Raw genomic sequence first — 576716 nt, 5'->3', positions numbered from 1 at the left:
AACCTACACCACCATTGATACATGATACCTGTTTGCTGAAATAGGGGAACATGAGCGGAGAAATAAATACAGCAAGCAGTAACTATTTCTCTGCTCAAATAAATCTTTAAATAAACGGACATCAAATGGAATCCAGCTGGTCCCCAATTAAGTCAATAGGATCATTCAGGACTCATTGGTGTCTGTTCTGCAATGAACCGTCTGGCTCAGTTTTTTTTTTTTTTGAGTCTGTGATAGAGCTCCAAAAGAGAACTATGGCTCAGATGTGAACTTGGCCTTACAAAGGCAGCCAAGCCAGCAAATTACCCCCTCCACATTTTCTTGATTGTCAAATAGTCGGCCCAGATATATTTGACTTCCCACTTTGGCTGTATATGCCACATTCCCCCAGCAATACACCCTGCTACCAGGCCTGGTGCAAGGATTTTTGCCACCCTAGGCTAAAGCTAATTTTGCTGCCCATTGGCTCCGCCCTTTGACATGCCCCACCTTACTACTGGGGTGACATACTGTAACAAACCTCCTCCTCATTTAATTACCTTACTACTTACTACAGGGTTTTGCTGGATGGGCGGGTGCTTCAGATGTTGCCTAACTTTGTTGCTGCAGGCAGAGTGGCACTTCCATTAAGAGTGCGCTGCCTTTTTTGCCTATAGGCAGAGCTGGCCCTGACTGCTACCCTTAATAGTAAACTTTTCTAGATGCCCCTAATACAATGGCTTGTTGGCCCCTCAAAATACTGCTATATGCATAGATTCCTTAGTAATAATGCCAATCTTTATAGTTGGTGGAAGTCTTGTGTGTCCTCCCTACAATGTTCACTGGAGCTATCTGGCTTTTAGGGTTGGAGAATTAGCCGGGGGCCCTTCTCCTTTTGGAGAAGGCTTGTAATACCTTATCCTTCTTTTTGTTCTATGCTGCACTTTGTAATTCTTGAGTGAAAAATCATGCATTGAAGCTTATACTAAAAACAAAATGTACTTTGCAGGAGGCTAGCCACAAGCTGCAGCTGCCAGCTCATGGTTATTAGCAAATAAAGGATGTTCATAGCCAAATTGTACTTAAGTTTGAGGTCAAAAACAATCCAAGGTCAGGATTACAGGCAAAGGTCAGGATTACAGGCAAAGGTCAGGATGTGTGTACTAAAGCAAAACAGAAAGGTGACTCAAGTACAGGAAATGATTCAAGGCAGGCTCAGACAGAATCCAAATGCTTAACCTCTCAGAGCAACACAAAACTGACAAGTAAAAATGATAAAGCAGCTACATTGGAAAGCAGCAATGGCCAAAAATATATGTTGCTGGCAAGTAGAAACACCTATAACTAAACCACCCATAATAAAACAGGAACAGAGACAGCAAACCTACAGCAAAGAGAGGGTAAGGATGTGCAGATGAGTCAAACATGTGGATTGTGAGGGAAGCTGCGGTAGACACCAAACTAAAAGGCAATTCAAAATAATTATTACTTTGGGTTATATATTTTTTTATTTATATTACCTTTTAGAGATATGATAGAAATAAAGAAGTAGTTATATGAGTAGGCAAGGGTAGGGTGCTGACGGATTTGCAGGATAGGCTACATTTGATAAGGTACTTAAAGGGGTACTCTGCCCCTAGACATCTTATCCCCTATCCAAAAGATTGGAGATAAGATGTCTGATCGCGGGGGTCCGGCTGCTGGGGACCCCCATGATCTTGGTTGCGGAGCCCCAGACATCCGGAGCACGGAGGGAACGTCGCTACGTGCTGGATGACTGGCAATGCAGGGCGGAAGCTCGTGACATCCGTCATGCCTCCCCCATAGGCTTGCACTGAGGTGGCATGGCCATGACTAGAGATGAGCGAATCGAAGCTGATGAACCCAAATTCGTAATGAATTTCAGGAAATATTTGCAACAAATTGCGCAAATCGCTTCATTAAACTCCATTTACTGCGGTGCTGGCTCCAGCGCATCTAAAATGGCAAATCAGTACATGGGGCAAGGAAAGCTGGGGAGGCAAGTAGGCGGGATGACCCTGAATCACATGCAGGGTTCAGCCTATCAGCAGCCAGTCCCCCCTGTGATGTCACAGCCCTATATAATCGGTAGCCATAATTCCAGCTCCTCACTTCATTACAATACACTTCAGAAGGATCATAGGACGCAGAGCCTGTGTGTGTTACAGCAGAGAAAAGCGCATTCCAGTAGTGTTTAACATCCTCCTAGTCACTGTAGCATTCTCGTGGACGGAGAGCATTGTTTTTTTTCACTGAAAAGGATTTTTACTGCAGCTGCAGGCATTAACCTCCCAGTCACTTTCTTCAGCATAGTATTACAGAGAGGGGCAGATAGATGTGTGTTGCCTCATACATTTCAACAAGCTGCCTCAACTTCATAAACCTTAGCAGAGGAGGCAGGAATAATTTTTCAGCGCAATTCAGTGTCTTTGTCCAACCAAAAATCATCTGCTTGTGATATTAGTCTGTAGACGGTATAATACACAGCAGTCCATTCCTAATAGTCTTTGACAGAGTGCAATTTAGTGTTTCTTACACAGCTTTTCTTTGGCTGCAGCCCTGTTGTGTACTGCTGGTGTTTTACAAAAATATGTTTTTTTTTCAGAGTACTGTTGCGCATTTTTCTGCCCTCATAAGTGCATACCGCATATGTACAGTACATCTAAGTAGTGTACTATTTTGTACCTGTTAATCTGTCAAGGGCCTACATACTATGAAAGGACAGACAAAAGTAATCACCGGCTGGTGTTTTACAAAAATACAGAGTTTTTAGTTGCGCTGTAGTGCATTTTTCTGCCTCATAAGTGCATACCGCATACGTACATCTAAGTAGTGTACTATTTTGTACCTGTTAATCTGTCAAAGCCCTACATATTGTGAAAGGTCAGACAAAAGTACTCACCGGCTGGGGTTTTACAAAAATACAGAGTTTTTAGGCGTACTGTAGCTCATTTTTCTGCCCCCTGAAGTGCATACCGCATATGTACATCTAAGTAGTGCACTATTTTGTACCTGTTAATCTGTCAAGGGCCTACATACCGTGAAAGGACAGACAAAAGTAATCTCCGGCTGGTGTTTTACAAAAATTCTGAGTTTTTAGGCATACTGTAGTGCATTTTTCTGCACTCATAAGTGCATACCACATACCTACATCTAAGTAGTGTACTATTTTAAACCTGTTAATCTGTCAAGGGCCTAGATAATGTCAAAGTCCAGGCAAAAGTACTCACTGGCTGGTTGTGTACTTTTTTAAGTGTACTGTAGCGCATTTTTCTGCCCTCATAAGAGCATACCACATACCTACATCTAATTTTGTACTTGTTAATCTGTCAAGAGCCTATATACTGTGAAAGGACAACAGATAGTACACACCTGCTGCTGTTCTAGATAAATTCTGTTTTTAGCGTAGTGAAGCATATTGTACTCCCCTCATATATGCAATAAGTATGTCAGGCAGTGTAGTGCCAGGATGTGCACAGAGGAGTGGCAGAGGCCTAAATTCATCAGGCGCAGGCAGAGGTCACAGCAGAGTAGGGGTGTGTGGCAGTTGGAGTCGCAGCAAGAGGTCTGAGCTACCGGTGTCAGCTAGCAGTCGTGACGCGACCAGAAACCCAGCAGCCATGATTGATTGGTTCACTCGGTCATCCACTTCATCCCAAGTGACATCTGTCATTGATCTGCTCTATGGTCTCCTCATGCTAATGCTACCACCTCCAGGGTCTGTCATTGTGCCGCCATATGGTCTCCTCATGCTGATGCTGCCACCTCCGGGCTCTCTAACTGTGCTGCTCTATGGTCTCCTCATGCTGATGCTGCCACCTCCAGGCTCTCTAATTGTGCTGCTTTATGGTCTCCTCATGCTGATGCTACCACCTCCAGGCTCACTTATTGTGCTGCCATGGATACTGCAAAACGTAATTAAGGTGCTGGTCCTCAGTTTCAGAAATTCTTTGCATTAGGGTCACTTTCAGGACTCCTGATGCCACCTCCAGGCTGTGCCATTCAGCCACTATATGGTCTCCTCATGCTTCAGCCACCTCCAGGCTGTGGCATTCAGCCACTATACGGTCTCCCTATGCTGCCACAAACTCCAGTCAGTCATTCAGCCACTATATGGTCCCCTCATACTGATGCCTCCTCCAGGCTCTGTCATTGTGCTGCCATGTGACATATGACTCCTTGTTAGATTTGGTCCTTTGTACCCACACGCTAGGGCCTGGCACACTAAAACCTGGGAGTTAAAAGTTCAATTTCAAAATCCTCAATTTCAATATCTTAAATCTCTATTTAAAATTCTTAAATTTCAGTAGTCTCCTCATGCTTTTGCCAACTCCTGGCTGTGCCATTCAGACACTATATGGTCTCCTCATGCTTCAGCACCCTTCAATCTGTATCATTTAGCCACTGTATGGTCTCCATATATTGACTGTGTATTGTAGGAAACATGTGGGTATCCTTGAATTACTCTCCCAGCATTATTGCCATGTTGATACCAGACCAGTAATAAAAGGAATATTGCCAAGGACTAGCAGAAACAGGGAACTGTGGAGACTGACCACCGGCTGTTGGAATTGACTGACTATCACAGGTGGTAGATTTACCATTTTGAAGTTCCTCAGTTTCAGTAGGCTTTAAATCATTCATTCTTTGTTGTGGTTCTTCAGTTGCAGAATTAAGTTGTATCATGTTTTCCTGTTCCTCCGATTAGCTACCATATTGCATAGTGCTGTCATATTAGTGTAGCCTGATGCCTGATGAAGAAAGTGTGATTCTGTACCTTGGAAACGCGTCGCAAAAATAATAATAAAAAAAGATATGAAGATACCCAGTGGCATCTGCTTGGTATGAGCTCGGGGAACATTGTTTGAAAGTGTCCTTAACCCAGGGGGGATCTGGTTTGGGGTATTTATACCTATCTCCAGTTTTCCCCTAGTGAAGTGAGTGCTTATTGAATTGGCCTCCTTATTTCCCAAAAAGAATAATTAATGTTTTTTGCATACAGTCTTCTCTGAGCGCTGGTTTATGTTTTTTCTTTTGACTATAATCATTGCCCACACGGACCACGATCACTGGATCCGGAATACTTGGCGCCCTCCCTCTAAGTGGATAATTGAGAAGCACTGGACTCCTTGCCATTCCTTTTGAGACCTACCTGGCTCCTAGGTGTATTGTGGAGGACCCATCCAAATTGGGCGGTGTTTGCCACACACACCGAGTGAGTGTTTTAAACACTGCAATTTTTCTTGTGATATAGTAAGTAATTGGTAGTGGATTGGAGCGCTTTCCTACAATTTTTTGCTCTGACATTTATTTTTCCGATTAGCTAATGTCACAGGAACGCACAATAATCATATTGCCATCTAATGAAAGATCCTTTTATTCAGAGAACATATGTATCATTTTATTATTTTGAATGTCAGGTGGTATTCTGACAATTTCTGATTATAAAGGAATTTTGGAATCTTGGACACAGGTAAAAATAAGTATTTTTCAGCGTACTGTAGCACATTTTTCTGCCCTCATAAATGCATACCACATACCTACATCTAAGTAGTTTACTATTTTGTACCTGTTAATCTGTCAAGGGTCTATGTACTGTGAAAGGACAGCCAATAGTACACACCTGCTGCTGATCCAGACAAATACTGTTTTAAGCTAAGGGAAGCGTATTGTACTCCCCTCATATATGCAATAAGTATGTCAGGCAGAGTAGTGAAATTTCTCAAAATCCTCAATTTCAATTTCAAAATCTTAACCCATTAAGGACGCAGGGTTTTTCCATTTTTGCATTTTCATTTTTTCATCATCACCTTCTAAAAATCATAATGCTTTTAATTTTGCACCTAAAATTCCATATTATGGCTTATTTTTTGCTCCACCAATTTTACTTTGCAGTGACATTAGTAATTTTACCAAAATATCCATGGCGAAGCAGAAAAAAATTAATTGTGAGAAAAATTGTGTAACTTTTGGGGGCTTCCGTTTCTAGGTTTGATTTTGTATTACTTCAAAAAAAAAATCATAACTACATGCAGGAAAATGTATACGTTTAAAATTGTCATCTTCTGACTTCTGATTTCAACGCGATGGTAAGCTTTTACTTTCATTTTAGATGCGGCGATCAACTTTGAACACCGCATCTAAAGGGTTAATAGTGCGCCACACAACCATCAGTCCCGCACACCATTAGCCCAGGGTCCCGTCTTTCATTAGCCGCGGGGACCGACCCGGTATGACGGGGGGGCACGATGTGACCCCGCATTATATACCGGGACCGGGCACAGGGTGTACATTTATGCCCTGCACACTTAAAAGGTTAAATTTAAAAATCATATATTACAATGATCGCTTCATGCTGCTGCCAACTCTAGGCTGTGCCATTCAGGCAATATATGGTTTACTGATGCGGCTGGGCCTGGGTCTGGGAATAAAAATTTTGTTACGGTAGCACTAGCGACCCAAAATCTTCAGTTTAAATTTCAGAATTCATCTTTTAATCTTAGGGATTGTAAAACCCTAGCGTCTACTCATGCTGCTGCCAACTCCATGCTGTGCCATTCAGACACTATATGGTCTCCTCATGCTTCAGCCAACTCCAGGTTGTGTAATTCAGCCAATATATGGTTTACTGATGCTGCTGGGCCTGGGCCTAAACATTTTTATGGTAGCACTAGCTACCCTAAATCTTCAATTTAAATTTCTAAATTTGTCTTTTTCTCTTAGGGATTGTGAAGCCCTGATGACTACTCATGCTGCTGCCAACTCCAGGCTGTGCCATTCAGACATTATATGGTCTCCTCATGCTTCAGCCAACTCCAGGCTGTGTCATTCAGGTAATATATGGTTTACTGATGCTGCTTGGCCTGGGTCTGGGAATAAAAATTTTGTTATGGTAGCACTAGCTATCCAAAATCTTCAGTTTAAATTTCAGAATTGATCTTTTAATCTTAGGGATTGTGAAGCCCTAGTGTCTACTCATGCTGCTGCCGACTCCTGGCTGTGCGATTCAGGCACTGTGCAGTCTCCTCATGCTTCAGCCAACTCCAGGCTGTGTCATTCAGGCAATATATGGTTTACTGATGCTGCTGGGCCTGGTAATAAAATTTTTGTAATGGTAGCACTAGCTACCATAAATCTTCAATTTAAATTTCAAAATTCATCTTTTAATGTTAAGGATTGTGAAGCCCTAGTGTCTACTCGAGCTGCTGCCAGCTCCAGGCTGTGTCATTCAGCCACTATATGGTCTCCTCATGCTGCCAACACCTCCACACTGTTTTATTCAGCCACTATATGGTCTCCTCATGCTGCCAACACTTCCATTCTGTGTCATTCAGCCACTATATGTCTCCTCATGCTGCCAACACCTCCATGCTGTGTCATTCAGCCACTATATGTCTCCTCATGCTTCAGCCTCATCCAAGCTGTGTCATTCAGCCACTAAATTGTCTCCTCATGCTGCCAACACCTCCACGTTATATCATTCAGTCACTATATGGTCTCCTGACACTGATGCCACCACCAGGCTCTGTCATTGTGCTGCTGTGCGGCAGTGATTCTAAAAGCGATGCCGGTAATCTGCATGTTATTCTGCATAACAGTATTATTTCACTACCCCAGCACACTTCATATGCATGTTAGAACACAGCAAAGTGTTCTACACCCCTATTGAGGCTCTCTGTAGGCCAGAAATAGCAGTATTTCATATAGATTAGCTGAGAATAAATTTGAATCGAAACTCATTTTCTCGAAAAATTCGACAAATCAGCCGAATCAAATTTTTCAAACGTTTGCTCATCTCTAGCCGTGACATCACGAGCCTCCGGTGCTGCACCCGACGCTCTAAACAAATGTCAGGTGCTGCAGGGAGATTGCGGGGGTCCCCAGCGATCAGATATTTTATCCCCCTTCTTTTGGATAGGGGATAAGATGTCTAGGGGTGGAGTACCCCTTTAATGTCAGTACTAATCCTAGTTGAGGTAGGACAGTGTCACGTGGCTCAGATGTTGGGATAGTTTCCCCATGGTAACAAAAAACTCACTACTAGCCCTTCTTCCCTGCCTTGAGTATGAATGTGCAAGACAGGACTAGAAAGATGGTGAATATGCCTGGGCATGGCAAAGTTAAAGGAAGCTTACACATGAAACAGGAAAGTACTATCAGCATACTTAACTACAGCCAACATAACATCCAGTTTGGCTAAAGGTTAGCATTAGCGCTATCCCAGAAGAAAACATCCACAACCTCATCACCTGTAAAGTTGACGCATGTCTGTTGTGGAGTGGTATAATGTGAGTAAACTCCTTTAGTTCCAATTCAGTGCAGTGCAGGGAATTGATAGTTTTCTTTGGACACACTTACTCTTGCAGTAAACTGTGACGCAATCGCTGTTAAAACTAAAACTAACCTTAGCTAAAGTGTGACAAAAGTTCAAAAGTAGAGAAATAGATGGTAAAAAAAATAGCTCTACTGTTTGAAGAGCTTGTTTTTGCTGAGTATCAAAGAGAAACATTTTTGTAGAAGTGTAAACTGGACAATCAACATTTACTGAAAAATTTATACATAGATTCTGCTTGGATTCTAATCCTATTTCTAAACACTTTAAAGAACTTCAGACCATACTGGTAGAGGCCAAAACAAGACATCTAATAGATTTCTTACCCCCACGACAACCCTTTCTGGTAACTCTGAACAAAAACACCTTGGGTCTTAAATTTACGTATGAAATCAATAAAAACTCTTTTACATTCCTGGATGTCTTTCTTGAACGCAACTCCCAAGGAGGGATTGACACTAAGGTTTTTAGAAAACCCACTGCCGGTAACAACTTACTGCGGTGGGAAATTCATCATCCTAAACCGCTTAAAAAGGGTATTCCAAAAGGGCAATATTATAGAGCCCATAGAAATTGTTCATCAGATGATGCTTTCAGAAAAGGCTCAGGATATGAGGAAAAGATTCAAGGAACGGGGTTACCCTGATTGTGTTTTGAGGGAAGCTTTTAACAGCGCTAAACTCACAGAAAGAACTCAATCACTACAACCTCGGGATTGTTCTACAACAGATGCCAACTACCCACGCATCATAGCTACATATGATGCAGCGTCAAATGATTTAAGCCAGGTTATTTCAAAATACAGGCCCATGTTGAAATCTGATCCCCTAAAAGGACAACTTGTTGAGGATAGGGCTATTATCACTTACAGAAGGGCAAAAAACTTGGGTGATATCTTAGTCCACAGCCATTTTATCCCCTCCAAAAAACGGGAACTTGGCTGGACCATATATCCTGGGTACATTTAACCCCTTAGGGAAGGAGGGCGTACCCGTACGTCCCCAAATTCAGAGTCCTTAAGGACTGAGGGTGTACAGGTACACCCGTGGGAATTTCAGTCCCCGCCGATAGAGGGTGGGGGACCGGACCAAGATGTCTTCCTTTTGAAATCATTCAACAGGCATCCCAGCACATCGCACAGGGGTGTCCTGAGACTCCCCCATGTCTGTGATCTGCAGCGATTCCGGGTCATACGGGACTCCGGTGGCCCAGAAAATAAAGGGGATCGGGGCTGTCCAAGACACTCACGATCCCCCTGAAGGGATAGGAGCGAGCTGGCAGGGATGCCACCCATTCTATCGCTGCAATTGGTCGATCAGGAGTGACCAACCAATAGCAGATCGGGGGGGGGGTCGAAGTTCGATTCCCCCCGCTCTGCCCACCCACTGTAGTCCGGGCAGAAAAGGGGACCCGGCGGTGACCGTTGCCGGAGGTCACTTACCAGCAGCGGGCGGCGATGAAGTGCAGCTCCCTGGTGCGGTGATTCTATGGAAGCCGGTGAGCTGTTGCCTGGCAACATCTGGAGGGCTATAGTTTGGAGACCACTATACAATGGTCTCTAAGCTGTAGCACTCCAGATGTTGCAAAACTACAACTACCAGCATTCCCAGACAGCTGTTAGCTGTCTGGGCATGCTGGGATTTGTAGTTTTGCAACATCTTGAGGGCCACAGTTTGGAGATCACTGTGCGGTGGTTTCTAAAACGTGGCCCTCTAAATCTTGCAAAACTACAACTCCCGGCATGAATGATCAGCAAACGGCTGTCTCGCCATGCTAAGAGTTGTAGTTGCGTACCTCCAGCTGTTGCATAACTACTTCTCCCAGCATGCCCTTCGGCGATCAGTACATGCTGGGAGTTGTAGTTTTGCAACAGCTGGAGACACACTGGTTGGAAAATACTGAGTTAGGTAACAGAACCTAACTGAAGGTTTTCCAACCAGTGTGCCTCAGTTGCGAAAGTACAACTCCAGGCATGCACGGTCTGTCAGTGCATGCTTTAAGTTGTAGTTTTGCAACAGCTGGAGGTTCATTCACACGGGCAGGTTTACAGTGAGTTTCCTGCTTCTAGTTTGAGCTGCGGTAAATTTTCCGCTGCAGCTTAAACCCCCAGCGGGAAACTCATCATAATTCCCCGCCTGTGTGAATGTACCCTAAAAACAATACACTACACTACACTAACACAAACGCTACATATACATCCCCTTACACTGTCCCCTCCAATAAAAATGAAAAACGTATCGTACAGCAGTGTTTCCAAAACAGAGCCTCCAGTTTTTGCAAAACAACCACTCCCAGCAGCCACTGACTGTCCAGGCATGGTGTGAGTTTAGCAACAGCTAGAGGCACCCTGTTTGGCAATCACTGGCACAGAATACCCCTATGTCCACCCCTATGCAATCTCTAATTTAGTCCTCAAATGCGCATGGCGCTCTCTCACTTCGGAGCCCTGTCGAAGTTTAGTACAGTTTAGGGCCACATATGGGGTATTTACGTACTTGGGAGAAATAGCGTTAAAAATTTTGTGGGGCCTTTTCTCCTTTTACCCCTTATGAAAAGGAAAATTTGGGGTCTACACCAGCCTGTTAGTGTAAAAAACAAAAAATTTTACACTACCATGCTGGTGTTGCCCCATACTTTTTATTTTCACAATAGGTAAAAGAAAAAAAAAGACCCCCAAAATTTGTAAAGCAATTTCTCCTGAGTATGGAAATACCCCATATGTGGGCGTAAAATGCTCTGAAGGCGCACAGCAAGGCTCAGGAGTGAGAGTGCACCATGTACATTTGAGGCCTAAATTGGTGATTTCCACAGGGGTGGCTGATTTTACAGCAGTTCTGACATAAACGCAAAAAAATTTATACCAAGATGTGACCCCATTTTGGAAACTACACCCCTCACTGAACATAACAAGGGGTATAGTGAGCCTTAACACCGCACAGGTGTTTGATGAATTATAAAGTTGGATGGGGAAAAAAAAAATGTTTAACTAAAATGCTGGTGTTACCCTAAAGTTTTTCATTTTCACAAGCAAAAATAGGAAAAAGACCCCCAAAATTTGTAACCCCATTTCTTCTGAGTAAGAACATACCCCATATGTGGATGTAATGTGCTCTGCGGCAAACTATAATGCTCAGGAGAGAATGAGCGCCATTGGGCTTTTGGAGAGAAAATTTTTCCGCAATTGAAGGCCATGTGTGTTTACAAAGCCCCCATAGTGCCTCCACATGTGACCCCATTTTGGAAACTACACCCCTCACGGAATGTAATAAGGGATGCAGTGAGCATTTACACCCCACTGGCGTTTGACAGATCTTTGGAACAGTGGGCTGTGCAAATGAAAAATACAGTTTTTCATTTTCACGGACAACTGTTCCAAAAATCTGTCAGACACCTGTAGGGCGTAAATGCTCAATGTACCCCTTATTATATTCCGTGAGCCCTCTAAATCCGGGGGTGAAACATGTTGGCAAGTGAAGTTTTGCCACTTACACTGTACATTTGTGTCTATTTTATTATCCCCTTACCCCTTCTCCACACATAGGGATCAGGAGGTTGTTAATTTGGTAGGGTTGTTAGGTTAGGGACTCACCTGTACCCCTTTCCCTCCCAACCTTACTGGTGTACATAATTCTGGTACATCATTTTACTGGTGTTCAAGTAAAAGTTATGTTTTATAAATGAGCCTCATTGGTGATTTCTTGTTGGCTATTTGTTATTCTGTCACCAAGGGCCCTGTATATCAAGTGAGTTCTGGTTACCCCCATTAATATTAGCAGATGGGGGTTAATAGTTCAACCATAGTAACAACAAACTCCCCACTAGCCCTTGTTCCCTGCCTTGAGTATGAATGTGCAAGATAAGACTAGAAAGATGTCTTAGTGAATATGCCCGGGTAGGCAAAGTTAAAGGAAGTTTACCCATGAAACAGTAAAGTTCTATCAGCATACTCAACTACAGCCAACATAACATCCAGTTTGGCTAAAGGTTAGCATTAGCGCTATCCCAGAAGAAAACATCCACAACCTCATCACCCGTAAAGTTGACGCATGTCTGTTGTGGAGTGGTGTAATGTGAGTGAACTCCTTTAGTTCCAGTTCAGTGCAGGGAATTTATAGTTTTCTTTGGACACACTTACTCTTGCAGTAAACTGTAACGCAATCGCTGTTAAAACTAAAACTAACCTTAGCTAAAGTGTGACAAAAGTTCAAAAGTAGAGAAATAGTTGGTAAAAAAAAAAAAGAGCTCTACTGTTATTGCTGAGTATCAAAAAGAATTTTTTTTGTAGAAGTGTAAACTGGACAATCATTTACCGAAAAAATGTATGCATAGATTCTGCTTGTTTTAGGAGAATCTTGAATTAATATGGACACGACATTGAAGTGTCGGTAGATGGTATTAGTGTCTGTAAGTTTGCATGAAGGGCACTTTTAGACAGACAACTCAGGCGATTGCCGGACGTTTCTATGAACAATTTGGCTGACAACCGGCCTGTGTAAAAGCCCTTAAAATATCTTGAGGGATGAAAATCTTTTGTACATTTCCTGTCTATAGCAAACCCCCATCCTTCCCAAAATGAGATTGCATTCTATTTAGTTTAGTGTCCGGATCATGCACCTATTACAGTTTCTTGCTTTTCCCTTCCGTTCATGAGAAATGAGGGTTTATACTTTGTCTGCCAATTTAGTGAATCAGTCAGATGGGTGTGAACCTAATTTAAATAGAAGTACTATAAGGTGATGGCTGGGATTATGTATGTATGTATGTATTATGTGTGTCTGTATTCTTACAGTGGTCTAGTAACTTACAATGCCCTCAACAAACAATATTTTCAGTATACAATGATCTTTTCTGGACCACTGTAATTTAAAATTAGACTCAACATACAATGCTACAATGCAAAATGTATCAATGGCTGGAGGAACTGTCCAATCAGAATGGGCATTTTACTGGTAAAACACCTGTATTACTAAAATGCATGCACTGTCTGGCTGTCTGGTAGTGACAATACCAAAGTAGTAGTAGTAGTGACAATACAAAAGTTGACAATACATTAGATGTCTGCAGGAGCCAATTTCTGTGGACTAATTCTCTGCAATTACATAGCTCTACCATCTTAATCTCCCTTGACCATGTGTCAGCTGGATTGCTTTTCTGCCCATAAGATGGCATCCTATGGAGGAACATGTAACAATACACGCAATCCTGCCGATGCAGAGGCCCAGTTGATGGGAAAATCTACATAATTGGAAAGAATGTGGTAGTGTCAGGTACTGTTCATGAGAAAGTGCCCAATGTTATTGAATAGTACAGCTTACAAAAAAAGTTAACTAAAAATGGCCTTTAAAGGGGTACTCTGGGGAACTAAACCCATAGTCCATCCTTTCCCTCTCACCAACCTATGTATTTGTCTAAATATCATTCATTAGCTATATAGAGCAGTTTGCCTCTTTCAGATGTCACTTACATGCAGGGAGTGAGAGAAAGATGTTGTTATCTGATCCACCTTGTCTTGGTGTAAATCCCTCAGTGAGACCTAGCCCCCTCCCTTCAAGACACAACCACATGATTTCTGTCAGGTCTAGGGCTCTGGCTTCACAAGAACACCTTCCCTCCTCTCCCTGTGTGCAGAGAAGCCCAGGGAAGATTCTCAGTCTCCTCAGTACATACCTCTGCTCTTTTCCTGCTGTAGATCTAATCACTGACTGCTGCCATTCAGAGCATAGCATGATTTATTGCTGGGGGGGGGAGGATAGTCTGAAAGAAAAGACCTGTACAGTGTGTACAACAACACTTAGCATGCACACAGATAGTGAAAGCAATTGGCTGGCAGCCATTACACAGAGCTGCACTGACTGCTGGGAATTGTAGTCTGAGCTGCAAGCAAGGAAAAATAATATTTAGGAGACATATGGGGCTAAAGGAGCTGCCAAAACCACATAGATAACTACAGGGGACACAGAACAGCTATTGTGGTGAGTTTTGGGCATTTTTATTTTTCTTAATTTACCCGGAGTACCCCTTTAAACTTACATATTCGATGCCTTCTTCTAAGATTAGCTGCCACAGGGAACCTTGCACCTTCTTATATCCCTCCTTTAAAATAACATTCAATCCTGCAGAGCTGAATATGCAAAGAGGATATGACTCAACCACTGGCTCTCTTATGTGTATAGACAGCTGTAGGGATACAGACAGAAAAGTATGAGGTTTGTGGGAAAGCTGGAGCACAGCAGACCAAACCTTAGTGCCCTCCCAATCTAGATAGGTCTTTAAGGAAACCACACAGTTGTCTCGGAGCAGCACATAAGGACGACTATTTGTAAGCCTTACATTGAAAAACAACACTAAGTTCTTGCTGACTCATTAGGAAAGGAGGTCTTGTGATAATCCTGTTTTGTGTTAAGAATGTTCATTTCACTCGTAAGAACTTTCATATGTCAATAATACAGTACAAATATAGGTCAGAGTCCTATGACCTGTAGTAGCGGTGGTCTCCCCCTGGAACTACTAATGATGAATAAGCTGCAGTATGTAATCTGTAACTAACCTTCAATTTTGTTTATTAATCCCTCAAGTACCCGGCCATTTTTTTGCACATCTGACCACTGTCATTTTAAGCATTAATAACTCTGGGATGCTTATATTTTTCATTCTGATTCCGAGATAGTTTTTTCATGACATATTATACTTTATGTTAGTGGTAAAATGTTGGCATCATAAAGTTGACATGTTTTTACTTTTGGAAGACATCAGAGGGCTTCAAAGGTAAGCAGCAATTTTACAATTTTTCAAAAAAAAATTTAAATCTGAATTTTTCAGGGACCAGTCCAGTTTGAAGTGGATTTGAGGGGCCTTCATATTAGAAATACCCCATAAATGACCCCATTATAAAAACGGCACCCCTCAAAGTATTCAAAATGACATTCAGAAAGTGTGTTAACCCTTTAGGTGTTTCACAGGAATAGCAGCAAAGTGAAGGAGAAAATTTTGGGGGTCTTTTTTTTTCCTTTTACCTCTTGTGAAAAAAAAAAAGTATGGGGCAACACCAGCATGTTAGTGTAAAAAAATAAAAAAATTTACACTAACATGCTGGTGTTGCCCAATACTTTTTATGAATTGACCAGCGATTTGCCGTGATTGCCGAGATGGGGGTGTCTCAGGACCCCCCTGGGCATTTGCACGGGATGCCTGCTGATATATTCAGGTACAAGTACACCCTGTGTACCAGGGAGCCAGGGCGTACCCATACACCTGGGTCCTTAAGAGGTTAATGTTTTCAAATTATTATTAAAATGGATATACACTATATGGACAAAAAGTACGATATGTGGATAATATGTGACCATAACACTAGTCAGATATTCTATTCTGAACCATGTATGTATGTAGTTGGGCTCCATTTTGTGACAATAACAGCCTCTACTCTTGCAAAAGCCTTGGAAGATTCGTGTGTGCCCATCGGAATTTGTACCCATTAAAGGGGTTATCCCATGGAATTAATTTCTTATTGTCCCCAGGAGGCATACAAAAATAAAAACACACTTCAATGGTCCATTCACACGTACAGTATTCTGAGCAGATTTGATGCGCATATTTGATGTGCAGGATTTTCTGCTGCACATTTCAATGCAAATTGAATGACTGAACACAGCTTGAAATCCTGCACATCAAATCTTTGCATCAAATCTGCACAGCATACTGTATGTGTGAATAGACCCTAAGGGTGGGTTCACACTACATTTGTAGTGTACGGGATCCGGTTAGGAGGAGCGAAAACCGTCCGTTCCCAAATCTGGCCCGAACCCCATTCATTTCAATGATCCGACCAGAGTCAAACGCTGACTCCAATTGGTTCATTTGTGCCCTGTATATGGTTCTCTAACCAGACCAAAAACTGTGGTTTACCACAGTTTTAGGTCCTGTCAGAAAACCGTATATAGGGCTGTGGTGGACCACCGGTGTATGGCCGCTATTCCAATGGCTAGCTAAGGAAAGGAGAGTCCACAACCAGTTATGGTTTAACAGAGGCTTTACTGAGTTAAGACAGATGGAATTATCTTCACAGCTAGGCCAGATTCCCAGAGAGTTGGCCAGGAACCCAGAAGGACCTCACAGCTTGCTGGGACCAATTATACTTGTAATAGACTTGAGTCAATCATCTTAAGGCTTGACTATATGCAGGACTTGTCCTTCCTGCGGATAAAACATTGTCTTCATATTGCACAAAGGAGGGATTTATATTTTTATCCTCAGAAAATCAAAGGGGACTAAAACCACTTTATAATGCTATGGATAACCATGTAATATTTCAGCATCAGGGTCCCTTTCAAGCATGGGAGAGGGAACTGGGAGCTGAATTTACAGGAGAAGACTGGGTAGCGGCCCTTAAATGTAGTTGGGGCTCACTAACCGCAACTTCACATATAGAAGGAGCTGTGAAGTGCCAACTTCGCTGGTATTACACTCCAGAACGCCTCTCCCATATGTATCCTAGTTGCACAGATGAGTGTTGGAGGAAATGTGGGGAGAAAGGAACCCTATTGCATATTCTTTGGGCGTGTCCCCGGTTGAATAATTATTGGTTATCAATAGCGCATTTGATATCAGAGGTCATAGGTCCCTCGGTGAATTTAACTCCAAGTTTAGCTCTTTTATTTTTGGGTATAAATAATTTTACCAATTTAGAAAGATTCTTAGTATGTAAAATACTCACTATAGCAAAACTAGCTATAACAAAGAAATGGAAATCAAAAGAGATACCGAACTTAACAGAAAGAGTAACTACCATTAATCATGTATATAAATTAGAAGAAATCATTGCAATTAATAGAGGAAATTCAAACCCCTTTTATAAAGTGTGGGGGAAATTGGTAAATTTCAATAAAATTAAATATTCAGTAAATTTCCCAATGGCCTATGAGAAACTTTAAAGAACGGACTCCATAGCACATATTCATTTTTATTTATTAAAAAAAAAAAAATTTAGTTATATAAATAAAAGGAACTTCCAAGAAATAGAGAAAAACTTCGGAGGTTACATATAGAGTTACTTTCTTATATATTTTTCTTTTCCTTGTTCTTCTTCTTTATCCTTTTCTTTTATTTGTATTTTGTATCTGTTTTGAGTCTTTGTTATCTTTTGTAAATGTTTTATTTATATGATTAATATTTGTGATTTAATTGTGAGACAGATGATAATGACTCAATATTTACTTCTTTTGTCCTATACATATGTAAAAATCAATAAAATTCTTGAAACGTGAAGCTGCTAATGTGGCTTGTCTATTCTCTATATATTTTAAGGGTTTAAAGGGATATTCTGTGATTTTTGTTTCATTGACTGTACTACAGGGGCTGTAAAGTTAGTGTAGTTCATAACATAGTGTTTGATGGTTGGTCTCGCAATTCTTAAGTGATGTTTGCAACTATGTTAATTTTTAGCAACATACAAAATGAGTGTTATCTCAGCTTTTCCCAGGTTGCAGTGCAGCACGAGACATTACATCACTCGTCTGTTGTTGAAAGGGAGCCTCTCTGAGTTTCAATGGGTGAAGCCACTGCTGAGTGGGAGTGAGATAAATCTAAAATGGGCTGCAGGAAATTGTAGTTTACAGCAAAACACAGAACAGCAGGCAAGACAGCTCAGGCGTGCTGCAATTGGTGGGGAGGCTGATGTGTGAGAGGAAGAAAAGTGATCATACGCTTATAAACAAGGAATCCTGGGAATTGTATTTGGAGGGAAGGAACTCCAACAGGAAATATTAACAAAACAAAAAAAGGCAGCAGCGTTATGGTGGACTCACAACAAAGCCATTCAGCAACAAGACAAGCACAGATCCTTCCTAAGCTTGCCCATCACTGTTTGGCAGGTAAGTACTGAAATCACCTTAGGTGGATAACCCCTTTAACGCCAAGGTGGGGACATTCTCCATCCTGTATCAGGATGACAATCCCTTGACAGTAGATGCTCTGTCTATTCCATGGAGGTACAGACCAATCTACATATTCCCCTAATTTCCATGATAAAGAGATTTTTTTTTTGTACTCACCATAAAATCTTTTTCTCATAGCCTTCATTGGGGGACACCTATAATGATGATATATGCTCTTGCCACTAGGAGGCGTTGACAAAAGGGAAAAAAAAGTTGGCTCCTCCCTGGCAGGCTATACCTGCCCACCTGCATTGAGGAAATCAGTTTTGTCACAAAGCAGTAGGAAAAGCCAACAAAGAAATACTTCCGAAGGACCCTAGAAAGGAATCCCGGATAAAAAAAAAACAAGAACCGGAAAAAATAATCCAGAAAAAAGATGAAGGAAGGGTGGGTGCGGTGTCCCCCAATGAAGGCTACGAGAAAGAGATTTTTACGGGGAGTACAAAAAAATCTCCTTTTCTTGGTCACTCTTCATGGGGGGGAAGAGAGACACCTATACTGATGGGACATACCAGAGCATTCCCCCAATTTGTGAAAAACCAACCAACAGCGATAAGGGAATTAGTTCAGAGACCGAACCCACATGGACCCCGAAGGAGGAGACAGTAGGAAAAAGACCACAAAAAGGGGAGCGGAATGCCCTGAGGAGGAGCATCCCCAAACACCAGAGCGACCAACAAGGGAACTGGAGATACCCCGGTCACCTGGAAGACGTACACCTGTAGAGTAAGCAAACCCAACGTCTGCCAAACGCTCCGCGTGACAAACTTCTATGCCTAGACAGGAAAAAGGTGCAGTACAGAAAGATCTCCCCACAATGGAATCGCGGAGAAGTCGGGGCAGGAGAGCTAACCTGCTCGGGACCACAACCACAACTAAGGCCCAAAGAACCAGAAGGGCCGACCTAGAAAAGAAGGCATGCCACAGCATACTAGGATAGTGTCCAAGACAAGGAGACTAACCAGACATGGACCCCAGTGGTGTAAGCGGACTGAAGCAACATTCCGTCAGGACGGGAATGGAGGGGGAACAAAAGGGAAGGTTACTGTAGTGTCAATGAAGCGCAAAGGACACTGACAAGAGGAAGGAGGAACAAATCCTTGCAGGAAGATTGAACCGAGGGAGAAGGAGAGCAATGGCAGGACCCAACCAATGCTAGACCGGCTGTCGCCAAGCCATACATGATCGCATAAACTCCTCAAACAGAGGAAAATGCCAAGTCTGCATGAGCAGCATTAGATAACCATGAAACAGGAAGAGAGCCAGGCCGCAAAAGTGCGTAGCTCAGCTGATTGCTCCCAGCAAAAAACAAAGGCCCAGCCAGGTACCCCACCCATATAGAGGAGGGGAAAACAAGGGGAGGTTCCGATGAAACCCAGGCCCAGACCATGCCAATCTCCCTGATCCTCGTACCCACTGTGGAAGGGGGATGGTCAAAGTGTCCCAGGCACTACAGGAGCAGGGAAATGCATGCTGCCCAAGGCAAGGGGGCAAAGCACTGGGTGGACGTAGTCGCCATGAAGCCTGCAACAACATATCGAGGAATGGAAGAGCTATTGTGTGTCCCCAGGGAGATTGGAAATCTGGACACTGGTAAAGGGCAAAGATACAAAGACATGACTATGATTGGAAGTAAGTAGTACATGCACCCACAGCAACTAAAGCGTTGAGAGGAACACACCAACATGGTGAAACCCTGGACCAGAAGGGCGTCAACGGAGCCATCCTGGTCATTTTCTAAGGCAACAGGGCCGGCATCTGAACCACCCTGCACAGGAACCCAGGACAGATACCTGGAGGTATGGGGGGGGGTTGAACCGACTGTGTTGCCCCATCATGTATTGACCATTCCCTGCGGTAACCCAGAGATAGGAGACCAACAGCGATGGAGACAGTGCAGACAACAGTCTGGCGAACAAGTACACCTCCAGGTTCTGGTGAAAAGGGGGAGACAGCCAGATAAGTGATCACTGTGTCCCACTGTCGTATGTGGAAGGGAGGGGAGGCCTAGGAGCCATAGTATCCCCGCCACCTTGGGAGAACGGGGGAGGCTGATGAGCCACGGAATGCATCCCTGTACTCCGTCTAGGGTCCATAGGACATGCTGGGACACATTTTCGTGCACCTCACACAGCAGAGGGGTACTAGAACTCCAACTGCAGAGTGAGTGACAGGCAACTGAGGAGACCACTGTCTGGCTTACTGTATGGGTCCATAGTATCCAACGGGTACACCTTGCACAGCAGTGGGGTTCCGGAACTCCAGCCGCAGATACAGCAGTTGTGTGATGAATGACTGTCTGGCTTACTGTATGGGTCCATAGTAGACAAAAGGTCACTCCGTTGTACACCTTGCATCAGCAGTGGTGTACCGGAGTGCCAGCCGCGGACGCGGCAGCTGAGAGATGAGTGACAGGCGAGACTACTATCCGGCATATTAACATCAGACCCAATTCATTCCCACGCAGGGACACATCCACGGAGACCTCGCACTAGACGGGAAGATCCGGAGCACTTGTGCTTGCGGCAATCTGTGGAGGAAGGAATCATATTGTATGACACGCCAGAACACCCCATGATGGGTGACTGGCGGACCTGACAGTGACCTTAGCGTCCGCCAGGAATGCAAAAAACTTGCAACGGCACCCGACCAGTGACTTGCCTCAGTAGGGCGGGACTGAAATTCGGCAGTGGGCACGACGGGCATGACATGGCATGGCACTCAGTGATAGTCACTGAATATATCCCCGACAGTTTCCAAGAAATCCCTGGCAATAACCTGCCACGTTGGTGCGCATACGTTCCTGACAGAGTGAGAACCCTGCAGAAAATAGATACGCCAGAGGCATACCTCAACTGACAATGTAAATAACCTAAAGTAGGCCACAGTATAGGGTGACTGAAGGAATAAAGTGGTACCTGATTAGGTTCCTAGAAAAAGGACCCTGCAGATATTAAACTGATAAAAACAGATGTGACAGACTTAGGCTACAATAGCGCTCAAAAAGCGAGGAAAAATCCAGGGCACAATACAATTGATGGTCACAAGAGGGCACCAAACACCACCAAATGGTCTGAGTGACCATTTATTTTATTTTTTTAAACATTGACAGACAGCGCAGCCCCCCGAGAAGGGAGGGCGCGCTGGAAGAACACCACCCCCAGAGCCGGCCTCATACTAGAAGGCGCACCGGGGAAGGGAACTGAGGGAAGATGCAGCCACCTCCTCCATCACCCGGCCGCATGAACGGGGCACAGGCCACACGATCTGCGGCCGTTACAGGAAGGGGGCTGGGGAACAGACTGAAAGATGCGGCCGGTTCCTCCCCCACCGGGGAAGTGCCCGGCCGTATGGATCAGAGCAGTAAGCGAGGAGTGGTTGTCCACGTGGGACCGGAGACCCGCTGCCTGCAGCTGAAGGTCTCCGGTCAGCCCGTAAAGAACGCGGCCAGGACACTGTGCCTGGCCACAAAAAGATAGGCTTAAGCGTGGGACCGTAGACCCGCTGCCTGCAGCTGTAAGTCTCCGGTCAGCCTGTAAGAACGCGGCCAGGACATTGCACCTGGCCGCAGCAGATAGGAATAAGCGGGCTGGTGTGCTCACACTGAGAGCGCGGTCAGCCCAATAAGGAATTCAGCCAGGACACTGCACCTGGCTGCACAAGATAGTAAGTGGGCAGATAACGCCCCCCCAGTGGGGAAGCAGACAGCTGCATGGGACTGGAGACCCACTGCCCCAGAGACTGACACTGGGGAAGCAGCATAGAGTCTCCGGCCAGTAGTAATGATAATGTGGCCATGGCACTGTGCCTTGCCGCAATACATATTAGAAATGCGTGGCCCAAAGAGAGGGGGGGGGGGGAAGGTTCACCGGACTGTCCCTCCATGATGGCAACAGAGGCCATGAGGGGTCCTGCCTAGCACAGCCACGTGTAATGGCGGCTGAGGAGCTGGGCACATGAGAGAAAGGGGACCCCTGGATGAGCAAGAGGGAGAGGGGGAAGGGGGGGTGTAGTACATACTCACCCTTTGATGGCTTCAGCCAGCATTAGGCTACGCTGTGTCATGCCAGGCTAATATAGCGGGGCAAGCAGGGGCAAATGGGGGACCCCGACCCAGGGTACTACCTCCAGGCACTGGCCGTTGGTGATGAGGAGTTGATGGCCCATACTCTTATGTTATGTGCTGCATATGGGGGAACAGGTGGCGCCATGGTCCTAAACCCCCACCTGAAAAAGGGAAACAAAAGGGAGATAAAAAATCTAACTAAATAGCCCTTACTGGAAAATAAAAAAAAGACCAGGTCTGGGGAGCTACCTTCAGGTGGGCGGGTATATCCTGCTAGGGAGGAGCCGACTTTTTTTTCCTAGTGTCAGCACCTCCTAGTGGCAAGAGCATATACTATTAGTATAGGTGTCCCTCAATGAAGAGGGAACGAGAAACAAGGATTTTGATGAAAAGACGACAAGACCAGACTTCGGTGATCACATCATACTATTCTGTCTGAAAAGGTCATGGTTTAACCAGCTCATGCAGATGAGTTGGAGGCAGTATTGGAAACTTCCCCTAATAAAAAAAAAACAGTGTATTAGGACACAGGTCCCTCCCTAGATCTGAGGAGACAGTCTGACAACCTGGAGATTGATTGGACCCTAGTAGAATCTAGTGGGCTCTCCTGACAAGTGGTGGTCTTGACAACTATATTAAACTCGAGGATGGAGTTCACAAATAAAGCTTATACAAAAATGATGCATCTTTTTTTTTACTGTAGTGTACAAAGAAAGCAGTAGTAACCTAAGATCCTCCTGTTAGTTATTCTGCAATTTCTGCATGCAGTAATTTTTCCGCCACGATGTCCCGTCACTGTATAACGCCCGTAATGAATTACGGGCATATATACGGGTGCAAATGGGCAGTTACAAAACCCCATAGGCTGCAATGCAATTTAGTCACGGCCGTCAGGGGTTTTGCAGCTGTAGTGACGGAACATGTGACGGAAGTTTGTAAACGGAGAAATTCATAGTGTGAAAGGAGCCTTAGCCTGGCTATGCTAAGGGTTCACACTGCTGCTCTTTCTGCCTTAGGCAAATCTCTATGTCAAGACCTGTTAACCTTAAAAGACCAGAGAAACTCTATTTCTTCCAGACCAAAGGAGAGATTTATCAAAACCTGTGTAGAGGAAAAGATGACCAGTTACCTATAAAAACAAATTAGATTGCTTTTTTTAGGCAAAATAAAATCTGATTGGTTGCTATTGTCAACTGTACCGCTCTTCCTCTGCACAGGTTGATAAATCTGCCCCCCCCCCCCCCCCCCCAAGCCTCCTTTTCACTTGCAAGTCCTTTTAAAAATTTCTATTGACCTTTATCAGCAAAGTTCCAATGGTCAGAGACATCAACAAAGTCATCTCACTTCAAAGAACTGAGATTTGCAAACTACTGAACCCACTTTAGGGCACATTCACACATACAGGATCCTGCGCAGATTTGTAACTGCCAATTAAAAGCTGTGCTCAGTCATTTAGTTTACATTGAAATCTGCAGCAGAAAATCCTGTGCATCAAATCTGCATACATGTGAACACACCCGTAAGCAGATGGGTCAGAAAAGCGATAGGAGAACCCTTTTTGGGTCATGGATCAGGACTTAGTTCCACCTACGTTCGTACACTCACTGTCTATTCCCCTACATCCTGGAGAAAGACGGAGGTCCGGTGAAACATTGGGGGGCAGCTTGTGCAGATTTTAATCTCAATGCCCCATCTCTATACATCACACATGGGAAACTCTAGCGAGTACAGAATTGTACTACACTAGTTAGCCATATGGTAAAGGAATAGCCTGTCACCACTTAAACACAGTCAGACACTGAGTCATCTACACCAGCATTGAGGAGGATCGCTGTGCTGACAGCATACTGAGCCATTCAATCATCAGTTTGGCTCGATAGACTTTCACAGCTAGTTAGGTTGATTTATCAGCGCTCACTATTGCAATTAGCTTGCCTGATTTGAGGGCCTTTCACTCAGGACATTCTTAGTTTTTTCTATATTTAACCTCTTAAGGACCAAGCCAATTTTATTTTTGCATTTTCATTTTTTTCTCCTGCCTTCTAAAACCCATAACTTTTATATTTCCATCCACAGACCCATATAAGGGTTTGTTTTTTGCGTGACCAATTGTACTTTGTAATGACACCTAATTTTACCATTAACCCCTTCATGACCCAGCCCATTTTCACCTTCATGACCTGGGCATTTTTTGAAAATCTGACCACTGTCACTTTAAACATTAATAACTTTGGAATGCTTTTACTTATTATTCTGATTCCGAGATTGTTTTTTCGTGACATATTCTACTTTATGTTATTGGTAAAATTTCACTGATATTTGTATCCTTTCTTGGTAAAAAATCTAAAAATTTCATGAAAATTTTGAAAATTTAGCATTTTTCTAACTTTGAAAGTCTCTGCTTGAAAGGAAAATGGATATTCCAAATAAATTACATATTGATTCACATATACAATATGTCTACTTTGTGTTTGCATAAAAAATTGACAAGTTTTTACTTTTGGAAGACACCAGAGGGCTTCAAAGTTCCGCAGCAATTTTCCAATTTTTCTCAAGATTTTCAAAATCGTAATTTTTCAGGGCCCAGTTCAGGTTGGAAGTGGATTTTAAGGGTCTTCATATTAGAAATACCCCATAAATGACCCCATTATAAAAACTGCACCCCCCAAAGTATTCAAAATGACATTCAGTAAGTGTTTTAACCTTTTAGGTGTTTCACAGGAATAGCAGCAAAGTGAAGGAGAAAATTCAAAATCTTCATTGTTTACACTCGCATTTTCTTGTAGACCCAATTTTTGGATTTTTACAAGGGGTAAAAGGAGAGAAATCACCCTAAAATTTGTAACCCAATTTCTCTCGAGTAAGGAAATACCTCATATGTCTATGTAAAGTGTTCGGCGGGCGCAGTAGAGGGCTCAGAAGGGAAGGAGCGACAATGGGATTTTGGAGAGTGAGTTTTTCTGAAAGGGTTTTTGGGGGGCATGTCCCATTTAGGAAGCCCCTATGGTGCCAGAACAGTGGACCCCCCCCCCACATGTGACCCCATTTTGGAAACTATACCCCTCATGGAATTTAATAAGGGGTGCAGTGAGCATTTACACCCCACTGGCGTTTGACAGATATTTGAAACAGTGGACTGTGCAAATCAAAAATTTTATTTTTCATTTTCACAGACCACTGTTCCAAAAATCTGTCATACACCAGTGGGGTGTAAATGCTCACTGCACCCCTTATTAAATTCCGTGAGGGGTGTAGTTTCCAAAATGGGGTCACATATGGATATTTATTGTTTTGCGTTTGTCAGAACTGCTGTAACAATCAGCCACCCCTGTGCAAATCGCCTCAAATGTACATGACGCACTCTCCCTTCTGGGCCTTCTTGTGCGCCCCCAGAGCACTTTGCGCCCACATATGGGGTATCTCCGTACTCGGGAGAAATTGCATTACAAATTTTGGAGGTCTTTTTTCCCTTTTACCTCTTGTGAAAATGAAAAGTATAGGGCAACACCAGCATGTCAGTGTAAAAAAATTATTTTTTTACACTAACATGCTGGTGTAGACCCCAACTTCACCTTTTCATAAGGGGTTAAAGAAGAAAAAGCCCCCCAAAATTTGTAATGCAATTTCTCCCGAGTACAGAGATACCCCATATGTGTCCCAAAACTGTTGCCCTGAAATACGACAGGGCTCCAAAGTGAGAGAGCGCCATGCGCATTTGAGGCCTGAATTAGGGATTTGCATAGGGGTATTCTATGCCAATGATTCCCAAACAGGGTGCCTCCAGCTGTTGCAAAACTCCCAGCATGCCTGGACAGTCAATGGCTGTCCGGCAATACTGGGAGTTATTATTTTGCAACAGCTGGAGGCTCCGTTTTGGAAACAGTAGCGTACCAGACGTTTTTCATTTTTTTGGGGGAGGGGGGCTGTGTAGGGGTATGTGTATATGTAGTGTTTTTTACTTTTTATTTTAGGGTAGTGTAGTGTAGTGTTTTTAGGGTACAGTCACATGGGCAGAGGTTCACAGCAAGTTTGACGCTGGAAGTTTGAGCTGCAGCGCAAAATTTGCGCCATCTCAAACTTGCAGCACTCACTGTAAACCTCCACCCATGTAAGTGTACCCTGTACATTCACATTGGGGGGGCAAACATCCAGCTGTTGCAAACTCCGAGCATGCCCTTTGGCTGTCCGTGCATGCTGGGAGTTGTAGTTTTGCAACAGCTGGAGGAACGCTGGTTTGGAAACACTAAGTTAAGTAATAAACTTTCAAGTGTTTTGCAACCAAACTTAGTGTTTCCAAACCAGTGTGCCTCCAGCTGTTGCAAAACTACAACTCCCAGCATGCATGGTCTGCCAGTGCATGCTGGGAGTTATAGTTTTGCAACAATTGCAACAGCTGGAGGCACTGAGGTAGGAAACGGACAATGTTTCCCAACTAGTGTGCCTCCAGTTGTTGCAAAACTACAACTCCCAGCATGACCAGACTGCCCAGGCATGCTGGAAGTTGTAGTTCGGCAATATCTGAAGGATCAGATGTTGCCGAACTACAACTTCCAGCATGCTTGGGCAGTCTGGGCATGCTGGGAGTTGTAGTTTTGCAACATCTGGAGGTCCACAGTTTGGAGACCACTGTATCATGGTCTCCAATCTGTGCTCTTCCAGATGTTAGAGAACTACAACTCCCAGCATGCCTGGACAGACTGAGCATGCTGAGATTTGTAGTTTTGCAACATCTGGAAGAGCACAGATTGGAGACCATTATACAGTGGTCTCCAAACTGTGGACCTCCAGATGTTGCAAAACTACAACTCCCAGCATGCCCAGAAAGCCAAAGGCTGTCTGGGCATGCTGGGAGTTGCAGTTTTGAAACTCTCAGAGGCAGCAGTGAGATCGCTTTACGGCGATCTCACTGCTGCCAATGAAGATGCCGCACTGGTGCCGGAAACTCACCTCCGGGACGCAGCGCCGCCGGGACCGCATGGAGGACGCCAGGACCGCTCGGACGGGTAAGTGACGCCGGGGGACGGGTAAGGTACACTTAGTAGAGCGGTGTGTGTCCTGATCCCCGTGATCGGGACTCACACACCGCGCTGCTAAGTATTTTCATAGCGAAACGCTGCTATCAGCTAGTCAGATTTGACCAGCTGATAGCAGCGATCGCTGGGGGGGGTGGGGGATGAAACCCCCCCGTGGTTGCACGGTAAGATGGCTGGCTATCAGTGAAAGCCACCATCTTTCCGGGCGCTGCGGGGTGCCGCGAGTAGCGGCAGTAATGTTCATGACGTACCTGTATGTCATGGGTCGGGAACACCTTGCCACCCATGACGTACAGGTATGTCATAGGTCGGGAAGGGGTTAAATATATGGCAAACACACAAAAAAAATAATTTCCGTGAGGAAATTTAAATGAAAACTATTTTTTGGAGGGTTTCGCTTTCACACTGTACACTTTACGGTAAAAATTATTTTTTCTTTATTCAGTGGGTCAATAAAATTAAAATGATACCCATGATTACATACTTTATTATTGTACCACTATAAAAAAAACCTCAAACTTTTTAACCAAATTAGTAAGTTTAACCCCTTAAATGACGCAGCCCTTTTTTGCACATCTGACCACTGTCACTTTAAGCATTAATAACTCTGGGATGCTTTTTCGTTTCATTCTGATTCTGAGAATATTTTTTCGTGACATATTTTACTTTAACATAGTGGTAAATTTGTGTCGTTACGTGCATCCTTTCTTGGTGAAAAATCACAAAATTTCATGAAACTTTAGCATTTTTCTAACTTTGAAACTCTCTGCTTATAAAGAAAATGGATATTCCAAATAAATTACATATTGATTCACAAATACAATATGTCTACTTTGTTGACATAATAAAGTTGACATGTTTTTACTTTTGGAAGACATCAGAGGGCTTCAAAGTATAGCAGCAATTTTCAAAACATTTTAAAATCTGAATTTTTCAGGGACCAGTGGATTTGAGGGGCCCCATAAATGACCCCATTATAGAAACTACACCCCTCAAAGTATTCAAAATGACATTCAGAAAGTTTGTTAACCCTTTGGGTGTTTCACATGAATAGCAGCAAAGTGGTGGAGAAAAATCTAAATCTTAATTTTTTTTTACACTAACATGTTCTTGTAGCCCCATTTTTTCATTTTTAAAAGTGGTATAAGGAGTAAAAGCCCCCCAACATGTGTAGCCCAATTCCTATCCAGTATGGAAATACCTCATATGTTGACCAAGTGCTCTGCGGGCTCACAACATGGCTCAAGAGGGAAAGAACAACTGTGGGATTTAAAAAAAAAATAAAAAATTTGCTGTCATGGTTTTTGGGCGCCATGTTGCATTTCGGAAGCCCCCATGGTGCCAGAACCGCAAAAAAATAAAAAATAAACACATGGCATACTATTTTGAAAACTACACCCCTCAAGGAACGTAACAAGGGGTGTATTGAGCCTTAACACCTCACAGGTGTTTGATGACTTTGTGTTGAAGTTGGACGTGAAAATTGAAAATTAGATTTTTAACACGAAAATGATGGTGTTACCACAAATGTTTATTTTTCACAAGGGATAATAGGAGAAAATGGGCCCCAAAATTTTAAGCCCAATTTCTCCCAATTAAGAAAACACACCATATATGGAGGTTAAGTGCTCTGCTGGTGCACTACAAAGCTCAGAACACATGGCATGCTATTTTGGAAACTAAACCCCTCAAGGAACGTAACAAGGGGTATATTGAGCCTTAACACCTCACGGGTGTTTGACTGCTTTGCATTGAAGTTGGACGTGAAAATGGAAAATTTGATTTTTAACCCAAAAATGTTGGTGTTACCCTAAATTTTTCTTTTTCACAAGGGGTAATAGGAGACAATGGACCCCAAAATTTGAAGCCCAATTTCTCCCGATTAAGAAAACACCCCATATGTGGATATTAAGTGCTCTGCTGGTCGCAGAACAGAAGGAGCGCCATTGGACTTTTGGAGAGAGAATTTTGCTGGAAGTGAAGTGGGGGCCATGTGCATTTACAAACAGCACAGCAGAACAGCAGAACAGCAGAACCCCCGCCCCACATGTGACACCATTTTGGAAACTATACCCCTCCAGGAACGTAATAAGGGTTACAGTGAGTACTTACACCTCACAGTCTTTTTTTTTTTTTTTTTTCAACAGTGGGGCGTAAAAGTGATTTTTCAGACTATATTGATAATGTTACCCCAAATGTTTCATTTTCACATGGGGTGATAGGGCAAAAGGCCCCCAAAATTTGTAGTGCAATTTCGCCTGAGAAAGAAAATATCCCATATGTGGATGTAAAGTGGTCTGCGGGCGCACTGCAATGCTCAGAATAGAAGGAGCACCATTGGGCTTTTGGAGTGAAAAGTTGGTTGGAATTGAAGTCGGGGGCCATGTGCGTTTACAAAGCCCCTATCGTGCAAGAACAGCAGTAACCCCACACGTGACACCATATTAGAACCTTTACTCCTCAAGGAACGTAACAAGGTTTATTATAGTGAGTACTTACACATCACGTTTTTTGAACAGTGGGCCATAAAAGTGAAAGAATTTATTTTTTTAACACTGAATTGCTGGTATTAACCAAAAATCTTTTAGTTTCACAAGTAGTAAGAGGAAAAAAAAAAAAAGCTCCACAAAATGTGTAATTTCTCCAGAATAAGGAAATACCCCATATAAGGCGGTAAAGCACTATGTGGGTGCAAAACAGGGCTTAGGAGTGAGACAGCACCAATGAGATTTGAGGGCTAAAAAGTGATGCTTCGCACTGCAATGGTTGAGGTTCTGACATAAAATCTAAAGATAAAAAAAACACGGAAAATGACCACAATTTTGAAACTACACCCCCTCAAGGAAGGTAACAAGGGGTACAAGTGAGTACTTACACCTCACAGGTTTTTTGAAAAGTGGGCCATAAGTTGAAAAATAATATATTTTTTACACTAAAATGCTGAGGTTATCCAATTTTTTTACATTTTCACAAGGGGTAATGGGAGAAATTGGGTTACATATTTTGGAGGGCTTCCCCCCCCCCCCCCCCCACCTATGGAAATACATCTGTTTGCATATGTGGCCTAAGGCATATCAGTAGCTGACGGTTACATACATTCAAAGGAAAATACAAAAATAAAACACCCATTACAGAAAGTACCCACCCTGAGGAATGGGTATAGGGCTAAAGAGGACATTTTGAATGCACGGGTGTTTCCTAAATTATTTTCCAGGAATGGATGAAAATTGCAAATCTTTCTGGGAACAACTAACATGTGACTCCGAATTGTCGCCTGGAAATACGACAGAGCTCATAAGGGAGAACTGAAAATTGCAATTTTAATACTGATATGCCAATTCCCAGAATGATGAGCCAGAGTATTGCCGAAAGTAAAAATCATGCCCGCCCCAAACCCTATGCTCTGAATCATTCTGGGAATGTGATGTGTGTGGCCATCCCTATTCTGTTACTTCAAATGCGCACCCCACTCAGGTGGGAAGAGCGCTGCGCATTTGAGGCAACTGCAAACCCCCAATGCTGTTCACTCTGTGTCCCATGACCCATTTTTTTTGGGGGGGGGGGGGAATGAAAGTCAGATTATCGGGGGAAAGTCTCGCACTGAGTGGTGGTGTCCTTCCGAATGCCCCTCTTGCGACACACACTGCATTTTTTTCTGGGATTGTCCCTTCTTTCCAGTGTGGGGACCTCACCTGGAAAGTGTTGGCTGGGGATGATCCGGGGGCCGACAGTTCCAGAGGTGCTCCTACCCACTCTTCGGCGATCACCAAAGATGAGGGCCTTTAGAACTTCCTCTTGAAACTGCAGGAATGTCCCTGTGTTGCCAATGCGGTAATACGCCGGATCAGTTTCGGGGGGTGGGGTGGGGGGGGGGGGTGGAAATGCAGCATTATCAGTCAGCATAATGCAAACATTTCTGAATGGCCTAGAACCGGGGACGTGCCATGGCCATATTTTAGAGCGGGGTCTGGTAAAAGACGTCCCCAATCCAATATTGCCTGACACTGGGTTTTTTGAACAGGCACGAGGGCCCAAAATGTCGTAATTTTGGCTGCATCAACTAGGAACCAGCCATTGGGCCTAGCCAAAAGTGAGCCCGGGTTTGCGGCGAAAAACTGTTTGGCGTACAGGTTTGTCTGGTCAACCATCAGATTGACAAAATAGTCACTGAAAAAACTGAAATAGCCCATTCCAGTGAACCCGGCGATGTCAATCTTGATTCCTGAGTCGCCAACAAACTCAGGAATCAGACACCTACGGATGGTGCGCTGAAAAAAAAAAAATCTACGTAATGTAAAGCTTTCCCTCACTGCTTTCTGTGCCAAGGGGCCACAGAAAGAGGAAATTTTTATTTATACCGGGGCTCCATCCTGCACACCAGATCTCTCAGAAGTGGTGGGCACAACATGCTCCTACACCGTGCCCCATACTGCTGTGATTGGTGCAGTCACTATGGTCACCCAATCACAGCTGTACAGGGGGGGGGGGGGGGGGGTGGCAACACTGCCACCTCCCAGTACTTTACGGATGATTATTGATGTATGTTACACCACCGATCATCATCCTTATCCAGGTCATGGGGTCACACGTGACCCAGAGGGGCCGCAGACCACCGGTGAGCATTAACAGACCCCCTCCGGCGATGAGCCGGGATGCCTGCTGAATGATTTCAGCAGGCCTCCCGGTCCGGTCCCCGCCCGGCGAGCAGCGGAAACCGGAATTTCCGAAAAACGCTGGTATGAATTGACCGACATGGGATGTCTCAGGACCCCCCTTGGTGATGTGCCGGGATGCCTGCTGAATTTCAGCAGGCATCCCGGTCTGGTCCCCAGGGACCGAATTTCCCACGGGCGTACCCACACGCCCTACGTCCCTAAGGACTCAGGCTGCAAGGCGTATGCATACGCCCTGCGTCCTGAAGAGGTTAAAATCCCTCTACTATGAAGACCTATAACTTTTTCATTTTTACGTATAAGCGGTGGTATGAGAGCTCATTTTTTGCACTGTGATCTGTACTTTATTGATACCACATTTGCGAATATAAAACTTTTAATAAATTTTTTCGAATTTTTGGGGGGAATATTATGTGACAAAAAAGCAGCAAATTTTGCCTTTTTTTTTTTTTTTTGTAAACATTATATTTTGATAGTTCGGACATTTACACATGCAGAGATACCAAATATGTTAATTCATTTTTTTTACGTTTATTGGGGGTAAAATGGGAAAAAGAGAAAATTTAAGTTTTTATTGGGGGGTGGGGTGGATTTTTCACATTTTATTTCCTTTTTTTTTGGGACCTACATCCGCCACTTTAGATGATCGAATCCCCGCGGCGCTGTGAAAGGATCATCCATTTAAACATGCGCATCTGTATTGATCACGGCATCTAAGGGATTAATGGCAGACATCAGCGCGATTGATGAGGTCTGCCATTACCGGCGGGTCTTTGGTTGCGGACAGCCGTGCACAACTCGAGCATGGCTCCGATGCTCGCGGTCATGTACAGGACCTAAATATACGTCCTGGTGCAGTAAGTATCTCCTCACTAGGACGTACATTTACGTCCGTGATTGTTAAAAAATTTTCAGAGATAGTTTTTTCGTGACATATTCTACTTTAACATAGTGGTAACATTTTGTGGTAACTTGCATCCTTTCTTGGTGAAAAATCACAAAATTTGATGAAAAATTTGAAAATTTTGCATTTTTCTAACTTTGAAGCTCTCTGCTTGTAAAGAAAATGGATATTCCAAATCATTTTTTTTTTTTTTTATTCACATATACAATATGTCTACTTTATGTTTGCATCATAAAATTGACGTGTTTTTTCTTTTGGAAGACATCAGAGGGCTTCAAAGTTCAGCAGCAATTTTCCAATTTTTCACAAAATTTTGAAACTCGCTTTTTTTCAGGGACCAGTTCAGGTTTGAAGTGGATTTGAAGGGTCTTCATATTAGAAATACCCCATAAAAGACCCCATTATAAAAACTGCAACCCCCCCCCAAAGTATTCAAAATGACATTCAGTCAGCGTTTTAACCCTTTAGGTGTTTCACAGGAATAGCAGCAAAGTGAAGGAGAAAATTCACGATCTTCATTTTTTACACTCGCGTGTTTTTGTAGACCCAATTTTTGCAAGGGGTAAAAAAAGAGAAAATTTTTACTTGTATTTGAAACCCATATTTTTCTCGAGTAAGCACATACCTCATATGTCTATGTTAATTGTTCGGCGGGTGCAGTAGAGGGCTCAGAAGGGAAGGAGCGACAAATGGTTTTTGGGGGGCATGTCACCTTTAGGAAGCCCCTATGGTGCCAGAACAGCAAAAAAAAAAAAAAAAAACACATGGCATACCATTTTGGAAACTAGACCCCTCGGAGAACATAACAAGGGGTAAAGTAAACCTTAATACCCCACAGGTGATTCACGACTTTTGCATATGTAAAAAAAAATAAATAATTTTTCCCTAAAATGCTTGGTTTCCCAAAAGTTTTACATTTTTAAAAAGGGTAATAGCAGAAAACACCCCCCAAAATTTGAAGCCCAATTTCTCCCGATTCAGAAAACACCCCATATGGGGGTGAAAAGTGCTCTGCTGGTGCACTACAGGTCTCAGAAGAGAAGGAGTCACATTTGGCTTTTTTGAAGGAAATTTTGCTCTGGGGGCATGCCGCATTTAGGAAGCCCCTATGGTGCCAGGACAGCAAAAAAAACAAAAAAAACAAAAAAAAAAACACATTGCATACCATTTTGGAAACTAGACCCCTTGGGGAACGTAACAAGGGGTAAAGTGAACCTTAATACCCCACAGGGGTTTCACAACTTTTGCATATGTAAAAAAAAATTTTTGTTTAACCTAAAATGCCTCTTTTCCCAAAAATTTTACATTTTTAAAAAGGGTAAAAGCAGAAAATACCCCCAAAATTTGTAACACAACTTCTCCCGAGTACGGAGATACCCCATTTGTGACCCTAAACTGTTGCCTTGAAATACGACAGGGCTCCAAAGTGAGAGCGCCATGCGCATTTGAGGCCTAAATTAGGGACTTGCATAGGGGTGGATATGGGGGTATTCTACGCCAGTGATTCCCAAACAGGGGGCCTCCAGCTGTTGCAAAACTCCCAGCATGCCTGGACAGTCAGTGGCTATCTGATAATACTGGGAGTTGTTGTTTTGCAACAGCTGGAGGCTCCGTTTTGGAAACCGTGGCATACCAGACGTTTTTCATTTTTATTGGGGAGGGGGGCTGTGTAGGGGTATGTGTATATGTTGTGTTTTCTACTTTTTATTTTGTGGTAGTGTAGTATAGTGTTTTTAGGGTACAGTCGCACGGACGGGGGTTCACAGTAGTTTCTCGCTGGCAGTTTGAGCTGCAGCAGAAAATTTGCCGCAGCTCAAACTTGCAGCCGGATACTTAATGTAAACCTACGTCGATGTGAGTGTACCCTGTACGTTCACATTGGGGAGGGACATCCAGCTGTTGCAAAACTACAACTCCCAGCATGTATGGTCTATCAGTGCAGGCTGGGAGTTGTAGTTTTGCAACAGCTGGAGGCACACTGGTTGTGAAACACCGAGTTTGGTAAACTCAGTGTTTTGCAACCAGTGTGCCTTCAGCTGTTGCAAAAGATACAACCCCCAGCATGTACGGACAGTGGTAGGGCATGCTGGGTCTTGTAGTTATGCAACAGCTGGAGGCATACTACTTTGGCTGGGGATTGTAGTTATGCAACCGCTGGAGACACACTGGTTTGCTACATAACTCAGTGTGCCTTCAGCTGTTGCAAAACTACAACTCTAAGCAGTCACCGACAGCCAACGGGCATGCTGGGAGTTGTAGTTATGCAACCAGCAGATGCACCACTACAACTCCCAGCATGCACTTTAGCTGTTTGTGCAAGCTGGGAGTTGTAGTTACACAACAGCTGAAGGTACACATTTCCATAGAAAAAATGTGCCTCCAGCTGTTGCAAAACTATAAGTCCCAGCATGCCCATAAGGGCATGCTGGGAGTTGTGGTGGTCTGCCTCCTGCTGTTGCATAACTACAGCTCCCAGCATGCCCTTTTTGCATGCAGGAGGCTGTCACTCACCTCCAACGATCCAAGCCGCGCAGGTCAGTCCCTCGTCGTCGCCGCCGCTCCTGGGGCCCCGATCACAACATTGACGCCGGGGATCGGGGTCCCCAGCTCCCGGGGTGCACGTCCCGCACCCGCTCACGTCCTCCGGAAGAGGGGCGGAGCGGGTTGCGGGAGTGACACCCGCAGCAGGCGCCCTGATTGGTCACCAGTGCCACCTCACCCCTGCTGGCTGTGGCTGTTCGGGTCACCGGATCACTGGAGACCCGATTGACCCGGAATCTGCCGCAGATAGCTGGACTGAATTGTCCAGCAATCTGCGGATATCGCCGTCATGGGGGGGGGGCATAATGACCCCCCCTGGGCGATATGCCCCGATGCCTGCTGAACAATTTCAGCAGGCATCGGGCACCGGCTCCCCTCCAGCTAGCGGCAGGGGGCCGGGATTTGACAGGACGTACTCAAACGTCCTGAGTCCTTAAGGACTCGGAAAAGGGTCCGTTTGAGTACGTCCTGCGTTCTTAAGGGGTTAAAAGCACACCCAGGGACGTGTTGACATGACACAGTCCGTTGCCCGAAGACTCCCCTACCGTGCGCTCTCCCCCTCCACATGGATCCCCAGATGAAATGAATAAAGATTCCAGTTACTACATACTGGTCAGTGCTCTGTGCTTTTCTTTCCTATGTTTGTGAAGCTATTGCAAGTGTGATATGTTGTAGCACTGACCCATAGCACAGACAACAGCGTTATATCATAGTGTCTCCAGCTGCTGTGAAAGGCCTACTGAGACATGTAGAAAGGTGCTATTGTTTCTATTCTCTCCTAGACCGTCTTCCAAATTTGTAGCTTACTCCTTTCAGTACTTATCAGCTGCTGTATGCTCAAGTGGAAGGTTGATGGCAGTGCCCTCTGCTGACACCTCTAATAAAGGGAGTGATCCCTTTATTCTACAGCAGTCAAATTCTTTAATTGAGTTTTTATTGAGACACCAGATGTCAAGTTAATAAGAAATGTCCAAAAAAAATTAAATAAAAACTTTTGCTATGCATAGCTCTTAGAAAAAATGCCTCAAATGGTATTTAGTAAGAAATGTGAGTTGGAATTCATTTATTGCGTTTTTATTGAGTTCCCACAGATGTAAATAATAGTGAACGCTAGTTACATCTTATGGTGGGAACGCCACTAGTAGAATCAGAATAAAATGGATACATTTTTGGACCATAATTCTAGTATGTTCTTGCTTTGCAAATTAAAGAAAGTTTCTCTTGAATACAAAAAAAATAAAAATCCTTGAGTTAGAAACCCTATTATATAAATGAGTAGGGTTATAGGTTGAACTTGATGGGCCTTAGTTTTTGTTTTGTATGAATGCAGCTAGATATACAACAAAAGCTGCAGCCCCAAGATTTTCTCTTGAAGTTGCAGTGTAAAAGTCTAAGGCTGTAAAAAAGTGGATCAGGGTGGAAAGAGAAGTATTAATAATCCTTTTATAATATTTCCCAATTCTTTAGCATACACTTCTGACTTGGGCTCAAAAAATGCAGTGAAAACCCAGCCTAAAGGTATCATGCACCTTTTAGGTGTATGTGAACACAGACAAAATCAGTGTTTTTTCTGCATTACAGAACAAAAAAAATAATAAAATAATTCCATTTAAACGAGAGACATGGTGCTGAGCCAAAAATAAGTGGCGTCACTTCTGTCGGCTGGTGTCCCGAGATGGCTGACTAGTAGCAACTCTAGGAGGATTTAATAATAAAAACACACACTGTTCCACTGCAAAGTGAAACCCAAACAATTTATTTGTGCTAAATGAAAAAAAAAAAAAAATTGTACTCAAAATAATTCTTTATACATTGTACCGGCTTACATTATTCTTCTAAATAAGCATTCATTAGTGCCAAGCTGTGCTACTTCAATAGGTAATCTGTCCTGCTTCTATTAAGCAATACAAAATGACTGGCAGTACTGCCAAGTACATTGCTAAAATTTAAATCTCAAGGGTATTTTGATTCTTATGTGAATTTTTAAAAAATACTTTGCGAAATTGAAAAGAAAGAAAAAAAAAAAAAAAAAAAACATGCCAAGGTATATTTTACATAGCTTGTACAGCCAAATGTATACATCTTTAAAAAAAAAAAAAAAAAATCTCTACATACTCAGTCATAGAAATGGATTCGCGGACAGCTTACAGGATAAGATCACCTAAAACTGATACAATTAAATCTTAAGATCCATTTACAATACATTCCACATATTAAACAAAGATTCCCACATTTCACTATCATGTCATTATAGATGAAGATTTGGTTTTGTGATTGTTGCATCAGTTATGGTTGGTGTGCGATGGACGCCATGTCTTAAGGTCTACGTATAGCTAGCTAGAAGATGTATGTAAGTTACAGGCACTGGATAAATTGAACCTACCTCCATAAAGCCATAAACACATCCTTACTAGCACATGATTTGTACATTTAACACTGTGCTTTTATAGGCCTTTATATATAGTTTTTATTTTATTTTTTTGCAACGTAAGAAACATGCCATTATATCAGATTACTGCTCTGCTATTAGACAGCAAAACTGGCTTTGAGTTACTGGCATCCACTGCACGTGGGCTTAAGGTGTGCATATCTCCATATCTCAGCAGTTGCAGTATAAGACTACTCAAATGTAGTGATTTATGATATATACGGGATACTATATAAAATCAAAAACAAAAAAAAATCTAATAAAAAAATCAAACCATCATGCGTTAGAACGCTTATGAGGAGCGAAAAAAATAAAATAAAAAAAAGTTATCCCTTTTATTATATAATCCTAAAAAACCTCAAAGAAAAAGCATTTGAGCAGCATGAGTAAGGTTGCCCTGCTCATTACAGAGTAGCAATGTCCCAGCCAGGGTACTAACGTACATGTAGTTTCGGTAAACATGGAACGGGAACTGTGTGGGAAAGATAACGCTGTAAGACCCACAACACTGGCTGATTTCTGAGACAAACATTTACAACACAATTAGACAGTGAAGCCTATGTAACCTCAGTGCAAATAAAGTCAAATCCCAATATGACAAGTAAGCCTTTGGCTCTGAGAAAACTGTTCCATGTTATGAGTCCAACTCAAGATGCAGAGACTGCAGAGGACATGCACTAGGGCTGAGAGGGAGGATGCACTGAATTGTGGGAAGTGGCGGACTGAGATGCAGTTGACTGGACTGCGAGTTGTGCCGGAGGAGGTGGAGGGGGTGGAGGATGCACTGGAGTCTGAGTGTTTGGAGACGGAGGTGGAGTGGGACGCTTAAACTTGTCAGGGCTGTTGCTCCTTCGAGGTGAGGGTCTCTGGGGAAAAAATAAAAATATTGAAATGTAAATATTTGTACCTACGCATCAATATCTTCTAACAGCAAAACACAATTTTAGTTAGGTCTTTACAACGTCAAACCATTCTTAAAACATAATGAAGCACTTCATTATTTTGTTAACAAATCCAGTTATTAATTTGGATTTTTTTTTCTGTTTTATATATATTTTTTATTAATTTGTATTTTTTTCAGTTTTATTTCATTTCTATTTTTCGTACATGATGATGGGGGTAGCCATTTTGCACGTGCTGATGTTTACAGGACAGAACAGATTGGACATGTTGTAATTTAACTTGACTGGAACCTTTGTAAGGCAATGGGGAGGGGGGGGGGGGGGGTTATATCCTCTTACACATACTTTGCTGTATTTAAGGGGTATTCCGCACCCCTAGACATCTTATCCCCTATCCAAAGGATAGGCGATAAGATGTCAGATCACCGGGGTCCTGCTACTGGGGTCCCCCGGGATCTCGGCTGCTGCACCCACCTGGACGGCTTCCACCTCACACCGGCAACGCTGGAGGCTTCGGAGCCCGACCACAATGGTGGACGAGCGTGACGCCACGACTCCGGCCAGTGTGACGTCACGCCCTGCCCCCTCAATGCAAGTCTATGGGAGGGGGCATGACGGACCTTCCATAGACTTGCATTAAGGGGGTTGGGCGTCACACGGAGCGGAGTCGTGGCGTCACGCTCGTCCGCCATTGTGATCGGGATCCGAAGCCTCCAGCGTTACCAGTGTGAGGTGGAAGCCGTACAGGTGGGTGCAGCAGCTGAGATCCCGGGGACCTCCAGCAGTGGGACCCCGGCGATCTGACATCTTATCCCCTATCCTTTGGATAGGGGATAAGAGGTCTAGGGGCACGGAGTACTCGTTTAAATACCTCTATTCTGCACATGATTTTGGGTACGAATGAAGTGACAACTGGGTTTTGCTCTTTGATTGGTCTAATACTGTCAAATCAAATAAAGTTTAAAGAAACACATCCTCCCAACAGAGGGGGGAGGTGACATGAAGAAAGGAGGTTCAGAAATTTCCAAAAAATAAAATAAAATCTTTTGTTATGCATAGCTCTTAGAAAAAAATGCCCCAAATGGTATTTAATAAGAAATGCGAGTTGGAATTCTTTTATTGGGCATGAAAACATTGAAATAGGAAATTAGGTGGGTAATGGCTAATTCCATCGGTGCCTTTTGGAAATAAGTATTTAAATTAGGAAGAAATGCATCCACCCTACTTACTGTAATACCATGGGATGAGCCCATGTGCTGCACGTGTAAACCTGGAGAATTGAAATAAGACATTCCAGCTCTAGTGAGTGAGGTTGGAGGTGTGAAGCCAACAGTGTGACTTGCGTAGGACAAGCCTAAAACACAGAACAGAAATATGACATACATCACAAAGTTCTACAAGACACAGACATTCAACAGAAGATGATAAATGCATTTAACGTAACGCTGGCCCGTAATCCTTGAGGCAGTGTTTTCCAACCAGGGCCCCTCCAGCTGTTGCAAAACTACAACTCCCAGCATGCCCAGACAGCCTTTGGTTGTCCAGGCATGCTGGGAGTTGTAGTTTTGCAACAGCTGGAGGCACCCTGGTTGGGAAACACTGCCTTGAGAAAACAGCTGACAATATACTATATAGCTAAAAAGGGCTAATGTCCCATCAGAAAGTGTCAGGTACATGAGGATCTGTTAAAGGGGTACTCCGGTGAAAAACATTTTTTTTTTTTTTTTTAAATCAACTGGTGCCAGAAAGTTAAACAGATTTGTAAATGACTTCCATAAAAAAATCTTAATCCTTCCTGTACTTATTAGCTGCTCAATACTACAGCAGAAATTATTTTCTTTTTGAAACACAGAGCTGTCTGCTGACATCACGAGCACAGTGCTCTCTGCTGACATCTCTGTCCATTTTAGGAACTGCCCAGAGCAGCATATGTTTGCTATGGGGATTTCCTTTTACTCTGGACAGTTCCTAAAGCACTGTGCTCATGATGTCAGCAGACAGCTCTGTGTTTCAAACGGAAAATAATTTCCACTGTAGTATTCAGCAGCTAATAAGTACAGCAAATCTGTTTAACTTTCTGGCACCAGTTGATTTAAAAAAAAAAAAAAAAAAAAGTTTTTCACCGGAGTACCCCTTTTAACTTCAATGCCCCAGACTTTGTCGAGTTGAAAGATATTTAGTTGGGGCATAGGTTGCTCTCAGCTCCTGTTAGTGGCTTGTCCCCCTCTTCTCTAATAACTAAACATGTACGCTATGCCAAGCGAGAATGTATTTGGGAGAGTAATAAATGTATACCACACTACAGATAGAGACTGCCAGAGACTGGTGGCATACTGCATCACTATAACAATATAGTGTGCTGCTCTGTTCGGCTTTAACTATATTTGTTCTTTTTTGTTTGCAGTATATAGTTCTATGGAATAGAATCAGCCTGTGCTATTCTTACAGCAAACAAACAACTACATGACTCTCACAACCAAATGCCCAAATAACTCTCTCTTGTCCTCAGTCAGGCAAATGGGGTCTATAAGTACGTTTGTTGTATATGCCGGGAGTATCCCTGGCGAAAGCAGCAAATGAACACTAAAAAGCATTGTAAACTCACTACTTACTATACCATTTCATCAGAGATATTGATATAGTAAAATCCCATAAGTCTTAAAATACTTGCACACACTGAATAGGGTACACTCCCAATAGCTAACACGGACACACTCAATAGGGGGACAAAACATTTCCAATAGGGGACAACAAGGCTTATGTGCCGCCCTACCTTGTACACAGGGGGGGGGCGGGGGGGGGGGGGGGGCGCTAATAACCCAGTCAGGGGCCCGAACTCCCAGGAGGCCCTGGCCCCCGCACAGAAGCAGACGACCACTGTTCAAACATTACCCCCTGTGCCACATTACTTCCCTGTGATCCCCCCCTTGTGCCAAATCATCCCCCTTATCACCTGTGCCACGTTATTTCCCCTTGATCCCTCCCCCTGTGCCATTCTCTGGCAGAGTCCCACAAGACTTAATATTTTTGCACGCTCCGAATAGGGGACATTGCCAATAGCAGACACTGACACACCCAATAGGGGACAAAACACTTCCAATAGGAGACAACAAGGCTTATGTGCCACCCTACCTTGTACACAGGGCTGCCATCGGTGGGGTACAGCCAATAACCCAGTCAGGGGCCGGACTCCCAGGGGGCCCTGGCCCCCGCACAGAAGCAGAAGACCACTGTTTAAACATTACCCCGTGTCACATTACTTCCCTGCGAACCCCCCCGTGCCATTTCGTTCCCTCTTAATCCCCCTGTGCCAAATCATCCCCCCTTATCACCTGTGCCACGTCATTTCCCCTTGATCCCTCCCCCCTGTGCCATTCTCCGGCAGAGTCCCATAAGACTTAATATATTTGCACACTCCGAATAGGGGACATTCCCAATAGAAGACACGGACACACCCAATAGGGGACAAAACACTTCCAATAGGGGACAACCAGGTTTATATTACCTTGTACACAGGGTCGCCGTTAAGGGGGTACAGCAAATACCCTAGTAAGAGGCCCGGACTTCCAAGGGGCCCTGGCCCCCACTGCACCCCTCGCACAGAAGCAGAAGACCGACTGTCCTTTAGAAAGATTTTTGAGCCTTTTTAGTCCCAATAGGGGACATCACTCAATACCGCTTTTTTCCCCCATGAGTGTTTGCTATTGGGAGATTCTACTGCAGTTCCATATTTTGGCAGCTATTTTTGCAGAATTGGTTGCCATACTGTATCAATATTTCAATAACTGACACGCTTATCCTTGTGTTGTCAGTTTCCTCCCCCCTCAAATTCCCAGCTCTGACATGCACAAGCATTTGTCCTAAATAAAACACATCCATACAGTGATCAGTGCAAGGGTCATTCACTCCGAAAAAAGCAAGTCCTTTACCAGGAGAAATAGGTCTGCTGGAACTCGGGGATGGTGTGTAGGGTATTGGGCTGGACACAGTACGTGGCCTTAATCCTTGTGCAGACATTTCATTAAAATACCTAAAAAGAGAAAGGAAATTGGATGCATGAACTGTATATGTTACAGTAGTGTGCTGTACCTCACATAGCTACATAACATAAAAGCTATGCTGTTGGCATTCCAGGTTAATTCTTGCATAAAAAAAACAACAAAACTCAGTGGGGGAGATTTAACTAAACCTGTCCAGAGGAAAAAGTTCCTGAGCTGCTCATAGCAACCAATCAGATCGCTTCTTTCATTTTTCAGAGGCCTTTTAAAAAATGAAAGCACCGATCCAATTGGTTGCTATGGGAAACTTAGCAACTTTTCCTCTAGTCATGTTTTGATAAATCTCCCCTAGTGTGTCTTCTTGGTTACCACACCATGTTCAGTAAAATCATAAGCATCTTTCTGTGTACTGATATGATCAAAAACATACAGTGTCTTACAAATCTGTACAGTTTTATGATCAGTAATGAAAATTGTTAGGTCATACATACAACTGCTTCTGACCAAAGACCTGCTCCACTGACTGCTATACTTACAGGAGTTTTTTGGGCTAAAATGATTGACCTATCCTAAGGGTAGGCCATCAATTGCTGATCGACAGAGTGCTGACATTGCAGCTAGGCTCCTATTCACTATAGTAAACATGGCACAAGAAACTGCCCACGGCTTTGAGCCCTATTCACTGTGTAGTGTGTAGCTGATCGGTGGGGGTTCCAGGTGTTACCACCTCGCCAATCAACATATGATGGTCTATCCTAAAGATGGGGAACTGTATCAGCCTGAAAACGCTTGCAACCCTTTGGTCCTTGATTTGTCTCATAGAATCTTATCTTTCTCTACTGAGATTAAAACGCATGATTGGGCCTATTGAACATGCAATTCTATAGGGAATCAAAACCCAGCTTTGGCCAAGTGCACTAATGCTGGCAAAACAAAAGTGGAACTGGAATGGTCGTCTTTGTTCTTAAAATGTATTTTCTTTCAAAAGAATATTTCTAGCACCATTCTTTCTCATGAGGGAAACAAAAACCTCATGGACGGGACCTCATTTTAAAATTTCTACAAGGTGCTTAAAACGGAGACCTTTCAGAAAATGATCTTGGTTTTCCAAAATATCAGCATTAAAGGGAATTTAGACACTGGCCCCAAGACTCAACAGGTCGGAAAAACAGCGTTTCAACACTGCTCTTTGTCATGCCACTAAAAACTAACTTTAATGGGTGCTAGCTGTGGCAGATAATAAGCTTGTCGCACCCCTTCCCAACAATCAGACTTGACTGACCTCTTGAGTGAAGAGATTCTCTCTGCACTCAGGCTGTCAATCATCACTGTTGGGCAAGACTGTCAGGATATTTGGCTGTATCCGCTCCCCATGACTATAGGACGCGTTCCAGCCAGCACTGACTGGAGTTAATTTCCAGCAGCATCACAGAAAGCTGAGGAGAAAATCCCGACCTGACAGGTCCCAGGCCAGCATGTGGGGCCCCAGGGACCTGACATGTTGCCTTTTAATATAACAAGTGACCAATAATTTTGATGGAACTATTGAAATGGCTAAACAAAGAAAACCAACCTCTCATCATCCATTTCTAAGCTGGATTCGCTTTCTGAGAGCTGCCTGCACAGAGCCTCTCGTCTTTCCATTTCCCTCTGCAGTTTTCTTTGAAGCCTCAAATTTTCTTCTCTCATGTGGCGTTCTTCCTCTAGGTACTGGGCCATTTTCTCAGTGTCTGTATGAGATAAATGAATTAAAGAATAAACTCCCCATTGTAAAACAGTACAACTGTATTAAAAAATGCCTATTATAAAAACAGGCAGGTTCTGATAATTTGGCTTAATGCTTGACAAGAAAAACAAAAACAAAACAAAAAAAAAACATTTTGCACAGCAAGACGGTTAAACCAAATAAAGGTTCAGAGCAGGTTTGTAGAAGAGATCCCCTCAAAAAGGTATCAGGGGCAATTTGCCCTAAAATAGTAAAATTATAGGACAATACACTTACCTTTATACCAATCCACACAACTGCTCTGCTTGGTCCTGTGCCAACTTCTTGCCAATGTGAATTCGTATTTTCCATAGACAAAACATCAGTTGACTTTGCGGGCTTGCCGATGACACACCATCACGGTGGCAAGAAGATCAATGGCCCAGGACCATGTTGACTGGTGGCACGTGAATGGTATAAAAACCTCTTATATTAAAAAAGGCCCTGAAGGTTCAGGCAGCATGAAAGTGGTGACATTTCCTCTAAGCAAATTAATCAATATCTTTAAATGTAAAATTATGCACTTGGGTAGAAGAAATGTAAGTACAATATTGACATATCTGGATTAGTGAAAACTTTAGAAGAGAAGGATTTGGGGGTAGTGATTTCTGACACTCAAAAGGAGTCAATAGTGCAGCCAGCCGATAGGGAAAGAAAGTGGAATGCTTGTCTACATGGTTAAGAGGTGAAAGCAGTAGGAAGTGGGAGATTGTGATCCCACCAAATAGAGCTCTAATGAGACCTCATCTGGAATACTGGGTCTATTTCTACTTTAAGTGTACTATTCTGTAGGTCCATACGATTAAAATGATACCCAACTTATATTAGTATGTGTAAAAATATCCTCTTCTGACCCCTATATTTTTCCATATACGGGGATGTGTGAGGGCTCATTTTTAGTGTAGTGATCTGTAGTTTTTATCGGGACTTATGTGGGACTTTATGATCATTTTTCATGGTATACAAAGTGATCCAAAATATGCAATTCTGGATTTTGTTTTTTTGTTTTCTTACAAATACACCATTGACCGTGTGGTTAAAGTAACATTACATTTTTATAATAAATAATATTTTTTGCTTACATTTTTTTTAAATGGGAAAAGGGGTGTTTACACTATTTTATAGTCTCCATAGGGGACTATTACATGCAATCTTCAGATTGCATACACTGTTCAATGCTATGCCATAGTATAGCACTGATCAGTGTTATCGGTGCTCGATTGCTCCTGAGGCTTCCTGGAGCATTAGAGCACCGATCGGATGGAGTGGAAGCAGGTAAAGGTCCTCTCACAGTCCTCTCAGCTAATAGAGACTGCGGTGGTCTCGTCCAGCAGCCGGGAAATTTTTTTTTTTTTCACTTTTTTTGACAACGCAATGAACTTTATAAGGGATTAATGCCAGGCATCACCGTGATTAGCCACAGTTCGAGCTCCTGAGTGCACGTCACAGAAGGTGAGCGGGACAAGACATGTACTCTTTTGGTCTTTCAGAGGTCAAATCAAAGCGTTTAATAAAGTTCAGGAAAGGTTTTTTGTAGGAAGACAAACGGAAGAACAAGGGGGCACAATCTGATGTTAGTGGAAGGAAAAATCAGAAGCAACGCTACAAATTATTATTTTACTAAAAAGTTAGTAAATGCTTGCAAAAAGTTCCAGCAGATGTGGGTGGTACATCACAAAGTGAATTTAAACATGTCTTTAATAATATATATCCTAAGATAAAAATAAGAATAAATATAAGGGCAGAATGGATGGACCAGTGATTTTTTTTGTAGGCAATCTTTTATGGTTCTAATAACTATGTTCCTGTTTGAACAACTTTATTATGAATTAATAACACAAGCAAATAAGAAAAAAAAACACATGTCTGGAGATTAGCAGTTCACTGTTCACTGAAGCATTAAGTTACTGCTTCCCATACAAGTCTATGGAGAGAGGGAGTAGAAGAGGGAGATGAGGGGAGCTGGTAGTGATTATTAGATATTTTCTCAGTGCTGATTTTTACAGCATAGACTGCTCAGATGCTCTCTAATGACCTCCAGGCTGCTGCCTCTTAGATTGTGCTATAAAGAAACAAAAGAGCAGGTTCCCCTCTCCTGTGTGGGGAGTACATGAGAGACATCACATAGCAGTGGTCTTTACACTCTGGACCTTTAGATGTTGCAAAACTACAACTTCCAGCATGCCCAGAGTCTGCTGGGAGTTGTAGTTTTGCAACATCTCGTGTTCCACAGTCTTGATACTGTCATAGAGGCTCGTCTACATCCACTAGCTCAGGGATCACTGAAAACTAGAGATAAATCCTGCAGAGGGGACAACTGATATATCAGAACCAATTGGCACCCTACGATTAAATCACAGGTGTGGAGTTCAGGGACAGGAAAGGACCAGCATCTGTTAACTTACCAATGTTGGGGTGCTATAGACTGCAGCATCTATGGAAATATATAGCTGCCTTTAAAAGTAACCCGGAAGCAAACAGCTGCCCACAAGGTTTTATATTTTATGTAATAAATGGGAAGAGTGAAGGGGGTTTAATATTCTTCAACTTTTTATAAAAAATAATCACTGATTTTATTACAAGACTGGAGGCTACCATAATGCTAATCTTCTTTACGACTCATATATAGCAGCAAGGTAAAACGTTACAGATAAATAGAAAAAAAAATGAATATGCAAATAGGTACATCAGGTAGCCAATCAGAGGCTAGTACAGGTGACAAGAGGTGTGTGCAGGTGACATTCTTCCTCTTTACTGCTCTGCGCTGCAGATAAGTTCATTCAATTTTGCTCACACATATATACTGTATATTGTGCTATTTCCCCCCCCCCTCCTTTCTTTTGTAATAAATTTGCTATTTTTTTTTATCATCATCATCCAATTTCCCTAAACTCATTTGTCTTATTTACTTATTCTTTCTTTTCACCCCTAATTCATATATATTTAGTTGCCATTTTTTTAACGTATATATCTCCCATTCTGTGTTTATTTGAAACCCCTTACATTACTCCTATTCTTTCCTACCGGCCAATGTAGCGATTTTCTATCTGCGTCATTCGCCACCATTACAGTTTCTTCCCCTTTGCTTGTCTCAGAGGCAGTTGCTGGTCTCGCGATATCATGCGCCGGCTGATTTTCAACCATTGACGCGTCTATCTTCTTTGTGACAGGAGTTCTTCCTGTCAGCCCTTCACTGTGTGCACTCAGTTCACCATCCTGTCTTCCCCTTTAGTGATAATATACTGTTTTAACACTAGATTATCTTTTTATTGCAGCCTGTATTTTATTCCTTATCCTGTAACGCCATCTAGTGGCTATTTCAGAGGATTTCACAAATCTATTTTATGGCTATATATTTTTACCTCCATAATATATTGTGTGTATATATAATTTAACCTATACATATATTTTCTCTCTTGCCATTTTATCTATATACTCTAACACATTGGCCAATGAAGATTTTACAAAAATGCCTGAGGCTCCTACTTTTGAAATTTTAGATAAAAAGCTCATTCAAAATATATATGGTAGACCAATCTGTACGTTCTGCCATGTTTACCATCCCAGATATTGTAGCACAATCTGTTACGGTACTCTTGCTATGGCCCGCAATAACCCTCAAATACCCCCCAAAAGCCAGACCTTCTACCCAGTCAAACCAATTTTGGTCCGCTGAGGAATCCACCTCTAAAATGGCTAAAGGTTGGGTAAATCTGGCCTCCCAAAAACAACCCATTATTTCTACCAGTCCTTCTAAACAATCTCATTTAAAAAAACTAAACTGTTAAGGACCAGGTACCTCATGTCGCTTTTTCAAAAAGCAAAAATGTTGATACCCATGTATCTCATCCCATACCCTCTACCCAGGAGGAAATAAATGATGTACAGGTAAATAGAGTCCCTCACAGAGTTAAACTTCACTCCTATGATACTTCCCTTGATCAATCCTGTTCTGAGGACTGGGAAACCTCTGATGACATCTCCGAATAGGAGGAAATCTTAATTATTCCTGAGGACTCAAAATCTGTTACAGACAGTTCAGGTTTACCGTATTTTGACCCAGGATTCATTAAGCATCCCTGTTCTGGGGTGTGGATACACCATCCACATGTTTCTCAGTATTTGGGCTTATGGTTAAAAAAAAAAACCTTGGATAAAGTCTACTCGCAATAAACTGCGAGCGGAATGCCCCAGCTCCACCCTTCCCCACAAAATGTCCGCTACGCCTGAAATTGACCCCTCCCTGGACAAATATGAATAAGTCTGGAAAGAACCCAAAAAAAGGGGTTGATTGTTCTTTCCATACTATTAAAGATCGTTTTCTTGATCTTCTTGGCCTACTTACCAAGATCTTAGATCTATCCGAGGAGGCTACTGCTTCTGGTAATCCCGTAGATCTTAATATTTTGAAGGGTTGGGCTCAACTGGCCTTATGAATTTTTGGTGTAGTCAATGCTTCTATCTGCACGGAACACAAACGTTTCATCCTTATGAAGCTCGACACGCAGTTGATTCCTCTGGCTTCATTCAAACCAGAATCTCCCACTGATGGACTACTTTTTGGTGATACTTTCATCAAGGAAATTTATAAATATGTATCACTATTCTCCTCTCTAGATAAGGCCCAAACATCCCTAAGAAAAGTGTTTCAGACACGTGTTTTTCCTGGGCTGGGAAAAGAAGTGGTAAATTTCCCAGCTGTCAATTTCAACAAGGACAATTTGTCCGTGCCTCACAAAAGCCAGATAGATTCCCAATCCCTTCTACCCCATAACAGCCGAATCCTTTCTTCCCCACAAGAGGAAGGCCTTGGAAGGCCAGAGGACCACACGGCTATCCAAGATCCAGTATTCATCTAATGTCTTTTCACATTCCATTAGAAGGAAGGATAGCACATTTTTTTCCATACCTGGGCTATGATTACATCAGACTCTTGGATCCTGTATTAGGATACCAAATAGAATTTACTTGTCTTCCATCTCAACCTCTGATACCTCAACGAATTCACTTCTCAGAAGCAGACAAATCTCTCAGAGTCAGAAATCAAGGAACTATGTTCCAAAAATGCAATCATTCAAGTACCCCTTCATGCTCCGGGGTTTCTAAGCAACCTCTTCCTTGTGAAGAAAAGATGGCGGTCACAGACTTGTCATACATTTAAAAATACTGAACAATTATGTGCTTTATCAGCACTTCAAGATGGAAGGCATCCATTTGTTGAGAGATCTTTTCTTACCAAACGATTGGCTAGCCAAAATAGAACTCAAAGATGCTTACATCTTGGTACCTATGAATCATATGTCTCAAACATACCTCCAATTTTTATGGAAGGATCAGAAATGGCAATTTACCAGCCTACCTTTTGGCCTATCATCAGCCCCATGGTGCTTCACGAAGTTATTAAAACCAGGGGTAACTGTATTGAGAGCTCGGGGTGTTCGTCTCATAATTTATCTGGACGACATCCTTATCATGGCTCAATCTTTGAATTGAATTCATCTTCACATTCAGTGGACATTCTCTCTCCTACCTAGTATGGGTTTCATGGTCAACATGGAGAAGTCTGTACTTAACCCTCAAAAGGAGGTAGAGTTCGTGGGTTTCCTAGTGAATACTCAGACTACTCTCCTCAGTCTCCCTCCCAGGAGATTGAAAACTATTCGTAAAGAAATCCATTCAATCCTGAACAATATTCGTTCCATTGCTCGAATAGTGGGTCTTCTTTCAGCCTCTGTTCAAGCGATTTTCCCAGCTCCTCCACACTACAGAGCTCTTCAACATCTGAAAGCTCAACATCTGAGGAATGGTCTGGGATATTCGGAAGAAATAGCCCTAACTTCAGATACCAAAGAGGAACAGTACCACTCATTTAGTTGATTCGGCTAATGATGGGCTACTCTGTCTTGATGCCCATGAGAACAGAATTTCTGGTGGCCAAGACTGATCCTGTCTCTTCAGTTAAGTGTTGTGCCCCTGAGACTTCCTGGGTGTCTTCTGCTTTATCACTTCTAATTCTATATGATTGCACCCAAAAGTCACAGCCTAACCATTACTGCTGTAATAACAGCTGTCATCTAGCTCTGCAAGATCTCTGATGCCTTTCTAAGGCTGTATGAAGAACTGGTATTTCTCCCTGCAGGCATTAATGTTCTATAGTTTGTTTGTTTTTATCGTTGTTTGAAGTGCCACTTTTTTTTTTTTTTTTTTTTTTTAACAAAGAAAAAGAAGCAAAAAGAAAAAACTATGAATAAATGTACCTACAGTGTTTTCCTGCCTATTTGGTGCTTTTGCTAGGCTCTGCTGCCATCTAATGTCCTTTTTGGTAATGGTTTCCTTTTTGCTATATTTTACTTCTCTTCATGTACTGTGATTCATTTCTGACTGTTTTGTCCTTGTTGGGTTTTGACTACCCTGGATCTCATACGGTTCTTCATGCAAAATGGTTACTAATGTCACTTTTATTAGCTGCAATGTGAGGGAATTGGGCGATCCTCATAAGCAACGGATTGTCTGCACCCTCACTTATCGGCTGTGATTTGTCTGCAGAAAACTACTGACTGACTACTGACAAAATGCACTTGCTACACAAGGCTTGGGATGGAGCCAGCTATCGCTCATCACATACTGGCACTTGGGGAGGGAGTGTACTTGTGCATAGATCTATCCTGTACGAATGTCTGGTGTTTCGTGTGGACGCGGAGGGCAGATAGTTATTTTGGACTGTCACTTTTATTCTGTTGAATATAGTCTTATTGCTGTGTATATGCCCCCACTATACTCTGCTTTGGTTAATTGCGATATGTTGTGTGCGGACCAGTTCCCAGTAGCTCCTTTGCTGTTATTGGGGGATTTTAATATTACTCCTCATCCTTATTGGGATAATTGTGGTGCTTCTATTGCTCTACAGGATGGGGAGGGCTCTACGGTTGGGGATTTGCTGTCAGAATTGGGTCCCTGATCTGTGGAGTCCATAATCCTGGAGAAAAGCAATTTTTGTGCTATTCTCACTCTCATAAAGCACTCTCTCCTATTGATTTGGCTTTGGCTTCTGGATAGACACTGAGGGGGCCCTGCTCTAGTACCTTATCAGACTACTCTTTCCTGGTGCTTAGTTGGCGCATAATGCTCTAACTTAGCACCTTATTGAACTGGCTAAGACCAAGCACTCCTTTAACAACTAAAATATTACAATGTGGGGAAAAGGCGGGAGATGTTTTGGCCTTGACGGCTAATCCTCAGGATGGTCCTTCCACTATTGCAGTCATCAGGTCCCCTAGGGGTCAAGTGGTTTATGATACTGAGGATATTTTGTTGGTCTTCCAGTATTTTTACAGGGCTTTATATTCTCCTTATGTCTTTTATCCTCCAAAACAGTTACCAGCCTATTTGGATGGGCTTACATTGCCTAAAGTGTCTGAGGTGGATAAGACTTATGTAGATAGTCTTTTGATCTGGAGGAGTTGGTAGTAGAGGTGCAATCCATGGCTAAAAGCATGGCCCGGGAGTCAGACTGGGCCTTGAAGACCCATAGGTTTAGAACTGCAGGGGTTGGGTGTCCCACTCTTCTCCTAATGCATAAAGTGTGCTGGAAAATTTGGGGCCTTCAGGAACTCTCTGGTGCCACTCAATTTTCTTCTATATGGGATCCTTCATGGCTTCCCAACTTATTTTTTTTCTTTCTGGGTTTTGGGATAGGCAGAAAGTGGGCCTTTGGAGGGAATCACACCTTCGTCTTATGTATATGAGTTTTGATCAACTAAGATCGGTTTACTCTTCCACAACTTGTTTCAATTTATTTACCATTACGTCATGCTCACCAAGCTGACCCGAGTCTGTAGAGGTCACAAACTCACAGAATTTTGTGTTGGCTCAGATAGCTACAGTCTTTTCCTCCGTTGGAGTCATTTGGGCATTATACTTCTCTTTGATTATTAGTTCATGTAAACACCTAAAGAACAGTAAGGAGAAGTGGGAAATCTCTAGAAGTCCTATTGAGGATGGCCATTGGTGAGAGATCAACACATTTCTTTGAGTGAGGAACATCGACTTTCCCAACTTTACTTGCTCCATGGGATCTATAAGAAAACTAAATTCCTGTTTGATATAGGGACTGACTAAATGCTCTCGTTGTACGTATGATGTGGTTTTGTACTGCCCTGAAGTTCTATTAGAAGGGGTCTTATCATTTCATGGGTGTATCAGGTCTCTATAGATCTGTCCCAATTGGTTTGTGTAATGAGATGAATGTAAAAGATCCCCATAAAGTGAATTTGTTGCATTGGCTGGATGGGACCCCACCAATAACTACTTAATTTATAGCGAAAATTAAATGGCTGGTTAATAAAGAGAAAGGTGTCTACCAGTAATATAATGCCCAACACAAATTTGAGAATTTTTTTGGGGGAGGCTGAATGACTTGGGACTGCAAGCAGCCATGACAATCCATCAGCACACCATGATTTAGTCACAGGACAGAGGTGACAGCAGCCCCCTCCCTCTGTCTAACCTCTTAAATGTCATGGTTGCTATTGAAACACCAATCCCAGCCAGTGTCAGCTGTAGGCAAGCATTATTCATTTCGCTCCATCCACCAGATCTTATCTACTTTTGAACATCAATATAAATAAATTCTTGATCTAGCCCTTGGCTATAAACTGGCTGACTCACTTCCACTGGTTTATGAAATAGGACATCAGATAAAAGTGGATTGTGCAATTTGATAAGCACCAAAGGAGTAATCTTTATCGCCTGAAAATGCCAAGAAAACAAATATTCAAGGACAAAAAGAACAAATGTCACAGACAATCATCTGGTTCATTCATCATGTGACTGATTTATCACCGCTCTTGAAGGTCTATGGCATTGTTTCCCAATCAGGGTGGCCTCAAGCTGTTGCAAAACTACAACTACCAGCATGCCCGGACAGCCAACGGCTGTCCGGGCATGCTGGGAGTTGTAGTTTTGCAACAGCTGTAGGCACCCTGGTTGGGAAACACTGGTCTATGGCATTAACAGATCCAAATAAAAGACTACACATGCGTCTAACACATAAAAGTAGACTGTTAAATAAAACCTTAGTAATAATACCATGGCGACATATGCAAAAGTCATAATTCTAATTAAAATTAAAGGTAAGCCAGGTGTTACATCCAGATTACAGTTCTATATCGGCAAATACTTTGCATTATTTATTTTACACTGATTACAACCGAGTTGTCATTGGAAACAGTTGAGAAGTATCTAATTTGACACCAGGTTTGACTGGCCCACCAGGCAAAGGGTGAACCAGGGCGGACTCCTGGGCTACTGTGCGCCTCACTCTTGTAAGCTTTCCGTGTCTCTGTGGCTCAAAGCCATTTTGTATTGGCTCTTTATTCCTACAGCTACTGGCTAGTGTTGGGTCAGAGGATGGGCGAGGGAACAGTCTACAGAGCTGAAACAGCCTGTTATTACTAGGAAGCGGTTTCTGCAGGACTTCTATTACATTCTGCTATAGGTAGTGTGTAAGAGGCGATGAGGAAGAGCAAAAACGAACCCCGATACATACTGAAGGTACAGTATTAGTCTATTTAGTAAATCACATAGCAGTAAGTGATCACATGGTAAAGAGTAGAACATAAAAAAAGTCATCAAACCTAAACAAAAATTCAAAAACAGCTGTAAAAAAAAAAAAAAATAAAATAAAAAGAGTAAAAAAGCTACTTACGTTGTAGCTGCGCAGCTCGCAGTTGCTTCTTTAGTCTTTCTACTTCATTCTTAAGGAAACGTATGTGTCTCATCATGTTTTCTGGGGAATCTATCTCCATTGATATGTCGCGAGGTGAAGGTGGAGCAGACACTGGTTGGTCTAATTTTTCCTGCAAAATTCTAGAGACACAAAATACAGCTATAAGGCATAAAAAAAGAATGAGGGGAGCTTAATTTTAGAGTTATTAGTTGACAGGAAACAAAGATGCATTAAAATGGATGCACAATACTTACGCCACATTTACACTATTGCCGCCGTGGCACAGATACAATTTCTAACGCTTAAAGGGGTATTCCAGGAATTTTTTTTATTTGACTATCCTACAGGGGCTGGAAAGTTAGTGTAGTTAATAATATAGGGGGAGATTTATCAAAACCCATGCAAAGGAAAAGTTGCCCATCAGCTCGCTTCTTTCATTTCTAACAAGGCCTCTGCACAATGAAAGAAGCGATCTGATTGGTTGCTATGGGCAACTGGGCAACTTTTCCTCTGGACAGGTTTTGATAAATCTCCCCCATAGTGTCTGTACCTGTGTGTGATGGTTTTATCACAATTCTTATGTGATTTTCACTCCAATATAAATTTTTAACAGCATACAAAATGACTGTTGTCTCAGATTTTTCCCAGGTTGCAATGCCGCCGAGACCTGACTCACTAGTCAGCTGATGACAGGGAGCCTGTCTGCTTCAATGGGGGGAGGGATCGCTTGGTGGGAGAGAGATCAATCTGAAACTAATGCAACAGCTGTAGGCACCCTGATTGAAAACCACAGGTCTTTTGAATGGATGCAGCTCATTTATGTTTCAATGGGTGGGGTGGCTGATGTGTGGGATGGAGGAAAATGGAATTATGGGATTTATAGTAGTAAAATAAAAATAAAAGAAACCTGAAACAGGAAATACCAGTTCACAAAAAGCTATCCAGTGTGTTATGGTAATCTCACAACATAGCCATTTAGCCCCAAGACAAGCACAGATCCTTCCTAAGCATGTCCATTACTGTCTGCCAGGTACGTACTAAAATCACCTTATGGTGGATAACACCTTTAATTGGCTACAATTGTATCCGTGCATGGACAAAAACAGGACAGGCACGGATGCATTTACTACCATGGTCCACACAGACCTGATCATAGTCAGTCAGTGGTTATGATTGGGTTATTTTACGAGCGCCTGCGACTTTGGAATAAAAAACATGGTTGACCACAATTTTCATTATGAATCCAAAGTCAAAGGGAATAGGAAAATGACCCAATTGTAGTCATTGACTATGATGTGGTCCGTACAGGCCATAGTTATGAATGTGTACGCGCCGATACGATTGCAGTTAATTAGAGCTATAGAAATCGTATTTGTGCCACGGAGGCATTAATCATTATGGGGGGTATTTATTCATTTTGCCTGTTGAAAGTTTCTCTTTACCCTTTTTTTTCACTTTGGTTTTTGTGGACATGCACCAAATTTATCATTTGGTGCACGTTGTTAGTAATTTTGGCGCAAATGTTGAAATCAGCTGTTCACAGCGCCATTTACACAGAATTTACCACCACAGAGGACGCGTATTTTACCCTGTAGAGCAGCCATTTTGGAGTCTCTACTGCAGTATATCAGCAAGCGACATGAGTTATTTTCTTTTGTGGAGTTTATAGCCACCATGTGAAATGGATTTTATTTTTAACTTGAGGGGTTTTTTTTTTCTGAACCTGTGTGGCCATTTCCAATGCTGGCTCAACAGAGGGTGAAGGTTCCTCAGCGGCAACTATGTCGCAGGATGGTATTGCGCAGCCCCGGAGGTGTAGCAGCTTTCACAAAAAAATGTTTTTATGTATTTTGACGCCTTTACATTTTCTGACATTGCTATGTGTGTTTTCCATGTACAAAATTTCTTGGCTGTGAATTGCGCAAAAAAAACAAAACACTAAAAGGCGCAAAATTGCATCAAAGATCGATTGGCGCAAATGATGAATTACTGACCAAAGTAAAAATCACACACAGGTCGGCTCATTGAAATTAATTACATACGGGCGGCATATGACAGGGATACGGGAGCGCCCGGTTTTAGCTCCCCCCAGCCGTATGCGGTCCTGTTTGGCTGAAAACGTGATGTGAACCCAGCCTCAGTGACCTCAGCTTTAGTTTCAAGCAGTCTGACATTTCTTACCTACAGTAAAACAGTAAGTAGCTACATCTAGACTACATCAGAAAGTCTAAAGTAATAACACAAGCCAAGAAGTCATCAGCAGCTACAAGACAGCATTTGCATAAAAAAGCCAACCTTTTCTCTGCTTCAAGTTTGTCCATCCTCTTCCAGAGACGATTAACTAGTGCTTCTTGTTCTTGTTCAAGGGTGTTTTCAAGGTCAATCTTTTCACGTCTTAGCTGAGTGCATAAAAATATTTATGTTAGAAAATGAACATATGCAGAGCTGTTGAGAACGGGGCACAATATGATCGACCCTACATCCATAACAATGTGCAATAAATCTGGAAATAATTACATTCTCCTAGTTACCTGACTAAAGGTGTGGTTGGTTGCAACTAGGAATGCATTGAATATTCAGTAACCGAAAATTTTCAACCCAAAATGGTGCCATTGGCATTCTGCCGATGGGAAATATGTGCCGAAAATGGGTGTGGCTTTAGTAGGGGTGTGGTTTGCGTACGAAGCCCAGCAGCCTCGCATGTATCCTGTCTCCTCTCTATGTAACTGCCAGCAAAAATAAATTATGGCCATCCATATAGCATTGATCTGCAACATATGACTAGTGTATAACCACAACTCCCAGTATGCCGATACACAGCGGAAGGTACTCTGAATCTCCGCTCACCGAATTCAACGAGCGTAGATCCAGCCTGGCAGCCGCCGGCGGCGGTAGGACCCCGCAGCACTGCGCTGTCACCATTGAGGGCTATACACTTCTCGCGGAATTCCGTAAGAGAATGAACATGTTCATTCTCTGTGCAGAACAATTTCAGCGGCAGAATTTTTCCGCTGTTGAAATTGTTCAGTGTAAATGGGTCTCGTGGAAACCCATTCACACTGTTGCAAAAGTTCACCGCGCATAATTCCACTAGCGGAATTCTGGGTGCGGAATTCGGCGGGAATGGCGTAGTGTGAATGCACCCTTATAGTTCTGGACCAGCTACAATGCTACTGCTTGCAGATCATTGCTTAGTCCAGTGTCTCCCAACCAGGATTCCTCCAGCTGTTGCGAAACTACAACTTCCAGCATGCCCGAACAGCCAACGGCAGTCCAGGAATGCTGGGACTATAAGATTTGCAAAAGCTGGAGGCACCCTGGTTGGGAAACAATGGCTTTGTATATAGTACAGCTAACCCAGGCAAACTTCTATAACTCACGTCTCAGGTTTACTGCAGCACTCCCCTCCTCTGAACACCCCCATAGTGTCCCCTCCTCTGAACCCCCCCATAGTGTCCCCTCCTCTGAACCCCCCCATAGTGTCCCCTCCTCTGAACCCCCCCATAGGGTCCCCTCCTCTGAACCCCCCCATAGGGTCCCCTCCTCTGAACCCCCCCATAGGGTCCCCTCCTCTGTGAACACCCCCATAGAGTCCCCTCCTCTGTGAACACCCCCATAGAGTCCCCTCCTCTGTGAACACCCCCATAGAGTCCCCTCCTCTGTGAACACCCCCATAGTGTCCCCTCCTCTGTGAACACCCCCATAGTGTCCCCTCCTCTGTGAACACCCCCATAGTGTCCCCTCCTCTGTGAACACCCCCATAGTGTCCCCTCCTCTGTGAACACCCCCATAGTGTCCCCTCCTCTGTGAACACCCCCATAGTGTCTTCTCTGATTCCAGCAGTGGTGGCAGGATTGCAGCTGTGTACTACAGATGTAGTCTCTCTCCTCCCCCCCCCCCCCCCCCCGCCCGCCCACTGATCACATAGGCAGATTTGAGGTGCCTTTGCAATCACCTTGATGTAATATATCAAGTATGCCAACTACCAAGATCTCAACTTACTATTATGTAAAGTAGATAAGAGCTATTTTCTCTGCCAAAAAGACAGAAAATTCTGGGACTACAAACTTATGATTTTTTGACTCCCGGCAATATCTAATGGACAGTGTTTTTTTCTACTTGTCAAGGGACTCATAATATGCACCTGTTTAAGGCGAGCTTTCTGGACTATAACTTGTCTTGTAACATGTAACGCCCCGACGTCCACACTATCATCAATTTATAGGTAATGCAACTTTAACACTGCTTAAAGGAGTACTCCGGTGCACACTTTTTTCATGTTATCCCGTCCGGGCTGCAAAATAAAAGAAAACGCACTTTATCTTACCTGCCAACGAGCCCCCGGAGCTCCGGTACAGTCCGGTACAGGTGTTCGGCTGTATTCTTCTTACTTACTGTTAGCCCAGCACGTCACACGGAGCTTCAGCCTATCACTGGCCGCAGCGATGTCCCGCCTCGGCCAGTGATAGGCTGAAGCTCCGTGTGACGTGCCGGGCTAACCGGAAGTAAGAAGAATACAGCCCGGGGACCGAACACCTGTACCGGAGCTCCGGGGGCTCGTTGGCAGGTAAGATAAAGTGCGTTTTCTTTTATTTTGCAGCCCGGACGGGATAACATGAAAAAAGTGTGCACCGGAGTACTCCTTTAACCTGTGTTTGCCACTCTTTTGGGCTCTATGTCGCTAGTATTCTATCAAGAAGAAAAAAGTTATGCCAGCGTATACCAAGGTCGGCCCATTGACATTCATGGACCAAACAGTCTAAGGGTACGTTCACATGTACAGGATCCTGCGCAGATTGGATGCGCAGGATTTGTAACTGCCGATTAGAAGCTGTGCTCAGTCATTTAGTTTACATTGAAATCTGCAGCATCAAATCTGCGGACGTGTGAACGTACCCTAATAGTGACTGTGTTTGGACAATTCAGTCAGCAGACCGGGCTTTTAAAGGGGTACTACGGCAAAAAAACACATTATCCTGTATCCAAAGGATAGATGTCTAATCTCAGGGGGTCCCGCCGCAATCTCCGGCGCGGCACCCCAGTCATCCGCTCCATGCCGGATGACTGGGAACTACAGTCGCCACACCCCCTCCATTCATGTCTATGGGAGGAGGCGTGACTGTTATGTACTAGCCGTCGCCCCCTTGCATAGACATGAATTGAGGGGGCGTGGCGTGACATCACAAACACAGAAGCTCCAAGCTTCCATGTTCTGGACGCCACCGCTCCCGGCCCGGAGATTGCAGGGGGTCCTTTGGATAGTGGATTTTTTTCCACCGGAATACCCCTTAAAGTCCCGCAAAACAACAGAGTAAGTCTGGAAAACTGACCAAATGTGGTTACTAGGTAGTGTATATATGTTAGTATACCCTCTTATTCTGGGATTCAGCTGCACACCAGCAACCTAGAACCTGAATGAGTAGTGGACTTAGCATCATCTGTCAGCATATAAAGGATTTACTGTACAAGCTCATTCTGTTATACCATAACTAATGCAGAGGCCTAAGCTGCCCTGAAAACGTGCTGTTTAACACAATTACTTTTATTTAAGATAGTCATCAAAAAAACGGAAGGGCGAGGCTTTTCTTTCACACACAGCTCTCAGTACAGTTAGTCGAAATCCTACAAGCTAGTGCCATCTAGTGGATGCAGATTTTAGTACAATTAACCAAAAGTGAGCAAACAACTGCTGCTTCACTGTGTTGGTTGTGCTTTTCATTTAGGAAGTAAGGAATTTCTGCTCTGATACACTGCATAGATGCACGTGCATAAAACTCATTCAGCAGAACCTTAAAGGGGTATTCCAGGCCAAAACTTTATATATATATATAATATATATATATATATATATATATAATATATATATAATATATATATATATATATATATAATATATATATAATATATATATATATAATATATATATATATATAATATAATATATATATATATATATATATCTATCTATCTCAACTGTCTCCGGAAAGTTAAACAGATTTGTAAATTACTTCTATTAAAAAATCTTAATCCTTCCAATAGTTATTAGCTTCTTTATTAGCTTCTGAAGTTGAGTTGTTGTTTTCTGTCTAACTGCTCTCTGATGACTCACGTCCCGGGAGCTGTGCAGTTCCTATGGGGATATTCTCCCATCATGCACAGCTCCTGGGACGTGACATCATCATTGAGCAGTTAGACAGAAAATTTCAGAAGCTAATAACTATTGGAAGGATTAAGATTTTTTTAAAAAAAAACTACTTGTCCAAGGGACTAAAGCGGAACAAAATCTACTTGTCCCTCAAGAAAATCCACTTGTCCTGGCAGATAAAATAATTTTCACCAAAATTGTCTGATCCCCCCCCCCCCCCCCACTAGACCACCAGGGATGGATATAAGATCCCTTTAGACACTGCTGACAGCGGTGATCTAATGGTTAATAGGCGATCGCAGCATGCCAGGGTATTAGCGGGGGGAGAGCTGTAGCTCCTCTTACACCCGAGCCCAGAGAAGTCTAGATGTAACTTTTTGATCACCTTATAAAAAATTTCTAATATGAAGTGACCAAAAATGAACAATTCTGGACTATTATTTACATTTACACCGTTCCCCGTACGGTTTAATTAACATCATATTTTAATAGTCTGGACATTTCCACATGCAGCGATACCACTTATGTTTATTTTTGTACATTATTTTTATTTAAAGACAATTGGAAACTTTTATTAGGAAAGGGGCTTATTCACATGTATACGCACTTTTTAAAATATTTTAATCACTATTTTTCAGTCTCAATAGGGACTTATGTGTTACTGGGGGGGGGGGGGGGGTTCTGCTTCTCCAGTTTATGTGCTGCATTTTGTGTCAGAAAATGCTGGAAGTTGCATTTAGTTACTAGATAACTACAACACCCAGCATGCCCTGATACAGTCTATGGTTGTGTGGGTGTTGCAGCATGTTGCACTGTATAGTAGTACAGTTAAGGTTATTGTGTAACATGCTGGGAGTTGTAGTTTTGGTTTGTGTCAGCTGCAGAGCCATAGGCTGTGTCAAGGAATACTGGGAATTACAGTTAGTAACTACAACACCCAGCATGCCCTGATGCAGCCTATGGCTCTGCAGCTGACCCGAACCAAAACTACAACTCCCAGCATGTTACACTTTATAGTTCTACAGTTTAGGTTATGGTCCAACATGCTGGGAGTTGTAGTTTTGGTTCGGGCGTGTTTGTGTGCATCCGTGGGGCTCTTGGTCGTCGGGTGAGTATGAAGGGGGTGGGATTCTGGGAGTGCAATTTAGTGCGGGGGCCACTAAAAATAAATAAAATTAGATGGCACAACTGCCCTAATGCCCGTCTGCTCCTATACAAAACATTTATGCATACACATATCATACATGCACCAGCCACTGCCCCCATATACATACACACCCCCCCCCGCCACTGCCCCCCCCACATCATACATTACATACACACATACACTCACACCATACATATACACCATACATATGCACACATCATACACCCGCCACTGCCCCCCCCACATCATACATTACATACACACATACACTCACACCATACATATACACCATACATATGCACACATCATACATACACCTGCCACTGCCCCCCCCCCCACATCATACATCACATACACATCACACTTAGACATCATACACACATTATACATTACATACACATCACACACAGACAGACATCATACATACATACATTACATACACATCACACAGACAGACATCATACACACATACATTACATACACATCACACACAGACAGACATCATACATACATACATTACATACACATCACACAGACATCATACACACATACATTACATACACATCACACATAGACATCATACACACATTATCCATTACATACACATCTCACACAGACATTATACACACATTATCCATTACATACACATCACACTTAGACATCATACACACATTATACATTACATACACATCACACACAGACAGACATCATACATACATACATTCCATACACATCACACACAGACAGACATCATACATACATACATTCCATACACATCACACACAGACAGACATCATACATACATACATTACATACACATCACACATAGACATCATACACACATTATACATTACAGACACATCACACAGACATTATACACACATTATCCATTACATACACATCACACTTAGACATCATACACACATTATACATTACATACACATCACACACAGACAGACATCATACATACATACATTCCATACACATCACACACAGACAGACATCATACATACATACATTACATACACATCACACATAGACATCATACACACATTATACATTACAGACACATCACACAGACATTATACACACATTATACATTACATACACATCACACACAGACAGACATCATACATACATACATTCCATACACATCACACACACAGACAGACATCATACATACATACATTACATACACATCACACTTAGACATCATACACACATCATACATTACAGACACATCACACATAGACATCATACACACATACACTCACACCATACATATCCACCAGTGTTTCCCAACCAGGGTGCCTCCAGCTGTTGCAAAACTACAACTCCCAGCATGCCCAGGGCATGCTGGGAGTTGTAGTTTTGCAACAGCTGGAGGCACCCTGGTTGGGAAACACTGATATACACCATCCTCCCCCATCATACATTACATACACACATCACACATACACTCACACCATACATATACAACCACCCTTCCTGTCGCCGCCTGTATTCTCGGTCTCCTCATCTGAGCCAGTCCCGGCCGGTGTGAGGTGAGATTTCCGTCCTCCCCCTCACCCCTCCCCCCTGCTCTGTGTTTTCCCCGTGCAAACTAACAACCTCCCCGTGGTGGATTAGGTCCTTTCTAGACAGAGCCAGGGAGAGGGAGGGGGAGGGATAGAGCTGTGTGCGGGGGATGGAGCTGTCTACATCCTCTCTCTCACCCTGCTGTGTCTTCTGAGCTCAGTCCATCCTCCAGGAGGGGAGGAGGCCGCCGCCCCCTCCATACACTCTGAGGCCGGTGTGAGGTGTAGACTTCCATCCGCTCCTGCACCTCACACCGACATTAAAGAAAAATAAGGGGGAAGTCTGTCTGTCCCTGCCCGATACAGGGCTAAATCTATAAACAATTCACCTGCCCGACACCCAAAACTACTTGTCCCGGGCGTCGGGCTATAGGATTTCCACATCCCTGCAGTGTTCTCCAATCTGTGGCTCTCCAGCTGTTGCAAAAATACAATATGCCGTTTGCTGGTGTCGTTTTGCAGCAGGGGGAGAGGCAAAGGTTGGAAAACACTCATCTATATAGAACAGTGTTTTCCAAACAATATGCCTCCGGCTGTCCGGGCATGGTGGGAGTTGTAGTTTTGCAACAGCTGGAGACACACTGTTGGGAAAACACTGATATAGAGGTAATCACAAATGCAAAAAATAAAATAAAACATTCACCTAGATGGCGCTGGAGTCGCACTAGGCAATTTTTAAGATTCTAAAAAAAAAAATCCATTATTCGGTGTGGCTTATTCAGAACTATAATATGACTGCCCCCAGTCTCACTGCTTTCATGTCTTCTCTCACATTATCTGAAGCATCCTCCAGCCCTGAGATAACATCTGCTGGCCGCTAATCTCCATTCTCACAGGTATCCTCTGTCTTCTTCCAGCCCTTGTTTTACTAGCCATTTTAGCTAGGTGTGCAAAAAGTGTTATTTGATCTGGTGCGTAAGAAGTCCGAGCGTACCTCACCAAAAGCTTTCTGCATGTGGGTGTAACAACTTATAGAGGAAAATAAATGGAGGAGCCTGCAGTCACAGAAATCACCCATGTAAAGCTGGGTTGCACCAGGAATTTCTTCGAGGGTCTCCGTTGCAGAATACAAATAAATCCCCAGAGATCCCACTGTCTTTAATGGGATTTGCCAGTTTTCTGGTGTCCATTTATTTTGCAGGATTTGACTGGACAAAAAAAAAAAAAAAAAAAAAAAAAAACAACACTGCTTGCAAGTTTTTTCCTGCCAAGATCCGGCTAAATAAAGGGACCATGTGACAGAGCTCCCCGAAAAAAGCTCAGATGCAAGTGTGGACCTAGCCTAGATGGCATGTCTAAAAATGTAGTATTTGTAGAAGAGTCTGAACAATGCACAGCAGCAATACAGTGTTGGAGAAAACCGAAAATATCTGGAAAATAGAACAATCAGCACCAAAATATCAAGCCGCATTACACTATGGAACATTTTCCTCAGTATATATTTATATGTGGAATTTGATTTTCATGAAGACAAAAAAAAAAAAAAAAAAAGAAAAAAGGAATAAAACCTGGCATCACCCTGTGCAGAAACTAAAATACAAAAGACAGAAGCGCTCCCGTGTGTGACACCTCCAGCATAAAAAAGTAAAATAAGTGAGCCAAGGATCAACTTGCCTATAACGGTTGTGCAAATTTCAGCACAACACGTATATGCCCTAATTCAAAGGGTTACTTCACTCCCCAGTGTCCGCAAAATTCCATCTAACACCGGAACATTGAGTTCCTGGACGCTGTGTGCAGGCTTTTGTGTTTAGGCCCGCCCCCTCGTAGCGTCACGGCATGCCCCATCAATGAAAGTCTATGGGGCGGGACGTAACAAGGGGGTGGGCATGAAAACGGAAGCCCGCACACAGCTGCACATTCCTCCTCACGCTCACAAAGGAGAATAAAAGATTCCGTAACCACTCCAACCTCCACGGAGGATAAAAGGCGCTGCCAGTAAGGTGACCCAGAAGTGATAATGAAACTTATTTTATTAAAACCTGCTACGCGTTGCGAAACAGGACCGGTTTCACAACGTGTAGCAGGTTTTAATGAAATAAGTTTTATTATCACTTCTGCATCACCTTACTGGCAGCGCCAATTATCCTCCGTGGAGGTTGGAGTGGTATCGAAATCACCCTGAGCAGGACTTATGTTCTCACATTTAAACACTGCAACAACCTCTCGTCATTGTCCATTCTGGGATAGGGGGTGCAGAGATCTCCCTGCTAGACTACTGCACAGGGGTGATGCATCTTAAATGGTATATTCTGGTGGGAAACTTTTTTTTAAATCAACTGGTGCCAGAAAGGTAAACAGATTTGTAAATTACTTCTATATAAAAAAATCTTAATCCTTCCAGTGCTTATCAGCTGCTCTATGCTCCAGATGAAGTTCTTTTCTTTTTGTCTATCCACAGTGCTCTCTGCTGACACCTTTTTCCATGTCAGAACTTTCCAGAGCAGGAACAAATCCCCATAATTTACAAATGTGTTTAACTTTCTGGCACCAGTTGATAAAAAAAAAAATAAATAAATAGTTTTCTACCGAAGTACCCCTTTAAGGCGCAATTGTCACCAATAATATGCATATGAAGCTGCATGCACAGTGCACTAGGGCTTCACAAGCAAATTCTAGGCATACCGTTCTAAATAAATAAGGCTGTTTTATACTTTCCAAAAAACAGCTTTATAATTGAGCCGGGCCAACAGTCAGAGAGGCAGAGCTCTGGGTCCGCACTGCCTCTCTCTCTGTGTAAGCCGCACAGTAGACTGACTGCCAGCGTGCATGAAGCAGAGATACACAGGGCAAACCATCAACTGCGTGACTTAGCCGGCAAGAGACGGTGCAGACCCAGAGCAGAGTGGATCCCGGACTCTGCCTCTCTGACTGTTGGCCTGACTCCCAGAGGGATTAAAAAGTAGTTTTTTGGTAAGTATATTTGTAAAGGTATGCTTAGAATATGCTTGTGGAGCACTAGAGCACTGTGTGTGCAGCTTCACAAGCATATTCTTGGGGACAGTTGCGCTTTCAACATTAAGGTACTTGCTGAAATAGATAACGTACGAGATTAAACAAACATGGCAACTTTCTTCGGTGATCAGTGCCACTCTCACGTCCACTTAATGTTGTAGCTGCTGGGCCAGTGGTATTACCTGTTCTAGTGTTAGCTGTTTGGAGATGGTGTCATTTTCCAGTTTCTTTATTTTCTTCATTAATTTGTTAACTTGAAACTCTTGTTCTTGTTCCAGGTGTTGTTCGAGTTCTGCTTTCTCGTGCTGTAACTAAACATGAATAAAGGATAAAAAAAAAGGAGGAAAATGAGACATGAAAACAATCTACTTTTTAGATATAAGCCTCCATCTTCTGTGTTTGCTGAGTGACTACAGGTTATACTGCCAGAAGGTTAAACGATATGAAGTGTTGGGATATAATATGGAGATATAACACTTCTATTAATAATATTTTTAAAAAAAAAACTTTGTTCTTAGGCTGCATTCACATCTCCTTTTTGTATCCGGCTTCAGAGTAAAAAAACATATGGAACCGTATTGCAAACCGTATGTATAGACATGTAATTGAATACCGTATGCCAAACGTAACATCAGGTTGTGTATGTTTTGCATCATTTACGGTTTTATTCGTTTTTTTTTCCTGTACACAAAACCGTAGTCTACTACAGTTTTATGTCCGGGTGAAAAGCCGGATACAACCAGTCTGTTTTTTTTTTTTTTTTTAAATGGTGGTCAATGGGAACCATGCAGAACCGTATGTGCGTCCAGTTCCATCCAGTTTGCACAATACGGTTTTGCAGAAGTTACTTTAATTACCGTACTTACTTTAATTAAGGACAAACATAAAACCGTATCTTTTTCTTTATTTATTATAATTTTTTTTTCTTAAACGTATTAAACTGTATGCAACCGGACATCCGTTTTCAAACCGTATACGGTTTAAAACCGTACAGAGGTATCTACGGTTGTACACGGTTCGGTCCGGTTTTGAGACATACGTTTTTTTTGTTTTTTTTTTTACAAAAAACCTGATACAGGAACCGTATTGCAAAAACTAGATGTGAATGCAGAATTAGTGAACACATTTTATTTAATATCAGAACAGACTTAATTGTCAAATGGTTCTGCCTTTTCTTTTTGCTTTTAAAACTTGGTGAGCAATCCCATAGGAACACACTAGTCCGAAGCTTCCCCCCCCTATTTTCTCTCCTCTAGCTGGTGTTAAAGGGGAGCTGAAAGGTACCGTCTTTCGTCAGTCCCCAGCGGCTTTGTGCCATCTCAACTCTGTGACCGCCCCCCCCCCCCCACCTGAAGGGTGCAGGCTGAGATGGTGAGACAGGTACTAGGCTTCAATCGCCGCATTCAGGCCACAAAATGTTGTAAAGGGGCAGGCTGTCTGTATCAAATCGGAAGCAGCTCCCAAGGGAAAAGTGGCACAAGTGTAAACAAAACGTTCTTATAAAAGGAGAGAAAAACATATCAGCTATAGAAGCAAAGCTGTCAATCTTAAAACAAGCTGTAAAAGAAAGTCTTTACCTTACTAGTCTGACACAATTACACAGACACGAGAACCCTACAAATGTTCCTTTGGTTAGTACACCCTCTATGCCAGTGTTTACCAACCAGAGTGCCTCCAGCTGTTGCAAAACTACACTCCCAGCATGCCCGGACAGCCAAAGGCTGTCCGGACATGCTGGGAGTCGTAGTTTTGCAACAGCTGGAGGCCCCCTGGTTGGGAAACAATGCTCTATGCAACTTAAGGCATGGTGTGACATCTGCAGGAAGACCTCATACTGATCTCCAATAAAGGTCAAATGTATTATCTGCTCACAATGCTTTTAATCCCTTTAAAACCACAACCTCCATTGCGCCCATGTTTACCCAAACAATGCCATGTATGACAAGTACACTTCTGTAAGGTAACACCACCAGACCATCTGGGAATTATCAGATTCCAGTGAACTCCGCTCCATTGCCAACATATCCCACAGGAGATGGTGACACAATCCTACATCTTCAATCCCCAACAATGATAAACCACCATGTTTTTTTTACCCACAGATGGGCTCAATCGTCTACTCAGGAGGGTTTGGTCTTCAATTATCAAACTGTGTAAGGGTGCGTTCACACGCCCATCTGTTCCCGTTTTTTTTTATCCCCGTTTCCGTTCCGTTCTTGCAGGCTGTAAACTGATTAAAAACTTTTTTTTTTTTAAATCCCATTCATGTCAATGGGATTTTTTTTTTTTACAATCCGCATACATCCGTTTGTACCCGTCTGCACTCATTTCTGTTTTTTTGATGGCAGAAAAAAAAACCCGGAACATGCAGTATTTTTTTCTTCTGTCAAAAAAAACAGAAGAAAAAACAGAGACAATTTAACATGGAAGTCTATGGAAAACGGATGAGCCTTTAATGTCATTCGTTTGCATCCGTTTTTTCAATCCGTTTTCACTTCTGAGCATGCTCAGAACAAAAAAAAATTTGGGGGGTTTATTAACTCAACAATAACTGATTCAAATGGATAACATCTGTTTGCATCCGTTATTGTCCATTGTTATTTATTTATTTTTTTTTAAGTCAGTTTTTATTTTTGACGGGAGAAGAACGGGATGGGTCTAGTCAGCTATGTGAACGCAGCCAAAGAGAAAAACTAGGTAGACTTTTCCACAACAACCAATCACAGCTCAGCTAACGAGCTGTGGTAAAGTGAAAGCTGAGCTGTGATTGGTTGTAGTGGAAAAATCTGCTCAGTTTCCTCTCACACAGAAAAATCTCCCCTAAGAGCTGTTCCCAGGGATAGCACAGCCACAGGCCTAAATATGGCTTGAGAATGACCGTAGAGGACCTATAGATAATGGAAACTGTCTTGTTCAGTCGAAATATGGTGTAAAAAAAGAACTGATACAAGCATGATATTTGTTGACTACACACAAAAACATAGCTGTGATGGGATGACAAGGTGACCCTTTTATTAAAAGGGAAAATTAATGAGAATTATGGACAAAGGATTTTTCAAAGATGCCTCCAACCACTGGGTTGCTCCTCCACCATTCCATAATCCAGGATGTACTTTACCCAAAAATAAGCAATACCCAAGATGTCACTCCCTAAAGCAGACACTAAAGAAACAGACCAGAAAAGGAAGCATTTTTTTTTTAGCATTCATACACAGAATCTGAGAGCACAATCGTGCCGAAAGATTGAGGAGAATGCTCAATGTCCTTTTTTGGAGTACACCATCCAAATAGTCCGGGACAAATCAGAGCGGCAATACCATGGTTTCTCATTCCAACAATGCTGTCCTTAGGGTCTGTTCACATGTACACTATTCTGCGCAGATTTGGTGTGCAGGATTTCAAGCTGTGTTTACAGTGTGATTTCAGTTTACAGTGAAATCTGCAGCAGAAAATCCTGTGCATCAAATCTGCACAGAATACTGTACATGTGAATAGACCATTAATGGGCCCAACTTAAACAACCTTATAGTATATAGTACTGCCCCATTCATATAAATTAAATAAATAAGTCACAACTAACATTCCATTATTTTTATGTACTAGAAGACAACAGGAGTTCTTCATTAGTTCTTCTGGCATCGAGAATGAACATGGAAGAGGTTATCAAGTATTGCACAGGCGTTCACATCTACTTAATGCACAGTTCGGATACAGTAGCTGAAGCTTCCTATTTATGCAGTAAATCCATGGCAACAGATGATCACACTACTGATTTCTATACAAGAACTCAACAAATGCTACTGGAGGGTAACCTAAGACTTCAGAAAATTGCTTTAAACAGTAACAAGGCCTATTGACCATGCAAAGGAGTGAACAGACTAAAGCCTACACCGAGAACCCTTGGCCTACTTTGGAATCTAACTTCACATACATCTTCCAGGCAGCCCTTTCTGAAAAGTCACACGGAACATGTGGAGTCCTTTCTGGGGGGAAATCCCATTAGGCCTTTTAACTCCATATACAATACTAGGAAGATTGTTGCTTAGATCAGTGCTCCCCAACCTTTTTATCACCGCGGACTGGTAAACGTTTGATAATTTTTCCATGGCCCGCTTGTTAATTAAGTAGGTCTCCTTTGTTAAATAGTTAAACATGTCACCTCATTAGCTAGATAGGGCCCCTAAAAAGCAAGTTCCCATATTAAGTCGGTAGCCCCCGCACTTCAGGAAGGTATGTCCCTTTATCACATAGGGTTCCCCTAGTAAATAATGTCCCAGATAGATATGTGCCCCCAGTTGATAGAAAGGATGGGCTCCCCCAGTAGGCGGACAAAGCCCCAGATAGATATGACCCCCATTAGATAGGGCTCCCCCATATGAAGACAGGCCCCCAGATAGATATAACCCCCATCAGGTAGGGCTCCCCCATTTGAAGACAGGCCCCCCAGATAGATATGACCCCCATCAGGTAGGGCTCCCCCATATGAAGACAGGCCCCCAGATAGATATGACCCCCATCAGGTAGGGTTCCCCAGTAGGTAGACATGCCCCCAGATAAATGATAGGGGTCATATGTATCTGGGGACATGTCTACCTACTGGGGAGCCCTACCTGATGATCAGGTAGGGTTTCCTAATAGGTTTATACAGGCCCTCAGATAGATATTACCCCCCGGTATTTAAAAAATTATGCCCCCTAAGAATATAGTTTTGCCCCTGGTGATCGGGCAGGTCCTCATATTAGCCAAGTTTATCTCACTCACTCAGAATTCACACAGGTCCGCTCACACTTACTGTACTTACATCTCCCTGCAGCAGTCTATAACGAGACTTCCTTGCGGGGAAGCACGCGATAGGTGACGTCATCACAGGCGCCGCACGGGATGCCAGCGTCCCGACGTCCTGAGCTGCGTATGCGATGACGTCACGAATCGCACGCATCCCCGCAAGGAAGTCTCGTTATAGACTGCTGCAGGGAGATGTAAGTACAATAACAGTGTGAGCGGACCTGTGTGAATTCTTCAGGCACTTAGTGCTGCACTTCAGGCACTTAGGTTTGCCTTTCGGCCAATCAGGAAGCGGGAGGACCCGCTCCCTGATTGGCCAGGAGGAGGATCAGTGTAACAATAGCAAATTTTCATTCGCTATTGTCACACAATGGGTGGGCTCGGGAGGGCGCAATGCTCTGCGCCTCGGACACCACAGTAAAACTATTTAAAGTTCCTCGGGCGGCCCGGTATCGTTTAATCAACAGGGTAAAAAAATAATAATCAAAAGGCTTTGTGTTGGGGAAGTTTAACTAGAGCTTAAAGGGGTACTCTGTTGCTAGACATCTTATCCCCCATCCATAAGATAGGGGATGAGATGTGTGATCACGGGAGTCCTGCAGCGATCAGCCGCCACTCCCCCTCACATAGGCATGAATGACCAGTATCCCAAAACCTGCTCTGCCACTACTAAAGTGGTTGCAGTATTCACACGAGCACCAAGGCCCCTAAAAAGAGCTGATTGGCAGGGGTGCAAGGAGCAGAGCCCAGGCTGATCTAATATAACTGTTCACCCCTATAAATCAATCCACCAGCCAAAGAGAAGTGTTTCTCTGAGTAACCAGAGTTCCCTTTCTTGGCTTTAATGAAGCGTATTAATCTTAGTTTATCTTTTATTATTTCTCCCTTTATTCTGGCTATATGCCCATGACAACCTGTACCTTGTCTCTGGTTACACTCCTCATTGAATGACCAACATGTACCTCTCACCTATGCTTTTTAAAGTTTGTAACATTTCATGACATGTCAAAGATATTCAATAAAAATACATGTATCCTTATCTTATTTTTGCTTTAGAGGATGGGGAAAAGAGGATTCTTCATATGTTAAATTATGTTACAATTTAATAATGCTATAGCATATATTTGGAGTTTTATAGTGGTATGTAAAAATAGCAGATGGGAATGTTTTGTCACATCAGTAGGCTTTTTTGGGTGCATTTCTCCCCTCTATTTCTTACATATACATAATGTTTATGTATACTGCTGTCTAGGGGACAACCAGGCTTAAAGGGGTACTCTGCCCCTAGACATCTTATCCCCCATCTAAAGGATAGGGGATAAGATGTTTGATCGCAGGGGGCCCGCCGCTGGGGACCCGTGATCTTCCTTGCTGCACCTGGAGTTCGTTTAGAGCGTCGGGTGCAGTAGAGCGTCACAGGCACGCCTCCTCAATGCAAGTCTATGAGAGGGGGCTCTAAACTGTGTCAGGAACTGTCCAGAACAGGAGCAAATCCCCAGAGCAAACCTAGACAGTTTCTGACAAAGACAAAGGTGGCAGTAGGGAGCACCAGGTCATACAGCAGCTGATAAGAAAAACTCAAGCCTGTTAGTAGTTACATAGAAGTAATTTACACATTTGAATATCTTTCTGGCAATAATTGATTTGAAAAAAATAAAATGATCAAGAATCACAATATATACCGTGCAGTACCAGAACTTCTACATCAGATTCAGACAGAAGATTCAATATGTTTAATCTGCACAAGAATCACATTTCTGAACTGAGCAGCGGAACTCCCATCAACATCAACGGGAGGCTGCTGCAAGCGGAAACCACTCTTAATTGCCAAGTGAAAATTCCGAGCAGAATCTCTGCAGTGTGAACGGGGCCTAAGAATCTGCATGGCTAGCATTTTAGAAGGCAAAGCATTAAAGGGGTATTCCGGCTTTATACATCTTATCCCCTATCCAAAGGACAGGGGATAAGATGTATGATCATGGGGGTCCCGTCGCTGGGGACCCCTACGATCTCTGTGCAGCCCCCGGCATTCTGTACCAGGCGCTGCCTCTGAGTCAGAGACGTCACGCCACGCCCCCTCCATTCGTGTCGATGAAAGGGGGCCACGCCCCATCCCATAGACATGAATGGAGGGGGCATGACGTCACGAGGGGGTGTAGCCGTGACGGCTCGTCTTGGACACTTAGGCAGCACCCGACACAGAATGTCGGGGGCTGCACAGAGATTGCGGGGGTTCCAGCGGCAGGACCACTGCGATTATACATCTTATCCCCTGTCCTTTGAATAGGGAATAACATGTATAAAGCCAGAATACCCCTTTAAATAATAGTTGAAAAGGAACATAAATTAAAAGCAGCACAACGGGCTATATGCTAGGCTCAGCTACAGTCATGCTGGAATGTGAGGCGGATACTGCAATCTGCCCAATAAAAAGCTAATGTCATGTGTGCCAGAAGACTGTTCATTTGCATATCATTTACATGTTTACTAAGGGGATTGTTTATTCAGAACAAATTTAAAAAAATTCTGAACCCAGCGGTCATTGAAAGACTATTTTATAGGGATCGACCAATATCGTATTTTTAGGACCGATACCGATAATCGGTGGAGGTTAGGGCCGATAGCCAATAACTTATATCGATATTCCGGTATAAGTTATCGGCTATTTATCTCCCCGCGACACCGCTGCAGATCATTGATTTAAAGCGGGCGCTTTAAATCAATGCACTGCAGTGGCTTTTGCGGTGCCATAGGCCGCCGCCGCCTCCCGCTTCTCTCCCCCTACCTGTCAGGGTGGTCCGGACCATCCATCCTTCCTGTAGTGTCCAGCGGCATTCCGGGTGGAGGGTGAACTGGTCCGGGCTGTCCTTCTCCGCGGGGTCCTCTTCTCCACTCCGGGCAGGCTCCGGCCTAGTAATGCAGCACAGACGCCCCTGTGCAGTGACGCCCGTGCGCAGCGACGCACCTGACGTCACGGCGTAGCAGCGTCTATGCAGCGTACTAGGCCGGAGCCTGCCCGGAGTGGAGAAGAGGACCCCGCGGAGAAGGACAGCCCGGACCAGTTCACCCACCACCCGGAATGGGGGGGGCGGTTGCGGTGTGGGTGCGGCATTATCGGCAAGGTAATTGCCGATACCGATAATGCCCAAAATCGTGATTATCGGCCGATAATATCGGCCATACCGATAATCGGTCGATCCCTACTATTTTATGCCACTGGATGTACCCTGGAATGCTGCCACCACGTGTGAGCATCTGATCACCTGCATGAGCTTCCGGGACAGTTCATTAGTGAGAAACTCCTCTTCCTTCTCATAGTTCACGGCAAGGGTCTCCTTCTCCTTCTGCAAGGCTTGGATCTTCTTAAATAAAGTGTTGCTGATGAATTCTTCCTCTTGTTCAGCCCTCGCTTGCTGTAAGGAACAGAGAGGTTTTAACGTGGGACATAAAGAAACAATATCAGCACAAAGCAGAGTTTATCGCAATATATAGTCACAAGGTGAAAGGTTACGTGTACATCTGATTTTCCATATAGTGAAGATATTACCTTATTACAGAAAAATTGTGTGTGTGAGAGAGAGTGTTTCTAATGGGTATTATACTGTGACATACAAGCAGCAGCTTTAATGAGGACATTATACAGTAGTAATATACAGTCCTGTTCTGAATCCAGCATTAGGGTGCTCCCCTCCTCACCCACCCCCCCCCCATTCACTCTCTACAGACTTGGCAGAAGCTGTAGACCCCTCTCCTCTGACTCAGGGCTTCAGCTTTTGCCAGTGAATTCAGAGTGGCAAACCTGGGGGCCTCCATGACGCACCTAATTGGCACAGATATGCATTAGCATATTTAAAGTTTACATGGCATGCATCTTATTGTTGCACTTTAAATAAAATTTGCACGAATAGAAAAAAAAAAAAAAAAAAAAAGGTTAGGCTATGTTCCCATTAGCATTATGGAGCTCCGTTACAAATGCTGATAACAGGGCCGAGATGGAGGTTGTGACCGCGGATAACAGAACCACACAGGTCCCATTCACATTAAATTGTCCTTTGAGATTCTGTTAGATTGGCGTGAATTTGCATCATTTTAGAGGGAAAAAAAAAATCTCACGTGCAGGATTTCGTTCTCTGCTAAATTCCTGTTATTTCAACGTAATCAGTGAATGAAGCTCTGAACGCTAATGTGAACAGTCATATATATGTGTGTGTGTCTAATTTATGGCTGAATACACTTTGCTTCAGAAAGCCACAATCAACTTTTCTGTCTAGAGATCAGGAGGGAATCTGTGATGTTTATATCCTAAGTCCTGAACTACAGCGGTCCCTCAAGTTACAATATTAATTGGTTCCAGGACGACCATTGTATGTTGAAACCATTGTATGTTGAGACCATTACTCTATGGAAACCTGGTAATTGGTTCTGAAGCCACCAAAATGTCATCCGAAAATAGGAAAAGGTGAGGATTAAAGAAAAATAAATATATAACTAATACAGATAAAGCAAATCCTTACATATAAAAGTAAGAAAGATCTGCTGGGAGCTGTAAATCACTGTCTATGTCAGTGTTTCCCACCCAGGGTGCCTCCAGCTGTTACAAAACTACAACTCCCAGCATGCCCGGACAGCCGTTGGCTGTCCGGGCATGCTGGGAGTTGTAGTTTTGCAACAGCTGGAGACACTCTGGTTGGGAAACCATGTTTATGTAGAGGACAGGAGCTTCTTTAGGGTCCTATACAGTACACACAGTGTCCCAAATGGAGACGCCCTTACTTGGTGTCCAAAGGAGCAGCTAACCCTGGCACAGGTAAGGAGTAGTACAGAACTTGTAGTTCCTCCCTGTACTGTAGGGGGCGCTACCAGACAGCCAGTCAGTGCATGTACTTCAGTAATACAGGTGATTTACCAGTAAAATGTCCATTCTGATTGGTCAGTACCTCCAGTTGTGACAGGTATCACAGATCTGTACTGTCCGTAGCATTGTATGTTGAGTCTGGTTTCAAGTTACAAAGGTCCAGAAAAAAACATTGTATGTTGAAACTATTGTATGTTGAAACTATTGTAAGTTGAGGGATCACTGTACTGTGCTGAGTGACTTCTATTAGAATACCATTACCCAACAACATCCAAGCAAATAGAAGGAGTCCGCACCAAACTGCTCCAGGTTCCTGCAGGTGACCTACCGGCTAGCCAATGCTGGTTCAATAGTCCCAAGTGTAGCATGTGGTCACAGCACAGAAGACCAGAGATCCGCATTATAAGAGGCTCAGGGATTTATTATGCACCACAAAACGCTTGATAAAGGCACTTAGCTGAAAAGTTGCACTTGTAGACTTTGTGGTGCATAATAAATCCCTGAGCCTCTTCTAATCCGGACCTCTGGTCTTCTGTGCTGTGACCACATGCTACACTTGGAACATATTACCCAACAACAGTTACATATTACTGCAAAGCCTTGAAGACATGTATTACCACTCCTAATTACAACAAACCTATTAAATATTAACCGTGCCATGTCAATCCCTCCATTTCATGTCCTTCCCTCTTAATATAGTGCCAGGGCATGAGAGAAACATACAAAAACAACTAAAATTACCTAAAAGTGGTTGTTCATTCTAAAATACCTCTTGTTCTTTCTTTTCAATCTCAAAACATAAAAACACTAATCAGGGCAGAATATAAAAAGTTTGTATATTGGCCAGATTTGAAATATCACATACTGCACGTACCATTGGATGGAGCTACTACATACTGTTCAATACTGGAGAGTATTGGAAAGAGACGGCACTCACCATACTGTAGTAGACTATTTCGGCAGTCAGTGCATCATAAACATCGGCAGGCAGAGGCTGTGAGGACGGGTGGTGAGCGGGACAGACTGTTTCACGTGACAAGCGCATTTTCTCTAGCAGACATTGGCGAATGAAAGCACACTTGTCACATGAAAGTCTGTCCCGCTCACCACCCGTCCTCACAGCCTCTGCCTGCCGATGTTTATGATGCGCCGACTGCCGAAATAAAGAGTCTACTACAGTATGGTGAGTGCCGTCTCTTTCCAATAATCTCAGTATTAGTCTTCAGTCTTTCTTAGACAGTGCACCACCGCTCTTCATAGTAGGTGCTGATCCATTCAGTGGTTATTGAAGGCAAAGCCTGTCTACATACCTAGTGGTGCAAGTGCCGAAGCTACCTACTCTCTGTATATACAACATACATACTGTAACCTACTCTCTGTATACATACATACTGTAACCTACTCTCTGTATACATACATACATACTGCAACCTACTCTCTGTATACATACATACTGCAACCTACTCTCTGTATACATACATACTGCAACCTACTCTCTGTATACATACATACATACTGCAACCTACTCTCTGTATACATACATACATACTGCAACCTACTCTCTGTATACATACATACATACTGCAACCTACTCTCTGTATACATACATACTGCAACCTACTCTCTGTATACATACATACTGCAACCTACTCTCTGTATACATACATACTGCAACCTACTCTCTGTATACATACATACTGCAACCTACTCTCTGTATACATACATACTGCAACCTACTCTCTGTATACATACTGCAACCTACTCTCTGTATACATACTGCAACCTACTCTCTGTATACATACATTCTGCAACCTACTCTCTGTATACATACATACTGCAGACCTACTCTCTGTATACATACATACTGTGGACCTACTCTCTGTATACATACTGCAACCTACTCTCTGTATACATACATAGTGTAACCTACTCTCTGTATACATACATACTGCAACCTACTCTCTGTATACATACATACTGCAACCTACTCTCTGTATACATACATATTGCAACTTACTCTCTGTATACATACATACTGCAACCTACTCTCTGTATAAATACATACTGCAACCTACTCTCTGTATAAATACATACTGCAACCTACTCTCTGTATACATACTGCAACCTACTCTCTGTATACATACTGCAACCTACTCTCTGTATACATACTGCAACCTACTCTCTGTATACATACATACTGCGGCCCTACTCTCTGTATACATACATACTGCGGACCTACTCTCTGTATACATACATACTGTGGACCTACTCTGTATACATACTGCAACCTACTATCTGTATACATACTGCAACCTTCTCTCTGTCTACATACATAGTGTAACCTACTCTCTGTATACATACATATTGAAACCTACTCTCTGTATACATACATACTGCAACCTACTCTCTGTATAAATACATACTGCAACCTACTCTCTGTATACATACTGCAACCTACTCTCTGTATACATACATTCTGCGGACCTACTCTCTGTATACATACTGCAACCTACTCTCTGTATACATACATAGTGTAACCTACTCTCTGTATACATACATACTGCAACCTACTCTCTGTATACATACATACTGCAACCTACTCTCTGTATACATACATACATACTGCAACCTACTCTCTGTATACATACATACTGCAACCTACTCTCTGTATACATACATATTGCAACTTACTCTCTGTATACATACATACTGCAACCTACTCTCTGTATAAATACATACTGCAACCTACTCTCTGTATACATACTGCAACCTACTCTCTGTATACATACTGCAACCTACTCTCTGTATACATACTGCAACCTACTCTCTGTATACATACATTCTGCAACCTACTCTCTGTATACATACATTCTGCAACCTACTCTCTGTATACATACATACTGCGGCCCTACTCTCTGTATACATACATACTGCGGACCTACTCTCTGTATACATACATACTGTGGACCTACTCTGTATACATACTGCAACCTACTATCTGTATACATACTGCAACCTTCTCTCTGTATACATACATAGTGTAACCTACTCTCTGTATACATACATATTGAAACCTACTCTCTGTATACATACTGCAACCTACTCTCTGTATAAATACATACTGCAACCTACTCTCTGTATACATACTGCAACCTACTCTCTGTATACATACATTCTGCGGACCTACTCTCTGTATACATACATACTGCGGACCTACTCTCTGTATACATACTGCGGACCTACTCCCTGTATACATACTGTGGACCTACTCTCTGTATACATACTGTGGACCTACTCTCTGCATACATACTGTGGACCTACTCTCTGCATACATACTGCGGACCTACTCTCTGTATAAATACATACTGCAACCTACTCTCTGTATACATACTGCGGACCTACTCCCTGTATACATACTGTGGACCTACTCTCTGTAAACATACTGTGGACCTACTCTCTGTATACATACCGTGGACCTACTCTCTGTATACATACCGTGGACCTACTCTGTATACATACCGTGGACCTACTCTCTGTATACATACTGTGGAGTGGACCTACTCTCTGTATACATACTGTGGACCTACTCTCTGTATACATACTGTGGACCTACTCTGTATACATACTGTGGACCTACTCTGTATACATACTGTGGACCTACTCTGTATACATACTGTGGACCTACTCTGTATACATACTGTGGACCTACTCTGTATACATACTGTGGACCTACTCTGTATACATACTGTGGACCTACTCTGTATACATACTGTGGACCTACTCTGTATACATACTGTGGACCTACTCTGTATACATACTGTGGACCTACTCTGTATACATACTGTGGACCTACTCTGTATACATACTGTGGACCTACTCTGTATACATACTGTGGACCTACTCTGTATACATACTGTGGAGTGGACCTACTCTGTATACATACTGTGGACCTACTCTCTATACATACTGTGGAGTGGACCTACTCTCTGTATACATACTGTGGACCTACTCTCTGTATACATACTGTGGACCTACTCTCTGTATACATACTGTGGACCTACTCTGTATACATACTGTGGAGTGGACCTACTCTCTGTATACATACTGTGGACCTACTCTCTGTATACATACTGTGGACCTAAATTAGAAAAAAAAAATGTACAGGAAAGACAGATACACTTATTTTTATCCATTTCTTTGTTTGGCTTAGAAATATGCACCAAGAATTTGTGTGACTTCAGCCTAGACATAGCAAATGACCATGAGAGTATCTGGGAAACATGTTTACCACAAGCCCTGCTCTGAATAAGGGTGTGGAGCTTCTGTCAAATCCAATTCATGAGCTCACCACAGAAATTTATGGAAAGGCGTAGGGAATAAGAAGCAATAACAAGGTATAAACATGGTCTAACAAGATGATGCATAAAACAAGACTATAAAGTGCTTTAAGGAAATCATTTAACAAGGCAGACCTGGCAGTACTATTATGCAGAACCCACTGAAGTATAAATTTATTGCAACTGGATATCACAAAATTATATCTCAAGATGGTGCCAGCGTTGGGAAAAAGGTAAACCAGAAGGCAAGCTGTACTGAGACAAATCAGATTCCCCTGAAAAAGACAACATATCTGGAAGATATCATGACAAGCTGCCCCATGTACATAGTGCACACCCGAGTATACATAAAAAGAATGGTGATGCCGCCAAATTAAAGGGGCTGCCTTAAGGCAACACCTTTCCTGATTAAAGCTAGCCAAGCAATGAGCAGATCAGCGCAGGTCTAGCTTCGGAAACCCCTGGTGATGATGTTGTGACCCAGGGGAAACGGGAGTATTACATGCCGGCCATTAAAATATATGTAAGAAATGGTGGATCTGCTGAAGCCCATCTTTATTATAGCAACAGAGCAGGGGACCTCTACTGCATGAGGTTCATTTGTCTGAACAAGGTACATTAAAATAATTTGGGTTCATGAGACCTTTAGCCCAAAGAAAATCGAGCACTCTCCTACAGCTCACACCTGCATACTCCAAACCCCCTGCGCTTGGGCTGGCGGCAGCGTCCCCGGACCGAAATGTAGATACACAGCGCAGAGCGTGCAGTATCAGGAACTCTTTATTGATGGGTCATAGGAAATACAAAGGACATAACTCCTTTGGCATTATATCCTTTCTATTTCCTATGATCCGTCAATAAAGAGTTTCTGATTTACTGTGTGCTCTGCGCTGTACATTCTTTTCTGTGTACCCTCTCCAAAGTACAGGAAAAAAAATCCCAAAAGAATTCCAAAATTATAAAAAATAAGCACATTTCTAGAGACATATGCTGCCACACCACAGGAAAAATATGTATTTTTCCCAGTCAATTCTCATACATAGATTTTGATTATTACAATTGTTGCGATGGTTGTTACCAGCACCTATGACAATTTCACACTGCATCACTTTTGTTCTCTTTTTATTATTTTCACACTATCATACTTCAAACTGTAAAAGCAGCATGAAAGCCATCTTGACCCTTGTTGTGCATTCACACCAAGTGGTTGGATGAGCCTGGGACACCTACAGGGTGTATCTGTCAAGGATCCAGATTTTACAGCATAAAACAAGATGCAGAAGTGCTTCGATTGTGTGTACACACGAGGCAGCAGTGTCAAGTATATGCTATAAATAAACAATCCTTTTTAGTTTAGTTGCGGCACTGTTTACTGTACATCACATGAAGAGGAAGGCTGCCAGTGCCCGCTGTCACATTGCGCTTCCCAAAAAAACTGAATCCGAAGTAAATGCATGTGACCTAATTTAATCTGGAACAGGTTAGTGTGCAAAAACAAACATTACATTAAATCTCCTGGGGCAAAGTCTCACCAGGCAAGCTCCGACCAAAGTATTCTTATCAACAGGCGTAGGAGGGGGAAGGCAGAGAGAAGACTGCTTACATACATTTGGCTTGGTTCACATCATGTTAAAGGGGTACTCCGGTGGAAAACTATTTTTCATATCTACTGGTGCCAGAAAGTTAAACAGATTTGTAAATTACTTTTATAAAAAGAAAAAATCCTTGCAGTACTTACCAGCCCAGCTGATGTATTCTATACATATACATAAGAGGAGGTTGTGTAGTTCTTTTCTGGCTGACCACAGTGCTCTCTGCTGACATCTCTGTCCTGTTAGGAACTGTCCAGAGTAGGAGCAAATCCCCATAGCAAACCCATCCTGCTCCGGACAGTTCCTGAAATGGACAGAGGTGTCAGCAGAGAGGACTGTGGTCAGACTGAAAAGAACTCCACTTCCTCTGTAGCATACAGCAGCTGATAAGTACTGGAAGGATTAAGAATTTGTAAATTGGATTAGGGAGGAGGATGAAGGAGATCTCCTGCGAAAACGAACATTCTGTGGACAGGGAATAAGCAGCTGATTCGGAGGGCCGACCACTGGTCACCGCAATCAGCTACTTGTGGATAGGTGATAAGTAAATTTTCACCGGAGTTCTCCTTTTAAGGGGTACTCGCGAGGAAAAAGCCCTGCTCCCACATCAACTGGTGCGAAAAAGTTATACAGATTTGTAAATAATGTTCATATAAAAATCCTAAATCTAGAGCAGCTATATATATATATATATGCTCCAGAGGAAGTTGTGTAGTCCTTTATAGTCTGATCACAGTGCTCTCTGCTGACACCTCGGCCCCTGTCAGGATAGTCAGTTTTGTGAGTCCAGTCTGTCACATGGAGCCTGACAGCATTGGACTTCCGATAGTTGCAGGAAGGAGCCGCTAAAAGATTTTGTGATTTGGGTCACCTCTTTGCAACATCGGCTTTCGGAGACTGAAGATGCAAATATCCATCATGATAATAGATATCTATATGTATGTGAAGGTGGGAAAGTGGTTGACCAACTAGCTCATCTATTAGGAAAATTATCATAAACAATTACTTGTTTCAGTTCTACAGGACCCCAAAAGTTCTGGAACAGAAAAGAATTTTAAAGGGCAAGTATAGAGCTAAGTGTTTTTTTAGCTACTGTAAAACACCTTCACAACCAGTACAGTATAGTTGCTTCTGTGTATTCACCTATGATGGAACTAAGTGGGCAAACGGTTTGGCTCTATCCTGCCCTTTCACTTTGGTCATTAATAAGTAAGAGCCAATGCTAATTTTAGCCAACACAAAGTACTCAGACATCAGAGTCTTTACAGTGTAACTCTGGAAGCTGTAACAAAAGCATTAACATCCCAATCCTAAGTCATAGGAACACAATACAAAGTAAACTTGAAAATAAAAGTATCCCAGAGTCTTCAATGCAGATTTTCCCAGAAAATGTACAACAAATTCCAACAAATTCTGCAGATTTACTTTGAAGTAGGGATCGACCGATTATCGGTATGGCCGATATTATCGGCCGATAATCACAATTTTGGGCATTATCGGTATCGGCAATTACCTTGCCGATAAGCCGATAATGCCCCGTACCGTGACCCCCCCCCCCCCAACCCGCCGCACCGCGACCGCCCCCCCCGACCCACCACACCGCGTCGCACCCCCCACCGTAGTGCTGGGCGGTATACCGGTATAAACCGGATACCGGGTTTTTTTTCTCCCACGGTATGGAATTTTTGCCCATACCGCTATACCGGTCGGGCCCCTCCTCCACCCTCCGAGTCAATAAAAAAAAAATTAAACTTACCCGTAATGGGGGTGGTCCGGGCCATCCATCCTTCCTGTAGTTTCCGGCGGCATTCCGGGTGGAGGGTGAACCGGTCAGGGCTGTCCTTCTCCGGGGGTCCTCTTCTCCACTCCGGGCAGGCTCTGGCCTAGTACGCTGCATAGACGCGGCTACGCCGTGACGTCAGGTGCGTCGCTGCGCAGCGGCGTCTATGCAGCGTTACTAGGCCGGAGCCTGCCTGGAGTGGAGAAGAGGACCCCCGGAGAAGGGCACCCCGGACCGGTTCACCCTCCACTCGGAATGCCGCCGGACACTACAGGAAGGATGGATGGCCCGGATGACCCTCCCCAGACGGTCCCTGCAGCAACTGGGAAGGTTCTGGGATGGACAGGGGTCTGTATAATATACTATACCTACAGTAGGCCCTCCAGCTGTTGCAAAAACTACAACGGTCCCTGCAGCAACTGGGAAGGTTCTGGGATGGACAGGGGTCTGTATAATATACTATACCTACAGTAGGCCCTCCAGCTGTTGCAAAAACTACAACTCCCAGCATGCCCGGACAGCCAACGGCTGTCCGGGCATGCTGGGAGTAGTAGTTTTGCAACAGCTGGAGGCACCCCTAGGTGCGGCGGGGGGAGCGGTGGCGGTGATAGGTCTCAGGACCCCCGGACAGGTAAGGGGAGAGAAGCGGGTGGCGGCGGCAGCCTATGGCACCGCAAAAGCCACTGCAGTGCATTGATTTAAAGCGCCCGCTTTAAATCAATGATCTGCAGCGGTGTCGCAGGGGGATAAATAGCCGATAACTTATACCGGAATATCGGTATAAGTTATCGGCTATCGGCCCTAACCTCCACCGGGTATCTGTATCGGCCCTAAAAAAAACGATATCGGTCGATCCCTACTTTGAAGGGATGAAATCAGCCACAGAAACTGACTTGCTCTGGATTCTAACATCTGCACCCAAAGTCAATTTTTGTTTGGAAATCTTCTGCAGCAAGTGGGTGAGATAAGTAAAATCAATCACATGTCTGGATATGTGATCCTGTGTTGATTTTACCTGCACACAGACACTGTAACAAATCTGCAGCGAATCTGCTACATGTGAATTCATGCTTAAAGGGGTGCTCCAGTGAAAAACTTTTTTTTTTTATTTGTACATTACTTCTATTTAAAAATCTTAATCCTTCCAGTACTTAACTGCTGTATGCTACACAGGAAGTTTTTTTTATTTTTATTTTTTTTTATTTTTTTTTCCTTGTCTGACCACAGTGCTCTCTGCTGACCATTTTAGGAACTGTCCAAAGCAGGATAGGTTTTCTATGGGGATTTTCTCCTGCTCTGGACAGTTCCTGACATGGACAGAGGTGTCAGCAGAGAGCACTGTGGTCAGGCAGAAAAGAAATTAAAAAAGAAATGAACTTCCTCTGTAGTATACAGCAGATAAGTACTGTAATGATTACGATTTTTAAATAGAAGTAATATACACATCTGTTTAACTTTCTGGCACCAATTGATTAAATAAAATGTTTTTTTTTATTGTTAACCTCTTAAGGACTCAGGGCGTACGCCCTGAGCCTGGTTCCGGTGTTTAAAACGGGGTCACCCGCATCACACTGGGCTAACAGCGAGCGGCACCGATCGTTGTGCCGCGCACTTTTAACCCTTCAGACACGGTGATCAAAGTTGACCGCCGCGTCTGAAAGTGAAAGTAAACGCTTCCAGGTAGCTCAGTCGGGCTGATCGGGACATCACGATAAAATCACGATGTCCCGATCAGCTAGGACGCGAGCGGAGACCCCCTTACCTTGCTCTGTTGCGTTCAATCTGGGTTTGAATGCTACAAGCCTGAGCTACAGGCTTGAGCAATCGAGCCCCTATCTCACTGATCCATGCAAAGCTATGGCTTTGCAGGGATCAGCATAATAGATCAGTGTGTGCAGTGCTATAGGTCCCTATGGGAGCTATAGCACTGCAAAAAAAAAGTGTAAAAAAAAAGTTAAAGGTCATTTAACCCCTTCCCTAATAAAAGTTTGAATCACCCCCCCTCTTTTTCCTATAAAAAAAAAAAAAACTGTGTAAATAAAAATAAACACGTGGTATAGCCACGTGCGGAAATGTCCGAACTATAAAAATATAGCATTAATTAAATCGCATGGTCAATGGCGTACGGGCAAAAAAAAAAATTCAAAGTCCAAAATTTTTGGTCACTTTTTATATCATGAAAAAATGAATAAAAAGCGATCAAAAAATCAGATCAATATAAAAATGGTAGCGATAAAAACTTCAGAACACGGCGCAAAAAATTAGTCCTCATACCGGCCCGTACGCGGAAAAATAAAGTTATAGAGGTTAGAAGATGAGAATTTTTTACATATAAATTTTCCTGCATGTAGTGATGATTTTTTTCCCAAGTACGACAATATCCAACCTATATAAGTAGGGTATCATTTTAACCGTATGGACCTACAGAATAAAGAGAAGGTGTCATTTTTACTGAAAAATGCACTGCGTAGAAACGGAAGCCCCCAAAAGTTACAAAATGAAATTGTTTTGTCAATTTTGTCACACAATGAATTTTTTTTCCGTTTCGCCGTGGATTTTTGGGTAAAATGACTAATGTCACTGCAAAGTAGAATTGGTGGCGCAAAAAATAAGCCATCATATGGAATTTTATGTGCAAAATTGAAAGCGTTATGATTTTTAGAAGGTGATGAGGAAAAAATGAAAATGCAAAAACGAAAAACGCCGAGTCCTTAAGGGGTTATTATATAACACATATGACATTCTTCCACAGTTTCCTCCACTGCTGGCTCAGTCTTTACTTTTCAGTTATCCCTGAGCTTTCATGGGTGAAGTTTAATATCTAGGTCACCTCTCTTAGGTTGGGTTCCCATTACGTTTTCCCCCATACGGGAGCGCATATGGCAGGGGAGAGCTAAAAACTTGCGCTCCCGTATGTAATTAATTTAAATGAGCTGACTGCAGTGAAACGTTCGGTCCGGTCGGCTCATTTTTGCCCCGTATGCACTTTTACAACCGGACCTAAAACCGTGGTTGAACGTTTCACTGCAGTCGGCTCATTGAAATGAATTACATACGGGAGCAGACGCCGCTGGAGCCTGCAGGAGCACACACCAGGAAAGGTAAATATGAAAGCCGAGGATGGAGCAACTATTGCAGGGCAAGAGTTTATCTGGGTATACACCCACCCTCATTTTAGCAAGGATATTTGGATAAAAAACCTTTTTTTACCAAAATTTCCTTGGAAAAAAGAGGGTGTGTGGTATACCCTGAAAAATACGGCAATTCACATTATTATAAAAAGATAAAATAAATGTCACACTTTTTTTTCACTATTTTTAGTTCTCATTGGGAACTATGCCATAGATCAGGGTTATCGTCCCACCTTTACTACGGTTTGTCACACCTATACTGCAGCCAGTCATGGCAAACGGGAGGCACAGAGCGCGGTAAGGGACCTCTGGCCGTTCTCAGATGATCGGGACACTGCGATTTCATCAGTGATCCTTATCAGCATCCCTGAGCTACTCAGCAGCTCATTTCAGGGCTTTTAGATGCCGCAATCAACTCTGATCGGTGATGTTCGGCATCAGCCTCAGGTCCCACTATGACACCCACGCAGCTGCTGAGCGCACTGCATAGGTAGCGTGCACAGGGCACCTACGTGATACCTGCCGACGGGGTCTCACGGGCAGGTATTGGATTAGTTATTGGGGACATTTGCAAGAGAACCAGTATCGGTACATCCCTAGTGATCAGTATTGATAATGGCATCTTAAGGGTTAATGACGGACATCAGCGAGTTCACTAGGTCCTTAGCTGCTGATAGAAGCCAGGACTCCTTGTGCACGAAGCGAGCACAGCTCCTGTGCTCACTACATGTACAGGACATAAATGTACATCCTATAAATGTACAAGCCATTTTAGCAGGTATTGACCAGGTTAGTGTTGCATGGAGGTTATGTGCTAGTTTCTGTGCTTCCAAAGCCAATTAAAATGTTCTAAGAATAGAATTGCCTAAAATTAATAAATGTAGTCATAGTCACCTTACGAATCCCTAAAACTTCCATTCGGACCCTTTGCAGGTACCACTGATCTTTGCATTTCCTTGTCCACAGTAAAGTTGACATGTCAATTCTTCAGCCAATCACGGTGACCCCCTAGAGCCAATGATGGGCTGCAGAGGTCATCACATGCATATGCTGAGAGTGATCAGGATTTAGACAAAACATCAGGACCTGGAAGGGACCTAGACTTTAAAAGTTATAGAATGTAAAGAATGTAAAATAATGAAATGCAGTGTTTTATTACAAAGGTTGTTGTATGGTGTCAGTGACAAATGACAGAACATTCTTGTTTCCATCCAATGGCTGAAAACCAAAGCAGTTCTAGTCCTTCTGTCAGTCAAGAAGTCGAAACAGATGAGTAGATATACAACGCTATAGTTTAACTCGCAGAGCATTGGCTAGACTGGATACAAATATTCTGATAGTAGCTTAAAGGGCAGCTATCCATCATTTAGGAGAACATTTCATGCAGGGACGGAGGGCCTGCTCTTCATCCATTCCAATTCCATATAATTGGGTGAGCAGAGCTAATGGACTCGGTGTCCAACATTGTTCTGTGCCAAGCGAGAATGATTCATGTTTGGGAGGAAGGGAGCCAATGCACGGCAGAACCTCAGCCATTTACCTTTATAATTTATAGTGCCTGATTGTAAAAGCATTTAACAAATTACTCAACATCTTGGTGTTTAGGTATTTTAGTGACTATGTAGATCGAGCAGGTGTACTTAATGGGGAGGGGACACAATACTGGCCTAAACTGAGGTTCTGAATGAAGTTAGGCTGCGCTGTCTAACTGTATCTTAAAAGGGGTTACCCTTTAATCTGAGATCTGCCGTGGCGTTCAGGCGTACATCTAGCTCCTGAGTCCCTAGGCAGAGACCTGATTTTTGTATTACACGGCTGCATGATAGACTCAACAGCTGTCTGTCCTGGTTCATGCTGGACGGTCAGAGAAGAGGCACCCCTCTATGACAACCATAAGCCCTAATAGGCTTGTAGATGGGTTGTCATGATGGGACCCCTTTAACAATCAGGCTTGGGGCGTTAGAAACTAGCAATTTCCTTTAGTTTTTCTTTTCCTTATCAAATAGCAATGATTAATAATTTGTCAGTGTAGCTATATGTTTTTTTTTTTTTTTTTGTAGGACTAGTTTGGGAGTACATTTTTGGGAGCAAATCACCACCCAGTATAAATTACCAAGTTACCTTGATTCTATGTTTTACTTCTTTCGATAATGAAAAATATTTGTCCGAATTGTTGCATTCTAAAAGCCATAAATTTTATATTTTTCTGTCAGAGCAGTCATATGTAGTTACATCAAATATCAAAAATAATGCCAGCGTGCAAACACTGGCACGCTGGTCACTGATTGTGTTCAGGGGACCAAACTGACCTCAATTGGGTTGGTTGGGTTTTTGTCATGGAATCCAGCATCATGCTAACCATCCAACAGAGATTAACCTAAGTGGTGAGTTTAAAGGAGATCTGCAGCCATAGACACTACATGTATCTCTATGCGCCCACTACATGTATCTCTATGCGCCCACTACATGTATCTCTATGCGCCCACTACACGTATCTCTATGCGCCCACTACATGTATCTCTATGCGCCCACTACATGTATCTCTATGGGAGAGAGTGTTCGTGCATCTCTGCCTCATCCATAGAGCTGTTTACACACATTAGCCAAGCAGAGTCACAGCAATGCTGCGTCCCTGTACGGAAGATCGCTAGGGGGGGGGGTTCCCAGCAGTCCTACAGATATGGGATAAGTCATCTAAGACTGCAACTCCATTAAAAGGAGAACACAGGAGAATAGAGCCCTGAACAATATGGCCAGACGAATAAGCAACAAGAAACAAATGCAGTAAATGACCCCCTCTTTGAGACTTACCTTACATCTAGACCACAGTTCTTAAGATGTTTCCGTTCAATAAAACACTGGACTTTTCCAATGAGCGGACCAACCCTTACATTTTTAATGCAATATTGGGCAGTCATGTGAAACAGGTTTCATCATAATAAGTTAATAAAATTAACTATTTTCTTGCTTTACCAGAAAAAAAAAAAAAAAAAAAAGTCACCAACAAAACTACAAGTCTGATTACATCACTACTGTCAGGAGTATTACGGCAAAGCTTTACCGCGGCACAGTTAATAACATTACACCACAGGACTGCAGAAATACATAAAGAGGTACTCCACTAGCCAGCGTTCGGAACTAAATGTTCTGAATGCTGTTTTCGCGCTGCGGGGGTCGGCCACGCCCCCTTGTGATGTCATGTTCACACACCCTCAATGCATGTCTATGGGAGGGTGGGTGTCGGACGCCACGCCCCCTCCCATAGACTCGCATTGAGGGGGCATGGCCATTATGTCACAAGGGGGTGTGGCCGACCCCCGCAGCACAAAAAGAGCTTTCAGAACATTTAGTTCCGAATGCTGGCTAGTGTAGTACCCCTTTAAAGGGGTTGTCAGACATATGAAAAAAATGTATTATTGGTTTTGAAAGTGACAAATACAAGTATTGGTGGACCTTATCAGTTAAAACTGTACATCAAATGCCTACAGAGCTTCCACTCATATCTGTATAAAGATACTAGCAGCGACTTGCAGGGGGCTGGCAGTGTGGCTTAGTTTGATAGAATAGCCTCCTTCTGTGTCAGTAGTGAAAGAAACGGGGGCTTATCTAGTTGTTGAACTGAGCTACACAGCTGCACCCTCTAAAAAACTGTGAGGGACGAGTGGTCCCACAGATGTATGGAGCAGTAGTATGCATATCTGACAACCGTTATATACAACTATCATGCAGACATGCAGGGGGGGGGGGGCGCAAGGTCTGGGTCTAACAAGTGGCTGGAGTTTCACCGGCTAGACCAGTGTTTCCCAACCAGGGTGCATGCTTGGGAGTTGCAGTTATGAAACTGCTGGAGGCACCCTGGTTGGGAAACACTGGGCCAGACCCCTACTGATTTTATGTTATTGGCTGTAGCACCTGAAGCCATGACTGCACATACTTTTTAGGAAAACTATAGCTGGAACATCCCTTTCAAACACCAGTTTAAGAAATGTACAGCATGCACAGATGTGAATCTAACAGGTGCTTTTATCTGAAGCTTTACCTTCCAGCTTTAAGCTGCACCTTATGCTGATAATATATACTGTAGAAAGATGAAGTGAACTTAAATACCCAGGAATAGCTGAGCAAATCCATCCGCAGACTATGTGTCTCCAGAACAAGCAGCTAAACCCCCATTAAAGATTCCCCAGTAAGTCATGCATTAGGACCATTACCAATATATACAGATATGTTCCTTTATTACACAGATCTCTTGACTAAACCTGTATTCATCCAGTTATTACTCAAATAACATCTATTCATTATAATCCTATATAATTATACAGGATCGGGCCACCACAGGGAAGCCTCAACAGGTTTATCTGGGATTTCAGCAGATAAAGGAATCGCTTAGGGAGACATACAAATATAACAACGTGTCATTACAATACTTCTTTACAATGTTTTCAACAAGAAATTAAACATACTATACAATCTTCCTTCTAGCGGTGTTCCTGCGCAACTGGAGTTTTATCTTGATAAATTCAAGATCCTAACATACGTATATTAATGCAACAACACATACTTATCAATACCCTAGTGACACCTATCAGTGATACAACTAGAGATGGAAAATCTACCGAAATTTTGAAGCCGCAGAAGAAAAACTTTTTTTTTCCCCCCGGAAAAATTGAAAAGGATGCAGAGCAGAGTAGTTTTACGAATTGTAGTTTTAGGGTAGGGTCACATATTGAGCGCACACAGTGTGTTTCACGCTGCACGAAATACGCTGCGTATTTCACAGTCCTGTGTATGCAGTAATGTAAGGAGGCGGGTCGCGTGTGCGAGTGCCTCTTTAACGGGGTATTCCACCCCTAGATATCTTATCCCCTAGACAAAGGATAGGGGATAAGATGTCTGATCGTGGGGGTCCGATGCTGGGGACCACTGGGATCTCGGCTGTGGCACCCCAGAACTCCGGAGCATGGAGCGAACTTCGCTCTGTGCCGGACGACTGGCAATGAGGGGCGGAGGCTCGTGATATCACGGCCACGCCCCCTCAATGCAAGTCTAGGGGAAAGAACGTGATGGCCGTCACACCATCTCCCATAGTCTGGCATTGAATGGGCGTGGCTGTGACGTCACGAGCCTCGGGCGCTGCACCCGACGCTCTAAACGAACGCCAGGTGCAGCAGGGAAGATAGGGGATAAGATGTCTAGGGGCGGAGTACCCCTTTAACTTACTGAACACACAGGGCTGCCACCTGGAAGCCCTGTGTGTCTGCTCATAAGAGAATCCACAGTGCATTTCCCGCTGCAGAGTGAAATACGTTGCATATACACTATGTGTGACTCTACCCTTACAAATAATTTTGTTAGACTGAGAACATTAAATACTGTGTATATAAAAATGTAATGCTTGAAAAACAGAACAGCTTTATTATTTACTAAAATAACTAAATTTGCCTTTTAACTTCTTAAAGGGGGGACTCCACCTCTAGACATCTTATTCCCCATCCAAAAGGATAGGGGATAAGATGTCTGATCATGTGGGGCCCGCCTGGGAACCCCGCGATCTCTCCTGCAGCAGCCAGTGTCATCTGCTGCACAGAGCAAAGTTTGCTCCGTGTCTGATGACGGGCGATACAGGGACCAGATTATACAGGAAACAATATTGTGACATGACGTCATGACCCGCCCCCTCAATATAAATCTATGGGAGTGAGTGTGACAGCGGCCACGCCCACTCCCATAGAATTGCATTGAGGGGGCGTGTCATAATGTCACAATACTCCGGCCCTTGTATCGCCCGTCATCAGACACGGAGCAAACTTTGCTCTGTGCGGCAGATGACACAGGGTGCTGCAGGAGAGAACGCGGGGTTCCCAGCAGCGGCCCCCCCAAGATCAGACATCTTATCCCCTATCCTTTTATAGTACTTAGCTGCTGTTATGATCCACAGGAAGTTGTTTTCTTTTTGAATTTGCTTTCTGCCCGACGACAGTGCTCTCTGCTGACACCTCTCTCCATTTTACGAACTGTCCAGAGCAGGATAGGTTTTCTATGGGGATTTGCTCCTACTCTGGACAGTTCCTAAAATGGACAAAGGTGTCTGCAGAGCACTGTGGTTAGGCAGAAAGGAAATTCAAAAATAAAAGAACTTCCTGTGGATCATAACAGCAGCTGATAAGTACTGGAAGGGTCAAGATTTTTTAATAGAAGCAATTTACAAATCTGTAACTTTCTGGAACCAGTTGATTAAAAAAATTTTTTTAAAGTTTTTCAGCGGAGTACCCCTGGACCAGGCAAATTTTTGCTTTTGAACTTTAATTTTTCCTCCTTTTCCCTTTAATAGCCATAACTCTTATTGTTTCATGTACACACCCATATGTGGGCTTGTTTTGATAAATCTCCCCCATTGTGTTAAAGTCACATGTTTGGATTCTTCCCAGTGTTTCTACCCAATCCTTAGGCTTCCACATGTTTCCTGTATACAGAACTCCAAACAACCTACACCTGCTGAACAGTTCAATGATTAACAGCACCCCCTCCCTGTTCAGTCTTGGCACCAGGCTACTTTATAGTGCACTGCCTAGTGCCATAAGAAGACATGGCCCAACACAGACTGTAAACAGCGGTGACATCCAGTCTACAATTACACAGTATTTGCTTTCGTGCTTCAAGATTATGAAAATGATCTGAATAGATCAAGTACAGATTTGTTTTATTTACTAAACTGCACAAGGCAAAGTCCTACATATAGGGCAGCAACAAAAGATTAACCTTGTAGCACTTCTAGCACTATTCTAGTATGAATGGTTGGAGGAGAGTTAGAATTATGCATTTATCCCCAGTTATAAAGCTTAAATATCCTACGTAATAAAAAGAAGGTATCCAGATTTCCCCAGTTCCAGGAACCGGATTCTTCAGGTGAAGTGCCCAGATTTTGGTACACTGAGTGCCTCCCTGAACCCATCTCTATTTCTGGATGCGGCCTCCTGGCTGGTCACCAGAATTGTCTCTCACAGATGAGAGGAGAGGTTATTTGTGCACACAGCTCTAGGTTTAGCGCCTCTCTATTATGTCCTCTATATGAAACTGCTAACAGATTCCCTTTCAAAGGGGTATGCTGGCGATGCCTCCAAGACGGGGACGTGATGTCATGACTACGCCCCCTAGTGACGTCACACCACGCCCCTCCATCCATGTCTATAGACATGAATGGAGGGGGGTGGATAGCGGATAAGGTGGATGAAGCCAGAATACCCCTTTAAGTCGCCACTAAAATGTTATTTGCTAGACCACACATACATGTAGCACTAGAATTCCACTATGGATTTCGCGGCAATTCCACAGCCAAGTCTGGCAAATGCACTGCAGATTCCCTGGAGCTCATCCAAAATAAAGCTGGTAGAAATTTAGAGGAAATATAATGACAAAGATTCTGCACGGTGACAAACTTTCTCCTAATAAAGTAAAATAATAAAAACTTTAACTCGCCTTCCTACGCTCCCCTGTAGTCTCCGGTATCAGGATGCTGCGTCTTAGGCCAGTTTCCTTCCCGAAGCTGTAGAAGTGACGTCACAACGCTGCTCAGCCAATCACTGTTCACAGCAGTACCCCGCCTCGGCCAGTGATGGGCCAGCAGCACTGTCAATCCCCCTGGCTGCAGACACTATACTCTGCAGCTCCGGGGAAAGCAGTGTAACCGGCCGTGGACAGAGCACCCTGATACCAAAGGCTACAAGAGAGCAGAGGAAGACTAGCTAAAGGTTTTCTTGTTTTATTAGTCTAGCTGGGGTCATTAAAAAGAAAAAAGCCGGTAAACCTCTAATTCCAGAAAGCCCAAATACATGTCATTGTTTTTTGTTTCGTTTTTTTATATTACTGCTATGAAACATTTTCTTCTACAGCGATACGTCAATGAAAGAGCTTTACAAACAGTGAAACAACTACTCATTCAGAATGACACAAATGCTAGATTTGCAACTTTGTTTTTATTACAACTACTCCCTAAGGTGTGGGAAGTGTAGTCTGCAGATGACAGCAGATTACAACACTGTATAGGGGAATTTGTAGACAGGAATTTGGAGCAATGCGGTAGTTTAATCTGTCATGTACAGGACTTTACAGAAAGATCAAAACTAGAGCTGGGCGGTATGACCAAAAATGCGTATCATGGTATTTTTTGTAAGTTATGGTGGTTCCACGGTATTTAACAATATTTTACACCCCCCCCAATCATGTGACCCGCAAGCGCTGCTTCTCCCCCCCCAAATAATTAGCAGCCGCTGTGCTGTGCTGTACTATCCTGTGCCCGGGCTGCAAAGATAAAATAAACTTCCACTCTCCTTCCTACATTCCCCTGTTGCTCCGGTACCGGCCTCACTGTCCTCTTGCTGCTTCCTGGGGATGGAGACGTCACAGAGCCGTCAGCGTATCACCAGCTGCAGCGTTGTCCCGCCTCGGCCAGTGATAGTCTGAGCGCATTTTCATGTAAGAAGCCGGCTGGCTCCTCACATGACAGTGCACTCAGCCTATCACCGACCATGACATCGCTGCGGCCGGTGATAGGCTGAGAGCTCTGTGACGTTCCCATCCCCAGAGTCAGGCCGGTACCGGTACAACGGGGGAACGCAGGAAGGGGAGATAGTTTTTTTTTTTTTTTTTGCACCCCGGGCACAGGATAGTACAGCACAGCACAGCGGCTGCTAATTATTTGGGGGGGGGGGGGGGGGGGGGGAGAGAGAGAGAGAGAAGCAGCGCTCGCGGGTCACAACCAGTATTGTGGTAAGGGAAAAATTAATTTCGTGGAGGAAATGCATTTTGGTATTCGGTAAGAACCAGTATACCGCCCAGCTCTAATCAAAACTGCAAATCAGGAGATCCTCATAGAAAACAACAATATTTTTCAAACTAGAAACAGACCTAAACTTTAGACAAAAAAATAATAAATATAATTCAATCTAAAAATGTTCCTGGTGGCATAATGAAGAGGAGGGGTTAATGTCACTAACAGCAGGGGAACAGAATAGAGCAGCAGGAGTGGAAAAGCAACAATGACGCTCTTGTCCTCCTATCCCTTCCTCCGCTCTGCAATAATAGCAAGAAGTTGTCTACTATTTGTTTAGAAACAGGAAGACTGATGTAGAGAAAACCAGGCGAGGGAAATGGAGAAAGTGGCTATGAGTAGTAGTCTAACTCCATCAGAGAGCACTACATTAGGGGACTCCATAAGAGCACACCATAAGGCCACTAGGAAGAAAACAGGTAGGTTGGGGGGGAATTTAATATAATACATGGGGACTTATTTCTAAAAATGATTCATGCAAAAACATGGTGCGTACATCTATCGATAGTATAGAAAACTAAATAGTGACAGAACCTTCTACTATAACTATGTTTGATGAGTCACAGGACAGGCTGTTTTCTCATGTACGCCTTCTGGTTCTGGTTTAGAGAAATAGCACATTTAGCTCTGGCTGAAAATGGGAACTTTCGATGTATATTACAATTATTTTCTACATCATGGCACGTCATCCACAGTGATAACCTGTTACATACCAGAGACTGCCTGAAACAGTTAGCCTGACCATAGGACTACAAAGCTGGGAGAGACCCCTGTGGGAGCCGAGCAGTAAATAACCATAGAATTAGGACATCAGTGTCTGATAGATGCGGGTGCACCTACTCTATCCGCCGGCGTGTGGTGGCCACCATTATGTAAATACATGAGTCATTTTACACTGTTTTTGTAATTCCCACAGACATGAATGGGAGTTACAGAAACAGCTATGTTGCTTTTGTCACTCGCCTTTACTTCTGAAGTTACGGAAAATACTTCCAACAGCCCACCATATGCATGGCACCACTAGAGATGAGCGAACTAACAGTAAATTCGATTCGTCACAAACTTCTCGGCTCGGCAGTTGATTATCCTACTTAAATTAATTCAGCCTTCACGTGCTCCGGTGGGCTGGAAAAGGTGGATACAGTCCTAGGAGACTCTTTCCTAAGACTGTATCCACCTTTTCCAGCCCACCGGAGCACCTGAAAGCTGAACTCATTTATGCAGGATAAGTCATCAACTGCCGAGCCGAGAAGTTTGTGACGAATCGAATTTACTGTAAGTTCACTCATCTCTAGGCCCCACCTACAGCCACCATAACCAGGGCGGACGTGGTAAGGGAGTTATGTTTTAGAGATAAGAGTGGGTCTCAGAGATTGGACTGCATATATGAGACATTTGTGGCAAGTGGAATACCTCTATAAAAAAAAAATTATATATATATTAGGGATCGACCGATTATAGGTTTGGCCGATATTCACGATTTTGGACGTTATCGGTATCGGCAATTACCTTGCCGATAATCCGATAATGCCCTGCACCGCCCCGGCCAGAGACCGCCGCCGCCACTGCCCCATTGCCTCCCCCCCCCCCCCCCCCCCCGTTTTATAATTATCTGTTCCCGGAGCCCGTGCTATTTCTGGCTCCTGCGGCGTCCTGTGTTAGTCTCTGCGCTGCGCAGAGCAATGACAAGTGACATCCTCAACACGACGTCACCGTCAGTGCGCACAGTGACAGCTCAGGAGGACGGCGCCGGAGCCAGAAGTAGCGCAAACTCGGACCCCGGGAACAGATAGTTATAAAACCGGGAATGGGGGAGGCAATGGGGCAGCGGCGGTCTCAGGCCAGGACTGTGCAGTGAGGGGTGCAGTACGGTGGGGGGCTCGGCACTGTGGTGGGGGTTGCGGTCGCGGTGGCAGTGATAGGACTCAGGACAGGCAGGGGGAGAGAAGTGGGTGGCAGCGGCGGTCTCTGGCACCGCAAAAGTCGCTGCAGTTCATTGATCTAAAGCGCCCGCTTTAAATCAATGATCTGCAGCGGTGTCGCCGGGGGGGCTGGGATAAATTGCCGTTAACTTATACCGGAATAAGTTATCGGCTATCGGCCCTAACCTCCACAGAGTATCGGTATCGGCCCTAAAAAAAACCTACATAGGTCGATCCCTATATATTATTTATTTTTAGATTTTCGAAGTGATTTTTTCAGAGACATTGTTCATAGAACAGCAGCAAAATGATCCCTTTCTTGCCTAACTTCTGAAATAGCAGTTATCCTGTAAGTAATATAAAGAACACAGAAACACAGAAATAAGAGGCCATACAGGTTCTGCCTTTCCCTGGAGCACATTTAGCCACTTAAATAAGATATTGTGCAAAAGGTAATAATCCGTGCCAACTATCAGATTCCTGTATTCATGTTCTGAACAGCTCTGTGCCCAGAGAAGAAATACCACTCCGCTATTGGGTGATTGGGTGCCACAACAACACTGCACAGGAACCATAAGAACATCAGATTAAGGCCCAATGACTAAAGACTTGTCTGCAGTGAGGCAACTAACTTTATACAACAAAAGGATAGAGTCCACAGACCCGGAAAAGCTGATCAGCTGACACACACTGGGTCTTTACAATAAAAAGTCATGTCGAGTCCTATGGTGTGGAATGTTTGTATCTACCCCCCACTCGACATATACACCCCAAGGGGGAAATCTATTTATACCTTGGCCTGTAACCATGCCACAAGGACAGCCTCTACATGTAGAGGAATGACTGTTCCCCCTTCATCACATGTGAGGATTATTTACTGTAAGAGCAGTGAGACTATGGAACTCTATATCACATGATGTCGTGATGGCTTATTCATTAAAGGGGTACTCCGCTGCTCAGCGTTTGGAACAAACTGTTCCAAACACTGGAGCCGGCAGCTCGTGACATCATAGCTCCGCCCCCTCATGATATCACACCCCACCCCCTCAATGCAAGTCTATGGTAGGGGGCGTGAATAAGGTTTCCTTACATTTTTTTTATTTTTTTACACACACACACATGCTCTAATCTGTGAGGTTTTCCTCACCACATTTTCTGTGAAAACCTTAGTAAATATATTGGGTTTTAGTGAAAATGTCGGGGGACACGCCCCCTTATTCGCGTTCTCTCAGAAAAATGGAGTTAGTCGGGTTTTTTTCAATTCTGGAGCATGAACTGACAAAACATGTCGGCTTTACAATAGTAAATCAGGGCCAACAGGGTTGAACTTTATGACCCTTTTCATTTTTCTACCTTATGAACTATGATCTAATGTGTATGAGGGCCTCCAGACTATCCCTTGATGATCTGCTGACATTAGGACACCAGGACATTGTATTCTTATGTGCCCACACCTTTATGCATAGCGCAATTTATATCCCAAGTGCATGCAGTGGGCCCATTCTGTAACACCGTGGTCGATACTGTTTTGCAACTCCCCTGAAGAAGAAACTTCATGAACTAGCTTGATAAAGTGCCTATTCTATGGAAAGCCCAAAAAGTATATGGGAAATCATCTACAATATAAACAGGACCAAACATCTACAGCGTACTGAACAACCATTGCAAAATGGCCTTTGGGTAGTAAACAAAAACCTTAAAGGAGTACTCCGGTGGAAATTGTTTTTATCTACTCCCCACTCAACATATACACCCTAAGGGGGAAATCAAATTATTATTATTATTTTTTATAAATCAACTGGGGCCAGAAAGTTAAACAGATTTGTAAATTACTTCTATTAAAAATGTTTTATCCTTCCAGTACTTATTAGCTGCTGAATACTACAGAGGAAATTATTTTCTTTTTGGAACACAGAGCTCTCTGCTGCCATCACGAGCACAGTGCTCTCTGCTGACATCTCTGTCCATTTTAAGAACTGTCCAGAGTAGGAGAAAATCCCCATAGCAAACATATGCTGCTCTGGATAGTTCCTAAAACAGACAGATGTCAGCAGAGAGCACTGTGCTCGTGATGTCAGCAGAGAGCACTGTGCTCGTGATGTCAGCAGAGAGCACTGTGTTCCAAAAAGAAAAGAATTTCCTATGTAGTATTCAGCAGCTAATAAGGACTAGAAGGATTAAGATTTTTTTATAGAAATAATTTACAAATTTTAGAGAATAAAAAAGATCACTAGCGCTGGATGGGTTTGGTTTGATGTGTGATTGTACTGCTGCTTTACTATAAATGTGCTCCCCTATGGATGCACACTGTGTAGAAAGTAAATTACTGAAAAATTATTGAATAGTAAGCGCTGTATTATACACACAAGTTACAAACTGACCTGTAGATAGTACGGTTGCTGATAAAAATCGGTGGTTGTGGTGTAAGTGTAATGATCCCACAGCAATGCTGTTACAGCACGATCGCTGTGTATTGCAGTGAAGGAGGTACCGCTCTGCAGATACGTGGGCTCCCTGAAGTGGTGTTCCAGAGGTTGCAAGTGGTTCTTACTGAATTGACTCCCAGATGTAGCGGGTTACTTCTTTTAATGTTGTTTCCCCAGAGTGTTACTTCATGAAGGGTCCGATCTCTAGGAAGGAGCATGGATTGCAGAGGGAGCGCGCCCCGCCCACTGGCGCCTCTACGATCAGGTTAAGGTTCCGACTGAGTGTGTTGTGAGTGACGTCACATTATATGATAGACTTGTGGACTGCTGAGGATACCATAGTGATGTCACTCCCAACACACTCAGTCGGAACCTTAACCTGATCGTAGCGTGCGTGCAAGTTGCTAGAGGCTCCACCGGCCGGGGCGCGCTCCCACTGCAATCCATGCTCCTTCCTAGACACCGGACCCTTCATCAAGTAACACTGAGAAACAACATTAAAAGAAGTAACCCGCTACATCTGGGAGTCAATTCAGTAAGAACCACTTGCAACCTCTGGAACACCACTTCAGGGAGCCCACGTATCTGCAGAGTGGTACGTCCTTCACTGCAATACACAGCGGGCGCGCTGTAACAGCATTGCTGTGGGATCATTACACTTACACCGCAACCACCGATTTTTATCAACAACCGTACTATCTACAGGTCAGTTTGTAACTTGTGTGTATAAGGCTGGGTTCACACTACGTTTTCTCCCATACGGGAGCGCATACGGCAGGGGGGAGCTAAAAGCTCGCGCTCCCGTATGTCACCGTATGCGCTCCCGTATGTCATTCATTTCAATGAGCCGGCCGGAGTGAAACGTTCGGTCCGGTCGGCTCATTTTTGCGCCGTATGCGCTTTTACAACCGGACCTAAAACTGTGGTCAACCACGGTTTTAGGTCCGGTTGTAAAAGCGCATACGGCGCAAAAATGAGCCGACCGGACCGAACGTTTCACTCCGGCCGGCTCATTGAAATGAATGACATACGGGAGCGCATACGGTGACATACGGGAGCGCGAGCTTTTAGCTCCCCCTTGCCGTATGCGCTCCCGTATGGGAGAAAACGTAGTGTGAACCCAGTCTAATACAGCGCTTACTATTCAATTATTTTTCAGTAATTTACAAATCTGTTTAACTTTTTGGCACCAGTTGATTTAAAAAAATAAAAAATAAAAATAAAAAGTTTGCCACCGGAGTACCCCTTTAAAATATTAGGAAGAAAGCCATATCCATTAGGTAATAATCACGTATTTCTCAACTTATGTCATCTTGTTTCTTTAAAGCACAACTCATGAAATCTGGGTGCAATAACCTGGGTGCAACAGCCTTTGTACTGTGCAGGTGGTGGGTATAGCAATGTTTTTACCTAATATTTGCCGGCTTTCATGACCCCAAAAAATGCTATTGTTCAGAGCCACTGGCGGTCGGATAGGCGTGGTGCGAGGTACGCGATGCCCCGCCTCCGCCACCACTAACCCCTGTATGTCAGCGCTGGGACCGCTGTGTGATTGACACACAGGTCCCAGTGCATGCGCCCTTCAGCTAATCTAACGCGTGTCATCCAGCTAGCACAGCGGCGGGAGCAATCGCTTGCTGGATGACGCACGTTAGATTAGCTGAAGGGTGCCAATCATAGAGGGGGTGGGCGTGGCGGCGGCGGGGCATCCGACCGTCAGTGACTTTGATCAAAAGCATTTTTTGGGGTCATGAAAGCCTGCAAATATTAGGTAAAAACATTGCTATGCCCACCACCTGCACAGTACAAAGGCTGCGTGCAGGTTATTGCACTCAGATCTCATGACAGTTGCGCTTTAATATAATGGAGGCTGATAGGTAAGGCTATCAGGCACCACTTATCTCCAACACAGAAACCAGGTAGTAAAAAATCATAGACATTTGCTAGTGATGTCTTTGTTTTTTGTTTTTTAATGATAACATCTATTGAGGTTATTATTGCCTAGCTGAAAAAAAAATACATTATATGGCTGAACTGGCAGCTGAAGTCTACAGTAAGGACTTAGCCCAGTGTTTCTCAACCAGGGTGACTCCAGCTGTTGCAAAACTACAACTTCCAGCATGCCCGGACAGCCAAAGGCTGTCCGGGCATGCAGGGAGTTGTAGTTTTGCAACAGCTGGAGGCACCCTGGTTGAGAAACACTGACTTAGGCATTGCCTTCTGAGCAATATTAGCTTGCCGCAGTAAGAACAAGTGACCAGCAATTCAATGTTTGTGCTCCAAAAGAACTTGTGGAGACCTATGCAGCCAAGTGCAGTACAGCCCACTTGTTGGCACAACTATAGCCGAGTCAGCTGCTCTGGAGCCCAAACTGTGAAGTGACCCCCTAGACCCATTAATTCTAAAGGGTAAAAAAATGCCCAAGCTGTCAGTTCTCTGCTGCATTTACACAAATGATAATGCACTTCTATAAAGAGATCTAGGAATAACATTATAACGTGTAACCGGCCATGTAACTCCCCCTTCCCCCCCAATATGCATATGTATCCTCATGATCAGGGCTGCAGCTAACGATTATTTTAATAATCGATTAGTTGTAGAACATTTAATTGATTAATTGGAAAAAATGTCAAAAAAAAAGGGGGTTCAGCTGATTCCACTTGAAAAATGATGTACAATGGCCATATTAAAAGTTTCAAGCATGTGATGTGACAAAAAACTAGAAAATTGCTGCTGTTTGAACGCTTACGCCGGTTGCTGTCATTATTAATGATCCTGTACAGAAGTCAGCGTCAATTTTATACTGCTGCAACTGTCTGAAATATAAAATGTTAATGATTCACTAATATTTTAATAGTTCAGACAGTTAGCCATGCGGTAGTATCAAATATGTAAAAAAAAAATGTATTTTACTTTTTTTGTATAGCAATAGGAAAAGGGTGAGCTAATTTTTTATTGGGGGAGCAGTTACCGTAATAAAATTTTTTTTTTTTTACTTTACTCTTTATATAGCACTCCTATACACATGGGGATATGTGCAGACTGCAGAGCATTGAACCCGACCCATGTCTGTAGTACTACAAATACTAGGGTGCAAATGCTCTGCTCATACTACCATGTGTATAGCAGTGTATATGTACTACATACACAACACTATACCCATGGGGATATGTGCAGAGCATTGCACCATTGTGTCTGTAGTACCCCGTGGATAAAGCGGTGTGCACTGCAGACTGTACTATAGACAAGGGTGCAATGCTCTGCATATACTGCTATACACATAGGGTTATATGCAGAGCATTGCACCCTTGTATCTGTAGCACAGACTAGGGATCGACAGATTATCGGTTTGGCTGATATTATCGGCCGATAATCATGATTTTGGGCATTATTGGTATCGGCAATTACCTTGCCGATAATCCGATAAGGCCCCGCCCACTGCACCGCGACCGCCCCCCCACCGACCCGGCCTCATTGCCTCCCCCATCCCCAGTTTTATAATTACCTGTTCCCGGGGCCCAGGGTCCACGCTACTTCTGGCTCCTGCTGCGTCCTGCATTACGCTGCGCGCAATGACAAGTGACGCAACGCCACAGTCAGTGCGCACAGTGACAGCTCAGGAGGACGCCAACGGAGCCAGATGTAAAGTGGACACCGGGCCCCAAGAACAGGTAATTATAAAACCGGGGATGGGGGAGGCAATGGGGCCGGGGAGGTGCGGTGGGGGGTGCGACGCGGGGCGGTAGGGGGCGCGGAGCGTTGCGGTGGGGCAGTCGCGGTGATAGGACTCAGGAGGACCCCCGGACAGGCAGGGGGAGAGTGGCAGCGGTGGTCTATGGCACCGCAAAAGCCACTGCAGTTCATTGATTTAAAGTGCCCGCTTTAGATCAATGATCTGCAGCAGTGTCACGGGGGGGGGATAAATAGCCGATAACTTATACCGGAATATCGGTATAAGTTATCGGCTATCGGCCCTAACCTCCACAGATTATCGGTATCGGCCCTAAAAAAAACGATATTGGTTGATCCCTAGTACAGACACTAGGATGCAATGGTCTGCACATACCCCCATGTGTATAGCAGTGTGTTTACTACATACACACTGCTATACAAACGGTAGTATGTGCGGAGCATTACAGTGTTATTGCCCCCTCTAGTTACTACACACACTGATCTTTTACATAAATCTTTGTTATCTCATAGGATAACATTGATCAATGATTCTGCCGCTTGACTGCTCATTCCTGGATCTCAGGCACGGAGCTGTCATTTGGTGATCGGCATCGCAGGAGGAAGGTAAGGACCCTCTCCTTGTGTCTGCCAGCTGTTCAGGACGTCGCTCCTTGTGTCTGCCAGCTGTTCAGGACGCCGCTCCTTGTGTCTGCCAGCTGTTTGGTCCCGATGAGCTAGCCGGGAGCAGTTTACTTTCACTTTAGACGCACCGATCACCTTTGAACACCGCGTCTAAAGGGTTAATAGCGTGTAGTAGGGATCGACCGATATCGTTTTTTTAGGGCCGATACCGATAATCGGTGGAGGTTAGGGCCGATAGCTTATACCGATATTCCGGTATAAGTTATCGGCTATTTATCCCCCCTCGACACCGCTGCAGATCATTGATTTAAAGCGGGTGCTTTAAATCAATGCACTGCAGTGGCTTTTGCGGTGCCATAGGCCGCCGCCGCCACCCGCTTCTCTCCCCCTACCTGTCAGGATGGTTCGGGCCTTCCTTCCTTCCTGTAGTGTCCGGCGGCATTCCGGGTGGAGGGTGAACCGGTCCGGGCTGTCCTTCTCCGGGGGTCCTCTTCTCCACTCCGGGCAGGCTCTAGCCTAGTATGCTGCATAGACGCCGCTGCGCAGTGACGCACCTGACGTCACGGCATAGTGGCGTCTATGCAGTGTACTAGGCCGGAGCCTGCCCGGAGTGGAGAAGAGGACCCCCGGAGAAGGACAGCCCGGACCGGTTCACCCTCCACCCGGAATGCCGCCGGACACTACAGGAAGGAAGGAAGGAAGGGTGGCCCGGAACACCCCCAAGTTTAATTTTTTTTATTGACTCAGAGGGTGGGGGAGGGTCCCGAACAGTATAGTGGTATGAGCAAAAATCCATACCGGTATACCGCCCAGCAGTACGGTGGGGGGTGCGACGCGGTGGGTCGGACGCGGTGGGGGCAGTGCTGGGGGCGGGGCATTATCGGCTTATCGGCAAGGTAATTGCTGATACCGATAATGCCCAAAATCATGATTATCGGCCGATAATATCGGCCATACCCATAATCGGTCGATCCCTAGCGTGTAGCACCAGGATCAGTGCTGCTCGCTATTAGCCACAGGTCCCAGCCCTGGCCCCGCGTTATAGAAAGTGAGCGGACTTAGGGCGTACAGGTATGCTCTGCGTACTTAAGGGGTTAAAGGGGTACTCCGGTGGAAAACTTTTTTTTTTATGAACTGGTGCCAGAAAGTTAAAAAGATTTGTAAATTACTTCTATTTAAAAATATGAATCCTTCCATTATTTATTAGCGGCTGTATGCTACAGAGGAAATTCTTTTCATTTTGAATTTCTTTTTTGTCTTGTCCACAGTGCTCTCAGCTGACACCTCTGTCCGTGTCAGGAACCGTCCAGAGCATCATAGGTTTGCTATGGGGATTTTCTCCTGCTCTGGACAGTTCCTGACACAGGCATCAGGTGTCAGAGAGCACTGTGGACAAGACAAAAAAGAAATTCAAAAAGAAGAGAATTTCCTCTGTAGCATACAGGTGCCAATAAGTACTGGAAGGACATTTTTTACAAATCTGTTATACTTTCTGGCACCAGTTGATTTAAAAAAAAAAAAAAATATATATATATATATATATATATATATATATATATATATATATATATATATTTATATATATAATAATCCACCGGAGTACCCTTTTAAGTAGCAAACGTGTGTGTTATGGGATCATGTAACCCAACCCCTTACTATGCTGAGGCTGGAGCTGCTCCCTCCAGGCCTTGCTTCAATGATCGTCTGTTGTCACTGAAGAAAACTGCGATTGGCCATACATTTCTACTGCAGATAAAGAAATATGGGGAATTACACATCTACGTAGACAATCCAGGTCTATCAGCATCATCATTGCTGTTTGCAGGCTCTCAAGCAGAGAACTTGTCATTTGTCATCCAAAATTGTCGAAACACAAGAGCGCAGGGGACTGACCCTACCACTGTCTGCAGTACTGGCCATTCCTACTTTTATGAGGGGGTGGTGGTAAAAAGGTATTACCATCTCATGGAGTTATCCCCTTTTCACAGGATAGGGAAAGACAAGCTGATCATTGGGGGTCCGACTGTTGGGACCCCTACAAATCCAGACAACAAATGTCTTAAATTAATTAAATGGAAGCATGTATGCGTAGCCAGTGATCCACTGACTCTCTATTGGGCTTTCCAACATTGCTGAGCTCAGTGCTGTGGCTTTACAATTTCCCTGTATACTCAGGATTTGGGGGGGGGGGGTGTATGACCTGATCTGCTTATTACCCCATATCCCATAGGGAATAACTTCAACTTTCCTTGGAGATAAGTCATCCCTGATGAGTATGGCAGCAACTTCTTCCCCTTTTCCCACTTCAACCACATGCATGCTCCATTGAACTGAAGGTGCATATGTACGAAAAGGATAAGAGAAATAGGTTCCAGGCAAATAAGCAATAACAGGATTTTTCCATAGGTTACATAATATACCCTAAAGAAATATGAACGTGCTGTGCCCACACCCCCAGCAGCACGTAATACACTAAAGCACCATTCCTCAACTTGTGTCTCTTCAGCTATTGCAAAACAACTTCCATTAGGCCCTAACAGCCTTAGTATTTGCAATAGATGGCGAGAGACAGGTTGGGAACATGCACTAAAGCATACAAGGAATAAAAAGGACTATATGACTGTGCCAGCTGCCATAGAGGGAAGGTGTGCGCCAGCATAAATGCAGTACATCTGCTCTCACAGATGTCAGTGCTTAGTATACAGCAGTACACATTTATGTATATGGTGCTATACACAGGACTATGTATACATTCTATCCAGGACTGTGTATACATTCATGTACAGGGTGCTATACCCAGGACTATGTATACATTCGTGTACATGGTGCTATACCCAGGACTATGTATACATTCGTGTACATGGTGCTATACCCAGGACTATGTATACATTCGTGTACATGGTGCTATACCCAGGACTATGTATACATTCGTGTACATGGTGCTATACCCAGGACTATGTACACATTCATGTACATGGTGCTATACACAGGACTATGTATACATTCATGTATATGGTGCTATACACAGGACTATGTATACATTCATGTATATGGTGCTAGACCCAGGGCTATGTATACATTCATGTACAGGGTGCTATACCCAGGGCTATGTATACATTCATGTACATGGTGCTATACACAGGACTATGTATACATTCATGTATATGGTGCTATACCCAGGGCTATGTATACATTCATGTATATGGTGCTATACACAGGACTATGTATACATTCATGTATATGGTGCTATACCCAGGACTATGTATACATTCATGTACAGGGTGCTATACCCAGGACTATGTATACATTCATGTACAGGGTGCTATACCCAGGACTATGTATACATTCATGTATATGGTGCTATACACAGGACTATGTATACATTCATGTATATGGTGCTATACACAGGACTATGTATACATTCATGTATATGGTGCTATACACAGGACTATGTATACATTCATGTATATGGTGCTATACCCAGGACTATGTACACATTAATGTATATGGTGCTATACCCAGGACTATGTATACATTCATGTATATGGTGCTATACCCAGGACTATGTATACATTCATGTATATGGTGCTATACCCAGGACTATGTACACATTAATGTATATGGTGCTATACCCAGGACTATGTACACATTCATGTATATGGTGCTATACACAGGACTATGTATACATTCATGTATATGGTGCTATACACAGGACTATGTATACATTCATGTATATGGTGCTATACACAGGACTATGTATACATTCATGTATATGGTGCTATACACAGGACTATGTATACATTCATGTATATGGTGCTATACACAGGACTATGTATACATTAATGTACATGGTGCTATACACAGGACTATGTATACATTCATGTATATGGTGCTATACACAGGACTATGTATACATTCATGTATATGGTGCTATACCCAGGACTATGTATACATTCATGTACAGGGTGCTATACCCAGGACTATGTATACATTCATGTACAGGGTGCTATACCCAGGACTATGTATACATTCATGTATATGGTGCTATACACAGGACTATGTATACATTCATGTATATGGTGCTATACACAGGACTATGTATACATTCATGTATATGGTGCTATACACAGGACTATGTATACATTCATGTATATGGTGCTATACCCAGGACTATGTACACATTAATGTATATGGTGCTATACCCAGGACTATGTATACATTCATGTATATGGTGCTATACCCAGGACTATGTATACATTCATGTATATGGTGCTATACCCAGGACTATGTACACATTAATGTATATGGTGCTATACCCAGGACTATGTACACATTCATGTATATGGTGCTATACACAGGACTATGTATACATTCATGTATATGGTGCTATACACAGGACTATGTATACATTCATGTATATGGTGCTATACACAGGACTATGTATACATTCATGTATATGGTGCTATACACAGGACTATGTATACATTCATGTATATGGTGCTATACACAGGACTATGTATACATTAATGTACATGGTGCTATACACAGGACTATGTATACATTAATGTACATGGTGCTATACACAGGACTATGTATACATTCATGTACATGGTGCTATACACAGGACTATGTATACATTCATGTACATGGTGCTATACACAGGACTATGTATACATTCATGTATATGGTGCTATACACAGGACTATGTATACATTCATGTATATGGTGCTATACACAGGACTATGTATACATTCATGTATATGGTGCTATACACAGGACTATGTATACATTCATGTATATGGTGCTATACACAGGACTGTGTATACATTCATGTATATGGTGCTATACACAGGACTATGTATACATTCATGTATATGGTGCTATACACAGGACTGTGTATACATTCATGTATATGGTGCTATACACAGGACTATGTATACATTCATGTATATGGTGCTATACACTGGACTATGTATACATTCATGTATATGGTGCTATACACAGGACTATGTATACATTCATGTATATGGTGCTATACACAGGACTATATACATTCATGCAGGGATGTGGAATTCCTATCGCCCGACGCCCGGGACTAGCAGTTTTGGGCACCGGGCAGGTGAATTTGTCCGGCCCTTAGCCCGGCTTCGGGCAAGCAGGGCCGGACCTGACAAGTGCGGCGGATCTGCAGTCTGTATGGAGCGGGCTCCCGACTCCTGCCCGCTCCATACTCTGCAGCCTGTGTCCTCGGAAGCAGAGCAGGGGAGATGAGAAGCTGTGTATGTCTCTCCCTCCCCTGCTCTGCAGACGTGCGGGGGGAGATGAGGGGGCGTGGCTTCTTGCTCCCCGTGCAGACCTGCGTCCTCTGCCTTCACTCCCCCCAGCTGTAGCTTCGGAGAGCTGAGGGGAGGAGGCGCGTCTGCACGGGGAGATGCTTGCGGCGCTCACAGGGGAGTATGGAGCGGGCTCGGGATTCCTGCCCGCTCCATACTCTGCAGCCCCCGGCTGTTCTCAGTAGCCGGGGGCCGCCGCTAATAGCCAGCATGCGGCGATCGCCGCGGCTGGCTATTAACCCTTTAGATCGCCGCTGTCAAAGCTGACAGCGGCGTCTAAAGGGACATGTGAATGCTCCCTGGTGGGCTAGTGGGGTGGATCGCCCCCCCCCCCCCCCCCGCAGCGCGATCGCAGGGGGGAGATCCACTATAGAGGTAGCCGGAGGACTTACCTCTGCTTCCTCGTGTCCCGGCTCTGTCATTGATAGATCCTGGCTGGACTAGGCTCTATCAATGGATCACAGAGCACACAGATTAATAGAGTTCAATAGAATCTATTCATCTGTATGAGGAATCTAATGATTCCTCTTAAGTGTAATAAAGTGTAAAAAATAAATAAATAAATAAAAGTTTTAATAAAAGTTTGAAAGACACACATTAACCCAGTGGTCTTCAAACTGTGCCCCTCCAGATGTTACAAAACTACAATTCCCAGCATGCCAGGACAGCCGTTGGCTGTCCGGGCATGCTGGGAGTTGTAGTTTTGCAACATCTGGAGGGCCACAGTTTGAAGACCGCTGCATTAACCCCTTCCATGTTAAAAGTTCAAATCACCCCCTTTTCCTATATAAAAACATGTAAATAAAAATAAACATTTTTGGTATCGCTTCGTGCGTAATTGTACAACCTATTAAAATATAACATTATGTATCCCGTACGGTAAATGTAAAAAAATACCAAACCACAGATTTGCAATTTTTATAATATCCCAGAAAAAAAAGTTAAAAAGCGATTAAAAAGTCAGATCAATACCAAGATGGTACAGATACAAAAAACAGATTATGGCGCAAAAAATGAGCCCTCATACAGCCTGGTATGCGGAAAAAAAACAAAGCTACAGGGGTTAAAAAATAAAAATTAGAAAAAGTTCAGAATTAGTAAAACATGACGTAAACGATACAAATCTGGTATCGCTGTAATCAGGCGGCCTAAAGTATAAAACTAACATGTTATCTGACCACAAGGTAAATGGCGCAGAAAAGAAAAACCACCAAATCTGCTAAATTATCTTTTACTATTTCAATATCACTTCCCTTAATATATATATATATTTTTTTTTTTTTTGGTTCAGAGAATATGTTATTGAAAAATTAAAAAGGTATTATAGTAGGTATTTATGGCTATTATAGGGAGAGGAGGAAAAAATCAGAGCGTAAAAGCGAAAATTGGCCAGACAAGTGGATCGTCATGAGGGACAAGTAGATTTTGCTCCATTTTAGTCCCGTGGACAAGTAGTTTTTTATAAAATTTCCACATCCCTGCATTCATGTATATGGTGCTATACCCAGGACTATGTATACATTCATGTACATGGTGCTATACCCAGGACCATGTATACATTCATGTACATGGTGCTATACCCAGGACCGTGTATACATTCATGTACAGGGTGCTATACCCAGGGCTGTGTATACATTCATGTACATGGTGCTATACCCAGGGCTGTGTATACATTCATGTACAGGGTGCTATACCCAGGGCTGTGTATACATTCATGTACATGGTGCTATACCCAGGACTATGTATACATTCATGTACAGGGTGCTATACCCAGGGCTGTGTATACATTCATGTACAGGGTGCTATACCCAGGGCTGTGTATACATTCATGTACAGGGTGCTATACCCAGGGCTGTGTATACATTCATGTACAGGGTGCTATACCCAGGGCTGTGTATACATTCATGTACAGGGTGCTATACCCAGGGCTGTGTATACATTCATGTACAGGGTGCTATACCCAGGGCTGTGTATACATTCATGTACAGGGTGCTATACCCAGGGCTATGTATACATTCATGTACAGGGTGCTATACACAGGGCTGTGTATACATTCATGTACAGGGTGCTATACCCAGGGCTATGTATACATTCTATCCAGGACTATGTATACATTCATGTACAGGGTGTCATACCAAGGACCGTGTATACATTCATGTACAGGGTGTCATACCCAGGACCGTGTATACATTCATGTACAGGGTGCTATACCCAGGGCTGTGTATACATTCATGTACAGGGTGCTATACCCAGGGCTATGTATACATTCATGTACAGGGTGCTATACACAGGGCTATGTATACATTCTATCCAGGACTATGTATACATTCATGTACAGGGTGCTATACACAGGGCTATGTATACATTCTATCCAGGACTATGTATACATTCATGTACAGGGTGTCATACCAAGGACCGTGTATACATTCATGTACAGGGTGTCATACCCAGGACCGTGTATACATTCATGTACAGGGTGTCATACCCAGGACCGTGTATACATTCATGTACAGGGTGCTATACCCAGGGCTATGTATACATTCATGTAGAGGGTGCTATACCCAGGGCTATGTATACATTCATGTACAGGGTGCTATACACAGGGCTATGTATACATTCTATCCAGGACTATGTATACATTCATGTACAGGGTGTCATACCAAGGACCGTGTATACATTCATGTACAGGGTGTCATACCCAGGACCGTGTATACATTCATGTACAGGGTGTCATACCCAGGACCGTGTATACATTCATGTACAGGGTGCTATACCCAGGGCTATGTATACATTCATGTACAGGGTGCTATACCCAGGGCTATGTATACATTCATGTACAGGGTGCTATACCCAGGGCTATGTATACATTCATGTATATGGTGCTATACACAGGGCTATGTATACATTCTATCCAGGACTATGTATACATTCATGTACAGGGTGTCATACCAAGGACCGTGTATACATTCATGTACAGGGTGTCATACCCAGGACCGTGTATACATTCATGTACAGGGTGTCATACCCAGGACCGTGTATACATTCATGTACAGGGTGCTATACCCAGGGCTATGTATACATTCATGTACAGGGTGCTATACCCAGGGCTATGTATACATTCATGTACAGGGTGCTATACCCAGGGCTATGTATACATTCATGTACAGGGTGCTATACCCAGGGCTATGTATACATTCATGTACAGGGTGCTATACACAGGGCTATGTATACATTCATGTACAGGGTGCTATACACAGGGCTATGTATACATTCTATCCAGGACTATGTATACATTCATGTACAGGGTGTCATACCAAGGACCGTGTATACATTCATGTACAGGGTACTATACCCAGGGCTATGTATACATTCATGTACAGGGTGCTATACACAGGGCTATGTATACATTCTATCCAGGACTATGTATACATTCATGTACAGGGTGTCATACCAAGGACCGTGTATACATTCATGTACAGGGTGTCATACCAAGGACCGTGTATACATTCATGTACAGGGTGTCATACCCAGGACCGTGTATACATTCATGTACAGGGTGCTATACCCAGGGCTATGTATACATTCATGTACAGGGTGCTATACCCAGGGCTATGTATACATTCATGTACAGGGTGCTATACACAGGGCTATGTATACATTCTATCCAGGACTATGTATACATTCATGTACAGGGTGTCATACCAAGGACCGTGTATACATTCATGTACAGGGTGCTATACCCAGGTCTATGTATACATTCATGTACATGGTGCTATACACAGGGCTATGTATACATTCTATCCAGGACTATGTATACATTCATGTACAGGGTGTCATACCAAGGACCGTGTATACATTCATGTACAGGGTGTCATACCAAGGACCGTGTATACATTCATGTACAGGGTGTCATACCCAGGACCGTGTATACATTCATGTACAGGGTGCTATACCCAGGGCTATGTATACATTCATGTACAGGGTGCTATACACAGGGCTATGTATACATTCTATCCAGGACTATGTATACATTCATGTACAGGGTGTCATACCAAGGACCGTGTATACATTCATGTACAGGGTGTCATACCAAGGACCGTGTATACATTCATGTACAGGGTGTCATACCAAGGACCGTGTATCCATTCATGTACAGGGTGTCATACCAAGGACCGTGTATCCATTCATGTACAGGGTGTCATACCCAGGACCGTGTATACATTCTACCCAGGACCGTGTATACATTCTACCCAGGACCGTGTATACATTCTACCCAGGACCGTGTATACATTCTACCCAGGACCGTGTATACATTCTACCCAGGACCGTGTATACATTCTACCCAGGACCGTGTATACATTCTACCCAGGACCGTGTATACATTCTACCCAGGACCGTGTATACATTCTACCCAGGACCGTGTATACATTCTACCCAGGACCGTGTATACATTCTACCCAGGACCGTGTATACATTCTACCCAGGACCGTGTATACATTCTACCCAGGACCGTGTATACATTCTACCCAGGACCGTGTATACATTCTACCCAGGACCGTGTATACATTCTACCCAGGACCGTGTATACATTCTACCCAGGACCGTGTATACATTCTACCCAGGACCGTGTATACATTCTACCCAGGACCGTGTATACATTCTACCCAGGACCGTGTATACATTCTACCCAGGACCGTGTATACATTCTACCCAGGACCGTGTATACATTCTACCCAGGACCGTGTATACATTCTACCCAGGACCGTGTATACATTCTACCCAGGACCGTGTATACATTCTACCCAGGACCGTGTATACATTCTACCCAGGACCGTGTATACATTCTACCCAGGACCGTGTATACATTCTACCCAGGACCGTGTATACATTCATGTACAGGCTGTTATAATGGATGCGGCCTTCAGAATGAACCACTCTACAGACTGGAGAATTGTGCACTAGAATGACACGTGACTCCTGTGTGATGGAACTACAAGTGCCAGCATTCCATCCAGGCGCACGCTGAGCCGGCCGGGATGTGTAGCTGCAGACATGCTGGGATGTGTAGTGCTCGTGCGGTCCCGGGTGTGTACTCACTATGGTGACGCTGGCTTTCCGCAGGTCCCGGTTCTCCTCCTGCAGCGCCTTGCACTTCAGCTTGTAGGTCTCCAGCTCGATCTTCAGCACTTTGTTCTCCTGCTGCAGGGAGGCCAGGCGGTTAGTCAGCTCCTCCAGCCGGAATGGCGAGATGACGATGCCCGACTTCCCAGAGGAAGAGGCCGACGAGGACGTCTGCATGGCGGCCGAGCTGTTGCCCGCTCCGTCGGTGTCACTCTCGCTGGCGCTGTCCGCCATCACCGCGGCTTGTGGCTGGGAGGAGGGGGGGATGACACAGGACAGGCGGCAGCGGCTAGACACACTCGCCCACTGTGTGAGCGCACACTGCACTGCGCACACTCTGCCACACCACAGAGAGCAGAGCCGAGAGGGAGCTACCGCTCACCCACTAACTGAGGCACCTAGCCACAGCGACACCGTCAGGCCGTAGTGCGAACGGCATGGGTATTACACCACTTGTCACAGTATTATCTACTTCCTAATACAGAGTTACAGATTAAAACAGAACTGTGGTTACAGAAAGTCAGTATGGTTTATGCTGGGTGTAGTAGTCCTTGATGTTAATATCAGTGGCAGGGTAGTGTAACTAACCCAAGTAGGATTGCCACCTGGCCGGTATTTTATCGCCACAGCCAGTATTTTGGCCACCCTGCCAGTATCTTTATATAAAAAAAATACCTGCCATGCAATGGGCAGTATATATCCAACCAATCCTCCAATCCTGAAATGTTGCTCCATATACTATACCATTGTTTCCCAACCAAAGCGCCTCCAGATGTTGCAAAACTACAACTCCCAGCATTCCAGGACAGCCAACGGCTGGAAAATAGCTTTTTAGGTGGAAATAGGGAGAGGTTCCTGTATGGGGCTGCCCTTTTTAGGGCAAGTAACACTTGCCAAGAAGGGAATTAATAGGGCAAGGGTAGGGCCTTACAGGGGAAGTTTTTACCCCACCTGCTACAATGGACCAGGGGCGTAGCTAGAAACCCCAGGGCCTGGTGCAAACAATTGCCCTGGGCCCCCTACTAACCCTAAAGCTCCTGCGCTCCCTTTATAGCCGAGCCTTAAATGCCCGACACTGAGTGCGAAGTGACATGCTTTACATGTCCTTAAAGGGAACCAAGCAGCATATTTTAGCATATATAACGCTTGCCAATATGTTATATATGCTAAAATCATTATCCTCACCATCCCTGTGTGACATTTGTGCCCCCAGTGATTGGTAAAGTTATTAAGTTGTAAAGCAGACGGAGCAGAGCGGTGAGACGTCATTCAAGCCGCTGTGGCGGGGCCACGGCCTCAGCCAACGGAGCTGTTAAGTGAAAGTCCCTGCCCAGGGGACTTTACAACGTAATATCTTTACCATCCCTGGGGCACAAACATCCCCCGGGGATTGTGAGGATAATGATTTTAGAATATATAACGCATTGCCAAGCGTTATATATACTAAAATGTGTGGTTCCCTTTAAGGGATAAAGCGGCCATACTGGCTGCGGTAGGCTGGCCAGGATAGTGGTTTGGACGAAGAGGCATGTCAGTTGTCTTTTCAAGTGCAGGGCACACAACACACTAGAGGAGGAAGGGCAGGGGTTCCTGCATGGGGTTCGTGTGTGCCCTGCTCCTCCTCCTCTCCACTCATTTAATGTGGCAAGCAGGGCCGGACTGGGACCAAAAATAGGCTCGGGCATATTAGACTATGCAGCCCATGTCTTGTGGGTGGGGTCCCAGCAGTCGGACCCCCACCAAAATAAATCACCTTGGTTCAAGTGGCTTTTCAGCTGTTGCAAAGCTACAACTCCCATCATGCCTGGAGAGCTTCAGACATTATGGGAGTTGTAGTTTTGTAACAGATGGAGAGCCGCAGATTGGGGTATAGTTTGACCAATAACCCCTGCAAATCTTACAAGTGACTACAGCAATGATGGGAAACAGACAGAGTAAACAATGATTTGACTCACAGGAGACGTCTTCTCTGTTGTCTTTCCTTTCCTCTTCTTCTTCTTCTGTCCCAGAAGCCAGGTCTTCTTCCTGCTACATCTTCCTCTGCCGAGTCTGATGTCAGGAAATTAGTGTGTCCTCACTTTGTCAGCCGATCCTTATCCTCTGTATGACAACAATAATCATTATAACCCTGTCAAACACTTCAAACCCTAAATATAATCCTGCCTCACACTGCGCCTCCTAAATATAACCCTAATAAACCTAAATATACCTCTCCAGACTTCATAACCCTGAAAATGACCCTCTAAGTCCCCCTAGACCCATCTTTCCTCTCCTTTAGACCCCTAAGGGCTTGTCCACACTGCAGACATTGTCCACAGCAGAATGTCCACTTGCAGCAGGCACCGCCAAGGTATCAGCATTAGGACCACAGGATGTGCACCATCTCTTAGCAACGCAATCTGGCAGAATAAACATGTTCATTCTTTGGGCAGATTTCCATCGGCATAATTCCGCTGCAGTGACTCCACAGTATGCACAGTGCAGCAGAATCCCATTGAAAACAATAGGACTCTGCTGCAAGCTGATTTCCGCAGCAGAATTCCGCCAGCAGAATGTTTGCAGTGTGGACAAGCCCTAAGTCCCCCAGACTCCTTAGTCCTCCTCCAGACCCTTTAGTTTTCAGACGTCCTCCATGCTCCTTTTCCAACCCCCCCCCCCTGTCCTCCTCCATGTTACTTTACAACCCCCCCTCTGTCCTCCTCTATGTTACTTTACAACCCCCCCTCTTTCTGTCCTCCTCCATGTTACTTTACAACCCCCCCTCTGTCCTCCTCCATGTTACTTTACAACCCCCCCCTTCTCTGTCCTCCTCCATGTTACTTTACAACCCCCCTCTGTCCTCCTCCATGTTACTTTACAACCCCCCCCCCCTCTCTGTCCTCCTCCATGTTACTTTACAACCCCCAGCCCCTCTGTCCTCCTCCATGTTACTTTACAATCCCCCCTCTCTGTCCTCCTCCATGTTACTTTTACACCCCCCTCTGTCCTCCTCCATGTTACTTTACAATCCCCCCTCTGTCCTCCTCCATGTTACTTTACAACCCCCCCCCTCTGTCCTCCTCCATGTTACTTTACAACCCCCCTCTCTCTATCCTCCTCCATGTTACTTTACAACCCCCCCTCTCTGTCCTCCTCCATGTTACTTTACAACCCCCCCCTTCTGACCTCCTCCATGTTACTTTACAACCCCCGCCCCTCTCTGTCCTCCTCCATGTTACTTTACAACCCCCCTTCTGTCCTCCTCCATGTTACTTTACAACCCTTCCCCCCCCTCTGTCCTCCATGTTACTTTACAAACTACCCCCCCCCTCCCCCATCCTCCTTCTCTAGCCAGCAAATGCTCACCCCGCCGCGCCTGGCACAGCCACTCTCACCTCTGACCCTCCGACCCTCTTCAGCTCCCTTCCACCTCCTCACCTTGCAGAGAACATGCAGCAACTGTAGGCGGCGGCGGGATGTCTTCCTCCTCCTAATCAGCCGGGGCAGGGACCGTGACGTCAGGTGCGTGCCTGCGACGTCTTCTGCTCTTAAAGCGGCAGTGTCCCTGCCCGGGCTGACTTTACATGGGGCCAGGGGATCGGACTGAGAGAGGACCCCTTCAGCGCCACCAGAGAAGGGGGTCCCGTGGAGAGCAGAGCTGCAAAACAGGGGAAGGCAGAGGTGACAGTCAGGGCAATGTGCGCTGCGCTGTCCTTGCCCTGCCCTTATCTGGTCTCTGCTGCTGCTGGACGGGAATGTCTGGCAGGAGCGCTGACCCCTTAGTAATGATGGCGACAGCCAACCATCATGCAAATATGGCAAGGGGGGCCCCGTGGTGCAGGGGCCTGGTCGCCATGGCGACCTCTGTGACCTCTATAGCTACTCCACTGCAATGGACCATACGTTGTTCCCTTCCACCTTTTTGAGGTTTTTGCATCACATCAATACTTAGTGGTGTAGGTGGCACATGGTGCTTTTTGCACACCTTTCCTTTTGTTTGATTTAACACCCGCTCTGATGGCACACTACCGTCCAGGCACAACAGCTTTTCCAGGGGAAACTCTGCTAGTTGCGGCCACAAATCCAGTTTGGCTGCCCAGAAGTCCAGGGGTTCTTCAAGGTGTGTTGGCATGGGCATGTCAAGGTATGCCACAACCTGCTGGTTCAGGTCCTGCTCCAGGTGAACCTGCTGCTGATGAGTTGCTTCACTATGCAGGTGAAGAAAGGTACTCATCAGTGACTGTAGAATCAGGCTGCTGCTGATGGAGCTGGTACTGCTCCTGCCACCCCACCCCTCCTCAGCAGCCATGGCAGTGGAAGGTGAGCGCAGAGGACACCCTGAGTCAGACCTGTGCGAGGATGAACGATGGCGCCGATAGGCATCGGCCAAGTGACTTCGTAGAATGTCTCTATAGTAGGTCAGTTTGTCCTGGCTCTCAGTGGGTGTAAAAAAGGCCCCCATTTTGTGCCGGTAATGAGGGTCCAACAAGCCAGAAGTCATCCCGCTGCTGAATGGTGACAATTCGGTGGTCACTACGCAAGCAGGTGAGCATGCATAGTGCCATTTGTGCAAGTGACTCGGAGGGACTCCCTGCCTCCATCTCACTGCATACTGCCACAGTGTGTCTGGCTCCTCTGTCTTGTCTTCCTCATCACTCTGTGGCTCCACTGGCTGCTCCTGCTCCTCCTCTCCTGTCAGAAGACTATAAAAAATAAAAACCACACATTGCCTGTTCTCCACTGTCCCCCTCCACCTCCTCCTCCAATTCAGCCCCCACAGGGCTCATGTGGCCATGAGATGTAGGCGCCACATCTCCAGTGCCCTGACCAGCCATTGTTTCCACCATCTGTTGTAGGAAATGAAGCAGTGGAATGACATTGTTCATCCCATAATCCTGGCGATTGACTAATAATGTGGCTTCCTCAAAGGGCCTGAACAAACGGCAGGTGTCACGTATGAGCTGCCACTGGTTGACATTGAAGTTATTCAGGGAAGTACCCCTATCCACTTGGATCATCAAGAAATCGTTGATGGCCTTTCTCTGTTCGTATAGTCAGTTCACAAAGTTGTGCAGGGCTGGTACTGCCTTCTTCGCAAAGAAATGATGGCTTGAGACTCTCCACCTCGGCTCGGCACAAGCCATCAGTTCTCTGAAAGGTGCAGAGTCCACCACTTGAAAAGGGAGGGACTGCTGCACCAGCAACTTGGACAGGAGCACATTCAGCTTCTGCACCATTGGATGGGTGGGCGCATACAGCTGTGTCTTGGACATCACTTCTGTGATGGATTGCGCTGGAATGACTGACTAGAAGTAGGAGGAGCCGGAGCATCTGGACCAAAAGAGGATGGAAATGACAGACAGTTCCCTTCGACGGAGGTGGTGAAGCCTTGGCTGGCTGAAAAAGGGAGTAGTGTGCCACTGGGTGATGCAGCTGTTGCTGCAGCAGGCTGGACCACCACATCGGAGCCATAGTTCTCCCACGGCACATCTTGCTTGTGGCCATGTTAACATGCTCCGGATGCTTGATAAAAAACTGCCACACTGCCGAGTAACTGATCCCCCCCCAACATTCTGCACCGACTGACAGCGACTGCCAGCGACTCCGGGAAGCCCTGCTCAACTACCTCCTGGGCAGGTAGGTTGCTGTGAAGCAGGGGGTCTACTCCATTCACTTTTGGCTCCAGACTTCCCACAGGCAACCTGCCACCCTCTTCTGATGATGATGAAGCCCCTTCTGCACCCGGCACCCAAGTGCAATCGGCCAACTGAGGGTTGAGTCTGAGGAACCCACTGACTGGGGGTGTCAGATGTCACTTGGGATGAAGTGGATGTTACGTTATGTGCTCTGGCCACACACGCTGGCCGTGAGCGCATGGTCCCCTTACCTTCTGCTGCCGACTGGGCTGGGACTCGCATCACGGGACGCGCCCGCATGCAAGCCCCAGTTCGTCACTCTCCAGGTGTTTCTCCTGCCTCTGCCTCTCTGCTCCGGCGCGCGTGTCCCCTTCCCCTAGGCGCCGGAGCTTTAAGATTTAAAGGGCCAATACGCTCATTAGTGTAATCCACCTGTGGCTCATTTATAAATTCCTCCATCCTCCTCAGTTCCCTGCTGGATCTTTGTTGCCTTGTGCCTTTGAGAAAAAATTCCCCTGTATTGCCTTGCCGGGTATCAGATCTCTTGCTCTTGTGACTTGACCTTGCTCCTTTGCTGCCTGCCTACTGACCTCCTGCTTCGCTTTGACTACGCTACTGTGCCGCCTGCCCTGACCTTCTGCTATCCAGACTACGAGTTGCTTTATCCCTCCTGTTCCTCGCATCTCCTCAGCTACCTGTGTGGTCGAGCCGTGCCAGGGGTAACATAGTAACATAGTAACATAGTTCATAAGGTTGAAAAAGGACCAGAGTCCATCAAGTTCAACCTATAACCCTGATAAGTCCCTAGCGACCATGGTGCCGCCTGCAGCAGCAAGTCCATCCCGCTTTGTGGCAGGCTCTGGTGTAAACCAGCAGCACCTTAGACTCGAGACTAGAGGAGCATCGTACTCATGTTCGTCTGATTCTTCATTGACTTCAGAAGAATCATCTCTATGCCAAACTGGAGAAATGCATGTTCGAGAAATCTAGTCTTCCATTTCTTGGCTACATTGTCTCTCATCAGGGCCTGCAGATAGAGCCAGATAAGTTGTCTGCAGTATTGGTTTGGCCTCATCCGTCGGACATACATGCTATTCAACGCTTTCTGGGATTCGCTAACTATTATCGTCAGTTTATTCCACATTTTTCAACCTTGGTTGCTCCTATTGTGGCATCTAATCCTAAAGTTTGGCCTCAAGAGGCTGAAGAGGCCTTCTCCCATTTAAAGTCTGCGTTTGCCTCTTCTCCCGTGCTTACAAGACCTGATCCGGAGAGGCCCTTTGCTTTGGAGGTTGATGACTCATCTATTGGAGCGGGTGCCATTCTCACTCAGAAAAACGCCAAGGGCAAGAGTGTAACTTGTGGGTTCTTCTCCAAGACATTCTCTCCTGCTGAGAGGAATTATTCCATTGGAGATCGTGAACTCCTCGCTATCAAGCTAGCTTTGGAGGAATGGCGACATTTATTGGAAGGTTCTTCTCATCGGGTCAGCATCTACTCCGATCATAAGAATCTTCTATATCTTCAGTCTGCTCTGCGTTTGAACCTCCGCCAGGCAAGATGGTCACTGTTCTTTTCTACATTCAACTTTTTCATTCACTTCCGTCCAGCAGACAAGAACATCAGGGCTGATGCTCTCTCCAAGTCCTAGGCATATTATTCCTCCTGACCGTTTGATTCCTGCAGCTCCTGCCGAGATTCAGCAAGTTCCTCCAGGAAAATCCTTTGTGCCTGCCAGATTGAGACGCAAGGTCCTGAAATGGGGTCATTCTTCCTTGACAGCAGGACATCCTGGAATACGCAAGACTACTTCTTATTTCCCGACACTACTGGCGGCCCCATCTTGAACTTGATGTTTCTGATTTTGTTCGGTCCTGTGTAACATGTGCCCGTGACAAAAATCCCCGACAAAGACCTGCAGGACTCTTACAGCCTTTACCCATTCCAGAGATCCCTGGTTCCATATCACCATGGATTTAATCATCGATTTGCCACCTTCTCATAATAACATTGTAACCTGGGTCGTTGTAGATCGTTTTTTTCAAGATGGCCCCTTTCATTCCTCTACCAGGTCTTCCTTCTTCCCCGCAGCTGGCGCAGTACTTCTTGTTGCATGTCTTTCATTTACATGGTCTTCCTCAGCATATCATTTTGGATCGAGGTGTGCAGTTTGTCTCTAAGTTCTGGCGAGCCCTTTGTAACTGTCTGGACATCAATCTGGACTTTTCCTTGGCCTATCACCCTCAGTCCAACGATCAGGTGGAGAGGGTTAATCAAATCCTTGAGACTTATCTTCAGCATTTTGTTTCAGCTCGCCAAGATAATTGGGTCGACCTTCTCCCCTAGGCTGAATTCTCATATAATCACAAGGATTCCGAGTCCACGAGGTCATCCCCCTTTTTTTTCTACGGACTCATTCTCCCTTCTCCTCTTCCTCTCCCAGTCTCCTCCGGTGTGCCTGCTGTTGATGAGCTGGTCCGTGACTTCTCTATCATCTGGCAACAGACCCGACAGTCATTGTCCCAGGCTTCTTCAAGGCGCAAACGGATAAAGGTAGAAGAACTCCTCCGTCCTTCTCTCCTGGTGACATGGTGTGGCAAATACTGTGAGGGGTTAACAATTTTTTTTGGTAGACTGGGAGGGTTACGATCCTGAGGAGAGATCTTGGGAGCCGGAGGAGAATATCCTGGACCGTGACCTTCTCAGGAGTTTTCGTAAAAGGAGGGGGAGACCAAAGGGGGGGTACTGTTACGTTATGCGCTCCGGCCACACACGCTGACCATGAGCGTATGGTCCCCTTACCTTCTGCTGTCGACGGGGCTGGAACTCGCATTGTGGGACGTGCCCGCATGTGAGCCACAGTTTGTCACTCTCCAGGTGTTTCTCCTGCCTTTGCCTCTCTGCTCCGGCACACACGTCCCCTTCTCCTAGGGCGCGCGCGCTGGAGCTTTAGGATTTAAAGGGCCAGTACACTTTTTAGTGTAATCCACCTGTGGCTCATTTATAAATTCCTCCAGCCTCCTCAGTTCCCTGCCGGATCTTTGTTGCCTTGTGCCTTTAAGAAAGCATTCCTCTGTATTGCCATGCCGTGTATCAGATCTCTTTCTCTTGTGACTTGACCTTGCTCCTCTGCCGCCTGCCTACTGAACTCCTGCTACGCTTTGACTATGCTACTGTACCGCCTGCCCTGACCTTCTGCTATCCAGACTACGAGTTGCTTTATCCCTCCTGCGCCTCGCATCTCCTCAGCCGCCTGTGTGGTTGAGCCGAGCCAGGGGTAGCGACCTGGGTGCCGCCTGCAGCAGCAAGTCCATCCCGCTTTGCGGTGGGCTCTGGTGAAAACCAGCAGCACCTTAGACTCCGCTTCCTGGTACGGTCCGAGTCATCTGCCACACAGGTCCAGCGGATCCACATCCACCGGGGGTTCCTGCCTTCAGAAAAGTGAGTGTTACAGTGGATAACCGAGTTAACCAATCAATGACGGCAGATGGGTTGCTGGTTGAGACATAAACGTTAGCTGACCTCTCGCTGCAACTCCTGCTGCCACGGGCCCCTAATCTGCTGCGACCTCTGCCTGCGCCTGATAAATTTAGGCCTCTGCCACTCCTCTGTGCATGTCCTGGCACTTCTCTGGCTGACATACTTGTACAACAGCTGAGTGCGTATATATTACACTTATGATAGGAAAATATGACCCAGTACGGTTACACCTTAATTAGGCGTTAAAAGCAGGTGTGTATGTATTTCTGGCCTTTAACAATAAATGGCCCCTATGAGTTTAAAAGGAAAAAACGTAAAAGCGCTGAGTGCATATATACACTGCTCAAAAAAATCAAGGGAACGCTAAGATAACACATCCTAGATCTGAATGAATGAATGAACTAATCGTATGAAATACTTTCGTCTTTACATAGTTGAATGTGCTGACAAAATAAATCACTCAAAAATGATCAATGGAAATCAAATTTATCAACCCATGGAGGTCTGGATATGGAGTCACACTCAAAATCAAAGTGGAAAACCACACTACAGGCTGATCCAACTTTGATGTAATGTCCTTAAAACAAGTCAAAATGAGGCTCAGTAGTGTGTGTGGCCTCCATGTGCCCGTATGACCTTCCTACAATGCCTGGGTATGCTCCCGATGAGGTGGCAGATAAACAGTCTGGGATGTTGGTGGATGGAGCGAGACATGATGTCCCAGATGTGCTCAATCGGATTCAGGCCTGGGGAACGGGCGGGCAAGTCAATAGCATCAATGCCTTCCTCTTGCAGGAACTGCTGACACACTCTAGCCACATGAGGTCTAGCATTGTCTTGCATTAGGAGGAACCCAGGTCCAACCGCACCTGCATATGGTCTCACAAGGGTCTTTGGATCTAATCTCGGTACCTAATGGCAGCCAGACTATCTCTGGCAAGTACATGGAGGGCTGTGCGGCCCCCCCCCCCAAAGAAATACCTCCCCACACAATTACCGACCCACCGCCAAACCGGTCATGCTGGAGGATGTTGCAGGCAGCAGAACGTTCTCCATGGTGTCTCCAGACTCTGTGTCATCTGTCACGTCACATGTGTTCAGTGTGAACCTGCTTTCATCTGTGAAGAACACAGGGCGCCAGTGGCGAATTTGCCAATCTTGGTGTTCTCTGGCAAATGCCAAACGTCCTGCACGTGTTAGGGCTGTAAGGACAACTCCCACCTGTGGACGTCGGGCCCTCATACCACCCTCATAGAATCTGTTTCTGATCTTTTGAGTGGACACATGCACCTGCATATCCCTCTGCTTCTCCTTGCACAAAGGCAGAGGTAGCGGTTCTGTTGCCGGGTTGTTGCCCTCCTATGGCCTCCTCCACATCTCCTGATGTACTGGCCTGTTTCTTGGTAGCACCTCCATGCTCTGGATGCTACGCTGACAGACACGGCAAACCTTCTTGCCACAGCTCGCATTGATGTGCTATCCTGGATGAGCTGCAGTACCTGAGCCACTTGTGTGGGTTGTAGACTCCATCTCATGCAACCACTAGAGGGAAAGCAGTATATTACAGTATATTTGAGCATTATATTACACTTAGGATAGGAAAATTTGCCCCAGTACGATTACACCTGAATTAGGCGTTAAAAGCAGGTGTGTAGGTATTTCTGGACTTATAACTGGCCCCTATGAGTTTAACAGGAAAAAACATAAAAGCACTGAGTGCGTATATACAGGGCCGGCCTTTGGGGTGTACGAGCTGTGCGGCCTCACAGGGCGCCATAGCAACAGGGGCGCCCGGCGGCCGACACAGCTCGCTCTTTTTTTTTTAACTGGCTTGTCAGTGAGTGACTGCGACTGTCACTCACTGACCGCTGGCGCTGGGTGCCCGCAAAGACTATGGCCTCATAGTCCAAGGGGCCCGCACATTTCTATTAATTTACCTACTTCCTACTTCTAGGGCGCGGGCCCCTTAACAATCATTGCAGGGCCTGAATTTTTCACCTCACACCGGACAGGCCAAGGGCTGATTGGAGTAGAGACGTCACATGCCCCGCCCAGGCACGCACATCTACTCCAATCACCTGACCTTTCCCTGCCTACGTCCTGCGCGATCTTCTTCATCCTCCCCCGTGCAGTGACAGGAGCAGCAGCCTCACGCTGATGCATCGATCCCCGGCAGGCTAAGTAAACTTGCAGGGGGGGGGGAGGGTGGTGGTTGTGGAGGTGATAAGAGGTGCAGGGGGGGGGTTAAGGGGGTGATGAGAGGTGCAGAAGGGGGTGAAGAGAGGTGCAGGGGAGGTTATGGGGGTGATAAGAGGTGCAGGGGGGTTATGGGGGTGATGAGAGGTGTAGGGGGGTGATGAGAGGTGCAGGGGAGGTTATGGGGGTGATAAGAGGTGCAGGGAGGTGATGAGAGGTGCAGGGGGGTTATGGGGGTGATGAGAGGTGCAGGGGGGGTACGGGGGTGATGAGAGGTGCATGGGGGTGATGAGAGGTGCATGGGGGTTATGGGGGGTGATGAGAGGTGCATGGGGGGTTATGGGGGTGATGAGAGGTGCAGGGGGGGTTATGGTGGTGATAAGAGGTGCAGGGGGTGATGAGAGGTGCAGGGGGGTGATTAGAGATGCATGGGGGTTATGGGGGCGATGAGAGGTGCAGGGGGTTATGGGGGTGATGAGAAGTGCAGGGGGGGTGATGAGAGATGCATGGGGGTTACGGGGGTGATGAGAGGTGCATGGGGGTTATGGGGGTGATGAGAGGTACATGGGGGTTATGGGGGGTGATGAGAGGTGCAGGGGGGGTTATGGGGGTGATGAGAGGTGCAGGGGGTGATGAGAGGTGCAGGGGGGTTATGGTGGTGATAAGAGGTGCAGGGGGGTGATTAGAGGTGCAGGGGGGTGATTAGAGATGCATGGGGGTTATGGGGGCGATGAGAGGTGCAGGGGGTTATGGGGGTGATGAGAAGTGCAGGGGGGTTATTGGAGTGATGAGAGGTGCAGGGGGGGTTATGGGGGGATGAGAGGTGCATGGGGGGTTATAGTGGTGATGAGAGGTGCAGGGGAGTTATGGGGGTGATGAGAGGTGCAGGGGGGTTATGGGGGTGATGAGAGGTGCAGGGGGTCATGGGGGTGATGTACCCAAGAAGCAAGAAGAAAAGATAATACAGCAAGAAGAAAAGATAATAGAGAAGACGTCACTCAGGTCACTGATACCATTGTGTATTCTCCCGATTGTCCCAACAGAGCTGTAGTTACTTGTAAGTTCAGTGATGATGGGTAAAACTGTGTCCTATCTGTGTCTCTCCAGCTGTTACAAAACTACAACTCCCATAATGCCTGAGGCTATCCAGACATGATGGGAGTTTTAGCTTTCCAACAGCTGGAGAACCACTTCAACTGAGGTGATCGGTGGGGGTCTCACCAGCTGACGTCTTTACCCCGCAGGACGCCGCAGCCGTCACCCCCCTCCGTGTATCTCTATGGGGTACGTGGTGGGCCGTGTCGGCCGGCGCTCAGTGTGGGGTACGGCATGCCCCCCCCTTCCAGCCGTGCAGGAGATAGCAGGGGGCCCAATGCTCGGACCCCCCGCGATCTATAACTTATCCTTAAAATAATCGGCGACCATCTTGCATAACTTCATTTCATCTATGCACTCAGATGGAGAGGACGGGACTATGTGTATGTGTGAATAGCTCATACCACAGCGTTACACTGCAACTACTAGTCACATCAGCATTAGGGAAAGGCAGGAGTGCAGAGTGCTTTGCTGTTACACTGAGAAGGATCATTGATTGCTAAAACTCCTATTTACGTTATTGAGCATTGCAGCAGAGAGGGGCAGATAGCTGTCAGCTGCCTCATACAGATCTCCAAGCTGCCTGAACTTTCTGAAGTATCGTATCTCCTCATTGTTCAGCCCAATTGAGTTTATTTTTATTTGCTCCACAAAACTTCTGCTGCTCAGAATTGTGTGACAGAGTGCAATTTAGGGTTTAATCCCTGGATTTTTTTTTTGTGGTGCTGCACTGTTGGGTCCTGCTGCTGTTCAGAAAAACGGGATTGTTCAGTGGACTGTAGTGCATTTGCACCATTTTGTACCTGTTAATCTGTCAAGGGGCTGGCTACATACTGTGCAAGTCCAAACAATACTATTCACCGGCTGTTTTTTTTTTTTTTTAAGCATTTTTTTCTGCGTATAGTTACGCATATATAACTGCCCTCATCAGTGCATACCGCATAGGTACATGCAAGTATTGTACCATTTAGTACCTGTTAAGCTGTCAAGGTGCTCCATACCGTCAAAGTCGAAACAATAGGATCCACCGGCTTGTGTTTTACAAAAATACAGCGTTTTTTCTGCTAATAGGCATATTACTGCCCTCATCAGTGTATACCGCATACGTACATCCAAGTATTGTACCATTTAGTACCTGTTAAGCTGTCAAGGTGCTCCATACCGTCAAAGTCCAAACAATAGTATCCACCGGCTGGTGTATTACAAAAATACAGAGTTTTTTCTGCTAATAGTTAGGCATATTACTGCCCTCATCAGTGCATACAGCATAGGTACATCCAAGTATTGTACCATTTAGTAGCTGTCAAGGTGCTCCATACCGTCAAAGTCCAAACAATAGTATCCACCGGCAGGTGTATTACAAAAATACAGAGTTTTTTCTTCTAATAGTTAGGCAAATTACTGCCCTCATCAGTGCATACCGCATAGGTACATCCAAGTATTGTACCATTTAGTACCTGTTAAGCTGTCAAGGTGCTCCATACCGTCAAAGTCCAAACAATAGTATCCACCGGCTGGTGTTTTACAAAAATACAGAGTTTTTTCTGCCAATAGTTAGGCATATTACGGCCCTCATCAGTGCATACCGCATAGGTACATCCAAGTATTGTACCATTTAGTAGCTGTCAAGGTGCTCCAAACCGTCAAAGTCCAAACAATAGTATCCACCGGCTGGTGTTTTACAAAAATACAGATTTTTTTCTGCTAATAGTTAGCCATATTACTTCCCTCATCAGTGCATACAGCATACGTACATCCAAGTATTGTACCATTTAGTAGCTGTCAAGGTGCTCCAAACCGTCAAAGTCCAAACAATAGTATCCACCTGCTGGTGTATTACAAAAATACTGAGTTTTTTCTGCTAATAGTTAGGCATATTACTGCCCTCATCAGTGCATACTGTATAGGCACATCCAAGTATTGTACCATCTAGTACCTGTTAATCTGTCAAGGGCCTACATACTGTTCAAGGACAGCCGTAAGTAATCACCTGCTGCTGTTCTAGACAAATACTGTTTAAAGAGTAGTCTAGCGTATTGTAATACCCTCATAAACGCACTAAGTATGTCAGGCAGAGAAGTGCCAGGACGTGCACAGAGGAGTGGCAGAGGCCTAAATACTTCAGGCAGAGTTGGCAGCAGACTTGGGGTGAGTGGCAGCAGGAGTCGCAGCGAGAGGCCTGAGCTCCCGTTATCAGCCAGCGGTCGTGTCTCCACCAGCAACCCATCTGCCGTCGTCGATTGGTTAACACGCTCATCCACATCATCACAAGTGACATCTGACACCCCCAGTCAACAGTCGGTGGGTTCCTCAGACACAACCCTCATTTGGCATGGCCCGGGAGCAGTCCCTGTCCTCACATTGCCTTTGTCCTATGCTGTTCCCTCTCCTAAAGAAGTTTCTTATGCTGTGGGTTCAGCTCCATTATTTACTGAGGACGATCCAATAGAGGACAGTCAACAACTGTTACGATTCGGCAGGCTGGATGTGGATCCTCTGTGTCAGCGAGGGATTGGCGTGGACCGTGTCAGTGGACCGGTTCTAGGGTTGCTACTGGTTTTCACCAGAGCCCGCCGCAAAGCGGGATGGTCTTGCTGCGGCGGTAGCAACCAGGTCGTATCCACCGGCAATGGCTCAACCTCGCTGACTGCTGAGAAGGCGTGGGACAGAAGGACTAGGCAGAGGCAAGGTCAGACGTAAAAGAAGGTCGGGGTAGGCGGCAAGGTTCGTAGTCAATAAGGATAGCAGGAGATCTGGAACACAGGCTTTGGACAACACTAAACGCTTTCACTGGCACAAGGCAACAAGATCCGGCAAGGAAGTGCAGGGGAAGTGAGGTAATATGGACAGGGATCAGGTGGAAGCTAATTAGGCTGATTGGGCCAGGCACCAATCATTGGTGCACTGGCCCTTTAAATCTTAGAGAGCTGGCGTGCCCGCGCCCTAGAGAGCGGAGCCGCGCGCGCCAGAACATGACAGCCGGGGACCGGGACGGGTAAGTGACTTGGGATGCGATTCGCGAGCGGGCGCGTCCCGCTATGCGAATCGCATCCCCGCCGGCAATGTCAGTGCAGCGCTCCCGGTCAGCGGGTCTGACCGGGGCGCTGCAGAGAGAGAGACGCCGCGAGAGCTCCGGGGAGGAGCAGGGACCCGGAGCGCTCGGCGTAACAGTACCCCCCCTTAGGTTTCCCCCTCTTTTTGTCTCCTTGTCCCTTCAAGAGAGACGAGAACATAGGAAGCGCCTCTTGAGTCTCCTTCTGAAAAAAGAAGTCCTGGGTAGCTATACCAGCGGCAGGTAGTTCAGAAGAAATGGGAATGGGGAGGGGGGCAGAGGGTGAAGCTTGTCACGGGGCAGAGTGTCACCAGGACGGGGGCTATGAGGAGGCACGGCACAGTCCAGATAGGCCTTGGGGAGACCAGGCACAGGAGGAGACACTGAGGCCCGACAGACGGGACTGGGAGCAGATGTGAGGCATTTCTTACGGCAAGCAGAACCCCAATTCTTGATCTCCCCGGTGGTCCAGTCAAGGGTGGGAGAATGATGCTGGAGCCATGGCAGACCGAGGAGGACTTCAGAGGTGCAGTTGGGAAGGACGAAAAATTCAATCTTTTCGTGATGGGGTCCAATGCACATTAAGAGGGGTTCTGTGCGGTAACGCACAGTACAGTCCAACTTCACTCCGTTGACCGAAGAAATGTAGAGCGGCTTGACGAGACGGGTCACGGGATGCAGAACTTATTCACCAAAGAGTCCAGAATAAAATTTCCAGAAGCACCAGAGTCCAAGCAGGCCACGGCTGAGAGGGAGGAGTTGGCAGAAGGAGAAATCCGCACGGGCACAGTGAGACGTGGAGAAGCAGACTTCGTACCAAGAGACGCCACACCCACGTGAGCTTGGTGCGTGCGTGCGTTTCCTAGACGTGGAGGACGAATAGGGCAATCCACCAAGAAATGTTCGGTACTAGCGCAGTACAGACATAGATTTTTCTCCCTAAGGCGAGTCCTCTCTTCATGGGTCAGGCGAGACCGATCCACTTGCATAGCCTCCTCGGCGGGAGGCACAGGGGTAGATTGCAAAGGATACTGTGGGAGAGGTGCCCAGAGATCAAGGTCTTTTTCCTGGCGGAGCTCCTGGTGTCTTTCAGAAAACAGCATGTCAATGCGGGTGGCCAAATGGATAACTTCTTGCAGGTTGGCAGAAATCTCTCGTGCGGCCAGCACATCCTTGATGTTATTGGATAGGCCTTTTTTAAAGGTCGCGTAGAGAGCCTCGTTATTCCAAGATAATTCGGAAGCGAGAGTACGAAATCGTATGGCGTACTCGCCTACTGAAGAATTACCCTGGACCAGGTTCAGCAGGGCAGTCTCGTCAGAAGAAGCTCAGGCTGGTTCCTCGAAGACACTACGGACTTCAGCGAAGAAGGACTGGACAGTGGCTGTGGCAGGATCATTGCGGTCGCAGAGCGGTGTGGCCCAAGACAAGGCCTTTCCAGAAAGAAGACTCACTATGAACGCCACCTTAGACCGTTCTGTAGGAAATTGGTCCAACAACATCTCCATATGTAGGGAACATTGAGACAAGAAGCCACGGCAGAGTCTAGAGTCCCCATCAAATTTGTCCGGCAGGGACAAGCGGAGGCTAGGAGCGGCCACTCGCTGCGGAGGAGGTGCAGGAGCTGGCGGAGGAGATGGTTGCTGCTGTAGCAGTGGCAGAAGTTGCTATAACGTGGCGGTCAACTGCGACAGCTGCTGTCCTTGTTGGGCAATTTGCTGTGATTGCTGAGCAACCACCGTGGATAGGTCAGCGAGACTTGGCAGCGACACCTCAGCGGGATCCATGGCCGGATCTACTGTTACGATTCGGCAGGCTGGATGTGGATCCTCTGTGTCAGCGAGGGATTGGCGTGGACCGTGTCGGTGGACCGGTTCTAGGGTTGCTACTGGTTTTCACTAGAGCCCGCCGCAAAGCCGGATGGTCTTGCTGCGGCGGTAGCAACCAGGTCGTATCCGCCGGCAACGGCTCAACCTCGCTGACTGCTGAGAAGGCGTGGGACAGAGGGACTAGGCAGAGGCAAGGTCAGACGTAGCAGAAGGTTGGGGCAGGCGGCAAGGTTCGTAGTCAATAAGGATAGCAGGAGATCTGGAACACAGGCTTTGGACAACACTAAACGCTTTCACTGGCACAAGGCAACAAGATCCGGCAAGGAAGTGCAGGGGAAGTGAGGTAATATGGACAGGGATCAGGTGGAAGCTAATTAGGCTGATTGGGCCAGGCACCAATCATTGGTGCACTGGCCCTTTAAATCTTAGAGAGCTGGCGCGCGCGCGCCCTAGAGAGCGGAGCCGCGCGCGCCAGAACATGACAGCCGGGGACCGGGACGGGTAAGTGACTTGGGATGCGAATCGAATCCCCGCCGGCAATGTCAGTGCAGCGCTCCCGGTCAGCGGGTCTGACCGGGCCGCTGCAAAGAGAGTTACGCCGCGAGCGCTCCGGGGAGGAGTAGGGACCCGGAGCGCTCGGCGTAACAGCAGCTACTGAACAGCCAAGAAGGGGAGGAGACTTGCGCTGCTTGCTCTGCTAGGCGGCCAAGTAGTGATGTGGAGAGTGACGTGGGCGGCGGTGTTGCAAGTGTTCAGGGTCCTGAAGCAGACACTGTTGGGGAACCTGAGGAGGACATCAGTGACGTGCACACAACTGTTGATGATGATGAAGCCGATCGCAATTGGGAGCCGGGTGCAGAAGGGACTTCATCATCATCAGGAGAAGAGAGTTGCAGGTTGCCCTTGAGGCAGCAAGGCGGTAGCACGGTTGGCAGTCAGCATGGTGGCAGTAGTGGAAATTCAGGAGCCAAACTTTCCCGGGGGAGACCACCTGCTTCGCGGCAGCCTACCTTTCCGGGAGGTAGTGGAACAGGGGTTCCTGGAGACGGCGCCAGTACCAGTCAATTAGTGCGGACTGCGGGTGGGAAAATCAGCTACTCGGAGGTGTGGAAGTTTTTCATAAGGCATCCGGAGGAGGTTCACGTAGCCACATGCAAGATCTGTCGGCAGAAGGTGAAGCGTGGCCAGGGTCCCAATGTCGGCACCACGGCCCTGCGTCAACACATGCTTCGCCACCATAAAGCGGCCTGGGAGAACCGTGGCTCCGATGTAGTGGTCCAGCCTGCTGCATCCCCCAGTGGCCATCCGCTCCCTCCTTCATCCAGCCAAGGCTCCACCACCTCAGCAGAAGGGAGCTGTGTGTCAAACCCTCCTTCTGTCGCTCCTGCTTCTCCTACTTTTAGTCAGCCATTCCGCCAACAATCCATCGGCGAAGCCATGTCCAAGAGACAACAGTATGCACCCACTCATCCAACGGCGCAGAAGTTGAATGTGCTCCTGTCCAAGTTGCTGGTGTTGCAGTCCCTCCCTTTTCAAGTGGTGGACTCTGCACCTTTCAGAGAATTGATGGCTTGTGCCGAGCCAAGGTGGAGAGTCCCAAGCCGTCATTTCTTTGCGAAGAAGGCAGTACCAGCCCTGCATAAGTTTGTACAAGAGAAGGTGGGCCAGTCCTTGAGCCTGTCGGTGTGTTCAAAAGTGCACGGCAGCGCCGACATGTGGAGCTGTAACTACGGGCAGGGACAATACTTGTCTTTTACGGCTCACTGGGTAAATGTGGTTCCTACACAGCCACAACAGCAACTTGGACAGGTCACACCGCTTCCTCCTCCACGCTCTCGCTCCCAGGCAGTTGGTCCTGTTACAGCGTGCGACGCCGCCTCCTCATGCTCCACCATGTCCTCGGCCTCCACTGCACGTCCAAATCTCGGTGGCCATTCATCGTACCATGTGTGTAGGGCACGGCGGTGTCAAGCTGTTCTTCACATGGTTTGCCTTGGCGAACGGAGTCACACAGGGGAGGAACTGCTAAAGTTCATTCGTAAAGAAATCCGAGTATGGCTTACTCCACGAAATCTGGAAAAGGGAACCATGGTGACAGACAACGGGAAGAACATTGTGTCCGCACTGCGACAAGGAAGTGTGAAACATGCGCCCTGCATGGCACATGTGTTGAATTTGGTTGTCAAGCACTTCCTCAAGTCTTCACCCCATTTGCAAAACATCCTGAAAATGCCAAGGAAACTGTGCATGCACTTCAACCACTCGTACACCGCCAAGCACACCTTCCTTGAGCTGCAGCGTCAGAATGGTATCCCACAACATAGTCTTATTTGTGACGTTGCCACACGTTGGAATTCCACCCTCCATATGTTGGACAGACTATATGAACAAAGAAAAGCCATCACCGATTTCTTGATGATCCAAGCAGATAGGAGTACTCCCCTGTGTAACTTCAATGTGAACCAGTGGCAGCTAATACGTGACACCTGTCGTTTGCTGAGGCCCTTTGAGGAAGCCACATTATTTGTGAGTCGCCTGGATTACGCCATGAACGACGTAATTCCACTCCTACATTTCCTACAACAAATGATTGAAACCATGGCTGGTCCCGGCAATGGAGACGTTGCGCCTACATCTCAAGGCTACATGAGCCCTGTGGGGGCTGAACTGGAGGAGGAGGATGATGAGGGGCAGAGCGGAGCACAGTTTAGGTTGGATGAGATGGCCGGTGTTTCTAGTCTTCGGACAGGAGAGGAGGAGCAGGAGCAGCCAGAGGAGCTGGAGGGTTATGAGGAAGTTGAGACAGAGGACCCAGACACACCGTGGCAGTTTGCAGTGGAGATGGAGGCAGGTAGTCCCTCTGAGTCACTGGCGCAAATGGCACGATGCATGCTCAGTTGTTTGCGTAGTGACTCCCGAATTGTCAAAATTCGTCAGTGGGATGACTTCTGGATCGCCACCTTATTAGACCCTCGCTACCGTCCCAAAATGGGGGCCTTTTTTACACCCACTGAGAGGGAGGACAAACTGACCTACTACAGAGACATTCTACGTAGTCAGTTGTCTGATGCCTATCGGCCACATGTTCCATCCACTCGCAGGTCTGACTCGGGGGGGCCCTCTGCACTCACCTTCCACTGCCATGGCTGCTGTGGAGGGGAGGGGTGGGATTTGCAGTACCAGCTCAATCAGCAGCAGCCTGAGTCTACAGTCGCTGATGAGTAGCTTTCTTCACCCGCATAGTGAAGCAACTCATCAGCAGCAGGTAGACATGGAGCAGGACCTGAACCAACAGGTGGTGGCATACCTTGACATGGCCATGCCAACAACCATTGAAGATCCGCTGGACTTCTGGGCGGGCAAACTTGATGTATGGCCACAACTAGCAGAGTTTGCCCTGGAAAAGCTGTCCTGCCCGGACAGTAGTGTGCCATCAGAGCGATGTTTAGTGCGGCCGGGGCCATAATCACCCCAAGGTGAACTCGTCTGTCCACCAAAAATGTGGAGAGACTGACGTTTGTCAAGATGAATCAGGGTTGGATCAGTCAGGATTTCCAGCCACCAATGCCAGATGCCTCAGAGTAGATTGACCAAGCTGCTACACCAACATTTCCCAATTATGGTTGGTTATGAAACCCTCTTGGGTTATCAATTAGGGTTATGGAACCCTCTTTGGTACTGCGATTGCCTGCTCCTGGCTCATCCTGTGTCTTTCAGGAACTACTTGCCTCACTGATGCTTCTGGCCTTGGGCCTTTAATTTTTGGATGTTTAGCAGTAGCTAAATACATGCTTAATGCAAATTTCAACATTCATCTTTAAAGAGTACCTGTCATCAACAAAAACTTTTAATATGTTGTTCATAATCATTAATGAAGAGATATTGTAATATATCTTCATTAAAAAATATAAATATTTATACCAGTTTTTTCATTTTATACTTTTGGCCACTAGGGGGTCTCTCTTCTATGCCTGGTCTGTAGGCAGCTTCCTATGCTTTTCATAGTAAGTGTACAGCTTTTAGGATTAATGCTGAAAGGTCTCTGGTCCTTCCACCGGAAGTTCAGTACTCTCAGCTCAGGACTCGCTCCCAGCCTGTGAGCTACAAGCCTGCACATGCCTCTCATATAATAGCCAGTCACCTCCCCCTCCACCCTGCTCTGTGTTCTCCCTGCCCCTCACCACACGTTATCTTATACATTGTATTATCTCACTGCACTCCCTGCTCTGTGCCCCCCCCCCCTGACATTCATCTTAATCACTGCCTCTGTAATTGCTCCCACCGCCCCTGGTTCTCAGCATTGACTTTTTAGTGCAGAGAGACACAGGAGAGAGACAGGCTGCCGTCCCTCCCCTGTACTTAGTCTGTATGCACACTGCAGAGCAGTGTTTCCCAATCAGGGTGCCTCCAGCTGTTGCAAAACTACAACTCCCAGCATGCCCTGACAGCTGTTGGCTGTCTGGGCATGCTGTGAGTTGTAGTTTTGCAATAGCTGGAGGTACCCTGGTTGGGAAACACTGCTGCAGAGGGAGAGCAGCATACAGGAAGACTGGCAGAAGCAGAGTCCCAGCCAGGCTTCATGTGACATCATGCCTGCCGGGACCAGCCTCTTTCCACCCCTCAGAAAGACAGTGCTCCTGAGCTAATGAAGAGGGATAAAAAAAGGTATTTCCACAGCGTTTTAAACCTCAATAAACACAGGGATAAGCATAGTTAGAGTAAGGAACAGATGGGGAAAGTTTAGATGATGACAGGTACTCTTTATATGTAAGGGGTAGGTTAGGAAACCCTCTTGGGACTCCTGGCTCATCCTGTGTCTTTCAGGAACTACTTGCCTCACTGATGCTACTAGCCTTGGGCCTTTAATTTTTGGATGTTTAGCAGTAGCTAAATATATGCTTAATGCAAATGTCAACATTGATCTTTAAATGTAAGGGGTTATGAAACCCTCTTGGGTACTGCGAATGCCTGCTCCATACTCATTCTTTGTCTTTCAGGAACTACTTGCCTCCCTGCCCTCAGGCCTTGGGCCTTCAATTTTTGGATGTTTAGCAGTAGCTAAATACATGCTTTATGCAAATTTCAACATTGACTTTTAAATGTAAGGGGTTGGTTATGAAACCCTCTTGGGTACTGCGAATGACTGCCCCTGACTCATTCTGTGTCTTTCAGGAAATAATTGCCTCCCTGATGCCTCAGGCCTTGGGCCTTACATTTTTTGAAGTTTAGCAGTAGCTAATACATGCTTAATGCTAATTTCAACAATGATCTTTAAATTCTCGGTGCTCTGCTAGGGCCTTCTCCTACCCCGCCGGGGCCGATCCGAGGACCTCACTAAACCATCCAATGGGTAGAAGAGACTAGCGGTGTGTACAAAGGGCAGGGACTTAATGAACCCGAGCTTATGATTAGTTGTTTAAACAAACAAATGCCCCAGGAGTTGTGCTAGGGTACTATAAACCATAATAATATCCAAACCCCACACCTAGATGCTACTCCAGGTGGGGGTGCAAAACCCTTTTCAAAGCACCCTCCCTAAAACTTCACTTTTATTTCCATTTCATGTTAAAATGTTTTTGGGGGTAAACAGAACAGTTTAAAAACCCAGCTGATCTTGTCCAACTGATATAATGTATTACTATTTGGTATTCCAAATCATGCATCTCCTGTGCCTGCAGTGCTACAGGATCTATATTGTTGACACTCAGCTGTATCTAAAAACCAAACAACCATTGCCTCCCCTACATGTTTCGTGACGGCAGGGGGTATATGACGTCATCAGGGGTATATGAGGCATAAGACACGCGGCGGCCCTCAATTCCACCTTTTATAGTTTCCATCCCTTCATCCATCCCAAGAGTTCTCGAATCACTTCCCAGTATACTCCCCAAGTGCTGGCATCCATCCAATCCTAGTTTAGTTTCTAAGGATAATTTGCTTACCTCATATGTGCGCCACTTATCGCCATGCTCCGTATTTCCTGTCCCTCTGTAAACTCTTTCCCCTGCCTAGTATTGAAGTTCCGCTATTTCCGGTATTTGTCGGTCACGTGAGGTCTTCAGTGACGTTTCTGTTACTCATTGGATAGCCCGATCATGTGGTTCAAACGCCTCATGATTGGCTCATTATCTGTCAAAACAAACATAGTGGATGTTTTGGATGCAACCACTACTCGCGCATGCGCGCGGACTTAGAAAAAATCAATAACATACTACATTAGGTCCTTCGACTCCTCGTGCATGCGCGCGAACTTAGAATAAATGTATACCTAAACCTGAGTAAATGATATAGACTCTGAAGAGGCTTTTTTTTCTAAATGTATTTATTACCTCTATTGATGGTTTTATTTTTGGTTTTATTTACTTACGGCTATATGCATGTTACAACATAATTAAAGATTAGAGATGATACTAAAAAAATAAAAAAATAAAAAATAAAATTAAGTAATGTCAGCCACTGACCTGGAGATAAATATATGAAGGGGAGCAGACCACAGGGATAGTAGGCACTATATATGGGTATCAGAGAACTCTTTTACTATATTAGTTGGGGATATACGCTAAATCCAAAAATTACTAAGGGAAAGGATTATCTTGTTGATATCTCCATTTGGATTACTTTCTAATCAGAAACCATCTGATATAGAGATTTTAAGGCTCCACCTGTCTTCTTCATTCAACCCCCTATTATGTATCCATCTTATTATAAATCCAACCTTGGAATAAATTACAAAAATGCAGAAAACGAAAAATCTTCATTGAGTCTAAATGGACTCTTACTACCCAATCTAAAAATCCATCTGGATTCCTCTTTCAATAACTCTTTATCAATATTGCCTTTCCTTTGGCCCAAATGTTTCTGACAAATTCCCCAAAATTTGATGTTAAACATACTGTCTCTATGTACTGTCCTCATGTGCCTGGATAACGGTGTTTCACTGTTAGTCCTAATTGTGCTCAGATGTTTGGAAATGCGTCTTTTAAATTCTTGAGTCATTTTTCCTACATATAACTTCGGACATTGACACTGTGCTACATATACAATATTTCTTAACTGTTCCTCTAGAAATATTGTATATGTAGCACAGTGTCAATGTCCGAAGTTTTCTGCATTTTTGTAATTTATTCCAAGGTTGGATTTATAATAAGATGGATACATAATAGGGGGTTGAATGAAGAAGACAGGCGGAGCCTTAAAATCTCTATATCAGATGGTTTCTGATTAGAAAGTAATCCAAATGGAGATATCAACAAGATAATCCTTTCCCTTAGTAATTTTTGGATTTAGCGTATATCCCCAACTAATATAGTAAAAGAGTTCTCTGATACCCATATATAGTGCCTACTATCCCTGTGGTCTGCTCCCCTTCATATATTTATCTCCAGGTCAGTGGCTGACATTACTTAATTTTATTTTTTATTTTTTATTTTTTTAGCATCATCTCTAATCTTTAATTATGTTGTAACATGCATATAGCCGTAAGTAAATAAAACCAAAAATAAAACCATCAATAGAGGTAATAAATACATTTAGAAAAAAAAGCCTCTTCAGAGTCTATATCATTTACTCAGGTTTAGGTATACATTAATTCTAAGTTCGCGCGCATGCGCGAGGAGTCGAAGGACCTAATGTAGTATGTTATTGATTTTTTCTAAGTCCGCGCGCATGCGCGAGTAGTGGTTGCATTCAAAACATCCACTATGTTTGTTTTGACAGATAATGAGCCAATCATGAGGCGTTTGAACCACATGATCGGGCTATCCAATGAGTAACAGAAACGTCACTGAAGACCTCACGTGACCGACAAATACCGGAAATAGCGGAACTTCAATACTAGGCAGGGGAAAGAGTTTACAGAGGGACAGGAAATACGGAGCATGGCGATAAGTGGCGCACATATGAGGTAAGCAAATTATCCTTAGAAACTAAACTAGGATTGGATGGATGCCAGCACTTGGGGAGTATACTGGGAAGTGATTGGAGAACTCTTGGGATGGATGAAGGGATGGAAACTATAAAAGGTGGAATTGAGGGCCGCCGCGTGTCTTATGCCTCATATACCCCTGATGACGTGACTGCCGTCACGAAACATGTAGGGGAGGCATTGGTTGTTTTGTTTTTAGATACAGCTGAGTGTCAACAATATAGATCCTGTAGCACTGCAGGCACAGGAGATACATGATTTGGAATACCAAATAGTAATACATTATATCAGTTGGACAAGATCAGCTGGGTTTTTAAACTGTTCTGTTTACCCCCAAAAACATTTTAACATGAAATGGAAATAAAAGTGAAGTTTTAGGGAGGGTGCTTTGAAAAGGGTTTTGCACCCCCACCTGGAGTAGCATCTAGGTGTGGGGTTTGGATATTATGATTAGTTGTGACTCTTCTTTCCTGGCAAATAATTTCAATCCCTATCGCCAAGGGGGTTCAGCGGGTTACCCGCACCTGTCGGTGAAAGATAGACACACGCTGGTCCGTTCAGTGTAGCATGCGTGCAGCCCCGGACATCTGAGGGCATAACACACCTGTTATTGCTCGATCTTGCGAGTGATCGTGCAATGTAAGGGGTTATTAAAACCTCTTGGGGACTGCTGATGCCTACTCCTGATTGCTCCTGTGTCTTTCAGGAAGTACTTGACTTCCTGATGCTTCTGGGCTTGGGCCTTTAATTTTAGGATTTTTGAAATACATACGGTACATACATGCTTAAATAAAATGGAAACATTTATGGTGCAATGTATGGGGTTATTAAACACTCTTGGGTAGTGTTTGTTTCAAATTTTTAGATAATTATCACAGTAATAAACTTGAATTTTCCACAATAATAACCATTACACCATTGAAAGATTGTTGCGTGTGATTTTTTAAGTAAAATTTTCAAAAAAAATATGCAGAGGGATGAACTGTGCTTCTTTATTTCATAAAAAATTCTTTTATAGAAGAATGTCTTTTGGTGGTCCACCATCCTGCATTATAGAGTCTTCTGGACTCTTGGATAAGCGCTTGTTCTTAAACAAAGGTACAAAAAACAAAAATGGCCAGTCAGGGCTATGGAGACGTTGCGCCTACATCTTACGGCCACATGAGCCCTGTGGGTGCTTGTGAGATTAGGTCCTTTGTACCCACACGGCAGGGTCTGGGACACAAATTTTGATTTAAATTTCAAATAAAAAAATCACACATTTCAATGGTCTCCTCATGCTGCAGCCAACTCCAGGCTGCGTCCTTCTGGTAATATATAGAGAGCACTCGCTGTCCTAAATTTTCGTTAAAATTTTTCGGCAAAAATGTTTTTTTTTTTTTATTAGGAATTGTGAAGCTTTGGTGCGTACTCATGCATCAGCCAACTCCAGCCTGTGTCATTCAGGCAATATATGGTTTACTGATGGCGCTGCTGGGCCTGGGTCTGGGAATTACACATTTTCTCATAGGTAGCACCCGCTATCCATAAGTCTTCTTCATAAATTTCTACAATTGTTGTGTTTTTTTTGAGGGATTGTGAAGCCCTAGTGTGTACTCATGCATCAGCCAACTCCAGGGTGTGTCATTCATGCATCAGATAGGTAGCACCCGCCATTCTAAATATTATTAAAAATTATTTTTAAAATGGTTGCTTTTTCTTTGGGATTCTGAAGCCCTGGTGTGTACTCAATGCTGCTTCCTGCTACAATCTGTCAGCCCATTGGTCCTGCGACAGTGTGCTACTCCGCCTCCACATCCTCCTCTGTGTCTTAAGCCTCCACTGCTAGGACAAGTCTCAGTGGCCCTTCCATGTGTGCAGGTCACAGCGGTGTCACGCTGTTCTTCACATGGTTTGCTTTGGCGAGAAGTTTTGGAAACAATGGCCGGTCAGGGCAATGGAGACTTTTCACCTAAATCTCACGGTCACATGAGCCCTGTGGGGGCTTGTTGGATTTGGTCCTTCATACCCACACGCTGGGGTCCGGGACACGCAAAGGTTGTTTTAAATTTCAAATAAAAAAATTATGGCGCTGCTGGGCCTAGGTCTGTTGATTTCAAATTTTCTCATGGGTAGCACCCGCTATCCAAAATCTTTTTCAAAAATTTCTAAAACTGTGGTGTTTTTTTGGGGGGGATTGTGAAGCCCTGGTGTGAACTCGTGCATCAGCCAACTCCAGACTGTGTCATTCAGGCAATATATGGGTTACTGATGCCGCTGCTGGGCCTAGGTCTGTTGATTTCAAATTTTCTCATGGGTAGCACCCGCTATTCAAAATCTTTTTCAAAAATTTCTAAAACTGTGGTGTTTTTTTGGAGGGATTGTGAAGCCCTGGTGTGTACTCGTGCATCAGCCAACTCCAGGCTGTGTCATTCAAGCAATATATGGGTTACTGATGCCGCTGTGGGGTCTGGGTCTGGTCTGGTCATTTAAAATTTTCTCATAGGTAGCACCCGCTATCCAAAATTTTCGGTTTACATTTCTTAATTCATCTTTTAATCTTAGGGATTGTGAAGGCCTAGTGCCTACTCATGCTGCTGGCAACTCTGGGCTGTGCCATTCATCCACTATATGGTCTCCTCATGCTGCCAACACCTCCATGCTGTGTCATTCAGCCACTATATGGTGTCCTCATGCTTCAGCCTCATCCAAGCTGTGTCATTCATCCACTATATGGTGTCCTCATGCTGACAACATGTCCATGCTGTGTCATTCAGCCACTATATGGTGTCCTCATGCTGCCAACATGTCCAAGCTGTGTCATTAAGCCACTATATGGTCTCCTCATGCTGACAACACCTCCATGCTGTGTCATTCAGACACTATATGGTGTCCTCATGCTTCAGCTTCATCCAAGCTGTGTCATTCAGCCACTATATGGTGTCCTCATGCTGCCAACACCTCTACACTGTGCCATTCAGCCACTATATGGTGTCCTCATGCTGCCAACACCTCCATGCTGTGTCATTCAGCCACTATATGGTGTCCTCATGCTGCCAACATGTCCATGCTGTGTCATTAAGCCACTATATGGTCTCCTCATGCTGCCAACACCTCCACACTGTGCCATTCAGCCACTATATAGTGTCCTCATGCTGCCAACACCTCCATGCTGTGTCATTCAGCCACTATATGGTGTCCTCAGGCTTCAGCCTCATCCAAGCTGTATCATTCAGCCACTATATGGTGTCCTCATGCTGACAACATGTCCATGCTGTGTCATACAGCCACTACATGGTCTCCTCATGCTGACAACACCTCCATGCTGTGTCATTCAGCCACTATATGGTGTCCTCATGCTTCAGCCAAGCTGTGTCATTCAGCCACTATATGGTGTCCTCATGCTGCCAACACCTCCACACTGTGCCATGCAGCCACTATATGGTGTCCTCATGCTTCAGCCTCATCCAAGCTGTGCCATTCAGCCACTATATGGTGTCCTCATGCTGCCAACACCTCAACACTGTGCCATTCAGCCACTATATGGTGTCCTCATGCTGCCAACACCTCCATTCGGTGTCATTGAGCCACTATATGGTGTCCTCATGCTTCAGCCTCATCCAAGCTGTGTCATTCAGCCACTATATGGTGTCCTGATGCTGCCAACACCTACACACTGTGCCATTCAGCCACTATATGGTGTCCTCATGCTGCCAACACCTCCATTCTGTATCATTGAGCCACTATATGGTGTCCTCATGCTGCCAACACCTCCACGCTGTCATTCAGTCACTATATGGTCTCCTGACACTGATGCTACCACCAGGCTCTGTCATTGTGCTGCTGTGCGGCAGTGATTCTAAAAGTGATGCCGGTAATCTGCATGTTATTCTGAATAACAGTATTATTTCACTAACCCAGCACACTCCATATGCGTTTTAAAACACAGCAAAGTGTTCTATACCCCTATAGAGGCTTTATGTAGGCTAGAAATAGCCATTTTTAATATAGATTCGCCGCGAAAAAATTTGGATCGATGCAAATGTTCCAGAAAATTCGGCCGAATCAAATTTTTGAAAAGTTCGCTCATCTCTAGTGAAAATCACAGAAAAATTGTGAGAAAACCGTCACACACAGGTACTGACACTTTATTATGAACTACACTAACTTTACAACCCCTGTAGCATAGTCAAATAGAAAAAAATCCCGAAATACCCCTTTAATTCAAACTCATCCCTTGTGAGTCCCAGGGCAATAATTCAATATCAAAACCCTTTGGACTGTTAACCCTACACTATGAATAGCGCTATGGTGGGTCTCTCACAACCACCATACACTGTACATTCTTGGGGTCTCTCACACCCTCCACTGAATGCCTGTGGTACTTTAAGGAGTACTATGCTCCACATTGAGGTTCATACTGGCGAGTTCCCACTACTATATACCTTTCTTGTTGCTGCTATAGGAGATCTCTGTCTAAAATTGTATCACCAGCCTCCCCAATGTTTCGCCAGTGTACTGGCTATGTCAAGGGCTAAAGACTAATGGGGATCTTCTCCTGCACTCTCCTTCTTATAGATTTTTGATGTGATGTTGTCACGATTCGGCTTCCAGGTAGTGGATCCTCTGTGTCAGCGAGGGATTGGCGTGGACCGTGCTAGTGGACCGGTTCTAAGAGGCTACTGGTATTCACCAGAGCCCGCCGCAAAGCGGGATGGTCTTGCTGCGGCAGTAGCAACCAGGTCGTATCCACTAGCAACGGCTCTACCTCGCTGACTGCTGAGAAGGCGTGGAACAGAAGGACTAGGCAGAGGCAAGGTCAGACGTAGCAGAAGGTCGGGGGCAGGCGGCAAGGTTCGTAGTCAGGATGGGTAGCAGAAGTTCAGGTACACAGGCTTTGGACACACTAAACGCTTTCACTGGCACAAGGCAACAAGATCCGGCAAGGGAGTGCATGGGAGGAGGTCAGATAAAGGCAGGGAGCAGATGGAAGCCAATTAAGCTAATTGGGCCAGGCACCAATCATTGGTGCACTGGCCCTTTAAGTCTCAGAGAGCTGGCGCGCGCGCGCCCTAGAGAGCGGAGCCGCGCGCGCCAGCACATGACAGCAGGGGACCGGGACGGGTAAGTGACCTGGGATGCGATTCGCGAGCGGGCGCGTCCCGCTGTGCGAATCGCATCCCCAACGGCCATGACAGTGCAGCGCTCCCGGTCAGCGGGACTGACCGGGGCACTGCAGGGAGAAAGACGCCGTGAGCGCTCCGGGGAGGAGCGGGGACCCGGAGCGCTAGGCGTAACAGATGTCACTTCCGTTCTTCTGATTGTGTCATTTCCGGTTCCTTCTACCAATCTGTATGTGCCATGTTGTCTGTTGTTGTGATCGTGTGGTCATGTGATTGTCTCTCTCCTCAGCTGTCATATGATCTCTGATCTGTGTCACATGACCGCACTTTCGTATTCGCATCTTGCATTAGTTCTCGCGCTGTCGCGCTGCTCTCACTGTCCGTGCATGTCTGTGGACTTAATAATTCTGAGTAAATCATCTAGGAGCAGCATATTTGTCAGGATTCGGCAGGCTGGAGGTGGATCCTCTGTGTCAGAGAGGGATTGGCGTGGACCATACCGGTGGACCGGTTCTAAGTTGTTACTGGTATTCACCAGAGCCCGCGGCAAAGCAGGATGGTCTTGCAGCGGCGGTAGCAACCAGGTCGTATCCACCGGTAACGGCTCAACCTCTCTGACTGCTGAGATAGGCGCGGTACAAGGGATTAGGCAAAAGCAGGGTCGGTCGTAGCAGAAGGTCAGGGCAGGCAGCAAGGATCGTAGTCAGGGGCAACGGCAAGAGGTCTGGAACACTGGCTTGGGACATACAAGGAACGCTTTCACTGGCACAATGGCAACAAGATCCGGCAAGGAAGGGAAGGGGAAGTGAGGTTATATAGGGAAGTGCACAGGTGAAAACACTAATTAGAACCAGGCGCCAATCAGCAGCGCACTGGCCCTTTAAATCGCAGCGAGCCCGACCGGGGCTCGCAGCGAGCCCGATCCCTAGGGCTCGCGCGCCCTAGGGAGCGGGGCCGCACGTGCCGGGACAGTACAGACGGGGAACGAGTCTGGTAAGCGGGCCGGGATTCGAACTGCGAGCGGGCGCGTCCCACATCGCGGATCGCATCCCGACTAGGGACATTATCACAGCGCTCCCGGTCAGCGGGCCCGACCGGGGCGCTGCGAACAGGAAAACGCTGCAAGCGCTCTGGGGAGGAGCAGGGACCCGGAGCGCTCGGCGTAACAACATGATTGTACTACTTTATTATTTATGAGTTTTATTCTTGCAGTTGTTCTGTCATTTTAGGATTGTAGGTATCTTATACTGGATTTATGAACTTATTGTACTGATACTTGTCTATTGAGACAGATTTTTGATCTTTATCAGATATGATGTAAGTTTAATCCATTCTATAACATATTTTGTCTGGCTATAGCTGACTCGTCATTACTAGGATCTATATTGTAACTATTATATCACTAAGTCTATATGTTTTATATTTTATTTATTGTAAGATCCGTTTAGGTTATGTAATGGGAGTATATAGGTGGAGTATATATATCCTTATTATATATGGATATATAACAGGGTTATTCACATGCATATAAATTTCCAAACTGTTCATAGGGAAAACTACAAAACAATTACGCAAAAGAATTGGAAAACATCTAAGTACGATACGTACAAGAGCAGATACACCACTGGCTAGACATGTTAATATGACACACAACAACAACAACACGGATGTGATGAAATTCTGGGGATTGTGTCAATTAAAATTAGGCCCTGGGAGCGAGATGGATATTTAGGATCAATAGCAGATACCCTATGGGATTGAATGAAGGTTTTTCACATTCCACCTTTCTGGATTGAGACATTAACAATGTTTAAAGAAATTTACTGAAAGATACATGAATATAAAAAAAACAAATAGACAAAAGCACTAAATAGGAAATTAATAAACAACATCACACTGTGTCTAAAGAGGCAATAAAAGTAGAAGAGAAATAGATTTTACCATCTTTGAAATAAATGTACAACTGGAATATGACTGATTATAAACTTGAAGGACCTGATATCATATATGACATGAGATCTATAAAAGTACAGTAAGTTAGAAGGGAGTATGGATGTAGATTCAGACAGGATAAGATCAAAAACACAGTGATGGTATGCATATTTGACGATAACTATATGGAGTGAACTGTGAGAACTAATGGATCTGTTGGGAAATAACAACATAAAAGGAAATATGATTAACAAGTCCAAACAGAGGCAAAAATGTATGTAAACCGTACATGTACGTGAACATTACTACTGAATGTCACAAAAGCCAACGAAGGGCACTCGGTTCAGTAAGCCATAAAGGTGGTAATTCCATCCCATAAAGCAAGTGGGAATCAGAATGACAACTTCCCCCCCTCATATGGGAATATGCCAAACATATATAATGCATACTTATGCATGAAGAGATAACAGTATTACTGTAATTATCATATGATGTGAGGCTATGCATATGAATAACCCTGTTATATATCCATATATAATAAGGATATATATGCTCCACCTATATACTCCCATTACATAACCTAAACATATCTTACAATAAATGAAATATAAAACCTATAGACCTTAGTGATAATATAGTTACAATATAGATCCTAGTAATGATGAGTCAGCTATAGTCAGACAAAATATGTTATAGAATGGATTAAACTTACATCACATCTGATAAAGATCAAAAATCTGTCTTAATAGACAAGTATCAGTACAATAAGTTCATAAATCCAGCATAAGATACCTACAATCCTAAGATGCCAGAAAAACTGCAAGAATAAAGCACTTAAAGAATAAAGTGGCGGACATGCGCGGACAGAGGGAGCAGTGCGACAGTGCAAGATGCAAATATGAAATTGCAGTCACGTGACACAGATCAGAGAACATATGACAGCTGAGGAGAGAGACAATCACATGACCGCACAATAACAACAACAGACGACGTGGCACATACAGATTGGTAGAGGGAGCAGGAAATGACACAATCAGAAGAATGAAGGTGACTTCATATGAAAAATCTATGAGAAGGAGAGCGCAGGAGAAGATCCCCATTAACCTTTAGCCCTTGACAAAGCCAGTACTCTGGAGAAACGGTGGGGAGGCTGGTGATACAATTTTAGACAGAGATCTCCTATAGCAGCAATAAGAAAGGTAGATAGTAGTAGGAACTCGCCAGTATGAACCTCATTGTGGAGCATAGTACTCCTTACTCCGTACTCCATAGTACTCCTTTCTTTATAGGATATTGGAATCCTGAGAGGCAGAAGTTCAGCACTTAATAAATTGCACTATAAAGTGTAATTTCAACCTTAAAAATGTGTAAAAAAAATGTATATTTATGTACTGAATTGAGGAAATACTGGCTAGTTCTGGACTCACTCTATACAGAGTTAAAGCTCCTAGAAGAGCAAAACAAAGCTAGCTAATATAGTGAAATCTCTGATTATTTTAATCCACTATTATATTACACTTAGGATAGCAAAATACGCCAGAGTTACACCTGAATTAGGCGTTAAAAGAGGTTGTGTAGAGATTACTGGCCTTTAACAAAAACTGGTCCCTATAAGTTTAACAAGAAAAAATGTAAAAGCGCTGAGTGCGTATATATTACACTTAGGATATCAAAGTATGCCCCAGTACAGTTACACCTGAATTAGGCATTAAAAGCAGGTGACTAGGGCTTTTAGTGCTCACACTAACTGGCCCCTATTAGTCTTAGAGTAGTACACCCCAGTACAGTTGCAACATAAAGTGCACGCTCCCTCTCTCTCTACTGTCCCTGTCTATCTATCTGCTTGCCTGCAGTGATGTGGGCTTCAGGTGAATTGATTCGCCGCTGTAAAGCTCTTTTTTCTCAGTAACACACACAGACAGACACTGTCTGCTCTCTCAGGAAAAAATTCCAGCAATGGCTGCCGGATATATAGGGCTGTGACATCACAGGGCTGGCTGCTGATAGGCTGCATGCGGCATGGGATTCAGGGTGATCCCGCCTACCCGCCTTCCCAGAGTTCCTTGCTCCATGTCCTCACACGTGTAGCCGCCATTTTAGATCCTGAACCGCACTAAATGGAGTTTATTGAAGCAATTCCTTTTATCGAATCACGGCGATGTTCAGATTCGTTACGAACCAAATTTTTCTGGAAATTCTGAATTAATTCAGATTCGTCCGATTCGATTTGCTTATCTCTCCACAATATCATGGTAGAAAACTAATTAAAAAAAATGATTAAGGCAGATGTGGGGTGAACTGGGAGGATTAAAAAATTTATCAAGATCATGACAGGTAGTCTGTAAAATGTTTGAATAGAAGTAATTTACAAATCTGTATAACTATCTGGCACCAGATTATCTGGAAAAAAAATGTTTTCTCTGGATTACCCCTTTAACTTGTTGTCCATTACCTTTACATCTATGTGCCAGTGATTCCCAGAAAAGAAAAGCTTTCTTATCATGATCAGAGATTAATGATATCAGTTTTGTGCACCATTGCCTATTTCTCCCAGCCTTTGAGTTTTCATCATCAATTTCTGGGCAATTTGGATCCACGTATTTTGCTATAACTTTGCTAAAATAGAGCCATAAATAGAACACTGTTCTTTACTGTAATGGGTGATCTAATAGACCCTGACCACCAGCTGCTCGGTAATAACACACTGCAGTGCTAGAACTGCACAGCCATGTGGACAGCACCATCCGTTCTCATAATTGTAATGATCAACATAATAAGTGGTTATTAAGCATTGGCTTAATCTACAGCTTTATAGAGACAAATTATACATTTTATTATCCACTTACAGTGGGTGTTCTTTGTAATCTTTGGATTTATCGCATGAGAGTTAAATGACACCAACCAAACATGTATGCATACTTAAGTCATAGTAAATGCATATGAAAAATACTGACCGAACAATAAGAAGGTTAAGTCTTAATTCTATATTACTTATATTTGTTTTAGCTGTAATTATATCAGAAGCATGATAGTATAACTGTGGACTACTCAGCCAGCAGTGTCATATTTATTGTAGGCCCCAAAAATGAATCAATATGTTTAATAGAATAATAGCATGATGTCTCCGCCATGTTGTATGTTCTAAATAGACTACAGTGTATTCTGAAGTTTCATCTCTACAAAAAGTGCCAGTCTGAGAGAATACTTCTTGTCTCCTTAGATATTTATGGCTGTTTCAATAAGACAGATAAGAGGGCTTGTTAGCCAGTCTTGTGAATGTTATTCTGACTAACAATTAATTACCTAGACTAAACAAAGAGAGATGCACACGTCTGTATGAAAGAGACCTCCATGTTATTCTTATCTTTCCAATAAATTTGGATGCCTAGGTAGGCTCCAAGATGTCTATGAGAATCCATGTTTTAATTACTTATATATGTCAAAAATAATCCCTGAATTTTTAATTATGGCTCCATTCGTAAAGTGTGGAATGTAGGTTTGAGACCAGTTATTGACAGTTAACCTTTAATGGTAAAGATGCTAATTGCTTATGCAATAGCACCCCCTAGCATATAGGCAGTTGACATTACACCGGCAGGAAAGGCATTATGGGTGATATGCTCAATGCATTCTGGGTATTATAGTGATGTCATAGTCATTACCATATGTACACGCCCAACCTACATTCATTGGGGAATTCCAATTTAGGAGGGTGTGTCTAATTAAAAATTCTGCTAAACCAGATGTTAGGGGCTGTAGAGAACACACAAAGACACAGGAAAGAGGTTCAACAAGGTGGAAAAGCCATGTCAGATCCCAGAAAGCTGGACTGATCACACGGTACCAGACCAATGGCTATCCATGACAATGAGAATGAACGTTCAGCGTTCCTAAGAGCAGAAACGAGGTTCTAACATAGACTTGGTAAGAGACACAAAAATGGTGTTTCATTTAATTAACAATTTGGATAATGTGGATGGAATTATACCATTTAGATTGGCGAATAAATTTATTGAATAAAAATTTTTATTATCTCCATATTGAGATTATAGTTTTAGGATATTGTGAAACTTCATTCTATCTGCAGAAGAATCAGGACTCATAATCTATCAAAGCATTAAATAACTGCTTAGACATTGATAGAAATCCTACTTGCCAAGTTAAGTGTTATAAGTAAATTTCCCACACAGGAAGCTTGTTTCAAGTTCTTCCTTCTAAAATATAGTCTAGCGAAATCATAAAACTCTGCTATTTGACTTAATAATCTCACCAAAGTCATGTATAGAAAATAGCCCAGAATGCGGTGGAAGTATATCATAGTGCTTCCATGTTTATATCCTTGGATATGCCCATTCTTACAGTCATGTGATTTGTAGTTGGTTAGAAGGGGGCGGGTAGTGTATTTAGCATTCCATATTGAGATGTCTATGATTAGATATTGCCCATCTTGACATCATGAGGTTCCTCTGAACACAGTGATATGTAAACTTTTTTTATATTATATTCCTAACCTAGTAGCTTTTGTTTTATTGTAACAAGTTACTTACTACTCACATGTATTGTTCTACTATCTGTAGTCAATTAACAAGCCTGTAATGTTTACTAATGTATCTAATTGATAAGCATTTGCATATATCATTGTGTTTATTCCTCATTTATGTTTATAATCTTATAACCAATAAATCTGCATACTTTATACCTGTGTATTATTGTATATTGCAAAACTACATCCTTAAGCATTAATGTCATCCCGTCATAAAAAGAACTTGTTGATATCTGAGGAAATAGTCGGACTCAGATGTGAATTGTATTGATTGGCTTTGTCTACAATTCTCCAGGTCATAATTTTGATATTTTTAATAAATTTATTTTTTGGGGAGATTTACCCCCATAAGTGTAATGGACTCAGATCACAACAGTTGATTTTTATTGAGGAGAGGTTGAGTTAAGTAGCTCAGGGCGTGGCAGAAGGATAATAGAAAACTTTATGATAAAGTTTGACCCGATATATGCAAGTTGGAGTCAACATGTTTCTTGCTAAAAATTTATTGCAGGATTTTAAATGTACAATCTGCAATTGCTTCAGATATGTTAAATCCCCAAGGGGGGGATTGTATTGTTTACCTGTATCTGATTAATCTTTTCAGATTTTAAAATGTCTTTTCACATATTTGTGAGTTTCTGCCAAGAACGTACCTGGACTGAAACTGGTTTGGTGCTGGACAGCAGAAGGCTGTTTCCAAACACTTTTGCAAGCTAAGTCTGTATGTATAGTTAGTGTTACAGTAATGTTTTTAACACTTACCAGCCCTCTACAGAGGGAGAAAAAGTTGTATATAAAATCCCTCTGAAAGGTTGTGACGCTGTTGACCCCATGCTGATAGACTGCAGAAAGCGGGGGTTCTCTAAAAAGAGTAACTGCATTTAAATAATTTGATTTTGTCTCTGCTGGTAAATATTCTTTTGGGCATAGATAAATTCTTTTATTTTGGGCCATGATATACTTTGATAATGTGTAAGATTACTGTTATATTTCTTAATTCAATTGTTAGTAGAAATTATTTAGTGAAATACTGGTCTAGCATTCACTTAAATACTCGCCTAGTTGTGGATGTCAATTATAGTTTTTGTCACTGTAAAATTTCTTAATAGACAAATTCTGCAGATCTATTAAGGGATCCAGGATGAAATTTGACACAGTGCCCATCATTTTGGATGCACAATAGCTAAATTGGAAGGCTGGTTACTTGTTGTATAATTCCATATTGGGTTTATATTACCAAAGTATCATTAGATTGGGCATGGTCTTCTCACTCAAGGCTGATATCCGGTAGCCATGGTATGCATGGTAGAGATATATGTGTTTTACTTTTGTTCATGTATATCCCTGCCAGTTAGATTGCCATCTAATATTGTTTTTCTTTTTCTTTTTCTTTTTTTTTGGTTACTCGGATGCCATAGTGAGATTATAGTTAAGGCTGCCATATTGTGTTAAATTTTGGTACGGATTGCTCTTTATTGTTGCATATTTTCTGTCCACAACATTTTGGCTTATATATTCTGTAGTCATATGTATTATAATTGTCAAACATAAGATAGTGTGCACCGTCTTATGGGTTGTTTGCTGAGGCCAAGTAAAGAGAGTTTTTTTGTGCAGACACAGGACAGTGAAGTTAGAAGAAACTTAATTTATTGTATGTAATTAAAAATTTAAGTAAAGATCAGACATCTTTTATAGATGTTACCGACAATTGTTTATGAAGCATTGAAAAGTTGATACCTTTCATCAAAAATTGCCCATATAGCAGAGTACCTGAAACCAGTTAATTTGTTTTGTAGGGAAAAGTGCAAAACTGTATTTAAATCTTTCTGTTACTTAACCATAAATGCCTTAAATGTCTCCTAAGATAGGGGATGAGTGAGGAGTAAGCTCACAGTTTGTTTCCACAGGTCACAGAGCTGTGTCATATATGCAATCAGTTCTTGCAGAGGCTGTATGTCCCAGAATTTTGCCCACCATCCTAGAGATGGGAAGGGGGAATGAACACATTCCTAAGTCCTAGGTACATGTCATAAAGAGTTCAGAGATCACAGAGCTGCACTGCAAGCTGATTTCTCAAGTCAACCTGATGGAAAAAGAAAAAAAAGAGTAAATTCCTTAGCAGATTTCTTTCATAATCAATGAGATTTCTTTAATTCTTAAAGTGAATTAAAAGAAGAAAAGTTTTATAGCTGAGACAGGAGTGTCCAGTGAATTAAACAAATTGATTAATTGAATTAATTATAGCAAGTCAATCACGCTAATAATAATTAATGATTATTGATTAGTAGTCACATTTTTCCACACGATCATTAATATAATGTTTGTGTGAGTTTTATTTATTTCAGTCTTAATGACAGCAAAGAAAAGAAGCTGAGCTATGTGCCATGGACAACCCAGAGGGATCCATAAGAGCAGGAACTGGAAATAAAACAATTCCAAATTTGAAGATGGAGACACATCATAAATTCCCATGTGGTGGTGGTATTTTAAAACTGAAAATGAGCAGTTATACTAACCTATGTTGTTTTTGTCTTTCATCTGTGACTAACTTGTTGTCATTGTGTTCCATTGAACATATATAACTCTATTTAGAGGTAGTCTCAAGTATTGATTGGATTATTATCCTAAATATACGTAAAACCTAGGGCAGTAATAGCCTAACAGAGGATGAACAGTTAACTATATTCATGATCACCCTGTAGTTTGTTTTTCTTTGGTAGAAACCAAAGTATCCTCTACTTAGCTACTAGCTGATATAAGGCAAAAGTTAAAGGGCCTAAAATAGGCAGGTATATGTCTGATAAAGTCTATGTTGCATTTTTGCTCATACTGTCTGTTTTCTTTAGACGTGCCTAGGTGATAGCCCAAGATGGGATTACATGTTGATGGAAGGACAGATGGCGGAATCCTGACGTCTTTTTATCCAGAACCAAGAGATCCTGGGAACAGAGCTAACTGAGACGCAAGAGACGTCCAGTCGGAGCCAACCCAGATGTATCCAGGATGTATCCAGGAGGGACAAGTGGGCAAAGCCCCAAAGTGATTTGTCAGCTGCATCCGAAGTACATCACACCAGGTTCAACATGACGTATTGAGGTCGCAGACATGAAGACATGATGCCAAAGCACCACTCGCTAATTCGAGTTGCCAAGTGTCTGACAATCAAGGAAGCCATTACTTTAAGTTGGAGGACCAAAGAAACAGTTTAACTAGAGACACGTTTCCAGAAAGTCTATGACAAAACGATTTTTCTATCTACAGTGGTCATATAACAATATGCATTCTATGACCTGGCGGGTTTATTACTAATACAAGTAAAGTAACATACTTGAAGTGAAGTAAACTAACGATAGAGTTTGTGCGTACGTGTACGTCTACGTGTCGTAAAAGTACACACTAAGTTGTGATTCATTTATTAAAAGGTAAAACTTGCGTTCCCCAATCTACAATGATTTGTAACATTTAGCCCTTAATTGCATTTCAGCTTAATCAACCTTCTATGATGAAGTTGTTACTCTGAAAAGGGGGGATTGGTCATACTTGTTGTAGGTCCCAAAAATTAATCACTATGTTTAATAGAATGATAGCATGATGTCTCCGCCATGTTGTATGTTCTAAATAGACCACAATGTATTCTAAAGTTTCATCTCTACAAAAAGTACCAGTCTGAGAGAATAATTCTTGTCTCCTTAGATATTTATGGCTGTTAAATAAGACAGATAAGAGGGCTAGTTAGCCAGTCTTGTGAATGTTATTCTGACTAAAAATTAATTACCTAGACTAGACACAGAGAGATTCACACGTCTGTGTGAAAGAGACCTCCATGTTATTCTTATCTCTCAAATAAATTTGGATGTCTAGGTAGGCTCCAAGATGTCAATGAGAATCCAGGTTTTAATTACTTATATATGTCAAAAATAATCCCTGAATTTTTAATTATGGCTCCATATGTCAAGTGTGGAATGTAGGTCTGAGACCAGTTATTGACAGTTAACCTTTAATGGTAAAGATGCTAATTGCTTATGCAATAGCACCCCCTAGCATATGGGTAGTTAACCTTACACCGACAGGAAAGGCATTATGGGTGATATGCTCGATGCATTCTATTATAGTGATGTCATGTCATTACCATATGTACATGCACAACCTACATTCATTGGGGAATTCCAATTTAAGAGGGTGATTCTAATTAATTAAAAAGTCTGTTAAACCAGATGTTAGGGGCTGTAGAGAACACACAAAGACACAGGAAAGATGGAAACAAGGTGGAAAAGCCATGTGAGATCCCAGCAAACCGGACTGATCACACAGTACCAGACCAATGGCTATCCATGATGATGAGATTGACCGTTCAGCGATCCTAAGAGTAGAAGCGAGGTTCTTACATAGACTTGGTAAGAGACACAAAAATGGTGTTCCATTTAATTAAGAACAATTTGGATAATGTGGATGGAATTATACCATTTAGATTGGCAAATAAATAAATTAAATAAAGTAATAAATTATCTCCATATTGAGATTATAGTTTTAGGATATTGTGAGATTTCCTTTTACCTGCAGAAGAATCAGGACTCATAGGGGGACATTTACTAATCTAGTCTATTCTGGGTATGCTTATAGACCAGCGTATGTGGTAGTCTCCTGTCTATTGTGCTCCTAATTTATCAAAGGTCTCACAGCCCATATTCTGTGCTCAGACTTCAGGGTCTACAGCTTAAACTGCATTTAGACCTGCTCCAACATGGTCTGACATTTTAGCTTATTTTGGGCAGATGCGACTTGTCGCACAAAAGTTGCACTTGATAAATTCAGCACCAATGCATTTTCCAATGCATTTTTGTCTAAAATAGACTTGCATGCATCATGTTCTAAAAATCCTCTTCAGCAAAAGTCGCAGAAAAGTCGCACATATTTAGACTGCGACTTTCTGTGCGACAAATTTAGACAAGAAAAACCAGTCTAAATCCTTTGATCCTTAATAATGTTACCAAAGTCATGTATAGAAAAATAGCCCAGAATGGGGTGGAAGTATTCTTCCATGATTATATCCTTAGATGGATTTGCCCATTCTTGGAGTCATGTGATTTGTAGTTGGTTAGAAGGGGGCGGGTAGTGTATTTAGCATTCCATATTAAGATGTCTATGATTATATTGCCCATCTTGATATCATAAGGTTTCTTCTGAAAACAGTGATATGTAACCTTTTTTCTTATATGATATTCCTAACCTAGTAGCTTTTGTTTTATTGTAACAAGTTACTTACTACTCACATGCACTGTTCTACTATATATAGTCAATTAACAAGCTTGTAATGTTTACTAATATATCTAATTGATATGCATTTGCATATATCATTGTGTTTATTCCTCATTTATGTTTATAATCTTATCACCAATAAATCTGCATACTTTATAATACCTGTGTATTTTTGTATATTGCAAAACTACATCCTTAAAGGGGTACTCCGCCCTTAGACATCTTATCCCCTATCCAAAGGATAGGGGATAAGATGTCAGATCACCGCTGTCCCGCTGCTGGCGAGCCCCGGGAACGCCGCTGCGGCACTGCGCTATCATTACTGCACAGAGCGAGTTTGCTCTGCACGTAATGACGGGCAATATAGGGGCCGGAGCATCGTTACGTCACGGCTCCGCCCCTCATGACGTCATGGCCTGCCCCCCTCAATGCAAGTCTATGGGAGGGGCATGGCGGTCATCATGCCCCCTGCCATAGACTTGCATTAAGGGGACAGGCCGTGATGTCAGGAGTGGCGGAGCCATGACGTCACGCTGCTCCGTCCCCTGTATCGCCCGTCATTACGCACAGAGCGAACTCGCTCTGTGCAGCAATGATAGCGCAGTGCTGCAGTGGCAATCCTGGGGCTCGCCAGCAGTGGGACCGCAGCGATCTGACATCTTATCCCCTATCCTTTGGATAGGGGATAAGATGTCAAGGGGCGGAGTACCCTTTTAAGCGGTAATGTCATCCCGTCATAAAAAGAACTTGTTGATATCTGAGGAAATATTCGGACTCAGATGTGAATTCAAGATAGGAAAAAGGGGAGGACAGCGCCTCGTGTAATTCCGTGAGACAAATGAGTCCCTAGGTACTAGGGTGGAATTGTGCTCACCGTAGGCGAACCTTGGGTTCATGCATATAACCCCTCCGTGTTGGGGTACAGATGTGTGATCTGGAGCTGCAGCCCGCTGATCCGGCCGGTGTCCTCGGAGGGGTCGGCAATTGCAGTAGGGGTATATTGGAAGAAAAAAGGCTTGCGATGGCACTGCTCGATCAGGTAAAATTCACAGGAGTCCAGATGTAAAGGGTATCAAGTTTTATTGACACGAAATGCAAAAGGACAATATATTATGTAAAACAAGACGCGTTTTGGGAGTAAGCTCTCCCTTTGTCAATTTTGTGAAAATGGTTGTCTGATCTGGTGGGGTCAGAGGTGGGGTTAAATACAGTTAAATTTGGCGCCAGAGGCAAGGTCAAAGTTCACATGGGTGGTCGTATTGGGTGGGCATCATGAGGGTTAATGTAGATCTTTTACAGAATATTTGTAATTGAAATATACGTTTTAATGTGAGTCCGGGAGTAGGCATATATTCAGAATGAATGTATGAAAAAGATGAAGAAATGTACATAGTTGTCACGATTCGGCTTACAGGTAGTGGATCCTCTGTGTCAGCGAGGGATTGGCGTGGACCGTGCTGGTGGACCGGTTCTAAGAGGCTACTGGTGTTCACCAGAGCCCGCCGCAAAGCGGGATGGTCTTGCTGTAGCAGTAGCAACCAGGTCGTATCCACTAGGAACGGCTCAACCTCGCTGACTGCTGAGAAGGCGTGGGACAGAAGGACTAGGCAGAGGCAAGGTCAGACGTAGCAGAAGGTCGGGGCAGGCGGCAAGGTTCGTAGTCAAGATGGATAGCAGAAGTTCAGGTAACACAGGCTTGGACAACACTAAACGCTTTCACTGGCACAAGGCAACAAGATCCGGCAAGGGAGTGCAGGGGCAGTGAGCAGATATAGTCTGGGAGCAGATGGAAGCCAATTAAGCTAATTGGGCCAGGCACCAATCATTGGTGCACTGGCCCTTTAAGTCTCAGAGAGCTGGCGCGCGCGCGCCCTAGAGAGCGGAGCCGCGCGCGCCAGCACATGACAGCAGGGGACCGGGACGGGTAAGTGACTTGGGATGTGATTCGCGAGCGGGCGCGTCCCGCTGTGCGAATCGCATCCCCGACGGCCATGTCAGTGCAGCGCTCCCGGTCAGCGGGAGTGACCGGGGCGCTGCAGGGAGAGAGACGCCGTGAGCGCTCCGGGGAGGAGCAGGGACCCGGAGCGCTCGGCGTAACAGTACCCCCCCCCTTAGGTCTCCCCCTTTTTTTGTCCGACAACTGATTAACCTGGGACGAGGACACCGGGAGTGAATGGAGGGTTTCCTCAAAGGCAGGCAGTACAGCAGGAGTGGGAATGGGGAGGGAGGGCAGAGGGTGAAGCTTGGCACGGGGCAGGGTAACACAAGGACGGGGGCCATGAGGAGGCACTGAGGCTTGCCTGACGGGAGTGGGAGGGGGGGAGAGGCAGGAATCTCTCGTGCGGCCAGCACATCCTTGATGCGACTGGATAGGCCTTTTTTAAAGGTCGCGCAGAGAGCCTCGTTATTCCATGATAATTCGGAAGCAAGAGTACGAAATTGGATGGCGTACTCGCCCACTGAAGAATTACCCTGGACCAGGTTCAGCAGGGCAGTCTCGGCAGAAGAAGCTCGGGCTGGCTCCTCGAAGACACTACGGACCTCAGCGAAGAAGGACTGGACTGTGGCTGTGGCAGGATCATTGCGGTCCCAGAGCGGTGTGGCCCAAGACAAGGCCTTTCCTGAAAGAAGGCTTACTACGAACGCCACCTTAGACCGTTCTGTAGGAAACAAGTCCGACAACATCTCCATATGCAGGGAACACTGAGACAGAAATCCACGGCAGAGTCTAGAGTCCCCATCAAATTTGTCCGGCAGGGACAAGCGGAGGCTAGGAGCGGCCACTCGCTGCGGAGGAGGTGCAGGAGCTGGCGGAGGAGATGGTTGCTGCTGTAGCAGAGGCAGAAGTTGCTGTAACATGGCGGTCAACTGCGACAGCTGCTGTCCTTGTTGGGCAATCTGCTGCGATTGCTGAGCGACCACCGTGGGAAGGTCAGCAAGACTTGGCAGCGGCACCTCAGCGGGATCCATGGCCGGATCTACTGTCACGATTCGGCTTACAGGTAGTGGATCCTCTGTGTCAGCGAGGGATTGGCGTGGACCGTGCTGGTGGACCGGTTCTAAGAGGCTACTGGTGTTCACCAGAGCCCGCCGCAAAGCGGGATGGTCTTGCTGTAGCAGTAGCAACCAGGTCGTATCCACTAGGAACGGCTCAACCTCGCTGACTGCTGAGAAGGCGTGGGACAGAAGGACTAGGCAGAGGCAAGGTCAGACGTAGCAGAAGGTCGGGGCAGGCGGCAAGGTTCGTAGTCAAGATGGATAGCAGAAGTTCAGGTAACACAGGCTTGGACAACACTAAACGCTTTCACTGGCACAAGGCAACAAGATCCGGCAAGGGAGTGCAGGGGCAGTGAGCAGATATAGTCTGGGAGCAGATGGAAGCCAATTAAGCTAATTGGGCCAGGCACCAATCATTGGTGCACTGGCCCTTTAAGTCTCAGAGAGCTGGCGCGCGCGCGCCCTAGAGAGCGGAGCCGCGCGCGCCAGCACATGACAGCAGGGGACCGGGACGGGTAAGTGACTTGGGATGCGATTCGCGAGCGGGCTCGTCCCGCTGTGCGAATCGCATCCCCGACGGCCATGTCAGTGCAGCGCTCCCGGTCAGCGGGAGTGACCGGGGCGCTGCAGGGAGAGAGACGCCGTGAGCGCTCCGGGGAGGAGCAGGGACCCGGAGCGCTCGGTGTAACAATAGTGTAAAAAATTCCCACAGGGGTCCTTAATTTTTAGAGCGAGGCTTGGTTTTTCTTGGATAGCAGTGGTGGTCAAGGTTTGCATTTCAAAAGGAGCCGCCTTTCATCCCTACAGGAGGCGACCAATAGGAATACCGAGTTAAGGTGACGTATAAATCTCTCAGGTACAGAGTATGCCCGCTAGTTCAGTTCAAAAGTTCGGTAGCCAATCAGACTGAGTTGTTGAAGTGACGTCATCTAGTGCGGTATGCACTGTCTGCCTTGCGAAACGCCGACCAATCAGAGGGCTTACTGGGTGGGCATATAGCCAATCAGTAGATGTTCCAAGCCGTAATAGAGGAGATGCCCGCGGTAGCTGATGTTTTTGAATGGGGATTTAACGTTGTCACTGATAGGTTAAAAGTGCATCAACCTGTAACCAATCATGATTAGACTTTGCTTGTGATCGTAATGCATAGGATGAATAGAGGTGATGTAGGCACGTCAGTGATAGGAGATTGCTGGATAGGTATTGGGCCAATCAGGGTGTCGGAATTCCGCAGTACTATTTCTGGTCACTGGTATGTGTCACGATGCCGGCTGGCAGGTAGTGGATCCTCTGTGCCAGAGAGGGATTGGCGTGGACCGTGCTAGTGGATCGGTTCTAAGTCACTACTGGTTTTCACCAGAGCCCGCCGCAAAGCGGGATGGTCTTGCTGCGGCGGTAGTGACCAGGTCGTATCCACTAGCAACGGCTCAACCTCTCTGGCTGCTGAAGATAGGCGCGGTACAAGGGAGTAGACAGAAGCAAGGTCGGACGTAGCAGAAGGTCGGGGCAGGCAGCAAGGATCGTAGTCAGGGGCAACGGCAGGAGGTCTGGAACACAGGCTAGGAACATACAAGGAAACGCTTTCACTGGCACGATGGCAACAAGATCCGGCAAGGAAGTGCAGGGGAAGTGAGGTGATATAGGGAAGTGCACAGGTGATAACACTAATTGGAACCACTGCGCCAATCAGCGGCGCAGTGGCCCTTTAAATCGCAAAGACCCGGCGCGCGCGCGCCCTAGGGAGCGGGGCCGCGCGCGCCGGGACAGGACTGACGGAGAGCGAGTCAGGTACGGGAGCCGGGGTGCGCATCGCGAGCGGGCGCTACCCGCATCGCGAATCGCATCCCGGCTGGAGGCGGTATCGCAGCGCCCCGGGTCAGTGGATCTGACCGGAGCGCTGCAGTGAGGAGAGTGTAGCGAGCGCTCCGGGGAGGAGCGGGGACCCGGAGCGCTCGGCGTAACAGTACCCCCCCCCTTGGGTCTCCCCCTCTTCTTAGAGCCTGAGAACCTGAGGAGCAGACTTTTGTCTAGGATGTTGTCCTCAGGTTCCCAGGATCTCTCTTCTGGACCACAACCCTCCCAATCCACTAAAAAAAAGGTTTTCCCTCTGACCTTTTTAGATGCCAGAATCTCTTTGACGGAGAAGATGTCCGAGGAGCCGGAAACAGGAGTGGGAGGAACAGATTTGGGAGAGAAACGGTTAATGATAAGTGGTTTAAGAAGAGAAACGTGAAAGGCATTAGGAATACGAAGAGAAGGAGGAAGAAGAAGTTTGTAAGAGACAGGATTAATCTGGCACAAAATTTTGAAAGGACCAAGATAGCGTGGTCCCAACTTATAGCTAGGGACACGGAAGCGGACATATTTAGCGGAGAGCCATACCTTGTCTCCAGGGGAAAAAATGGGAGGAGCTCTTCTTTTCTTATCCGCGAACTTCTTCATGCGTGATGAAGCCTGTAAGAGAGAATTTTGGGTCTCTCTCCATATGATGGAAAGATCACGAGAAATTTCATCCACAGCGGGCAGACCAGAGGGCAAGGGGGTAGGGAGGGGGGGAAGAGGGTGACGGCCGTACACCACGAAAAATGGGGATTTGGAGGAAGATTCAGAAACTCTGAAGTTATACGAGAATTCGGCCCATGGTAGAAGATCTGCCCAGTCATCCTGGCGGGAGGAAACAAAATGTCGTAAATAATCACCCAAGACCTGGTTAATTCTTTCTACTTGTCCATTGGATTGAGGATGATATGCAGAAGAAAAATTTAATTTAATCTTGAGTTGTTTACAGAGAGCCCTCCAGAATTTAGACACGAATTGGACGCCTCTATCCGAGACGATCTGTGTGGGCAACCCGTGAAGACGAAAAATGTGTACAAAAAATTGTTTAGCCAACTGAGGCGCTGAAGGAAGACCAGGAAGAGGGATGAAATGTGCCATTTTGGAGAATCGATCAACGACCACCCAAATAACAGTGTTGCCATGGGATGGGGGTAAGTCAGTAATAAAATCCATACCAATCAGAGACCAAGGCTGTTCGGGGACAGGCAGAGGATGAAGAAAACCAGCGGGCTTCTGGCGAGGAGTCTTATCCCGGGCACAGATAGTGCAGGCTCGCACAAAGTCCACAACATCCGTCTCCAGAGTCGGCCACCAATAGTAGCGAGAGATGAGTTGCACAGATTTCTTGATGCCCGCATGACCTGCGAGATGGGAAGAGTGGCCCCATTTGAGGATTCCGAGGCGTTGGCGTGGAGAAACAAAGGTCTTCCCTGGAGGAGTCTGCCTGATGGAGGCTGGAGAAGTGGAAATCAGGCAGTCAGGAGGAATGATGTGTTGCGGAGAGAGTTCAACTTCAGAAGCATCCGAGGAACGAGAGAGAGCATCGGCCCTAATGTTCTTATCGGCAGGCCGAAAGTGAATTTCAAAATTAAATCGGGCAAAGAACAGAGACCACCTGGCCTGGCGAGGATTCAGCCGTTGGGCAGACTGGAGGTAGGAGAGGTTCTTGTGATCGGTGTAAATAATAACTGGAAATCTTGATCCCTCCAGCAGATGCCTCCATTCCTCAAGTGCTAATTTAATGGCTAGAAGCTCTCGATCCCCGATGGAGTAGTTTCTCTCCGCCGGAGAGAAGGTCCTAGAAAAAAAACCACAAGTAACAGCATGCCCGGAAGAATTTTTTTGTAGAAGGACAGCTCCAGCTCCCACAGAGGAGGCATCAACCTCCAATAGGAAGGGTTTAGATGGGTCAGGTCTGGAGAGCACGGGAGCCGAAGAAAAGGCAGACTTGAGCCGTTTAAAGGCGTCTTCCGCTTGAGGAGGCCAAGACTTGGGATCGGCATTTTTTTGGGTTAAAGCCACGATAGGAGCCACAACGGTAGAAAAATGTGGAATAAATTGTCTGTAATAATTGGCGAACCCCAAAAAACGTTGGATAGCACGGAGTCCGGAGGGGCGTGGCCAATCTAAGACGGCAGAGAGTTTGTCTGGATCCATTTGTAGTCCCTGGCCAGAGACCAAGTATCCTAGGAAAGGAAGAGATTGGCATTCAAACAGACATTTCTCTATTTTGGCATAGAGTTGATTGTCACGAAGTCTCTGAAGAACCATACGGACATGCTGGCGGTGTTCTTCTAGATTGGCAGAAAAAATCAGGATATCGTCCAGATATACAACAACACAGGAGTATAAAAGATCACGAAAAATTTCATTAACAAAGTCTTGGAAGACGGCAGGGGCGTTGCACAGGCCAAAGGGCATGACCAGATACTCAAAGTGTCCATCTCTGGTGTTAAATGCCGTTTTCCATTCATCCCCCTCTCTGATGCGGATGAGATTATAAGCACCTCTTAAGTCCAGTTTGGTAAAGATGTGGGCACCTTGGAGGCGATCAAAGAGTTCAGAGATGAGAGGTAGGGGGTAGCGGTTCTTAACCGTGATTTTATTAAGACCGCGGTAGTCAATGCAAGGGCGTAGAGAGCCATCTTTTTTGGACACAAAGAAAAATCCGGCTCCGGCAGGAGAGGAGGATTTACGGATAAAGCCCTTTTTTAAATTTTCCTGGACGTATTCAGACATGGCAAGAGTCTCTGGGGCGGACAGAGGATAAATTCTGCCCCGGGGTGGAGTAGTGCCCGGGAGGAGGTCGATAGGACAATCATAAGGCCTGTGAGGAGGTAGAGTCTCAGCTTGTTTTTTGCAAAAAACATCCGCAAAGTCCATATAGGCCTTAGGGAGACCGGTTACGGGAGGAACCACAGAGTCACGGCAAGGGTTACTGGGAACCGGTTTTAGGCAGTCCTTGGAACAAGAGGGCCCCCAACTCTTGATCTCCCCAGTGGACCAATCCAGGGTTGGGGAGTGAAGTTGAAGCCAGGGAAGTCCAAGGAGAATTTCAGAAGTGCAATTGGGAAGGACCAAAAGTTCAATCCTCTCGTGATGAGGTCCGATGTGCATTAGAAGGGGCTCCGTGCGGAAACGTATGGTACAGTCCAATCTTTCATTGTTTACACAATTGATGTAGAGGGGTCTGGCGAGACTGGTCACCGGGATGTTGAACCTGTTGACGAGAGAGGCCAAAATAAAATTTCCTGCAGATCCGGAGTCCAAGAAGGCCACAGCAGAGAAGGAGAAGGCAGATGCAGACATCCGCACAGGCACAGTAAGACGTGGAGAAGCAGAGTAGACATCAAGGACTGTCTCACCTTTGTGCGGAGTCAGCGTACGTCTTTCCAGGCGGGGAGGACGGATAGGACAATCCTTCAGGAAGTGTTCGGTACTAGCACAGTACAGGCAGAGATTCTCCATGCGGCGTCGTGTCCTCTCTTGAGGTGTCAGGCGAGACCGGTCGACCTGCATAGCCTCCACGGCGGGAGGCACAGGAACAGATTGCAGGGGACCAGAGGAGAGAGGAGCCGGGGAGAAGAAACGCCTCGTGCGAACAGAGTCCATATCCTGGCGGAGCTCCTGACGCCTTTCGGAAAAACGCATGTCAATGCGAGTGGCTAGGTGAATGAGTTCATGTAGATTAGCAGGGATTTCTCGTGCGGCCAGAACATCTTTAATGTTGCTGGATAGGCCTTTTTTAAAGGTCGCGCAGAGGGCCTCATTATTCCAGGATAATTCTGAAGCAAGAGTACGGAATTGTACGGCATACTCGCCAACGGAAGAATTACCCTGGACCAGGTTCAACAGGGCAGTCTCAGCAGAAGAGGCTCGGGCAGGTTCCTCAAAGACACTTCGAATTTCCGAGAAGAAGGAGTGTACAGAAGCAGTGACGGGGTCATTGCGGTCCCAGAGCGGTGTGGCCCAAGACAGGGCTTTTCCAGACAGAAGGCTGACTACGAAAGCCACCTTAGACCTTTCAGTGGGAAACTGGTCCGACATCATCTCCAGGTGCAGGGAACATTGGGAAAGAAAGCCACGGCAAAACTTAGAGTCCCCATCAAATTTATCCGGCAAGGATAGTCGTAGACCAGAAGCGGCCACTCGCTGCGGAGGAGATGCAGGAGCTGGCGGAGGAGATGATTGCTGAAGCTGTGGTAGTAACTGCTGAAGCATAACGGTCAGTTGAGACAGCTGTTGGCCTTGTTGCGCTATCTGTTGCGACTGCTGGGCGACCACCGTAGTGAGGTCAGCGACAACTGGCAGAGGAACTTCAGCGGGATCCATGGCCGGATCTACTGTCACGATGCCGGCTGGCAGGTAGTGGATCCTCTGTGCCAGAGAGGGATTGGCGTGGACCGTGCTAGTGGATCGGTTCTAAGTCACTACTGGTTTTCACCAGAGCCCGCCGCAAAGCGGGATGGTCTTGCTGCGGCGGTAGTGACCAGGTCGTATCCACTAGCAACGGCTCAACCTCTCTGGCTGCTGAAGATAGGCGCGGTACAAGGGAGTAGACAGAAGCAAGGTCGGACGTAGCAGAAGGTCGGGGCAGGCAGCAAGGATCGTAGTCAGGGGCAACGGCAGGAGGTCTGGAACACAGGCTAGGAACATACAAGGAAACGCTTTCACTGGCACGATGGCAACAAGATCCGGCAAGGAAGTGCAGGGGAAGTGAGGTGATATAGGGAAGTGCACAGGTGATAACACTAATTGGAACCACTGCGCCAATCAGCGGCGCAGTGGCCCTTTAAATCGCAAAGACCCGGCGCGCGCGCGCCCTAGGGAGCGGGGCCGCGCGCGCCGGGACAGGACTGACGGAGAGCGAGTCAGGTACGGGAGCCGGGGTGCGCATCGCGAGCGGGCGCTACCCGCATCGCGAATCGCATCCCGGCTGGAGGCGGTATCGCAGCGCCCCGGGTCAGTGGATCTGACCGGAGCGCTGCAGTGAGGAGAGTGTAGCGAGCGCTCCGGGGAGGAGCGGGGACCCGGAGCGCTCGGCGTAACAGTATGTGGTTACGTATAACGAATATGAATGGTTAAGAGGTGATGTGATACTGGCCAATCAAGTGGGCGCCTACTTGGATGGCGGCACGACTATGTAGTGTTCTCCATACATTCATTTAACCCTTGAGGGGGTTAATGTTTTGAGTTTGAAGATCCAAAAATTCTTTCTCCTACACAATTGTGTATAGCGGTGGTTTACTGTTACCGGGATCTGTTCAATGGGGGTCACTGTGAATACGGAGAAGTTGCAGTCGTGCATGATGGAAGCATGCCGTGATACACTGTGTAGCTGGTACCCCGTTTTGACGTTAAACCGATGTTTGTTTAGTCTTGTGCTTAGTGATTGGGTGGTACGTCCGATGTATTGGAGACCGCATGAACACTGGAGGAGATATATGACGAAGGATGATTTGCAGGTGAGTAGATTTTTTGTTTGGTATGATGCTCCTGTAATTCTGGAAGTGTATGTCTTGCACTGTTATTTTTAAATAGTGGAACAACATTTACAAGAGGAGCTGCCGCATTTGTATGAGCCCACCAGACCTTTGTTGTCTCTTTTTTTGGATTTTTTAGTTTGCCTGGGGCGAGGATGTTCTTTAAGGATTTGACAAAGGGAGAGCTTACTCCCCAAACGTGTCTTGTTTTATGTAATATGTTGTCCTTTTGTATTTCGTGTCAATAAAACTTGATACTCTTTACATCTGAACTCCTGTGAATTTTACCCGATCGAGCAGTGCCTTTTTTCTTCCAATATACCCCTACTGCAATTGCCAACCCCTTCGAGGACACCGGCCGGATCAGCGGGCTGCAGCTCCAGATCGCACATCTGTACCAAAACACGGAGGGGTTATATGCATGAACCCAAGGTTCACCTAAGGTGAGCACAATTCCACCCTAGTACTTAGGGACTCATTTGTCTCACGGAATTACACGAGGTGCTGTCCCCACCTTTTTCCTATCTTGTATTCCTCTAGCACTTCTGGTCCGGTTGCCACTGATGACGACCGACGGAGTCAAGTGTCAGTGTATTTCCGCGCCAACATGGATTTGAAAACAACTCGTCTCACAAAAAAAGATCTCCTCCTCAAGAATCTGGTACATCACCAGCAGGACTCTAACATAACTGTACCAACACCCCAAGGTAACCATGAAACTTATGCAAATGATTTAAAAAAATGTGGGATTTATTTTTTTAACTTGAAACCTTGTCCAAGACTGAGATACAACACCAACTCGATGCATTCTTTCTGAACACTTATTTATCCGAGAAAATCCTGCCTAGAGGTTGGAGAATAAGAACTGCTCCCTCCTTCTATGATGATACAGACATGCTTAAGCGTTGGGATGCAGCACTGCATGAATGCTCCTGCACTCTTATGAATATACTAATTGATAAAAGTTATGCTTTAGTTTCCAATGTATCTGATAAAATTGATGAATGTATTTTCACTTTGTCTGATCTGAAAAACCTGGGACAAAAACACGACCAACAAAATACACAAATATGAAAAAGAGGTGGCCACCAAAAAATGTAAAAAATTAAACAGAGATAGATCTGATTACAAAAATAACAATATCAAATACTGGCTCACAAACAACTCAAATCTGGCTGCCCCATCCCCGGGCAAATCACGTTACACCCATCCCAAAACACGGGACCCCACAACCATACGCCCCCATAAAAATACCCACGCAACTATAAACCAATACCAGCACCCAGAAGACTATTAACGAAACCTATATCACCTACAAAACAACAGAGCAAAACGCCCCCAAAAGGATCCACAACAACTGAACCCATTCCAGAGAAACTACTCGAATACATCAAGGACACAAAATCCTAGTTACCATCAGGACGGTTCCAAACACCTACTACCCCCGATGAACAATTGTTCGATGTCTCATCACAATACACAGCAGCCTGACACGCATACAGGAAACAACGAATCATGATATCTCCACAGGCAACTTCTACACAACTTGAGACTACTCGAAACCTCAGCCCGCAAATACTGAAGATTCCCTTCTCCCACAGAACAATACTATCCTAACAATCTTTTTTAGGACTTCCCCCAATCCTGAACCGTGCTCCAGATCCCCCACTATACTCAATAGAGAAAATACACATTGCAGCACCCATCTGCCCACAAAGAATAAAAAGAAAAGAAAGAGAGGAAGAAGGGGAGGAAGAAACAAGAAAGAAACCGTTCCACCACAACAAGTACAAGAAAACACCACAGAAGTAGATTCCGAGAAAGACAAAAAATCTGAGATTACGCTGGACACCATAAAAATATTCAACCTGTCAAAAAGAGTATTAAACCCGACTGAAATCAGCGTGTTAGCCAAAGGACTCTCGTTCTGCCCATCAAACAAATCAAATGATTTCGACCTCTTCCTCGACCTCAACACCTTTACACGAAAACTCACATAAAAAATATATTTTAACCTTCTGAAGATATCTTCAAATAAAGATCAGGAAGGCGAAGTCAGGAAACCCAATTACACCGTATTACTGGAACCACCACCAGTAAGCACCAGCTTAAAACCAAGATCCATCTTCTACCCAACACCGAGGAAATTTAATCGACACTTTCATGGCCGGAGTGGCCACAGATTTTGAAAAACTTACCTCCAAAAACAATAAATACAAAAAACAATCTCAGTAAAACACAACATTCAGCTACAAAAAATCTAGCGGAAGACACAAATATAATCATAAAATCAGCAGATAAAGGAGGAGGAATAGTAATCCTGGACCGTGAAGATTACATCTATACCTGTACGCCCTGCCCCCAGTCCAGGTATATAACGCAGGGTCACAACGTGACCTCGAGTCATAGTGGGTCAGTCCCGGTGGCTAATGAAAGCTGGGACCCTGGGCTAATAGCGTGCAGCACAGATCGTTGTGGCACGTGCTATTAACCCTTTAGACGCGGCGTTCAAAGTTAATGGACGTGCCTAAAGTAGAAAGTAAAAGCTTCCCGGCAGCTCACTCGGGCTGATCAGGACCATCGCGGTGAAATCGCAATGTCCCGTTCAATATTATCTTATATATTGTTGAAATCATCATCTTTCTTTGCACATCTAATAAATCTATCAATACATGATCTTGTACATTCAACCTCTCTTTTTCTTTCGTGTATTTTGTAGCGTGTTTAATTTGCATATATCTAATTTATTTTTATTTTTTGTGTACCACACTCTTTTTGTAATTCTTCAAACCTAATTAATCCCCCGTTGTGAAAAAACTGATTCACATATTTAAATCCCCTCTTAACCCAATACCCATATTCCTCCATTTTATTAAACTCAACTAAATTTCTATTCGCCCATAGTGGTTAAAATTTTACACTACCTTCTATCTCAATAATTTTTTTTTTTACCTTTTTCCAAATAATCTTTATTTGAGTGATTAATTCATCCCTTCCTGTTTCTTTATTTAATTCTAACCATTCAAATATATGTTTAGTTTTTAATTTATACCTAAATTTCAAGTGATCAAGCAATGTGTTCCCATACACCCCTGTGAGTTGTGAAATTTGAGAGGCTAAATAGTATCCCCTAAAGTTTGGCATCCACATAACCTCCCTCCTTTCTAGGGATCGTCAATACCTCTGTTACGCCGAGCGCTCCGGGTCCCCGCTCCTCCCCGGAGCGCTCGCTACACTCTCGTTTCTGCAGCGCCCCGGTCAGATCCACTGACCGGGTGCGCTGCGATACCGCCTCCAGCCGGGATGCGATTCGCGATGCGGGTGGCGCCCGCTCGCGATGCGCACCCCGGCTCCCGTACCTGACTCGCTCTCCGTCGGTCCTGTCCCGGCGCGCGCGGCCCCGCTCCCTAGGGCGCGCGCGCGTCGGGTCTCTGCGATTTAAAGGGCCACTGCGCCGCTGATTGGCGCAGTGGTTCTAATCAGTGTTTTCACCTGTGCACTCCATATTTATACCTCACTTCCCCTGCACTCCCTCGCCGGATCTTGTTGCCATTGTGCCAGTGAAAGCGTTCCCTTGTGTGTTCCTAGCCTGTGTTCCAGACCTCCTGCCGTTGCCCCTGACTACGATCCTTGCTGCCTGCCCCGACCTTCTGCTACGTCCGACCTTGCTTCTGTCTACTCCCTTGTACCGCGCCTATCTTCAGCAGCCAGAGAGGTTGAGCCGTTGCTAGTGGATACGACCTGGTCACTACCGCCGCAGCAAGACCATCCCGCTTTGCGGCGGGCTCTGGTGAAAATCAGTAGTGATTTAGAACCGGTCCACTAGCACGGTCCACGCCAATCCCTCTCTGGCACAGAGGATCCACCTCCTGCCAGCCGGCATCGTGACAGTAGATCCGGCCATGGATCCCGCTGAAGTACCTCTGCCAGATGTCGCTGACCTCACTACGGTGGTCGCCCAACACTCACAACAGATAGCGCAACAAGGCCACGAGCTGTCTCAACTGACCGTGATGCTACAGCAGCTACTACCACAGCTTCAGCAATCATCTCCTCCGCCAGCTCCTGCACCTCCTCCGCAGCGAGTGGCCGCCTCAGGCCTACGACTATCCTTGCCGGATAAATTTGATGGGGACTCTAAGTTTTGCCGTGGCTTTCTTTCACAATGTTCCCTGCACTTGGAGATGATGTCGGACCAGTTTCCTACTGAAAGGTCTAAGGTGGCTTTCGTAGTCAGCCTTCTGTCTGGAAAAGCTCTGTCATGGGCCACACCGCTCTGGGACCGCAATGACCCTGTCACTGCCTCTGTACACTCCTTCTTCTCGGAATTTCGTAGTGTCTTTGAGGAACCTGCCCGAGCCTCTTCTGCTGAGACTGCCCTGTTGAACCTGGTCCAGGGTAATTCTTCCGTTGGCGAGTACGCCGTACAATTCCGTACTCTTGCTTCAGAACTATCCTGGAATAATGAGGCCCTCTGCGCGACCTTTAAAAAAGGCCTATCCAGCAACATTAAAGATGTTCTGGCCGCACGAGAAATCCCTGCTAATCTACATGAACTCATTCATCTTGCCACTCGCATTGACATGCGTTTTTCCGAAAGGCGTCAGGAGCTCCGCCAGGATATGGACTTTGTTCGCACGAGGCGTTTTTTCTCCCCGGCTCCTCTCTCCTCTGGTCCTCTGCAATCCGTTCCTGGGCCTCCCGCTGTGGAGGCTATGCAAGTTGACCGGTCTCGCCTGACACCTCAAGAGAGGACACGACGCCGCATGGAGAATCTCTGCCTGTACTGTGCCAGTACCGAACACTTCCTGAAGGATTGTCCTATCCGTCCTCCCCGCCTGGAAAGACGTACGCTGACTCCGCACAAAGGTGAAACAGTCCTTGAAGTCAACTCCGCTTCTCCACGTCTTACTGTGCCTGTGCGGATATCTGCCTCTACCTTCTCCTTCTCCACTAAGGCCTTCTTGGACTCCGGATCTGCGGGAAACTTTATTTTGGCCTCTCTCATCAACAGGTTCAACATCCCAGTGACCAGTCTCGCCAGACCTCTCTACATCAATTGCGTTAACAATGAAAGATTGGACTGTGCCGTGCGTTACCGCACGGAACCCCTCCTAATGTGCATTGGACCTCACCGCGAAAAAATTGAGTTTTTGGTCCTCTCCAATTGCACTTCCGAAATTCTCCTTGGACTACCCTGGCTTCAACACCATTCCCCAACCCTGGATTGGTCCACTGGGGAGATCAAGAGTTGGGGCCCCTCTTGTTCCAAGGACTGCCTTAAACCGGTTCCCAGTACTCCTTGCCGTGACCCTGTGGTTCCCCCTGTAACCGGTCTTCCTAAGGCCTATATGGACTTTGCGGATGTTTTTTGCAAAAAACAAGCTGAGACTTTACCTCCTCACAGGCCTTATGACTGTCCTATTGACCTCCTCCCGGGCACTACTCCACCCCGGGGCAGAATTTATCCTCTCTCTGTCCCAGAGACTCTTGCTATGTCTGAGTATATCCAGGAAAATTTAAAGAAGGGCTTTATCCGCAAATCTTCCTCTCCTGCCGGAGCCGGATTTTTCTTTGTGTCCAAAAAAGATGGCTCCCTACGTCCTTGCATTGACTACCGCGGTCTTAATAAAATCACTGTAAAAAACCGCTACCCCCTACCTCTCATCTCTGAACTCTTTGATCGCCTCCAAGGTGCCCACATCTTTACCAAACTGGACTTAAGAGGTGCCTATAATCTCATCCGCATCAGAGAGGGGGATGAATGGAAAACGGCATTTAACACTAGAGATGGACACTTTGAGTATCTGGTCATGCCCTTTGGCCTGTGCAACGCCCCTGCCGTCTTCCAAGACTTTGTTAATGAAATCTTTCGTGATCTCTTATATTCCTGTGTTGTTGTATATCTGGACGATATCCTGATTTTTTCTGCCAACTTAGAAGAACACCGCCAGCATGTCCGCATGGTTCTTCAGAGACTTCGTGACAATCAACTTTATGCCAAAATGGAGAAATGTCTGTTTGAATGTCAATCTCTTCCTTTCCTAGGATACTTGGTCTCTGGCCAGGGACTACAAATGGATCCAGACAAACTCTCTGCCGTCTTAGATTGGCCACGCCCCTCCGGACTCCGTGCTATCCAACGTTTTTTGGGGTTCGCCAATTATTACAGACAATTTATTCCACGTTTTTCCACCATTGTGGCTCCTATTGTGGCTTTAACCAAAAAGAATGCCAATCCTAAGTCATGGCCTCCTCAAGCGGAAGACGCCTTTAAACAGCTCAAGTCTGCCTTTTCTTCGGCTCCCGTGCTCTCCAGACCTGACCCATCTAAACCCTTCCTATTGGAGGTTGATGCCTCCTCTGTAGGAGCTGGAGCGGTCCTTCTACAAAAAAATTCTTCCGGGCATGCTGTTACTTGTGGGTTTTTTTCTAGGACCTTCTCTCCGGCTGAGAGGAACTACTCCATCGGGGACCGAGAGCTTCTAGCCATTAAATTAGCACTTGAGGAATGGAGACATCTGTTGGAGGGATCAAGATTTCCCGTTATTATTTACACCGATCACAAGAACCTCTCCTATCTCCAGCCTGCCCAACGGCTGAATCCTCGCCAGGCCAGGTGGTCTCTGTTCTTTGCCCGATTTAATTTTGAAATTCACTTTCGGCCTGCCGATAAGAACATTAGGGCCGATGCTCTCTCTCGTTCCTCGGATGCCTCAGAAGTAGAGCTCTCTCCGCAACACATCATTCCCCCTGACTGCCTGATCTCCACTTCTCCAGCCTCCATCAGGCAAACCCCTCCAGGGAAGACCTTCGTTTCTCCACGCCAACGCCTCGGAATCCTCAAATGGGGTCACTCCTCCCATCTCGCAGGTCATGCGGGTATCAAGAAATCCGTGCAACTCATCTCTCGTTTCTATTGGTGGCCGACTCTGGAGACGGATGTTGTGGATTTTGTGCGAGCCTGCACTGTCTGTGCCCGGGATAAGACTCCTCGCCAGAAGCCCGCTGGCCTTCTTCATCCTCTGCTTGTCCCCGAACAGCCTTGGTCTCTGATTGGTATGGACTTTATTACAGACTTACCTCCATCCCGTGGCAACACTGTTGTTTGGGTGGTCGTTGATCGATTCTCCAAGATGGCACATTTTATTCCTCTTCCTGGTCTTCCTTCAGCGCCTCAGTTGGCAAAAAATTTTTTGTACACATTTTTCGTCTTCACGGCTTGCCCACGCAGATCGTCTCGGATAGAGGCGTCCAATTCGTGTCAAAATTCTGGAGGGCTCTCTGTAAACAACTCAAGATTAAATTAAACTTTTCCTCTGCATATCACCCTCAATCCAATGGGCAAGTGGAAAGAATTAACCAGGTCCTGGGTGATTATTTACGCCATTTTGTTTCCTCCCGCCAGGATGACTGGGCAGATCTTCTACCATGGGCCGAATTCTCGTATAACTTCAGAGTCTCTGAATCTTCCTCCAAATCCCCATTTTTCGTGGTGTACTGCCGTCACCCTCTTCCCCCCCTCCCTACTCCCTTGCCCTCTGGTTTGCCCGCTGTAGATGAAGTGACTCGTGATCTTTCCACCATATGGAAAGAGACCCAAAATTCTCTTTTACAGGCTTCATCTCGCATGAAAAAGTTTGCCGATAAGAAAAGAAGAGCTCCCCCCATTTTTGCTCCCGGAGACAAGGTATGGCTCTCCGCTAAATATGTCCGCTTTCATGTCCCCAGTTACAAACTGGGACCACGCTATCTTGGTCCTTTCAAAGTCTTGTGCCAAATTAATCCTGTCTCTTACAAACTTCTTCTTCCTCCTTCTCTTCGTGTTCCTAATGCCTTTCATGTCTCTCTTCTTAAACCACTCATCATCAACCGTTTCTCTCCCAAGTTAGTTTCTCCCACTCCTGTCTCCGGTTCTTCTGACGTCTTCTCAGTGAAAGAGATACTGGCCTCCAAGACGGTCAGAGGAAAAAGGTTCTTTTTGGTGGATTGGGAGGGCTGTGGACCTGAAGAGAGATCCTGGGAACCTGAGGACAACATCCTAGACAAAAGTCTGCTCCTCAGGTTCCCAGGCTCTAAGAAGAGGGGGAGACCCAAGGGGGGGGGTACTGTTACGCCGAGCGCTCCGGGTCCCCGCTCCTCCCCGGAGCGCTCGCTACACTCTCGTTTCTGCAGCGCCCCGGTCAGATCCACTGACCGGGTGCGCTGCGATACCGCCTCCAGCCGGGATGCGATTCGCGATGCGGGTGGCGCCCGCTCGCGATGCGCACCCCGGCTCCCGTACCTGACTCGCTCTCCGTCGGTCCTGTCCCGGCGCGCGCGGCCCCGCTCCCTAGGGCGCGCGCGCGTCGGGTCTCTGCGATTTAAAGGGCCACTGCGCCGCTGATTGGCGCAGTGGTTCTAATCAGTGTTTTCACCTGTGCACTCCCTATTTATACCTCACTTCCCCTGCACTCCCTCGCCGGATCTTGTTGCCATTGTGCCAGTGAAAGCGTTCCCTTGTGTGTTCCTACCCTGTGTTCCAGACCTCCTGCCGTTGCCCCTGACTACGATCCTTGCTGCCTGCCCCGACCTTCTGCTACGTCCGACCTTGCTTCTGTCTACTCCCTTGTACCGCGCCTATCTTCAGCAGCCAGAGAGGTTGAGCCGTTGCTAGTGGATACGACCTGGTCACTACCGCCGCAGCAAGACCATCCCGCTTTGCGGCGGGCTCTGGTGAAAACCAGTAGTGATTTAGAACTGGTCCACTAGCACGGTCCACGCCAATCCCTCTCTGGCACAGAGGATCCACCTCCTGCCAGCCGGCATCGTGACAACCTCATATTTAATTCTTGCTTTCTTTTTCCCCCAGATTAATGTATTTATCAAACTTTCTATTTTCTTGAACCATACCTCTCCTAGCAATACTGGGGATGCTGTCATGAAATACAGTAATTGCGAAAGCACTACCATTTTTACTAGGTCCAAACGGTCTGTCATCCCCAGAGGCAATCTTAACAAGATTTCTATCTTTTTCCTTACCTTTTCTAATACAGGAACTCTGTTTATTTTTATGTAGTCTGATACTCTACTACTGATCCCTATACCTAGATATTCAATTTTTACTGGGTATGATATTGTTCTTAGTTCACCAACGTCACCTTATTTTTGTTCATCTAATAACATCAATGAAGACTTGCTCCAATTTATTGATAATCCTGATATATGACCAAATTTTTGTATCTGTTCAATCACTGAAGCAAGGTGTATCTGTGGACCCCTTAAGAAAAGTAGCAGATCATCCGCGCATAACACGATTTTATCTGTTCTCCCCCTCAATCCAAATCCCGGCAACTCCATTCTTTCCCTGACATAAACTGCAAGAGGTTCTATAAATAATTTTTGTTTAAAAAGGCGATAGGGGACAACCCTGCCTGAGTGTGCCTTACCTGCCTCCGTCGTGTCTGATCGGCGATTGATTGTCTGAGATCTAGGCTTGAGCAATCGACCGCCGATAACACTGATCATCTCCATGTTAATGCATGGGGCTGATCTGTGTATAAGATCGGTATGTTCAGTGCTATAGCCACTAGAGGGGGCTATAACACTGCAAAAAAAAAAGTGTGGAAAAAAGCTAACCCATTCCCTAATCAAAGTAAGAATCAACCCCCTTTTTCCATAAAAAAACTGTGTAAATAAAAATAAACATATGTGGTATCGCTGCATACGGAAATGTCCAAACTATAAAAATATATCATTAATTAAACCGCACGGTCAATGGCGTACGCGGAAAAAAAAATCCAAAGTCAAAATTTGCATATTTTTGTAAACTTTTTATATCATGAAAAAATGAATAAAATGCGATCAAAAAGGCCGATCAATACAAATGGTACCAATAAAAACTTCAGATCACAGTGCAAAAAATGAGCCTAGATATTCACCCGTACGCGGAAAAATAAAAAAGTTATAGTGGTCAGAAGATGACAATTTTAAACGTATAAATTTTCCTGCATGTTGTTATGATTTTTTTCAGTAGTATGACTAAATCAAACCTATAAAAGTAGGGTATCATTTTAATCGTATGGACTACAGAATAAAGATAAGGTGTCATTTTTACCAAAAAATGCACTGCGTAGAAAAGGAAGCCCACAAAATTTACAAAATGGCATTTTTTCTTCAATTTTGTTGCACAATGAATTTTTTTTCGGAAGATGCATTTCTACAGAATTAGACAGTTTTCCCTATATGGAATAATGGTTTTCTTGACCCCTTGTGGTGATCAAACTAGATGACATTCAATATTTTATAGATTCTCGTCTTTTAATCTGTGATTCATAGAAAACAGATGCCGATCGGGCTGATGTCCGGTTTTAACCCTTTAGACACTGCAATCAAAGTTGATTGCGGCATCTAAACCGGGAGAAAAAACTGACGGTTAGCTCAGTGGAGCTGTTCCAGACTGCATCGGTGAAATCGCGGTGTCCCGAACAGGACAGCGGGAGGCACCTTACCTTGCTCCTTGCTGTCCGATCGTCTCTCCATTTTTCCAAGCCTGAGATCCAGGCTGGAGCAATCAGCACATATTACACTGATCAATGCTATGCTATGGCCTAGCATTGCTCAGTGTATGCAATCAAAGGATTGCATGTAATAGTCCCCTATGGGGGCTAAAAAAAAGTGTAAAAAAAAGTGTAAAAAATTAATAAAAGTGAATAAATGAGATTTAACCCCTTCCTGAATAAAAGTTTGAATCATCCCCCTTTACCCGTTAAAAAAAAAAATGTATGTAAACAAAAATGAAAATAAACATATGTGGTATCACCATGTGCGTAAATGTCCAAACTATAAAAATATAATGTTAGTTAAACTGCACGGTCAATGGCGTACACTTTAAAAAATTCCAAAGTCCAAAATGAGCCCTCAAACCACCCAGTATACGGAAAAATCAAAATGTTACAGGGGTCAGAAGATGACAATTTTAAACATGCTAATTTTGGTGCATGTAGTTATAATGTAGTAAAATTTAAAAAATATATAAATTGGGTTTCATTGTAATCATATGGACCTACATATGAACCGAAAAGTGCTCTGCGTAGAAACGGAAGTCCTCAAAATGTTCAAATAGCTTTTTTTTTTTCAATTTTTCCCCACAAATAATTTTTTTCTGGTTTTGCCATACATTTTTGGATGAAATGATTGATATCATTAAAAAGTACAATTGGTGGTGCAAAAAACAAGCCCTCATATGTGTCTGTAGGTGCAAAATTTAAAGTGTTCTGATTTTTCAAAGGTGAGGTTGAAAATACTAAAGTGCAAAAAAAATAAAAAATAAAAACTGTGTTCCTTAAGGGGTTAAACGTCTCTTCTCAAGACTAAACACATGTAATTCTTTTAATCTTTCCTCATAGCTAAGATATCCCATTCCACTTATTAGTTTAGTTCCACATCTCTGCACCCTTTCCAGCTCCACAATATCCCTTTTGTGAACTGGTGCCCAAAACTGAACAGCATATTCCAGGTGAGGCCGTACCAATGCTTTATGAAGGGGTACTATTATGTCCCTATCCCTTGAGTTCATGCCCCTTTTGATAAATGACAATATCCTGCTGGCCTTAGAAGCAGATTTTTAGTGCCCAGATGCATAACTTTACATTTATCCCCATGAACCTCATGTACCAAGTGGATACCTAAACACCTAGTTTATCCAAGTCATCTTGTAACTTATAACTATTCAAGGGATAGGGGATAAGATGTCTATTCGCGGGGGGGGGGGGGGGGGGGTCACGCCGGGTGCTGCAGTGGGACCCGTGCGATCAGACATCCTTTGGATAGGGGTAAGATGTCTAAGATGTTTAAATAGCTTATTAGAAGCAGCTGTTACGATTCGGCAGGCTGGATGTGGATCCTCTGTGTCAGCGAGGGATTGGCGTGCACCGTGTCAGTGGACCGGTTCTAGGGTTGCTACTGGTTTTCACCAGAGCTACTGGTTTTCACCAGACGTAGCAGAAGGTCGGGGCAGGCGGCAAGGTTCGTAGTCAATAAAGATAGCAGGAGATTTGGAACACAGGCTTTGGACAACACTAAACGCTTTCACTGGCACAAGGCAACAAGATCCGGCAAGGAAGTGCAGGGGAAGTGAGGTAATATGGACAGGGAGCAGGTGGAAGCTAATTAGGCTGATTGGGCCAGGCACCAATCATTGGTGCACTGGCCCTTTAAATCTTAGAGAGCGGAGCCGCGCGCACCAGGACATGACCGCCCGGGGCCGGTACAGGTGAGTGACTTGGGATGCGATTGGCGAGCGGGCGCGTCCCGCTATGCGAATCGCATCCCCGCCGGCAGTGTCAGTGCAGCGCTCCCGGTCAGCGGGTCTGACCGGGGCGCTGCAGAGAGAGAGACGCCGCGAGTGCTCCGGGGAGGAGCAGGGACCCGGAGCGCTCGGCGTAACAGTACCCCCCCCCCCCCTTAGGTCTCCCCCTTTTTTTGTCCGGTAATTGCTTCACGTGGGACGAGGACACTGGGAGTGATTGTAGGGTTTCCTCATCAAAGGCAGGCAGTTCAGAAGGAGTGGGAATGGGGAGGGAGGGCAGAGGGTGAAGCTTGGCACGGGGCAGAGTGTTACCAGGACGGGGGCTATGAGGAGGCAAAACATAGTCCTGATAGGCCTTGGGGAGACCAGGTGTGTGAGGAGGCACTGAGGCTTGCCTGACGGGACTGGGAGCAGACGTGAGGTATTTCTTGCGGCAAGCAGGGCCCCAATTCTTGATCTCCCCGGTGGTCCAGTCAAGGGTGGGAGAATGATGCTGGAGCCATGGCAGACCGAGGAGGACTTCAGAGGTGCAGTTGGGAAGGACGAACAATTCAATCTTTTCGTGATGGGATCCTATGCACATTAAGAGGGGTTCTGTGCGGTAACGCACAGTACAGTCCAACTTCACTCCGTTGACCAAAGAAATGTAGAGCGGCTTGACGAGACGGGTCACAGGGATGCAGAACTTGTTCACCAAAGAGTCCAGAATAAAATTTCCAGAAGCACCAGAGTCCAAGCAGGCCACGGCTGAGAAGGAGGAGTTGGCAGAAGGAGAAATCCGCACGGGCACAGTGAGACGTGGAGAAGCAGACTTCGTACCAAGAGACACCACACCCACGTGAGCTGGGTGCGTGCGTTTCCCAGACGTAGAGGACAAATAGGGCAATCCATCAAGAAATGTTCGGTACTGGCGCAGTACAGACATAAATTGTTATCCCTACGGCGAGTCCTCTCTTCATGGGTCAGGCGAGACCAATCCACTTGCATAGCCTCCTCGGCGGGAGGCACAGGGGTAGATTGCAAAGGATACTGTGAGAGAGGTGCCCAGAGATCAAGGTCTTTTTCCTGGCGGAGCTCCTGGTGTGTCTCAGAAAAACGCATGTCAATGCGGGTGGCCAAATGGATAAGTTCTTGCAGGTTGGCAGGAATCTCTCGTGTGGCCAGCACATCCTTGATGTTACTGGATAGGCCTTTTTTAAAGTTCACGCAGAGAGCCTCGTTATTCCAAGATAATTCGGAAGCGAGAGTACGAAATTGGATAGCGTACTCGCCTACTGAAGAATTACCCTGGACCAGGTTCAGCAGGGCAGTCTCGGCAGAAGAAGCTCGGGCTGGTTCCTCGAAGACACTACGGACTTCAGCGAAGAAGGACTGGACAGTGGCTGTGGCTGGATCATTGCGGTCCCAGAGCGGTGTGGCCCAAGACAAAGCCTTTCCAGATAGAGGACTCACTACGAACGCCAGCTTAGACCGTTCTGTAGGAAATTGGTCCGACAACATCTCCATATGCAGGGAACATTGAGACAAGACGCCACGGCAGAGTCGGGAGTCCCCATCAAATTTGTCCGGCAGGTACAAGCGGAGGCTAGGAGCGGCCACTTGCTGCAGAGGAGGTGAAGGAGCTGGCGGAGGAGATGGTTGCTGCTGTAGCAGTGGCAGAAGTTGCTGTAACGTGGCGGTCAACTGCGACAGCTGCTGTCCTTGTTGGGCAATTTGCTGTGATTGCTGGGCGACCACCGTGGGTAGGTCAGCGAGACTTGGCAGCGGCACCTCAGCGGGATCCATGGCCGGATCTACTGTTACAATTCGGCAGGCTGGATGTGGATCCTCTGTGTCAGCGAGGGATTGGCGTGGACCGTGTCGGTGGACCGGTTCTAGGGTTGCTACTGGTTTTCACCAGAGCCCGCCGCAAAGCGGGATGGTCTTGCTGCGGTGGTAGATACCAGGTCGTATCCACCGGCAACGGCTCAACCTCGCTGACTGCTGAGAAGGCATGGGACAGAAGGACTAGGCAGAGGCAAGGTCAGACGTAGCAGAAGGTCGGGGCAGGTGGCAAGGTGCGTAGTCAATAAGGATAGCAGGAGATCTGGAACACAGGCTTTGGACAACACTAAATGCTTTCACTGGCACAAGGCAACAAGATCCGGCAAGGAAGTGCAGGGGAAGTGAGGTAATATGGACAGGGAGCAGGTGGAAGCTAATTAGGCTGATTGGGCCAGGCACCAATCATTGGTGCACTGGCCCTTTAAATCTTAGAGAGCTGGCGCGCGCACGCCCTAAGGAGCGGAGCCGCGCGCGCCAGGACATGACCGCCGGGGGCCGGGACAGGTGAGTGACTTGGGATGCGATTCACAAGCGGGCGCGTCCCGCTATGCGAATCGCATCCCCGCCGGCAGTGTCAGTGCAGCGCTCCCGGTCAGCGGGTCTGTCCGGGGCGCTGCAGAGAGAGAGACGCCGCGAGTGCTCCGGGGAGGAGCAGCAGGGACCCGGAGCGCTCGGCGTAACAGGAGAAATCATCATATTGCATATTAAGAGAGCCCAGGACCATGAAAAGTAAACACTGGTTTGCTGCAACAGCCAGATTGACATAGAAACTAGGCTATGGTGTGCTGGCACTCAAGCAATGGTCTGGCAAAACTTGCCTTTTTTAAGAAGTCACTGAGATCAAGTGCCATTGTCATGGTGACCGGGAATTCTTTCCAATTACTTCCAATTAATTCTCCACACAATTGCTTTGAGGAGCAGGGAGCAGTGAATATGGCACTGATCATGACCTGTACTGTGGAGCAGTGAATATGGCACTGATCATGACCTGTATTGTGGAGCAGTGAATACGGCACTGATCATGACCTGTACTGTGGAGCAGTGAATATGACACTGATCATGACCTGTATTGTGGAGCAGTGAATACGGCACTGATCATGACCTGTACTGTTGAGCAGTGAATATGGCACTGATCATGACCTGTATTGTGGAGCAGTGAATACGGCACTAATCATGACCTGTACTGTGGCGCAGTGAATACCGCACTGATCATGACCTGTACTGTGGAGCAGTGAATACAGCACTGATCATGACCTGTACTGTGGAGCAGTGAATACAGCACTGATCATGACCTGTACTGTCTTTAGCCAAAGTGCAGATTGTCATAAATGCAATGGGCCTTAGTGGTACTGCAACATATAGTTACCAGCCTAGGCATATATGAAATCTGGACATCTACTCAATGTTATATCATTTGTAGTGGATGATCATTTTTTGTTCCTATAACAAGCATTCCATTCTCTGATATGGACCACATTAGAGACCTATTGGATCTTAGGTGCTAGACTGTTATTATATAGCGAGGCACATGGGTGCTGATGGTGATCTCAGTGGGTATTAGTGTCTAAAGGGCTTTCTCGTTGTTCTGCTTCAACAAAGAGGAAGCCCTGAGAGGACTTAGCTCTGTAAAGTGTACATGGACTGTCAAAGACACCAGTCATCGCGCTTTGAAAAAGCCTGATAATGGCGAAACGTTAGGAAGGAGGAACATTAATTTTATCTCAGCACTGTGTCATCAGCTATAAGAAGAGTATAGGGGCTGCTGTACAGCTGGCTGGCTATAAAATCAAAATTTTAGACAGATAAATATATAAATGCTGGATGCATGATATATATGAAAACAAGTGTAAATACTGCCTTACTGAAGCCAGTTAGCTGATTCAAATAATATCAGCTTACTCACTTATACATGCTAACCAGCATAATTAATAAACATCAGAGTGTATATGCACAGTGCTGTATTTTTAACATATCACTTCCACCTAGTGGCCACTGAGCACTATTTTTTCATTTTTTCTGAGAACAATAAAAGTTAAGTTTTATTATAATTTTGGGTGTCTCTAGTCAGGGTTATCCCTGAGGGGATTTTTTTCCCCAAAGAATTTTGTTGTAATATTGTTAGTTGCCCGGAGACTCCCAAGGGGACTTGTCTTGGTAGTGTTGGCCTTGTGTAATTAGTAGACACTTTCCCATTCACTTGCTTTTAAAATTATCAACATAAATATGTTTAAAATGTAATCTAAAAAAATGGCCCCTTGGCTCTGTTCTGTTCCCTGCCACAATTAATACTGTGAGTTCGGTCTCCTCCCGGCCTGGCAGGAGTCTGAACTCAAGAAGTGTTTTTCTGCACTGAGCTTGATTGTCAGCTGTACAGAAAGTGAAAGCTTCACAGATTCTCACAGAAAGCCACACAGACTGACAGCTGAAGGAGAGCCCCACTGATAGCAACACAGATTGAAACATGCACAGTGCCTGAGGTCTTCTATTCATCACAATGCTGCAACTATGTGAGGGCGGAAGTGGTCCCCCAGCAGGCTTCAGTGATTTCATGCCTGCTGGGAAATGCCCACTTTCTCCTGCTGGGGAGAAGCAAGAAGAAAGGTATGATACACGGCTTTTTAAAGCTCTGAAATTGTTTTTAAGGGAAGGAGGGTTGTTGGGTGTAGTTATGGAACGTAGCCTGAGGTAGTTGAGAACAGTTTATTTGGTGGCAGATACTTTTTAACTGACTTTTTTTTGTGGCAAAAAAATTATATATATATATTTGTTTTAATTCTCCTCTACCAATCAATATCCCTTGGGGTATAGGTAGAAATTATTTCTAAAATCAATTATAATTTAGATCTCTAGAATGGAACGTAAGGTTCTGATGTCTTGCCCAGGAGTGAAGATTACCTCCTGCAGTCTTTGTTTTGTATGCTCCAGTACATCTTTTTCCTCACTCCAGTCTTCATGATATTTGTGTGGGTGGAGAGGTTAGATGGCAGCTCAGCTATAAATGTAGTAATAACATCTTTATAGGCAGCGCATACATGTCATCCAGACATTTCCCCCTGAGATGGTGCAGTTTTATACTTTTTGTGCAGACGAAGAAGTGCTGGATAGAGGTTTCATGTTTCCACCTACTGCTTATTTTCTATTTTAGTCAATTCAGTTTTGCCTCTTATGAGTGGCCAGTCACAAGCAACATCTGACTGTCAGCAGATACCTTAACAGCCAAGTGGTTTACTACAGCAGATATGTATGATCTCAAAGGGGTATTCCAAGTCATTTCTTCATTAGTGTAATGTGTTCAGTTTGGGGGGAAACATATACTTACCTTCCTACACAGTGTTTGCCTGCAATGGTGGCCTTGCCCCGCCTCTGATTGACTGAGTGGGTAGTGTACGTACCGGTTAAAAAAACACTGCAAGCACTATGCAGCAGGACCAGATCATGAAGAACAGCAGCACAGGCAGGAGTCAAGGAAGGTAAGCATATGTGCTGTCTCCTCCCAGGATGAGCACATTAGAAATGAATATGAAAAAAAAAAAAAAATTACTTAGTATACTTTAACTTTAGATGTGCTTGTACAGTGGGGCAAAAAAGTATTTAGTTAGCCACCAATTGTGAAAGTTCTCCCACTTAAAAAGATGAGAGAGACCTGTAATTTTCATCATAGGTATACCTCAACTATGAGAGACATATTGAGAAAAAAATCCATAAAATCCCATCTGATTTTTAAAGAATTTATTTGCAAATTATGGTGGAAAATAAGTATTTGGTCACCTACCAACAAGCAAGATTTCTGGCTCTAAGGCTGGGTTCACATCATGTTTTCTCCCATACGGGAGCGCATACGTCAGGGGGGAGCTAAAACCTTGCGCTCCCGTATGCCTTTCTATGCGCTCCCGTATGTAATTAATTTCAATAAGCTGGCCAGAGTGAAACTTTCGGTTCGTTTGGCTAATTTTTGCGCTGTATGCGCTTTTTCCCCTGACCTAAAACTGTGGTCAACCACGGTTTTAGGTCCGGTTGAAAAAGCGCATAGGGCGCAAAAATTAGCCGACCGGACCGAACGCTTCACTCCGGCCGGCTCATTGAAATGAATTACATATGGGGTATGGGAGAAAACGTCATGTAAACCCAGCCTAACAGACCTGTAACTTCTTCTTTAAGAGTCTGCTCTGTCCTCCACTCGTTACCTGTATTAATGGCACCTGTTTGAACTTGTTATCAGGATAAAAGACACCTGTCCACAACCTCAAACAGTCACACTCCAAACTCCACTATGGCCAAGACCAAAGAGCTGTCGAAGGACACCAGAAACAAATTTGTAGACCTGCACCAGGCTGGGAAGACTGAATCTGCAATAGGAAAGCAGCTTGGTGGGAAGAAATCAACTGTAGGAGCAATTATTAGAAAATGTAAGACATACAAGACCACTGATAATCTACCTCGAGGCTCCATGCAAGATCTCACACCATGGTGTCAAAATGATCATAAGAACGGTGAGCAATAATCCCAGAACCACATGGGGGGACCTAGTGAATGACCTGCAGAGAGCTGTTTTTCCTTTGTTCATCTATCTTTTCCCTTACGTCCTAACCAGTAGCACAGATGGGGTATTCCACCCCCTGCGAACTGGTTAGGACAGATGGAAGTTTTATTGAACCTAATTAAACAATCAGTGAAAAAACACCCACAACACCCTGTATAAGTAAGAGGGTCACCCTCTGTCCCATTGTGTTATTTTCTGTCCTCCCGGACAGTGGGACAGATGGTGACCCCCTTACTCCTGTTATATGAGTAGGGGGGGTTCTTTCTTACTTGCAAATTTGGGCATGTTTTGCGCCCATCTGCTTCTGTACCCCGGCGCCGCGACTCCAACCGCGGCCCCGGCCGGAAGCGCGTCAGCGGCGTCTGACGTCACTTCCTGTTTCTCTCTTCGCTCCCCGGCTCGGTTTTTGCGCCGTTTTACTATCCATAATGCGGCAAAACCGAGCGGGGAGCCTCTTTCTATAACCCTCTAACTTAGGGTTCCTTTTTTTCCTGTTTTTAAGCAAAATTTCTTTATCTCTCCTGTAACTCTGCCTTGTGGGCGGAGTCTTGTTTTGGCGCCAGCAAGGGGGATATTTAAACTCCCCCTAGGCTGTCATTCAGCCTCCTAGAGCGCAGAGCTGTTGGTACTTCCACAGTCCTGTCTTTTTGAGTTTAGTAGTGCATCCTTGCGGATACTACTGTTTCCCTATCTCTATCACTTACCTGGTCTCCTGCTGAGAACTTTGGGTATTTTAAATTATATTTTAGCTAGCCGCAATTTTTTTCTTGCCGCTACATTATCTAATCCTCCTCTCATATTTATCTAGATATGTCGACCGAGGGCTCAGGGGATCGTGAAGGCTTGGCAAAAAGATCCGCCAAGCGCAAGCACCTCTCTTGCCATGACTGCAATATTCCCCTTGAGGATAATTATGAATTTTCCAGGTGCCCTCCTTGTAGGGCTAAGTCTCTACCTTCCCACCAGACTGAGCCTACAGTCCAAGATATGTATGTGTGGGTCTCCTCTAACATGTCGGCCATGCAAGCCTCTATTGAGGAGCTGAAACGCGTTGTCTCTCAGAAACGCACCAGACCTTCTTCACCTCCCAGAATGGAGACGTCTGTGGATCAAGAGAGAGAAGTTTCCAAGTCCTCCTCTTCGGATGAGGAGGTCGCTGCCTCCTATTTCTTTCCGCTGGAAAAGACCCAGCGTCTTCTGAGATCCATCCGGTCGAGGGACCAGGATGTTGATCCCGGGGAAGCCTCTACCTCCGCCTCTAAGGGACCTAGGGTCTTTAAAGCGGATGATACCCTTCTGTCCGTACTTAGAACGGAATGGAAAAAAACAGAAAAGGGTCCAGTCTTAACCAAAAGATTTAAGACCATGTTTCCTATACAGGAATCTCAGCTTTCCTCCTGGGGCCCGGTCCCTAAGGTTGATATGGCAGTTGCCAAACTGTCCAAGAGGACAGTAGTCCCTGCTGAGGATGGGTCTTCCTTGCAGGATCCAGTGGATCGGAAGGCTGACTGTGCCATGAGGCGCTCCTACTCCACTGCTTCTGCGTCTGCATCAGTGGCGATAGCTTGCTCAGAGGTAGCAAACTTTTTAAAGACCCGCCTTTCTAACATCCAGTCGGATTTGGACCAGGGGGTTCCTAGGGATGAAATTCTTTCATCTTTCAAGACTACCAATCTGGCCGTTGATTTTTTGTGCCATGCTTCCACCCAGCATCTTAAGTTGGCCTCCAAGTCTATGGCCCTGGCTTCCGCTGGACGACGTCCTCTGTGGTTAAAACCTTGGAAGGTCGACAACTCTTCCAAGAACACCTTATGTGCTATGCCTTACGAACCCGGCATTCTTTTCGGAGCTGAGTTGGACCGCATTATGGAGGGACTTTCTGACAAGAAAGGCAAGTCCCTTCCTTATTCCTCCTTTCGTGGCCGAGGGCGGCGTTCTGGGGGCGGATCAGCCCCCCAGCCTAAGCCTCAGAGAGACTGGGGTAATCAACGCCGGGGCGGAAAACGCTCCCGTGGCCCCAAAGACAACAGAAAGCTCTGACTGCGGGCTTCTACGAAGCTCTGGGTTCCTTGCCGAGGTGACCTTTCCAGTTTCCCATCCTGCCCCCCAGATTCCAGTGGGTGGTCGTCTTCACCACTTTTTAAGCGCCTGGTCCCTCCACATTCAAGACCCTTGGGTCCTGAGATTAATCTCGGATGGTTATTCGATAGACCTCGAATCAATTCCCCCATCCAATTATGTGGAGACAAGAGTTCTTTCACCAATCAAACAGGGGGCGCTAGAAACTTACATTCTGGAATACATCCAGAAGAATGCCTTAGAGGAAGTCCCTCTTGCAGAGCGGGGGTCAGGAATTTATTCTCCAGTCTTCCTAGTTCCCAAGGTAACAGGAGACTGGCGGATGATTATAGATCTGAGATATCTCGATCAGTATGTAAAGCACAAACGCTTTCGTATGGAAACTATTCAATCTGTGGTCAACCTCATCTCGCCAGGGGATTACCTGGCTACTCTGATCTAAAGGATGCTTACCTTCATATTCCTATTCATCCGGTATCCAGAAAGTATCTAAGGATCGCAGTTCAGGTAGGGGGAGTTCTAAAACACCTCCAGTTTGTAGCCCTCCCGTTTGGAATTTCTTCGGCCCCACACACATTTACCAAAGTGGTGGTAGCAGTAGTTGCCGCTCTAAGGCTCCAGGGGCTCAGCATTGTTCCCTACCTAGACGATTGGCTCCTCAGAGCTCCTTCTTCTGCGATCCTGTCCCAACATCTGCAACTAGCAGTATCCTTCCTTCACCAGTTAGGGTGGATAGTCAATTGGGCCAAATCCAATTTCCTCCCAACGACCTCAGTGAGGTTCCTCAGCTTCATAGTCGACTCAATCTCCATGACACTTTACCTCTCTCCCGAGAGGAAATCTCGGGTTCAAGAATCGGCCCTTTTTCTCTCTGTACCCCGGAGAGTATCCATTCGCACTCTCATGCGGATGTTGGGACTTATGTCCGCTACCGTGGATGCGGTTCCTTGGGCTCTTTGGCATCTACGCCCTCTTCAATCAGAGGTGCTCGCCACATGGAATCTCAGGCCCTCGGGCCTAAACAAGTGCCACTCCCTGTCTTATCGAGTCCGATCCTCTCTCAGATGGTGGTCTCACCTCGAGGACGGCAAGTCAATGATCCAACCCTCTTGGATCATGCTTACCACCGACGCGTCCCTTGTAGGTTGGGGAGCGCATCTCTTGGATCTGACAGTGCGGGGATCTTGGTCTCCACAGGAGAGAGGGTTAACCTCCAATCTCCTCGAGATTCGAGCCATCAGATTAGCACTCCTCCATTTTGCTTCTCTTCTTCAAGGGAAAGCAGTAAAGATCCAATCCGACAGCATGACGGCTGTATTGTACATCAACAAGCAGGGAGGCACTCGATCACAAAGCCTCCTCAGAGAGGTGGGTCTGATCTTGGATTGGGCAGAGAGGAACCTAACCCATCTGTCGGCAGTTCACATTCGGGGATCTCTCAATGTGATCGCCGACCGCCTGAGCAGAGGACTTTCAACTGGAGAATGGTCTCTCCATCCAGAGATATTCAAACAAATAACACTCAGGTGGGGTATGCCGGAAATAGATCTTATGGCAACGAGGTTCAACACCAAAGTGGTGAGATTTTGCTCCCTGTACAGGGAAGACAACCCAGTAGCAATCGATGCTCTCTCAATCCCATGGAGGTTCAGGCTGGCCTACATCTTCCCTCCAATTTCCTTGATCCCAAGGGTATTGATGAAAATCAGGCAGGACCAAGCCTCTGTCATAGCCATAATTCCATTTTGGCCCAAGAGAGCTTGGTTTACCCAACTCTTGCAAATGAGTCGGGGACAATTCTGGAGGCTTCCCCCAGAGCAAGCACTAGTGTCGGGGGACACTCACAGCTGCTCAAATCTTCAAATGTTCAACCTGACAGCCTGGAGGTTGACCAGTCCCTTCCACATCTAGAAGGGCTTTCTAGTGCGGTCTTGAATACCCTCTCGCATTCCAGAGCGGAGTCCACTAACAGAGCCTATAAAAGAATTTGGAGAACTTTTCAGTCTTGGTGCTCCAAGAAACAACTACCTGGACAGAATCCAGCTGTTGCCACAATCCTTAACTTTCTCCAGGAGGGATTAGACAAGAATCTATCTCCTTTCACACTCAGAGTTCAGGTATCAGCCATCTCTGCCTTTCTCAATAAACCATTGTCTCAAGACCCACTAGTCAAAACATTCTTGAGAGGATCCTCAAGGTTAAAACCTACAATTATACAACCTGTCCCAGCATGGGACTTATCGGTGGTGCTCAAGGGGTTGGCATCTCCCCCCTTTGAGCCCTTGGAGGAGGTGGACATGAAATTTGTTACCATTAAAATAACTTTTTTACTGGCAATCACATCAGCCAAGAGGATTGGGGAACTTCAAGCGCTCTCGGCACTTGAACCATATACAAAATTTTTGCCAGATCGAGTGTTACTTAGATTTATGCCATCCTTTATACCTAAAGTTCCATCATTCCAAAATATTAATCAAGTTATATCCCTGCCAGTATTTTCTCCTCCTCCATCCTCCAATGAAGATAGGGCTCTTCATTGCCTAGATATCTCGAGATGCCTCCAGATCTATATAAGAAGATCTTTGGAGTTTAGGAACGATGAAAATCTGCTAATTCTCTTTTCAGGACCCAAGAGAGGTCTTCAAGCCTCAAAGCCCTCCATCAGTAGATGGGTAAAGGATGCCATTCCTATTTCCATGGTATCCCAAGGTAAGGAGCCTCCTGAGTTTGTAAAAGCTCATTCCACCAGGTCTGTATCTACCTCCTTTGCGGAAAGGAGTCTTGTTCCCTTGGAACATATATGCAAAGCTGCATCCTGGAGTTCACTCTCCACATTTATCACCCACTACAGACTTGACAGTAGATTGGCCGATTTCTCCTCATTTGGACGGACAGTATTATCTGCCGTCAGGCATGAGAGCCCTCCCTCATAGGGTTTCTGCTTGCCATTTCCCCATCTGTGCTACTGGTTAGGACGTAAGGGAATCGTTAATTTCTAACGATAATTTGTTTTCCCTTAGTCCTAACAGTAGCACAACTTTCCCTCCCTAGTTAAGTTATTTTTTTCTATTCTTTGCTTTTAGTTCTTCTTGTTACTACACAATGGGACAGAGGGTGACCCTCTTACTTATACAGGGTGTTGTGGGTGTGTTTTCACTGATTGTTTAATTAGGTTAAATAAAACTTCCATCTGTCCTAACCAGTTCGCTGGGGGTGGAATACCCCATCTGTGCTACTGTTAGGACTAAGGGAAAACAAATTATCGTTAGAAATTAACGATTATCTGTGCTTGTCTGGCCTCTGTATGGTTGTTTTTAATGCTTTGGAATAAAAATAAATAAAATTACAGCATGCCGGCATCCATTTTGCTGTTTGTGTTCCAGTGAGTTCGGCTGTTCACCTGGCCTATGTAAGCTGACCACCTATACAGTAAAACCACCACTTTGAGAAGACCACCTCCTTATCCAGACCAGATTTTCAGTCCACCATACATTGTACATAGTGGTAACTTTTATTTTGGCTTTATCCCTAGGAATGACAAGCACCACATACTGTGTACAAAAGTCTTTAACAAAGTGGCCTTCTAAAATCTCTAATGTATGGTGAGTTATTGCAAATATGTGACCCTGTTCATGATTTGTAAGAGACAATGGCCCTGATTTACTATTGTAAACCTGACATGTTTTGTCGGGTTGTGTGCCAGAATCAGGCAGAATCAGGCCAGAAATTCAGTCTGTGCCAGAATTTGCACCAGAATTCTGTCTCGACCAACTCTCCATTTTACTGAGAAAACCCGAAAAAGGGGTGTGTCTGTCAGGAAAATGGGGCGTGGTCACATAAAAGGGTTGTGTCCCCGACATTTTCACAAAAACCCTACATATTTACTAAGGTTTCCACAGAAAATGTGGTGGATTTGATCAGAGGAAAACTCTACACATCAGAGCATGTGTAAAAAAAAAAAAAAGCAAAGTGTAGGGAAAAGTGCAAAATGTAGGGAAAGATTAGTAAATACGTTGGGGAAAAAAATTGTAGGGATCTAAAACCCACAAAGAAAACAACACTCCACTCTTAGTAAATTAGGGCAGATGAACTACAATCAAACTACAGTATGTTTCTTCTATTGTGCAAGTAAAAGAGACATTTTATATTCTGTTCACATCCCCCTCGGCACAAGTGCTGGAAAAGCTCAAAAGAAAGGTTTGGCACAGGGTTAGCCAGCTGAGAAGTAGTATTTTGCCAGTGAGAGACAGAATAGCAATCTTGCAGATATGATGCCTTTTAAGGCTAATAAAAATAGAACAAATATGTTAATTGGAGAGTTTTCGAGACAGCTCGGGTCTCTTTATCAGGCATGATATAGCTAGGTATTGTAAGTAACACATATACAAATGCGGCAGTGTAGAAATAAAATAAAAAAACAGAACTACAAATATTCTTGATAATCTTGTAGAGTAAATCCTCAATAAGTGCACAGATAAGCAAAAAAGAGTGTTTTGTCTCTAAATTGTTGTGAGGCCGGCAACATACTAGCCAACTTGGGTAGGGCTTGTAGCCTGTCTCTCCCTCCTCCAATTGTATGTGTGCCCAGCCACACTGGAGGGAACTGGGAGCAGGCTGTAAGTCGGGCCTAATGCTGCTGTAATTGCCCACTGGCCCCTGGTTTTTGCTTATCATGCACAGGTAGGTTAGTGTTAGGTCCCATGCCACTTAAGAAACCTTGGCGTTTGTGTGCAGGCTCTGGTATGTCCTTCATCTAAGGATATACTGGCGAATGTCTCAATTTTAACATCAGTGTTGAGGGATAGCCAATGTCATTGTATACATCTACCACAGTAGTGCACCTAAATTCCTGTATTGAAAGAATAGACATGTCTTTTCTTTCTGCGTATTCCGCTCGGGAATGTATTGCCGTCTATAAGATAAAAGGTTAAATATTCTAAGAAATTAACTTCTGGGGGGGTGCGATAAGAAAAGGGAATGTTGCTAGAACAGGATCTGGAATCCTTGGAATAGTTGAGTTTTTTTTTTTTTTTTTTGTGTCTGGTCCATTAAGGGTTAGGGGGGTTGTAGAGCGCGGCGGCAGGAGGGTAAGGAGGGTCAGTGGGTGGGGGGTATAAATGAAATGTGATTGTTTAACCCCTTCATGACCCAGCCCATTTTCACCTTCATGACCTGGGCATTTTTTGAAAATCTGACCACTGTCACTTTAAACATTAATAACTTTGGAATGCTTTTACTTATCATTCTGATTCCGAGATTGTTTTTTCGTGACATATTCTACTTTATGTTATTGGTAAAATTTCACTGATATTTGCATCCTTTCTTGGTAAAAAATCTAAAAATTTCATGAAAATTTAGAAAATTTAGCATTTTTCTAACTTTGAAAGTCTCTGCTTGAAAGGAAAATGGATATTCCAAATAAATTACATATTGATTCACATATACAATATGTCTACTTTGTGTTTGCATAAAAAAAATTGACAAGTTTTTACTTTTGAAAGACACCAGAGGGCTTCAAAGTTCCGCAGCAATTTTCCAATTTTTCTCAAGATTTTCAAAATCGTAATTTTTCAGGGCCCAGTTCAGGTTGGAAGTGGATTTTAAGGGTCTTCATATTAGAAATACCCCATAAATGACCCCATTATAAAAACTGCACCCCCCAAAGTATTCAAAATGACATTCAGTAAGTGTTTTAACCCTTTAGGTGTTTCACAGGAATAGCAGCAAAGTGAAGGAGAAAATTCTAAATCTTCATTTTTTACACTCGCATTTTCTTGTAGACCCAATTTTTGAATTTTTACAAGGGGTAAAAGGAGAGAAGTCAACCTCAAATTTGTAACCCAATTTCTCTCGAGTAAGGAAATACCTCATATGCGTATGTAAAGTGTTCGGCGGGCGCAGTAGAGGGCTCAGAAGGGAAGGAGCGACAATGGGATTTTGGAGAGTGAGTTTTTCTGAAAGGGTTTTTGGGGGGCATGTCCCATTTAGGAAGCCCCTATGGTGCCAGAACAGTGGACCCCCCCCCCACATGTGACCCCATTTTGGAAACTATACCCCTCATGGAATTTAATAAGGGGTGCAGTGAGCATTTACACCCCACTGGCGTTTGACAGATGTTTGAAACAGTGGACTGTGCAAATCAAAAATTTTATTTTTCATTTTCACAGACCACTGTTCCAAAAATCTGTCATACACCAGTGGGGTGTAAATGCTCACTGCACCCCTTATTACATTCCGTGAGGGGTGTAGTTTCCAAAATGGGGTCACATATGGATATTTATTGTTTTGCGTTAGTCAGAACTGCTGTAACAATCAGCCACCCCTGTGCAAATTGCCTCAAATGTACATGGTGCACTCTCCCTTCTGAGCCTTGTTGTGCGCCCCCAGAGCACTTTGCGCCCACATATGGGGTATCTCCGTACTCACGAGAAATTGCGTTACAAATTTAGAGGGTCTTTTTTCCCTTTTACCTCTTGTGAAAATGAAAAGTATAGGGCAACACCAGCATGTCAGTGTAAAAAAATTATTTTTTTACACTAACATGCTGGTGTAGACCCCAACTTCACCTTTTCATAAGGGGTTAAAGAAGAAAAAGCCCCCCAAAATTTGTAAGGCAATTTCTCCCGAGTACGGCGATACCCCATATGTGTCCCAAAACTGTTGCCCTGAAATACGACAGGGCTCCAAAATGAGAGAGAGCGCCATGCGCATTTGAGGCCTGAATTAGGGATTTGCATAGGGGTGGACATAGGGGTATTCTATGCCAATGATTCCCAAACAGGGTGCCTCCAGCTGTTGCAAAACTCCCAGCATGCCTGGGCAGTCAATGGCTGTCCGGCAATACTGGGAGTTATTATTTTGCAACAGCTGGAGGCTCCGTTTTGGAAACAGTAGCGTACCAGACGTTTTTCATTTTTTGGGGGGAGGGGGGCTGTGTAGGGGTATGTGTATATGTAGTGTTTTTTATTTTAGGTTATTTTAGGTGTTTTTAGGGTACAGTCACATGGGCAGAGGTTCACAGCAAGTTTGCCGCTGGAAGTTTGAGCTGCAGCGCAAAATTTGCGCCATCTCAAACTTGCAGCACTCACTGTAAACCTCCGCCCATGTGAGTGTACCCTGTACATTCACATTGGGGGGAGGGGGCAAACATCCAGCTGTTGCAAACTCCGAGCATGCCCTTTGGCTCTTTGTGCATGCTGGGAGTTGTAGTTTTGCAACAGCTGGAGGAACACTGGTTTGGAAACACTAAGTTAAGTAATAAACTTTCAAGTGTTTTGCAACCAAACTTAGTGTTTCCAAACCAGTGTGCCTCCAGCTGTTGCAAAACTACAACTCCCAGCATGCATGGTCTGTCAGTGCATGCTGGGAGTTATAGTTTTGCAACAATTGCAACAGCTGGAGGCACTGAGGTAGGAAACGGACAATGTTTCCCAACTAGTGTGCCTCCAGTTGTTGCAAAACTACAACTCCCAGCATGCCCAGACTGCCCAGGCATGCTGGAAGTTGTAGTTCGGCAATATCTGAAGGATCAGATGTTGCCGAACTACAACTTCCAGCATGCTTGGGCAGTCTGGGCATGCTGGGAGTTGTAGTTTTGCAACATCTGGAGGTCCACAGTTTGGAGACCACTGTATAATGGTCTCCAATCTGTGCTCTTCCAGATGTTAGAGAACTACAACTCCCAGCATGCCTGGACAGACTGAGCATGCTGAGATTTGTAGTTTTGCAACATCTGGAAGAGCACAGATTGGAGACCATTATACAGTGGTCTCCAAACTGTGGGCCTCCAGATGTTGCAAAACTACAACTCCCAGCATGCCCAGAAAGCCAAAGGCTGTCTGGGTATGCTGGGAGTTGCAGTTTTGAAACTCTCAGAGGCAGCAGTGAGATCGCTTTACGGCGATCTCACTGCTGCCAATGAAGATGCCGCACTGCTGCCGGAAACTCACCGCCGGGACGCAGCGCAGCCGGGACCGCATGGAGGACGCCGGGACCACCGGGACCGCTCGGGACACCGCTCGGACGGGTAAGTGACGCCGGGGGACGGATCAGGGACACTTAGCAGGTGGTGTGTGTCCCGATCCCCGTGATCCCGACTCACACACTCACACTGCTAAGTATTTTCATAGCGAAACGCTGCTATCAGCTAGTCAGATTTGACCAGCTGATAGCAGAGATCGCTGGGGGGGGGTGGGGGATGAAACCCCCCGTGGTCGCATGGTAAGATGGCTGGCTATCAGTGATAGCCACCATCTTTCCGGGCGCTGCGGGATGCCGCGAGTAGCGGCAGTAATGTTCATTACGTACCTGTATGTCATGGGTCGGGAACACCTTGCCACCCATGACGTACAGGTATGTCATAGGTCGGGAAGGGGTTAAATTATATTACTTTCCTATAGTCAATGTAGAGGTCATGAGGAGTTTTTTGTTGTTGTTTGTATATGTAAAATTTGAAGAAAAAGTTAAAATTTAATAAAGATTTGAAGTGAAGTAAAGTTTAAAAAAAACAAGCAAAAAAAAGCAAAAAATTTCCAAGCAGTCCTAGCAACCGCCGGATTATTCAGATGTGCGTAACGTCTGCCTGTGTTTTCCATGCAGATATTCCGCACATTTTCGCCCCGTGTGAACGCAGTCTAATTGTAATAATCCGCGACCTATATAAACAATTATAGAATAAAAAGTTATTGTGCAGCCAGCGGTCGGTGTGAACTGAACTGCACTACTATTGATACAACTTTTCCGTAATGTGTATTCTCCTCTGTTCCCAGATATTGACCCAGATTTATAAACTGTGTGAGAGAAAAACTGGAGTGATTTTACCACAGCAACCAATCACAGCTCAGCTTTACTCTCTTAACCCGATAACGACCAAGGACGAGTATAGACGTCCAGGTTGGCGGCCGTTCCCGCACCTGGACGTCTATACTCGTCCATGGTTCTCGCGGGTGCTGCCCAGTGCACCCACGAGATCGCGGCAGGGACTCGGCTGTATCACACAGCCGGGACCCTGCTGCACTGCCAGGACCGAAGTAAACTTCGGTCCCGGCAGTTTTAACTCTTACAGCCGCGGTCGGAAATGACCGCGGGCTGTAAGTGTTATGACAGAGGGAGGGAGCTCCCTCTGTCACTCCTGCAGCACCCCGCATCGCGATCGCAGGGTGCTGTGTGTAATACGCGGCTGGCCGGGACCTGCCGCACTGCCGGGAGTGAAGTTCACTTCACTCCCGACAGTTTAACCCTTACAGCCGCGGTCAGAAGTGACCGCGGCTGTAAGGAGTTCTGACAGAGGGAGGGGGCTCCCTCTGTCTCTCCTGCAGCACCCCGCATCGCGATCGTGGGGTGCTGCTGCATACCTGGGCTGCCGGGGGTCCTACAAAGACCCCCAGGTCTGCCCTGGGTATTGCCTGCCAGTGAAATATGCTGCCTGCTAGTGAAAACTGGCAGGCAGCATATAACTACAATGCTTTGGAATACTAAGTATTCCAAAGCATTAAAAAGTGTAAAAATAAATAAATAAATAAAATAAAAGTGTAAAAATAAATAAAAATGTAATAAAAGTGTAAAAAAAAATATATATTGAATATACATTTATTAAATGAATCTAATAAAAAAAAAAGCATAATGTGTAGGATCGCATTGGCGGACATCCGCAGCATGTAATATGCTGCGGATGTCCGCCACGTGATCCTACACATTATGCAGCAGTCACGGTAATGAGCTCCCTGCTGCGGCTGGGTAGCTTTGTGCGTCCACTCATAGCGGCGGATTATCCGCCAGCAGTCATGAGCGGACACACTGAGCTACCCAGCCGCAGCAGTAATGGATATATTCGCCATGAGCGGGTGCTTATTCCCACAACATGGCGGATATATCCATCAGGAGCCTTAACTGTCACAGACAGACGCGTTATACTGCCAGCCGACCAAGGACCAATCAGAGTGGTCCCTGGTGCAGCCAATAACTTGTAGGGGTGCGGTATATAAATGGGGTCACTAGTGGGGGTACTGTTCTGCCCTGAAAGCCAAATGGCGCTCCTCTCCTTCTGAGTCCTACCACGCGGCCAAGGAACCATATATGGCCAAAGCGGGGGTATTTCCGAACATGGGACAAGCAGCTAAATAAAATATAGGGTGCATTTCTTTCAATATCAGAAGTGATGTACAAAAAATATGCCCCCCAAATGATGCATTTGTGAAAAATTGCAATTTTCGAATAGTTTTTAAAATGGGGTCATTTGGGGGGTGTTCCTATGTTCTACTACCTTTTAATTTCTGCAAACCTTGCATAGCACATAAAAAAAAATTACTTTTCAAATTTTCAAAATTTTCAAAATTTCAAGTTAAATTGTTAGGGTTCTAACTAATTTAAAATGTTAATTAAAAAGTAAAAAATGACGTCAAAATAAAGTAGACATCTGAAAGTATAAGTTTCATAAACTATTTGGTCAGTATGTATAAATATATGCAACCAATTAGTGTTAAAACAGCAAAAAATCGTAATTTTTTGTAACAATTTCATGATTTTTTGCATTGTAAAAAAAAACTACAAATGATATCGGCTTACTTTTACTATGTACATGAAGGACAACTTGTGACAAAAAAACAATGTCAGAATTATCGTGATTGGCAAAACGTTACCAGAGTTATTCTCTAATAAAGACAGACATCCCCGATTTGAAAAAACAGGCCTGGTCTTTCAGGGGCGTACAGGTTTATTTGTATTGGTCCTTAAGGGGTTAAGGAGCTCTGGTAAAGTGAAAGTTGAGCTGTGATTGGTCGCTGTGGTAAAATCATTCCAGTTTTTCTCTTACACAGTGTGATAAATCTGGGCCATTGTGTCTGTCTCTCCGATTCAGTTTCACTTTCAGTTTTCATCATCCAAACAGGTTTTTTTTTATGTCTCTATAGCAGTGTTTTCCAAGCAGCGTGCCTCCAGCTGTTGCAAAACTACAACTACCAGCAGGCCTTTCTTTGGCTGTCAGGGCCTGCTGGGAGTTGTAGTTTTGCAACAGCTGGAGGAAACATTGCTCTATATTATAGGTGATAATAATTACTCCTCATTCTGCCATTGTAATAGAGGGTGTGATGCAGGGCAGATGGAATTACCCTAGGGGCAGATGGCATTAACCCCTTGTATTCGTGATGCCAGGGTGTGGTTTATCCTCAATACCACCCGAAGGTATACCGCTGGATACTGGGCTAGGCACAGGACCAATAATGACTCCGATGCTGAGTTAGACAGGTGGAACAGTCTATAAAGCTTTGCCTGGCCCACAGAGGTGACCAGTGACTTCAGAGACCTTAGGGCTTGCTGGGACTTGTAGTGGACTGGGACAATTTTGATGCAGGCCACGCTGACTGAAGACAGGTTGACTTTGACTGACTTGACTATACCCCGTTTGTAGCTTACCAGCTCTGACTTGGACCTGGGGATAGTGGACTTGTAGAGTTGTGGCTGCTTGACAGACTTTAGGCCTCCTCTGGACTCCAGACAAACACCTAGGACTTGACTGCACTGTGGTTCAGCAAAGACTTAGTCTCCAAAAGAGAAGAGACTCCTCCCAGGGCTTATATAGGGGAGACTCTGGTGGGGTCTCATAGGTCACCCTCCGGTCACATGGTTACTGACACCTCACTGGGTTACAATCCATGACAGATGTTCATAAAGCTACAACATTTTATAAACATTACATAGCATAACAATAACTGTACAAGGGGAACAGATGCAGGGGGCCCAGGGGACACTTCAGGGAGGCTGCCTGACAGGGCAACAAGGGTACAACTCCTGTATCGGGCCACCACACCGTCATGTGTATAGTATACAGATTCTGGTAGCCCACGGACAATGTGTTACGAGGGTTTATTTTTAGTCTGCATGGGGTTCAGGAGTTTATACTTGTTTGCATGCCCTGTGTCCTATTTGCAAGATTCTTTTGTGCTGTTTTATTCTATTATTGTTCGCCTAATACCACAACAATGGAATTGAGGCATCTGCAGTTGTTTAACAGAAAGCTGGCAAAGAGAAATCAGTCTGAATGTAGAGATCATGTCCCTGAAAACATCCAGAACCATGTGGACTTTTCATGTTATTCTAAAACATAATGCTCACCATCTGTTACATATGCAGTGTATTCATGCTCAGCATATTGTATCCAACCTTTCCATGTACCATGCAAGTGTTACTTAAAGGGACTGTGTCATCAGAAAAAATGGTCTTTTATTTCAGTCAAGGTTTTATGTAAAACATATTTTTTAAGCATTGTTGGTGTTTTTTTCTTCTAATTTTCCATTTTACTATCTATATTCTAAAATCTTGCAGTTTTCATTCTGACTGCTAAACCTAAAACTAAGCTGAGACTTCCTGTTCTGTACAGGTCACTTTCCAGCTGCCTCCTCCTTATCATCACAGAGAGGGAAATCTCCATGCTGACATTCTCCTGACAGCGGAGCCCCGACAGAACATGCAGACACTTGGACCGCTCGGAAATGCGCCGTCTCATAAACATCTCTATTCTTTCTGCGGATACAGGAATTTGAATTTCCGCGCCAGATGTTTCAGCCACAGTAATTCTGTTTTGTGAACAGCACAGCAGAATCCCATTGAAAACAAGCTCCATGCAGAATTCCAATGCAGAATTCCGCACAGAAATTCTGCGATGTGAACCATGGGCATGTTTAAAGGGGTACTCCGGTAGAAAACAATTATCACAATTAGTACTTATCAGCTGCTGTAATTACAGAGGAAGTTTTTTTCTTTTTGAATTTATTTTCTGTGTGACACCTCTGTCCTTACATAGGTACTGTCCAGAGCAGGAAAGGTTTGCTATGGGGATTTGCTTGTACTCTAGACAGTTCCTGAAATGGACAGAGGTGTCAGCAGAGAGCACTGTGGTCAGACAGAAAGGAAATTCAAAAGGAAAAGAATTTCCTCTGTAGTATACAGCAGCTGATAAGTACTGGAAGGATTAAGATTTTTAAATAGAAGTAATTTATAAATCTGTTAACTTTCTGGCACCAATTGATTTAAAAACATTTTTCCACCGGAGTACCCCTTTAAATCTGAGTCTAGAATGGCCTCTGCACAGGTCACAGTGCATGCCATTCTATTGGGCCTATGTCCATGGGGCTTGGTGTTAAGCATACTTAAAATAGGATAGGTAAGCCTTCCCTTTATTTTGCCCATGGCCACACCAATTCTAAAACGTGTCCTGGATAGTGGAGTCTAAGAGACCTGTCAGAGTTTCTTTAGGGTAGGGTCATACATAGCGTATATGCTGCATATTTCACGCTGCAGGAAATCCACTGGGCAGCAGGAAATTTGCAGCGTCTTTTGCTACAAGTAGACAAACAGGGATTCGCTGCTGCAGCCATGTATGTGCAGTGAGATTTGGAGGCGGGCCCATGGCTGCATATACAATTCCATACTCTCCAAATTGGCCGATTTTAGCGTTGTGTACATGGTATTGTTCACAACTATAGGGTATGTTTACACTCCGGAGATTCCACAAGGAATTCCAAACAGATTCCTTATGAAGCAACCTCCCATTGATCTCAATGGGAATTCCGTTGCTCATTTTACACGTCCGCAATGAAATCTCTGATTCCCGCTAAAGGTTGAACATAGAAGTCCTAGGACTGCGCCATATTCAATGTGATGGTACTTAAAGGGGTACTCCCACCCTAGACATCTTATCCCCTATCCAAAGGGGCGCATTATTGCATGCGGCACCCACCTGTGTTCTCACCGGAACCGCTGGAGGGTCTGAGTCGCGACTCCGGGAACGGAAGTCCGTGACGTCAGGACTCCACCCTGGGTGACGTCACGCCCGTCCCCTCAATGCAAGTCTATGGGACGCCCCCTCCAATAGACTTGCATTGAGGGGACGGGCGTGACGTCACACGGGGGCGGAGTCCTGACGTCACGGACTTCCGTTCCCGGAGTCGTGACTCAGACCCTCCAGCGGTTCCGGTGACAACACATGTGGGTGCCGCATGCAATAATGCGGGGGTCCCCAGCGGCGGGACCCCTGCGATCAGACATCTTATTCCCTATCCTTTGGATAGGGGATAAGATGTCTAGGGTGGGAGTAGCCGTTTAAAGGAACACTCCGCCCCTAGACATCTTATACCCTTATAACATAAATGTTCAGAACGCCGGGGTGCCGACCCTGAGATCCAGACCCTCCGCGATCAGACATCTTATGCCCTATTCTTTGGATAGGGAATAAGATGCCTTGAAGCGGAGTACCCCTCTAATGTCAACAGCAAGAATTTGCTGAATTTGCTAAGTATGAACATACACTTACAGTGCCTTTTATGGTTACAAGGCAACTAATGCATTACAATGTTGTAAAATTCCTTCAATAACAAATAACATAATAATTCATTACCATGCACATAAGATAGTAGATAGAGGCTCTCACTGAACAGCAAGCAGGGAAACATCCTTCCCTGCGGGTATAAATAATTGTTTTAGTCATTATTTTATTAGATGGATTTAAAAATAATAGAAATGACCCAAGACTTTCTCCTTAGGTTTCATTATTCATAGTTTCCTGAAATTTTCAGTAATGTTGTCTGAGGCACATGACAATAGAATGAATTCCTGGCATATCATTGTGGACTCAGTAGGCAGAGAAAATGCCTGCTTGTAGTTGTGCAGTCCGGAGCACTGTGGGGGACACTGGGCCATTGTTCTCAAAATCCTGTTGTAGATTTTTGCAGTGATAACAGCAGATATACCTATAATGCACCTGCTGTAATCCACTAAAGTCCCTGTCTCGCAAAATGTCGGCAAGTAGAATAAAGGTAGTCGGCAACTCACCATCTTCTTCTTCATGTTGCTTCTTTGTTAAAAATACTCACGTACAATTAGGCTGCTTTCACACCATTAAATGAATCCGTTAAAAGATCCGTCATAAACGTCCGTTAGAAAAGCTTTAAAAAAGGATGTTAACCGTCCGTTACAAAATCCCATTAATGTCTTTGGGATTTTTTGATTATCCCTTATGACCGGTTATAGTCAGTCATGACTAACGGACGTCAGTTGTGACGGAAGAATTAACGGCACATGCACTAATTTTTCTTCTTCAAGAAACGGGTAAATTAACAGACGTTATTTTTAACATTAAAGTCTATGGCAAACCGATGAGCCTTTATGTCATCCGTTTGCACCTGGTTTAAAATATCCATTATTACTTCTGAGCATGCTCAAAAGAGGGGACATCAGCAGACTCCTGCAGTGCTGAGGGACTACTACTACTCCCTTCATAGAACAGACTTGTTTCCATGATGGGAGTAGTAGTTCCCCGGCTGCAGGAGTCTGCAGACAGCTGGGGAGGCAACATTAGTGTTTGTACCACTACCCCCATCATGGAACAGTCGGGAGTCTGTTCTATGATGGGGGTTGTAGTACAGGGGCTGAAGGATTGATCACACCGGGTTTCACTTCTGAGGCTCGATGCGATCCAAAGTTATTAAGCAGGGGAGTGGGCGGCATGCTCCGCAATCCTGCGATGTATCGTGTGTTTTAACTTTCATTTTTAAATCTATATATCTATAACCTATATATCTAACCCCCCAGCGCATTTATAATATGCCCCCCGCCGCACATTAATAAAGATATATGACCCCCGCCAGTGCATTTATATATACCCCCCGCAGCGCATTAATAAACATATGACCCCCGCCAGCACATTTATACATATATATCCCCCTGCAGCGCCTTTGTCATTATATGCAACTGCAGCGCTATGAATGAAAAGTATTTCTATCACGAGCGCATCGGGCCAGCAGCCGTCTGCAGGCACTATGCGCTGCTAATAGAAATACTTTTCATTCATAGCGCTGTAGGGGTATATGTAAATAGAAGCACTGGGGGGGGCAGACATATAGCGTTATCTGCCCCCCAGCGCATCTATATACATATGCCGCACAGCGCTATGAATGACAAGTATTTCTATCAGCAGCATCGGGCCGCCGTGTGCTGGCACTATGCGCTGCTAATAGAAATACTTTTCATTCATAGCGCTGCAGGGGTATATGTAAATAGGAGCGCTGGGGGGGGCAGACATATAGCATTATCTGCCCCCCAGCGCATCTATATACATATGCCGCACAGCGCTATGAATGACAAGTATTTCTATCAGCAGCATCGGGCCGCCGTGTGCTGGCACTATGCGCTGCTAATAGAAATACTTTTCATTCATAGCGCTGCAGGGGTATATGTAAATAGGAGCGCTGGGGGGGGCAGACATATAGCATTATCTGCCCCCCAGCGCATCTATATACATATGCCGCACAGCGCTATGAATGACAAGTATTTCTATCAGCAGCATCGGGCCGCCGTGTGCTGGCACTATGCGCTGCTAATAGAAATACTTTTCATTCATAGCGCTGCAGGGGTATATCTAAATAGAAGCGCTGGGGGGGGGGGCAGACATATAGCATTATCTGCCCCCCAGCGCATCTATATACATATGCCGCACAGCGCTATGAATGACAAGTATTTCTATCAGCAGCATCGGGCCGCCGTGTGCTGGCACTATGCGCTGCTAATAGAAATACTTTTCATTCATAGCGCTGCAGGGGTATATGTAAATAGATGCGCTGGGGGGGGGGCAGACATATAGCATTATCTGCCCCCCAGCGCATCTATATACATATGCCGCACAGCGCTATGAATGACAAGTATTTCTATCAGCAGCATCGGGCCGCCGGCTGCTGGCCCGCTGCGTTCGTGATAGAAACACTTTTCATTCATAGCGCTGCAGTTTCATATAATTACAAAGCCGCTGCGGGGGGGTATATATTTGTATAAATGCGCTGGCGGGGTCACATGTTTATTAATGTGCTGCAGGGGGTATATATAAATGCGCTGGCGGGGGGTATATATAAAAATGTGCTGGCGGGGGTCATATATCTTTATTAATGCACTGGCGGGGGGCATATTATAAATGCGGTGGGGGGCTAGATATATAGGCTATATGTCTGCCCCCCCTGCAGCGCTATATATCTTGCCCCCCACAGAGCTTTTAATATACATATGGCCCCCACTGCCACCCACAATGTTCATTTTTAAATCTCCCACTGAGAGCCCTGATTGGCTCCTCAGTAACGGCCATTCAGGGCTCCCCACGGGGGATTTAAAAATGAAAGCACATGATACATCGCAGGGTTGTGGAGCATGCCGCCCACTCCCCTGCTTAATAACTTCGGATCGCTTCGGGTCTCAGAAGTGAGACCTGGTGCGATCAATCCCTCAGCCCATGTACTACAACCCCATCATGGAACAGACTCTGTTCCATGATGGGGTAGTAGTAAAAACAGTAATGTAGCCTCCCCAGCTGTCTGCAGACTCCCGCAGCCAGGGAATTACTACTCCCATCATGGAAACAAGTCTGTTCCATGATGGGAGTCAGGGGAGGACACAGACAGCATAGGGCCCCTGTGCAAAGAATGTGCCTCAGCGCTCTTCTAAATTGCTGATACACATATACAGGTAAGTGAACTGAACAGCCAATCCCTAACAGTTAACACCTATCACACAAGACATCAAAAGGGTGGGAAGTAATCAGCATCAAACACACACTGCAATATCCACTTTATCATTCACCACTTTATGTTGCATTTGTTTTAATAATCCAATGTACTTCTCTCTTAAATAGTTTTCTATCTGTTCTTTCGCCTGGTTTTGCTTACATTTTTTTCTAACCCCACAAAACGCATTACTTCAGTATTACTTTGATGGGATTCTACTATGTGGGAAATAAGACGGGGCGCTTCCTTCTTGGTTCGAATGGAGTAAAAGTGTTCTCTGACACATAGGAACATTTGTCGTGTCCTCTTCCCTACGTACTAAAAGCCGCATGGGCAAAAAATGGCATAAATTATGTTCTTTGACCGGCAAGTAATTAATTCAGTAATGTAGTATGTTCTACAAGACCTATTCTCAATATTTTAACGTACATATTATATTAGCAAAAGTTACAGTTTTTACATTGATAATTCCTATTAGGTACCAGATCTCCTAACCAGGTTTTTTTTTTTAATCTGTTGGATTATTATTAGTATTTTTAAGTACATTTCCTATAGCAGTGATGGTGAACCTTTTTAAGCCCGAGTGCCCAAACCGTAATGCACACCAACTTTTTTTTCCCTCAAAGTGCCAGCACAGCAATTAAATCATAATACTGAGGTTTAAGTTTAGAAAAAACAACTTAGGTAGGCAGTATGTTCCCCCACATTAGGTTTTAGTCCCCCCCCCATTAGGTAGGCAGTATTTTCCCCCCACATAAGGTTGTAGTTCCCCCACATTAGGTTGGAAGTATGTTCCCCACATTATGTTGTAGTTTCCCCACATTAGGTTGCAGTTCCCCCACATTAGGTTGCAGTTCCTCCACATTAGGTTGCAGTTCCCCCACATTAGATTGGCAGTATGTTCCCCCATATTAAGTTGTAGTCCCCCCACATTAGGTGCAGTATAGTTCCCTCACAGACATACAGCCTTCAGCCATATACAGTGTATGGCTGGAGGCTGTATGTCTGTGTACTGCCTCCCAGTGCTCCGTCCACCGCTCCTCCGGTCAGGGGTCACGACCTACTGCTATGGCCTATAGGCCATAGCAGTAGGTCCAGGGACCGGAGGAGTTGTGATCGGAGCACCAAAGATAAAGTGTAGCTGGTAACTTACCATGCTGGCCAGCATGCGTCCTCCTCCTCGATGCTCCGGTGCTCCGCTCCTCCGTTCCTATGAGCGCACGCATGGGACGTCAGCGATGTCCCTGCGTGCACTACCTCCTGCATACTGCGTGCCATAGGTTCGCCATCACTGTCCTATAGTTTTGTTTTTTATTTTTGTATGCTATGAGTGGTTTTCTTTTGGCTATTGCATGCTGATACATCTTCATCTGCTTCAATTATGTACCAGTTTCTTCTTACTGCTTGTTCAATAATTTTGTTCATAGGGGTATTTTCAAAGGTGAAAGCAAATCTTCTCTCTCCTATGTTATTTTTAGGTTTTAATAAACTATTTCTTTCTTGATTATCTGTTTGTTTTCTACTGCTTGTTATCAATGTTTCTGGGTAGTGTCTTTCCTCTAATTAATTTATTTGCTTGTTGGTGGTAAATTTCATTTATCATATTATTTTGTTTTGAAGGGGTACTCCAGCCCTAATACATCTTATCCCCTATCCAAAGGATAGGGGATAAGATGTATGATCGCGGGGATCCCGCCGCTGGGGACCCCCGCAATCTTAAGCTGGAGGCTCCGAGTGTGAAGCGTGACGACCACAAGGCCGGAGTATTGTGACATCACGACTCCGCCCCCGTGTGGCATCATTCCATGCCCCCTCAATGCAAGTCTATGGGAGGGGGCATGGGAAATTTTTTTCATGGTGGCAGGGTGGGAGGTATTATAGTGCAACTATGTATTTTTAGTGAATCATTTTTGGTAACCTTCACTAATGAGAGCATGTTCTTTTATTTTTAACCTTACATCTAGAAATTCCAGGGTGTCACCTCCATATTGGTGAGTAAAGGTCATGTTTACTGTGTTACATATATTTAGGTAATTGACAAAGTCAATAGTTTTTCAGTACCAGACCAGACATCCAATATATCATCGACAAACCTAACATATGTTTTAATGTATTGCAAAAAAGGATTTGTTGTAGAATAAATATTGCGGTGTTCGAACATAGTCAAGAACAAATTAGCATATATACATGACACCGGGGTCTCCATAGGGGTCCCGGTGTCCTGCCTATACCATTTGTCTTGGTGCTTGAAATATTGTTGGACAACATCTCAGACAATTTTTGTAGGAGATGTACCTACCAAAATAGGACCATTAGGTTTTCTGGTTCCACTTGAACTGTCAGAAATAGATAGGGAATGTGTAGAAATGCTTGCATGTGAATTTGGCGATCTTTGTATGATTACAGAGGAATATGGTAATCTTGAAAGTGAGAGATTTAAAAAGGGCAATAAGTCCAATTTCTCTCCACCAATTCCTCAAGGTAGCCACACAGATCTTTTTACCAAAGCGGTTATAAAGATGTTGGGGGAGATTTATCAAAGGATTTAAACTGGTTTTTCCTGTCTAAATTTGTCACACATAAAGTTGCAGTGTAAATATGTGCGACTTTTTGGGACTTTTGCATTAGAGGATTTTTAGTACATGATACATTCTAGTCTATTTTAGACGGAAAAATGCATTGGTGCTGAATTTATCAAAAGCGACTTTTCAGCAACAATTTGCATCAGCTGAAAGTATGCCGAAATGTCAGACCATACTGGAGCAGGTTTAAATACAGTCTAAAGTATAGAGCATGAAGTCTGTGTGCAGAATTTATCAAGAGCCGTGCGACTTATGATAAATTAGGCGCACAATAGACCAGCCTAACGCTCTGTAGTTTAGTCTATATTGATGCGGGACATAGACAGCTTTGATAAATCTCCCCCGTTAAATCTATTTTAGTCCCTAAAGCTATACCAAATTTGCCACTCCAAGAAATATCAGCACTCAATCAATTGAAAAACCTTAATGATATTGTGGTTACCAGAGCGGACAAGGGTGGGAGTGTAGTTGTTCTGTCTAAAACATATTATAATGAAGAAGCCGACTGGCAATTGTCAGACAGAACGACATACACTTCACTCCTTTTAAGACTACCCTACTTTTAAGATTCTGAACATTTTTAGATAGTTTCTGCATGGTTATGTATCTAAAGGTATAATTTCCAGTAAAAATGCTGAAAAATGTATTCCAGAAACACATAAACCAGCCAAATGGTATCACCTCCCTTAAGTGCATAAGAGCACTTATCACACTATGTAGATTGGTTGCTTCGTCCCCTACTACCAGCGATTCCGTCATACATTATAGACACCAGACATTTACTTCAAACTGTTAGTGAAATACACTGGCAAGAAGGTTGGAAATTATGTTCAGTGGACATAGTCAGCCTGTACACCCGCATCCCGCATGATGTGGGTGTACAGGCAGTAAGGCATTTTTTACAAATTACCAATAAATCTCACGGTTTTAAAGATTTTGTTTGCAAAGCATTACGCTTCATATTGTCCAACAGTACTTTCAAGCACCCTATGGGGACCCCGGTTTCCTGTACATAGGCTAATTTGTTCTTGGCAATGTTCGATCACCCACATATTTATTCTATGACAAATCCTTTTTTGCAATACATTAAAACATATGTTAGGTTTGTCGATGATATATTGGTTGTCTGGTCGGGTACAGAAAAACTATTTATTGAAAATTTAAGAAAAGACAGTGGCCAGCACTCACCATTCAGGGATGCTTATTTGCTTGTTCGGTGATTTAACAAGGTTTCAGCGAGCGGGGGTCAGAGACCCCTGCCTCTGACCCCCGCCCGCTGCAACCTTGTTAATGCACCGAACAAGCAAATAAACATCCCTGAATGGTGAGTGCTGGCCACTGTCTTTTCTTACATTTTCATATTTGATATTTATCTCTTGGCTATGTGCACCACCGCCATCAGGATTGACATATTGGGACTGCTTTGCATACTTATAGTAGTGTATGTGCCGGTGCCTCTGTATCTCATTGGAACTAAACTATTTATTGAGTTTGTCAATTACCTAAATGTATGTAACACAGTAAACATGACCTTTATTCACCAATATTGAGGCGAGACCCTGGAATTCCAAGATGTAAGGTTAAAAATAAAAGAACATACTCTCATTAGTGAAGGTTACCGAAAAGAAGTCGGTAAAGATACATTGTTGCACTATAATAACTCCCACCCTGCCACCGTGAAAAAAGGAATTCCCTACTGCCAATTTGTCAGATTAAAACAAAATAATATGATAGATGAAATTTACCACCAACAAGCAAATGAATTAGAGGAAACACTAAAAGAAAGACACTTCCCGGAAACATTAATAACAAGCAGTAGAAAACAAGCAGATAATCAAGAAAGAAATACTTCATTAAAACCTAAAATTTAGATAGGAGAGATTTCCTTTAACCTTTGAAAATACCCTATGGACAAAATTATTGAACAAGCAGTAAGAAGAAACTGGTACATAATTGAAGCAGATGAAGATGTAGCAGCAATAGCTAAAAGAAAACCACTCATAGCATACAAAAAAAAAATTCCAACGTAGTAAAATCCCATCAAAGTAATCCTAAAGTACTGCGTTTTGTGGGCTTCGAAAAAATTTAAGCAAAACCAGGCGAAAGAACAGATAGAAAACTATTAAAAAAAGAAGTACATTGGAATATTAAAACAAACGCAACAGGTCCTCTCAGACTGAATGATAAAGTGGATATCGCAGTGTGTTTTTGATACTGATTACTTCCCATCCACGTGTGATAGGTGTTAACTGTTGGTGATTGGCTGTTTATTTCACTTACCTGTATATGTGTATGAGAAATTTAGAAAAGCGTTGAGGCCAGATGAAGCACTAACTAGTGCAAAACGGCAGCTGCCGCATTGCTGTACCCCCCACACCTGTCCCTCTCCATGACTAATTGTATGTGAGTATTTTTAATAAAGAAGCAACATAAAGAAGATGGTGAGTTGCCAACTACCTTTATTCTACTTGCCGACGTTCTGAAGCATTCTATGCATAGTCTGAGCACCGCCACATCTAGCATTTACCTACTGTATTGCACCCGTTACAGGGCTGTCCTTTGCATATACAGTAGTGCCGAACAGAATATTCTCTATTTTGTGGTTTCAAATGATGGAAAATGCTTGTTTCTGGGTGAAGACTACACCTGCGCTTTAAAGGATTTATTTGAAAAGCAAAATTGGACTTAACCTGGACTGGACCTAATTCTTGTAGTGTATATGTACAACTTGTATATAGGCCCTTAAACTTAATAAGAGGAGATTTATCAAAACCTGTGTGGAGTGGTGCAGTTGCCCATTATGACTAATCTGATCGCTTCTTTTATTTTTAACAAGGCCTCTGAAAAATAAAAGAACAATCTGATTGGTTGCTATGGGCAACTGTTCTACTTTTTTCCTGTACAGGTTTTGATAAATCTCCCCCATAATTCCTAGAAAATTTACTAATACAGTCTGATTTAACCTATACCAGAATATACCAGAGTGAGGATTCCTCTTAGGCCAGTAGTAATGATGGCAGCTGCCAGCCACAGTTCTCCCTCCAATAAAAAAAAATTACAAAGTAATCATAGAAACTAACATAGTCAGGCTAAATTCTGCCATAAACAACCAGGGGGAGATTTATTAAAATCTGTGCAAAGGAAAAGTTACCCATAGCAACCAATCAGATTGCTTCTTTCTTTTTGCAGGGGCCTTGTTAAAAATAAAAGAAGGAGGCTGATTGGTTGCTACTGGCAACTTTTCCCCTGGACAGCTCTGGCAGCAGCTCCTCATTAACCCCTTAAGGACCATTTTGACCTTAAGGACACAGTCAATTTTATTTTTCCTTTTTTCGTTTTTTCCTCCTCGCCCAAATAATAATTCTTTCTTATTTCCACCCACAGATACATATGAGGGCTTGTTTTTTTGCATGAACAATTGTTCTTTTTAAGGAAATCACTTATTTTACTATAAAATATATGGCACAACCACAAAAATATTATTTGTGTGGCGAAATTGAAAAGAAAAACGCAATTTTACGGTAAAAATTACATGGTTTTTTTTATTCTGTGGGGTCAATATGATTAAAATGATACCCATAATTACATGCTTTCTATTACTGTACTGATTAAAAAAAAAAAATCTCAAACCTTTTAACAAAATTTGTATATTTAAAATCCCTCTATTTTGACCACCTATTCATTTCTAATTTTTCCGTATACGGGCTGTATGAGGGCTTATCTTTTGCATCGTAATCTGTAGTTTTTATCGGTACTTTTACATATATGTAACTTGTTAATCACTTTTTATAAAAAAAAATTTGGAATGTGATGTTACAAAAAAGCAGCAATTTGGGACTTTTGTTTTTACATTTATGCCGTTCACTGTACGAGATAATTAACATTATATTTTGATAGTTCGGATGTTTACGCTTGCACCAATATCTAATATGTGTATTAACCCCTTAATGACCACAGACATATATTTACGTCCGTGGCCAGCTCCTGTTCTGTGAAGCGTGCTCAGAAGCTTCGTATCTGCGGGAAACCGGTTGCTATCAGCAGCCGGGAACCGCGGCTAATACCAGACATCGCTGATTGGGCTGATGCACGGTATTAACCCTTTAGACGCTGTGATCAAAGTTGATTGTGGCATCTAAAACTAGAGAAATCCATACCGGCTAGCTCAGCGGAGCTGTTCGGGACCGCCGCGGTGAACAGCTGAGAGGACAGCAGGAGGTGCCTTACCTTCTTTCCGGCTGTCCGATCGCCATTTGATTGCTCCAAGCCTGAAATCCAGGCTTGAGCAATCAAGCGCAGAAAACACTGATCAATGCATTCCCATGGCAATGCAATGAACAGTGCCTGCAATCAGTATATGCAGTGTTACAGCCCCTAGAGGGGGCCTTCCCTAATAAAAATCAGAATCAACCCCCTTTTCCCATTTAAAAAAAGTGTGTAAATAAAAATAAAAACATATGTGGTATCGCCACGTGCGTAAATGTCCAAACTATAAAAATATATTGTTAATTAAACCGCACGGTCAATGGCGTACGCACAAAAAAATTCCAAAATAGCGTATTTTGGTCACTTTTTATACCATAAAAAATGAATAAAAAGCAATCAAAAAGACCGATCAAAAAAAAATGGTAGCGATAAAAACTTCAGATAACAGCGCAAAAAAATTAGCCCTAGTACCACCACATTTGTGGAAAAATAAAAAAGTTATAGGGGTCAAAAGAGGACAATTTTAAACGCATAAATTTTAGTGCATGTAGTTATAATTTTTTCCAGAAGTACGATAAAATCAAACCTATATAATTAGGATATCATTTTAATCGTATGGATGGACCTGCAGAATAAAGATAAGGTGTCATTTTTACCGAAAAATGTACTGCGTAAAAACAGAAGCCCCCAAACTTACAATATGGAGCTTTTTCTTCAATTTTGTTGCACAATGATTTTTTTTTCCGTTTCGCCATAGATTTTTGGATAAAATGTAATTAAAAAGTAAAATTGGTGGCGCAAAAAAAAAAAAAGCCATTATATGGATTTTTAGGTGCAAAATTGAAAGGGTTGTGATTTTTAAAATGTAAGGAGGAAAAAATGAAAGTGCAAAAACTGAAAAATGCTTGGTCCTTATGGGGTTATTTTTTTTTTTTTGTATGCTTTTTGGGATAAAATGGGAAAAAGGGTCCATTTACATTTTTATTTGGGGAGGGTTTTTTCTGCATTTTTTTTTACTTTTTTTCTACATTTTTTTTTTACACTTATGTCCCCATAGGTGACTATTTACAGCCATGCTTAGTTTGCAGATACTGAACAGTGCTATGTATATGCATAGCACAGATCAGTATTATCGTCGATCTTCTTCTCTGTGCTGCTTGATGTCAGACCAGAAAAGAAGACCCCGGGATGACGGCCTGAGCAGGTTAGAGGACCTCCGGCCGTCATATTGAATGATCGGCAACGGGCGATCCGATCATCCATTCAAATGCCTGCACTACCGCAGATGCCGTGATATGTATTCATCATGGCATCTGAGGGGTTAATGGTGGATATCAGCGCGATCCATTACCGTTGGGTCCCTCCCTGCTGATAGCAGCCGTGACCTGCCGTGCATGATGCAAGCTGTACTTACCTAGTCCGGATGTACTCAAGTACCCTCCGTGTGATTGACAGCCCGGGCACTGCCTGCATCATTGCACTGTGTGGCAGGATTATATTCATTGGACACAGTATGTGGCAAGGTTATATTAAGGGGCACAGTGTGTGGCAGGGTTTTATTTATAGGGTATAGTATGGGACAGGGTTATATTAAGGGGACACAGTGTGTGGCAGTATGATATTTGGGGGCATAGTGTGTGACAGTATTATATTCAGAGGGTACAGTGTCTAGCAGGGTTGTATTTAGGGGGCACAATGTCTGGCAGGGTTATAATCATTCATCTTAATATAGAAAATGAGGATCTGCTGACAAAGTGAGAAACCAATGATGTCCGGACACCCAACTGTGCAGAGGAAAAACTTAGCTCGAAGAAGTCATGGTGGAATGGACCAGATTGCCTTGCTGATGGAAGGAGGTTTGCTGATGGAAGGAGGTTTTCACAAAAAATCTCAAGATACATGTCACGATTCGGCTGGCTGGAGGTGGATCCTCTGTGCCAGAGAGGGATTGGCGTGGACCGTGCTGGTGGACTGGTTCTAAGTTGCTACTGGTATTCACCAGAGCCCGCCGCAAAGCGGGATGGTCTTGCAGCGGCGGTAGCAACCAGGTCGTATCCACCAGCAACGGCTCAACCTCTCTGACTGCTGAAGATAGGCGCGGTACAAGGGAGTAGACAAGAGCAAGGTCGGACGTAGCAGAAGGTCAGGGCAGGCAGCAAGGATCGTAGTCAGGGGCAACGGCAGGAGGTCTGGAACACAGGCTAGGAACACACAAGGAAACGCTTTCACTGGCAAAATGGCAACAAGATCCGGCGAGGGAGTGCAGGGGAAGTGAGGTATAAATAGGGAGTGCACAGGTGAGAATACTGATTAGGCCTGCTGCGCCAATCAGTGGCGCAGCGGCCCTTTAAATGGCAGAGACCCAGCGCGCGCGCGCCCTAAGGAGCGGGGCCGCGCGCGGCGGGACAACACAGACGGGGAACGGGTCAGGTACGGGAGCCGAGATGCGCATCGCGAGCGGGCGCGTCCCGCATCGCGAATCGCATCCCGGCTGGGAGTAATATCGCAGCGCACCCGGTCAGCAGGTCTGACCGGGGCGCTGCGAATGAGAGAACGCTGCGAGCGCTCCGGGGAGGAGCAGGGACCCGGAGCGCTCGGCGTAACAGTACCCCCCCCTTGGGTCTCCCCCTCTTTTTGGAGCCTGAGAACCTGAGGATAAGACTTTTGTCCAGGATGTTGTCCTCAGGTTCCCAGGATCTCTCTTCTGGGCCACAGCCCTCCCAATCCACCCCAAAAATTTTTTTTTCCTCTGACCGTCTTGGAGGCCAGAATCTCCTTCACGGAGAAGACGTCAGAAGAACCGGAAACAGGAGTGGGAGAAACAAGTTTGGGAGAGAAGCGGTTAATGATGAGTGGTTTAAGGAGAGAGACATGGAAGGCATTGGGAATACGAAGAGAAGGAGGAAGAAGGAGTTTGTAAGAGACAGGGTTAATCTGGCACAAGACTTTGAAAGGACCAAGATAGCGTGGTCCCAGTTTGTAACTGGGGACACGAAAGCGGACATATTTAGCGGAGAGCCATACCTTGTCTCCGGGAGCAAAAATGGGGGGAGTTCTTCTTTTCTTATCGGCAAATCTTTTCATCCGGGATGAAGCCTGTAAAAGAGAATTTTGGGTCTCTTTCCATATGGTGGAAAGATCACGAGTCACTTCATCCACAGCGGGCAAACCAGAGGGCAAGGGGGTAGGGAGGGGGGGAAGAGGGTGACGGCCGTACACCACGAAAAATGGGGACTTAGCAGAAGACTCGGAGATTCTGAAGTTGTATGAGAATTCGGCCCATGGTAGAAGATCTGCCCAGTCATCCTGGCGGGAGGAAACAAAATGCCGTAAATAGTCACCCAGGACCTGATTAATTCTTTCTACTTGCCCATTGGATTGGGGATGATAAGAAGAAGAGAAGTTTAGTTTAATCTTGAGCTGTTTACAGAGGGCCCTCCAGAATTTAGACACGAATTGGACGCCTCTATCCGAGATGATCTGCGTGGGCAAACCGTGAAGACGAAAAATGTGTACAAAAAATTGTTTTGCCAACTGAGGCGCTGAAGGAAGACCAGGAAGAGGAATAAAATGTGCCATCTTGGAAAATCGATCAACGACCACCCAAACAACTGTGTTGCCACGGGATGGGGGTAAGTCTGTGATAAAGTCCATACCAATCAGTGACCAAGGCTGTTCGGGGACAGGCAGAGGATGAAGGAGACCAGCAGGCTTCTGGCGAGGAGTCTTATCCCGGGCACAGACAGTACAGGCCCGCACAAAATCAACAACGTCCGTCTCCAGAGTCGGCCACCAATAAAAACGAGAGATGAGTTGCAAGGATTTTTTGATGCCCGCATGGCCTGCGAGGTGGGAGGAGTGTCCCCATTTGAGAATCCCGAGACGCTGGCGTGGAGAAACGAAGGTCTTCCCTGGAGGAGTTTGCCTGATGGAGGCTGGAGAAGTGGAGATCAGACAGTCAGGAGGAATGATGTGTTGCGGAGAGAGCTCTACTTCAGAGGCATCCGAGGAACGAGAGAGGGCATCGGCCCTAATGTTCTTGTCGGCAGGGCGAAAATGAATTTCAAAGTTAAAACGGGCAAAGAACAACGACCACCTGGCCTGGCGAGGGTTCAGCCGTTGGGCAGACTGGAGATAGGAGAGATTCTTGTGATCAGTGTATATGATAACTGGAAATTTTGATCCCTCCAGCAGATGCCTCCATTCCTCAAGCGCCAATTTAATGGCCAGTAGTTCTCGATCCCCGATGGAGTAGTTTCTCTCCGCCGGAGAGAAGGTCCTAGAAAAAAAACCACAAGTAACAGCATGCCCGGAAGAATTTTTTTGTAGAAGGACAGCTCCAGCTCCCACTGAGGAGGCATCTACCTCCAATAGAAAGGGTTTAGATGGGTCAGGTCTGGAGAGCACGGGAGCAGAAGAAAAGGCAGACTTGAGATGTTTAAATGCGTCTTCCGCTTGGGGAGACCAGGACTTGGGATTGGCATTTTTCTTGGTTAAAGCCACGATAGGAGCCACAATAGTGGAAAAGTGTGGAATAAATTGTCTGTAATAATTGGCGAACCCCAAAAAACGTTGGATAGCACGGAGTCCGGAGGGGCGTGGCCAATCTAATACAGCAGCTAGCTTATCTGGGTCCATTTGTAGTCCCTGGCCAGAAACCAAGTATCCTAGGAAAGGAAGAGATTGACATTCAAAGAGACATTTCTCCATTTTGGCATAAAGTTGATTGTCTCGAAGTCTCTGAAGAACCATGCGGACATGCTGGCGGTGTTCTTCTAAATTGGCAGAAAAAATCAGAATATCGTCCAGATAAACCACAACACAGGAATATAAGAGATCACGAAAAATTTCATTAACAAAGTCTTGGAAGACGGCAGGGGCGTTGCACAGGCCAAAGGGCATGACCAGATACTCAAAGTGTCCATCTCTGGTGTTAAATGCAGTCTTCCATTCGTCCCCCTCCCTGATGCGGATGAGATTATAAGCACCTCTTAAGTCCAGTTTGGTAAAGATGTGGGCACCTTGTAGGCGATCAAAGAGTTCCGAGATAAGAGGTAGGGGGTAGCGGTTCTTTACCGTGATTTTATTAAGTCCGCGGTAATCAATGCAAGGACGTAGGGAGCCATCTTTTTTGGACACAAAAAAAAATCCAGCTCCGGCAGGAGAGGAGGATTTGCGGATAAACCCCTTTTTTAAATTTTCCTGGATGTACTCTGACATGGCAAGAGTCTCTGGAGCAGACAGAGGATAGATTCTGCCCCGGGGTGGAGTAGTACCCGGGAGGAGGTCAATAGGACAGTCATAAGGCCTGTGAGGAGGTAAAGTCTCAGCTTGCTTTTTGCAGAACACGTCAGCATAGTCCATATAAGCCTTAGGAAGACCGGTTACAGGGGGAACCACAGGGTCACGGCAGGGAGTACTGGGAACCGGTTTAAGACAGTCCTTGAGACAAGAAGTACCCCAATTCTTGATTTCTCCTGTGGACCAATCAAGGGTTGGGGAATGGCGTTGAAGCCAGGGTAATCCAAGAAGAATTTCGGAAGTGCAGTTGGAGAGGACCAAAAATTAAATTTTTTCGTGATGAGGTCCGATGCACATTAGGAGAGGTTCCGTGCGGTAACGCACGGTACAGTCCAATCTTTCATTGTTAACAGAATTGATGTAGAGGGGTCTGGCGAGACTGGTCACCGGGATGTTGAACCTGTTGATGAGAGAGGCCAAAATAAAATTTCCTGCAGATCCGGAATCCAAGAAGGCCATAGTAGAGAAGGAGAAGGTAGAAGAAGATATCCGCACCGGCACAGTAAGGCGTGGAGAAGCAGAGTTGACATCAAGAACTGTCTCACCTTTGTGCGGAGTCAGCGTACGTCTTTCCAGGCGGGGAGGACGGATAGGACAATCCTTCAAGAAGTGTTCGGTACCGGCACAGTACAGGCACAGATTCTCCATGCGGCGTCGTGTCCTCTCTTGAGGTGTCAAGCGAGACCGGTCAACTTGCATAGCCTCCACGGCGGGAGGCACAGGAACGGATTGCAGAGGACCAGAGGAGAGAGGATCCGGGGAGAGAAAACGCCTCGTGCGAACAAAGTCCATATCCTGGCGGAGCTCCTGACGCCTTTCGGAAAAACGCATGTCAATGCGGGTGGCCAGATGAATAAGTTCATGCAGGTTAGCAGGAATTTCTCGTGCGGCCAGCACATCTTTAATGTTGCTGGATAGGCCTTTTTTAAAGGTCGCGCAGAGGGCCTCATTATTCCAGGATAATTCGGAGGCAAGAGTACGGAATTGGATGGCATACTCGCCAACAGAAGAATTACCCTGGACCAGGTTCAGCAGGGCAGTCTCAGCAGAAGAGGCTCGGGCAGGTTCCTCAAAGACACTTCGAATCTCCGTGAAGAAGGAGTGTACAGAGGCAGTGACGGGGTCATTGCGGTCCCAGAGCGGTGTGGCCCATGACAGAGCTTTCCCAGACAGAAGGCTGACTACGAAGGCCACCTTAGACCTTTCAGTAGGAAACTGGTCCGACATCATCTCCAAGTGCAGGGAACATTGCGAAAGAAAGCCACGGCAAAACTTAGAGTCCCCATCAAATTTATCCGGCAAGGATAATCGTAGGCCGGAAGCGGCCACTCGCTGCGGAGGAGGTGCAGGAGCTGGCGGAGGAGATTGTTGCTGGAGTTGTGGTAGTAGCTGCTGTAGCATCACGGTCAGTTGAGACAGCTGGTGGCCTTGTTGCGCTATCTGTTGCGACTGCTGGGCGACCACCGTGGTGAGGTCGGCGACAACTGGCAGTGGGACTTCAGCGGGATCCATGGCCGGATCTACTGTCACGATTCGGCTGGCTGGAGGTGGATCCTCTGTGCCAGAGAGGGATTGGCGTGGACCGTGCTGGTGGACCGGTTCTAAGTTGCTACTGGTATTCACCAGAGCCCGCCGCAAAGCGGGATGGTCTTGCAGCGGCGGTAGCAACCAGGTCATATCCACCAGCAACGGCTCAACCTCTCTGACTGCTGAAGATAGGCGCGGTACAAGGGAGTAGACAAGAGCAAGGTCGGACGTAGCAGAAGGTCAGGGCAGGCAGCAAGGATCGTAGTCAGGGGCAACGGCAGGAGGTCTGGAACACAGGCTAGGAACACACAAGGAAACGCTTTCACTGGCACAATGGCAACAAGATCCGGCGAGGGAGTGCAGGGGAAGTGAGGTATAAATAGGGAGTGCACAGGTGAGAATACTGATTAGGCCTGCTGCGCCAATCAGTGGCGCAGCGGCCCTTTAAATGGCAGAGACCCAGCGCGCGCGCGCCCTAAGGAGCGGGGCCGCGCGCGGCGGGACAACACAGACGGGGAACGGGTCAGGTACGGGAGCCGAGATGCGCATCGCGAGCGGGCGCGTCCCGCATCGCGAATCGCATCCCGGCTGGGAGTAATATCGCAGCGCACCCGGTCAGCAGGTCTGACCGGGGCTCTGCGAATGAGAGAACGCTGCGAGCGCTCCGGGGAGGAGCGGGGACCCGGAGCGCTCGGCGTAACAATACATGGCCCTATACATTCTTTCCTTTACACGTATCAGTCCTCCTGGTCCCTTAGCAGAAAAACAGCCCAAAAGAATGATGTTTACACCCCCATGCTTCACAGTAGGTATGGTGTTCTTTGGATGCAACTCAGCATTCTTTCTCCTCCAACCACGACAAGTTGCGTTTTTACCAAAAAGTTCTACTTTGGTTTCATCTGACCATATGACATTCTTCCAATTCTCTTCTGGATCATCCAAATGCTCTCTAGCAAACTTCAGATGGGCCTGGATATACTGGCTTAAGCAGGGGGACATGTCTGGCACAGCATGATGTGAGTCCCTGGCGACATAGTCTGTTACTGATGGTAGCCATAGTTACTTTGGTCCCAGCTGTCTGCAGGTCATTCACTAGGTCCTCCTGTGTGGTTGTGGGATTTTTGATCACCGTTCTTGTGATCATTTTAACACCACGGGGTGAGATCTTGCGTGGAGCCCCAGATTGAGGGAGATTATCAGTGGTCTTGTATGTCTTCCATTTTCTAATAAGTGCTCCAACAGTTGATTTCTTCACACCAAGCTGCTTGCCTATTGCAGATTCAGTCTTCCCAGCCTGGTGCAGGTCTACAATTTTGTTTCTGGTGTCCTACGACAGCTCTTTGGTCTTGGCCATAGTGGAGTTTGGAGTGTGACTGTTTTAGGTTGTGGACAGGTGTCTTTTATACTGATAAATAGTACTTTAAACAGGTGCCATTAATACAGGTAATGAGTGGAGGACAGAGGAGACTCTTAAAGAAGAAGTTACAGGTGTAACACTTAGGTTTCAGTAGACAGGACACAGGTGGCAGTGGATCCGCTGGACCTGTGTGGCAGATGACAAGGAGCATACCAGGGAGCGAAGTCTAAGTTTAAGGTGCCGCTGGTTTTCACCAGAGCCCGACGCAAATCGGGATGGACTTGTTGCAGCTGGCGGCATCCAGGTCGAAACCCCTGGCATGGCTCGACCACACAGGCAGCTGAGTAAACTCGGGGCACAGGTAGGATGATGCAACTCATGGTCAGGAAAGCAGGAGGTCAGGGCAGGCGGCACAGTAGCGAAAACTGGGACGTAGCAGGTGGTCAGCAGGCAGGCGGCAAAGGAGCAAGGTCAGGTACAGAACAAGGGTACGATACACGGCAAGGTAATACTCATACTCTGGAATGCTTTTAGGCACTAGGGCAACAAAGATCTGTCAGGGAAGTGTGGGAGGTGAAGGAATTTATTAAGTGAGCAAGGCACACTGGCCTTTTAAATTTCAGAGCACAGAAGCCGAGGAGAGTGCAGAAGGAACAGGTGGTGAGTGACGGGCTGAGATTCGCATGCAGTGTGTCCCGCGATGCGAATCCTAGCCCCGCCGGCGGCAGTAGGAGACGGGGCCATGCGCTCACAGCCAGTGTGTACGGCCGGAGCACTAAACATGACAGTATCCTCCCCTTTTGTCTCCCCCTCTTTTTACGGTTCAGAAAACTCCTGAGAAGGTCAGAGTAGAGAATATTCTCCTCTGGCTTCCAAGATCTCTCCTCAGGACCGTAACCCTCCCAGTCAACCAGAAAACATTGTTTACCTCTCACGGTCTGTGGCAAGAACTCTTTACCTTGTAGACGTCAGAAAAGCCGGAAACAGGTGTGGGGACAAGATTATTTTGGGAAAACTGGTTTATGACAAGAGGCTTGACGAGTGAGACATGGAAGGAATTGGCAATACGTAATGTAGCAGGCAGACAGAGTTTGTAGGAGACATTTTTTGCAGAACCTGAAAGGGAGCAAGGTAGCGAGGACCAAGCTTATAGCAGGGAATCTTGAAGCTGATGTACTTGGAGGAAAGCCACACCATGTCACCAGGAGAGAAGCATAGATGAGGTCTTCTACTCTTATCAGCTTGCACCTTCATGCGTGGGGGAAGCCTGAGATAACGACTGACGAGTTTGTTGCCAAATGGTGGAGAAGTCAAGGAACCGGGTCATCAACAGCAGGCACAACAGAGGAAACTGGCAGTTAAAGAGGAGAACGGGGATGGAGTCCAACAAAGAAGGGAGACGACCTTGTGGACTCGGAATCCTTATGATAATGAGAATTCTGCCCGGGGAGAGGATGACCTAATCATCTTAGCAAGCTGAAACAAAATGCCGATGATAAGTCTCGAGAATTTGATTAACCCTCTCCACCTGACCGTTGGACTGAGGGTAGTAGGCCGAGGAGAAGTCCAGATTGCTTTCAAGACGGGTACATAGGGCTCGCCAGAAGTTAGAGACAAACTGCACTCCGCGATCCGAAACGATATGCTGAGGAAGACCATGTAAGCAAAAGATATACAGCAAGAAGTACTACACCAGCTGGGGGGGGGCAGAAAGAAGATCAGGCAGGGGAATGAAATGAGTCATCTTGGAAAAGCGATCTACCACGACCCAAATGACAGTGTTATTACAAGATGGTGGCAAATCAGTGATGAAATCCATGGCGATATGGGACCAGGGAGTCTCCGGAATTGGTAAAGGCTGTAAAAGTCCTGCAGGTCTCTGCCGAGAAGTTTTGTCATGGGCACAAGTATCACAGGAACGGACAAAATCAGAAACATCACGTTCAGTAGTGCCTAGAGATTAGTAGTAGTCTTACGTATTCCAGGATGACCTGCTGTCAAGGAAGAATGACCCCATTTCAGTAGTTTGCGTCTCAGTCTGGCAGGCACATAGGATTTTCGTGGAGGAACTTGCTGAATTTCGGCAGGAGCCTCAGAAATCAAACAGTAAGGAGGAATAATATGCCTAGGCGTGGAGTCCAAACCAATGATGTCAGAGGACCTGGAGAGAGCATCTGCCCTGATGTTCTTGTCTGCTGGACGGAAGTGAATGAAGAAGTTGAACCTAGAAAAGAACAGACCACCTTGCCTGGCGGGGGTTCAAACACTGAGCAGACTGGAGGTATAGAAGATTCTTATGAACCGAGTAGATGCTGAACGGATGAGAAGATACTTCCAATAGATGTCGCTATTCCTCCAAAGCTAGCTTGATAGCGAGGAGTTCAAGATCTCCAATGGAGTAATTCCTCTCAGCAGGAGAGAAGGTCTTGGAGAAGAAACCACAAGTTACAGTCTTGCCCTTGGCATTTTTTTTAGTAAGAACAGCAAAAGCTCCAACAGATGAGGCATCAACCTCCAAAGCAAAGGGCCTCTCTGGATCAGGTCTTGTAAGCACGGGAGCAGAGGCAAACGCTGACTGTAAACATTAGAAGGCCACTTCGGCCTCATGTGGCCAAGACTTAGGATTAGAAACCTTTTTAGTGAGAGCTACAATTGGAGAAACCAAGGAAGAAAAGTGTGGGATAAATTGACAATAATAGTTAGCGAATCCCAGAAAGCGTTGAATAGCACGTAGGCCAGAAGGACGAGGCCAATCCAATACCGCAGACAATTTACCTGGATCCATCTGCAGGCCTTGATAAGAGACAATGTAGCCAAGAAACGGAAGACTAGATTTTTTGAATGGACATTTCTCCAGTTTGGCATAGAGATGATTCTTCCGTAGACGTTGTAGAACCAGACGAACATGAGTTCAGTGATCCTCTAAGTTGGAAAAGAAGATCAGGATGTCATCTAGGTAAACAACAACACAGGTGTAATGAAGATAACGGAAGATATCATTGACAAACTTTTGAAAAAAGGCTGGAGCATTGCAGAGATCAAAGGGCATTGCAAGATACTCAAAATGTTCATCACGAGTATTGAAGGCCATTTTACATTCATCTCCCTTGGGGATACAAATGAGGTTATACGATCCACGTAAGTCCAACTTGGAGAAGACCTTGGCACCACGGAGACGATCAAAAAGTTCAGAGATAAGGAGGTAATGGGTGATGATTGTTGATCGTGATTTTGTTAAGTCCCCTGTAGTCAATGCATGGACGAAGTGAGCCATCCTTCTTCCCTTCAAAGAAGAGACCAGCTTCAGCAGGAGAAGAGGACTTACAGATAAATCCCTTTTGGAGATTCTCCTGGATATACTCAACCATGGCTTTGGTCTCAGGAACCGATAGAGGGTAAATCCTTCCACGAGGAGGAGTGTTACCAGACAGAAGATCTATGGGGCAGTCGTAAGGATGATGTGGAGGCAGAGACTCAGCCTGCTTCTTGCAGAATAAGTCAGAAAAATCTTGGTTAAGAGGCGGCAAGCCAGGTTAAGAAGGAAGACTAGAAACAACTTTAGACTGAACTGATTGGAGGCAGAAATTTTGGCAGAATTGTCCCCAGCGAAGAAATTCTCCAGTTCTCCAATCCAATTAAGGAGAATGACATCATAGCCACGGAAGGTCAACAAGAAGTTCAGATGTACAGAGGGGCAGTACATACAATTCTATCCTTTCTTTATGCAAGACTCCCACTTGCATGACGAGAGATTCGGTACGGAAGTGCACCATACGGTCCAGATTTGATCCATTAACTGAGGAGATGAACAAGGGCTTGGCAAGCCGAGTAACAGGAAGGTGATATTTGTGGATCAAAGCATCAATAAAGTCACCTGCAGATCCAGAATCCAAGAAGGCTGTAGCGTTGAAGGAAGACTTGTACAGTAATCGTTAAGCGAGGAGAGGTAGTATTCACACCTAGAGACACCTCTCCCATGTACCCTAGGTGCGAGCATTTCCCGGATGCTGAGGACCTTGGAACACAGGTGCCAGTCGAGGATGTCGCCTTGTCTGGACAGGTTCTCTACTCCAAACGAAGTTCCTCCTGTCTTTCAGCAAAACGCACATCAATACGTGTAGCCAGGTGGATAAGTTCTGGCAAGGAAGACGGAGGATCACGTGCTGCGAGAGCACCTTTTATTCTGCTAGACAGTCCTTTCTTGAAAGTAGCACAGAAGGCCTCATCATTCCATGCCAGTTCAGAGGCTAGGGTGTGGAATTGAACTGCCGTCACCAACGGAGGAATTTCCCTGGCAGAAGTTCAGAAGAGCCATCTCAGCAGAAGAGGCATGTGCGGGTTCCTCAAAGACGCTGCGAAATTCCACCAGAAACATAGTCAAATTGGAGGTAAACAGGTCACCACGGTCCCAAAGAGGAGTAACCCAGGCCAAGGCTTTTCCGGATAGCAAACTGACCACAAAGGCCACCTTCGTTCTGTAGGGAATTGGTCTGACATGAGCTACAGATGCATGGAGCACTGTGTAACGAAGCCTCTACACAGCTTGGGATCACCATCATATTTAGAAGGTAGAGGTAAGCGTTACTTGAAGCCAGAAGACTCTGCAGGAACAGGTGGAGACACTGGAGCAGGTTGCGGCTGCTGCTGCATGGCTATAAGTTGTTGCATCATAGCAGACAATTGTGAAAGTTGCTGCGCTTGTTGGGCCAACTGCTGAGACTGCATCAGTCCCACAATGGAGGGAAGGTCCGAGACGTCTGGCAAAGGTACCTCAGCAGGATCCATGGCCGGATCTTACTTTAACACTTACATTTCAGTAGACAGGACACAGGTGGTAGTGGATCCGCTGGACCTATGTGGCAGATGACACGGACCGTACCAGGGAGTGGAGTCTAAGGTCGCTACACCTGGCTCGACTTGACTCGACCACACAGGTGGCTGAGGAAACTCGAGGCACAGGTAGGATGAGGCAACTCGTGGTCAGGAAAGCAGGAGGTCAGGGCAGGCGGCACAGTAGCGAAGTCAGGGACATAGCAGGTGGTCAGTAGGCAGGACGCAAAGGAGCAAGATCCGGTACAGAACAAGGGTATGATACACGGCAAGGTAATACTCTGGAATGCTTTCTTTTTGGTACTAGGGCAACAAAGATCCGGCAGGGAAGTGTGGGAGTTGGAGTAATTTATTAAGTAAGCACAGGTGTTACTTAATAAATGCGCACACTGGCCCTTTAAATTTCAGAGCTCCGGCGAACACACTAAGGGACGGGGACACATGCGCCAGAGCACAGAAGTCGAGGAGGGTGCAGGAGGAGTAGGTGGGGAGTGACAGGCTGGGATTCGCATGCGGGCGCATCCTGCGATGCGAATCCCAGCCCCACCGGCAGCAGCAGGAGATGGGGCCATGCGCTCACAGCCAGCATGTGCGGCCGGAGCGCTAAACATGACAACAGCTCTGTGAGTGCCAGAAATCTTGCTTGTTTCTAGGTGACCAAATACGTATTTTCCACCATATTTTGCAAATACATTCTTTAAAAATCAGACAATGTGATTTTATGGATTTTTTTTCTCATTATGTCTCTCATAGTTGATACCTATGATGAAAATTACAGGCCTCTCTCATCTTTTTATGTGGGAGAACTTGAACAATTGGTGGCTGACTAAATACTATTTTGCCCCACTGTATATCTTATGAGAGACATAGAGGAACATGATCTTCTCTTCTATGTGTGTGTCACGATTCGGCTTACAGGTAGTGGATCCTCTGTGTCAGCGAGGGATTGGCGTGGACCGTGCTGGTGGACCGGTTCTAAGAGGCTACTGGTGTTCACCAGAGCCCGCCGCAAAGCGGGATGGTCTTGCTGCGGCAGTAGCAACCAGGTCGTATCCACTAGCAACGGCTCAACCTCGCTGACTGCTGAGAAGGCGTGGGACAGAAGGACTAGGCAGAGGCAAGGTCAGACGTAGCAGAAGGTCGGGGCAGGCGGCAAGGTTCGTAGTCAAGATGGATAGCAGGAGTTCAGGTAACACAGGCTTTGGACAACACTAAACGCTTTCACTGGCACAAGGCAACAAGATCCGGCAAGGGAGTGCAGGGGAAGTGATGTGATATAGCCAGGGAGCAGGTGGAAGCCAATTAAGCTAATTGGGCCAGGCACCAATCATTGGTGCACTGGCCCTTTAAGTCTCAGAGAGCTGGCGCGCGCGCACCCTAGAGAGCGGAGCCGCGCGTGCCAGCACATGACAGCAGGGGACCGGGACGGGTAAGTGACTTGGGATGCGATTCGCGAGCGGGCGCGTCCCGCTGTGCGAATCGCAACCCCGACGGCCATGTCAGTGCAGAGCTCCCGGTCAGCGGGACCGACCGGGGCGCTGCAGGGAGAGAGACGCCGTGAGCGCTCCGGGGAGGAGCAGGGACCCGGAGCGCTCGGCATAACAGTACCCCCCCCCCCTTAGGTCTCCCCCTTTTTTTGTCCGACAACTGCTTTACCTGGGACGAGGACACCGGGAAAGAATGGAGGGTTTCCTCAACGGCAGGCAGTACAGCAGGAGTGGGAATGGGGAGGGAGGGCAGAGGGTGAAGCTTGGCACGGGGCAGGGTGACACCAGGACGGGGGCCATGAGGAGGCACTGAGGCTTGCCTGACGGGACTGGGAGGGGGGGAGAGGCATTTCTTGTGGCAAGCAGAGTCCCAGTTCTTGATCTCCCCGGTGGTCCAGTCAAGGGTGGGAGAATGAAGCTGGAGCCATGGCAGACCGAGGAGGACCTCGGATGTGCAGTTGGGAAGGACGAAAAATTCAATCCTTTCGTGGTGGGGTCCAATGCACATTAAGAGGGGTTTTGTGCGGTAACGCACGGTGCAATCCAATCTAACTCCGTTGACCGCGGAAATGTAGAGCGGCTTGACGAGACGGGTCACCGGGATGCAGAACTTATTCACCAAAGACTCCAAAATGAAATTCCCAGAGGCACCAGAGTCCAAGCAGGCCACGGCTGAGAGGGAGGAATTGGCTGAAGGAGAAATCCGCACGGGCACCGTGAGACGTGGAGAAGCAGACTTTGAACCCAGAGACGCCACACCCACGTGAGCTGGGTGCGTGCGTGCGTTTCCCAGACGTGGAGGACGAATAGGGCAATCCACCAAGAAATGCTCGGTACTGGCACAGTACAGACAAAGATTTTCTTCCCTACGGCGATTCCTCTCTTCCTGGGTCAGGCGAGACCGATCCACTTGCATGGCCTCCTCGGCGGAAGGCCCAGGCGTAGATTGCAAAGGATGCTGTGGGAGAGGTGCCCAGAGATCTAAGTCTTTTTCCTGGCGGAGCTCCTGATGTCTCTCAGAAAAACGCATGTCAATGCGGGTGGCCAAATGGATAAGTTCTTGCAGGTTGGCAGGAATCTCTCGTGCGGCCAGCACATCCTTGATGCTACTGGATAGGCCTTTTTTAAAGGTCGCGCAGAGAGCCTCGTTATTCCATGATAATTCGGAAGCAAGAGTACGAAATTGGATGGCGTACTCGCCCACTGAAGAATTACCCTGGACCAGGTTCAGCAGGGCAGTCTCGGCAGAAGAAGCTCGGGCTGGTTCCTCGAAGACACTACGGACTTCAGCGAAGAAGGACTGGACTGTGGCTGTGGCAGGATCATTGCGGTCCCAGAGCGGTGTGGCCCAAGACAAGGCCTTTCCTGAAAGAAGGCTCACTACGAACGCCACCTTAGACCGTTCTGTAGGAAACAAGTCCGACAACATCTCCATATGCAGGGAACATTGAGACAGAAATCCACGGCAGAGTCTAGAGTCCCCATCAAATTTGTCCGGCAGGGACAAGCGGAGGCTAGGAGCGGCCACTCGCTGCGGAGGAGGTGCAGGAGCTGGCGGAGGAGATGGTTGCTGCTGTAGCAGAGGCAGAAGTTGCTGTAACGTGGCGGTCAACTGCGACAGCTGCTGTCCTTGTTGGGCAATTTGCTGCGATTGCTGAGCGACCACCGTGGTAAGGTCAGCGAGACTTGGCAGCGGCACCTCAGCGGGATCCATGGCCGGATCTACTGTCACGATTCGGCTTACAGGTAGTGGATCCTCTGTGTCAGCGAGGGATTGGCGTGGACCGTGCTGGTGGACCGGTTCTAAGAGGCTACTAGTGTTCACCAGAGCCCGCCGCAAAGCGGGATGGTCTTGCTGCGGCAGTAGCAACCAGGTCGTATCCACTAGCAACGGCTCAACCTCGCTGACTGCTGAGAAGGCGTGGGACAGAAGGACTAGGCAGAGGCAAGGTCAGATGTAGCAGAAGGTCGGGGCAGGCGGCAAGGTTCGTAGTCAAGATGGATAGCAGGAGTTCAGGTAACACAGGCTTTGGACAACACTAAACGCTTTCACTGGCACAAGGCAACAAGATCCGGCAAGGGAGTGCAGGGGAAGTGATGTGATATAGCCAGGGAGCAGGTGGAAGCCAATTAAGCTAATTGGGCCAGGCACCAATCATTGGTGCACTGGCCCTTTAAGTCTCAGAGAGCTGGCGCGCGCGCACCCTAGAGAGCGGAGCCGCGCGTGCCAGCACATGACAGCAGGGGACCGGGACGGGTAAGTGACTTGCGATGCAATTCGCGAGCAGGCGCGTCCCGCTGTGCGAATCGCAACCCCGACGGCCATGTCAGTGCAGCGCTCCCGGTCAGCGGGACCGACCGGGGCGCTGCAGGGAGAGAGACGCCGTGAGCGCTCCGGGGAGGAGCAGGGACCCGGAGCGCTCGGCGTAACAGTGTGCAGTGTATGGGTACATTATAGAGGCTAGTCCACACCCACCAGCTCAGAGACAACTGACCATTAAAGATGGAGCCTGCAGAACAGAAATATGAAGAAAATGGCATATACAGGTTAAATAATGGCTGAAAATAGTGCAACTCCTAATATACATGTACACACACAACAGCATATTCTAAAACAATAGCTACTCTTTAAATACCCTATAAGGCTAAGTTACTCGAGTATACTAGAAACCTCCATCAATAGGCCAGAAAGTGGATATAAAGTACAGTAAATCTAAGGAGAAATTAAGACACCATGCATAAAGCAGACCATTGACGTGCTTCAGGCAACAGTATTAATTTTAAAATGTAATAATGGGCAGATCATTTTTGTGTTAGAACCTTATAAGAGCTGTTTCTCATTTCTATTGCTCCAGTTTTAGGCTATTAACATGGTATGAATTAGAAGCTGGTATAATAAAGTAATGACATATCCAACATTTGTTCAGTGGTCAGCATTGAGACCTTACAGTACTGGGGTCCTGGGTTTGAAGCAGACCAAGGGCAAAATCTGCATAGAGTTTGTATGTTTTTTTTTTTTATATGTTTTCTCTTTAGTAAACTGGATTCCAATGTGATTGTCTCTATTGTATCTGGCAGGGAGAGAAATTAGATTGTGAACCCCCATTGAGGACAGCGGCTGAGGTTGGTGACAACTTCTTGGGTACAGAATATATTGGCCCTGTATCAGTAACAGAAAATGTATAATAAATATCATTATCAAACAGAACAACCTTATTACCTAGTGATACTACTCATCTTCAGGTATGGTGTAGATATTATAGGTCTGTTGTCCACTTTTTCCCGATTACAAACAGTATATTAAAGTACAATGCATTTTTGGCTCAGAAATGATTAAAGTATATTCTACATAAATAATAGCCTGGGACAGTTTTAAACACAATTTATTTTTGTTTTAAATAATCAACTAGATCATCCAGTGTTTTGATTTCATACATTGTTATTAGAGCTATTATCAATGAATGCTGTTTTCATATGAATATAATCAACAAATGAAAAGATTTCACCAAAACCCAAAAAATAAAAATGCCCTTTTAAAACACAGCAGCATTAACAACCTAATATTACACTGCTAGAATGAATACAGATGATTGGCTTTACTGAAAAGAGTCTACATCTTTATAGCCAGTACACAATACAGTAAGGACTTTACATCGTGCTGCCTGCCTAAGATCTAATTGTTCCTTTTCCGTGTCTTTTTTGTGCCTCGCTCGAGCACAACTTCATCTCTAAAACCTCAAGCCGTTACCCCACCCTTGTAAAAGCAATACAGTGAGTGCCTGTAACTATGCACTACCGTATACAAATATTATTTTCTTCTTAAAGTTCATGAGAGGTTGGCAACAGCAATACGATTAAATAAAGGGCTTGTGTGGATAGCTCCGATGTTCTTTTGTGTTCTAGTGTAGCTTTTGCAAAGTTGAACAAAGGCTGAATCAAAGTAAAGTGAGTGATACATGCACCAAAATATGACTTAATCTGAAGAAAATGATTTGGGATTGCAGAAGTCCCTGTTTTTTGTGTACTGTTACAGTTTGCAGCAGAGTTAAAGAAATTTGTGTAAAATCTGCTTGGCTTTGTTTATTTATTTTTTCATATACAAACAATTGAATTGATAATATACAAGATTTTGTGAAGATGCACCCAGTATATACCCCATCGGTGAAGTATTGTCAGACACCTATCAGGTTATATGAATATGTGAGTGATCTTCGGTTGGTAAGTAGTTACCAGGCGGTGCATTATTAACATCAATTGTAGTCTTGTTAGAGTTTTATACAAGTGTCACTTATTTACAGCAAATCCATTGATGATTTATAAAAGAAAATCAAGAGCATCTTAGACCCCAGTTTTTGGGGTATATGTAAAATATAAGGCGAACTGTTGCTTATTTAGTGATAATTGTGTCTTTCACAAGTCCATCCAATGTCATCCTCTTCGATGGTGTTCCAGCGCCAGGAAAATCGAGATGCTTGAAGAGATGGCATTACCAGCATGGTATTTCATATGTGCACTGCATTGTAAACTATACACTCCTTGACCCCATCCGAATGAAGGTGATTCCCATGCTCTGTATAATTGGCTCATGCTAAAATAAAGGTTTCTTGCATTAAAAAAAACCCATGCGGTTAATGTGTGGAAGCGGCAAACACACACTTTTTTCAGTGTTCTTCACTAGTTTTTTTTTCTTCTGAATACTGGCAGTAACCATTCATCCTATAGGACAAAAGACAGAAGAATTAGTTTTATATTTATCCATAATGAAAGTTTAATCCTCCGTGAAAGTATTCATGGATTAACAGATTACAAATTTTGACAGGCCCCATTTGATGCAAAGCATAGTGCTGCAGAATGTACTATACTTGCCATCATACATACTTGAAAGTGTTATTTGCTAATGTGAACTGGGATTAATTCATATGTGAATATTGGTTGTGTGCATGTAGCAAAGGGTCCCAGCTATTCTATGAATAGCCCGATGCTGTATGTGTATATTGTACACTAGTGGTCTCAAACTTTCAGCATGCCTGACATCTTGGTGGTTTATTACAACACAACAGACATCAATTCTCAAAACAGACTAGGGCTAGATTTCCCCACAGGTTTTTTTCTAGTGCTTTTTTTTTCTTTCTAACACTTTCACTGCAGTTTTTGTGGATCCAGCAGGAAAGAGAAGTACAAGTCCTTCCTTTATATTTACCATTCTTCCTGAATACACTTCCGGCTTTGGCCCAAAAACTGCCATGGCAGTTTTCCAAAAAACATCAGAAACTAACCTGTGTGGAAACCTAGTCTAAGGCTGGTGTCCCACTCTGCAGTCTTGTTTTTTGTTTTTTTAAACTGCCACTGCAGTTTTTGAGCTAAAACCAGAAGTGGATCTAGCCGGAAGTATTATAAGTCCTTGCTTTGTATTTCCCATTCATTTTCAATACACTTCTGACTTTACCCCCAAAAAATTATATACATTTGTCACACCAGCCCTATATTATGATTCTCAGAGTTGCTACTGTAGAAAAGCTACTGAACGAGGTTTATAGTCCTAATTCTAAATTATGGCTGATATTTTGGCATGAGGCATCCCTATTCACCAGCTGTGTACTCCATACTACTCTTGAAATGGCTCTCCACCACACTGTCTCAACATCTCTGAAAATGAAAAAATTCAAGGCACCAGAGGTTCAGTCCACTTGCGTTATTCAAAAATCTATAAAATACAGCAATTTGAAAACTGACCTTTTTTAAGCCAAAACATTTCTGTATTATATAGCTTTTTTTTTTTTTTTTTTTTTTTTTTTAAATAAACCAAATGCTTTTATTAGACCTACTGTAAAGGCTACACTTGTTCATTCAAGATCTGAATAATTGCTTTCTACTAAAAAAAAAAAAAAAAAAAAAAAATCTTATACAGTATATGCAAACAACTCACCTGGACCACTATGGTATTAAGAGTAACTTTTTTTCTCAATGTGTCTGACTTCCTTCTTGGTCTTCACTTTATATCCATCATTCTAAAATGTAAATGGATGAGAAGTGTTAGAGATTTTTTAAAGGAGGTTGATAGTTTTATTATTCTTCAAACCTGAAAATAAAGAATTAAGAAACAACACACAGATTTATACTCTAGATCCAAGCAATGGCTCTAAGGAGGAAATCCATTCTGAGTAGCCTTGTCAGATCAATTGTAAAGTAGGCTGTCCAAGGGTTTTAAGTCAACCTTATACAAGAGGTTTAGCACTCTCTCCAGCTCACATCTATAGTAGGCCTTAAGTGGCATTATGTGTTAAATTTAGAACAGTTAGTACAACTGAAACAAAAGCAATTCTGGCAAAATTGTATTTCCTACAAAACAAAACACACAGGCCAAAAACAAGTAAAGCTCTTTCACAAGCAACTAGAATAAAAAAGAGTGCTACAAAGTCTAAAGCTAAATATAAACAAACAGTCACTGAAAAACACTACCAAGAACAAATTTCAGTTAACCTTACATTATGGTACTAATACTTACCTAATAGCTCCCGATTTCTGTTGTTACATATTATATACCCAAGTTCACTCTACCGTTAGGCTTAGTGGGGGAGATGATCAAACCTGCCTGCACCACAAATCTTAGGTATGTGTTATAGACTTTTTAGACAACTTGGCTCTGTGCTTGACTAGGGAGCATGCCTTACATGAAGGGGTGTGGTTTAAATTCTCAAGATAAAGTGGCAAATCTTTGGTGCATTTGAGCCATGTCTCCTTTTCAGCGAGGCGACGCTCTTCCCCATTGTATTTTATACCTTAGTTCATAATAAAGGGCACTTGCACAGAAACAGTTTAGGTGGGCTTGTTCTCCATCTGCTAGTGAGGAACTCCATCAGTGCTCTCTATAAAATCCATCAATAGTGAGGCAATCCACCGGTAATTGTTAGCCATTGGAACTATTAGTATAGTCCTTGTGTGGATTTGTAGAATCAAAAGTAAATCCTGATTTTATTTCTTGGTGGCAGGAGAAGGCCCCATTGCTTAGAGGGCCTTTATGCAGTTGTTGCTATGGTATCTTTGCTTTTGCAAGTGTACAGTATATTTGCAGAAGACCATAGCACTGGATGAGGTGCTATGACAAGAATTGTTTATAAAGATGGGTACACCTTTTGATCTGGTATATGTCCTGAAAGTTCAGCATAATGTGTTTTTTAGCACTACTTATTAATAAAAAGTTCTGAAAATGACTTGGGTTAGTACCGACAAAAAAACAAGACAAAAAAAAGAATAACAGAATTTGTGAATATGCCCTCCTGTTAGTTGATTAGATATTACAGACAGCAGTTCCAAACAAATAGATGGATGGAGTAAAGATCCAAAGCAAGTACAATATGACACAATGCTAAACACAAGCCAAACTGATGCTTCTCCTAACACAACAAACCTGGCACACAGCAAGGCATGTATCATCACAACACACAAAACTACTTGCCCCAACTGTTACAGTTCCACCAACATTTTTCTCTTGTGAAACCACAACCCGTCTCACGACTTTCCGTGTCACCTATGAGAGGCAGGAACATTGACTTTGTATGGCGCTCAAAATTCTAAGACTTCACACAACAAAAAGTAGGTTTTGGGAATAATTCTCAAATTCAGGTAGGATGTAAAGAAAAACAAAAATTACTTTTCTGGTGATAATGTTGCCTTCTTCATCTGTGTATTGTTCTTCAGTAACAGATTCACCGGGAATGTTTTTTACTTCCTCCCCCTAGAGAGTGTCAGATTATCACATCAATAGTACATCTTAATTCCTAAAAGAGCATGCCAGGCATGCAAGGTAGGAGGAAAACAAAACAAGCCTTCGGGAACCATGCTAGGAGTGGGTGAAACTGGCGGTAAGGAGAGTTTGATGAAAATAAAAATATTGTTAATTTCATGTGTACTGCAAATTTTAATGTCTTTCACGCAGTAAGACTTTTTTTTTTTTTTACTATAACCCCTACTTGACCAGATTGATTTTAACAAGCCCATTAGAACATGCTTGACTACTTCGTCTATGGGCATTTGGCAAGTGGTTAAATATATTGCAGCAAATGTCAAGTACCAGGCCCATTATGATAAAATGAGTCATGTAATAACCAATTATTGAACACTATTATTAGACATTTATACATGTTATTGAGAGTTAGGTGTCAGGGACATGTATCAGGCTATGTAAATAGCCATCTGTCTGTGGCACTTGCTAGCTGATAAGTGTAAAGGAGTAGGTTAACAGATCTTATCCGCCTGGTTATAAATGATATCATCAATTGGACTTTTACACAGAAAATCAATCCTCAGATCAATGGTAAATGCTCAAAATAGCTTACGGCTCATCAGTCACTTGTTGCTTTTTAAGTAACATTAGAATGAGAAAAGCATAAACAAACCTAGGCAATAATGGGGGAGGGGGGGGTGTCCCAACGGTTGGATAAGGGAAAAACTTTATTAGCTGAGAATAAAAAATGGGTTTGTCTTGTTTCCAGAAATAGCACTACTAGGGCTGAGCTTCAATACCAGATAAGCGCACGTACAAAAGTAATGCTTTTGTTTCTGTAGTAAATAAAAAGATCTTTAACCCCTTAAGGACCCAGCCAATTTTCACTGTAGGACCCAGCCATTTTTTGCACATCTGACCACTGTCACTTTAAACATTAATAACTCTGGGATGCTTTTACCTTTCATTCTGATTCCGAGATAGTTTTTTCGTGACATATTCTACTTTATGATAGTGGTAAAATGTTGTCCATACTTGCATCATTTCTTGGTGAAAAATTGAAAAATTTGATGAAAAAATTGAAAAATTTGCATTTTTTTTTACTTTGAAGCTCTCTGCTTATAAGGAAAATGAATATTCCAAATAAATTATATATTGATTCACATATACAATATGTCTACTTTATGTTTCCATCATAAAGTTGACATCTTTTTACTTTTGGAAGACATCAGAGGGCTTCAAAGTATAGCAGCAATTTTCCAATTTTTCACAATATTTTCAAAATTGAAATTTTTCAGGGACCAGTTCTGTTTGAAGTGGATTTGAAGGGCCTTCATATTAGAAATACCCCACAAATGACCCCATTATAAAAACTGCAACCCTCAAAGTATTAAAAATGACATTCAAAAGGTTTGTTAACCCTTTAGGTATTTCACAGGAATAGCCGCAAATTAAAGGAGAAAATTCAAAATCTGCATCTTTTGCACTCGCATGTTCTTGTAGACCCAGTTATTGAATTTTTACAAGGGGTAAAAGGAGAGAAATCTTCCAAAATGTGAAACCCAATTTCTCTCGAGTAAGAAAATACCTCAGAAGGGAAGGAGAAACAGTGGGATTTTGGAGAGTGAGTTTTTCTGAAATGGTTTTTGGGGGGCATGTCACATTTAGGAAGCCCCTATGGTGCCAGAACAGCAAAAAAAAAAAAAAACACATGGCATACTATTTTGGAAACTACACCCCTCAAGGCACGTAACAAGGGGTCCAGTGAGCCTTAACACCCCACAGGTGTTTGTCGACTTTTCGTTAAAGTTGGATGTGTAAATGATTTTTTTTTTTTCACTAAAATGCTAGTTTTCCCTCAAATGTAAAATTTTTACTAGGGATAATAGAAGAGATGGGGTTACAAATTTTTGGGGGCATTTTGTCCTGAGTATGGAAATACCCCATGTTAGGATGTAAAAAGCTTTGCGGGCAAACTACAATGCTCAGAAGAGAAGGAGTCACATTTGGCTTTTGAAAAGCAAATTTTGCTGAAATGGTTTTTGGGGGGCATGTCACATTTAAGAAGCCACTATGGTGCCAGGACAGCAAAAAAAACACACATGGCATACTATTTTGGAAACTCCACCCCTAAAGGCATGTAGCAAGGGGTCCAGTGAGCCTTAACACCCTACAGGTGTTTGACGACTTTTCGTTAAAGTTGGATGTGTAAATTAGAAATTTTTAATTTTTCACTAAAATGTTAGTTTTCCCCTCAAATTTTAAATTTTTACAAGGGATAATAGGACAAAATGCCCCCCAAAATTTGTAACCCCATCTCTTCTGAGTATGGAAATACCCCATATGTGGACGTCAAGCGCTCTGCTGGTGTACTACAATGCTCAGAAGAGAAGGTACGCCATTGAGCTTTTGGGAAAAAAAATTGTTTGGAATGGAAGTCAGGGGCCATGTGCGTTTACAAAGTCCCCCGTGCTGCCAGAACAGTGGACCCCCCGACATGTGACCCTATTTTGGAAACTACACCCCTCACAGAATTTAATAAGGGGTGCAGTGAGTATTTACACCCCACTGGCATTTGACAGATCTTTTGAACAGTGGGCTGTGTAAATGAAAAATTAAATTTTTCATTTTCAAGGACCACTGTTCAAAAAATCTGTCAGACACCTGTGGGGCGTAAATACTCACTGTACCCCTTATTACATTACGTAAGGGGTCTAGTTTCCAAAATGGGGTCACATGTGGGGGGGGGTCCATTGTTCTGGCACTATGGGGGCTTTGTAAACACACGTGGCCTTCAATTCCGGACAAATTTTCTCTTCAAAAGCCCAATGGCACTCCTTCTCTTCTGAGCATTGTAGTTCGCCCGCAGAGCACTTTACATCCACACATGGGGTATGTTCTTACTCAGAAGAAATGGGGTTAGAAATTTTGGGGGGCTTTTTTCCTAATTTCCCTTGTGAAAATGAAAAATTTTGGGTAACACCAGCATTTTAGCGAAATTATTTTTTTTTTTTATATCCAACTTTGAAGAATTTCCATTAAACACCTGTGGATTTTAAGGCTCACTATACCCCTTGATACGTTCTGTGAGGTGTGTAGTTTCCAAAATTGGGACACATGTGGGTATTTCTTTTTTTGCATATATGTCAGAACCGCTGTAAAATCAGCCACCCCTGTGCAAATCACCAATTTAGGCCTCAAATGTACATAGTACACTCTCACTCCTGAGCCTTGTTGTGCACCCGCAGAGCATTTTACGCCCACATTTGGGGTATTTCTGTTCTCAGGAGAAATTGCGTTACAAATTTTGGGGGTCTTTTTTTCCTTTTAACGCTTGTGAAAATAAAAAGTATGGGGCAACACCAGCATGTTAGTGTAAACATTTTTATTTTTTTACACTAACAAGCTGGTGTAGCCCACAACTTTTCCTTTTCATAAGGGGTAAAAGGAGAAAAAGCCCCCAAAAATTTGTAGTGCAATTTCTCCCGAGTACGGAAATACCCCATATGTGGCCCTAAACTGTTTCCTTGAAATACAACAGGACTCCGAAGTGAGAGAGCTCCATGCACATTTGAGGACTAAATTAGGCATGGCATAGGGGTGGACATAGGGGAATTCTACGCCAGTGATTCCCAAACAGGGTACCTCCAGCTATTGCTAAACTCCCAGCATCCTTTAAATGATGATGTGTTGCAGTACCCTACTCAGCAGCTCCGAGTGGCACTGTGCAACAAATATTTGTGTGAGAGCTCAAGTCCCTTGATTCTCTGGATCAGTAGGGGTTCCAGAGGTCAGTCCCCCTTTGATTAAAATGTTAGGGCATACCCAAGAGAAAATCCATCATCATGTAATGTTTATAGGTATCTATTACACAATCAGAGAATGACATATCTATGGGCAAACTGATAACACTCATGGTCCCCAGCCCAAAAAATGTAAGGGCCCCCTGTGATGCTCTGCCGCTGGTCACACTTCTGCCTCGATTCTACCCAAATTCCTCCACCACCCCTACATACAAAATAAACTAAATTTTATATATAAGAAACACTTTAATGTAGGTAAAATAATTTTGCATGACCAATAATACCAGTATACAAGGAGTAAATATAAACCACCACACAATAACTGGATAATACCACCATACTGGACTGAATAAAACCACTATACACAGACCAGTATACTATACAGGATCTGTATACAATATAAGGGATAATATACAGGTCCATACGGTGGTAGATATTAGAAGTACACAGGATCTGTACACCATATATAAGTGATTACAGTTACATCTAGGGACTCACAATTATGTATTTTCTGATCGGAGGTGTCCTCTTTCCTTTTCTTCTCCCTCCAGATCAGACCGCCATGTCGATCTCTAAGCATCTGCAGGTCAAACATGTTAGACTCTAAATTTTTCCAGTGCTGTCCCCTCCCCACAATCTTTCCATCTATAAGCCCCCTAACTGTTATAAAGCCCTCCTTGGTGTCATGCACAGTAAAAAGGCAGGTAGCAAGATAAATAGTTAACTAGGACGGTAGATCAGGAAGCTATATATATACAGTATGTAGGTAGGTGACTAGCCAGGTAGGTAGGTTGCTAGCTAGGTAGTTAGGCAGCCATGTATGAAGGCCAGGTATGTACATAGTTAGGTAGCCAGATATGTAGGTAGGTAGCAAGATATGTAGGTAAGTAGTTAGGCAGCCAGGTATGTAGATAGGTAGTTATGCAGGAAAACAGCAGCACTCGCAGGTTGCAGGTGAGTAGTGTGTGGCTTTATTCACAAAGCATCAAGGTAGCGACGTTTCAGCCTTCTCACAAAGCCTTTGTCAAGGCTTGACAAAGGCCTTGTGAGAAGGCTGAAACGTCGCTACCTTGATGCTTTGTGAATAAAGCCACACACTATTCACCTGCAACCTGCAAGTACTGCTGTTTTCCTGCATATTTACCTGGGACTTGGGACCGAGTCAACCAGCTAGCACCACCCTTCACTTTGTAGTGCTGCCCATTTTCTATTTACTATAGATAGGTAATTAGGTATGCAGGTAATTAGTTAGGTTTCCAGGTACAAAGTTAGGAAGCCAGGGAGTTAGTCAAGTAGGTAGCCAGCCCCCCCTCCAACCAGTGGCGGATCCAGAGTCTAGTTAGTAGGTAGCCCTCCTATTAGTTAAGTAGTTTGTCCCCATATTAGCTAGGCAGGAACATAGTAGATAGTCCCTCACATTAGGTGTAGGCCGCAGAGTTCCCCAATAGTAGGTGTAGGCAGCAGTTCCCCCATAGTAGGTGTAGGCAACAGAGTTCCCCTACAGTAGGTGTAGGCAGCAGAGTTCCCCCACAGTAGGTGTAGGCAGCAGAGTTAGAGTCCCCCCCACTAGGTGCAGGCAGCAGAGTTTTTCACCCTCCCCCAGTAGGTGCAGACAGCAGAGTTAGAGTCCCCCCGCCCCGTAGGTGTAGAGAGCAGTTAAAGGCCCTCCCCCAGTAGGTGAAGGGAGCAAAGTTAGTCCCCCCCAAGTAGGTGTAGGCAGCAGAGTTATAGTCCCCCCAAAAGGTGTAGGCAGTAGAGTTAGAGTCCCCCTATTAAGTATATGTAGCAGTTATAGTCCCCCCCCCCAAGTAGGTGTAGGCAGCAGAGTTAGGAGTTCCCCCCCCAGTAGGTGCAGACAGCAGAGTTAGAGTCCACCCCCCAGTAGGTGTAGACCACTAAGTTAGAGTCCCCCCTCCCCCAGTAGGTGTAGACAGCAGAGTTGGAGACCCCCCTTCTAGTAGATGTAGGTAGGTGTAGGCAGCAGAGTTTATTCCCCTCCCCCTTCCAGGGTTAAAAAAAAAATAATGCTCACTTGATGTCCCAGATCTTCCCCTCCGGAGCGCAGCAGTGGCCCACGTCCTTCTTCCTCCACAGTGCAGGCCAAGTCTCCTCTGTGTAAGCTGCAAATGCGGCTCACACAAAGGGGACACCTTCTACTGAATGTGCGTGTACCGAACATACATGAGAGGGCAGCGCTGTCGGCTGGGGATCCGGGATAAGTCCCCTGCATCCTCAGCAGCGGCAGCAGTGGGCCCTTCATCCAGCCAGGCCCTTGGACGATGTCCGATCGGACCAGCCGGTCAGTCCGCCCTTGGACATATCATAAGTATATGTGACATGTACTTCACAAAACGCTATCATTTCTGATATTGGAAACAGCATGTATGTTCAATGTTGATATATTGTTATATAACAACCTGGAAGTGTTAGATTTTCTTCTACTCCAATGAACATCCTACAAACCACACAAACATGCACAGAAGCAAAGGTTCAAATCCAGACAAATCCGACAAATCCGACTATAAACCAAATGAATTAAATAGAATAAAGGACGGCCCGCGCACGCTGTACCAACAGCCTTGTTATAGGTCAGAAGCAGAGCACGAAAATATTAAGTAGATCAAAGTGCAAGGAATTTCAGAACTAGGCTACAGAGTTCCAATCCCTAAATGTTTTGATCATGTATTGCCATGATCCCTCAAAGATGCAAAGCGCATGATTCTGCTCCATGCTAAAGCCAAATATTCCAATGTATTTCAGTGACCTGTCCATGCTGATAATGTCAATAAGAACAGCATGGCTTAAATTATATTCAGTATTATTTTTAAATTGCAAGATAGCGCATACCAAAATCTTTTTCTAAGGTTCTATGTAACCAAAAATCACAAGAAAATGTTTTAAATACACATATCTATTAACTGTAATACAATGGAGCAGAAAAGAAAATATATTGAATGTATATAGTCTGCATATATCATTACCAGGAGGCTTGGCCAATAATGTATGCATTGTAAAGTCGTATTCTGCGAGGGGCTAGGATAAGGGGTTGTTATAACATGCGTTTAAGAAAATTTTAAATAGCAGAAAACCATTTGAGCTGAAAACTCATGCTAGAGCCAGTGTCGGGAGCCAGCTATACCCAGTACCTTATAAATCAGCCGTCGCCGAGTTATTTTTGTAGTGATTCTTCGTTCCTCATCTGAGCTTGACCCACTGTCATATTCACTGTCACTAGAATCCTGATAAATGCATTTTAGGCATGTTTTACCAGAGGACTTTGAAAAAAAAAGAAATTTTTTATCTACGAAGTCAGGAAATGGCATTCGAGTCTTCGAGTGAATACTGATGTTTTTGCTGGTTAGTAGCTGTAGACTCATAAGCCTGAAATGCGATATGTGCCACCAGTTTTTAAGAGAAAGTTGATATACAACTGGGCCCATAATTCCGTCTACACTTTATCAAGACCCACCTTGTGGTCCACACTGATAGGAGGTGCATTGTTCAGTTGAGTGCCCATGACTGTCCATTAGAGTAAGCAACCACTAGGTCTAAATGGATAATCGTATAACTGAGTGTGTGTTGATATATTTTATACTAGGGCTCTATGTCTCTTCTCCTCTTGCTTACGTGGCATTCACATTAATAAGAATTGAATTGGAATATAGTGAGATGGAAGCATGTCACGCCAGAGTTTTTTGTGCCCCAGTGCTGCCATAATAGGGCCAAGCTACAATGGTTCTATTAAAAGTCATCAAACCTATCACTTTCACATCGCCTCCATTGCACTGCCAACCACAGTGCACATATACTGCTCAAAAAAATTAAGGGAACACTAAGATAACACATCCTAGATCTGAATGAATTAAATAATCGTATGAAATACTTTTGTCTTTCCATAGTTGAATGTGCTGACAACAAAATCACACAAAAATTATCAATGGAAATCAAATTTATCCACCCATGGAGGTCTGGATATGGAGTCACACTCAAAATCAAAGTGGAAAACCAAACTACAGGCTAGTCCAACTTTGATGTAAGGTCCTTAAAACAAGTCAAAATGAGGCTCAGTAGTGTGTGTGGTTTCCACGTGCCTGTATGACCTCCCTACAACGCCTGGGCATGCTCCTGATGAGATGGCGGATGGTCTCCTGAGGGATGTCCTCCCAGACCTGGAATAAAGCATCCACCAACTCCTGGACAGTCTGTGGTGCAATGTGGCATTGGTGGATGGAGCGAGACATGATGTCCCAGATGTGCTCAACCGGATTCAGGTCTGGTGAACGGGTGGGCTGGTCCATAGCATCAATGCCTTCCTCTTGCAGGAACTGCTGACACACTCCAGACACATGAGGTCTAGCTTTGTATTGCATTAGGAGGAACCCAGGGCCAACCGCACCAGAATATGGTCTCACAAGGGGTCTGAGGATCTCATCTCAGTACCTAATGGCAGTCCCCCCAAAGAAATGCCACCCACAATGCTCCTTGTTGCACAAAGATGGAGGTAGCGGTCCTGCTGCTGGGTTGTTGCCGTCCTACGGCCTCCTCCACGTCTCCTGATGTACTGGCCTGTCTCCTGGTGGCGCCTCCATGCTTTGGACACCTTGCTGACAGACAGAGAAAACCTTCTTGCCACAGCTCGCATTGATGTGCCATCCTGGATGAGCTGCAATACCTGAGCCACTTGTGTGGGTTGTAGACTCTGTCTCATGCTACCAGTAGAGTGAAAGCACCGCCAGCATTCAAAAGTGACCAAAACATCAGCCAGGAAGCATAGAGACTGAGAAGTGGTCTGTGGTCACCACCTGCAGAACCACTCCTATATATTGGGGGTGTCTTGCTAATTGCCTATAATTTCCACCTGTTGTCTGTTCCATTTGCAGAACAGCATGTGAAATTGATTGTCAATCAGTGTTGCTTCCTGAGTGGACAGTGTGATTTCACAGAAGTGTGATTGACTTGGAGTTACATTGTGTTGTTTAAGTGCTCCCTTTATTTTTTTGAGTAGTGTATAACAGAGCAGACTTGCAGTGGTGCACCTAGACAGCCTGCAGCAATGTCGGACACATCCCATGGCAATGCATCCAGAATAGAATAGTTGTAAAGGAAGAAAAAAAACCTGTGACCATAGTCTGAGGCATATGTAATGCAAGCTGAGAAACAAAATTTTCTGGTGAAAAGTGTTTTTCTATAAAACATGGCAAGGCTGCCTGCTTAAACAAAACAAAAAAACTATACTTACCTCCCTCAAACCTTCGTAGCCTCCGATGCTGGGCTTTTAATACATCAGTGCAACTCAGCCAATCACTGAGGTGAGACACCTCTGCTACCAGTTATAAGCTGAGCATCAATGTCTTAAGCTGACCCCAGGACCAGGTCTCCAGTGAACTTCCCTTTCTGGTGCTGGGGCCAAATACGTACATTGCCCCTCAGCCAGTCACTGGCCACAGTGGTATCCTGCCTTAGCCACTGATAGCCTTAGTGGCACACTGACATCCCAGGCCCACGCACCAGGATGTGAAGTGCTGAGGAGACATGGAGAAGCAATACCAGAGTCTTCACTAAACCAAGGAAGATAAGTATAGTGTTTGTTTGTTTTTTGTTTAAGCCGGTAGCGTGGCCTTGTTTTCAGAAAAATATTTTCTCCAGACAAATCGTTTATTTTAACCATTATATATGTTTTTTTTTCTTCACATACGAATTATCATGCTGTCTTATGGTAAGGTTCTCTTTGTAGCCCATAGCAACCAATAACAGCCCTGCTTTCATTTCTCATATTGCTGTGATAAAATAAAGGTTGAGGAGTGATGGGCTGTTGTGGGCAAAAAAGAAAATCTTACTATAAGACAGCATGATCAATTTTGTAATAAGAACTATGTTAAAGTTGGGTGAAAATGGAAAATAAAATTGCTATACTTAACCTGAGTTGCAGTATTTTAATCCACTCTCTACCGCCTCATCCTATGCAAGCCTATGATGACACTTCGTGGTCTTCAAAGTGCAACTCTCCAGATGTTCCACAACTCCAACTTCCAGCATGCTGGGAGCTGGAGTTTTGCAACATCTGAAGGGCGCAGTTTGGAGACCATTGGTCTATATAAATTGGGTTAAAGACAGGTCACAAGTGCAGTTGTATTGTGAATTTTTTTTTTTTTTTAATAAAGGTAAGAAGTATCCATGTTCATAAGACACACAATTTATACAATAGCTATTCAAAAAGAAACTTGAACTGTACCTTTTCAGATGATGTTCCTTCTTCTGCATGGGCTGAAGGCTTGGATTTTCCTTCTTCCAAGCCAGTCCGTTTTGCACTAATAGGTAAAGAGCTTCTATGCTCTCCTATTACTGACTTGCTTGTCATCTCTGTTGATTTCTGATGTCCCGTTGATGGCGTCTGTTCCACTTTGCTTTGAAGTGTTTTTGGTTTCTGTTTTTCATTTGGTTTCACACCCTCTTTCTCCGGACCACTGGAACTCGTCTTACCCTCTGTTACCGACTCAGAAGGACTAACATTCGATCCTAGTCTTCCTACTTCTCCCTTGAGATATGAGGTAATTGACGCATGGCTACAAAATGAAAAACATAATAAAAGAGATTGATTATGCAATACCACATACAATCCGTATGCCCAAAAACATAAACCTCATTGTAGTTTTTATAGAGTGGGGTCAGCTCCTTTCCGATGGCAGCAGAAACCCGCTGCTACTATAAAAAAAAAGTAAAAGTAAACACGGTCTCGAAAGGGTTAAAGAGAAACAGACAGCTGGTCCCCCAGCACTAAACCCAGTATACTGGGTTAAAGTGCGGGTGAACAGCTGTAAAACTAGGGGACACTTACTGAAATCTGTTAGTTATGTGCAGAGTTATGGTTCTAAATAGTTTTAATCCTAATGCGCTTCAGTGTGCATTGGAGGAGGGAAGCCAGCTTGCTGAGCTCCCCTACCTTATCTATATTTACTCCCCAGCCAGCCCCTGGCTTGATTATTCAAATTTTTCACTTTCACTTCACTAGGACATGAGAGCTGGTGGGGGGAGGTGAGCGCTCTGCTCTCTGAGCAGAGCATAGGCGCTGCTGGCTCGCTCGCTACACCCGGAAGTTGGGTGTAGCAGCACTTTTGTGGCACATAGAGACAAACTCCCCTCCCCTGCTGGCTCCCACGTCCTTGTGATGTGAGAGTGAAGAATTTGAATAATAAAGCAAGAGGTGGGCTGGGGAGTAAATATAAATGAGGCAGGGGAGCTTGGCCAGCCGGCTCCCCACCTCCAATGCACCCTGAAGCCCATTAGGAATAAAACTATTTACAACCATAACGCTGCACATAACCAACAGATTTCAGTAAGTAACCCCTCATTTTACAGCTGTTAGCCCACACTATAAACCAGTATACTGGGTTTACTGTGGGTGATTTAGCTGTCAGTTTCTCTTTAAGACCGGGGTTACGTGATGACTTTGCTCACACAATAGCCACATCTTATGTGACAAAAATATTTGTGCGATTTGGCTGCCATGAACTGTCCCGCGACTTTATTACAGTTCAGATTTGTTAACTTAGATTTAGGTCAATGGTGTCATGCTACTTGTGACCAAAAATTCCTCCATGGATTTTATTGCCACTGTTGCATTGCAGTTGTATTATGTCACATGTTGCACGTGTGTGATATTCCTTACCAACACTATGTATGTGTTTTGTGACCCAATTCACTGTGTAGCCCCAGCCTTAAGATCAAAAAAATAGCTGGACCATTGAACCATGATATAAAGTGGGTTAAACCGAAGGCTGTACTCACAACATTGCATTTTATTTACATTACTGTTGCAGTACAGTTGCTGTTTTGCTACATTTTACAGTCAATGACCAGAATAACTGTGTAAGTGATGTGTTTTCACAACAATTTGCATAATCTCAGCAAAATTGCACAATTTTTACACCAAATTTGGAAAACTCACTGTAAAAATGCAGTTAAAAGCCTAGGAAAACACTCAACTGTACTTTTAATTTAATTTAGTGCAATTACTACTTCGTTCTTATGCCACAATTAACTAAAACACTTGTTTTTGGTTATGATGTGTGGCAAACAAAACAAAAACTGCTGTTTTTTTTTCAATTATGTGATGGAGAGCAAAATTTTATTGGCAGGTTTGGCTTTAAAAACCAAACTGCCGGGCATGTCAGCTTTTGGCGAGTTATGGTGCAATGAGCCAAAAAAATATGGCTTGCGACAAAAAAGAAGCGGAACATATTTTTAATTTTATATACACTCCACTTTCTACAATAAATCATACAATGTATCAATGACATTATATTGTCTATAATTCATTTTTTATTTACAAGGGGTAAATTGGGACGTACCTGTCATCTAACCGCTCTAACAGTTCACTATGGAGTTTCCGCTCTGTCGTTGATTGTTCCATATGAATGCTTGATGCTTCTGTGTGCCAACCTGCAATTGAAGACATCTCTTGTTCTGCCTGTTCAACATTTTTGAGGATGGCCTGCACCTTCTCCTCAGTCATCTCCTCTGACTCAACCTCTTCAAGATGAAGATGCTTAAATAGTAATTTAAGCCTTTCTTCAGTGATCTCCACCTCAGGACCAGATGTTTCTCTCTCAAGCTGGACAGTTTCTTCTGCTCTTTCAATCAGTTTTTGTTCTTTGAATTGAACAGACTTGTCAGCTTCAATGTAGCTACCTTCATTTTCGGGTTCATCAGACAACTTAACATCTTCAAATTTCACCCGGTGAATGGGCATTTCATAAGAAGCATCAGGACTGTATAATAAATTGTCCGGTCTGCTGTCATCTAGAGATGTGTCTTCTGCCACCACCACTGGTGGTGCAGTTGAAATATCTCCATTTCCCTGTTGAACTACTACCACATCACTCAGTCTACTAGGAGTTCTAAGGGGTGATTCTACACTAGAATTATCGCTATAGAAATCATCTTGGAGTAGGGGGGTAGTAGGCACATAACGCAAACCAGTGGGAGTTTCCAGTTCCACTTGAATGGTAGGATAACCTGAGAAAAATAGTACACTGACCTGAATGAAATGGATTATGAAACAACAAAAATAAATTACAATACAAAGCATGCGTAACACTATGATATGGTATAATGATTGAGCACATGGAACATGCAATGTTATGGTAAAATTAAACATTTTGGCTGTGAATGAGGTTAACATAAGTTTGTATCTTCCCACATATTTAGATTCTTATGTAACCCTGTTACTCAACATTTATTTTGTTTTTTTTTCTCTCAATTTAATTGTGAATTGAATAGACCAGTGCATCTGGAAACTGGCATTAAAGGCTACAGTGCATTATGAAGCAAGAAGCTAAATCTAAAGGGAAGAAGGTGTGCAGGAAAGGTCTACTATAAGAATATTTCAGGTACACTAATTATAAGTGGATGAGTAGAGTGTGATGAATAAGGTGATCTCGGAGAGTGAAGAGAATTCGTTGTCATGGGTAAGATCAGAAACACTGAGAAAAAGAAAAAGAAAGAGTAACCATGGAGAACAGAGATACATTTAGAATGATCACAGTCATGTTAAACAATGAATAGACAGTACAATGGTTGCTTGCAACATATAGTGAAAAATGATCATTTGAACTAAAGCTTTAATAGAGCATCTGTCACCAAAATGCAATTTGTTATATTCTTTTCCAATAATAATGTTGGACTTATACATTTTTAGTTTTTTATTTATTTATATCAATTAAATTATAAACTTTCTGTAGTTTTAAATTAGTAGTAAATATTTATTAAAGTGTACCTTCTGTTAAAATCTCCTAGAGCTTTATGCACAGCTGCTTTGTTGATCCATGTGTGCTGCACACCTCTATGGTGGAGCTGCAGGACGGTCATTGCGTATACAAGCCTACTGGGTCACATGACTCCTGCCACTATGTCCTATGGTCTGGCTCAAAAAGTCCCTAAGGCTAGGGTCACACAATATACATTTTTCTGTTCATCTTTTATTTGACAAGTAGATATCCTGTGAAAAGCCATCACATTTTTTTCCCCTAACTTCTTTGTATTTATAAATTTATCATCCACATCACGTTAGAAAGGAGAGGTTCGAATAACTGCAGTAATTTGAACCTTATTCTTATCTACCTCAGACAGATATCTGATGCTTGTTTGCTAGAGAGAGGAGGTCATTTGCATTCTCTATACACTACTGGGTCTCTTCAGTGAGAATCAGAACCCCCCCTGAGCTGCCCCATACTGGAGTGTACAGCTTAAACTATTTAACCTATAAAAACAGAACAGATTACTCTCCTGAGTGGGTCATTTATTTATTTTTGTCACTCTGTCTATGTTTTGTGTTCCTTGTGTGTCACCAGGATGGTCCGGATGAGGTAGCCCTTCTGGTTGTCCCTTCTGCTGTTCTAGGGGAGGTGTGTGGCCGTCTGGTTCCTCACCTTCCTGCCATGCCCCGGCATCCTTGCCAAGCCAGTGACAACTTTATTTATGCCTAGTTGTTTGCAAGGAGCACATTCGGTCCCTGAGTAGCTTTGGCGAAAGGAGACATTGTACCTGGAACCTTGGAGGTGCCTTTTGGCCCAGAGACAAAGGGTTCGGTTTATTGGGGGGCCTCTCTCCTTTTGGAGAAGGGTTTGTGATGGACTGCATCCTCGTGCACGGTTTTTGTGTAAACAGGTTTTGCACTTTTTTTCTGCACTTGGGTGACTTGAGAGCATGTACCTCGGCTTTCAAAAAGAAGAGTGGGTCACTGAAGGCACACTTTAACAGTATTACTCCAACCAAACTACCCTATCAATTTGTTCTAAAATAAATCTTTACCCTTAAAATACTAAAAAGTATGAGACCATACTTAAGGGTTTATCCAGCATTTGAAAGCTTAATCGCTACTCTGGGATAAGTCTTGGGGTATCTGATCACTGTATCGCCCCCCCCCCCCCCCCCCGCCATCTCCAGAACGGTGCCTGAATCTCCTTGTGCATTTAACAGGGTCGACACATCCTCTCCACATGCCAGAGACAGCTGAGTACAGCACTCGTGTATTTCCATGCACAGGGAGATTCAGGTGTCATTCTGGAAATCATAGAGGGGTCCCACACTTATCCTCTGTCCTGTGGATGTTTTCAAATGTTGGAGTACTCCTTTAAGTGAATACTCTAAAAATATAGAAAATATAAAGTAATATTAATTCCAATGTGTGAACAGTAACAGATGCTCTTTAAGTGAATTTGTAGCAGAGGTAGAAAATATGGATCTTTAAGAAACTTTAGGTTTTTTGGAACTGGAAAAATAAATTTAAATTGATGGATGTCTATGCCATTTATAATGACTTCAGGATATGTAGTTCTCCAAAATCTCCCTATGTGGTGCTGTTTTGTTGTTTTGTTTTAAGAAAAACATATATGGCAATGTGTTTTCAATTACATCAATTTTCCAATTCATTGTAAAAAGTATGAATAAAAGAAATATTACAATGAAGCAATATATATGATCATAATAGAGGAAAATAGATCACATGTAAGAATACTACTGTATTTAGCTAATGGAAGCACCAAATATACATTTTTTTATTTTCTTAGATATCAGTAATGCGTACATATCTGAATTGTGATAAAATGAAAAATTGGTCAATTATATTGAACACATTCTTCATTTAAGGTGAATTAGCTGTTTGCTTTTATATTGAAAGAGCAGTAGCTTGTAGTCTGGTCTTGATGAGGTGTAAAAGATTCAGAGGAGAGACAGGAATAGTATATCTCAGTCTTTAAGATTTGCAGATGCAGACTCAAGCTGGTAAAATAAGAAGATGATATGAAACTGCAAAGGCTGCAAGTGCATCTCACATGCAGGCATTTAGAAAAAGCATTATGACAAACATTTCAAAATGAGAAAGTCTTCAGATACAGAAAGTAACAAAACACAGTAGGAAAACACATTGTATTACATACTTAATGGAATATTGTGTACAGTACTGGGCACCAGTACTATGGCACTTCACAGTGTTGATTCCGTTTATGTATTAAATAGTTTCTAACATATCCCCTGCCTTGTCTTCCTCTCAAGCTATGATTGTTGGTTGTAATGGTTAGTAAATTCTATATATTAGGTTACCTTTCTACTGTTCTTATGTTTTTGTTTTATTCATATGCACAAAAATAAGAAGAAAACACTGGCACTGCTCCTCACACTATTAGGCAATGTTCAGACTAGTACACTAGCAGACCAAGTACTTTCTGGTGCTTTCGGTTGCTTAGTGAGAAATTGTATGCAGTTCCAAATCTCAAGAAGAAAAGAAATCCATGGCACTCACCTCTAAAACCAACAGCCATTTCACACAGAAACATGCTTTCTCAGGTCTACCAACAAAGGTCCTGAGGAAGCATGTTCGTGCATGAAACTGCTGTTTGTTTTACTCCACAACTGATACCTGCCACGCAATAAAGGAATATTTTAAGTGCAGTGGTAAGTGCCGTGGATTCTTCTTTTCATGTGTTTTATTGTCTTATGTCAAATATTACACTTGATCCTATACCAATACTAAATTTTAGAAATTCTTAGGGCTGTCCTCAATCTACTTTTTCCTCCTTCCACAGCTAACTAAGAGGAAAGCATAAGAGGAGGAAAGTTTAGGATATGCCATTCCAAAGAGAAAATTTGAAGTGAATGTGCTTCCACATTTTTTTTATCTAAATAGGTCTAAAGTTGTCAGAGGAAAAGTTGACCAGATCAGATCGCTTCTTTCATTTTTATAAAGACCTCAGACAGATAAAAGAAGCAATCTGATTGGTTGCTATGGGCAACTGGTCAGCTTTTCCTCTGCACAGATTTTGATAAATCTCCTCCATGGTGTTTGAAGATAAATATTACCTTTACCCTGAATAACATAATAGTGGTGGCCTGTGGTACCTGCTGTAAATTGTCTTTGATATTTATGTTTTGCATAGTTTTGCATGTAATCTTTGACAATAATAGAAGCAATCCAGGAATTACTTTATTTATCTTTTTATTGCCTATATAATGAAGCATTGATCATCATTAGTAAAAAATGTGGAAACTCTTCCCTCTCTTTCCCTACATTTCCCATGATGCCTCAGGCTTTGCAGACACATATTTGTAAAATCTCAATAGTTATAATAGCTCTGCTCTGAGTGGTGTCTCAATACAGCAAGTGGTAGATTACATTGAATTTCTGTCCCCTATCTCACTTTTTAGAGTATACTGAGATGCTGTCTCCCCTTGTTAGCTCTTACAAACAGAAGGCTGGGGAGAGCAGCGTGAAGCAACATTTCATAGGAGACGCTAGAGAATCTGTACACAGCAGATAGCAGACTTAAAGGGGTTCTCCCTTGTTTATACTGTTTTTTGTTATTATGTTTGTGTGTTATGTGTGTATAAGTATGTGTTTTTTTATGTGGGTTGTGATTATGTATATATGTTTTTTCTTACCTTTTGTGAAGATCCGGAAGCTGGTCCCTTTTTCTTCCAGTGGCTTACTGTGTACCTCGGCCTCCGCCATGTTGTGTTCGGTAAGTGGGATGTCGGGGGGGTGTTCTTGCTTCTGTCCTTCCTATCTTCTGACGTCCGAGGCAAATCTTTTCTTCCTGTTTCTTCCGTGGCTCAGTGACAAATCTGCGGCCTCTTTCGGTGCATGCGCAGGTAGTTTGTTTGTTTTGTTTACCAATCAAGTTTTTTTGTCTAATTGACAAACTGTCTGCGCATGCCCCAGTACGCAAGTGCTACGCTAACAGCGTAGCGTACGTTAGGTCTACGCTAATAGCGTAGCTCTGCACAAGCGCAGACAGTTTGTCAATTAGACCAAAAAAACTTTATTGTATACAAAAAAAAAACTACCTGCGCATGCGCCGGAAGAGGCCGCAGATTCGTCGCTGAGCCACGGAAGAAACAGGAAGAAAAGATTTGCCTCGGACGTCAGAAGATAGGAAGGACAGAAGCAAGAACACCCCCCCCCCCCCCGACATCCCACATACCGAACACAACATGGCGGAAGCCGAGGTACACAGTAAGCCACCAGAAGAAAAAGGGACCAGCTTCCGGATCTTCACAAAAGGTAAGAAAAAACATATATACATAATCACAACCCACATAAAAAAAACAAATACTCACACACATACATAATACACATACATACACACATAACACACAAACATAATAACAAAAAACAGTATAAACAAGGGAGAACCCCTTTAAGAAGTGTGAATCCATTCCAGCCAATATAATATTTAGAAACATCTTCAATTGCGATTCATAATCTATTTTTACCATCAACAGCGGGGTCACCGAACACATTGTTGTCATCTGCAAAACTTCTTGTGCCACTAATGTTCCCATAGTCAAAGATTGGACCCTCGAGCAACGTCACAATGTCTATTCGATTGATTTTTGTCAGGACATTGGTTAAGGCATCAGCTAAAAGTAAACATCCATATTACATTAGTCTTGTTAAATACATAAATATGAAGATGAAAATTACATACTTTTCTCTATTGCTATTTAATCTCAAAAGCTCCACTATGTGGTTGCAGACTACAAGCAAACTCTATGTAGCCAGATTCATCCATCGGTCTCTTGTAAATTAGTGAGAAATAGGAGACAGACAGAATGTGGTATGACTGCAGGATCAGACAGACCAGTTTGTAGTCTGTAACTATGGAGACCAACATATTTGCATAGAAGCAAAATAAAAGTACATTCATTTCCCCTACGTCAATTTACTCTGATTCACTAAATATACTGATATTTATGGCCATATGTACCTGCTGCTAAAGACTAAATATAGGTATAATAAGAAAACAGCATAAAGATAATAAATGCTAGTTGTTTTTAGTTATTTCTATACAACCATCGTTACCGTATATACTCAAGTATAAGCTGAGTTTTTCAGCACAATTTTTCGTGCTGAAAACGCCCCCCTCGGCTTATACTCGAGTGAACTCTTCGCCTGTCAATCCCATCATCAGTGGTCTTCAACCTGGGTGTTGTAGTTTTGAAACCTCTGGAGGTCCGCAGGTTGAAGACCACTGGTCATCATCCAGCCCCCCCCCCCCCCCCCCCTTTTGTTTTGCACTCACCTCCCCTCGGCGGGAAGTTAGGGTGAGCTGGTCCGGGCCATCTTTGCTGCAGGGACCGACCGGTGGGGATGGTTAGTCGTTGCGGGCTGTCCATTTTCACCGGGGGGGCCTCTTCTCCGCGCTTCGGGCCCGGCCCGGAGTAGTGACGTTGTCTTGACGACGACACAGAGGGATGTTCATGCGCAACGTTCCTGTGCGTCGTCGTCAAGGCAACGCCACTAGTCCGGGCCTGAAGCGCGGAGAAGAGGCCCCCTCGGTGAAAATGGACAGCCCGCCAACGACTAACCATCCCCACCGGACGGTCCCTGCAGCATAGATGGCCTGGACCAGGTCACCCTAACTTCCCGCCCGGGATTGCTGGGAGTTGTAGTTTTGCAACATCTGGAGGTCCGCAGGTTGAAGACCATTGATGAAGGGATTGACAGGCGGTGATGATGAAGGGGGGGGGATGATGATGAATGCAGCAGTGGTCTTCAACCTGCGGACCTCCAGAGGTTTCAAAACTACAACTCCCAGCATGCCTGGACAGCTGATGGCTGTCCGGGCATGCTGGGAGTTGTAGTTTTGCAACATCTGGAGGTCCGCAGGTTGAAGACCACTGATGAAGGGATTGACAGGCGGTGATGATGAAGGGGGGGGGGGGATGATGACGAAAGCCGCAGTGGTCTTCAACCTGCAGACCTCCAGTGGTTTCAAAATTACAACTCCCAGCATGCCTAGACAGCCGATGGTTGTCCGGCCATGCTGGGAGTTGTAGTTTTGCAACATCTGGAGGTCCGCAGGTTGAAGACCACTGATTAAGGGATTGACAGGCGGTGATGATGAAGGGGGGGGGGGATGATGACGGGGGTCTGGATGATGACGGGGGGCTGGATGATTACATGGGGGGATGATGTATTTCCCACCCTAGGCTTATAGTCGAGTCAATAACTTTTCCTGGGTTTTTGGGGTAAAATTAGTGGCCTTGGCTTATATTTGGGTCGGCTTATACTCAAGTATATACGGTAATCAAAAACTGACCTTAACTTTTTTTTAACTTTTTTTCTTTTAATCACATATATAAAGAAAATTCTTTTCTTAGAATTACATTACTCACTTGTTGCATTTTTTCCATCTCTGATCACCCATTTCTTTAACAACATAAAGCTTTGTGTAGTCAGCGAATTTGGATTCTCAACACGAATTTGATTAATTTCATCCACTGAAAAGTTCAGTTCTCTTGCAAGCTCTGAAAAATAGGAATAATATTTTGTATGTCTGAAATAATGATCATTTAAATATTGCAAGGAAAAAGGTTTGTATGAGACTAGAAAATAGGGATGTGTCCGCTGCTGCAGCTCACCAATAAAGTGGCCAGTGAGTGTGTTTGTGTGTGTGTGTGTGTATATATATATATCTACACATACATATAGACGTGCAAAATATATATATATATAGTAATATAGTACTAGTGCTTTAGGACTGGGTTGCTACTACTATAGGCATTTCTCCTCTTCTCTGTCCATGGTTGGGCTGCTGTTACCCTATAACAGTGCTTTATTTTCCTTTTGTAACCTATCTTGTGTTTGTTAATTTTAAAAACTTTACTTATTTTGCAATACTTTTACATTGTTAAAATCACGTCCGATCCCCTTTAGGGCTCCCAATCTAAATTCATCAGTATGATTTTAGAGTTTGGAAGGAAACTGTAGTACCCGGAGGAAACCCATGCAAACACAAGGAGAACCTACTGTACAAACTCCTTTGCAGATGTTGTCCTTGGTGGGATTATGGTCAGTGTGTTAAAATGTCTGTCAGCAAATCGTTGGCCACAGTTATGTACCACTTTGGCCGGCGATAGGCTGAGCGTCAGTGTGGGCTGACAGTTCACAAGCGGAGCGAGATATCAGGGAAGCGACAGAAGGTGAGTCCTCTTTATTGCTTTATTCGCAGGAAGCCCAGGCATTATGGAAAAAAATGCTACATGAGATATCTCCTTTTATCTATGTAATTTATGGAATTATTTGTGGTTTTGGACAAAACCAAGTCTGGTCACTTTCACATAAATTCAAACATAAAAAGACAATCTACCGTATTTATCGGGGTATACCACGCACCGGCCTATAACACGCACCCTCATTTTACCAAGGATATTTGGGTAAAAAAAGTTGCTATACGCTGCATGGCGCGGCGCACTGACGTCATGCACCGCGATGTGCAGTGCATAGCAACGACGCAGGGGACGCACGCCGGAGGCCTGAAGCAGCGCGGACCCGACCCCGGCAACAGGTAATTATGCCACCGGGGATGGGGGGAGGCAACGGGGCAGCAGCGCTGGCAATGGGTGCCACTGCCCCTTCTCTCCCCCTGGCTGTCGGCGCCGCTTCTCTCCCCCTGGCTATCGGCGCCGGCAATGGGGCGCCGGCACCGATAGTCAGGGGGACAGAACGGGCAGCGGCGCCGATAGCCAGGGGGAGAGAAGGGCCGGCAGCAGGGCTCTAGACCCCAGGAAAGGCAGGGGGAGAGAAGCGGGCAGCGATGGCCTCTCTCCCCCTGCCTTTCCTGGGGGTGTATCGGCGTATAACACGCACATAGACTTTAGGCTAAAAATTTTTGCCTAAAAAGTGCGTGTTATACGCCGATAAATACGGTAATTTGAAACTAATTTTGATTGAGGATTATACATGACTTTGGAATGTGTGACATTGCTAACCCTAGAGCATTTTTGTACCTGTCCAGCTAAGTCCCAAATGATCAGCAACTATGGCCATCCTTATGTCCGTCCGCTCACATGGGCTTTGAGGACCTGAAATTTACAAAAAATAAATTATAACATTTTGTTGTTTTATGAGAACATGCTGGAATTTGTGAGATTGTAAACTAAAACTACTCTACAAAATAATAGGTGTGTGATCTGTGATCTAGGAACATTGGACTGTTACAGCTTGTACTTTTATGTGTGTGGGGAGTACAAGTTGAGCTTTGTGAGTACAGTTATTTCATGGAAGTAAGCATGCTGGCTGAGTGTACAAGAAGTGAGTTGCAGTGTTGGATGATGTTGGCCTGGTAGAGGCAGTTTTCATGTAAAGTGTGGTTTCTTGAATTACTGGCATGCTTTTCTATTTAACTGAAGTGTATTTTGAAAAAAAAAGAAAAAAATACAGAACGAGTAGTTTAAGACACAGACACAGATGACAATGAAAGAATGGAAACTAACATAGGTCACTCCACAAGCAATTACGACAGGTCATGCACTAAGGTCAACAAGTTGAGAGGTTTACAAACTAGGCTGGATTTCCACGATGTGAGCTATTACAGCTCCAGAAACCTGACTGCCTTTATTCTCACCAGTCCTTCTACTGCTCCTTCTCTCACTGTCGGCCTTTTCAATCTTTGATTTTAAAGATGTTGCGTCTGCTTTCATGTCTTTAGCAGACCTCGATGTTACCGAAGGCTGGGACACTTGGGTGGCTTCAGATAGTGATGTATTTCTTGATGTACTGTCTTCATCATCAGAGATGTCAGGCTGCATCTTTTTTTCTTCATCAGAAAGGCGGTCCATAAGCTTTAATGTCTCACCACTAATTCCCTTAAAATATTCAATAGAATGTTTACAAACCTCACTGAACTCATGTTTCTTTACTTTGGCTGCTGAAGTGGCAGTGGGCAAAGATCTTACCTTTACTGGTAATTTTGAAGGCGTTGATTTACTTGCCTCCTTTTCTATCTGTGCCTGTCTGGGTTTTGGTGGCACTTTTCTTGGTATAGGTGGGTTCACTCTATTGACATTTTTAACTGGGATTTTAGACTTTATTTCTGTGTTTGAAATGTTTACCTGCCTTGTTTCTTTTTCAACCTTACTAGGCAAATTTCTTCTAACAACTGATGTGTTTGTATTGCTTATTCGGTCATTAACTGGCCTAACTGATATGGCTTTCACTGGTAGTTTTGACCTTGGCCTATTCCCTGCTGGCGGATCTGGCAACTTCTGCTCATTTCTTTGGGGTTTCCTTTTATCCCTATTCATGTTTTTATTTGCTGTCCCTAGGTCTTTGTCTAGAGTGTCCTTTGTTTTAGTAAGTATTTTCGAAGACTTGGATTCACAGTCTTCAATAAGTACCAAATTAATTGTGTTGTTATTAACATTTAAAGATAATGAATCCAAGTTGTTGTTGTTATTATAATTTTCTGCTTGAAAATCATGTATCTCTATGTGCCTAATAATTGTCTCACTGGTTGTTATGTTTGTGAAAATAGCTTTGCTCTCATTATCTAAATTTTGGGAATCTGGCACAGCCTCTATTTTATCTGCCACTTCTCCAGTGCCATCTTTCTTCGTGTTCATTGTTGAGGCAGATATACCCATCTTTATAGGTGTACGCAATTTAGGATCAACTTTACAATTGGCAGTAGCGGCTGGTTTGTCCAGTGAATTATTACCGTTAGTTCCATCAAGACAATCTCCACTTGCCTGGATGATGGTAGCATGTTCAACTGTAGATGTCTCTACTTGTTTTGCTAGGATGGGATCTATCAAGATGTCCCCTGACTGTGGAAGTGTGATGGCAGTAATTTTGTCCCCTTCCCCCTTGTCCCCTGACTTCCCTTCAGAATTATGCTCACCAATCTGAAAAAATTGAAGTCTTTCTTCAACAAAATCCCTCTTGCTCATGTCAATAGCACCACTGCGAGTCATCTCAAACATCTTCCCTTCATGAAATGGGAAGGGGTTGGGCTCACTAGTTGGAGTACTTTCATCTGTAGGAGTTCTGGCTGGAGTTGTATCAGGTGTAGTTGCTTGAGAGCGATCCTCTACAGCCAGACTAAAAGGCTTTGGTTCCTCATCTTTGGATTTGGTTTCAAACACATCATCGTCTCCTGCTTTACTGGACCATGGATCAAAGTCAAGACTCTTTGTAGCTACAGTTTTAAAAGGTGTTGCAAACTCTTCATCTACTTTATAACTAAAGTATGTGTCTGGAAACACTTGTCTCTCTGGATGCCTTCCTTCCAAAGTAAAAAACTGTGCTCCTTGCTTCTTGTCACCAGATTCCGTTTTCTTATCACCATCAGATATTTTTCTACATGGCTTATACTCCTCAATAACAACTTTTTCTTCTTCTTCAATAACTTCAAGTTTACTTTGACTAAAACTACGGTCACTGTGTTTCAGCATTCCTTCTTTTGTCCATGGTTCCTTTTTAATTTCCACATCTTGACTTGGTCCAAGCTTTGAGTCACTTTCTGTCAAACCATCATCTTCGTCTTGCAAGTCGTAGCCATCTAAAGAATCAATCTCTGTTGCATCAGTATCATGTGAGAATTCTGCAGTGGTTGCTATAGAGCACTCTGTGACAGATTGGTCATTATTACCATTTTGTTCAAGGTCATTAGCATTTAAGCCCATATCTGACTCTTGAGTTTGTTTTGAAGAACAAGACTTTCCAGAATAATTCACTTTTGTACATTCTTTAATCTCTTCATCTTTAATTTTGAACATATACTTTTTAATGGCTACTGGCTGAAGAACTGATTCATCATCACTAGAATCACTGATATCAAATTCAAGGGGAACAGGAGAAGGTGGTTGTACTCGTATAACTGGTTCAGCTGAGAGATATTTGTCATGGTCATCTTGTAGGTTGACTTCAGTTAGTTCCATTTCACTGTCTGTCGAATTGTCCATATTTTTTTTACTAGAGTCACTGTGCTCAGAATCTAAGGGAGGTGGAGGTGGAAACTCAATATATGCAACTCTTTTGTCTTTTGATCTTTTGTTTAAATCTTTGCTAACAGTAACTGGTCTTGCTATATCAGAATTTTTAGCATCTGGAATGCTCTGTTTAATAGATGGAAGTTTGACTAATTCTTCCTCCTCTGACTCTTCAGAGACTTCTGGTATAGGGCTTGGCTTTCCTGGTATATATGGCATTAGGGAATCGGGGGTTTTAGAATTAAATTCATAGCTAACTTCCTCTGAACTGGGTGTTTCTGGAGTTAAAGGACTTTTCCCTGAGCTATCTATAAATGACACTTGTTCTAGGGTATCATCCTCTGGGCTGCCTTGAGGAGATGGGGGTTGTTTCTGCAGTTTAGTATTAAAGAGGGCACCTCTTGTTTCTTGAACTGTCCTACTCTCCTGGCTAACTATTTTTTTTATACCTCCTTGTTGTACTTCTTTCTCATATTGCTTTCCCACTTGTACAATACTAACATAAACGGGTAATGTTTTTATTTCCCTTAACACCTCAGTATTTCCTGTAGGACATTTGTTGTCCCCTACTACCATAGATTCATGAATATTGGCTAAGTGTTCTTTGACAGGGCTAATCTCTAAAGAATCTGGGGACCTAACAGGGGATATCTCATTTTCTTCAGTAGAAGGCGACAACCCCAGGTAATCTTGGGCTTTATCTGCACATCTATTACTTTCATCAGCTACAAGTGTGGAATGTAGCATATCAGGCTTTATCTGCTTGTTTAAATATGTTATATTAATATTGCTTTCAAGCTTTGGCTGGCTACTACGGCTGTCTGCACTATATAATACTTTCTTTTCTTCAGAGACTCGGACAGGAATATGTGATACATTTGCCCCTCCCCTTTTGTTCTCATGTTTTTCATCATTGACATATCCTATATCCTTTCGTGCAAGTTCAGTGTACAAAAGTTTTTTTGAAGGAGATTTAATAATCTCTTTTGCATCAGTAGTACAAGTTCCACTTTTGGGCAACATTTTGTCTTTATCAGTTTCACTGTTTGACTGATGGGATCCATTAATTTCTGCTTTGTCCTTAACAAAGACATGTGTTAGCTTTTCCTTCGACATATTTGGAATAGGGGCACCAGACGTCTCCCATGTTCTATAAGTTTTCTTTTCAGGGGAGTCCTTGGTACCAGATACCGAGGTCACTGTCTGCTGTGGAAATTGATCCATTAGTCCTCCAATTAATATATCGGCTTTGTGATCTAAAAATCCACCACTATTTTTAATCATCTCTTTGAATTTTAGACATTCTTCATTGATAGCTTCTGTAATTGATTCCTTCAGCAAGGGGAGCTCCCCATTCATCTCTTCAATAGTCTTTTGAGGTTTATTTTTTGCGTGAAACTGAAAAAATGGAAGCCGACTGTCCTGTGCTTTTTTAACTGGAATTTTTGATGGAGCCTCCAGTTTTTTTTCTTCTTGGTTGTTGTCCTTATTTTTGAGATTTATACTTTGCTCAAATTTTAACTTTATAGAGCTGAGTTTTGACTGTTTGAGTTGAAAACCAGATTGTGAACCTGATTGTTGACTGTCTGCCTTGTGGTCAAACATCCTTTTCTCTGGACTACAAGGCAAACTTGTTGATTTTCGGTCATCAGCTAAGGTGATACACTTTCCATCATGCAAAAATTGATGCATTTTTGTCCAGTCTTCACTGGAAGTCCTAAAATCTGTACCCTTTAGTTTTTCTGGACTGCTGTTAGTAGAATAGTGACCTGAGTTATAATCTCTACCGTTCTTTTTGTGCGGCATCTTCTCTGGTGACTGGAGCTCATCATTTAGCTTTTCAGTTTTGTCTCGAAAAAACTGTGATACTTCAGTTAGTTTTTCTTCTGCCTCTTTAACAGTCCTGTCCACCCTATCTTCATACAATAACTTTTCTCTACCTCTATCTAGCCTATCCTCTGTAAATCGCATCCACATTGCATGTTTAGGGCTTTTAGAATCTCCAGCATAATGCAACACTGTTACTTTATCAAGAGAGTCATCACTGCACATTTTACCTAAACCATTTTCGGCTACATCCTTATATACTTTGGAAATAATTTCCTTTTTAGGGGTAGTGATTGCTTTTTCTCTGCATTGTTTTTCAGGTAGATGAAAATCCGATCCAATAAGTACAGCATGGTCAGTCAGAGACTCCTGTGCGTCATCTAGTTTTTCAGAAAGGAGCATTTTCTCCGCAAATCGGTACGACTCCCCTCTTAGCTCTGATAACTCATCATCATGATATTCTACTGAATGTTGACTCAGTAACTTGAGAGTTTTGTAGGAGTCGTCTGATATAAGTTGAGCAGAACTTGGTCGGCTATCTTCTTCTTGGGAAACTGGGGTGTTTACTCTGGATGACTCCAAATAAGATTGCAAAGACTCTTCTGCAGTCAACTCCTCTTCCTCTCCCTGTCCCTGTTCATCTGAACATGGAAATATTTTATTTCTCTCTGTTACCATATCTTTGATGTTAAAATCCCCCTGACTTAAGTCCCTTTGATAAACATACATTTCCTTCTCTGGGTGTTTTTTGGTTTCTCTAATAATGACTTCTGTAGGCTCAGCTTGGTTACCTTTTTCAATATGGACCTCGATTATACGCTCCAGTTTTGGTTTCATTTTGATGTCCCTTTCAGCATGTTGTTGTGAGGTGTCAGCACACTTCTGAACATCTGAAGCTACTGAAGTTTTATGTTCAAAGAGGCCTGCAAGCTCTTTAGATGGATCACGACCTGACTGGAAAGCTTTCATTATGTCGTGAACAGACATGGTCTCCTCAATTCTTTCTGACTTTTCAGAAGTTTGAGGAGGATGATATACCATTCTTGTAGTAGTTGTTATATGAGTTTCTTCTTTTACTCGTACACCCTTTCCCAAAACCCCTGCATGGTCATCTTCATCAATTGTAGATTTCAGCTGAAATGCTTTGTTTTTGACTTTTAAAGGTCCAGATTGATTTTGTTCTAGCTCCATGAATGTTTTATCTGTTTTTAACTGTGGTGGCTCTAATTTATCAGCTTCCCCAACCTCTCCAGTCGATGGCTCATAGCTCCTTATAACATGAACCACTTCTGTTCTTGTTTCTGTAATAACAGGTGGAATAGGTACATCGTGAAAAAGTGGCTTAGGACCAGTACTCTCCGCACTCTGCGGAGCTGATGGGGTTTTTTCACTTCTTGTTTCAAATCCACTATCAGATAAAGGACTTTTATCTTGTTCATGTTGTGAAAAATCATCAGGAGACTCTAAAATCATGTCTGTTCCAAATACAGAGTCTGCAATTTTGCACAACTCTTTCTCCGATGCCGATGATCTCATTGATGATGGTGGCATTTTAAGTTTATGATCCTGCAGAGCTATACCTGGTTTGAGAACTCTTTTTTGTTTTTCTTCTCCTTCTTTTCTCCCATCATCATACTTGTACTTAAGAGTTGAAAATGTGTTCCCACCAATGTCATGTGTCAAGTAGTCAATTACTTTTGTTAAATTATAGTCTTTTTCAGATAAAGTTCTAGATTTCAAATCTACTATTTCTGGTGGGTATAAAGGTAAGTTTATGCTAGCACTTTTTCTAGCTTCTTCAATTTCTTCCATACTAAATTCTACCCAGTCGTCTTCTGGTGACTGCCCCTGGTCACAGGAAGATGTCATTTTTTCTAAGAATACATCTTTTTTTAAAATTTCACTGACTTTTACCAAGTCCTCTTTTACTTTCTCTACTATTTTAAATGGCTCCTCATCTTCAATTCTGACTTCTTTAGCTAACTCAGAATGGAAAGGTTTGTCTTCAGTAGTATCAGTTTGTAAGATTGCTGTCATTTTTATTAGGTCTTCTTTCATATCTGCAACATCTTTCAGAATCTCCTGACTTGAAGATAATGAAGAGGTTGTAGATAACTTGAGGGCAGCAGGGGAAAGAAATAAGGATGTCTTAAGTGGTGAGGAAATTCGGCTGAACTGATTAGCTTCGGTTGATGTATTTTTTGATGTTGATAACAGGGCAGCTGCAGACTTAGTCAGGGATGCAGACTCTGTCAGTTTCTTTAAGGTTGGCTCTGACAGCACATTCACCACAGAATACACTGGTACAGTTAATGTTGAAGATGTAACGGATGAGGTAGTAGAGGACAACGAGGACCTAAAGTTTGTGTAGACAGCACCAGCAGGGGGAGCTCTTATTGTCTGAAAGGCTGATGCAGTAGATGGAAAAGACTTTATTGGTGAATATGACATCTGGGTTGTTGTGGGAATCGAGAAACTTTTTTCAGCCGTATCAATGGCTGAATTAAGGGATGCAGTTGCAGATTTTGTAACGGCTGATATCTTATCTTGTAAATTTACTGCTGATCCATTGATATAATTTGAACAGAGTGGATACTTTAGTGGTGATGCAGACCCATTCATTAATCCAACCTCACTTGGCCCATTCCCAATCTTTAAGGGTGAAGAAAGAGAGGGGGCAATGTTCACTTTAGAAGTAGTGGAGACAGTGGAAGAAATCACAGATTTTAGAGGTGAAGATGAAAGTGACCCTGCAGAAGTAATGATTGATTTAAAGGGGAGGCTTGAAGAGTAAATGTTAATGTTTGATTTAGGGGATGCTGGAGGTGTCATTGTAATGGATGATCTTTCTAAAAGAGTGCCAGCAGTAGTCACTGGAGATGTTCTGGAAGTAAAAACAGAGGTGGAGGATAATCCCTTAAACGCTGGTGCTTCTGCAATTGTAGAGGCTTTGATTGGTGAGCCAGTGGAGCCTTGAATTGTATATGAAGGCTGCTGTGGGACAACAGTTTTTATTGGTGAAGCAATTGTCCGATATGATCTTATTGGAGATGCTACATCACTAACAGATTTAACTGAAGATGTAGTGGAGGCTCCTAATGTAGATTTTATTGGAGAGGCAGAGGTGACAGACCAAATTGATTTTAATGGGGATGCTGATGGAGTATTAGAAGAAGAGCTTGACAGAGAGGTAAAGCCTGATTTCGTCTGCCCAGGCACTGTGATTGGAGCAGTTGTCCATGACTGATATGGTCTTGTCGCAAAGCCTGGCTTGTATGAATATGTAGCAGGTATAATTCTTGGTGCTCCTGCATTCCGATCAATGGGTTCTTTTATGAATAAATTAAAATTAAATGCAAAATTAACAAAAAATGATTGAAAAACAGAGAGACCAGAGAAAAAAAAATTGGTCAGTAACGATCATATTATTTCAAAAGCAAATACAACTTTTTATGAGTCAGGATGATGGTTATGGTTTTAATGTATGGAAGAAAAGAAAAAAAAAAGAATTTTGTGGACATAAAATGAGCCAACACTATAAGCAACATAAAGAGAAGGATTAAAAACAGAACAGAAAACAATAAAGGGACAAAAAAGACAGCACACGTAAACAAATAAGGCTACAAAACACATATTGCTACTTAAACTTCCTATTGACTTTCTGATGTGCTAATTTTGTCCTGCGGATACAGTATATAGATGTGTAGGGTTAGTGTTCAGAATTAGTATTGTCTTTTGTGCTTTCTCTGGTTGTATCATGATGCATACATTACTGTCAATTGAAAACAATATAAATTGTGAACAATAGTTAATATTATATTTAGGCAGAACCCTTCATGCAGATTCCATGTTGAAATATGTGACAGGCAAGTACAGTGCAAAAATGTGGAGGAACTTTGATACATTCGAAAATATTTGTTTTTCCATGCAGAATTTAGATATCAGTTGCACAATCACAAAGCCAATAAGATCAAGTTTTCTCAAAATGTTCTCAATAACTGTATTTTCCTTGTATTTTCTCCATGCTGCTTTTTTGTTGTTTATTTTTTTTATTTTTTTTATAAAACCAAAGAAAACAGGAAATGAAATGAATAACAACTGTTGGGTCAGGATGATGGGTGAAACGTGATGTCTGAGAGCATAGTCAGGCAGGGGTAGCTAACAAATAATTTCTGGACTTAAGCGTGCATGAAATGTTATGTCAAAACAAGCAATGGATTATGATGATATTATTTTTTATACATTTTTGTACAAACCAATTCCAATGCCAGCCTTTCACTTCATGCAATAGTCAAGTTTTAGAATCAGTGATGTTTTACCAAAATCTTTAAATCCATCAGATTTATAAAATATGGTTTTACTTTTGAAAGGCTGGATTTGAAAAATCATTGTTCAATATATACATTCACATTTTCCTTTAAAAGAAGAGTTCTTTTACACTTTTCTGTTGTATGTTTTCTTTTTTTTAAAACAAATTGGAGACAATTTATAAACTTAGCACCTCTAGATTTTAGACTATTATACATTGCAACCTAGGATTTATTTAAAATATGGTAGTGGCACATTAACACCCTATCTGCTGTTTAGGTTTTATATTACATTACAATCCATCTTTTGGTTGATCCATAATAAAAGTAGTTATTTTAGATTTTTTCATTACTATAGCTCAGTCTAAAGTCAACAACCTTCGAGCCCAATTCCTAAATTAGCTTTTGGCTAAATTAGCATTTGTGTGTATATATATATATATATATATATATATATGAAACAAGAGATAAAACATGATGGGCTTGTATGGTCAACAATGTTATTTTTCTTTATTGAGTTCTTAAAGGAGTAGTCCAGTGGTGACTCAGTGGTTTACAACTTATCCCCTATCTTAAGGATAGGGGATAAGTTGCAGATCGCGGGGGGTCCGACCCCTGGGGCCCCCCGCGATCTCCTGTACGGAGCCCCGACAGCCCGCGGGAAGGGGGCGTGTCGACCTCCGCACGAAGCGGCGGCCGACACGCCCCCTCAATACAACTCTATGGCAGAGCCGAAGCGCTGCCTTCGGCAATCTCCAGCTCTGCCATTGAGATGTATTGAGGGGGCGTGTCGGCCGCCGCCTCGTGCGGGGGTCGACACCCGCTATCTCGGCGGAGAGCCGGGGCCCCGTACAGAGAGATCGCGGGGGGCCCCAGCGGTCGGACCCCCCGCGATCTCAAACTTATCCCCTATCCTTAGGATAGGGGATACGTTTTTCACCACTGGACTACCCCTTTAAATAAAAGAGTCCCCTATGAACTAAGAATACCCTAATGTGGCATTTAACGAAGAAAACTTCCCTAAGGCTGATTTGTTACCATAGTTTGGTGTTCTGTTTAAGGGTAGCAAATTACAGTGACAGGTTTGCTGTACTAATAGACAAAATAACACATAAAAGTCAGGCTTCCATTTGGTTAAAATGAAAGGAGAAATGCAGCAGAAAATGTTTACCTTCCCCTGTGCCCAGGCTGCAAAGAAAAAAATTTTGCTCACCTTCCTACATTCCCCCATTACGCAGTATTGGTGTCCTGTTCCTCCAGCGCTGCTTGGGTCCCTGCTTCTTAGGCTCAAAACACCATACTGCGGTCAGCGTATCACCGGCCGCAGAGATGTTTCGCCTCGCCTGCCCGAGCTCCTTACATGACAGTGTGCTCAGCCTATCACCTGCCGAGGCGGGACGATACGCTGACTGCAGTGTGACGTTGCAAGCATAAGAAGCAGGGTCCCAAGCATCGCTGGAGGAACGGGACGCCGATACGGCGTAATGGGGGAACGTAGGAAGGTGAGCAACATTTTTTTTTTCGCAGCCCGGGCACAGGGGAAAGTGAAAGTATTCTGCCACATTTCTTCTTTAATGTTAATGAAATGGAATTCAGATTTTTTTTTTTTGTGCTACTTTGTCTATTAGTACAGCGACAGAGGAACGGGATGCTGATACCAGAGCAATGATGGGGAACATAGAAAGGTGAGATAAATAATTTTTTTTGTTTTAGTTTTTGCAGCCCAGGCACAGGGGAAGGTAAAAGTTTTCCACTGCATTTCTCCTTTAAGGGGGTTATTCGACAGGAGTTTTTTTTTTTTTCAAAAACTGTGGCCATTAGGTGGGATATAAAAAAAAATTAAAAAAAACTTTTACTTATATCTAGCGCTACCGCAATGCCTCTAGTGTACTGCACGGGCCCCATGCAATTGTCTTTCTGAATTGCAGTGTGACTGTCACCCCCAGAAAGCATCTGGACTCAATGTATCATACAGCTGCTCAGCGAATTGCTGGCTGAGGTAGGACATCGCTGCGGCCCGTGATTTGCTAAGCTTCAGTATGACACATTGGGCCCAGATGCTTCTCAGGGATGACACATCACATTGCAGCTCAGGAAGATGATTGGGGCACCAGGGCAGGACACTGAAGGCACAACAGGAGCACTGAAGGTGAGTAAAGGTTTATTTTTTATATTCCAAACACAGGCTATAGCTTTAAAAATCCCCCTTCGCTGGATAACCCATTTAACAACACATTGGAAAGAATAGAGCAGGCCCTAAATAATGACTCTGCTATTTATGTGGTAGGTGATCCCATGATTTCTAAATGCCAACCACCCACTTTCCTATTGGCTCACAAATTTAGTGTCTGCATGTACACAAAATGACCATCAACCAGAGGTCAGGGGGAAACGAAGGAATTGTATTCTTGCTCAAATGCTGTTAACCAAACTAAAGTATGTTTTTGTACCACTTTGTCTAAGCAGACCTGTAAATATAATATGGTGTTATCTTAAAGTGTCATGTTGTTAACAAATTTTTTTTATTTAATGTAGAAAATACTATTATATGTATATTTGTAATATACATTGATTAAAATATTTGTATATTTTTTGGGGTGAAAAAATGCTGTTCCTGCAGCTATTGCCTGTGAGAAGACCAAATACAGGAAAAGAGGGCAGGACAAGCAGGGTTCTGTGCAGGAACCTGGCTTATCAATCATCCTGATGTCGGGGGCGTGTAACGGAGCCTCACTGCACAGAGCCTCGCTTGTCCTCAGTGTACAGAGTCCTGCTTGTCCTCAGAGTACAGAGCCCTGCTTGTCCTCAGTGCACAGAGCCTCGCTTGTCCTCAGTGTACAGAGCCCTGCTTGTCCTCAGAGTACAGAGCCCTGCTTGTCCTCAGTGCACAGAGCCTCGCTTGTCCTCAGTACACAGAGCCTCGCTTGTCCTCAGTGTACAGAGCCCTGCTTGTCCTCAGAGTACAGAGCCCTTCGTGTCTTCAGTGTACAGAGCCCTGCTTGTCCTCAGTGTACAGAGCCCTGCTTGTCCTCAGTGTACAGAGCCCTGCTTGTTCTCCCACACTTCCTATATTTGGACTCCTCACAGAGACACACAGACAAAAGCTGGGACAAAAATATACACATTTTTAACCAATGTATATTAAAAATATATATAATTGTATTATCTACATTATGTAAAAAGTTTTTGTTAAAGACAGGTACACTTTAAGTGAATTTGAACAGCCAATTTGTAAATTTGGCCTACAGTGGTATTTGTCAAATACTTGGAATGTATTATGATCTCCTTAAGACATCACTTAGGCTGCTCTCTTGCAACTATATCCCATCTGTGGGATACACACAAAAACAAATGCATTTGTCATAAAAGAAGACTCTTCTTTTAAAAGGATTAGTATTGTTAGAATGTTAATAAACTCACTCATTCCAGGCTCAGTCAGATAGCTGTATCGCTTACGCAAAGCTAAAGACACAAAGTTCTGCCGACGATCCAATTTCTCCACCTGTGAAAAATGAGTAGTAGAATAAATAAAAAAAACTTTTCTACAAAAGAAGTAACTTCCAGCACAGTTCATACACATCTAGCCATTAATACTTGATTATGGGTAACGCATAAATCACATTGAAAAGGACACCACAACATCACTCACATAACATTTAAGACAAAAATAAGCTTTATTTTACATTTAAAAAAATGTGTTTTGTTCAAAAGTAATCGAATTGTACGTGGTCAGAACGTCTACTTTTTACATATACTCTATAGTTACTGTTAATAGCACAAACAATCACCAGGGTAACATAGCATATTACAACAAACAAAAACTATTGAATGTTACTGATTTGTATGTGTATGTACGTATATACCGTAGCTACAAGCATAGCTTTCCTTTCTTTTGTAGATTTTGCTATATGATTTATGTTATGACTATTTCTTTTTATTATTTATTTATTAAAAGCTACAAATAAATGCAAATCAAAAAATGGTGCAGTATCTTGAAATACCCTTTTTATTAGACTAACAGAATTTTGTAGTGACAAGCTTTCGGGATTCCTCCCTTTATCAAGTCCAAAGCTCGATAAAGGGAGGAATTGATAAATGGAGGAATCCCGAAAGCTTGTCTCTACAAAATGTTGTTAGTCCAATAAAAAAGGTATTACAAGATACTGCAACATTTTTTGATTTGCATCTGCATTACTGGACTAATACGGCTACTCAAATTTACTTCATTAAAAGCTACAATAAATATACAGAAAAAGACAAATGCTCAGGATGTGGATTGGGTTAAGGCAACTAGGGAATTTAAAAATGTCATACACAATTTTAAAAATATAGCAGGTCAGAATTTTGAATCAGTAAAAAAATTAGGAAGCTTTTAAGTAGCAGCGTTTTCATGTAGCATTAACAAAGAAGAGCATAAGGAAACACAGACTGAATACAGAGTTGTGTGAAATTATAATTATAAGGTTTTAACACATTACAGACATGTTAGTGGATTTACACAAAATCTATTGTAAATGGAGGTCTCTCTACTAGCCAGATTCTTTGATACTGAGAGGTGTCTGGGAGCAAGTTGTCTCCTTCTCTCTACTGGAAATTTTTAAGAAAAAGTTGGGGGACACAACTGTCAGTCATATGAGTGTTCTGCCAACACATATTTTGAGCATGTAAAGCAAAAAATACCTTTTTTTTTATTTATTTATTTATTTTAAAGCCTCACTTAAGGAGCCAAACTATGCTAAATTTCTACTGGAGTGTGACTTTGCATGCTGGTTTGATACAGGCTGCAGTTATATCACTACACACTGGTCGGCACATGTTATTAATCTTGCTGTGTTCCTATGGCCTATGGCTTAGTTAGAAGTTAGGGCAATTGTCAAAGTTAAAAAATTCTGCTCCTTTTATTTATTGGGATTTTTCTTTTCAGTTATGATGGCCATTTTTGAGAAGTAGGTCATCAGAAGTGCAGCCATATAGGTTGTCATTATTATTTTTGCAAACTTTTTAAAACAAATACTGTAATGTTTAAAAAGTAAAACCTATCCCTGAAAACTGAGTCACCACCAATATTGTTGCACTTCCTATTGTCACTTTTGCAAAAATAGCCGACACAAATTTACAGAAAACTTTCTCCTGATGCTTACTACACACCTGCCTACCAATGTAGTATACATGTGATCTGCCTTCAATTAGGAACCTTTTGTACTTTTGAACCATTCTGATTTACATAGCTGATGTGGGAACCTTGACTACAGATGAATATTTTGAGAAAGGTGCATGAGTTATATTACCTCATCATCTTGGTCTGATTCTGTTTCCTTTTGGGTCCAAGATGCATTGCAGAGATAAGGTAAATTATAGTGGGCAGCAGGGAAAAGAATATTAGGATGTGATAAGGGATAGGTAAGCAGCAGCGCAAGCACAAGAACAGCAAACACAGACAAGTAAATTAAACATAAAGAAACATACAGTTTATCTGAAGAATACAAACTCACACTGTGAATTAGGCGATCCACTTTAACACAGAATTACAATGATGACGGCACAGTGGGAACGACATATATTAATCACATAATTCTGAGGACTAAGCAGGATGTGAGTAAATCTAACCAGTGTGACCATGTACTTATGATAGGAATTAAGATTTACTACTGTTAAAATAAAACAAAAACATGGAACGTGAATTATGGGATTAAGAGTTTGATCAGACCTCCTATTTATTCTGAACAGTTAACTATTGACTATTAAGGTGCGGCATCCCAGCTGTGGCACCCCAGTCATCCGGTGCATGTAGCGAAGTTCGCTCCGTGCCGCATAACTGGCATTGTGGCGCCAGAGGCTCGTGATGTCACGGCCATGCCCCCCTCGTGACGTTGCACCCCTCCTCTCAATGCAAGTCTATTAGAGAGGGCATGACGGCTGCCATGCCCCCTCACATAGACTTGCATTGAGGAGGCATGGTCATGACGTCACGAGCCTCCAGGGCCGCCCCTGGTGTTCTAAACGAACGCCGGGTGAAGGCAGGGAGACTGTGGGGGGTCCTAGAGGTGGGACCCCCGCAATCAGACATCTTATCTCCTATCCAAAGGATGTGTGCACAAAATGTCTTTGTACACACATAAGATCTTAGGATCTTTAACATTAAACATTATAACATGTTTACTATTTGATGTGATTCCTGTAGCAATAAATATTCAGGCTTACTGCTTCTTGCCATCATTACTGCACTAAAGCCTTTTATACTGAATTTAGTGGTATTTTCTAATTTTATTTGTTTTAAGAAAGCAAGTATGTACAAAAATATTATTAGTATCCAGAAAACTGTTTTAATTCTAACCAAGAAAACAATAAGCAACTAACAAATTAACAAATTGCAGGTAACTTCATTTTCATGAAAGGTCTATTCTATATTTATAGTACAGTGGTCCCTCAAGTTACAATATTAATTGCTTCCAGGAAGACCATTGTATGTTGAAACCATTGTATGTTGAGACCAAAACTCTATGGAAACCTGGTAATTGGTTCTGAAGACCCAAAATGTCATCCAAAAATAGGAAAAAGTGAAAATTAAAGAAAAATAAGTAGATAACTAATATAGATAAAGCAAATCCTTACATATAAAAGTAAGAAAGATCTGCTGGGAGCTGTAAATAACTGTCAATGTCGGTGTTTCCCAAGCAGGGAGCCTCCAGCTGTTGCAAAACTACAACTCCCAGCATGCCTGGACAGCCAAAGGCTGTACGGGCATGATGGGAGTTGTAGTTTTGCAACAGCTGGGGGCACCCTGCTTGGGAAACACTGGTCTATGTAGAGGACAGGATCTTCTTCGGGGTCCTGTACAGTACAGGCAATGTCCTAAAAAAGTAACATGGAGTCGTCCTCACCTGGTGTCCAGAGGAGCAGGTAAACCTGGTACAGGTAAAGAGTACAGAACATGTAATACCTCCCTGTACTGTAGGGGGCGCTACCAGACACCAGTCAGTGCATGCACTTCAGTAATACAGGGGTTTTACCAGTAAAATGTCCATTCTGATTGATCAGTTCTTCCAGCCATTGACATGTTTCACAGATCTGGACAGTCCATAGCATTGTATGTTGAGTCTGGTTTCAACTTACAATGGTCCAGAAAAGACCATTGTATGTTGAAACTATTGTATGTTGAGGCCATTGTAAGTTAAGGGATCACTGTATATAGTTCCAGATCTGATGTCTGTAGCAATTCTGTATTAGTCTTTTATAACCTGTATCCACCGGAGAGTTTATGTAGAATAGGGTCAAATAATGTTATGTGATTGCTATGCTAGCTGTAACCCTTATTACAATGGGTGGTGACAACCTGTGCAGGGGTCCTTGGGAAATTAAAGGAGTACTCTGTCCCCCTCCCACGTCACGCCCCCTCCCATAGACTTGCATTGAGGGGGCGTGACCATAACGTCACGAGAGTGGTGTGACGGTGATGTTGCCAGTCATCCGGCATGGAGCGAAGTTCGCTCCCCTATCCCCTATCCTTTGGAAAGAATCCCTTTAATTTAAGGAGCATGGAAAAGAGATGGAGAAGAATAAGCCAGTAGAAAAAAGTGTTTTTGCCTTTATTAAACTGCCTCTAGTGTGTGCCTTTGCATCTAAGAGTTAATTTGGGGATATCCTCATGTTTTTCTACAAGTAAGGCTGTGGATATTGATGAAGCTAAGGAGCTGAAGTCGCTGAACCCATGAGAGGAAGAGATTCAAATGATCTGTTGACATGAGGTCTGGAGTTCAGATGCTGATATTTTAATACTACACTGGGGGAGGGAACAACTAAATTAATGTGTTTAATGCACATTAAAGACCTTTTATATATTTCTTGCTAGAAATGTTATGTATAGATTAAAGTATCTTAATTATGATGTATCATCAATTATGAGTATTCTTTATGCTTCAGTTCTGCTCCAGCTAATAATGTAAGTATATTGTATGTAAGACATGCATTTAAAAAAATAATGTCATTGGCAATCTAAATAAAATTTCAGAACTTTTCCTTCTGTATGTTTTACCCATTGGGGTTTTGAAAATCTCACTATGTTACATTTGTATATTTTGTTTTCAATATAACTGTTGTAAGACAGAGGCCTGTCCAGTCAGCAGAATTCACTGTCATCTTTATTTGTCATTGTTAAACTAAGGATTTCTAGTTGTTAAACTTTTCTTGTCCCTTTAAAATTGTCTTAAAGGTTAGTGTTTTCCTGTAGGTAAGCATTACATGGCTTCAGGAGGCCTGCATGATGGGGACCAAAAGATGATTTGGGACCACAGAGTGTGGCAAATACTGTGTGGAATTCTTGTGGAGGTAACAAAAAGATCAATGTGCCACCAAACCAGTCAATAGGTAGTCTAAGCTATACAACTCTAATTCTGACTATGTTCAAGTGCTAATGGTGTAATGAATGGAAATGATCCAAATGTAAGGCCATATCACTGGAAGGCCAGTTAATCAAGTGCTCAGGCAGCAAGAATACATTATGTTTTTGCACTAGGCACTCAAGGATATCATAAAAAAAATGGTGCCAAAATATTTGAACGGAGAACCATACAAAAGGCACAGGTAGACTGAAAAACAGAGAACCTAAATCTATTCCCAACAACCAATGGTTTTGTAAACTGGAAGATTTCCTTTTCAGGAAAAGACCAATCTGAGTAGAGTCATTCTTTCAAACTGATCTGTAGGGTATTATATTAATCTGTGTTCATGCAAATGGCTATAAATAAAGTCATATTGGGTAGCCAACTTTAAGTGGTCGTCTCATTACCTTTTTCTGGGTTGGCAGAGTAATGTTGAGGTTGCAGACTGCAGTTTGTGGCAGGCCTTTTGTTGTCTTTTGCTCTTTTAGAAATGACAGTCGACCACAGGGCTCCTGACTAGGGTCTCTCACCTGAAATACACATTATAAACCAGTTTTCAAAGAATACAATATACACTGAATAAACAATAACTTCATCTTTTTTACAGATACTACAGTATTACAAAACCATACTGTAGCTGAATGTAATGTATTTTATAGTATATAGGTTTCATGCAATATTCTGTAACTTTATAAATACTTTGCTTTACATATCTAGCACGGACTCAGTTATTGCCTGTAGTTATATCTCATACACTTTGACAAATACATTAAAACATTTTTTTTACAGGAGACCAAGCTCAAATCTAGTATTTCTTGCTTGTTTGGTGTTTGTGCAGAACTTCCTTCAATTTTTCAAGTTGCAATATTTCTGGGTTGTAAAAGGTGACTGTTGTTTTCATCTGGTTTTAATAACAGAAAGCAGTTCCTCTGAGGAGAGCACAGTTTGGGGGGTATTTAAAAGGGGTACTCCACTGCCTCAGCGTTCTGAACATTATGTTCCAAACACTGGGCTCCTTACGTCACGGCCACGCCCTCTCGTGTTGTCACGCCACGCCCCCTCAATGAAAGTCTACGAGGGGTGTGGCCATGACGTCACCAGCCTCGGCACCCGCACTCAGCATTCGGAACAAAATGTTCCGATCGCTGAGGCAGTGGAGTACCCCTTTAAGCCATTTAGCATTCCACGAGAAATTTGGGTATGAAGAATATGCAAAGCAGCTTATTAATATGCCACCTAGTCAAGTGACACTCCCTGGTTGTCAGTCGAGCACTTCCTATTTAGTCTTGCTAACTGACTGGGAAATTTTGCCAAGATACACATCTCTTCAAAACAAAAGATTTCCCCCAATATACAGACAGCTTGCTGTTGTTGTTTTCTAAATTGAATTTTTTTTTTTTTTTAAATAGCTAAGGAGCTTAGAAAAAGTGTAAAGGTGTCACACAAAAAAGGGCACAAGGTTGGTAGGGCCCTGTTATATATTTTGCACTGGGGCCCAGGACTTTGAAGTTATGAACTCCTCCTTCCTGTTTCCAGAGGAATTATAAATTATAATACACATCAATGGTGTATTACCACTACTGCATAGGATGCTGGTCATATAGGAATAACTCATCTCTCCCCATCCTAGATCATTTTTGCCCCTCAGGAAGTTTCTTCTTTCTATACCAACCTCTAATGCGCACATGAAAAAAGTTACATAGGAGAATTGTGTGCCTGGCACTGTTTGGGGATATGTGAGTATGAGGCTCATACTTGTGGTATATTTGATTCTAAACATACAGTAAATATATGATAACACATCCACTTTTTTCATTTTACCTTCACAGAAAATGGCAGTCTGTTTTCTTTGAACGCATAGAAATTAAATACAAGCTGTTGCCCTCCCTTGGTTAGTGGTGCTAGGTTTCCATAGCAGTCCACATGGATCTGTTTGCCTTCTAGTACCTGTTTAGATGATTAAAAAACAACATTGTTAACTTAAGGAGGAGTGGCACACCAGATATCAATACATTCATACAGTTCCAAAAGCAATGTCCACTTTTGTTGAGTATTTATCATATGTAGTCATCACTGTAATTATATTCCTATATAAAGTGTCCACAAGTTTATAGCGGCTCCCAAGAGTGTTACCCTTCTGCATTAACAGGAAGCTTTTTCAGTCATGGATGAGAGTACTGCACAGAAGAACTTCCGTGTTCCTCCAAAGAGGGGTTGACTGGCATATGCTCTATATACCCCCTTCCCAAATACATTATCAACCCAGACTTTAATATTCTGCTGGGGACTGAGAAACTTACTTCTATGTCTTTACTTCTAGCAACCTCTTCAAAGTTCTCCTGCTGTTCCAGTGTTTTGTCCACCTTGTCATCAGTCATACAGAAACAACGTAGTCGAGCTTCCACCGGGTCATTCATTTTGGCAAAGACCACAAACTTGGCCATGTATGGTACACATATTAATTCCCTGTAGAGCTGTGTCGCCAAACTAACAGTTTCAGGAATCTGATGGCAATCACCAAGCCAAAACCTGTGCAAAAGGACACAATATAACCTCTTGTTAAAAAAAGGATACTCTAACTCTTATATTAATTCTACATATTGTATATACAATAAGTGCTTTAACAGGTTGGTGGCCTCTATAGTGGCCTTTTGTTTCAGGTATCAAATCTGGTATTAAAACAAATGGCTTGTACACATTGGGAGACATATTAAAACATTTTCACGCCCCTTTTTGGTGCAAATAATCACATTTTCAAAGTAGTTAACACCAAAAAGAACAAAAGTTTGAACAAAGCCCTTTTTCAAAAGCTCATACTTGTGTTTACATGAAAATTCTGGTGCAAGGTTTACACTACCTTTATAATGGTGTGAAAATGTTATAAAAATATGTAAAATGTTTTTTTTATTTAGTATTTTCACACTATATTGATTTAATTTTCAATGGAGTCCGAACATATTATCTGGTGTGGCTTACTCTGAACTAAAGGCCTATGATTTGTATTTTGCCACCCTGGTAAATTTGAGTAGCCATATTAGTCCAGTGATGCAGATGTAAATCAAAAAATGTTGCAGTATCTTGTAATACCTTTTTTTTATTGGACTAACAGAATTTTGTAGAGACAAGCTTTCGGGATTCCTCCCTTTATCAAGTCCAAAGCAAATCTAAGCAGAATATGTGAGGATATTAAACTGGTGCAAAAATGTTATATATCATGCAAAATGGAAAGAAGTGGTGTAAAACCGAAACATATTTTCAAAGCAACACAAGTAAGCTTTAAAAATGTGGTTATAAACAAAAAAGCATGATTAATATTGATGTAACATAGATTACACAAGTTTTTGAATATGCCCCCCATTGTTCTTATACAGTAGATACTTTTGGCAAAGCCAATGTGCAGTTTCTACTTTAGCTCCTTCTCTTTACTGTTTACCTGGCAGACACGTTGGTTGTAAAAGATACGCAGTCATTAATAAATGTCAAAGGAGTTGTTCCTGTGATGTCCTCCCATTGGGCTGGAGACGTCCCACCTATGAAAAAACATCAACATTAGTGAGAAATTTAAAATGTATTACGTTTATGAGCATAAAAAAGAGCAATACTACTTATGGAATCTGGGGTGGTATTAGGAAAGAATAAATTAATCTAAGAACTATAGCAGTCTGTCAATTAATGGGCATATGGCTGTTAGTCACATGGCTGCTGGACTAAAAATGATTCAACCATGTGTTGAACTAAGCTATGTATGAATATGATAGGGATGTATCTAAGGGTTTTGCATTGTTTTGTACATAATACTGCAGAGGTTGATGCATCTGTATTTGGACTAATCTGTGCATACTGCTGTTAAGTAGTTCATGTGTAGGACTGTGTCATACTTTTTCATTTGATGGATCTGTCATTACCATGGGATGTATAATTCTGCATATATACCTATAGTATTTCAAAGTACAACCATGCTGTGATTTGTGACCATAATGGTAAAAACACACTACAGGTTGGGCCATTTATATGGATACACCTTAATAAAATGGGAATGATTGGTGATATTAACTTCCTGTTTGTGGCACATTAGTATATGTGAGGGGGGAAACTTTTCAAGATGGATGGTGACCATGGTGGCCATTTTGAATTAGGCCATTTTGATTCCAACGTTTGTTTTTTCAATAGGAAGAGGGTCATGTGACACATTAAACTTATTGGGAATTTCACAAGAAAAACAATGATATGCTTGATTTTAACGTAACTTTATTCTTTCATGAGTTATTTACAAGTTTCTGACCACTTCTAAAATGTGTTCAATGTGCTGCCCATTGTGTTGGATTGTCAATGCAACCCTCTTCTCCCACTCTTCACACACTGATAGCAACACCGCAGGAGAAATGCTAGCACAGGCTTCCAGTATCCGTAGTTTCAGGTGCAGCACATCTCGTATCATCGCAGCATAGACAATTACCTTCAGATGACCCCAAAGATTAAAGTCTAAGGGGGTCAGATCGGGAGACCTTGGGGGCCATTCAACTGGCCCACGACGACCAACCCACTTTCCAGGAAACTGTTCATCTAGGAATGCTTGGACCTGGCATGTTCCCTGAGTTTTTCCAGCAAGATGGTGCACCACCACATTATGGGTGTCAGGTCCAAGCATTCCTAGATGAACAGTCCCCCTCACATATGTGTCACAAACAGGAAGTTAATTTCACCAACCATTCCCATTTTATTAAGGTGTATCCATATAAATGGCCCACCCTGTAGATGGATTTGCTGCAGATAACGGTAGATAGAAGTGATTCTTGAAAATCTCACCTACACACAGTGGAATTATTTTTGACTGTAACTGATCTGAGGTCTGGATTTTGAAAACGGTAGCATATCAATGTATTATTTGTCACGGGTTACCCCATATAAATCAATAGAGAAGATAAAATCTGTGCCAAATCTGCAGCATTTCTTCACCAAACCTGTGAACAATTATGTGTGGATTTGCTGCAGATTGTTATCCTCAAGTAATTTGTCAAGTGCGCATTTATTTATCAGGCAGCATTTTAGTACGGGAGTATGATGTAACAATTACTAATAGTAGGAGAGTAAACACTTTGGGACTGGGGGCATCTGCCAATGCCCGGTTTGTTTGGAATACTGAAGTATAGGGGCTATGCATAGAGATTAGTAAATAGTATTTACTAAAATGAGGACTTCTCCAATTGTCAGCAAAATTGACCTGATAATAGGTAAACTATACTGTATTCATCACTCCCATAAAGTTTAAATGCTGTAGCAATAAGCATGTTTGACCACTACTCTATTCAAAATCCTTCTTCTGGGGAGTTCTCCTGCTATAATGTTTGGCAGAGGTCCCTCTTGTCGGACCTTTGCCAATCTAATATTTTGCCTGGAACACCTCTTTAAGATGACCATATATCAGATTACAGTGTGCCAACATGTGGCTGATCGATCGCTCATCAGATTGTTAGTAGGAATGAACCTACCATCAACCTGCCATTTTGAAGTGACAGATCAGAAACATGGTTCATGTGGTTACAAATGTTATTCCATAGAATAGTAAGTAATTTATCTAGCCATACACATATAGTTTCATCCAACAAAATCCAATACATCCGACTATTAGTAAGCTGCTAGCAACTGTAAATAATCCCTTGCTTTAAATTTCAAAAATATTGAATGGCTGAAAGGGTCAAATAGGCCATTTTCAGCACATTTTATCTAATGCTTACAGGTAGCTTTATATTTAATCAAATCAATGTGGATTTCCTTATCTATAGTCACCTGTAATACTGCACAGCAGCCTGAGACTTGGAGTGGTGTCTCCTTTATAGCCATTGGTTACACCTTCACCAGATGGTGGGGGCACCGGGATTGTCATAGTTATTGGCTTGTGAAATTTCCTCCTTCTGGGTTCCACAGTTACGATGGGACTAAATGTTGCTCGATTTCCGATGACCTTTTTGACCAGCTCATCAGGTACCGGTTGTGCCTGTAATTTATTAATGTTATGAATAATAAATTGTATCCATCCAGTGCGGATCAACAGTAAACCGGCTATTGTTTCATCTTTCATTAACTGTGATAACATTTTTAGTTAATTAATTTAAAAGGTACTGAGTCACTGAGCTGAGCAGGTGCATATGCGGCCAACCAGAACAAAGCAACTAGAACCGGCCATAACAATGTTTTTCTACCTGATATTCAAGCTCCAACATCAAACAAGGAGGCAAGCATAATATATATTATCATGGTCTGCCTTTTTGTATTACATCAATACTTAAAAGGGTACTCCGCCCCTAGCATCTTATCCCCTATCCAAAGGATAGGGGATAAGATGTCATATCGAGGGGGTCCCGCCGCTGGGGACCCCCGGGATCTCCACTGCAGCACCCCGCTATCATTACTGCACAGAGCAAACTCGCTCTGTGCGTAATGACGGGCGATACAGGGGCCGGAGCATTGTTATGTCACGGATCCACCCCCTTGGGACGTCACGATGCTCCGGCCCCTGTATTGCCGGTTATTACGCACAGAGCGAGTTTCCTCTGTGCAGTAATGAAAGCGGGGTGCTGCAGTGGAGATCCCGGGGGTCCCCAGCAGCGGGACCCCCTCAATCTGACATCTTATCCCCTATCGGATAAGATGTTAGATCAAGGGGGTCCCGCTGCTGGGGACCCCCGGGATCTCCGCTGCAGCACCCCGCTTTCATTACTGCACAGAGGAAACTCGCTCTGTGCGTAATAACCGGCAATACAGGGGCCGGAGCATCGTGACGTCAGTGACGGAGCATCCTCTTGCATCTCTGCTGTAAGTAACAGAAAACAAACAGATTTTGTTTTAGCTCTTCTGTCCTCCCATTATTGGGCAGTCTAGATGGGCCAAATGGGTGTTATTGGTCAACACATTCTATGTTTCTCTAATCCATTTTACTCATAGCAGTGTATATACCGTAAATTACAAAATACAACAATGATGCATCTCATTTTTATTTCAAGGACACAGTGATTGATCATATGATATATTTCTGTATGTAGCAAGAGTTGCTGGATTTATTAAGTCACAATATGAAGTTGCTATAAAAAAGTACACACCATAATAATGTGCCTTAAAGGTATATTCCAACCTCTGAGAAACAAAGCTACAATAAATGCTTTGTCTACCTTTGCAACTATTTTCCCAAATGCATCTAAATGACAAAAATTAGGCAACTTAGCAAATATTTGTGCAAGTATCCTCCCATTTTGGGTCGAATGCAAGACCTGTGTGTCTCCATGCTAACAGACAACAAACTCTCTGTAGTCAGAACCTTTAGACTTTATTTCTATTCATGAAAACTGTGTCTGCTTTTACACTTAACAGCTTTACATTCATGCAGCAGATTTGTAGAAGACATTTCTGCAACTGAAAAATCCACTCCACATACATAGATTTTTGAAAGCCCCATTTAGATGAATAGCACAGTCACAGACATTCTGCAACAAATCTGCTTCATGTGAAATAACCCTAAGTGATACCTGTCTATTTTATATATCTTATCAAACCTATAATAAGGTCTCTCAAACATGAAATAAGATTTTTATATTGTACATGGCATGTTAGCATGAACAGCATTTTCGTACTTACCTGAAGGCCTACTCGAATTCTTTTTGTCAGAGCCCCCTCTGGGAAGGATGCCTGAACTCGCGGGACTGTTGTACTTTTCAAAATTCCACCTTCTGGTCCAATCTGGTTACTTTCTTGCTTTATTCGAGACACAACAGCAAAATATTGTGGAAAATCCTTGGTAACAATTCTACATATTCTCTTCTTTTCCAGTTCTTCTGCGCTGTCCAGTTCTTAAGTAACAAAGAAAAAAGTATACATATATCATTGTGGTCTTAAATCAGTTATTCTAATGTAAACTAGTACACTACATTTCCTTTCAATGCCATGTCATATGTTAAATATAAATTTAAAGTTTGAACTACAAGAAAAGAATAAGGAGGCACTCACGTTTCCAGTAGGCACAGGCTTCCTTTTATTCAAGGTGCATAAAACCGGAGATTTGCAGAGTGCCGAACCGGGATCAAACTGGCACCATGGCTCCTGTTTGATCCTGGACCGACACCCCACCGATGTTCAGTTTTATGCACCTTGAATAAAAGAAAGCCTGTGCCTACTGAAAACGTGAGTGCATCCTTATTCTTTCCAAATTCTACAATTTGTTTTATTTGCTTTGTATGGGAAGAGCACCGCTATCAGCAGTGTAGGTCCCCGTGAATCTGTGTATACTGCATAAGCTTTAATAGCAAGATTGATATGGCTGCAAAGGGTGTCAGTGCCGACCGCTGTGTCTAGTTTAGTTTTATAGTATATACTAGTGTTGTCAGGTTAAAACTCCTGTTCCTGGCTCTATGGTTGGATGCAGGCTGCCCCTGGCTGAAACTTTTTTAATAAGTCAGACATGGGGTTGTGCTCACAGCACAACATTTACTGGTAAGTGCAATACCTGTTCTGCCTCACTTTATCACTTAGAAAAGTATAGATCAGAATGAAATATTGGTCCATACTGTATTACTTTAACTATATTGATGTTTTTATGCCATGAGTCTATAAATAATATTTTTTATGCAGTTACATGTAATGGCCAAGCAAATTTTGTATTAAATAAACTATCAGTACAATTTTTCAGAAAATGAGAAAATGTAACTTCTTAAAATCTGTGTACAAATATACAAGACAAAATATATTTCAAAATATAAAACCATTCTGGAGCAAAAACATAAATAAGAGGTGGGTATCCCTCGATATTAATGTGGAGCCACACATGAGACTGAAATGCGCCAGCCAATGGCCTGCATCATTTCAGATGTATTATCTGGCCCCACCAATAAGAAAAATGTTGTAATAGGTAGTGCCCTGTCTAATAATGAATAGGCCTATCAAACTAGAGTATGCACCTATAACATTGTGCACAGTACAAGCTATAACTTAATACTTAAGATACAATATCTTAAACGCTATAGACACCTTTGCACTGAATTAATTTGAATTGTTAATTTGTTCCTGACTAGTCTTCATTAAAAAATGTCCTACCATTTAGCTGCTACACAGAGACAGAAACAAAAGTCTTTCAGATGAACTTTTTGCTCTCTCAGAGATAGCAGCTAATAGGGGGTTAAACATTAGCTCACAGAGTGGCGGTATGGGAGATAATCCTTGGGTAGCTCCCACTGGCTGCAGAGAGGATAAAAGCAGATACAAGATGGTTGCAGGAAAAAATCACATAGGCTGTGTACTAGTGTGGAGAGCTCATACAGGAAATTGTAGAGGTTGTTGGAGAGAAAGTAATCAAAACATTTAATGAAGACTTATGGATATTTTTTTAATCATAATAAGTACAAAGCAAGGATAAAAAATAAATGCCTTTTAAAAATTTCCAAACCTTTTAAAAGGCCATTGGTTTATAGCAGTAGCCTGGACTATGACAGGTGTCACTACCAAGCTGGAAAAAAAATCCCTAGAAATATCTAACTCAATTCCTTCATTTTTGCACTGCAGGCGAGATAAATAAAAGTCTTACCTTCATCCATGCCGTTCAGTAATTCATTCAGCTCTTCCAGTTTGCAGTCATATTGGTGCTCCTTCCATGACTCTCCATTCTCACTTCTCAGTACAATCAATTCCCGTTCCTTACTTCTCATTGATCCAAAATGAGGGATTTCTACTATGACAGGCCTGCACAGAAACAAAAAAGTTGCTTTCAAAATAAAAACCACAACAACAAAGACACAAAACCCTCCACAGCAACATGACATGAAAAAAAAAGCTGCAAAATCTATCAGAATATAAATGGTTAATTTGAAGCATTGCACCTATTCAATGTTTGAGTGCTCTTTATATTAGTATTCTTTTACAGCATAATCCCATTATTTCTGAGGTTGCACTACAGGGGACCGATTTTGCAGCTTTCTTGGTTGAGTAATAGACAGTATCTATATTCTCCTACAGAGGTTGTACATATGTCATCCAAGCTGTGAGTTTTATCTTGCGAAAGAAGCATAAAGCATTTTTTTTAAGAAGAAGCATTTAGCATCATATGGACCACATCTGTTAACTCCAAAGTTTTTGTTTTATATCCTATTTAGTGGTAAGAAATTCGGTTGTTTAGAGTAAAACTTCCATGGAATCCTGTAGACATGCATAGGAGACTAGACATACTTCAGCCAAAGAAATGAACACGGCTATGGCAAGGGCAATACAATCTTTGCAGGTTAATAGGTCAGATACTGTCTGGTTTTAGTCAGAGACCACATAATCATTGTGCATGGTGTAGAACGAGACTGTTCGGAGAGAAGGTATTTTACAGTCATTTCATCATATCAACTTTTTTTTTAATTATATGATTTGTTCAGAAGGTTTAAGTATAATTATATGTAATACTGTAGAGCAATAACTTATAGGCTTTATACTGCTACTTTCTCAGTAGAGACCTATTTTAATGAAAATGTCAGTCCTAAAACTAAAAGTACTTGAGTGCTTGTCTTTTGTCACTTTGTTAACATTTCTATTCAACTACTTTAACCTATGTTTATCTGTTTCTAGGATGATTGGGTGACAAAAATATAATATGATATGACCACCATTACATGTCACACAAGGATATACCCTTGCTTTTTTTTGTGGGGCACACCTAAAAGGATATTTAGGGGTCCAAGAGGTCAGACCCTCCTTCAATGATCAGAATACTCCTTTAATGGGTTGTCTGGTGAAAGAAACAACATGCGTATGGTGTCAAAAAAAAAAAAAAAAGTATAATAAAAATAATAATAAATAATAAAGAAACTTGCTTATAATATAATGTTACTAGCTATACTGCACAGATCTCTCCATATCATCTCTGCTATTTAGCTTTTAACATGTGAGGTCACGTCATACTCTCTGAATGCAGATCTCATGTCCCTTCTCCCCCCTACCCTCCTGTCAGCATGAGACCAGTGATGTTAAGGAGGGAAGCTGATATTACTGCTCATTAGATTTATGACTCATTAGATAAAGCAGCAGAAAGCCCATTTTGATGGAAGCTGTGACTGACAATGGATTCCCTCTTCTAATTCAAACAGCTAATGAGCAGTAATTCCAGCTTCCCCTTCTTTACATCGCTGGTCTCATATGTGCTGACAGGAAGGGAGGGGTTAGGAAGAATGGGAGCTCTCTGCATTTAGAGAGTGTGAAGGGACCTCACAGGTTTCAAGGGAAAGATCAGACCTGATATGGAGAGTAAATGTGAAAAGAGAAAAGAGGAGAGGGCAGCGCCTCGCGTAATTCTGTGGGTATATTTCCAAAAACAAACCCCAGTTAACAGTTGCACTCACCTGGGGTATGTCTTGATAAAAGCATATCACCGTATGGGGTCAGATGTTGGATCTCGGGCTGCAGCCTGCATGATCTGGCCGAATACTCTAAATGAGGTCGGCAAAGATATAGGAAGGGATACAAGGAAAAATTGTGATCTGCAGTGGTGCTGCCTTTTAAAGATCAAATTGGTTCCAGTCCAGTATATAATAAAATTTCACTTATTAATGAATAAATGTGAAATTTTATTATATACTGGACTGGAACCAATTTGATCTTTAAAAGGCAGCTCCACTGCAAATCACAATTTTTCCTTGCATCCCTTTCTGATATGGAGAGATCTCTGCACTATGGAGAATAACATTATATTAGTACGTTTTTTTTTATTATACTTATACACACCATTCACAGGTTGTTTCTTTTGCTGGACAACCCATTTAAAGGGGTAATTTATTTTTATCAACTGGTGCCAGAAAGTTTAACAGATTTGTAAATATAAAATCTTAATCCTTCCAGTACTTATTAGCTGCTGAATACTACAGTGGAAATTCTTTTCTTTTTGGAACACAGAGCTCTCTGCTGAATCACGAGCACAGTGCTCTCTGCTGACATCTCTGTCCATTTTAAGAACTGTCCAGAGTAGGAGAACATCCCCATAGCAAACCTCTCCTGCTCTGGACAGTTCCTAAAATGGACAGAGATGTCAGCAGAGAGCACTGTGCTCATGATGTCAGCAGAGAACACAGTGTTCCAAATTGAAAATAATTTCCTCTGTAGTATTCAGCAGCTAATAAGTTCTGGAAGGAAGATTTTTTAATAGAAGTCATTTACAAATCTGTTTAACTTTCTGGCACCAGTTGATTTAAAAAAAAAAAAAAAAAAAAAAAGTTTTCCACCGGTGTACCCCTTTAAGTCTGAAAAAAAATGTGTAAAAAATAACCTAGAAGTTCTAATAGTGGTCCTATTGGTTGTCTCCTATTTTCCACAGATAGGAATATATTTTTTGTTCACATTATGACAGGGAATTACAAGTTTTTTTTATTTTTATTATTTTAGGGGGAAATATACCTTAAAATTTTCGTAGTAATTCAGGATTTCTTTTAGATAAGTATATGGACAAATATTAAATATTAAACCCCTATGTGATTCAAAGTCCACACCATATAAAAATAAATACATCATCAAAAGACCTGTATTAAAACAATGATTTACACTTGAACATCATTTTACCGGTAACATAGACATTCAGTATATTCTATGTGAAAGTTGAGAAACCTGGTAATAATGTATTCACAGCTATGCCACCATTTTTAGCTATGCTAACTGGTTAAAGAGTTTTTCTGGGCATTTAACACTAATGGCCTATCAAGTCATCAATATCTGATTGTCTAGGTACTGATACCCAGCCCCCCAGGGTCGTGGATCTGGCATGTACACAATGAACAGCCAGATGCCTAAACTCTGTCCATTTTGTAGTGGTGGCCCCAGATTACAGCACCTCAACTTCCATTAAGAACTACAGTAACCCAGTGTCACCACTATATAATCTGAGTTATCAGCTGTATTCCATTCATTGTATATGTACTGGAGCTGGGCTCTCCTTAGCTCTATCTTTATTGGTAAGGCATGTTCATTTTTGCATGGTATTTTACAGATGTGTGTTTCTGCCATCTATTTAGTTCATACTTTACAAATGTTCATAAAATAACAACAACTATAGTATTTTTTGAGCATAATATTAGCCTTGGGGACCCCAGAACTCCTGCATTAAAATCCTGAAATGCTTCCCACATTTTACAACAGTACATGACTTTTCTGAATATTTAACAGAGAAACCTAAAAAATGTTGCAATGTTTTGGTGTCCTTCAATGAGTAATGATTAACTTTGTGATACCATTTGTTTAGTAAAATATATTTAGTTGCTCACAGTTCTGCCCTTTTACTGTATACATGTAACTAGTATTTTAGCTCATTATACATGAATATAGCAGCACACATTTTCAAAAATATTATTCCTTATCATGTGCTTCTTACATTGTAGGTAAATAACTAATATAAATATAATAAGTATAAAATTACATATACAAATTTGGAACAATCTTTAAGTTGATACAGTGCTAAACCCTTGTAGTTTACATATTTCTTAAGCCATAAATATGGATGTGTGCTCTGAGATCTACCTATCATTAAGAAATACAGTAATAGGTTCTTGGTTTCTGACTAAATTTATCTGTTGAGTAGGTAATACACGATGAGGAGCGATCAGCTACTTATCTTCTATCTCTTGGTTTAAAGGGTACCTCTCATCAAATAAACTTTTGACATATTTTAGATTAATGAATGTTGAATAACTTTCCAATAGCATGTTAATGAAAAATATGCTTCTTTCTATTGTATTTTTCCCGATCAGTCCTGTCAGCAAGCATTTCTGACTCATGCTGGAGTCCTAAACACTCAGAGCTGCCAGCCTGCTTTGTTCACAACCAAACAGGCTGTGAACAAAGCAGGCTGGCAGCTCTGAGTGTTCTCCTTTGTGAACAAAGCAGACTGGCAGCTCGTAGTGTTTAGGACTCCAGCATGAGTCTGAAATGCTTGCTGCCAGGACTGGTAGGGAGACCCCTAGTGGTCATTTCTTCAAAGTTGAAAATTAAATAGAAAGAAGCATATTTTTTAATAACATGCAACTATAAAGTTTTTCTGCATACATTAATCTATAATATATCAAAAGTTTTTTTGATGAGAGGTACCCTTTAATAAATTTTGCCACAAATGTTGACTTAAATGCTGTTTTCCTGAGCGACAAGACATAGGTGCTTCCTCACACTACAGTGTTTTACTCGTCCAAATGCTGAAGTTTGGGGATGTTTAACGGGTTCCTGCTAAAGCATTAGTGTGTATTACACCATAAAAATGAACATCACCAGTTTAGTAAATTAAAGAAAGTCCTAAATTGCATACATATGCAGAGGGACAAATAATCCAAACAGATTGTAGGGCATGTTGTGGGAATCAAAAGATACAAAAGATGCAACATGCTTGTACTTTCAGAAATTGGGTGAAATCTGCATAAAATCCACCTTAAAGGGGTTATCTGAAAGGAGCAAAAGTAATACTTTTACTCTCTCCCAGCATTCCACTTGTGCCCTAGTATACCTTCCAACACGGGGGAATGCATCCAGAACATCACATGTGTGTGAAACCATATTTACATACAATAAGAAATGGCTGCACAATGTTGCCGCAATATCGTGCTTTCCCCTGGTCTGGGGCAGAAGTGGAGCTCCAGGAGCGAGGAAAGGTACTGCTTTTCCTCCTCAAGTAACATGTTTTTAGAATCTGAACTTTATTTACTGTCTGTTTTGTATGTAAATGCAGTATCTGGAGTTACAGGGGCATTACACTGGAGTCATTTTTCGACATTTATTTCTACATCTGCAAGCCCGCCTCTTGTTTGATGATTGACAGGACAATTGCCAACCATCAGACCGGAGGCATGCGTGCAGCAGTAGAAGAGATGAATGCAGAAAGATGACTCTATGACTGAGCGCAGCTATGCCCCAATAATTCCTGATTCATTTACATACATCACAGGCAGTTTAACATAAAAAAACATATTACCCAGACACAAATATCCTCCACATGTAATGAATATTGATTGAACTACATCAGACTAACAGCATCTTCATTTAAAAAACAGATGCTGACAGGTTTCATTCAGTTACCAAAAGTGAAGTTTTCTTTAGGTGGATTATCACATAAATCTGGAAAAAAAATTGTGTTAAGTGAAAAAAAACCTGCACTGCAGCCAGATGTTAGCTAGAAAGCAATAGGGGAAATATAAAATACTATACCTACAATGTTTTTTTTTTTTTTTTTTTTTACTTTGTGGTGTTCTCAGTTGAGATGCGTTTTTGGGCAAGTGGCAGTTTTTTTATTTTTTTAAATGCAGTAGGTGTTGCTTATTATCCAGTTTGTATAATTGTTTTTGTCGCTACCTACAAAAAGCGTATGTGGCAATGTGTTTTTTGTTGCCTTTTATGTTGCCTATTTTTAATTACATTATTCAATAGAAATCCTTAAAACGTACCCCTCAGATCCAACAAAATTATTTTTTTAAATATATCACTCAGTAACCTAATTCTCACGATGTACATCTACTTTCAATGTGTCTAGCACCTTTATTTTTTTTTTTATTACACTTTTAATTTAGCTCACTAGTCTGAATTCCTGTCAAAGGGAGGGGGTGTGGCCTCACTGTACAGGTCTCCGCCCCCTCCCTCAATATGCTGTCTGCTCACATCTCCCCTAGCATTAGCAAAACTACAACTCCCAGCTTGTCCTCACTGACAGTAGCAGGACACAAGCTGACAGTGGGAGGATTCCTCCAGCTCTGAGCCCTGCACTCACAGCTGTCAATCAAGGAAGTGTGTCCATGACATAGGTGATGATGCATGGACACAGCAGGACTAGTATGTGTCCAAGCAGGCAGGGGGGGCAGTAGCTTGGCTTTTTCAGTATGAAATACTGAAAGCAATTGCAAAACCTATTGGTTATACATGCTTTACAACATATCAATAGTTTTTGTATCTAACAGTGCCTATTTAAATCACATGAACAAAGAATCATGTGACTTGTAATGAGAAAATATACTACTGGAAAAAAGCCACAAAAATTGTAACATGAAGAACGAGACAGCTACATTTTGTGCATTTTTTTCAAGAAAAAAATTGCTACGAAAAAACAGGGGAGGTCTATTTCAACTATAGTTACAGGAGTGAATACATTTATCAAACAGCTTCTTTCTTATTATAATGACCTTTGTACAGTTATTACTAAGGGTGAGTTCAGTGGGAATTTATCCTGTGTGAATGCATGTTCTGCACGCCCGCTGTAACAGGATCATTATTCCTATATCTATACTCACAGAATGAGCCTGTGTTTCTGCAAATATCAGGCCACATTCAAACAAGAGAGGAACATTCCTTATTGTTCACATGACTGGAATTCTTTGAAGTGCGGTTGCTGATAAGCAGCTTGGTGCTCCCACCGCCAGCTCGGACTGAAGAGCTCATTCAATGCTTTTATTCAGCTCTCCTATAATTGACCTCACAGGGGTGTCTAGGTCTCACACTGCCTATAACACCAGCAGCCATATCATAATCATATAACAGGAGGAGGAAAATACACAGATATCTAAACCATGCGTACAAAACCACTTACCGTTCCTTTGCTACAGAACACGCACATGGTATATCTCATTGAATATACACAATTGCATACAATTTTACATTAACTGCAAATACCTTCTCTTGAACATAATCAAATAAAAATACTGTATCTCCAAACTACAATGTGTCAGATGCGACATTAACATATAAAAAAAAACATACAAAAATAGAGCAATCATGAAAAAAGCAACTTAAAAGAAATAATTGTTTGCCGTGAGTTCCACATGCCTAAAAGCACAAAAAAGTCAGCAGCGATAGACAAGCCATTCTCCTTTCAACAACATGACTGTACTTAAGGTTGTCACAACTGAAAAGAACAGAATAAGGATGGGAAATAATAACAGAAAATGTACAAATCAAACCCTCTGACCATTGAGATCCTTAGTTTTTGGCTTAATAATGCAGCATCCTACCCAATAAATTTTGTCCCTTGAGGCCCAAGCTGCAGGATTCGGCTAATCAAGCTCTCTCCCTCGTTTATTGGGGGGAAATTGGTAGGAAGATGTAGTTTACTGAATAACATCCATGCAGCAAGAAGAGAAATAAGAAGGGGAAATTAGGATGGAACGGCCACTCCAGACAATGAATGCGGTTCTATACCAGATGTCTGGTGCCTGCTTTGGAAAATAACATAAAATTCTGCATGCAATCTAATGGGAATTGGGGGGGGCGCCTTCATCATGTTAGTTGTCAAAAGCATAAAGTATATGCTTTGACAGCTTGTGTGCAATTGCTGGAAGTTCTACACCTCAGCATTACAGACAGCAAGCAACCACATCACAGTGTGATATCCAGCAATTGCTGTAATGCTGTAATGTTTCAGAACAGTAGTAGCAATCTGAGTGTCAAGCCTTAATCCATACCATTAGATTTGCTGCCTGTCAGCAAGCTGGATAATACAGCAATGTCACAAGTATGATTGCTTGCAAGATAGAATATGAATATGACTTATACTACCATAATGGTTTACCATGGGCTTTACCGACTACTAATGAACTGTCTGTATTATGCACCATTCATCTAGATGTTCTTACAATGCCTCTGCTATGTCAGCAGCTATAGAACTCTTAGTATATCATTTAGGGCCGAGTATTTAACACAGTAAGTGGAAAAAAGTAAAAGGTTTTATCGAAATAGACAGCAGATTGCAGTCGGCGGGTAACATTGCCAAATCGTGCATAGTATCGGTTTATGTGGCAATCATGCCTACACAAGGAGCCACTTTAAATGGACAATATGATCAGTGAAATAGCTAGAGTTAAAGGGGTATTCTGGGCAAAAATATTTTATCCCATATCTAAAGGATAGGGGATAAGGTGTCTGATCGCGGGGGGCCCGCTGCTGAGACCCCCCGCGATCTCCCTGCAGCACCCGCATTGTATGCGGGTGCTGAATCTCCAGTTTCGGAAACCTCCAGGTTTCCGGGACTGGGGACGTGACGTCATGCCACACCCTCTCCATTCATGTCTATGGGAGGGGGCGTGACGGTCGCCACGCCCCGGAGGTTTCCAAAACTAGAGACGCAGTCCCCACATAGAATGCGGGTGCTGCAGGGAGATCGCGGAGGGTCTTAGTGGGGGGCCCCCGTGATCAGCCACCTTATCCCCTATCCTTTGGATAGGGGATAAAATGTTTTTCCCAGGAATTCCGCTTTCATATTTGTCTAGCACATTAAAATATATTATGAAAGATTGCAGTTTTCACATTGACCACTAGATGTCAATGTAACAGACTATGCTTCAGTTCAGTCAAAATAAAAGAGACTTATTTTACAGCCTGCAGTAAATCTGAATGGCACATGACAGGTCTGTTTATTACCTATGCTCATGCAATAGCACATTGCTATTGTTGCATTTTTTGTGGATTTTTTTCCCCACATTTTGTAGAAATCATTGAATGACGATTCAATAGTTGTTTATTATTAGTAGAGTCAATAAAAGAATGACAGGTCTATTTGACTACCTATTGATCTATCTCACAATAGCAAATAGAGCACTGTAGAGCAGCATAGAGCAAAGTGAGGCAGCAGGGTTATTGGAGAGGACTGAGGAGGACCATGAGCCTTTCATGCTGAACAAAGAGGTAAGGGGCCAAATCCATTAAGGAAGTAAATACAGCACAATGCATAATGATATCATACAAAATGTTAATTTAAAAACATGCACTTATCTAAACAATCTAAAAAAAAGTGTTCTGTATGTCAGAAAATGTAATTACCTAAACCAGGAGGTTACAACCTAACCAATAAAAATATTGCACATATGTATGAAAATTTGGTTTAAGTACTGTCTTAGAGAAAAAAATCTTCATATGACTGCTCTGACCTGACATAGGCCATCTGTCCACTTTATAATGTTGGAGCATACTTGCAACAAATGGCAGCCATGCTTTATATGCATTTAAAGGGGATGTCCAGCAAAAGAAACAACCTGTGTATGGAATTACAAAAAACAAAGCAACTTACTAATATAATGTTATAAGCCATGGTGCACAGATTTATCCATATCAGCTGTGCTCTCTCCCTTGTAGCTGTGATATCAGGTCACATTTAGTGCCTCCTTCCCTGCTCCCCCCTCCATTCCTGTCTGGTCAGGAAGAGATCAGTAATGTGAAGGTAGTATTCATATTAATGCTCATTAGATTTCAGCCACAGAAGTTTCAGTTAGAACAGGCTCACTTCTTATCTGAGAAAGGCTTCCTGCAGCCTTAAAATCTAATGAGGAGTTATATAAGCTCCCCCTCTTCACATAAATGGTCTGGTCCTTAGAAAACAGGGGAAGAGGGAGCAGAAAAGGAGCTGGGCATTTAGAAAGTGTGACGTAATCTCACAGCTACAAGCCAAATATCTCAGCTGATATGGAGAGATCTGTGCACTATGGTTAATAACATTATTAGTATGTTGCTTTATTTATACAAAGGTTGTTTCTTTTGCTAGACAACCCCTTTTAGTATTTCCTTTAATAAAAATAAAAAAAAATATATATATATATTTTTTTTTTTTTTCTCCAAGCCATCTCATTGAATGTCTGCAATTTATTGTTGACGATTATGTATATTTTTTAACTTCTTTCTCTGTAAGCACTAAATTATTTGCATCTGCAGGTTAGGTAACCTATGGGCTAACTTATAACAGACCCAAACTGGCCCACCAGTACATCCTTATGTGGGATCAAGCTGCAACATGACAATGGGGCCTATAAGGTTGCCCAAGAAGGCCTGGGCTGCAGGGAAAATAATAAGGTTGTATTTGTACATACAGTATCCTGAGCATATTTCATATTGAAGATTTGAAGCTGCTGTTTGGAAGCCATGTTCAGTCATTTAGTTTACATTTATATGTGCAGCAAAAAAACTGCAGCTAAAAATTTGCAGCATGAAATATGCACAGGATACTGTACATGGAAACACACCCTTAAAGGGATTATCCAGGAATCGAAAAACAGAGATAATTTCTTTAAAAGACTGTCTTTCTCCAGGTTGGGTGTGGTTCTGCAGCTCAGTTCCATTGAAATGAATGGAGCCAAGTTGGAATACCACACCCAAAGTGGAGACAGACTGGGAGCAGTCTTTGAAAGAAAATAGGTCTGTTTTTCAAATCCTGGACAAACCCTTTAAGGGAGTATTCTTACCTGTGTCAATCCCCCACCACTGGCAGTTTTACATGCAATGCAGTCCTATCCTCAATGCAGTCCTATTCTTACTAGTTCTGGCTATGTGCTGTGCAAGAAGGAATTGCCAATCACTGGGCTGAGTGGGCAGGTCTTGTATGGCACATCACTGGAACTAGTAATAATAGGATCGCAACAGGGAACGGAAGTTTGTGAAATTGGCAGTGGTAGGCATAGGGAAGGATAAGTATACCTCTTTATTATTTTCCCTCCAGCCTGGACCACATAGTAAAAGATCTTCCCTTTCCAGATAATCCCTTTAAGTAAGATAATGATAACAGAAGAGTGTACATAGATGATAAAGGGTATATGCAAATATTCTGTATAGCTGTATGGTAGGTCTACAGAATAATAGCCTCTGGTGGGCCCAATGTACCACAGTTTGAAGCTGTCTGGTAGTATAAGTGGCTCCATGGGTTAAGCTTCTTGGTCACTAACCTTGCAACAAACGTTTCGGAATAAGCTGTTATGTCTGGCCATTATATCACTGGTATATGGTATTTTTCACCAATTTGACCCCCTGCAGGCTTCATCTCTAATTGTCAGTTGTCCCTGAGCTTGTGGATGGAGACTAGGTGATCTGATATCTCCTGTACACTACAGACTGAAGGAGAGGGCCCTTTATCATTGCTGTACATTCTCGGAAGTATGGAGGACATTAAAGAGCAGTACTGAGCAGGGTAAGCTGTAAATCCGACACTGGGATTGGATATAACACTTACTACAAGGTGTTATAACTATCTAAGGGTCTGTCTGCCTCTATCTTGCTCTACAGCCAATTCCCCTAATCCCTGCTCTTTTTATAGACTTATAGGGGCAGCATTCTTTAGTATGCTGATCCATCTCCAGATGGACTTTCAGCAGTTTTGTGAAGTGAATGATGAGAGGGAGTGAGCACTTAAAGGGGTACTCCGGCGTTAAGACATTTTATCCCCTATCCAAAGGATAGGGGACAAGATGCCTGATTGCGGGGGTCCCGCCATCTTGCATGCAGCACCCTGTTACAATCAGTCCCCGGAGCATGTTCGCTCCGGGTCTGATTACTGGCGATCACAGGGCCGGAGCATTGTGATGTCATGGCCCCGCCCCCGTGTGACATCACGCTCTGCCCCTCAATGCAAGCCTATGGGAGGGGGCGTGACATCCTTTGGATAGGGGATAAGATGTCTTAGTGCCGGAGTACCCCTTTAAGATATGTTCCAATGTTTCTAATATTCATTTAGTTTATGCAAAGTTTGTTTAAAGGTTAGTGACCATTTAAATGTTAAGTGTACTATGTGTTCGGAAATGGAACTGAGTCAGTGCCTCCCCTTTCTCCATGTTTTTATTTATATCCTCTACAGTCTAACCCTACAGCAGCACAATGTATTCTGTTATTGGTTTAAAGAGAGAATCTGCAGGAAATTTGATTTCCTTGTTGCTGCTTTTCTTTTTCCTAAATCGCACCTGCTTGAAATGTGGGGTAGATATATATGTTAACTGTCCTCCTATATGGTTCTTTACTGTTTCATGTATGCTGTGTAATATGCATTTGTAATCTAATGCTCAAAGATAATATAGTCCATAATATACGGAAAAATAGAAATCTCGAATTAGGAACATAGAAATATTTATCATGTGAGCTGTCTCCTAAATTTTCACTTATGCAAAACCAAAATTGTTATTGGCTTTTGGTGGGTAGAGAGGCTGCATTTCCAAAAAGCAGGTCACTTGTCAAAGCAATGTTTGCAAGAGAGTGCACTCCTGTCACAATAGTCTTTGAAACGGATCTATTGCATAGTGAAAGGTGTAATGGTATTCTTGAAAAAAGAGTTACAGATAGAAAATGCAATACACTATGTAAATACAATACAGCCATAATACAAAGGGATAAAGATACATTTTCTGTACCCCCCCCCCAATAGAGCTGCTTCTGGTCTCCATGAAACCAGTAAAGCCCAAGAATGTTTTATTCCTTTGTTCCCACATTATATATTGGCTAAAAACTGCTGCTAGGATTTAATGTTAGTCATACTGTATGGATGTGACTATAAAAGAAGCGTGTACAGGTTACTTTATCTGATATCATGATATGGAAGCTTATTTTAAGATATAAATAACAATAGTATAGAAAAATAAAATAAAATGTATATTAAAGTAACTCACCCCAAAAACTGAGCCCCTGATGGGCCCATTTCAACCAATCGACTTGCCAATCCTTCTCCTTCTACCATTGGTGGAGGTGTTGCTAGTTTGTGCCTCTTGACAAGACGGCAGGTAATACGGGTTGGGGCTGTGCACTTTCTTGGTGGGATAATGATTCTCATGCCATTATGTCGGCTTCCTCTCATTGAGCCACCACGAGCGTCCACCATGAAGCTAACCAGGAAACTGTTAGAAACAGAACCTCAAATGTAAGGAATATTGTGATTGGAACAAATAATGGACAAATATACAATTCAGCTTTTCATGCAAATTCTCTTATTAGTTCTAATAATAGTGTAAACACTCCAGTAATGATCAAGTGTGCAAATATAATCCATTTGGAAATGTCCATCATGCAAATGCAATATTTCAAGCACAAAATTCAGTTCTGATTAGTTTCTTTAGGTATTTGTAGCAGAGTCAGGGCTCTATTTTTATATAGAGCTTTAAATTGTCTACATAGACACAGAATTAAATGTTAAAACTGATGCAGTCTTTAGCCACCACTAGAGGGAGCTTGGGAGCTACATGCATATTTTTCATAAACTGAATGATATAGTAGTAATATAGTATAGTAGATATAGTAGTAGTAAACTCCCCTTAGTGGTGGATTCAGACATCCAGAATTTTTCACATTTAATTTAAAGGGGTACTCCCCTGGAAAACATATATTTTTTTTTAAATCAACTAGTGCCAGATTAAGTTAAACAGATTTGTAAATTACTTCGATTAAAAAATCTTAATCATTCCAATACTTATCAGCTGCTGTTATAATCCATAGGAATTTCTTTTCTTTTTGAATTTCCTTTCAGTCTGACCACAGTGCTCTCTGTTAACACCTCTGTCCATTTTAGAACTGACCGGAGCAGGAGAGGTTTTTCCATGGGGATTTGCTCCTACTCTGAACAATTCCTAAAATGGACAGAGGTGTCAGCAGAGAGCACTGTGGCCAGGCAGAAAGGAAATTCAAAAAGAAAAGAACTTCCATTGGATCATAACAGCAGCTGGTAATTACTGGAAAGATTAAGATTTTTTTAATAGAAGTAATTTACAAATCTGTTTTTAACTTTCTGGCACCCGTTGATTTAAACAAAAATGTTTTCCAGTGGAGTACCCCTTTAATGGCTATTGGAGCTCTGACCAGTATAAGGATGTATTATGAAATTAATCAGTACAGATAGTAAAACAACATAGTGTTAAAGAGTGAACATTCACTTTAAGGCATACCTGATGTTTCAGCTAACTTTTCAGGACAAGCAGTCATGTGTGTACATGAGGAATAGCACTATTTCTGGCCAATATAACTTTTTTTTTACCAGTTTTTCTGTTCTCAAGATTCTTTCCTAATTTTTAGTTGTCCCTGAGCTAGTGGATGAAGCCTAACCTCTATGAGGTTCCACCAATACTACATACACACAAAGAGATCCTGCTCTGCCATATCTCTATAGTTCGCTTCAGCACGTTGGATGTATTGAACAGTATAAGCAGTGAATCAAGCTCTAGAGTAACATATAACACTTACTAAGGTATTTAGCCGGGTCTGTGTGTCTCTAACTTTGCCTCACACTGCTGCTACATCCTCTTCTCTTACCCTTTCTATAAAATTCTATGGGCAGCATAAAACCTGATGAGCTAATCTGTTAACATGATTATTATTAAGTTATTAGGATGGGGGATTGAAAATAAGTGTTTTAAGTGGAGAAATATGCATTTCTCTAATAAGATATATTATATAAGCCTATAAGTGTTTGTACTATTCATTTTTGTAAAAATTATTTAAGTGTTTGTGCCATATTTTTTAACTTTAAATGGTCAATGAGACATGGCAAAAGTTTTGACCGACCAAGGTCTGAATGTACTATATCAGACATTCTTGAATCCATTATATAAACATTTTTTAAGGGAATCTGTCAACTCCATAACAGGTACAGAGCTGCAGATCCTGTCATATAACTATACCTCTAGTTTTGCTGATCACTGTTTGTAAAGTTATAAAAGTGCCATTTCTGTTAGCAGCTGAAGAGTAAATTGTGTTGTTGAGCTTATGAATATACGCCTCCTCCCTTCCCCTCCCACCTTGTTTTGACTGACATACAGGGCAGGAATCTATCATGCAGGGCAGGGTGGGGGAGGGAGGAGGCACTGCTGCAGCTCAGCACCACAAGCTTGAATCTTTAGCTGCTAACAAAAAAAGGCACTTTTATGACTTTTCAAACAATGATCATCAAAACTAAAGGTATGGGTAAATTGATCCCCATAGAATCTATCTACTGAGATCTGCCACTCTGTACCTGGTATGAAGCTGACAGATTCCCTTTAAATCTATTTCTCTTTTCTGTAGGTACGCCTTCAGAATAAGAGCAGCATAAGAAGCCTTGGGAATCGAGTACACAGTAAGTTTCAGCTGTTATCCTATTGAGTGAAACTTGGCAAGGCTTTCAGCCTGAACATATCCTTACTTTGCCCATCATTGGTTACTACAGCAGGTCTTTCCTCCTGATACAATTAAACAAGACACAGATCTTCTGGCACCAGTTGGCTACCGTGAGCACAGACAAGTGATGTCTGTATGAGGCACAGAAAGCTCCTTTGATATAAACCGGTTTATGTAGGGACAGAATGCCTTTACAGGTTATGGGATATCCTCAGGTTTTTCCAAGTATTGTGTAATGTGAATCCTGAGTGTTTCAGACCTGCCAGTGAATGACTCAGACAACTCTGCTTCATTGTGACTGCTAAATTAAGCAAGAAAAGACTTCTCTGTAGGCTTTGTGTTCAGGTCTTAAACACACCCCATAAAGTCAAGGTATACAGTATTCTGTAAGCACAATGATTGTCTTAACATCTGTTTTAGAAAATGTAACATTTCTATTCAGAATGTTTAATTGATGAAGAAAGTACTTCTGTCCACATGCCTTATAACAACTTATAGACGTCATAGACAGAGCAGGGAATCCATCTAATGGCTGCTATCTTATACAAAATTTTCCTACAGCAGGGTACATTAACCAAGCTGCAACAAGAACTTTAATAACAGTGGACAAGGATAAACACTTGCTAGTAAATAGTGCGTGGAGGCATGTAAATGATTATTCACACAGTTTAAAGCTTTCAGTTTGCACGTGTGAGGTTCTTGTTGCGCCAGGACTCTCTGCTCTGTACCAGAGGGGTAAGGAGTGGTCAGTGTTGCCAATATGCCCTAATAATGCATGTAGATATGGGTTGTTCATGAGGCAACCAACCCCTTTAAAGGGTTACAGTGGGGCAAAAAAGGATTTAGTCAGCCACCAATTGTGCAAGTTCTCCCACTTAAAAAGATGAGAGAGGCCTGTAGTTTTCATCATCAATTTTCAGCTTTTTCATCAGTTGAGTTATACCTCAACTATGAGAGACAGAATGAGAAAAAAAATATCCATAAAATCCAATTGTCTGATTTTTAAAGAATTTATTTGCAAATTATGGTAGAACGTATTTGATCATCTGCAAACAACCAAGATTTCTGGCTCTCTAAAGAGCATTTGAGTTTTCTAGAGAGCATTTGGGTGATCCAGAAGAGGATTAGGAGATGTCATGTGGTCAGATGAAACCAAAGTACAACTTTTTGGTAAAAACTCAACTCGTCATGTTTGGAGGAGAAAGAATGCTGAGTTGCATCCAAAGAACACCATACCTACTGTGAAGTATGGGGGTGGAAACATCATGCTTTGGGGCTGTTTTTCTGCTAAGGGACCAAAATGACTGATCCGTGTAAAGGAAAGAATGAATGGGGCCACGTATCGTGAGATTTTGAGTGAAAACCTCCTTCCATCAGCAAGGGCATTGAAGATGAAAGTTGGCTGGGTCTTTCAGCATGACAATGATCCCAAACACACTCCCCGGGCAATGAAGGAGTGGCTTTGTTAGAAGCATTTCAAGGTCCTGGAGTGGCCTAGCCAGTCTCCAGATCTCAACACCATAGAAAACCTTTGGAGGGAGTTGAAAGTCTGTGTTGCCCAGCAACAGCACCAAAACATCACTGCTCTAGAGGAGATCTGCATGGAGGAATGGGCCAAAATACCAGCAACAGTGTGTGAAAACCTTGTGATGACTTACAGAAAATGTTTAACCTCTGTCATTGCCAACAAAGGGTACATAACAAAGTATTGAGATGAACTTTGGTTATTGACCAAATACTTATTTTCCACCATAATTTGCAAATAAATTCTTTAAAAATCAGACAATGTGATTTTGTGGTTTTCTTTTTCTCATTAGGTCTCTCATAGTTGAGGTATACCTATGATGGAAATTACAGGCTTCTCTCATGTTTTTAGGTGTGAGAACTAGCACAATTGGTGGCTGGCTAAATACTTTTTTGCCCCACTGTATTTCAATCTTAAGATGTATAGCAAGGAAATTGGTGGGGTCCAAACACTGGTACCCTCAATGATCCTGAGAACAGGGACACAATTGTCCCTGCAAGGAATTATTCACACCATGTGTGTGTGGCCAGAACGCAAAACATTCTCTATGTGGCCACCGAACATTGCCAAGTTTAGCAATTGAAAATGTTTGCCAGCCCAACTATATGTCATGTCAACTATATGTCACGTCATTTGTACTTTTTTGTATTGCTGCCTATTCTTAGTTTGTTTGACACAGCCAATAAAGCTTTGTATAAATCCGGGTCTTAATACAATTTGTTCCACAGAAAGGAAAATAAAGTTTGCATGTCACATTAGCAAGTATCCAAAACTTTTCTCATTTTACTTTATGGCTGTCTCTATCTATATACAGAAGATATGTTATAATCTATGGCATGAAATGTAATGTATTTTGAATACACACATTACCGAACATACTGCAGAACATTTTTACATATATTTGATTATTGATGCCCGATTTGATTTTGTATTTATAATAGGACTTGCATTTTGTGTCATATTCTACAGCATCACAGAAGATGAAAGGGACACAGAAAATGTACCAGAACATGTTAACAGTGAATTTTATGGTGCTTCACCTATCTAGCACATCAATCTGGCAAGCTGTAATTCTATAGCAGCATGCTAATCCATAATCCACATTAAAGGGGTACTCCGGCCCTAAAACATCTTATCCCCTATCCAAAGGACAGGGGATAAGATGTATGATCGTGGGGGTCCCGCCGCTGGGGACCCCCGCAATCTGTCATTCCGCACCCACCGTTGTGCCCCGGTGTAACGCCATGCCCCACCCTCTCAACGCAAGTCTGTGGGAGGGGGCGTGATGGCCATCACGCCCCCTCCCATAGACTTGCATTTAGGGGGACATGATGTCACATGGGGGCGGAGTCGTGACAACACGATACTCCGGCCCCGTGGTTATCACGTTTCACACTCGGAGCCTCCAGAGCTGCGGAAAGCTCACAAAGGTGGGTGCGGAATGACAGATTGTGGGGGTCCCCACAGGGATAGTGGATATGATGCATTAGGGATGGAGTACCCATTTAAATAAATGCATTCAATACATTCTCAATCTTAGTGTCCAGGATGATTACAAGTAAAAAGAAAAACTGGAAAAAACAAACAAACAAAAAAAACAGTAGCCAGGTCTGTAGTTGGTAATCTAAATCCAGCACTGAAACCGAGTTAGTAATTTTAACATAAATAGACACAGGCACACACAGATCAGCATCATCACCTTGCATCATACAGTGGAAGTGTAGAGTAATAGCTGTAAAATAATACAGGAAAGCAAAACGGGGAAATAATCATTTAAACAGTTAAAAGCAAGCAACAAGCTGATCAGCGTAAAAAAACTGGATAGCAAAGGAGGGACACATGTGGGTCAGCATGAGTACACTGTATTCTTTCTATACCACACATAGCTAAAAGCTTTTCCCAGTACAGCTAGCACCTAGTCTGATGTCTTTCCAATAATGGCAGCACCACTGAGGATATGCTACATAGTACCTATTATCTCCCCAGATATGCTTCTATAGTACAGCAAAAGGGAAAAAGAAATAGCAGAAAATAAAAAGAGTTACGTATATATAGCTTTTAGAAGAGATGAAAGTACAACTTCACCAGCTAGAGCAATTGCCTATGTCAGAAATAGCTAAACACAGAATAAGCCCAATGCATCTTTATACTACATTGCTATACACATTCATGTTTACTTTTCTGGATTTAGGTCCAAAATTCCCTGCTTGTTCATTTTAGAATATATTTTTGTTTGATACATAAATTCTGGCTGCATGCAAACACCACTAGGGGGAGCTAACTCTATATGGATTTAGACTGCATGGAAGCTGTATACATTTGTATGCAATGAGTGCATAGGAATCACATGCACTGCTCTCATAGGTATATATCACTGATATTGCAGGGCTGTGATATTTCTATTATAGGGAGAATAACTGACAAACCAGAAAGGATGTGTATGTAGAAATGTAGACAAGTTTGTGTGTGTGCACAACAGATGGTAGGCTAAAAACGAAAAGACCCTGGGTCTGTTCTAGTAATACTCATGCCAAGCTACAGGGACCATAGTGCCAATGAGTCTTTAGTAGACTGGAGACAGCTATTAACAGCAGCAAAATGCCTGAATTCCAAATAAGAAGTAATAATAATAAAACAGCCGTATGAGTTAGACAGATTCACAGGGTGGAGGAGAGTCTGAAATTCCCCGTATCCTTACTCCCCACAAAGAAAGGGAGTAGTTCTTATATCAATATTTCAAAAACTGCTATGTATGTGAGAAATATCTATACATATCAATATAGGATTTTTATAGTGTCCTACATGAAAATACAGAATACAGCGGTCTCTCAAGTTACAATATTAATTGGTTCCAGCTCGACCATTGTTTGTTGAAACCATTGTATGTTAAGACCAGAACTCTATGGAAACCTGGTAATTGGTTCTAAAGGCACCAAAATGTCATCCAAAAATAGGAAAAAGTGAAAATTAAAGAAAAATAAGTAGATTACTAATATAGATAAAGCAAATCCTTACATATAAAAGTAAGAAAGATCTGTTGGGAGATGTAAATCACTGTCTATGTCAGTGTTTCCAAAGGCTGTCCGGGCATGATGGGAGTTGTAGTTTTGCAACAGCTGGGGGCACCCTGCTTGGGAAACACTGGTCTATGTAGAGGACAGGATCTTCTTTTTCAGGCAATGTCCTAAAAAAGTAACATGGAACCACCCTCACCTGGTGTCCAAAGGAGCAGGTAACTCTGGTACAGGTAAAGTGTACAGAACATGTAATACCTCCCTGTACTGTAGGGGGCGCTACCAGACATCAGTCAGTGCATACACTTCAGTAATACAGGGGTTTTACCAGTAAAATGCCCATTCAGATTGGTCAGTTCTTCTGGCCATTGACACGTTTCACAGATCTGGACTGTCTGTACATTGTATGTTGAGTCTGGTTTCAACTGGTTTCAAAGACCATTGTATGTTGAAACTATTGTATGCTGCGGCCATTGTAAGTTGAGGGAATCACTGTACATAGCTCACTATTTATAAAGACCGGTGATCCCTACTCCTGCTGCAACCCAGACTTACAAAAAGAACTCCTCGGATTTGACAATGCTCAATAGGTAACCTCAGCAAGAGCACAAAGTCACTGCCTTATACTATTAGATCATATCTACTGCTATGTGGATGTCTTACGTCCCAAAATATCTATGTTCCACAAAATCTAATAACCATTTGGTAATTTTATATACATATATAAAAATGTAGTTTTAACTTACCCAGAATGCACAGGGCTTGAGACAAGATTGACGTTGTCCAAAGTGTCTGCAGCCCAGCTATAGTGCCTCAACGAGTCGGAGTCGAATTCTCTTGTAAATGAAAGGTGCTGAAACACAGATAGGTAGAGCAGAGAAGGGGTTTATTGTAGTACTGGCTAAATACAGTAAGGAAATAACAACTGGGGACTGTAAGCTCCAAAACACTAAGATAGATGCTATTCCCTTACTACTGCTTACCTGGGAATTTAAAAGGGTACTCCGGTGAAAAACTTTTTTTTTTTTTATTTATTTATTTATTTTTTTTAAATCAACTGGTGCCAGCAAGTTAAACAGATTTGTAAATTACTTCTATTAAGAAATCTTAATTCTTCCTGTACTTATTAGCTGCTGAATACTACAGTGGAAATTCTTTTCCGTTTGAAACACAGAGCTGTCTGCTGAATCACGAGCACAGTGTCCTCTGCTGACATCTCTGTCCATTTTTAGGAACTGTCCAGGGTAAAAGGAAATCCCTATAGCAAACATATGCTGTTCTGGACAGTTCATAAAATGGACAGAGATGTCAGCAGAGAGCACTGTAGTATTCAGCAGCTAATAAGTACAGGAAGGATTAAGATTTTTTTAATAGAAGTAATTTACAAACCTGTTTAACTTTCTGGCACCAGTTGATTAAAAAAAGAAAAAAAAAAAAAAAAGTTTTTCACCGGAGTACCCCTTTAAAGAGAGAATAATAAAAAAAAAATGTTTCTAAAGTTTTCAAATCAGTTAAACTCCCTCGCCAAGAGGGCTTGTGGCCAATTCAGGGAGTCAGTGAAATGGGCATGAATTTAATTTTACGTGAATATCAGGTGATGGGCGGGATTATACAGTTGGTGGTGGTGAGGGGGGGGGGGGGTAATTAGGTAAACACGCCCCTCAAAGTATAACATTTACACTCCCTGACTGTAAAATCCCACCCATCACCTGATAGTCAGGCCCATTACTAAAATTAAGTTCACACTCATCTGACTGATTCTATATACCCTATCTCAGGAACAGAACAGCGTATCAAGAAACTGTAAAACTATGTGTGATCAGGACACTTTATACTATTTAATGACAATCTAATCTTTGGGGATTTTAAACAAGTCATCTTTAAGGTGCTTTTATATTACAGACCAGAGATTATCAGTAGGGTCACTTCAGCTGTTATGCTCTAAAACTGGCTGCACTCCAAGTACCGTATTTTTCGCCGTATAAGACGCACTTTTTTCTTCCCCAAAACTGGGGGGGAAAAGTTGGTGCGTCTTATACGGCGAATACAAACCTATCGGGTCGGTCCCTGCGGCCATCAACGGCCGGGACCCGCGGCTAATACAGGACATCACCGATCGCGGTGATGCCCTGTATTAACCCTTCAGATCAAAGCTGACCGCAGCGTCTGAAGCGAAAGTCGGGCTGTTCAGGACCGCTTCTGTGAAATTGCGGCATCCCGAACAGCTTACAGGACACCGGGAGGGACCTTACCTGCCTCCTCGGTGTCTGCTCTGTGCCGGGATCCCCTACATGGCGTCGCTATCCTTCGCATCATCATGTCGTCGCGCACGCCATCCCGTCATCCAAAAGGAGCGGTGTGCGTAGCGATGTGATGACGGTGACGTGATGATGGTGACGGAGAGCGTGGATCCCGGGGAAGAAGACATCCAGAGCGTCGGGGACACCCCGGGGACGCGGCGACAGCGATGGAGCGACACCCAGGGCAGCGTTGACGGGTCCGGAGCGGCGGGGACACGTGAGTATTACCTCCTATCCAGTGGTCTTCAACCTGCAGACCTCCAGATGTTGCAAAACTACAACTCCCAGCATGCCCGGACAGCCGTTGGCTGTCCGGGCATGCTGGGAGTTGTAGTTTTGCAACATCTGGAGGTCCGGAGGTTGAAGATCACTGTTGGGTGCAGAATCTTTTTTTTCTAGATTTTGCACCTTTAAAATTGGGTGCATCTTATATGGCGGTGCGTCCTATAGGGCGAAAAATACGGTAACCATTCAGGGTTATCAGTAAAGCATGACATCTTAGAATGTTTTATAGTCCAGAAATTATTCGTTAAGTTCTACGAATTCTTGAGATATATATATATATATATATATATATATATATATATATATATATATATATTTTAAATAAAGAAAGCTGTTTAATGTGTGGAATGTCATCATGGTACCACATGCAAAAAAAAAAAATGTTTTCTTCTGTGAAGTGTTAAGGGAAAAGTCTCTTTAACATATCCTTGTACCTGTGACTACAATTTTAGAACGCAAGGAATTTAGGGAACTACTTTTTGAAGCAAGTTTGTACAATAATATATTATATATTGGATAAACATATTGTATTAAATCTTTATACCAATGTTATGGGCTTTTATGCTTGAGGTATTATGCAAAACAGTGGTCATTTTTATAAATTTCTGTATGTTTAATGTAATATGTAGGTACTAAAGCTTTTCTTTTTTTGTGTGTGTGTGTTCCTCATTATTTGTATTGCATGTAAAGCAAAGCAGATGGAGTGATGTTTCAACCTTTGTTGGCCCTATCTAACACTGGAAAATGTATTGTTCTGAATATGTTGACTTATATAATACAGATAATCCTATGTGAGTGGCTCACAATTGCCTATTAGTCCAGGTGCACTGATAGACATATTCCTGCCAAATGCTTCCCTGTTCATTAATAAATGTATTATTTAAACACCTGACAGTCGCTTCTCACAGAATTGTCAGTGACCTAAAGTGAAACAGATGGCTTCCGAAAATGAGCGGGATTAAAAAGTTGACTTAATTGTAATTAGTATGTTACTTGTATACATGCAAAGAGATATCTCTTTAGAGCAGTGCAGCTGTTCCATGTCCTGAGGTCTGATAACCTCTTACAGGACCGGGGTTTAAACTTTCCACATTAAGCAAATGGCTTTAAAAAAAAAATAAAGAAAAATACTTAGAAAAAAGCTAATGAATAAGCAGGGTACAGGGTAGGTTCAGCTGACATTTTTATCATGTGTAGGGGGGATTTAATAGATGTAGACCCTGAACAGCAGACCATGCACTATATTTGCAGAATGCCTTTAAGCCATGTTTGAAAATACATTTTATACAGACATATCAAAAGTTTTCAATATCTGGGGTCTGGGTGCTGAGACCCCCACTGCAGGAGACAGGTTCCATAGACTTTTTATAGAACGCGTCTCCTTTATTAAGGATAGAGATGGGAGAGAAGTATTGCTCTCTGCCTGTTCCAGGGCCCGGCAAGGGTTTCAGCACTTAGACCATGACTGATGAAATCTTTTGACTGTCTATGACATGTCAAAAGTTTTTTGAATGGCAATGACACCTTAAAAGGGGTACTCTGACCCTAATACATCTTATCCCCTATCCAAAGGATAGGGGATAAGATGTATGATCGCGGGGGTCCCACCGCTGGGGACCCCTGCAATCTCTCATTCCGCACCCACCTTTGTGAGCGCTCTGTAGTGCTGGAGGCACCGAGTGTGAAGTGTGAAGACCATGGGGGCGGGGTGTGATGTCACATCTCCGTCCCCGTGTGACGTCACACCCTGCCCCCTGAATGCAAGTCTATGGGAGGGAGTATGCGGAGAACTCACAAAGGTGGGTGCGGAATGACATATTGTGGGGGTCCCAGCGGCAGGATACATCTTAGCCCCTATTCTTTGGCTAGGGGATAAGATGTATTAGGGCCGGAGTACCCCTTTAAGGACATCTTTAGGATGGTTGTATATAAGGCACCTGTCCATGGAATATATATAATCCAATAGAGATTATAAATTTGTATTCTCTTATTAATTTGGTTTATTGGAATATGATCACAGAAAGTAGAGATATTGTAAAGGAGGTTCAAGTTTTATATATGAAAAAGTTGTATGTAGGCCCACAAATTCTTGAATAATGTGTCATTCTGACCAACCTCTAGGTCTGTATGTGTTCCTTCTACTTGTGATATACTTATCACAATTTTCATCCAGCCTCCTTGGCCCGATGCCTGAGAGAACAGCTGAGGGTTGTTTATGAAATAAGAAGCATGTGTGGCTAATGGCGGATGAATAAAAGGTCATCAGGACAGTATACAATGCAAATAAACAAGGATATAAACTCATGTGCATTGTGGGCTAGAAGAACATATGTTCTACTGGACGTTCACATGTATACAATTTGGACATTTGCCCTACAACAAATGAACTAAGAATTTGAAGACAGTATACAGAAGGTCATCAGTATTAACATCTGCTCATTTCTGAATCCCAATGTTTATGTGTTTGAGATGACAATGTAATCATCAATTTCTTCTAGTAACATAGTAGCATCGGTGACCTTCGAACTCAGAGATGTTTATTAAGCTGTTGACCGGGTGGTTGTTTACATTTTTTTTTTATAAATCACAATAAAATATTCTGGTAATGAATGGGAAAGGGGCGTGATCATGGGCAGAATGTTGGGCAGCAGGGGATGCTGGGATCTGGAGGATCAAGCCACAGTACTCCAACCCTATAACCCTAGGCATCCTTTTTCCAAAGGATAGGGGATAAGATGTCTGATCGCGGGGGTGGGATGGGTTCAGGCCACAGCCGTGTTCAGAGCACTGCGGTGCTGGCTTGGAAATGGCAAGGGGGGGGGGGCCCAGTGGCCGGACCCCCCCGAGATCAGACATCTTATGCCTTATCTTTTGGATAGGGGATAAGAAGTCTAGAGGCGGAGTAACCTCATGGAAGCCAAGATGTTCAAGTTTTACAGAGCCCAAAATGGATGATAATATAGTGCAATAATCTGTACCTCTAGTTCACCGATTATGGGTGCAAGTTTCTATTTTTGGTTGTGCCTGCTCTATGTCTGCTTTGTACAATCACTTTTTAATAGAAGAGTCCTTGGACAATAAGCCACTCCCTACTCTACTCTCTACAAGTGTTTCTCATGGTGGACCCCCACTTTAATCACTATTCCATAACTGAATATTTGCAAAACATATATAGAGGCAAACCCGTTATTGCAGATCTTTAATATCTGGCATAAGAAAGCATTATTCTACTGACAATGGTCATTATTGCAATTAAACATCATTTATATGTTTTCAGCAGGAAACATGAACATACCTGATCCTTTGAAGGTGCAAGTAGTTCTTCAATCATCATACTGTCCCGGGCAAAAGAACTCCTGTTCAGTGTGTAGGACCTATCCGAACTGAAGGAGCGGAGGCTGTTGTTGCATTTACAATTTACCACAGTACACGTAGATGACAATGAGATGGATGGAAAAAAAAGGAAACAATGAATGCAGCTTCCAGGGCAAAACAAAATATGATAAAAAATGATCAGAGCAGCAATGAATTTAGAAAATTGTACGAATGAGATAAAAACTGTATTCGTCACAAATGATTTGGATAATATGGCATTTGGGGAAAAAAATGTATTGGAAAGAAAAATGTTTATAATCATAAACTATTTATAGTTCAGCAAACATGGCTGAGCAGCTCATTGTGGACACTGTCAACTTTACAGTCAAGTTTATGTGTCATATGAGAATGAAACCCTGGAAGATACATGATAGGCAGACTACAAGCCAAACCCTACTGCTAATAGACAAAGCAAAAACATAAAACTAAACATTAAGTAACTCACTCACTTCACTCCATTATACTCAATATGGCATGCACTTCACAGTTAATTGCATCATCAGAACAGTGGGTTAAATGGGTTGGTGGAAAAATAACTTCAGGATTTCCAAACGTTCATGTGTTTTTGCATCCAGTTAAAAAGTGGTTTGTTTGATTTTTGTTTTTTTTGTAAAGTCAGAAAAATGTATTTTTAAAACATGATGCCTATCCTGTAGCATACTGTTGCTATTGACTTCTAGGTCAATGACTTCTGGATATTGTTCAGTATACGGGACAAAAAAATTGACCCTGCATATTTTATGTGTCTTTTTGCGTCCTTTGTAATGGTAGATTTGGTCAAAAAACTAAACAGGACCTTTCAATGGGTTGCAAAAACACCATAAAAGGTCACTGGCTCACATTAACTGTGCAGTTTATGCCAAGTTTTGCCATAAACGGAACCATTAAAACGTTTCCGCAATAACATTTTATGAATTTTCATGTTGCTTGCCTACTGTGGTAAGTGACCAGCATTGATAAGGTCACATTTATTATATATATATATAATATATATGCTGACATGAGATATTAAATCACTTATTTTGTTGGAGTGCTGCGCCTGTATCTGGTTCTTATATATATATATATATATATATATATATATATTTATATGTATTATTAAGTAAATGGCCTGAAATATGACAGACGACAATACAGCAGACATGTTTTTCTGTTCAATTCTACCTGCTCAAAACGTATTAAAATGCTTGGGGTAAATATCTGGTGCAGATCACTCCAACTGTTTCTTTTACTTAGACTTACTTAAAAAAACTAGTAAATGTGATCCTATAAATCTTAAAACCTACACTAGCTCTATGGTAGTGGTATCCAACAAGGAATATAGTAAACCTATTACTGGAAGGCATCTAGACCTCTCTTTCCACGCAAGTATGCTTTAGTTAAAGGGCTCCCTTGCCGGAAAACATCTTATCCCGTATTCAAAGGATAGGGGATAAGATGTCTTATCACGAGGGTCCCGAAGCTGGTCCCGCGATCTCTGCTGCGGCAGCCCAGTCATCCAGTGCACAGAGCGAACTAAAGCCGCCACGTCCCTTTCATTCATGTCTATGTGAGGAGGCATGACGGCTACGTAGTAGCCGTCATGCCCCCTCCCATAGACATGAATGGAGGAGAAGTGAAGAAGCTTCCATGTTTTGGACACCGCCGCTGCCGGCCCAGAGATCGCGGTGGTCCCCAGCAGTGGGACCCCCCTGATCAGACATCTTATCCTTTATCTTTTGGATAGGGAATAAGATGTTTTCTGGCGGAATACCTTGTTTGCAGGTCTTTTTAAAATACTTTTTTTAACAGAAGAAACAGAAAGGAAAAGCATAAAAAAATCTTAATCTTTCAGTCCTCTCTCAATGGTATCCAGTCCTGTTATTTTTTTTTTTTTTTTACATAAAAACCTGCATTAAACTACTGATCCATGTTAAAGGGGTTATCCAGGAAAAACATTTTTTTTATATATCAACTGGCTCCAGAAAGTTAAACAGATTTGTAAATTACTTCTATTAAAAAATCCTTTCAGTACTTATGAGCTGCTGAAGTTGAGTTTTTTCTTTCTGTCTTAGTGCTCTCTGATGACACGTGTCTCGGGAACCGCCCAGTTTAGAAGCAAATCCCCATAGCAAACCTCTTATACTCTGCGCAGTTCCCAAGACAAGCAGAGATGTCAGCAGAGAGCACTGTTGCCAGACAGAAAACAACAACTCTTCAGCAGCTGATAATTATTAAAAGGATTAAGATTTTATAATAGAAGTAATTTACTAATTTGTTTAACTTTCTGGAGCCAGTTGATATAAAAAAGAAAAAAGTTTTTTTCCTGGAATACCCCTTTAATGTCTATATGGCTAGCCTATGTTTCTAAAGCAAAAACCAGGGTTGGATTTATAGGAGACAAAAATATTGTTTCCTCAGATAATCATATCGTGGCTCTGCATAGTATGGGGACAAAATAGGGAAGCTATTTTCCTTTTCATACATAGACATATAGGAGGTTTTTATGCATCAGGTACTGTTTAAAATCTATTGCATGCCATTTTTACAGAGGAATATCTCCAAAAATGGCACCCCATAGAATCATAAGGAGGCACGTGGACATCTTGTGGCTCTATACCATGGGGCTGATCTGATTACAAAACATGCCTTGTTGACATAAGCATTGCATCCCTGCTCATTATATATAAAACGGGTATATTTACCCTGATTTAACCCTGATCATGCCATTAGGGAAAAAATATGTCATGGATACAATATTAAATAAAATTAAAAAAATGTCTTTCTTGTTAAATTTTAAATACATTGGGGCCCTTGACTAGGTTGTGAAGAAGTGAACTTGGGCACCGCCACAATTCTGATTTAGAAGTCTCATGGACAGATGTAGGTTATTGCACACATTAGTCTCCAATATTAATATTCCTTACACATACACTCTTTGAGGCACACATTAGAAGACTATGTTTTATATGAGCAGCATTTCATGTATTAATAACCATTTTTCTTATTTATTTTCTTAGACTATGCATGATATTTATGGGTTTGGCCATTTTATGGTGGAAGAAATAATGCCTTTAAAAACAGAAGCCGCAACACAAAGCAACCACTTGGGGTTTGACGCTTTCTGCTTTGCTTTCTGCTTCTACTGGTAAAGGCAGTCATTTCTGGCCACTGTCTATATAGATGGGTGCAGTTTATCAGACCATTGGGTACCAGTAATACTTAAAGTGTACCTGTCGTCAACAAAAACTTGTTATATAATGTAGATAATACAATTATATGTAGATTTGTACTATACAATGATTAAACAATGTGTATATTTTTGGGTGATAAAACTCTGTCCCTGCAGCTATTGTCTGTGTGTCTCTATGATGAGTCCAAAAACAGGAAGTGAGGGTAGGACAAGCAGGGATCTGTGCAGGCTCCTGGCTTGTCAATCATCCTGATGTATGAGCCAGGAGCATGTTACAGAGTCTCAGTGTACACTGTCCTGCTTTTTCTTACTGCACAGAGCCCTGCTTGTCCACTCTCACTTCCTGTATTTGGACTCCTCATAGAGACACACAGAAAATAGCTGCAGGGACAAAAATATACACATTTTTTAACCAATGTATATTACAAATATACATGTAATGGTATTATCTACATGGTATAAAAAGCTTTTGTTGACGACAGATACACTTTAAAAAAGGAAAACTTCAAAAAGCCCCTTTGGGTGTAATCTTCAAATGTGGTAAAAATGTTCTATTAATCAAGGTCCAAGAAAACAATGTTATAACCTCCTTTCAACCACTGCTATTTCTTACGATAATTTTAATGCCCAAAGTTTTGGGGAATAAAGATACAGAGGTGCATATGCGAGAACTTGTGGCATTACCTTTACTTACTGTAGAGTTTGTTATATCATGGCTATTTTTGAATCCAACCAGTCAGAGAGGCAGGCCAAGTAACAGCTGCTGGCCTCCTCCCTGCCCTGACCCATTCCCTGCCCTGACTTCCCCAAAATGCTGTGTGGGAATAAAGTCCTACTTAAATGTGGGTATGTTGGAGAAGCTCAAAATATTGTTTTGTTACACCAGTCTAAACCTTGCAAGTATTACTATATCACTGGTCCTTAATAATATGGCAAACTGCAATAAATCAGATACAGAACCAACCCTCAAAAGATTACATATAAAATGGCCTCTACCCAAATCTTTACATTAGTATTGGTTTTCCAAAAAGTTAAAATGTTAATAAACAGGAAAAGCTGCTTTAAACCAATGCATGATGTATAAAAAAAAAACTTTCCTAAAGCAATGGAGAAATTGTAAAGGACATAAAAACCACAACTTTCCAAACATAGAAATAAAGAAAAGAATTGCTACTACACAGCACAATAATGACATGATATGAATGACAGTGAGCAAAAGTTAAAGCAACAGTCTGAAACGATGGATCACATGCCTTCTTACCTGATTTTAGGACTAGTATAAAGAAATTTATTTTGAACAAGGAAAAAAAAAAGTAAAATAAAAAAAATCAGATGCAGCAAATGTAAAAACTATAAATGAATAAGCAGTTGGATCACTGACTTCTCTGTACATGTTATACACAAATATCTGTATAGTTTACTGGTAATGGAACATCTTGTCAGCAATGTACAGACTTTTATAAAGGACATTATGTGTATAACATAAAATTTGTGATTTGATATGTTAAAAAAATTTCAAACAAGAATAAAATGTTGATGAATGAAAGCTTTTTCCAGGCAACAATACAGTACATTAAATATAAAGTAACGTGCATCTTGATCTGATGTATGCAATATCCAGGGTCAGAGTACCTATAGGCACATGGTTAGATAGGACTAGTCATCAGGATTCTAGGCTGACCCTTTTCAGCGTCTGGTTATAAACCTTTCTTTTATTATAAAAATAAGCCTCAGAAACCCCCAGATAGTAAGAGCCCAACCCATGTCCTCTATTTAACTGCCTATTTACCTTTTTTTTCAGCCATCAAAACCTGTTTGACTGATAGCCACAAGAAAATGTGGACATAGTCTGACCTACCCTAGGCTCCTACTTTGCTGGGGAACACCCCTTGGGCTTTTTAGGCACATTGCATATAAACAAAAAGGCTTATATCTGGGCCCTGGAAATGAGTATGAAGGTAAAAAACTAATAAAAATTGCCTGTAATCTTGATGACTAACCTATCTAGCCATGCTTTGTTTTTTTTTTTTTTTTTTTTACACCCCTGTTTTCCTGCTCACAGGTCTGCTTTAAGAGTGTGTAGGTATATACAAAGTAGGTGTTTTATATGTTACTAAGGGTTTTAAAGAGATGTAGGTGTTAGTACAGGACACCCGGGGGGCTGATGTAAAAGATGTAGAAAGTGTGGAGCAGAAAAGTCATACTTGATAAGGCGCGGCATAGTTAATGGGCCAATTTTAAGGTTGGGTTCACACATACTATTTTCATAAGAGTTTTTTGTCAAAACCAGAAGAGAGTCCAAAACACAAGGAAAGGTGCAAATCTTTTCATTGTAGTTTTCTGTTTTTGGTTACGCTTCTGGTTTTGGCTAAAAATACTGTCACGATGCCGGCTGGCGGGTAGTGGATCCTCTGTGCCAGAGAGGGATTGGCGTGGACCGTGCTAGTGGATCGGTTCTAAGTCACTACTGGTTTTCACCAGAGCCCGCCGCAAAGCGGGATGGTCTTGCTGCGGCGGTAGTGACCAGGTCGTATCCACTAGCAACGGCTCAACCTCTCTGGCTGCTGAAGATAGGCGCGGTACAAGGGAGTAGACAGAAGCAAGGTCGGACGTAGCAGAAGGTCGGGGCAGGCAGCAAGGATCGTAGTCAGGGGCAACGGCAGGAGGTCTGGAACACAGGCTAGGAACATACAAGGAACGCTTTCACTGGCACAATGGCAACAAGATCCGGCAGGGAAGTGCAGGGGAAGTGAGGTGATATAGGGAAGTGCACAGGTGAAGACACTAATTGGAATCACTGCGCCAATCAGCGGCGCAGTGGCCCTTTAAATCGCAAAGACCCGGCGCGCGCGCGCCCTAGGGAGCGGGGCCGCGCGCGCCGGGACAGGACCGAGGGAGAGCGAGTCAGGTACAGGACCGAGGGAGAGCGAGTCAGGTACGGGAGCCGGGGTGCGCATCGCGAGCGGGCGCTACCCGCATCGCGAATCGCATCCCGGCTGGAAGCAGAATCGCAGCGCCCCGGGTCAGTGGATCTGACCGGAGCGCTGCAGCGGAGAGAGTGTAGCGAGCGCTCCGGGGAGGAGCGGGGACCCGGAGCGCTCGGCGTAACAGTACCCCCCCCCCTTGGGTCTCCCCCTCTTTTTAGGGCCTGAGAACCTGAGGAGCAGACTTTTATCTAGGATGTTGTCCTCAGGTTCCCAGGATCTCTCTTCAGGACCACAACCCTCCCAGTCCACTAGAAAAAAAGTTTTCCCTCTGACCTTTTTAGAGGCTAAGATCTCTTTGACAGAGAAGATGTCCGAGGAGCCGGAAACAGGAGTGGGAGGAACAGATTTGGGAGAAAAACGGTTGAGGATGAGTGGTTTAAGAAGAGAGACGTGAAAGGCATTAGGGATACGAAGAGAAGGAGGAAGAAGAAGTTTGTAAGAGACAGGATTAATTTGACACAAAATTTTGAAAGGGCCAAGATAGCGTGGTCCCAACTTGTAGCTAGGGACACGGAAGCGGACATATTTAGCGGAGAGCCATACCTTGTCTCCAGGGGAAAAAACGGGAGGAGCTCTTCTTTTCTTATCCGCGAACCTCTTCATGCGTGATGAAGCCTGTAGGAGAGAATTTTGGGTCTCTCTCCATATAATGGAAAGGTCACGAGAAATTTCATCCACAGCGGGCAGACCAGAGGGCAAGGGGGTAGGGAGGGGGGGAAGAGGGTGACGGCCGTACACCACGAAAAATGGGGATTTGGAGGAAGATTCAGAGACTCTGAAGTTATACGAGAATTCGGCCCATGGAAGGAGATCTGCCCAGTCATCCTGGCGGGAGGAAACAAAATGTCGCAAATAATCACTCAAGACTTGGTTAATTCTTTCTACTTGTCCATTGGACTGGGGATGATATGCAGAAGAAAAATTTAATTTAATCTTGAGTTGTTTACAGAGAGCCCTCCAGAATTTAGACACGAATTGGACGCCTCTATCCGAGACGATCTGCGTAGGCAATCCGTGAAGACGAAAAATGTGTACAAAAAATTGTTTAGCCAACTGAGGCGCTGAAGGAAGACCAGGAAGAGGGATGAAATGTGCCATTTTGGAGAATCGATCAACGACCACCCAAATAACAGTGTTGCCACGGGAAGGGGGTAAATCAGTAATAAAATCCATACCAATCAGAGACCAAGGCTGTTCGGGGACAGGCAGGGGATGAAGAAAACCAGCGGGCTTCTGGCGAGGAGTCTTATCCCGGGCACAGATAGTGCAGGCTCGCACAAAGTCCACAACATCCGTCTCCAGAGTCGGCCACCAATAGAAGCGGGAGATGAGTTGCACAGATTTCTTGATGCCCACATGACCAGCGAGATGGGAGGAGTGACCCCATTTGAGGATTCCGAGGCGTTGGCGTGGAGAAACAAAGGTCTTTCCTGGAGGAGTTTGCCTGATGGAGGCTGGAGAAGTGGAGATCAGGCAGTCAGGTGGAATGATGTGTTGCGGAGAGAGTTCAACTTCTGAGGCATCCGAGGAACGAGAGAGAGCATCGGCCCTAATGTTCTTATCGGCAGGACGAAAGTGAATCTCAAAATTAAATCGGGCAAAGAACAGAGACCACCGGGCCTGGCGAGGATTCAGCCGTTGGGCAGACTGGAGGTAGGAGAGGTTCTTGTGGTCGGTGTAAATAATAACTGGAAATCTTGATCCCTCCAGCAGATGCCTCCATTCCTCAAGTGCTAATTTAATGGCTAGAAGCTCTCGATCCCCGATGGAGTAGTTCCTCTCCGCCGGAGAGAAGGTCCTAGAAAAAAAACCACAAGTGACAGCATGCCCGGAAGAATTTTTTTGTAAAAGAACAGCTCCAGCTCCCACTGAGGAGGCATCAACCTCCAATAGGAAGGGTTTGGAAGGGTCAGGTCTGGAGAGCACGGGAGCCGAAGAAAAGGCAGACTTGAGTCGTTTAAAGGCGTCTTCCGCTTGAGGAGGCCACGACTTGGGATCGGCATTTTTTTTGGTTAAAGCCACGATAGGAGCCACAACGGTAGAAAAATGTGGAATAAATTGCCTGTAATAATTGGCGAACCCCAAAAAGCGTTGGATAGCACGGAGTCCGGAGGGGCGTGGCCAATCTAAGACGGCAGAGAGTTTGTCTGGATCCATTTGTAGTCCCTGGCCAGAGACCAAATATCCTAGAAAAGGAAGAGATTGGCATTCAAACAGGCATTTCTCAATTTTGGCATAGAGTTGATTGTCACGAAGTCTCTGAAGAACCATACGGACATGCTGGCGGTGTTCTTCTAGATTGGCAGAAAAAATTAGGATATCGTCCAGATATACAACAACACAGGAGTATAGCAGATCACGAAAAATTTCATTGACAAAGTCTTGGAAGACAGCAGGGGCGTTGCACAGGCCAAAGGGCATGACCAGATACTCAAAGTGTCCATCTCTGGTGTTAAACGCCGTTTTCCACTCATCCCCCTCTCTGATGCGGATGAGGTTATAGGCGCCTCTTAAGTCCAATTTAGTAAAGATGTGGGCACCTTGGAGGCGATCAAAGAGTTCAGAGATGAGGGGTAGGGGGTAGCGGTTCTTAACCGTGATTTTATTAAGACCGCGGTAGTCAATGCAAAGACGTAGGGAGCCATCTTTTTTGGACACAAAGAAAAATCCAGCTCCGGCAGGAGAGGAGGATTTACGGATAAAGCCCTTTTTTAAATTTTCCTGGACATACTCAGACATGGCAAGAGTCTCTGGGGCAGAGAGAGGATAAATTCTGCCCCGGGGTGGAGTAGTACCCGGGAGGAGGTCGATAGGGCAATCATAAGGCCTGTGAGGAGGTAGAGTCTCAGCTTGTTTTTTGCAGAAAACATCCGCGAAGTCCATATAGGCCTTAGGGAGACCGGTTACTGAGGGAACCACAGAGTCACGGCAAGGGTTACTGGGAACCGGTCTTAGACAGTCCTTGGAACAAGAGGGCCCCCAACTCTTGATCTCCCCAGTGGACCAATCCAGGGTTGGGGAATGAAGTTGAAGCCAGGGAAGTCCAAGGAGAATTTCCGAGGTGCAATTGGGGAGGACCAAAAGTTCAATCCTCTCGTGATGAGATCCGATGCTCATTAGAAGGGGCTCCGTGCGGAAGCGTATGGTACAGTCCAATCTTTCATTGTTTACACAATTGATGTAAAGGGGTCTGGCGAGACTGGTCACTGGGATGTTGAACCTGTTGACGAGAGAGGCCAAAATAAAATTTCCTGCAGATCCAGAGTCCAAGAAGGCCACGGTAGAGAAGGAGAAGGCAGAGGCAGACATCCGCACAGGCACAGTAAGACGTGGAGAAGCAGAGTAGACATCAAGGACTGTCTCACCTTTGTGCGGAGTCAGCGTACGTCTTTCCAGGCGGGGAGGACGGATAGGACAATCCCTCAGGAAGTGTTCGGTACTAGCACAGTACAGGCAGAGGTTCTCCATGCGGCGTCGTGTCCTCTCTTGAGGTGTCAGGCGAGACCGGTCGACCTGCATAGCCTCCACGGCGGGAGGCACAGGAACAGATTGCAGGGGACCAGAGGAGAGAGGAGCCGAGGAGAAGAAACGCCTCGTGCGAACAGAGTCCATATCTTGGCGGAGCTCCTGACGCCTTTCGGAAAAACGCATGTCAATGCGAGTGGCTAGGTGAATAAGTTCATGTAGATTAGCAGGAATTTCTCGTGCGGCCAGAACATCTTTAATGTTGCTGGATAGGCCTTTTTTAAAGGTCGCGCAGAGGGCCTCATTATTCCAGGACAATTCTGAAGCAAGAGTACGGAATTGTACGGCATACTCGCCAACGGAAGAATTACCCTGGACCAGGTTCAACAGGGCAGTCTCAGCAGAAGAGGCTCGGGCAGGTTCCTCAAAGACACTTCGGATTTCCGAGAAGAAGGAGTGTACAGAGGCAGTGACGGGGTCATTGCGGTCCCAGAGCGGTGTGGCCCATGACAGGGCTTTTCCGGACAGAAGGCTGACTACGAAAGCCACCTTAGACCTTTCAGTGGGAAACAGGTCCGACATCATCTCCAGATGCAGGGAACATTGGGAAAGAAAGCCACGGCAAAACTTAGAGTCCCCATCAAATTTATCCGGCAAGGATAGGCGTAGCCCAGGAGCGGCCACTCGCTGCGGAGGAGGTGCAGGAGCTGGCGGAGGAGATGACTGCTGAAGCTGTGGTAGTAACTGTTGTAGCATAACGGTCAGTTGAGACAGCTGTTGGCCTTGTTGCGCTATCTGTTGTGACTGCTGGGCGACCACCGTGGTGAGGTCAGCGACAACTGGCAGAGGAACTTCAGCGGGATCCATGGCCGGATCTACTGTCACGATGCCGGCTGGCGGGTAGTGGATCCTCTGTGCCAGAGAGGGATTGGCGTGGACCGTGCTAGTGGATCGGTTCTAAGTCACTACTGGTTTTCACCAGAGCCCGCCGCAAAGCGGGATGGTCTTGCTGCGGCGGTAGTGACCAGGTCGTATCCACTAGCAACGGCTCAACCTCTCTGGCTGCTGAAGATAGGCGCGGTACAAGGGAGTAGACAGAAGCAAGGTCGGACGTAGCAGAAGGTCGGGGCAGGCAGCAAGGATCGTAGTCAGGGGCAACGGCAGGAGGTCTGGAACACAGGCTAGGAACATACAAGGAACGCTTTCACTGGCACAATGGCAACAAGATCCGGCAGGGAAGTGCAGGGGAAGTGAGGTGATATAGGGAAGTGCACAGGTGAAGACACTAATTGGAATCACTGCGCCAATCAGCGGCGCAGTGGCCCTTTAAATCGCAAAGACCCGGCGCGCGCGCGCCCTAGGGAGCGGGGCCGCGCGCGCCGGGACAGGACCGAGGGAGAGCGAGTCAGGTACGGGAGCCGGGGTGCGCATCGCGAGCGGGCGCTACCCGCATCGCGAATCGCATCCCGGCTGGAAGCAGAATCGCAGCGCCCCGGGTCAGTGGATCTGACCGGAGCGCTGCAGCGGAGAGAGTGTAGCGAGCGCTCCGGGGAGGAGCGGGGACCCGGAGCGCTCGGCGTAACAAATACTGACCAAAATACTACCTGTGAACCCAATGTTAGGTGTGAGACAATCTATGGCTACAGACTACTGAAATGTACAGTCATTACCTGGTGGAGCAATTAAAATTATTCAACTTTTATTCCTACTTGTCTACATCTTCTACGCTGAAATGTTTTTCAGATGCCCTGAAATTTTCAGTATTTAAGGGAAACGTCTGTACAGCTTTCACTGTGAAAGAGGGCATTTTTGGCTTAAACATTGGAACACCAGCAAACACACCGCTGTAATCCAAAACACTTGCAGTAATCTCCTTCACCAACACAGTGCCCGGTTGTGTTGTGGGCTTTGAATAAGCTTCACAGAGAACGTATGGCTATGTCTCTGGCACTCACGGAACTCCAGAGAATACAGAGCTCTATATCTACAACAGCAGAGCTTTAACAGGCCTGGATTCCACATGCAAAGTGTAATATCCTGATAAACTGGTGGTAGTATGGGTTCTTCAGAAACCAAGGCAAAGAAAAAGTGAGCAGTGTTATAGTTAGATTATCTCTTAATTATTTGTATTCTTATAAGGAACATACTAAAATAATGCTAAAATACTTAGGTGGCACATCTGCACAAGAAATATAAGAGTATGTGCAAGTTAATAGCAGATAATGATGATGGTCTAATAGTTTTACTGGAGAATTTTCTAACTGTAGTGTTTTCTAACCTTTACATGTGTATTGTTAAAGGGGATGTGAGGGATTTAAAGAGAAAGGAAAAATATATTTTCCTCTGGATTGGCAGCTCATCCTCAAGTGAATGGAGCTGAGCTGCAATGACAAACAATGTCCATGTGCTAGAAAGGAGCTGTTAGTGGTGCAGAGTTAGTAGCATCAGGGAAATGGTGCCTTAAAGAGGCACTGTCATTGTTAAAAACTTTTCATATATTGCATTGACATATGACATTTCATAATATACACCTGTTAAAAAATGTTTACATTTTCACCTGAAATTCAAGCTTAAAATAGCCACCACTAGGGGTCGCCTGTCTTTTAGCCAGACAGACTAGTCTGGATTTTACAGCATACTGGACACCGGCCGTAAAGCATACCGGTATCCAGTATAGGAGATTTCTATTGTGTATGCAAAACTACAGATAAAGGATGTGTGGACATGCTGGGAGCTGTAGTTTTACAACAGCTGGAGGCAAAACTGCTCTAACACAGTTATTTGCAAAGATTGCAGCTTCAGTTGTTACTAAACAACAACTCCCAGCATTCTGAAATAGTCAAAGCTTTCTCGGACTCCTGAATAACAAAGAAGTTGATCAGACATTCAGGAGTCTGTGAAAGATGAATGACACACATAGTGACAGCTATGCTGATTAGCATCCAGCTTTACTAGGAGAAGATAAAACAGATAGAACATGTATTCATAAAAATGCTGTACTTTTATCTAAAAAATCCTTGCACTAATTTTATAAAGATCTATTCTTATATTTATACATTTTATCCTGTTATGAATTCACTAGAATGTCTTCTGATCACTGCAGGCAAGCTCCAAGTATCTTCCTCTGACACATGACACAGCATAAAACCAGAGAGGAAAGGGTTACAGAGTAGAGAGTACTGATTGGCTGACTGCCCAGGCTTGCTCCTGTGAGGGAGACAGACTGACACGCCCCCTCCAGCCTGCACAATGAAAAGTAACTCACCAGCAGATAAATGCTTATATCTGTGGATATATAGGTCCGAGACACATAAAAATTATATGCACATGATCAGGATTAGGTCCTGAGTAACATATCACTTTTTTTTCTTTTTTTTGCACTATGACAGGTACGCTTTAAGGGCCAGTATTATAAATGGCACAAGGAAGGTGCAGTGACCTGTTATTGATATTTTTTGGTGCTGCACCATGGGGTCTCATGGAAGGCAGAACTTTATTATAGGAAAATGAGTTAGGGGTCAGAAAGGTCCAGAGGACCAGATAAAGATACCAATCTGCCCCCAAAAAGCGTTTTCCTATAATAAAATTGTGTCCTATATAAGACTGCGTGGTACAGCAGTCCTTCAAACAACCCTATAGGATTCAACCTACAACCTATATAATCTCAAAGATTAAACATGGCTGCAGAAATTACAATGCCTTCTCCATTGGGACGGGTATCCGTTTAAGCCGACCAACCAGGTGAGCAGGTTTCCAATAACCCCTACCCCCTTTTCCTGGTCATACTGTTTTATCCTGTTTGCAAAGTAAAAAAGAAAAGGACTTTCATTATTTTATTATTTGTCTGCTGCTAAACATTGTTCTTTATGCCATTGACTCCAGCTAAAACAATCCAGAGATTAGGATATGCACCTCACAGGGTTTACTCTCATTATACTTTTCAACGCACCATGGCATTGTATACACATATTAGATTTACAGGTACTTTTAACAGCATTTGTGACTTTCCATGATTATGAAGTAAAAGCTCAAACTGAAAAGAGATGGAGAAATGTCAGACAATGGTGTATTGTGGAATACAGTGCCACCACACTGGGATTTACCTGGCTGATCTGGCTCCTAGGCTGAAGCCCATGTATCCTTCTTGGGGTAAAGAGTCATCCCCCAGTTCTTTCAGATCTTGTGGTCCAAGGTATTTGTCTGTGTCGCCTGTCATTGCATCTTCACCTAAGAAGAAAAACTGGCTGTAACTACGAGCAGTGCCTAATACAGGCCCTAATGATGATAGTGATACATTGGTAAATCCTCATTGTATACACTTCAACATCAAATCAATGACATGACAGCTGGGACATATTCCATACGTAAATCTCAATAATGCACACCACCACCAGAACGACACATAGATAACTGTGTCCCTGGATGATATATTAAGTGTTAGGAGGTTGTATGCTCAAAAACTGGTGTTACTATGCAGTAATTTGTGATATTAAATATGCACTGATATTATACAATGATTACTGCTTTGTAGTCATTTTGTAATGTTTTATACGCATGCTGTGAATACAATGCAAGTGAATGAGGTTTTGCAAAACTCCTTTCACGTGCATCACGCATGGATTTTAGGGAATGCCTCAGATTTTCAATTCCACAGCGTGCACTATATGTCACTGTCAGTTCTTCTGGATTTTTGCTGGGGGTACAACCCTTTGCAATACAAAGAAAATATTTGCAGATGTTACAGATTATTTGTAGTTATATGTATGTGCAGCACACCATGTTGGCATTATACCAAAATAGCTGATTCTTATTAAATGCATAGCATTCTGCATATTAATTCAGTTTTTGGGCATAGTTCTCTTCAATACATGTTATGATGTTAATTTCAAACATTAGAAAACCCAGAACAATGAGAAGTTGTTAGCTTATTTATTTAAGGTGGTTTATGTACCAACATATTCTGCAGCACAGTACAGAGATGGTCACTCTTCACATCTTTCCCTGTCACCAATGAATGGGGTTCACAATCTAAAATACCTTTCTAAAACATGCACATACTGTAGAGCTATTGTGTCACCCCATTTTTTATGGTCAAAGTATTTAAAAAAGTTCATTAACAGCTAGTAGTTCACTTTTTTACAGTGCCGAGACCTCGCCCCGCCCCGCCACCCCCCCCCCCCCCCCAATTATTACAAGAATCAGGGTAACTCATGCCTAAGCACTTCGGCACACAGCATTCTCCATCCAGTTTCACTAAAAAGCCCCATTATAAATCTACAAAGTAATCCTTAAAGCACAAAAGCCATCACTTTTTAACCCCCAGAATATTACCACCATGTTATTGCTGATGACCAGAAATAATTGTAGCCATTTCATTGTTGGCGCTTTCCATCTTTTATAACTTTTATATCTTTTTGTTCTGTGGTCAGCCACAGTCGTTTGTTATATGAACCCTGACTACGCCTATCCAACTGTGGCTGACCGCAGAATAAAAAGATTTTAAAAGATTGGAAAAGCACAGACAAAGGCATGGTTGCATTACATTTTTGGTCATCAGTAACAACATGGCAGTAGTCTGGGGGGGGGGGGTTAAAAAGTGATGACAGTTTCACTTTAAGTCTTGCAGTTTTCATTCTGACCACTAGTCCTAAGAGTAGGCTTTACCATACAAGTACATTGGGTCTGGTCTATTGTGCCTATAGCCATGGGTCCTGCTGTAAAGCATATCTCTATATGCTGCAAAAACCGATCAGACAGGGTGATTGCCCCGCTATTAATGTACAAACAAAATAAAAACAATTTACAATGAAAGAAAGAAAAAAAACTGATGAGAAATAAAAAAAATAAAAAAGTTTCAGTTTCAGTATCTAGCTCTAATTGCTTAAATTAAATTAATTTTAAGGAAGTAGTGATTCCATTTGTGAAATTTTTTACCCCCTCTCCGCATTAGTTATCTTATATATTGCATGGATAAAGTACATTAACTATACACATTAGGTAATCATTGACAGATTCCATGAATGACTATGGAAACTGATAGTAATCTAATGAATGCATAAGAAAATCCCATGTCTTGTCGCTGGACCATGATAAAATGCTCTAAATGGAAGGAACGAACTACCCCAAACCAACCCCCCCCCCCCCTACTGCTGTCCCCCGATATCTATCCCTGTGTGTGGCCAACCAGGTATTACAAATAATCTTGGAGGGACTGTGTGGAACTTTTGCCCAAAACAAAAGATTAAAAAAAACTACAAAAAAAAGAAAGAATTTAAAAATGAAAGCTAGAGCTGTAAATGAACGTCTATATAAACATAGGATGCATCACTCATCAATATTCTAAAAGCATTTTCCATATTCCTTATTTGGTTCTACAAATATTTGTATTCTGTGGTATTCAAAAAAAGGAAGGGGAGGGAGGAATCATTCAATGGAACTCAATGTGAATTACAAATATATACAAATATCTGTCTGACCTCAAGTGGATATGTTTTATATAATATATTTTGTATTTTTATATGTTTACACCATGTAGCCATAACAAAGTCCTATAGTTTAATGGCGACACAAAAAAGTTGATTTTTAGTAGTTCCACAAGCCTGGCATCACAAGCTTGTCACTTTCATGCTGCTACAACCATGTCCCAGTGGCTTCTTTCTGCCCTTCCGGCCCTGATGGATCTTTCCCTGTTTAGGTATAAAACAAAACCTATCAATCAAGGCTAGTGGGATAGGGAGAAGCCACTGGGGACCACCAAGACGAGAGGGATGGCAGGTTCCCTTTGAAATAACGCACACATGACAATGATGGGATCACAAATTGACCTCAAACTGTTACGCCGAGCGATCCGGGTCCCCGCTCCTCCCTGGAGCGCTCGCCACATCCTCGCTACTGCAGCGCCCCGGTCAGATCCACTGACCTATTGTGGCTCCTATCGTGGCTTTAACCAAGAAGAATGCCAATCCTAAGTCCTGGTCTCCTCAAGCGGAAGACGCATTTAAACGGCTCAAGTCTGCCTTTTCTTCTGCTCCCGTGCTCTCCAGACCTGACCCATCTAAACCCTTCCTATTGGAGGTTGATGCCTCCTCAGTGGGAGCTGGAGCGGTCCTTCTACAAAAAAATTCTTCCGGGCATGCTGTTACTTGTGGTTTTTTTTCTAGGACCTTCTCTCCGGCGGAGAGGAACTACTCCATCGGGGATCGAGAACTACTGCCCATTAAATTGGCACTTGAGGAATGGAGGCATCTGCTGGAGGGATCAAAATTTCCAGTTATCATTTTCACCGATCACAAGAATCTCTCCTATCTCCAGTCTGCCCAACGGCTGAATCCTCGCCAGGCCAGGTGGTCGTTGTTCTTTGCCCGTTTTAACTTTGAAATTCATTTTCGCCCTGCCGACAAGAACATTAGGGCCGATGCTCTCTCTCGTTCCTCGGATGCCTCGGAAGTAGAGGTCTCTCCGCAACACATCATTCCTCCTGACTGTCTGATCTCCTCTTCTCCAGCCTCCATCAGGCAAACTCCTCCAGGGAAGACCTTTGTTTCCCCACGCCAGCGTCTCGGGATTCTCAAATGGGGTCACTCCTCCCACCTCGCAGGCCATGCGGGCATCAAAAAGTCCTTGCAACTCATCTCTCGTTTCTATTGGTGGCCGACTCTGGAAACAGATGTTGTTGATTTTGTGCGGGCCTGTACTGTCTGTGCCCGGGATAAGACTCCTCGCCAGAAGCCTGCTGGTCTCCTTCACCCTCTGCCTGTCCCCGAACAGCCTTGGTCTCTGATTGGTATGGACTTTATTACAGACCTACCCCCATCCCGTGGCAACACTGTTGTTTGGGTGGTCGTTGATCGATTTTCCAAGATGGCACATTTTATTCCTCTTCCTGGTCTTCCTTCAGCGCCTCAGTTGGCAAAACAATTTTTTGTACACATTTTTCGTCTTCACGGTTTGCCCACGCAGATTGTCTCGGATAGAGGTGTCCAATTCGTGTCAAAATTCTGGAGGGTTCTCTGTAAACAACTCAAGATTAAATTAAACTTCTCTTCTGCTTATCATCCTCAATCCAATGGGCAAGTAGAAAGAATTAACCAGGTCCTGGGTGACTATTTACGGCATTTTGTTTCCTCCCGCCAGGATGACTGGGCAGATCTTCTACCTTGGGCCGAATTCTCGTACAACTTTAGAGTCTCTGAATCTTCTGCTAAATCCCCATTTTTCGTGGTGTACGGGCGTCACCCTCTTCCCCCCCCTCCCTATTCCCTTGTCCTCTGGTTTGCCTGCTGTAGATGAAGTGACTCGTGATCTTTCCACCATATGGAAAGAGACCCAAAATTCTCTTTTACAGGCTTCATCTCGCATGAAAAAGTTTGCCGATAAGAAAAGAAGAGCTCCCCCCATTTTTGCTCCCGGAGACAAGGTATGGCTCTCCGCTAAATATGTCCGCTTTCGTGTCCCCAGTTACAAACTGGGACCACGCTATCTTGGTCCTTTCAAAGTCTTGTGCCAAATTAATCCTGTCTCTTACAAACTTCTTCTTCCTCCTTCTCTTCGTATTCCCAATGCCTTTCATGTCTCTCTCCTTAAACCACTCATCATCAACCGTTTCTCTCCCAAACTTGTTTCTCCCACTCCTGTTTCCGGTTCCTCTGACATCTTCGCCGTAAAGGAGATACTGGCCTCCAAGACGGTCAGAGGGAAAAATTTTTTTTTGATTGATTGGGAGGGCTGTGGTCCTGAAGAGAGATCCTGGGAACCTGAGGACAACATCCTTGACAAAAGTCTGGTCCTCAGGTTCTCAGGCTCTAAGAAGAGGGGAAGACCCAAGGGGGGGGGTACTGTTACGCCGAGCGCTCCGGGTCCCCGCTCCTCCCCGGAGCGCTCGCCACATCCTCGCTACTGCAGCGCCCCGGTCAGATCCACTGACCGGGTGCGCTGCGATATCGCCTCCAGCCGGGATGCGATTCGCGATGCAGGTGGCGCCCGCTCGCGATGCGCACCCCGGCTCCCGTACCTGACTCGCTCTCCGTCGGTCCTGTCCCGGCGCGCGCGGCCCCGCTCCCTAGGGCGCGCGCGCGCCGGGTCTCTGCGATTTAAAGGGCCACTGCGCCACTGATTGGCGCAGTGGTTCTAATTAGTGTATTCACATGTGCACTTCCTATATAACCTCACTTCCCCTTCCCTTCCTTGCCGGATCTTGTTGCCATCGTGCCAGTGAAAGCGTTCCCTTGTGTGTTCCTAGCCTGTGTTCCAGACCTCCTGCCGTTGCCCCTGACTACGATCCTTACTGCCTTCCCCGACCTTCTGCTACGTCCGACCTTGCTCTTGTCTACTCCCTTGTACCGCGCCTCAAGTCAGAGAGGTTGAGCCGTTGCTAGTGGATACGACCTGGTTACTACCGCCGCTGCAAGACCATCCCGCTTTGTGGCGGGCTCTGGTGAAAACCAGTAGTAACTTAGAACCGGTCCACTAGCACGGTCCACGCCAATCCCTCTCTGGCACAGAGGATCCACCTCCTGCCAGCCGAACCGTGACACAAACCAATAAGAGTAATAATATGCTGACACTTTTTGTATTGTAAAGAAAACTTTGAACAGTTTTCTTCTTATCATCACAGACAGGAATACAGTACAAAGTGACATCAGTCTATAGATAAGACAGGATGAGACCATTCACGATAGGTGATGGCCATAGTCTCCCCCTTCCTGAAGAATTACCTCTGCACAAGTCACAGCGCATGCCTAGAAAACTCTCCTGAAGTTAACGGGTCAACTCCAGTTTGTTTCCAATATAAATGGGGCTGTTATAAAACATCTCTAACTTTAGAGCAGCAATATGGCTGCCCCCACAATAATGCACAAAATAAATGAAGTAAACAATATTACTATCAGAAAATACAACCAGATTAGAAAAAAAACAAACATGTTTCAGTAATCTAGGTGATACATTCCATATACAGAAGGTTCAGGATCTAAGCATGCTTTAGTTCAGGGACAATGACATTTTCACGTGACATATGTTGCAATTTGATCCAATTAAAACTAGTTTCTAAAAGGGATATGATAGTACTAGTGAATGGGGATCAAGGCAATAGCGCAGCCTTTCCCACATATGAAGTGAGGCTATAGAATGACTAGTGGTGTGGCTGGGATTCAGTATAGATGTAGTCCAGCCCTAGGGTGAGTCAATTCAGGGGTAAATACATGAGAGTATATAGATTAGTAGCATTCATCTTTATGAACAGCCAGTAGTAATTAATTTGTTCGTGCCAATATAATGGTTAACCACAGTTGTTTCTCAGGTCTGCTATCATTGGAGCTCAGTGCCATTTTATTATGGTATATAAAAACAATGTTGAAATGTTTACTTTGCTTTGCAAACACAAAGGTGTATTTGAGCACCTCAGGATATGTGCTCCATGCAGACAAGCTGCTAACCTTCCCTTACATTGTTACCTTGTCTGCTTAAAATATGAATTTCCTAAAAGATTTCTTGCCTGACCATTAAGTAATCTCACAAGAGTTCACTTTTATTTGTTGGAAGTCGTGTCGCAGGATTAAATGATGTAACAATGACTAACTATCTTTTGACACAGCTTGGGGTTATCCAGGAATAGAAAAGTGAAGCTTATTATTTCAAAAACAGCATCACATCTGTCCTCAGATTATATAAGGTATTACATATTGGCTCCATTCACTTAAAAGAATTGAGTTACCTTACCGCACAATCTGAGGACAGGTTTGGTGCTGTTTAACAGGTATGGTCCCTTTTAAAGGGGTACTCCACTGGCCAGCATTCGGAACATTTAGTTCCGAACGCTGTGTGTACGCTGCAGGGGTCATGCCCCCTTGTCATGTCCCCTCGTAACTTGCATTGATGGGGCGTGGTGTGACGTCATGAGGGTGTGTGGCCGCACACAGCGTTTGGAACTAAATGTTCAGAATGCTGGCCAGTGGCAGGGCCTTTGTCCAGGGCCCCCATCCCCAAAATTGCCCTGTGTCAGGACAGGAGTGGACTCCATCCTCAAAGGGGCCCCTGCTACAATGCAACACTCTAGGCCAGCCTCTGCAGCCCGGGCCGTCCGCACTGAAAGCAAGGGAGCGGCTGTGGGCACGGGTTAAACAGCAGCAGTGATAGGAGGCAGAGGTTAAAGCTCCTCCTATTCCCTTTGTTGCTGCCATTCACTTCCCATCTTTCTCCTCTCTCCCCTCCCCGTTCCCTTCTTACTGCGGCCTTCATGCAGTCTGCCACAGTGAGTGAGGCCCCTCCTCCTGATGAATACGACGTACAGATAGGGCGTGATGACATTCCCTGCGCTGTGTGCACCGCTGTCACTACATCACAACACAAGCTCAGTGGCGTAAGGAAGACGCAGTGCAGCCTCAGGGGACGTCCTGGTGCAGTAGAGCAAGTGAAGGCTGGTGGCAACCCAGCCATAGTAACTAGCGGCAGCCAGTTTATCAGGCAGGGACAGGCAGTGACAGGACATGGTAAGAGGTGATGTAAAAAAAAAGTTAAATAATACATACAGTACACTTATTCATACTGATACACCTCAGTCTATATAACCTAGGTGTTCAACCTGCAGCTTTCCAGATCTGGAAATACTACAACTCCCATCATTTCCAAATAGTTGTTTGTTGTCTGGGCATGCTGGGAATTGTAGTTTTTCAATAGCTGGAAGCCATAATGTTAGCCTAACTAGCAGCAGATTTCCTAAAACGGGAAACCCACTGCTAGTTAGGCTAATATTGATTTCAATGGGTCCACCAGCAATCTGCAAATCTGCTACTATTGCGGACTGTTCGCAGACCCATTGAATTGAATGGCAGCGTGACTTGCAGCAGATTTCTCTCAGCGTGAAACCCACTGCTAGTTACAAGCGTGTGAAAGCACCTTGATACATGTAAGAAAATGTTTACATTTCCCCTGATCATAGTTCCAATTCCACCTATTTATGGCCTATCCTCAGGATGGGCCATCAATATCTGATTGGTTGGGTACTGAAACCGATCAGATGTTTTACAGGGCTGCTGCTGCTGGATCTTCGCTGTGAACAGAACCAGAAGCAGATGGCCCCATTCACTGTGTATGCCTGTGCTGAGTTACTGCAGCTCAGCCCCTGATACAGTGATTGGGTCTCTTTGCTTCTGGCCCCGTTCACAGAGAAGATCCAGCTGCAGCAGTCCTGTAAAACATCTGATCGGTTTCAGTACCCCACCAATCAGATATTGATGGCCTATACTCAGGATGTTTTAAAATAATAAAAATTCAAAGCACCCCCCTTATTTTCAAATAAAATAATGTAAACAAATATAAACATAAGCAGTAACACTGTGTGCAGAAATTTCCAAACTATTAAAATAGAACATTATTGAAACCGGTCAATGGCATAAACATAAGAAAAATACCAAAATCCTGAAGTACGTATTTTTGGTCACTTCATATACCATAAAAAAAGAAAAAATATTCCTATGGGAGCTATAACACTGCAAAAAAAAAGCGTAAAAAAAAAAGTTTATAAATGTGATTTAATCTCTAATAAAAGTCCAAATTACCCCTCTTTTCCCATTAAAAAAACCAAAACATGTAAATAATAATAAATATATTTTGTATATATTGTGGGTACTTATAGATGCGGGCATACCCGTTGTATCTGCTGCAACATCTTGTCCCCCACATCTGCCATCACGTCATACGCGACAGGAGCTACATACAACATTAGACAATATATCAACTGTAATACCAAATACGTGGTGTATCTCCTGTCGTGTGTGACGTGCAAATTACAGTATGTGGGGTGCACTACAAATAGTCTTAAAACTCGTATTAGAAAACATTTATCAGATATACCTCACTTTAATTCTAGGAGCGTTTCATCCGTATCATTACACTGTGCTCAGCATCACAATGGAGATTTTTCCTCTATTAGTTTATCTGCCATTGAAAAAGTTTTTTTTACCTAAACACGGCGGTAACCATAGACAAAAATTGCTGAACTGTGAGGTGTTGGATCATCAAACTGGGGACCAGGACGCCTCAGGGCTTAAACAAAAGACAAGATGTTATCTTATATTATTAAATATTTTCTATTTGTTATTTTGCCCTCTACATATATACACAGATTTCTATATGTTATACTTCAGAAATCTTTGTTGCAGTTTTCTGTAGTTTTTTGTATCCCTGATTTTCTGAGCAGCCGATACCATATTTATGTATAGTTTGGTGATCCATTTTTTGCTATTTTTGCTAGATTTACAAAATAATTTTCTATATATATTGTAGACATATCATGTCTAATATAGCAGCATATTGGAGTTCAAATACCAAACTCATAACAGTGGGAGATGTATTTATGCTAATTTTTGTATTGTTATAAAAAAAAAAAGATATTTCTGCATTTAGATTTTGCTAATTTATACAAGTTGCTCTGTTTAATACATTCATATAACAGGCCATGCATACTTTTCCTAAAAATCTTTCCTTAAGTGATTGTGTTTTATTCACACAGTTTTCTCAGACATGTGTGCGTTTTTTCACACCCTAGGTTGCATACATATGAATGTATACTCGGGAATTTAATTAATTTTCTTTTCTACATTTATTAATTTCTTTACTCCCTGTAACATGTGTATGCCCCTAAGTGTGTTCCTTTGTCTTAATCATAACTTTTGTATTTTAAATTATACATATCTATGTTTGTGATTGTAAGGGGTTAATGCCTGGACTCCAGGAGGATGGTCATGTGAGCAATTCCCATTTCCTTCCACCTGCAAGAACCACGTAATTTCCCCTATATATACCCAGACAATTGTGGTTTTATTTTATGTACGATTAAGGGTGCTAACGCACCTGAAACGCATCACATTCTGACCCCTGCTATGGCGTTTTAAGCAATAAAGAACCAGTTTTGCACGTATCCTGGCGCTGGACATCCAGTTTTTCATTTTGCTAAGTGGTGCTGCCTCGCACAGTCCGTGCGCCTCGGGGCCTCTGAGGGTGAGCTGAGAATTCCATACATCTCCAATACAAAAATGGTACCGCTAAAAACTTCAGATTACAGCGCAAAAAATGAGCCTTCATACCGCCCCATATGCGGTAAAATAAAAAATGTAGGGGTCCTAGGACTGTATCCACCTTTTCCAGCCCACGGGAGCACCTGAAAGCTGAACTCATTTATGCAGGATAAGCCATCAACTGCCGAGCCGAGAAGTTCGTGACGAATCGAATTTACTGTAAATTCGCTCATCTCTAATCATAAGCATAATGCATTCTGGACAGCAGTATCTGAGAGATGATCACTTTCTAAACAACAGGAAATTACAACTTCCACATGTCATGTAAACATTAAGATTATTCAACATAAACTGATATGAAGCAGATCTTGAAAATGTGTTTCTTCCCACCTCATGACAGTCTCCTCAGGCAGATCAGCACATGAGTACATACAGTATATACAGAACATGCAGGAGATATCATTACACACATACAGCCCATTCATTCATTAAGTTATGCAACTTTTTACTATACTTTATGTTGCAACAACAGGAAGAATTTTTGTCTTGAATATGTTGAGCTGACACAGATACATATCTTATTATCATAAAGTGCTTGGATCTGTAAAGGAGCTTTGTGGATAAAACAACTTTTCCATTCACTGGTCATGGATCCGACTCCTTTTGTCACATTCCAAGTCTCTAACCACATGATAACTCTTGGCCAATCAGCCTTGGAGTCATCAAAATGAAAATACAATGCGCTTTTCATATCAGCAGCACCTGCACAGGTCATAAAAAAGAGGCAGAAAATACATTTGTATCTTTATGTGTATTTCTCTTGAAATTAACATCAAAACACATTTTCCAGTTTTATTTGATAGATTATGCACACATTTTTTGATTTGGTATTTTATTATTTTTTCAAAGCATTTTTAGAGCACAAAACACATTGAATACGTTTTTGTTTTTTTTAGTCCATTGCAGAAAAATATGCACCAAGTCAGTGTTTCCCAACCAGTGTGCCTCCACCTGTTGCACGGACAGCCAATTATATCAACAGATACAGATTATATTAACATATTGTTATTATCCTCTCTCTGTTTACATTTTCCACTTAGGAATTTTGATTGGAAATTCCGGTGCAGCAGAATCCTGTAGCTGGCAATGGGATTCTGCTGCACACTACTTAATTCTGCCACCAAAAGAATGAGCTTGTTCTTCAGGCAGAATCCGCTCTGCAGACACTGCCGAACAGCAATGTCCACGCGGTCCTACTGCTGGTCGCACTCTCAATCTTCGGACAAATTTTGTCCAGCCGAACACTTCGAAGTGTGAACCCGGTGTTACAGGTTTAGTTGACTCAACTAAACTATTGGTACATGCCCTCATCATCTCATACTTGGACTACTGAAACATCCTCCTCTTTGGCCTTCTATCAAATACTCTTGTCCCCCTCCAATCCATCCTCAACCCTGCTACTTGACTAGTAAACTTCTCACCTCGCTTTTCCTTTACCTCTCCCCTCTGCCAGTCCTTTCACCAGCTGCCCGTTGCCCAATGAATTCAGTTGAAACTGTTCAGAATGATATACAAGGCAATCCACAACCTGTCCTCTCCATACATATCCGACCTGATCACCCATTAACGCGCCCCTCACGTAATCTGCGATCGTCTCAAGATCTCTGCTTGTGCTCTCTCCTCATCTGCACCCATACAACCATCTCCAAGACTTCTCCTGTGCTTCCCCCATACACTGGAAATCCACACCCCAACACATCTGGCTCATCCAACATTCAAGACCTTCAAGAGCAACCTGAAGACTCATCTCTTTAAGCAAGCCCATGACCCACAATAAACCTACTGCCACTACCTTGGAAACGCCTACTTCCCTAACTTTTCATGGACAACCAGCTGTCCCTCTCACCTACTTGTACATTGGAAGCCCTTATGGGCAGGGCCCTCTCTCCCTTGGTATCAGTCAGCAATTTACTCTGTATCACATTCATTGTACTTAGGTTTGGTTATGTATTTTAACCCTTTTCAACTCTAAAGTGCCCTGAACAAAGCGTGAATATAAATACAGAAATAAATAATAATAGCTTAACTTGTTTCCTATAGATCTTTTAATTTATACCAAACAAAAGGTGTCACATGTTAATTTGTGTTCCTTATCCGCAGATTAATGCCCTACAACTAAATGGCCAATTAGCCATTGAACATTTTCATGAGAAAACTCAGCAGATGACAAAGGGTTACCAGGCGCAGTTGCACCTCAGCACCTCAGGTTACCAGCAGCACATTCCAGCAGTGACACAGGACTAAAGCTTTATCTGTACTTTCATTGCTAATTGTATTTTCCATTGCAGAGCAGGTAAAGCAAAGGTCAGGGCACTAGGATCTGTCTTTACAACCAGCTATTACCCCTGTACACAGACTTGTAATTAAAGCAATCTCCATCTTTCCATATAATTCAAAGCCAGAGTTTCCATTCAGGAAGCCGCAGATGGACTCTGGTTAACTGGCCAGAAACTATCTAAAATACCCGGCACACAAGTCTACTTATGAAGAATAGATCATCTTTCCGCCTCTCCCATTTTATTTTAAGAGGCAGAGGGGGGCTCCTTCCTTGCCTTTTACAGTCACAGGGAGTTTAATGCAATATGGACAAGCCGAGTATAGAAATCTTACTTGTTAGGAGAAGAGCCATTTGAGATGAGCTACAAGATGTTTTCTTCTCTTTTTCTGTAGGAAATTCCTTGTAGTCCTTAAGCGGTGAATTAAGTTTAATCCAAAACAGCACAGGAAAGAACCTAATTCCACAGGGTCATGTTAACGTCTCCATGTGACAAGCAACATGTTCCAGACATTTTCAGGGCAGCTCTGCAGCTCCAGCAGGAATAGTCCACTATGTCCCTTTAAATTTCTGTGTTACAATATAGAGTGACACAGACAACTCCCTCGTAGACAACGTTAGCTAGCAGTCATCCGAAGTGTGGCCCAGGATCTTGTGGGGTCTCCCCGCACACATCCATTGAAAGCTGCTCCTGAATGGATTACAGGACTTCTTTGACAAAACTCTGCAAGCAGTGAATGGTCTAATATTCAGCCCTTGAAGTATTTGTATGTAAATAGGTGTCTGCTGGGGAGGTGGAGTTTTTTTTTCTTCTCGTAATCCGAGCCTTAAAGGTACAGTCCCATTTCTGCAGCTGTAGTCACCAGCCAGGGACATCTGTAATGCAGTAGTTCAGGGAGCTTGTAGTGCTAGTTAGAACAATGTACTATGCTGCATACTATATCTTAGGAGACACATGTCTCTCAAAGTAGTGCACACAAATGCAACTTTGTTTCTATTTATAAAGTTGTACAGAACTGGAAATACATGTAACTTTCTAGTTGTTGTGAAACTATAATCCTCAGCATTTCCTAACAGAGGTTATTGTTTTACAACAGCTGGAACAGCCAGAGGTTGGAGACCACTGTTTTAGAGAATAGATCCTCCAGAACATCAGATGGGAAATAGCACACTGCCGGTGGCATACCTACCATTTGGCGAACCCGGCCCCTGCCAGGGGCTCACACCTGGAGAGGGCGCAGGCCACCAAATAGATCTAGCAGCAGCAGTGCAGAGCTGTCATAAGGGGCCCACCGGGATTTTCCATGAAGGCATTCACCCCTGCTGCTATCATCATAGTCTTCAGTCTTCTCCTCACAGGCCTGGCTGCTGACAGCCCCTCCCCCTCACTCCTGTTACTACAGGTACTATGTGAAATGACTTAACCAAGGATGGTCCAGAAGTGACCACGAACCCCCCTACATCATGCTGTGCCCCCCCAACTGGACTGACATGGGAAGTGTAGAATAAGAAGAATAAGGGCAATTTACTTCTCAGCCTTTAGGCCAAGATCAAGTGTAGTTTCTGTTCTTATCAGGTAGTCCACTGGTTGGAATGGATGGCTACTTGGAGGAGCAGGTGTATCGGGGCACTCCGGGCCTGGTGCCACGTAACCAGCTCAATGGCTGCCCTGATGTGACCTGTTTCTTCTGGGTCTCGCCATTAGGCCGGGAGGGTCTAGAGTCGAGGTACTTTTGTGCCTCGGGGAGTGGTGACCCTGAGGTGCTGAAACTCACTGGGTGTTATAGGTCACTGAGTGAACACACTGCACCACACACTCTTCACCTTTGGCACTCACCCTTGGTATCCTGGCCTTCTGGCTAGGATCAGGGACATTTTTATAGATCCGGCCAGATGACCGGGCAGTATATCTGCATTCTTCCACTTATTTATTTCCTTTTGTTTGTCACTGTGCCACTTTTACGTGTTTGTTTTTGTACACAGGATTTGTCAGGGTGCGGTAGCCCTTCTGGGTGTCTCTCCTGGCGGTCTAGGGGAGGTGTGTGTGACCATCAGGTTCCGCACCTCCCTGCAACCCCTGGGCATCTTGGCTTTGGCTGAGATGCAACCAGTATACGTCTCCTTGGCTGATACCTTGGTTAACGCCAAGGATGGAGCCAGGGGCATTTGTGGCCCCTTAGTAGCTTAGGCGAAAAGGGGCATCGAATCTGGATCCTTGCAGGTGCCTTCTGGCCCGGAGGTGAGGGGTAGGTTTGTTGGGGGGCCTCTCTCCTGTTGGAGAAGGTCTTAGCGATGGACTGCATCCTTTGTGCATGTTTTTTTAGTGTGACACGTTTGTACTTTTTCTTGCACTTTGGGTGCTAGAGAGCATGTTCCTCGGCTCATGGTAGAGAATAAGGGCAAATGGGGCACTATGAGTGAAGAAAAGTTGAGGTGGGTGCTGAAAATGAGCGCAGCCTAAGATTTTTGTCTATAAAGAGAAAGAAAAAGAAAAGCGCTCCATAGCGTAACACACCGGAGGAATGGTAAGAATAATCACAGATCAAATGCCGCATACCCTAGATGGTTGTGTACCGTCATACACAACAATGATGTGCGCGTATTGCTAGATTAATATTGGTCTCGTCTGCAGCATCCAGCCTCCGAACAATAGAGTAATAGAAACAACTTCAATAGACCCACGGCAGGATTGCAATCGTGCTGAGAGGGCCAAATGACACAACCGGAACAATGGAAACATACATTTTAATCACCAAGATGCACTGACGCGTTGCATCTTGGTAAATAAAACTTATCTTTCCATGGTTTTGTTGTGTCGTTTGGTCCTGTCAGCGCCATTGCAATCCTGCCGTGGGTCTATTGAAGATGATTCTATTACTCTAAGATTTCTGGCAGATTCTGCTGAGACAAGTTGTGGTTCAAGGAAGTTGTCAAGGTCATCAGGGCTTGATGGAGGGGGAAAAAAAAGGAAGGAGAACCAAGAGATTCCAAGAAGATGTCATCTGTGAGTCACTGGATGTCCCTGTAATCACAATCATGTGGGGGCTTAGGTCCAACATTGGCCCTTGGGGCCCATGGAACTCTAGTTATCCTCCTGGACTACATTCATACATGGTAGATATCTTGTGATTTTTTTGTATGGATTCTGCAGTATACTGGTTCTACGAAATAATATATGTGTAAATAGGTTTTACACATTATTCAGTAGCAGCTTTTTATGCTGTAGAGAGGAGCAGATTTGCGGAAATCTTGTATATCTATTATACATTATTTATATTATATATTTATATATTGAAGTCAGTATCTTTCAGTGGGTTCAAAGAAAAAATCCACCACGTTAATAGGGCACCGGTGGTGTGACAGACTCATGCACTCACTTTTTGTGTCTGGGGGGCAGGGAGGCTTTTTATATATAATGGTTATTGGAAATGTTATTAAAGCTATTTTTATTTCAAACTGCATTATGATCTCACATGTTAAAACCATAAATGGAAAACTACTATTGTTGTCTAGTGAATAACTCATGTTACTGCATGTAAAGAATGCATACCGTATATACTCGAGTATAGGCCGAGTTTTTCAGCACGATTTTTCGTGCTGAAAACACCCCCCTCGGCTTATACTCGAGTGAACTCCCCCACCCGCAGTGGTCTTCAACCTGCGGACCTCCAGAGGTTTCAAAACTACAACTCCCAGCAAGCCCGGGCAGCCATCGGCTGTCCGGGCTTGCTGGGAGTTGTAGTTTTGAAACCTCCGGAGGTCCGCAGGTTGAAGACCACTGCGGCCTTCAACATCATCCAACCCCCTCTCACCCCCCTTTAGTTCTGTACAGTACTCACCTCCGCTCGGCGCTGGTCCGGTCCTGCAGGACTGTCCGGTGAGGAGGTGGTCCGGTGGGATAGTGTTCCGGGCTGCTATCTTCACCGGGGAGGCCTCTTCTAAGCGCTTCGGGCCCGGCCTCAGAATAGTCACGTTGCCGTGACAACGACGCAGAGGTGCGTTCATTGCCAACGTAATTCTGCGTCATTGTCAAGGCAACGCCTCTATTCCGGGCCGGAAGCACGGAGAAGAGGCGCCCCCGGTGAAGATAGCAGCCCGGACCACCTCCTCACCGGACCACCTCCTCACCGGACAGCCCTGCAGGACCGGACCAGCGCCGAGCGGAGGTGAGTACTCAGAACTAAAGGGGGTGAGAGGGGGCTGGATGATGTTGAAGGCCGCAGTGGTCTTCAACCTGCGGACCTCCGGAGGTTTCAAAACTACAACTCCCAGCAAGCCCGGACAGCCGATGGCTGCCCGGGCTTGCTGGGAGTTGTAGTTTTGAAACCTCTGGAGGTCCGCAGGTTGAAGACCACTGAGGGCGAATGATGAGAAGAGGATGATGAAGGGGGGGTGTGGGGATGATGAAGGGGGGTGGGGATGATGAAGGGGGGGTGTGGGATGATAAGGGGATGATGAAGGGGGGATGTGTGGGATGATGACAAGGGGATGATGAAGGGGGGATGTGTGGGATGATAAGGGGATGATGAAGGGGGGATGTGCGGGATGATAAGGGGATGATGAAGGGGGGATGTGTGGGATGATGACAAGGGGATGATGAAGGGGGGATGTGTGGGATGATGACAAGGGGATGATGAAGGGGGGATGTGTGGGATGATGACAAGGGGATGATGATGAGGATGTTAATGACGGGTCTGGATGATGACAGGGGGGGATGAGGTATTTCCCACCCTAGGCTTATACTCGAGTCAATAACTTTTCCTGGGATTTTGGGTTGAAATTAGGGGTCTCGGCTTATACTCGGGTCGGCTTATACTCGAGTATATACGGTATATATTTTTCTCTATTAAAGTCAATAGGGAATTCTGGTTATAAAGCCACAGCAGGGCTTACATTGTACAGATTTATATATGAATGTTTATTGGGAAAGGATGGTTAACCATTGTAATGTTACTTAAATGCAGAGTTGATACTTTATTGGTCTACACCAGTGTTTCCCAACCAGGGCACCTCCAGATGTTGCAAAACTACAACTCCCAGCATTCCTGGACAGTCTTTGGCAGCCTTGGGCTGTCCAGGCATTCTGGGAGTTGTAGTTTTGCAACACCTGGAGGCACCCTGTTTGGGAAACACTGCTCTACACCCTAAAATCGATCTACGCTATAAAATTTAAAGGGGTACTCCACACCCCTAGACATCTTATCCCCCTTTGGATAGGGGATAAGATGTTAGATCGCCGGGGTCCCGCTGCTGGGGACCCCCGGGATCTCGGCTGCAGCACCCACCTGGACGGCTTCCACCTCACACTGGGAACGCTGGAGGCTTCGGATCCCGACCACAATGGCGGACGAGCGTGACGTCACTACTCCGCCCCGTGTGATGTCACACCCCGCCCCCTCAAAGCAAGTCTATGGGAGGGGGCGTGACGGACCTCACATAGACTTGCATTGAGGGGGCGGGGCATGACACCACACGGGGCAGAGTCGTGACGTCACGCTCGTCCGCCATTGTTGTCGGCATCTGAAGCCTCCAGCGTTCCCGGTGTGAGGTGGAAGCCGTCCAGGTGGGTGCTGTAGCCGAGATCCTGGGGGTCCCCAGCAGCGTGACCCCGGCGATCTGACATCTTATCCCCTATCCTTTGGATAGGGGATAAGATGTCTAGGGGTGCGGAGTACCCCTTTAAGGGCTGATGCAGGTATCATGATAGAGCTCATCTCTCTTCTTTATCATACAGAAATATTGTGACATACGCCATCAAATTCCATATACGTAGAGTTATTTCCTTAAAAGCATTACTACTTATAGAGACTTAGGGCAGAACACAGAGGCTGCACTTTTCTGTATTAAGTGATAAGGTCTCAATACACGGCCATACAAGCCCTGTGCACGTCTCTGCCTCAGTCCATAAACCCTTAGTACGTCATAATTAATCCTGAAGAATTCTCTAGTAATATTTGGTTGAATATTCAGCTTAAAGACCGAATATAATGATCCTTTAAATTGCCTTATACTTGTTTTTCCTGTTTTCTCTGTCTTTCCGTCTTTCCTCGCAGATTTTCATAACTTTATCCTCCAATAAAAACAATGTCAAACAAACCGGTATTGGAATTTTCCTGGGAATAAGCTGCTACAGCAACCGATAAGATTGGGTCATCATTCTACTACTTCGAAAAAGAAGCCAGTGCCAAAACTGCTAATGTTAGTATTATGTTCCACCAAAAAGATAATGATCTCTGCTGGGAACCACAAGTGATCAGAGAGGATCTGTAGGAGGATCCATGTTTTCACTTTCCCTACAGTGCCACCTCAGGCTAAACTAAATATTACACAGGGTCCATTGAACTAGATTTGTCTAAGCAATGTTAGGTCTTCCAGGTAGAATAAAGCTCTCTAAATCAGTGGTCTCCAACCTGCGGACCTCCAGATGTTGCAAAACTACAACTCCCAGCATGCCCGGACAGCCGTTGGCTGTCCGGGCATGCTGGGAGTTGTAGTTTTGCAACATCTGGAGGTCCACAGGTTGGAGACCACTTCTCTAAATAGAGTCCCTGACCATAAAAAAGATACCTGACTGTCTTCCACATTCCCTGGTGGTTGCTATGGGCAACTGCTCTACTTTTCCTCTGCACAGGTTTGGATAAATCTCCCTCAGCTTTTAACAAACTGCCTTCAAATTGAGTGTTTGTGTCAGTGATAAATGCCGCATAGATGGTGGCTGAATATAAATAATAGTGTCAGGTATCGTTCCCTGGAGCTATAGAGATCCCCTAGCTCTGTTCCCAGCAGTGTTTCCTGCTTGCACACTGTGCATTACTTCCATATTACCTTCTCGGTCCCTTCTCAAAGCACTTCAGACAAAGAAGGCTAAAGCAGTGCAGGAGTTAATTGCACTAAATTAGCCTGCTATTTATTCTGGCATGGCGCACATTTCCACATGAATACTGTCACATGAGGGGATGGTGAGTGCAAAGGGAGTAAACTAATCAGGTACAAGGGACAACTCCTGTAAAAGGGAATGTATCATCAGAAAATGACCGATTGTTTAAATTAAAGGAGAACTCTGGAATATAAAAATTGTCGCCCACACTGCCGGCAGTAAAAAAAAAAAAAGATGTACATACCTTCCTCCGCTCCCCCGGGGCCTCCGGTAACCGGCTCCGGTCTCCGCCACGATCCACTTCCTGGTTCCCGGTGGTCGGATGAATCATACTGCGCTCAGCCAATCACCAGCTGCAGCGAAGTCCGACTCGGCCAGCGATAGGCTGAGCGGCAGTGTGAGAACGCTTAAGGACACAAAATTCGGCACCTGCGCCCGGGGCCGAAAACGTCACACTGCCGCTCAGCCTATCGCCGGCCGAGTCTGACTTCGCTGCAGCTGGTGATTGGTTGAGCGCAGTATGATTCATCCGACCACCGGCAACCAGGAAGTGGATCGCGGCGGAGACCGGAGCCGGTTACCGGAGGCCCCGGGGGAGCAGAGGAAGGTATGTACATCTTTATTTTTTTACTGCCGGCACTATGGGGGACAATTTTTATATTCTGGAGTTCTCCTTTAAGTTTTATGTTAAACATATTTCTTACAGAATTTTTGGAGTTTTCATGGAATGAAAATGCAAGACAGCCCGGCACTACAAGGTAAGAAGGAAATGGATAGGTATACACTGCGGTTCTGACGTGTGGCGGTGTTCTGGTTGCAACAGTAATGCATTTATATTGTGTGGGCAAGAATGAAGAAAAAACGTCGACTCACCAATCTTACTTCTTCCAACTTCTTTATTGGATAAAATACTCACATAACTTCATAGGGAGGGGACATACACAGGGGGGGATACAGAATGGCGACAAGCTCCGTTTCGCACTGTTTAGTGCTTCATCCGGCTATTCCGGGAGTGGCCGGATGAAGCACTAAACAGTGCAAAACGGAGCATGTCACCTTTCTGTACCCCCCCCCCCCCCCCACCCCTCTGTGTATGTCCCCTCCCTATGAAGTTATGGGAGTATTTTATCCAATAAAGAAGTTGGAAGAAGTAAGATTGGTGAGTCGCCGGTTTTTCTTCGTTCTTGCCTACACAATAGCAGTTTTCATCTTAGCCACTAGTCCTCATAATAAACTGAGTATTTCTGACCTGTAGAGAAAACTTTCCAGCATTCTCCTTTTTATCATCACAGACAGAAATTGTGACAGCAATAGAGAGATAAGTTATGACCAGGCTATTCATAATATGTGATAGTTTGTGTTCAGTTTCCCTTCTTCAAAACTGCACAATATCCTATGCACAGGTCACAGAGCATGCCTAGAAAACTCTTCCACAGAAGTGACCAATGTCCCCCTCAATTTACTGTACCATTGGGCTTGTTGTAAAGCAACTCTAAATCTCTAAAAGCAGCTTAGGCAAGATGGCTGCCTCCATAATAATGTACAAAAAATGGAATGAAAGAACATTTCTAATAGTTGTAGTTGTTTAGGTTTTTATAGTTCACTCAGCTTCTACAGTTAGTATGCGAGCACTCTGCTCATTGTTGGAAAAGATATCTTGGCGAATATTGAATGGCTTGACAATTGCGCACCCCACATATCTCTACTTTTACTTCACCACCTAACAGTCTTGTACATGATTGTATTGATTTATGATTTTTGTGCATTTTCTGCATTATTGACAGGACTGTAAGATATGACACCTTTCTCATTGTTTAGTACAATTGTTATAAAAAAAAAAAAAAGACATGTTTCAGTATCTGGCTTTGATCATGAAAATCTAGGTTGGCTTCTTTCTGGATGTATATAAGGGTGTACCTATCCTCCTTAATGCAAAATAAAGGAAAACAAAGGCCAAGCATGTTAGATTTTAACACGTCCAATCCTTTGTTCCCATGAGAGATGGGCTGCAGCCAGTGGTAATCCGGCTTTGACTTATTCTCCTCTACTCTTTGAAAACATGGGAAGAGGATAGAAGTTGGCCAAACAAGTAGTCTGACGAATGCTATTAAAGGTGTATGACTTTCAATAGATGCTGTAGGCAAATGTACAGATAATGTCACCAATATGACTCATATTAAGTGTTAGGGAGGGTCAACATTCTATGATTATTCCAACCATTTGAACTAATTTGATTGTATCTAGTGATGACTGCAATGTCATAATGTGAGTGGATGTTTTCAATGCAAATCAAGGCCATTGTAATAAATCTGTCTGTTTTGACACGAGACAAGCCCTCTTACAGTATACAAGTTTTAGTGCTATATATACAAATGAATGGAATCCAGCCAATGTTTTCATGTAATTATTTGCAAAATTGTAGCATGTTCTGTAAACCCAACCTTGGTACTGATACTGATACTATGGCAGCACAATATTACTGCCCATAAGAGCTCATGTCCACAGTGGTAGCTTTAAGGGAAACTGACAGCTGGTTCATCCACACTAAATTTATAACACAGGGTTATAAAAGGGGGGGTGAACTGGATTACAACGATTTATCACTTAACTAGATCCACAATCCTGTTCAGGAGATTCCTGTTGTATCAGCCTCTACTTTTCATAGCTGGTTTGCGCAATGGAGGCAGGACCTGGCATGCTGGGTAAAAGCCGGCTATTAGCAATGAAGGCTGATAAAACAGGTATCTCCGGAACTGAACTGCAGATCCTGGTTAGGGATACTTCGCTGTAATCTGGTTCAACTACACTATAATCCGATATATTGGGTTTAGTATGGGTGAAGAGGTTGTCAGTTTCTCTTTAACAGGGTCCCCCAAGTATTAACTCTCTTTGATAGTACTGGGCATCTCATGCTGGACAGAGTAATCTTTAGGCCCCCTCACGCTGCAGCCTGCAATCTCTGTACCCATTATTGTTCTGCTGCTACAGCCTCGTCTTGATTCTTTATGCAGTATTTATAGGTAACATTTATTCTGGCTGACAACAGAGGCAGTGCAAACACAACAAACATACACGAAAACCAATGGTAAAGTTGGGATTTAGCTCTAAACAAGGGTAGTGAAGATTATGTCATAGTGCTTTTAAGAATTCTGTGCACTGGACATGCACTTTTTAGGGGGGTTTCACATGTCACATGGGCACAAAACTAAGAGTCACCCACAATTCTCTCTGACTCCTGGGCAGTGTATGGGGGGGGGAGGGGTGGAGTGGCCATAAATCTTTAGGGCTGATCTGAGCTGAAAAGAAGACAATAGAAGCAGGGTTTTGGACCATTTTGAACATGGAAATGTATCCATTTTCTGTATCCGTCCATGATAAGGCTTTATACTGCAACGCTAATCAGTCACCGCTCTCAAGAAAGTTGGGACCAGCTTTATGCAGAATCCTGTTTATCATTAATAGAGTCCAGACCTCAAACAATTCAGGTTTATCAACGCCCGAGAAAGAGCAACTAAGTTACTAATAGCTGGGATTTTTTTCATAACTCCATAACTATTCCTTCAACATAAAACGATTCAAAAAGTTTTTCATCTGGAAAAGCATAAGCTATTAATTCAAATTATTTTTATTTCTATAAGGGATGTTTAATGAAGCCAGAATGTTCAGCCATTATACATTGTGTTGTTTCACATCTGTAATTTGCAGATGGCAGAGTGACCATCCTCTAAGAGGGGTAAATCCAATTTTTGCCAGGGTTTTTAATTCCACTATTATTCACTCTTATTAGACTCTGACCCCGTGGACAATGTCACCTAAAAGCACTTAAATGGTACAGAAGAAACATTTCCAAGGACATGGAAGACATTTGCATGTTTGTGGGCTGATCACTGGCCCTTTCACACAGGCCGATGATCAGAAATGAGTGTTTCTGGGATAGTTCGGAGATCACCACTGCTAACCTTTACAGCTGGTATATTGTTAAAGTGATCTGTCATAGCATTACTGTCCGTCTCCTGGATTACAGACTTTAACCCCTAGTAGAATAAATAAGAACAGAAGCGCTCCGAATTGCTTATAAGAAGTCAAATGTAAATGATGTATCTAAACACAGAAGCTGTATCTAAACAGGAAAGGATTTGTCTTAAAGAGCCCATATAGCTTCCGTCACTGAATTCACATGTCAGGCTATTTCCTGCAATAAAACTGAGCAATATTTTGAAAGAACATTTTCCACAAAAAATTTCATATTTACAGAAAAACATCTTATTAGTAGCACTTCCACCCCGTGGTTATAAACATCACCCATTGAGGTAATACCAACCAAAGCTTTGTGCAGTTAAAGCATTAGATTGGGAATAAGACATACATCTGGACTGAGAGTTAGAGAATCACGTATGTAACTTGGAGCTCACACAACACACCTAAGACTAAGGGCTTTACATAATGATAGTGTGACTAGTAAATATTCCACTATCAACATGACAAGCACAGTTTAGAGGATTTTAGGACTCACTGTTCTTGTTCCCATGCATTTTTACTTTGAATAACTAACATAATTGCTTGGATTAATAGGGCATTTCGAAATGCAGAAAATGCTATAAAATCTCCCATGCATATACTGGACATATACTAGACTGATGATTGAATAATTCTTTATCCTGCAATATTGTCAGGGCATGGTTCAGATAATATGGTAGAGGGGCTATAATTCCTGTAGGAATCTTAATTTAAACATATGCTAAGTTTATTGTTTCAACTGAGTTTTTTGAGCTAGTTGAGTTGGGGGCGCTGTCGGATCGGTGTATTGTAAAGAGGACCTATAACTAACCCCCAAAAATTGAGATGTTACTCTCATTAAATAGTTTAAAGGGGTTATCCAGGGAAATTATTTTTTATATATCAACTGGCTCCAGAAAGTTAAAAAGATGTATAAATTATTTCTATTAAAAAAAATCTTAATCCTTTCAGTACTTATGAACTGTTGAAGTTGAGTTGTTCTTTTCTGTCTAAGTGCTCTCTGATGACACGTGTTTTGGGAACTGTCCAGAGTAGAAGCAAATCCCCATAGCGAACCTCTTCTACTCTGTGCAGTTCCCGAGACAAGCAGAGATGTCAGCAGAGAGGACTGTTGCCAGACAGAAAAGAACAACTCAACTTCAGCAGCTGATAATTAATGGAAGGATTAAGATTTTTTTAATAGAAGTAATTTACAAATCTGTTTAACTTTCTGGAGCCAGTTGATATAAAAAAAAAAACCGTTTTTTACTGGAATACCCCTTTAAGGTGTCCAGCTCACACACTTTTTAACAGTTTCTTGATACACCCTTCTGTTTCTGAGATATAAGGGTTTATACTTTCTCTGAGAATTCTGGGAATCAGTCAGATGGGCATGGGCTTAATTAAAAATGGGAGTGACTATCAGGTAATGGGTGGGATTATACAGTTGTGGGGTGTGAATGTTTTATACTGAGGGGCATGTATGCCTAATACACACTCCCTGACTGTATAATCCCACCTGTCACTACCATTATTAAAATTAAGTTCACGCCCATCTGACTGATTCCCTGAAGTCAGACCAATCTTACTGTATATAAACCCTCATATCTAAGGAACAGAAGGGTGTATCAAGAAACTGTAAAAAGCTATGTGTTCAGCCCCCCTCCCCCCCCCCCCCCCCCCCCCCCCCCGTGTGATTTAATGATACATTTTTGTTGAGTTTGACAGGTCCTTTTCAAAAGTATCTGGAACTAGAAGTGGTAAAATTTGTTTTCAAATTTGCAAGTATCAGATCTGATTCATAGACTGCAATACGATGTGAGGGTACAATTCCTTCTACATAATATATAAGACACTGACTTTCATCAGAAACCTACTTTTATTTTATTTACATTTGTAATACACAAGATCATACATATGTAGAACTAGAGATACAACATAAATACTGTATAGGCTCAAATTTGGAAAGAGAGATTGTATTTTTTTTTGGCAAACAAGAATGGATTCACTGGAAAACCATGTGGTTGACTGTTCATGGTGAGGGATCTATTGTGCATTTGTGTTAAAATCATTCAATATCTGCTCTCCAGCATATCAGTGGCCCATACTGATGCAACTTTCTCTTTGAGCTAGGCTAATTCAGACCGTCTGGATCAGGTATCTCTTCTTTTTGCTCCACATGCCCTAAATAATATGTCCTTTTAATAATTTTTTTTTTTTATAAAAAAAATTATAATTATAATTAATAGGGGAAATTCGGCTGCACTATTACTGCCTGTAGTCTCACAAATTTCTGATTTTAGAGCCATGATAAAAGGGATTTTCCTGTCAGGAAGGGGGGGGGGGGTTCTTAACTATACTCATTGGTCCTGATTTATTATTGTTATCCCGAACTGTTTTGTCAGATTGTGCGCCAGAAATTCTGTCTGCGCCAGAATTTGTGCCAGAATTAAAAAAAACCTGACTAACTCTACATTTTACTGAGAAAATCTGAAAAGGGGGCGTGGCCATTAGTGAAATGAGTGTGGTCACTGAACAGGGGGCGTGTCCCCGACATTTTCTAAAAACAAACAGAAAACATATTTACCAAAGTTTCCACAGAAAATGTGGTGGATTTGAGCTGAGGAAAACCCCACAGATCAGAGCATGTGTGAAAAATGCAAAACGTAGGGAAAATTGTAAAATGTAGGGAAACCTTAGTAAATACGGTGAAAAAATACTTGTAGGGAACTAAAACCCATAAACATTGTGGGGAACTAAAACCCACAAAGAATACTACACCCCACTCTTATAAAACAGGGCCATTGTGTGGAATATAAAACCATAAACCTGTACTCACCTCCAGCGCTCCTGCACAGGGATGTTCTGCTCCGGTCCCCTAATGCAATAGTCTTCCTGAGCTGCAGTGTGACCGATGCCGGACATCTGAGTGGCAGTATGACATATTGGGCTAGGATGCTTCCCAGGCCACACCTCACACTGCAGTTTAGGAACACGATATGGAGCAGGACACTATAGGCACTACAGGAGCGCTGGAGGTAAGAACAGGTTTATTTTTTTAGATCACACTTAATATGAATATTTAGGGACCCCCTTCCTGCTGGATAACCCCTTTAATAAGGTTTTCTATTCTGTTAGGCTAAATTCAGCTCCGTCCAGGGTAGCTTAGTTCCTTTTGACTGTTAAATATATGGTACTTGAGCAAAAGAAAAATACTGCAGGCCACTTGTTTTTTTCCACTCAACTCCTCCAAAACAATGGACACCAGATGGACAACCAGATGGACTCCATTCAAGCCAAATGGATCTGTTGGGACCCTTTAATGTCTGTTATGTAAATGACCCATTCAAATCTGTTTTGTGGCTCCAAACTGATCCTATCACAGAGCTCTCCTGGACGAAGATGAACGGTGGTGTGGCAGGTCTGTTGCGGGAATATCTGTTCCATATCTCAAATGAGTTGATTCTGAAAATGTCTACAAAAAATTATCTGCCTGTATCTATATCCTAACACTGGTTTAGGACAGCCAGAAAGCAGCCTTGTTTTATTGTCTATATTATGGCCAAAATACACAGACCATCCCCATGTCCTCTCTTACTATGGTTTTATAGAAGTAAACATACCGTATATACTCGAGTATAGGCCGAGTTTTTCAGCACGATTTTTCGTGCTGAAAACACCCCCCTCGGCTTATACTCGAGTGAACTCCCCCACCCGCAGTGGTCTTCAACCTGCGGACCTCCAGAGGTTTCAAAACTACAACTCCCAGCAAGCCCGGGCAGCCATCGGCTGTCCGGGCTTGCTGGGAGTTGTAGTTTTGAAACCTCCGGAGGTCCGCAGGTTGAAGACCACTGCGGCCTTCAACATCATCCAGCCCCCTCTCACCCCCTTTAGTTCTGAGTACTCACCTCCGCTCGGCGCTGGTCCGGTCCTGCAGGGCTGTCCGGTGAGGAGGTGGTCCGGTGAGGAGGTGGTCCGGGCTGCTATCTTCACTGGGGAGGCCTCTTCTAAGCGCTTCGGGCCCGGCCTCAGAATAGTCACGTTGCCTTGACAACGACGCAGATACGTCGTTGTCAAGGCAACGGCTCTATTCCGGGCCGGAAGCGCGGAGAAGAGGCGCCCCCGGTGAAGATAGCAGCCCGGACCACCTCCTTACCGGACAGCCCTGCAGGACCGGACCAGCGCCGAGCGGAGGTGAGTACTCAGAACTAAAGGGGGTGAGAGGGGGCTGGATGATGTTGAAGGCCGCAGTGGTCTTCAACCTGCGGACCTCCGGAGGTTTCAAAACTACAACTCCCAGCAAGCCCGGACAGCCGATGGCTGCCCGGGCTTGCTGGGAGTTGTAGTTTTGAAACCTCTGGAGGTCCGCAGGTTGAAGGCCGCAGTGGTCTTCAACCTGCGGACCTCCGGAGGTTTCAAAACTACAACTCCCAGCAAGCCCGGACAGCCGATGGCTGCCCGGGCTTGCTGGGAGTTGTAGTTTTGAAACCTCTGGAGGTCCGCAGGTTGAAGACCACTGAGGGCGAATGATGAGAAGAGGATGATGAAGGGGGGGGGGGGGGGGGGATGATGAAGGGGGGGGGGATGATGAAGGGGGGGGGTGTGGGATGATTACAAGGGGATGATGAAGGGGGGATGTGTGGGATGATAAGGGGATGTGTGGGATGATGACAAGGGGATGATAAAGGGGGGATGTGTGGGATGATGACAAGGGGATGATGAAGGGGGGATGTGTGGGATAAGGGGATGTGTGGGATGATGACAAGGGGATGATGAAGGGGGGATGTGTGGGATGATGACAAGGGGATGATGAAGGGGGGATGTGTGGGATAAGGGGATGTGTGGGATAAGGGGATGTGTGGGATGATGACAAGGGGATGATGAAGGGGGGATGTGTGGGATAAGGGGATGTGTGGGATGATGACAAGGGGATGATGAAGGGGGGATGTGTGGGATAAGGGGATGTGTGGGATGATGACAAGGGGATGATGAAGGGGGGATGTGTGGGATGATGACAAGGGGATGATGAAGGGGGGATGTGTGGGATGATAAGGGGATGTGTGGGATGATGACAAGGGGATGATGAAGGGGGGATGTGTGGGATGATGACAAGGGGATGATGAGGATGTTAATGACGGGTCTGGATGATGACAGGGGGGGATGAGGTATTTCCCACCCTAGGCTTATACTCGAGTCAATAACTTTTCCTGGGATTTTGGGTTGAAATTAGGGGTCTCGGCTTATACTCGGGTCGGCTTATACTCGAGTATATACGGTAGATTAATGTAGGCTTTCTGTAGTCATTTTTGGTGCGAGCTTGAGGGATTTGGACTGTAATACGAACGCTATAATGGACCTTCAGTAAAAATAGTTCCTAGTGTCAGTAAGATCAGAATTCCTATTAGACATATATTGAATGGGATTGAGGGATAGGTTTGTGACAATTAGACAGCTCTGTAAATGCTTCTATTTTATATGAGAACACTTGGCTATTTATTCATGGTTGTTACAGAGTAAACCCTGTTGTTAAGCCTTAATCTTGTTGTTGTGAGAGCCTCAAATTACTTGTAAATGTTAGTTGAATCCATTGTGGATGAATAAAGCATTGTACCTTCATCCCCCTCTGATAGATACTCTGCATCACTCAGAATCTCAGGTATATTGGCTTTACGTACTGTGTAATTCACGTAAACACAAGAAGTGAATGGGAGGTAAATATGGGATGTACAAAATGGAACACAACTATACACATGTCATTTGCAAAACATACAGAGATAGCGAATGCTTGTTTATTCACCAGTGCTGATTTCTGTACAGTATGCAGTAAGAAAGGACAAAGCCCATCACTAGAATTGGCTGTATAATGAATTCATGCTGCAGTTTTTACCCCGAACACGCCTCATTGATGTGCATTCTGTAATTGTTATTTTGATGGGCGAGGGGCTTCCCCTTTGATACCTTGTCGATTTCTTGATGCCCTAGTGCAGTGGCCTCCAAACTGTGGATCTTCCGATTTGACAAAACTACAACTCCCAGCATGCTGGGAGTTGTAGCTTTGCCAAATGAGAAGGTATGCTGGGAGTTGTAGTTTTGCCAAATCAGAAGGTCCACAGTTTGGAGACCACTGAACTAGTGGTAGCCATCTAAGGACATGAAACTAAGCACTATCCATTAAGTAAAGTCTTCTGTCTGTGACCTGCTTTGTCTTCATGTCATTGATATTCTCGGGGAAATTATAATGTTTCATATGAATTAAATGTTTTTAAAAGAAAGCATTCAGAGGGAGAATGTGCTAGAGATCTATATATACTTTGAGCGACTTAAAAACAATAGAACAATTCAGTTGTCGGAATGGAACCCTATAAATGGACTATCATTCAAGGCTTCCAACCACCAGGAACTGTATATCACTACTATTAGTTTAGTTTATGTATGTACTACTATTAGTTTAGTTTAGTTTCATTTGGCTGCTACAGTGGGGGTCAAAAGTTTGGGCACCCCAGGAAAAAAATGGTATTAATGTGCATAAAGAAGCCAAGGAAAGATGGAAAAATCTCCAAAATTACAGATTAGACATTCTTATAATATGTCAACAAAAGTTAGATTTTATTTCCATCATTTACACTTTCAAAATAAAAGAAAACAAAAAGATGGTGTCTGCAAAAGTTTGGGCACCCTGCAGAATTAATATCTTGTACTGCCCCCTTTGGCAAGTATCACAGCTTGTAAACGCTTTTTGTAGCCAGCCAAGAGTCTTTCAATTCTTGTTTGAGGTATCTTTGCCCATTCTTCCTTACAAAAGTCTTCCAGTTCTTTGAGATTTCTGGTCTGTCTGTCACGCACTGCTCTTTTACGGGCTATCCATAGATTTTCGATTATGTTGAGGTCAGGAGATTGTGAAGGCCATGGCAAAACCTTCAGTTTACGCCTCTTGATGTAATCCCCCGTGGATTTCGAGGTGTGTTTAGGATTATTATCCATTTGTAGGAGCCATCCACTCTTTAACTTCAGCTTTTTCACAGATGGCATCAAGTTATCATCCAAAATTTGCTGAAATTTTATTGAATCCATTTTTTCTTCTACTCGTGAGATGTTCCCTGTGCCACTGGTTGCAATACAACCGCAAAGCATGATTGATCCACCCCCATGCTTAACAGTTGGACAGAGGTTCTTTTCATTAAATTCTGTTCCCCTTCTTCTCCAAACGTACCTTTGCTCATTCCGGCCAAAAAGTTCAATTTCAACCTCATCGGTCCACAGGACTTGTTTCCAAAATGCATCAAGCTTGTTTTTTGTTTTCTGTTATTTTGAAAGTGTAAATGATGGAAGTAAAATCTAACTTTTGTTGACATATTATAAGAATGTTTAATCTGTAATTTGATGCCTTTTGGAGATTTTTCCATCTTTCCTTGGCTTCTTTATGCACATAATACAAATTTTTACCTGGGGTGCCCAAACTTTTGATCCCCACTGTATATATACTATATGGGAGCTGTATTTAGGTTGCATGGCATTAACACTGCACATATATATATATATATATATATTTTGTTATTTGGCTGCTATATATGCTATATGGCGATATTTAGGTTGCATGACATTGACACTGCACCATATATAATTTTTATTTGGCTGCTTTATATACTGTATGGTGGTATTTAGGTTGCATAGGATTGACACTGCACCATATATAATTTGTATTTGGCTGCTTTATATACTATATGGTGGTATTTAGGTTGCATAGGATTGACATTGCACCATATATTATTTTTTATTTGATGTCTTTATATGCTATTTGGGGGTATCTAGGTTGCATGGCATTGACACTGAACCATATATTATTTTTTATTTAACGTCTATATATGCTATTTGAGGGTATCTAGGTTGCATGTCATTGACACTGCACCATATATTATTTTTTATTTCACGTCTATATATGCTATTTGAGGGTATCTAGGTTGCATGGCATTGACACTGCACCATATATTATTTTTTATTTGATGTCTATATATGCTATTTGGGGGTATCTAGGTTGCATGGCATTGACACTGCACCGTATATTATTTTTTATTTGATGTCTTTATATGCTATTTGGGGGTATCTAGGTTGCATGGCATTGACACTGCACCGTATATTATTTTTGGTGATGGTACAACTTGGAAGTGTTATCTGAAATGGAAGGCACTTCACGTAGCCTCATCCAAAATTAGACGGGCCCCGCTGCTACTACTACGCGGAACACCTTTAACTATACCCTTCAATCACAAGTCCTATGCTCTCTGCTCTGTTCTTTTAATTCTGCTCTTTTGAGCTACATGTTTATTTATTCCTGCTTTGCTAACATTTCGGGAATATTAGATGCATATGTTTTATGAAGGCAAAAGAAGCCAAATGCTTCAACTCCTCATAGTGTAGCAATGGTGATGACACGGATAAAAGGAAGGATATATGTTGTTCCCATACCTTCATCATCTGACATGTCCAGGACCTCGTTCATCGTTTCCGGAACATTCATTTTATGCTTTTCTGTCACCATCTGTGGGATATAAAATTAAAATAAAGGAGAAATGATCACTTCCTATGTTAGGTTTTGGATGCACCAAGCCAAACATGACTACATAGTTGGAAAAAAGCAGCAAGATGATGTGTGTGATGGTCGTCATGCCAAGAGAAGAACAACCCTTGGATCTTACAAGAGATTTATGATGCTTATAACATGTGTGCTCCAAACATCTACATATGGAGTACAAGCGGATGTCTCCATTATTGCATGTCGGCCTAATGGAAATTTACTGTATTGAATGACGCTTTCCCATAATCAACATTTATTCCTTATCCACAGGAAAGTAGATAACTGCTAGATAGCGGAGGGCCCCACAGACTAGTGTGTAGTAAGAAGCCGTCTATTCTTCCTCTTGAGAAAGACCACGATGGGAAGGAGTTTGTATGAAGTGCCAGTAATAACTAAATAATTGAGAGATCTGGATTTCCTTTTTCTTTCTTATCACATTCCAAGACCCATAATGTTTTTATTTATCCCCTGACAGAGTTATACAGTGGTCCCTCAAGTTACAATATTAATTGGTTCCAGGATGATAATTGTATGTTGAAACCATAACTCTATGGAAACCTGGTAATTGGTTCTGAAGCCCCAAAATGTCATCCAAAAAATAGGAAAAAAAAGTGAGGATTAAAGAGAAATAAGTAGATAACTAATAAAGATAAAGCAAGTCCTTACATATAAAAGTAAGAAAGATCTGCTGGGAGCTGTAAATCACTGTCTATGTCAGTGTTTCCCAACCAGGGTGCCTCCAGCTGTTGCAAAACTACAACTCCCAGCATGCCCGGACAGCCGTTGGCTGTCCGAGCATGCTGGGAGTTGTAGTTTTGCAACAGCTGGAGGCACCCTAGTTGGGAAACAATGGTTTATGTAGAGGACAGGAGCTTCTTCAGGGTCCTATACAGTACACACAGTGTCCCAAATGGAGCCGCCCTTACTTGGTGTTCAAAAGGAGCAGCTATCCCTGGCACAGGTAAGGAGTAGTACAGAACTTGTAGTTCCTCCCTGTACTGTAGGGGGCGCTACCAGACAGCCAGTCAGTGCTTGCACCTCAGTAATAGAGGTGATTTACCAGTGAATGCCCATTCTGATTGGTCAGTTCCTCCAGATCTGGACTGTCTGTACATTGTATGTTGAGTCTGGTTTCAAGTTACAATGGTCCAGAAAAGACCATTGTATGTTGAAACTATTGTATGTTGAGGCCATTGTAAGTTGAGGGATCACTGTATACGGGATAATTTTTTGCAGTACAAGTTTTACTGGTACCCTTCATTTTACATAATAATGTATTACAAAGCCAGATAAAAAGATATTTCTGGGGCAAAATTTAAAATTTAATGGGACAATATAACTGACATGCTACATTTATTCTTAGTGACGGAACACTTAGAGTAATTTTTTTGACACTGGATAGCACCCCACTTTCACTGGATAGGTAGCTGAGCCCTCCATACCTTGTTGTTTACATTTATTCTATGGGTCAGTATGACTCAAACTTGGATATTTTTATTACAATAATAGAAATGCAAAAAAAACTAAAACATTTGCTTATGACCATGTTCTGACCCCTATAACTTTTTCTTTTCTTTTTACACCTACAGAGCTGTGTGATGATGGCTCATTTGCATAGATAGGACTTTGTAAACAGTTTGTGATGTGACCAAAAGTCAGCAATTTTACATTAAGAACAATAAAAATGGTTGCAATATGCTTTATTTGTAATAAGTGTCCTAAATCTTACATATGAAAAAAAATTATAATATATATATATATATATAGTGATCCCTCAACTTACAATGGCCTCAACATACAATAGTTTCAACATACAATGGTCTTTTCTGAACCATTGTAAGTTGAAACAAGACTCAGCATACAATGTTACAGACAGTCCAGATCTGGGAAAAGTGTCAATGGCTGGAAGAACCGACCAATCAGAATGGGCATTTACTGGTAATACCCCTGTATTCCTGAAGCGTATGCACTGACTGGTGTCTGGTAGCGCCCCCCATAGTACAGGGAGGTATTACATGTTCTGTACTCTTTACCTGTACCAGGGTTACCTCCTCCTTTGGACACCAAGTGAGGGCGACTCCATCTTATTTTTTTAGGACACAGCATGTACTGTGCAGGACCCAGAAGAAGCTCCTGTCCTCTACATAGACCAGTGTTTCCCAAGCAGGGTGCCCCCAGCTGTTGCAAAACTACAACTCACATCATGCCCGGACATCCTTTGGCTGTCCGGGCATGCTGGGAGATGTAGTTTTGCAACAGCTGGAGGCTCCCTGCTTGGGAAACACTGACATAGACAGTGATTTACAGCTCTTAGCAGATCTTTCTTACTTTTATATGCTATGATTTGCTTAATCTATATTAGTAATCTACTTATTTTTCTTTAATTTCCACTTTTTTCTATTTTTGCATGACATTTTGGTGCCTTTAGAACCAATTACCAGGTTTCCATAGAGTTCAACATACAATGGTCGTCCTGGAACCAATTAATATTGTAACTTAAGGGACCACTGTATATATACACACTGTATTAACATGAAAATAAGTTAGTATTTGTCATAAATGCTGCATACTACACATGTTATACATATTATCACATTAGAAAGTATAGACATGCAGATTTACTGCACTGTGCAGGGTCAGATTTATATTGCCCAAGCACTACCCACACATTATCAACATTTCTTTCCATAGAACACTTTATATCCCTGTATATCCTAACTTAGCAAAGATGTTTTATTTGTATCACTGCGGTACATTGTAAAACCTATGTTAGGGGTTGCTGTGCATAGTGATGAATGTGGTCATAAATCTATTTATAGGAACCACCCACTCCCATTCAGTTAGGAGGCTTTAGCCTTGATAGACTTGACTGTAAGATTTCTCCCTATTTGTATATGGGGGAAGATCTATCCGTCAAGCCTGACATGGTGGGAAGAAGCCGCCTGGGTCCACCCAGTGACTCAGAGCCCTGTTCCCATCTATATATGTGAAACATTGCAGCGTATTAGTTGTAATAAAGAAGCCTGTCCCTGCTGTCGTGCAAGAGAGGTGCAGTTGCCTATAGCAACCAATCGGATCTCTCCTTTCATTTTTAAAAATGTCTCTAAAATCTGATTGGTTGCTATGGGCAACTAGTCAACTTTACCTCTGCACAAGTTTTGATAAATCTCCCTCAGAATCAATTTAAATTAAAGGAGAACTCCGGCGAAAGTAAACTTATCCTCTATTCACTATCGCGAAGGGTCCGACTGCTGGGACCCCCTGCAATCTCCGGGACAGTACCCTGTCTCTCTCATTTCTATGAGAGCACCGATGATTCCCGAGTGCTGTACTCGGGTCTTTTAAGTATTCCCATAGAAATGAATGAAGCACGCGCCGTCTGAACTGAGGTTTTTCAATATATTACCATATATACTCGAGTATAAGCAGTTTTTCAGCACGATTTTTCGTGCTGAAAACGCCCCCCCTCGGCTTATACTCGAGTGAACTCTCCGCTTGTCAATCCCTTCTCAGTGGTCTTCAACCTGCGGACCTCCAGATGTTGCAAAACTATAACTCCCAGCATGCCCATCGGCTGTCCGGGCATGCTGGAAGTTGTAGTTTTGAAACCTCTGGAGGTCCGCAGGATGAAGACCACTGCGGCCTTAGTCATCATCCTGCCCCCCCCATTTGTTTTGTACTCACCTCCCCTTGGTGTTAAGTTACGGTGAGCTAGTCCGGGTCATCTTTGCTGCAGGGACCGCCCGGTGGGGAGGATTAGTCATTGTGGGCTGTCCATTTTCACCAGGGGGGGCCTCTTCTCCGCGCTTCGGGCAGGGCCCCGGAGTAGTGACGTTGCCTTGATGACGACGCACAGGGACGTTGCGCATGAACGTCCCTGTGCGTCGTCGTCAAGGCAACGTCACTAGTCCGGGGCAGGCCCGAAGCACGGAGAAGAGGGCCCCCCGGTGAAAATGGACAGCCCGCAATGACTAATCCTCCCCACCGGACGGTCACTGCAGCAGAGATGGCCTGGACCAGCTCCCCCTAACTTCCTGCTGAGGGGAGGTGAGTACAAAACAAAAGGGGGGGTGGGCTGGATGATGACTAAGGCCGCAGTGGTCTTCAACCTGCGGACCTCCAGAGGTTTCAAAACTACAACTCCCAGCATGCCCGGACAGCCGATGGTTGTCCGGGCATGCTGGGAGTTGTAGTGTTGCAACATCTGGAGGTCCGCAGGTTGAAGACCACTGATGAAGGGATTGACAGGCGGTGATGATGAAGGGGGGGGGATGATGACGGGGGTCTGGATGATTACATGGGGGGGATGATGTATTTCCCACCCTAGGCTTATAGTCGAGTCAATAACTTTTCCTGGGTTTTTGGGGTGAAATTAGGGGCCTTGGCTTTTATTCGGGTCGGCTTATACTCGAGTATATAGGGTATATAGTGATCGCAAAGATATACCATCACTTTATGGGCGGTGGGGACCTCCATTGATCTTGAAAATGAATGAGCCTCAGCACCAGTTTAGTGCTGGCCCTAGTTGCTTGAATGACCACCTCATTACGTGAATATTGGTGGTCTCTGACGGCAGACCCCAACCACAGCCACTGGACCCCAACTAAAGCAACCATCTGCAAAAGTGTTGGCAGTAAGTAGTGATGACATACCACCAGCACTTCCATACTGGGATTCTAGTTAGGGAGATGGCAGCTGGTTCAAAGTCCTTAGGGAAAATGACAGCAAGTTTACTGCACTGAACTCAATACATGAGGTTATTGTGCGGTGAACCGGATTACAATGAGGTATCACTTACCCGGATCTGCAGCCTGGTTCCGAAGAAACTTGTTGTATTAACCTCCACTGCAAATCGGGAAATGGCTGGCTTCACGCAATGGAAGCAGGACCTGGCATACCAAGCATCTATGGTCCGGCCTCCACTGTGCAAAGCTGGCAATTTACATATAAGCAACAGAGACTAATCCAGCGGGTATCTGGGTAAGTGATACCTCATTGTAATCCGGTTCACCGTACTATAACTCTGTGTATTAGGTTACATGCGGGTGAATCCGCTGTTAGTTTCCCTTTAATACAGGAATATAGGGTGTTTTTTATTTGGCAGTTCAAACATGAATATCAAAGGTTTTAACTATCTGTAAGCGTTTTAGCCCAATCCTGCAGGTCTGATACAGTATAGTCACATACTAGGCCACTGAAGAGCTGCCAGATCCTTGGGTTAGCTGTATTATTTGGCAGCCAGCATGACTGAGAGCTGAGTTAATGACATTGGCATTTCTGGCCCATGAGTCTGAGTTACTGTCATTTTGAATGTGTATGTTTGTACAGTATATCCAGCACATAAACCAATGTAATAGTCTGGACAACAATAGGTTTCTATGCAGATCAAAACTTTAACATGGTTATCTAGTAGAATATGTCCTCAATGTTGTGCAGAAACATAATAATACACAAAATTCAAATAAAAAAATGTATGATAACAAAAAAAAGTTTTTTTTAACCCCTTAAGGACTCAGCCCATTTGGACATTAAGGACTCAGACAATTTTATTTTTACGTTTCCTTTTTTCCTCCTCCCCTTCAAAAAATCATAACTCTTTTATATTTTCATCCACAGACTAGTATGAGGGCTTGTTTTTTGCGCGACCAGTTGTCCGTTGTAATGCCATCACTCGATTTACCATTCAATGTATGGCGCAACCAAAAAAATACTATTTGTGTGGGGAAATTAAAAAGAAAACAGAAATTTTGCAAATTTTGGAAGGTTTTGTTTTCACGCCGTACAATTTATGGTAAAAATGACATGTTCTTTATTCTTTGGGTCAATACGTTTAAAATGATACCCATGATTATCCACTTTTCTATTACTGTTGCGGTTAAAAAAAATCACAAACTTTTTAACCAAATTAGTACGTTTAAAATCCCCCTATTTTGAAGACCTATAACTTTTTCATTTTTCCGTATAAGCGGCGGTATGAGGGCTCATTTTTGGTGCCGTGATCTGTACTTTTTATTAATACCATATTTGCTTACACAAAACTTTTATTACATTTTTTATTAATTTTTTGGGGAATAAAATGTTCACGCCATTCACCGTACGGGATCATTTACATTTTATTTTAATAGTACGGATATTTACACACGCGGCAATACCAAATATGTATATAAAATATTTTTTTTTTACACTTTTTGGGGGTAAAATAGGGAAAATGGGACAATTTATGTTTTTATTGGGGGAGGGGGTTTTTCACATTTTTTTTACTTTATTTTTTTACTTTTATTTTAACACTCTTATAGTCCCCATAGGGGACTATTTATAGCAGCCATTCGATTGCTTATCCTGTTCAGTGCTATGTATAGGACATAGCACTGATCAGGATTATCGGTCATCTTCTGCTCTGGTCTGCGGGAAGGCAGATCAGAGCAGAAGACTCCCGGAAGGCAGCGGAGGCAGGTGAGGGGACCTCCGTCTGTCGTGCAGGATGATCGGATCGCCGCTGCGGGCGATCCGATCATCCTGTTAAGTGATCGCGATGCTGCTGATGCCGTGATCTGTATTGATCAAGGCATCTGAGGGGTTAATGGCGGACATCCGCGGGATCGCGGGTGTCCGCCATTACTGGCGGGTCCCTGGCTGCGATCCACAGCCGGGACCTGCCGCGCATGATGCCGGCATCGCTCCGATGCCCGCGGTTATGCTCAGGACGTAAATGTACGTCCTGGTGCGTTAAGTACCCCATCACCAGGACGTACATTTACGTCCTGTGTCGTTAAGGGGTTAAGTAACCCAATATGAATCAATACCATCTAAGTAGCCTGTAAGCCTTTGTCAGCAGGGCCCTCAGTCCTCCTGTTTGAATATTTAAATGGGCACTGTCAGATCCAAAAACTTTTGATATGTTGCATAGCATCCAAAACTAATAGGTTTTGCAATTGCTTTCATTAGAAAAATTTCAGTATTTCATACTGAAAAAGCCAGTCAAACAACTGTCCCCCCCTCCCCCTGCCTGCTTGGACACATACTAGTCCTGCTGTGTCAATGCGTCATCACCTATGTCATGGACACACTTCCTTGATTGACAGCTGTGAGCGCAGGGCTCACACCTGGAGAAAAAGTCCTCCCACTGTCAGCTTGTGTCCCGCTACTGTCAGTGAGGACAAGCTGGGAGTTGTAGTTTTGCTAATGCTAAGGGAGATGTGAGCAGACAGCATACTGAGGGAGGGGGCGTGGACATGCACTGTGAGGCCACGCCCCCTCCATTTGAGAGGAATTCAGACTAGTGAGCTAAATTAAAAGTGTAATAAAAAAATAAATAAAGGTGCTAGACACATAAAAATTACTGTCACGATTCGGCTTCCAGGTAGTGGATCCTCTGTGTCAGCGAGGGATTGGCGTGGACCGTGCTAGTGGACCGGTTCTAAGAGGCTACTGGTTTTCACCAGAGCCCGCCGCAAAGCGGGATGGTCTTGCTGCGGCAGTAGCAACCAGGTCGTATCCACTAGCAACGGCTCAACCTCACTGACTGCTGAGAAGGCGTGGGACAGAAGGACTAGGCAGAGGCAAGGTCAGACGTAGCAGAAGGTCGGGGGCAGGCGGCAAGGTTCGTAGTCAGGATGGATAGCAGAAGTTCAGGTACACAGGCTTTGGACACACTAAACGCTTTCACTGGCACAAGGCAACAAGATCCGGCAAGGGAGTGCATGGGAGGAGATCAGATATAGCCAGGGAGCAGGTGGAAGCCAATTAAGCTAATTGGGCCAGGCACCAATCATTGGTGCACTGGCCCTTTAAGTCTCAGAGAGCTGGCGCGCGCGCGCCCTAGAGAGCGGAGCCGCGCGCGCCAGCACATGACAGCAGGGGACCGGGACGGGTAAGTGACCTGGGATGCGATTCGCGAGCGGGCGCGTCCCGCTGTGCGAATCGCATCCCCAACGGCCATGACAGTGCAGCGCTCCCGGTCAGCGGGACTGACCGGGGCGCTGCAGGGAGAAAGACGCCGTGAGCGCTCCGGGGAGGAGCGGGGACCCGGAGCGCTAGGCGTAACAATTACATGGTCAGGATTAGGTACTGAGTGATATATAAAAAAAAAATATTTTTTGTTGGATCCGACGAGTACACTTTAATGTCTGATACTTGTCTTTATCTGTACTCACGACTTTGTAAAATGCTACGGAATCAGTTTAAATATAAATTATAACAATAATCATAATTTTTATTAGTGATAATAAGAATAAGAATAATTAGAGATTTTTCCTGCAAACCAGCAGCAAGAAGCAGAATAAATCGGTATCAAATACTGTCCAGAGAATAAGAAATTTGCTATGGGGATTTGCTCTCTGCTCTGGACAGTTCCTGACATAGACAGAGGGGGGTATCAGTGAGCACGGTGTCTGACTGGAAAGACTACATGATTTCCTTCAGGGCATACAGCAGCTGATAAGTACTAGAAGGCTTGTGTTTTTTAAATTGAAGTATTTTACAAACATATAAAGCTTTCCAGCAGCATTTGATTGGAAGAAAAAAAAAAAAAAAAGATTTTTCTCCAGAATACCCCTTTAAAAGAAAGTACTGACACATTATTGCCACCAGTATCCAGTATCAGAAGCACTATAATATGAATTCACTCACAACTGTAGTCAGGGTCTCTTCCGTCACCACCTTTAAAGTATCGACCACTGAAATATAACCAAGTCTTCTAGCAATGGCGAGAGCAGTGTTACCATTCTAAAAAAAAGGGACAACAATGGGTTGTGTTAGTGTTAAAGATTAGACACAGGCAGCCTGAATATGGCTGTAATTAATTTTACATCAATGTTTCCCAACCAGGGTGCCTATAGCTGTTGCAAAACTACAACTTCCAGCATGCCCGGACAGCCTTCGGCTGTCCGGGCATGCTGGGAGTTGTAGTTTTGCATAGCTGGAGACTCCTTGGTTGGGAAACACTGTTCTACATCCTTGCACCAACATCAGATGTCTCCAAATCATCTCTCTGCTTTACAACTTTCCATGTGAAGTGTCTGCACAGATGACTATTTCCTGGCACTCATCCATACATGAAATCAGCATTGAGAGACAACATCCTGCATATAATAATCATAGAACGTGTACAAAGTTGTACTAATGAAGCAGTCACATGCTGGATCCATGCCGTCATAAAGACACGCAGACAAACCATGACTTCTTATGAAACCTACGTTTAATAAGGTTTAGGCTAGGGCTGCACAGTATCAGGTTGCCGGGTTGCGCTGCTAGAATTAATGGTAAAGATTGTGGTCACATTTGCACATTTGGTGTAGGGAGTCACACACAGCACATATGGAGAGTATTTGAAGCTGCAAGAAATCTGCCAGGCAGCAGGAAATATGCTGCATATGCGCTAGGAGCAGACACACAGGGCTTTCCCCGCTCCAGCCCTGTGTGTGCGATAAGGTTTGGTGACGGCACGCGCGTCACAGTTTTGTTGGTGCACTCAGCCCGCCTCTGAACCGCACTGCACACACAGGGCTGGGGAGGGAATATCCCTGTGTGTGTCTGCTCCTAGCACATACGCAGCATATTTCGTACTGTCCGGCAGATTTCTCACAGCGCCAAATACGTTGCGTACGCACTGTGTGTGACCCTACCTTTAGGCTGTGTTTTCACTTGGCAGTTCTTGTTTTTGGAAAACTGTTACTGACAGAAGTGTATTTAAAAGGAAAGGGAAATATAAAAGAAGGACTCCTTCCTTACGGATCCACTTCTGACTTTGGTTCAAAAACTGCAGCTGTATTCCAAATCAAACTGCAAAGTGGAAACACAGATTAATCCAGCAGGTTTGAATGTCTGCGGATTGTCATATCCTGGTCACAGTAATTTGTGGGTCTCAGTGGGACCTCATCCAGTATCATTAGTTACAATGTAGCTGTGGAACAATGTAATGTTATGTCATGTGGCCACAAGTCCAAGTTAAAAGGGTTGTGTGCTGCCCTGCAGTTCGGAGCTCCGCTCACAGCATCCAGAAGTTCATTATTCCGAACGCTGTGTGCGGGCTTCCGTGTTCGCAGCCGCCCCCTTCGTGACGTCTCGCCCGCCCCCTCGTGACGTCACGCCCGCCCCCTCTACCAAAGTCTATGGGAAGGGGCTGTGACAGAGGTCGCGCCCCCTTCCCATAGACTTTCGTTGAGGGGGCGGGCGAGACGTCACGAAGGGGCCGGGCGTGACGTCACGCACGGCGGCTGCGAACACGGAAGCCCACACACAGCGTTCGGAGTAATGAACTTCCAGACGCTGTGAACGGAGCTCCGAACTGCGCACAACCCCTTTAACGGGTACCCCAAGCCTTATGTTACTTTGAGACACACATTTAATTCTGTACATATTATTTCTTATAATATATTTTACCATATTCTGTCCAATGAATAAATAAATAAATTAATGAATAAATATAATACAGATCAACCACTTTCAGTACCCTAAAAAGGCTTTCTTGTTATCCACGTGAAACTGTTTTATATGTCTAATGTTTGTCAAATAAAATCCAGGCTTAAAAGTATGAAACTGGGACAAGTTTTGGTATATTGTGATATGCACTTCTGAATAAACACCAATTTAACATTTCTGGCGCTATGTCAGATTGTTCTAGCATTGTCCTGTAGCTGACTTAACAGAAAGGAACAGCGCAATGAGCATTTATGGGAAGAGGAGACATCCAGGGAAGAATACAGAGAAAGTAAAAGTAAAGCAGTTGTACTACATGACAACCTTCAAGGGAATCTGTCAGCTGTATATGCTGCAGACACCATTGGATAGCTGTTAGGGTATTAAAGCAAACTCTGTCTTTACGGGAGCTGATGGGGTTACCAAACATAATACATTTCCTTTTTATTTCTCTGCCAAGTGTCAAGGAGGCGGTGTCAAACTGCTCAAGTGCCAAAGCCTGGCACTCCTCCTTGCTCACCGTCATCTTCCAGCCCCTACTTGACTAACATGTACATGCAGGGCTCTGTACATCAGTCTACAAGGGGCTGGGAGAAGAAGGTGAGCGACATTTGGGTGACACGCCTCCTTGACAATTGGCTGAAAAATAGAAAGGAAATTCTGATGACCACCATCACTTTCGGGAGAGGTACATTAGTTTTTATACCCTAACAGTTATCCATTGGGGTCTGCAGCACTCAGTAGCAAATAAATCTGAGAGATTACCTTTTAGGACAACTTAAATGGGAACTGACATATGATAAATCAGGTAAAATAAATAAGATTTGTAATTGTATTTCAATATACAAAATATATATATTTTTATGCCACATTCATGGCCTTATAAATCTGGCCACTAGGGGGCTTCATTCTGGTCCAGACCACATTCCGTCTGCTGAAAAGCACAGACTTTGGTCTCCTGCTGGACTGGCAGGAGACCAAACTCAGGTTGTACAGTCTGGCCATAGGCAGTGAACAGCACTCGCTCTCCCTGTTTCATACACAGGCAGAGAGCGAGTGCTATTCACTGCCTATGGCCAGACCGCATGTCCTGAGTTTAATCTCCTGCCAGTCAAGCAGGAGACCAAATTATGGGCTTTTGAGCAGATGGAATGCAGTCTGGACCAGAAGGGAGACCCCTAGTGGCCAGATTTATAAGGCCATGAAAGTGACATAAAAATACTTTTATTTACAGGGAGTAAATTACAGATCTTATTATTTTACTTGCTGCATCATATGAAAAAACATAATTTTAATGATAGTGCCCATATAAGTACTGTATTTGAGAAGGCATGACAATTTGATGACTCCACACTCAGGATAGGCCATCAATTCCAGTTGGGGTGTCGACACCGGGCACCCCTGTTTCCCAGAGCTTTGGCACTAGCATATGGAATAGAGCCAGAAGCAGACAGCTCCATACGTTGTGTAATGTCCAAGTAGTGTTACGTCAGCGGAAGCAGTAAAAGCATGGTCATTACACAACGCATGGAGCTGTCTGCTTCTGACTCGTTCACTGTAAATGTTGGTGCCAAGGCTCTGCCAAACAACTGATTGGTGAGTCGCCAGGGGTCAGCACCTCACTGGTCTGGTATTGATGACTTATCCTGAAGATAGGTCAACAATATATTTTCCAGGAAAACTCTTAAAGTTTAATGAATTTATCAGTAGGCTTTGAGTTCCCCAGACTGATAACTGTAGGCAGTCAGAATTTTTTTTTTTTTTTTTTTGGTTATATTTATGAAAAGGATTTGGAGCTCTGGATAGGAAAAAGGATATATAAAGAAATTAAACAACATTAAATGTTGCATCTACTTAGGTATAAAAAAAAACACAAAATGGTGTTCAAAGGTAGGCATTTGTTTTACCCGATATAACATGGAAAACAAGAAAAAACTAAACAAAATAAGTAATGTGTATAATGTGTAAAAAGCTACTTATGTGGATTGTAAAAGATTCCACTTACCACAGTGACTTCATTGGGGGAGGCACCATGCTGAAGCAATACGTTGATGATATGGGTATGTCCCTGCTGAGCAGCCTGATGTAAAGGAGTGTATCCGTTCTGGTGAAAGAACATAACATGAATCATCTAAAAAGGAAAAATACTCCAAAAGAAAGGAATGCAAACAGAACAGAGGGGGTAATGTGTAAAGATCATAATCTTCATAGGATGAGGTCGAATGTTATAAATATTACGGATGTAATAAATGTGAGTGATGTTATAAGATACAGTAAGTATCTCAAATGCTACGCAATATTATAAAATAGGTTCTTAAAGGGAATGTATCACTTAACTGTTGATAACAGGGAGATACTGAAACACTTAGGCCCGGATTTATCAAACTGTGTGAGAGAAAAAATAGACTGATTTTCCCACAGCAACCAATCACAACTCAGCTAAGGAGCTCTGGTAAAGTGAAAGCTGAGCTGTGATTGGTCGCTGTGGGGAAATCACTCTATTTTTTCTCTCACACAGTTTGATAAATCTGGGACATTCTTTTTTTCTAATCTGTTTCTATAATTTTTTTTTTTTTACTGTAATGCTTTTTATTTATTTTATCATGTACATTATTGTGGGGGCAGCCATCTTGCCTTAACTGTGTTTAACAGCATTTAGAGATATGTTTTATAGCAAGCCCCAAATGACAATAGACTGAAGTTGTGCTTGACATCAATGGCAAAGATGTCTGTGTGTGTGTTCAGTGACCTTTTTTTGCAAAAGGACATTCTAGATTGAGGGGGAGGCTGATCTGTGAGCAATAGCTATTGCCTGTACCTCTGTTATCTATATACCCGGGGTCACCTTTCACTGTACTCCTGTCTGTGATGATAAGGAGGAAGCTGCTTGGAAATTCGGGAGGCAGGAAATGAATTAGTGCGACCGAATACACATCCTAAACTAAAGCCTAATCCGCAGCATAGAAGGTAAAAATCTTCGGTAGAAATCTGAAGGTATGCTTTTAATTTCTGCCATGGATTGTGCTTTGACATTCCGAACAGAAAAGTCCAGTGTGTGAACATATTCTTAGACAAAGCCTTGTAAACTCTGCAGTCCGGGGCTTCTTCTCCACAAAGTACTTTACTGTATTAAATATAGAACCCACCTTGGTTTTGGCATTGACTTTGGCACCATGCTGCAGCAGGAAGTTCACCATTTTAATGTTCCCATAGTGGCTGGCTACATGAAGAGGAGTGTATAACATCTGTAGAAAATCATTACAGAAAAGATCAGGGATTATTCGAACCTCCATTCATATCTGCATTCTGGATTATATTTCTTCTTGGTTTTCCTTTTCCATGTGTTCCTTGGGCATATATACTTTGTTTTTAACACTATTGTATTTCTTACCCCCTCCCACCATTGTACTCTTTTCTGTAATGTTGTGTGGTAGTTATTAGGAAAAGACAAATATAAGGCTGTTTAATTATTAACCATGTAAACTTATACCCATTGTCTTCCGACAAATCAATAGTATACCATTCATGGTAACAGGGACTTTATCTACTACTGAAACTGCTGTTTGTACAAGTGAGAGCTGTATTAGATGGGTGAATATTGGCCAAACTGATAATAATAATTACTTTGTGTAATAGCCCCAGAATTATGCGTGATTGAAAATCATTGTTTGACAGAAGCATCAATCTCCCAGTCAAAGTGAATGGCTACCAAAGTGATCCAGCGATGGTACGGGCAGTATATCACTACCAATTATTGGTCCACTAAAGGACTCTTTAAACGAGTGGCCGTCGACTTGTACATTGGCGACTGGTGCTGTATCAGGCAATGACCTGCTGGTCTAATACAGCTCTAACGCTAGGTGAACTCTGTATTTGTGCACTACATTTAGTCTACATGCAAAGAAATACTCCCTATGTATATGTTTAACGCAACCATACGTCACTATAGACCTGAAAAAGGGCAAAAAAGTGTCCCTTTACCCTCTGTCAGGCAGGTATATGTTAGCATACTTTCTAAAAACTGTATAGGGCAGCACAGCAGATGGTGCTTTTCTATACAGAGGACCACCAGGTATAAAACATATGCCACCAGGTATGACATCCATTGCAGGCCTACTTCAGATGTATTTATCATTAACGTATACCTGTGATGCATCCAAGGCAAGGTATACACAGCCTAATGTTGTTAATCCATATAATGCATCTTGTTACACCTTGATTTAATAATGCATGGATTGGTAATTACCCTTGTCAAGGCAATAAGTTAGGGTAAGTATTGACTAGGAAGCCTTGACATGGTTAGTGGTCAAGCCCCAGGGGGTTTGGAACACCAGATTTTTACAGTATCTGCAATATCTAGACATGAATAACTGACATGTTGTAAGATGTTGATCATTGTCTTCACTGTATAAAGTATAACCGGAAGGTAAAAATAGCAACACATCCATGTTGTTCAACCCATTTTCCTGCAAAGTTGATCAAGAAGAAGGCAAAAACCCTCATGAGGCAAAAGCCAATTCTTCCCCACCCATAACTATTAACAATGAGACCAGGTGCTCTCCTTTACTTTAAAGGTCATCATGTAACTAGGCAGTGGCAACAATGAAAGAAGATATTTACATGAATATTTAGCATTTTCCATGAACATTTTTGTTAATATTCATCACAATTATATGAATATATTCAAACAACAACAAGCTAACCTTTTTCTGGAAAATTAGTTGCTTTACATTTCCATGATGCAAAGGATATTATAGCCTACTTTACATGAAAACTAAAACTAAACAATATTTTATGGAACTGTCATTATATTGAAATGTTCCCTTCCCACAGAAACTTCTTATAAACAAGGTCAGACATATATAATCTTTTCTAGTATACAGAACACAAATCATAGATACTTTAAGCAAATACCTTAGTTGTAGAGTCGGTGACTGTTCCATTGTTGAGGAGAACTTGGGCAACACCGACTCTATCCTCCTGAGCTGCCAAGTGTATCGGTGTCAGTCCACTCTATAAATCATCCAAAATATCAGATTTTAGTATGTAGTTTTGCAGTGAGAGGGTGTGGCATTTGATCACTGTACTTGGTCATCTAATTAGACTGATGGTAATGGAGTTTAGCCCGGTAAATTAATTAGACTCATAAGTGTATCGAGGTCAGTTCACATTTTGTGAAGTTTTGATGCATTTTACTATTTAAAGTGCATTTTATATAGATATCTTTTAAGACTTCAAAAGACTGACCAGGGTTACAATCTTTCAGTAAGGAACTTTCTGTTGAGAATATCTTACTTCCCAAGCTCAAAAGTAAAAAAAATCCAAATGTCTTTCCTATAGTAGTACAGTCAGGTGTGTCAGTGTTTTTTTGGGTGACATAAACTGGAGGTCTAAATAAAAATTGAGGCTAGGGCTACATAGAAATCGCAATGTCGTAATGCAACTGATGACTCTTTATATGGTCCTGTTGCAACCAGTAACATGATGTGACTGTAATACAACAGTAACCCAAAATCACAGGTCGCAAGTTGCACCCAACATTGCCAACACTGACCTCAATGTAAATTGCAAAAAAAACAAAGTCACACAACAGCAGAGTTTCAGACAATTTTTACATTTGATGCAAAGTGCTGTTACCCTAGCCTTGGGGCTAAAATATGCTACAAAATATGTAAGCGCATATAAAAAATCATACATCAGAGAATATACAATATATATATATATATATATATATATATATATAAACATATATATATATATATATATATATATATATATAAAGTCCGTTAGCACTCGGGGGTCTTTCTGGGTAAGGAATATGCAAAGCAGCTAATCACACCACCTTCTCAGGTAGCATGCCCTAAGATCAGCTCTGGCTCCAGTTACAAAGTCTCAGAAACTGATTGCCATAAATCAGTTTCTGAGACTTCGTAAGTGGAGCCAGAGCTGATCTTAGAGCATGCTACCTGAGAAGGTGGTGTGATGAGCTGCTTTGCATATTCCTTACCCAGAAAGCCAGCGGAGTGCTAATGGACTTTTTGAATCTCCGTTCTTCCATGGAAGCAGTGCTCCTCCCTAAGGGTGCGTTCACACGCTAGTAACTAGCAATGGGTTTCCCGCTGCGGGAAACCCACTGAGAGTTACGCTACCACTCACTTGAATGGGTCCGCAGACAGTCCGCAAATCTGACACTATTGTGGACTGTCTGTGGACCCATTTAAATCAATGGTAGCGTAACTCGCAGCGGGATTCCCACAGCGGGAAACCCGCTGCTAGTAATAGCGTGTGAATGCACCCTTAAGAGAATCCTTGCCCCTTTTAGCTAGTCACAGGCCTCTTCCCACAGCCAAGCCAGAACACCCTGCTCTGTACAGACGGGGGGGGGGCAAGCACTGTCTGCAGATGGGTCTTCTTCCCTTCTGTGGAGAATTCTGGCTTGGCATAAATCCCAACCAGTTTCTGAGACTTTGTAACTGGAGCCAGAGCGGATGTTAGGGCACGCTACCCGAGAAGGTGGTGTGATGAGTTACTTTGCATATATATATATATATATATATATATATATATATATATATATATATTTCCGATAATATTTCAACAATATATATATGAAAATATAAATTCAGCATTGCCTGAAGTTACTGTAGTTCTCTACAACTGAAACAAATGCTATCTGGCACTTTTTAAGCAGTGGCAGCCATTTCAGCATCATTACCATTCTCTGACAGGAAAACATATGTAAGGCCCCTTTCACACTGCCGGTATGACCCGTCAAATACGGCCGGCAAACTCCCTTTTTTATGTTTCTTGCAGTTTGATGGCAGTAATTTTGATGGGTCATAACGGCCAATAACTCATTTTAGAGATGGATGCAGAGGATAGGTGAAACACCAACCTTTTATGTTCAATAATTATCCAACGCTGTGAAACATTGAGTCAGAACTGGATACAATTTTCTTAGTATACCTTTTATGATTCTGTTTTTTATTCTATCTATTTATATTGATAGTATTATTTGTTACCTTTCTATGTTGTAAATTTGAAAACCCAATAAAAATATTTGAAATATATAACAGCCAATAACAAGTCCCGATGGACCCCATTATAGTCAATGGGGTCCATCGGGTGCCGTTATTTTTGGAGAGAAAATCCGGAGAAAAAGACGGTGCAAGCACTATTTTTTCTCCTGCTTTTGTCGATACTAAAATAACTGGCTTCACATTGCCAGAGACAACCGGTAGTGTGAATGTAGCCTTAGGGTACGTTCTCACGGGCGGATTTTCACAGCGTATTTAGCTGCGGATCCGCTGGTGAAGGCCCCGCTGTATGCTGGCTTTATATGTGCCTGCTGGTAGCGGCAATAGGCCGCTACGAGCAGACACAGTGCAGCGATGTGCGTAGCTTACTCGCACATCGTGGCCGCTCTCCCTGCACTAAGCTAGGCAGAGAGCTCCCACCCTGTTTCCCTGAAAATAAACCCTACCCCGAAAGTAAGCCCTAGCAGGATTATCAGGGTGGGCTGCAATATAAGCCCTACCCCAAAAATAAGACCTAGGCCAGGGGCAATCAACTGGCAGACCGCGGTCCAGATAATGCCTGCAGACTTCCCAACGCCCCCCCCCCCACCCTTTGGCTGGTCCCACGGCAAGTTACCGTAATTGACGCTGTCGCTTTAATACGTCCGCTCGTATGCACGGCCGACGTCATGGACGTGTCCCTGCCCCCAGCTGCTAAGCAACAGAGAGCTGCAGCTTCCGTACAGTACAAGTTGCGGATGCTACCGTATGAAGGTAGGGAAGTGCTGGTCTCCGCCAAAATGTGTACCATAGTTTATTATGGCAGAGGGGTGAGGGGCACTGTAGGAGTGTGGAGGATGATGGGGGAAGGGGTGGATGGGGGGCTGTAGCAGTGTGGAGGATGGGGGGCTGTAGGAGTGTGGAGGATGGGGGGGCTGCAGGAATGTGGAGGATGGGGGGCTGCGGGAGTGTGGAGATGGGGGGCTGTGGGAGGATGGGGGTACATACCGTAAATAAATAAATCCTACCCTGAAAATAAGCCCTAGTGTGTTTTTTGGGACTAAAATTAATATAAGACCCGGTCTTATTTTCGGAGAAACACGGTAGTATACTGTGAGTCGCACATCGCAGTGTATCTGCTGGTAGCAGCGTATTGCCGCTATGAGCAGGCACATGTAAAGCCAGCATAGAGCGGGCCTTCACCAGCGGATTTACGCTGAAAATCCGCGCATGTGAACGTACCCTTACATTTTATACTACATAGAGTTTATGAAGTGCTGCCAGACAACATGTATCCAAAATACCTGCACATAGATTATAATATTTTTCTAATATAAATGAGTATAAAGCAGCTTGAAATAGATTTAAATGAAAAACTATAGACTTAGCATGCTTAGGGGCATGGAAAGAAAAAAAAATGTAAATGTTTTGTCTGAGAAGACTTTCTTATACAGGGTTTGGAAAAGCACCAAGAACATAACATCTAGCAATGGAGAGGTTTAAGAGGTATTAATACCTGTTTAATCTGGATCATGACAATTGTGCCATGATCTTCCCCACTTAGTATATAGATGCTCTCCATTGCATGTGTTCCACAATCCTACAGTAGGACTATATTTGCTGATATAGCACAGGGGTCTCCAAACTGCAGACCTCCAGCTGTAGCAAAACTATTTTAGAGAGAACTGATATAGTGTATTAGGTGGGTGATGATGCTACTAGTCAGCTTTACTTGCTGCTGTATTGGAAAGAAATATGCTTGCATTATAGGGAAGCTTTTGTCATGCAGGGGTTTTTCCTGTCTAGGTTAAAATCTGGATATTTCTATTTTAAACTTGCAAAACACTAAGTTGGATTTTATATTGGCAGCTCTGCTATTCTGAGCTTAAGATGATGTCATGCTTTAAGTGTCACAATTGTTGCCTAAAGCGCAGGAGGATATTATTTGCCCAAGGTCTGAAGAAAGAAGCCAAACCAGAATTCTTACGGAAGGATTTCACAGGGTAATTGGAAGGTCTCCCTGCTCTTGCCGGTATTGTAGGTATTGTATTAATTAATTATAATAAACTTTTATCCAAAGCGTCGGATTCCAATATTCTTCTCACTGTGTTGATCGTAAACGCGTATAAACGTGCAACCAGCTCGCTAGTGAAGGAAGGTGATTGTGTCGCTGTGGATATTCCTGTTATGAGAACTGGACACACGGACCGAGTTCTGGCAGCAGCAGAAACCAATCTACGCCTGCGAAAGGGACCGAAAAATCATGCAACAGAAGTGGAACCGGGAACGGAGTAAACCTTCCGATCGGAAATGGTACATCCTGTAACACCGTGAGCGCGGCCTGGAGTGCAGTCCTGAAACCAGAATTCTTGGCCTCTCTGAAGACTTAAAGGAGTATTCTGGTGAAAAACATTATTTTTTTTTTTTTCATATCAACTGGCTCCAGAAAGTTAAACAGATTTGTCAATTACTTCTATTATAAAATCTTAGTCCTTCTAGTACTTATCAGCTACTGAATTTGAGTTGCTATTCTCTGTCTGACCACAGTGCTCTCTGCTGACACCATTGTCTGTCTCAGGAACTCTCCAGAGCAGGAGAGGTTTGCTATGGGGATTTGCTCCTACTCTGAGTAGGAGCAAATCCCCATAGCAAACCTCTCCTGCTCTGGACAGTTCCTGAGACAGACAGAGGTGTCAGCAGAGAGCACTGTGGTCAGACAGAAAATAACAACTCAAATTCAGTAGCTGATAAGTACTGGTAAGATTTAGATTTTTAATATAAGTAATTTACAAATCTGTTTAACTTTCTGGAGCAAGTTGATATGAAAAAAATGTTTTTTCACCGGAATACCCCTTTAAGTCTTCAGAGATTTCTTCACCACCTTCAGCCTCATTTGATAGCATTTCAGAATACCTTCCCACTAAATACAGTAAATAAATATCATCTTCTCTATTAAAGAATATTTTAGCTGTATCTTTAATACCTTGTTGCTAACATTGACGTTAGCATTTCTGGTGAGAAGCAAAGACACCATGTCCACGTGGCCCTCCTGAGCAGCTAGATGGACAGGGGCTATTCCTTGCTTGGTAATAGCGTTGGCATCAGCACCATATTCCAGTAGGGTGGTAGCTATGTCCATCTGGTTTTTCTTTGCAGCAATGTGTAGAGGAGTGTAACCATTCTACAGGGAAACAAACAATGAGTGGTGTTCATTTTGACTGTAGAGCTGAACATTAGTTAGCTAGACTATACGCATCCCAGCAGAATATTATAACATGTAACACACAACAGATTGCCCACCGCTGTTCAACATCTGCAGTACCAGCTGGCATGCCCCTGCTTTTATCCATTATCACATCAGATAAAAATACACAAATACTGATCTATAAGAACATGCTCTGTTCACATTATGGCTTGTGTTTATAACGGCCATGAAAGCCCTACAGCAGCGGTCTTCAACCTGCGGACCTCCAGATGTTGCAAAACTACAACTCCCAGCATGCCCGGACAGCCAACGGCTGTCCGGGCATGCCGGGAGTTGTAGTTTTCCAACATCTGGAGGTCCGCAGGTTGAAGACCACTGCCCTACAGGATAATTTTAAAAGGGGTACTCAGGTGGAATTTTTTTTTTTCAAAAAACAGATTTGTAAATTACTTCTATTTAAAAATCTTAATCCTTCCAGTACTTATCAGCTGCTCTATACTACAGAGAAAGTTGTATTTCCTTCTGGAGTTCTTTTAAAGGGGTATTCCAGGCAAAAACGTTTTTTTCATATATCAACTGGCTCCGGAAAGTTAAACAGATTTGTAAATTACTTCTATTAAAAAATCTTAATCCTTTCAATAGTTATTAGCTTCGGAAGTTGAGTTGCTGTTTTCTGTCTAACTGCTTTCTGATGACTCACATCCCGGGAGCTGTCCAGCTCCTATGGGGATATTCTCCCATCATGCAAGGGATATTCTCCCATCATGCACAGCTCCCGGGACGTGACATCATCATTGAGCAGTTAGACAGAAAACTTCAGAAGCTAATAACTATTGGAAGGATTAAGATTTTTTAATAGAAGTAATTTACAAATCTGTTTAACTTTCCGGAGCCAGTTGATATATATATAAAAAAGTTTTTGCCTGGAATACCCCTTTAAGTCTGACCACAGTGCTCTCTGCTGACACCTCTGTTTGTATCAGGAACTGTCCAAAGCAGCAGAGGTTTGTTATGGGGAGCACTGTGGTCAGACTGGAAAGAACTCCAGAAGGAAATACACCTTCCTCTGTAGTATACAGCAACTGATAAGTACTGGAAGGAATAAGATATTAAAATAGAAGTAATTTACAAATCTGTTGCACCAGTTCATTTGAAAAAAAAATAATTGTTTTACACTGGAGTACCTCTTTAAGGGTGTATTTACATGTACAGTATCCCATGCATATTTGATGCACAGGATATGAAGCTGCAAATGTAATTCTGTGTTTAGTCATTTAGTTTACATTAAAATCTGCAGCATAAAATCCACAACTTCAAATAGTGCACATCAAATATGTGCAGGGTACTTTATGTGTGAATACACCCTAAATTGGATCCTACTTATATTAGGGTTCTGTTATTTTTATGCTAAATACAATGCCACAAGCTACAATATTTTGGCAATTTTAAATACCCAACCTAATAATAACGATGTATACAAATAGTATAATGGTGGTTGATTATTATTATAATTTTTTTAATTTTTTTTTTACAATAGGTAATTTGTAATCCAACAAAAATTTCTTTGCAGTCTCAATATATAAGAAATGGCCTTGTGTTGTATATAGTGCCTTTTCTATCTCTTAGTATATCTGTTTTTATGTGAGTGATAACCAATACGGTTATGGTTTTACCATTTTCAAATTAAGGTGACGCAGATCATTTTTATTTAGGCTTTTTGTAGCAAATCCAGAATGAGTCCACATCGGCATGTGTTACATGTGGATTCTGTAGTGGATTTGGCTGCGGAAATACCACTGATTCCAAGCAATGTGTGAAAATCTCCTGGTTTACTGCACAAGTATGAGCTTATTACAGAATAGAAAATCCTCAGGGTACTCTCCTTTTTCACTTGCATTGTCTTGCATTGTACTATACAGATATTTGCTGTGCATCTGCAATGTGAAAAATGTCATAACTGAACCCATACAAGCTGTTTTAAAGCAACAAGACTACAAGGCCACAACTATCAACGGAAGCTATAAATAAGGCCAGTTTTTTTTTTTTTTTTTTTTTTTTTTTTTTTTAAGGGGTTATCCAGGAATAGAAAAACAGAGCTAATTTCTTTAATGTCTTCAAAAAAATAGCACCACCTCTGTCCTCAGGTTGTGTGTGATATTATATCTTGGCTCCATTCACTTCAATGGAACTGAGCTGCAATACCTCACACATCCTGAGGAAGGTGTGGTGCTGTTTATTGCAGAAATCAGCTCTGTTTCTCTCATCCTAAAAATCCCTTTTAGCAGAAAATAATCTGCTTTTTCTAAAATAACACCATTACACTTGTAGGTGGGCTATATTTGCTTGTGCAGTTTATCCCCATTTACTTGAATAGGCATGAGCTCCCATACTGCTTTAGGACAAGGGTGGAATGATTTTTGGAAATATAGCAGACAAATTTTTTTACCACGAAAAAACTTCTTTAACTTTAGAAGACGGTGGTCATAAAGTGTTAAAATTAAAGTACAAGTCTCCTGTCCTTCTGCCTGTACCCAATACATATCTGCACTCTATATATAACACTTTGTTATCATGCTGTCTATTTACTCCTTCCATTTAAAGGTCAGCATGGACACTCTCTTCCCTTGAGCAGATATCAGATTTGCATGCTACAGCCCACAGACCATGTTTTACAGATGTCTAATGCCAAATGGATTCCTGTTTTATTAGTCACCACCTACTGTCCATAAGGGTATGATGGCTTAATTGGATGTCTTAGTATAATGACACATTGCGTTGCTCACAAAGAGTCCGTTTACTGGTACAGAATCCTAAAACTGGGAACTAGGATGGGAAAGTCCATCTATATCAGGTATATAAATAGCTTTACACATAGAGCAATACACATAATACACTTCCTTCAATGTGCTTTATGAGAGTAGATAATAAGGGGTCTTCTTTATGGCAGAAACAGCACCAGTCTTGTTTGCTATTGCAGCTCAGTGCTATTCATCTGAATGGGGCTTAGGTAACATAGCCCTTAGCTAAGACAAGCACTGTTTCTGTGAAAAAATAATTTTTTTTGCCTGATATCAAAAATTGTTTTTGGAGTATATGAGGTTACCTTCCAAATATGACAATGGGTTGCTTTAGGCTAGTGGTCTGGACTAAGCAGAACTACATTTTCTTCAACGACAGTCATTTTAAAGGACCAACACAGAACTATTGAGTAACATGAATATATCCTAGTAAAAACTCTTTAGGGTTCCCACGGGTGAATTACCCACGAGTTTCCTGCTGCAGGGATGAGCTACAGCGAGTGTTCTGTGCCTGGTTTTCCGAACGCTGTGTTAGATAATTCTGAACGTTGTTTGAGCGCTGCTGGGTCGGCCAAGCCCCCCACCCCCCAATGATGTCAGGCCACGTTCCCTCAATGCAAGTCTATGGGAGGGGGCATGACGCCCCCTCCCATAGACTTGCATTGAGGGGGCATAGCCTGATGTCACGAGGGGGCGTGGCCGACCTCCGCAGCATGCGCCCAGCGTACGGAACTAAATGTTCCAAACGCAGCTGGAATACTGGCCAGTGGAGAATCCCTTTAAGTGCATGCAGCAGCTTCCCATTGTCTTTATTAGGATTCTGCTCCACTGTGCACACTGCTGAATTTTGCAGAAGAAATTAAAATTCTGGACTCCACCAAATGAATGAACATGTTCATTCTTTCGATCAGCATTCCGCTTGGACTCAGGGGGGCAATGGGGCAATTTCCCTAGTCAAATTCGGGACATCCCTGTGTCCCAAAAGATATTTTCGGGACACAAGGATGTCCCGGTTACCTTTCTGCGGCCCCGTGTTATCTTTAAAAATGCCCCATGAGGGAGGTAGCACACCCAGGGATGTCACTGACATCCCTTGCGTGCGCCCAGAGGAACAGAGCAGAGCAGCGAGGACACGCGCATGGTAAGTTTCCTGCGGCATGTCATCTTCGGTACTCCGACTGACCTATAGGCCATAGCAGTAGATCATGACCCCTGACTGGAGGAGCGGTGGTCGGAGCACTGAGGTGGGGCAGTACAAAGACATACAGCCTCCAGCCATACACTGTATATGGCTGAAGGCTGTATGTCTGTGGGGGCTACTGCCTACCTAATGTGGGGGAACTAGAACCTAATGCGGGGGAACTATACTGCCTACCTAATGTGGGGGAACTAGAACCTAATGCGGGGGAACTATACTGCCAACCTAATGTGGGGGAACTATACTGCCAGCCTAATGTGGGGGGAACTATACTGCCTACCTAATGTGGGGGAACTATACTGCCTACCTAATGTGGGGGAACTATACTGCCAACCTAATGTGGGGGTAACTATTCTGCCAGCCTAATGTGGGGGGTAACTATTCTGCCAGCCGAATGTGGGGTGGAACAATATATTGCTGCCGTGTATGATATTAGTAGACCATGGTGCATTGTTACATGTAAAACAGTCATTGTCATTTTGGTAACACAGTTTGATGAATAGTAAAACATTTAACTCATCTGATGACCTTCACAGGAATATTATACTCTATCATGCATATATGATGTAAGGAGGTTTTACCTTTGCAGCTCCGTGAGGTGATGCACCTTTATCCAACAGTAACAACGCCACTTTCTGGTTATCATAATGTGCCGCAACATGCAGTGGAGTTAGTCCGCTCTAAAGACATGCAGAAATAACCAAGATCACACAACATGTCATTGAGGAAATCAGTGATAAGTATACTTCCTATTCTGCCCAATTGGAGGATAATGGAATGTGAGTCATCTCCGTATGTTAGTTGTTAACCATAAAATCATGGAAAATTAATTTTAAATAATCCTATTATACGGATATTATGTAACATAGTTTAGAGGAAGAGTAAGACTCAGTTCGCATCTTGCTGCACCCAGCATAATCCATATTGGCATATGCTTGGTTGCCATACCTTATTGTATAGAAAGTGCACAGAGGAAAAGAAAAAGAAAAATGTAATACAATGGAAAAGGTTTTAATTTTTTTTACAATGGGATATGTCATGGTCTTCTATCGGGAAGTCCTCCCAATGTATGCCTTTAGCATACCCTCAAAATAAAATGTGAACAGAGTCTGAGTCTTTTTAGCATACATGCTACATGAGCATGTGTCCATATGGGTAAAGAGTAGAGGATGGTGTTGGATTATTCATACCATAGTGCAAAGCAATGGCAACAAACATGACTTAAAATGGTTGTTCAGGATTAGAAAAGATAGCTGCTATCTTCCAAAAACAGCATCCTAAGGCTGTGTTCACAAAAAATGTCACAAAATGAATATGTACTTAGTTTAGTATTTTACTGTAGACTGTACTGTAACATCTGATAGAAGTGTTTTTGGCCAATAAAAATTCACACAAAAAAGGCCCCAAAAAAGTAAGTTGTGTGAAACCTGTTTAATGTGAATTCTGGGTATGTTTGACTTGCGTTCTTTATTCAAATATTGGTCAACAATTGCTTTTATTGGGACTATCAGTAAGGATGCTTTTATTCGTACCATTGTGATGCAGTTTTGAAGGCCAGATGTAGGAGTGGGTTAAAAAAAAAAAAGATCAAAGTGTAAAAAATAAAAAAACTGCACAAAATGAATGCTAATAGTTATAGTTACTAGAGCTTGCGGAACCCTGGTTGGGAGACACTGACATAAAAGGAGAGTTAATAACTGCTCCACTGTTCCTCTGCACAAGGTTTGAGTATTTAGAAGCCGTCCATCAGAGGTTGTCTACAGTCAGGTCACATGCTGGTGGTGGTCTATCACTTTTAGAGTAATTCATAAATATACAATTGGTCTTTACTTATGACTTGGTTTGTGCGCAATAATAAAAGGTGAATTTACAATTCCAATAAAGGAGACATGTTCTGCATATCAAAAGTGTGGTCCTTCATTGTCATACTGTCATGTCCAAGGAAGCACATGGCAGCACTGGATGTCCGGCAATCTTTAAACGGGTTCTCCACTGCTCAGCGTTTGGAACAAACTGTTGCGAACGCTGGAGCCGGTGCCGGGAGCTTGTTACAACATAGCCCCCCCCCCCCCCTCATGTTGTCACACCCCGCCCCCTCAATGCAAGTCTATGCATTGAGGGGGTGGGGCATGATGTCATGAGGGGTTGGGGCTATGACATCACAAGCTCCCGGCACCGGCTCCAGCGTTCGCAACAGTTCCAAACGCTGAGCAGCGGAGTACCCCTTTAAGGCTTATAAAATGTCCTTCACTAGTTAAGCTAGGTTCACACTTAAAAAGTTTCGGATAGAAAAAATCCGCTGCTGAGATTCCATAGTGCGCACTATGCAGTGGCCTCTCATTGCCTCCAATAGGATTCTGTTGCACCACTTTTACTAAGTGGAAGTGGAATTCCGGTCAGAAATTCCGTAGTGTGAACTCAGCCTTATTATTGCAGATATTGTCTACACTTGTAATTCTATTGGCTGGTAACTATTTTAATTACTGTGCAACTGACTTAGTCATGTAAACTACCCTTTGCCCTTACTTACCTTTCCAGCTGCATCTGGGGATGCATTTTTCTCCAAAAGCAACTTGGCTACTTCAAGCTTTCCATATTTTGCAGCAACGTGAAGAGGAGTAAATCCTTTCTGTAAATATAGATTTACAAGCAGTCAGACAGGTTTTGCTTCTTCATCCACTGTATCTTCTTTTTTCCATTTAATATTTTCCCGTAGTTTATTTACCTTTATAATGACTGAGTTACAGACAGTTTACTTCTCCAAATAGTGTTCTTTAATACAACATAACATAACCCACTGGAACCCTAACAGTGGCTCATAAACCTGCTGGTAGCATATATGCAGTATTCATAAGACATCATATGAAACAATACACTAATGGTTAAATAAGGTTTAAAGGGGTACTCCGGTGGAAAACTATTTGTATTTAAAACAACTGGTGCCAGAAAGTTACACAGATTTATAAATGACTTCAATTAAAAAATCAGCTGACACCTCTGTCCATGTCAGGAACCTTCCAGAGCTGGAGAGGTTTGCTATAGGGAATTGTTCCTGCTCTGGACAGCTCCTGACATGGACAGAGGTGTCAGCAGAGGGCACTGTGGTCAAACAGAAAAGAACTATACAACTTCATGTGGATCATACAGCAGCTAATAAGTACTGGAATTTTTTTTTTTTTAATAGAAGTCATTTACAAATCTGTTTAGCTTTCTGTCACCAGCTGATTAGAGAGTACCCCTTTAAAAGCCATCAGCCATAACACTATCTAGCAATAGGGAAAACTATACCAATCAATGAATGGGGTGCCTGATTTTAAATCAATAGATACTCATAATTTCCATGTTGCTGGGAAATCATTGGGAATTTTTTTTTTACCATTCACACCAGGTGATTATATCATTGGTGACTTGTAGATCGGATTGAAGGGAATATCTGTATGCATAAATGTGCTATTATGTATCTGGAGGACAGAACAACTGGCTACCTGTTGGTTGACCATTCCAGTTTTTTTTTTAATATCGAGCGACTTGTCTGATATTTATCAATATGGCTATATAGTACATTAAAAGATGTGTGGTTTCTCAGCAACCACGAGAGTTGATTTCTATGAAAATCTATTAAAACTGTACAGCACATTTAAAAAAAAAAAATAAGTATCACATAGTATAAGACGTCCATTAACTTACCTTTGTGACTATTGCATATGTTGCCCCATGATCTAGTAGCACAGAGGCTACATCATCATGCCCTTCTCTGGCAGCCAGGTGAAGTGGAGTGTAACCAGATGTTGTAGAGGCATCTGGGCATGCCCCTTGCTTGAGTAACTGCTGAACTATGTCTGCCTTTCCAAGACGGGCTGCTATGTGCAGAGGTGTTTGGTCATCCTAGGAACAAATACAGACAATGGTTTTTTTTAAACATTTTGGGATATACCTTGGGGGAAAAAAAAGAAATGTTTTAACGTGTTGGGGTATACCTTGGAACCGTGTGCCCATTGCCTGCATATAGTAAAAACTAGATTGGGTTAAGTTCCACTTAAAGGGGTTTTCCCATCTCATAAGGTCATGGCATATCTCTAGGATGGTGGCCAATAGAGATGAGCGAATTTACAGTAAATTCGATTCGTCACAAACTTCTCCACTCGGCAGTTGATGACTTTTCCTGCATAAATTAGTTCAGCTTTCCGGGGCCCTGGTGGGCTGGAAAAGGTGGATACAGTCCTAGGAGACTCTTTCCTAGGACTGTATCCACCTTTTCCAGCCCACCGGAGCACCTGAAGTCTGAACTAATTTACGCAGGAAAAGTCATCAACTACCGAGCGGAGAAGTTCGTGACGAATCGAATTTACTGTAAGTTCGCTCATCTCTAGTGGCCAACTACTGATATAAAAAGGTAAAACAATGAAGGAGATATAGATTTACAACAGTTCTGTAACCCCTTATTCGCCTGATCATTGTGCAGGAAGGAGGTGAGCTGTAACCATCACCAATTGTGAACGGTGGGATCTTCTGTTATCTGTATATAGAAGTCTCCTTGTATTGTTTAATTTAAAAAAAATTGAGATTACAATCAAGGAATTGTTTAAAAAAAAAAATCACCAATAGGACACACCCCCTTTAAAAAAGTGGCATAGATTCTATTCTTCTTCCCTCTATTCCTTGATTCCACTTTACGTATTAGCCCATTGTTTTATTTCATATCTGTCATTATATAAGCATTTAACTTTAAAAAAAACTATTACAGTTTACAGTATATATTTTTGACAGTCCCGCATCAATGTATAATTATGTACATTTATATATATTTCCCCTTAGTATGAATCTCATGCTTACTTTACTAACCCAACACATATAAAGGCATCCTTGTGATCAATCAGAAATACTCATATATATTACTAAACTGCTTACCTTTGCTTTAGCTTCTACCTGAGCTCCATTTTGCAAAAGGTATCGGACAACTTCAGACTGACCAGCTCTGGCGGCCATATGGAGCGCCGTTTCCCCCCTCTAGAATATTGAAGAAATAAAGCGAGTTACTGCCACAAGCAACTAACATTAAACTTTACACACATGCTCAGCAAGGAACAGATATCATGTTCAACACGACAAACCACTGCGCATATGTTAAATAACAGGTTTAACTTTTAAGCACTTAAAAAAAAAAAAACTCATTTAGCTCTTATACTACACATGTAAAATATATTTGGATATTTATATATAGAAACTTAGGAGGGAATTTATGATTAGTGCAGATTTTTTCGCAAAACAAAATCTGTTGTGCAACTGTGTCGTTTTTCCAGTTGTACATAATTTACTACGTTGCACGTCACCTAAAAATTGGCACAAAAATTATTTTTGAGAAACTGATAAATTCAGCACACCAACCAGTGCATCTGCTAAACATGCCCCCTGGAAGCACAACAAGAAAAATTATGAAGCCAGCGCAGACAACAAATATAATAGTGCAAAGTCAGATGATAATTTTGGTGCAAGTCAAAGCGCAAAATAAAAATAAGCTTCAAATGCAATTTTGCAGTTGCACGCTAGTTGATAAATTCCCCCTTTAGTTTCTATTACATGATGAAACAACACTTGTGATAAGAAATAGGATATATGTATACTAAACCAAAACCAAGGTGAAAAATTTTAATGTGCAAAAACGTTAGAAGCAAAAAACCTGCAGTACCAGCTATGGCCACCAGAGACTTTGATTTGAACTATATAACAAGAAAACAATACTACTACTACTACTACTACTACTAATAATAATAATAATAGTAATACATTATTATTATCATTATTATTATTATAAATAACAATAATGATAACAATTCCACATCACTGTGCGTAATACATTCTTAGGGTATGTTCACACATCTGCAGATTTGATGCGCAGGATTTTCTGCTGCAGATTTCAATGTAAACTAAATGACTGAGCACAGCTTCTAATCTGCAGTTACAAATCCTGCACATCAAATCTGCGCAGGATCCTGTATGTGTGAACGTACTCTTACACAGTAAATGCAATATTATTATGCATATGTTAAAATGAGGTTTTGCATTTAACATCTTCGAAAGCATTGATTTGCCGATGATAAATTTCCAAATCTTTTTTGCTTAAGAATAAAAATTTATCAAGAGCCTGGGAACTAACTTTAATCATGGAAGAAATCTGTTCCCAGCAATTTGTTAGTCACACAGACCATATTTATGTATCTTGGAAAATAAGCAACAGCAAGGCCAATAAGTAGATTATCTTTGGTTTAACTAAGTTCTAAAATTATCCCAGGTGCATAGGACACACGAGAACACTGGGAGACACTGGGCTCTATGCAATTGGTACAATTCTTGTTGGCAAAAAAAAAAAAAAAAGATTTTAAGGGAATTTATCCCTAGATATATTCTTTTTGATAAAAGCCAGATACTGAAACTTGTTATTTTATAAGGAGATATGCTTTACAGAAAGCTCCATTGACAAAGGCAACAACAGACAGAAGCTGTCCTGTTCATATCAATGGGAAACATGTCTGGACATGCTCTGTGATCTTTAGAGAGGTCATTCCACAAGGAGGGGGAGGCTTTACTCTGAGCTTCAGCTGTTGTGAAGATCCTGTCTCATCTGTACACTAGTATCACCTTTCACTGTAATACTGCTGTAATACAGTACTGATTACTCTCAGAAGCCCCCTTCTTATCACCACAGACAAAACAGGAAGTCTCAGCTTAGTTTTAAGGTTTAATGTCCAACATTAAAACTGCAAATAGATCATTTGCTTTAAATATTGGCTTTAAAAAAATAAAATGATCCCTGATCCCTGTGTTTACCATTCCAGCCAAAAACATAAGGAACAGGTCTTTTAAAAATGATGAACTCCTTTGAAAGATTGCTATCAAATATATCTTAGGAGTTGTACAACAGGACATCATCAGGATTAAACTTGGAAATATTAATACTTAACTTTGAGTAACTCCATACAGACTCTGTGATGGAGAACAGAAGGATATTTCCCCGTGGATTCATTAGGAATCGATGATCAATGAAAAATACCTCAGTGTCTCCCTGTATTATCAGATTCACAAGGAGGTACAATATATGCCCATAGCAGGCTATGGACTCCATCACAGATTGAACACTGATCTATAATGGGGTTGTGTGAAAAATAGTTGCCTCCTAAAGTTTCCTCTACTGGTCAGAGCTGTAATAAAAAAAACTGTGTCGCAGTAGAGACGTAGAGAAACGAGTAAGGAGTGGAAAACCAAGAATTTATTTTGCTTTGTTAAATGGGATCTTTTAATTGCAAAAACCTATTCAAAGAAGGAATTGGTAAACATCATAGACCTTTCCATAATACTACATGGTAATTAGAGTCAGACGTAAAAACTTTTCATATGTTGTACATCTTGGAAAAACAAAAGTTTTTCTAATATACTTCTGTAAAAAAATCTTCACATTTTATTAAACTGCCTTTGAAAATCCCCCCACTAGGGGTCCCCATACCTCCTGGGACACTGATGAGTCCCACGGCAGTATGAGCATGTCCAAGGACTGATTGAGAAGGCTGCAGGAGGAACACAGCCTGCAATAACACTCCTGTAACAAATAGTTTTACCAATCACGTTCCTCCAGCTATTGTAAAACTACAACTACAAGCATGCCTGGACAGCGAAAGGATGTTTGGGCATGCTGGGAGTTGTAGTTTTGCAAAAGCTGTAGGCACACAGCAGAAGGCAACACTGCAGTAAAAAGTGTTATCTAAACACTGTACCTCCAACTATTCCAAAACTACAAGTCCCAGCATTACAGGACTGCCTAAGAATGACACACATGAATGACATAGAAAGATCTAAGTTATGGAGGCACCATATTGTCTCTGGTGGTATAGTACAGGCAATATCCAATAATCATTGTGTGTGTACAGCATTACATTAGAGAGGAAAGGGTTACAGAGCAGGTCTGCCAGGCTCCCAAGAGCAGTGAGTTAGCAGAGTGAGGGAGGGGGAGGAGTCAGCACAGTGCAGGCAAGCCCCCTCCCTGTGACAACATGGAAAAGACATTGAGCAGCTGTAATATGCAATTTTTTTTTAAATATCAGTGATAGAGACATAAAAAAATACATTTACATGATCAGGATGAGGTACTGAGTAACATATAATAGTTTATTTTTTGTGGGATCTAGCAGGTACGCTTTAAGCAGTGTATTGGGCATTTTTATATTCCTCAGTGTTATGATATTGCACAACCACAGGTTACTTAGTATACCATTTTGTGTAAAGGCGCATTGGAGCAGTTGATCAGGGTTAATAGTATTAACAGCCGGTTCCCTTATCTCCTTCACATCTTTTAGCCTTTTGAGTTTTAAGGGCCACTTCAGAGTATTGATGCTACATATCCCCTCTGGCGAAGGTCAAGATTATGAAACATCATACAGAGGACCTTTTGACTGTTAAAGCTCATGATTGTGACTACTTTTCCATGTTTGTGGACTCTCTTTTAGATGTTCTTCTTGCCATGGTTATGTTTCTTGAACTTACTCAAAAGAGTGCAGCAACTTTATAGTTCCTTGTTTATAAGCAAAGTATATAAAAATATGTTGTAAAAAAAAAAAACTGCAAATATAAACATCAAAATACCAGATTTTTTTTTGAGTGACTTCCAATAAAATAATAATTATTTTTGTATATAGCACACCAAAACTCTGCAGTGTTGTACACTATACAGTAACTCACCACATTGGTAGTGTTAGGTGACGCTCCATGGTGCGTTAACTGAGAAACAATATTGACATGTCCCATGAAGGCAGCAACGTGGATCGGTGTCAGGCCGGACTGTGAATGAGACATACATTCAATACAATGGGAATTTAACATTTACTAACTGTGTTATTGACAGAAGAGATTCTTGCACAAAATGTAACTGTAAAACTGAGCTACAGATGTAGCAGCCACAAAGCAATCCTTAATGGCATGTATTACCACTAATGCAGTTTACAGTCTATGTACTTAGAACGGCATTCATATACTTATTATAGAATAGTGGTGCTGCCTAAATAGTAAAATAAAAGCGTAGCTGTCAACCTAGGATGCCCACCCACCCCCAAGGACCTATGGTCTGTCTCTGTGGTACGTATGCTTTTGCTCTGAAATTCTGAAAACATAGCAAATCCAATAACAACTAAAATGTCCTCTACAACACTTTATGCTTCTCAGTAAAATTTCTGTTTCATCTGTGCCGACATAATTCTTACTTCAGTGACTGCTTGAATAGACGCCCCATGTTTCAGGAGAAGTTCCATTACTTTAATCCGGTTTTTCTTGCAGGCAATATGAAGTGGTGTGAAGCCATTCTGTTGGGCGGGAAAAGAGACCCATTAGTCACATCATATTTATAGAAACCTGTTCTTAAAACAGATACAAATCTAGACTGTTACTCTGCTTTACCAAAAAACTCAACTTTCTATAGACATCCATAGAAACGTGCAAAATTTTTATACAAACGCATCACCAAAAAATACCTATACCCTGATTTATTGATCCAAAAAGAGAAACGAATCTCTGTAAGGAAATAGCTTTTCTCATCTGATAGAAAGAAATCCTTCCTGACTCCAAATCCGGCACTCAAAATAAATCCTGTTATCAATAGCCTTTCTCTTTAAAGGGGTACTCCACTGGCCAGCGTTCGGAAGTAAATGTTCTGAAGGCTGTTTTTTGCGCTGTGGGGTCGGCCGTGCCCCTTGTGACATCCCGGCCACGCCCCCCCTCAATGCAGTGAACGCTGGCCAGTGGAGTGCCCTTTTAATCTACAGCAGCAACTATAACCTGTAATATTTTTACTCTCCAGAAATGCATCAAGCCCCCTGTTGATCTCTGTGTTCACCATGACCACTTCCTCTGGCAGACAGTTCAATTGTCTCACTGCTCTTACAGTTAAGAAACCCCATCTGTGTGGTGTAAAAACATACTTTTCTCTAAACATTCCCTTGTTAAAGATATGATCTACATTATCCTGTGATAGATTTAACATACGGTAGTTATTAGGTTGCCCTAAAACCGTAAACTTGATAATCTTTCTGGGTACTGTATTCCACACATTCCATTTAGGTTGCATTTACATCTAGGATTTGTGTATTCAACAGCTGGAACATGGCCTAAAAGTTGATTTTACAGGTTGTTCTGTATCTGCAAATATCTTTGGAAATGTGGACCCATAATATATTACTGAATGGTGGCAGTTAAAGGGGTACCCCCAGAATCTTGCACGGGGCACCCCATTTGTAATCAGTCCCTGCAGCGTGTTTGCTCTGGGTCTGATTACCGGCGACCACCGGGCCAGAGGCGTGTGACGTCACGCCTCTGCCCCCGTGTGATGTCATGCTCCACCCTTCAATGCAAGCCTACGGGAGGGGCGTGATTGCAGTCACGCCCCCTCCCGTAGGCTTGCATTGAGGGGCGGATAGTGACGGTTGTTGCCCGTAATCAGATCCGAAGCGAACACGCTCCGGGGACTGATTACAAACGGGGTAATGCATGCAAGATCCTGGACGTCCCCAGCGGCGGGACTCCTGCGATGTGTAAGCACCGGAGAACCCCTTTAAGGGGACTGAAATGTACAAGGTTTTTGTTTGGATATTTGTGGTGGGCACTATTAAGGCTCAAAAGACCACCTTAAAATGATAAAGAAAACCACTACAATATTCAAACTCATGAGATTTCTTGAACAATTGTTGACTTATGGATAACTTATTGTCACTGACCTCTAGTTGATGTACCAGAAAATGTCTACCTCTTTTGCTCTAGGCCATAGGTGCTTTAATAAGTCCAAATTAAAACAACCTATAATTTTTCATATTGTTTCTAGAGAAAACTTTTGATGCTTTTGGACTTTCCTTTGGTTTTTAAAGCTCGCATTAAGTGCTCCCAGTAGGATCACATATATAACCTCTAAAGCACGGCACTGCTTGCCTTTCTGTCACATAGTGATTTTTTTCAGTGTTTCAAGGGCAAGGATTCCCCAAGCTCAGCAAAAATAGAAATGTATAATGCTGCACGCCACTGAACTGTGCTGATGACTTGGCATGATGGCGTTGTACTCTGATCGAACTTTAATAAAAGCTTGTTGGTGAGGTAGCACGGTGTGAGGCACAAACATTTCCAAGGGTTATTTTTATACAAAATGTTTTGACAAATTCTATTGAAGTTTTAATACTTTAATTCATGAAATTAGAACCTTCAGCAAAGAGCTAATCCCCTGCAGAGCTACACATAGAGAGGTAACTGAAACACAAGTATAGCTTAAATAATGCTTTACCAACCACGTTAGTTATTTAGATGCATCTTAAAGTGAACCACCTTTTAATATCATTTGTCCTAGGTCCAATATTCTGCTCTGACTGATGTCTTAAAATATCTTTATAGTGGCTGAAGCTTTGTTATAATTTTTTTTTAATTAATTATTCTTATTCTTATTATTAATATTTTTTTATATAGAACTCCAAATCCCCTATTGTATAATTCTTAGACAGTGTAAACTTAGACTAGATAGTCTAAGAATGCACAAGGTTATAACAGTAACTCATGTTATTAAAAAATGTGGTGCATCTCTAGACTATCAAGAATAAATTTGAACCATCTACTAGTTTTTTATTGCATCTAAGCCACGTCCCCTTCCCACTTTTCGGTAAGCCACAACTCCTTGTCAAGCTAAGTGCCAATGGCCGGCATTTATCATTGTAGGTGTTAGTGGAGCATTTTTCTACACCTTTTTTTGTGTGCTGGTAATATGTAGGAGCACCAAATATATTATATGGTCACAGAGAATTTGATAAATTTTGTGCAGGTCAAATTTTCAGAAATTTCTCTATTCACATACACCAAAAAGCTAAGTCTGGGCTGGTGTAATTTTAGAGACTTTTCACAAAAAGGCACAGTTCATAAATCTCTTCCATATCATGTGTATTGCCAAAATCAGTGGATTGCAACTCAAAATCAGCAGGAATGTGTAAACCAAAAGGCACAAAAAAGGCGCAAATAAACCCTGCTTGCGCCTTTTTTGCGCTTTTGGAGACACAGAAAACAGTCTAAAGACAATGATAAATGTCGGCCAATGGGGGATATTTATCAAAGGATTTAGACTGGTTTTTCCTGTCTTAATTTGTCGCACACAAAGTCGCAGTCTAAATATGTGCGACTTTTTTGAAACTTTTGCTCTAGAGGATTTTTAGATCATGATGCATTCTAGTCTATTTTAGACAGAAATGCATTGGAAAATGCATTGGTGCTAAATTTATCAAAAGCGACTTTTCAGCGACAAGTCGCATCGGCTGAAAGTACGCCGAAATGTCAGACCATGTTGGAGCAGGTTTAAATACAGTCTAAAGCATAGATCACAAAGTCTGTGTGCAGAATTTATCAAGAGACGTGCGACTTTTGATAAATTAGGCGCACAATAGACCGGCCTAACACTCTGTAGTTTGGTCTATATTGACGCGGGACATAGACAGCTTTGATAAATACCCCCAATGTGTCTAAAAAGTGTCTATAACCCATTGAAAATGCGGTGCAATGCATGTAAGCCATTATTTAGGCTAAATTTGCACCAGATTTATGACACAGGGGCCGACATTTATCATTGTCTTTAGACTGTTTTTTGAGTCTAGAAAAGGCGCCTTTTGGTTTACACGTATCTGCTGATTTTGAGTTGCAAGCCACTGATTTTGGCAGTACACATGGTATGGAGGGGTTTTATGAACTGCACCTTTTTGTGAAAAGGTGCAAAAAAGGTGCAAAGCCACTGAAAAGTCTCTAAAAATACACCAGCCCAGACTTAGCTTAGCTTTTTGGTGTATATGAAGAGAGAAATTTCAGAAAATGTGACCTGCACTAAATTTATCAACTGCTTTGTGACCATTTAATACATTTGGTGCTCCTACACATTACCAGCACACAAAAAAATGTGTAGAAAAATGCTTCACTTACACCTACAATGATAAATGCTTCACTTACACCTACAATGATAAATGTCGGCCAAGCAGTTTTGATTATCTCCACCATAGATCTAAGAAAACATGCTGCCTACCTGCAGCCTCCACTAGAACGAGCAGAAGAGATTATAACATACTCGGCTATTATTGAGGTCAATGTATAGACAGTATGCAGTAAGCTTTCTCTAGTGGTGGCTGCAGGTAGCCAGTATAGTATCTTTTACATTTACCTTCAAGGTATTTAGAGCTCTGCATCAAAAAAGCAAACTCATACCCCTATAGAGATATAGATGGGGATTCACTATTGTGAAACCCACACTACTGATAAAGGAAACAGCATCATTTTTTTACCAAGTTATGTATTAACCCCTTAAGGACTCAGCCCATTTTGGCCTTAAGGACTCAGACAATTTAATTTTTACGTTTTCATTTTTTCCTCCTCGCCTTTTTATTTTTTGCGTGACCAGTTGTCCTTTGTAATGACATCACTCATTATATCATAAAATGTATGGCGCAACCAAAAAACACTATTTTTGTGGGGAAATTAAAACGAAAAACGCAATTTTGCTAATTTTGGAAGGTTTTGTTTTCACGCCGTACAATTTATGGTAAAAATGACGTGTGTTCTTTATTCTTAGGGTCAATACGATTAAAATGATACCCATTATTATATACTTTTATATTATTGTTGTGCTTAAAAAAAATCACAAACTTTTTAACCAAATTAGTACGTTTATAATCCCTTTATTTTGATGACCTCTAACTTTTTTATTTTTCCGTATAAGTGGCGGTATGAGGGCTCATTTTTTGCGCCATGATCTGTACTTTTTTTTTATACCACATTTGCATATAAAAAACTTTTAATACACTTTTTATAATTTTTTTTTTAATAAAATGTATTAAAAAAGTAGGAATTTGGGACTTTTTTTTTTTTTTCGTTCACGCCGTTCACCGTACGGGATCATTAACATTTTATTTTAATAGTTCGGACATTTACGCACGCGGCGATACCAAATATGTCTATAAAAAATGTTTTTTACGCTTTTTGGGGGTAAAATAGGGTGGGGGGAGGGGATTTTTCACTTTTCTTTTACTTTTACATTTTTTTACATTTTTTTTTACACTTGAATAGTCCCCATAGGGGACTATTCATAGCAATACCATGATTGCTAATACTGATCTGTTCTATGTATAGGACATAGAACAGATCAGTATTATCGGTCATCTCCTGCTCTGGTCTGCTCGATCACAGACCAGAGCAGGAGACGCCGGGAGCCGCACGGAGGAAGGAGAGGGGACCTCCGTGCGGCGTTATGAATGATCGGATCCCCGCAGCAGCGCTGCGGGCGATCCGATCGTTCATTTAAATCGCGAACTCCCGCAGATGCCGGGATCTGTATTGATCCCGGCACCTGAGGGGTTAATGGCGGACGCCCGCGAGATCCCGGGCGTCGGCCATTGTCGGCGGGTCCCTGGCTGCGATCAGCAGCCGGGATCAGCCGCGCATGACACGGGCATCGCTCCGATGTCCGCGGTTATGCTTAGGACGTAAATGTACGTCCTGGTGCGTTAAGTACCACCTCACCAGGACGTACATTTACGTCCTGCCTCCTTAAGGGGTTAAAGACGGTATTCAAGGTTGGAAATTCACTTAGGCCCCTTTCACACTACAGGTATTGTCCTATACAATTCATGTCAATGGGATTTTTTGACCATCCTTTTGCATCAGGTTTGTAATTTTTTACTAATCTCCATTATTTTTGCTGGCACAAAGGACCGTGCATGCACTAATTTTTGTTCCTGAAAAAATAAAGGTGAAATAACACCTGTTAAAATGTAACATTGAAGTCTATGGGAAATGGATGTTCACCAAAAAAATCTGTTATCAGTTACTGTCTGTTTTTTTTTATCATTCCTTTTTTGTACTGATCATGCTCAGTACAGCATTTCAACCAGGAAGTAACAGGGAAATAAAATAACGGACATAAAATAAAGGACTATAACGGGTGATAACAGATGCCACATGTACATTATTTTGACAGAATGTCCGTTAAAATTGGTCATCAGTTGTTATCCGTTGTATTCAGTTATTTTTTTATCCATTTTTTCATGACCCGTTATTGCTGAATAACGGATATCAGAATGCAGGAACATAACTGTAGTGTGAAAGGGGCCTTAAAGAGGCCTGTGGTGTCTAAAAATCATCATTCACATCTAGACCCAGCTCCACTGGTTTGGGTAAATTTTTTTTACTAGCTCTGCCCCTTTTCACTGGTTTAATAAACTCTAGACTGTCATCTAGGTGGTCCCCTTAGACTAGACTATCAAGGTGGAGGTCATGACTGCTTTATTCTCAAAAAGGTATGAACCTGAACATTTTCCCTGTTGCAAACTAAGTAGTATTGACCTACCATTTTATAGTCTTCACCTTCCTTGTTGTACCAAGTGATAAAACTAACAGCACTGATGGTTTGGGGATGTGTGGCTAGAAAAGTGCTAGAGCATCACCAAATCATAGACCTGCTGATTTCATGCTTGTAAATCAGTCAAATAATCTAAAGCATGAAATCCAGATTATATATTGTATGTGTGAACATACCCTAAAGGCAACTTTGGGATTATCTGTACTATTTGAAAAGAGATCCAGTAAGGAGTTGTGATTATATTGCTATTCTAAGCCAAAATACTGTACATACCGAATGGAAATTGTTAAGCTAGGAATTATAGCAAAACTATACCGAAACCCAGCAATTTTAATACTAATGTGACCCAGGGTGTGTCATTGCTGAATGCTTAGTAATGACGGCGTACAGACCATCACATGATTTCTCCATAATTCCACTTGCTTTGTGGTTTCAATTACTGTAATCAAGATCACTCGTTTACAATAAGTAAAATATTGAATAAATCAGACGCAGAATTACAATCAGAGATAAGTCTCTTAAACATCTATGTAACTATACAAAAACATGGTAATATCTCTTGTAATAACAAATTTAGCAGAAAACAAACTTCACTTGTTGGTAAAACCAAGGGAATAAAAGCGAGTTTACTGCATCACAGCAGAAAGTCAATAAAAACCCTCAAAAGTGGTTAAATAATTCAGGGACAGTCACATATGCACGCTGAAGCACTGGCTCTCTGGGCGAGTGTAACGTTGCAAAGTGATGTTGTGCCTAGCAAACTGGTGCCCAACAGACATCATGTGTGCTAAGAAATACTGGACTTCCTGCTTGGAGGAAAAGCTGAAAGAAACAGGGTTTGTGCTCAACAAAGTTATACATTGCAAAGTTATATAACTTCAACAAGTGGCACTATATAAAGGTAATTTCATTTGGTTTGAGTTCTTCTTTCCATATGCCCTTTTAATGAATGTAAATATGAGAGAGGGGTCCCCCTCTATTACCTATCTTGCGCTAATGGACTTGGTGAGGCCAAGTCATCTACTTAATTGATGGCCAACCTTCCATGGTAGTTCCTAGATTCAGAACACTATGACAGTATTGTCTTCTGGTCAAAAAATGTTTTGCATCCCTGTTTTATATGTTACTCTGTATTTTGACATATAAATCAGATTGTATTGGCATTATAGGTGTAAACACCCTGCAATGCTTGAGTGTACTTTTGATTAGTACATAACTGTTATGACTTCAACGGCAATATTAAAGTGGAATGGTGACCAATGCCAGGTATCACAGCTCGGCACCAGAGGAATATATGTAATCGTGATTCCCTACCAGGTGATATATTTTTTTTCATTATCTGGGCTGTAAACTGACATTAATGTGACAGACAGAGGTGATTTCTGAGTAAGATGTAGTATAGTCTTCTAAGTCTAGTTCCCACGAGGTCTACATGTCCTGTTCCTGTCTGGTGATTTAACAACCATGGAAAAAAATACAGGTTCTATTTAGACAAATTCTTATCTCCTGAATTACATAAACTCTACAGTTCCTATGACATAAATTAGCGAGCTGTACAAGATGCAATATACATCCTGCAATACAACACCACTTACAACTTTTTGTTAAAAATTATAACCTTGATCTAAAGAACTAAATACATTAAAAGAAACAGAAAATGTATTTTTTTATGTAATGACAATAAATTGATCTGGATATATTAGAGTTCAGGTCTGGAAGTAAACATCTCTGAACTTTTTATTATAGACTATAATTATATTGCCTTTAAGAAACATCCAGAATTCTGCAAAACTATAGGGGATATAGCAACACGCTTGGGCTAGGTCACACAACCACTTTTATATCAGAATTTGGCCTGGAAAGGGGGAGCCTTACATGCCTAGTTGGGCTCTTCTAAGCATAGGTGCATCTTCCACTACGCTTTGTAAAAAAATAAAAATAAAAAGCCCATATGACATGCACAATTCCTGAAACTCTCCAGAATCAATAAACATATACAGTCATAGTCACAAAGTTGCAGAGAGAGTAATCATTGCCTATAAATAGTGTCCACCTTTTTTGAAAATTACTTGACATTATTGGAAACTATCAACAGCATTGATCCCATTGTGCAATGCCATTTAATATAGATATGGAAAATGTTTGGTAAATGTCTACTTACTCAATACTCCAACGTGAAAAAATGATCTTTACATACTGTATAAAAATAGGGTCAACAATTCAAAAATTGTGATCCTGGTTTATCTTTAAAGTGAACCATAAGTCATCCAGGCGGTCCCCATTAGTTTTGTTTCGCCACCGGTCTTAATTGATGTTTCCCTGTTTGGGTATCTTGAGAGATCTGTCAATCAAGGCTTGTGGGACATCTTGGAGCCATTAGAAACCATCCCATTGACTTGTGGTTCATGCAGCATGAAAGTAATGACAGGCTCCCTTCAAGGTCCAATTTTCATTGAAGATACAATAGATAGTTAAATGAATTGACTCACTGGTTCCTACTGAATCAAAAGACTTTTGAGGGCATTCACCATTGTCTTTAGAGCTGTTTTTGTGTGTAGATTTGTCTTTATTTAGGCGCAGCGCTGTGCCTCAGGCTATTTTTTGCGCCTTTTCGATTTACACCTTTTTAAAAAAAGATCGTACAGGCCCGATGTTAAGGGTTAGTCTTGTGCAGTAGTAATAAATTTATCAACTGCGACTTGCAAGACCCCACAATAAAGCGCAATTCTACACCAGCCCAGACCTAGCGTAGCTTTTTGGTGTATGTGAAGAGCAAAATTTCTGAAAATGTGTATCCTCCACAAAATCATGAGTCATGCAAAAAAACATGCAAAAAAAAAAAAGAACAAGAAAAAATTAACTAAATCACACACATCTTAGTAAATGCCCCCCTTTGTTATTTTCTTATAACATTAATAGAAGCACACAAAAAGTGTCAGATCAGTTTTCTTCTGAAACTTTATTTATCAAAATAAAATAATGGTAGAGGTCCATGAGCTTGAAGAACATCAATTTCAATACCTAACTGCCCAATGTGCTCTTAAGATCATCCAACCAGCCTTTGGCACTGCTTGAAAACTTCAAACAATGAAAATTTCCAACACACTTTAGACAGGACACCATAAAATAAAGGTTGTGCCCGAGTATACAAGTCACAAAAATGTTTAATCCCTTTTGAAGGTGTCTTGATACTCTACAAAGAACCACTGCCAGATGATTTTTTGGAAGCCTACTGTGTGGTGTTATACAACGCAACACAAATTACACATATAGTACTCAAGAGCACAGCCGCATTAAAAGGGGCATAGAGGCAATAGAGAAAATTATTCTACCACTGTACAATGCACTAGTCACACGACACATGGCATACTGTACTGTACAGTACTGGGCACCAGGGTCCACAAAAGATTTAGTGGAAGACTACAATGTCCAGAAAGATTATCAGAATTGGAGTTATTTAGTTTAAAAAAAAAAAGTCAATTTAGGGGCGACCTAATAACTATGTATAAATATATCAGGGGACAGTACAGAGATCTTTCCCATGATCTATTTATACCCAGGACTATATCTATAACGAGGGGGCATCCTCTAAGTTTAGAGGAAAGAAGGTTTCTACACCAGCACAGACGGGAGTTCTTTACTGTAAGAGCAGTGAGACTATGGAACTCTCTGTCGAGGAAGTGGTCATGGGGAACACAATAAAAGAGTTCAAAAGGGGACTAAATGCTTTTTTAGAGTACGAATACTAAAGGTTATAGATGTTAGATTTATAGTGACAGAACATTTATCCAGAGAGTTATTAAGATAGATTGTCATATTTAGAGTCCCCTGGTATGGGGCAATTGGAATCATCCTCATAAGGGGTTTCTTTGCCTTCCTCTGGGCCAACACAGTAGAGACATTGTAGGGATATAGGTAGAACATGCTCTGGATGTTTGTCTTTTTTCAACCTTGTGAACTAGGTTACTGCTATGTGTAGAGCCAAAATGCTTCTGATTTCATAGGGAAACGCTTGTTTCTGCTGGATTTTGTAAGAATCTAAATGAAATATTGATCATTGCTTTTAAGGGAGAATGGCCCTCATTTACTATTGCAAACCCAACATGTTTTGTCGGGTTGTGCGCCAGATTCTGTCACATTGTGCCAGAAATTCTGCCTGCGCCAGATTTTGTGCCAGAATTGAAAAGAAACGACTAACTCTCCATTTTGCTACGAAAACCTGAAAAATGGGCGTGGCCATCGTGAAAGGGGGCGTGGTCTCAGAAAAGGTTCCAGACATTTTCACAAGAACCCAACATATTTACTAAGGTTTACACATAAAATGTGGTGGATTTGAACTGAGGAAAACCCTACAGATCAGAGCATGTGTAAAAAAAGCAAAGTGTAGGGAAAGTGGAAAATGTAGGGAAACCTTAGTAAATACCGTTGAAAATAAATTGTAGGGAATTAAAATCCACAAAGAAACCTACACTCCACTCTTTGTAAATAAGGGCCACTATCTCTGTACACACAATGCAACAAAGCTTGTATGGCAGTGCATAGTGTGTATATGGCTCCATTCTAAAGAAGCTATGTAGGCCAGACACAAGTTGGTATGAACCCTATTTCAGAATTAAAGACCACTACACATGGTAGAAGCAGTGGTGTACCAAGGGGGGTGCGGGGGGGCGGCCCGCCCCGGGTGCCACTCTCAAGGGGGGTGCCAGGGGCGGACTGACCCGCCGCCGCAACTACTGAGGATCTGGGACACTCGTCCCAGATCCCCAGCAGACAGCGGTGCCTTCTCCTGTATGCGCGATACACGCACATACAGGAGAAGACGTCCCCTCTGTGTGAGCCGCATCTGCAGCTACACAGAGATGTGACCTCTGCCCCCATGCAGCACAGGCACCGGTGACGTCACTCATCCGGCGCTTGTACTGTGGAGGGGAGAAGACGCGGGCCCTGCAGCTGAGGAGATCGCTGCGTGGAATATCAGGTGAGCATCCCTTTTATTTATTTTTTAACCCTGGGAAGGGGGGGGGGGGTGCTCTGTATATATCTATGGGGAAGGGTGCTCTGTATATACCTATGGGGAAGGGAGGGAGTGGGGGGGCTCTGTATATACCTATGGGAAAGGGAGGGAGAGGGGGTGCTCTGTATATACCTATGGGAAAGGGAGGGAGAGGGGGGTGCTCTGTATATACCTATGGGAAAGGGAGGGAGAGGGGGGGTGCTCTGTATATACCTATTGGAAAGGAAGGGAGAGGGGGGTGTTCTGTATATACCTATGGGAAAGGGAGGGAGGGGGGGTGCTCTGTATATACCTATGGGAGAGGGGGAGTGCTCTGTATATACCTATGGGAAAGGGAGGGAGAGGGGGGGTGCTCTGTATATACCTATGGGAAAGGAAGGGAGAGGGAGGGTGCTCTGTATATACCTATGTGAAAGGGAGGGAGAGGGGGGGTGCTCTGTATATACCTATGGGAGAGGGGGGTGCTTTGTATATACCTATGGGAAAGGGAGGGAGAGGGGGGTGCTCTGTATATACCTATGGGAAAGGAAGGGAGAGGGGGGGTGCTCTGTATATACCTATGGGAAAGGGAGGGAGAGAGGGGTGCTCTGTATATACCTATGGGAAAGGGAGGGAGAGGGGGGGTGCTCTGTATATACCTATGGGAAAGGGAGGGAGAGGGGGGTGCTCTGTATAAGCCTATAGGAAAGGGAGGGAGAGTGCTCTGTATATACCTATGGGAAAGGGAGGGAGAGGGGGGGTGCTCTGCATATACCTATGGGAAAGGGAGGGTGCTCTGTATATACCTATGGGAAAGGGAGGGTACTCTGCATATACCTATGGGAAAGGGAGGGGGTGTGCTCTGCATATACCTATGGGAAAGGGAGGGAGGGGGGGTGCTCTGTATATACTTATGGGAAAGGGAGGGAGAGAGAGGGTGCTCTGTATATAACTATGGGAAAGGGAGGGAGAGGGGGGTGCTCTGCATATACCTATGGGAAAGGGAGGGAGAGAGGGGGTGCTCTGTATAAGCCTATAGGAAAGGGAGGGAGAGTGCTCTGTATATACCTATGGGAAAGGGAGGGAGAGGGGGGTGCTCTGCATATACCTATGGGAAAGGGAGGGAAATGGGGGGGTGTAGCTCTGCATATACCTATGGGGAAGAGGGGGTGTGTGTAGCTCTGCATATACCTATGGGGAAGAGGGGGGGGGGTAGCTCTGCATATACCTATGGGGAAGAGGGGGGGTGTAGCTCTGCATATACCTATGAGGAAGAGGGGGTGTAGCTCTGAATATACCTATGGGAAAGAGGGGGGTGTAACTCTGCATATACCTATGGGAAAGAGGGGGGGTGTAGCGTAGCTCTGCAAATACCTATGGGAAAGAGAGGGGGGTGTAACTCTGCATATACCTATGGGAAAGAGGGGGGGTGTAACTCTGCATATACCTATGAGAAAGAGGGGGTTACCTGGCTACTTACCTACCTGCCCTTTTACTGTTCAGGACATCAAGGAGGGCAATATTACAGTTTGTGGGCCTATAGATGGGCAGATTGTGTATAGGAGGGGAGGGCACTAAAAAATGCAGAGTCTGACATGTTTTTCCTGCAGATGTTAAGAGATCCACATGGCGGTCATATCCGGACGGAGAAGAAAAGGAAAAAGGACGCCGCTGATCAGAAAAGACGTAATTGTGAGTCCCAAAATGTAACTGTAATTGCTTATATGGTATACACATCCTGTGTACAGCTGATATCTACCGCCATATGGTCCTGTATATAATCACTTATATTGTATAAAGATTCTTTATAGTATACTGGTCTGTGTATAGTGGTTTTATTCAGTACAGTATGGCGGTATTATTCAGTTATTGTGTGGTGGTATATATTTACTCCTTGTATACCAGTATTATTGGTCATTGAAATTTACCTACTTTAAAGTGTTTCTTACATATCGTATTTATTGGCATATAACACACACTTAAATTTAAGGCAAAGTCTGCCTGCGTGTTATACGCCGAGAAATCTTCTGGTCACTTTAAATCAGTGACCAGCGGCGTCTCCTCCCCGCTCTGTCACTTGTTTTCTCCTACACAATCCACAGTTACTGGATAGTGCGGGAGACGCTGATTAAAATGAGCCCTACCTTGTCCGGATCTGCCCTACCTTTTAATCAGCGTCTCCCCCCTCCCTCATCATTCCCCCTTTTCCTGCTTTTTATAGTTTTGTTTATTTTCCTTACCTGGCTGTGCTTCGGCAGGTCAGGTCAGGCGGAGGGTATTGCGGGGTCAGTGAAGCAGATGAGTTACGTCCTCTGCCGGCTTCTCTGTGCGGCATCACTGACGTCACTTTTCATTTCCTGTAGTCGCCGCCGAAAAGTGACATCCCTGATGCCGCACAGAGAAGCCGGGAGAGGACGTAACTCAACTGCTTCACTGACCCCGCAAGACAGCCGAAGCGCAGACAAGGAAAGGGGAAGAGTGGTCTTCAACCTGCGGACCTACAGATGTTGCAAAACTACAACTCCCAGCATGCCCGGACAGCAGCTGGCTGACCGGGCATGCTGGGAGTTAAAGTTTTGCAACATCTGGAGGTCCACAGGTTGAAGACCACTGGATGCCATAGGAGGAACATGATGGGGGGATGATGAGACGGGGAAATAAGGTGGGGGAATGATGGGGGATGAGACAGGGGGAAGATGAGGCAGGGTGGGGGGGATGATGAGGGGGGAATGATGAGGGACATGATGAGACAGGGTGGGGGGATGATGAGGGGGAATGATGGGGGACATGATGAGACAGGGTGGGGGGATGATGAGGGACATGATGAGACAAGGTGGGAGACGATGAGACAGGGTGGGGGGATGATGAGAGGGGAATGATGGGGAGATGATGAGACAGGGTGGGGGGATGATGAGGGGGGAATGATGAGGGACATGATGAGACAGGGTGGGGGGATGATGAGGGGGGAATGATGAGGGACATGATGAGACAGGGTGGGGGGATGATGAGGGGGAATGATAGGGAGATGATGAGACAGGGTGGGGGGATGATGAGGGGGGGAATGATGAGGGACATGATGAGACAGGGTGGGGGGATGATGAGGGGGAATGATGAGGGAGATGATGAGACAAGGTGGGGGATGATGAGAGGGGAATGATGAGGGACATGATGAGACAGGGTGGGGGGATGATGAGGGGGGAATGATGGGGGACATGATGAGACAGGGGGAAATGATGGTGGGGGAGGCACTAAATGCTTAATGTCTGTATGGCTAGTGGTGGTCTATGACAGGGGGAAATGATGAGACATGGGGGGATGATGAGACATGGGGGGTGGCGATGAGAGGGGTTAAATGTGGCACAGGGACTGATAAAAGGGAAGGAATGATGTGGCACTGGAGGGGACAGGACCAAACAGGTGCAGAAGAAAACAAAGTTGGGGGGATGATGTGGCATTTAGTCAAAGTCATTTATTTTACATTTTATTTTTTTTAACTTAAATTTCCCTGTTAAAATGTGTTATACGCCGATGCGTGTTATACGCCGATAAATACGGTATATAAATTTAAATTTATTGTGTGTGGGATTTGGGTGGAATAGGAGCGTGGCAGAAGATTGTCGAGCTGCAGAGCCTAGCAGGGGCCCTTGCCTTTTTTTTGGTCCGGGGGCCCCGAGTGTTGTCAGTCCGCCCCTGGGGGGAGGGGGTGTAATTTAGGGGGTGGGGGTGTGTGTGTGTGTGTGGGTGGGGGGGCCAAACAAAGGGTCCGCCCCGGGTGCCAAATGCTCTAGGTACGCCCCTGGGTAGAAGTATGCAACATCAATAACAGCAGCATTACAGTTACAGGTGTTCCATTTTTATATTAAACAGGAAGCCAGATTGCTTTACATGCAAAGTTATGCAACCAGAAAGTTACAGGATATGCTGTAATGTGCTGGAGTTAAAAAGAGATCACAGTAGACAGACATAAATAATAAATCACACCCAGTGAAGTGACTACCAGCCACCGAGAAATAAACCTGACAAGATGCAATGAATCGGAGAATTTTACATTAATGAAGTTTTCATTAACTCCAATGGTGTCAAAACTTTTCATGATTTTTAAATGTTCTACTTATTTCTGAGCGTTCCAAGAATATTTTCCAAAATGTAACTCATGAGTCGTGTATTTAGGTTTCCGCTTAGCTGACTGCATGCTGTGTTCCTCACATGGTAAGTGCAGCTAAGACCTTATCATTTCTAGTGAACTTGATGTTAATACAGACTGACATCCCTGCAAGTGCTGACTCAATAAAAAATATAACAAGGAGCATCCCTCATGTAGCCAATGGTCACTGATGTGTCAGTCCGTGCTAACAACATCCTTACCATAGTAACAATCCAGTGTCAAGGTCATGTCAGAATCATTAAACAGATAAGGAATTATGAACCGGATGCACTTTTACATCTACCTAGAGTATGAAGTCCTAATATGATGACATCCAATTGCCACTCCAGTGTTAAAGTGTACCTGTCATTTACAAAAACTTTTTATATAATGTAGATAATACCACTATATGTATATTTGTAAGATACATTGGTTAATACATTTTTATATTTTTTGTGTGAAAAAAATGCTGTCCCTGCAGCTATTGCCTGTGAGTCTTTATGAGGAGACCAAATACAGGAAGTGAGGGCAGGAGAAAAAAATTTCTAAAACACATAAAAGATGTGTTCCACTTTTTTGTTTTTTTTTTGAGAAGGGGGAGTTTGGGCATGAATTGTGACAGAAACTACAAAGGTTACTGACTACTGTCTCAGTGTGTCCACATTTATACTTAGCTCAAAGTACAGTTCTAGTTCCTGTTACTTTAGGTCAGGGCTATTCTTTAACATGTAAAGCAATGTTTTTTTCAGTAAATAACACAGAAAAATTATTCATGTATCTCTAGGCTAAAGCTGTAAAGAAGTTGTTTGCAGCATTTTCAGTGGAATTACTTGACAGAAGGGTTTTCACCTTGCTAGAAGTGCCATAACTTTTACCGAAGAAGTGGAACTGAGCAGCAAACCCTATAGGCAGATGCATTACCACCTATTGGGAGACAGCACTGTAGAATGGTAAGCATTAGCATAGACCACTATAAATGCTAGTGCAATTTTTAGCTACATTTTTAATATTTACAAGTATATTTTCTAATATTCCTAATAATAATGTCCAATGCATTTAACTTCAGGGTTTTGGCTGTAAAGTAATTTTTCAGCTTTGCAAACCAACCACCTATTTAAAGAGAACAGTAAATATAAAGCAAGCTGTAATGTAGTGTACTTACCAATGCTTTGGCGTTAGGATTGGCTTTTTTATCCAGTAGGACTTTAGCAACTTTGTAATGGCCACAGTGTGCGGCAACGTGTAGTGCAGTTAAATAGTCATTGGTGACATCATCTACAGGTACATTATGCATCAGCAAGAGCTGGACACAGTTCAGGTGATCTCCTTGGGTTGCCATGTGCAGTGGTGACAGTCCGTTCTGTAAACAAACAAGCAGGGTGAGTTACAGGTGGAGCAGGCAGGTACAAAGGATTATCCAATACTCTTCTCCAACTGCTTTTAGATTTACTTGTCAAAAAAGATCTGTATAAAACATGTCCATCTATGTGCCATCTCCTTGCACATGAAGGTTTCGAGTAACAACTAATGATGGTCACTAATTGTGTGTATTTTGCTCTAATTCATGTTTCCTGTTGTCAGTCTTCACTGTAATATTAACATTCTATTCATAACTCAGGAAGATAACCATAGAAAAAAAGTATCCAAGCCAGGTGAGGAACTTTATTGTGGTCTTGGTAGAAGCACACAGGTACGCTGTCATATAGTGTACCCGTGTGCTTCTGCAAAGCTTCTTGAAAAAGTTCTTCACCTGGCTGGATACTTTCTGGTTGTCGAGAGTGGCACTGTCCTGAGAAAATGCTGTAATGATGGTCAGACATTGTTGCCATACGTAACCTATATATTATAGATACATCTGGTACTACAACCCCCATTCAAGTAAAGATAACGGATCTGTAGTACCAGACACATCCTTGTCAACAAGAGTGGTGCTGGGGATGACAGAACTCAAACAAACAACACAGATGTTTCTTTTGCCTGATGAGTGGGGATATTAGGGTCAGACTTCACAGATCACATATTGGTGGCTTATCATGGGTTTTGTTGTGGGTTCTTATACTGATTTTGTATTGGAATGTGTCACAGCTAAGGAAAAAGAAAAATAGAGGAGTGGACACACCTACCCACACAGCAGCTGTAAGATAACATCAATCAGTAAGCTTTTACACTTACTTCACCGAGGGAAGCGAGTGTCAGTCACGCTCCCCTCGTGCCGGCATGCATTCCTGTCCCACTTTCATTCCTCCAGCTGTTCTTTTGGAGTTTTACCTTTTTATTCCCTTTCTCTTGTATTCTTTTGTACCTCTTGGAAAAAGTTTGCCCGGGGACTTTTATAGTATTAATAGCATTTATTGCACATGACATAAAAAAACAAAAGAAACAAAACATAAAATGACATAAAAGTTCCAGAAACAAAACATAAAATGACATAAAAGTTCCGAAGCGTTGCAGAGTTACCTCCTTCCTCAGGGAATGATATACTACAAAACAATGCTCCTATTTGAACTCCAGTTCACCTCTTTCACCGGAAATGACATCAAAACAAAAAAAGGGACCACCTCTAAAATACTATACTCTGAATTAAAATGATAAATAGCTCATACAAGTTCCAACACTTCTTTAAAACCTCTATGGGATAAAGTGTCCTTGGTCGTTAAGGGCTTAAAACCTTTAGGGGATAAAGTGTCCAGTTTAAATATAAAAAAAAAAAACTCTCTTTTACATAATGTAGAAAACCTCTTTAGACTGTTTTGAACTTGCTCTATCGGAATCACTGTTAGAAACTCAGGGTCTGCATTATGGGCTGTAGCAAAATGCTGGGACACACTGTGTTTAGGGTAACGTTGTCTAATATTAAATCTATGTGATGTAATCCTTTTTCTAAGGGACTGAGATGTCCTCCCCACATATTGAATCCTGCAGGGACATTCTAAGACATAACTAACATATTCACAACTACAATCTAAGTGCGATTTTATTTCTATTGTTTCACCTGTAGATTTACTAATAACTGATTTTATGCCATGTTTAATATTTTTACACATCCCACATTTTTTATTTCCACATTTTAAAAACTCCCTTATCCTGATTTTTATTATCTTTTACTTTTTTACTGGATTTTTATATGCATGGATAGGATGGATCTGTTGAGCAATAGTTCTAGCTTTTCTATAAATAAATCTTGGTTTATTGCCATTATCCTCCAATGCATCCTTTAAAAACGGGTAATTTTCTAATATATTCCAGTGTTTATAAAAAATCTTTTCTATTTGTTTCGCACTCAGCGAAAACCGTGAAATGAAAGCTGTGAAATGAAAGCTATACTTGCTAGCTGTCCAAATGGAATGGTCACCTTCCAACTTTTCAGGTGTCCACTAGAAAAATGAAGATATCCATTTGCATCCACTGATATAAAAATGTGTTTTTCTGTGTAATACATTGTTTTCGATATAGATCTCGAGATCTAAAAAAGTAATTTTTTCTTTGTTAATAGTTTCAGTAAATAGCATACCCCAGTCATTTGCATTTAAAACTTTTAAAAATTCATTAAAACACTCCATGCTTTCCTGACAAATTATTATAAGATCATCTATATATCTTTTAAAAAACGTTATACACAATTTAAAATGACTCTCCTCAATAAAATAAACTTTATACACTATTTAAAATGATTCAATATATTAAGGAGACTAATTTTAAATTGAGTTTAAAGTTTTTTAAAAAGATATATAGATGGATTTTTTAAGTTTTAAATGCAAATGACTGCGTTATATAACTTACTGAAACTATTAACAAAGGAAAAATTACTTTTTTAGATTTAGAGATTTATGTAAAAAAATACAATGAATTACACAGAAAAACACATTTTAAATTAGTGGATGCAAATGGGTATCTTCATTTTTCTAGTGGTCACCTGAAAAGTTGGAAGGTGACCATTCCATTTGGACAGCTAGCAAGGATAAGAAAAAACTTTTCAGAACCGAAAAATTATGAAACACAAGCAAAAATAATAGAGAAAAGATTTATAGAAAATAAATACCCAGTGGAAGTGATTAAAGGAGCGAGACAAAAAGCAGAAAATATAAAAAGGAATGAACAGATAGAAAACCAAAGATTGGAACAAAAAGAAAAAATTATGGGACAGCTTTAATTTCACGGTTTTCGCAGAATGAGAAAAAAATAGAAAAGATTTTTTATAAACACTGGAATATATTAGAAAATGACCCTTTTTAAAGGATGCATTGCAGGATAATGGCAATAAACCAAGATTTATTTATAAAAGAGCTAGAACTATTGCTCAACAAATAGCTCCATCCGATCCATGCATCTAAAAATCCAGTAAAAAAGGAGAAGATAATAAAAATCAGGATAAGGGAGTTTTTAAATGTGGAAATAAAAAAAATTTGGGATTTGTAAAAATATTAAACATGGCACAAAATCAGTTATTAGTAAATCCACAGGGGAAACTATAGAAATAAAATCGCACTTAGATTGTAGTTGTGAATATGTTATTTATGTCTTTGAATGTCCCTGCAGGATTCAATGTGTGGGGAGGACATCTCAGTCCCTTAGAAAAAGGATTGCATCACATAGATTTAATATTAAACACCGTTACCCTAAACACAGTGTGTCCCAGCATTTTGCTACAGCCCATAATGCAGACCCCAAGTTTCTAACAGTGATTCCAAAAGAGCAAGTTCAAAACAGTCTAAGGAGGTTTTCTACATTATGTAAAAGAGAGATTTTTTTTATATATATTTAAACTGGACACTTTATCCCCTAAAGGTTTTAAGCCCTTAACGACCAAGGACATATATTTACGTCCTTGGCCGGCCCCCGCGATATAACGCCGGGTCACGCGGTGACCCCGTGTCATATCGGGTCGGTCCTGGCATGTATCTGAAGCCGGGACCCGGGACTAATAGCACGCGGCAGCGATCGCGGTGATGCGCGCTATTAACCCTTTAGACGCGCCGTTCAAAGTTGAATGCCGCGTCTAAAACGAAAGTGAAAGCTGCACGGCTGCTCAGTGGGGCTGATCGGCACCACTGCAGTGAAAATGTGGTGTCCCGATCAGCTGGGACACAAGCAGAGGTCCTCTTACCTGCCTCCGGTGTGTCCCTTCGACGATTGATTGCTCCAAGCCTGAGATGCAGGCTTGAGAAATCGACCGCCGATAACATTGATCAATGCAAAGCTATAACACTGCAAAAAAAAAAAAAAAGAGTAAAAAAAAAAGTTCATAAATGTGATTTAACCCTTTCCTCTAATAAAAGTCCAAATCACCCCCCTTTTCCCATAAAAAAAACATGTAAATAAATATAAAAATATGTGGTATCGCCGCGTGTGCAAATGTCCGAACTATAAAAATATATAATTAATTAAACCGCACGGTCAATGGCGTGCGTGCAAAAAAATTCCAAAGTCAAAAATAACATATTTTTGGTCACTTTTTATATCATGAAAAAATTAATAAAAAGCGATCAAAAAGTCTGATCAATACAAAAATGGTACTGCTGAAAACTTCAGATCACGGCGCAAAAAATTAGCCCTCATACTGCTCCATACGCAGTAAAAAAAAGTTATAGGGGTCAGAAGATGACAATTTTAAACGTATAAATTTTTCTGCATGTAGTTATGATTTTTTACAGAAGTACGACAAAATCAAACCTATATAAGTAGGGTGTCATTTTAATTGTATGGACCTACAGAATAAATATAAGGTGTCATTATTACCGAAAAATGTACTGCGTAGAAACGGAAGCCCCCAAAATTAAAACATTGCGTTTTTTCTACAATTTCGTCACACAATGAATTTTTTTTCCGTTTCGACGTACATTTTTGCGTAAAAGGACTGATGTCACTGCAAAGTAGAATTGATGGTGCAAAAATTAAGCCATCGTATGGATTTTTATGTGCAAAATTGAAAGGGTTATGATTTTTTAAAGGTGAGGAGGAAAAAACGAAAGAGCAAAAACGGAAAAACCCAGCATCCTTAAGGGGTTAATGAAGTGTTGGAACTTGTATGAGCTATTTTTAATTCAGAGTATAGTATTTTAGAGGTGGTCCTTTTTTTTGTTTTGATGCCATTTCCAGTGAAAGAGGTGAACTGGAGTTCAAATAGAAGCATTGTTTTGTAGTATGTCATTCTCTGAGGAAGGAGGTAACTCCGCAACGCGTCAGAACTTTTTTTGTCATTTTAGGTTTTGTTTCTGGAACTTTTATGTAATTTTACGTTTTGTTTCTTTAGTTTTTGTTATGTCATGTGCAATAAATGCTATTAATACTAGAAAAGTGAAGTCCCCAGGCAAACTTTTCTAAGAGGTACAAAAGAATAAAAGAATACAAGAGAAAAGGAAGAAAAAGGAAAACTCCAAAAGAACAGCTGGAGGAATGAAAGTGGGACAGGAATGCATGCCGGCACGAGGGGAGCGCTACTGACACTCGCTTCCCTCGGTGAAGTAAGGCTGCTTTCACACTATAAAGTTCATGCGTTTAAAAGAGCGTTATAATGTTCCATTATGAAAACCCTTAAAAACGGCCGTTAAACGGCCATTACAAAATCCCATACGGCCATTACAAAATCCCATTAAAGTATATGCGATTTTTACATCATCCGTTTTAACCCATCATAGCCCGTTATTAATAACAGATGATTTTTTTTCCCGTCACAAAATAACGTCCGTGTTTAATAACGGGCTATGACTAGTGAAAACGGCTAATGTAAAAATCCCATAGACTTTAATGGGATTTTGTGACGGTTGTTTTACGAACGTTTTTAAGGGTTTTCATAGCGGAAAATTATAACGGCTCTTTAAAAAGGAAGAACTTTATAGTGTGAAAGCAGCCTAAGTATAAAAGCTTACTGATTGATGTTATCTTGCAGCTGCTGTGTGGGAAGGTGTGTCCGCTCCTCTATTTTTCTTTTTTCCTTAGCTGTGATCCATATCGGGTGAGAAGGTCTCACCAGAGAAGAGTGCAGCGGATAACAAAGAAAATTCCACACATAGAGATACATCCTGTGAAGCTAGTGAGTGATCGGTATATGGCCACTCACAAAGTGTAAGTCCTAGGAGTCTCGGCTTCTCATTTTTATTTTTTTGTATATGGAATTGAACAATTAACCGCTCCCAAAGATTTTTTCTATTTTATTTTTCTCCAGTATTGGAATTTGTGTAATATCAGCTCCATTGATTTCTATAGGAAATCTGCATCAATGTGCTTTTTGATGCAGATTATTCCAATCTAGATTAGAAATTGTGTCAAAAATTGACAGATCAATGCTGATTCTGTACTCTGAAGAATAGGAGATAAAATTTGCAAGACCCAGTCTATTCCAGCATACTGTAAATGTAGAGTATTGCATATAAGTGAATACACCACTTACATTTTAATAATGTGTTCAATGTTGGTGTCCCTTCAAAATAACACACAGCCAATAATATCTTAACCTTGGCAACAAAAGTGAGTACACCACTAAGTGGAAACATACAAAGTGGGCCCAATTAGCCATTTTCCCTTCCCGGTGTCATGTGACTCATTAGTGTAAGGCAGTGATTCCCAACCCGGAAAACCCGGGTTTCCATTGAGAACTGCCAGGGGTTCTGTGGGCTCCAGCAGGTCATTTTATTTTATAATTTTTTTTTTTTTTTTTAAATCTCCCACCTCGTCCTACGCACCTGTGAATCACACTGCGCACACAGCGTCCCCCTTCCCCTCTGTGGCGCCGTGCGCAAGTCACAGGCTTGCAGGCCCGGGAAGGGGAGAAATGCAGGAGATGGTGTGTCGGCCCCCTGGACTATCTTCCCTGAAACTGAGCTGCAGCACAGTGGGGTATCCTCAAATGGGAAGTGGGGGAGCGCCAGGTCTGTAACATCCACCATGATGTCGTCATAAAGGATTGGAAAAGGATTCCAGTGGCAACAAGTGAATCTCTGGTGAACTCCATGTCCTTAAGACAGTGCTGGAAAATATTGGTGGCCACACAAAATATTGACACTTTTTTCCCCAATTTGCACTTAGGGGTGTACTCACCCTTGTTGCCAATGTTTAAACATTAATGGCTGTGTGTTGAGCTATTTTGAGGGGGCACAACATTAAACACTGTTATACAGGCTGTGCAATCACTACTTTACTTTGTAGCAGAGGGTCATTTCTTCAGTAATGTCACGTGAAAAGATATAAAATATTTACAAAAAATGTGAAGAGTGGACTCATTTATGGGAAATACTGTATGTGCCATGGCTGGGAAGCAGTTAAGTGGAATCCATTATAGCCCAGGGCAGGTTCAACAGGTTCTACATCTAGCTGTTTCCCATTAAGACCAGTTTGGTCTGGGTTAGGAGGACTGCACAAACATGTGAACATTTACATTGGACAGGATCCATGATATGCAGAAGATATTGACACATTTCTCAAGTGATTCTTTACCCCGAACATGAATAACACTGATCTGAATCCTGTCTCTCAGATATACAATGCTGATTGTATTTGAATGAATATATCTCTCTAAACTCCAGAAGAAAGACAATCCTTAAATTAATACCATACCAATAACTAAGGACTGTCAATAGACATAGTTAAAAATAATTTGTATACCCAACCATCAGAGATGAGTGAAACAGTAAAATCTGCTTCTCTGACCATGAATCCCTGTTCGGCTCTCCTTTGCAGATGATGAACAAATGGCCAAAATGCCTACTGAATACTTAATATACATATCTGAACATGGATGATACAGATGTACTCTACTGATTGGTTAACTCCATAGAGCAGACCTAGTACCATCTTTTATAATTCATATTCACTGGAATCTATAGTACTGATCTGGTACATTTGGCTCCATTGACTTCTCTGGAGAGAGCAAGGATCAGTATCTCAGATCTATATTTGTACAGTTCATTGACTTCTGTAAGGAGAAGATGACACTGATCTAATTCCATTCTTTAAGACAGACCTCAAACGTGTTTAAAGCCGCACTTAAATCAGGCGTATGGACACTACATGGTCTAAAGACACTTTTCTAATACTGTATAGTGTGATGGGACACTTTACTGTGCTCTATGGTGCTAAGGGGCTATGCAATACTATTTATTTGAATGCTCTGTGCCCCTATTCTGTGACACATTATCCCTGTACTGTGACATCACTGTGTATATTATCCCTGTACTGTGACATCACTGTGTATATTTTCCCTGTACTGTGACATCACTGTGTACATTACCCCTGTACTGAGACATTACTGTGTATTATCCCTGTACTGTGACATCACTGTGTGTATTATCCCTGTACTGTAACATCACTGTGTGTATTATCCCTGTACTGTGACATCACTGTGTGTATTATCCCTGTACTGTGACATCACTGTGTATATTACCCCTGTACTGAGACATCACTGTGTATTATCCCTGTACTGTGACATCACTGTGTGTATTATCCCTGTACTGTGACATCACTGTGTGTACTATCCCTGTACTGTGACATCACTGTGTATTATCCCTGTACTGTGACCTCACTGTGTGTATTATCCCTGTACTGTGACATCACTGTGTATATTATCCCTGTACTGCGACATCACTGTGTGTTATCCCTGTACTGTGACATCACCATGCACATTATCCCTGTATTGTGACATCACTGTGTATTATCCCTGTACTGTGACATCATTGTTTATATTATCCCTGTACTGAGACATTACTGTGCGTATTATCCATGTACTGTGACATCACTGTGTGTATTATCCCTGTACAGTGACATCACTGTGTGTATTATCCCTGTACTGAGACATTACTGTGCGTATTATCCCTGTACTGTGACATCACTGTGTGTATTATCCCTGTACTGTGACATCACTGTGTATATTATCCCTGTACTGTGACATCACTGTGTATATTACCCCTGTACTGAGACATCACTGTGCACTGTGTATTATCCTTGTACTGTGACATCACTGTGTGTATTATCCCTGTACTGTGACATCACTGTGTATATTATCCCTGTACTGTGACATCACTGTGTATTATCCACCAAAAAACAAAGAGAGCGGCACTCCAAGTACGTGTAACCCCGTGCGGGTGTATTTATTCACACATCTGTAGAAAAGCGCAACGTTTCGGCTCCTCAATAGAGCTTGAGAAAGGCTCTATTGAGGAGCCGAAACGTTGCGCTTTTCTACAGATGTGTGAATAAATACACCCGCACGGGGTTACACGTACTTGGAGTGCCGCTCTCTTTGTTTTTTGGTGAATTACTTGGGGCCTGAGTCGGACCCTGGAGCTGAGCACCCAACAGGATCTGGAATCCTTGGCAACAGCCACGCATGGTGCTTCTTCATTTGGATTGTTACTGTGTATTATCCATGTACTGTGACATCACTGTGTGTATTATCCCTGTACTGTGACATCACTGTGTATATTATCCCTGTACTGTGACATCACTGTGTATTATCCCTGTACTGTGACATCACTGTGTATATTATCCCTGTATTGTGACATCACTGTGTGTATTACACCTGTACTGAGACATTACTGTGCGTATTATCCATGTACTGTGACATCACTGTGTGTATTATCCCTGTAATGAGACATTACTGTGCGTATTATCCCTGTACTGTGACATCACTGTGTGTATTATCCCTGTACTGTGACATCACTGTGTGTATTATCCCTGTACTGTGACATCACTGTGTATATTATCCCTGTACTGTGACATCACTGTGTGTATAATCCCTGTACTGTGACATCACTGTGTGTATTATCCATGTACTGTGACATCACTGTGTGTATTATTCCTGTACTGTGACATCATTGTGTGTATTATCCATGTACTGTGACATTACTTTGTGTATTATTCCTGTACTGTGACATCATTGTGTGTATTATCCATGTTCTGTGACAATACTTTGTGCCTTATTTCTGGACTGTGACATCACGGTGTATATTATCGTTGTAGTGAGACATCACTGTGTGTATTATCCCTGTACTGTGACATCACCATGCACATTATCCCTGTATTGTGACATCACTGTGTATTATCCCTGTACTGTGACATCACTGTGTATATTATCCCTGTATTGTGACATCACTGTGTGTATTATACCTGTACTGAGACATTACTGTGCGTATTATCCATGTACTGTGACATCACTGTGTGTATTGTCCCTGTACTGAGACATTACTGTGCGTATTATCCCTGTACTGTGACATCACTGTGTGTATTATCCCTGTACTGTGACATCACTGTGTGTATTATCCTTGTACTGTGACATCACTGTGTGTATTATCCATGTACTGTGACATCACTGTGTGTATTATCCCTGTACTGTGACATCACTGTGTGTATTATCCATGTACTGTGACATCACTGTGTGTATTATCCCTGTACTGTGACATCATTGTGTGTATTATCCATGTACTGTGACATTACTTTGTGTATTATTCCTGTACTGTGACATCATTGTGTGTATTATCCATGTACTGTGACATTAATTTGTGCCTTATTTCTGGACTGTGACATCACGGTGTATATTACCGTTGTAGTGAGACATCACTGTGTGTATTATCCCTGTACTGTGACATCACCATGCACATTATCCCTGTATTGTGACATCACTGTGTATTATCCCTGTACTGTGACATCACTGTGTATATTATCCCTGTATTGTGACATCACTGTGTGTATTATACCTGTACTGAGACATTACTGTGCGTATTATCCATGTACTGTGACATCACTGTGTATTATCCCTGTACTGAGACATTACTGTGCGTATTATCCCTGTACTGTGACATCACTGTGTGTATTATCCCTGTACTGTGACATCACTGTGTGTATTATCCCTGTACTGTGACATCACTGTGTGTATTGTCCCTGTACTGTGACATCACTGTGTGTATTATCCCTGTACTGTGACATCACTGTGTGTATTATCCATGTACTGTGACATCACTGTGTGTATTATTCCTGTACTGTGACATCATTGTGTGTATTATCCATGTACTGTGACATTACTTTGTGTATTATTCCTGTACTGTGACATCACGGTGTATATTACCGTTGTAGTGAGACATCACTGTGTGTATTATCCCTGTACTGAGACATCACTGTGTGTATTATCCCTGTACTGTGACATCACTGTGTGTATTATCCCTGTACTGTGACATCACTGTGTGTATTATCCATGTACTGTGACATCACTGTGTGTATTATCCCTGTACTGTGACATCACTGTGTGTATTATCCATGTACTGTGACATCACTGTGTGTATTATTCCTGTGCTGTGACATCATTGTGTGTATTATCCATGTACTGTGACATTACTTTGTGTATTATTCCTCTACTGTGACATCATTGTGTGTATTATCCATGTACTGTGACATTACTGTGTATATTACCATTGTAGTGAGACATCAGCGTGTGTATTATCCCTGTACTGAGACATCACTGTGTGTATTATCCCTGTACTGTGACATCACGGTATATTATCCCTGTACTGTGACATCACTGTGTGTATTTTCCCTGTACTGTGACATCACTGTGTGTATTATCCATGTACTGTGACATCACTGTGTGTATTATCCATGTACTGTGACATCCCTGTGTGTATAATCCATGTACTGTGACATCACTGTGTGTATTATTCCTGTACTGTGACATCATTGTGTGTATTATCCATGTACTGTGACATTACTTTGTGCCTTATTTCTGGACTGTGACAACACCGTGTACATTATCCCTGTACTGTGACATTCAGGAGCGCACTATCCTTGCTCTGTGCATTATTCCTGTGCAACCAAACCAAGTAAAAGTAACCAAAGTAAACAGGCTTTCAGAAGTTGCTGCTAGGTCATGATAGAGTGGGGCTCCAATCCAAGTTTTGCTATGTGGTCCTATGTTTACTTGTTACACCTCCTGGATATGTCCCTTTTATATATTCTTCAGTGGTGTATATTCCAGTGTTCCCCAAAAGTCTACAGATAATTGTGTACATAGAAAAAATGCTATGAAGCTGCACATATTGAATTTAGGCTGTAAGACTGTAGCACATGCTATTCAAAGGGTTACATGCCATGTCTTCTAGCCATGTCCTCTTGATCATAACCTTGAGAATACATTGGCGCCATGCGTTTGAATAGTGGATTCTTACCTTAGAAACACTGAAAAACACTAACGTAGGTAATCATGACACAAACCTTTGTTTTGGAAAGAATAGGGGCTCCTCTTTCCAGCAGCATTTCCACAACCTGTTCATGGCCACTTCTTGCTCCACAGTGAAGAGGCGTCAGGCCGTCCTGTGATCAGACAACACACAGTATACATATTATGTTATTTATATTTAATATATATACAGAATATTCCACATAGTTCTTATATTTAGGTATCTGAGCATTCTACCGTATTTACAATAACAATGTAATGCCTCCTTGATCCACTGTGTGGCAGCGTTGCACCAATTGATAATATTATTATTAAATAAAAAGATACTCCCCTGGGATCTGATGCAAATCATCAGAACTGAATTCACAATATTTAGGGCAGAGATTCTCTTACTGTGCCTTAAGAAAATCTGAGCAGCATCAATAATGTCTTGTTTTTCAAACACACATCTATTTTCTAGAGGTGAAAAAGAAGAATATACATGGGAATTTTTTTAAAATAATATATGTAGCCATTGATCAGTTTACAGCATTTTACAGTCTGTTGCTTTCGTCAAATCAAAGCTTCAATACTATAAACAACATAGAAAGATAGATACGGTAGATAGATACTGCAGATAGGGGATAAATCACATCTTTCAAACATTTTACATGACCTTGTGTAGAAGTAACAGACATATCTTGTTATTCTAATAATAACTAAGGGCAGTTTAACATTTGCACATATGTATTAGGACAGCTTTTGACTAATGTCCCCCCCTGGTGATGAACCTTGTTAAGTCTCTAGTCAGTGGCTGGAAGCCTCCAGGGCCAGCATGCTGCCACTATTGCAGTAAGAAGGCCGGAGGATCCCTGTGGCAGAAGGGTCTTATTAAATATATAAACGATTAACATCTGGAAAGAAATCGCTCTAAGCAAGGTATACTTTAGGTAAAGGGCCTAAAAACATGTAAGCTTCTACTCTTATCCAGCTCCAGGGATCCATTAAAGCTGCTGAGATTATTCTGGCAGCCTTGCAAAGTAACCAGACATGATAGGATCCCCTCATAAGCAGAATGATCATGACCAAATGAAGAGCGAGAACTGCTCCGTATAATAGGTAGAAGCCCATTTCATCTTAATTCTTATTGGTTTTAGAATGACCTATCATGGCAGAAGTCCAGAGGCAGAACTTAGGTCTCTCAGGTGATATCTCACCTCTCTGTATCTTATGCTGGGCAGATCATATATATTGCATGAAGCTTAAGATTGGCTTCTCTCCAAAAAAACAATACTGCCGCATCAGCTTTACATGAGATATGATGCGTGAGTTATAAGCTAAATGCAATTCAGCACCACCGTCAAAGATGTTTCTGCCTTCCGGATGTCCTCATTAAAATGTATAATATCTGGGTGGCTTTCTGAGGATCTCAAGAGCTGGAAAGACTTGAAGTTGCTTTTGATAAACAGACTTTCATGTATTTTTTTCTTCCTATAAGTAGTGTTTCTAAGTGCTGAGAAGCTAGAAGTGAAGACTTGTCAGGCTGTATACACATGTTCACCGTTCTGCATTTTGAACTTTATGGCACAAACACTGAAGACATCCATAAGGCCCCACTTAACATATGTATGCAAAAGAGCATGCTTTGACATGTTAAGGGGGAGGGGAGGCATACACTGGCAGAGACATAATGCAACAAAACATATATCTCAGAATGTATGACTGTTTTACATAGATTCCTGGAGGCAATGTTTTATACCATACAGCATTCAAGGCATATGTCAAGATGTATTTACGATGTGCACACCAAACACAGTCTTAAAGGGGTTATTCAGGAATAGAAAAACAGCTAATTTCTTTCAAAAACTGCTCCCTGTCTGTCTCCAGGTTGGGTGTGGTATTGCAAAATTGGCTCCATTCACTTCAATGGAACTGAGCTGCAGAACCACACCCAACCTGGAAACAGACGGGGAGTGGTTTTTGAAAGAAATTGGCTCTGTTTTTCTATTCCTGGATAACCCATCTAATACCTTTAGAATAGAGATAGTCTCTATGTAGACATGTCAGAACATCTTTACTTTCCTTATGTTCCAAGTCTTAAAGGAGTACTGCGCTGCCCTGCTTCGGAAGCTCCGCTCCCCAGTGTCCGGAAGTTTATTGTTCTGAACGCTGCGTGCGGGCTTCCGTGTTCAGGGTCGCCTCGTTGAGGGGGCGGGCGTGAAGTCACGAGGGGGCTGTCGTGACGTCACGCCCGCCCCCTCAACGAAAGTCTATGGGAAGGGGGCACGACGGCCGTCGCGCCCCCTTCCCATAGACTTTCGTTAAAGGGGGCGGGCGTGACGTCAGAAGGGGCAGCTTTGAACACGGAAGCCCCCATGCAGCGTTCAGAACAATAAACTTCCGGACGCTGGGGAGCGTAGCTTCCGAAGCAGGGCAGTGGAGTACCCCTTTAAGCCTGCATCTCATCCCCATACATGGACCTGAGGATTCATGTGTAAACTGACCTATAAATGCCACCCTCTTGGGTTTTAGAAATAACCATCTCTCCCAAAAGAATGTTGGCTTTCTTATATGGAAAAAGGAATCAGGGACATATCTCTAAGCTTCTAGGACAGATGCAAGATCTACATTAGCTTACTCTTACTTGAGTTTTATGATATTTCCTATACTGGTGTCATCTAATATGTCAGAAAAGCCTTTGGGTCCATCAAGCATGAGGACACTTTCCATAGATTTTCCTTAGTGATCACAAGTAAATAAGAATATAATTGTTGTATACTCATGTAGATGTTGTCTTACCCTTGTTTTGGCATCGATCTTGGATCCTCGATCAAGCAGAAGTTTCACCATGTTACCATTGCCTCTCTTGGAAGCCACATGTAAGGGAGTAATGTCATTCTATGAAAAACAAAGGCACAAAATAATTTCCATAAGTGACGGTAAAGAATGTAAGGTATAGCATATTTATCATATTATACTAAATAGCCACAGTAGAAAAGTCCACTTACTAAAAGCTACTACCATCTAACTTGGAGTAAGAAATACTATCAGACATACAGATATATTGTTGTTCTCTTTTATGAAAATATATTTTTCTATTTGGGTATAGATAAGGATCGATCAACCAGGACTGGTGGAGATAGGAGAAGCCACTGGGAACCTCCCCGATGACTCCCCCATTTCTAGCCGGTGTTAGAAGTGTAATTCCTCTGAAAGGCTGCAGCCTTTGATTGAAAGATGGAGCTTGCCAGTTTGACAGGCTTAAAGGGGTACTCCCCCCCCCCCCTAGACATCTTATCCCCTATCCAAAGGATAGGGGATAAGATGTCTGATCACAGGGGTCCCGCAGCTGGGGACCCCCACGTTCACGGCTGCGGCACCCCAAACTTCCCGTGCACATAGCGAACTTCGCTCCGTGCCGGATGACTGGCCATGAGGGGAGGAGGCTTGTGACGTCACCGTCACGCCCCACTCGCAATGTCACGCCTATGCCCCCTCAATGCAAGTCTATGGGAGGGGGCTTGATGGCCGTCATGCCCCCTCCTTTTGACTTGCATTGAGGGGGTGTGGCCATGGCGTCATGAGCCTCCGGCACTGCACCCGGCGCTCTAAACAAATGCCAGGTGCAGCAGGGAGATAGCGGGGGTCCCCAGTGGCGGGACCCCCTTGAGCAGACATCTTATCCTCTATCCTTGGGATAGAGGATAAGATGTCTAGGGGCAGAGTACCCCTTTAAAGGGTTTTTTATAGAGTTAGGAGTACAACTTATGTTACTCCCTCCAATCAGCTGGAAGGAAGGCAGGTGCCACTAAACTGGTGCAAACCATGGATAGTAACTTGCCCCGCATTGCTCAGACTGCAGTACAAGGTCACCTTGTTGTAATGTCACAATACAATAACTAGAAACGTCCCAAATGTAAAACTATACACAATGTTATAAGTGTAGCTGCTATTTCCAGAAGTAATTCTTTGTGTTTGCTGTTACACAACTTACTCCCTGAACTATACACTATTCATGAAAGTTTAATGCAGACAAATCCGCTGCAGTGCAGAATATGGTGTTAAGTTTTCCTTCAGGTATGTTACTTCTGCTCTATTTATTGCATATTGTACATTTTTCTCACCCAAACTGACCTAAAGCTAGGGAACTTGCCTCCTTGCTTCAGTGTTACTGTGACATTAATATTATTTTATTGCTCCCATAGTTTAAGTCTCTTTCCAGCTTTGGCAGATAGTTGAATAGGAAATACAGTATGTGTTACAATTGCCATAAGTCTGGTGCAGTTTATCCTCTATTAGCAATTGAGGAGTTACCGTAGCCAAGTGAGCAAATATATGTCTGAAGCCTAATGACAGCTCCTACATTTATCATTTTAGACTGATATGAAAAACCTGCAGTAAATAACAGATATGTTCAAGAAAGTTTTAAAGGGGTTCTCCGGTGCTTAAACATCTTATACCCTATCCAAAGGATAGGGGATAAGATGCCTGATCACGGGAGTCCCGCTGCTGGGGACCCCTGGGATCATGCACGCAGCACCCCGTTTGTAATCATTCCCCCTCCCGTAGGCTTGCATTGCGGGGCGGAGCGTGACGTCACACGCTGGCGCAGGCCCTGTAGTCGCCCGTAATCAGACCCGGAGCGAACACGCTCCGGGGACTGATTACAAACGGGGTGCTGCGTGCATGATCCCGGGGGTCCCCAGCGGAGGGTGTCCCCAGCAGAGGGACTCCCGCGATCAGGCATCTTATCCCCTATCCTTTGGATAGGGGATAAGATGTTTAAGCACCGGAGAACCCCTTTAAAGAGCTGTCTGACAAATAACATTTCAGCAATTAAAGGGTCTCCTGTTCAGGGCCTGTATCTATTTACAAGAATAAACTACAAACAGGCGGTCTCCCTCTCGAAGACGGAGTATTTCTATGCATTATACGGACAACCGATTTGTAATACTACATTTCTCCTGTGGTGGTGCTGTAGGAGAATTCAGCACTTTCTGCTGGGTTCCCCAATAGACTGCAGCTTACCTCTGGAGGTCCCAGCAGTGTACCATATAGCGGGATTCAAGTCCTGCAGAAACGCGTGGAAACAAAGTTCCTGCACTTTTTCCACAGCATGAGCACAGTTCCCATTAGCAGGAGTCCTGGAGGACCAACCTTTGAGTGGAAATGTTGGGTGAGTTCCCAAACTTTCTTTCCCAGGACTTAGCCCCTGCCATATTGTGATTAGCCTATTGCCCAGCAAAAAATTAAACAACTTTAAGAGGTTATCTAGTAGGGATGTAAGAAAAAATCGATTCTCGCGATAATCGCGATTTTTCATTTGCCGATACAGAATCGATTCAAAATATTTTTGAATCGATTCTTTTAGGGATGTGGAATTTTTAATAAAACGCACTTTTCTTACCTGCCAACGAGCCCGCGGAGCTCCGGTACAGTCCGGTACAGGTGTTCGGTCCCCGGGCTGTATTCTTCTTACTTCCTGTTAGTCCGGCACGTCACATGGAGCTTCAGCCTATCACCAGCGGAGGCGGGACATCGCTGCGGCTGGTGATAGGCTGAAGCTCCATGTGACGTGCCGGACTAACAGGAAGTAAGAAGAATACAGCCCGGGGACCGAACACCTGTACCGGACTGTACCGGAGCTCCGCGGGCTCGTTGGCAGGTAAGATAAAGTGCGTTTTATTTTATTTTGCAGCCCGGACGGGATAACATGAGAAAAGTGAGCACCGGAGTACTAGATCGCCGCTGTCAAAGCTGACAGCGGCGTCTATTGGGATCTATGAATGCTCCCAGGTGGGCGATATATCGCGATGTATCGTCACCTAGACGGTATCGCGATATATCGCGATATATCGAATCGCCACACTGGTATCGCGATTCGAATCGAATCGCCAAATTCTTGGCGATTCACACCCCTATTATCTAGGCTGTAAAAGGCCTATCCTCAAAGCTACTAATATTATTGCAGGGGTTCCAACTCCCAGCACACCCTTAGTGAGCTTTAAATGGGTATTCTGGCCTTAGACATCTTATCCCCTATCCTTTGGGGACCCCCGCGATCTCCGTGCATGCCCCTTTCCATAGACATGAATGGAGGGGGCGTGACGTCATGAGGGGAGTGGCTGCGATGTAACGTCACAGGAGCAGTGCCTGACAGAGAATGCTGTGGGCTTCAAGGAAATCAGGATAAAAAATTGGGACAGTCCAAATGGCGCCTTCCTTGAAAGATGGAAAAAAGGGGGCTTCAAGGAGTCAGCGAAGGTCCTAACGGCGGTACCGTGGCGATCAGACATCTTATCCCCTATCCTTTGGATAGGGGATAAGATGTCTAAGGCCAGAATACCCCTATAAAGGAGTGAAATATAACTTATCCCTTATCTCGCAGGGGTCTGACCACAGGGACCCCCCACAATCTCCTGAACGGGGGCGTGCTGACCCCCTCACAGATCGGCGGCCAACACGAACCCTCCATTTATCCCATAGAGAAACATGGAGGGGGTCAGAATGGCTGCTTTCGGCAGACTGCCGGGGCCCCATTCAGGAGATCGTGGGGGGGAGGTCCCAGTGGTCGGACCCCCGCAATATATAACTTATCCCCTATTCTTTGGATAGTGGATAAGTTATATTTCAATGTACTACTCCATTAAGAGACTGCGGTTTTACAACAGCTGGGGGCACCCTTGTAGGAAAACATTGGTCTTATCCATATGATGGGGTTAGTTCATGGCATTAGACCACACAAATGTGTCTGCTCCCTATGGACTCACTTAAGTCTATCTAATAGAAACAGACCCCCTGCTGTAAGCACTGCGGCAGTGCACAGACTGATCACAGCATTTCCACTACACTGCAGACTGACCACAGCCTTTACAGCAAATGGTGTATTACTGTGTGCACTTAATCACGTATTCTATGTGTTATTTTGTGTTAATGTTTATGTATGATGTTGCACTAAATATGTTTCAGCTCATTTACTATTAAATTGAGTTATGACAAATGATCTACTCCTCATTGGCTAGAAATACTACATAAAAATTCTAAAAGGATTACTTTTACCATTCAGAAAAAATGTAGTGCTTCCTCTGACACTAAATACAAAGACACACATGTTCTTTCACTTCTGTGACCTAAGACAGCAGATCAGTACAGGTTACTAAATGTTCCAATACCTATGAGGTGTGTGGGCACCAATCATGTTACCGGACCTCTTGCAATTGGCGATCACCTTCATCAGCTATGTAAAGCCCTGAAAATGGCGGTGTCATGAAACGCAATATACATTCTCAAGTTACATCCACTCATATGAGTTTTCGTGTCCTTGTCACGTTTTATGTTTTAGTGCAAAACATAAACCTTTATATAGAGGGTATATTATCCATGCAATTAATAAACATGGAAGTGCTTAAATATGCACATAGTTGGAGCCTGGGTCCACCGGTTCCTTAATCCAAATAGGATGCAGCACACCACAAATTGCAATTAGGAGTGTTGGTTTATTCCATAACGTGCAGAGGACAACGTTTCGCCAGCCTCACGCTGGCTTTCTTTTTCTTGAGAAAGCCAGCGTGAGGCTTGCGAAACGTTGTCCTCTGCACGTTATGGAATAAACCAACACTCCTGATTGCAATTTGTGGTGTGCTGCATCGTATTTTTCGTGTATATATATATATATATATATATATATATATATATATATATATATGCAATACAACCAAAGGCAACTTGCCATATTTTAAGGTACTAACACATCATGGAAGGCCTCTAGCTTGTAAGTGTATCTGCTGGATACTAGGTAAAGCCCCCAATACAGTAGAATATGGACTGGACAATGCTAATTTTGCTATGAAGTGTTGTTGGATGGAGGAGATGTCCATCAGTGAATGGCTGAAGTTATCCAAATCCAGTGTATGCTGTGAATAGAGATCTTAGGTTTAGCTGATAGGGTATCCTGATTGGAAGACCCCTATTTATTTTAAACCATATACCCGAAAGCTACAATACACATTTTTGACAAGTAAAAATAAAGCTGGGTTCACACCACGTTTTTGTAATACAGTTCCCGTATATGTTTCAATTTGAAAACCGTACGGAACCGTATTGAAAACCGTATGCACTGACTCTCCATTGAAAACTGTATGCCAAAAGATGCATCAGGTTGTGTCCGTTTAGCATCCTGTACAGTTTTGTCAGTTTTTTTACCGTACCCAAAACTACCACGGTTTTTGGTCCAGGTGAAAAACCGTATTGAGACGTATACATTTTTTTAACATGGGAGTCAATGAGAACTGTACAGAACCGTATGTGCGTACGGTTCCATCCGGTTTTCACCATACGGTTTTTGTTCTTGAAAGTAAAACTTTATTCATGGAATGAAAAGTTAAAAACGTATATGCTTTTTTCTTGAAAAACGGATGCAACTGGACTTCATTTTTCAAACCGTATGCGGATTAAAATTTGCACACACATTTTGATACAGTTTAGTCAGGTTTTGAGGAATCTGTTTTTCATTTAAAAAAACGGATATGGGAACTGTCTTGCAAAAACGTGGTGTGAACCCAGCATAAGACACAGTTCTCGTATCTGACATATTCTGGTGGTGAAAGAAATTCTCAATTTCTGTCAATCTGTGGGGATACATTAGGATAAAATGCTTGGGTTGTTTTTAGTCACTAATAATGCTTCTATAGCAATACAGCACACATGAGTCAGGTGATCAATAATGTTTCCCACAGGCCCAGCACAGCCCTTGTATTTCACTAAGCCCCTGCTTTCTTTCCATAGCACATTCAGTAACTATCATGAACTTGGCTTCTTATGTAAAATCCATATAGGAATTAACAAGAGGACTTGCCCTTTCCTATGATGATGTTAAAGGAGAGGAGTGTTGGTCGTATATGTTGGATTTCATCTATCTGATCCTTTTGATCTTGGAGAGTTAGGCTCCTGCCTGATGAGTCTAACAGCAATCCCCCTTCTCTCTCCACATATTCTCACAATATGTTGCCTGCAGGTGATGGGGGTTGGGAGCCCAGTCAATCATTAACCAGATGGAGGTGAATAGGAGCTGTCGGGGACCACGGTTAGGCCTTTTTTAATCCCCCTCCCTTCTCATCAGCATTTTTTTTTTTTTAATTAAAGGCCGGAATACTCCTTTAAATATATGGAATTGGGAATTGAATCCAATTTGCTGGATTGGAATCAGATTTGGTATTGGTCCTATTATCCTTCAATTGCCCATACAAAGTATGTACAGGAGGAAGGGACTACTGTCAAATGCAGGAGTCCCTGCTTCTGTACAGTACACAGTGCATGGGTGCTGATTGCCTACTACAGTGAATGTAGTAAGTGGAAGCTGCAATGCTTACACCTCTACTTACCTCAGGGCCACTCTATGTACAGAAGCAGGGGTGAATCAAATCCAAAATGAATCACAAAAAGTAGGTGTCAGCTAAGCGGGGCTTCGAATTAATGGAACTCTTATTTCAGTTATTTACAGTGGTATTGGCACTAGTACATCTAATACTGGTTAGCTTAAACCAATTGTTGGCACAGTGAACAATATCACCATGAACAATATATGCCAAGCTTATTTGTAATCTATAAGATCCCTCTTATAAAATGACAAAAATTTTCATCATAAAATGATTTAGCTTCATTTTACAAAGAATTGAAATGCATTTTTAGCATTGGCTAGCATATATGTTTTTATGTTTTTTAAACACATATATTAAAGGGATACTCTGCCCCTAGACATCTTATCCCCTATCCAAAGGATGGGGGATAAGATGTCTGACCGCGATCTCCCTGCAGCACCCAGCATTCATTTAGAACACCGGCTACAGCACCGAAGGCTCGTGATGTCACGACCACACCCCCTCATGACGTCATGGTCACACCCCCTCAATACAAGTCTATAGGAGGCGGCGTGGTGTCAGTCACGCTCCCTCACATAGACTTTGGTTGAGGGGGCTGGCATGACGTCACGAGGGGCCGGGCGTGACGTCACGAGGGGGCGGCCGCGAACATGGAAGCCCGCATACAGCATTCAGAGTAATGAACTTCCAGATGCTGCGAGCGAAGCTCCAAAAGGCTGCCCTGCCTTTTGGAGCTCCGCTCACAGCATCCGGAAGTTCATTACTGCACTTGTGTTTACCTTTAAAGGGGTTGTGCGCTGCCCTGCGCACAACCCCTTTAAAGGTAAACACAAGTGCAGCATCCACCTAGCCTAACAAAGATCTAATGGTATCATACCCTTTACTTAGGACATCCCCATTTACTGAGCCATTAGATACTAAAGAATTGTAGTATTCATTGAAGATCAAACTGTGCCCCCAAATATGCTGCCAGGTTTAGTGTGTGGTGTTTCAGACTCCACTCCCTTTTGTGGGCAATTCTCCCCTCCATTGTTCCACTAACAATGCAGTTCCTTTGGATAGTCTTCTATAGGGGCCTAATGTCACTGGCCTAGGACCAACCAGAACTGGGCCCCATTCTCTCAAAGGAATCCATAGCAACTGCAGGGGCTGTCCCTATGATAAGGACACCTTTATATTGGAGAGCAGACTGACCATTATTATAAGAAAACAATTTTGCCCATATTTCATGTGTAGTAATTTATAATGGATTAAATAGTCAATTGTTAACTTACTCTGGCAGTGAAGTCCACAGCTGCGCCCCGGCTTATCAACAAAGTTGCCACATTAATATTTCCATAATGTGCGGCTATGTGGAGGGGTGTAAAGCCACTCTGGAAAGACCAAACAAGAGCAATGAGAATTTTATGCATTGGTCAATGTAAGCAATGTTATTAAAATAAACTGCATCAAAAGCAAAGGCAATAACATTCAAAACCTATTGACACACACTAAACATTAGCAGTAACCTGATCAATAGTCTTGTCTCTTCTGCTTTGAACATTTAATGTCTCAGCATTACTGACCGCCTATAGTAACATCTACAGTTATTCTGTAGAGTAGCACAGGAAGATTATATATTACTAAATTATTGTTTAAAGGTAAATGCAATAAATTACTTAACTCGGGTATCTGTCTTTGCTGTTTGATCTAATCATACAAGGTTACACTGGCCCATTAGAGAATTAGAGGATCCTCTGATGGACTCTCAGTGTCACCCCCAAAGGTCCAGCAGTAGACAGCCTCATGGGTCAATATGGGTCAATTCATAACTAACCTATTAGAACTTCGATGATATCTTCTGTGTCTGCAAGGAAGCTTAAATGTAGACAAGCACAAGTTCAGTAGCACCCATGCTATATGCATAGAGGGCATAGGTGTTAGGACTGACTCCAGCCTTCCCTAAGCTCAGACCTTGTTTTCCCCTTTGCAGCCATTGGTCGTCACAGTACAAAGGGTGTTACCCCCTTGCCCCTACCTCTGATACCAGCCATTGTGTTTTTAGCACCCAAGGAGCACACTTAGCAACTTCAAAAGTATCACAACTTCTTCTTTTTCACAAAAAAAGCCAAAAAAATGATATGCTTGGAAGTACCACTACTTATCACACAGATGATACCCCAACAGGTTCATCTCTCAACAGGGTTATGCAGAGCCTTATGGTATTGCGGGTTGTAATTCTGATCCCCCCCGTGCTTCAGTAGGCTTTGGTGTTGTTTAATGTTTTCATATATTGTATCTTAATAAAGTTGTCGCCAGTTAGGTTCTACCCACTGCATCTTTGATTTTGACTTAAGTTGCCAGGCAGATGGGTTAAAGGGCAACAGAATGGGTTTCTTTCCTGTAAAAGAGGGCGGTATTGATACTGTTCTCTTGGTTACTGGAGGCTAGCATGTGTGGACATGTATAAATAAAGGTGGCTGCTCAGAGTCATTTCCTCTAGTGGGCCCATAGAGCCGCTGTGTTACACTGGAGATGTGTGATCATCACATAACCAGGATCGATTTCTAACCTCTGAATTTACAGAATTAAGTCTCCCATGCAAAGATTTCAAGAAAAGAACATACTGTTAGAAAAATGCCAAATGTTTTATTATGGAGTGATCAATCCTTATTTCCTTTAAAATACCGGTATGTTCTGCAGAGCAGGAAATTTGAACACCTTGTTTTTTAACCTGAAATATGCTCCTTTTTCACGCGTTATGACTGTGAAAATCCAAGAGGAACACATTTAATAGCTGTAACTTTCTCTAGCAATGTAATAAAATGTCTATGGTATAAATTAGGAGAACAGTTCTAGATCTCTGATGATCTATAATATTACAAGAACATATATATATGTCAATGCACCATGTCGTGGGCACTCTCATTTGTATACAAGGGAGTAGATATAAGGCATGCACATATAGGCTCAAGTGCCTAAAGGTAGCCTCAAACACGTCTGTCCCATTGGGACACCAGTATGCTATATGTATAATAGTATATGGTAGGTGGGGCCCCTTGACACTTTTTGCACTGGTGCCCAGTAACTGAAGGGTCACTGTCATTTAAAACAACTTTTAAGCTACTGCCTAGACATGCCAAAAGTTGAGATCACATCGAGTCTCACTCCTGGGACCTGCTGTGATCGTGAGTTATAGGCCAATGAAGTGCACAGCAATGCTCTCTGCAGAGAAAAGGTCAGATCTGGGGGCCACCAGGGAGTGGTGCACCCTACTGTGCACCTCACCAACGTATTTCTCATGTTTGTAGCAGGTCTCAGTAGTGAGACCCGATGTGATCTCAACTGTTGGCATGTCTGGGCAATATCTCTAAAGTTGTTTAACATAACAGTTACACTTAAACGGTATACTACACTTCTGTTCAGCTGGCAGAATAACAATCAGGCTGTGTTCTCACATTCAAGTTGAATTACATTTTTTTGTGTTTTCTCAATGCAGTGCCTGATGAAGTCAAAAATATGATTCAACTACAATGTACGAACACAGCTTTACTTATGCGTTTAGTGATCTGCAATCTGGGAGTTTTAGTTCCCAGCTGGAAAGTCACAGGTTGTTTTTCACACATTTACATTTTAACTGCTGACAATGCTGGGATGGTTATGGAATTTGCAGCATAAATATATAGGTTATTCAACCGCCCCATATAGCATACATGATATGATATCCACGCATGGTCTATATAGATGGGATACACATATCACATCTATTTATGAGGCATATTAAACATATTATGACTGACTTAAAATAGGTTATGTGTCATTGCCCCTACATGCTCTCCTTTAGGTTACCTTTATAGCGGTGGTTTCCAAACTGAGCCCCCCCATCTGTTGGGAAACAACAACAGGAGAGCCATAGGTCGGAGACCACTGTCTTTCATATTTAAAAATAACATTCATACTCTTTAGTTGTTCTTATTAACTTTAAGTCTTTTACTTCATTAAAAGACTTTTTCCCTACATCTCTAACCTAGGACCATATAGAAATATCATTGTAACTATGACCATTTACACTACATGATCTAGTGCTAGCAGACTTTCCAGACTAATAACATGCAGTCAGTCTTCAAGTCATCCTGCAAACAATGTCTCTAAGAAACTAGATGCAGTTTGTAAAGAGGTAGCAAACATTTTAGCCATGCTAGCCGGTAAGGGGCTAAAGAACTGAGGGTCTGCCAAATTCCAGTCGAGATAACTGGTTTGCTGACACCAGGTAAGTGCAAGTGTCATGCAGAAAAGCCTACTAGAAAAACAGTCTAGGAAGCAGTGTGTCAGGACTGTCTACAGCTCAGGACCCAGCCAATAAAATATTTACAAGGACGTCACAAGCGTTATGTGAAATGTCGATAATTTGTTTGTGCTCGGTTACAGTTCTTCACTGCAGACAGCCCAGTTTACAGTATTGCCTCCTATTGCGCATGCTACCTTATAGTCTAAAGCAAATCAATACTACATAGGAGGCAACACAAAGAAGATAAGGAGAAAGCAGCGGCAGTGCTAACGTATGAGCAAGTGACTACGTGTCCATATATACCTCTGTTGTCCTATTCACCATCACCTATGTTTACACATTGGGAGGCAAAGAAGGGGAAAAGAATGAATGGTTAGTCCACCAGTGATGATATGGATGGCAAAAGATGATGATCATAGTATGATATGTGGGTGATAACAAGACAGGTATGGGGGAAGGGGGTGTTAAGTCTTAAAGATCAGTGTTAGAAAGTAATTGTGTATGCCTTATCATGCAAATTACACAGAAATTACTATGGCGTGACATTATACTAGGTTAACAAGAAATATTCACACTCATGTCTCTATGGCGCTAGCAATATTTATTAAAATGTATTATTATTTATTATATTTATTAAAACCATTTACAGATTGGGCTATCATATTAGGACAAAAATGCATGGAACATAATGGTTTATTAATGGATGGTACATTATAGCACAAAGTTTAGGTGGCCCCAAAATTACAAATAGTTTAAAAGGGATTCTGTCACCAGTCATTGGGGTGGTCCTTGGTGGCATCTCCCCTCCCCAACAGCCTTGATTGGTAGATTTCTCCTTATATCGAAACAGGGAGAGCTCTATCAAGGCTAGTGGGGTGGAGTAAAGCCACCGGGGACCGTCACAATGACTTGTGGTTCAGGCAGCATGAAAGTGATGACAGATTAGACTTAGATTCAGCACACATTAAGGAGGTGTACATAAATAGTTCAAGGTATTTCTGGGTAATGGGACAAGCAAAGGCTGCTGTTGCCTCTTACCCCCATCTATGAGGTGAGTAACTGATGTAGCTTTGTAAGAGACAAAGGTCTGTAGAGACCCCTAGGTATAATATGTTGTGGAAGTTTACCTTTTATTAAGAAGAGATGAATAACTAAACAATAGGTCACATGAAAAGGTGAAAACTATTACTACGGTATAGTAAAATATTACAATGATACAGTGCACAAGTAACACCACTATAGAATGCCCTAATAGGACTGCCATATAGTGCTAGTAAATGTTTGCACCATCTATTAGTTCGCTTAGTTTTACATTGAAACCGTGTGTCACAAGCAATGGCCCTTTTTCACCTAAGCCACATCCCACTTTTTGGTAAGTCACACCCCATTGCATAAGTTCAAATATGGCCATGTTTTTTTATATATATTGCCATATGTTACTAATATATGCTAATTCTAGCCAAAAAAAAGGATCAATTCTGTATCTACAGAACATCTCTAAAAAAGTAGAGGCTGTTGTGCCCATCAATTTTTGCTAGTCCAACGAGTCCGTAATACCATCCCCTTGACTTCTAGGGCTGTAGTTGACTTAGGCAGTTTTTTTTTAGCTCCATATGTATAACTATAGATGTTGAGCATGTTGGCATTATTTTGTCAGGTACAATGTACTTCCCTTTACAATAATGTATGAGTCTCCCCTAATTACGTTTTTGCATTGGTGCGGCACAGACATTCCTGTAAGCAGATAGTGTTGGCACATGCATTGCACAAAGAAAAATAGATAGGAAAGGAACTTAACCTGGCAACTTAAAAACTGTGCCCATAAATTTTCAGAACAGAATGCAACAGAATGTAAACACAACTGTATGTTGGGTGGAAGCAATGGTGATAGAAGATTAATGGAAGGAAGGGCTTGCAATGCTTCTTTGGGGAGTTGCTTTGCTGTAAGATATTTAACTCTATTATTACATGCATTCTATTGTATCTATGAAGGCCACATGAAACTGACAAACCTTGGATTCCACATCAGCATTGTGGTCATTCTGCAAGAGAAGAGCTGCTGCTTTTGTGTCATCCTTCCGGGCAGCAATGTGTAGAGCCGGCAGGCGGACTTTTCCTTTCGTATCATTTTCAAGAAGAAGAGAAACCACTTGGTCATGGCCCTGTTGAAGAGCGACTGCCAGAGGTGTAAACCCATCCTGAGGGAACAAATGAGATCATTTCAACTTGAGAAGAATGGAACCCAATAGCAATGGACACTGGACAATGTCTTATGTAAAGCAGGGATGGCAAGAACAACGTTCATAACCTAAATTCATTATGGTGGTCATACTTTATCCCCTGCTTTCATTAAATGGAGAATACTTGTATACTTAGCACCTATGCTTGAACAAGCAGCCTAATCTGCCAGTATTATGTTATACAGCAAGAGGAGCTGAGCAGATTTATATGTTGATCATTTGTATGGTCTTAGCTCATCCTTGGTTGTCCAGTCCAGTGGTGGTCCTACTCGGCTATCTCTCTAAACATACTCCTACAGGGCAGGCTGAGGACCACTCACTGGACTGCTAAACCCAGAACAAGAAGGAATTGTAATCCATAAGTAATAAGTTCTACTGAATCTTTTCTGAAAAAACTGTATATCAATTTTCTCAGCTCCTTTGGCTCTATAACATGATGCCTGTATATTGGACAACATATTCATGGTGACAGGTTCCTATCAACATTCATAATTTACTATTCAGGCAACAACTCATATATAGGTGGAGATAAACTGTATTACAATAAAAACATGTTCAGGACAATGAATAATCAGAAAATGACCGATTGTTTAAATCACGTTTTTATGTAAAAGTATTTTTAAAGAATATTTGGTGATGCTTTCAAATTTTGTAGTGTCAGTTTTCTGGCGACTAGGCCTTAAAGGGGTACTCCGCCCCTAGACATGTTATCCCTTATCCAAAGGGGTCCCACCGCAGGGACTCCACTGCTGGGGACCCTTGCAATCTCGGCTGCGGCACCCCAGACATCCGGTGCACGGAGCGAAGTTTGCTCCGTGCCGGATGACTGGCAATGCGGGCGGAGGCTCGTGACAACACGGTCACAACCCGCTTGTGATGTCAAGGCCATGCCCCCTCCATCAAAGTCTATGGGAGGGAGTGTGACGCCTGTCACGCCCCCTCTCATAGACTTGCATTGAGGGGGCGTGGTCATGATGTCAAGAGTGGGGCGTGACCGTGACGTCATGAGCCTCCGCCTCTGCACATCTTGCAGAGGATAAGATGTGGATAGGGAATAAGATGTGTAGGGGCGGAGTACCCCTTTAAACTAAGCTGGGGCTTCCTGTTTTGCTTGTGATAATAAGGAGTAGGCTGCTGGAAAGTGATCTGTATAGCATTACAGTACAAGGTGACACCAGTAGATAAAGAAAACTACAGATGATGTTCAGAGTTCAGTCTCCCTGTATCTGGGGAATGACATCTGTTAATGTCGCACAGCATGCCCAGTAAGCTTTCCCCTACATGTAAACAGGACAGCTCCTGTCTATGGTTAACTATGTCCATGAGGTTTGTTGTAAAGCATAACTCTAAATACTTTTAAAACAGCTCAGGCTAGATGGCTGCCCCATAGTTATGTAAAAAAAAAAATTTACAATAAGAAAATAGAAACGGATTAGAAAAAAAACAACATGTTTTTGGCTCTAATCATTAAAAAAAAATCTAGGTGATATATTGCCTTCAAATATAATATATCCTAAGAAAAATAGAACCAATTACCAGTACATTAGGCAACATGCATAGAATGTTCACATGTAGCGTATACACTGAGGATTTTATACTGCCTATTTATTGCTGCAGATTTAATGCTGTGTTTATTATTTACAGTATATTGATTTATTCTTCTAGTGTGTTTGAACACAGTATTAAGTCTGCAGCATTAAATCAGCAGGGCATATATTATGTGGGAACATGCCCTGAACGTCCAAGTACAACTCTTACCTCTGTAGCCAGACTTTGACTTGCTCCATTGTCTAGCAAAAATTTCACGACTTCCAAGTGGTTTTCCTGTGCTGCCATATAAAGTGGAGTGAAGCCATTCTATAATAAAAAATAAATATTTTGCATATGAATCTTGGTCATTCTCTACTATTGAGGAGCTCTTTTGAACACAGGCAGGCCTCTACAATATTAATCCAACCCTTTTATTTTTGGGGATCCCATTAAAAAATGGTTTCCATTTTCACCTTAAAGAAATGTTTTGTAAGGACTGTAACACATATTTTTATATTCTGGTTAAGAATTTGTTGTCTTCTTGATTTGCCACCATCCCAAGCATGTTTAGGCTGAAACCATTATGTCACCCCTACTACCACTGTCTTCTGGGGAACTCCTGGCCAGGTTCTAATGAAGCTTTGAAACTTTGTTTCATACACCTCTTTTATATCTAATGAAACTTTGTTGTGAAAGATTGCCCTAGAGGTAGGACAAATTTCTATCCATGCATTTACATGGTGGAGTTCATGGCATATTAGTGATAATATACGTGTATAAAAATTTTTAAGACCCTGATGTCAACTTTCGGATGTCAACTTTCCAATCCCCTCTGACATTTTCAGGGACATTTTATTTTTCCTTGACCAGAACAGCTTCAACCAAGTAAGGATACATTTAATGCAATAATAATAAGGATTTCATAATCCACATGTTATACAGAACTTTAAAAAAATAATTATGATAAACATAAAGGCCCTGATTTACTATTGGAAACACAACTGTTTTGTTGGGCCAAAATGTGGCGCAGGGCACCACAATTTGGTGCATTGAGCCACAAATTGTGTCTGCACCAGAATTTGCAACCAAAAATTTCCAAAAAACAGACTAATTCTACATTTTACTTAGAAACCCCCAAAAAGGGGGGTAGCCGCTGGGAAAAGGGGGCATGGCTGCCAAAAAAGGGGGGTGTCATTTTCAAAATTCCCAACATAATTACTACAAAGGCAGAGGTAAAAAAAAAACGAAGGGGCGCTCTCTAGGAAGATAGTAGGGGGAACGAAGGGGCCCAACTCACCACCCCGTTTTGGGTTTCGTCGTGGTCCGCCAGGAGATTCCAGCAGAGCAAAACAAAAACCCTCTGCGGGGAGAAGGATGAGTGGGATCTATTATGCAGTGTGTGGCTCACTTTCCCCTCTTCCGTATCTCCAAGGGTACGGAAATATGGATGCGAAGTAGACAGGAAAAAAACAGGGGATTTTGGGTGGAGCGCTTTTGCTTGTAAAGAACAGGACTCAACAGCCGCAGTTGCACAGGACAAAAGGATTTATTGAATAGAAAATGATAGGACAATGCGTTTTGGCGCTAACAAGCGCCTTCCTCAGGTCCACAGAGATCAAATGAGTGCGTCCTGTAGGTGTTTGCTGTGCAGTGGCGGCGTGTCTATGTCTGCGTGTCTATGTATTTGATCTCTGTGGACATGAGGAAGGCGCTTGTTAGCGTCGAAACGCGTTGTCCTATCATTTTCTATTCAATAAATCCTTTTGTCCTGTGCAACCGCGCTGTTGAGTCCTGTTCTTTACAAGCAGAAGTGCTCCACCCAAAATCCCCTGTTTTTTCCTGTCTACTTCGCAACATAATTACTAAGGTTTCCACAGAAAATGTGGTGGATTAGAGCTCCGGAAAACCCCACAGATCAGAGCAGTTGTAAAAAAGGCAAAACGTAGGGAAAAGTGCAAAATACCGTGGAAAAATATCTGTCGGGAATCAAAACCCACAAAGCAAACTACTCTCCACTCTTAATAAATCAGGGCCATAGGCCTTTTTTTCCATAAGTAAAGGAGTTAACTACACCAGGTGAAGAAACATGCAAACCTTCAAGTCAGTGTTTGACTCTGATGAGAAGCCTTAGAACAGGACTTGGAATTTACAGTATGTCAAGCCAACAATCTCTTCAGATGCAATGATTACTCTGTAGCCAGTTATTTCAGGGTAATTGCCCGTCGCTAGTATAGAGCATGGTTCTAGCTGGCTGCAGAGAGGACTATTGTTGTTGGACCAAAGAGGGAATGTTTCTTTCTGAAGAGAGCGCTATAAAAACACATTAAAGGCCATCCACATTATAAACACATAAAAACACATTAAAGGCCATCCATACTCTACTGGGAACTCTAGGAATTTGGATATGCAAAGCAGCTCTACTGCTATCACACCTGGGATAGTGAAAAAACAATATTTTAGAAAATTGTAATGTATAAGTGCGAGTAACCGTTTGTCTTTTCTTGGACCACTTTTGGCAGGTAATATGCATTGTCTACTGGGAACAGCCGACAAGCCTGTTGTTTAGCCGTCACAATTTGGTCATCATGAAAGACAATTAATCTTGACAATTTTTCTTCCTTTACACACATCAACTTAAAGAACTGACTGTTCACTTGCTGCCTTTTACATCCCACCCCATGATAGGTGCCATTGTCCTGAGACAGAGAATGTTATTTGTTTCATGTCTGTGGTTTTAGGGTTATGGGAGGATGGTGTACGTCCCATACATTTTCTACAGCACTATTATTTTATGTCTTACCATACATGATATTAGTGAGAACTTAGAGGACAGTTTAATCTTTTCTAAGTGACACTGACATGTTCCTGACATTCTGCACTTGGTGTTTGCTTCTGTGATTAAAATAAGATTAACAGGGGAATACTGTGGAAAATTCCAGTACAGAGCCCTGATGTAAGGTTTCAATGAAGAGATTAACCAGGAATGCGTTTCATAGACTGTTAGGAGAAGCCATTACCTCACATTGGCTAAAACTGGGAAGATATTGAACCGACTAAATTCTGTCACCATGATTTTTATATGGGAAAAAAGCTTTATCAGTCATTACAAGTTAACACAAGATAATGGACAACATAAATAATCTAAATAGGCCTCTATTTACATTCAATTCAAAAAGAGAAGCAGATATCAAGACATAGAATAGCAAGAATAGCACATTTCATTTCTCTGGTGTCAAGACCAGGATGACTCCAAAGGAAGCTGTGCAACACATCATATCCCTTGTGGTGGGAACTAAATACTTACTTTTAGGTTCTGCTCCAGATTAAAGCCAAGTGCTGGTCACCACAGCAGCAGGACACCATGGGGGAGATTTATCAAAGGATTTAGACTGGTTTTTCATGTCTAAAATTGTCGCACAGAAAGTTGCAGTCTAAATATGTGCGACTTTTTTGTGAATGCATTCTAGTCTATTTTAGACGGAAAAATGCATTGGTGCTGAATTTATCAAAAGCGACTTTTCGGCGACAAGTCGCATCGGCTGAAGGTACGCTGAAAAATCAGACCATGTTGGAGCAGGTTTTTTTTTTTTTTTTCATAATATAAAAAAATATACAAAAATGCAGACACATATAAACATTTTCCCCAATATTCGCTCTCCCACCGTTTCCCACCCCACTATCAGCTAGGATGCCTCCCCCCCACTTCTTCCACTCGATTTCAATTTTCCGTCCCATCTTTTCCCCCCCTATAATAAATAGCCTCAAATCTTCTCATTTGTTCTATTTCCTTCTGCCACTCTGTGCAGCATGGACCCTCAGGTGCAAACCATCTCCTCAGAATGATTATTCTAGCCATTCCAAAGACCTTGATTATAACACTATTCTTATCCTGCTCCCTTAATCCTATCCCTAAAATGGCAGTTTTAATATCGAACATTATCTTTATCTTCCCAGTTTCACCTCTATGATTATATATACCTCCATCCAAGCAGGTTGGAGCATGTTTAAATAGAGTCTAAAAGCATAGATCCCGAAGTCCGTGGGCAGAATTTATCTAGAGCCGTCTGACTTTTGATAAATTAGGCACACAATAGGCCAGCATAACTTCTCACAAAGTGGACATCCCCTTTAAAAATCCCATTGAGCACTGAAGTGTTAATAAAGTCAGATAAACCCCTCAGCTGTCAAGTTGTAGGACATTTTCTCATACCACTTGAAGCAGAACATAGTTATGCAGGAGAACATTATCAGACTGCTCTTGGCATGACTGCCACCAATGATCATCTTCTAAGCAAATCCTGATGGACTCTGGATGAGTCGTACACTATAGTTTTTTATATCAATACCTACAAGGTAAGTTACTGTAGGAAGCAGAGTTAAATGCAGAAAAACTCAATTTAGGGGATGCCATGGATCAGTTGGTGGAGTCAATAACTAGATCTGTGCTTTTGATATATTGTTGCCTGATACTGTTGAGCATTTGTATTGTTTTATTTGTGGATCATCAAATAAAAGTCAAGATGCTGCCTCATTAATGATGTGATGTTTAATCACTGTGATGCCAAGAAAGCAGCTTTTATCCAGTAAAGGAACATGCAAAACTAACACCCACTAACCATTTGTTTTCATATGCTGCCACCCATGGCATAGACTCAGAATGCCACAATTCACTCATCAAATCTACCTATGTTTATTCCTAAAAATATTTATAAAAAATATGCTAGGACCCGTGGGAATGCGTCATCTCATAGATGGCTATGAATTACATGCAGATTCCGCAGAAAGTATGTACAGGTTCATGGAAATCACAGTAACATCTCGCACGGAAATTCTGCCACGTGCACATAGCAGCAGAATCCCACTGAATTTAACTGGACTCTGCTGTTGCAGAATCTGTGTGCATAATTCCAATGTGGAATTCCGCACGGAAATTCCAACGTGTGAACATAGCCATAAAGGGGCTATTCGGGATTAGAGGGATTTTTCTTTCAAAAACAGCACCATACCCATGCTCAAGTTGGGTGTGGTTCTGATGCTCAGTTCCATTGAAGTAAATAGAGCCAAGCTGTAATACCACACACAGCCTGAAGACAAGTGTGGTGTTGTTTTTAGAAATTAGCTCTGTTCTTCTTTGCCTGGATATCCCCTTTAAAGGAAATCTGTCACCAGTGTCACCTGCACTAACCTGTCAAAACCGACAGGTAGTGCAGGTGGCACTGATGACAACGGTACTCACCTTGTCCCGGTTCAAGGCGAGGATCTCCTGTAATCTCCTTCCCAGTATCTTCGCTCCGAACACCGGTTTGGGGCACGGGCGGAGCTTAATGTCGTAACCACGGCAATTCCCAGGACCAGAGACCCAGCAGAGAGCAGCAGCGGTGATGTCACTAAGCTCCGCCCATGCCTCAAGCCTCTGCTGCTTTCTGCAGGGTCCTGGGAACAGCAGTGGTGACATCATTAGGCTCTGCCCATGCCCCAAACCGGTGCCCGGAGTGAAGATACCAGAGAAGATTACAGGAGATCCCCGACACGGACCGGGACAAGGTAAGTACCGTTGTCATCATTGTCACCTGCACTGTACAGTACCGACAGGTTAGTGCAGGTGACAGATTTCCTTTAAGTAAGAGATTTGTAAAATATCAAGCTAAAACTGAACTAGTTGGTGCAATGGTAACAAAGTGTGAGTAAGAAGTTCATAATCAGTCAACCTCAGCCCTCGATCCTAAAAATCCAATCCCTTTCTCATTTGCACTTCATGGACCACTAAGATAAGCCAATAATCTACTCAAATGCCTTTGGGTGTTGCAGCTGTCATCCTCACATTTAACTCGCTTCCTCAAACAGCTGAACAAAGATCTGAAAAAAGCAACTAAACTACTTTGCATGAGTTGGAGGTCATGAAGGTTTAGATAGTGTGGGAATATCAGCAGGGCCAACCAAGTCCATAGGAAAGGTGCTGCTTACACTGTTTCACAACTTACTACATGCAACTAAATAATATTGTCTGTCTGTTCCCTTACACTAAGAAAGGAGGAAATCTAGCTGACTGTACCAGTGACGCTCTCATTATCTATTCAGACCATGTAACAATGCAGTTTGCACAAATGTACTGAAGATACCAGCTCAGAACTTGACTGTGCAGAACAGCTGCCTGCAACTTAACCCCTTAAGGACTGAGTGATTTCACATTTTTGCATTTTCGTTTTTGCCTTTAAAAAATCATAACCCTTTCAATTTTGCACCTAAAAATCCATATGATGGCTTATTTTTTGCGTCACCAATTCTACTTTGTAATAACATCAGTCATTTTACCCAAAAATCTACGGCGAAATGGAAAAAAAATCATTGTGAGACAAAATTGAAAAAAAAACAACACAATTTTGTAAGTTTTGGGGGCTTCTGTTTCTACGCAGTACATTTTTCGGTAAAAAAAATGCCACATCTTTATTCTGTAGGTCCATACGGTTAAAATGATACCCTACTTATATCGGTTTGATTTTGTCGTACTTCTGAAAAAAATCATAACTACATGCAGGAAAATGTATCCGTTTAAAATTGTCATCTTCTGATCCCTATAACTTTTTTATTTTACCGCGTATGGGGCGGTATGAGGGCTAATTTTTGTGCCGTGATCTTAAGTTTTTAGCGGTACCCTTTTTGTATTGATCGGACTTGTTGATCACTTTTTATTCATTTTTTCATGATATAAATAGTGACCAAAAATACACTATTTTGGATTTTGGAAATTTTTTGCGCACACGCCATTGACCGTCCGATTTAAATAACGATATATTTTTATAATTTGGACATTTCCGCACGCGGCGATACCACATATGTTTATTTTTATTTACAATGTTTTATTTTGTTACTAGGAAAGGCCGGGTGATTTAAACTTTTAATTCAGAAGGGAATACCTGAAAGGGTTAACTTTTTTTTTACACTTTTTTTTTGCGAGCTCATAGCTCCTATAGGGACCTATGAGCTTGCAATGGCTGATTGCATACACAGATTGTTGCCTTGCCGTTGCATGGCAACAAGCTGTGTAATCGGCGGTTGATTGCTCCAGCCTGTAATTCAGGCATGGAGCAATCAGAGCCCAGACGCCTCCGGAGGAAGGTAGGGACCTTCTTCTCTCCGGGTAGCTGATCGGGGCATCGCAATGTTATCACGATGACCCCGATCAGCCCGACTGAGCAGCCGGGAAGAATCTACTTTCACTTTCGATGCGGCGCTCAGCTTTGAGCGCCGCATCGGAAGGGTTAATAGCGCGTGGCCGAACGATCGCGGCCATCACGCTATTAGCCGCGGGTCCTGGCTGTGAATAGGCGCCGGGACCATCCTGCATTACAGACAGGGACCGGACTTAGGACATACTCATACGTCCTAAGTCCTTAAGGGGTTAAAGGGGTACTCCGATGGAAACATTTTTTTTTTAAATCAACTGATGCCAAAAAGTTAAACAGTAAATTACTTTTATTAAAAAATATTAATTCTTCCAGAACTTATCAGCTGCTGTAACTACAGAAGAAGTTCTTTTCTTTTTGAATTTCTCTTTTGTCTGACCACAGTGCTCTCTATTGACACCTCTGTCCATGTCAGGAACTGTCCAGAGCAGGAACAAATCCCCATAGCAAACATATCCTGCTCTGTTCCTGACATGGACAGAGGTGTCAGCAGAGAACACTGTGATCAGACAGAAAATAAATTCAAAAAGAACTTCCTCTGTAATATACAGCAGCTGATAAGTACTGGAAGGATTAAAGGGGTATTCCAGGCCAAAACTTTTTTTATATATCATCTGGCTCCGGAAAGTTAAACAGATTTGTAAATTACTTCTATTAAAAAATCTTAATCCTTCCAATAGTTATTAGCTTCTGAAGTTGAGTTGTTGTTTTCTGTCTAACTGCTCTCTGATGACTCACGTCCCAGGAGCTGTGCAGTTCCTATGGTGATATTCTCCCATCATGCACAGCTCCCGGGACGCGACATCATCATTGAGCAGTTAGACAGAAAACTTCAGAAGCTAATAACTATTGGAAGGATTAAGATTTTTTAATAGAAGTAATTTACAAATCTGTATAACTTTCCGGAGCCAGTTGATATATATAAAAAAAGGTTTTGCCTGGAATACCCCTTTAAGATTTTTAAATAGAAGTAATTTACATATCTGTTTAACTTTCTGGCACCAGCTCATTTAAAAAAATACTAATAATTCTGCCATAGTATCCCTTTAATAAAAGCACTATATATATATTTTTATTTTTTTTATTTTTAATCTGATGTCCACAACAAAAGATCATAGAAGCACGTCCATATAGCAAAGAAGTGAGGCTTTATTTCAACACCACAGTGCCATAGTAGCAACATTTCAGCAGTCTCTTGCAGTCTTTGTAAAGCTGTGAGAGACAGTTGAAACGTCCCTACTATGGCACTGTGGTGTTATAAAGCCTCACTTCTTTGCTATATGGGCGTTCTGCTATGTTGTGGATGTAATACAGGCATGTGGACTTAAACCCTAAACCGACCCTAGCTTCTTTGGTGCTGCTCCTCCTCTTGTCCATACAGAAAAAGGAAATAAAGCTTCAAATTAGACTGACCATACATCCGGTTTTGAATGGGGCAGTACAGTTTTCTTTTTTTTTTTTTTGGACTGTCCCATCTTTTACGATTTTGTCTTATTTTGCTAGCAGCAGCTGCTGGTCACTGTTCTTGAAGTGGCCACGATCCAATGCAGCCTGATCTTATGTGGTAGCCTGGAGTCACAGCCACCTTAAAGGGGTACTCCCGTGGAAAACTTTTTTTTTTGAAAAAAGTGAAATCCAAAAAAGAAATGCATTTCCTCTGATGTCATGACCACAATGCTCTCTGCTGACCTCTGCTGTCCATTTTAGGAACTGTCCAGAGCAGCATATGTTTGCTATGGAGAATTTCTCCTACTCTGGACAGTTCCTAAAATGGACAGCAGAGGTCAGCAGAGAGCACTGTGGTCATGACATCAGAGGAAATGCATTTCTTTTTTGGATTTCTCTTTAGTATACAGCCCCTAAAAAGAACTGGAAGGATTAAGATTTTTTAATAGAAGTGATCTACAAATCTGTTTAACTTTCTGGCACCAGTTGATAAAAAAAAATAAAAAATGAAGGGCTGGTCAATGAGCAGTGGACTGGACTGGATTGGATTTAGGATGAGTAATGCCCCTGACATTTTGCCCTGAGGAGCGGAGCAGAAGGACATTGGGCGGTCAGGAGAGCATGTCGCCAGCCTGGACTATGGCTTTGCGATAGATAGGTAACTAAGCACGGAGGAACAGTGAAGCAGCGGGGAAGTATGGCTGTGGCTTACCTACTATATTGGGGCCTATGATAGTGGGGGCATAGAGCAGGATAACAAACTATACTATATAGGGGTATATAGTCTAGAGAGGAGGCACAGAGCCACCCTGGGGTCTATAAACTATATTATATATGTACCGTATATATATCTATATACAATATATGTTATATAAATATATATATGGTGTTCTAGCACCAAAGGCGGCCGTGTGGGCTAGAGGTTGCCTTGGAAACCCTGTTTGGCTGCTTACTGGGCCCACTGCTCTATTGTTTAACCTGTGAAAATGTGATTTATTGTTATGCTGTGATATGTGCTGATTTATGTAATGTACTCTTAAGGGATTGTGGCAGAGGGATCAGGTGACCCTGTTACACAATGGGATATCCCATAATCACCCCTAATGTAGAGAAGGGAGGGGGAGGAGAGTGCAGTTCTAGTCTGGACTTGTTAGCGTGCAGTCCAGTGTGTCTAGCGGCATTTGCAGTTTAGTGCGGAGAGCAGAGTGTGTTCCAGCTTGTAAACTGATGTACTGAGAGGAGAAGCCAAGGGAGAAGAGAAGTCTACTAAATTCCACAGCCAAGCCAAATCTCAAGGAAATCTCTACTTCCGTCAGTCAGTCAAGTCCAGTCTCCCAATTCAGCATGTGCTGCTTCTAATCTTAAAGGGGTACTCCACTGGCCAATGTTCCGGCTGCATTCGGAACATTTAGTTGCCAATGCTGTGCGCGCTGTGGGGGTTGTCACGCCCCGTCCCATAGACTTGCATTGAGGGGGTATGGTCTGACGTCACAAGGGGGCGTAGCCGACCCCCGCAGCATGCACAGCATTAGGAACTAAATGTTCCAAACGCAGCCGCAACACCAGCCAGTGAAGTATCCCTTTAACCCCTTAAGGACCAGGCCAATTTCCACTGTAGGACCAGAGCGTTTTTTGCACATCTGACCACTTTCAATTTAAATGGGAACTGTCACCAACTTTATTTTTTGATATGTTGTAGTACTTATGTACTACAACATATCTCTAATATACTTTTATTATTATTTTTTTTCATTAAAAAGGTTTAATTTACATTTAAAAACCGGCTACTGAAAAAGGACTGATTTTGGAGTGGCAATCAGTCCTTTTTCAGTTAGGCTGCACTCGCTCCCTGCCTGTCAATCAGACAGGCGGGAGCGAGCGCATTGGCTCCCGGCCACTGGCTGGGAGGCCACTCCTCCCGCACTTTCCCGCCGCCGCCTCGTTGCCGTCGCTGTCCTTGCACGCCCGCTGCCGGACTCTGCAGTAACTGCAAGTGTAATGAGGGAACGGGGTATGCGGGGCAGGGGGGGGGAGGAGGGAACGGGTTAGTGCCGTAGCGGGAGGGGAACGGGCTAGCAAAAAAAAAAAAATAGGATGGTGGGAGCTACCCTTTAAGCATTAATAACTCTGGGATGCTTTTACCTTTCATTCTGATTCCGAGATTGTTTTTTCATGACATATTCTACTTTATGTTAGTGGTAAATTTTTGTCGATACTTGCATCATTTCATGGTGAAAAATTAAAAAATTTGATGAAAAAATTGAAAATTTAGCATTTTTCTAACTTTGAAGCTCTCTGCTTGTAAGGAAAATTAATATTCCAAATAAATTATATCTTAATTCACATATACAATATGTCTACAAAGTATTCAAAATGACATTCAGTAAGTGTGTTAACCCTTTAGGTGTTTCACAGGAATAGCTGCAAAGTGAAGGAGAAAATTCAAAATCTTAAATTTTCGCATGTTCTTGTAAACCCAGTTTTTGAATTTTTACAAGGGGTAAAAGGAGAAAAATCTTCCTAAAATTTGTAACCCAATTTCTCTCAAGTAAGGAAATACCTCATATGTGTATGTCAAGTGTTCGGCGGGCGCAGTTGAGGGCTCAGAAGGGAAGGAGCGACAGTGGGATTTTGGAGAGTGAGTTTTTCTGAAATGGTTTTTGGGGGGGCATATCCCATTTAGGAAGCCCCTATGGTGTCAGGACAGCAAAAAAAAAAAAAAACACATGGCATACTATTTTGGAAACTACAGCCCTCAAGGAACGTAACAAGGGGTCCGCTGAGCCTTAACACCCCACAGGTGTTTGACGTCTTTTCGTTAACGTTGGATGTGTAAATGAAAAAAAAATTGTTTCACTAATATGCTGGTTTTCCACCAATTTTTACATTTTTACAAACGGTAATAGGAGAAAATGCCCCCCAAAATTTGTAACCCCATCTCTTCTGAGTATGAAAATACCCCATGTGTGGGCGTCAAGTGCACTGCGGGCGCACTACAATGCTCAGAAGAGAAGGAGTCACATTTGGCTTTTGGAAAGCACATTTTGCTGAAATGGATTTTGGGGGGAATGTCCCATTTAGGAAGCCCCTATGGTGCCAGAACAGCAAAAAAAAAACACATGGACTACTATTTTGGAAACTACACCCCTCAAGGAACGTAACAAGGGGTCCGCTGAGCCTTAACACCCCACAGATGTTTGACGACTTTTCATTAAAGTTGGATGTGTAAATGATTTTTTTCACTAAAATGCTGGTTTTCCACCAAATTTTATATTTTTATAAGGGGTAATAGGAGAAAATGCCCCCAAAAATTTGTAACCCCATCTCTTCTGAGTATGAAAATACCCCATGTGTGGGCATCAAGTGCACTGCGGTCGCACTACAATGCTCAGAAGAGAAGGAGTCACATTTGGCTTTTGGAAAGCACATTTTGCTGAAATGGATTTTGGGGGGCATGTCCCATTTAGGAAGCCCCTGTGGTGCCAGAACAGCAAAAAAAAAAAAAAAAAAACACATGGCTTACTATTTCGGAAACTACATCCCTCAAGGAACATAAAAAGGGGTACAGTGAGTCTTAACACCCCACAGGTGTTTGATAAATATTCATGAAGTGGGATGTGAAAATGAAAAAATAAATTTTTTTACACTAAAATGTTGGGGTTACCCCAAATTTTTCATTTTCACAAGTGGTAAAAGGAGAAAATGTCATTGTAAATGTGTAAATAAATTTCTTTGGAGTAAGGACATACCTCAAGTCTGGGCGTAAACAGCATGCCCACCGGTCTCAGAGGAGCAGGTCGCATTCAGGGGCCTTGAGCTTCTGCATTGCGGCCTATGGAGCCAGAACAGTGGGACGCCCCCTCAAGGGGCATTACATGGGATAAATAACTGGGGTACATTAAATAACTAAAATGGGGTACAGTGGGACATTAAATTATAAAACAGGTTATGTTCCCAGAATGATGACCCAGAGCATAGCCAAAACTAAAAAATATGCCTGCCCCAAACCCTGTGCTCTGAATCATCATTCTGGGAATGTGACGTGTGTGGCCGTCCCTAACCTGTTACCTCAAATGCGCACCCCGCTCAGGTGGAGAGAGAGCGCTGCGCATTTGAGGCAACAAAAAAAGTCCCCGATGATAGTGACTCAGTGACCCATGACCCAGAGAAAAAAATACCCCCAGAGGTCTTATCAGTTTTTTTTTTTTAGATGAGTTTTTTACGGCAATTTAGTGGTTTATGGGGTTAACATTTGGAATGTACTCTGGACTTGATACATTGGGGTCAAATTATGGAAAATTAAAATGAAGATGGAAAATTTAGTACTGCATGGAAGTGTGATGCTCTCTGAAGCATTTTTTAATGCAGAGGCCCGGATGATCAGGGCAAGTGTCACAAACTCTGCATTTTTTCTGGGATCGTCCCTTCTTTCCAGTGTGGGGGAGCTCACCTGGAAAGTGTTGGCCTGGGATGATCCTGGCACCTATTACTCCAGATCCTTGAGAAGTCCGGCCTGCTCTTTCCCGGTCGCCAAAGATCAGGACCTTTAGGACTTCTTCTTGGAACTGGAGGAATGTCCCTGTGTTGCCAGCGTATTGGGACAGTACAAAAGCGTTGTACATGGCAACCTGTACCAAATAGACCGCAACTTTTTTGTACCATACCCGTGTTTTCCGCATGGCCATGTATGGCTTGAGGACTTGATCAGAGAGATCAACTCCCCCCATATACCGATTGTAGTCCAAAATACAACCGGGCTTGAGGACCGGTGTTGTGGTACCTCGCACAGGGACGGGTGAGCTGCCATTACCATGAATAGTGGTCAGCATAAGGACATCCCTCTTATCCTTATACCTGACCAGCAACAGGTTTTCATTGGTAAGGGCACGGGGCATAGGTGTCTGCAGAAAATTTAGAGGGAGGCCTCTCTGGTTTTTCCGCATGCTCCCACAAGCGGACGTGGATCTGGCGGCAAGGGATGTGAAGAGAGGGATGCTGGTATAAAAGTTGTCCATGTACACGTGGTAACCCTTATCCAGCAATGGGTGCACAAGCTCCCAAACGATTTTCCCGCTTACACCCAGAGTGGGGGAACAATCTGGGGGTTCAATACGGGAATCTTGTCCCTCATACACTCTAAACTTGAGAGTGTACCCGGAGGTACTCTCACAAAGTTTATAGAGCTTCACGCCATACCGCGCCCGCTTCGAGGGAATATACTGGCGCATCGACCGAGAGCTCCCTGAGGGGTACATAGGCCTCCAAAAATTTGGCCCCAAAGTGATCAATGACCGGCCTCACTTTGTAAAGCCAGTCATAGGTGGGATCACCTCGGGGTGGACATGCCTCATTATCTGCATAATGGAGGCATTTCCGATTGGCCTCAAACCGCCTCCGTGCCATGACCATACTGTAAAGCCGGGTCTGGTAGAAGATGTCCCCGATCCAGTACTGCCTGACACTTGGTTTTTTGACCAGGCCTATATGCAGCAAGAGTCCCCAAAATGTCCTCATTTCTGCTGCATCAATGGCGTACCATTCATTGGGCCTGGCCAAAACAGAATCAGGGTGGTGGGCGATGAACTGCCTGGCGTACAGATTTGTCTGCTCCACCATGTGATTGACAAAACTGTTACTGAGAAAATAACTGAAATAGTCAATTTCAGTGAATCCAGAATTGTCAATCCGGATTCCGATGTCACCAACAAACTCCGAAACCCGTGGCTGATAACCCTCTGGGGGTCTCCGGACAGGTACACCGGAAGGGGGCTCCGGTAAACTTGTCTGGGGGGTCGGACTCCTAGTACGAGCGGCATCACCAGTCGCACTAGTGCCGGCCACTGGGCCACTATCATGGGGGGTGGGTGGCCTCGCCTGGCGGCGTCTCCGCCACCGTACAGGGGACTCATCATCAGTACTAGATGATGAGGAGGACGATGAAGAACACAGGAATGTAGGATCTTCATCTTCCTCACTGACAGATTCGGAGTCGGAGGCAAGAAAAGCGTATGCCTCCGCTGCCGAAAATGCCTGGCGAGCCATCACCTTTTTTCTACGGTGGTGGGAGGGTGGCGGGGGGGGTTTGGTGGCGGGGGTGGTGGGTGTGTGTGTGTGTGGGGGGGTGAGTATGTAGTGTGTGTGATTGGTGTAACTGTAACTGTATGGGGGGAAAAAAAGCGCTGCAGCCAAAAAAATAATGGGGGGCCAAATGCAGCGCCCTGAACCCCTAATAGGGCCCGGGTCACACAAAAAAATTGTGGCGGACCCTTTAGGTCCTATTAGGGAGTCAGGGGGGGGAAAAATGTTTAACTTTTTTTACACTTTTTTTTAACTTTACTTTACTGTTTAACCCTACCTGTCCCTGGGGCTGTACTCTCTCCCTGCTCTAAGGGGGGGGTCTTCCTCTATGAGGGGCTCCGATCTTCACGTTCACCCCTCCCCTGCCGGCTGCTATTGGCTGTCCGGCCAATAGCAGCGTTCCTGGGGGGTGGGGGGTGACGAAATCACCACCTCCCCATAGATACAGAGGGTGATATATATCTCCGGGTCAGCAGGTCACACGTGACCCGCATCACCGGAATAGCCGAAAATAGCAAGTGTGAATTCACTTGCGATTTTCGGCGATCGCCTGCATGGGGGGGGTCTGATGAGCCCCCTGGGCATTGGCGCGGGGTGCCTGCTGATCGATATCAGCAGTCACCTCGTTCCGGTCCCCGCCCGGCGCGCGGCAGGGACAAAAATTCCCACTGGCATACAGGTACGCCCTTGGTCCTTAAGTACCAGGGAGCAAAGGCGTACCTGTACGCCCTTGGTCCTTAAGGGGTTAAAGCTGCATTCATCAGCCTCTACAACTCACAGCAAGGCTATAAGCTCCCGGGTTCCACTCTTCCCATCCCTCTGCACAGAAGTCTGTATTGATTAATTTCTGCTACCTCCAGCAAAGTAAAGAGACAGCTATCCGTAACAAGGCATCGGTGTATTTATTATCCCGCACCTGGCTCAGGAGAAGCTGCTGTATTCTTGGATCGTGTAGGTTAACGGTGCCCTGCGTCACGATCATATCCAAACACTCTGAACACAGTACCCCATATATATATATTTATTTATTTTTGTTTGTGTTTTTTTTTTTTTTTTTAGCTTGCAGTGTTGTATCTGTGATTCATGGGATCTTCTATTTCTATGTGAGGCTTGTAAGGTAGAGGTTTCTTTAGGTGCATACAGTCATTGCCATAAATGGTGGCACCCCTGAATTTTTTCTAGAAAATGTAGAAAATTAAGTATTTCTCACAGAAAAGCATTGCAGTAACACATGTTTTGCTATACACATCTTTATTCCAGGAGAAGCTGCTGTATTCTTGGATCGTGTAGGTTAACGGTGCCCTGCGTCACGATCATATCCAAACACTCTGAACACAGTACCCCATATATATATATTTATTTATTTTTGTTTGTGTTTTTTTTTTTTTTTTAGCTTGCAGTGTTGTATCTGTGATTCATGGGATCTTCTATTTCTATGTGAGGCTTGTAAGGTAGAGGTTTCTTTAGGTGCATACAGTCATTGCCATAAATGGTGGCACCCCTGAATTTTTTCTAGAAAATGTAGAAAATTAAGTATTTCTCACAGAAAAGCATTGCAGTAACACATGTTTTGCTATACACATCTTTATTCCCTTTGTGTGTATTGGAACTAAAAGGGAGGAAAAAAGCAAATTGGACATAATGTCACACCAAACTCCAAAAATGGGGTGGACAAAATTATTGGCACCCTTTTTAAATTGTGGAAAAATAAGATTGTTTCAAGCATATGATGCACCTTTTAAACTCATCTGGGGCAAGTGACAGGTGTGGGCAATATAAAAATCACACCTGAAAGCAGATAAAAAGGAGAGGTGTTCACTTAGTCTTTGCATTGTGTGTCTGTGTGTGCCACACTAAGCATGGACAACAGAAAGAGGAGAAGAGAACTGTCTGAGGACTTGAGAACCAAAATTGTGGAAAAATATCAACAACCTCAAGGTTACAAGTCCATCTCCAGAGATCTAGATTTGCCTTTGTCCACAGTGCGCAACATTATCAAGAAGTTTGCAACCCATGGCACTGTCGCTAATCTCCCTAGGCGTGGACGGAAGAGAAAAATTTATGAAAGGTGTCAACGCAGGATAGTCCAGATGGTGGATAAGCAGCCCCAAACAAGTTCCAAAGATACTCAAGCTGTCCTGCAGACTCAAGGAGCATAAGTGTATGCCCGAACTATCCGTCAACATTTAAATTAAATGCTATGGCAGGAGACCCAGGAGGACCCCACTGCTGAAACAGAGACATAAAAAAGCAAGACTATCCTTCATATAAGATAGGGATAGGCATAAGGCTATAATTCATATAAGATAGGGCCAGGGACTATTGATAGGATTCAGATTATTGGGCAGACTAGATGGGTCAAATGGTTCTTATCTGCCGACACATTCTATGTTTCTATGACTGCATTTTTCCAAAATGAACTTGAGTAAGCCAAAATCCTTCTGGGAAAACATCTTGTGGACAGATGAGACCAAGATAGAGCTTTTTGGTAAAGTACATCATTCTATTGTTTACAAAAAACGGAATAAGGCCTACAAAGAAAAGAACACAGTACCTACAGTAAATATGGTGGAGGTTCAATTATGTTTCGGCGTTGTTTTGCTGCCTCTGGCACTGGGTGCCTTGAATGTGTGCAAGGCATCATGAAGTCTGAGGATTACCAAGAGATCTTGGGTCTTCAAGCAGACAATGACCCAAAAAATACGTCAACAAGCACCCAAAAATGGATGGCAACAAAACACTGGAGAGTTCTAAAGCAGCCAGCAATGAGTCCAGATCTAAATCCCATTGAACACCTGTGGAGAGATCATAAATTGCTGTTGGGAAAAAGGCGCCCTTTCAATAAGAGAGACGTGGAGCAGTTTGCAAAGGAAGAGTGGTTCAACATTCCGGCTGAGAGGTGTAAGAAGCTTATTGATGGCTATGGGATGGCTATTTTTTCCAAAGCGTGTGCAACCAAATATTAAGTTAAGGGAACCAATAATTTTCTCCACACCATTTTTGGAATTTGGTGTGACATTGTGTCCAATTAGCTTTTTTCCTCCCTTTTTTGGTTTAGTTCCAATACACACAAAGGGAATAAAAAAAGTGTATAGCAAAATATGTGTTACTGCAATCCTTTTCTGTGAGAAATATTTCATTTTCTTGAAAAATTTCAGGGATGCCAACATTTACGGCCATGACTATATGTCCAAAGCGCTAAAAGTTTTGGATATCCGTAAATTATATTCAAGAACATGAAGTAAAAACACAAGAAATTTAATATGAAAATAAAAAAACTTGTAAGGGTAACGGCAGGTGGTGGATCCTCTGGGCCTGTGTGGATGATGACATGAGCCGTGCCAGAGAGCGGAGTCTAAGGTGCCGCTGGTTTTCACCAGAGCCTGCCGCAAAACAGGATGGTCTTGCTGCAGCAGGCGGCACCAAGGTCGCTACCCCTGGCATGACTCATCCACACAGGTTGCTGTGATGTGGCGTAGCACAAAAGGAAACTGGCAAGACATGGTCAAGGTAGCAGTAGGTCAGGGCAGGCGGCACAGATGCAGGTTCAGGTAACGGAACAAGGATAAGGTACACAGATATCAGGAACACAGAAACACAGTAGCTTTCTCTAGGGCACAAAGGCAACAAAGCTCTGGCAGGGAATAAAGGGAGGAGCTGATACTTAAAGTCAGGGTGCAGGTGTAGACAAATAAATGAGTACTGGCCCTTTAAATGTAAGTGCTCCGGCACCCGTGCTCCCTAGGAGGCGGGGGCATGTGCGCCGGGGCTGCGATGACAGGAACACAAGGGAGGTGAGTGACGGTCTGGGATTCGCATGCAGGCCCATCCTGCCATGTGAATCCCAGCCCCGCCGGCAGAGGGGACATGACAAGAGAGTGCTCACAGCCAGCATGTCTGGCAGGAGCGCAGATGTTACAAAACTAAATTGTAAACCTTCTATTACCATCCAGTGTTGCTATTGTAACCAAACACAGACACTTTTCGCTACCAGGGACATACTACTCTTAGGAGGTCATTCCACTAGATAGGATAATTATATTTTATTATTAGGATTGTTGTTATTTTTCTCTTATGCCATTTCTGTTGAGTTCTCCTAAAACATTTTCAAATACTGGAATATATTTCCAGACTAGTTAGCAAATCTGATGAAAGGCCATATTGAAAAAAGTCGAAGATTCAGAGAACTTGTGTCCTATTATATGATTGAATATTAATGTAGCCCACACAATAGTGGTTGGGCATCTCCCACACGGCGCCAGCTCAACTTTTCTTTCACTGCTAACTTGACAAAGATTTTCCTTTTTTCTGGTAATTTATGATATATTTCTGACATTTAGCTTGTGCATCCTATTTTGAGTGATGAGCAATAGATCCACTTTTCTACACTACACAAAGATGACTGGATTGTCTCATATATCTTAAAAGGGGTTATCCAGGAAAACACTTTTTTATATATATCAACTGGCTCCAGAAAGTTAAACAGATTTGTAAATTACTTCTATTATTTTTTTTTTAATCCTATCAGTACTTATGAGCTTCTGAAATTAAGGTTGTTCTTTTCTGTCTAAGTGCTTTCTGATGACACGTGTCTCGGGAACCGCCCAGTTTAGAAGCAAATCCCCATAGCAAACCTCTTCTAAACTGGGCGGATCCCGAGACACGTGTCATCAGAGAGCACTTAGACAGAAAAGAACAGCCCTAACTTCAGAAGCTCATAAGTACTGAAGGGATTAAGATTTTTTAATAGAAGTAATTTACAAATATGTTTAACTTTATGGAGCCAGTTGATATATATATATATATATATATATATATATATATATATATATATATAAATAAAAGTTTTTTTCCTGGATAACCCCTTTAATGTACAAAATTATTTTGACAAACTCAAATTGTTATTTTACATATGGTGGGGATAAAAAAAATATTTAGTCTGCCACCAATTGTGCAAGTTCTCCCACTTAAAAAGATGAGAGAAGCCTGTAATTTTCATCATAGGTATAACTCAACTATGAGAGACATAATGAGAAAAAAAAATCCATTAAATCACATTGTCTGATTTTTAAATACTTTATTTGCAAATGATGGTGGAAAATAAGTATTTGGTCAATAACAAAAGTTAATCTCAATATTTTGTTATACACCCTTTGTTGGCAATGACAGAGGTCAAACATTTTCTGTAAGTCTTCACAAGGTTTTCACACACTGTTGCTGGTATTTTGTCCCATTCCTTCATGTAATCTCCTCTAGAGCAGTGATGTTTTGGGGCTGTCGCTGGGCAACACAGACTTTCAACTCCCTCCAAAGGTTTTCTATGGGGTTGAGATCTGGAGATTGGCTAGGCCACTCCAGGACCTTGAAATGCTTCTTACAAAGCCACTCCTTCGTTGCCCGGGTGGTGTGTTTGGGATCATTGTCCTATTGAAAGACCCAGCCACGTTTCATCTTCAATGCCCTTGCTGATGGAAGAAGGTTTTCACTCAAAATCTCATGATACATGGCCCTATTCATTCTTTCCTTTACACGAATGAGTCGTCCTGTCCCTTAGCAAAAAAACAGTCCCAAAGCATGATGTTTCCACCCCCATGCTTCATAGTAGGTATGGTGTTCATTTGATGCAACTCAGCACTGTTTCTCTTCCAAACATGACAAATTGAGTTTTTACCACAAAGTTCAACTTTGGTTTCATCTGACCATATGACATTCTCCTAATACTCTTCTGGATCATCCAAATGCTCTCTAGCAAACTTCAGACAGGCCCAGATATGTACTGGCTTAAGCAGGAGGACACGTTTGGCACTGCATGATTCGAGTCCCTGGCGGCGTAGTGTGTTACTGATGGTAGCCTTTGTTACTTTGGTCCCAGCTCTCTGCAGGTCATTCACTAGGTCCCCCTGTGTGGTTCTGGGATTTTTGCTTATTGTTCTTGTGATCATTTTGACACCATGGGGTAAAATCTTGTGTGGAGCCCCAGATCAAGGGAGATCATCAGTGGTCTTGTATGTCTTCCATTTTCTAATAATTGCTACCACAGTTGATTTCTTCACACCAAGCTGTGCTGTTTCTTCCCAACCTGGTGCAGGTCTACAATTTTGTTTCTGGTGTCCTTCGACAGCTCTTTGGTCTTGGCCATAGTGGAGTTTGGAGTGTGACTTTTGAGGTTGTAGACAGGTGTCTTTTATACCGATAACAAGTTCAAACAGGTGCAATTAAATCAGGTAATGAGTGGAGGACAGAGGAGACTTTTAAAGAAGAAGTTACAGGTCTGTGAGAGCCAGAAATCTTGCTTGTTTGTAGGTGACCAAATACTTATTTTCCATCATAATTTGCAAATAAATTGTTTAAAATCAGACAATGTGATTTTATGGATTTTTTTTTCTCATTATGTCTCTCATAGTTGAGGTATACCTATGATGAAAATTACAGGCCTCTCTTATCATTTTAAGTGGGAGAACTTGCACAATTGGTGGCTGACAAAATACTTTTTTGCCCCACTGTATTTTCAAAGAAATGCTAAAATACAGCTGTTTGTGACAACAACACTATAATAAATGGTACTAGTAGCAGGTGGTTTTTATGTGTATACTGTTGAAGTGTCCTGAGGTATCTCTAATCTCTAAAAAAAACTATAAAGTCTGTGGTTCCATTCTTGCCTGTCCAATGCAACCTTGAGCTACATAGGTGAACATGGAACGGATTTTCCCAATAAGAATATGTTTTTTTCTATCGCTTGACTTGGCTACAAGTTATAATTTTACTGTCTACTTCAAAACAATACACAACCTAAACTTGAAAGGGTGTTAACAGAGGCAGGCTATGTAGCTGTTCTGAGGATCTTCCTGAATAGAGGCCTAGGCTTGGTTGGTCCTGTTCACTTTGTTTATTGGGTACCTGTGTAAGACTTTTCTCTACATAGAAACTACTTTCTTAGCATTCGAAAGGGTTTCGAAATGGCACACAGATCATGTAAAGAGTATGGTGAAATAAACAGATTCTCCCAAGTGGCAAAGTTCAGTACCAAAATGTCTCTCACCAGGCACCACCCACACAATATTATGCTTTCCCTATCCCCTGATTGAGACAGGACTGTCAGCTTCGTTACTAAAGTCCTGCAGTGGTGCGACTCACTAATAACAGATCTGAGTAACTGTATACAATACTTCAATGGTAGATGAAGAATAGAGTGCACTTACCCATCGGGATCTTCTTTTCATATGCTTTATTCTTAAGAAGCAAAACATGACTGAGCGGAAGCATATCCACCTGACCGTGGCTGAGGTGGCGACGCTCCTGCTGAGTTTGCCTTGCACCATACTCCACTGGGATATCGTATACTTGTCCTGTTTTAATTCTTATGAATAAAGCATATGAAAAGAAGATCCTGGTGGGTAAGTGCACCCTATTCTTCATCTACCTTTGAGGTGTTGTATTCAGTACCAAAATGTGATGTCTCCTCTAATCTTGGCTATGGAGCCCTCACCACTGCAAGAAAAATATTTGTATTATCTGTAAGAATCTAAGCTTTCATGCTAGGCATTGAAGCCCCAGTGCAATATATGCTAAAATAAATGAGATACCAAGAAGAATTAAGAAAGGATCACTCACCCGGCACGTATCCTGAGGAGGTGGCTGATCACCGAACGGGGACTTCAGCAGGGAGGCGCCAGCCACGGTCCGTATCACGCCAATTGGTGCTTCACCAGGCCTCTGAGCTCCCCCCCCCCCCCCATTTCATCTGCCTCCTCCCTGCTGAAGACCCCGTTCGGTGATCAGCCACCTCCTCAGGATACGTGCCGGGTGAGTGCTCCGTTCTTCATTCTTCTTGGTATCTCATGCATTGGAATCTTCATTCTTTTCTTGTTAAGCACCTCCTGTTATCCTACCTGGTTTATACATGCTCCATTTTCACTCAATCATAGTATATTAGCAGTGTCATATTCAGTGCCAATTCCTTATTCTCCTTTTTTCTGGTGGTCTTATGCTAAAATAAACCTGGTAATAATACTTATAGCAGAATAAACAAGTGCATACAACACATCTGAAAGCTTACCTGTGACTGTGCATTGACGTTTGCGCCATTTGTTACCAAAATTCTTACAACTTCTGTTTGTCCAGCCAATGATGCTATGTGAAGTGCTGTGTTTCCTTTCTGCAAAAAAAGAACATGATAAAAAATATAACTGTAATATATTATTCTCATATTAAAAGTAATTGTCTATTTTAAAGAATTCATTTTCATACCCCTTATTTGGGACTTTTAAGTTAGGAGAGGGGTATCCTCTGTTCAGAAGGGTAAGGGACAGGTTATAGAGAGCACCTCTTGTTTTGGAGGACCTGTCTTGCAATACATATGGGTGAAACTCAAAAAATTAGAATATCGTGCAAAAGTCCATTGTATTTCATTAATGCAACTTAAAAGGAAAGGAAGCATTTAGTGCTCCAAAATCTCCTGGTAGACGGATGCGTTGACCCTGGACTTAATGAAGCACAGTGGACCATCACCAGCAGATGACATGGCTCCCCAAATCATAGTACTTGGGGGGGGGGGGGGTGCTTTGGGGTTTTCATGAGCTGTAAGCCATAATCATCACAATTATGACAAATCACGGCTTGAACTATCTTGCTTTGCATGTAATGGGTCTCTCTCATATATTAGTTTCACCTTTTAAGTTCAAATGAACGAACAAAAATCTTCAGCTCTCCTCCAAATGGTCTTGTGCGGATCCTCAGCCTGGCCCAGCTTGATAGAAAGAAATGTGTTCTGGATCCAGCAATTCCGTAAAACATCAACTCTTATTTGTAATCCAACATGATAAAATCTTGCAAGAAGTCACTCACATCACACCACCTAGCCAGTGACACACTGCAACATGGATGCTTTTTGGAATTGCTGGATCCAGAACACATTTCTTTCACTATGACCTTTTAAGTTGCATTAATACTTTGCACAATATTCTTATTTTTCAAATTTCACCTGTAGATAACCCACTCATTTGAATACACAATGGGGGGGGGCATTTACCAAGGTATGTGTGATATACTTAATTTTTTAGTACTTTTTTTTTTTTGCATGTTTTTTTGCGTGACTACGCCAAATTTATTAAATGGCTGCAGGTACACATTTTCTGAAATTCCACTCTTCACATACACCAAAAAGCTAAGCTAAGTCTGGGCTGGTGTAGTTTAGAGACTTTTTAGTGGCTTTGTGTGTTTTTTTGCGCCTTTTCACAAAAAGTCTCAGTTGATAAATTCATTACCTCAACAGCTGGTCTGTACACATTTAAAAAAAAAAAGTGTAAATCGAAAAGGCGCAAAAAATTGCCTGAGGTGCAGCGCTGCGCCTAAATAGAGACAAATCTACATGAAAACAGCTCTAAAGACAATGAAAATGCCCCCAAAAGTGTAATGCTAATTCCCATGTGGTGCCACTGCAGGCAAACTAAACACTTACTGCAAGGTGTTACAACAAATTTTATCCGATCACAGGGGGTCCCAGCATGTAGACACTTTGTGATCAGCTTATTGTCAAGAGACCTTACTAGCAAATAATTATAGTCCAAAGTAGAGAACCCCTTTAAAAGATGTGCTAATTTCTTAAAAATCACTGTATATAATTAGCATTAGTGCATTAATCGACAAACAACTATTTATGATTATCATTGGGTCTATGAATGGCCATACACATTACATTAATGTCAGCACACCCTACTGGATCAGACCTTCTAACTAGCCCCAGAAAATAGAAAGATGATGAAAACGGAGATGGGTCAGGCATGTTGGATTTCAACATGTCCAATTCTTTTGTTGTCAGGAGAGATAAACCACCACCAGAAGTGAACTGAGCTTGCCGGTGTATGGGGGATTGGGGAAGATAGCTGTTGGCCAAGCAAGCATTTGACTGACAGGTATCTAATACATATGGTCAGACTATGGGTCCAAACAATGGTTCATATAAAAGGAATACATGTGGAGCTATGCAAGAAAACAAGCAAGCAGTGTTTACAAGCAGGAATTGGCATTATTTTTCTAAGTATATCATTTCTGTCCATATATATATATATATATATATATATATATATATATATATATATATGTCCAGTCTGTTGATCTACTTAATATTAAACAATATGGGATCAAGGAGAACTTTTAATGTACAATGGTAAAGCTGTATTGATTGTGATTGGTGCCTTAGGAAAGTTAAGGGCTTCCCTGCAACATGAAGACACCAATTTATATCAATACAGTTTTAACTTCAGGAAGAAGCATTTTACAGTTTCTAGAGATAATAAATGGCAAAAGCTATACAGTATGTAACTGAGAAAGTACATTTAAGTATATCTGAGGACAAGACGTGTTGCCTGTAACCCTACAAGAATTTATTGCACCAGCCTGCCACAGTGATGAGACATTTCACCATTGCTTTAGAATGCCCCCTTACCACTCCTTCAATGCTCATGGGAGGTAGCAGACAACCTCAACTCCAAGTGACCAAAGGGGACATTGTGCTGTACTAATTCAGCCTGAGGCATGTAACCAAATGGTGGAATTGTGTCATTAATGTGTAAACTGGGTTTATAGCATAAAATCAGATGCAAACCTTGGTAGACGCATCCACATCAACACCTCGTTGGATGAGCTCTGAGACTATTTCTACATGTCCTTCTTTGGATGCAAGATGGAGAGCGTTCAACCCATTCTGATAACAAGAAATACACATGATTATAGAACATGTACATAATAACAAATCTATGAACTGAATAATAACAAATCTGTGAACCACCTTCACTTTCTTTTATTTTGGATACCCCATATTGCTTCTCTTAAACCTATCATCAGCCTTCTACACCATCACACTCTCCTTTCCTAATACAATCCCTTTTGTTCATTGGCATTAATAATTTGGAACTCTCTAATAACTACTTATACCACCCAACCTCACCACGTTGGTGCCATCTCTCAAAGCTCTGTCCTGGACCCCTACTCTTTTCTTTCTACCCAGTAACTGAGATTTAGTATTTCATCATGCAGTAATATTTAAGAGTTGTGTACTCAGTTTTTTGAACTAGTAGCCATATGTTAACTTTTCATTTAGACATGTCAGAAGAAGTTTGGAAAGAGTTGGGGGGGCATTGATGCCACTACTTTCCCAAAATTTTTGCAGAGCTTCTTATCTTATTTGACACAGTTATTTCCCCATAATTATGGAAACAAGAAGTTACATCAATTATTTTAAATAACTAAGGTAGCCACAAACTTCAAAGGGGGTCGGTAATCTATAGATCACTGCAAAGCCTTTGTTTTTCAAAATGATTGGAAACAGGCTCATGGATCCCAACAATATGATCCTTTTTTTCATTCAGGATAATCCCTATAAGCACATAAGATGAAAACAAATACTGTATATTATAGGGGGTTGTCCTGTGAAAATCCATAGGCTAGGGGCAGGTATCTGATTGCAAAGGTCCAAATGCTGAGCCCCCCCTACGATCTCTGAAATGGGACCCTAGCTCTCAGAGAGAGTACATGCTGTAGACAGCATTCTCTCCTGTTGTTTGTATGGGAACCCCATGCACACTCACTGAACTGTAAGTCAAAACTACTTCTACAAATCAAGTGACTACTACCCAGCTAAAGTAATACTAGTAGCACAGTGGCCTGCTGCATTATCACAATAACTACAAGTCCAAGCAAGCCTGAGAGGTTCCCTGTATCCCGGTTACCTCTGTGGAAACTGCCTAATTGTGAAGACTGTTATCCACCTATTCTAAGTAAAAGTTCAAGTTGCTTCAAATCCTTGCTGTGGACCTTCATTCATTGCATGCCGATTTTGGGCTGGTTGTCAGCGGTGCCCTGTACCAAAACAACCACATCCTGGCGTCACGAACACTAGTGGTTAACAGCATCCTTCTCCCGGGGTTAATTCCATCAGATCCCGCTGCCTACACTGCAACACCCCGTGGTCACCACAAATGTCATTTCAGAATGTAAAGTACTTGCCTGGTTGCAGACATTGATATCCACACCATTTTTCAAATAGTCTAGAGCCTTTTCTAAGTTACCGGCTCTGGCAGCTCTCAGGTAACTTGCACTTGTGTCCGACTGCTGCAAAAGAGAAAAAAAAACACTACTATTAGTTTATAAAGTTCCTAAAAAAATAAAACAAACTAAACACAAACAAAAATGTATCAGTATATGGCAGTGGTGGAATTAAAGTTCATGAATCTGTATTTAGCTTAATAAATAGTGGAGGTGTGCACATGTCAGCCTCTTCCATGAGCTTCCTTGTACCACTGAGGCCTATAAAAGGTGCATGTTTTTTTCTGCTTACATTCTTGGGTTTTATCTACTAAAGAGATTGTTATTAGATCCTGATGCTCATTTTGCTTGCAAAATATACAGTCTGATGACTATATGGAGATTTTGATTCCCCTTTGCCTAAATACACCTTAGCAATAACCGAAAATATGTTACGCCAAACTGAATCATTAAAATCTCACTTTATTGAAAATATATATATAAAACAAACATATTATAAAATACATAGTACATGAAATACAAGATATGAGGTGGCTAATATAGTGAACGTACAATTAATATGCAAGTGAGGTGTAGGTAAGACACACTCACCAATGGAGTCAACATGTAAAGAGCAGAAAGGGGGGTGGCGAAAAAATAATAATGTGCACTGACCCCAGTATCAACCCCAATATGGTAGGAAAGAGTAAGTAGCAGAATGCTAAAAAAAAAATAATATACAGTGAACATGCAAGACCCCCAAAGCATAGGTAACAAAAATAAGGATACACCATACATACCCCTGACACGTTTTTCGCTGACTGCTTTATCCAAGGGAGTTTTATTTTTATTTTTACAATCAGCGAATTTAAAAGTGTACCTGTCGTCAACAAAAACTTTTTTATATAATGTAGATAATACAATTATATGTATATTTGTATTATACATTGGTTAAAAAATGTGTATATTTATGGGTGAAAATGTGCAGTCCCTGCAGCTATTGCCTGTGAGGAGTCCAAATACAGGAAGTGAGGACAGGACAGGCAGGGCTCTGTACAGGCTCCTGGCTTGTCATTCATCCTCATGTGTGAGCCTGTAGCATGTCACAGAGCCTCACTGCACAGAGCCCTGCTTGTCCTCAGTGTACAGAGCCCTGCTTGTCCTCAGTGTACAGAGCCCTGCTTGTCCTTACTGTACAGAGCCCTGCTTGTCCTCAGTGTACGGATCCCTGCTTGTCCTCAGTGTACAGAGCCCTGCTTGTCCTCAGAGTACAGAGCCCAGCTTGTCCTTACTGTACAGAGCCCTGCTTGTCCACAGTGTACAGAGCCCTGCTTGTCCACAGTGTACAGAGCCCTGCTTGTCCTCAGTGCACAGAGCCCTGCTTGTCCTCAGTGCACAGAGCCCTGCTTGTCCTCAGTGTACAGAGCCCTGCTTGTCCTCAGTGTACAGAGCCCTGCTTGTCCTCAGTGTACAGAGCCCAGCTTGTCCTTACTGTACAGAGCCCTGCTTGTCCACAGTGTACAGAGCCCTGCTTGTCCACAGTGTACAGAGCCCTGCTTGTCCACAGTGTACAGAGCCCTGCTTGTCCACAGTGTACAGAGCCCTGCTTGTCCTCAGAGCACAGAGCCCTGCTTGTCCTTACTGTACAGAGCCCTGCTTGTCCTCAGTGTACGGATCCCTGCTTGTCCTCAGTGTACAGAGCCCTGCTTGTCCTCAGAGTACAGAGCCCAGCTTGTCCTTACTGTACAGAGCCCTGCTTGTCCACAGTGTACAGAGCCCTGCTTGTCCACAGTGTACAGAGCCCTGCTTGTCCTCAGTGCACAGAGCCCTGCTTGTCCTCAGTGCACAGAGCCCTGCTTGTCCTCAGTGTACAGAGCCCTGCTTGTCCTCAGTGTACAGAGCCCAGCTTGTCCTTACTGTACAGAGCCCTGCTTGTCCACAGTGTACAGAGCCCTGCTTGTCCACAGTGTACAGAGCCCTGCTTGTCCACAGTGTACAGAGCCCTGCTTGTCCTCAGAGCACAGAGCCCTGCTTGTCCTCAGTGTACAGAGCCCTGCTTGTTCTCAGTGCACAGAGCCCTGCTTGTCCTCAGTGTACAGAGCCCTGCTTGTCCTCAGTGTACAGAGCCCTGCTCGTCCTCACTGCACAAAGCCCTGCTTGTCCTTACTGCACAAAGCCCTGCATGTCCTCAGTGTACAGAGCCCTGCTTGTCCTCAGTGCACAGAGCCCTGCTTGTCCTCACTGCACAAAGCCCTGCTTGTCCTCAGTGTACAGAGCCCTGCTTTTCCTCAGTGTGCAGAGCCCTGCTTGTCCTCAGTGTACAGAGCCAATGTATATTACATATATACATATAATGGTATTATATACATTATATAAAAAGTTTTTGTTGATGACAGGTACCCTTTAATGTCATTAATGACATATTTGCCATTCCAAATATCTATACATCCTATGTTTTCATTTTTATTCTGTAGAATAACAAACTTTCACTACAAATTGTGTTATCACAAGTAATAATAAAGTAATGTCTCATCCTAACAATTTGTTTTAATAAAGGCCTAACACGTTGTGTGACACCATCATCATAATTCTAATGACTTATGCCAGAGATTCCATGTAACAATAGGTCCCCTTTATGCTTTGCAGATAATGCATTTATTCGTATTGCTCATTCTTTTATTTCTGCCCCTTACAGAGATGACTGTGTAAACAGTGAGTGCAGGGCACCAGACATCATAGATCCACTTCACACACATCCACCCCTTCTAAGGGAGGCAAGTGTTTGAAAAACAAATGTTCAGCATCGCTGGTATCCTGCTCTGGGATGAAGGCCAATGTATTTTGTTGTTAGCACAGACAGAATATACTAGAGGTTAGCAGTCAATTTACACCCAAAGTGCACCTTAAGGCTAGGATTCCACTTGTTTTTTTTTCTGGCAGTTCTTGGAAAACTGCCACTGAAGTTTTTGAGCCAAAGTCAGAAGTGGATCCATAAGGGAGGAGAAGTATAAGTCCTTCCTTTATATGTCCTATTCCTTTTGAACACACTTCTGGCTTTGGCTCAAAAACTGCAGTGGCAGTATTCCAAAAACTGCCAGAAAAAAACCAAGTGGAATCCTAGCCTAAATCTGGATCTATTGATGCAGTATTTTATGGATGTATAAACTCCCAAGGTTTTATATAGATTATTAGATTTTAATACTAATCATTGCAATAATCTCAAATTAAGAATAGTCTTGTTATAATGCTCAAATAATCATTTTCTTTGCAAGTGACAAATTTATATAGTTATGAGGTCTCCGCTTTAAATTTTTTATCTGATTAAAATTTCACAGGTCTCTAGGAGTACATTATGAATTAGAAATTATAACTCACATTACTCCATTCCTCATATTACACATCGTCTCTTCTGTGTCAACCTTTTTTGTCAAAAATATTTATAGACAAATTTGCCAAAATGTCTTATATGTCAAATTTCTAAATGTCTACATTTCCTTAAAAACATAGCAATCAAATTACATATGAACTGTAAAATATTGAAAATTGTGATCGGAGTAACTATCACAAGCATCCCAACTTAAAAAAGAAAGAAATAAAACAAACAAATGATAATAATCTTTTAGAAGCTAACCGGAAGTCCACTATTTTTAAAGGGGTACTCCGTCGCTAAGACATCTGTCACTCCCCCTCCCATAGGCTTGCATTGAGGGGGCGGAGCCATGATGTCACAATACTCTGGCCCCGTGATCGCCAGTAATCAACGGGGTGCTGCGTGCAAAATCACGGGAGTCCCCAGCGGTGGGACCCCCGCGATCAGGCATCTTATCCCCTATCCTTTGGATAAGATGTCTTAGCACCGGAGCACCCCTTTAAGGAGTGAATTTATGGATCATCAGCAACCCTGATGCCTTAAAGGGGTACTCCGGTGGAAATCATTTTTTTTCTAAATCAACTGGTGCCAGAAAGTTAAACAGATTTGTAAATTATTTCTATTAAAAATATTAATACTTCAAGTTCTTATTAGCTGCTGAATACTACAGAGGAAATTATTTTCTTTTCGGAACAGAGTGCTCTCTGTTGACATCACGAGCACAGTGCTCTCTGCTGACATCTCTGTCCATTTTAAGAACTGTCCAGAGTAGGAGAAAATCCCCATAGCAAACATATGCTGCTCTGGACAGTTCCTAAAATGGACAGCGATGTCAGCAGAGAGCACTGTGCTCGTGATGTCAGCAGAGAGCTCTGTGTTCCAAAAAGAAAAGAATTTCCTCTGTAGTAATCAGCAGCTAATAAGTACTGGAAGAATTAAGACTTTTTAATAAAAGTAATTTACAAATCTGTTTAACTTTCTGGCACCAGTTGATTTAAAAAAGTATCCACTGGAGTACCCCTTTAAGTAAAGAATTCCCTGGTGGCCTTTACAATTTGTTACAATTCATTTGTCATTGTATTAATGCAATGGGGAAGAATTAAAGGGGTACTCCGGTGCTTAGACATCTTATCCCTTATCCAAAGGAAAGGGATAAGATGCCTGATCGCGGGGGTCCCGCCGCTGGGGACCCCCGTCATCTTGCACGCCGCACCCGTTAAAATCAGTCTCTGATTACTGTCGATCACGGGGCCGGTGCGTTGTGACGTCAAGGCTCCGCCCAGTGTGACGTCACGCTGCGCCCCCTCAATGCAAGCCTATGGGAGTGGGTGTGACTGCCGTGATTGACATTAATCAGGCCCGGAGCGAACACGCTCCGGGGACTGATTTTAACGGGGTGTGGCGTGCAAGATAATGGGGTCCCCAGCGGCGGAACCCCCGCGATCAGGCATTTTATTCCCTATCATTTGGATATATATATATATATATATATATATATATATATATATATATAAACAAATGTACTAGTACTTTTTGAGTCACGATACCCATTAACTTTGGGCGCTAAATATTTTCTTTTCTGACTTTTATTCATTTTTTAGACACTATAGGTGTGGGTGTCTGTTTTGCTTACTTGAGTGTACAGGAGTCGGTGAGCTTTCCCCCACATATTTTACACTTATAATTGTCAACCAGTTTATGTATTGAAGGGGAAGTCGCCTCCTTAGCCGAGAATTGATACATGTGCACAAGCTGAAGTTAAGGGCAGATGAGTTAAAGGGGTTATCCAGGAAAAAAAACTTTTTTTTATATATCAACTGGCTCCAGAAAGTTAAACAGATTTGTAAATTACTTCTATAAAAAAATCTTAATCCTTTCAGTACTTATGAGCTGCTGAAGTTGAGTTGTTCTTTACTGTCTAAGTGCTCTCTAATTACACGTGTCTCGGGAGCTGTCCAGAGTAGAAGCAAACTCCCATAGCAAACCTCTTCTACTCTGTGCAGTTCCCGAGACAAGCACAGATGGCAGCAGAGAGCACTGTTGCCAGACAGAAAATAACAACTCATCTTCAGCAGCTGATAATTATTGAAAGGATTAAGATTTTTTTTTATAGAAGTCATTTACAAATCTGTTTAACTTTCTGGAGCCAGTTGAAATATAAAAAAAAAAAAGTTTTTTCCTGGAATACCCCTTTAAGGCCATTTGTACAATTCCTAAGATGAATTTGTAGAAAAATCTCTACTATTCTTAAAATATCTATATTGCATATAGGGGGAAGGTTGTAGGAAAACCTCACCACCCAATATATCTGTGAGATCTGTTGTTTTCTGTATATTTATTCTGTTGATTTAACAATTTTATATGTTGTCTTACTGCACTGAAATAAAAATGCAAACTTCACTGTATTTGATGTAGTACTTGACCATGTAGAAGGAAAATCAGTCAGTAGTTTATGGAAACAGTAAACACATGGATCATTTTTCAAGGTTTTGCGAATGATCCAGGAGCTTAACATCCAGCATTTTGTTTTCCAATTTGGCTCTTGAGAATGTTCATGAAATCTCTCTTTATTGTAAACAGAAACAAAACTGGCAAATGTTGCCTAAGTAAAACCAGTTACATTTATTGTTCCTGACTGAATCGGGAAGCCTCTATTACCATAAGTATAGCTATTGATTTACATGATAAGCTATTGACAAATTTGGGTTTCATTTTCAAATGAGGTTGAATAGTAAAACTGCCTGCACCCCCACCCTGGGGCAAAAAAAACAAAACAAATTTTTTTTTACTGACAGAAAGGTCAATAAATGATGTCAATTTATAATAGCTGCTATTTAAAAAATTCCAGGAAAACATTAATGGGAACAGAACATTTTACAGATAAACGAAGAGACAGATCATGGCCCCTAAAGGGATTTTCAGACTTATTAAAGGGGTATTCCAGGCCAAAACTTTTTTTTTTTTATATATATCAACTGGTTCCGGAAAGTTAAACAGATTTGTAAATTACTTCTATTAAAAAATCTTAATCCTTCCAATAGTTATTAGCTTCTGAAGTTGAGTTGTTTTCTGTCTAACTGCTTTCTGATGAGTCATGTCCCGGGAGCAGTGCAGTTCCTATGGGGATATTCTCCCATCATGCACAGCTCCCAGGACGTGACATCATCATTGAGCAGTTAGACAGAAAAAAATATATATATATATAATATATTTATATATCATATAAAAAAAAAGGTTTTGCCTGGAATACCCCTTTAAGAAATTGGCAGCTACTATGAATTGTATACTCACTAGTTTAATCCCACAGTGACATGTCCGTATACCCACATCACTGCTGCAGGCAATCGCTGGCTTCAGGGGTCTTGTGCCATATACCGCTAAGGCCAGTGAGGTGCTGCAGCAGTGACATGGGCATATGAGCACAGGTTCCCTGCAGCCATGCAAACAAAGCCGAAGACAAGGACAAGAATGGCAATGCTGGAATTGAAAGATTAAGCTGGTAAGTATAACTTACGGTCACATTTCAGAATCAGTTTACAAAAAAACTGTATGTATATTAAAGCCCATAAATAAAGTCAGATCCCGTCATGGGAAAGCTGGCAAACCTTTCAAAAAAACTTTTAGAAAATGCTTTCCTTATCTTCTATGTTGTCATCTTATCTAACTTTTGTAACAAAATACACAGCACCCACGCTAAGTCTATGTAGGTACGGTTACCTGTGACTCCAGAATGGCCTTCAATAATAACATCCATAACTCAATGGAGTCAGAAGTTCTCCTCATCCTTGTGTCTGGCATAAGTACAAACGTTGATCTGCCAGTATAGTTCCTATCCTCTACAGCTAAATGCTAAAGTAGATGCTGAAATGTCAGTTTTGATACATTATGGTACTAATATATACTGAAGATACCTTAAAGGAGTATTCCCAGGTAATGGCATATAACTAAGATATACCAGCACTTTATGATCAATTGTAGTCTGACCTCTGGACCCTCTAATGATCATTGGGACCACCCACTGGTGAAGTGATGTGTCCTCTTCTCTGATTTGTTCCTGCCTTTAGGCCTCAGAAGGAAGACTATGGGCCCCCTTCACTGTCATGATCAACAGTGGGGTAAAAGAGGCTGGATCCTCACTAGCTATAAATTAATGGAGTGTTCTATGGATATGCCCTTATTTTTTAAGATTGGAAATTGATCTCCATTTTTAGAGTTTATGGGTGTTTGAAGGTGTCAGCAGCTCATGGACGAAACAAAAATAGAGAAAAAAAAAACATAGCTGCACATCCACAGTTTAGATTTTTATCTATTCACTTCTCAGCATAATTTCAAAAACTAACAGGTTGTTATTATACATTTTGATCACAAAGTACAAGCCCACTCCCCATGTCAAGGCCACCTAGTCAGAGTGGGTCTCTAACCTAACACCGGCGTAGCGCCGGGCGGCGACCACTGCCCACACGAAGCCCACAGGGGGAATGACCCAGTGGCCAGGCAGCCCCACTGCTGCCCGACCAAGCCCCCGGCTCTGGGTCACACCACCCCACAGACAAAGCATCACAACAACAATGGCTCGGTGGCGAGCACCACACCAGTGTGAACACCTACCATGTGCTCCCTGCCAGAGGGCTTGGAGAATGCTAGGAGAAAACCCATATGCAGTCTCCTGCTAATAAGAAATGCCTGGGCCGAATGGGTGGAGTGCTGGCCATGAAAAAGGGAACAGACTACAAATGTTAAACAAAAATAGAGAAACAGAAACATAGGCGCACATCCACGGCTGGATTGTGATCTACTTGCTACTCAGCTACTGAAGTTAGTAGATCAAAACCAAATTTTTGGATGTGCGGCTATGTTTCTCAATTTTTTTTTATGCTTATGGACATAAAGGGTATGATCCAGCTATCAATGACCACTAATATCTGAAATTTTCATATTTTCACAGAAAGTAATGCTAGGACATAGATCATGGCATCCCAGTGTCCTCCAGACCCAGACGAAGTATAAAAAAAAATCAAATACACCAAAAAATAAAAATTTATTTAAAAAACCTATATATAATATTATATATATAATTTTTTAACCTTTAACCTGTCCTTAACCTGTCCCCCAACCCAAACCATTCTGTTTGACAAAGATGCATTTTACATGTGTCATGGACATGTATATTATAGTGTCAAAAGTTTTGACCAGACAGGGTCTAACCAATCACCGAATGAAGCCTGTCGCAGCACGCTTTACTCACTGGTCCTGTCATTGGACAGGCACCATTATAGTCTATGGAGTTTGTCACTTGCAATATAAAGTACTAAGCATTGACCTGAGAAGTGAAACGTGCTGCATCTAGCAAATAGTGGGGGTCTCAGCACTGAGACACTGACCAATCAAAACTTTTGACATGTCTGAATGACAGTAACACTTTAAAGAATATATGTGCTATCAAATCTGCACAAATTCTATTTTGTCTCCCTAACGCCACCGCTATCTGCTTTTATGTCTACAGTGAAAATTTCCGATCATAAGTGCTTTGTGCTAGTTCACAGATCCCACATATAACAGCCGGAGGCATACTAGAAAAAATTGTGACCTTTGTTCTCAGGCATTATAGCACTGATGTAGGTTAAGCAAATTAAATTATATTAATTTGTGTCATTAACACATTTGGTTCACCTAAATTTGAAAAATTACTGAAGCAAGAAAAAAAGGAAACAAAAATGCTAGTTTTGTTTTGGTACCATATTAAAGCGAACAGACTAGGTAAAAAAAATAATAATAATAATAAAAGCAGCACACACTGGTCTGCTATTGCTGGCATTTTAGTGGTGACCTGGTCCCTGATGATCTCTACTTGGTCACCTTCTTGCCATAAGGAAATATCCGTTTATCAAATCACTGAGGGAGTCATTGCTGTGGTCAGTTGTAATATCCTCAGTGTTAAGATGGGGACCAGGATATAGAAATCAACAGGGACCTGGGCACTATCATAATGGCAGTGATGAGGGATCAGTAAGGTGAGTATTGTTATTTTACATTTTTTAAAGAAGTACTCCAGCACAAAATAACTTATCCCCTATCCAAAGGATAGGGGATAAGTTATAGATCGCAGGGGATCCGAGCGCTGGGGCCCCCCGAGATCTCCTGGACGGGGCCGCAGCAGTCTGCAGGAAGTGAAGTTTCATCCCCAGCAGAAAGCCGCTGCAGACACTCCCCCTCCATGTATCTCTATGGGGTACATAGTGGGGGCGTGTCGGCCGCCGCATCATGCAGGGACAGAACGCCCCCTTACCTGTATATTGCCGCGGCCCCGTACCGGAGATTGCGGGGGGCCCCAGCGCTCGGACCCCCCGCGATCTATAACTTATCCCCTATCCTTCGGAGAGGGGATAAGTTATTTTGCACTATAGATGTCCTTTAACTGTATTTTTCTTTCACATTTTTATCCCACTGTACAACCCATTTAAAGACTTATCTCCCATATATGTCCCAAAAATAATATTCACCTTTGTGACTTTACAAAAGAAGAAATTTTACAGTGAACATTCAGTCATTTTGTCTTAAAAAAAAGCCAACAAAGAGACAATTTTCCAGGGTTAATTGTGATAAGGAGAAAATAATTTCCTCTTTAAGGAAGAGTCAGCACTAACTCTTAAACAGTAAGAATGGTTTAACGAGAAGCTATTAAATGGGTTGTCCCAAAATTAACACTTATCCCGTATCCACAAGATTGGAAATATGTTTATGATCACAAAGGGTCCAGAATTCCCTGAATGAAGCAGCCATTGAGTATACCCACTGATGCTGCATCCATAGGCTATATCACTGGCAAAGATAGCGGGCACAGTACTCATCTGTTTCCCTTGGCCCTATAAACACTGAATAGAGGGGCAGAGCTCTTCCTCACTGCAGTCATGCAGTGGGGAACAAGGGGTTTGGATGGCTGTTTTACTGATCATGGTGGTACAGCAGTGTGGCCCCAACCAGTCATACATATATCACCCATCCTGAAAACGAATAGTCTTACTATAAGCCAATGATTTGTATCATATAATGGATTTGTTGTCAGGATTCGGCAGGCTGGAGGTGGATCCTCTGTGCCAGAGAGGGATTGGCGTGGACCGTGTCGGTGGACTGGTTCTAAGTTGCTACTGGTTTTCACCAGAGCCCGCCGCAAAGCGGGATGGTCTTGCAGCGGCGGTAGCAACCAGGTCGTATCCACCGGCGCCAATCAGTGGCGCCCCGGCCCTTTAAATCGCAAAGAACCGGCGCGGGGAGCGGGGCCACGCGTGCCGGGACAGCACAGATGGGGAGCGGGTCTGGTAAGCGTGTCGGGATGCGCATCGCGAGCGGGCGCGTCCCGCATCGCAAATCACATCCCGGCTAGGGACATTATCGCAAAGCACCCGGTCAGCGGGTCTGACCGGGGCGATGCGAGTAGGAGAACGCTGTGAGCGCTCCGGGGAGGAGCGGGGACCTGGAGCGCTCGGCGTAACATTTGTCATATATGTCATGGCTCCTATAAGAGAAGTCATGACACTAGTGAGAGTAGAACCTTGCACAGTAATCTATAATGTGGGTCTGCAAAAAACTTTCTGTGGTTTCTGACAAATTAGCAAATTCCATTCAGATGTATGCTCAATAATGGACAGAAGCAGCTATGCCAGTAGTTGACCTTGACAATGACTTTCTTTGTATCGTATATTCTGACCAGTCTGAACAATGTCCTGTGCATTACATAATACCGAGGAACATAAACACTAAGCCGCCATAGCACACACTATACATGGCATAGAGTAAACCAGGAAGAACAAAGCTTGATATGCACCATTTATCTGAAGATGTCACCTCAGCTATGTCAAGACTAAACGTTTACAGATGACATAGACATTATTTATAAAGTGGGTCAGAGGAAAGAAGACTGACTTTCTTTTGTTAAGAAAATTTTACTGTAATGTGGTGTCATATGGTCTAGCACAAACTGCATAGGCGAACATCTGTATTTACTCTTAAAGGGGTACTCCACAGCCCCAGCCTCCGGAACATTTTGTTCCTGAATGCTGGGTGTGGGCTGCGAGGGTTGTGATGTCATGGCCACGCCCCCTCAATGCAAGTCTGGCGTATCACCTCGAGGGGCATGGCCGTGATGTCACGACCCCCGCAGCCCACACATAGCGTCCAGAGAAGAATATGTTCCAGACGCTGGGGCAGTGGAGTACCCCTTTAACATTTGCCGAGAGTCTTTCTTCTAAATAATAGCAAAACTACACAGAATGTCTACTGAATGATGCTACGGAAAGACAAACCCATATTGTTTACATGATTAAATGACTAAATATTGACATTATTCACATTTAAGATTATATAAAAAGTAATATTTGTTATATAAAGTAAAAAGAACACTGGTAAAATAAAACTTTTTTTTTAGTTTAAAGGGGTACTCCGCTGCTCAGCCGTCACGTCCCCTCCCATAGACTTGCATTGAGGGGGCGGGTGTGACATCATGAGGGGCGGGGCTATGACATCACGAGCTCCCAGCGCCGGCTCCAGCATTCGGAACAGTTTGTTCCAAATGCTGAGCAATGGAGTACCCCTTTAATCTTTCATTAACTGACCCCCAATGCACATGGGTGTATTATAGCTCTGTGCAACTTTTAAGTTATATTGAGCTGTAATTTGGTGTCAATATAAGCCACAGAGAGTAAGTACATAAAGCTATACCATGAGCATCACATTGTAATGATAACTTGAGACTTTCAGCAGGTTATTCTTTTCCACCCGATTTCTAGAATCGCATATAATGTCATTTCTAATGTCATTAATGATAAAATGAAACAATACAAATCAAACAGTATCAAAGCCTCAAGCACCTAGTTACATCAGACATTCACCGTCATAATAATTTTGCACTGCTAAGTCTTATAGGTACAACTAAAAGCACAAATGTGTTGGCTAAACAGGCCAATTTTGCCGAACTGGCTGACCATTATACAGTATGTGTATGGATGCCTTACCTCTCCAGACAGGGAGAAGGATCAGGCATAGGGATCAGAAAAGACAGCTGTTAGCCAACAGCTATCTTATGTGTATGGCTAACTTAAAGGGGAACTCCAGTGGAAAAAAAAATATTTTCCAAACAACTGGTGCCAGAAAGTTAAACAGATTTGTTAATTATTTCTATTTCAAAATCCTGATCCTTCCAGTACTTTTAAGCTGCTGTATACTACAGAGAAAGTCATTTAGTTCTTTCCAGTCTGATCACAGCGCTCCCTGCTGCCACCTATGTCCATGATAGGAACTGTCCAGAGCAGGAGCAAATCCCCACAGAAAACCTCTTTTTAGTGGGGAATGTAAAAAATTAAATGCTAAAAAATTCATTGTATTCTATTTATCGGTAGAACTATGGTGAAACCAAATTTGTAAATCATTTTTGTAAATTTTCTTTAGTTTTCTTTATGTATTAATTCATTTTTTTGCATTTTAAGTTAATGTGTTATTTCTATCCAGAAAGTGATGCAAGCGCCATCTTGTGATCAAAGCAAAAACAAATCTAATACAATTTTTATAGCAATGGTGATGTAGCTCTATATTCTCTTTACTGTTTTCCCTTGTACACGACCATCGACAGAGAAATGCACTGTGGCCCCATTTTAGTGAAAACAATGGACCTGTTCCACTCCCATTTTTGATTGAAGATTCTCCTGAGCAACCTAACATCTTGGGTTTGTTAATTATTACGTTATTTTATTGGCTCACTCCATAGTCCCTGCTACAAGTATCTACGTACCCTATATGGGTTGCTCACCTTGTTTTGCCCACATTTGTTTTTTGTTTTTGTCCACATTTATATGATGGTTCTATTTGTTTATGTTATGTTTTGTATGTTATTTGAAAATAAAAACTTTGAATATAAAAAAAAAAAAAAAAAAAATGGACCTGAACCAGCACTGTAGCCCCCTTTTTCAGCCATCACTTTCTGGATAGAAATAACACATTAACTTAAAATGCAAAAAAAAATGAATAAATACATAAAGAAAACAAAAGAAAAATATTTAAAGCTATGTAATAGTCACATGCCGTTTTTGGAAGAACTTTTTTCTTCTTAAATGTGTACGCTCTGTGGAATATTTACTACAACAACTCAACACTATTATAAAAAAAACAACAACACATTGTTAAAGAACCAAATAAGCAAAATAGCAACAAAGCAGCGTTGTCCTTAGATTACTGTGACAAGGGATATCCTATACAGTAGACGAGCTCAGAGCTGAGTACGCATTTTATATATTGCAGACATTTTGGGAAGTGTCCAGACTGCTTTTACGGTTCGTGCTGAGTACACCATAAAGTGGGACATGTTTATGACCCATTTCCATGCACTAATCCTATGCTATGTGAAGAGACAATCTTAAGACCAAGGAGTATGGAATATGTTCTTTTATAATGATAACAAATGTTTACAACATAGTATTTAAACTATATAACATTTAGACCCTTACGAAAGAGATCTAAGAATCTTTGCAAGTTCTCCAGTCTCACCTGCAAATCCTGAAATACAATTAAAATACTGAGAATGCAATTTCTAAAGAACAGAAATCTGAATATCTGTCTCTAGGGGCATTGCAGGGAAAAAGGTTTCAGTTTAGTTTGGTTGTGGCTGGCTCCATCTTCTTGGTATTACAGTAGTGTATTGTTTCTGTCCTCTCAGATCGGCCATAATTGACATTTATCTATGTGATTCTTCTTAATTTTCTCTCCAATCCCAGATAATGTTCTCCCCATTACAGATAATGCTTTCCTCCATCACAGACAATGTTTCCACCCCCATCACAGATAATGTTCTCCCCATCATAGATGTTTCCCCCCCCCCATCACAGATAAGGTTCTCCCCATCACATAAAATGTTCTCCCCATCACAGATAATGTTCTCTCCCCATAACAGATAATGTTCTCTCCAATCACAGATAATGTTTAACCCCCATAACAGATAATGTTTTCACCCCATCACAGATAATGTTCTCCCCATCACAGATAATGTTCTCTCCAATCACAGATAATGTTTAACCACCATCACAGATAATATTTCCCCCATTACAGATAATGTTCTCCCCATTAAGACAATGTTCTCTCCAATCACAGATAATGTTTAACCCCGTCACAGATAATGTTTTCCGCCATCACAGATAATGTTCTCTCCAACACAGATAATGTTCTCTTTCCATCACAGATATTGTTCTATCCAGTCACAGATAATGTTTAACCCCCATCACAGATAATGTTTTTTCGCTATCACAGATAATGTTTTCCGCCATCACAGATAATGTTTTCCACCATCACAGATAATGTTTTCCGCCATCACAGATAATGTTTTGCGCCATCACAGATAATGTTTTGCGCATCACAGATAATGTTCTCTCCCCATCACAGATAACGTTCTCTTCAATCACAAATAATGTTTAACCCCCATCACAAATAATGTTTGATCCCCATAACAGATAATGTTCTACCCATCACAGACAATGTTCTCCTCATCACAGATGTTTTCCCCCATCACACATAATGTTCTGCCCCATCACAGATAATGTTTTCTCCATCACAAATAATGTTTTCCCCTACCACTGATAATGTTTTCCCCTACCACTGATAATGTTTTCCCCTACCACTGATAATGTTTTCCCCTACCACTGATAATGTTTTCCCCTACCACTGATAATGTTTTCCCCTACCACTGATAATGTTTTCCCCATCACAGGTAATGTTCTCCCCATCACAGATAATGTTCTCTCCATCACATATAAAGTTTATCACATAACATATGTTCTCCGCCATCACAGATAATGCTTACCCCATCACAGATAATGTACTCCCCCATCACAGATAATGTTCTCCCCTTCCATTACAGATCATTTTCTCCCCCCATCACAGATAATGTTCTCCCCTTCCATTACAGATCATTTTCTCCCCCCATCACAGATAATGTTCTCCCCTTCCATTACAGATCATTTTCTCCCCCCATCACAGATAATGTTCTCCCCTTCCATTACAGATCATTTTCTCCCCCCTCACAGATAATGTTCTCCCCTTCCATTACAGATCATTTTCTCCCCCCCTCACAGATAATGTTCTCCCCTTCCATTACAGATCATTTTCTCCCCCCTCACAAATAATGTTCTCCCCTTCCATTACAGATAATTTTCTCCCCCATCACAGATAATATTCTCCCCCTTCATTACAGAAAATTTTCTTTCCTATCACAGATGAGTCTGGCTCGTATATAAATTTCCTGAAATTTTACATCTCTGGTCCTGAAATAGATCTGGTGATCTGTTTTAAGGCAAAGGTCACTTTCTCATGACAGTATTTTAGTTTTTATTTCAATCACATCAGTATTTTTAACCTAAAACAAAGTGTGGGTACAAATCTTTTCTCTTTCTCTTTTTATGTTTCATTGCTTGTTTTGGCTTAAAAATACTGATGTAAAATACTGACCCAAATGTTGTTCTGTGAAATTAAAGTACTATTCTACATGCACGGACCTGTCCAACTGTGTATTCAGAACACTGCGGGTTTCCAATTAAGCAATCTGTGTGGTGCATACATCAGCCTTTGGCTGTCCAGGCGTGCTGGGAGTTGTAGTTTTGCAAAAGCTGGAGACACACTATTTGAAAAATAATGGACTCTGGGTGTCCCACTGCTGGTCCCAAGTCCCCCCTTCCACCTTACTGTGTGACCGCAATGGAGGAGATCAAATGTAGCAATGCTTCATTTATAAATATATATATATATATATATATATATATATATATATATATATATATATATTTCAGTGCTGGCATTTTTTCACTGGAATTCATTGACAGCCTATATATCCAACTATCCCCATGCTGAATATATAAAGCAAAATTCAAAATTGTACAAAGTTACCCATTCCTTCATCCACATCTTCCTCCCACTCTTGGTTAAACTTGATGGACATAGGCTCAGCCAAATATAGGATATTTACAAATATTACGTCCAATGATAACAGAACAAAACAATAATTTGTATCCATAGTGCGTATTGCTATAAGATAGTCGAGAGAAAAAAGTGGCACAAGTATCCTATACATGGCAAGGATGAAACAGGATCTTTGTACAGTTATTACTCTATTACATACCATCAGACTACTAGGGTTTAGCATGAATAGTACAAATACTCATATATAATGTAAAGGACCCTATGGAGCCTGTCACATCAGCAAGCCTATAATACCAGGGAGCAATGTTACATTACCAGCACGGGGCTGTTCTTTTCCATGATTTAGTCCATTGAAGCTGACAAGCTCCAGATGAAACCATCGGTAAGCAGGGTATCCAAATGAGTGTTAACAAACCCAACCAAAGCAGCGCAGTAAATACCGTCCTATTGTTGTAAGGCCAGACTTGCATGGGGTCAGCACACTCCTAAATCCACAGCAGTGAGCAAATAATGATTTCACTTCAACACTGGCGGCCTAGGAATCACAGGGCAGGCAGCTCTAGTGCCACGCTGACTGTGCTGGGATCTATAGAAAGAAATGACAGACCTTTTTTTTTTTCAGGCAATATGTAGAGGTGCCTCATGTTATAGCCTGCAATATATGTGCAACCTGTTATTATGGAGTTAGTATGATGAAGTGGTCAGCAAGCACCACAAAACGTGTTGCATTCTGAGAAAAAAAACTGCAGTTTTCTTAGCTCAGCATTGACAGAATTCTCCTACACCCGGGAGGAAAAAAACATTTTATCTAATCTATTATTATGGCATGTAAGTTGTAGACATGTCGCACATCCTGCACTTTATACCTGTCATATCACAGAAAGAAAAAAATAATGCTTATATATGTTACTCTCAAGGTCATGCAGATGCTTTACATGTCTTTTTTTATGTGGCTAGCTTTTGTATTTTGCTCATAAATGCTTCCGTTCTGCTGCTCACTCATTCTGACATCCACTGCTCAGAAGTGGCATGTCTGAGGCAAGCACTGAGCCCGCCCTCACTCACCATGCTTTCACTTCTGCCCTGAGTCTGCTGTGCTGGGTCACTTCTTCCAATCACTGCAGGCTGCTATGTGACCCCTTCCTCTCTGATAGGAGTCTGATAGACAGGGCAGGAGTTAGCACAGAGTTTTTGGACTTTGTCCCAGCCTGTACTTCACCTGGGACAAAGATAATGCTGCAACCAGACAGGATTATATTCATGATGGAATGGGGACACCAAGTGGTCTTTTTTATGAGCCATGATTTCTATAATAAAAATGCTATTTATTTATGAAGTATATTAGAAAGGTTAATGCTTTGCCAAGATGTACAACATATAAAAAGTTTTTGATTCTGACAGTGCCCATTTAAATAGTTATGTATCTCTTAGCATTGTATTGAAATGACTTACATTTCGGACAGCTCAGTGTAGTCAATGTTCCATTGTGTACTATATTAGGCTATGGTCACACAGTATATTTTCAGGCATATTTTATTGTTAAAAAAAAAAAGCATGCTTAATGCATCATTTTTCAACATTAGTGTGCTCTATGTATGTTTATAGGAAGGTTGTTATGTGTGAACATGTTTTCTGTGCACACAATGGCCCTGATTTACTAAGAGTGGAGTGTAGTTTTCTTTGTGGGATTTAATTCCTTACAAGTATTTTTCCATGGTATTTACTAAGGTTTCCCTACATTTTGCTTCTGGTACGCCCTGTATCCCCGATCCTCAAAGGGGTACTCCAGTGGAAACCTTTTTTTTATTTTAAATCAACTGGTGCCAGAAAGTTAAACAGATTTGTAAATTACTTCTATTAAAAAAATCTTAATCCTTCCAGTACTTATTAGCTGCTGAATGCTACAGAGGAAATTATTTTATTTTTGGAACACAGTGCTCTCTGCTGACATCACGAGCACAGTGCTCTCTGCTGACATCTCTGTCCATTTTAGGAACTGTCCAGGGCAGCATATGTTTGCTATGGGGATTTTCTCCTACTCAGTACAGTTCTTAAAATGGACAGAAAGGTCAGCAGAGAGCACTGTGCTCGTGATGTCACCAGAGAGCTCTGTGTACATACAAACCGGCAATCTGCAGGGATTCCGGGTCATGGGGGTCACATGTGACCCGATGACCCAGAAAAGGAGGATGCTCAGTGGTGTAATATATCATCATCCGTACTGTCCTGGGAGGTGGCAGTGTTGTCACCCCCACCCCACCCAGGACAGCTGTGATTGGGTGGTCGTGGTGACCGCACCAATCACATTGTATGGCCGGCCACCGTTAGCTACAGTGGCCGGCCACTGTTAGCTAAAGCCCACCCGCTGCTGATCAGTCCTGTAGTACTGATCAGTGTTTTTTGTGGTGCAGGTGCTTTTTCGGGTTATATCAGCTTTTTTTTATTTATTTTTTTAGTCGCTCCGTGCCACCAGTAGCAGGCCTGTGCTTTGTGGACGGACCATACCTGTGTGCTCTTATGGCTTACAACATGGCTCAAGAGGGAAAGAGCAACTGTGGGATTTTTTAAAACAAATTTTGCTATCATGGATTTGAGGGCAATGTTGCATTTAGGAAGCCCCCATGGTGCCAGAAAAGTAAAAATAAAACTCCACATGGGATACTATTTTGGAAACTACACCCCTCAAGTAACATAACAAGGGGTATAGTGAGCTTTAACACCTCACAGGTGTTTGACGACTTTGCATTGAAGTTGAACGTAAAAATGGAAATTTTGATTTTTAACACTAAAATGATGGTGTTACCCCAAATTTTTCTTTTTCACAAGGGGTTATAGGAGAAAATGCCCCCCAAAATGTAAAACCCCATAGGGACCTATAACACTGCACACACTGATCTCCTATGCTGATCTCTGCAAAGCCATAGTTTTGCACAGATCAGTGAGATAGGGGCTCAATTGCTCAAGCCTGTAGCTCAGGCTTGGAGCAATCAAACCCTGATCGGACGCGGCGGAGACAGGTAAGGAGACCTCCGCCTGCGTCGCAGCTGATCGGAACATCGCGATTTTATTGCGATGTCCCGATCAGCCCGAAAAAGCTGCTGGGAAGCATTTACTTTAGTTTTCAGACGCGGCAATCAACTTTGATCGCCGCGTCTGAAGGGTTAACAGCGTGCGGCACAACGATCGGTGCCGCACGCTGTTAACCCAGGGTTCCGGCTATCGTTAGCATCCGGGACCGACCCGGTGTTAGCATCCGGGACCGACCCGGTTTTTCACACCGGGACCGGGCTCAGGGCGTACGCCCTGAGTCCTTAAATGGGAACTCTCATAAAAAAAAAAAATAATTATTAAAAAGATTATGTTAAAAAAAAATGTTTCTTTTATGTTTGTAATCCTGGCCACTAGGTGTCACCCTATATGGCTCAGGATTACTTTTCTTCCCCCCAAGTTCAGCACATTCGGACCAATGCTGGCCGGGCAGGGTAGCCCAGCGTGGTTCGAAACGTGCGTTCACATGAATGAGGAGAGGGAGATGCAAGGCTGGCGGAGATATTTAAATTTTGCATGCCGCGCGTGCACGAGCGCTGTGCTCGTGCTCTCCCTGTTTCCTATACAGGCAGAGAGTGAGTACAGCGCTTGATTGCGCGCGGCACGCGAAATTTAAATATCTCCGCCCCCTGCATCTCCCTCTCCTCATTCATTGCAGCGCGCGAGCTGCAGGAAAGAGAGAGAAGACGGGCGGAAGCGATCCCCGGCCAGGCTTCAGATGACGTTGTGCCTGCCGGGACCGCCCACTTCCTGTCCTCGCCAGAGAGCTCAACTCTGAGCTCCTCCAGCCATTCTAGATAAGGTAATTTCATGGGGATTTGGGCAGAAATAAAGACAGGGATAGATGTAGTTAGTGTCAAGGACAGATGGGGAGGGGGAATAGGGAAATTTAGTTTAGTGATAGCTACTCTTTAAGAGTTTAAGTAAAACTTTGCCAGTTTTTCAAAGTTTTTTCAAAGTTCTAAAATCCATCATTTTGTCCTATTGGTGTTGCTAGACCATTTTTTTTAAGTGACGGATGCAGTGGTCACGAATTTATTATCTGCATGTTTTAGATTTTTGCGCAAATTGTGCCACAACTGGCGCAAAAAAAAAATGCACATTTAGACCACCTCCTGACCAGGTCTAAAAAAAGATTACTACTCCTGTCTTTTTGCCAAAAATAAAAAATCATCAGCCAGAGTGAGAGAGAGTGAGAGAGAGAGAGAGTGAGAGAGTGAGAGAGAGAGAGAGAGAGAGAGAGAGAGAGAGAGAGAGAGAGAGAGAGAATAAGGTAGAGAATAAGAACGTTTAAAGACATAAAAAGTTAAACATTTTAAAAACATGCAAAGGAAAAGTAAAGCAGTTGTCCACATGAAACAATCAGATATATTTTTTAAGGTACAAAACAGGAATGTTAAAGATGTAAGAAACAATAAGATTGTTAACAATGGCCAGTATCTCACAATTTAACGTGCCCAAGTTTAAAAAAAGATCCGACAAAGTGACGATAACATAATGAAAGAAAAGGTGAAAGGTAAAAAAAAAAAGAAAATACCTGTCCAACTAAAACCTCCGTCTCTTGAACTAAAACGCTTTTTTCCTGGCCTGCTGCAAGGTAAACCACCATTCCAATGTGAGGGAGACTCTCTTTGCAGACCTTTTTTTTAGACATTAATTTGCCTTAAAATGAAAACTAAAACAAATAAATCCAAACGCACAGACAAACAAGCTCCTCAGAAGCAGGGTAGACATGATCTGAAAGCGGAAGTAGAAAATGATCTGGGTGCAGATCTGTGCGAAATTTATCATGATCACTGCGAAAATATGATAAATTTGGAGCAGCACCGCCAAAAAAAAAAACTCATCTAGACAAACAAAAAAATTGATCTAGCCAAGACCATTATTGAGAAATAACCCCCTGTGTGCACGGACAGCCCCTTTCTATAGACTTTCATTGTGCACATTTAGAATGTAGCATAAAAATATGGCTGTATTTTATTCCTATTTTATGGACGTATTTTGTTATTCATTTTACAATCTGTGAATATAGCCTAAAAGTATAGTCATATATGTGCTAGACACACTGCAGATTTGCAGATTTTGACTTTATGTTAAGTGGGAAAATCTGCAACAAAACTTACAGAAAATCTTCAGTGTACTGTATCTGCCACTTATGTCCCTACCTTTCAGGCAGAGTTTCCAAAGCATTTTTAGCTTCAGCGTGCTGGGAGTTGTAATTTTGCAACAGCTGGAGGCACACTGCTTGGAAAACACTGCCCTAAAGGTAGGGACATAAGTGGCAGATTTATTTCTCGCCCAAAATAAAATAAAATAAAAAGTGGTGTTTTGGTGCAGATTTTTTTGTACATTTTATGCAGCAGATTTTTTTGGCAGTTGTGTCCAAATTTGCATAGAATGTTAATTTCTGTGTAGATTTTTTACCCCTCTGTCTGGTAATGTGATTTCATACATCTGATCAACATTGCTGCTTTTCTAAATGCTATAAAAAATCATGGCACATTTGAAAGTACCCTACATGCTTGGCCTCTAAACTGTGGACCTCGAGATGTTGGAAAACTACAACTCCCAGCATGCCCAGACAACGGCTGTCTGGGCAAGCTGGGATTTGTAGTTGTGCAACACCTGGAGACCTACAATTTGGAGAACATGTAAGGAGCTGTCCATTCTTAACTGGGTAGCTGACAATATCATACTAAACACTGTATATGTTATCCTACCTGGGGAAGTATATTATATACAAATACTTCCTACCTGGGGAAGTATATTATATACAAATCCTTCCTACCTGGGGAAGTATATTATATACAAATACTTCCTACCTGGGGAAGTATATTATATACAAATCCTTCCTACCTGGGGAAGTATATTATATACAAATCCTTTCTACCTGGGGAAGTATATAATATACAAATAGTTCAAACCAAGAAAAGCTATGGCACAGCAGGTGTAATGAATTACTCGGGAGATAGCCTCAGGGTCGGCGTCTGTGGGTGGCGGGGTGCTGACTCTGTATGGAAACCATGTAGTACAAGATAATATAAATCACAGGAAGAAAAGAACAGAGTCGCGACTCACCGCACTGTACTGTAAAACTTCAGGCTTTAATGCAACATGCCACGGGGTCCATGAACAAAGACGTCCGACTTCGGGAGAAAACGGGGAGGGTGCAGGGGAAAAACAGAGTAGACAACAGACTGTTTCACATCCAGTGATGCTTCATCCGGTCTCAAAAACTCAGGTGATCCTGTGTGCTTAAATCACCTGAAGTCATGTGATACAGGTAAAACAAATATACAATACAAACCTCCAAAAACACCTCAATAGTGAAAATAAGGTAAAAAATAGGATCTAACCTAGCGTACATGCTATTATATGAACGATGAAAGGTCATTCCTTTCATTGAGTCCCATTGGACCTCGTAATGCGAGCATTACGAATCGTAATGCGATTCGTAATGCTATACATAAAAACTGTTTTTTGTTAGAACATGATGTAGATTTACAAGAAGTAGCTGAGCGTAAACCTATTGTTACCTATAAAAGAAACAACACTATAGGAGGATTTATTAAAAGAAGACAAAGAAATAATGATTGGAAAAAAAAGAATTGGTTGAGCAATATAGCCCCAAATGGTAACTACCCATGCAGAAATTGTTCCCAATGTAACCTTAATTTAGCTAAAAATACATTCAATCTAGGTGGTTATAATATATATGTAAAACAGTTTATAACTTGCCGCAGCACCCACGTGGTATACTGCATAATATGCAACTGCGGATTATACTACGTGGGTAAAACAAAAAGACATTTGTTTAAACGTATTAGAGAACACTTGTACTCTTTAAAAACAGGAGTAGGAGCATCCCGTTTTATTGCACACATGCGTACTGTACACAATAATGACCCGAGAGCACTTCACTTTGCGGGCATAGAACGCATGTATGATAATATCAGCGATGTGAATAAGGAGCTACGGCTCGCACAGCGAGAAATCTACTGGATAAGTAGACTGAACGCGATAGGTCCAATGGGACTCAATGAAAGGAATGACCTTTCATCGTTCATATAATAGCATGTACGCTAGGTTAGATCCTATTTTTTACCTTATTTTCACTATTGAGGTGTTTTTGGAGGTTTGTGTTGTATATTTGTTTTACCTGTATCACGTGACTTCAGGTGATTTAAGCACACAGGATCACCTGAGTTTTTGAGACCAGATGAAGCATCACTGGATGTGAAACAGTCTGTTGTCTACTCTGTTTTTCCCCTGCACCCTCCCCGTTTTCTCCCGAAGTCGGACGTCTTTGTTCATGGACCCCGTGGCATGTTGCATTAAAGCCTGAAGTTTTACAGTACAGTGCGGTGAGTCGCGACTCTGTTCTTTTCTTCCTGTGATTTATATATAATATACAAATCCTTTCTACCTGGGGAAGTATATTATATACAAATCCTTCCTACCTGGGGAAGTATATAATATACAAATCCTTTCTACCTGGGGAAGTATATTATATACAAATCCTTTCTACCTGGGGAAGTATATTATATACAAATCCTTCCTACCTGGGGAAGTATATAATATACAAATCCTTTCTACCTGGGGAAGTATATTATATACAAATCCTTCCTACCTGGGGAAGTATATAATATACAAATCCTTTCTACCTGGGGAAGTATATAATATACAAATCCTTTCTACCTGGGGAAGTATATAATATACAAATCCTTTCTACCTGGGGAAGTATATAATATACAAATCCTTCCTACCTGGGGAAGTATATAATATACAAATCCTTTCTACCTGGGGAAGTATATAATATACAAATCCTTTCTACCTGGGGAAGTATATAATATACAAATCCTTTCTACCTGGGGAAGTATATAATATACAAATCCTTTCTACCTGGGGAAGTATATAATATACAAATCCTTTCTACCTGGGGAAGTATATTATATACAAATCCTTCCTACCTGGGGAAGTATATTATATACAAATCCTTTCTACCTGGGGAAGTATATAATATACAAATCCTTTCTACCTGGGGAAGTATATAATATACAAATCCTTTCTACCTGGGGAAGTATATAATATACAAATCCTTTCTACCTGGCGAGGTATATAATATACAAATCCTTTCTACCTGGGGAAGTATATTATATACAAATCCTTCCTACCTGGAGAAGTATATAATATACAAATCCTTTCTACCTGGGGAAGTATATAATATACAAATCCTTTCTACCTGGGGAAGTATATAATATACAAATCCTTTCTACCTGGCGAGGTATATAATATACAAATCCTTTCTACCTGGGGAAGTATATTATATACAAATCCTTTCTACCTGGGGAAGTATATTATATACAAATCCTTTCTACCTGGGGAAGTATATTATATACAAATCCTTCCTACCTGGAGAAGTATATAATATACAAATCCTTTCTACCTGGGGAAGTATATAATATACAAATCCTTCCTACCTGGGGAAGTATATAATATACAAATCCTTTCTACCTGGCGAGGTATATAATATACAAATCCTTTCTACCTGGGGAAGTATATTATATACAAATCCTTCCTACCTGGGGAAGTATATAATATACAAATCCTTTCTACCTGGGGAAGTATATTATATACAAATCCTTTCTACCTGGAGAAGTATATTATATACAAATCCTTTCTACCTGGGGAAGTATATTATATACAAATACTTTCTACCTGGGGAAGTATATAATATACAAATCCTTCCTACCTGGGGAAGTATATAATATACAAATCCTTTCTACCTGGGGAAGTATATAATATACAACTACTTTCTACCTGGGGAAGTATATAATATACAAATCCTTTCTACCTGGGGAAGTATATAATATACAAATCCTTTCTACCTGGGGAAGTATATAATATACAAATCCTTTCTACCTGGGGAAGTATATTATATACAAATCCTTCCTACCTGGGGAAGTATATAATATACAAATCCTTTCTACCTGGGGAAGTATATAATATACAACTCCTTTCTACCTGGGGAAGTATATAATATACAAATCCTTTCTACCTGGGGAAGTATATAATATACAACTCCTTTCTACCTGGGGAAGTATATAATATACAAATCCTTTCTACCTGGGGAAGTATATTATATACAAATCCTTTCTACCTGGGGAAGTATATAATATACAAATCCTTTCTACCTGGGGAAGTATATTATATACAAATCCTTTCTACCTGGAGAAGTATATTATATACAAATCCTTTCTACCTGGGGAAGTATATAATATACAAATCCTTTCTACCTGGGGAAGTATATAATATACAAATACTTTCTACCTGGGGAAGTATATTATATACAAATACTTTCTACCTGGGGAAGTATATAATATACAAATCCTTTCTACCTGGGGAAGTATATAATATACAAATCCTTTCTACCTGGGGAAGTATATTATATACAAATACTTTCTACCTGGGGAAGTATATAATATACAAATCCTTTATACCTGGGGAAGTATATTATATACAAATCCTTTATACCTGGGGAAGTATATAATATACAAATCCTTTCTACCTGGGGAAGTATATTATATACAAATCCTTTCTACCTGGGGAAGTATATAATATACAAATCCTTTTTACCTGGGGAAGTATATAATATACAAATCCTTCCTACCTGGGGAAGTATATAATATACAAATCCTTTCTACCTGGGGAAGTATATAATATACAAATACTTTCTACCTGGGGAAGTATATAATATACAAATCCTTTCTACCTGGGGAAGTATATAATATACAAATCCTTTCTACCTGGGGAAGTATATTATATACAAATCCTTTCTACCTGGGGAAGTATATAATATACAAATCCTTTCTACCTGGGGAAGTATATAATATACAAATCCTTTCTACCTGGGGAAGTATATAATATACAAATCCTTTCTACCTGGGGAAGTATACGATATTCCAGTGGTCTTCTACCTGCGGACCTCCAGATGTTGCAAAACTACAACTCCCAGCATGCCCGGACAGCCAACGGCTGTCCGGGCGTGCTGGAAGTTGTAGTTTTCCACAGGGATCAAGTCCTGGGAAAAAAAGTGTGGGAACTCACCCAAGATTTCCACTTAAAGGGGTACTCCGCCCCTAGACATCTTATCCACTATCCAAAGGTTAAAATGTTTGATTGCAGGGGGCCCGCCGCTGGGGACCCCCGCATTTTCCCTGCTGCACCCGGCATTCTTTTAGAGCGTTGGGCGCAGTGCCAGAGGCTCATGACGTCACGGCCAGATCACCTCACTGCAAGTCTATGGGAGGGGGCCGTCATGCCCCTCCCATAGACTTGCATTGAGGGCGCATGGCCATGATGTCACGAGCCTCTGCCCCCCTTTGCCAGTCATTCGGCATGGAGCGAAGCTCACTCCATGCACCGGATGTCTGAGGTGCCACAGCCGAGATCACGGGGGTCCCCAGCGGCGGGACCCCCGCGATTAGACATCTTATCCCCTATACTTTGGATAGGGGATAAGATATCTAGGGGCTGAGTACCCCTTTAAGGGCTGCAGGACTCCTGCTAATGGGAACTGTGTTCCTGCTCTGGAATAAGTGCAGGAACTCTGTTCCCATGAGTTCCTGCAGGACTTGAGCCCTGGTTGTGCAACATCTGGAGGTCCGCAGGGTGGAGACCACTGTGATATACGTTTGGAACACAACATCCTCTGAAATCAATAACCATCTATACATCGTAATGTCCTTTAAATTCGAAAGCCACTGACACCGCTCTTGACTCTTATCTAATAGAGGTGATACCACATGGGAGAATTCTATCTCAAATCTTAACATACCTAATAGGGCCAGAAAACTGAGTTATGCAAAACAGACAAGTCCTCTAATAAGTAATTGATGAGGTGGATTTGCTTTGGATGGTTGTATAGTGACCAGGACATACATTTCTCCTGTTTAGGAACATTTTTAGATGAAAAACATCACTATAGCAAATGATAACATCACTCATGGTACCAAAAAAGTTGTGGGCAAAATTGATAAAAATAAAAAAAAAAGCGGTTAAAATAACACGTTGACCCTGATTTATCAAAATGTGTGAGAGAAAAACTGGAGAGATTTTCCCCAGAGCAACCAATCACAGCTCAGCTTTCACTTTACCACAGCTTGGTAAGATAGGAAAGCTAAGCTGTGATTGGTTACTGTGGGGAAAATCTCTTCAGTTTTTTTCTCAAAAAAATTGATAAATCAGGGCCATAGGGGGAGATTCATCAAAACCTGTCCAGAGGAAAAGTTGCTGAGTTGCCCATAGCAACCAATCAGATCGCATCTTTTATTTTGCAGAGGCCTTGTTAAAAATTAAAGAAGCGATTTGATTGGTTGCTATGGGCAACTTTCAGCAACTCTCCCCCTTTATCCTTATTTTGTAGGTCAATTCAATTACATTGATACAATTACAATTCATATAGGTTTTGTCTTATTTAACTACTTAAATAAAACTACTTTCCACATACGGTAATGTATGAGGGCTAATTTTTTATACTGTGATATCTAGTTTTTAACAGTTTCACTTTTGTTTTTATGGGACTTTTTGATTATTTGTATAAAATGTTTTCTGGAATATGAAGTAATCATAAATCAGGAATTGTGGTATATTTTTACCTTTATGCAATTGATGTGCGATGTTATTAACATTATATTTTAATAGTTTGGACATTTCCACATATGGCAATACTAAATATGTTTATTTTTGTTTAAAATTTTTTAAGTTACCCCACTCTTCTCATGTTTCTAATAAAATATTGTATTCATTACTTTTTAGTCCCCATAGGGAACTATCACATGCAATTTTTTTTTATTGCAAGCACTGATCAATGCTATGTCTTAGAATAGCACTTATCAATGTTCTCGGCGCTCTGCTTCCCAGCCTGCCAAGGCAGCCTGGAAAAGCAGATGATGTGAGGGCCCTCTGGCCATCTTGTCAGCTGATTAGGAGCTCTCACTATGGAGATCCCACTCTTCTCATGTTTCTAATAAAATATTGTAAAGCCCCCTCATGCATTCGGCAACGTAATTTTGACACTTTAAGATACAGTGATTAGCTTTGATCATGGCATCTGAAGGGTTAATGTGCCCACATCTGTGACTATGCCAATGTCTGTCATTAGCGGTAGCCCCGGCTACTCACAGCCAGTACTTCCCAAGGCAAAAAAGCAGGATCGCTGTTGCCCGTCATTAGCAGTGAATGTCCAGCTACTGCTAGTAGCCAATATCTCCTGCACTCACTGCATAGTCATTTAAATGGGTACTCTGCCCCTAGACATCTTATCCCCTATCCAAAGGATAGGGATAAGATGTCTGATTGCGTGAGTCCCGCCACTGTGGACCCCCGCGATCTCCCTGCTGCATCCGGCGTTCGTTTAGAGCATCAGGTGCAGCACTGGAGACTCGTGACGTCACGGCCACGCCACCTCAATGCAAGTCTGTGACGTCACGAGCGGAGCGTGACCGTGACATCATGAGCCTGAGCCCCGCATTGCCAGTCATCCGGCACAGAGTGAAGTTCGCTCCATGCACCGGATGTCTGGGTTCATTTAGGGCTTAAACCTCCCCCTAAATATTTGGCATCAACAGCCATGACGCACTTTTTTTTTTACTACTATGCTTGCACTAACTGCAGCCTCATACATTAACTTTCTTCATAATGTAAAGACAATCATTTTTGCCCATCTCTCCTTAAAAAGTGTAGCATGCCGGCCAGGTGCACAGTTTTGTGTGCTAACAGCAACATAATGTTATATTTCACAATTACCTGGAACGTATTACAAGGAGTATAACTCATAGTAAATTCAGGTCAGCTGAAGGACAATCAAAGATGTGAACAATACATGCGCAATGTCACCCCAAAACACTGCAGATTATAAATGTTCCCCAAAAAAGTACATCAATATGGTGAATAGGATGTAGAAACCCATTTAGCAATTCTGATATTATAATGAGACACAGCTGCCTAAAATGTCTTCAAATATTTTGTTTTGCATTTTAACAGAAATATATACTAAGTATAGTGTTCTACATGTCCTCTAAAAAACAAAACAAAAAAATAAATTAAAAAAACATATCCTATGCACCATATTCACCTACTTATTCTATCCCAAATTGTATTCTGTATACACTGTATTCTGTCCAAAATGTTATGTGAAAAGCACAAATAATTGCAAATACCATGCTAACAGCCTGAAATACAGCATCACCAGCAATTCACCTGTTTGGTTATCCAAGGTCTGTTTGACACATTATGTGACCTTATACAGTAACCCCCCCGACCTGCGATGGCCCCAACATATGATAAAATGGACATACGATGCTTTTATATGTCGGGGCCATCGCATTAACTGCTATCCGACAGCGCAAAATGCTTAAGCTGCTGTCGGATAGCAGTTTAAGCATCCCGGGTAGGTTGGCCTACCTATTCCCGCTGCTTCGGGTCCACTTTGCGATCCTCCGGCGTCTTCTGCATCTTCTCCAGGGTCCGGGCCTCGCTTTCTGGCGTTGTTATTACGTCACTACGCACGCCGCGCCGGCGCAGCAGCATAATAACGTCACCAGAAAGTGAGGCCCGGACCCTGCAGAAGATGCGGAAGAAACCGGAGGATCGCGAAGAAGACACCGGAGCAGCGGGACAGTATCGGGAGCCCCTTGGACAGCATCGGGAGCGGTGAGGACCTGGTCCGGAGTGGCGGGGACAGGTGAGTACAGCTTCCTATACTTTACATTGCACGGATCCCTCAACATACGATGGATTCGACAAACGATGGGTCGTTTGGAACAAATTACCATCGTATGTTGAGGGACCACTGTACATAGGAATTGTAACTGTCCTCCAAATGTCACTAAATCACTATGTATTTGCTGAGCTCCTTACTGCTCTTAAAGGGGTACTCCGGTGAAAACCTTTTTTCTTTTAAATCAACTGGTGGCAGAAAGTTAAACATATTTGTAAATTACTTCTATTAAAAAATCTTAATCCTTCCTGTACTTATTAGCTGCTGAATACTACAGAGGAAATTCTTTTCTTTCTGGAATGCTCTCTGATGACATCACAAGCATAGTTCTCTCTGCTGACGTTATTATAATAATAATAACGCTTTAATTATTGTTGTCCTTAGTGGGATTTGAACCCAAGTCCCCTGGACTGCAAGGCAGCAGTGCTAACCACTGAGACATCATGCTGGCCTTAGCAACATCTGCTCTGCATGGTTGCTAAAATGGACAGAGATGTCAGCAGAGAGCACTGTGCTCGTGATGTCATCAGTGTTCCAAAAAGAAAGGAATTTCCTCTGTAGCAATCAGCAGCTAATAAGTACTGGAAGGATTAAGATTTTTTAATTTAAAAGATTTTTTGTAAAGTAATTTACAAATATGTTTAACTTTCTGCCACCAGTTGATTTAAAAGAAAAAAGGTTTTCACCAGAGTACCCCTTTAATGGAATAACGGGACACGTAAATCTCCTGAAAGCTGAAAATAGACTAAATGCATTTGTACAAACTATATTGACGCAATGTAATATATATACTGTAGGTATGACTTAGTACTACAGCAACCAGTAAGGTTCTTTCAGTTAACCACTATGACATTCTGAGTCTCAGCCTACATTCCTGCAGTACATACGTAGCTGGTATCAAGTGTCATAATGACCTCAGCCATATGCAGCATAGTGATGAAACATTACCTGCTATATGCATGCTATATAGAGCAAGCAAGTGCTTTAATGTCTGACTACGAGGACTAAACAAAGATATCGAAGCAGTTTTGCATGAAGCCTCCTTAATATAATCCATCCTTATAACATACTGTATTTTTCGCCGTATAAGACGCACTTTTTCCTCCCCAAAACTGGGGGGGAAGTTGGTGCGTCTTATAAGGCGAATACACACCTATCAGGTCGGTCCCTGCGGCCATCAGCGGCCGGGATTCGTGGCTAATACAGGACATCACCGATCGTGGCGATGCCCTGTATTAACCCTTCAAATCTGACCGCCGCGTCTGAAGCGAAAGTGACACTAACCCGGCTGCTTAGTCAGGCTGTTCGGAACCGCTGCGGTGAAATCACATCATCCCGAACAGCTTACTGGACACCGGGAGGGACCTTACCTGCCTCCTCGGTGTCTGCTCCGTGCCGGGATCCCCTGCATGGCGGCGCTCTCCTTCGACGTCATCACGTCATCCAATGGGAGCGGTGTGATGGAAACGTGATGACGGGGACGGAGAGCGTGGATCCCGGGGAAGAAGATGTACGGAGCGTTGGGGACACCCGGGGACGCAGCGACAGCGATGGAGCGACAACCAGGGCAGCGGTGACGGGTCCGGAGCGGTGGGGACACGTGAGTATTACCTCCTATCCAGTGGTCTTCAACCTGCGGACCTCCAGATGTTGCAAAACTACAACTCCCAGCATGTCTGGACAGCCGTTGGCTGTCCGGGTATGCTGGGAGTTGTAGTTTTGCAACATCTGGAGGTCCGCCGGTTGAAGATCACTGTTGGGTGCAGAATCTTTTTTTTCTAGATTTTGCACCTTTAATATTGGGTGCGTCTTATATGCCGGTGCGTCCTATAGGGCGAAAAATACAGTACATAGTGGATATAACATCCCTATCTGTCCTCAAGATAAATCTCAAAATGTCCCCAACCCCAACTCGTCTCCGATAGGCCTTTTGGGGGAGATTCAGGGCTTGTTCACACGGCCGTCTGCCCCCCGTAAATTCACGCCCGTTATGCAATCTGTTCGAATCTTTTGCAAACGGGTTGCAAACCGCTGTAAAAGGATCCCATACAGTCCTATTCCTTTTTTTTTGCTGGAGAAAAGACGTTGCATGCAGTATTTTTTTCTATGTCCAAAAAAAAAAAAAAACGATCAAGAACAGATATAATAAACTTAACAGCGAAATCTATGGAGAACGGATGAGCCTTTAATGCCACCCCTTTTTTTTTTTCCAATACTTTTTTGATCCGTTTTTACATCTGAGCATGCTCGGAATAAAAAAAATGTTTTTTTTTGTTTATTAACTGAACAAAAACATCCATTTACTTCAGTTTGTCTGTCTGTTTAAAGAAAGGTCGGTAAACCTCTATAGCAGAAGAAAAGCGGGACGGAAGACAACAGCTGTGTGAACCTAGCCTTATCAAAACCTGTCAAGAGGAAAAGTTGCTGAGTTGCCCATAGCAACCAATCAGATCGCTTTTTTTTTTTTTTTAACAAACCTCTTTAAAGATGAAAGAAGCAATCTGATTGGTTGCTATGGGCAACTCAGCAACTTTTCCTCTTGACAGGTTTTGATAAATCTCCCCCAATGTGTTTAAGGGTACGTTCACACATACAGGATCCTGCGCAGATTTTATGCGCAGGATTTGTAGCTGCCGACTAGAAGCTGTGCTCAGTCATTTAGTTTACATTGAAATCTGCAGCAGAAAATCCTGTGCATCAAATCTACATACCCTAAGGGTAAGGTCACACGCACCGTATTTTGCTGCATATTTGCTGCAGCGTATTTTCCTACCTGTTGACTTCAATGGGTAGGAAAATACGCAGCAAAATATGACATGTGTGACCCTACCTTAAAGGGGTATTCCAGTGAAAAACAATTTTTTTTTTCATATCAACTGGCTCCAGAAAGTTAAACTGAAGAAACTGAAGAAAAAGAACCCTTGAAGTATGGTGCTGCAGACTCTTAGTGATGGAAGAAGTGAAGTCCAAGTATAATGAATAAAAGTCCTCAGCAGGACCATTTATTAAGAAAACAATAAAATGATATAAAATAAAAAGTGGTCTTTTCCTGCACCCCATTGGCTGGACAGCGACTCACACCTGCTGGTACCCCATAGCAAACCTCTCCTGCTCTGGACAGTTCCTGAGACAGACAGAGGTGTCAGTAGAGGGCACTGTGGTCAGGCAGAAAGGAAATTCCCCAAAAAAAGAACTTCCTGTGGATCAAGATTTTTTTATAGAAGTAATTTACAAATCTGTTTAATTTTCTTGCACCGGTTGATTTTTGGAAAAGGGGGGTGAAGGGGTTAAATGACCTTTATTAACTTTTTTTTCACTTTTTTTTGCAGTGCTATAGCTCCCATAGGGGCCTATAACAATACACACACTGATCTTTTACCTTGATCCCTGCAAAGCCATAGCTTTGCATGGATCAGCGTTGTAGGGGCTCAATTGCTCAAGCCTGTAGCTCAGGCTTGGAGCAATCAAATGCCGATTGGACGCGACGGAGCAAGGTAAGGGGGCCTCCGTTCACGTCCTAGCTGATCGGGACATCGTGATTTTATTGCGATAGTCCTGATCAGCCCGACTGAGCTGCCGGGAAGCTTTTACTTTCGTTTTGGACACGACGATCAACTTTGATCGCCGCATCTGAAGGGTTAATAGCTCACGGCACAACGATCTGTGCTGCGCGCTATTAGCCCAGGGTCCCGGCTGTCATTAGCAGCCGGGATCGACCCGGTATGATGCGGGGTCACTGCGTGACCTCGTTTTAAATACCGGGACCGGGCGCAGGGCGTACAGGTATGCCCTGCGTCCTTAAGAGGTTAAACAAAAATGTTTTCCAGTGGAATACCCCTTTAATGGCTATTGGAGCTCTGACCAGTATAAGGATGTATTATGAAATGAATCAGTGCAGAACAACTCAACTCAGCTGACAGGTAATTTACAAATCTGTTTAACTTTCTGGAGCCAGTTGATATGAAAAAAAATGTTTTTCACTGGAGTACCCCTTTATACACTTTACTGCTAAAGGCAACTAGAAATGGATGTCATGATGAAGCGCCATTAAATATATAGTATAAGGCATTTAAATTACAAAAGTGTTACAGTGTCTGTAAATACAGAGCGGGAACAGGAATATCTCCAGACAGATTTCTTAGGCTTTTTTTTTACATTGAATGATCAAGTGTCTATAGGAGGTATAGTGTATAGTGCGGTAATGTATACTTCTAACCTATAGCCATAACACATGCCACTTAGTGGCATCCTTTTTACCGAAATGTCCATATTAAAAAAACAAGCCTATACCTTACAATATTCTTTTTCTGTATACGGCTCTATGTGTTATTTCATACAGCAAGTAAACATAAACCTTGAAGTCCATAATGACATTTATTTGGGCTCTGTCAGGAAGAGTCTTGGATGTAGAACATTTAGGCTTTGTTCAAATGTCAAAATTTCCAGATAAAGATGCGGAATTCCGGCCAAATGATGCGGAAGAATTCCACATCTTTCTGCATATATATGGAATTCATGCAGAATTCGTGTTTTGGTTACATTTCCGCACAAATTTGGCTGTCAGGGCATGCTGGAAGTTGTAGTTTTGCAACAGCTGGAAACATTGCTTGGAAAACTCTGATCTAAGGCAATGGCATGTTTTTCTGTGACGGACTTGATCCGTCACATGTCAAGAAGGGGTTAAACCAACGCCAGGGAATATATGCATACTCGGCAACAAATCACATTGTCTTAATCTATTACTACTGTCTGCGCATTTATAATCTCATGTAGTAAATTATGTTCATTGCAGCAGAAATTGTACTTATATTGTATGGAAATGCATTGATTGTTATGGATTATGGAGAGCTGCATTGCTTGTGTATTATTGAACAGTGAATTAATGTAATATGTAATGTAATACCGTCCTATGTCAAACCACTGCAAGGTGTGTCAAATGCCAAAAGTCAACTCTGTTACACTAATATAATGATATAACAACAAATGACATAATATAGGAAAAGTGCATTGCTATATTTATACTGCTTTCCCAGAATATAGAACGATAACCAAGTTATAAGCAAATGACCTTCAGGACCAAGACTAAATTCAACACAAATTATACTATGACAAAAGATATAAAACACCAATATAACATAGTAGTATAAACACAAGCTGTTCAGTATACGAGTATTTACAGTGCATCCTGGGAGTACATGGAAGCGTAGAATACTGTACGACATTAACCTGGAGGCAAGGGCAAACGCTGATGTCCTGTGCAGATGCATATAAACGTTTGCATCTGTTCTTTGCCTACGAGCTAAGTTACCGAAATAAGGAAAGCCATTTCAGACCTTTACGCAGCTCTCGTAAATGATCAAGGAAACCATGGAGAAATCCTTACTTGTCCGAAAAAGTGTTCTTCTTCTTCTACTGCCATATTTACAATGAAACCTGATAGTATGATGCCTTAACACCACATCCCAGGAATCACAGGGCGTAATCCCGAAAAGACACAGACTTGAATTCCAGGTGACGTCCCAGGGTCTCAACCATACACTTCACAACACTTGCAAAACAACAGTGGATGAGGATTCCTGGCTGACTTACCATACTTGTAAGCTCCAATCATTCTCTGTATATGTAACCATGATATGTGGCATACCAAAAATAGCAGCAGATTCCGCTGGCTACTTCCCTACAGTTGCTTGGAAGGGCTCAGGAGAGGCTTTTGTCATTTCGCTTATCAGCTTTCTCAGCTGTAATTGAGCCTGCATAGATTAATGAATCAAATTACAATAACTATGGAAAGCTGTACCCTGTGAAGTCAGAGGGAATCTAGTATGTGTATCTTTTGTGCGGTGGAGACATAAGCGTATTAAAAAAACAAAAAGGGTCAAAAATACTAAAAGAGGATTAAGAAATGGAAGCTGCACCAAGCCTAATAACATTAAGCAGTAAATGAAGGAATGGGAATCCTCCTTCTCCTTATACGCAACACCGAAAAAAAAAAAATATATATATATATATATATATATATATATATATATATATATATATAGTCCCTCTAGTTACAATATTAATTGGTTCCAGAATAACCCCTCTATGTTGAGACCATTGTATGTTGAAATCGGAATTCTATGAAAACCTGGTAATTGGTTCTGAAGCCCCCAAAATGTTATTGAAACACAAGTATAAGTGAGGATTAAAGAAAAATAGTTGGATAACTAATACGGATAAAGCAAGTCCTCATATATAAAAGTGAGAAAGATCATCTGGAAATTGTAAATCACTGCCTATTTGGAGGACAGAGCTTCTTCAGGGTCCTGCACAGTACAGGCAATGTCCTAAAAAGTAAAATGGAGCCGCCCTTACCTGGTGTCCAAAGGAGCAGCTAACTGTGGCACAGGTAAAGGGTACAGAACATGTAATACCTTCCTGTACTGTAGGGAGACGCTACCGGACATCAGTCAGTATGTTTAGAATGGTTTCAAGTTACAATAGTCCAGAAAAGACCACCATTGTATGTTAAAACATTTTGTAATCTGATGCAATTTTAAGTTGAGGGGCCACTGTATGTATGTATGTATATATATATATATATATATATATAATCAATCATCAGCCACAACAATAAAACCACAGGCAAAGTGAACAGCATTATCTGGTGACAGTGACAGCTGTCAACGGGTTGGATATATTAGGAAGCAGGTGAACAGTCAGTTCCCGAAGTTAATGTGTAGGAAGCACGAAACATATGCAGTGTAAGGATCTAAGTCACTATGACAAGGGCTAAATTGTGATGGCTAGATTACTGGGTCAGAGTTTTGCAATAATGGTAGGGGTTACTATTTTTGTAGTCCACTTAGGCAAGTTTTAATATGATCTAAAAAAAAAAAAAAAAAGTTGAAAGTTTTGCTTCTATACAATGCTGTATTTCAGAATAGAAGTGCTCATAGGATTGTGCTTACCACACAGAATTATCTAAAAACTGTACAAACACATAATGGTGATCATAGAATAATCACATAAAAGTGCACACCCAGTATATTATTGTCCATATGTGCCAGACGGGGTGCTCCCGAATTTAACTTTCATATCCTCCATGGTCTGCAGTGCTGTCCTCTCTAACAACAAGAAATTACAATACGCGAAGCTAGAAGCATATTGACTGTACATGCTGTATAATTTCCTCTGCCATTCTGTACAGTCAGAAACAGGAGAAGTCTATCGACCACAAGTTTCATTAATGGACGATTATTCAAAGACAGTGCCAGGAATCCTTGGCTGTCTTACTGAATATGGTTTGTCATGCGAGGAGGTTAGAGTAGCCACAGGAACGAAGCCAACACACAGAAGACAACCTGTGCTCTTTGGCATTGACCAACAAACTATTAGGGGTTCATGGAATAAGGAGAATTGGTGAGGATAAATAAATGCATGATCCAATATCCCACCATCAGTCGGCCTTTTTGAAGGGTAGGATATCACCACCACTGGCAGAGCATGTATTCTGAAAAAAATGCTGGATCTCCAAGATGAGTTATCATTATAAAGTTTTAGAACAATTATTTCATAAAAGCAACACAGCATACAAATAACTTTCCTCTAAGAGAGCATTTGTGATCTAGTGACGACTGTTTTACACACTGAGCATCAAATCCTCTTTTCCTTCTATGTTTCACTCCAATAAATCCTATGAAGATAGCAAAATTAATGTCTGCCTAATATCTTTATTGGATTAGCCAAGTGCACTATTAGCATATAAAATCTTCTAAAATGCTAATCTGGATCTACCTAGTAGGATTAATAAAACTGTAGAATAATCTTAGTTGGGAGGATGTCAGACTGCACCATGATTATGTCGCTTTTCTGCGTTTTATCACCGCGGTTTTGTTCACCACACATAGAGACGGCTCAGAAATCATGTCATGTCCCCCATGCACAGTATTTCACCCAGCCTATTGTGGACGTCTACAGGCATGTGACAGGACTCAGCTGCCCTGCTTGTTAACAGCATGTAACAGGAGACGATGACTAGAAGGCACACAAAATCAATGCCGTGGCCTCCAGACTTGGCCGTGTGAATAAAGAAGGGTATGATGGTGGGAAGCCATGTTATTACATGAATGTGTTTGAGGTCCGCTGGTATCACACAAGGCTTCCTCCTGTCTCGGCAGGTCACCTATTATGTGTGTGTATTTGCCCAGCCAGGTGACTTCACAAACAAGAGTAATAGCCCCTCAGACTATGACCCTTAAGGGTCTATTCACACGTACAGTATTCTGTGCAGATTTGACGCGCAGATTTGATGCACAGGATTTTCTGCTGCAGATTTCAATGTAAACTGTCACTATAGCAAAGTAATCACTGAAAAAAGCGCACACCACACTTTCTAGTGGTGTGCGCTTTTTTCAGTGATTACTTTGCTCTAGTGATTGTTGTGTTTTCTCTCTGCAGCAGCACCCCCATTCTATTTGTGTAGTTCAGCCACCCCTTTCTTTCTTTATTTTCAATGGAAACTGTCACTATAGCAAAGTAATCACTGAAAAAAGCGCACACAACTTTCTAGTGGTGTGCGCTTTTTTCAATGATTACTTTGCTATAGTGATTGTTGTTTTCTCACTGCAGCAGCACCCCCATTCTATTTGTGTAGTTGAGCCCCCCCCCCCCTTTCTTTATTTCTGTTCAATGGAAACTGAACACAGCTTGAAATCCTGCGCATCAAATCTGTGCAGAATACTGTACGTGTGAATAGACCCTAAGAAAGAAAATCCGCTATGTTACACATGTTCCAGGTTTAATGCACTGGTAAATAGTAAATCTATTGTATAACTGAAAAAAGATTTCTGTAAAAGGTGGCGTTCAGAATCTGAACGTTGTTTCATTCAGAAAATAGAAATATCATATCTCTTTTCCATTTTAAATCTATGCTATGTGTTTTTTTCCCACTACACACAGTAATGTCACAGAACAAGGACAACATACAGAATGATGTCACAACATGAAGAATAGTGTTCACACAGTGAAGTCATGGTACAACGGTAATCCACTATCTTTTTTTTTTACAGTACTGGGATATTGCACAAAGGGATGTCACCGCACAGGAATAATGCACAGAATGATGTGAGAAAAAAGGGATAATATTTACAGTGATCTGACCACATAGAAATAAGCACAGTGTGTGACATTGTTCATTCCAGATTATGAATTCCCCATTAACCCCTTAAGGACTCAGGGTTTTTCCGTTTTTGCACTTTCGTTTTTTCCTCCTTACCTTTTAAAAATCATAACCCTTTCAATTTTCCACCTAAAAATCCATATTATGGCTTATTTTTTGCGTCGCCAATTCTACTTTGCAGTGACATTAGTCATTTTACCCAAAAATGCACGGCGAAACGGAAAAAAAATCATTGTGCGACAAAATCGAAAAAAAACGCCATTTTGTAACTTTTGGGGGCTTTCGTTTCTACGCAGTGCATATTTCGGTAAAAATTACACCTTATCATTATTCTGTAGGTCCATACGGTTAAAATGATACCCTACTTATATAGGTTTGATTTTGTCGCACTTCTGGAAAAAATCATAACTACATGCAGGAAAATTTATACGTTTAAAAATGTCATCTTCTGACCCCTATAACTTTTTTATTTTTCCACGTATGGGGTGGTATTAGGACTCATTTTTTGCGCCGTGATCTGAAGTTTTTATCGGTATGATTTTTGTTTTAATCGGACTTTTTGATCACTTTTTATTCATTTTTTAATTATATAAAAAGTGACCAAAATACGCTTTTTTGGACTTTGGAATTTTTTTGCGCGTACGCCATTGACCGTACGGCTTAATTAATGATATATTTTTATAGTTCGGACATTTACGCACGCGGCGATACCACATATGTTTATTTTTTATTTTTTTTACACTTTTATTTTTTTTATGGGAAAAGGGGGGTGATTCAAACTTTTATTAGGGAAGGGGTTAAATGACCTTTATTAACACTTTTTTTTTACATTTTTTTTTGCAGTGTTATAGGTCCCATAGGGACCTATAACACTGCACACACTGATCTCTAATGCTGATCACTGGCGTGCATTAACACGCCTGTGATCAGCATTATCGGCGCTTGACTGCTCCTGCCTGGATTTCAGGCACGGAGCAGTCATTCGTCGATCGGACACCGGGGAGGCAGGTAAGAGCCCTCCCGGTGTCCGATCAGCTGTTCGGGACGCCGCGATATCACCGCGGCGGTCCCGAACAGCCCGACTGAGCAGCCGGGTCACTTTCACTTTCACTTTAGAAGCGGCGGTCAGCTTTGACAGCCGCTTCTAAAGGGTTAATACCGCACATCGCCGCGATCGGCGATGTGTGGTATTAGCCGCGGGTCCCGGCCGTTGATTAGCGCCGGGACCGACGCGATATGATGCGGGATCGCGGCGCGATCCCGCTTCATATCGCGGGAGCCGGCGCAGGACGTAAATATACGTCCTGCGTCGTTAAGGGGTTAAAGAGGTACTCCACCCCTAGACATCTTATCCCCTATCCAAAGGGGATAAGATGTCTGATCGCGGGGGTCCCCTGCTGCACCTGGAATTTGTGTAGAGCGTTGGGTGCAGCGCAGGAGGCTAGTGACATCACGATCCCCCCGCTTGTGACATCACGGCCATGCCTCCTCAATGCAAGTCTATGGGAGGGGCGTCACGCCCCCTCCCATAGACTTGTATTGAGGGGGGCATGGCCGTGACATCAAAAGCAGGGCGTGACCGTGACGCCACGAGCCTTGGCCCCGCATCGCCAGTCATCTGGCACGGAGCGAAGTTCCCTCCGTGTACCAGATGCCTGGGGTGCCACATCAGAGATCGCGGGGGTCCCAAGCACCCAGTGATCAGATATCTTATTCCCTATTCTTTGGATAGGGAATAAGATGTCTAGGGGCATAGTACCCCTTTAAAGCCAATTGAAGAAATCTATGGATAGCTGCCACTGCAGTTTTTGAGCCAAAGCCAGAAATGTATTCAAAAGGAATCGGACATATAAAGGAAGGACTTACACTTCTCCTCCTTTATGGATCCACTTCTGGCTTTGGCACAAAAACTGCAGTGGCAATTTTCCAAAGATTGCCAGAAAAAAAACAAGTGGAAACTTAGCCTTAGAGTCTTATTATTAGAGTCTTGCCATTCTTGGCATCCTACAGTTATCCCCATATCTGCTACCCATGATGAATAATGAAGAGCAATAAAGTCATATGTTACATATAATTTATTTATCGTTATAGCAGACCATAAACAGGAAAATTGTTGTTGCGACCTATCATCCGTCAGTTATAAATAGCGGACTGTCCCATTACCGTGCATTATCTAATGTATACGGGCAGCTTAATCACAAAAGACAACAATAACGTGTGTGCCAGAAGATTATATCCAGGAACATCAAAAGACAGGAGCGCTGGTGGAGACAATTGTTTGTTAACTATTGCCCCTGGCATTCTGAATAAATAAGCCGTTGTTAGATATTCTTGCATATATAATTTATCTTATGCGCTGAAGGATTCAGACAAGACCATAAAATACCCTCAGGGTCTATACAGATAACAAAAGTGCAGTTAGCCCTTAATTGTCCTTGTGAATATTTTTAGCATCTGGTAGGAAAGGCTGGATTAATCTGTCCTTATAGTGGCAGCCAAACTATTATATCATTTAGTAAAATGCTGGTTAAAATACAGGAGTCCTATATAACCTCAGCAACAACCAGTCCTTGCCCTGTATATGGTGCACTTGGTTGCAAGCTGTACACATTTTCACTTAAAAATGTTACAGTAGAGTTTAAATGGTCACTCATTAAAACAAATTTTTGCTATTGCACTCCTTATGGTAAATAAAAAATATTTCTAATATACTTTGTTTTAAAAAAAAATGAAGTTTTCTATGTTTTATTTGTGCTTAAAAAAGCTCAAGAGCACATTTTCCCCATCTTATACACAGACTTTGGACCTAAGCCCAAACACAGGAAGTGCAGCCTGGAGTGCTGAGAGGGGTGTGTCCAACCAACAGCATATGGCAGTTAAGTGTGAGAGGAGCTATGATTGGATGAGGCTGGACACACCCCCTTCAGCATTCAAGGCTGCAATTTCTGTATTTGGGCTTTGGTCCAAAGTCTGTGTATGAGATGGGGGAAAATGTGCTCTTGAGCTTTTTTAAGCACAAATAAAACATAGAAAACTTCATTTTTTTTTAAACAAAGTATATTACAAATATTTTTTATTTACCATTATGAGTGCAATAGCAAAACTTAGTTTTAATGAGAGTTACCCTTTAACCCCTTAACGACGAAGGACGTATATTTACGTCCTCCGACAGACTCCCGTGATATGCCGCGGGGTCACGCGGTGTCCCCACGTCATATTGGGTCGGTCCCGGCGGCTATCAACGGCCGGGACCCACAGCTAATACAGGACATCACCGATCGCGGTGATGCCCTGTATTAACCCTTCAGACGTGGCGATCAAAGCTGACCGCCGCGTCTGAAGTGAAAGTAACCCGGCTGCTCAGTCGGGCTGTTCGGGACCGCCGCGGTGAAATCGCGGCGCCCCGAACAGCTTACAGGACACCGGGAGGGCCCTTACCTGCCTCCTCGGTGTCCGATCGACGAATGACTTCTCCGTGCCTGAGATCCAGGCAGGAGCAGTCAAGCGCCAATAACACTGATCACAGGCTTGTTAATACACGGCAGTGATCAGCATGAAAGATCAGTGTGTGCAGTGTTATAGGTCTCTATGGGACCTATAACACTGAAAAAAAAAGTGAAAAAAAAGTGTTAATAAAGGTAATTTAACCCCTTTCCTAATAAAAGTTTGAATCCCCCCCCCCCTTTCCCATACAAAAAATAAAAAAGCGGAGTACCCCTTTAAGGCAAGTGAATGAGGAGGAGACAATGCCACTAGAGGTCACAATGTCTGCCCCATAATCATCAAAAAAGAAGCAATTCACACATTGACAACTAGGTGCATTTTAGTAAATGCTTTAGTAGTTTAACTTCTTAGTACAAAACAGGAGACATCTCCACTTTTTAAAAGGTACAAAAAATTATTTCACCCACAGTGCTCATTAATAACGTCGGAAGTGTCCGGCAAACACTCACCTGTCTACCCCTTCATGAGAGGAAGGAGGATCAGCTCCGTTATGCCTGCGGAAAGGTGAAGTTGTATCGGCTGCTGAATCAGTTGCCTGATGAAGCAGTTGTACTGTGAAACGCGTTGCATCATGGGTGATTAAACGTCAGTTCCCTTTTTACTACTGTGTCAGCGCCTTGTATCCTGTCGACTATTGGAGGCTACCTTTAAGATTGCATTGCATTGGACGTGGAAAGGCTGCAGTCACTTGTTATCTTCCTAACATTATCCATTGTTGCACTTGGGGGAGTGTAACCGCCTGGGGTAAGCGTGCAATTTGTCTAACCCCCCTCCCAGTGCATCTCTTGGTGAACACATTACGGAGCGATGTCTGTCCTTTTGTTTTAGGAGGTTATTAGTGAGCACTGTGGGTGAAGTCGTTTTTGCACCTTTTAAAAAGTGGAGGTCTCCTGTTTTGTACCAAGAAGTTAAACTACTAAAGCATTTACTAAAACACACCTAGTTGTTAAGTGTGAATTGCTTCTTTTCTGATGATTATTGGAGCCTCCGTTCACTCACACGAACTACCCCAGTGCTAGAAATAAGGTTTATTTGAGCTCTCTTTTTTCCTCTCTCTACAATCACTTTTCTCTGAACAATCCTAAACATTTCTCAGAGGCTGCCGTGGATGTTTCTGTGCTCCACACATTCCACCCTGACAGCCCTTGGAGAGCAGCATGCAGACTGCAACAAAGTGTTGAAAGGTATGAGGAATGCATGCAGATACCGATTTTTATCTGTGTGAGTTAGGCAAATCTATTACTGGAAGAGCCGCCAATGCTATTAATACTGCAAAAGCCAGTTATATACTATATATCTAAAGTATTATGTCCTCTATCTGTCCAATCCCTAAGTGTTATAAGAGATGAAACCATGCACGAGCATTGAGCAGGACATCAAAGGCAGAGATTCAGCATAAATAGGAATCTACAGTATTTATATATATATATATATATATATATATATATATATATATATATATATATATACATATATACAGTCATGGCCATAAATGTTGGCACCCCTGAAATTTTTCTAGAAAATGAAGTATTTCTCACAGAAAAGGATTGCAGTAACACATGTTTTGCTATACACATGTTTATTCCCTTTGTGTGTATTGAAACTAAACCAAAAAAGGGAGGAAAAAAAGCAAATTGGACATTTTCCCGCAATTTTTGATAGAACTTTACAAGTGGAATTCTAAATCATTGTGTACAGTAGAGCTGGTTACGTGGTGGGCATCGATTTATCAAATGCGTGTTTTCTCTTTACACGCACAATTTTTGCGCAAGTCCTGATTTTATTGCGCAAATACACACCATAAAGGAGGACACTTAAAATATTATAAGAATAAGTCCAGCAATATGTAATACATATTTAGATTAGACTCCAATCTGTACAGACTGTAGATCTGTAGAACTGTGGGAAATTCAAACTCCTGCTGTTCTTGATGAGTGCAGGAGATTGCACCTGTGTAGAGTGTAACCATGGTGACCATACAGCTAAGAATACCACTGTATGTACAGGGAGGGAGAAGGATGTATAGCTATTAGGTCTATGTATATGTGTGATCATGTGTATGCAGCAGAGCTGAGTGTGTGATCATGTGTATGCAGCAGAGATGAGTGTGTGATTGTATGTATGCAGCAGAGCCTAGTGTGTGCGTATTCATGCATACACATAATCACACATTCAGCTCTGTTCCATATACATGCGGCACACTAATTTCTGCTACATATACATGATCACACACTCAGCTCTGGTACATGTACACAGTGTTTACCAACCAGGGTGCCTCCAGCTGTTTCAACTTGATGGACATATGTCTTTTTTCGACCGTACTAACTATGTAACTATGCCAGCATGCCAAAATTGAAGAAAAAAACATTTTGTAACTTTTGGGGGCTTCCGTTTCTAAGCAGTAAATTTTTCAGAAAAAGTGACACCTTATCTTTATTCTGTAGGTCCATACGATTAAAATGATACCCTACTTATATAGGTTTGATTTTGTCGTACTTCTGTAAAAAATCTTAACTACATGCAGAAAAATGTATAGGTTTAAAATTGTCATCTTCTGACCCCTATAACTTTTTTATTTTACAGCGAATGGGGCAGTTTGAGGGCTCATTTTTTGCGCCATGATCTGAAGATTTTAGCGGTAACATTTTTATATTGATCAGACTTTTTGATCGCTTTTTATTCATTTTTTCATTATATAAAAAGTGAGTGACCAAAAATACATTATTTTGGACTTTGGAATTTTTTTGCGCGTACGCCATTGACCGTGTGGTTTAATTAATGATAATATTTTATAGTTTGGACATTTACACACGCGGCGATACCACATATGTTTATATTTATTTTTATTTACATGTTTTTTTTATGGGAAAAGGAAGGCGATTTGGACTTTTATTAGGGAAAGGGTTAAATCACATTTATTAACTTTTTTTTACCCTTTTTCTTTGTAGTGTTATAGCTCCCATAGGGGGGCTATAACATTACATACACTGATCTTATACACTGTTCAATGCAAAGCCATAGCTTTGCATTGATCAGTGTTATTGGCGGTCGATTGCTCAATTCTGCATCTCAGGCTTGGAGCAATCAATCGCCGAAGGGTCACGCAGGAGGCAGGTAAGAGGACCTCCGCTCGTGTCCCAGCTGATCGGGACACCGCATTTTCACTGCGGTGGTCCCGATCAGCCCCACTGAGCAGCCGGGCAGTTTTCACTTCCGTTTTAGACGCGGCGTTCAACTTTGAACGGCACGTCTAAAGGGTTAATAGCGCGTGGCACCGTGATTAGTTCCGGCTTCAGATACATGCCGGGACCAACCCGATATGACGCAAAGTCACCGCGTGACCCCGCGTTATATTGCGGGAGCCGGCCAAGGATGTAAAGAGTGACCAAAAATATGCTATTTTGGACTTTTACAGTTTTTTGCGCGTACGCCATTGATCGTGCGGTTTAATTAACAATACATTTTTATAATTCGGACATTTCCACATGCGGAAAAAGGGGGTGGATTCAAACTTTTATTAGGGAAGGGGTTAAATGATCTTTATTCACTTTTTTTTCACTTTTTTTTCGCAATGTTATAGCTCCCATAGGGGGCTATAACACTGCACACACTGATCTTTTACATTGATCAATGGTTTCTTATAGGAAACCATTGATCGATAATTCTGCCGCTTGACTGCTCATGCCTGGATCTCAGGCACTGAGCAGTCATTCGGCGATCGGACACCAGGAGGCTGGTAGGGGGTACGCCCTTGGTCCTTAACAAGTTAACTATGATGTATGTCAATTAATTGTTCACATGATGTGTGTTATATAAACCACTGGGGATCACCTGTATTCTGACTTGAAAATGGCGGTGTGAGATCACAGATACGTTGTCTTCTATAATGCTGGATTAAAGCTATACACTTTTTGAGCTTTTACACCTTGTTCACACTGGTGTGGTGCTGTGTGGCGTCTGTTGCTGCCGTGGCACTGTGTCTATGTTAGTGGCCTAGGTGCCAAGGGATTTGTTTGGCTTTGTTTTGTTTGGTTATACCTGCAACCTAATAAACCTGGCGAGAAGCCAGTTACTCCTTCATGAACACGTGTCCTGTGATGTCAGAGGGATGATCCCTTGATCCCTGAGCTGAAACCTCAGAGTATAATCTCACAATAAATATAATAGAGCTATATATGGAGGTATTAGAAGAAACAGAATATTATTGCTTCTTTGCAATTTAACATTATAAACATAATATTTTCATATTAAATGGGTCCAGCTACTTTAGATCCCATTGATTAGATGTAGCATTACATGCCCTGCTTTTACATACAGAGCTGTTAATTTTAATGTGCATGGTCTGCCAGAGGGTGGGCTCCCCAATTGACAAAACAAACTTTAAATGTCTTACCTCCTCTCACTAGCAGTAGTCACAAAGATGGCTTTATAGGCTGCAGGCTTCCAGAGTACAGGGTCCTCTCAGCCTCAATAGCAGACTCATTTCGAGCGCCTTTTAACACACTGTGACCACCTGTCTCAGCACCTGTGCTGATCTGAACTTATTTTAAAGCCTGGCATGGCCAAGGAAGCAGAATGAAAGACCCCCACAGCCAAATCTACCTTTTATTCCATTAAAATCCAGGCCTGAAAATAGGACTTCGAACACCTCTAGCAAGATAAATATTGTCAGAGATTTAACTCTCCCCTGGATTCCCTATATCTCACCCAGCTTTGCCTGGATGAGATATCTGCTTTCTGCTACTTATTGGCCCTGATTTACTAAGAGTGTTGTGTAGGTTTCTTTGTGGGTTTTAACTTCCTACAATTTTTTTCCCCACAGTATTTACTAAGGTTTCCTTACATTTTACACTTTTCCGTACATTTTGCTTTTTTGTTTTACACATGCTCATGGTTTTTGTGAAAATGTTGGGGACACAGCCCCTTTTCGGTGGCCATGCCCCTTTTTCCTGATGGCCACACCCCTTTCGCGGGTTTTCTCAGTAAAATGGAGAGCTCTGGCGCAAATTCTGGGGCAGACAGAATTTCTGGCACAATGCGCCAGAATCTGGCGCTAAACCCAACAAAACTTTTCGGGTTTGTAATAGTAAATGAGGGCCATTGTCTACATATGACAGGTACCCTGGGGAAATATAAAGATCCCGAACAACATTACTGTCATTGTCTCACAAGGGTTAAACACATATTGTGGACTGAGGGATAGAAATGCCTGACAGAAATAGCTGGGCCACTATATAGTCAAATTGTCAATGCCTTTGAGGTCCTTATAAATTAACATTTATTAGGCATTTCAGGGAAGACATAACATGGTTGTTGTGCAGCATAACCATCATTACATGGTTTAAAACCCTTTATGTCATTCTCGTCATGACCTTTAGGTTTCCAAAATTAGACCAGCTAAGGAATACACGTAAGAGCAATACAATGTCTGCAGTGTATAGATGTGCCTTACTGTGCAGACAAGACCCACCGCAGAGACTGACCATTGTGGGCTAATAAGCAGTAATGATCTGCGGCAAATTACCCGTCATCTATAATTTACATGGTGGGAGATATTCTGCAGCTGCTTACTAGGCAAATATAAAAAAAATTGGTCAAATCCATTGGTAAAAATAAATATTATTACTATTTTATATCATTGTAAATACACGCTGCATCACAGGCTGTAATTTGTGTTATTTATATGATTAGTAAAGGTAAAATTAAAAAATTTATTAAAAAAAAACAAAACAAAACATAAAATATAGAGAAAAAAGACTTTCAACATACGTTCATCAAACCCTTGAGATTTTCAATTGTCTTTTATTGTGGTTCCCTCTCTCAGTGGCACAATCCTAGAATTGAAGTGAGCCGCTTCACTTGTTATTGCCATGGTAACCAATAGTAATGTCAGATGCTGTATTGTACTCCGAACAGCTGAGCTGTGCATAAAGAGGGGGCCCTGTAAACATAGCGTATTACTCAGCATAGGCACCACTCAAAAGGGGGTGCACTACTTATATAGACTTTTTAATTTTGTTGTTAAATGTGGTGAACATGGACAGTATAACCTAAAAAAAAAAACGGTTTATTTATCCCACCGAAGCATTACATGGTATAATGGCATTTATATGTATTCCCATATCTATTGGGGTGACATGCTTAGAAAAAGATACAATTAAAGGGGTACGGCAGCCGAAATGAACTTATCCTTTATCCACATGATAGGGGATAAGTAGCTGATTGCTGGGGGTCCGACTGCTGTGATCCCCCCCCCCCCCAATCTCCAGGATGGGACCCCGGTTTGCTCAGTGAGGAGCACGTGTCGTCTACCGCTAGATGGCTCATGCACCGCTCATTTCTATGGGAGTGCCAATGATTACTGAGTGCTGGACTCCGGTCTCTTCGGAGCTTCCATAGAAATCAATGGAGCGCATGTCGTCTACCGCACGCACTCCTCAGGCAGAGCCGAGGCCCGTTTCGGAGATCGCGGGGGGCCCCAATAGTCGGACCCCCACAATCAGCTACATATCCCCCATACTGTGGATAGGGGATGTTAATTGTAATATTACCCCTTTAATATTAATTTTCTTTGCTTATATCACACAAATATATTCTGCACAGTACAGAGATGATCATTACTCACATCAGTCCCTGTTCCAAATGGCCCAAAAAATTCTTTACTATTAACCTATCAGTATGTCTATGGAGCACTGGTGGAAGCTGGAAAATCTGGAGAAAGTCCAAGTGCCTACAAGAAACCCCCTCGACATGTGTGGATCATACAAACGCCTTGTTTGAACCCAAAACCCCTTTGCTGCTAACCACTGAACCAACATAAATAAGAGAATTATTCAGAAAGTGCTCATCTTGACTGGTCATGTATTGCGAATGTCCCGCACAAGCTATATACAGGGCTACGTGAATCCTGAAATATCTATTTAAAATGATGTTGACTAAAATAAAACCCAAAAGTGAGTAAAACAGAGGAAATGAGTGCGCTCATGTAGTGCCGGGGATTTTGGCTTGTGATTTGCTGCTGCAGTTGTTTTTCAGATTCCCTTTAATTTAGCTCATCATGTGAATCAATGTTTTATGAGAGTATTAACTGTGATTGTATCACCAGAACCACTGAACTGTGAAAGAATGATTAGAGAGCACAAAAGGACAAATGTGCACCAAGCCTATCATTTCACATTGTTCTCTGCAAAGAGCAGTCCTAAAATACTCCCTTACAGAAAAATGGGAATTCGAAAATCATACACCAGATAGATTGTGTATAGGAAATTGACATATATACCTGTTATGTCCATTTTATATATTTTACTATTATGTAATTATTGTATATGGTATATATCACTATTCTAATACTGTTTTAAATATACAGGTATTCTTACTGTTACGATTATATAGTTTACTGTTATATCTCTATTTATTTTATTCATTTATATAGTGCTGACCTATTTTGCAGCATTTTACTGAGTTTGCCACATTGGTCCCTGTCCACTGTTGGGGAACAGAATCTAACATTAGTATGTTTTTGAAGTGTGGAAGAAAACCAGATATAAATATTAGCGCCTTATAGCATTGAGTCCCGAGACTCAAATCCCACCGAGGACACTATCTGCAAGGAGTTTGTATGTTCTCATGTTCACATTCTCATGATCATTGAAACCCTACAAGGTGAGATCTTGCATGGAGTCCCAAACCCAGGGAGATTGGTTATTTGGGGTTTCTTTCATTTGTGTATAATGGCACCAACTGTTGTAAACTTCTCACTAAGCTGTTATGTGATGGTATTGTAGCCCATTCCAGCCTTGTGTAGGTCTACAATCTTGTCCTAGACATCCTTGGACAGCACTTTGGTCTGGGCTATGGTGTAGAATTTGGAATCTGATTGCTTCTGTAAACAGGTATCTTTTATTCAGGTAACAAGCTGATAATAAGAGCACTCCCTTTAAAGGGGTACTCCGCCCCTAGACATCTTATCCCCTATCCAAAGGATAGGGGATAAGATGTCAGATCGCCGCGGTGCCGCTGCTGGGGATCGCCGGGATCCCCACTGCGGCACTGCGCTATCATTACAGCACAGAGCGAGTTCGCTCTGCACATAATGACTAACAATACAGGGGCCGGAGCATCGTTACGTCACGGCTCAGCCCCTCGTGATGTCACGGCCTGCCTCGTTCAATACAAGTCTATGGGAGGGGGCGCGGCGGTCGTCACACCCCCTGCCATAGACTTGCATTAAGGGGACGGGCCGTGATGTCACGAGGGGCGGAGCCATGACGTCACACGGCTCCGTCCCCTGTATCGCCCGTCATTACGCACAGAGCGAACTCACTCTGTGCTGTAATGATAGCGCGGTGCCGCAGCGGGGATCCCGGGGGTCCTCAGCAGCGGCACCGCAGCGATCTGACATCTTAAGATGTCTAGGGGCGGAGTACCCCTTTAAGAGGGTGCCCCTAATCTCAGCTTATTACCTATATCAAAGTCACCTGAGAGTCAGAAATCTTGATGATTGATAGGGGATCAAACACTTATTTTAAAATGCAAATTAATTTATAACTTATTAGAAATGTATTTTCTGGATTTGTTTCTTGTCAATAAAATTATAGAACGATCATTTCTTTGTTATTACATTGTACTATTTCTAACATTCAGATATAATTTTCTACTGTTCTGTTGCTATTATACATGTTGCTTTATATAAGTATCATTGTATGTTATTGTTATAACCACTATCCCAAATTCTTATTTCCCACACTGCAAACATAAAGAAATAGCCAGGCTACTCCTATCAGTGCCACCTGCCAAGATCAGCAGGATCGACTGACATATATCCAGTTTCCATGAATCTGATTTTTCAGTGCGGTTATTTTATCCAAGCTTACTTTTTGAATACAGTGGTCCCTCAAGTTACAATATTAATTGGTTCTGGGACGACCATTGTATGTTGAAACCATTGTATGTTGAGACCAGAACTCTATGGAAACCTGGTAATTGGTTCTAAAGGCACCAAAATGTCATCCAAAAATAGGAAAAAGTGAGAATTAAAGAAAAATAAGTAGATAACTAATATAGATAAAGCAAATCCTTACATATAAAAGTAAGAAAGATCTGCTGGGAGCTGTAATCACGGTCTATGTCAGTGTTTCCCAAGCAGGGAGCCTCCAGCGGTTGCAAAACTACAACTCCCAGCATGCCCGGACAGCCAAAGGCTGTCTGGGCATGCTGGGAGTTGTAGTTCTGCAACAGCTGGGGGCACCCTCTTTGAGAAACACTGGTCTATGTAGAGGACAGGAGCTTCTTCGGGGTCCTGTACAGTACAAACACTGTCCTAAAAAAGTAATGGAGTCGCCCCCACCTGGTGTCCAAAGGAGCAGCTAACCCTGGTACAGGTAAAGTGTACAGAACATGTAATACCTTCCTGTACTGTAGGGGGCGCTACCAGACACCAGTCAGTGCATACACTTCAGTAATACAGGGGTTTTATCAGTGAATGCCCATTCTGATTGGTCGGTTCTTCCAGTCATTGACACGTTTCACAGATCTGGACTTTCTGTACATTGTATGTTGAGTCAGGTTTCAACTTATGATAGTCCAGAAAAGACCATTGTATGTTGAAACTATTGTATGTTGAGGCCATTGTAAGTGGAGGGATCACTGTATTATGCTAAAATATATATATATTTTTTTAAAGTATCTATATTGTAACATGATGAAGAATTCCAGTATAAATCCATCTAGTTTGTAAACCTAATAACCTTCCCACACACGAACACAATTGCCTCAGATTAACAATCACTTAACAGACGGGGTCCCATCTGCAGAAGTGTGAATTATGGGGTAAAGCACAAAGCAGTGATTCCTCTATAGATACATCACGGAGATTGCACTTTGCTTTATGGAGTAATGTCGGCCTTTTTTAATATTCAGATACATGTTCCAATTCATTTAATCAAGCAGTGTCCAGCGAATACATAGGAGCTCCCTAATAAATCAATATCAAGCAAATACATCCCCAGATGCACAAGTGGCATATATCCAGCAAGGGCATCTGGTGAGTTTGTACGAGTTGCTCTGACATAGAACTTCCAAATATAGAATTATCTGCATCACTGGCATCACATGCTGCGCCACGCTCCTGCAAAACGTGACGGATGGATGGATCCAAGCCTCAAACATCCAGCACCATTGACCCAATTTGTAACACAGACCTCGTAGCTTTGAAGTGTCCTGCACCCGATTCTGATTGGTGTTCATACAAGTCTGTAGGATAAAGCTAACATCCTTAACCATCTCTTATACAAGGATAAGGGGGATTTCTCCCAGATTTTTGGCCATACATCCTGCATGATATATATCACTCTTTATTATTTCTGGGACATTGTCAATGTCATCTTGCCTGAAGAAATGTTATCATGGTCAAATAGATTGAAGTCCAAAATACTATTGGAATTCATTTATGTACAAGTAATAGTAATATATTTTAAGGACAGCATTCTACAAAAAAACATTACTTCTTTTTTGTACCAAAAAGGGTCTATGCTGGTATTATCGGGAGTGGCAGGACCAACAACAATTACAACCAGCCTTCATATTAACCATTACTATTTGGGTAGAATTTTCTTTGTGTTTGTATGCAATGGATAAACATATTGGGCTTTTTTGTTATAATGTTTACATTTTTTACATTAAAGGGGTACTCCCGTGGAAAACTTTTTTTTTTAAATCAACTGGTGCCAGAAAGTTAAACAGATTTGTATATCACTTCTATTAAAGAATCTCAATCCTTCCAATCGTTATTAGCTTCTGAAGTTGAGTTGTTGTTTTCTGTCTAACTGCTCTCTGATGACTCGCATCCCGGGAGCTGTCCAGTTCCTATAGGGATATTCTCCCATCATGCACAGCTCCCGGGACGTGACATCATCATTGAGCAGTTAGAAAGAAAACTTCAGCAGCTAATAACTATTGGGAGGATTAAGATTTTTTAATAGAAGTAATTTACAAATCTTCACAAAGGAGGTAGTGCGGCACAGCGTGAGTGTGCTGGATTAGGAATGGCAGGTGGGAGTTGGTGTAGCTGTAATGCCTCTGGTGGTGCTCAGATACTATAATAAGCAAAGTTCATGATATCCGTGAAGAGAAATGAAAATATCGGCACTCACCAGTGTGGCTGCAGGGTCTTCTTTATTGAGACATACTCGTATACGGGGTACAGAAGAGAGGGGAGTGGGGGGACAAGTGGTGGCAACCGAGCTCTAGTTTCGCACACTTGCCATGGCCGGACGAAGCACACCAAGTGTGCGAAACTAGAGCTCGGTCGCCACCACTTGTCCCCCCACTCCCCTCTCTTCTGTACCCCGTATGCGAGTATGTCTCAATAAAGAAGACCCTGCAGCCACACTGGTGAGTGCCGATATTTTCATTTCTCTTCACGGATATCATAATTTAGAAATCTGTTTAACTTTCCAGAGCCAGTTGATATATAAAAAAAAGTTTTTGCCTGGAATACCCCTTTAATCCTTCCAGTACTTTTTAGGGGCTGCATACTAAAGAGAAATCCCAAAAAGAAATGCATTTCCTCTAATGTCATGACCACAGTGTTCTCTGCTGACCTCTGCTGTCCATTTTAGGAACTGCCCAGAGCTGGAGAAAATCCCCAGAGCAAACATATGCTGCTCTGGACAGTTCCTAAAATGGACAGCAGAGGTCAGCAGAGAGCACTGTGGTCATGACATCAGAGGAAATGCATTTCTTTTTTGGATTTCTCTGTAGTATATAGCCCCTAAAAAGTACTGCAAGGATTAAGATTTTTTAATAGAAGTAATTTACAAATCTGTTTAACTTTCTGGCCCCAGTTGATATAAAAAAAAAAGTTTCCACAGGAGTACCCCTTTAACTATACAGAGATTGTCTGGTTTAAAGGGGTACTCCACTGGCCTGTGTGCTCGCTGTGGGGGTCGGCCATGCCCCTAGGGTTGTCACGCCATGCCCCTAGTGACGTCACCTCACACACCCTCAATGCAAGTCTATGGGAAGGGGCTATCACGCACAAGGGGGAGTGGCCGACACCCGCAGCAACACACAGCTTTCGGAACTAAATGTTACGAATGCTGGCCAGTGGAGATGTTATTTTTTTTTCCTATTAGAGGCAGATACCAAAACATGTTCTTTTGTTCTAATTAGTTTTTATATTCTGATAGTAATTTTTTTATTTCCAGTTTTTTTTCTTGTACATTATTATGGGGACTGCCATCTTGCTTGAGTTGTTTTTAACAGCATTTAGTGATATGCTTTACTGCAGGACCCATGGACCAGAGACAGCATGGATCCGTCCAATTCAGATTAATTGAAGATGTTACAGGACATTCTCTGTAATATTTTCAGAGGTCACTCTACAGGGAAAGGGTAAGGCTTATCTCAGCTGTGAATTGTAGTAGATCAGTGTTATCTACACTGTTCAAAAAAAATTAAGGGAACACTTAAACAACACAATGTAACTCCAAGTCAATGACAATCACACTGTCCACTCAGGAAGCAACACTGATTGACAATCAATTTCACATGCTGTTGTGCAAATGGAACAGACAACAGGTGGAAATTATAGGCAATTAGCAAGACACCCCCAATAAAGGAGAGATTCTGCAGGTGGTGACCACAGATCACTTCTCAGTTCCTATTCTTCGCGGCTGATGTGTTGGTCACTTTTGAATGCTGGCGGTGCTTTCACTCTAGTGGTAGCAAGAGACAGAGTCTACAACCCACACAAGTGGCTCAGGTAGTGCAGCTCATCCAGGATGGCACATTAATGCAAGCTGTGGCAAGAAGGTTTGTTGTGTCTATCAGGTTAGTGTCCAGAGCATGGAGGCCCTACCAGGAGACAGGCCAGTACATAAAGAGACATGGAGGAGGCCGTAGGAGGGCAACAACCCAGCAGCAGGACAGTTACCTTCATCTTTGTGCAAGGAGGAGCAGGAGAAGCACTGCCAGAGCCCTGCAAAATGACCTCCAACAGGCCACAAATGTGCATGTGTCCTCTCAAACGGTCAGGAACAGACTCCATGAGGGTGGTATGAGGGCTTACAGCACAACACCGTGCAGGACGTTTGGCATTTGCCAGAGAACCCCAAGATTGTCACATTTGCCACTGGCGCCCTGTGCTCTTCACAGATGAAAGCAGGTTCACGCTGAGCACACGTGAAAGACGGGACAGGGTCTTGAGACGCCATGGAGAATGTTCTGCTGCCTGCAACATCCTCCAGCATGACCGGTTTGACGGTGGGTCAGTAATGGTGTGGGGTGGCATTTCTTTGGGGGGGCCGCACAACCCTCCATGAGCTTGCCAGAGGTAGCCTGACTGCCATTAGGTACCATATGCTGGTGCGGTTGGCCCTGGGTTACTCCTAATGCAATACAATGCTAGACCTCATTTGGCTGGAGTGTGTCATCAGTTCCTGCAAGAGGAAGGCCACGTTGCACCACAGACTGTCCAGGAGTTGGTGGATGCTTTATTCCAGGTCTGGGAGGACATCCCTCAGGAGACCATCTGCCACCTTGTCAGGAGCATGCCCAGGCATTGTAGGGAGGTCATACGGGCACGTGGAGGCCACACACACTGCTGAGCCTCATTGTGACTTGTTTTAAGGACCTTACATCACAGTTGAATCAGCCTGTAGTTTGGTTTTCCACTTTGATTTTGAGTGTGACTCCATATCCAGACCTCCATGGGTTGATAAATTTGATTTCTATTGATAATTTTTGTGTGATTTTGTTGTCAGCACATTCAACTATGTAAAGACGAAAGTATTTCATGCGAGTAATTTATTCATTCAGATCTAGGATGTGTTATCTTAGTGTTCCCTTTATTTTTTTGAGCAGTGTATATACTGGTGTCACCTTTTACTGTACTCTTGTCTGTGCTTAGAAGAAAGGCATAACTACAAAATGATCTGTATAGAACAGGAAGTCTCAGCTGAATTTTAGTGGTCAGAATGAAAACAGCAAGATTTCATGATTATTATAAAATATAGATAGTAAAATGCAAAATTAGAAAAAAACATCAAAATTCTTTAAAAATATGGTTAACATAAAAATGTGATTTAGACAGAGGGTCATGGTTTGACATTGTTGACATTTCTCTTAAGAAACTTCTTGTAGCATATTATGTAAGGGGACGGTGGTTTAGAGGCTCAATGCTGAATTTGTATCTAATGTTGTTGGGTGCTGTGTAATAAAGTGGTGTTGCTTGCAAAAAATATACATTTATTTTTAACCTACAAAATTAAAGGGTTATTCCAGGAAAACCTTTATTTATTTATTTATTTTTTTAAATCAACTGGCTCCAAAAAGTTAAACAGATTTGTAAATTACTTCTATTAAAAAATCTTAATCCTTCCAATAATTATCAGCTACTGAAGTTGAGTTGTTCTTATCTGTCTGGAAACAATGCTCTCTGCGGATATCTCTGCTTGTCTCAGGAACTGCACAGAGTAGAATAGGTTTGCTATGGGAGTTTGCTTCTACTCTGGACAGCTCCCGAGACACGTGTCATCAGAGAGCACTTAGAAAAGAGCAACTCAACTTCAGCAGCTCATAAGTACTGAAAGAATTAAGATTTTTTAATAGAAGTAATTTACAAATCTGTTTAACTTTCTGGAGCCAGTTCATATATATATATATATATATATATATATATATATATATATATATAAAGTTTTTTCCTGGACAACCCCTATAAGACTATGGTCAATAAAGCAAAAGTATTCTGCATCAGTATTTGTAAGCTAAAAAAAACAGACGTGAAACAAAAACAGACAAAAGGTATAATGGAAAGAATTGTACCCTTTGGGTGCGTTCGCACGTTCATATTTGCTGCTGCAGATCTGCCACAGATTTGCTTCAGCAGATTTTGCTGCCCATTGAAGTCAATGAGCAGAAAAATCTGCAGCAGCAAATATGCAGCAAAAATACGCACGTGTGAACGTCCCCTTTCTCTATTTTGGACCCACTCTTGGTTTTGGCTTCTAAATACTAATAAAAAATATGGCTATAAGAAACTGGAGTGATGATGACAGCTGACGTGAACGGGAACATAGCAGCTTAGGCTGGGTTTACATGTAGTATTATGGTCAGTATTTGGTCCTTATTTTGGTCAAAACTAAGAGTGGGTTCAAAACACAGAAAAAATTTGCACATATCGGGGGAGATTTATCAAAATCTGTGTAGAGGGAGAGTGGGTCAGTTGCCCCCAGCAACCAATCAGATTGCTTCTTTCATTTCTCACAGGTCTCTTTAAAAATGGAAGAAGCAATCTGATTGGTTGCCATGGGCAACTGCACCACTCTTCCTCTACACAGGTTTTGATAAGGCTCCCCCATAGTTTTTTGTCTGTGTCAGTTTTGGCTAAAAAAATACTGACCAAAAATCCTGTGTTAGGATATGGTCTCCATATGTTTGCATGGGTCTTCTCCACATGCTCTGATGCCTTCCCAGATACATGAGACAACCCCTTCTCTGAGGACAGTCTTCCTAAACGATTTACTTCATTTTGCCATCCAGCTCCTGGGACTAGCCAACCACTGAATGTGAATCTGGTACAGTGCTCCCTCAAGTTACAATATGAATTGGTTACGGGACGACCATTGTATATTGAAACCATTGTATGTTGAGACCAGAACTTTATGGAAACCTGGTAATTGGTTCTGAAGCCCCAAAATGTCATCCAAAAATAGGAAAAAGTGTGGATTAAAGAAAAATAAGTAGATAACTAATATGGATAAAGCAAGTCCTTACATATAAAAGTAAGAAATGTACTCTTTACCTGTATTACTGAAGTGTATGCACTGACTGATGTCTGATAGCGCCCCCTACAGTACAGGGAGGGATTACATGTTCTGTACTCTTTACCTGTACCAGGGTTAGCTGCTCCTTTGGACACCAGTTAAGGGCGACTCCATGTTACTTTTTTAGGACACTGCGTGTACTGTGCAGGACCCCGAAGAAGCTCCCGTCCTCTACATAGACCAGTGTTTCCCAAGCAGGGAGCCTCCAGCTGTTGCAAAACTACAACTCCCAGCATGCCCAGACAGCCTTTGACCCAGGCAGCACAGTGTCTTGGGCCGCCTCACTGTTCTAAAGCGGCGCCGCGGCCTTTAAAACAGTGAGCCTGCGGCCGGGGCAAGTGACGTTCCTAATGTGGGGGAACACTGCTGCATACCTAACGTGGGGGTACTATGCTGTCTACCTAATGTGGGGAAACTATGCTGTCTACCTAATGCAGTGATGAGGTATTGAGATTGACTGTGTGATTGTGCGTGTGTGTGTGTGGGGGGGGGGGGGGGGATGGTAGGGAGGCAAAAAATTGCTTGCCCAGGGTCCAATCAAAATTAAAGAAGGCCCTGCTGTTATGTTTATTAACCATAGATGCATGTTATGTTTACTAACCTTTAAGGGGGTTCCCCCAGTATCAGGGCATCCCGTCAAGTCTGCCGCTCCAGCTGGCTCCAGGTAAGCAGACAGCGAAGACCAGCCAGAGATGGGGCGTCCTGATACTAGAGACTACAAGGGAGCGTAGGAAGGAGAGTTAATGTTTTTGTTGTTTTATTAGGCATGCTGGGGACAATATGAAGCATAAGAAATATCACAGGATAACCCCTTTAAGGCACCCATTTACAATAGATATAGTAAAGGATTGTCCAGTATTAGAAATGGTCTGCTTCCATGGGGTCCATGAGCTGTGTCTCATATGGCATCTTGGTGGAATTTAGTTATACAAGGATGCAATACCAGAGACAACCAATGGACAGGGATGCTGCTGTTTCCAATCCCAGACAAGCAGGATCCCACAAAGATCAATGTATAAAGGAGCAAACCCTAGGATCTGTTTTTGAGAGACAATTAGATTCTCCATGCTTAAAGGGGTACTCCACCCCTAGAAATCTTATCCCCTATTGAAAGGATAGGGGATAAAATGTCTGATCGCGGGGTTCCTGCCACTGGGGACCGTGCGATCTCCCTGCTGCACCCAGCGTTTGTTTAGAGCGTCGGGTGCAGCCTCGAAAGCTTGTGACACCCGCTCAATGCAAGTCTATGGGAGGGGTGTGAAGACCGTCACGCCCCCTCTCATAGACTTGTATTGAGGGGGCACGGCCATGACGACACGAGTGGAGCGTGACCTTGACATCACGAGCCTCAGCCCCGCATCGACAGTCATCCGGCATGGAGCGAAGTTCGCTCCATGCACTGGATGTCTGAGGTGCCGCAGCAGAGATGGCAGGGGTCCCCAGCAACAGGACCCCCACGATCAGACACCTTATCCCCTATCTTTTGGATAGGGGATCAGATGTCTAGGGCGGAGTACTTCTTTAAGTTCTTGCAGGAAGACATGTGTTTGGCTGAGCTGAATATATGTTATTCGGTGGATTTTGAACCCAATCATTTCTAATGTCAACCTGAACAATTTTTTGGTAGTTTTCAATAGCTATGGTCAACTTGGGCCACATAAAACCCTTTAGATTTGTTCCTTAAACATTGTTGTGTCTCTTTATTAGTACTGGTTCTAGAATCTGATTATTTCTAAAATTATAAAACTATAATATAAAGTTGACTTTCAAACCTCTTGACAAAATCCATTATATTATAATCTGAGAGTTTCGTCGGATGGGAATTTATTTCTCTTCAGGACTTATTATGAAGATTTTGTCCAGAGTTAGGAAAATATGGCTGGTTTCTTCCAGAAACAGTGACACACCAGTCCATGGGATGTGCTTGGTACCAGAGATCAGCCAAAATTATTTCAATGCAGCTAAACTGCATTACCAGAGGCAACTTATGGGCAGGTGTGGTGCTGTTTTTGCAAGAAAGTATTCATGTTTTTCTATTCCTTTAATGGTCTGAAGATAGACAATTGGCTTGAACAGACTGCTTAATAACAATAAAGCAGTTCAGAACGGAAATACAGTCAGACATGATGATAACGGGTGATTTTACTTTGAACAATTGTTTGCTAAATTATATATGGTAAAAACTATTATACAATAAAGGAATTTTGGAGACTGACACTTTAAGCTAATCTCTACAAGCACAGATCGTAAGCAAGATATTTTCAGTTCCATGAAGCAAGATCATCTAGTATGCACACATTAGCATATGAGTATGTGCCAGATGGTAGGAGGGTGTTACATATGTCATATGTGTTGCATTTAACAATGATATTCTGGTGAGAAAATAAAACAGATCAATTCTGATTAGAAAAACTCCAAATGTCACATGATATCCCTAACCATAATCACAATAAGCCTTAAATGACTTTGCTGGCCCAAAGTTGTGTTCCCGATGTGTTGGTGTTTCCATTCCCCTGCTCCATAGATAGTATGGTTGAAAAACTACAGACTACATTTCCTGGCAGTCATTGTTACTCCAGGGAGTTATTTGACAGTATTTCGTCACGTTACATAAGGGCTCTGATTTGTCAATGGGATGTCAGTTAGTGGCCTAGCTTGCAAGCTAATGCTAGAGCTAGCCAGGCCCCTAGCATTACATGGTCCTTGTCTCTGGCAAGAGGGGGGGGGGGGGGGGTATGAAGAGGAGATTAAAAGGACTAGTGGCCATAGCATTTACAGCACTTTCAGACATTAGTGAAATCTGTAAAATGGTACTTTCCCTTGCTGTCACAAACTCCATCATACTGTTACTTTGGGGTCATTATTGATTGACCTTCTGTTTTCTCCAGGAGACTCAATTACTCAAGTCTCCATATAAAATATTGCCTTGGTTCGCTCATTGATACCCTTCTCAATCACTGTACCATTCGACGGGCCAGTATCCTGCTAAGACAATTATCAGCAATTCATCCACAGTAACATGTCCATTGCCCTTACTCATAGAATGCTTCAGGCAGATGAATGCACTAGCTGGCTTTCTCTCTGTCACTGTGGCCTAGTTGACCTTTATAGTGCTACCTATTGATTATGGTAATGCCTCATATTCTTTTAAGTGACCAAACAAACCACTGTATCTTTCAAGGCGCCCTATACTGAACTATTCCATCAAGGACTGTACCAATTTTGCTTTGCAAAGCAATACTTATATAATGCATTGGAAGAAAGGTTATCAATTAATTTTCCAGACTATTTTCAATGAAAAAGTTGCTCCATCATACAATGTAAATATATTTTGCTCTAGAAGATCCTTCACAAAACTAAGCTAGCATAAATTTAGCTATGAATAATCCAAATGTACTTACTGGTTATCTTTTAAGAGCAATAAGCAAATAAATAATACCCACGCTACATGTTAGAACAACCGCCTCCTATATATTTCAGAGGTATGTTTAGCTTATGTAGGTGGATCTTTCCTTGGGAATGCGCTGGAGGACAGAAGAAATCTTTAACGTGAATAGTAAATGCCATGAGTTCCTTCATGCTTTGTTTTTCCCTTTAAGGGTGTGTTCACACTGAGCAAATCATGAGGAATTCACGCTGAAAAATTTACGTGCGGAAAAAAGAATTTTCTTTTCTCGCGGAATTCGCATGGAATTGCATGCGGAAATGGGGGAGAAAGAAGTGAAGGGTTTTTCAGCTATTTCCATGCAAATTCTGCGCAAATTCCGTGAAAATTCTGCGCAAATTCCGGGCTGAATTTTTTTTTACCATTGACATCTATTGACTTCTGCTAGCGGATTGCACTTGAAGAATGAACATGTTCTTTCTTCAAGCGGAAAGGAATTCAGCGTCGGAATTCTGCGAGCAGAATTTGTGTGATGTGTGAACAGGACAGCAGAAAAAACATTAAAGTCAATGGGCAGAGAAGATGTGCATTAATTTGAAGTGGAGAATTCAAGAGGAATTACTCGAGTAAATAAGGGTTGCTTGCTGTTAACAATCCTTTTTTTATTCAAATGGTTCCCAAAAATAATCTGATCACATTGTGCCCCCCCCCCCCCCCCCCGCCCAGTGACCAGCTGTGAGTGGTAACTGAGCGGCAAGAGCCCAGTATGATAATCGGACTGCTATGCTATGAACACATTGCGTGATGTAGTAACGTATACTAGTTTTTAGGTGTGCATAAATTTTCTTTTCTTTAACCAACAATTACTTTTCTACAAGAAAGAAGCAGTTTGTTTGATGGCAGCATGCATTTTAAATATATTACAGGGCATTTAAAGTCCAAATGGTCTGGTAGAGAAACACAACATCCAAAACCTTGCTTTACATCATGTATTACTATTAGGGTGGGTTCGCACCACGTTTTTGTGCAATACAGTTCCTGTATCAGGTTTTTGATAAAAAAAAATGGATTCCTCAAAACCTGACTAAACTGTATCGAAACATGTATACACATTTTTATCTGTGTACGTTTGAAAACCTTATACGGTTTGAAAAATGATGTCCGGTTGCATCCCCCTTCACCCAGTGGCGGATCGAGAGTCTAATCAGAGTACTTTGTGTTAGCGGATGTCACGATTCGGCTGGCAGGAGGTGGATCCTCTGTGCCAGAGAGGGATTGGCGTGGACCGTGCTGGTGGACCGGTTCTAAGTTGCTACTGGTATTCACCAGAGCCCGCCGCAAAGCGGGATGGTCTTGCAGCGGCGGTAGCAACCAGGTCGTATCCACCAGCAACGGCTCAACCTCTCTGACTGCTGAAGATAGGCGCGGTACAAGGGAGTAGACAAGAGCAAAGTCGGACGTAGCAGAAGGTCAGGGCAGGCAGCAAGGATCGTAGTCAGGGGCAACGGCAGGAGGTCTGGAACACAGGCTAGGAACACACAAGGGAACGCTTTCACTGGCACAATGGCAACAAGATCCGGCGAGGGAGTGCAGGGGAAGTGAGGTATAAGTAGGGAGTGCACAGGTGAGAATACTGATTAGGCCTGCTGCGCCAATCAGTGGCGCAGCGGCCCTTTAAATGGCAGAGACCCGGCGTGCGCGCGCCCTAAGGAGCGGGGCCGCGCGTGCCGGGACAACACAGACGGGGAACGGGTCAGGTACGGGAGCCGAGATGCGCATCGCGAGCGGGCGCGTCCCGCATCGCGAATCGCATCCCGGCAGGGAGTAATATCGCAGCGCACCCGGTCAGCAGGTCTGACCGGGGCGCTGCGAATGAGAGAATGCTGCGAGCACTCCGGGGAGGAGCGGGGACCCGGAGCGCTCGGCGTAACAGCGGACAGAAAATAACAGAAAATAAGGTGCTGCTTACGGAAGTTACAGGTAGGTAATGTCCCTAGGAGGTAGTGGCCCCTAGTAGATCATGCCCCCAGGTGATTAATGTACCCCAGGTAGGTAGTTATGCCTCCTGTGGGTAAATCCTCCAGATAGCTGCCCCTGTATGAAAACCCCCTATGCAGGTAGTAGGTAGCCCTACTATTAGTTGGTTAGTTTGTCCCCATATTAGCTAGGCAGGTACATAGTAGATAGCCCCTCACATTAGGTGAAGGTAACAGAGTTCCCTCACATTAAGTGTAAGCAGCGGGGTCCCCCCACAGTAGGTGTAGGCAGCGGAGTCCCGCCACAGTAGGTGTAGGCAGAGGGGTCCCCCAACAGTAGGTGTCGGCAGCAGCGATTCCCCCCCCCAATCCCAGGTTAAAAAAAATGATGCTCACCTGATGTCCCACGCAGCAATCTTCTTCTCTGGAGCGCAGCAGGAGCCCGCGTCTTCCTTCCTCCATAGTGCAGGCGCAATGAGTGACGTCACACAGTGCAGGTGCCGATGAGTGTCCTGGAGCCTCAGTAGCGGTGGGCCCTTTACCTGGCCGGGCCCTCGGACACCGTCCGATTGGACCGGCTGGTCAGTCCACCCCTGCGCATAGTAGATGTAACTTTTCTACTAGGTTAAGGCTGGGTTCACACTAGGTTTTAAGCAATACGGGACCGTGTACAGCTGGGGGGAGCAAAAAAAAGGGCCCGCTCATATCCGGCCCGTATGTAATGCATTTCAATGAGCTGACCGGAGTCCAACGCTGACTCCGTTTGAGTCATTTTTGCCCGGTGGGAAAACCCGTATACGGGGTAAAAATTAGCCGACCGGAGTCAGCGTTTGACTCTAGTCGGCTCATTGAAAAGCATTAAATACGGGCCAGATAAGGCTGGGATACTGGAGCACCCAGATTTTCACTTTCCCCAGCCGTATACAGTCCCATATTGCTTAAAACGTAGTGTGAACCCAGCCTAAGCATAACCCAGATACAGAATGAAAACTATTACAACTATGCTCTTGCACAGACTTATTAGGATCAGATTTTTTTTCTGCTGACCTGATTTCTTTAATAAATCTGGGTTTTACATAACATTTACAATAGTTTATAGAAAAGCATCTAGGAATATTTAGCTACGGGAGACTCTTTAAATTAATCAGCTAAAAGATAGATTAATGGTACAATAGTACAGGCGCTTAACTATTCAATTTTACTCTTTACAATGTCTTTATAATTCCGTGTCTAAACCAAACATGCTCACTGAGTGAGGAAAAAAGTCTGGTTATGGAGATCAACAATATTGTAAATGCAGATTAAAGCATTTTTTATAAGTCCCTTAACACCTACAAAGCTACAGGGTGATAGAGAAAGATGGAACGTACCATCATGACCCTAAGCAAAGACAGTGTTTCATTGTAATGCATCATTTATGTGTACATGAACATTCCCTCTCAACGTACAGTCAAAGTGGCCAAATGTTTTGAAACAAACACAAATTTTGGCGTTTCAAAAAGGTCACAGCTTCAGCCAAATATCTTTTATTTATTTTTTTGCAGTAAATTTTGGGGTAAAATGAGGCTGGGTTTTTGATTAAAAAAAAACAACTGATTCCTCAAAACCTGACTAAACTGTATCAAAATGTGTGTACAAATATTAATCTGTATACAGTTTGAAAAATGATGTCCGGTTGAATCTGTTTTTTTACGAAAAAACATATACGTTTTTAACTGTTCATTCCATTGTGAATAAAGTTTCACTTGTTTGATTGAAATTCCAAGAAAAAAACTGTGCAAAGTCAAAAACCGTATGGTGAAAACCGTATGGAACCGTACGCACATACGGTTCTGTACTGATCCCATTGACTCCCATGTTAAAAAAAAAAAAAGTATACGTTTCAATACGGTTTTTCACTCGAACCAAAAAGCGTGGTAGACTATAGTTTTGGGTACGGGAAAAAAATTGACAAAACCGTACAGGATGCAAAACGGACACAACTGGATGCACCTTTTGGCATAAGCTTTTCAATGGAGAGTCAATGCATATGATTTTCAATAATGTTCCATACTGTTTCCAAATTGAAATCGTATACAGGAACGGTATTGCAAAAACGTGGTATGTGAACCCAGCCTTAGTAATGTCATTACAAAGTACAATCAGTGGGTCAAACAACAAGCCTTTAGGTTTGTAGGTGGACGATTAAAAGCGTTATGGCTATTAGAAGAGGAAAAAAAGGGCAAAAATTTAAAATCCCTGCATGTTAAAAGGGATAAGGCAGGAGTCTGTACTCTAAATCTGATCTTCTATAACTGGTGGCAGAAGGTTGTAACCATTGTTAGCGATTATAAAAGCTATGGAGAGCTGTGTTTGGTTATCCAGTCACCCGAAATACATACTAGCATATGCAATCTTTTGGCTACTCCAAAAGCAAACAACTAAGGGCCCCTATGCAAAAACAGCATCTGGACCTGGAAATTTGTTTGCACCTCCACTGCCTAGACTACCAGGGATTTTTTGTTTGCCTCTCTACTGCCTAGACTACCAGGGGTTTTTCATTTGCTTCTCCACTGCCTAAACTCAGGGCAGTGGAGAAACAAACAAAAAATCCCTGGAAGTCTAGGCAGTGGAGAGGCGAACAAAAAGTATCTGGTAGTCTAGGCAGTGGAGGTGCAAACAATTAAATATCTGGTAATCTAGGCAGTGGAGGTGTAAACAATAAAATCCCTGGTAGTCTAGGCAGTGGAGGTGCAAACAATAAAATCCCTGGTAGTCTAGGCAGTGGAGGTGCAAACAATAAAATATCTGGTAATCTAGGCAGTGGAGGTGTAAACAATAAAATCCCTGGTAGTCTAGGCAGTGGAGGTGCAAACAATAAAATCCCTGGTAGTCTAGGCAGTGGAGGTGCAAACAACAAAATCCCTTGTAGTCTAGGCAGTGGAGGTGCAAACAATAAAATATCTGGTAATCTAGGCAGTGGAGGTGTAAACAATAAAATCCCTGGTAGTCTAGGCAGTGGAGGTGCAAACAATAAAATATCTGGTAATCTAGACAGTGGAGGTGTAAACAATAAAATATCTGGTAATCTAGGCAGTGGAGGTGAAAACAATAAAATCCCTGGTAGTCTAGGCAGCGGAGGTGTGAACAATAAAATCCCTTGTAGTCTAGGCAGTGGAGGTGCAAATAGCAGACTCCCTGGTGTTTTAGGACAGGAAAGCAAGTCATTCAGGAGCAAAACCTTCCAATATACCATTCCAAAAATACAAGTTAACAGGGTTGTTTGGGATAAAATAAATACATGGCTGCCTTCTTCCACAAACAGCACCACATTAATCCATGATTGTGTCTGCTATTTTAACTCATTGGAACTTTAGCAAGATAATCTATAAGGACAAGGGTCATGGGGTCAAATTCAGATAACAGAAAATAAACATTATAATCCTGACCTCCAGCAGAAGATAACCAGACTTAATCTTGTGTTTTGCTACAGAGTTGAGAGAATGGACAGTAAGATTTGCTGAACCTGAATCTAAAGAATCGCTGGTCAAGTAATTTAGGCTTTTTAAAGTCTTATTCCAGAATTCTCCAGGGAAGTGAAAAGATTGTAACACTTTTGGAAATCTATTAGGAACCACCAACTGCTGACGGGAATGAGAGACTTACAAGAGTGCTTAAAGGTTTACATGATCATAAAAACATGGCTGACTGGGTTGCATAGCAGCAATGGAATTGTACAGTGCCCCCATTGTTCCAAGCTAAAAAACAGTATACAAATTATATGGATAAGAAGAAAATTTATACAAGCAGCAACCAAATATGCAAGAATGAATTCCATAGTGACTACAGATGGAGTCCCTCCCACTGAATATATTACTGGTGTCTGGCTCATAGAAGAAATTAACATAAAACAGTCAAGGAAGCTTCGGGCTGGAGAACACGACAACCCTATGAGTATCCCAAGATCCCAAGGAGATCTCATTTATTATACAAAACCAAGCCTTTTATTTCTTATGATATGGCCACGTCAATATGCCCATTGGGCACAGTACAGCAGGAGACAATAATATCAGATCAATAAAGCAACCATTTATAAAACATTCTACTACTCAGCAATGCGTTTGAGGGAGAATACAGTGGTTGAGCAGGTACCGCACCACATGGAGTGCCTAAGAATTCTGTGCACCGCCGTGCAGGCTCCATTCCGGAAGCAATAGGCCCAGGCCTTATTCTACATATAGGAATAAAAAAGGAATAGAACATTTTCTGATGCAGAAAATCTGCAGTATTTCTGAACCATGTGTTCCCAGCCTAAATCTGCCTCAGTGTTTTTGTATGATGTAAGGTTATAAAGGCCTAACAGGAGACAGAAACCTGGGATGCCATTCTATATTCTAGATGGTATGAAAGTATCTACAAGTGTCTAAAAGTTTCTACAGATAACACAGCCAAGTCTAATATTGCAATGTCCTCTAATGCAAACAACAAACAAACAAACATACAAATGTAGAGTTTCCAGTGCTGCAAGGCAACAACTGCTCTTTTGGTTGTAGAAGTAGTTGTATTAGATCTCTTATATGATGTGAAACTTCCCATGAATTAATAGGAGATCACAAATACTAAAATACAACGTACTTTACCGTACATTGGACCCGTTAACATATTTTATGGGGGTGTATGGGCCCCCATGGTACCTCTGTGTGCTTATGATTTTTCTGGTTCCTTATGAATCCTACGCAATGTAATTTTACAGTTTGTTTGGTACTAGATGCTATATGTATGTCATTGGCACCCAACACAGCAAGTGTAACAACAAAAATGTTATACAACACGGAACATTGGTTCTGATCTAGTAAAACTGCACCAACAATATATTTGTAAGCAAATAAAAAATATGTAAAACTTCAAAGTGTAAATAAAATCCATGTGCAATCCTGTGGCACACAATACAAGGGAAATTAATCATCTCAGTGCCAGGCGCACTTTACAAGCCCTTTAGCACCTAAGCGTTTTACATTAATTTAGTAATTTTGACAGCTTGCCCAATTCCCCTCCCCCTCAAACACCACAAACAATGGGGAGCAAGTAGAAGGCTTTGTGTGGTTGCCATGAAAACCAATCCATTTCGCCTTTGAAAAGATGAAGTGAATTTTGTGCTTAAGAGGTACCCATAATATTGGGAAGTACATAAGGTATTCCCTCGCTTCTGCTGAGGCTGCAGTAATAACAATAATAATAATAACAAGGGGCGATTAACATGTGATCAAGACTAATGTTGTCATCAATTAATACATTATTAGGTGGTTAGCATAATCATTGCTTTGTTATATATTTGACAGCTGAAACAGGAAATTAACAGTAATTGCAAACGTGCATTGTGCATGCTACAAAAACAGCGCAACGTGGTCCACACCGAAATCCATGCAATGTGTGGTGGATTATCTGCTCCTGATTAGGTCAAAGATAAAGTTTGGGGAATGCAGATGCATTTACATCACATTGTGCTAAATTTGTTGAAGATTTTCTGCTGTGGATTTAACATAATGCATTGTGGGGCTGAGACCTCTACAATATTTACCAAATCTATAATGTATTTGTCTCATGTGAACATAGCCTTAAAGGGGTACTCTGGCCAAATTGTTAATTTATTCTATATGCCCAGGCTGCCATTATAAAAGTAATAAACTTTAACTTACTTCCCGCTGCCCCCCGATGCCGCTGATATCAGTCTCCTGACCTCAGTCTTCTTCCTGGTTTTTGAGCCCAACACATCACACTGTGACTCAGCTAATTACCAGCCACAGTGATGTCCCAACTCAGCCGGTCATAGGCTGAGCAGCAGTTTGATGTAATGGGTCGGGCACCTGGAAGAACGCCTTGCCTAGGCCCATTACATGAAACTGCTGCCCAGCATATTACCGGTTGGTGTGGAACATTGCTGCAGATGGCAATTTAATGAGGGTAGGGTGACGTGTCAGGTCACAAAACCAAAAAGAAAACAGGTGCTGGGAGACCAATATCGGTGGCATTGTGGGAGCAGTGGAAGGCAAGTTAAAGTTTATTATTTTAATGATGGCAGCCCAGGCATATAGGATAAATAAAAAAAACTTGGCCAGAGTTCTCCAGTGTGAAAAAATGTACCTACTATATATATCCTTGGTTACCTGCAGTATCTGCTGCATCTCCCATACAACTTCTAGTCCCTTGATGTTCTTCTCTTCCGCCTCCTTCCATGCCCAATGATCTGACCAGGACCTTCCTGTTTGGCCAATTATTAGCCAAGATGGAACAATTGCTGAGACCATTAATTGCTCCCACCCCTCAGTAGAGACTAGCATTGGGGACCAGAAGGAACCAAACATGAGCTGGGTGTCTTTTTGTCACCAGCCCCACCAGTATAGTAATTATTTTTGAACACTAGAGTACTTCCTTAGGCTATTTGCAGACTACAGTTGTGCCCCCCAGTCGAAAACGGCTGTTAAGTTCTATCTCTTTTTTTTTACTTTAACAGCCGTTATCTCGATGGGGCACAACAGGCAACAACGGGTCCTGATAGATCCCACTATATTCAATGGGGTCTGTCGGGCACAGTTGTTTTGTAGCGGGAGTAGTGGGAGAAAAAGACGGTGCTTGCAGTATTTTTTCTCCCTCTATTCTCCCTGGGTCCCTGACAGCCATCACACTGCCGTCTCATAATGGCAGTGTGAAAGTAGCCTTAGACTTGAGAAAAGTCTCAATGAGAGACTTAAACGTTGTACTTGATGAATGAATGAAGCAATTGGATCCTGTAGTGCCGCTTCTCTACTTTGGATACTTTTAGAACCCATTTTGCAGAATACATAAATGCTATAAAGATAATAGATGATAAATAGTTGAGTATAAAAAATGGTAAGTCACTACCATTATTTATATGCTTTGTTACAGCCTAATTTCAAGTAGCATATTTAATATGTTCTGGTTCATACATTTGCATTTTCTAGATTATATGGGGCAAGTTTGTGTTTTTTTTTTTTTTTCTTTTTTTTTGCTGGCATGTATTATCTGAATAGCTCAAATCTGAATCTTTTTCATTACGGCATCTCCTGGCTTCATATCCTAAGGCACATTGTGCATGTGCACTTTCAAGCTGGATTTATTGTACATGTTCAGTGGATTTAGGTCTAATTGGACTCATAGAAATGAAGATTTAGGAGCACACCAGAAGTTTATATTCTGAAACAATTACACTCAATAAATAAGTCACACATGTAGAAAAGGTAAATTTATTTATATTGGGCTTATGGACACAGGACATCAGCTGCTGCCTCAGCAATATCACACCTATTTGAATATATAATAAGTTTAATATTTATGTGGTTTGGTAATATAAGAAGGCACCACAGAACTGAAGAAGGTTCACTTCTGAATACAACGTTATGCTTTACATACATTAATATGATGAAAAAGTTGAGTCTCTTGACAAAAAGTTGAGAACCATTTTGCATCTAGCTGACGTTACAGAACAGAGCTGGTTGCTACCAGAATCTGTCAAAACATTTCTATTAACTTAGCTGGAATCTATGCAAATCAGACACTGAACCACCAGGGAATGCTGTAATACATGGGAAGATGGAAGCAGAATTCAGAATAACTACATTTGGATTTCATTTTTTATGTATAATTAATGTAGACATAAACTAGAGGAGTGAACTTTATTTTCTAGGAAGATCATCTAAGGTCAAAAGTTTCTTTGGCTCCATACAACAGATATGTATTGTAGGGAATAGGACAGCCCTGAATTCAACCCAACAACTGTCCCTACTTGGATGTTTCACCCTAAGCAGTGTCCACTACTAGGCAGCAGTTCCTACACTCATGGGGATGCTTGCGTGAGGGTCAAAACCAAGTGGTAACCCTAGTACATGCTGAAAGATAACCAGAAAATGGCCAAAGGGTCAAAACCAGAAGGACTATGCATCACAAAATCAGAATTAAAGACAAGAAGGGAAACTAGCAGGGGTCAAACCTGGAGAGACAGGGTCAGGTCCAAATCAGAAGACAGAAGTCAGGGTACTAGCAGGTAACTGGTCAGGTCCAGGCAACAGTACAATAAACAAGGACAAATGCATGTGAGGAATAGGAACTACAATGACAGGCATCTGTGGCCATCAGACACCTTTTCAAATGTCCTGCCAATCAGGAGGTGTGAAAAGCTGGAGCCGCAACTGGTTGGCCCAAATGCCTTTCCTCCTGTTGTAACAAGCAGAACTGCATTGAGCAAAGCTGGTCATTATAGTAGCATTGGGATGCACGTGGTGGCACCTCACAGGGACTGGAGATGGCATGGACGCAGGGACAGGTAACAATATAACAATATGTATTACCTGATGCCCAGGTAATACTAAAAAAAAATGGCTTATTTAACCCCTTAAGGACCGGGGGGTTTTCCATTTTTGCATTTTCGTTTTTTGCTCCTTGCCTTTAAAAAATCCTAACTCTTTCAATTTTGCACCTAAAAATCCATCTGATTGCTTATTTTTTGCGCCACCAATTCTACTTTGTAATGACATCAGTCATTTTGCCCAAAAATCTACGGTGAAACGGAAAAAAAAATCATTGTGCGACAAAATTGGAAAAAAAACGCCATTTTGTAACTTTTGGGGGCTTCCGTTTCTACGTAGTACATTTTTCGGTAAAAATTACACCTTATCTTTATTCTGTAGGTCCATACGATTAAAATAATACCCTACTTATATAGGTTTGATTTTGTCGTACTTCTGTAAAAAATCATAACTACATGCAGGAAAATGAATACGTTTAAAATTGTCATCTTCTGACCCCTATAACTTTTTTCTTTTTCCGTGTATGAGGCGGTATGAGGGCTCATTTTTTGCGCCGTGATCTGAAGTTTTTAACGGTACCATTTTTGCATTGATAGGACTTATTGATTGATTATATAAAAAGTGACCAAAAATGCACTATTTTGGACTTTGGAATTTTTTTGCGCGCACGCCATTGACCGAGCGGTTTAATTAATGATATATTTTTATAATTCGGACATTTCCGCACGCGGTGATACCATATATGTTTATTTTTATTTACACTGTGTTTTTTTTTTATGGGAAAAGGGGGGTGATACAAACTTTTAATAGGGGAGGGGTTAAATGATATTCATTCACTCTTTTTTTTCACTTTTTTTTTTTGCAGTGTTATAGCTCCCATAGGGACCTATAATACTGCACACACTGATCTTCATCATTGATCACTGGTTTCTCATAGGAAACCAGTGATCGATGATTCTGCCGCTTGACTGCTCATGCCTGGATCACAGGCACTGAGCAGTCATTCGGCGATCGGACAGCGAGGAGGCAGGTAGGGGCCCTCCCGCTGTCCTGTAAGCTGTTCAGGATGCCACGATTTCGCCGCGGCTATCCCGAACAGCCCACTGAGTTAACCGGCAGCTTTTACTTTCACTTTTAGCCGCGCGTCTCAGCTCTGAGTGAGGGTTAATAGCTATTAGCGGCGGGTCCCGGCTTCACTATGACGCCGGGCTCGCCGTGATATGATGCGGGGTTACCGTGTAACCCAGCGTTATATCACGGGAGCAGGACCAAGGACGTACCTGTACGTCCTTGGTCCTTAAGGGGTTAAGTCAAGTTTTTATGTTAAAAAATTTCCATGTTTTTTCTAATTTTCTAAATTATACAATAATCTTGAATTCTTGAAGCTTTCATTCTGGCCACTAAGCCTAAAAAGAAGGGCCCTTCTACACAGGTACTTATCAGCTAAACAGAGCGACCTTGCCCTGTGTAATAGGGCCAGGAATCAGACAACAAACCAGTAAATGCTCATTCGTTGGCTGATCAACTCATTTTGACAGGTTGAAAATATGGGTTGTCAGCCGCACATCTCCCTGTGTTATACGGATACACAACCAATAATCGTTTACAGCAGAAAATCACATGACTCAGGAATTGTTCATACAGCCCCCCTCTGAGATGTATTACCAGTTTTTTAAATAATAGACTAGTCATCTGACTGAGAATTTCAGAAAAGTAATGAAGCATCCATAGACTTTTCTCCAGTTTATACAGAGTAATATCATGGTATCATACTTAATCAGACATTGTATAAGAAAATCGTAATACAACACTATACAGCAACATACAAAATGCTCACGGCTTGGCAGAACAGTTGTCTCCATGAAGACTCCTATCCATAGCTTTACTATCTGGTTGGGGGCTGTATAGACTGAGCATACTAAATACTTTCAACAACCAGAAGCCCTTCATCTTGCTTAAGGGAGATTTACAACCTTGTATGGATCTGGATATTCAGACTTTGTCATTGAATCTGAGGATGGGAAGATGTCCCCTGAGCAGGCCAGCCTCCTTTAGATTTACAGTTACGGTAAGTTCTGAAGGGCACTTAGGTATCCCCACCATACAGTGCAGCCTGACAAATGAGCCTGTGCCATGGGGAAGACTGGCAAGGTCACAGAAGGGCAATGAATGAACCATTGGGCTGTGACAAGATATCCAAGGGCCACACTGAAATAGCTGCCAGCTGTTAAGAACTTCAGATGATTTATTTAAAACGATAAATCAGCTAAATTCAAATTAAATATAATTTATGTAATTGTCTTTATTTGCAATATGGTTGAAATTCTGTTTCTTGGTCATATCCTTTTTCATTAAAAACTGGGTACCAACCAATGTATGCAGGAATGCCATTCTCATGGGGTCCCAAATGGTAAATGTGTTGAGGTATTAAACAGTACAACGCCAATTGTTCAAGCCTCTAATGTGTCACAGAACTATGCGGCTAATGTCACAACCAATCACTTATCATTTATGGAAAAGCCTGACTGATGCAGCTCTGTTGATAAGCCCTGATGGGCAGACATCACCATACATTCCAGTTTATTTCTAATAAATCCACAGATCACCAGCCAATCCATGATTCCATTCTGACTGCTAAGAGGTGGGAACAATCTTGGATAACCTTGCACTGCGTAATAATAGGACAATTTACTTGAAAGTACCACAATCTGTTATTGTGGAACAGCATACGCTAACATCAGGCAGGCAGACCATGTCTCTGAGCTGTTCAGAATTTATAGGGTTACGGATTCTGGCTTTTTTTCTATGTGGGTTGATGTGAAATAATCTCTTACATTTATTTACTTTTTTTTTTAAAAGGTGGCAGAGACTGCAGCTATATGGTAACGCCTGTATGCACCAACTAGTGGAAGAATCCTTCGTATATATCTCTAGTATGGCATGGGGCCAAGAACGAGCACTGCAGATGTAGCCGGCACGATGCATGTTTATGTAACACACAAGTAATGCTCACTTACACTGCAGAGACACAGCAAAGGAGAGCACCAGAGAATGGGTGTTGCACTGACGGCTGTAGTTTTTCTTAACCCTTCTCAAACCACTATGCATGTTATAGGACGAATGCCTTGAGCTGATAAAAGGATAACTATATGTTTCCATACATATGCTGTTAATTCCTAAGGAACACAAGGAACCAAGCTTCTCTATCCTTCTTCTATATGCCCCTTTCTGTCACTAGTAGGAGTGGTGTAACAGTCAGGCTGATTCTCCATTCTTCGCTGATATTGCAGTGTCTTTAGAGGGCGTAGGTTCACACCGACTATGGGGAAGAGAATTTATACCTACCGGAGCTAATCTAAAACGGTCAGTATTTCCCTATCTTAGCATTAAGAGTTATTATACTATATTTTGAGATGATTAATAATTTGAGGAATTAGTATGCTAGGTTTCAATAACGTACAAAAAATAAAGGCAGAACAAGCAGTGGCTATGGGGTCCTTGGAATAAGGGCCTAACTCTTGTTGGTCCCATTTCCTTTGCTACACGGTAGCAAAATCCTGTGCAGGACCCCCCCTTTTAAATAGTTAGAAAACAATGTTTAAGTTAAGCAGACTGCTGTCTGATGCAAGTGACAATCAACTAGATTGACATTCCTTTACCAAGCCTATGACTTGGCTAGGTTATTGGGTGGGCAAGGGACACAGAAACGTTCACTGGATTGTTTTTGCAGCCCTTCACTTCTATGATTTGTAGGCTGCACATCCCGTTATACATTGCAATTTGTGGTCAATGAACGAAGGTTTTAAAACAAGTAAAAAGGACTTGATCAGCAGATGAACAAGTGTTTGCACGCTCATCGGCTGATCGCTGAGCTCGGTCGGCTAATAACTGCTCAATGTAGTAGGGCCCTTAGTCACTGGCCCAAGGGTCATAGAAGAGAAGTGGAGGGGTTACAAAAACCTTATATAGTACAATGCACTTTCCATAGTTGGATGATTTGAATAAAATAAAAAAGAGGCTATACATTTTTTTCACATATTTTTGAGTGCTGCCACTATTTTCTACTTATTGTTACATATATTGATAGATAGATAGATATAGATAGCTACCCAGGAACGCAGATCAGTCCCACCACAGTTGAAAGGAAACATTACTGTATTTATTACATTTGGATTCCTCTTTTCACAGATCTCCTTAGTACATTTTAGTGATTTTGGCAGGTGTACACCAACAAAGAACACTTTACAACGTACCATTTTAAAATGCCACTGTTGGCGGTGTTTTGATGGGCAGCCACATGGGGAACATAGTCTATTGTACTCACTACCTAAAATGAAAACCATTTAGTTCATAAGGAACACTCTCAGAAGAGGGTGGAATAGAACCCCAGCTGGCCAAAAGCCACTTACACTATTGTTGTCTGCTTTATCAAGGCCTCAGTATTATTAGAATGGTATTAAAATGTTAAATGTACTGTACAGCTATGGCTATTCAAAGAAAAGTAAAAGTACAGTGACAGTGGCTCTCCCTTCAGAAGTTCACAAGCCTCAAGGGTACAATGCTTTTAAAGGGGTTTTTCTGGTACTAAAATTTTTCATCAGCGATCCTCTCTATAAAAAATTCATACGACATAAAGAATATCCAGTTAAGGTACCCGTTGCTGTCTGCTTTAGTCCTTCTTCAATGGGTCTTAATCCTTTGTGCATTCATCTAACATAGCAGCCAGCTTCTTAGGCAAATCCTTGCACATTGTAATTTAGTAGTCTAAAACACTCCTCCTCTCCTCTTGGATGGGCCAGCATTGATAATCATCCGCTCTGCAAGAGCAGGTAGACATGTCTTTCAAGAACATCAGATTCCTCCAGAATGATGTGCATAAGTTTACTCAAGAACAATGGGGGTCATTTACTAAGATACATGTGATGTAGTTCATTTTTTAGTTTTTCTTTGCCTGTTTTTTTTTCTGCGTGACTGTGCCAAATGTATTAAATGGTTGCAGGGCATTTGAAAAATTTTGTGCAGGTCACATTTTCTGAAATTTCCCTCTTCTCATACACCAAAAAGCTAAGCTAAGTCTGGGCTGGTGTAGTTTTGCGACTTTATGGTGGTTTTTGCAACTTTAAAAAAAAAAAGTCCCAGTTGATAAACTCATTACCACTGCACAAGACTAACCTTAAGACTAGGTTCAGACTACGGAATTTCCGCCTGCAATTCCAAAGCGGAAATTCTGCTTGCTAAAATGTATAGTGTAGTGAATAGGTTTCCGTTCACAAAATCACACTTCGGAATTTGTGAAGCGGAATTTGTGAACGGAAAATCCGCTTGGAAATTTCTGCCTGAAGAATGGCGTTGCTCTTTCTTCAAGTGGAAATACTCGCGGAACACATTGCAGTCTATTGGAGACTGCAGTGTCCGCGCGGTCCTAGCGCCGACTGATTCAGTCGGCGCTGGCCGCACTCGGAATCTCCGGGTGAAAATTTTCTGCCCGGAGATTGCGAAGTCTGAACGTAGCCTAACTGAATAGGTGCAGTGCTGGGCCAAATGTGCGACAAATATACACACAAAAACAGCTCTAAAGACAATGATAAATGCCCCCAAATGTGCATAACATTACTCAAGAACAATGTGCATAAGATAATTCAAGAACAATGGGGGAGATTTATCAAAACCTGTGCAGAGTAAAAGTTGACCAGTTGCCTCTAGCAACCAATCAAATTGTGTCTTATATTTTTCAGATGCCTTTTTTTAAAATGAAAGAAGTGATCTGATTGGTTGCTATAGGCAACTGGCCAACTGTTCCTCTACACAAGTTTTAAGAAAATCTTCCTCCATTTGCATGTGGTATGGTGGGCTGTGAGGTGCAGGGCAGATGTAATTACCCTAGGGGCAGATGGCATTAACCCCTTGTGTTCGTGACACCAGGGAATGGTTTGTCCTTAACCACCCAAAGGTAATACAGCTGGATCCTGGGCTAGGCACGGGGGCAATGAAGACACTGACACTAAGTTACGGACCCTGGGCTTTAAGGACCCATGACGTATGAGTACGTCATGGTGTTTTCCGGTCTCTGCCGCTCACCAGGCGGAGATCGGAACGGCATGCCTGCTGAAATCGTTCAGCAGGCATGCCGTGCAAATGCCGAGGGGGGTCCCGGGACCGCCCCATGTCGGCGATCGCAGAAAATCGCATGTCAATTCAGACATGCGATTTTCTCCTATTCCGGGCTGATCGGGTCTCTGGTGAGCCGATCACCCGGAAAATTGTGATGATCGGAGCTGTCAGTGACAGCCCTGATCATCTTGCAGGGTAGGAGTGAAGTCGCAATGCTGCGATCTCCTCCTATCCCCTGCCATTAGTCAGAATTGATTATGACCAATCGGAGAGAACAGGACAGGGGGTTGCCATGGCAACCCCCCGTTCTGGCACCCCTGGATGTTGAGGGGATCGTGGGAAGAAGATGGAGGACGGGTACCTTACCTGAAGATGCCTGGGAACAGCTGATCATCGCTGGAGACTGCTGGATCCTTGCTCAGGTAGGGAATCAACGGTGGGGGGAATTGAAAGTGAAAGTAAATTGATCTTTACTGTGGCAACCCCTAGGAAGGCCAAACTGCAACTCCCAGCATGCCCAGACAGCCAAATGCTGTCTGCGCATGCTGGGAGTTGTAGTTTTGCAACATCTGGAGGGTCACAGTTTGGAGACCACTGTTACAGTGGTGCCCAAACGGTAGCCCTCCAGATGTTGCCAAACTACAACTCTCAGCATGCCTAGACTGCCCAGGCATGCTGGGAGTTGTAGTTCTGTAACATCTGTCCCTTCAGATTTAGCAATTTTCATGACATTTTTGAAAATTGCTGCTCTACTTTGAAGCCCTCTAATTTTTTCAATAAGTAAAAATATGTCCATTTTATGATGCCAACATAAAGTAGACATATTGTATTTGTGAATAAAAATAAAATTTATTGGGAATATCTATTTTCCTTACAAGTAAAAAGGATGCAAGTAACCCTGAAAATTTACCACCAAAATAAAGTAGAATATGTCACGAATAAACAATCTCAGAATCAGAATGATAACTAAAAGCATCCCAGAGTTATTAATGTTTAAAGTGACAGTAGTCAGATGTTCAAAAAATGGCCGGGTCCTAAGGTGTAAAATGGCTGGGTCCTTAAGGGGTTAAAGGACAACTGGAGCCATAATAACTTATCCCCTATACACAGGATAGAGGGGATAAGTGTTTGATCATGGGGGGATCCGAACACTGGGACCCCCGGGGATCTCCCAAATGGGCATCGGCATTGCCACTATGTGAGAGTGGCTAATGCGCGTAGCGTCGACCTCAGTGAGGTTGATGATACGCCCCCTCCCCATACAGCTCTATGGGAGAGGCGGGGAGGCACAAAGGCTGCCTCCCTGCCTCTCCCATAGAACTAGATGAAGGAGGCGTGACGGCCGCAGCATCATGCTGCGGCCAGCACGCCTCCTGCATGAGAGAGCTGCTGCAGAGTCGGAGCCCCATGCTGGAGATCGTGGGAGGTCCCAGCGGTTGGACCCCCCGCGATCAGACACTTATGCCCTATCCTATGGATAGGGGATAAGTGGTTATGACTGCATATTTCCTTTAAAGGGTTTTCTGGGGAGCAGTAAAGGTTCTACCTGCTCTGCTCCCTGGAGTTCCATTTAACCCCCTGGTCATTTCAGACGTAATCTGTTCCAAGATAGAAGAGGACGGGTGCTTGTCCTGATCACTGCAAGCAGGCAAAACTATGCCCACATGCAATGTCCAATAGTTGCATGATATCGCCACAGCTATTGGAAATTGTGTGTATACTTTTGAGTAGACCAGATAGAACACCTGCGCATATTAATGTTTTGCTTAGTGAAAGAAAAACTCTAGGAAACGCTAGGAAAGCCACGAAAACTAAGATTTTATCAGCTTTTATCTATGAGGATATAATTTTCTACTGGGGCCACCACTAAATTGTTATTTTCATATAGTCAGCCTGATAATATAAATTGGATTTTGTTCGCTGTTTGTGAAGAAATCTCTACTGTACTGTATATCCATAACTGTGCAGGTAATGAAGCTATACACACACCTGTGCCACGGACCCGCCGTCACCGCCACGACTTCCATGAACATATCCAAACAAAGAAAATTGCTGTCCAGCTCAAGGTGATCCGATAAAACTTGCCTTTATTGAAAATTCACATATATTCCACAAAACATAAAAACAGGAAACTTCTGACGCGTTTCACACAGTACAGCGCTTAGTCATAGAAAGATTCCAAATGCACAAACTTGTTAAAATATACACCATATTACATCACATGATTACAATAAAAGATAGCTGGAAAACATGTTCTGGATTTATACTTCAATAGACAGGGTCTGATTTTGACATAAGTTGTTAAAAACCATATTCACATCCGAAGTTGCTTGTCAGATGTGTTCGGCTCTGAATCAAAGGTTTGGAGAAACATTTAAGGCGATGTTCACACTAAGGATTTAGATTTGCTAATATACTGAAATCACATCCAACCTTTGGTTTATTCCCAAAGGATGGACTGTTTTAAGTACAAATATCCAAAATGTTTCCCTATTTAATAAAAGCCTTTTCCTATCCCCTCCTCAGGGTTTTCTATTAACCTTTTCAATGTCCCTTACTTCTAGGGAATCCATGTTACCCCCGTGTACTTCAATAAAGTGATGAGTCAGGAAGGAAACACCTACTTTTAAGCCTTTGGTGTCCGAAAGGTGCCTCCTAATTCGTACCTCCAGTTCGTTGCTAGTGGATCCCACATATTGCAAGCGACACTGTGTACAAGAGGCTAAATACACTATGTATGTAGAGCAGCAATTAATATAATTTTTAATGTAATATGTTTTATTCATAGTATATGATGTGAACTCACCTGTTTTCACCATGTACTTGCATGTTAAACATCTGGTGTGTCCACATCCTACATAACGTGTATATCTCAACCATGGTGCATTTTTACCCTCAACCTGAAAATTAGTCTTTTTGCTGCTGTACATACTAGGGGATAATATAGAACCCAATGACGGATCTTTTCTAGGAACGACATAATCACCTGATGCGGTTATTTCACTCAATGTGTTATCTACCTGTAAAATTGGTAAATATTTAAGTACAATTTATTTTATTGCTGCAAACTGTGCACTATATGCCATTACAAATGCTGGTTTTCTCCTGACATTTTCTCTAGGTGTTTTTCCACTTTTTGTACTTTTTCTATTTATATTTTTGTTGCCGTTTTTATTCCCTTCCATTACTTAGTTTCTACCTTGATTTATTAGTCTGTTCGCAGCCCTATCCAAATTCTTCTTAGTATATCCTCTTTCACTTAGCCTCTCATTTAGTTGTCTTACCTCTGTTAAAAAGGTGTCCTCCAATGTACAATTTCTCCTCAGTCTACATAATTCCCCATAGGGGATATTTTCGATAACGTGTTACGGATGGCAAGCTGTTGCCATTAAAACAGAATTGGTAGATGTCTCCTTCCTGTAAGGACTTATAATAATTCTATTACCTTGGGCAGTCAGTGTATTATATCCCAAAAATTGATGGTTTTGGGGTTAAGTTGTGACATCAATCTAAGGTTTAAGTTATTGCTATTAATATACTGTATAAATGAATCAAATTGTTGCTTTGTACCTCTCCAAATGATTAGTAGATCCTCTATGAAACGGCCTATCCATTGCATGCAGTCCAAAAAAAAATTGTCTACAGTAAAAATATATTTGATCTCCCAAAAAATCACAAAAATGTTTGCTAACAATGGGGAATATTTGGCCCCTTATGATAGCTCCCCTGGTCTGAAAAATATTCCTGATGGAACGTAAAAAAATAGAAATTCCACTGCTAACATAAGAAATTCCTTCAGACCAGGGGAGTACGTACTATAGTTTTTTAGACAAAAAAAAAATAACGCATCCAAACCAGTGGTCCTCCCATTTTTGATCTTTTAACATAGCTATAGTATGTCCTGTATCCCTGATGTACATGGGGGTAATTTTGGTTAATGGTTGAAGGTATACATCTACCCATTCTCCCAGTCTTTCCACAAGGGACCCTTTACCCACCACTATAGGTCTTAGAGGGGGCGGGAAGAGTCCATTGTGGATTTTCGGCCGTGAATGGAATATTGGTGTTACTGGATTTTCCACACATAAATATTTCTCCAATTTTTCCCTCAAGACACCCATTACTACTCCTTCTCTTAGAACTTTTTAAAGTTTAGTTCTGACCCACTCAGTCGAATTATCCAATAAGTGTTTATAAATCTGATCGTTGTTGAACATTTCCAAGTAAATTTTTTTTATAGAGGCTGGTGTCCAGAATATTTCCACCTTTATCGGCGTTCTGAATGACTATATGGGAATTTCTAGTTGTTTTAACCCATCCTTCTCTGCTTTATTCAAATTACCCGAAGTGTTGCTCTGTGCACCGGTCTCATACACTGTAAAAAGGTCTAGCTCCACCAATTCCTGGTATCTATCCAGGGTCTCCGTGCGGGAGGCCACAGGATAGAAAACAGGGTTGGTGGTGCGGAATGACGGTCCCTCCATTACATCATTCACATTTGCAGATTCTATTTCCAGGCTTTTTAACATTAGCAAGTTATTTTGAACTACAAAATTAGTACATAATACTGCATTAGTATCACTTTCTGCATTCTGTTCTACATATATATCCTCATTCTCCTTGCGTAATGTAGTATATCCATAACTACAATAAAGCCCCCCAGTTTCCTGAGCCTTATCTTTTAATTAATGTTTCAACAGCTGGACCTTTGGTGATCATATGATAATAGATGTTAATAAGGAATATTGGCAGATATTAAAGCATTGGATCCTCAATAATATATTTAAAAAAATAAAAAAAAGAAGACCAAATTAAAAGCCACATAATGAATAATAAATTTAGCCAATTACATAAATTTCTGTAATAATCTTCAGAATCCTCCAGCTGTTCAATTTGTCCCACAAAAACACCTACAGCATTAAGAACAGCAGCCAATTCACAGCGATCTTACTCTATTCTGAGCAGCAAAAAGGGGTATTCCGCATTTAAACATCTTATCCCCTATGCAAAGGATAGGGGTTAAGATGTATGATAGCAGGGGGCTGCAGAATGCCGGGGGCTGCACAGAGATCGCAGGGGTCCCCAGCAGCGGAACCCCTGCGATCATACATCTTATTCCCTATCCTTTGGATGGTGGATAAAATGTAAAAGCCCGGAACATCCCTTTAATTTTATATTTAAAGGGGTATGCCAGAAATGGTTTTATTTGGCTATGCTACAAGGGCTGTAAAGTTAGTGTAGTTCATAATATAGTGTCTGCCCTTGTTTGTGACGGTTTTCTCACAATTCTTCTGTGATTTTCACTCCAATATTTATTTTTAACCCCTTAAGGACTTAGCCCTTTTTCACCTTAAGGACTCGGAAGTTGTTTGCAATTCTGACCACTGTCACTTTAAACATTAATAATTCTGGAATGCTTTTACTTATCATTCTGATTCCAAGATTGTTTTTTTGTGACATATTCTACTTTAACATAGTGGTAAAATTTTATGGTAACTTGCATCCTTTCTTGGTGAAAAATCCCAAATTTGATGAAAAAAATTAAAATTTAGCATTTTTCTAGCTTTGAAGCTCTCTGCTTGTAAGGAAAAATGGATATTCAAAATAATTTTTTTTGGTTCACATATAAAATATGTCTACTTTATGTTTGCATCATAAAATTTATCAGTTTTTACTTTTGGAAGACACCAGAGGGCTTCAAAGTTCAGCAGCAATTTTCCAATTTTTCACAAAATTTTCAAACTCAATATTTTTCAGGGACCAGTTCAGTTTTGAAGTGGATTTGAAGGGTATTCATATTAGAAATACCCCATAAATGACCCCATTATAAAAACTACACCCCCGAAAGTATTCAAAATGACATTCAGTCAGTGTTTTAACCCTTTAGGTGTTTCACAGGAATAGCAGCAAAGTGAAGGAGAAAATTCAAAATCTTCATTTTTTACACTCGCATGTTCTTGTAGACCCAATTTTTGAATTTTTGCAAGTGGTAAATTTGTAGCCCAATTTCTCTCGAGTAAGCACATACCTCATATGTCTATGTAAAGTGTTCGGCGGGCGCAGTAGAGGGCTCAGAAGAGAAGGAGTGACAAGGGGATTTTGGAGAGAACATTCTTCTGAAATGGTTTTTGGGGGGCATGTCACCTTTAGGAAGCCCCTAGGGTGTCAAAACAGCAAAAAAAAAAACACATGGCATATCATTTTGGAAACTAGACCCCTCGGGGAATCTAACATGGGATAAAGTGAGCCTCAATACCCCATAGGTGTTTCATGACTTTTGCAAATGTAAAAAAAAAAAAAAAAATTACCTAAAATGCTTGTTTTCCCAAAAATTTTAAATTTTTTAAAAGGGTAATAGCAGAAAATACCCCACAAAATTTGAAGCCCAATTTCTCCCGATTCAGAAAACACCCCATATGGGGGTAAAAAGTGCTCTGCTGGCGCACTACAGGTCTCAGAAGAGGAGTAGTCACATTTGGCTTTTTGGAAGCAAATTTTGCTCTGGGGGCATGCCGCATTTAGGAAGCCCCTATGGTGCCAGGACAGCAAAAAAAAAAAACACATGGCATACTATTTTGGAAACTAGACCCCTCGGGGAATGTAACAAGGGGTTAAGTGAACCTTTATTCCCCACAGGTGTTTCACGACTTTTGCATATGTAAAAAAAAAATTTTTTTTTACCCAAAATGCTTGTTTTCCCAAAAATTTTACATTTAAAAAAAGGGTAAAAGCAGAAAATACCCCCAGAAATTTGTAACACAATTTCTCCCAAGTACGGCGATACCCCATATGTGACCCTAAACTGTTGCCTTGAAATACGACAGGCTCCAAAGTGAGAGCGCCATGCCCATTTGAGGCCTAAATTAGGGACTTGCATAGGGGTGGACATAGGGGTATTCTACGCTATTGATTCCCAAACAGGGTGCCTCCAGCTGTTGTAAAACTCCCAGCATGCCTGGACAGTCAGTGGCTGTCTGGTAATACTGGGAGTAGTTGTTTTGCAACAGCTGGAGGCTCCGTTTTGGAAACAGTGGCGTAATAGACGTTTTTCATTTTTAATGGGGAGGTGAGGGGGGCTGTGTAGGGGTATGTGTATATGTAGTGTTTTTTACTTTTTATTTTATTGTGTGTTAGTGTAGTGTAGTGTTTTTAGGGTACAGTCGCACGGGCGGGGGTTCACAGTAGTTTCTCGCTGGCAGTTTGAGCTACGGCAGAAAATTTGCCTCAGCTCAAACTTGCAGCCGGATACTTACTGTAAACCTCCGCCCATGTGAGTGTACCCTGTACCTTCACATTGGGGAGGGGGGAACATCCAGCTGTTGCAAAACTACAACTCCCAGCATGCGCTGACAGACTGTACATGCTGAGAGCTTTAGTTTTGCAACAGCTGTAGGCACACTAGTTATGTATCACTGAGTTTGTGACCTAACTCAGTGTTTCACAACCAGTGTGCCTTCAGCTGTTGCAAAACTACAACTCTCAGCAGTCACCGACAGCCAACGGGCATGCTGGGAGTTGTAGTTATGCAACCAGCAGATGCACCACTACAACTCCCAGCATGCACTTTAGCTGTTTGTGCAAGCTGGGAGTTGTAGTTATACGACAGCTGAAGGTACACTTTTCCATAGAAAAAATGTGCCTCCAGCTGTTGCAAAACTATAAGTCCCAGCATGCCCATAAGGGAATGCTGGGAGTTGTGGTGGTCTGCCTCCTGCTGTTGCATAACTACAGCTCCCAGCATGCCCTTTTTGCATGCTAGGAGCTGTTGCTAAGCAACAGCAGGAGGCTATCACTCAGCTCCAACTGCTGCAAGCTGCCGCTTTACGTCAGTCTCTCGCCGCCGCCGCTCCTGGGGTCCCGATCCCAACAGGGACGCCGGGGATCGGGGTCCCCAGCTGCCGGGGTCCACGTCCCGCACCCGATCACGTCCTCCGGAAGAGGAGCGGAGTGGGTTGCGGGAGTGACACCCGCAGCAGGTGCCCTGATTGGTCGGCCGGTAAACCAGACGACGAATCAGGGCGATCGTGAGGTGGCACCAGTGCCACCTCACCTTTGCTGGCTATGGCTGTTCGAGGCCGTCAGAGACGGCCCCGAACAACCTGTAATTCCGGGTCACCGGGTCACTGGAGACCCGATTGACCCGGAATCCGCCGCAGATCGCTGGGCTGAATTGTCCATTGACATGGGGGGACATAATGACCCCCCTGGGCGATATGCCGCAATGCCTGCTGAACGATTTCAGCAGGCATCCGGCTCCGGTCCCCAACCGGCTAGCGGTGGGGACCGGAATTTCCACGGGCGTATGGATACGCCCTGCATCCTTAATGACTCGGAATGCAGAGCGTATCCATACGCCCTGCGTCCTGAAGAAGTTAACAGCATACAAAATGACTGTTGTCCCAGATTTTTCCCAGGCTCCAATGTGGCCGAGACCTGACTCACTAGTGAGCTGATGACAGGGAGCCTGTCTGCTTCAATGGGTGGAGGGATCGCTTGGTGGGAGAGAGATCAATCTGCAACAAATGCAACAGCTGTAGGCACCCTGATTGAAAACCACAGGTCTTTTGAATGGATGCAGCTCATTTATGTTTCAATGGGTGGGGTGGCTGATGTGTGAGAAGGAGGAAAATGGAATTATGGAATTTGTAGTAAAAAAAAAAAAAAAAAGAAAACTGAACCAGGAAATACCAGTTCACAGAAAGCTAGCCACAGTATTATGGAAATCTCACAGCATAGCCATTTAGCCCCAAGACAAGCGCATCTCCATTACTGTCTGCCATGTTTGTACTAAAATCACCTTATGGTGGTTAACCCCTTTAAAGAACAAAACTTACAGGGGTATTCTAACTATGCACATTTACAATGTATACTTAAGATATATAGGTAAAGGTTCCCGCTCGCAGAAACACAGATATTGGGAGAACAACAAGAACCAGGAAAAAGCAGGTCAGGTATGCATGCTGCTCTTTTCATTAAAAATGATAAGTATTACAGAAACAGGCAAGTGTAATGGCTTCCCTATTGGCCCTGTTAAAAGGGGTTGTGCGCTGCCCTGAATTTCGGAGCTCTGCTCACAGCGTCCGGAAGTTCATTACTCCGAATGCTGTGATGTCACGCCCGGCCCCTCATGATGTCTCACCCGCCCCCTCGTGGTGGGCGAGACGTCACGAGGGGGCGGGCGAGACGTCGCGAGGGGCCGGGCGTGACGTCACGCCCGGAGCCCGCACACAGCGTTCGGAGTAATGAACTTCCGGACGCTGTGAGCAGAGCTCCGAAAGTCAGGGCAGCGCACAACCCCTTTAATGATCACTGTTTCAACAAACGTCACTTGTGCAGTGAATATAAGAAACTTTGCAACATATCTTATGAGGACAAATTACTATTTTCACACCTATCATGTTCTTTTCCTGCACCCCTTTCTTAAACTCATTATTCACTCTGAAAAACAGCTCAAGGCCACTGAGGAATCAGCTTACATGTTGGCCATAAAGGACTATGGAGGGGAGGGGGTAAAAAGGGAGAATAGGGGGAGTTGCTAGACAGACAGAAATATTGCTGTAAGTATTTACCCCAGTATTTAAATCACAGCTTAGGCTTTGTTCACACTGCTGGGGGCTCCATTAGATGGAGCTTCATCGGCAGTTCCATCAAGTCTAGCAGAGAAAAAAATGATGCAAGCACAATTTTTCTTCTCTGCTAACTTCCTGTCAAATTACTGGATCACCGACGGGCCCCATGCAAGTGAATAGGGACCGTCAGGACCCAGCAGTAGCCGTTTGCATCCGAGCCATTTCAGGGTCTGATCGGCTCAAGAAAAAAATTAAAAAAAGCCAATCGGACCCTTGACGGTTCGGATGCAAACGGTCTTGTAAACCTAGCCTTAGACTCTTCTGTGTTGCTCTATAATGCCCTCCATGTTGCTGCTGCTTCTGAGGGTGTACTGTACAGAAATAAGAGAGTAGGATTCCATTTTCAGTATGTGCCTTATAGAGGTTAGGCTGAGCCCACCAGCTCAGGGTCAATTGAAAATTAGAGACGCAGCCTGCAGTCCCCTGGATGATCTACAGAAGCCTCTAGTAACAGAAAGTGGACTGCGTGCAAGGCACTTGCTCAGAAGAATTTGGACAATATGTTGGCACAACCTGAAATTTTAGCAGTCCAAATTCCTCATGTGCAAGTATCCTGTATTTTAACAACACATAGGGGTCAATATACAAGACGTTATAGACACAACTATTGTTCCTAGCTTGCTGGCATATTATATAATAACCTTTGCATAGCGAAATGTGAAATCCAACATGCACTAACATTGCATTGTAATCTATTGTGGATTTTCAATGCAAATAAAATAATATATACAATAAATATACCATTGGTATGCGTTTAGAATAAAATAACCAAATATAGTGCAAAGTGAGGGTGAAAACCACCTTTCATGGATTGACTACTCTGATGATCTATGTTAAAACACTGCTGTATGCATTGCCAGCATGGGTAATTGACATACTTAAAGCTCCGTAATTGGAATCTGCAGACAGGATTCCTGCCCATTCCGCTGGTCCAATTAAAAATGAATATAGAGAAAGAAAAGTGACCTCAATAAGCAGATACTTTGGAAAGTTATCAGCTCCATCTTTTCTTCTTAGCAGTTATTTGTAGAAAACACCCACACACTATATTAGCACTCGGATGAAGTGTTTTCACACACATTACAGTCAAGCATGATATCACCAAGTATCGAGGTCCATATAGTCTGCAAAAATCTTGTCAAGCATTTTTATGATCTGTGTGATCAATATCAAAGAAGAAACACCTAGTAGAGCATTATAGCAGGGCGAACAATGACTTGAATGTCTTATAGGGATATCCAGACACGTTAAGCAAAATAAGCTGTGTATGCAACTGATGGTATTCACACGTCCATTAAAGGCAATACATGAATAACAACAATTTACAGAAGAAGTAGTGGACGGAACACTAACCATATATATTTTGCGTTAAAAAGCACTTCTTTATTGTATATTCAATGAGGCTCTAAGATGTCCTGTCGTTTCATGTATGGAGTTTTGAAGATACGATAAAGAAGTGCTTTTAACGCAACATACAATAGGGCAAATAAGTATTTAGTCAGCCACCAAATTGTGCAAGTTCTTCCAGTTAAAAAGATGAGAGAGACCTGTAATTTTCATCATAGGTATACCTCAACTATGAGAGACATAATGAGAAAAAAAATCCATAAAATCACATTGTCTGATTTTTTAAGGACTTCTTTGCAAATTATGGTGAAAAGTAAGTATTTGGTCACCTACAAACAAGCAAGATTTCTGTCTCTCACAGACTCTGACACCAGTTTGAACTCGTTATCAGTATAAAAGGCACCTGTTCAAAACCTCAAATAGTCACACTCCAAACTCCACTATGGCCAAGACCAAAGAGCTGTCAAAGGACACCAGAAACAAAACTGAAGACCTGGGAAGACTGAATCTGCAATAGGCAAGCAGCTTGGAGTGAAGAAATCATCTGTTGGAGCAATTATTAGAAAATGGAAGACATACAAGACCCCTGATAATATCCCTCGATCTGGGGCTCCACACAAGATATCACCCCGTGGTGTCAAAATGATCACAAGAACAGTGACCAAAAATCCCAGAACCACACGGGGGGACCTATTGAATGACATGCAGAGAGCTGGGACCAAAGTATCAAAGGCTACAATCAGTAACACACTACGGCGCCAGGGACTCGAATTATGCAGTGCCAGACGTGTCCTCCTGCTTAAGCCAGTACATGTCTTGGCCCATCTGAAGTTTGCTAGAGAGCATTTGCATGATCCGGAAGAGTATTGGGAGAATGTCATATGGTCATATGAAACCAAAGTAGAACTTTTTGGTAAAAACTCAACTCGTTAGGTTTGGAGGGGAAAGAATGCTGAAGCATGGGGGGGTGGAAACATCATACTTTGGGGCTGTTTTTCTGCTAATGGACCAGGACGACTGATCAGTGTAAAGGAAAGAATGAATGGGGCCATGTATCGTGAGATTTTGAGTGAAAACCTCCTTCCATCAGCAGGGGCATTGAAGATGAAACATGGCTGGGTCTTTCAGCATGACAATGATCCCAAACACACCGCCCGGGAATGAAGGAGTGGCTTCGTAAGAAGCATTTCAAGGTCCTGGAGTGGCCTAGCCAGTCTCCAGATCTCAACCCCATAGAAAACCTTTGGAAGGAGTTGAAAGTCTGTGTTGCCCAGCGACAGCCCCAAAATATCACTTCTCTTGAGAAGATCTGCATGGAGGAATGGGCCAAAATAACAGCATCAGTGTGTGAAAACCCTTGTGAAGACTTACAGAAAACAAATTCTTTAAAAATCAGACAATGTGATTTTACAGATTTTTTTTTTCTCATTATGTCTCTCATAGTTGAGGTATACCTATGATGAAAATTACAGGTCTCTCTTATCTTTTTAACTGGAAGAACTTGCACAATTGGTGGCTGACTAAATACTTATTTGCCCCACTGTATGTTGCGTTAAAAAGCACTTCTTTATTGTATCTTCAAAACTCCATACATGAAACGACAGGACATCTTAGAGCTTCATTGAAGATACAATAAAGAAGTGCTTTTTAACGCAAAATATATATGGTTAGTGTTCCGTCCACTACTTCTTCTGTAAATTGTTGTTATTCATGTATGGCCTTTAATGGACGTGTGAATACCATCAGTTGCATACACAGCTTATTTTGCTTAATGTGTCTGGATATCCCTATAAAACATTCAAGTCATTGTTTGCCCTCTCTGATCTTTTTAAGTGGGAGAACTTGCACAATTGGTGACTGACTAAATACTTTTTCCCCCCACTGTATATGGTGAGTGTTCCGTCCACTACTTCTTCTGTGAAGCGTTGTTATTTTTATAATCAAATGTGAAGAAACACATACACTCACATTTAATAATACAATTCCATAGATGAGGGATAATGTCTTCTCTGCGTGTGTATAGGTTTCTGAAAGGTTATATGGCAACTGGGACTTCCAGTGATCAGCTGTAATCTGAAGGAAAACCCAGTGTTCGATTTCTCTGCTGGACCACCATGGGAGAAATTAAGCATTACTGCCACAAACAAACCCGATAAGGAAACTGATGTGTCGATATTGGATTTCACTGTGGGCTGAACCAGTGACTGAATCTAAGGGATTTTGTAGTTTTACCTTTGCTCTGGTTAGACCCCTGGAGTAGTCTCTGTTAGAAATGGCTGATGGTGTACAGAATGAAGATGTAGAATTCAGAATGCAGATGCCTTCCTCTGGATCAACTCAACTCAATAGGGACTTATTAGGGTTATAGGTTGAACTTGATGGACTCTGGTCTTTTTTCAACCTTAAGAACTATGTTACTATGTAAGATACAGAAGTAAGAGGCATGGCTGCTCATATCCACAGTTTCCTGACTTTTTCCCAATGGATAATGTTGGGGGAAAATAAATGGTTTGGGCTGTTAATTTTTAATGTGCCGGATCCCTCTGTCCCCTAAAATAATCTGAAGACGGAGGGCTGAGCCGAGCATGCATATGTGTGTAGGGAAGTCGGGAAGAATAGCTGTTTGCTAAAGGTGAGTTCAGCTGTTATATAAATTGTATGGTCAGCTTAAACTGGAATTCCCATTTCCCAAAGTTATCCAGGGGTAACAACCTTCCCTCGTTTTAGTTACTGTATCCCGGCGGTCAGACCCCCACTGACTAACTTGTTGTTCTTTATCCTGTGTGTAAGGAATAACATTGGGAGATGAGAATATTATCGGAAGATTATTGCCCTGGTAAGGATCAGGCGATAGCGGGGCATGTTTATGTATACACTAGTACCAACCAAGAAAGCAATACATTATGGGGGTTTGGGCATTGTAGCTGTAATATGCACTGTAAAATAGGGTTGTATTGTGGCTATGTTAAACCAGCCCAATGATGATTGTAACAAAATACACTTGCAGATAAGTTGCCATCCATCTAAATCTTCAATAATAAATTGTTGATCATATATCTGCTCATTGGGAAATCTTAATATCTACACCTGCTTGAAGAGATAAGGTAAGTAGGGCTTAGCAGAGGTTGGTAAAGTAACAAAACATTACTAATAGGTAAAGCAACACATAACATTTCTATATACAATTGGCAACTTATTCTGCACTTGCTACATAAAATAAACTAACAACACATTATTTGTATTTGTAGAACATTCTGAGTTGTCCAACTGATCATTTCAAAAGAAAAACTCTAATACTCTCTGTGTCATTATATTCCCCCTCCTGATGCTCCCTGTGCCATTATACCCCTCCTTCTCTAATGACTCCTGTGTCATTATATTCCCCCCCCCTCTGATGCCCCCTCTTTCATTATATTCCCCCCATCTGATGCCCCGTGTCATTATGCCCCCCTCTGATGCCCTCTCTTTCATCATATTCCCCCCATCCCCCTCTGATGCTCCGTGTCATTATACAACTCCTGTGCGGCTCGCTATAGGCTGCAGCGCACAGCTGTAGCCTATAGGAGTTTAGTTAAAGGGCAAAACCGATTGCCCTGTTATATGTGAATTCCTCAGGCATTTGGCCCTGCTTGCCCGAAGCAGGGCTAAATGCCTGAAGAATTCACCTGCCTGGCACCCGGAACTGCATGTCCTGGGCGTCGGGCGATACATTTCCACAGTGATTCACTGTCACTGAGGCTGCTGCGGGATTTTCGGGACTTGCGCCTGACTGCAGCAGCCTCCTGGCTGCGGACAACGAATCGGGCGATTATTCGATAACGGGATTCGTCGACAACGAATCCCGTTATCAAATTTATCCGATTTTATCGATTAATCGCTGCAGCTCTAGTGTGTATGTCTTTTAATGTGTCCCCCTATCAAAATACAGGGAATACAGCAGGGCTCAAGTCCTGCAGGAACGCGAGGGAACTGAGTTCCTGCACTTTTTCCAGAGCAGGAACACCATTCCTATTAGGAGTTCTGCAAGGCCAGCCCTTGGGTGGAAATCTTGGGTTAGTTCCTGCACTTTTTTTTCCCAGGACTTGACCCCTGGAATAGAGGATAAGTGTCTGATTTTCTGATTTGCGGGGGATTTTCTGAATGTGCCCCGGCTCTCTAAGAGATGCATGTGCAGACAGACGGCACGCTCTCCATTCATTCTATATAGGAGCGCCAAAGACACCCCAGTGCTGTATTGCTTTTCTCTGGACCACCCCTTTAAGTTCACGTCCATCTGACTGATTTCCTGAGTGGTCTGTCAAACTTTAAACCCAAATAGCTTGGGCATAAAAGGGCATATCAAGAACTGCAACAAAATGTATTTGATCAGTGCACTCTATTTAACAATAGTAACATCTTTTTTTTTTTTTTTGAAACAGGTCACCTTTAAAAAGTTTGTTCAGGGTTGCAAAAAATGTATTTATTTATTTAGATTGGCTTAAAAAAAAAAAAAGTAATAATCATGTGCCTAACTACCCCCACCCCCCTCAACCCATCCCCCCCTCCTGCTGCTGCTCCAATGGTGCCATGCTCTGCTGATCAGTGCAAGAAATGTCTACTCAGCCAATTGCTGGCTGTAAATGTGACCTGCCCCCACTGGCTGACTAGTGAGCATTTCCTGTGTCTCAAAATATCACACGGAAGCACTCTGATCAGCACGAATTGGGGGCCATGGCAGCGTCAGGGCATTGGTTAGGTGTGTATCATTTTTTTAGCCCAATCTGAGCCCCTAACATTTTTTCCAGTGCTGGACAACCTATTTAAATATTAAAAACAATTTCCAGCCTATTTTTCCTACATCAAATATGCACAATATGTAAAACAAGAGCATGTTTGTTATATGCATGATACTTTGCCTCATTTCTATTCTAAGCGTTAACCACCTCCAGCAAAATGCTTGGGGAGCTATTTTTATATATTTTTCATGGGCTACTAAGTTCATTATGGCTTAAGGAGGTGATGATATACTGAACTATCAACTGGCCCTATATACATCCATAAACTAAGTATGGTACCACAATAATTATGGGGCTTGCTGAAGGGAACAAAAGCCTTTGCTGGTAGCATCTGGCCCTCTTGTCTAAATCCACATTGTAAAAATCACTTTGGAGCATTTTATCTGTCACACATAAATATTCCTTCCACTAGATTTTCAGTTAGGGGTTAATGTTATTTGACCCAAGATTTCTGTGCAGTATAGGGGAAGGCATCAGTTGAGTCGTGTGTACAATGGCATGGTCCCTAGACCTTTTATCTATCCTACAGGCCTAATGTATATTAAGTAGCCTCACAGTACGAGCTTATTTGGAAATATAACAGTGTTATAATTAAATAGAAATCAATGGTATATAAAATAAACAGTCTGTAGGACCATATGGGATTATTGTGAACTCATACTATTCGCATTGCCATATCTCTTTATTGGCAAGTCCAGATGTTCACTATTGTTTTCATGCATTGCAAAATCTATGGTTGTTCCTGGGATCAATGATACTGCAGAAAAGTCTTGATTCTTACAACCTAGCTACATTTTGCAACATTAGTTATATTGATGACTGTTCAAGATCACTTTACTGTATAGAATGCCAATAATCCTTCATTACTATCTAATAGCGTGCATATTTTCTATAAGAGCATATGCATGAAATAACTGTATTGAATAAATGGCTGTGCAGACTCTGCTCCAATGATGAAAGCCTCCTATGCTGCATTATGGATAATTCCCCACGGAAACCGATCGTATTTTTCGCCGTATCAGACGCACTTTTTCTTTGGTGCGTCTTATTAGGCGAATACACACCTATCGCGGCGGTCCCTGTGGCCATCAACGGCCGGGACCTGCGGCTAATACAGGACATAACCGATCGCGGTGATACCATGTATTAACCCTTCAGATGTGGCGTTCAAAGCTGACCGCCGCGTCTGAAGCGAAAATAACACTAACCTGGATGTTCAGTTGGGCTGTTCGGGACCACCGCGGTGAAATCGCGGCGTCCCGAACAGCTTACAGGACACCGGGAGGGACCTGCCTCCTCGATGTCCGCTCCGTGCTAGGATTCCCTGCATGGCCGGCGCTCTCCTTCATCATCATCACATCATTGCGCATGCCGTCCCGTCATCCAATAGGAGTGGCGTGCGTAGCGACGTCATGGCGGCGACGGAGAGCGAGGATACTGGGCAGCAGAGACGTTCCGGAGCGACGGGGACACCCCGGGAATGCGGCAACAGCGATGGAGGGCAACATCCAGGGCAGCGGTGATGGGTCCGGAGCAGCGGGGAAACGTGAGAACTACCTCCTATACCAGTGGTCTTCAACCTGCAGACCTCCAGATGTTGCAAAACTACAACTCCCAGCATGCTGGGAGTTGTAGTTTTGCAACATCTGAAGGTCTGCAGGTTGAAGATGACTGTCCTATACTTTACATTGTATTTGGTTCAGAATCTTTATTTTCTAGATTTTTATCCTATAAAATGAGGTGCGTTTTATATGCTGGAGCGTCTTATATGACGAAAAATACGGTACTTAGAGGTCATTCCAAGTGCCATATATTCCACAAGCTATGTAAATATTATGTTCACCTAATTAGTCACCTATATACTGTATGCTGCCACATCTTAACCTTTACATGGTCATTATAGTCTTATAGTCATTTCTGGGACATTCCTTGGTTTTATCTATTCTATAGGGTGAAGGTGCCAATTCTAACAGATTTGTATTCCAGAGGTCAATCATTTAGATAGAAGGAGCAAAAAATAAAATAAATTACAGCATATACACCTGAGAATGTAGACAATGCCACAGCAACAAGACAGATCCAGGGCCGAAGCTGTCCCCGAGCAGATAAGATGACATTTACACACGATCTCATCAGTGACTAATCCCATGAGCACATCTGAATGATCTGACATGTGGCTGGTGTTTCCCTTGTCCTTAAGAATGGGCTGACTGAAATCTACATAACCTATTCCATGTACAGTTTACTTTATTGTATTATTATATTGTTTCTGAATTGTATTCACCTGCAACCAGTGTTCTGTAGAGAAATCATGTAGACTATGCTAGACTATGACTACTATGACTACGCTATGCTAGTGAAGTTCACATTTCTAAATCTAAAATCGTGTATAACAAATAAATAAATATATATATATATATATATATATATATCATATTAGGCTCAGTTAGAAGAAGTTTTCTCATTTCAGAATGTTATTCCCATTAGTAACGGATCAGAGGGTCCAAACGATGGTATCCCCTCCTATCCAGAGAATGCAGGAAAATTGTAACCCCAAATGAATGGAGACCACTGTGCTTACACGGCCAGTGCTTTATTCATTCTTTAAAGGACTTGGGAACATAACTAAATGCAACACGTGGTGTGCCGAATTTATGGATGTGTTTGGTGTATTTCCTGGAATATTCCTATACGATGAATGCAAAGTAAAGGGCATGTAAATGAAGCCTAAGTTTTATCATGTTGCACATTCATCTTTGAATTCACAAGCATACAGTATACTGTTAAAGGGCTTCTCCAGGGGAAATCTTATTTAAAGTAAAAAACCTTACACAGCCAAAACTATAAGAAAAATAGCCGGCACAACGGACACGGGTGCACGTTGCTGTGGCAAATACAAAGTATACAAAGAAGAAGGTTGCAGCAGCACTCTTGGTCAAAACATGGAGGCTCTTAGCACACTTTTTGATCAAAATGTGCCCCCCCCCTCCACCCATATATTGCTTTATATTAATTATTACTCACTTGATTGATCCTCTTCCACTGCCATTCCAATGTCCACTGTGGCCTTGCAGATCTTAACTTCCTGGTTCCATTTCAACACACAGGAAATCAATTCACTGACCACTAGTGACCCTTTCCAGCCATTTCTTGTATGTCGCGATGGGACCAGGAGATCATTGGGAATCCAGTATGAGAAGGGGGAGATCAGTGAGGTAGTACCCTAGTCCCTATCATTCCGGACAACCCAGTAATCACTTACAGAAACATGTATTGCTATTAGTGATCGACCGATATAGTTTTTTTTTAGGGCCGATACCGATAATCGGTGGAGGTTAGGGCCGATAGCCGATAACTTATACCAATATTCCGGTATAATTTATCGGCTATTTATCCCCCCGCGACACCACTGCAGATCATTGATTTAAAGCGGGCGCTTTAAATCAACGCACTGCAGTGGCTTTTTGCGGTGCCATAGGCCGCCGCCACCCGCTTCTCTCCCCCTGCCTGTCCGGGGGTCCTGAGACCTATCACCGCCACCGTTCCCCCTGCTGTGCCGCACCGCGACCGCCGCCGCACCGCACCCACCCCGCCGCACCGCGACCGACCCCCCGCACCACACCGGCCCCACTGCCTCCCCCATCCCCGGTTTTATAATTACCTGTTCCCGGGGTCCACTCCACATCTGGCTCCGGTGGCGTCCTCCTGAACTGTCACTGTGCGCAATGACGGTGACGTCACGTCGCGCACGTCATGTCACTCGTCATTGCACACAGCGTAACGCAGGACGCAGCAGGAGCAAGAAGTAGCATGGGCTCCGGGAACAGGTAATTATAAAACCGGGGATGGGGGAGGCAATGGGGCCGGGGCGGTGGGGGGTGCGACGCGGTGCGGCGGGTCGGGGGGGCGGTCGCGGTGGGTCTGGGTGGGGGGTTTGTTAGGCGGTCGCAGTGCGGTGGGGGTGGTGTGGGGGGCGGGGCATTATCGGCTTATCGGCAAGGTAATTGCCGATACCGATAATGCCCAAAATCGTGATTATCTGCCGATAATATGGGCCATACCAATAATCGGTCGATCCCTAATTGCTATAGACTTCTGTGACTGTCCATAGGCTTCTCTTATCAACGCTCACTCACCTCCTTGGATTATGCTATATTTACCAAAAAAAAAACCCTATGTGTTCTGGTAGTATGTAAACATCGTAAATGTAGATTACACTACCCACACACCATGACATAGAGAGTTGCGGTGTCCCTGAAGGACAGTAACAAGCATAGGCAGACTACACTTCTTTGGGTTGAATTGACTTACTGCAGGAAACAGAACGGCTGACTTGTCCATTACGGCAAACCACACCCTTTGCTTTACACAAACATAAATGTCCTTGTAATGGACTTAAACTTTCCACTTTATACATTTGAAACATTAGATTGATTGCATTCCATTAGTATGACCATGAGTCTGTCTTCATTGACTCCAAAAGTCTTCAGAGAGATAAATACAGCACTGCATCATAAGATAATGTTATACATGCACTATACAGGATATCAATATAAGCCCTAAAGATTATACTGGAGGATTTAATGCACCCAAAGTCCTTTTTTCTCTTTTTTCTTTTAAAATATGCTATACCATGTTTGCATAACTTACAATTTAATGACATATATGGCTTTCTAGATTTTAACCATAACATCACTGACAAATACAATGCAAGCACCATATTGTGAAGTGACAACATTAAGAAAATGTAGATTATTGAGCATGCTAATGGGCCTCTATGACTTCGAGTAGGATGAAGTTTTATTGTGCATTGTCTGTAGGCCTCACATACAATCATTCAAGCCAGGCACATGATCAAAGCTCTGCTGGAAAGACAAAGGCAATACACAGTACAATGTATACCCTTTCAGTCCTCACTCCCCCTCTATACTGAGGAGGTGGTCTTATGGTAATAGACAGAAGCCTGAAGAATGGATGAAGACTCTTTAAATCTTAGCTGTGACCCCAACGTATGTTACTGCTATTGTCATTCGGCTTCCAAGTTTACTAATTGATAATAATGACTCAAAAGACTGACATTAGGGGGGCACAGTGTGAGCAGACCATTTACTGCAGAAGGAGGTGGCAGAAGTGCAATGAGGGTACTTTTCACTACTGCGTAGCTGAGCAATGGGAACTTTAGAATGATCAGAATGTAATAAGATACAGTACTTTTACCTGAAAGCCCAAACAGTGTCCTATATGCCAAGGTATTTGGCCAGGAGTCAGTTTCATCCCTTGGAGGTGCCCAGACAATTGCTGAAGCTTATAGTTACTCTCTGGCATATTTTTGTACTACATCCCTGTATACATCCCAAGGTATATATGATATCACATCAACAGAAACCAATATCGATCATAGTCTCCGATATTGATACGTAAAAACAGTGGTCGTCCCTGAATTTCTATTTAGTCTAGCATTTCCTTGACATCCTGATGCTATGCCAATTGTCTCTTCAATGCTATTTTCTGCCTGGTCAATAAACATCCGGATCATACACAGAAATGCTAAGGGCACTGAGAACACAATGGCCGGTCCACCACAATGATCAGCCAAGGTTGACAAGTAATGTCACATATACCCATTACTGTGATCAATGCAGTTATGTAGAATAGAGGTTATGAGGAAACCTGGGAGCATCCTCAGCAGTGACAGCACCTTGAGCCTCTCTGTTATGTCACCTACAACAATAGGCAATGGTTTCCTATGAGGGATTTGTTGATGTAATAGTGTGTAAAGACGGTAGCCAAGTGGTGTGATGCCTTATGTGCTACAACAGGGGGGATGCACACTTACTGCAGCAAATCTACATGTCATTGAAGCAGCTCATGCATCAATGCTCTGAGTAAATTAGAATTATCTGTCCTTCAGGGAATACCACAAAGGATCATAAAAAAGAAAGAAAGGAAAAACCTATAGCAGCAAAGCGGCTGGGCTTCATCTCGGGCCTCCTGGTCAATATATATTAATTACATGTGATGAGAGTGAAAACGCTGCTGGGCCTCATCTACCGAATTGGAGGACGGAGTCTCCCCTCTGCCTACACAATCCTCTATAGGAACATGCATTTTAATAGCCCTTTGTCCCAGGCAGGGATCCTGACATCAAGAGAAATGCAGAAGAAAATGCTTTATCTTATAGGAGCTGTGTGCAATTATTAATTTAGCAATAGTGTCAAACATTTTACGTCACCATATACAAGTGCGATCATATTGTCATAATGAACGATTCACAATGAGGTCCCAACAGTGGTAGAATAGCGCAGTGTTTAAGTTATGAAACCTGATCACTGATTGTATATATATATATAAATATATATATATATATATATATATATAGACAGTCATACATATATTTTGTTTTCGGAACAGAAGAGAGCGACTAATTTCATTATATCAGCCAATGCATAACATATTATAGAAAGATGTTTAAAGGCAAACAACAAGCTATAGGAGTGGGATTCAGATTCTTTCTAACCCTACGAGGAAGGCTGACATGTGTGTACAGCACACACCTCCTGCATCATCTCTGCAGTAGTCCATAACAGTGTGAAATGTGCTTTTCTCTCCATGCCATGCTAAGACTGGTTCTACACATGTGAAATCAACATACAGCCATCCATCTGTCATATACAGAAATAATACCTTTTTCTTCCGATCCCTGGAGCGTTTCCTGTGCCTCCTTTTCTCCTTAGCATCTTCCTCTGCATTGATTTCAAGATCCCTGTTTTTCTTTAACTGGGATGCTGCATGAGCCATTATGAGAGAGAATATCCCATGTAACAACGGTCCCTTGAAAAAGGTGGTATACCCTTATGCACCTTCTATCCAGCTTGACAGGGAAGACTCCAACAAATGGAGAGACAGAGCTGAAAGCCCAGTACGCAGGCTCAGGATGAGGAACCGTGCATATATCCAGTGCTCACATCCCTTCCTCTACCTGGAGCGTTCCCAGTCATTGTTATGCATAAGTACAATGAGAAAGACAGCTGAATCAGAGTGTGCTGGTTGACTGCTGTATTCCCCTGCTACCAGCTGGAAGTGTCTAAGTGATCCCAGTAAAGGGGGATTGCTCCTAATGATGCTCTATGCAGAGGAACAGTCATGTGGAGCTGCACATGCATAGACCCAGCATCACAATCTGCTTCCCAATCCAGGAGCTGGAAGCTAAAGACAGGCACTTTTGTCATCAGTTTAGGACCAAAATGTGTCCTTGTATAGGTCTCAGAACCCAAGATACAAACCAGCCCCCACTGCTATATAGCTGATGATGATACAGGCAAAATATAGGGCAAATAAAAAGAAAACAGAGTCACATATTCCCTGAGCTGCATTATGCAGAACACAATGTGACGGGAGGGTTTTATTAACACTGTGTGTATTGGATGCAGCCCCCCTCCTCCAGAATGACAAGAAATTCATAAAGGGGGGTGGAATGAAGCTGTTTTTTGTCTCGGAAGAACGTACACATAAACACCCATTGTAACTCAGTCCTGCAGAGAGAAAAAAAATATTCCGGATATGAAAGCGAGAATAGAAATCTGCAAAATTCTATAAATAATTGGGATGATCTATCCACTGATGCCTATGGATTAATGAGGTGTATTGAGGCCTCCTTTGATCACCTTAACATCTATTACCACCTGAGTCCATAGCATCTGCAGCTTCTCAATATTCATTGCGTGCACATAAATAGCAGTACGTTGGCCCCGAAGCAGGAGCTATTAATGGAATGTACACAGAAGAAAATTAAAAATCATTATAGCAAGCGCTAATACAAGAACGACATGCAAAGAATAACCTGTATCGCAATACAAGAAGCAGGGAAGGGAAAATATTTTATGGCGGTTTTGTTATTCTCCGAATAGGAATTTGTTTACAAAATCTGGAAACGTGACCTAAAAAAACATTTCATCCAACCATCACATGATATGCGGGGCTTAGACTATTCCAGTTTTCATCAAGGATGGGTATACTGTCACGATGCTGAGCCTGGTTAATCTCTGCATGGTTTATCCAGATGCCAGCATATACGTAACGCTAGACCAATAAACCCTTCTAATATGCATGGAGAGGTAACTGGTTTATCCAAAGGCTGTTAATCCAGATGAAAATTTCATTTTACCAACTGCTGTCCATCAACTAGGTCATGTTATATGGAAAAAAGAAAAAGACTACAAAAACAGTAAAAAAAAAAATGATGTACTGAAGATGTACATGTAAAGAGCTCCTCCAGCTCATTATTTTCTGATACATAAATACAACACGTCAGACATTTAGTTTGGTGGAGTTCCAAGAACTGGGATCTCCCAAACTGATGTCCTATACAAATGCATGAGCTAACATGGATTCATTTGAGATTTCCTAATGCTTATACACTTCATTCATGCCTCTTCTTTAATTCTCCCCCAAATAGGCATTCACCTGAGCAGGTTCAGGAGACCCCTATTCTTTTTTGCAGGTGTGGATCCCAGAGGTGGAACTTGCATCTATAAGACATACAGTATATGCCATACATATTGATTATCATGGTACAATGGGACCTGTCTAAGAGAAGGATATATCAGGAAGCAAGTGAATAACCAATTGATGTGTTGGAAGCAGGAAGCATAAAAATCTGAGCAACCTTGACAGGGTCCATATTGTGATGTAAGACAAATGAGATGCAGCTCTTAAATTGTAGATCTTGTGGAGTGTGGCTTATACGTAGTGGTTAGCATCAAAGTGGTCCAAGAAAGGGCAATTGGTGAATCAGTATCGGGGTCCTGAGCAGCCAAGGCTCACTGATGCGCATGGAGAGAGTAGATTAGTCTGTCTGGTCCTATCCCACCGAAGGGCTCCATTCACTTCTATGGAACGGAGCTGTTATACTATACATAACCTGGGGACAGACGTGGCACTGTTTTGGAAGAAATCAGCTCTGTTTTTACTAATACTGATAACCCCTTTAAAAGATCTGATGCTACTGTATTGTCTTAGTGCCAGATATGACTGGACACATTCAGTGGTATTGTGCAGTGTATGCCTTGAGTTGTTTTGGAAGTAGGAGAAGGGCATACACAATATTTTAATGTTATGACTGGTCTCTAAACAGAACATATAATCAGAACAATAAGTTATTATTAGGGTGAACTCCCGTTTGTTACAGAAAGTTTTGCGACTGCTCTATTTTTCTGAATAGGGCCTAAAGAAATCCATATACAATACATACTGCATAAACAACCTCATTCAAATTAATAGAAATGATTTTCAGTTGCAGAACTTTCTGCAACAAATCTGTTTCTAGTGAAGTTGTTTCTTGTGAAGTTATACTCAGAACTCACTGGTTGCAGTTGGTTTGTTTTATAGCCATTAGCCTTTATGGTGTGTCTATTTAACCCCTTAACGACGAAGGACGTAAATGTACATCCTGGTGACGTGGTACTTAACGCACCAGTACGTACATTTACGTCCTAAGCATAACTGCGGGCATCGGAGCGATGCCCGGATCATGCGCGGCAGGTCCCGGCTGTTGATCGCAGCCAGGGACCCGCCGGTAATGGCGGACACCCACGATCCCGCGGATGTCAGCCATTAACCCCTCAGATGCCGTGATCAATTCAGATCACGCCATCTGCAGCATCGCGGTCACTTAAATGGATGATCGCATTGCCCGCAGCGCTGCCGCGGTGATCCGATCATCCAGCACGACAGACGGAGGTCCCCTCACCTGCCTCCGCTGCCTTCCGGGAGTCTTCTGCTCTGATCTGCCTTCCCGCAGACCAGAGCAGAAGATGACCGATAGCACTGAACAGGATTAGCAATCGAATGATTGCTATAAATAGTCCCCTATGGGGACTATTAAAGTTTAAAAATAAAAGTAAAAAAAAGTAAAAAAATAAAGTAAAAAAAATGTGAAAAACCCCCTCCCCCAATAAAAACGTAAATTGTCCCATTTTCCATATTTCACCCCCAAAAAGTGTTAAAAAAATATTTCATATACATATTTGGTATCGCCGCGTGCGTAAATATCTGAACTATTAAAATATAATGTTAATGAGACCATACGGTGAACGGAAAAAAAAGTCCAAAATAGCTGCTTTTTTTATAACATTTTATTCCCAAAAAAATTATAAAAAATGTATTAAAAGTTTATGTAAGCAAATATGGTATCAATAAAAAAGTACAGATCACGGCGCAAAAAATGAGCCCTCATACCGCCGCTTATACGGAAAAATGAAAAATTTATGGGTCTTCAAAATAAGGGGATTTTAAACGTACTAATTTGGTTAAAAAGTTGGTGATTTTTTTTAAGCACAACAGTAATAGAAAAGTAGGTTATCATGGGTATCATTTTAATCGTATTTACCCAAAGAATAAATAACACATGTAATTTTTACCATAAATTGTACGTCGTGAAAACGAAACCTTCCAAAATTAGCAAAATTGCGGTTTTCTTTTTAATTTCCCCACACAAATACTATTTTTTTGATTGCGCCATACATTTTATGGTAAAGTGAGTGATGATTTTTTGAAGGCGAGGAGGAAAAATCAAAAACGTAAAAATGTAATTGTCTGCGTCCTTAAGGGGTTAAAGTCAGCCCACATTTACTGATGGACTTTCTGATGTCTAGCTGCTAACATATTGGCTATGCTGCTAATGGAGGCTTTGGGTGAAATACTTCTTATGTGAGCTTTTAATCTACTATCTCTCTTTTAGCATGCACTTTGTATTTTCTGGTTTTAGCCATGTTAGGTGGCATGCTCTTAGTGGATTTTAAGTTGTGATTGTTTAGTCGGTTTTACGATTTGTATATCCTTTCTGCTATGTGTCTTTTCATACTGTTTTCTCTTGTATCCGTTTATATGAAGTACTGTGTTTTATATTTCTGTTTTCCTACTGGGCCAGCATCCTGACCACACAGTGGAGTGTGCCGCTGGCCAGTAGTCTATTTGGATTTATTATTAATGGCTACTCCTATAGTGGAGTGTCCAGTTTGTGTGTCCAGTGTGAACAGTGTCCTATGCTTGCATCCCTGTTACCGTTTCATGGGGACTCCTTGTCTACTGGAGGTGTTCTAGGGATTGCTTTTCCTGTCTTGTGCTCAGTGTGAACAGTGTTCTATAAATATATCCTGTTACCGGAACAAGCAGGATGGGATGGTTTGGAAGTATTCCCGCGCTGCCAATTCTCTCACGAACCAAGTAGGAGCCACAATATTAACTTATAACAATTTATTAAGTGCATACAACGTGTTTCAGGGCCGGGTTGGCCCTTTCATCAGGCAATAAATATATCCTGTGTATCTAGGCATTCCTGTTACCGCTCCATGGGACTCCTTGTCTACTGGAGGTGTTCTGAAGGGATTGTGATTATTCCTGTCTTGTGTTCAGTGTGAACAGTGTTCTATAAATATATTCTGTGTATCTAGGCATCCCTATTACCTGTCCAAGGGAACTTTGTGTCTACTGGAGGTTTGCATAGGGAATGTGAATATTCCTGATTGGCGATAGATCCCTGTTTCTGGTCCATGGGGACTTTGTGTCCACTGGATGTTCTGGGGTATTATGCTATATTCCTGTCTGTTCCTAAAGTCTGTTGATTTATCCGTTTTCCTGTCTGGTGTTCTGAACTCTATGTTTATTAGTTCTTGATTTCAGATCTTTGGAGTTTTGTACATGACTACTGATCTATAGTGTCCTCTGTTCACGACCACGGATCTATAGTGTCCTCTGTTCATGACCACTGAGTCCTCTGTTCATGTCCGCTGATCCATAGTGTCTCCTGTGCTGCTCACTGATCTGTGTCCTCTGAGCTTCATCTGTTACAGAGTTCTATTTTCCTATTATGTTTCTGGTTTGTGACCAACTTTTTATTAGTATGTGTTTTTATTAGGCCCCTGCACTTTAGATCAGAGAGGGACCGGTGCCCAGTTGCCCATCTACTGGTTATGGTGGATGGGCAAGTAGGCAGGGAGAGTGGTTTTAGGGTCAGTTTTGGGCTCACTCTCCCTGTCCCCCGGTCGGTCCCAGACATCAATGTTTACAAATAACTCATGAATCCCATTCACAGCCTATGAAAGAACCAATAGAAATTTTACATTTTGGGTGTGTATGGTGAAGTAAATTACTAGGCAGTGTGACATACTGGGATGGGAAAGGAGGGTAGTGGTGGGATAGGGGTTTAACCCTAAATTTCCATTATTTTCAATTTCTATAACATGAAAAATTTCCTATAATTTGACCTCTGACCAGCTGCAAATTTTAAATGAACATATACAGTAACACACTATAAATGGCATCACTGTATGTGTCATGTTTGTTTCACTTAGCCCAGGCTACATTCTATTACAATGAACAGCACAAAGGGAGCTCCCCAGAACAGCTGAAAAGTGTTAGTCACCAAAAATAAATCACTACAACTGTAGCATGGCACATCTCCACCATTGGAAAAGTAACATAATTCTGATGATACACAGACCACATGGTATAATTTATGCCAAGTGATGCCCCCTGCAACAAGCATACTATGACTACCCAAAGCATGTCAGTGGCCTAAGGTGCAGTTCACCCTCAGTGTAAGGCTATGTTTACACAGTGTTTTTTGGCTGTTTTTGTAGCTGTAAAAAGAAAAACACTCATTTTAGAAAAAAATAAGCTATTTTATAGAAACTGGTAAAAAAAAAAAAATTCCAATAGTTTTACTTTTTTCAGCCAATTTTTAGTTTCATGGCCATTTTTTTTTTTGCCCTTGTTTTTAGCCAGAATCAGACTAAAATGACAGAGAAAATGCCAGTTAAAGAGTTTATCCGATGGGAACAATACCCATTCTACAGTATATACAAAAATTAAACCTCTACTTACCCCTTGCGGTGCCGCGGTGCCTCTGGTGTCCTGCTCTGGTCTGACCCTCGGATGTTATCCTCTTCCTGAGCTGCAGCGTGATGCTTGGGCCTGGAGTGATGTCGGGGCCCACTTTGTTATACTGCCACTTAGCCAATCACTGCCTATTATACACTCATGTGAAACTGACCTAAAGCAGACTATTTAGGTTTATCCAGGGCAGCCATTTTACAGCTTAGATATGATTTAGGAAACAGCTAGTTGAGAATACAATAGCACTGATATATATTAAAAAATAAATAAACAGGATAAGAGTTGGAAGCAATAATGAATTTGGAGAAGTAATGCCCTGTGTAAACCACAAAATATCGACCTGGAGAAATTCTAGGTGTATATTCCGCGTGCAGCGGCCTCCACCAGAATGAATAGCCCTATGACCGCTTGGACATGCATTATCCCCATTGACAGCATTGCCTTTCTGAGCAGATTCTGACTAAAGAACGAACATTAACATACATTTTTTAAGCGGAGTTCAGAATTTGAATTTCTGCAGTTGAATTTTTTATGTGTAAATTTAGCAGTATGCGCAGTGCAGCAGATTCTTATTTAAGACAACGAGAGGTTGCTGCATTGGAAGCTCTGATTGGAATTTCTGCAGGCAGATATTCCGTAGTGTGCAAGGGGCCTAAGTATTTACAGGAGGAAGACATTTGGAGGTGGATTTCAGAGGGAAATGCAGAAGCAAATTGATATTGGAGAAAGAAGAACGAGAAGGAAGTGGAGAAGCTGGAGAAACAATCTATAACATAAAAAAGTTATTTAAAGCATTAATATCAATAACTATTTACTAGAAATGTTTTTAGAACACACAATACATAGTTGATCATTATTACGGAAAACTTATTCTGTCTTAATGCACTATTATTCAAAAAAAGAGAGTGTATAGTATGCCTTTATAAAATCTATATTTTATATGATCTGAGGAAGGGAGGGTTCTGCCTGAAATGCGTCATCACCTGTTTTTTTTATTTTGTTTCAATAAACGGTTCTGCTGAGAACCTTTATACCATTACTTTGGTCTACTCTGATCCTTACTTTGGGAGTGTGCAGCACCATTCCACAGGTGTCTTGTTTCCAGTTTCTTCATAATTTGTAAGGAGGGTTACTTAGGGTGCAAAAAATGTATAATATGTCTTTATAAAATCTACTCCCTTATAAATCCAAGGGGCTAAAAATACAGGGACCATAATAATCTTTTCTGATATGATGCATATAAATTAGGGATGCACCGAAAGGGAAATTTTGGGTCGAAAATTTAGGCTGTGCTTGTCCGAAAACCGAAACCAAAAATGCATTGTCCGCCCCCTTTTTTAAAATCTTCGATGTCCATCATTACAGGCAGATGTCAGCTGCTGATAGCAGCAGGCATCTCCCGTTTATGACACGGACCCGACCCGCAGGCCTGCGTCATGTTCGCTCACCCGACCCATGATATACCGTTATGGCCGTAAATGTTTGCACCCCTGAAATTTTTCAAGAAAATTAAGTATTTCTCACAGAAAAGGATTGCAGTAACACGTTTTGCTATACACATGTTTATTCTCTTTGTGTGTATTGGAACTAAACCAAAAAAGGGAGGAAAAAAGCTAATTGGACATAATGTCACACCAAATTGTTTCAAGCATGTGATGCTCCTTTAAACTCACCTGTGGCAAGTAACAGGTGTGGGCAATAAAAAAAAAATCACACCTGAAAGCTGATAAAAAGGAGAGAAGTTCACTTAGTCTTAACATTGTGCGTTTGTGTGTGCCACACTAAGCATCGACAACAGAAAGAGGAAAAGAAAACTGTCTGAGCACTTGAGAACCAAAATTGTGGAAAAATATCAGCAATCTCAAGGTTACAAGTCCATCTCCAGAGATCTAGATTTGCCTTTGTCCACAGTGCGCAACATTATCAAGAAGTTTGCAACCCATGGCACTGTAGCTAATCTCTCTGGGCATGGACAGGAGAGAAAAATTGAGGGAGCATCAGTGTCAGCGCAAACTATCCGTCGACATTTAAATGAAATAAAACGCTACGGCAGGAGACCCAGGAGGACCCCACTGCTGACAGAGAGACATTAAAAAGCAAGACTACATTTTGCCAAAATGAACTTAAATAAGCCAAAATCCTTCTGGGAAAACATCTTGTGGACAGATGAGACCAAGAGAAAGCTTTTTGGTACAGCACATCATTCTACTGTTTACCGAAAACAGAATGAGGCCTACAAAGAAAAGAGCAGAGTACCTACAGTGAAGTATGGTGGAGGTTCAATGATGTTTTGGGGTTGTTTTGCTGCCTCTGGCACTGGGTGCCTTGAATGTGTGCAAGGCATCATGAAATCTGAGGATTACCAACGAATTTTGGGTCGCACTGTACAGCCCAGTGTCAGAAAACCCAGCAGGAAAATGACCCCAAACATACGTCAAGAAGCACCCAGAAATGGATGACAACAAACCGCTGGGAAGCTCTGAAGTGGCCAGCAAAGAGTCCAGATATAAATCCGAAGATCTTAAAATTGCTGTTGGAAAAATGGCGCCCTTCCAATAAGAGAGATCTGGAGCAGTTTGCAAAGGAAGAGTGGTCCAACATTCCGGCTGAGAGGTGTAAGAAGCTTATTGATGGTTATAGGAAGCGACAGATTTCAATTATTTTTTCCAAAGGATGTGCAACCAAATATTAAGTTAAGGGTACCAATAATTTTGTCCAGCCCATTTTTGGAGTTTGGTGTGATATTATGTCCAATTAGCTTTTTTTCCTCCCTTTTTTGGTTTAGTTCCAATAGACACAAAGGGAGTAAACATGTGTATAGCAAAACATGTGTTACTGCAATCCTTTTCTGTGAGAAATACTTCATTTTCTTGAAAAATTTCAGGGGTTCCAACATTTAGGGCCATGACTGGACATATATGTCATGGGTGGTCGGGAAAGGGTTAAGCCAAGCCCACCAAAATTTTCGGCTGAAAATTCGCTTGGTCAAAGAAATCAAAAGGCCATTATTGGGCGATAATTTTTTCCGCGGCCGAAATTTTGATGCACCCCTAATATAAACACCTACCTGATGATGTGTGCCCAGACAGGTATAAACCGGCACTGACATGGTCGGGGTGTGGTCTGATGAAGTAGGCATTGACCTACAAAATAGCTGTCACGCTGTCTTGCTGAATGCTCCGGCATCCGTGCCTGCTGAGCTGAGGAAGCCGTGGATTGTACTGTACCCACTCCCTGAAGCTCATGCAATAAAGACGATCTGCACATGATGGTTGTGGTGAGTGCTATCCTTGTTTTCTTCATGCATGTCTTGGACATAGCATCTTGTGCATTATTGGACTGAACACCGAAACACAGAGATGGCAATCCCAGCAGTGTGATCTGAGTAAACCACACCTGTGAGACTTAGCATTGCAGTGCCGTACATATCTGTTTTCTTGTCTGAATCAATATGATGCATACAAAACTATACGGAAAAATAAAAAAGTTACAGAGGTCAAAAGATGACAATTTTAAACATACAAATTTTAGTGCATGTATTTAGGATTTTTTTAAAGTACCGTATTTTCCGGCATATAAGACAACTGGGTGTATACAACAACCCCCAACTTTTACAGTTAAAATATAGAGTTTGGGATATACTCGCCGTATAAAACTGCCCCTCTACCGCAATGTATGGTACCTGACCAGTGATTGGCTGGTTGTTGGTTACAAAGCCTGCTTGAATTGGTCAGCTCTCCCTGCCTGCCCGCCCAGCCCTCCCTGTCTCCAAGACTATCAGAGCGGTACATGCCTCTTTCAACCGTCTGGCCCGCCCTTGTATACTATTACCGTACCTCCTTCTCTGCCTCTCAGATCTCGCACATGCGCCATTGTGGGGGACATTAGGTTGTCAGCATAGTTCCCCCAAATTAGCTTGTAAGCATAGTTTCCCCACATTAGGTTGGAAGTATAGTTCTCCCACATTAAGTTGGCAGTATAGTTCCCCCACATTGGGTTGGCAGTATAGTTCCCCCCCACATTGGGTTGGAAGTATAGTCCGCCACATTAGGTTGGCAGTATAGTTCCCCCATATTAGGTTGTCAGCATAGTTCCCCTCACATTAGGTTGGCAATATAGTTTACCCCACATTAGGTTGTCAGCATAGTTCCCCTCACATTAGGTTGGCAGTATAGTTCCCCCACATTAGGTTGGCAGTATAGTTCTCCCACATTAGGTTGTAGTTCCCCCACATTAGGTTGTAGTTCCCCACATTAGGTTGTAGTTCCCCCACATTAGGTTGGCAGTATAGTTCCCCCCACATTAGGCTGGCAGTGGCCCCCACAGACATACAGCCTTCAGCCATAAACAGTGTATGGCTTGAGGCTGTATGCCTGTGTACTGCCCCACTTTAGTGCTCCAACCACCACTCCTCCTGTCAGGGGTCACGATCTACTGCTATGGCCTATAGGCCATAGCAGTAGGTCCCGGGACTGGAGAAGCGGTGGTTGGAGCACCGAAGATGACGTGTCGCTGGTAACTTACCATGCGTGCGTCCTCCTCCTAGCTGCTCCACTACGCTCTGTTTCTATGGGTGCACGCACGGGACGTCATTGACATCCCTTCGTGTGCTACCTCCCAGCGACTCCTGCATTTTTAAAGTTAACCCTGGTCTGCAGAAAGGTAACCGGGACATCCTTGTGTCCCGAAAAGATCTTTCGGGACACAAGGATGTCCCGAATGTGATGGAGGAAATTAATCTAGGCCGGGATGCCCGGGGTATAGATAATCCATACCCAGGGCATCCCGGTCGACTGCAGAACCAGCCCTATAAGACGACACATGGCGTATAAGACGACCCCCGACTTTTGTGAACATTTTCCTGGGTTAAAAAGTCATCTCATACGCCGGAAAATACGGTAGTTAAATAAAATAAACCCTACATAAAATGGGTATCCTTGTTACTGTATGGACCTACAGAATAAAGATAAGGAGTAATTTTTATCTAAAAGTGCACTGCGTAGAAATGGAAGCCCCCAAAAGTTGCAAAATGGCGTTGTATTTTTTAAATTTCATCCCACAAATATTTTTTTTGTGTTTTGCCACAGATTATGTTATAAAAAAAAAAAGAAAAGTGATGGCATTACAATGTACAATTAGTGATGCAAAAAAACAGCCCTTGTATGGGTCTGTAGGTGCAAAATTGAACAAATTATGATTTTTAGAAGGGGAGGAAGAAAAAAACTACGTCACATGGGGGCGGAGTCATTACGTCACGATACTCCAGCCCAGTGGTTGTCACGCTTCACACTCGGAGCCTCCAGCGCTGCGGAGATCTCTCAAAGGTGGGTGCAGAATGACAGATTGCGGAGGTCCCCAGCGGTAGGACCCCTGCGATCATGCATTTGGATCCTTTGGATAGGAGATAAGATGTACCCCTGGAGTACCCCTTTAAGGTGAAAATGGACTGAGTCCTTAAGGGGTTAATAATATTATTACTATTGAATGAAAAGCTCTGGTGCTGTTGTTGTCCCTCCAATTTCTGTATTTTTTGGCCATGTTTTTGGAATAAGAAATTTACAATCAGAATGCTTGCATTTTATAATCTCAGAACTGTCATAAAAGGAATTGTTATGTCACGTTTAAATGCTATGTCAGAAAAAGTTTTTAGTTTTTTCAAACATCCTTTGATAAGTGTTAATCATATGAACATTTAAGAAGTATGAGGAAGATTTACCAAAACCTGTCCAGAGGAAAAGTTGCCCAGTTGCCCATAGCAACCAATCAGATTGCTTCTTTCATTTTTCAGAGGAATTTTCAAAAAAATGAAAGAAGAGATCTGATTGGTTGCTGTGGGTAACTGGGTAACTTTTCCTCTGGACAGGTTTTGATAAACCTCCCCCTATATTAAGAGTTGTTTCTGCTCGTTGATTTTCCAAAGAAAATAAATCCAGAAAAATAATTTCTTGGTTGTCTCCAATGTAACATTTAATAAATATAATCAGATCATCATTGTGGACTCATCTATTAACACTGAAATCTGAAATGAATTAACAGCTTTTAGTTTCATGATGATTTTAAAGGCAGTTCCATAAACAGCGTAGCACCGCAAACTACCCCAGCTCAGAACCCAGGGCCTATGTGGGTGCGTATGCTGCACCACCTTTAAACTCTCATTCATCAATTTCTTGCGCACAAAGATGTTGCATTTTATTCCACAGTACAGTGGGGGAGAAAAGTATTTAGTCTGCCACCAATTGTGCAAGTTCTCCCACTTAAAAAGATGAGAGAGACCTGTCATTTTCATCATAGGTATACCTCAACTATGAGAGACATAATGAGAGAAAAAATCCATAAAATCACATTGTCTGATTTAGAATTTATTTGCAAATTATGGTGGAAAATAAGTATTTGGTCACCTACCAACAAACAAGATTTCTGGCTCTCACAGACCTGTTACAACTTCTTTAACCCCTTAAGGACTCAGGGTTTTGCACTTTTGTTTTTTCTTCCTTACCATTAAAAAAATCATAATTCTTTAAATTTTGCACCTAAAAATCCATATGATGGCTTATTTTTTGCGCCACCAATTCTACTTTGTAATGACATCAGTCATTTTACCCAAACATCTACAGCAAAATGGAAAAAAAAAATCACTTTGCGACAAAACTGAAGAAAAAAATGCTATATTGTAACTTTTGGGGGCTTCCGTTTCTACACAGTACATTTTACAGTAAAAATGACACCTTATCTTTATTCTGTTGGTTCATACAATTAAAATGATGCCCTACTTATATAGGTTTGATTTTGTCATAATTCTGGAAAAAATCAAAACTACATGCTTCCTGCAATTAATACATTTAAGATTGTCATTTTCTGACCCCTCTTACTTTTTTATTTTTCCGCATATGGGGCGGTATGAGGCTCATTTTTTGCGCCGTGATCTGAAGTTTTTAGCGGTACCATTTTTGTATTGATCATTGGACTTTTTGATTGCTTTTTATTCCTTTTTTCATGATATAAAAAGTGACCAAAAATATGCTATTTTGGAATATTTTTGCACGTACACCATTGACTGTGCGGTTTAACTAACAATATATTTTTATAATTCCGACATTTCTGCACACGGCGATACCACATATGTTTATTTTTATTTACACCATTTTTTTTATGGGAAAAGGAGGGTGAATATTTTATTAGGGAAGTGGTTAAATGATCTTTATTAACTTTTTTTTTCCACTTTTTTTTTGCTATGCTATAGCCCCATAGGAGGCTATAACACTGCACACACTGATCTTTTACATTGATCATTGTTATCCCATAGGAAACCATTGATCAATGATTCTGCTGCTTCACTGATCATGCCTGGATCCCAGGCACTGAGCAGTCATTCGGCGATCGGACATGCAGGAGGTTGATAGGGGCCCTCCTTGTGTGTTCTAGCTGTTCAAGATGCCGCAATTTCGCCGCAGCGGTTCTGAACAGCCGCCTGAGCTAGCCGGGAGTAGTTTAGTTTCACTTTAGACGTGACAATCAACTTTGAACGCCGCGTCTAAAGGGTTAATAGCGCACGGCACTGCAATCAATGTCACTCGCTATTAGTCACAACCCGCTATGATGCGGGGCCCACGTTATAGAAAGGGAGCGGACTCAGGGCGTACAGGTAAGCCCTGAGTCCTTAAGTGGTTAAGAGTCTACTCTGTCCGCCACTTGTTACCTGTATAAAGCACCTGTTTGAACTTATCAGTATAAAAGACACCTGTCCACAACCTCAAACACTCACACTCCAAACTCCACTATGGCCAAGATTAAAGAGCTGTCGAAGGACACCAGAAACAAAATTGTGGACCTGCACTAGGCTGCGAAGACTGAATCTGCAATAGGCAAGTAGCTTGGTGTGAAGAAATCAACTCTGGGAGCAATTATTAGAAAATGGAAGACATACAAGACCACTGATAATCTCCCTCAATCTGGGGCTCCACGCAAGATCTCACCCCGTGGTGTCAAAATTATCACAAGAACGGTGAGAAGAACCAAACGAAGGGACCTAGTGAATGACCTGCAGAGAGCTAAGACCAAACTAACAAAGGCTACCATCAGTAACACACTACGCTGCTAGGGATTCAAATCATGCAGTGCCAGACGTGTTCCCGTGCTTGAGCCAGTACATATCAGGGCCCCTCTGAAGTTTACTAGAGAGCATTTGGATGATCCAGAAGAGGATTGGTAGAATGTCATATGGTCAGATGAAACCAAAGTAGATATTTTAGTAAAAACTCAACTTGTCGTGTTTGGAGGAGAAAGAATGCTGAGTTGCATTCGAAGAACACCATACCTACTGTGAAGCATGAGGGTGGAAACATCATGTTTTGGGGCTGTTTTTCAGCAAAGGGACCAGGACAACTGATCCGTGTAAAGGAAAGAATAAATGGGGCCATGTATCGTGAGATTTTGAGTGAAAACCTCCTTCCATCAGCAAGGGCATTGAAGATGAAACGTGGCTTGGTATTTCAGCATAACAATGATCTCAAACACACTGCCCGGGCAACTGTAACGCCTGCGCTCCGGCCGGACACGGTGTCCCGGCGGGGCTGGGATTCGCATCGCGGGATGCGCCCACATGCGAATCCCAGCCAGTCACTCACCTCATGTCTCTCCGTGTCCTCACAGCCCGCCTCCTAGGGTGCGCCAGAGCTCTCACTCTTAAAGGGCCAGTGCTCATTTAACCCCTTAAGGACCGGGGGTTTTTCCGTTTTTGCATTTTCGTTTTTTGCTCCTTGCCTTTAAAAAATCATAACTCTTTCAATTTTGCACCTAAAAATCCATATGATGGCTTATTTTTTGCACCACCAATTCTACTTTGTAATGACGTCAGTCATTGTGCCCAAAAATCTACGGTGAAACGGGAAAAAAAATCATTGTGAGACAAAATTGAAAAAAAAAACGCCATTTTGTAACTTTTGGGGGCTTCCGTTTCTACGTAGTACATTTTTCGGTAAAAATGACACCTTACCTTTATTCTGTAGGTCCATATGATTAAAATGATACCCTACTTATACAGGTTTGAATTTGTCGCACTTCTGGAAAAAATCATAACTTCATGCAGAAAAATTTATACGTTTAAAATTGTCATCTTCTGACCCCTATAACTTTTTTATTTTTCCGTGTATGGGGCGGTATGAGGGCTCATTTTTTGCGCCGTGAT

General features: G+C 42.8%; 2 protein-coding genes and 1 long non-coding RNA gene across 6 annotated transcripts; 1 reads left to right on the top strand and 2 right to left on the bottom strand.

Annotated features, from left to right (window-relative positions):
* Positions 1-37161: 37161 nt before the first annotated feature.
* CCDC6 (coiled-coil domain containing 6) lies at positions 37162-114990 on the bottom strand. The gene is made up of 9 exons (XM_056529922.1): positions 114525-114990; positions 74174-74323; positions 66308-66436; positions 56597-56700; positions 54281-54441; positions 44383-44539; positions 42741-42841; positions 40041-40165; positions 37162-38775 (listed from the first exon to the last, which is right to left on the bottom strand). Exons 1-9 carry the CDS (start codon positions 114780-114782, stop codon positions 38587-38589), a joined length of 1374 nt encoding a protein of 457 aa, XP_056385897.1. The 5' UTR covers positions 114783-114990; the 3' UTR covers positions 37162-38586.
* Positions 114991-229817: 114827 nt separating this feature from the next.
* On the bottom strand, positions 229818-561912 carry ANK3 (ankyrin 3). 4 transcript variants are annotated; one of them, XM_056529886.1, is made up of 47 exons: positions 561323-561912; positions 460458-460562; positions 459058-459156; positions 456511-456609; positions 433975-434073; positions 431989-432174; positions 426984-427082; positions 419132-419230; positions 416389-416487; positions 404360-404557; positions 387906-388004; positions 387388-387486; positions 383569-383667; positions 382348-382545; positions 381191-381289; positions 379242-379340; positions 374443-374640; positions 369358-369456; positions 367590-367688; positions 366449-366547; positions 362656-362751; positions 353919-353991; positions 351067-351129; positions 322339-322462; positions 308532-308634; positions 303398-303504; positions 295640-295864; positions 282826-282980; positions 280887-281098; positions 279045-279252; positions 276691-276787; positions 275558-275786; positions 275079-275204; positions 273665-273787; positions 270168-270194; positions 268300-268381; positions 256381-263901; positions 255764-255838; positions 254150-254281; positions 252245-252391; positions 246325-246415; positions 244209-244539; positions 241123-241251; positions 234102-234185; positions 233907-233978; positions 232377-232458; positions 229818-231166 (listed from the first exon to the last, which is right to left on the bottom strand). In XM_056529886.1, exons 1-46 carry the CDS (start codon positions 561434-561436, stop codon positions 232393-232395), a joined length of 13083 nt encoding a protein of 4360 aa, XP_056385861.1. In that variant the 5' UTR covers positions 561437-561912; the 3' UTR covers positions 229818-231166; positions 232377-232392. The 4 variants fall into 4 exon arrangements, with proteins under 4 accessions (XP_056385861.1, XP_056385858.1, XP_056385859.1 ...); XM_056529883.1 differs by lacking the exons at positions 233907-233978; positions 234102-234185; positions 241123-241251 and adding exons at positions 290240-290338; positions 430280-430303 and having other exon boundaries at positions 561323-561910; XM_056529884.1 differs by lacking the exons at positions 233907-233978; positions 234102-234185; positions 241123-241251 and having other exon boundaries at positions 561323-561907.
* On the top strand, positions 246998-308629 carry LOC130282051 (uncharacterized). The gene is made up of 4 exons (XR_008846227.1): positions 246998-247365; positions 298020-298071; positions 300579-300656; positions 308514-308629. It is a non-coding gene; the product is annotated as an uncharacterized LOC130282051 (long non-coding RNA).
* Positions 561913-576716: the final 14804 nt, after the last annotated feature.

This window comes from Hyla sarda, chromosome 7 (genome assembly GCF_029499605.1).
Source record: "Hyla sarda isolate aHylSar1 chromosome 7, aHylSar1.hap1, whole genome shotgun sequence".
In the NCBI taxonomy this organism is placed as follows: Eukaryota; Metazoa; Chordata; class Amphibia; order Anura; family Hylidae; genus Hyla; species Hyla sarda.
This window is presented reverse-complemented; position numbering and strand designations above follow the sequence as displayed.

Excerpts from the sequence above, each read along its gene's own strand:
- ANK3 (XM_056529886.1), bottom strand. The coding sequence starts at position 561,436 with ATGGCTCATGCAGCATCCCAGTTAAAGAAAAACAGGGATCTTGAAATC. Across the intron at positions 270,195-273,664 it reads CTCTGCCAACCCAGAAAAAG|GAAACAGAATCAGACCAAGA; the intron begins GTAATGAGACGA and ends TGGACCCAAAAG. Across the intron at positions 232,459-233,906 it reads GTGGAACTGTAACAGTTGGG|AATGATGGATATAAAGTGAA; the intron begins GCAAGTAGTTTT and ends TTTACATTTTAG.
- CCDC6 (XM_056529922.1), bottom strand. The coding sequence starts at position 114,782 with ATGGCGGACAGCGCCAGCGAGAGTGACACCGACGGAGCGGGCAACAGC. Across the intron at positions 74,324-114,524 it reads GGAAAGCCAGCGTCACCATA|CAAGCGAGGGCTGAACAAGA; the intron begins GTGAGTACACAC and ends TGTTCCTTACAG. Across the intron at positions 44,540-54,280 it reads GCGAGCTGCGCAGCTACAAC|ACACTGAGAAAATGGCCCAG; the intron begins GTAAGTAGCTTT and ends TATCTCATACAG.